We start from the raw sequence: 487,587 nt of genomic DNA, 5'->3' as shown, positions 1-487,587 counted from the left end.
TGGTCTCAAACTCCTGACCTCAGGTAATCCACCTGCCTCAGCCTCCCGAAGTGCTGGGAGTACAGGCATTAGCCACCTGCGACCAGCCTAGAGGATTGTTAAGAGTATGAAATTAATACGTATAAAGCCCTTAGAACAGTGCCAGTGCCTAGCACATAAGCATGGGTTATTGTTGTAAAGGAGCAACTGAGTCACTCAGGTATTTTCCTCCTAATCATGTGCCTGGAATCTTTAGGTAAAAGAGAGATGACTCATGTACCCTCATACCCTGCCCCCGCACCCCTATGCCAGGAGTTATTTCTGGAGCACTCGTAACGGTTTTTTATTCTGTTCCCCTACAAGCCACTGGCTCTTGATTTGAGTCTGTCCCTACAAGCCACCTGGACTCTTCCTGAGAAACAAAGGAGCCTTGTGGGGCCCTTCATGGTTTCTACCACCTTCCCTCCCCTTTCTCCCCAGTGCTGGTATCTGCCCTCCGGAACGCTGTGTTCCATTCACTCGCTCCCAGGTGTGCCCTGGAGAGTGGGAAGGAATAACTGGTCCCAGATGCCCCTACGATCCAAGGGAAGAAATCCAGACAATGTGAAGACACTGGGTAGACTGGAGCTACGGGACTGGTTGGTCTTCACTGGCTGTATTTTGATTAGTTTATCTTTAATCTCCTTGACCTCGGTCAGCATTCAGTTCTGTGGATATTGGGGGATATGGGGGAAGTTAACCTGGAACACAGTTGGGCACCAATTCAAACAAGGCCCAGAAAACATTAGGGGTGTGGCCTCTGGGCTGGCTTCTCTGACCCCTAAAATGTGACTAGAGACCTGTGCCAGCCTCTTCCCCCGGCATCTGGAGGGGAGGGAGTGTCAAGGTGGGTTCACTTTACACTCGGTCCTCTCCTTGGTCTTTCAGCTGCTTCCTGCCCTGGTCCATGGAATCCCCTCTAATGGGGTGAAATGCCTAGCACACAGCCAGCATTTTAGGTTTCTCAAATGATCGCTATTGCTATTCATAACAATAACATTCGCAGCCCGGTGTCGGGTGCCCTCGCACTTGCCCTAGATCAGCCTGGGACCTCATCCTCTAGGGCCTCTTTCCCCCAGGGACGCCTGGACGTGCAGTCCCGCAGTCCCGGCCGGTCGGGACAGCTAAATTGGGAGTGCGATTGCGGCTGGAATGCGGGCGGAGGCACCTGATCTCGCACGGCTGCCGGCTCTAGGGGAGCACGCCCCCTCGCCGGTTCCCTCTCCAAGCGTCCTGCTCTGGGTCTGCGAACCCGAGCCTCCCCAGCTTACCCGGGAGTCACGGAGGGAGGGAAAGAGCGTGCGTACCCAGCACAAAGCGGCACACTTACTTTTGATGCTTTTCCGAGGCCAGCGGAAGCTCGGAGCGCGGTCGGGGGCGCTCGACTTTCCCGCCGCTAGAGGGGGCGGGGCAACTTTGGTTCTGGCCCCGCCCCTAAGCTAGTCCCCACCCCCTCAGGTTGATGGCAGCAGCAGCTGGGGCTGCAGCGGCGCCGGGCCCTGGAGAGCCGCAGGCAGCGGCCTGAGTGTGGAGCCGGACACCCGGGTCCCAGATACTACGGACACCCGGAGAGCTGGCTCCTTCGCTCTGACGACTTCTTCGGCCCCCTACGCACTCGGGCCCCCTCCGCAGAGGATTCGCAGCGTGAGCGCCCCGCAGCCCGCTCAGGACCAGGTACCCAGCCCCCCACACGCGGCCGCCACCGCAGCCGGCGGAGCGGGCGGGGTCCCTGAGGGGCAGAGGTCTGCGCCCCCTCCCCCCGCGCCGCCAAATTCGGTTTCGGGCGGGGAGGACGTGGTGTCTATATTTGGCCAGCGCTCCCGGAGGGCGCAGACACCTCGTCTCGCAAGAACGCAGTGCTGGGGCAGGAGGCTGGAGAAGGGTGCGGGGAGGCCGGGCCTCAGGCTCGGGGCCGCAGACGTGCCTTGAAGGGCACGCGGATGCTGGGGCTGGGGTGGGGCAGGAGCTACTGGCTGGGGCTTTGGGAGTACTCAGTGTGTCATCTAGAGAGGCCCTAGCTGGAGAAAAGGCACCACACCCTCCCCATCCCTGCAAATCTGGCCTGGCCGCGGAGGGGGCAGGGGTGGAGGATGGGGTTGAGGATCCCCCCCGAGAAGAGTTCACTAGGAAGAAGGCCCAGCCAGGGCAGGGGACCCAGAGGAGAAACCGGACAAGCGTATGGTAGGCAAAAGCCGGAAGACCATGATCAGGGCTCCCTGGAGAAGCCAGTGCAGAGAGGAGTGGGAGAAGAGGGACCCACCTCACTCTGTGCTGCCACCCGTCCACCCACAAGGCATGGGATGAAAACACTAGCGGAAAGGACTCAGGTTGGCTGACAGGAGGAACTTCCCCTTTGGCAAATTTTTAGAAAAAGGCAAAACCCCATCTGCCTGAACTATTCCAGAGATGCAAGTTCGGGATCCTGTGGTGGTGCAGTCCTGGCCCCATACCTGGCTTTAAGCCAAGATCCAATGGTCAAGGCCTCTGCTTCTGGACAGGGTGCCTCTGGGAGCTACAATCACTTCCGTGAAGAGATGCTCATCAAGACTGTAGGAGCGGGGGTGGGGGGTGGGGGATGGAGGCGGGCAATGTGGCGTTGAGGCTCCTCCTAAAAACATTCCAACGTCCAGAAAGCTTTCAGTCCGTTAGGCTCCACAATCCCCTCAGCCTGGGTCTCTATGGAGAAGTCAGGCCCCAAATCCTAGCCCCTTACTGTAAACAGCATTTTACACAGCAAAATAACTTTCCCATACTCTGACCACCTTGAAGAAAGCTCCCTGCTTCTAGGACCAGACACTATATGGACTTATACCGGACTCCTGACCACATAACCCTTCTCATCAGCCACCCCCCCCACTCCTCCTCCCTCCCACAGCTCACAGGACTAAGGACCAAAGGCATTTCTGGGCACTGAGATCCTACCTCTCTGCCCGCAGCTATGAGCAGACGTGTGGTTCGGCAAAGCAAGTTCCGCCATGTGTTTGGGCAGGCAGCAAAGGCCGACCAGGCCTATGAGGATATCCGTGTGTCCAAGGTCACATGGGACAGCTCCTTCTGTGCCGTCAACCCCAAATTCCTGGCCATTATTGTGGAGGCTGGAGGCGGCGGTGCCTTCATCGTCCTGCCTCTGGCCAAGGTGAGAGACCAGGGAAAGGAAGCAAGTGGGAAGACACTGGCTGGGGCCCCTGGGAACTCCCAAGGCAGCCTGTGTTCTCACCTAGTTGCATTCCAGTCAGGAGAAGTGTCTGTGTGGATTGTCTCCTCCCTATTCCCCAAGCCCTCAAGAACCAGAGGGGAGGCCACCCCACCCCACCCTAACATCAGGGTGGCCTACTCCCACTCCCTAGCCCTCCCACCTCTCCACGTACCACCCCATTCCCAGCAGGGACCAGGAGGGGAGCCGGGTGATGGAGATGGTTGGGACACAGCACAGCCAAGCCTGGCCAGATTCCATCACTGCCTCTCCTAATGCCGCATCCCCTCATGTTTTGGGTGTGGAAAACCTCCTCCCTAGCCCAAGATGACCATTTGATTAAGTCACATCTCAGAGCAGCAAACTGAGGACAGGGTCAGGCTCTATCCAAAGAGTCCCTGGCTACCTCCAAGGGCTGTTGCAGTGAAATAGAAAGAAAGGGAAGGGAAAGGAAGGGGAACATGATACACGAGGCCAGAGCCCTCCTTACCCTTAGGATGGGGACCAGGCAATGACTGCCATGTTAGCTTCATAACCTTAAGCCCCTTGGCCATCCACATCCCAAGGATGACTCCCCCCCACCCCCAAGGTATGACCCTGACCTGGATTCTGGCCCCTACACCTTGTTAGGGGAGGCTCCACAGGGGGCAGGGTCAGGAAGAGGCCTGACAAAGCCAGTGACTCACCCTAGACAATGCAGACACCATCCTGGGACACAGGCCTCAGGGCTCAAATTTCAGCTGGAGCTGCCTCCTCCCCCAATATGTCTGCTCTTTCAGTACCACATAGCCACCCTCTCCCCCGCTGCCTGGTCTGGACTAGTGCCTGTCCCTGCAGAAGTCTCAGAACCCCCACAAGCAGCCTGTGAAGACCAAAAAATAGGTGGGCCCCCAACTCCCATTTGGCGATAGTAGGCACCAGGAATGCTTGCTGCTTGTGGTTCCAAGGTGAAAGTGGTCCACAAGGAAGAGATTTGCCAAGGGAGGCCAGCAAAGGGCTGTCCAGCACTACACTATTACCTTACCTTGACCTCTTCCACCAGGAGAATCCCACAGACATTTCAATAGGAGAACGGGCTGAAGAACAGCCTCCTCCAAGTAGGTGTCTTTGGAAGTGCACTGGACTGGAAAGTTCAAATCTCAGCTCTATGAGTATCTTGTTGTGTATCCTTGGTGAGGCCATCTTACCTCTCTGTGTCAGAGTCCCTAATATTAAACTGTTTCAACTCTGCCTTCAGTAAAGTGCAGCAAGTGGACTGGATGGTGTTAGAAATGTGGAGAGGGATCTGCAAAAAGAAAATAGATAATAGGGAATTGAGGTGTAAGCAGATCTGCTACCCACCCCCTAAAAACCACATAGGAGAGTAGCCCCACATCTTCCTCTCCAACCCCTCAGACAGGGCGAGTGGATAAGAACTACCCACTGGTCACTGGGCACACTGCCCCTGTGCTGGATATTGACTGGTGTCCACACAATGACAATGTCATCGCCAGTGCCTCAGACGACACCACCATCATGGTAGGAGCCAGGGGGCTACTGCTGGGCAGTTGAGCAGGGGAGCAGGGAAGGCTGCCTCACCTGTGCTGGGGAAGGTGCTAAGGGTGGTAATAAGGGAGGTGCTTGGTCCCAGAGCCCTGCCCTGCCCAGCTCCCAGACTATTTTTAGCTACATGCCTACCCCTTCCCAGGATGCACTGCTTAGGACTAATTATAGCCATGGCCAACGTGGTGCCTGCAGAGCAGCAGGGCAGCGCTCTGAAGTCTCCCTGCTGGAGTGAATGGGAGGTCTCTGGAGAGCTGGCAGTGCCCCCTCCTGGCTCTCAGCATGCGCCACCACATCTTGCCCTGCATTTCACCCTTACCACTCAAGAGAGCCGGCAGGGAAGCACAGGGTGGCTCCTCATTCCACCTACCATATGCCTTTTCTTCCTACCCAGGTGTGGCAGATTCCAGACTATACCCCCATGCGCAACATTACGGAACCTATCATCACACTTGAGGGCCACTCCAAGCGTGTGGGCATCCTCTCCTGGCACCCTACTGCCAGGAATGTCCTGCTCAGTGCAGGTCTGGGGGCAAGGGAGGGGTCCCCCATAGATGGGTGGGTGGTGGCAAAGGCGGGACCCAGGTGACCATGCCTGGCCACTCTGGGCAGGTGGTGACAATATGATCATCATCTGGAATGTGGGCACCGGGGAGGTGCTGCTGAGCCTGGATGATATGCACCCAGACGTCATCCACAGTGTGTGCTGGAACAGCAACGGTAGCCTGCTAGCCACCACCTGCAAGGACAAGACCTTGCGCATCATTGACCCCAGAAAAGGCCAAGTGGTGGCGGTGAGTGCCTGGCCTAGCCACTCCCCAGCATCCCCTGACCAGTGGCCAGCTGTCAGCACCTTGTACCCACCATTATCAGAGCCCCTGGTCCTGGCTTTCACCTGTCACATCCCTGCTCCAGAGACTAGCCCTCTTCCCCCGTCTCTGCAACCACAGGTCTCTGCCCTAAGTAAGCCCCCAGCCTGCAATTCTCTGCCCGGCTCCTGTTCCCTCCCCTCCCTTGCATCTCAGAAGCTCAGAGAAGGGCTCCTCGCTTTGGGATTGAGGAGGGGAGAAGCTGGAAACTCCACCCTCCCACCAGAACCTGCATGAAACCTGAGCTCCCGGACCCCTCTCCTCTCAGCCGGCACCCAGACGCATCTTCCAGGGTCTGGGGCCTGACACTGGCTCGAGGGCTGGCCCTTTCTCCTTGTGGACCCGCTGGGCGGGGGATGGGGGGCAACCCTCGCATGTTGCTTATCCCAGCCGGGTGCCCTGGGTGGGCTGAGGCCCTGGCCTCGCCGGCCTCAGTCTAACCTGGGGTGCGGGTGCGTGGGCCGCTTGCATGTCTGCGTGGAGCACAAGCGCCGAGCGCGGTCGGGCGGGCGCGCGGGCGCTCTAACCCACTAACCCCGCGAGCAGGAGAGAGCCCGGCCTCACGAGGGCGCCCGCCCGCTGCGGGCTGTCTTCACCGCAGACGGGAAGCTGCTCAGCACCGGCTTCAGCAGGATGAGTGAGCGGCAGCTCGCGCTCTGGGACCCGGTAGGCCAGGCCGCGCCGGGCGCGCTAGCTCGCTCCTTCGCTGGGTCCGCCGGGAGCGCCTTCCCTGGCTGTGGCTGGCGCCCAAGAGGCCCGAGCTGAGCGGGGAGCTCCCCGTTCAGGAAAAGCCTCGCTGCGACTCCGGGGAGCCAGCAGACACCCCTGCTCTAGGGATCGGCCTTTGAGCGCGCTTAAGGGTTCGGGATCGGCTGAGAGCCGCGTGCCTCCTGCTCTCTCCAGGCGCGGATGCTCTCCAGGTCAGGGGCCAGCCGTGGCCCCGCAGGAAGCTGAGTGCTTAGGCCCCTTTTGTCTCTTCCCCGCCTCCGCTCCTCCACCCCGGACACCCAAGTCAGCAAGCTGGTTGCTTGTCCCTCCATGCTGCTCAGAGCAGGCGGCTGGGTGATGTCCCTCCCTGTCTCCCCCTCCCCCCAGGAGAGGTTTGCGGCCCACGAGGGGATGAGGCCCATGCGGGCCGTCTTCACGCGACAGGGCCATATCTTCACCACCGGCTTCACCCGCATGAGCCAGCGAGAGCTGGGCCTGTGGGACCCGGTAACGCAGCTGGAGGCTTGGGGTGTGTGCCCCGGGGACTGGCATCACGGGAGAGTGGCCAGGCGCCCCCCACCCGCAGGGCATGCCCACCTGGACAGGACTGAAGGCTGCTGCCACCTCTGCAGCGCCTGCCATTCTCACACCCACCCCTCTGCCCAGTTTTGCTGCGTCGCGTGAAGGATCCTGCGCTGGCGCCCCCACCTGGTGATGCCGAGTCCCTGGGGGTGGTTTGCTGTGACTGCATGCGGCGCGCAGCGGGTATATGTGCCCGGGAGGAGGAGCGATGTGCGCAGGGGAGGAGGAGAGACGTGCCCAGGGGAGGGGCCTGCAACTCTGGTCACTAGAGGTTTGGGGCATACGGTCTGGGAAGGCCAGGAAGCGTAAAGGGGCTTCTGGGGGTCCCGAAGTAGCACGGGAGGGTGGGGCAGGGCTGGTCACGCCTCCTGTACTCGGGCAGAACAACTTCGAGGAGCCAGTGGCACTGCAGGAGATGGACACAAGCAACGGGGTCCTATTGCCCTTTTACGATCCCGACTCCAGCATCGTCTACCTGTGTGGCAAGGTGCTCACGGCCGGGCAGGGAGAACACGGGGCTGGATGGAGATATGGAGGGCCTTGTCCGGGCGCGCCCCTGAACCGACTGGTTTTGCAGGGCGACAGCAGCATTCGGTACTTTGAGATTACCGACGAGCCGCCTTTCGTGCACTACCTGAACACGTTCAGCAGCAAAGAGCCGCAGCGGGGCATGGGTTTCATGCCCAAAAGGGGACTGGATGTCAGCAAGTGTGAGATCGCCCGGTCAGCGGCCTTGGCCCCTCCCGAACACCTGCCCGCCTCTGTCCCCTACTCATGTCGGGTCCTAGCCACGGGGCTTCCCCAGTAATGCAGTGCTTTGGAAAAGGGGGACAGGGGGATAAGACAGTTCTGTTTCAGTGCCAGACCCACTGCTCACTAGCCTTACATTCTCAACTTCAGTCTTTTACTATAGAACCAATAATGTGTGTAATGTGCAATATGCATGGTAGGCGCTCAGCAAGTGTTGGCCTCCAACCCCCTTGGTCTTAGACAGGAGAAGTTAAGGACGTGAAAGTCTGCGGGGGTGCTGAACCCTGCTCCCTTATAGGTTCTACAAGCTACACGAAAGAAAGTGTGAACCTATCATCATGACTGTGCCCCGCAAGGTGAGGGGCCGGGAGGAGGGTTGGGCAGGGCTACTAGGCGAAAGGGAGCGGAGCAGGCCCCGCACCCCTCTCACGCAGGTCCCCCTGTCCCACCCACCCCCGCAGTCAGACCTGTTCCAGGACGATCTGTACCCGGATACGCCGGGCCCGGAGCCGGCCCTAGAAGCGGACGAATGGCTATCCGGTCAGGACGCCGATCCGGTGCTCATTTCGCTGAGGGACGGCTACGTGCCTCCGAAGCACCGCGAGCTCCGGGTCACGAAGCGCAACATCCTGGACGTGCGCCCGCCCTCCGTCCCCCGCCGCAGCCAGTCATCCAGCGACGCCCCCTTGTCGGTAAGATCGACCCTGCTGCACCCTGGCCCAATCTACATCTCCCCCTACCGCCCCTATACGACACAGCCTCTCCGTCCTCCGCCCCAGCAGCAGCACACCTTGGAGACGCTGCTGGAGGAGATCAAGGCCCTCCGCGAGCGGGTGCAGGCCCAGGAGCAGCGCATCACGGCTCTGGAGAACATGCTGTGCGAGCTGGTGGACGGCACGGACTAGCCCGGCGCGCCAGGCAGGCGGAGCGGGGCGGGGAGCACAAGCTCGGCCCCGCCCCAGCTATTGGTCCCGGACCCCGCCCTCTTGGGCTGGGGCCGGGGGCGGGACTGGGAGGGGAACTCCGCCCCTCGCGGGAGACCGTAACTCTTGGAGCACAGGGGAGACCCATGTCGGTCCGGCGGAAGCTGGACGGCGCGCCTCGTCTGGGACTCGGCTGGAACTGGCCTAGGGAGGTCTGGGGGGGGACCAGCAATGGTGCTGCACGGCGAGGTGGTGTCCCCCTTTGTCCTCTGCCCAGGGCAGGGAAAGTGCTTAGTATTTACGCGATGCTGGGGGACATTGGAGCCTGAGCTTGACCTCAGATGGGTGGCGATTTGATGGGTCCCCCCAGGCTGGGGAAAATGACAGCGCTTCTCCTAATCAGCTCACTGGTTTCCATCACCCTGAGTGGTAAACCAGATGGGCGTCACCCCAGTTCTGCAGACACATACACATCCCGTTTGCTGCAGAGCCGGACCCAGTTACACCCACAGAGGTCTGTGGTAGAGAGTTTTCCTTCTTTCCAGCGACAGGGGCGAGGGCGGCTTCCTCGCGGCAGCCCCCGCGGAGAAATCTTGAGAAGTGGCATGAGAAATTAGGTTCATCACAAATACACACACACTGCCCCCCAACCCTCTGCTGTTGTCTCTCAGAAAAACAAGACGTACTGAATGAAACATTTTACTAAGCGTTCAGTCTGTGCCTCCTGCATGGGTGGGAGTGAGAGGAACAAGACCCCCAGCCTCTGCAAATGCTACCCCCATGCTCCTGGGAGACCTGGCGATGCACTCCGGGGCTCAGGGCCCACCAGGCAGCCTCTTACCCTAGAGCTCTCCCCACTCTGAGGTTCAGAAGGACCCCAACCCACACCGTAGGTGTTCCCCCCAGTAAAGTCAGGTAGCAAAAGCCTCCGGTTTGAAGCCTCTTTTATTTGTGCCTCAGAATCAGTCTGGTGCCCCTGGCATCAGGGAAGGGGGTGAGAGGAACAGTTTCTCTTTGTTCTTTTCTTCCGTCCCTTTTTGTGTCCCCTCTGAGCCTCAGGGGCTGAGCCGTGAAGGCCAGTCCCAGACAGGCCCGGGACAAGGGTGTGCGGTGGGCCCCTGCCCCTAGCGGGGTCTGTGCTTCTCTGGGTGGGTGAGGTGGGGCAGGGGAGAGCCGGGTGTTAGCACCATTGGATGAAGGGTTTTAGAGTCAGTCTCCGTGTGGGGGCAAGTGGGATGTACAACCACAGAGGCTAGCAGCAGCTGGTGGGAAGGGGTGGGGGTGGTGCCAGGGCCCTGGGCGAGCCCTTTGTGTCCAGTCTACTCGGGTCTAGTGCTTACCCAGCCCAATATGCTCCCCACTCTCTGAGGCACCATGAGGGAGTCAAGGCTTGCCCAGGCCAGGGGGCTACCTTGGACACACTCCCTGATCACCCAAAAAAAAAAAAAAAAATGTGCCTTGGGGGATGGGACTCCAACTTCTGGCTGCCCAAGGAGAAGCTGGAACCACCCTGAGACCCAGGACGGGTGTGGGGGCTGGGGGAGCCGGGTACCCCGGTAAGTGCACTTGACGCTGAAATGCCGGGGTTGGGGAGGGGCTGGGCCCTAGACGTGCTGGTTTGTGTCTGGGACAAAGCAGCGACACAGCACGCGAGGAGCTCAGCTGCCCCCCAGGAGTGAAGAGCAGAGATGCAAAGGCTTCAGGGGCAGTGTCCTGGAGTAGGATTAGTGAACAGAAATGCGGACCGGCCACAAGGAGCAAGGGATGGGGACAGCGCTCCTCTAAGGATTCATCTCGCCCTCAGGACCGCCTGGCTCCGCCCCAGGACAGATCTGAGCCCAGGGGAGCGGGTTGGGGAATCAGCATACAGCAAAGCAGGGGAACCAGGCCGTGCCAGCTGCCTCCAGGGCCCTGGCCTGGGAAGGTACCCCGCGGCCATGCCGAATCCCTCCCGAATCGTGCCTGCTGCGCTGCTGCACCGGCGAGGCAGTGGCTCCAGTCTCCAGCCGCCGCTCTGCAGGCGCGCAGGCCTAGGCTTGTCTGGCTCCTGGCCCTGGGCGTGGCGCGCATGGCGCAGGCGAGGGTCCCGGCAGGGGGCGCTACTGCTCGGTCAGTGAGAGCCTAAGGATGCGCTCCAGCTCCTCCTCCTCCTGGCGCGCGCGCCGCCGCCGCTCCTCCTGCTCCTGCGCCGACAGCTCCATCGCCAGCCGCAGCTGCTCGTCGTAGCTCCGGAACACGTGGCCGCTGGAACCTGGCCCTGAGCTGGGCCGAGGGCTGGGCACTGACGCCGGGGGCGCAGGCTGGCGCTGCGGCGTGGGCGGGGCGCTCCTGGGGGTGGGGAAGGAATGTCGCGGGCTCCCGGGCGCACCCACCCACCGGCCCGGGCCAGGACACGGCGTGGAGGCTCCGGGGCGGCCCAGGGCCACCACCCTCTAGTGGAGGCCGTCAGTCCCACGGCGTCCTGGCCCCCACCTGGTCGTGGGGGAGCCCAGCCCCTACCAAGTTCTCCCCGTCAATGCCTGGGGAGAGTCTGAACGCCGCGGTGAGGCCTCGATCCCTGCCCCCTGACTGCCGCCTTGGAGCCAGGAAAGAGTGGTGGCAGAAGCCATCCCGATACCAGAAGGGTCCCTGCCGAGGGCCCCGCGGGTTCTCCGGGCTGTGTCCTGGCTTAGGGGAGACAGGATCCTCTCCGGAGGATTCTCTCCGGCCCAGCGGGCACTGACCTGTCCTGTCGGCGACCCTCGTAGGACATGGGGTGGGTGCCAGGCTTGCTGTTGGTTAGCGCCTCCCAGATGGTGACCTGCGGGAAGGCATGGGCGTTAGCCGTGGCGGCGCCGCAGTCCCGTGGACCCGCGCGCCTGCGGAGACGCACCTGGTCATACTCACTGCCCGCCTCAAGCAGGCTCTGCTGGATGGCGAATTGCAGCAGGTCGTCATCGTCGTCGCGGGTCGCCGCCTCCCGCTGGCCGCCCATCACGCTGTAGCCGCGCGGGGCCTCGAACAACGCCGGGGAGATCTCGCAGCCGCGGCAGGAGGCTGGGGGCGCGGGGGCTGGGTCAGGCACGGCCGGGCGCGCCCCTCCCACCCACCCCGGGGAGAGCCGAGGGGCAGGCGTTCTCGCGGGGAGGGGGCCTCACTCGTGGAGCTGGAGCTGCTGACGCTGGAGGAGTCGCTGCCTGGGGAAGGCGTCTCGCTGCTGGGGCTGCCTCGCACCGATGGCACCGGCTCGTCACAGCCGTTGAGGTTCCCGAAGGTGATGCGTGCGTTGAGGATGTGGAAGATGGGGATTTCTGAGGATGAGGAAACCATCAGGCACCACCACCCAACCCCTCACACCTCAGCCTCAGCCCCGCCCCGCCCCAACCTCCTCTAAACCCTGGCCCGCCTGCCGCGGGCTCAGGAGAAATGGCGGTGCAGTCTTACCAATCTTGACCGGGAAGCCAGGAGGCAGGCGCAGGGTGATGAAGTCCCGGAGCTTGGCAAAAAGCGCATTGCTGACGGCCATGAGATCAATGATGGGGGCCACCTGCTCACACAGGGACAGGGGATGCTCCTCACACAGCCACAGCTTGGCCTTGAACCTGCCCCCACCAGATCCCAAGGGGTGAGGGACACTGCAGGAAGCCATGGCCTCCCAGCATCTCCTGGAGCCCCAGCCCCCCACCCTCCCAGCACCGGCAGGGGCCTCACTTCTGTGTCTTGGTGGTCAGTTCCATGGGGCGGCCCATATCACGGTTGCCCAGCTCAAAGTTGGGGTTGAAGTATTCTTCTGCAGTGATGGCAGTGGGGTTGGCTTGGCTCAGAGTCTGAGTAATCAGGGTCTGTACCACATGGGGAGGGGCCCAGGAGCTCCCCTCAGTTCCTGATGCCAGGCCAGCTCATTTGCCATCACAGGGCCCCCAAGCTGTCCCCTCTGCCAGTGTGGCACGGACATGGCCTTGGGCATTGTGGAAAGGAGGTCCACATGGGCCATGCTAAGCCTCCCAAGCCGCCTCCTGAGCCACATCCACACCCCTCCACTTATGGGTACCCCTACACACACTCACCCCATTTTGGGGGCCCCCGTGCTGCTCAGCGATTCCCAGGAAGGACTGCAAAGGCGTCTTACAGCCTACAAGAAATGTGGCATCTCAGAGGACACTGTAGCTCCACACACACCTGGGCACCTCATCAGAGGTGACAGCACCCAAGACCTAGGAAAGAGGCTGCTTCCTGGGGTGGGGCCTGCTCACCCAACCACATACTCAGGCACCTTCACCTGAAGAGGACTGAGGGCTCCAAGGGCCAGGGGCCAGGGCCTCTGTGAGCACAGCTTAAAACAGTAAAAAGTAGGCCCAGGGCTTAGAAGCAACTTCCAAAAGTGCTCCTCTCCAGCTTGGTGACCCTGGACAGTAAAACGCCTTCCCCAGTAGGCATTGTAGGGTGTGCATGTGCGTGTGTGTGCTCTGCTTCAGGCACTTTCATAGGTATGACTTCATGTTGTTCCCCTGTGAGGTAGAAATTATGCCTTTTCACTTCGGACACAGTATCTGGTACCCACAGAATCAGGTGTGGCATCAGTGGGCATACAGAATCTATGGCAAGGTCCCCTGACTTTCTAACTAGGATATGTCCCACTGGACTAGAATGGCCAATAAATGGCATACATGGCATTTCTCTCCCCTCCCAAATTCAACACCGACATTAGTAATCACTTGCAGCATGCCTCTCCACTGAACCCAGATGAGTCCTTAGAATCTTCTTAGTACTCTAGGAAGCCACTATCCATCATTAGGGCTTGGCACCTGAATTAAAATCTATTGGCCTGAATAAAGCATCCAGGCTCTTGCTAGGATGCCTGTGGGAATACTGATGGAAGCATTGAAGTGGGAGCTGGTTCCCGCAATCCTGCAATACCTCTCCCCATCCACCTCTGCCTCATTACCTTTGACCTTGCCCTTGTGCTGTTCTGAAAGATGCTCTGTCCGTGTCCGGGTGATGAGCTCCACGTTGGATGCTCCATACACCTGGGGACAGATAAAGAAAGGGCTCATAGGCAGTTCTGGTCTTACCCTGTGTCTTACCCTCAAGGGCATTGGGATCACTCCCTGTAGCAAAGGGTCCTGGAGAGACTGCTCCAGGCTTTTGGATAAGTAAATATATGAGGTCATTTTTTCATTCATTCATTCATTCATTCATTCATTCACTTATTCATTCAACAAACATTTTTTGAGAAGCCTTTCTGTGCCAGGCATTGAGGTAGGCATCAGTGATACAGTAAACAAGCCAGACATGATCCCTGCCCTCCTGAGACTTACAATCTCTAGAAGGAGACAATAAAATGGAGTTACAACAGCATGGTCCATGCACTGGTGGGGGTAGCACAGAGGCCTTCCCAGCCTACAGAAGCAGGGGAGGCTTTCAGAGGAGATACCACACACAAAACCCAGGGCATTTGTTAGGTCCTGCTTTCATGTCATGGGCAACATAGGGGTCCCAGAGTAACAGGTAGAGCCTTTTGGGGTTTTTTTTGTTTTTTTGTTTTTTTTAGATGGAGTCTCTCTCTGTTGCCCAGGCTGGAGTGCTGTGGTGCGATCTCTGCTCACTGCAACCTCCGCCTCCCAGGTTCAAGTGATTCTCCTGCCTCAGCCTCCCGTGTAGCTGGGACTACAGGCACATGCCACCACACCCGGCTAATTTTTGTATTTTTAGTAGACACGGGTTTTCACCATGTTAGCCAGGCTGGTCTCAAACTCCTGACCTCAGGTGATCCACTCACCTTGACCTCCCAAAGCGCTGGGATTACAGGCGTGAGCCACCACGCCTGGCCAGGAAGATTTTTAGGGATAAAGGCCTGACTCTAGGATCAGGCCAGCCAGGATCTGAACCCCAGCTCTGCCACTTAACAGCTGTGTGACCTTGTACAGGTTACAGAACCACTCTAAGCCTGTATTTCCTCATCATAAAATGGACCAATCATCCCTATTTCTTGGGATTGTTGTGAAGACTAAATGGGATGCCAAGGAAAGGACTCAATAAACATGCATAAAATGGGAATACTAATAGAACAGCACCTACCAGAATGGGTTGTGAGGATTAAGTGTGTGTGTGCATGTGCACATGCCCTGTGTATACATCCACACATCCATATAAAATACCAGAGCAGTGCCTTGAACCCAAATATAAGTGCTTGACCACGCTGCATTGCTTCTGCACCTCCAGGGCTGGGGAAGGGAGGCCAGAATCCCCTGCACAGCTTGCTGCAGACAAGAGTGCAGCTGGGCTGGCAGCTGGGAGCTGCAGCCTCACCTTAGCTTCATACCCATTCACCATCTCCGTCTTTTCACTGCGCCAGCCCAGAATGCCAGTCTTGTTCCTGGGGAAGCAGAGTGGTCCAGCTGAGGCAGGCACCCCACCGGGCTGGCTCAAGGTTGACCAAGGCCATGCCCACCCACCTCTCAAAGGAGATATTCTTGGTGTCAAGCTGCGTGGTGACGACAGGCGCGGTGAGCCGGCTCAGCACCTGTTCCTCAGTGGGCTGAGCAGCAGCCAGTAGCAGCTCCCGGTCCTGCCCAGCCAATGCCAGAGTCTCTGTGTACACCACCCGGCGGTCGTGGTCAATTTCCATGACCACAGCGCTTGTGTCTGCCAGCCACGGAACAGCACAGGGGGTTCAGGGGTGGCCTGGGGCTGCTTCCCATTGTCCCCACCCCGCCCCACCTCCTGCCTGCCTGACCTTGGCCCCTGAAGACAAAGCTGCGGTTCCCTCGCTGCCAGGTCATGTGGTCAAAGCCCAGGAGCGTGGTGTCTACCCTCAGGTTCTGGCCGCTCTTCCACACTTTGTAGGTGTCACTAGGGCAGATCTTGGACACCAGGGGCACTGGTGGAAGTGGAGGTTGGAGGTGGCTTTGACTAGTCTGGCCTACCCAGCCTGGGCCAGCTCAGGGCATGGGGTTTGGGATCCGTGTGGCCAGGAATGGGGGAGGGGACTGATGAGAGAGCGGCCTCTCCTCCGAAACCCCCTCCCTGGCCAATGTTGACCATACTCACGCAGAAGAGCAACCTGAGGTCGGGACGGGCGTGTTTCTGTCACCACTAAGTCCCTAGTGTCCACCATTTATTAATTCATTCACTCACTCTTTCATCCATTCTTTCAACAAATATTTATGAAACACCTACTGAGTGTTCCAGCCACTGGGAATACAACGGTGAAAAAGACAGGACTCCTGCCCTCTCAGAGCTTACCTTCTAGCAAGGAACGGCAGGTCATGAATACCGTAAGCAAATCATGACACAGTGAAGGGAATAATAATGGAATCAAGACAGTATCTGGGGCAATCTGGAAAGGCCTAGCTGAGGCGGTCGCCCTGAGCTGAGCTAAGGGATGGAGGGAGCCACTGGAAGAGCTATGAGAACACATTCCAGGCAAGGGAGCAAGTGCAGGACCTAAAGTGCGAGAGAGCCCAGAAGCGACCTGCTGCAGCCCGCTTACCCCAGCTAGTGAACTCCCATTTCATCTCCACGTAGAAGTCCTGGGCCTGGAGGACGAAGGGGAGAGAGGCTAAGTCTGCACTGGAGAAGGGCTCAAGGGCTCCCATGGAGGCTGAGAGGCTGGGCCTCACCTTGCGCAGCTTCTCCAGGAGCACGGGGATGCCCGCCAGCCGCTTCACCACCCGCTGGTAGTCCCGGTACCGCAGCACCAGCTGCACCAGCTCCAGATCCCGCGTACTCACAGCCTCCTGGAGCACTGGGGGAGGGGGAGGCAAGGTCACAGGGCAGGATCCTTCAGCCAACCATAGGTCTATGATGATGGGGAGGCCCTGGCTGTGGGGCTGGGGTGAGCAGTGCTGCACACCTGTCCAGCCGCTGCGATTCTCCCTGCCCACGTCTGCGCCGTGCGCCAGGAGCACACGGGCACACTCAAGGTGCCCCAGCGTGGTGGCCAGGTGCAGGGGAGTCCGGCCGCGGGGATCCAGCTGCTCGATGTCCACCTGGAGGAGGAGGGAGTGGAAGATATAGCCCCAGTCACTTCGGAGACAGCCCTCCGGAGCCCGACAGCCCTGGAACAGACAGCAACCCCCACCCCCTGCTGGGGCTGCTCTGCCTCGCCAACCTCACAAGGCAACGGAAAGACAGACACTATGAGCTGGGATCAGGTGGATGCAAAGGGGCTTAGAAGACAGGACAGAAAGTAACTCTGGAAGGGGGAGGGCCTTCCCTCCCTTCCTGTCCACCAAGGGCCCCTGGTTGGGTCCTCTCCTCCAAGGCCCAGTGGCCTGCCTGCCAAGAATAAGCCTGGGACTGAAGTGGGGTGGCAAAGAGGCTGTTGGCCAAGGAGCTCACCTGGGACCAGACCTACCCTAGGGGTCCCAAACCACCTTCAGGAAGGGCTACCAATTTAGATCACTGACATTATCGAGTGAGGTTTAACAAACAGTTAGAGTAATAGACAGGAATGAAATAACAAGTCCACGGTATTCATACAATTTCACAACCAGGTCATGTGCATGTGGGACACTATGCATTAAAATTTGTACAAATCCTATAGTTTTGTGAATAACATGATTACATTGCATGAGATTTTTGTTGTGTGATAAAAGTGATAAAAGCTTTGTTGTGTGTGTGTGTGTGTGTGTGTGTGTTTTGAGATGGAGTCTCACTCTGTTGGCAAGGCTGGAGTACAATGGCGCGATCTCTGCTCACTGCAACCTCTGTCTCCTGGGTTCAAGCGATTCTCCTGCTTCAACCTCCCGAGTAGCTGGGATTACAGACATTCGCCACCATGTCTGGCTAATATTTTGTATTTTTAGTAGAGATGGGTTTTCACCATGTTGGCCAGGCTAGTCTTGAACTCCTGACCTCAGGTGATCCACCTGGCTCGGGCTCCCAAAGTGCTGGGATTACAGGTGTGAGCCACAGAGCCCAGACAAAATCTTCTTTTTTTTTTTTTTTAAATTGAGACAGGGTCTCACTATGTCGCCCAGGCCGGTCTCAAACTCTTAGGCTTGAGCAATCCTCGTGTTTCAGCCTCCCAAGCAGCTGGGATTACAGGCTTCTGCACCTGGCTTAGAAAGCATGTTTGTTAAACATAAGTTTTGTTTGTTTGTTTTTTGAGACAGAGTCTCACTGTGTCACCCAGGCTAGAGTACAGTGGTGCGATCTTGGCTCACTGCAACTTCCACCTCCCAGGTTCAAGCGATTCTCATGCCTCAGCCTTCCTAGTAGCTGGGATTACAGGCGGGCGCCACTATGCCAGGTTAATTTTTGTATTTTTAGTAGAGATGGGGTTTTGATATGTTGCCAAGGCTGGTCTCCAACTCCTGACCTCAAATGATTCGCCTGCCTTGGCCTCCCAAAGTGTTGAGATTACAGGCATGAGCCACCGCGCCCGGCCTTAAACGTAAGTACTTAAGTATATTTCAAGAGTCTAGGACTTCTAGTTAAGAACAGTGAACTGACAGGCCAGACGCGGTGGCTCACGTCTATAATCCCAGCACTTTGGGAGGCTGAGGCGGGCGGATCACCTGAGGTCGGGAGTTCGAGACCAACCTGACCAACATGGAGATACCCCATCTCTACTAAAAATACAAAATTAGCCAGGCATGGTGCCTGTAATCCCAGCTACTCAGGAGGCTGAGGCAGGAGAATCGCTTGAACCCGGGAGGCGGAGGTTGCAGTGAGCCGAGATCATGCCATTGCACTCCAGCCTGGGCGACAAGAGCATAACTCCATCTCCAAAAAAAAGAACAGTGTACTGACCACATGCATGTAACTCCCTCCTCTCCTCCTCAAAACTTGATTAAAATGCCAATAAAAAGGCTTCAACTTCTATCATAATAAATGAAATTACTCTCCCACCATAAACAATCAGAAAATTATTGCTGCAAAATATATGAAGGCCGGACACAGTGGCTCACCCCTGTAATCCCAGCACTTTGGGAGGCAAAGGTTGGAGGATTGCTTGAGCACAGGAGTTAGAGATCAGCCTGGGCAACATGGCAAAACCCCATCTCTACAAAAAATACAAATCAATTAGCCAGGTATGATGGCCTGTGCCTGTAGTTTCAGCTACTCGGAGCTACTCGGTGGGAGGATCGCTTAAGCTTGGGAGGTTGAGGCTGCAGTGAGGTATCATCACACCTCTGCACTCCAGGCTGGGTAACAGAGTGAGACCCTGTCTCAAATACACACACACACACACACACACACACACACACACACACACACACATACTCTATATAGAAAATATATGTAAAGAGAAATAACAGTTTTTAGAAATCCAGAACTGTGATCCTTGAAATAAGGAAAATGAAAAAGCTGAGCTCTGTAACATCCCTGGATTTCTGCCTGGAGGAACATTCCAGACTGTAATTCAAGGAGGGGAAGCCCGAGCAGAGCATGGTGCTCTTCCTGGGTTGAGAAGATGGAGACAGGAGTTCAGGGAAGCCAAAGTACTAAAAGTTGCAGCAGAGCACAGTTCTGGAAAGGAGTAAACTACTCAAAAAATTCCAGAAATCCGCACAGGGGTCTCTTCCAGTTTTGCTGGATACTAAACTACACATATGTATAGTGAAACTCAGTAATACCATGCAAAAAGGAGCAATAAAATGGTAAATTCTCAGAGCTCACCAATGGCAGGGAGATAATCAAGCTCCAGCCTCCTAGAATGCAGAAGTATATTTAATCAGACCCCAGAAGGGTTATGCCTTAGTAGTAGAGCTAAACTATCCCTAGAGAAAAGGCTCACCTAGACCCACCCTAACAAGTTAAAAATTAGCCTCAGGCTGGGTGCAGTGGCTCATGCCTGTAATCCCAGCACTTTGGGAGGCGGAGGCGGGCAGCTCACCTGGGGTCAGGAGTTCAAGACCAGCCTGGCCCAAATGGCGAAACCCCATCTCTACTAAAAATACAAAAAATTAGCCAGGTGTGGTGATGGGTGCCTGTAATCCCAGCTACTCAGGAGGCAGAGGCACGAGAATCACTTGAACCCAGGAGGCGGAGGTTGCAGTGAGCTGAGATTGCACCACTGTACTCTGGCCTTGGTGACAGAGCAAGATTTCATCTCAAAAAAAAAAAGAAAAAGAAAAAGAAAAGAAAAATTAGCATCGAAGGCCAGGCATGGTGGCTCATGCCTCTAATCCCAGCACTTTGGGAGGCTGAGGCAGGCAGATCACTTGAGCCTAGGAGTTCAAGACCAACCTGGGCAACACAGCAAAACCCCGTGTCTACAAAAAATACAAAAAATTAGCCAGGTGTGGTAGCATGTGCCAGTAGCCTCAGCTACTCAGTGACTGAGGCAGGAGGATCCCTTAAGCCCAGGAGGTTGAGGCTGCAATGAGCTGAGATTGGGCCACTGCACTCAAGCCTGGGTGACAGAGGAAGACTCTGTCTCAAAAAAAAAAAAAAAAAAAAAAAAAAAGCCTCAAAAAGGTCAAGCTGATTTGCAAGTAATTTACCTAGTCTGCCTGAACAAAGCCCAACACTCTTTAAAGGACAATAACAAATCCAGATGCTTAACATCATATTTACAATGTCCAACATTCAGTTAAAAATTACTAGACACAGCCAGGCACAGTGGCTCATGCCTGTAATCCCAGCACTTCAGGAGGCCAAGGCAGGCGGATCATGAGGTCAGGAGATCGAGACCATCCTGGCTAACACGGTAAAACACCGTCTCTACTAAAAATACAAAAAATTAGCTGGGCGTGGTGGTGGGCACCTGTAGTCCCAGCTACTCGGGAGGCTGAGGCAGGAGAATGGCGTGAACCTGGGAGGTGAAGCTTGCAGTGAGCCAAGATGGTGCCGCTGCTCTCCAGCCTGGGTGACGGAGCGAGACTCCATCTCCAAAAAAAAAAAAAAAAAAAGAAGAAGAAAATATAATCTATAATCAGGAGAAAAATAATTTCATAGAAACAAGACCCAGAAGTGATAAAGATGATAGACGGCTCAATATACTCAAGAGTTTAAAGAAAAACATGAAAAAGATGTTCATGAGGAGAGGAATGAGAGGTATAAAAAAAAAGCCAGTGGACCATCTAAAGATGACAAGTACAGTAACTGAAATGAAAAATTCACTGAATGAAAATAACAGCAGATTAGATACTGCACAATTTTAAAAATCAGTGAATTTGAAGACAGCAATAGAACTTTCCAAACTGAAGCACAGAGGAGAAAGAAAAATAGTACTGAAAAATAAAGTTGCCTGGGCTTCTATAGTCCCAGCACTTTTGGAGGCCAAGGCGGGAGGTTGGCTTGAGTTCAGGAGTTTAAGACCAGCCTGGGCAATATAGCGAGACCCTGTCTCTACAGAAAAAAAACCCCACTTTTAAATTAGCTGAGCATGGTGGCAAGCAGCTGTAGTCCCAGCTCCTCTGGGGCTGCGGCAGGAGGATCCCTTGAGACCAGGAGTTTGAGGCTGCAGTGAGCTATGATCTCACCACTGCATTCCAGCCTGGGCAATAGAGCAAGACGCTGTCTCTATGGAGCCTCATAATCTGTAAGACATTATCAAGCACTCTAACATATATGTATTGGAATCCCAAAGGATGGAATAAAGAAGTAGGACAAATAAGACAAATTTAGAGAAACAGACCTGGTATGGTGGCTCATGCCTGTAATCCCAGCACTTTGGGAGGCCAAGGTGGATGGATCACAAGGTCACTTCAACACCAGCCTGGCCAATATGGTGAAACCCCGTTTCTACTGAAAATATAAAAATTAGCCAGGCGTAATGGTAGGCACCTGTAGTCCCAGCTACTTGGAGGCTGAGGCAGGAGAATCGCTTGAACCTGGGAAGGGGAGGTTGCAATGAGCCGAGATCGTGCCACTGCACTCCAGCTTGGGTGACAGAGGGAGACTCCATCTCAAAATAAATAAATAAATAAATAAATAAATAAATAAATAAATAAAACAAAAAAGAAAGAAAGAATGTCCAAAATTTTTCTAAATGTAATAAAAACTACTACGGTGGGTTGAAGAATGGTGCCCCTCCTAAGACATGTCCACATCACATTCTGACCCTCAGAGCCTATGAATGGGACCTTATATGAAAAAAGGGTCTTTGCAGACATAATTAAGGATCTCAAGATGAGATAATCCTGGATCACCCGGGGGCCCTAAATCCAATGACAAGTGTCTTTCTAAAACACTCAGAGAGGTGAGAAGGCCATGTGAAGATGGAGGCAGAGACTAGAGTTCTGCAGCCACAAGCCAAGAGGGTTGTGGCCTAGTCACCAGAATCTGAAAGAGACAAGGCAGGACTCTTCCCTAGAGCCTTTGGAGGGACTGCCACCCTGCCAACATCTCAAATTTGTACTTACGTCTCCCGAACTGTGAGAGAATTTATTTATTTTTTTTTAGATGGAGTCTCACTCTGTCACCCAGGCTGGAGTGCAGTGGCGTGATCTCGGCTCACTGCAAGCTCCGCCTCCTGGGTTCACACCATTCTCCTGCCTCAGCCTCCCCAGTAGCTGGGACTACAGGCACCCGCCACCACGCCTGGCTAATTTTTTGTATTTTTAGTAGAGACGGGGTTTCACCGTGTTAGCCAGGATGGTCTCGATCTCCTGACCTCATGAGCCGCCCGCCTCGGCCTCCCAAAGTGCTGGGATTACAGATGTGAGCCACTTCACCTGGCCAAATATTTGTTGTTTTAACTCACCTAGTTTGTAGTAATTTGTTGTGGAAACTAATACCAAGATAAAGCCACAGAACCAAGAAACTCAATGAACCCCAAGTAAGACAAACACGAGGTAAACTACACCAAGGTCCATCATAATCAAATGCTGAAAACTAGTGGTAAAAAGAAAATCCTAAAAGCATTCAAAGAAATGAGGTCTATTATGTATGGAAGAACAAATACAGGAAATATTACATTCTTCATATCAGAAACTATGCAAGCCAAGAAACAATATAATGAAATCTTTAAAGTGCTGGGGGAAAGAACAAAAACAGAAACTTTCAACCTAGAATTTTTTTTTCCCTCTAATCCAGTCTGACTGGTATTGACCTAGAATTCTATACCCAGTGAAAATATTCTTCAAAACTGAAGAAGAAATAAATATGTTGGCAGACAAACAAATACTAAAAGAATGTATTGCCAGATGTGCAGGAAATGTTAAAGGGAGTTCTTCAGGTGGAAAGAAAATGATCCCAGATGGAAACCTGAATCTGTACAAAGGATTGAAGAGTGCCAAAAAATGTTAAATGTATAAGAATGTCAGGAGACAGGCACAGTGGCTCACGCCTGTAATCCCAGCACTTTGGGAGGCCGAGGCGATCAGGTCAGCAGAGGTCAGGAGTTTGATACCAGCCTGGCCAACAGGGTGAAACCCCATCTCTACTAAAAATGCAAAAATTAGCTGGGTGTGGTGGGGGATTCCTGTAATCCCAGCTACTAGGGATACTGAGGCACATGGATTGCTTGAACCTGGGAGGTGGAGGTTGCAGTGAGCAGAGATCGCACCACTGCACTCCAGACAGGGCAACAGAGAGAGACTCTGTCTCAAAAAAAAAAAAAAAAAAGTCAGGCTGGGCACAGTGGCTCATGCTGTAATCTTTGGGAGGCCGAAGTGGGCAGATCACTTGAGCCCAGGAGTTTGAAACCAGCGTGGGCAATGTGGTGAAACTCCGTTCTACAAAAAAATGCTAAAATTAGCCAGGCGTGGTGGTGCATGCCTATAGTCCCAGCTACTGGGAGGCTGAGGTGGGAGGATCCCTCGAGCCAGGGAGCCGAAGGTTGCAGTGAGCAGAGATCATGGCACTGCACTCCAGCCTAGGCAACAAAGCCAGACCCTGTCTCAAAACAAAAAAAAGTCAATAAAATATTTAAAACCCACAAGAATAAAGAGATGTCAGCAGATGGGAAACTTCAACACACTTAAGAACATGGAAAGTGGCTAGGGCCTCACCAACTGACTTAGGGGAGCAGAGGAAGCCGAAACTAAAGCAGCCACAGAGGGAAACGTCCGTGTAAAGAGCAAGCCAGATGACCCCCCAGGCCCCCCTGAAAGGTGTAGGTAGGACCCGCAGGCAGTGGGGAAGGCAGAAGTGGGAGGTGAGGCTAGAGCTGAGTGCAGGGAGGCTGGTTACAATTCAGAGCCCCCTCGTTCCCTTCCCAGCCTCATTAACCCCTTCCTCACCACAGGACACCAGGGGTTTATTCTCTGCAGAAATTGGGCATGAGATGCTCTGGACTCAGGGGTATTGGTCACAGCAGAGGATGAGGTATGGTGCTGAAAGCCAGTGACCCGTGAAACCGCAGCCCCTTCCCTGCCTGGGTCCTGAACTACTGGCAGCCAGGTCACACCACCACCACCCTATCCACCCAAGCAAGAAGTTGTCCCAAAGACCTCAGAATACAGACATCTGGTGACCCTACAATGAACAGGCCAGCCTGCCACCTGATCACCTTACAGTAGCACCCACACATCCCTGAACTCCACAGCCCCATTCTTAAATATGATCCAACAGCCAGGAGAAACTGGACACTTGATGAAAGCTTCCCATGTGAAACAAACCAAAACATACAAATTAGATGCTAAGAACCCAGAGGAAATTCTCTCGATGCAGGGAATAAAAGAAAACTCTTCGGGGGAAAACAGTAATTTACATCCTCAGGAAAATATAAAAAGATCATTGAATCCATGAAACAAAATGGGACAGCCTGGCTTTCCATGATGTCTCCTGCCCTTTCTCTTGCCTTCATTCTGGAAGTGACTTTCTTAACTTTTCCTTGTTTTCTGCATTCCTGGACAGCTGCACCTGCCCCGTAAACAGTAAACATCACCTGAATTTACTTCATTTTCAGGTGAAAAAAAAAAAAAAAAAAACAACTTTGAAACTGTCTTTATCTCCTCTTTTTCCCGCACCCTCCACATCTAACCCATCAGGAAAACTTGTAGGCTCTGCCTTCGAAACAGACCTAGAAGCCTCCCAGTTTCCACCACCTTGCGGCTGTAGCCACCCCATCTCTCACTGGCAGCCCCTCACTGTCTTTTTGCTGCTCCCCTTGTTCCCAAGCTCTATTGTCCACCTCACCTATGGCAGCTAAAGTCATCCTGTGAAGTGTTACTCAGGTCCTGACACTCTTTAGTTCAAAATCTTCCAGTGGCTTCCCATCGTAGTTAGCAGGGAATCCAATGGCCCCAGACTTCTCTTTGCACTCATTTGCTCCACCCTTCGCCAACGACCTTCCCTGGAACATTCTCCAGGGTCCTCCAGAGAGCCCCAAGGCTTTTTCTGTCCCTTCACTCAGGCTGCTGCTCAAATGTCACCTCCTTAGAAAAGCCCACCCTGATAGCCCATCTGAGGTGACAGCTGCTATGGCTCTATCCACTGCCCAACCAAGTGTGCCTGTTTAGCACCTCCTGCACCTCGAACAAAGCCCCATCAGCCAGGTCCCTGTCTGCTTTGTTCACTGCTGGTTCCCCACTCCCCAGGCAGCACTTGGCACATAAATATTTGCTAGACAAATGCATAGAGTACTAGGCTGAGGGGGCACGAGGAGGGGAAGGTAATTAACCAAGAAATCATTGCAGAAGTATATTGTTTATGCACGGGGGGCTCAGGCCTGTAATCCCAGCACTTTGGAAGGCCAAGGTAGGTAGATCACTTGAGCTCAGGAGTTCGAGACCAGCCTGAGCAACACGGCAAGACCCCATCTCTACAAAAAAATACAAAAATTAGCCTGGCATGGTGGCACCTGTAGTCCTAGCTCCTTGGGAGGCTGAGATGGGAGGATCACCTGAGCCTGGGAGGCAGCAGCTGCACTGAGCCATGATCACACTACTGCACTCCAGCCTGGGTGACAGAGTGAGAACCTGTCTTATTAAAAAAGAAAAAAGAAGAAGAAAGAAAGAGAGAGAAAGAGAGAGAGAAGGGAGGGAGGAAGGGAGGGGAGGGGAGGCGAAAGGAGGGGAGGGGAGGGGAGGGAACTATATTGTTTATAATTAGGGAGGTAAAGGACAGGAGTGTTTGAAGTGGTCGCCTCTGGGGAGGTGGAGAGGCGGAGCAAGGAGCACCGCTTTTCATTACGCATCTTCTATCAACAGTTAAATATTTTAAAGCATGACCGTGAACTCCTTTGTCAAAAATGAAACATTTTAAATAATTTAAGATTATTTATATAATTTTTATAGCCTTGTTCTGACATTTCTTCATTTTTCAATATACTGGAAGCCTCAAAAAAACCAGTGGGCCTGGCCCCCGTTGGCCTCTGAGCTGTGGCCCCCCACAGAGAAGGGGAGCACTGTTTACTCTTGTCCTGTCTTGGTTGGGCTAGACCCCCGGGCTTGCAACCTGGGTGGGGTCTTGAGCCCTGCAGAGGGAGTGGGAGAGGGCCACAGGACCCGAGCTGACTGGGGAAGTCCGGAGCCTCCCGATGGCGCTGTGCTGAGCCATCCAGGCCTCCCAGCCCTGCCCCACATGCCGCAGCCACTGCAGCTAATAAGGCCCTAGGGAGCTGGCAGGGCCCCTGCCTCGCCTCAGGGCTCCAGATGCTGCCTCCCTCCCACTCAGGTGCCTCAGCTCCAGGCCCCAGAGACAGGATGGCACTCCCTTGCAGGCATGGTGCCCCTCCCCACCCCACACCTCAGGAGTGCTCCCCAGCGCGCCTCCCCAGGGAGGCCTGGATGGCTCAGCACCCCATGTACCCCATGCAGAACCCCAGGCACTCAGCCAAGCCCCAGAGCAGCTCTCCCCACAAGCCCAGAGTGCCACCTGCAGTGCAAGTGGCACCTTGCCCTGGACCCAGGTAGGAGAATTCATTAATCTCCTCAGCAGAGGCCTCCAGCTTCTCCTCAGCAGAGGCCTCTAGCTATTTAATTGCTGGAATGAAAAGGTTTCCCATGAAACCCAACACCCAGCCCTCCCCACAAAGAGAATGGAGATTCCTTATCCCAGCAGGCCTCAGCTGGTGTCAAAACCTGGGGTCTTTGGAGTTTCGTAGCTGGGGCTCCCTGGGCAGAAAGCCCCCCGGCCTCCACTCAGGCACACATACCACACGCTAGTACACACAGGTACCATACAAATACACACCCATTCGCTCATAGGTACTCACGTGTGCCCTTAAGTGTACAAGCACACGCGTGCCCAGCTGCCTTCTGGCCCTGCAGGAGTCCACTCCTGTGTAACGAGTGTGTGCGCTGCCAGCATATTTGCACAGGAACACCCCTCACACCCACGTGCACTAGCAGGGTACTTTCCAAACTCCTTTAGCATGAGCAGAATCCTTTGGTTAAGGGAAGTATGAAAAGCATACACCTAATGTATGGACTAAACATGGTGCTTGCAAGGAAGGTGAGGGACGCAGAGCCTGTGCTCAAGGCCATGCCTGCTTAGCCCCTTCCCCAGCCCACCGGGAGGAAAGCAGGAGTCTGGTGTGGTCGTTACTTGACCTCTCTTGCCCAACGCGGGGGGCGGGGCAGGTCTGCCTGAGCTCATTCAAGGGGAGGCAGGCAGGATGTGTCCTCAAGCTGCGTAGGAGGCCATGGGCTGTGGGGGCTGCACCCTGGACTTCTCCCTCCATGTCACCCCTCCCATCCTGCCCGTGCAGCCCCTACCCCTCATCCCAGAACACATTGATTTTTGGTTTCTGGGGTTTGCGGCTCCCTCTCCTGAGCTTCCTAGCTTACCAACTGTGGTGATGCCCCATATCCAGGACTGCCCACTGTAGGCAAAGGGAGGGGTCTGAGGTGCTCCCCGCCCATCCCGGGCCCCACAACCCATCTCCCCTGCCTCTAGGTCAGAAGAGTGAACAGGGAAAGCAGGAAGCAAGCCCATGGTGGAGAACGCCCCAGGGAGAAGGAAAGTGTTTCTCTGGGACCACAGTCTGCCCACTTCAGGGTTCTGGTTGCCAGGGGCAGAATCCTGCTCCCCAAGCCCAGCCTACACATGTCCCTCCCACGGGAGCTGCACAGGCTAACCCTTCCCCTGCTCCCACCCCAGGGACTCCAGATCTCGTGACTCCAGAACCAGGGCCATGCCCAGCTGGCCATGCCAGGCAAGGGGGAGCTGGCACATTCCCTGGCCTACAACCCTGTCCCCCTTGACCTGGCAGGGAACACGCATGGCGGCAAGCAGGGCACCGCGCCGGCATCACAGCACTGCTGCGTGCCCCTTCCCTTCACCAGGCACCTCCTCTCTGCCTACCACTCCCTGCTTCCAGCCTCCAGCAGAACAACTAGGGCCTGAGTAAAGCCCATTAACCTCCTCTGAAGGTGGCCATGCTGACCCCCTCCTCAGCCAGCTGCACTGCCAAGCCTGCCCACAGAGGGCCTCTGCGGGGCTTTCTTGGAGTGAAGAAGAGGCAGCTATGCCAAGCCAAGACCAGGGAAAGCCAGCTCCTGAGTGCTTGAGGAAAGCCGAGCTGTTTCCGTGGCGGCTGGTACCAGGGGGACGAGAGGCCAGGGACCCCGGCTGGGATGCCAGGGTTCCACAGTGCTTTTATCATGATGTTAGGTGGCTGTCCCCAGGTCCCCCTGCAGAAAACAGAGCCTGGTGCCCTGGGGAGTAGGCAGCGTACATCTGGATACAAGCCTCACTCTGGGCCAGTCCTCGAAGGGGGAGACAACCAGGGAACTCTCCCACCCACACGGAGTGGCATTCCCCTTTTTGGCACGCCCGAGGGAAGGAGAGGACTGGCCTGGCTCCTCTGTGGTTGAACAAGGGTTAACCTCCACCAGTGCCCTATATTCCCCCTGGCCTGCATCCAGGGCAGGCAGTGTCCATTTCAAGGAGACATTAACTCACTGGGGCAGGGGTAGGGGTGAACCTGGGACCTTGTTTCTGAGGCAGCCAGAGCGGTGGGAGAGAGAAACACATGAGCAGCCCCCAACACCTCTACCTGCAGTGGCTCCAGTGCCCCCCACCCCAGCAAGATGGCCACCCACTTCAGGACTATCAGCAGAGAGGCCTGCTGGAGAAGTCTTTTCAACCAGGGCATTCTGCCTCTCTCCAGTCTCTGCAGTGAAAGGACCACCCACCCTCAGGCAAGGGAGTGGGACTGAGGCATTCTGGAGATTCAGCATTTTGCCTAGTGATCCCTGGACCCCTGGGAAGTTCTTCCCACATGAGGCTTGTCTTCTTTTGCTTTCAGAAAAGGAAAGCAGAGAAGAGCCAGCAGAGGGTGGCTGGCCTTGTCTTAGCACTCTGCACATCATCTGGAATTCCCTGTTCATACTTGCTTCACCAGAACAGAGACTCCTTGAGGGCAGGGGCTGGTGCCCTGTTTGTTCATCTGTTTCCCGGGGGCACTGTAACCCACTCTCTTTAACAGGCCTCTCATGGCTGCAGAGCACTGCCTTTATGATAAATAAACAGAGACAGAGTCTGAGGAGTTCAGTCCAAGGAGAAACTTGGAGAGTGCTGGCGTAAGCACAGGTAACAGGAAGTGGTCACCCAGACCCGCCCAGAGGCTTGCAGGCACAGGTCACTTGGATATTTACAGGGACTGCCATGCAGAGCTGGATGCCGTACAGGCCTCGGAGCTGGTTTAGCGTGGGACTTCAGAGACACATCCTGATCTCCAGCCTGCTCAGTCTGATGGCCTGCCCTCCACCTCCATGCTTCCCTTGGCGATTGCACAGCTCCTCAGACTGAACTTCTCCTGACTCAAGACGTGGCCCTCAGAAGGTAAATTCCCACAGCGGGCAACTGCGCTAACCACCCCCAGCCCATGGTCCCAGGGTCTCAGACCCAGACTGAAACTGGGGTTCTCAACCTGCAGCAACCCATGGGGCCTGGGCCCAGCTCTGGCTCCTGCTGCCCACCCTGGAGGGGGGGGCATCTCTGCCATGAGTGCCTACCTGTGGCCTGGGTGCCAAGGGCAGAAGTGGCAATCTGTGACCTGTGCCTGCCTTTGTCCTGAAGCATGGCCAGAAGACATCCCCCTTTTCCGTTTTCTTGGAGACCACTGCCCAGCCCAAAGCTGGTGACCCACGTGGTCTTACTGACCAGCAGAAACCAGGGAGCCCACCTCGTGTGCAGAACCTCAAGTCCTTCCAGCAGCCAGGGCCCCCCAGCTTCCTCTGCGCCTAGAAGCCAGGCCCCAGCACCAGAGGGCAGGAGAGCGCTTTTCAGCACCTGGACAAGGCCCTTGGGGCCTCCCAAGAGGGTCTTTCTCCACTCCCCGTTCCTGAGCTGGGGCTGGGGTCTGAGGGATCCAAGGATCTGCTCAGTTTGAGAGCTAAAAGAGAAAGCGCTCACCGTTGGGGAGAGGGCGCTGGGTGGGGCTGGGATGCCTGGGAATGTGACACAGCCTCTTCCCCATCCTTGACCTATGGCCCCCTCCCCACGCAAGCCTTTCCCACCTCCGCACCCTCATTCGGGAGGTGTCGCTGCTCCACTGGCTGGGGCGGACTCTCCCACCACATGGAACACCGACCCAGCCCGCAGCCCCTCCCTGCAGCCCTCACTGCCCCGGCGGAGGAGGGGCACAGTGGCCCCTACCCCCATCCAGGAGGGTCCGAAACACGTGTGGTCCCGCCCGTCCCGGTCAGAGGGGAGTGGGCAGGGCCCGCTCCCATCACCCTTTCCCGGTCAACAAGCACAAAAGCCGCGGCCGCAAACAAAGACGCGCCGCAAACTCGCCGGGGAGGCGGGACAGCCCGCGCCGCACCCCCTCCCCTGGCCGGACGGGCGTGCCTGGTCGTGGGGTCCCCGCGGCGACCCGACGGCGCTCCTACCTGGCCGGCGCGGACCTCCTTCTCCAGCTCGCGGTGGCGGTTGTACCACACGAGGTAGTGCAGCGGGTATTTGCCCTCGGGCCCCTTCCTGGCGGAGGCGTTGGCGGGGATCATCGCCCGCTCCTCATGCCGGGGCCGCGGCGCCCGGCCGGGGAGGAGGGACGGCGCCGGAGCCGGGGCCCGGGGCCGCGGGGCGGGGGGCCGGCGCTGCTTGCTCGCGGGGCTGCGGCTCGGGCATGTGCGAGCGGCGGCGGGCGGGGGCGGCGCGCCCGGCGCGGTGCGGGCGGCGCGGGCGACGGGCGTCCTCGCGAGGCGGCGGCGGCGGCGGCGGCGGGTGGCGCGGAGAGGCCCCCACCCGCCCTGGGAGGGAGCGGGCACTCGGCAGCGCGGCGCGGACTCGCGCTCGCCTCCCACACCCCCGCACACAAAGACGCGGCTCGACGGAGGGAGCAGGCGCCCGCAGCGGGCGCGGGGGCGCACGGGGCGCGGGCCCCGGGGACGCCGCCGCAGGGACGCGCGCCCGCAGCCCCCTGCTCCCCGCAGCTGCATAGCCCGGCCCTCAGCCCGAGCGGCCGGCGAGGGATGCGGGGATGATGGGGAGAGAGGAAGGGGACCGGGCGCCCCGGGTAGAGCTTGTCAGCTCAGCCCCGCGGCATCATGGGGCTTGTAGTCCGCCTCGTGAAACTGGGGGTGGCAGGTGGCCGGAGAGGGTCCGCACTGTCCCCGGATCCCGTGGGAGAATGGGCGGGGAGTCAGGCCTGGCCCAGACGCGGGCAGGGCCCTGACGCCAGGTGGGCTGGGGTGCACCTGCCCCGCTGGCATTTTGCCTTTTGCTGGGGAAGGAGGGGCACGGGCCTAGTTCGAGCGTTTGGGAGACGGTGGAGGTGTAATCTTCAGAATTGAGCTTGGGTCCCAGGGGCCTTGAAGAAGGATCCGGATTCCCAGAAGACAGTGACTGATGAGGGGAAACTCCTGAGAAAGATGTGGGGCATCAGTACCAGGGGTCATTGGCGCAGCCAGGGGTCTGGCCCCTGGAACATTTCTGAGGAGTCTTCCCTGCCCTGTTAGAAAATTAAACTCCATCTTTCCACACATGTCATTAGAAACAGAATGTCCAGTAAGGCGGGAAAGACGGTCCTCCCCCCAGACACACTGTCCCCAGCAAGAACCAGAGTGAAGTTGGACAGAGAAAGCAGCAGGTGGCAGCTTCGCTCCTCCACCCAGCTGGTCCCTCAGGAAGGGAAGTGACTGATTCCAGAGACTGTCTTCTTCCTGAATGACCCCAGGGCGAAGAGGTACTTCCAGAACGGTCCCTGCAGAGGGTGTGGTACAAGTTGAATTGGCCTCTCGGCGCCAATTGCAAGGCCTGGAAGGACCAAGAGGCTTGGACCAGTCCCTGGAGGGAGGGGACTGTGATGTCAGAGAGACCAGAGTTCGAATACCCCCAACTGCCTGACCTTAAAAAAGCAAACTGCTTAATTTTTCCGACTTTCTCGGTCCACTCCCCTTCAAAATGAGACTCTAGATACTACCTCCTGGGTTGAGCTGAGGATAATGACTGCCCTGGAAACAGCGCCTCCCTCCCCAAACCAGGCGGGCCGAGACAGGTGGCGGGACCAGGCACGGTGCCTTCTTGAGCCCACCTCAAAACAAGGCAGGAATAAGGGATTCCACACCGGCCCTACTTAAAACAACAATCCAAGAAGTATTTGTGTGGGAAGTGCCAGCAAAAGCTTGCAAACTCTCTCAGGTTTCTTTGTGTGGTCTTCTCTCCTTCCTCCTCCACACCCTGCGGTGCCAGGCCCCGGCGGGAAGAGATGAGGGAGGAGCGGGCTGCCTCGCCCGTTTCTCCCGCCTGGGAGGAGCCAGCTGGCTTCTCTGGCGGCCCGGGACCGCTGCCCGCCTGCACCACCAGGGGTCAGCAGAGTGTCGTGGCTGCAACTGGTGTAGGGGAGGGGGGCTGTCGCGGGGGAGGGGCATCTAGGAGTGGCCGGGAGCATGCCAGTGCGTTTCCTTATTAAATTGTCTTTCGAACCTTGTATGTGATTCCACTGTAGCAGTCCTGCTTCCTGGGGTGGTGACATCTCCATGGGGGAATCCAGAAACCCTTTTATCTCCAGTCCCAGGCCCAGAAGTTTGGCTGTGACGGGGCTGGGGGAAACAAAGTTTGGACGGTGTGTCCGCGCCGGGGCCACTCCCAGGTAGCCTCCGAGCCAACCAGGAGATGGGGAGTGGGGCTGCGGGGGGTTGGTAAGCAGAGTGAGTCATCCTTCTTCCCCAGCAAAGCCCAGGAGTCCGAGGGCAGGGGGAGTTGTGGGGAGCTGTCGATTGTGGGGAGCTGTCCCCTGGGCGGCCGGGTTCTTTCTTTGCCAGGCGGCGGTAGACACTGAACCCAGGTCGCTTGCGCTTCGCCTGCGCGCTCAGCTGCCACGTGCTCGAGACGCGCCCACACAGCGGAGAAACAAAGACAGCCAAGCGGCAGGGCTGCCAGCAGCCTCCTCGACATTTAATAAATGAAATTCCATGGCTGGGGGTCCACCGGGGGTGAACGGGAGGCCACCGCTCGTCGACTGAGCGCCCGGCACCGGCTGCCTGGCCACTCCTTTCGTCTCACTCCCCCCGCCCCTTACCCCCTTCCCACTGGGGCCACCAAAGCCCATGGATTCTTTGGTGAGAGAGCAGCTCGGGGCGGCAGGTAGTACTCCTCCCTACATAGCAGCTAGGTATCGTTGCTTGCAAAAGCCCCACCAGCTGAGCGGCTGGCTGTCTGGGGAGGGGAGGCCTGCAAGATTTTTTTAAGGTGCAATTATAAATAAAGCCCATGGATCGCGATTTCAAACAAACTTGTCAATCCGGGCCGCAGCAAAAGGCGATGGAGGCAGCTTTGCATGTATTTCGGGTGGTGTGACTCATGAGAATTACTTGTCTCCCCTAGGGAAGGAGCCTGCCCACCCACAAGTCACTGCCGCTCTGGCACCGCTGGGATAAATCGACCAACTTGAGCACCCCTGCCAAAGGACTGCCCCCATCTGTTACCGAGCAGGAGTCTCTGACTTCGATAACCCCTCCTCAATTGTCACCACTGACCTGGCCCCCAGGTCTGGCCCTGGGGACCTCTGCCCTCTCCCCACAAGCAGAGTGCCCGGGCCTTTTGCTGCTGCAGGGATTGGGGGTTGGGTGCACGCGCGGCACACGTGTATGGGGGAGCATGCTCAGTGCGGGGGCTGTGCTCATGTGAAGCCTCCAACTAGGCTCCCTGCCCCCCAGCCCACCCACGTCCCTCACCTGCCTTGCCTTTGCCTGCCTCTTCGTGTGAAGTCCAGGAAGAAAGGCTGTCACCTGAAACGGCCCCTCTGTGTTATATGCACCCTTTCTGGACGCACACACCTCTGGTGGCCCAGAAACACCGTGTGTATAAGGCGGATGACAAGTGGATTTGAGTGCACACAGGCACAGTGGTCACTCCTTGGGAGGTCTTTAAAAACCGCCCAGATTCCTCTCTGGATGGAAGCATGCATGGAGAGATAGATATATTTTTAGTCCAGAGGCAGGGGAATACACTGCCTGACCTTTCTAGCACCTGGGCGTCCATATTGTTGGCAATGAGCGTATTCAGCAAGAGTGTGACACACGCACACACACCTGGACACACAGATGTGGACACCTACAGGACCGGGAGGCACACCTCACCCCAACCAGAGATAGAAGGGTACCCCAAAGCACAGCCCTTTTGACCTGGAGCGGGACTTGGGCCTCCAAGTCCTTCCTGCCTAATCCCCGCCCTCGCCATCCCTGGGCCCAGCGTCCCCCGGGCCACCCCACGCGGAAAGTGAAGGGGAGGGGGCTGTGAGGGTGACTCACATTGCCTCCGGGCCAGGCGAGCGCCGCAGCGGAGGCCAGGACCGCAGGCCCCGCTGCCCGCCGGGGCCGGGCATTAGCCGCGGCCCCTTTAAGCGCCCCCGCCCCCTCCCGCCCGCGCCCGGGCTTCCTTTCTCCAGGGGGCGCGGCCGGGAGCGCGCGGCGGGGCGGGGGTGCGGCCCCTCCCCTGGTGGGCAGGGCCTGCGCCGCTTCCTGCAGGAGCGGCCCGGAGCCGCGCAGGGGGCGGAGAGAGGAGTCGCGAGCGGCGGCGGGGCGGCGTGGGGCGGAGGGCGCCCGAGGGCGAGCGGGCAGGCGGGCACGGCGGGTTCCGGGCCAGCCCCGGGGCGGACGGTTGGCCGGGCGCGCGGAGCCTCGCCGGGGCCTCGCCGGAGCCGGGCCGGGCAGCAGGGGCCGCCGCCGCCGCCCGGGCCCGCCGCCCGCGCCCCCCACGCTGGCCCAGAGGGCTGCGGCCGCGTCGCCGCTGAGGATGTCCCGAAAGGGGCCGCGAGCGGAGGTGTGTGCGGACTGCAGCGCCCCGGGTAAGCGCGGCGGGGCCGGGGGCGGGACCGCACAGCCAGGCCGCCGCCGGGCGGGCGCCGGGGCCTGGCGAGAGCGCCGTGCGGGGCCGGAGGGCTGAGCTGGGCTGGGCTGGGCTGGGCGGGGCGGGGGGCTGCGGCCTCCGGGCTCGGCCCCCGCCCCGGCCACTGCGGAGCCGCGTCCTTGGCGGGAGGGCTGTCCTGGGGGGCCCATGCTCCCTGGAGGCCGTGGACGAGCGAGGAAGGACGTTCCCGGCGCTGCCTCCCGCCCCTCGGTCTGAGGGAGGCGGGCAGCTGGCTGCCCCTCCACCTCCATCGCTATCCGACGGAAGCGCCAGCCTGGGGTGGCAGGAGGGCAGTGGCGGAGGCCGGCAGGGCTTGGGAGGTGGGGGCGAGTGTGGTTTTGTGTCATCTCAGTGCCACCCCCGCGTCTTGCACCTGCTGCTCGCGTGGTCGGCACGCCTGCCGGGGTGGTGGAGGGCAAGGAGCAGAGGGCCGGGCAGATGCGCCAGCGGGGCCTGGATACCGTCTCCTCAGGAGCAGATGAGCAGTGGCTACTCCCAGGACTCCCTGCCGCGGGTTCCTAAGGCTAGCGCTTTTTTGCGGGGCCTGGCGTTCAGGGCCAGTTCAGACCCGGGTGTCTTATCGGGAGGCATCACCAGGCCTGCTGGTGGTGACTGGGAACAGCTCGGCTGGACCCTGCTGTTCCTATTCACCGGTAAGGCCCGCTTGGGAAAGTGAGCTTGGCATCAAGCTATCCTGGGCCCCGGCCCCTCCCTGTCCCCTAGCCCAGTCTGGCGAGAAATGGGTGGGAGGCAATGCCTAGATTCCCCGCATCCTGCTGGCTTCCTAGCCTGCCTCCTGGCTGTATTTACATGGTGGTTCTCTTCTTTTTCCTAACAGAGTCAGGACTGGGCTGGAGTGAAACCCCCCAGGCCTGCTGAGGAAGTCAGGGGTAATGATCCAAGAGTCTGCTCCCTTCTGATGGGGGAGGACAGCCAGTGACTGGGCTCTGCAGCTGGCCTGGGAAGGAAGCTCTAGCCCCCATCCATTCTTTCTTTAGAAAAGGAGCTATCTCCCTAGTAGGCCCCTGGGCAGGCTTCGGAGGTCTGTGAACTCTAGCGGGGCTGTGGGCATTATTAAGAGTGAGAGTATGGGGTGCTGGTTTGTGGGTCCATAACTTTCAGCCACCCCTTGAGCAAGCCCAGGACCCCACAGGTTGAGCCTCACAGATGCTCTGGTGGTTCTGGGGGTGGTGCCAAGCTAGACTGTTTGGGAACTGTGACCCAGCAGGGCTTGGGCACAAGATACTCTCCTCCTTGGGGCTTTTGGTTTAGAGGGCCCTGGGGTTGAGGGTCCATACCCCTAAGAAACTATGACTCCCTTCCCTCAGCTGCAGGCAGGTCTGGGGATGGCAGGGCTGAGGACACACCTTGCCTTATAAATGTCTGCCCACTGTTCCGCACCTCCATGGGGTGAGCATGGCATGCATGTGGAGGAGAGGCTTAGCAGGCACCCTATCGGGGAAGCCTGGGGCATAGTGTTGCCTTTGTTCCCAGCTTACTCTGTAACCCCAAAAAGACTTTCCTCACTGTGGGGGCCTCAGTTTCCTCAATTAGGAGGCAAAGAAATTGGAGTAGAAATGGTTTCTGGGGGGGCTGTGATCTGATTCTGGGGTGGAGGGGTGAAGGGCAGCACCAGCAAGGCAGCAAGGCAGTTGTCCTTTCTCTGTTGCATTGAATGTCATCCAAAGCCTCTGGATGCCCAGTGGGCTCAGGGAGGAATGGTGGGCATCAGATGTGTTGGATTGCCCAGCTCCTACTCCCAGGTCCTCATCCATCAGAGGAATTTGTGCCCCAGATGACTCTTTTCCCCTGATACACAATAGAGGTCAGGAAGGTGGTGAGAAGGTGAGGATGGTGGGGTGGGGAGGATATGGACAGTCTTACACATCAGCCCACCTAGCACCCAGCGAAGTGTCCAGCACATGGCAGGCGCTCCCTGAGTGTCTGGCTTCTTGTCGGGACCCTGGCTGGCTGCTTGGGACTATCCCACACCTGGACCCTAGGATGCTGGCCCTGGCATGCAGCGACGTGTTTGGTCTGGGTCCTGTGGCATCTCAGGCAGAGAGGCATGAGGGTACCCAGCAGTCTGGAGTCCAGATCCAGTGCCAGCCCCATGATGTATCGCTCTACCCCAGGGTCACAGCCTTCTTTTATTGTGATAGGAGCCCTGCAGTCCCAGCCACAGGAGTGGGGCCAGGGACTTTTTGTGCTTGGTTAATTTGGGGAGTCATGGAGGTCAGAGGTGAGATGCAGCCTGCCCCCAGAGAGCCCCATCCTCCCTCTGCTCCCGGGCCTGGGCACACGGGACAAGTGCGAGTGTGTTGGTAGGCAACTGGACATGGCGTGGCTGCTCTGGCAGCTTGTGCCACCTCGTCAGGCACCGTGTGCATTCCTGCCTGCCTGGGGAGTCCAAGAGAGGAAGGGGGCAGGGAGCCCTGGAGAATGTGCATTTTCCCCTTTCCTTTGCCTTGGCCCACCTTGCCACATGGTCTCAGTCAAGGGCCTCTCCTCACCCCATGGGCTTCTATCTCAGCCTTTTCCACTTTGGCAGCCCTGGGGGTGAGAGTGAAGGCCTCAAGATGCCTGTCCTTTAGGCATCTCTGGTGAGCAAGGCTGGGGACATGTTACAGGACAAGCTGCAGGCTGATTTGTCTCTTCATAGTGTAGATTGCAGAGTGGTACAAATGTTGGGCTCCTCTTCCTGCCTTATTGAGGTAGAACTTGTATGTGTCTGTGCCCGCACCTGAGTGTTCACACTGATGGGCTTTTACATGTGTGTATACCTGTGTAACTACTACTCCGATCATGTTATAGAATAGGGGTATCCAATCTTTTTGCTTCCCTGGGCCACACTGGAAGAAGAATTTTCTTGGGCCACACCTAAAATACGCTAACACTAATGATAGCTGATGAGCTAAAACAAGCAAAAAATAAAAATAAAATAAAATTGCACAAAAGTCTCATAATGTTTTGAGAAAGTTTATGAATTTGTGTTGGGTCACATTCAAAGCTGCCCTGGGCCGCATATGGCCTGCAGGTTGGACAAGCTTGTTATAGAACATTTCCATCACCTTAGGGAGCTTCCAAGTGCCCCCTCTCAGTCTGTGCACTCAGAGGTAACCACCATTCTGACTACCCCAAGGACTACTCTTGCTTGCCGTCATGATGTGGGCTTTTCCCTTAGTCTAGTGGGGATCTGGCCCTTAGCTCAGGGGAGGGAGGCCTGAAGCTGGCCTGTATGTGCAAACCTACTGGCCCTGGAGGCCACTGATGGCTTCAGGTGGTGGCAGGAATTCACCATAGTAGAGGCCTCCCTGGGGTTGGCACTGGTTAACGTGATCCCAGGATCACACCTGCTACCTCGCCAGACATACAGACCCATACCCTGCTGGTGGAGCCAGAAGCCCAGGGGTAGGGCTGACAAGTTCCCTTATAGTTCCTGTCCTTTCCGTCCCAGGTTTGGTCCAAGGAGCCTCTTGAGGCAAGGATCCCTTCACCTTAAACTACAATCTGGGTAGACCCAAGGGCACTTGCACAGAGAGAGGAGAGAGAATGGTTAGGGTGGGCATCGCATCTGTGTCATCCAGAAATGAGATGACACCAGTGTCAGCTGCCCAGACCAGGACAGTGTCCTTTGCCTACCATTCCTCTCAGGTCACCTGGAGGAGAGGCAGAACCCCTCCCCCAGGCTGGGGGAAAGTGCGAGGCAAACCCTTGGACCACGTTCCTGCACCCTGGTCTTGGTTGCTGCCATATCCAGGGTCACTCACCATATCTGGTCTGCCCATGGCTTGGGGCTCTGGAGCGCCTGGCTGTGGATATCTAGTCAACCTTCCCCGCCTGGCTTCTCCGGTAGGACCGTAGACCTCGGGTCAGTCCATTTATGATCCTGCCCTGGGCGGCTCCCCACTTACAGGAAACCCCACCAAGAGGAATTTGGGCTGCATCATTTCCGGCTTCCTGCCTGGGCTGCCGGAGGTGACTGGCTGGCAGCCCCCTGACCCAGTGGTGTTTGGAGTGGGGAGAGGGAGCTCTCCACGCCTGGGGTGCCTCACTATTTGAGTAAAGCCAGCACAGAGGTGCATGCTAGGACTCCCCCTCTTGGCGAAGAAGGCTCATCCCTTCCTCCTGAGCCCTGGAGTCAGCCCCCTAGGAAGGTGTTGGCAGTCACCTTGGGCATCCCTCTGTTGCCCTGATTGGGAGGGGTTCCCTTAAAAAGCCTAAACCCAAAGACAGACCTCCCTCCTTTACTTCCTGTTTCCATGCCTCAGCGGGGGCCACTTGCTGTGGGCAGAGCCTAGGCTAGACCCCTGACTCAGAGTCTCCTCAATTTTCCTGGGAACTTTGGTGGAAGTCCTTAGAGGGGAAGGGCCTGAGAATTGCCTTCTAGTTGGGGGAGATTCTTATCCCCCTAAGGCTGTCCCTCCCCTGGTGGGGGCATTTCTGAACACCCTGAGCGGTACAGGGCAAGGCAGAGAGCCAGTCCTCCACCCCCACCCCAGGACAGGGTTTCCTGAGACAGGGCGGGGGCCGCTGGGCAGAGCAAAGTGTCCTGGGAGAGAGGCGCCCTGCCCCCACTCTCAGGCGGCACACAATGCCTGCTTTCTCCCCCGTGACCTTTCTGCAGCCTGAGTCGTATGCAGCGGTCTCCTCCCCATCTCCCAAGGGGCCTAGGATGGGTGGCATCTCCTCCGCCCGTGAGAAGGACCCCGAAATTTCCACCCAGTCCTGGCCCCACTTCTTCTTTCCAAAGTTCACTTTTCCCTAAAGAGTGGAGAGCAGGCTATAGAGGCAGAAGGATAGCAGCAAGTGTGGACATGGCATGGTCTCAGGCATCAAAGTGCCACATCCTGTCAATTCTACTCATTAGCCTTGTGACCTTGAACAAGCCCTTTAACCTCCGAGCCACTGTTTCTTCATCGCAGAGGTAGCATGTCCTACCTTGCCTGACAGTTGCAAGCAGCATCATACATAATGTACCCAGCTGGTACCCAGTGGGTGCCCAGTCAAGCCCAGCTCCTTTGCTCTGTCCGTCTTCCTTAAGAGGGCTCCAGCTCACACCCTCAGTGATGGTGGCAGGAGGCTCCAGCATGAAAGGACCTCACCTGCTGGCAGGAGGCCAGAGGCAGGACCTGTGGATGGGTGTGATCTGTCAGGCATGTTTCAACAGCATCTGGCACGCAGCAGCATCTGGGTTGCATCCCCTTGGGGATCCCTGCCTCCCTTCGGGATGGGCTAGGGCAGACGCCTTGTTTCCTGGGAAAAGGCTGAGAGACTGGTAGCAGTGGCTGCAGGGCAGGAACCTGTGCTTGCTGAATGGACTCTGGGGACTGCATGTCCCAGAGGGGTAAGGATGTAGGAAACGGCATGGCTCTGTCAGCCCTCAGCTGTGAGCTCTTGCGGAGATCCCTCACTGGTAACCTGACTGTAGTGATGGTCCCATCTCCTAGGCTGTTGAGGACTGAGTGAGTGAATGTGTGGAGAGTACTAGGCTTGGCACGGGCCAGAGCGGTCAGTGCTCAGAAGGTCTGGCCTATCGTCTGGCTCCGGCTGACCCTTGCCCTCACTCTGGCAGATCCTGGCTGGGCATCCATCAGCAGGGGTGTGCTGGTGTGCGACGAGTGCTGCAGCGTGCACCGGAGCCTGGGACGCCACATCTCCATTGTCAAGCACCTTCGCCACAGCGCCTGGCCTCCCACGCTGCTGCAGGTACAGGGCTCGGTCAGGTGGTTCTTCCTTCCCCACAGGCAGAGCATGCTGAACATGAGGGCATTTACCCCTCACCCACACACACCCCCGTCCGGAATCTGCAGCTTCCAAGGGGCAGCTGGGGTAGAGCCTAATCCTGACCCTTTCCTCCCATCTACTCACTTCATGCAGAAGAGTAGCTCACACCCCCACTCTGCCGCTTATCAACGTGGTCATGTAGCATTGAGCAAGTCGCTTCACCTCTCTGAGCCTTGGCACACTCACCATGCGACCTGAAGTGCTACATGGGATCTGTGTCTTTGGGCAGCTGGACTAGATGGAGGTGTGGTGGTGTGGGCACACCGTAGGCCCCCTTGGTACTGTTTCCAGCTACGCCAGCCACAGCAGGCGCTCAGGAGGTGTTTCCCCCAGTGCCCAGCACGCAGTGGGCACTCTCTCATTTGGCATCTCTTCCCCGCAGATGGTGCACACGCTTGCCAGCAACGGGGCCAACTCCATCTGGGAGCACTCCCTGCTGGACCCCGCACAAGTGCAGAGCGGCCGGCGTAAAGCCAACCCCCAAGACAAAGTCCAGTGAGTGGGGCTGGAGGGGTGGTGGGCAGAGACTGCACAGTCTGGGACAGGGCCCTGGGAGGTGGCAAAGTGACCACCCTCTCCCACCATGCCCCCCATTCCTCCTGTGTGCCCCATGCAGCCCCATCAAGTCAGAGTTCATCAGGGCCAAGTACCAGATGCTGGCGTTTGTGCACAAGCTTCCCTGCCGGGACGATGATGGGGTCACCGCCAAAGACCTCAGCAAGGTTTGAGGGGCCCTACAACAGATGGGTGGCCCCCTCTTCTTCCCACCCTTGACTCTCTGAAGGCCTCTCCTTTGTCCCCACTGAGGCCTGGGCCCCAAAGGCCGCAAGGTCAGGTGGTAACAGTAGGCAGGATGGAAAGAGCAGATTGCTAGGTCAAGCCATGTGCGGCTGAGGCTCCTCAGCAACCAAGTGGACACAGAAGGCTAGAAGCCCACAACTGCCACTCAGAAGCTGGGAAAACCTGGGGGTAGTTGCTTAGCCTCTCACAGCCTCAGTTTCATCATCTGTAAAATGGGAAAGAAATAACAGCATCTACTTCATGAAGACATTATCTTAAGCAGGGCACACAGCACACGTGGTAGATGGTGACTGACAGCAGCGTTTATTGATTGGCATTAACCCCTAGTGGGGAGCCTCTGTCCTCCTGACATAGCCTGGTTTGGGCAGGCCTCCTTGGAGCTGCTAGGCGTCCCAGGGGCAGCCAGGGTGCAGCTTGCAGGTGGAGAGGTGCGCCTCACGCAATGTGTATTCATTGCACGCTCTGCTCCTCGTAGCAACTGCACTCAAGCGTGCGGACAGGCAACCTGGAGACATGTCTGCGCCTGCTATCCCTGGGTGCCCAGGCCAACTTCTTCCACCCAGAGAAGGGCACAACACCTCTGCACGTGGCTGCCAAGGCAGGGCAGATACTGCAGGCCGAGCTGCTTGTAGTGTATGGGGCTGACCCTGGCTCCCCTGATGTTAATGGCCGCACACCCATTGACTATGCCAGGTGAGGGTCAGCTGAAGGGTGCAGCGTGGGTGGGTGGGGGTGTGGGTGAGGGCTGCTGCTGCAGGGCTGAGCCATACCCCCTCCCCACAGGCAGGCGGGGCACCATGAGCTGGCGGAAAGGCTGGTTGAATGCCAATATGAGCTCACTGACCGGCTGGCCTTCTACCTCTGTGGACGCAAGCCGGGTGAGCAGAGCTTGGAGCGGGCCTCGCTGGGCTGGGCAGGTGGGACCTGGACACACCCAGCAGCAGGTGCCATGGTGACAGAGCGACTGGGGAGCAGTGTTGCTAGGCAACTGGCTCCTGTGAAATTGCTGCAGGCTCTGGGCCACAGCATCGTTGGGGCTAGGGAGTGGGGGTGGGCATCCTGCATCCTCCCGTGAGCTCCCAGCACTCTTGGGGGTGGCCTGCCCTCCCCCCTTTCCCCTGACACTTCTGGGTGCCAGCCGTGCTCATAGCAGTGAGGTGGGCTCCCAGCTGCTGATGCCACCCAGCTCTAGTGAGTGACTTGGCATTTTTATTTTTGTTCAGATCACAAGAATGGGCATTACATCATCCCACAGATGGCTGACAGGTGAGTGCCCACCTGATGCCCCTTTCCAGAGGCTGTTGGATGCCATGTGGGCAGCTGACCCCCAGAGCTCCCAGCCCAGGCTTCAGGGGCCTAGGACCCTGCTCCCCACCCCCCAGAGACTAGAGGCACAGCTTAGTCCTCAGTCCCTAATGCTGGGCCCCAAGGCAGGTAAAAAAATGTTAGCTCCGTATGTGGCCAGCATAGCCTGAGCCCTGTGACTGTCAAGTACATGGAGGGCTTGGGTGTAAGAAGCTACCTGTGGGCTGGGCGCGGTGGCTCACGCCTGTAATCCCAGCACTTTGGGAGGCCGAGGCGGGCGGATCACCTGAGGTCGGGAGTTCTAGACCAACCTGGCCAACATGGAGAAACCCTGTCTCTACTAAAAAGATAAAATTAGCCAGGTGTGGTGGCGCATGCCTGTAATCCCAGCTACTCGGGAGGCTGAGGCAGGAGAATCCCTCGAACCCAGGAGGCGGAGGTTGCGGTGAGCTGAGATCACGCCATTGCACTCCAGCCTGGGCAACAAGAGCCAAACTCCGTCTCAAAAAAAAAAAAAGCTACCTTCGGCTGGGAGGGTGGGCCACTGGGTTCTGTCTCAGTGGCACTGACCCCACTGTCTTTAGAGAAGCCTCTGCTCCTCACTGAAAAGATGGGTGGGCTTCAGGGATGTGACTAACTTTGAGACTGCACGCTAGGCCTCGAGCATGCTCAGAAATTAGGCAGGTGCCCTGAGGCTGGTTGAATGAGGTGTTTCTGCCTCCGTCTGAGAGGCCCCAAGTGCCCAGGCAGTGTGGGACACCCCCTGCCACTCACCCAGCACATAAGATGGATGCTAGTGCCACCTGGTGGCCACCTCTGATGGCCACGTCCTCATGCCAGGCTGTGCCTTCTGGCCGCCAGGCTGTGCCTTCTGGCCTGGATCTGGAGAGAGGAGGTGCTCTCCTCCCCAAGGGCCTGTGTGGGCAGATGGACATAGCCAAGCCTGAGCAACTCAGATCCTAAACCCAGACCTCCTCGAGACCCCAAGGCTCCTACTTCAGTGGTCTGATTCTACCTGGGCTGTGAGTGTGTGTGTGCGTGTTTACATGCATGTGTGTGTATGGTAAATATACCCACATATGGGCTCCATTCAACAGCACATTAAATGAGCACCTTCCCGGAGCCAGCTACTGCTCTTGGCACTGGGAGCACAGAGGCACCTGAGACACAATCCCTACCCTTGAGGAGCTCACAGTCTAGCTGGGGAGGCAACCTAGGCAGGTGATTCTAGTCCCCTTGGGGGAGTGCAGCAAGAGAGGCAGAGGCATGGAAGGTAGAAGTGCTGCATGGGAATGGAGGCAGCCCCTGGGGCTGGAGCACAGCGTGGGAGGCAGGGAACCCTACGAGCAAGACTGGAATAGAGACAAGCAGGAGAATGAGCAGCCCCGAGAGCATCAGCAGGAGCAGTGACCATCCCAAGAGCAGAGAGTTCCAGGCATAGAAGTGTGAAGTCAGTTCTGCTGCTTACTGGCTGTGTGACTTGCAGGCTGCTTGACCTCTCTGAGCCTTGGTTACCTCTCCTGGAAATGGAGATGACAGTATCTGTTTTTCAGGGAGGAGAGGATTAGATAATGTACGCAAAATGTTTAGCTTTTGTTTTTTTTTTAAGAGTTGGGGTCTTGCTCTGTTGCCCAGGTTGGAGTGCAGTGGCTCGATCATAGCTTACCGCAGCCTTTAACGATCCTCCTACCATAGCCTCTTGAGTAGCTGGGACTACAGGCACATGCCACTATGCTCAGCTAATTTTTAAATTGCTTTTGTATCTGTGTTGCCCAGGCTGGTCTCCACCTCCTGGCCTCAAGTGAACTTCCCAGGTTGGCCTCCCAAAGTGCTAGGATTACAGGTGTGAGCCACTGCATCCGGCCCTAGGGTATTCTGATGAAGTATGGTTGGAGTGTGCCGTATGCACCTGTTATTACTGCAGTGCTTTAAGGCAAGGGATAGTGCAGCCAGGTGTATCCAAAAAATCACCCTGGCTGCTGGGTAGAACAGGATTGTAGGGACACGACTAGAAGGAGGGAGATTAAGAAACTGTTGCAAAGCCCAGGCAGCAAGGGATTGAGGAACATGGGGAGCTTCACTAGGACTGGAGGGTGAAGGAGACTTCAGGTGACTGCCAGGTGGCTGACACTGGTGCTGGATGAACAGGTCACTGAGAGGAAGAGCAAGCCAGAGGAGGAGGGGTGGGGGACGCGGTGAGACGAGTTGAGCTTTGTCCCTTCTGGGCCGGGTGTGCATGGAGATGGGTCTGGGCCTGACGTGCCCTGCTCCTGGGTAACTGCTGCCTCTGTCCTGTTCTTCCCTCTGCTGCCTTTCTCTGGACTTAGATCTCGGCAAAAGTGCATGTCTCAGAGGTATATGGTGCCTGCCGGGGCAGCAGGCCTGAAGGTGGGGTAGGGTGGGGAGGCATTTGGTGTGCAGCATCTGGGGTGCCATCTCCCTGGGATCCCTGCATGTTGGGGAGGTTGCTGGCATGGGCCTGGCCACCTCTCAGGTCTCTCCTCTCCTCCCAATTCTCGTCTCCCTCCGCCCTCAGCCTGGACCTATCCGAATTGGCCAAAGCTGCTAAGAAGAAGCTGCAGGCAGTAAGTCTGCTCCAACAGTGCCCTGACACTTGGAGCTGGCCCCTCTCTGGTTCCCCACCCTCTGCCCTTGCTTCCCCTGCCTCTGACTCAGTGAACTCTTCCAAGTCTTTGACCTGTCCCCTCACTCGCCTCAGCAGTCTGATCTCCCCACAAGGGGACGGACTGGTCCCTTCTCTCCCACCTTGGAGTTTGGAACATGATCCCTTCCCACTTACCCGTTCTGAGACTGTAGGGGCTGGGCAGCACGAGGAAGGCCACCGGTTCCCCAAGGCTCACAACATGCTGTGGAGCTGGCCTTGGCACTGGGAGCCAATGCATCTGACAAAATCTGGGCCCCTCTTTTCTTCCAGCTCAGCAATCGGCTTTTTGAGGAACTCGCCATGGACGTGTATGATGAGGTGGATCGAAGAGAAAATGATGCAGGTGAGTCGGGGAACAGGAGTGTCTGGCACGGAGGACCCGAGCGGCCCAGGCATGGGTCTCTGGTCCTTTACTGGGCTAAGAAGGGGTGCCTGGGGTTGGGGCTGCTCAGAGGCCTGCAGATGAGCCCCTGCTGGCTGTGAACCTGCCTGGGCAGCATCCCAGGCTGGGTAGAGTGCTGAGGGGGAGGCGGCTAGCCTGCTCCTCCCCCAGCTTCAGACTGGGGCTCCTCTCACTCTGGCAGCCTCCCACTTTGGCTGTCTCCCTGGTACTGCTCCGCCCTCCTGCATCACTCCTTCCTGGCCACAGCCGGATTCCAGCCCAAACTCTGGGTCTGGATGGGTGGGACCCGCCTTGTTCCATTTGTCTATCCCCAGCCGGCTGTGCCCAGCCTTGCCCTGACCCAGCCTAGCTCTGCGTGCCTGAAGAGCACCCCTGTTCTGAACACCAGTGCTCAATGGGCGTGGGGGCAGCTAGGAAGGCTGGGCTCAGTGCTTCCCCACCCCCACCGTGGGGGCCTGGCCACCGTGGCTGATCTGCTCCTGTCCCTCCCCTCCAGTGTGGCTGGCTACCCAAAACCACAGCACTCTGGTGACAGAGCGCAGTGCCGTGCCCTTCCTGCCTGTTAACCCGGAATACTCAGCCACGAGGAATCAGGTAAGGGGGCTGGGTTGGGGGCCTGGGGTGGTCTCCTTCATCCGGGCGGTCCCTCCTCATCCGGCAGTGGGCTGGGGCCTGAGCCAGCTCTCCAGCATTTGCCAGGGCCTCCCTCAGGGCCCAGCTGGCACTGGGATTTGGGAAGAGGCAGGAGGCGGTTCTTTCGAGCACTTGGTGAGCAGCTCCGGCGGGTGTTCCGGCCTCTGCTCAGGCACCCTACTGTATCATACCCTGCCCCGCGTGGCCTCAGCTGCTGACTGGCCAGGTGAAGCAAGGCTGGGACGCTTTAGCTGGGGTTAAATTAGATGGCAGAGCCAAGCCCTGCTGCTTGGTCCCCACCCCTCTGCGTCAGTTATAAGGGGTCCCCTGAAGCCAGCCTGGCCCTTTCTGCCTTGCAGGGGCGACAAAAGCTGGCCCGCTTTAATGCCCGAGAGTTTGCCACCTTGATCATCGACATTCTCAGTGAGGCCAAGCGGAGACAGCAGGGCAAGAGCCTGAGCAGCCCCACAGGTGGGAGGGTTGTGGGGGGTGGTGCAGGCAGCGGGCAGGGCTCCAGGGGTCTTTCCTACATGGCTCTCTCTGCCAGTGGTGGCCTGAGAGACGGGTTGTGTGGTGGAGTGAGGCCTGAGTGACGCCCCTGTGTCCTCAGACAACCTTGAGCTGTCTCTGCGGAGCCAGAGTGACCTCGACGACCAGCACGACTATGACAGCGTGGCCTCTGACGAGGACACAGACCAGGAACCCTTGCGTAGCACCGGCGCCACTCGGAGCAACCGTGCCCGGGTCCGAGTCCCACCCTCCCTCCCACTCCCGTGTGCCCTGACCCAGGCCTTCACCGAGACCCAGTTCTTTCCTCTTGTAGCCCAGGGGCCTGAGGGACAGGCGGGCTGCTCCTAGCCTCAATAACTGTCCCCTGTGGGTGTTGGCCTCCCTGCCCCCAGGTGCTGACTGGCTTAGGTCTCTTTCTGCAGAGCATGGACTCCTCGGACTTGTCTGATGGGGCTGTGACGCTGCAGGAGTACCTGGAGCTGAAGAAGGCCCTGGCTACATCAGAGGCAAAGGTGCAGCAGCTCATGAAGGTCAACAGTAGCCTAAGCGACGAGCTCCGGAGGCTGCAGCGAGAGGTGAGGGTGCAGCCTCTGTGGGAGGGGGAGCCCCAGGACTCCAGGGGGGTTGACAGCACTTTGCACTCACAGATCCACAAGCTGCAGGCGGAGAACCTGCAGCTCCGGCAGCCTCCAGGGCCAGTGCCCACACCTCCACTCCCCAGTGAACGGGCAGAACACACACCCATGGCACCAGGCGGGAGCACACACCGCAGGGACCGCCAGGCCTTCTCCATGTATGAACCCGGCTCCGCCCTGAAGCCCTTCGGGGGCCCCCCTGGGGATGAGCTTACTACACGGCTGCAGCCTTTCCACAGCACTGTGAGTCACCTGTGGGTCTCAAGGTGTGGGGAGATGGTTGGGGCTGCTGCAGGGTCCACCATGACGCTCACTGTGCTAACATCCCCAGGAGCTAGAGGACGACGCCATCTATTCAGTGCACGTCCCTGCTGGCCTTTACCGGGTAAGCCTGGGGAAGGCGTGTCCATCTTAGCCAGTAGGTTCTGAGCCCCAGGGGGTTCTGGGCTCTGTGCTGAATGCGGGGCCTAAGATGATTAGGCTGACCCGGTCCCTGCCGCACTGCTGGTGAGCAGGGGGCAGTGGGGCACACTGACTCCATCCAGCACTGCCCTGGGTTTCAGATCCGGAAGGGGGTGTCTGCCTCAGCTGTGCCCTTCACTCCCTCCTCCCCGCTGCTGTCCTGCTCCCAGGAAGGAAGCCGCCACACGGTAATGTTTCCATACCCAGTGCCCACAGCCTGGCTGGGGGCCATGTGGGCTGGGGGTTGTGTGGGTCCAGGAGCACAGCGCTCACAGCCCCTTCCCTCCGCCCTCCAGAGCAAGCTTTCCCGCCATGGCAGCGGAGCCGACAGTGATTATGAGAACACACAAAGTGGGGACCCACTGCTGGGGTGAGGCTCCCTGGGTCTTCAGCCCAGCCTGCTCATGTACCGAGGCGGGGAGGTTGAGAGGGTCCCCAGTGTGTCTGTGAGGACCGAGGCAGGCAGTTCCGAGGCTGGAACGTGTTTCTCTATATATATCTTTGTCTCTCTTTTCCGGACCTGGGCCTCAGGCTGGAAGGGAAGAGGTTTCTAGAGCTGGGCAAAGAGGAAGACTTCCACCCAGAGTTGGAAAGCCTGGATGGAGACCTCGATCCTGGGCTTCCCAGCACAGAGGATGTCATCTTGAAGACAGAGCAGGTCACCAAGAACATTCAGGAACTGTTGCGGGCAGCCCAGGAGTTCAAGCATGACAGGTACTGAGTGGAGGGGGCGGGGGGGATGCAGTTCCTGTTGGTTTCTAGGGTGTTGCAGAGGGCATGAGGCGCCCTAGGTTCTGCTGTCCCTGGGAACCTCCCTTGAGAGCCCCCTGATTTATACCCTCCCTTCTCCCCGCAGCTTCGTGCCCTGCTCAGAGAAGATCCATTTGGCTGTGACCGAGATGGCCTCCCTCTTCCCAAAGGTACAGGGGCCAAAGAGAGGACCAGGAGTGGGAGGGCCTCGGGCTGGGGCAGGCGTGGAGAATCCCATCTGATTGCTACCCGGGTGGAGACACAGAGATACTGGGCCCTGGTGGCAGCTGGCGGCTTAAAGTCCAAGGTCCAGCCTCACTTCTGCCCCCTCCAGAGGCCAGCCCTGGAGCCAGTGCGGAGCTCACTGCGGCTGCTGAACGCCAGCGCCTACCGGCTGCAGAGTGAGTGCCGGAAGACAGTGCCGCCAGAGCCTGGCGCCCCAGTGGACTTCCAGCTGCTGACTCAGCAGGTGATCCAGTGCGCCTACGACATCGCCAAGGCTGCCAAGCAGCTGGTCACCATCACCACCCGAGAGAAGAAGCAGTGACCTCTCTCCCCACACCCTCACCTGCACCCTAGGACCTCACTGGCCACAGGAGCTGGGCCACTCCAGACATTAATCCCCACCCCAACAGAGCCACTGGCACAAGTGCCCTTAGTGCTGCCACTGTCCCTGGTAGCCAGGCGCCCTGGTGCCCACCCGTCAAGCCCCTAAGGATGGGGAGGTGGGGTGGCAGGAGCTTCTGTCCCCCACATTCCATGCACCTCCCCTCTGTATATAGCATCTCCCCACTCCTAGTGAGCAGGGGCCTGCAAGGCATCACTCCCAGCCCCTCGCCTTCGAGGGCACCCTCAGCAAAGGGGCGGGTGGGGACACTCCATGTGGGGCAGCTCTCCGTACATGCGACCCACCCCCATGAGCCAGTTCAGCCCTATTGGGGGCTGAGCAGGGGCATCCCCTCCTTTGTACATAGTCTCCATGGATGTCCCTGCCCTGTAGCTACCAGCCCCTTGCTGCTCTCCCTTTAATGCCAAACGGCCCCTGCCTAGGGCACAGGCCCCAACCTGTGTGCTGGGGGTCCCCAGCAGCAAACACTGGAAAGTCTTGTTTTTTCTTTTTCCCTTTCTTCTTCCCCACCCCTTAATTTTAACTTCGTGGTAACTGAGTGTCCCCGCGTGCCTGCGTGTTGAGTGTGCGGGCGGCAGTGCCGTTCCGGAGGCCTGGTCCATCTGGAGTTTTGAGGGGTGAGGGGACCAGAGCAGTGGGACCAGAGTGGGGTTCAGCTTCCCTTCCCCACCTGGAGCCAGGGACTGCCCGTGTAACCAGTTTTGGTCCTGCCCGCTGCCTCCCTGATCCCTCCCCACTCTCGCCCCTTCTCTATGAACTTAAATCAAAAACCACTTCCCTCCATCTCCTCCCGCTCCTGTGTGGAGGGGGAATATGTGCTGGCTAGGGTGGAGGACAGAGCACCTGAGCCTGGGGCTGGCTCCCCGGGGTGTCCGATTCAGCTGGTGGCTGTGGAGCTGAGTCCCCTCCCTGTAACCTCTACAAGGCCAGCACCCACCATCACTACCTGCACCTGCTGTGGTCCCACCCTCTGGAGGTCTGGGAACCTGGCTGGCAGCCTGGGAAGGCTGGAGAGGCAGACGGTGGGACCCACCAGCTCTCTCCCCATCCCGCTTCTTCCCTGGGGGGCCAGGCCCTACCTGTGTGGTGGTGGGTGGGCTGACTGTCAAGACGTGTCATGTACATTTGTATCAAAAATAAAGAAGTGACCATGAGCTGTTTCTTATGCTGAGAATGGGGGCTGGAGGGAGGTGGCAGACGTGAAAGGGTGACTGCAAGTGCCCCAGGACCCCCACCCTAGGGAAGCCCCTGTGCTGGGAACATCTGTCTAGTGGAAGAGTTACTTTGGGAATATGTAACTATTCTAACATGTATGACAATAATGTCACCCTCCCACGAGGATACTCCTAAAGCCCCATGTCCAGGGACAGGTTGGCCAGCGGGGGCGGGCTGGTGGTGGCCAATCTGATTGGTAAACGCCTGCCTCAAAAAATATCACCTTCATGGCCTAGGACTAGGGTCCGGGTGGGAGTGTCTCTGTGCGGCAGATGCACAAGCTCAACTCCAGAGTCTACTAAAAATAATTTAATTAGAAACGGAGTTTTGGCAAGGGAGGCAGAAGCGGCTCCTTTTCTCCCCTTGGCCGCCCACTCAGCAATCAACAAAGAGGAAAACCCCCGCGGTGCTCCGTCAGGGCCGTGCCACCGCCACCAGGGGGCGCCCCGCGCGCGGTCCACGTGGCATAGGTCCACGTGGCAGAGGTGCGGGGAAGAGCCGCATGCCACAGTGGCAGGTCCTAGGCCATCACTCCGAGCTCTCGCCTTCCGGGCCGCTGTCCGGCGTGGGCGGAAGGAGGGGTCTCCGGCGGGAGCGCTTGACCCGGCGCGAGGGCTGCAGCAGCCTCCGCTTCAGCACAGCTGTGGGCCAGGCGCCGAGCAGTCAAGGGCGGGAGGGCAGGGAAGCCATGGGGGGCGGCGGGCCGGGGCCACGCAAGGTGGGGTGGGGGCCTCGGGTGGGAACTCCTCACCAGCCACTGTGTCCTGGCTGTCCGCTGTGGGCCCCCAATAGATGCTCTCCCCGCGTCGGAAGTTTCTGTGCAGCCGTGTGCAGAGCGTGGCCAGGGTGAGCAGCACCAGCAGGAAGGTTAGGGCCATGGCAGCCCAGGCGGCCTCTTCAGTGCGTGGGGTGGGGCCGCGGGCTGCCCGTGGAGGCGCTGCTGCGCGAGGGGCCGGGGAAGCCTGACTTGAACAGACACAGCCCCCAGGGCTGCCTTGCCCGTTGAGCACCTGAGCCTCTGTCCTGGAGCTGGCATTGCCTCCAGGCGCCCCGGGCAGGAAGGAGACAGTGGGCACAGATGGGGCATTACTCTCCCTACCAGGGATTCCCACCATGGGCTGCCTGGCCTTCAAGCTCCCTGAGGAAGCAGAGGGAAACCTCAGGGCTGAGCGAGTGGGCTGGGGACCAAGGGCAGCCCGCAGCCTCCGTCTTTTGGCACCATTGGGAGAGGGCTGCCTGGGCCCTTGAGATGTCACTTCTGTGCCAGGGGGCCGCCAGCTCCGCAAAGCGAAGGCCAGAGCCAGGGCCTAAGGAGAGGGGAGACAGCAATCACCGTGCTGCCCCTCTCAGAGAACCCAAGGACCAACAAGCCTGGGCCCAGCGCCTCTCACCTGCACACACCCTCTCCGGCACAGTCTCCCTCTACCCAGGGTTGGCTCGGTGGGTGCCAGCCCTGAAAGGCTTTCACAGTAGATCCATGCCTTCTTCTTCCTCTCCTTCCTCCTCCGCCTCCTCATCAGCCAGTGGGCGGCCCAGGTTGGCTCTACCCAGGCCATCTCCAGCGCCAGCTCCCATGCAGTCAGCACCAGGGGCTATGAGAGGAGGTAACTGTTAGAGCTACGAGGAAGGTGGGGGACAAGCAAGAGAAAACCCTTGAATTTTTCTTTCCCTGCACACAGGGCCTTTTGCCAGGGCCAGGCAAGCACCTTTCATCAGCTACATACCCGATCCTGCGTGAGGCTGGAGTCAGGGGCGAGGGAGGGGTTAGCCATACAAGCATAGGCCAAGAGGGCAAGCTGGAACTTCAGCCACGGGTGGGCACAGGGGTGGTAGAGGAAGGTGACATCCTCAGCCTGGAGGAAAGGCACACAGACATCAAAGCAGGCCCAGAGCCCTCCCAGAGAATCTCAAGTTCTCCCATCCAGGGGGCCAGTTTAAAGGTACTCCCATAAGCTGGATGGCTCTTCTGCCTTCAGGGTCCAGGAAAGGACAAAGGGCCCTGGGTATTGGCAGGTACCCGCTCTTGCCTCTGAGTGTTCCTTTCACCCTTCCTTTCCATCAAGTGCCACCCTTCAAAGCTCACAGCATGCCTGGATAATCCTGCCAGACTCAGACCACACTCGAGCTATATTTCCCTGCAGGTGTAACAATGGCTCTACACGTTCACAATCCAAGCCATAAGCATCCCCCAAATGAAGACCATCAATCCGATCTATACAATCTCCCAAGAGCATCCAGATACAGAGCAGGCAGGCAGCAGGTGCACAATCTCAGGATGGAAATACTCCATCAATCATTCATTACTCTTTGATTGAGTTGACTTGGTGCTCAGTGCTGTGCTAGATGCTGTAGGAGATGCCAAAGAACTCCTGGACTCTGCTTGCAAGGAATGTATAAGAAACTCTGGGAGGCCGGGCGCGGTGGCTCAAGCCTGTAATCCCAGCACTTTGGGAGGCCCAGACGGGCGGATCACGTGGTCAGGAGATCGAGACCATCCTGGCTAACATGGTGAAACCCCATCTCTACTAAAAATACAAAAAATTAGCCGGCTGTAGTGGCGGACGCCTGTAGTCCCAGCTACTCAGGAGGCTGAGGCGGGAGAATGGCGTGAACCCGGGAGGCGGAGCTTGCAGTGAGCCGAGATTGCGCCACTGCACTCCAGCCTGGGCGACAGAGCGAGATACTGTCTCAAAAAAAAAAAGAAACTCAGGGAAACAACTAATGCAAATAAAAGAGCAAACTAATAAAACTTAGTGATTAGTTGCTAAATTATCAGAGATAAATTCAGAGGAGGAGGGGAGGAATAAAGGCTGATGCCATCAGGCAGTGTCTCAGGGGGAGCTGACTCCTGCTGGGGCTGGGAAGAGGGATGGGAGAGTATGACAGGAGGGGAGGGAGCTGCATTCTCTGATTCAGGATAGGCCAGGTGTGGAGGAGAATAAACAGGAGCAAAGGGGCTGTGCTGGGGGCGAGGCTGGAACTCATTTCTGTGGCAAACAGCCTGACACAACTGGAGAGGAACCAAGGATGTGGAGAGGTCAGAGGAAGCTTACTTAAGTAAGGCCTGAAAAGCCAGGCCAGAGAGTACGGCCACGATAAGGTGGGAAATAAGGAGCCATTGACAGTTTGTGAACAGAGGAATGACTTCATGAAAGGGTGTTTGAGGAAAGGAATCTGGTAGGTGGCAAAGTGAGGCAATGACTCTTGGCCTGGAGCTATTACAGAGAATTTTTTTTTTTTTTTTTTTTTTTTTTTTTTTTTTTGAGACAGTCTCGCTCTGTCAGCCAGGCTGGAGTACAGTGGCACGGTCTCGGCTCACTGCAACCTCTGCCTCCCCGGCTCAAGCAATTCTCCTGCAGCAGCCTCCCGAGTAGCTGGGATTACAGGGGTGTGCCACCACGCCTGGCTAATTTTTGTATTTTTAGTAGAGATGGGGTTTCACCATGTTGGCCAAGCTGGTCTTGAACTCCTGACCTCAAGTAATCCACCTGCCTCAGGCTCCCAAAGTGCTGGGATTACAGGCATGAGGCACTGTGCCCGGCCAATTTAAGTTAGGTATTTCAGTCCAGGCATGGTGCCTCACACCTGTAATCCCAGCACTTTGGGAGGCTGAGGCAGGCAGATCACTTGAAGGCAGGAGCTCAAGACCAGCCTGGACAACATGGTGAAACCTTGTCTCTACTAAAAATACAAAATTAGCTGAGGTAGGTGTCACACGCCTGTAATCCCAGCTGCTCGGGAGGCTGTAGCATGAGAATTGCTTGAACCTGGAGGCAGAGGTTGCAGTAAGTGCCACTGCACTCCAGCCTGGGCGACAGAGTGAGACTCCATTTCAAATAATAATAATAAATAATAATAATAAGTATTTCAAAAGAAAAATCAGAGGAGCTGGCAATGAAGATGGAGAGGCTGCCACGGAAGCTGAGCCTGCAGTGTGGAGCCTGGGAACCAGAGGCACACTCCTTCCACTTTGCAGCTCTGTACTGTCCCCGGTGCTGGCACACACCCTCCCTCGCTGCTCACAGGTAGAGACAAAATTCCTACCCTCTCCTACAGAAAACTAGGGCTCACAAAGTCAGGAGAATTCCCGCTGTCCCCTCAGGGAGCTGGAGCCTGGGCTTTTTCCAGCTACTCTCAGAGACAGTTCCACTCACAGCCACTTGTCCACAGAGCCAGCTACCCAACAGCATCCTGACACAGTACTGCAGATGACAGGCCTATGGCTCACTGTCTTTGAGCCATCCGTCCTGGGGCTGATCTGTCCTGGGCTTGGAGGTGGGGTGGAGAACTAGAGCCCTGCCTCTGCCTGAGGGAAGTGGTAAGGAATGGGGCCGATCAGCAGAAAAGGTGGGGAAGCCTGCTAGGAGCTCCTGTCTCCAGGCGTGGACACCAAGGGTGGGCCCCTGCTTGTACTCACCCGTCCTGGGCTCACTCGTGTGTAGGTCACTCTTGGTGACACCTATACATGGGGAAAGAACAGAGCTTAGGGCAGCTGGGGGACTCCGTGTGTGTGTGTGTGTGTGTGTGTGTGGTGGGGAGGGGACGGCAGGCCCCAAGCGCCAGGCTGGGATGGAGAATTGGCTACTGAGGACGGAGGAACGGGCAGAGGTCCCCAGATGGTGACTGTGGAGGGTGCGGAGAGAACTGAGCGGGACTGGGCTAGCCTTTCACACCCCTCTCTCCCTGGGCCCTCCAGGGCTCCTACCTGCGGGGGCAGAGGCCACAGGCCCTCGGGACAATGGGCTCCCGCCTCCTCCGCCGGCCCAGCCATCACCTGTGAGTCCAAAGCGCAGAGCTGGGGCACTGGACACGACGAGGCCCTGCCCTCTCCCTCCCCAGGCCCAAACCGCCAGCGGAAGAACTCCGCGTCCCCCTCGGCGCGCCACTCCTTCCAGGACGAACTTTTGGCAAAGCGCTTTGAGCTCCCGGGCCGAGGCCTTCCCAGGAGCGGGTCACCTTACCTCGCTGGGACCCAGGAGCCTCGCAAGGGCTGCCAAGAGAAGCAGCTGGGGCGAAGGCGGAGGAGGCGCCATCCCAGGAGGCCCCAGGCCCGGCCCGCCGCCCTGCCAGCGAGAGAACGCGCGCGTCCCGCCCCTCCAGCCCCAGCGCCGCCCGCGCCGCCCGCGCGTCCGTAGGCTCTGGGCTCGCGCGCGCCCCTCCCCTAACAGTGGGCCCCCGGTCTCGCCCCGCCCAAATGCCCGCCCACAGCAGTGGAGCGTGCGCGCACGCGTCCTAAACCTGAAGCCGGAAAAGTTAAGTGTACGACCCGGGTCAGCGCGTAAGTCTCAGCAGGGCAGGCGGGGGCTCCTTGCCTCGTCCGGGGATTCGTCTCAGCGCGTCCCTGCAGCCTGCAGAACACAGCTGCAGCGCCCGTATGGGATCGTGGAGCGGGGTGTAGGGCCGGAAATGGGATCCCTGTGGACCCGGTGGCCCAGGCCAGGGAGACGGGTACACTCCTCTGGCAAACCCGCTTCAGATTTGTCGGTGTGACCTGCAACAAGAGGGGCAGAATCATTAAAGCAGGAGGAACTGCTGAAGGGAGAGGGTCCCACCTCTGGAACTTCGCCCTCGGCCCACCCCACTCCCGCCCTCGCAAATAGGGTCCGAACCCGGAGGAACCTCTGGGGTGTCTCCGCTCCCCAAACTCTCCAGACCCAGAAGCCCCGGGAGGCCGGAGCCGGCCGAGAGGCTGCTGTGTTCCCCACCTCCGCCGTCGCCCAGCGGTGGCGGGCGCGCGTCCAGAAAGAGATTGGTCGCCGCGGGATGGGGAAGCTACAGGCCTCACCCCCAGGAGGTGCGCTGGCCGGCCCGCCCCGCGGCGGGGCGCTGGTTCTGGTTCCCTCTTCAGGATTTGGGGGGAAAACGTGGGTAGAGAGCGAGGGGTCGAGATGCCCATCCCAAAGTTTGGAAACAGCGAGAACGTGTTATTTCCTTGGTCTCCCATGCACCCCGGTTTACGAGGCGTTCCTTGTAGGTCGGACGGGCATCCCTGTCGCAGGGCGCCTGAGTGTGTCCTTTTCTCCGACTGACTCTCGGAGGCATGGGGCTGCTCCTTCTGGGAAAGCCCCTCCCGGGCTGAAGATTTCCTTTACGTGGAGCCCCGAGCTCTCCGGGACGGGGGCCAGGAGTCCGCGGGGCCCGCACTGATGCAGGCAGGGAAGCAGCAGCCTCCCGCCAGCGGCTCGGACGCCGCGCCCGCCCTCGCTGGCCCGGTGCGGGATCCCGCCCAGCCAAGTTATTGCGGGGCTGCGTGGCTGGGCTGGGGAGAGCGGGGCCGGTTGAGGGCAGAGCGCGCAGCCGCCGCCCCACGGGGGCCCGGGAGCCGGCGCCCGGAGCTGCGACTTACTCACCTCTCCCTTCTGCTTCTCTTCATCGGCCTCTGAGGGCGCAGCGCACAGGGTCTGGCAGAAGACCCTGATGGCAGTCGGGTCCCCAGGCCTCGGCCTCCAGTCCTCCCACGTTTCTATGGCCAACACCGCTCTCCCCGGCTCGTGCCCTCCCCACTCCCTTCCGGCTGCCGGCGCGCCCTCCCTCCCTGGTGGCAGCGGCTCCTCTCACCCTCTGCTCCCACTTGTTGCAATTGCTGTACAAAGGGCCCGGGCAGAGGTGGGGGCCGGGCGAGGGCAGCCGGGCCCGAACTGGCTGCCTCTGCCGGGCCACGGCCAATCCAGAGCGCGCCCGCGCGGGAGGGCCCTGGGCAGCCGCCGCCGGCGGGTGGAGCCGCGGGCAAAGCGCGGAGCTCGTGGAGTAGACGGCCCTGCCGCCCGCCGCCCGCCGCCCGCCGCCCGCCGCCCGCCGCCCGCCGCCCGCCGGGGCTCTCTGGCTTCGCCATGCCGCCGTGGGGCGCCGCCCTCGCGCTCATCTTGGCCGTGCTCGCCCTGCTCCGCCTGCTCAGCCCGCGGCTCCGGGGACCCTGGGGGCGCGCCGTCGGAGAGGGGACCCTGCCGGGGGCCCAAGACCGAGACGACGAGGAGGCGGACGGCGGAGCCCCCGGGGACCAGTTCAGCGACAGGAGCGAGCCACTGCCAGGCGGGTGCAGCCTTGTCTGCAAGCCGTCGGCCCTGGCCCAGTGCCTGCTGCGCGCGCTGCGGCGCTCGGCGGCGCTGGAGCCCGGCCCGCGCTCCTGGCTCTCCGGGCCCCACCTGCAGACCCTCTGCCACTTCGTCCTGCCCGTGGCGCCTGGGCCTGAGCTGGCCCGGGAGTACCTGCAGTTGGCGGACGATGGGCTGGTGGCCCTGGACTGGGTGGTGGGACCTTGTGTTAGGGGCCGCCGGATCACCAGCGCCGGGGGCCTTCCTGCGGTGCTTCTGGTGATCCCCAATGCGTGGGGTCGCCTCACCCGCAACGTGCTCGGCCTCTGCTTGCTCGCCCTGGAGCGCGGCTACTACCCGGTCATCTTCCATCGTCGCGGCCACCACGGCTGCCCACTGGTCAGCCCCCGGCTGCAGCCTTTCGGGGACCCGTCCGACCTCAAGGAGGCGGTCACATACATCCGCTTCCGACACCCGGCGGCGCCGCTGTTCGCGGTGAGTGAAGGCTCGGGCTCGGCGCTGCTACTGTCCTACCTGGGCGAGTGCGGCTCCTCCAGCTACGTGACAGGCGCTGCCTGCATCTCACCCGTGCTGCGCTGCCGCGAGTGGTTCGAGACTGGCCTACCCTGGCCCTACGAGCGGGGCTTTCTGATCCACCAGAAGATCGCCCTCAGCAGGTGGGTAACGGAGGCCGCAGACCAGAATGGAAGGAATAGAGGGCCTGAGCTGGCTAAGAAACAGAAACAGCTATGCATAGCATTGGAACAAACAGGCGTGGGCTAGTTTGGGCAAAGTTCTCTGAACGCATCTTCCAAAGCCTTCCAAATCCTGTAATCTAGACAGAACCGGGGAAGCGGGTTTAAAGGTCATCGGTATTACTGTGCTAGAGCAGGGACTCCTGCCCCGGCTCCTTGCCTCATCTCAGCACCCCCGGCTGTATCCTAGCAATTTGAGCACCTGGCCCACGACAGCAGAGATACCTGACATTTACCACTTAGCCTGCAGCTTGACAACTCAGCAAAGAGCACTCCGGAAGCCACTGCAAACGATTATCTGCCCAGAATGTTTACTCACAGTCTCTAAGCCTGGAGGTGACAAGAATCAGAAATATGGTAGCATTTGAGGCCAGGTGCAGTGGCTCCCGCCTGTAATACCAGCACTTTGAGAGGCCAAGGCAGGATGATCACTTGAGCCCAAGAGTTTGAGACTAACTTGGGCAACATAGGGAAACCAGTCTCTACAAAAATTTCTTTTTTTGATTAGCTGGGTGTGGTGGCATGCATCTGTGGTCCCAGCTACTCAGGAGGTGGAGATGGGAGGATCACCCAAGCCCAGAAGTTCGAGGCTGCAGAGAGCCTTGGTCAGGCCACTACACTCCAGCCTGGGTGACAGAGCTACACCCTGTCTCAAAAAAATATATATATATGTATATACACACACAGACACACACACACACACACAGGCATTTATTAAAATTATTTATTTTATTTATTTATTTATTTTGAGACAGAGTCTCACTCTGTCACCCAGGCTGAAGTGTAGTGACATGATCTAGGCTCACTGTATCCTCCGCCTTCTGGGTGCAAGCTATTCTCCTGCCTTAGCCTCCCAAGTACCTGGGGACTACAGGCGTGCACCACCAAGCCCAGCTAATTTTTAATATATTTTTTGGTAGAGGTGGGGTTTCTCCACGTTGGCCAGGCTGGTCTGGAACCCCTAACCTCAAGTGATCCGCCTGCCCCAGCTTTCAAAGTGCCAGGATTACAGGTGTGAGCCACCGTGCCCAGCTCTTTGTTTGTTTGTTTTTTGAGGCAAGATCTTACTCTGTCACCCAGGCTGGAGTGCAGTGGCGGGATCACCACTCATTGCAGCCTTGAGTTCCTGGACTCAGGTGACATTCCCAGCCTGCACTCTGGCTTTCTTAGGAGAGGGCAGAATGAGGTCGAAGTCATTATGGCAACAGTGTGGTGTAGCAGAAAGACTTGGGGTGTGGGGGTCAGACCCCCACCTCAGCTTCCCGAGTAGCTAAGACTACAGGCACATGCCACCATGCTCGGTTAATTTTTGTATTTTTTGTAAAGATGGGATTGTGCCATGTTGTCCAGGTTGGTCTTGAATGTCTGGACTCAGGGAATCCACCTGCCTTGGCCTCCCAAAGTGCTGGGATTACAGGTGTGAGCCACTGTGCCTGGTCAGAGATGAACATCTAATTTCAACTGAGGCTGGATTGAGCTACTCAAAAGACGGAGCTGCCCATCCTGGCCTCCTTGTCAGAATGCCAAACCCTCTCCAGGGGGCTAGAAACAGCATAGATGTTCTCTGTTACCCAAAGCAGTTGCTCTGAGGCCCCCATTTAGGAATCCACCCAGTAAATTACAGACTCAATTGCTTCCTCTGCCAGGCAGCACACTCTGTAGGAATATCTACCCCAGTTATACCTGATCAACATCACACTCATGTGACATTACCAGGACAGGATGTTAGTTTAAAAAAACAAACATAGGCCGGGCACGGTGGCTCAAGCCTGTAATCCCAGCACTTTGGGAGGCCGAGACGGGCGGATCACGAGGTCAGAAGATCGAGACCATCCTGGCTAACACGGTGAAACCCCGTCTCTACTAAAAAATACAAAAAAAACCTAGCCGGGCGAGGTGGCGGGTGCCTGTAGTCCCAGCTACTCGGGAGGCTGAGGCAGGAGAATGGCGTGAACCCGGGAGGCGGAGCTTGCAGTGAGCGGACATCGCGCCACTCCACTCCAGCCTGGGCAACAGAGAAAGACTCCGTCTCAAAAAAAATAAATAAATAAAATAAAAAAATAAAAACAATGAATGCAACCTAAAGTCAAATATGAATGATTAGCAGACGTGTCACCTGCTGGTTTGGATACTCTGAGCCAACAAGTTCTAGGAGCAGTTCAGGAGGTTACAGTTCATAGCAAGTTCTCTACAGAGGGCCAGAATTTGCGGTTAGGAGGAGAACTGTCAGCAGCTGTGAAGTCAAATGCTGCCCCTAGGGCACATCGGCAGGTGCAGTGATGCTGTGAATGACAGGCCTAGTGGGCACCGTCTTCACATAAGAAGGAGGGAGGAGGAACCCATTGTTGTGCTGAGAAATGCCCACCCATGTGGCTGGATCTTCCCACTTCCCTAGAGAAGCCAGACACCTGCATTTTATGTGAAATCTTCTAATTTTATTATTTTATTTATTTATTTATTTATTGAGACAGAGTCTCACTGTCACCAGGCTGGAATGCAGTGGCATGATCTTGGCTCACTGCAACCTCTGCCTCCCGGGTTCAAGCGATTCTCCTGCCTCAGCCACCCGAGTACCTGGGACTACAGGTGTGCACCACCACACCCAGCTAATTTTTGTATTTTTAGTAGAGCTGGGGTTTCACCATGTTGGCCAGGATGGTCTCGATCTCTTGACATTGTGATCCACCCACCTCAGCCTCCCAAAGTTCTGGAATTGCAGGCGTGAGCCACCGTGCCTGGCTGATTTTATTATTTTATTTTATTTTATTTTGTTTATTTTTTTAAACAGGGTCTGTGTCACCCAGCCTGTAATGCAATGGTACAGTCATAGCTCACTGCAGCCTTGACCTCCCAGGCTCAAGCAGTCCTCCCACCTCAGCCTCCTGAGTAGCTGGGACCATAGGCTTGAGCCACCATAACAGGCTAATTTTTTTTTTTTTTTTTTTTTTTTTTTTAAGAGATGGGTTTTCGCCATGTTGCCCAGGCTGTTCTCAAACTCCTGGACTCAAGCAATCCACCCACCTTGGCCTCCCAAAGTGCTTGGATTACAGGTGTGAGCCACCGCAACCAGCCTTATCTGGTTTTAAATGATGGCCATGAAATGAAATTTTTTCAAAGCCCTAAATGGCCAAAGAAAGCTTCTGTGGCCAGATCTGGAATGCGGGCTGTCTCTCTATCTCATCTGCTGTCACCTGATGTTCTCATTCTTCCCTCTCTTTCCCACCTTCCCCACCCAACAACTCGCTGCCAGGTATGCCACAGCCCTGGAGGACACTGTGGACACCAGCAGACTGTTCAGGAGCCGTTCCCTTCGAGAGTTTGAGGAGGCTCTCTTCTGCCACACCAAAAGCTTCCCCATCAGCTGGGATACCTACTGGGACCGCAACGACCCCCTCCGGGATGTGGACGAGGCGGCCGTGCCTGTGCTATGTATCTGCAGTGCTGACGACCCCGTGTGTGGACCCCCAGACCACACTCTGACCACTGAACTCTTCCACAGCAACCCCTACTTCTTCCTCCTGCTCAGCCGCCACGGAGGCCACTGTGGCTTCCTGCGCCAGGAGCCCTTGCCAGCCTGGAGCCACGAGGTCATCCTGGAGTCCTTCCGGGCCTTGACTGAGTTCTTCCGAATGGAGGAGAGGATGAAAGGGCTGAGCAGGCACAGAGCTTCCTTCCTTGGGGGCCGTCGTCGCGGGGGAGCCTTGCAGAGGCGAGAGGTCGCTTCCTCTTCCAACCTGGAGGAGATCTTTAGCTGGAAGCGATCATACACAAGATGAGAGACCTGGCCCAAGAACCCCCAAGTCCTGCAAAGAAAAACAGAGCTGGGCAAGGGAGAGTCCTGGAAAGATGGGGTGGACTGAACGGAGGGAGCTCCGGCTCTGTGCTCCTCATTCAGTCCCTCTCTCTTAAACTGGTGCCTTGAAGGAGATGGAATGCCCTGCGAGCCTGCGCTCACTTCATCCTCAGCAGATCTCCTGCCTGGCCTCTGCTCAGCATATCCCTACTCATCCGGTCAGCAGCGGAGTGTTCCAGTCACTGTCTCCTATCACTGACATCACAAGCCAAAGGATGGCACTTTTTCAACCCATGGACACAGGAGAAAGTGCCCTCTTACTGGCAGTGACTAGAGGGATGAGACGTTTGTGTATGTCATAGGGCAGTGACCCCGATTCTCAAGCTGGAGCCACTTGATGTCATTAGGACAGGATGTTTGTGTCTCGGCCCCACTTCCCTCATTTGCTCTGTGGTTGTGGCGCCCTGCTTTGACCGAATGCTCTGGCACCTGCGGCAGCAGGCTTGTGTGTGAGAAGGGCGGCAGAGGCAGTGGGGCTGGCTGGTGAGGGCCCAGCAGTTAGAGAACGTGAACGTCCATCTCAAGGAATGTGAAGGTCCAGTCTCTCAGAGGAGCTCTGCAAGTCCCAGCTGGGAATGGGGCTGACCTGGCCCCCAAGCCTCACTGAAGAGATCCCAAGGGTATTTTACAAATAGGAAGCGCTCTCATGCAGGGTCTGAGGGCTTTGCTAGACCATGATTCAAGGAGTCAGAATCTTGGCTACCCTACATGCTCCCTCTGGCACCATTTCAGGGGATTACTCCAGAGAGCTGCAGCCAGAGCTGTTTATCTCCTGAGATGTGGACTTTCTCTAAATCAGGAAAAGTACAAACCTCGTAACTTAGGTGTTTTCTAGTTAGTTGCTCCCTTTTCTGATGCTACTACTGGCCTCTCCCTTTCCAGAGCCAGGAGACACATCTGGGACCAGAGGAAACAAAAGCACCAAGAGGTTGACTAGAGCTGACCAGTGATTTACAAATATTTCACATTACAATGTTTTGTCTGCTCAGTTATTCAAAAGGCCATCCCTTTAAAGGCAGAAAAGCTTCCTCTTAGATCTGGCCACTCAGCAACTAAGTGGGTATTTGGTTTTATGAAGAATAATGCTGAGGACTAGAGATAGTACATCAGAGATAAGATACAGTATACAAGTTGATCTAAATATTCTGGTTTGGATTAGGCAATTAAAATTTTTTTGGCAACAGGACATATGTTTCCATGTGTTGCTAAGATTCAAAAACTTTACCCTGAAGTTTTATTTTAATCGTCATTGAGAAAGAGGGCTCCTGTTCTGACCTCACAAACAGCAAAGCAGTTGTAAAGAAGAGAGCTGCTTATACCAAAACCCACATCCCAAGACTTGGCATAAAGGTATTCCTGAGGCCATGATTTCAGGTTTGGATAATCTTGCCCCAGCCTTGTTCTTCTAGATCAAATCAGAAGAAACTTTGAAATAACTCCAAGAATCTGCACTGAAATGTAGACAACACTCGATTGTCTAAGGCACATTATCCTGTTGTGAAAAATTATCTCCCTCCTGGCAGGGAGCTGTGGTGCACACCTGTAATCCCAGCACTTTGGGAGGCCGAGGTGGGTGGATCACAAGGTCAGGAGATCGAGACCATCCTGGCTAACACGGTGAAACCCTATCTCTACTAAAAATACAAAAAATTAGCTGGGCGTGGTGGTGGGTACCTGTAATCCCAGCTACTCAGGAGGCTGAGGCAGGAGAATGGTGTGAACCTGGGAGGCAGAGCTTGCAGTGAGCCGAGATCGCACCACTGCACTCCAGCCTGGGTGACAGAGTGAGACTCCATCTCAAAAAAAAAAGAAAAAAAGGGCCAGGCACGGTGGCTCATGCCTGTAATCCCAGCACTTTGGGAGGCCGAGGCAGGTGGATCACGAGGTCAGGAGATCGATACCATCCTGGCTAACACGGTGAAACCCTGTCTCTACTAAAAATGCAAAAAATTAGCCGGGCGTGGCGGTGGGCGCCTGTAGTCCCAGCTACTCAGGAGGCTCAGGCGTGAACCTGGGAGGCGGAGCTTGCAGTGAACCGAGATCACGCCACTGCACTCCAGCCTGGGCAACTGAGTGAGACTCCGTCTCAAAAAAGAAAAAAAAGAAAAAAAACACTTCTTGTTTCTCCTCCTCCACATTCCTCATCTGACTTTCTTTTGCCATTTCTAAGCAGGATAAATAAAAAGGAACTGAAATTACAGAAGCTGTTCTACTGCTTGTGAACAACAGCCTTGGTGTAAGGCTTGGTGAGGGATATTTACTGCCATCTGGCCATCCCCTACCACCAGCTGCCCTCCACATCTGAAACAGTAGGGATTTCAGTTAATTAGGGTCTTGCAGTCCCAGTTGCCCTGCAAAATGGGAAGCAGCCTAGTGGTTTTTAAACCCTAAAGCTTAAAGAGTCCGTAAGGGTGAAAATCTGCATCGTTTCTCTAGAAACTATCCAGATATCGCAGGACTCTGGTTCTTCAGGAGAATAGCTTTTGGATAAATAGGGTTGGTTTTCCTTTCCCTTTTGATAGGAAAAAAAGTTTTCCAGGGAGAGAAATGTATAAACTTTGTAGTTACAGTGTGAAGAATGGCAGAATCAGCCCCAGTTGAGGTTCCATTAATTCCTTTGAACCCTGAACTCCAGTGACCTGAAACCTAAAGTATTCCTCTTCCATGGCTCTTGTGCTAGATGCACCCACTGCATATCCCAAGAACATTCTCTCATTTTCCCATTACTACTTGAAGACTAGGGCTGAAATGCCTGTTTTGTTTGTTTGTTTGTTTGTTTGTTTTGCTGAGAAAGTGTAGTTTCTGTTCAAGCAGGGAAGTTTGGATAACCCTGTCCTTTAGCCTAATGATTCAAGAATCACACAGGTGAATTCTGCTTTGGTAAATAGCTAATTGTGTGAAGCCAGCTGGAGGAGCCCCAGGCACACTGTTCTACGAACGGGTGGCCCTTGAACAAAATGGCAAGTTATGAGTTTGAGGAAGCAAGAAACAAACAACAAAACCAACCAATAGGCGGGGCACAGTGACTCACACCTGCAGTACCAGCACTTTGAGAGACTGAGGTGGGACGATCACTTGAGGCCAAGAGATTGAGACCAGTCTAGCCAACATAGCAAGACCCCATCTCTAAAAAAAATTCAATTAGCTAGGCATAGTGGTGCACCCTATAGTCCCAGCCACTTGGGAGACTGAGGTGGTAGCACTGCTTCAGCCCTGGAGGTCGAGACTTCAGTGAGCCCCTCCCAAACATCTAAGAAGTACCACTGAGGTGGACTTTGCAGGTGGTGGGTCTTCAGTGATCTTCAGGCCTCATTATTTGCTTGCCTCCTTTTTGGTGTCCGTTATTTACCAACATCTTCAAATGGTAAGGTTAAAAAATTAATACAAATAAGGAAACGAGCCAGGTGCAGTGGCTCACTGCAAAGTGCAGTAATCCCAGCACTGTGGGAGGCCGAGGCATGCAGATCATTTGAGTCCAGGAGTTCAGGACCAGCCTAGCCAACATGGTGAAACCCCATCTTTACAAAAAATACAAGATTAGCTGGGTGTGGTGGCACATGACTGTAGTCCCAGCTACTTGGGAGATTGAGGTGAGAGAATCGCATGAGCCTGGGAAGCAGAGGCTGCAGTGAACCAAGACTGCGCCACTGCACTCCATCTTGGGCAACAAAGCCCTGTCTCAAAATAATAGTGAAAATAATAAAACAAAAAGCCAATGACTAAAGGGAGGCATTAATTCAGAAGTGGCAATTGAGTCCTCTGTCTCTAGCCATGGATCAGAATGCGGAAAGCAGACAACTGCTTCTGAAAGTTTCTGTGAGTTCTAAGTTCTCATCTCTGATATCAAGATTGTGCTAAGCTATAACTTAATTCTCATAATTTAGTATTTTATGTATTTATATATAGATTTCCAGGGTGGCTTGGCTGGAGACGACAGTTGAAAAACACAGCACTAAATTCTCTGAGAAGCCATCATCTCTGTTTTGAGTGACAATATCCTAAGACTTGGATACTGATGAAAAGAGGCCTTGGCCGGGTGCGGTGGCTCACACCTCTAATCTCAGCACTTTGGGAGGCCGAGGCAGGCAGATCACCTGAGGTCAGGAGTTCGAGACCAGCCTGAGCAACATAGAGAAAACCCCGTCTGTACTGAAAATACAAAATTAGCCATGCATGGTGGTGCATGCCTGTAAATCCAGCTACTTGGGAGGCTGAGGCAGGAGAATTGTTTGAACCTGGGAGGTGGAGGTTTCAGTGAGCTGAGATTGCACCATTGCACTCCAGCCTGGGCAAGAAGAGCAAAACTCCATTTCAAAAAAAAAAAAAAGAAGAAGAAGAAGAAAAGAAAAAGAAAAAAGAAAGAAAGAAGGGAAGGGGAGGGGAGGGGAGGGGAGGGGGCCTTGGCCAGACATGGTGGCTCACACCTGTAATCCTAGCACTTTGGGAGACTGAGGCAGATGGATAGCTTGAGTCCAGGAGTTTGAGACCAGCCTGCCTGGGCAACATGGTGAAAACTTGTCTCTACAAAAAATACAAAAATTAGCCGTGTATGGTGGCGCATGCCTGTATGCCCAGCTACTAGAGAGGCTGAGGTGGGAGAATCACTTGAGCCTAGGAAGTTAAGGCTGCAGTGAGCTGTAAACATGCCACTGCACTCCAGCCTGGGCAACAGAGCAAGACCCTGTCTCAAAAAAAGAAAAGAGAAAAGGTCTCAAAACAAGGAAGTGTCACCTTGACTTTATACATAACCTCAGAACCACCTAGAGTCAGAAACTCTTCTGTATTCATCTTCCATCCCAAACCACAAGATCCTTTCTCAATCCGTCACCGTTAGTAATGAATGCCGAGGTATCTTCCTTTAGAGATGAACTTTAGCATGAATTCCTCTTCCTGCTTAAACAAGCTGATACACTTGGCCACTCTGGTAGAACTTGGTAACAATGCCAATAAAAGGAGTATTTGTGATTTTTCAGTCAAGCCACAAAGGATGACACCAGAAATTGCTTTGACTCATTATCACAATTTGCAGATATAAGATTGCATTCAGGAAGGCTTGAGAAGTTGTATATAGGGAGTGTCCAAGTACTCAGAGACGAAATGAATGCCCCAGGAAACAGTAAGTTTCCTTCATCGTCAGTGGGATATTCCCACTGATAATCCCATGATTATTATCCCATGATTCCCATGATAATTCCATCATCAGTGGGATATTCAAGCTAGACTGCCCCTTGGCACATATCATGGAGAGAACATGTGGCAAGAAATGAGGATGAACTAGATCAGATATCCAGTTTCTTCTCCTCTAAGGTCTGTGAATTAAAATAAATAATGCTAATGATCTTAGTGTGTGTAACAACTTAAGGTGGGTTTCTGGACTCAAGGATCAGAAAACCACAGACCTGACCAGGATCCTGGGAGTTGAGAGATAACATACATTTTAATGCCCTGCTATAGTGACCAGAGTGAGTGTGTGTGTCTGTGGCTTTTGTTTGCTTGTTTAAGGTCTTGCTCTGTCACCTTGGCTAGAGTGCAGTGATGCAATCTTGGCTCACTGCATCCTCAACTTCCTGAGCTCAAGTGATCCTCCCACCTCAGCCTCATAAAGTGATGGTACTACAGGCATAAGCCACCATTCCTGCCAGAGTGTTTTATTTTGTTTAGAGAAAGGGTCTTGCTCTGTCACCCAGGCTGGAGTGCCCAGTAGTGTGATCATGGTTTACTGCAGCCTCGACCTCCCGAGCTCAGGTGATCCTCCTACCTCAGACTCCTAAGTAGCTGGGACTACAGGCACACACCACCATGCCTGCCTAATTTTTGTATTTTTTGTATAAATAGGGTTTGTTACTATGTTACTCAGGCTGGTCTTCAACTGAACTCCTAGGTTCAAGGGATCTGCTCACCTCGGCCTCCCAAAAACTTGAGATTATAGGCGTGAGCTACTACACTTGGCCTCAGAATATATTTTTAAGATATACAATGATTATGCTCTAGTCACAATTGCGCAGAGCTAAAGTTTTGAAGGTAAAATGATACTTAATTGAAACAATAAGATACTCATGCATCAAAAGTAAGTCTCTAGTCCCTGTAGTCTTTCCTTGTAATAATGCAATACCTTGCCTTAGTATTTAGTATGATTGAACAAAACATTTCTCTCCAACTTATTTGTCTCTGAATAGTAAATCAGTCTCCCTGTAACACTGGAATGTTACTATTTTTTAAATCTCCAGAAACAAATATGTGCTGTTTATCTTCTGAAGTCCTCTGTGTACTAAGCCATGCTTGCCTGCTGTGGCGTTTAGCAGAGCCTCACTGCACATTCTCTATCCACTGGTTGTTGCCTCACTTTTGTAGATCTAGCCTCGTGTGGCCTAACACTAACCAGTAGCATCTCTGTTTAATCAGTAACCAGGCCTCCTGTTCTGGGCTAATAATTTCCCAGCAGGCGTACAATTCCCTGATAATTGATGGTACCTACAACAAATACATTATTCAGTGGACAAATGGTGTTTGTGTGTTGATAGGATACTGAAGTAATAGTTTGGAGATGTGGGTTCCAGTTTCTACTTCATCGATGACTTAAGTGACCCTGAGAAAGTTATTTTATGAGTTGTTCCATATGAAAAGACTGGGAATGTGTATAGGCCTTAATTTATAAGGTCTGTTAGGATATAATGAGATAGTTAGTAGCATACGGATCCCATTCTCCAAGACTCTATTTAATTCCTCAGCCAGAGCTCAAAGACCTCCATGATGAAGTGGCATCTGCTTTCAAATCACAATCTTTATTCTCTGATCAACATCTTATAAGGCTAAGAAGTTCCAGCTGTTAATTGCACTGCAAAGTTGGGAAGGGCCTGGAAGAGCAGCACCTTTGAGCCTCATAGGTTGGGTTTGGGTTGCCCAGTTGAGGGCAAACTCTCCCCATCCCCACCCCCATATATGTACACACGCACTGATACCATGTCACAGCTTATCGGTTTCAAATCAATTTTGGTCAAAAACCGTCTGCATTTCTATTTCTTATAAATGAAGGTCAGAGAGGATGTGACTTTTAAGATCTCACAGTTAGTGATGGGGCTAAGACCAGACCCAAATTAGTGCTCTTTATGCCATATGTTATTTGCCTTTTCCTAATCACTGTCTGAGATGGTACTAAACAATGTTCATTTTGAACTCCAAAACGTAAAGGATTTTAACAAAAGGGTGGGGGTTTCAGGGAATCTCTCTTCAGAGCTGCGGGGTGCACAACTGCATGAGGGGAGCCATGCACATTTATCTATAAATGGCACTCTTTAAAGTTCACTGCACAGCCTGCACAGAGCTAACACCCTCAGCAGCCTTTTTCTCCCTGTATCCGTTAAGAACAAGTATCTGAAAATAGGGTGGCAAAAGGTAAAGTTATTAATTGCCCAGGATACATACAGGAAGACCCTGATTCTGCAGCTGACATCACGTGATGTAGGTGATGGCATAAGGGCTGTGAAGCTAGCTGATTAATTTTTTTTGTTTGTTTTTTTGAGACAGAGTCTTACTTTGTTGCCCAGGCTGGAGTGCAGTGGCGTGATCTCAGCTCACTGCAACCTCCACCTCCTGGGTTCAAGCAACTCTCCTGCCTCAGCCTCCCGAGTAGCTGGGACTACAGGCACACGCCACCACACCCAGCTAATTTGTGTATTTTTGTAGAGATAGGGTTTCTCCATGTTGGCCAGGCTGGTCTCAGACTCCTGACCACAAGTGATCCACCCGCCTTGGCCTCCCAAAGTGCTAGGATTATAGGCATAAGGCACTGTGCCCGGCCTCCCATGACTAATTTTATGTTTAAATTTCTTTTACAATCAGGTAGGATAGATTGTAAATTCTTTTTTTTTTTTTTTTTTTTTTTTTTGAGATGGAGTCTTGCTCTGTCACCCAGGCTGGAGTGCAGTGGCTGGATCTCAGCTCACTGCAAGCTCCGCCTCCCGGGTTCACACCATTCTCCTGCCTCAGCCTCCTGAGTAGCTGGGACTACAGGCGCCCGCCACCATGCCTGGCTAGTTTTTTGTATTTTTTTAGTAGAGACGGGGTTTCACCGTGTTAGCCAGGATGGTCTCGATCTCCTGACCTCGTGATCTGCCCGTCTCGGCCTCCCAAAGTGCTGGGATTACAGCCGTGAGCCACCGCGCCGGGCCAGAATCTTTTTTTAGAGACGGAATCTCCTTATGTTGCCCAGGCTGGACCCCAAACTCCTGGGCTCAAGCAATCATCCCACCTCATCCCATCCTACTCCCGAGTAGGGGGAACTATAGGTGTGAACCTCTATGCCGCAGAAATCTTGTGTTTTAATCCCATTGAGTTACTCCAAATTCAGGTGGGTATATTGAAAATACTGGAGATGAGGTCTGGGGTCCAATTCTGGCTCTGCAAGGCAAAGTCTAGCTCTGACACCCAGGCTGGAATGTAGTGGTATGATCACGGCTTACTGCAGCCTCAACCTTCCAGGCTCAAGCGATCCTCCCACCTCAGCCTCCCAAGTAGCTAGGACTACAGACATGTGTCACCATGCTTAGCTAATATTTTTATTATTTTTTTGTAGAGATAGGGTCTCACTATGTTGCCCAGGCTGGTCTCAAATTCCTGGTCTCAAGCAATCCTTCCACCTCAGCCTCTCAAAGTGGTATGACTGCAGGCATGAGCCACTGCATCTGGCTGCCACACAGCTGTTTGAGGCAAGCAAATTAAACACTATATAAATGTTAATCTCAAAATAGTTTAATATCGACATCCTAGGAGTTAAAAAACTGCCACTTTAAGTCTTCTTTTCAATATGGTAGGTACCCTAAATTATACTTTAAAAAATGGTACTTAAAACTGTTTTCTTGGTTGGGTGTGGTGGCTCACGCCTGTAATCCCAGCACTTTGGGAGGCCGAGGCAGGTGGATCATCTGAGGTCAGGAGTTCAAGACCAGCATGGCGAAGATGGAAAAACTCCCTCTCTACTAAAAATACAAAAATTAGCTGGGCGAGGTGGCACACACCTGTAATCCCAGCTACTTCAGAGGCTGAGAGCCACAAGAATCACTTGAACCTGGGAGGCACAGGTTGTTGTGAGCCAAGATCACACCACTGCACTCCAGCCTGGGTAACAGAGAGAGGCTGCTTCAAAAACAAAAAACAAACAAAAAACCCAAAAGCTATTTTCTTTTTTTTTTTTTTTTTTTTGAGATGGAATCTCGGTCTGTCACCCAGGTCACAGTGCAGTGGCCTGATCTTGGCTCACTGCAACCTTCGCCTCCCAGGTTCAAGTAATTCTCCTGCCTGCCTATGCCTCCTGAGTAGCTGGGATTACAGGCACCCGCCGCCTGGCTAATTTTTGTATTTTTATTATATATTTATTTAATTTTATTTTGAGATGTGGTCTCGCTCTGTTGCCCAGGCTGGAGTGCAGTGGCACAATCTCAGCTCACTGCAAGCTCCGCCTCCCAGGTTCACGCCATTCTCCTGCTTCAGCCTCCCAAGTAGCTCGGACTACAGGTGCCCGCCACCATGCCCGGCTAACTTTTTGTATTTTTAATAGAGATGGGGTTTCACCGTGTATTTTTAGTAGAGATGGGGTTTCACCACGTTGGTCAGGCTAGTCTCAAACTCCTGACCTCAGATGATCTGCCTGCCTCAGCCTCCCAAAGTGCTGGGATTACAGGTTGAGCCATCACGCTTGGCCATATTTTCTTTTTAAATTAAAAAACATAAATCCCAGCCCCTAAGCATTTCCCCCTCTGAATTAGTCTTCTGACAAAAAAAAAGTCACAGGGTTTTTTTTTTTTTTTTTTTTTTTTTGAGACGGAGTCTCGCTCTGCCGCCCAGGCTGGAGTGCAGTGGCCGGATCTCAGCTCACTGCAAGCTCCGCCTCCCGGGTTCACGCCATTCTCCTGCCTCAGCCTCCCGAGTAGTTGGGACTACAGGCGCCCGCCACCGCGCCCGGCTAGTTTTTTGTATTTTTTTAGTAGAGACAGGGTTTCACCGTGTTAGCCAGGATGGTCTCGATCTCCTGACCTCGTGATCCGCCCGTCTCGGCCTCCCAAAGTGCTGGGATTACAGGCTTGAGCCACCGCGCCCGGCCTAGGTCACAGGGTTTTAAATAGGACTTGATTTGATGGCTTACTGCCCCCATACAGGGCTAAAATGTGATTTTTCAAATCTAGGGAGATAAGCCCAGATAAGACTACCTTTTGAGGCTTTGTGCAAGACCCAAGGGAACTGCTTACATTTATGGCTCCATGTATCGGAGCTGTAGTTATGCAGACCACAAGGTATAAATAAAACTTAAAAACTTGGATCAAGCAGTCAGAATTTCAACTAGAATAATCTCACACCCAGAACACAATAGGCCACTTCACTCTGGGCAGACAGGAGGCAAGCCAATTAGCCTAGAGGGTTTATGTCTTTTTTTTTTTTTGACGGAGCCTCACTCTGTTACCCAGGCTGGAGTGCAGTGGCACGATCTCAGCTCACTGCAACCTCTACCTCCCGGGTTCAAGCGATTCTCCTGCCTCAGCTTCCCAAGTAGCTGGGATTACAGGTGCCCGCCACCACACCCAGCTAATTTTTCCATTTTTACTAGAGACAGGGTTTCACCATGTTGGCCAGGCTGGTCTCGAACTCCTGACCTCAGGTGATCCACTGACCTCAGCCTCCCAAAGTGCTGGGATTACAGACGAGAGCCATCACACCCGGACGAGGGTTTATATCTTTATCAGATGGTACACTTTTACCATCTGAGTGGTAACCCCATTTTTGTAACCCCAACATTCAGCACACTGCCTAAGGTTCAGTAATTATCCAACAGTCACTCAACAGAAAGAGTTTATCTTCATGGGAATAAAATTGCTTTAAAAAACTGGACAGACACTGTGTACTAAAATTACTTTATTACAGTTGATTTTTTTAAACATTTCCTTTGCTATGATACAAAGGATACTTACAAACAAAATATTACATATGACCTTGTTTTCGCTCTTATGTTCTGACAACTTGGTAACAGCTTTAAATGCACGATCTATACAATTAATACAGGTTATATATGAACTATAAGGTATGCTGAACCAGAAGAATACTGACAATATACTGTACAATAAGCCTTACCAGTTAGTGCTGTGGACCATTTATACCAAAAGGAAAATGCACATCTGTACAGTCACCTTTACCAGCTGGTGCTGACAGAAAGGGAGAGGCTTCTTCCCCAAAGCAACCCTTGATAAGCCTCCACTGTGAGCGTCTGTTTGGTCCAAAAATCGAGAGGACAGTGTGTATTTAAAATTAGTTATTGGTAAAGTGGTAGAACATCACACTTTCAACACGATACTCTCTCAAAAAAATATCAGTCCCAGTTTTAAAAGACCACAAGTTCTTTGTCCACTATGAAAACCCTACAGGCTCAAGGGTTTTGGGAGATGAGAAGATGAAGGCTGCCAAAAAAGGAGGCAAGAAACCAAGCCAAAATCTAGGTCTTGCAAAATCATCATTTTTCCCTTCACCAAAGGGAACTAGAAATGTACAAATTCATTGATGAACCTCAATGATAGCATATCAGTTAGCTGATAACCCTCATTTTATCTGGACCCCTGACTTGTGGGAATAACTGAAATACATTGTGGATAACAGATACCACTTTTAGAAAAGAACCTCTTGCTTAGTTAACATATTCCCTTTAGCCACCAGAGCTGGTCCTGGGCTATTACAGGTGTGCATTCATCTCTCAATGGTCTACTCAGAAATGATAAGGTTACAGCTTTTTTTCTTTTCTTTTTTTTTTTTTTTTAAATAAAAAAGCAATTGACCGAAGCATTTTCTTTTTTTAGGTAAATAGCAAAAATAAAAATAAAAACCAACCCTGGCATTTGCACAAATAATGCAAATGGAGTGATATGGCCTTTAAGGAAGGGGTTAGTAGAAAGGAAGACGGAAGTGAAGAAAATCCAGAGAAAATGATGTACTAATTTCTTTCTTTTAAAAAATTTCTACATGTGCAAAAAAAAAATCATGCTGTTTGAGGAAAACAAAGGGAAATGAGTACATAAAACTAAAAACATAAATACGTTTGGGTGACTGGTAAAAGTAGAAACCAACCTGGGTTACAAAAAGGATTATACATTCAAGATGCTCTTAAACCCAGTGGGATAACTTATGTTAAAACTGTGTTAATAGTTACGTTAGAAATCTCAAGTTTGTTTTTAAATCTTCACAATACAAGCAAAGCTGTTTTAAAATATACACTATACATATTTCTCATAGTCTCTTCAACCTCATTAATGCGCATTAGGCTTTTTCATATACTAAAACAAGGGGGTTCTGAAAGCTAATTTGCTTATAGTAACCCATCCATTATTTAAATGGTTGTCTTAAGTTTTAAGTGGGCTAAAAAACTTTAGCAGACTTACATAAATAGGATTTAGCAACACAAGTGTTAATTTAAAAAACTCTAAAGCATTTACAAATTATCAGATTGGAACAGTCCGGGGAAGTTATGTGCAGTATACTTTAAATGTTATTTACATCCAACCATTGCTTTTGTAAAAATTTCCCTAAAAAAAAAAAAAAAAAGATTTGGAGAATTAACCTGTTCTAGCAGAGAAGGATCGAAAAAGGAAAGGTAAAATGGGAACAAAATTATCTTCTAATAGAAACCCCACACACACATCCTTCTCTTTTCTTGGATTTTACTCAATGAAACCACCTGCAACTCCTAACAGGCTCATATATAAGGTGTCAAGGTGTGATAAAATACCTTTGCAGATAAATTACTGGCCTTAAGAGGACTTTTTTTTGTTTGTTTGAAATGTTTTCCCACCTTGTGTCTCTGGCTTGGATTATTCTTGGACGCATGTAATTAATTGGAGGGGCATTCCTAAGTAGGCACAATTCCCATTTAATGTGGAATAAAAGGCATAAAATGCTGTTATGAAGAAGGGTGGTGGTTTCTTTGATATTGTGAAATGCAAAGAAGGACAGCAGCACATTTGGAATGGGAACCAAAAGAGAGCTGTCTGGCAATACACCAGGACAGCCAACATCTTGATAAGTTATATATACACTTGTCTATGACAAAGGAAAAAGGGTTGGAAGGGTTCCAATAGCCTCTGGGTTTTTGGATACGTGCCAAACGGTCACATAGACCACCCAGAATCAGCAAATGTTGGGCAGTTACCTCCTTTAAAGTCACATAATTCACTCCATGACCATGTGCAATTTATGGTAACTATGTTCATGCCCAGGCAATGTATTTGGGGCTCAGAAAAAGCAAAATGTGCCACTGAGAGAATCCTGTTCCCTATATAACTGGTCTTCATGCTTTCAAGTGGCCCTAATACACCTTGGATACTAAGCCAAGCCATGCAAAAGCAAAGAGCACACACTTTTCATTAACACTGGTATCTCATTTCTAAACCACTGACCTCAGAGTTGCCATAGAAACATATTAACACGAGTACTGAAAGCATACAACTGAGAGTTCATGGATTTCTAAGAAATGCATTTCCCTCGTCTATGTTCATCAGCCTTTAATACTTTGGCTACAAGGCATATCAGAGAAAGGGAGGTTAAATTGGGTAATGACAAAAGAACATACGTAATGTTCCAGAAATGGGATCAATGTGCCAGCAATAAGCATAGTTCATTTCATTTGAAAATTCAGTTAAAGAGCCCAATAAACAGTTCCAAACCATTTTATCACCTGCATAATTTACATAAACATTAAAACACTTGCACTTTATAGACAAAACACACTTTTGTAAACATGGCCACTGGGGGAGAGAGGCTCCCTACCTCATTCATGATTGACGACATGTGATCATTTATATTAAATAAAGTTATTTCACTGCAAAAGATCTCAAACCTGACCAATGATTAAGCTTTATTTCCCCCTGTTTAACAACATTTAAGTATTAATTCTAAAAATGTCACCTAGGATGGTTTCAGGGTTAGATGCTAGGACCACAACTGGTAATGACAGCAACTTCTCTCTAGCTGGCACAGACCTATAAACTTTAGTACAAAAACAAAAAAATACAGAAACTAGGTCAATTTGTTAGCTACATATTTACAGATAATTACATGATTTTTCACTCACAAGTGCTAAATACTTTGAGTGAAACAAAACTGTGCAGGTTGAATTACCCGTACTTTGGGGGGAATTCTGGGCATCAAGATACCCTTTTTCATTCATTCAAAAGTCTCATCTTCTCTCCACTTTTTCATGACAAACTACCTACAGATGTTCAGATTAGTATATCCAGTGGGCATCCTGGTGTTTCAGTGAGGATTAACCTTTTTCTCTACTTAAAGAATTCCTTGTATATTTAAAAACAAAACAATACAATACAATCACACAGACATATATACAAAAAAAAAAAAAAAAAAAAAAAACCCAAAAAAACAAACAAACAAAAAAACCTCTGAAACTTCAGAAAGTTTAGATTGCTGGGAAACAGTTAACAGTGACGGTGACATAGTAAATGGCTCCCCAGTTTTAATTCTCTGCCTTTATTTTCTTTAAAGGATATCTATCTTTGGGTGGGTAGGAAGTGCAAGTTTAAGAAACCCACAACAGGCAGATAAGGTGCATGCTAATTTATATATTTCTTATGATTTAAAGACTACTATTAAGCCAGATGGAGTCTCTTCCCTTGTATGAGTGAAATTTTGGAAATCTGAATACAAACAAGGAGGAAAACATTAGTCAACATGACTTTAAAGGAACTACCAGAATTCAGCAGAAAATATAAAAGTACAATAAAGGAAGAGTTCTCAGCTTCACTTTCTTTTTCTAGACAGTGTTTAATAAAACTTACTTCTTTACAAATTAATAGTCATTTCCAATGCAGACCTATTGTAGTGATTTCATAAAAGTGCAGACAACATAACCAGACACAGCAAAACAGACTTCAATCAGTAGTCCTTGCATATAAGAGGCAAGTCTGCTAAGTGTACAGCCAACTCTTCATCCTTGAAGGAATCTGAGGATGGGAAATTTCCAGTTCTTAAAAACTAAGAGTGAGTGAGTCTCTTTTAAAAGGCAATGCTACAACCTGGTTGTGGGCACTATCATGTTAGATGGGGGAAAACAAAATAGAGAATTTGTTTTTCTTCAATAATGGTCTGCATTTTGGTAAACAGCTCAAAGATGACAGCCCAAGTTTTGACACTGCTCTTAGAGAAGGCTCTTTTCTATCTAAGACAAGAGAATATCTTCTTCCATCATTATAGGAGATTCACACTTATATACCTTAAACATACTATTTTTTGACTTGAATACACAAGACACTTCACATTGTGAGCATAGGACAAAACGCAGGGCCATTTAAACCTCCAAGGAAAAAGTTCATGTGTTGGGGCAAATCTCTACTTGAATAGTAGTGGCTCAGAAGTGGTGGAAGGTGCACAAAGAACTTACTATTAGAGCAAGCAAGAAGAGGCAGGTAAAGGGAGAAAGCCCCTCACCCAATACCAAATCCTTCTCTCCCAGTGGCCATTTCCTGTTGACGTTACAGTTTAGGAGAATCTTAGATGTTTTAGCAGTAATTCCTTTCTTGGCTGTTTTGATCCTCAGCAAAGTATATAATTATTAGTATTAATGGAGTAAAAAAAGTAAGAGGATCAATGGTATCACTACTAAGAAATACATACAGAAAGCACAAGAAGATTGTGTGATGTATTGGTTTTTTTTAATCATCTTTGCAGAGGAATCACCACCAGTGTTCTTACTTTCCATGGTTCATCTCTCTCTGCATTACTTATCTTTTATTGCATCACAACACAAACTCACAGAAACACTAACCGGCTCCTTCCCCAGCACCATTTTACTGCATTGCAACTTATGATTCCAAATTTTATTTAACGTCCTCTCCACTCACACAAATGCCAAGAGGGGATTAAAAAGGAAAAGACTGCATCTAATGACGACCTTCTCATAAATATCAACGCAGAGTACACATTCTTAAGAAACACATGCATTCTTGCCTTAACTGAGGACTGAAATAACAAAACCAAACAAAAATAACAGAACTTTAAGTGCCCTGATGGAAATGTACAGTATGAGTTACATCCATCCATCTATCTATACACACACTTATATGTATATACAATATATACATACAAATGATAATAGCTGTGCCAAAAATGTGCATATTTAACACAGTTTTAAAAAGCCAGTAGATCATGGTATAATACAATTTATTTCCACTAGTGAATGGCACAAATGGAGAAATGCAAAGGAGGTGTTTCAAGTACAATGAAGTCATTTTTCACAGGTGAAAATAAATAGTATTATTCCAGTGTCCAACACAATGTATTCTATAAAAGTTTAAAATGCCAGACATTTAGTATTTACAGAAATAGAAAGTCACTAAAGTCTGCTTTATGGTCTGAAAAAGACACTCATAGAGTTTTCAATTTTTGAAAAGGGGGTGAGAAAAAAATTGGTGGAGGTGGGAGGGAGTGTCCAGGATAGTTTCTTTAGTGTACTGAATGTTTGCCTGATGTCTAGGCAACCAAATATCATAATGACTATGCTAAAATGTTCCATTTACCAACAAATCCTTGACCTAGAGTATTAAGCATATTACACCAGTGTGTGTGGCTTCAAATGTAAGACTCTTTATCTGTAGGTATTGAAATGGCAAATAAGAATTGCAGCTCTGAAAATATAATATAAACACATTTTTCAGATAACATTATACAAACAAAAATACTTCTGGATACTAGAATTTGGGGTTTGAGCTGACTTCAATAAGGGGAGGAAAAAATATGTGCAAAGGGAAGGGAGCTCAATTTGGAATAATATATTTCAAAGTATGTGGCTTTGCATTTTTAAAATGCTAACCAAAAAAATGGGAGATAGAGTGACACCAAGGAACTTTTTACAGCCAGCCTCTGGATACCAGATATAGCATTTACAACTTCTTGATATGCTACACAAATTTTCCACACTTTTAATTTTCTTAAAGACATATAGTGAGTGAACACCAACACTGGGAAGGAGGTAGTGTTAATTTGATCAAATATTGATATTTGCCCACTGATTCCCCAGAAAGTGCTTGCTCTTTCCCTAGGATATCTCGAAACCTTTCCAATTTTTCTGCTACAAGCTTTACTCTGTGATGGTTCCTACCATGTATGAGATTCCTCAGAAGCTAGATCTCACAAACATATACAAACCAATTAATTTGAATCATTTTTGTAAACTATATATATACTTTAAAATTAACTTAATGGTAAAATCCAGGCAGAGTCATGATCTACATGTAAAACAGGTGGCCAAATAATTACATAAGATAAAAAACCCTACTGGAGATCTGAATGGACTCAGTAACTCAATTTGACTTAAATTTAAGTCCACAACTGGACTTTAAAATGTACCACCAGTAGTATTTTGGGTTTGAAAGAGTTTTGTATGCAAAACTAATCTGCTTCCCTATTCCACCCATCCAGTAGTACAGAGCAGCCAGATCTATGAATAATTTTTAAGGGTATCAAATTATATTTTTGATATTTTATTAAATTCTAAAGCTCTCTCTTATCATTTGACACCAAATACGTAGATTTCTCAATTTGTTGGAAACACTATAATACCTGAATGCAAAAAAGATACTGAGACAACCAAAAGCCCCTTTCACTGATATTTTAAGTACATGTCATATTTACCTAAAAACTGGTGACCTGGAGCGTGGCCGAAAGGACAACACATAAGAGTGCTTCTTGAAACACTGCCTAAAATTTTGTGTGAACTCTATGGTGATTTTGGTTTTAAAAACATTTACATTAAAACATTAATTTCCTTCCAGTTTCCTGAATCTCAGAAACTCCTACAGGCGAGGATTCATGGCAACTCGACTGACATACCTGGGGAAGACTTAAAATTTGGTTGAGAAAACCAGGATTTCAACAGCGATAGATTGATTACTATTTGGTCATTAGTTTGGTCTAGGCAGAGTGCCACTGAGAGGGACTTAAGAGAGTTCTACCTTGGAGCCCCCTGACTATAGGAGAAGCAGGATCCAGAGTTAGCAGCAAGGATTCTTCAAGACAACTTGGAAGGGAGCAGGACAGTAACTTGTAAGAAACTCTGATTTGTCATTGAAAAGGATATTTTTCTTCAAGTCATACTCACAGCTTCCTACCCACCTCCAACTCAATTTCTATACAAAAAATGGAAAACCAACAAAACAACTGACTTTTTAGCATTGGGTTCATCCTTCATTGTACAACAAAACAAAACAGAACAAAACAAAACAAAAACAAAACAAAACATGTGCCCCCTGAAAAAGAGTTAGCTTTCGTCAAGAGATTCCCTGACCACTATAACTTACTTTTACTTTTTTTTCTTAATTGGCCAAACTTCCTAGTTCCTTTTCAGTAGTACTTTAGCACTGAGGCTTGAGACTTGTGGAAGTGGTGTTTCCTATTGTGTGATGTTAACTTGATGCCAAATGGCCACTAAGCCTCAACGAACTAGAAGTTTGTAAAGTACTGCAGCAATGAAAACAGCAATTAAAAATAGAGGACCTGCACATGCAGCAAAATCTACAGTGGTGATGAGGATTAGTCAGCAGCTGGTAAAGTCATTGGCTCAGTGACTCCTGGTTCACTGTGGCAACTAAACATTTAAATAATTGGCTATTCTACTTGTAAACAGAAAATCACATAAGCCAAAAGGAGATAATAATTATGTCTATGTAGTGTGATGAGAATTTCAATAGATGGCAATTTGCAAATATGGCATCATTCAAATACCTCTGGCATTTGATTTGTATTGGCTATATGTCTTTCTTTTTGTACAAACAAAATAAAAGTACTGTTTGGGGTCTTGGGCGTTATAGAGCTTAGCTAGGATGAGATATCACAGTATAAGCAACAAAACATCAGGACATGTAAGCTTCACCTCACTCTGCTGCGGGACATACCCACCATATGAACTTTCTGGGCCCCTCTCACCCTTCTGGTCTTCCCCATTGAAGGCTCACAGATTTGTTAATGCAATCCACACAACTTATGATCTCCTTAAGTACCCCCATCTTATCGTAATACAAAGAAGGCACAACTGAATGGACAAAAATCACTCACAAGCCTATGAAGCATTCAGGAAAAAAAAAAAACTAGGTTGTTTTCTACTCTCTGAAAAAGTCAATGCAGTCGTTTAGTGTTCATGGATTTCTATACTTGATCTTAGCCAAAAGGCCGAGAAGTAATGTGTTCATGGATTTCTGCTTCCTTTTTTTAGTCCAAATGAGGCTGAGAAGTCAGATCAATTTAATAACAAATAAATATATTAGTGAGGGGATGCAGGTGTGTACCAGTAATAACTTATTTCAACATATGCTGCCTGCTGTGAGTGGCTCATAAGAATTTGGGATATGGGATAAAAAGGCTTTACATCTTTTCAGAAACTTCTTACGATACAGACACCCAAAAGTGATAACTGAAGCCACTTTGCTGTGTTTTATTTTTGCCGTGTTCAGAAAAATCCCCTATCTAGCCAATTATTTCCACCACATGCATAATATATGTGTATATATGTATATATATATACACACACATACACATTTATTTTTAATATCAACTCCACTTTTCAAAATTTCCCCAAAAGTTAAAAAAACAAACAAACCCGGCAGCCAAGTACTATGACATCCCAATTAGTAAACACAAAACAGAACGCTTTACAAAAATGAATAAAATATACCATATGCACTCAGCTTCCACACTGTAGTACCCAAGTGAGGAGGCTGCTGTGACGATGTCTGTAGGCAGTTTCTTTTGGCAGACAGCTCCAGCGGAATTGCCACTCTCAATTATTAAGTTATGTATAAGACATGTGTGACCCATTGGATATTTGTGAAGTGACACTCGTGCTTCTGCTCATGCCCTGCTCCGTCCGTCCCCCAGAAGCTGTCCGCCTCAGAGCCTGGGGGCTATTGCGGACTCCCATACTGCTACCTCGAGGTACCCCTTGCATTGGCCCTGAGGGGTGACCCCATGGCTGGGGTCCACCTTGCATTGGATGGCCCCAAGCTTGTGGTGGGCCACCCATGGGATGACCCCAGTGAGGTCCTGGACCCCCAGTAGGGTTGTGTGACCAACCAGAAGCTCCTGGGTAGCTGTGGCTGAATGCCTCAGGGGAGAGATTAGAAAGGACCATATTACTAAAACCTAATCTCATGCTTTCAGAGTCAAAAGCTTCAATCTCTCTGGCTTGACGTTCCAACAGGCTTCGTATTCGTTCTGTGCGCTCATTCTGCAAAGCCAACATCTCTTCTTCAATCTGTTGGAGATTGGACGAAGGAAGAAAAATGAGAGCCAATTTATTTTTTTTAAGTCTATAAATAAAGGAAGTAATAATCATTCAGCTTTGAAGTGGCTATTTTATGGATGTACATTTGTCCATGAGTTTCAAATTTTATTTAAATTTTTCCCTTTATTAAAAAATTTTTAAAGTTTTTATATATTCAGGGGGTACAACTGCAGATTTTTTTACATGCGTGTATTGCGTAGTGGTGAAGTCTGGGCTTTTAGTGCACCCATAACTTGAATAGGGAACACTATACCCAACAGGTAATTTTTCATCCCTCACTCATCTCCCACCCTCCCACCTTCTGTAGTCTCTAGTGTCTATTATTTGACGCTATGGATATACATTTAAAAATCAAGGCCGGGCGCGGTGGCTCACGCTGGTAATCCCAGCACTTTGGGAGGCTGATGCAGGTGGATCCTGAGGTCAGGAGATAGAGATCATTCTGGCTAACATGGTGAAACCCCATGTCTACTAAAAATACAAAAAATTAGCCAGGCATGGTAGTGGCAGGCCCCTGTAGTCCCAGCTATTCGGGAGGCTGAGGCAGGAGAATGGTGTGAACCTGGGAGGTGGACGTTGCAGTGAGCCGAGATCATGCCACTGCACTCCAGCCTTGGCGACAGAGTGAGACTCCATCTCACAAAAAAATAAAAAACAAAAAATAAATAAAAATAAAAAGAGATGTCCCTTAGGAATCAGGGAATCAGTATAATTTATATTTTTTAAATGTGTAAAATCAAGTTGTTGTTTTTTTTCCCAAGACGGAGTCTTGCTCTGTTGCCCAGGCTGGAGTGGAATGTCACTGTCTCAGCTCACTGCAACCTCTGCATCCTGGGTTCAAGCGATTCTCTAGCCTCAGCCTCCCGAGTAGCTGGGATTACAGGCATGTGCCACCACATCCAGCTAATTTTTGTATTTTTAGTAGAGACGGGGTTTCATCATGTTGGCAAGGCTGATCTTGAACTGCTGACCTCAGATGATCCTCCTACTTCAGCCTCCCAAAGTGCTGGGATTGGGGATTTGCGATAATAGGGGAAATTTAGACATGCATTTAAAAATTATTATGAATTCTGTTAGATATCACAGTGGAATTATGATTCCGTTAAAGTCAAAAGTCCTATCTGGGTCAGGCGTGGTGGATCACGCCTGTAATCTCAGCACTTTGGGAGGCTGAGGCGGGTAGATCACTTGAGGTCAGAAGTTCGAGACCAGCCTGGCCAACATGGTGAAACCCCATCTCTACTAAAAATACAAAAATTAGCTGGGCGTGGTGGCACACGTCTGTAATCCCTGCTACTTGGGAGGCTGAGGCAGAATAATCACTTGAACCTGGTAGGCAGAGGTTGCAGTGAGCAGAGATCACACCACTGCACTCCAGCCTGGGCAACAGAGTAAGACTCCATCTCAAAACAAACAAACAAACAAACAAACAAACTGAACAAAAATTTTTTCATGGGAAGCAAATACAAATAAAAAACTGCAATAGAATGGGTTAAGATATTTGTAAGGATACTACAGAAATAAAAAATGTATCGAGGCCGGGCATGGTGGCTCATGTCTGTAATCTCAACATTTTGGGAGGCTGAGGCGGGTGGATCACTTCAGGTCAGGAGGTGAGACCAGCCTGGCCAAGATGGCGAAACCTTGTCTCTACTAAAAATACACAAATTAGCCAGGTGCGGTGGCTCACGCCTGTAATCCCAGCACTTTGGGAGGCTGAGGTGGTCAGATCACTTGAGGTTGGGAGTTTGAGACCAGCCTGACCAACATGGAGAAACCCCATCTCTAGTAAAAATACACGATTAGATGGGCATGGTGGCGCATGTGTGTAATCCCAGCTACTCGGGAGGCTGAAGCAGAATTGCTTGAACCTGGGAGGCTGAGGTTGCGGTGAGCCGAGATAGCGTCATTGCATTCAAGCGTGGGCAACAAGAGTGAAACTCCGTCTCAAGAAACAAAACAAAACAAAACAAAACCCAAAAACAAAAACCAAAATTAGCTGAGAGTGGTGACAGGTGCCTGTAATCCCATCTACTCAGGAGGCTGAGGCAGGATAATCACTTGAAACTGGGAGGTGAAGGTTGCAGTGAGCCAAGATTGGGCTACTGCACTCCAGCCTGGGGAACAGAGTGAGACTTAGTCTCAAAAAAAAAAAAAAAAAAAAGTATCGAACTTTTTTTTGCTCTATAGGGGAGGAAAAGTGGAGCAAATAAGTCTCAAAGAAGATGGTACAGACATACAGACATTTGGTATCTTTCCCTGAGAAGAATAATCCATGTTTAAGTCCTCCTTCAACCTTCATATAAAATGCCTCTCTAATGCCTTTTTAATAACATGTTTTAGAATAACAATTTTCAAACTCTTCTTACTCCAGTCCATCCTGGCCTGTTTGTAATTTCTCGCAAATATTTCTTATTTTATCATTTCTCCACGCCTTTACACATTCCTTGTGTTCCTGGTTAACCTATTCTTCCTTCAGAAAGCACTCTTTATTCCATCTCCCTGAGATTTCTTTGCCCCACTTTCCCTCCCCTATAGAGTAAATCACTCCTATACTTTTGTATTTATGCTGTACCTTATGAAATGTTATTATATCTTGCCACATTCTACTGCAATTTTTGCTGTTTTTTGAGACAGGGTCTTGCTCTGTCACCCCGGCTGGAGTCCAGTGGCGCGATCTTGGCTCGCTGCAACCTCCACCTCCCAGGCTCAGGCAATCCTCCCACCTTACCCTCCTGGGTAACTGGGTATTTCTACTAAAAATACAAAAATTGGCTGGGCGTGGTGGCTCACGCCTGTAATCCCAGCACTTTGGGAGGCTGAGGTGGGCAGATCACCTGAGGTTGGGAGTTCGAGACTAGCCTGACCAACATGGAGAAACCCCATCTCTAGTAAAAATACACGATTAGACGGGCGTGGTGGCGCATGCCTGTAATCCCAGCTACTCGGGAGGCTGAAGCAGGAGAATCGCTTGAACCCGGGAGCCGGAGGTTGCAGTGATCTAAGATAATGCCATTGCACTCCAGCCTGGGCAACAAGAGTGAAACTCTGTCTCAAAAAAACAAAAAACAAAACAAAACAAAACAAAAGAAAAAAAACAGGCATGCACCACCACACCCGGCTAATTTTTTGTATTTTTGGTAGAGAAGTTTCACCATGTTGCCTAGGCTGCTCTCAAACCCCTGATCTCAAGTGATCCGGCCTCTTCTGCAATTTTTTATTTGTTTCCTATGCAAAAATATGTTTGTTTGTTGTTTTTTGAGACAGGGTCTGGTCTGTCGCCCAGGCTGGAGTGCAGTGGTGCAATCTTGGCTCACTGCAACCTCTACCTCAAAGGTTCAAGCAATCCTCCACACCCCAGCCTCCAGAGGAGCTGACAGGTGCACACCACTACACCCAACTAATTTTTGTGTGTTTTTTTTTTTTCTGTAGAGGTGGGGTTTCGCCATGTTGCCAAGGCTGGTCTCAAACTCCTGAGCACCAAGTGATCCGCTCCCCTCGGCCTTCCAAAGTGCTAGGATTACAGCATAAGCCACTGCACCTACCCCCAAATTTTAATTCTTACTTAAAAACATTACTAACCATGATGTTAATACTAAGAGAAATCTTGAGAGAAAAGTAAATGAGATGATAAAACAAGGTCATTTATACTCTGGAAATACTACTACTTTTCATATATATATATTTCACATATAATTTAACATTTATAGTTGTGTTGTTATCTAAAAATTTAATGTAAATGAAGGATGACAAATATTGAAACAAGACTTCATGTACATGTGAGGCTCATTTTGTTTGTGTCTCAACCTAAATGAACAATTTTTGGTTCACTTGGAGACTTACAACAATCTTCAAACAGAATGATTTTTCACCTAGAATCAACTAACATTCACTCCAGTTCCATTTCTATTTATTTTCAGATATCTCATCTGTATGTACAACCGGCAAGCATAAAGTGCACAAATTACAGCTTCTAGGATTTTACAAAGTTTTTGTAGAGAGGGTACAGGGTCTTAGTGATTGCTAATTGACCCCAGCCTGCCTTGCAGTCACATACTTCGCTTGAAAGGCAAAATATTAGCCATAAAAACCAAGTAACACCTTGAAGCACTATAGATGTACCATCCTTTGTTCTTTTAAATACTAATTGTATGCATTTTTACTCTTTTAAATACTAATTGTATGCATTTTTCCATTATGAAATGAATAAAACCATATTTAAAAAAGAAACAAGAGAAAAAAATCAACCTATCACATTAACATAGCCACTACTAACATTACTTCAAGTAGGATTTGTCTTTTAAAATTTTGTTAAACACATCACAAACATTTTTCCTTATTAGTACTGTTTATGCAGACATCATTTAAATGACTGAGTAAGATTTTATTGTTGGCTTGGCCATATTTACTTTTTTTTTTTCAGACGGAGTCTTGCTCTGTTGCCAGGCTGGAGTGCGGTGGCGTGATCTCAGCTTACTGAAACCTCTGCCTCCCAGGTTCAAGCGATTCCCCTGCCTCAGCCTCCTGAGTAGCTGGGCCATGACCAGCTAATTTTTGTATTTTTAGTAGAGATGGGGTTTCACCATTTTGGCCAGGCTGGTTTTGAACTTCTGACCTCGTGATCCACCTGCCTCAGCCTCCCGAAGTGCAGGGATTACAGGCATGAGCCACAGCACCCAGCCATTTCTCTATTTTAAATAGGTTGTTTTAAACTATTATAAAGTTGTTATAATTAACACTTATGCAGTTTTTTTTTTCTGTAATTTGGATTTCTTTTCCTTTCTTTCTGTAATTTGGATTTCTTTTCCTCAAAGTTTTAAACACTTAACATTTACAAGGCTAAATATACAACTCCAGGCCGGGCGCAGTGGCTCAGGCCTGCAATCCTAGCACTTTGGGAGGCCGAGGTGGGCAGATTGCTTGAGCCTAGGAGTTCGAGACCAGCCTGGGCAACATGGAGAAACCCCATTTCTACCCTTGCCCCCTCCAAAAAAAAAAAAAAAAATCAGTGGTCATGGTGGTGCATGCCTGTAGTTGTGAGGCTGAGGTGGGAGGACTGCTTGAGCCTGGGAAATGGAGAATGCAGTGAGCTGAGATTGCACCACTGGACTCCAGCCTGGGCAATAGAGAGAGACTGCTGAAACAAACAAAAAAACCAAACAAGTATACATACACGCAACTCCAAATTGCTTTCCAAGATGTATTAGCACTGTATAAAAGTGTTACTGTACCTTCACCAATGAGTCAATGAGTACTGATTTTATGCCTGCATTGTAATGGCTTTGTATTAACATGCAGTTTTTGGTTAGGATATTAAATAAGACTAAGATGCTAATTAATGCTGTTTAACTGTTAACCACCAGGTGGAGCTAAAATTACAATCACACTTTAATAGTGCCGATATTTCTCTTGTAACACCATTCTTGAAATACCATAGGGAGTTTTTCATTTAGTGATAATACTGAAGCCTAAAAGAAAACTTTAAATTTTAAATATAAAAGTTTGAATGAGACCGCCGGGCGCTGTGGCTCACGCCTGTAATCCTAGCACTTTGGAAGGTCGAGACAGGTGGGTCACGAGGTCAGGAGATCGAAACCATCCTGACTAACACGGTGAAAACCCGTCTCTACTAAAAATACAAAAAAAGCAGCTGGGTGTGGTGGTGAGCGCCTGTAGTCCCAGGTACTCGGGAGGCTGAGGCAGGAGAATGGCATAAACCCGGGAGGCGGAGCTTGCAGTGAGCGGAGATCGGGCTACTGCACTCAAGCCTGGTTGGAGCTTGCAGTGAGCGGAGATTATGCCAATGCACGCCAGTCTGGGTGACAGAGCGAGACTACGTCTCAAAAAAAAAAAAAAAAAAAATTTGGAATGAGACAGATTTAGGAAATTTGCACATGGAACAAACTATATTTTTCAAAATTTATGTTTCTATCTTTCTCATCTAATTTTTATTTACTTTTTTTGAGACAGAGTCTCACTCTGTCGCCCAGGCTGGAGTGCAGTGGTGCTATCTCCGCTCACTACAAGCTGCGCCTCCCCGGTTCACGCCATTCTCCTGCCTCAGCCTCCCGAGCAGCTGGGACTATAGGTGCCCGCCACCACGCCTGGCTAATTTTTTTGTACTTTTAGTAGACACAGGGTTTCACCATGTTAGCCAGGATGGTTTTGATCTCCTGACCTCGTGATCCGCCCGCCTTGGCCTCTCAAAGTGCTGGGATTACAGGCGTGAGCCACTGTGCCTGGCCTCTCATCTTATTTTTTGAGACGGAGTCTCGCTCTGTCACCCAGGCTGGAGTGCAGTGGCGCCATCTCAGCTCACTGCAACCTCTGCCTCCCAGATTCAAGGGATTCTCCTGCCTCAGCCTCCCGAGTAGATGGGATTACAGGCGCCTGCCACCACACCCGGCTAATTTTTGTATTTTCAGTAGAGATGGTGTTTCACTATGTTGGCCAGGCTGGTCTTGAACTCCTGACCACAGGCGATCTGCCCCCTCGGCCTCCCAAAGTGCTGGGATTACAGGCATGAGCCACTGTGCCTGGCCTTAGCTTTCTCATCTTGAATAAGAAATAAAATTGAGTTAATATTTAGATGCAAATACCTCTCAAAGAAGCCAGTAATAAAGACAGCTGTGCTAGAGAAATAGTAATATCTTATATCTTATTGAGGTGATATTTTTTAAGATTTTTTTTTTTTGAGACAGGGTATCGCTTTGTAACCCAGGCTGGAGTGCAGTGGCATGATCTCAGCTCACTGCAGCCTCTAACTCCCCGACTCAAGCGATCCTCTCACCTAAATCTCCCTAGTAGCTGGGACTATAGGAGTGTGCCACCACACTTGGCCAATTTTTGTATCTTTTGTAGAGGCAGGGTTTTGCCATGTTGCCCAGGCTGGTCTTGAATTCCTGAGCTCAAGCGATCTGCTTGCCTCCGCCTCCCAAGTGCTGGGATTATAGGCATGAGCCACAACACCTGGTTTAAAATATATTTTTTACTTTAATAAGGCATTCTATTTTTAGCACAAGAACTATAGGAAATAGAGGAAAAATCTACAGGCCTATGGTCCAGAAACAATGACAACTTTAGGAAGATCATTAGGTAAGTATTAAATGCAATGACCGAGGGACCTAAGACTACATCAGTTGTTGGGAATTTAAGACTCAAGAGTTCTGGAATGTATCTCTGAACCCTGGATACAATTGATAATCGACCACTGTTTTATTTATTCATTTATTTTGAGACAGGATCTTGCCCTGTTGCCCAGGTTAGAGTGCAGTGGTGCAGCCATAGCTTACTGCAGCCTCAACCTTTTAGGCTCAATCCATCTTCCCGCCTCAGCCTCCCAAGTAGCTGGGACCACAGGGGCGTGCCACCACACTCAGCTACTTTTTTAAATTTTTTGTAGAGATAGGGTCTCCCTGTGTTGCCCAGGCTGGTCTCGAACTCCTAGGCTCAGACCATCTTCCCGCCTTGGCTTCCAAAGTGCTGGGAGGCCTAAGCCCAGCCTAATCTCCACTTCTTGCAACAAATGCCTTTCTTCTCTTTACCTTTCAAAACCTTTTGTCCATCACCCTTTTCCCTAATACACACACACATACCTTAGTATCCCAAAGGATGGAAATCTGGGGATTCTAGTTCTATTTTCTAATATATCTGACAAGAATAATTCAGAAAAAGTAAAGATGTGCATCTAGAAACAACATTTTTTCAGCCTGACTTTTCACCTGTGTGGAACTGATTTTACCTTCTATCCCTCAATAATCCTCTACCAATCTGTATAGCTCCAGGCCAAGGACATATGAGTAAAGCATATATTCCTGATCCTTTGTCCCTGGCTCTCTCAGGCAATTAATGCAGCTCTCTTTCTTCACTAGTTAAGTCTTTCTCCAACCTCCTTAGGTAGAGCAAGCTAGGAACACAGAAGTGAGGAACATGGATTCAGAGCTGCTACTCTCAAATTCAACTGACTGTCTTCACACACCCATATCTTTTCTCTAGCAATTACTACTTAATTATATTCCCTTGATTTCTGGAGCTCATTAATGATAAGGTTCATCAGTGAATCAGTAATTTTAAAGAAAAAACTGCTGCCATAACCAGAATTCAGGAAATGTGGTTTTGTGAAAGAAATCTAATGTGACCCCTGCCAACATGAAAATATATTTATAAAACGCTTTTGACAAAAGCTAATTTGAAAACAATGATTTTCCCTTCTATTACTTATACCTTTTGTTCTAAGAGTGCCCTCCGGAGGGAGACCCTCTGTTCAAGCTCCCGAAGCTCTCGATCATGTTGTGCCTCAGCTTGCATCTTGATTTTGCTCTGATATGCATTCAGCAGCTCCAGTTCCTGCTGCAGCTGCATCTTCAAAACCTGGCATTCTGCTTCCTGTGCTTCATCCAAACGCAGCTGAGAGAGAGAGAAAAAAAAAAAGAAACAGATATATCCTACTGTTAGCTATCAATGCATGACCTATGGATTCTGTCTTTTATCTTGGAGTAAACATCTCTGAAAAAGAAAGGCAGAATAACTAACAATAGTATTATGAAGATAAAGCTATCATAAGCTATTTGGAGGATGCCTGAATAACCACATTTTTCTTAAGAAAAACCTAGAATCTCTTTAGATCTCTGAATCTCTTCCTCTGTAGTGGAAATAACTATAGAACAAAGACCAGCAAACCATAGTCTACAAGCAAAGTATGGGCAGGTGCCTGTTTTTTTGTCTTTTACAGCCCATGAGCTAAGAATGATGTTTCATTTTGAAAGGGTTACATCTTAAGCGGTCATGTAAGTACCCACATAATAGCCTTAGTTTTGCCTCCTGTCTAAAAAGTCTTATCTGCCCCCCCCCTTTTTTTTTTTTTAGACAGAGTCTCATTTAATTGCCCAGTCTGAGTGCAACGGCGCAATCTTGGCTCACTGCAACCTCTGCCCCCCGGGTTCAGGTGATTTTCCCGCCTCAGCCTCCTGAGTCGCTGGGATTATGGGCGCCCACCACCGCGCCTGGCTAATTTTTGTATTTTTAGTAGAGATGGGGTTTCACCATGTTGGGCAGGCTGCTCTCGAATTCTTGACCTCAGGTGATTCATCTGCCTAGGCCTCCTGAAGTGCTGGGATTACAGGCGTGAACCGCTGCGCCCAGCCTTATCTGGCCCTTTAAAAAAAAGTTTACAAAGCTCTTATATGGAAAATATTTTGTGCCTATAATCCCAGCTCCTCGGGAGGCCAAGGAAGGAGAATCGCTTGAACCCGGGAGGCAGAGGTTGCAGTGAGATGAGATCGTACCACTGCAATCCAGCCTGGGCGACAGGGTGAAATTCCATCTCAAAAAAAAAAAAAAAAAATTTTGTATTTGTACTCAAACACAACCATTTTTATTCCCATTATAATAATACCTTTTGCTCACTGCTTCCCAAAGCTGCTATGCCAATCTCAGTAAGGTGTTGGGATCTGTGCTGGCAGGGAGCCTATTTAGAACCTCATGTCTAAATGTATAAATGAAAATTGATGCATTGGCCGGGCGCGGTGGCTCAAGCCTGTAATCCCAGCACTTTGGGAGGCCGAGACGGGCGGATCACAAGGTCAGGAGATCGAGACCATCCTGGCTAACACGGTGAAACCCCGCCTCTACTAAAAAATACAAAAACCTAGCCGGACGAGGTGGCGGGCGTATGTAGTCCCAGCTACTCGGGAGGCTGAGGCAGGAGAATGGCGTGAACCCGGGAGGCGGAGCTTGCAGTGAGCTGAGATCCGGCCACTGCACTCCAGTCTGGGCAACAAAGCAAGACTCTGTCTCAACCAAAAAAAAAAAAAAAAAAAAAAAAGAAAATTGATGCATCATGACATACCTCATGCATCATGACATTTTCAAGCAATGTTGAGAATAGGAAGAAAATGAACCATCACCACATTTCCCAAGCTGCAGGAGAGCTATCATTTTCAACTAGTACTTTAATTGCTGTGATTTCATTCAAGTAGTGGAAGAAAAGGGGCACTAAATTTGTTTTGCCCAAAAAAAGCAAACTCACGGCTTGTGTAGAGAGCATTTCGTTAATGCTGTGATCATATTGCTCAGCCAAGATAGCTAATTTCCGGGTCTGTTCCTCCTTGAGCCGTTTCAGAACAGCTTTGTGCTCACTCTTTGGTGTAGTCTCCAGCAGGTGATTTCTTAATGCTTTGTACTGTCTGGTTTGGATTTTGCAGGTATCCTGAAACTGCTTTTTTATTTGGAGTTCTTTAGACTGGGGGGAAAAAAAAAAAGATTTATGTAAGTTGTAACACAAGGTATTTGGTATATGGTATGCTTACATACATGAAAATAAAGACTATTAGGAAAAAATGAGAGGAAAACCAAACAGGTCAGATCATAAAGTTGCAGATACTTTTTGCACTTGGCTATTTGGCCAAACCGCTGACTGAAATTTATGCAGTTTTACAACAAAAAACTTCATTTAAAACATTAGGGCATAAAGAACACCATTTATGATAGGACTTGTAACAGTATCTGTTGTTTCACTAATAAAGTTAGTGACCTGAGTAGATATTAAAATTAGCTTTGATTATTATGCATATTCATGACAGAAAATTACATTTTTTCTTTTTTTTTTTTTGAGATGGAGTCTCACTCTGTCACCCAGGCTGGAATGCGGTGGTACAATCACGGCTCACTGTAGCCTCAACCTGCTATGCTCGAGCAATCCTTCCACCTCAGCCTCCTGAGTAGCCGGGACCACAGGTGTGTGCCACACCCACATTCGGCTTTTTATTTTTGAGTCTTGCTCTGTCGCCCAGGCTGGAGTCCAATGGCGCAATCTTGGCTCACTGCAACCACTGCCTCCCGAATTCAAGCAATTCTCCTGTCTCAGCCTCCCGAGTAGCTGGGATTACAGGCATGTGCCGCCACGCCCAGCTAATTTTTGTATTTTTAGTAGAGACAGGGTTTCACCATGTTGGCATGGCTGGTCTCGAACTATTGACTTCAAGTGATCTGCCTGCCTTGGCTTCCTAAATGCTGGAATTACAGGCGTGAACCACCACACTTGGCCAATTTTTGTATTTTTTGTAGAGACAGGGTTTCACCATGTTGCCTAGGCTGGTCTCAAATTCCTGGGCTCAAGCAATCCACCTGCCTCGGCCTCCTAAAGTGCTGGGATTACTGGCATGAGCCACCACACCCAGATCCTGGCTAATTTTTTTTTTTTTGGTAGCAATGAAGTTTCCCTACGTTGCACAGGCTGGTTCCAAACTCCTGGCCTCAAGCGATCCTCCCACCTCAGCCTCTAAAAGTACAGTAATTATAGGCATGAGCCACTGTGCGTGGCTTAGAAAATTAAATTTTTTTCTCATGAATTAAGCATAATACAATTATGGTGGCTCACGCCTGTAATCTCAGTACTTTTGGGAGGCCATGGCAGGATTGTTTGTAGGCCAGGAGTTCCAGACTAGCCTGAGCAACACAGTGAGACCCCATTTCTACAAAGCAATATTAAAAATTAGCCAGGCACGGTGATGCGCACCTGTAGTCCTAGCTACTAGGGAGGCTGAGGCAGAAGGATCACTTGAGCCCAGGAGTTCAAGGCTGCAGTGAACCGTGACTGCATCATTGGACTCTAGGCTGAATAAGAGTGAGACACTGGTTTCTAAAAAAAAAAAAGAAAGAAAGAAAAAAAAAGATATAAAAGCACTTTATTGGTGAGACAATATCTTATCAGATCTACAGACAGAAAATAAAGCACATTTATTCTGTTTGTTTTAGAAACACTTTGCTGTAATTTCTTTTCTGTTTTTTTTTTTTTTTTTTTTTTTTAGACGGAGTCTCATTCTGTTGCTCAGGCTGTAGTGCAGTGGTGCGATCTCAGCTCACTGCAGACTCCATTTCCTGGGTTCAATCGCTTTCCTGCCTCAGCCTCCCGAGCAGCGGGGATTACAGGCTTGTGCCACCACGCCCGGCCAATTTTTGTATTTTTAGTAGAGACCAGGTTTCACTATGTCAGCCAGGCTTGTCTTGAACTCCTGACCTCAGGCAATCTGCCCAACTTGGCCTCCCAAAGTGCTGAGATTACAGGCATGAGCCACTGTGCCTTGCCCCCAATTTCTTTTAATGACACTCTCAACTCCAACTATACAGTTTATGTACCAAATGTGAGGCTAACTTGGAAATCTCTATTCGGAATTATTAATACTGTTATTACAATGGTCTTTTCCTTAAGAGAATAAACTAGGTAGAGATATACTTAGCAATGGTTTACTCTTTAACACAAGCAAAAACTTAAACGTCAGTCAACTAATCTTGGCCAAGCATGGTGGCTCACGCTTGTAACCCCAGCACTTTGGGAGGCTGAGGTGGCCAGATCATTTGAGGTCAGGAGTTTGAGACCAGCCTGGCCAACATGGTGAAACCCTGTCTCTACTAAAAATACAAAAATTAGTTCGGCGTGGTGGCACATGCCTGTAATCCCAACTATTCAAGAGGCTGACGTATGAGAATTGCTTGAACCCGGGAGATGGAGGCTACAGAGAGCTAAGATTGCACCACTGCACTCCAGCCTGGGCAACAAAGAGAGACTCTGTTTCAAACACACACACACACACAAAACCATAACAAAACTAATCTTTCAAAGGTTAAACAAAACTCATGTGCTAACGTGAGGAGACAGCCCTCTTGTTGGGGTAACAGACATGAACTACAGTATATAAACATTTCTAAGATGAAAATATTTAAGTTTAGAGACAGAAGATCTTTGGCTTTAGTGTTTGGTTAATCAGCAGGTTGGGTATTCTATGAACTCAGGTTTTAAGAAGTTTTAATAAGATGAGATCTGTTTCTGCAAGGTGTACCAGTTGATCCTACAAGTGACAACACATTGATTTACTGCACTGAGGCAGAACCTATAGTTGAAATTATTTTTTTACCTTAATATAAATACCGCCAGGTATTGATTGGCTGATTCATCATGCAACAAATGGATATGTGACCAAATTTACACACGTATCTAAGAAGTACTCCCCTCAATACTACAACATTAAATATACCTTTCTGTATTTTTCACCATCTGAGGCACTAGATCCTAGTAATATGTCTTTATTTTGTGAGGGGTCAAGAAACGTCTAGCTAGTAAGAGAAACTCTTAGTTTAGCTAAGAGTTTTAGTAGAGGCACTTAGTAGCACTGCTTTTATTTTATTTATTTATTTTTTTGAGACGGAGTCTCGCTCTGTCGCCCAGGCTGGAGTGCAGTGGCCGGATCTCAGCTCACTGCAAGCTCCGCCTCCCGGGTTCACGCCATTCTCCTGCCTCAGCCTCCCAAGTAGCTGGGACTACAGGCGCCCACCACCTCGCCCGGCTATTTTTTTGTATTTTTTTAGTAGAGACGGGGTTTCACCGTGTTAGCCAGGATGGTCTCGATCTCCTGACCTCGTGATCCACCCGTTTCGGCCTCCCAAAGTGCTGGGATTATAGGCTTGAGCCACCGTGCCCAGCCTGCTTTTATTTTTGAGACAGAGTCTCAACTCTGTCCTCCAGGCTCTGGAGTACAGTGGCATGATCATGGCTCACTGCATCCCTGACCTCCCAGGTTCAAGCAATCCTCCTACCTCAGCCTCCCAAGTAGCTGGGATTACAGGTGTGAGCCATCACCACGTTTGGCTTTTTAATCTTTTTCTTTTCTTTTTTTGAGACAGGGTCTCACTCTGTGGCCCAGGTTGGAGTGCATGGCATGATCATGGCTCACCATAGCCTCAGCCTCCTGGGGTTCAAGTGATCCTCTTGCCACTCGGCCTTCTGAGTAGCTGGGACCACCACAGGCATGTCATCATGCTCTCTCTCTTTTTTTTTTTTTTCCTGACACAGAGTCTTGCTCTGTCACCAGGATGGAGTGCAGTGGCATGACCTCAGCTCACTGCAACCTCTGACTACCTGGTTCAAGTGATTTTCCTGCCTCAGCCTCCTGCGTAGCTGGGACTACAGGCGCACACCACCACGCCCAGCTAAATTTTTTATTTTTAGTAGAGATGGGGTTTTGCCCCGTTAGCCAGATGGTCTTGATCTCCTGACCTCGTGATCTGCCCGCCTCAGCCTCCGAAAGTGCTGGGATTACAGGCGTGAGCCACTGTGCCTGGCTTTATTTTTAGAGATGAGATCTCCCTATGCTCCCCCAGGCTGGTAATTTTTTCTAGAGACAGGGTCTCACTATGTTGCTCAGGCTGAGTAGCACCATTTTAAAATATCATTCTTAGGCGGGGTGTGGTGGATCACGCCTGTAATCCCAAGAGTCTGGGAGGCTGAGGCGGGTGGATCACTTGAGGTCAGGCATTCAAGACCAGCCTGGTCAACATGGCTAAATCCCTTCTCTACTAAATATACAAAAATCAGCCGGGTGTGGTGGCGCATGCCTGTAATCACAGCTACTCGGGAGGCTGAGGCAGGAGAATCGCTTGAAGTTGGCAGGCAGAGGTTGCAGTGAGCCAAGACTGTGCCACTGCCCTCCAGCCTGGGTGACAGAGCGAAAACAAACAAAAACAACCATTCATGGTTAACAAAGTTGTTTCAAGTGCTTCTAGACAGAAATGGAACAATGAAATTTAGATAGTATCTTCTGCCTCAGTAAAATAGCATCCATTCTTTTAAAAGGTTTTATTTTTATTTATTTATTTATTTATTTATTTATTTATTTATTTATTGAGATGAAGTTTTGCCCTCGTTGCCCAGGCTGGAGTGCAATGGCGGAATCTCGGCTCACCATAACCTCCACCATCCTCCACCTTCCGGGTTCAAGCGATTCTCCTGCCTCAGCCTCCCGAGTAGCTGGGACAGCAAGCATGCGCCACCACGCCCGGCTACTTTTGTATTTTTAGTAGAGATAGGGTTTTTCCATGTTGGTCAGACTGGTCTCAAACTCCCGACCTCAGCCTCCCAAAGTACTGGGATTACAGGCATGAGTCACCGCACCTGGACATTATTTTTATTTTTTGAGATGGAGTCTCGCTCTGTCGCCAGGCTAGAGTGCAGTGGCACGATCTTGGCTCACTGACCCTCCACCTACCGGGTTCAAGAGAATCTCCTGCCTCAACCTCTCAAGTAGCTGGGACTACAGGCACGCGCCACCGTGCCCGGCTAATTTTTGTATTTTTAGTACAGACGAGGTTTCACCATGTTGGCCAGGATGGTCTCTTGACCTGGTGATCCCCTGCCTCAGCCTTCCAAAGTGCTGGGATTACAGGTGTGAGTGACTGCGCCCAGCCAAAACTTTTTATTTTTAAAGCATTGTGCTGGGCTGGGCGTGGTGGCTCACACCTGTAATCCTAGCAGTTTGGAAAGCTGAGGCGGGTAGATCACCTGAGGTCAGAAGTTTGAGACCAGCAGGGCCAAGGTGGTGAAACCCATCTCTACTAAAAACACGAGGGCGTGGTGGCAGGCCCCTGTAATCCCAGCTACTTGGGAGGCTGAAGCATGAGAATCACTTCATCCCGGGAGGTGGAGGTTGCAGTGAGCCAAGATCACGCCACTACACTCCAGCCTAGGCGACAAGAGCGAAACTCCATCTCAAAAAAAAAACCAAAAAAACAAAAACAAAAACAAAAAAACATTGTGCCAGGAATACTGTAATCATTCCACATCCCTGCCTAATGAGAAAAAATAACTCCTTGAAAAATTTTTCTTTAACAAGAGTAAAATTAATGCTTATACTAAGAATAAACTATATCCCTCAATGTGTGACTCAAATGAAAGCGAGATGAATGCAAGTTTCAGTTATTTCTACTCATTTAGTGCTGACAAAGCATCATCTGGATGAAAGCTGAAGAAACAGCAGAGTAGGCAGCAGATTTTCACCCGACCCTTTCCACAGAAACAGCACCCCACCCCCACAGATCCTAATCAACATAAATAAAATGTTCCAACTGCAATCTCCTCTCCTCCATCAAACACAGTTGATGCTATATTCTAAATTCTGCCTCCACTACTTAAGAAGAAAACTGGAAAAGGCAACGATTACTTAAGTAAATAGAAATGTGATGATTTGGGGTTAAAATGCTCCAGTTGACTAAGTAAATAGATACACATAAATATGAGGAAAATGGTGATTTTTCTTCCCTAACAGGAAACCTTGAGCTCACCTGTAATCAGAAAGGCATTTTATTTAAAGTCTGACTATGATTAATGAAGCTTTATTTTCTCCTCACTTTTAATATACTATCTGAGAGAATCAGATTACTGTTTATAAGCTTTAAAACGGAAAAGTTCTAATGACAGGAAATAGAAAGAAATGGTTAAATGTCAAACAACTATCCATTACCCAAGCCCCAGGGAAATGCAGTCAGTCATATCAGATTTACAGTACGACTTTCAGTTTGGTTTATTCCTCGGTGCTGTTGGCTTTAAAATCACAATTGACTTTGCTGACATGTTAGTTTAAAAATCTTTTCATGGGAGATTGTCTTTCTGTAGCTAAATGATTATGTATCTCCTTACTGCAAAAACAAAATAAATCTAAAATATCATTACAATTCCAGTTTTTCTAAGCATTAACTAAGGAAGGTTATGTTAGTAGTCAACATAACCACTCTGTAAATAAAACTTACCTATTTTGAAGACATAGCAAGGTGAAATTTTACTCACATTCACATGAAAACAATAAAGCATCTTAACATCGTTTCTATATTTTGTTCAGGACAGCTTGTTTGAATGGAGTTGGGTGGGCATTGGGAAAACCATTGAGTGTGTTGTAGTTTCTAGATTTTCACACAGACTACCTCTGTGAATGAATTTCACTGTACTCCAGCACAGTTACTCAGAGTAAAACCAAGAACCATTTTATAGTTTAAATATCAAATATCTTATAAAAATGGCTGGGTAGGAGTACAGGGGAAGCTTTAAATAGGAAATACTGTGGAAACTGGACCTTACTGAATATAAACAAAAGTTTAAAATGTACAGATATGTACAGGGCAACTAAGGTGCTTATCATCGATGACAGACTATATAGTGGGTGGTTTTGTATATTAAGATTCACGTGGGCCGGGCGTGGTGGCTCACGCCTGTAATCCCAGCACTTTGGAGGCTGAGGCAGGCGGATCACGAGGTCAGGAGATTGAGACCATCCTAGCTAACATGGTGAAACCCTGTCTCTATTAAAAATACAAAAAATTAGCTGGGCATGGTGGTGGGTGCCTGCAGTCCCAGCTACACGGAGGCTGAGGCAGGACAATGCAGTGAACCCGGGAGGCGGAGCTTGCAGTGAGCCGAGATCGCCCCACTGCACTCCAGCCTGGGTGACAGAGTAAGACTCTGTCTCAAAAACAAACACAAATTTCAGAATTGGTAACTGTAGTTGACTTTGTCCTTGAGAGAGATGGATCAGGTGGCTGGAGGAACAAGCATAAAGAAGAAAACTTTTTTCTTGTTATTATTTTTCTAACTAGTGGCTATGCAGCTTAAAACTTTTTATTTTATAATGCACTTTCATGTTTTTAAATTTTGTACAAGTCATATTTACAGCAAATTATGGTTCTAAAATTTTACTTGGAACAACAGAGATAAGCCAAATGGTTAGCTTGTTGACATGCAGAATATAATATTGACCTTGGACATTTGGGTAAATTTTTCTTTGAGACAGGGTCCCAGGGTGGAGTGCTGTGGTGTGTTCTCGGCTCATTGCAACCTCTGCCTCCTGGGTTCAAGGGATTCTCCTGCCTCAGCCCCCCAAGTAGCTGGGACTATAGGCATGTGCCACCACACCCAACTAATTTTTGTATTTTTAGTAGAGACAGGGTTTCGCCATGTTGTCCAGGCTGTTCTTGAACTCCTGACCTCAGGTGATCCACCTGCCTTGGCCTCCTGAAGTGCTGGGATTACAGGCGTGAGCCACCGTGCTCTGCCCTTGGGTAAGTTTAAAACAAGAATCTTGGCCGGGCGCGGTGGCTCAAGCCTGTAATCCCAGCACTTTGGGAGGCCGAGACGGGTGGATCACGAGGTCAGGAGATCGAGACCATCCTGGCTAACACAATGAAACCCCGTCTCCACTAAAAATACAAAAAAATTAGCCGGGCGTGGTGGCGGCGCCTGTAGTCCCAGCTACTCGGGAGGCTGAGGCAGGAGAATGGCGGGAACCCGGGAGGCGGAGCTTGCAGTGAGCCGAGATCGCGCCACTGCACTCCAGCCTGGGCGACAGAGCGAGACTCTGCCTCAAAAAATAAATAAATAAATAAATAAATAAATAAAACAAGAATCTTGATTCTTATCTACTGGCACTTCCCATGGTTAAAAGTTTTGGCCACTTTTTTTTGTACTTTGATGAGAAATACATAAGCAAAAGACTGTAGCAACAGGCATTCAACATTAAAATCAACCAAAGATGCTAAAAATGAAAAGAAGCTTAGTCAATTTCTTTATGACTAGACATTCGTCTTAAGACTTTTCCTGCTTACATGGATATCTTTTCATTCTCTTCCCTGTTGTCAAAAAGCTTAGGCTAACCATACCTTCAAACTCTTAGGCTGTTGTCGAACTTCCATGACATGCTTTCGTCTTAGTTCTCGTTCTCTTCGCTTATTATATTCCAGCTGGTTAGTGAGCTCAGTTTGATGCTGCAATCTGATCAACTCACAGCGCATCTTCTGAATTGTGTTGAGGTGGCGGAACTCCAGTTCTTGCATGGATTCATGCTGTCGAAGTAGCATGGCATGTTCTAAGTCCTTCTGCGTCTGTCTTTTGTTTAACTCCTAATCCATAACACAAAAGACAAAGGTATAATTTACTGCTGTATAATGCCAGAAAAAAATCCTAAAAAACAGAATAACCAGTAAACAGATGTAATTAACCCTGTTATTCAATTATAATTGCATAGTAAATATTAGGGTTGTGACTTTTACCTCTTTAAATGGGCAATTAGTAGCACAAATTTCCTTATCATATTCATTTACTATTTATTCATATTATTTTATTGCCATTAGCTTAAGACATTATTACATCTATATCAAGAGGTTTAACATTTTTCTTTTGTTTACTTCCTAATTTTATATTTGAATTGGGCTCCTAAGTTATCCTTTCAGTTTCTTCAGAGTATTCTATTCAATTATTTTACATGCAGTCTACTCTGGTGAGTGTGGTGATTAAGAACATGGACACAGCCGGGCGTAGTGGCTCACGCCTGTAATCCCAGCACTTTGGGAGGCTGAGGCAGGTGGATCACAAGGTCAGGAGATTGACATCATCCTGGCTAACACGGTGAAAACTGTCTCTACTAAAAGTACAAAAAATTAGCCGGGCATGGTGGCGGACACCTGTAGTCCCAGCTACTTGGGAGGCTCAGGCAGGAGAATGGCGTGAACCCGGGAGGCGGAGCTTGCAGTGAGCCGAGATCACGCTCGCGCCACTGCACTCCAGCCTGGGTGACAGAGCAAGACTCTGTCTCAATTAAAAAACAAACAAAAAAAAATTAACCGGGCATGGTGGTGCATGTCTGTAGTCCCAGGTACCTGGGAGTCTGAGGCAGGAGAATGGCTTGAATCCAGGAGGCAAAGGTTGCAGTGAGCCGAGATCATGCCACTGCACTCCAGCCTGGGTGACGGAGTCTCAGGAAAAAAAAACATTGTAGAGGCAGGGTCTTGCTATGTTGCCCAGGGTAGTCTCAAACTCCTGGTCTCAAGTGATCCTCCCACCTCAGCCTCCCAAAGTGTTGGAATTACAGGTGTGAGCCACTGCACCCAGCCAGTACATAGAAATTTTAAAAGTTTCATTGTAACCTAGTGCTTTGTGATGCCATAATTCTTTCAATCATTCCTCTGTGTGTTTGGACATTTAAGCTGCTTCTATGTTTCACTGTTTTGTTTTGTTTTTTAATCAGAGTCTCACTCTGTTGCCCAGGCTGGAGTGCAGTGGTGTGATTTCAGCTCACTGCAACCTCTGCCTCCCAGGTTCAAGCAATTCTCGTGCCTCAGCCTCCTGAGTAGCTGGGATTACAGGCGTGCACCACCACATCCAGCTCATTTTAAAAATATTTTTAGTAGAGACAGCTTTACCACGTTGACCAGGCTGTCCTTGAACTCTTGACCTCAAGTATTATAGGTGAGAGCCACTGCTCCAGCCCACATTTCACTTTTATAAACAAAGTTTCAATAAGTATCTATTTATACTGTATCATAGAATAATGTTGTTATTTCTGTAGGACAGAGTTCTAGAAGTGGATTTGATGGATAAATGCTACGTGCATATTAAATTTTAAAAGCTACTGTTAAATCATGCTCCAAAGGGGCAATATCAATTTATAGTCTTACTAATAGTGTCTGTTAACACACGCCATTACTAGGATTGAATGTATCAATCTTTTACATTCTTCTTACATAATGGATGCAACTGTTTTAATTTGAATTTATTAGTAAACTCGCACAATTATGCTATATTACAAGCATAATATATTACAAGCATGAAATATATTATTTCAACCCACTCTCAGAAATTTATCTATACTCACAGGTATCTTAATAATGAAAATAATTCTTTTTTTTTTTTGAGATGGAGACTTGCTCTGTGGCCCAGACTGGAGTATAGCAGCATGATCTCAGCTCACTGCAACCTCTACCTCCCAGGTTCAATTGATTCTCATGCCTCGGCCTCCCAAGTAGCTGGGATTACAGGTGTCCGCCACCACGTCTGGCTCATTTTTTTGTATCTCTACTAAAAGTAGAGATGGGGTTTCACTATGTTGGCCATGCTGGTCTCAAACTCCTGACCTCAAGTGATTCACCTGCCTCGGCCTCCCAAAGTGCTAGGATCACAGCCATGAGCCACCACACCCAGCCAAGAATAATTGTTTTCATTGGCAGAAGAGTTTCTACAACATTTACCAATTAATAATCACATGATGATAAAAATGTATTTAAGGGCAACACACACTTCATGGAACCCATTTCAGGTCAGAGGCAAAAACTGCCCAATGAATTTCCTCATATGTAAAAATCAAGGCTGACCATGGTGGCTCATGCCTGTAATCCCAGCATTTTGGGAGGCTGAGGCAGGCAGATCACTTGAGGTTGGGAATTGGAGACCAGCCAGGCCAACATGGCAAAACCCCATTTCTACTAAAAATACAAAAATCAACCGGGTGTGGTGATGCATGCCTGTAGTCCCAGCTACTTGGGAGGCTGAGGCAGGAGAATTGCTTGAACCTGGGAGGCAGAGGTTGCAGTGAGCCGAGATCGCCACTGCACTCCAGCCTGGGCGAAAGAGCGAGACTCTGTTTCAAAATAAATAAATAAATAAAAGTAAAAATAAAAAATAAAAATCAACATTTTTCATTTGTGGATTGGCTAAGATTTATTGAATGCCTACTATGAATCAGAAACTGGAGATTAAAAAAACTGCATCAATTCTATGATTTCATACAACTTCCACTGTAGTGAGGGAGTCAGGAACAACCTCCCTACCCTGCAGAAACACATGGTTTTGTGAACATACACATATTCACGTGAAAAAGAAAAGTGCAAAGAAGAACATATGTATTTAGTTAGTTGTCTGTCTGTTTGAGACAGGGTCTTGCTCTGTAGCTCAGGCTGGAGTGCAGTGGCATAATCATGGCTCACTGCAGCCTCAACCTCCTGGGCTCAGGAATATTCATGCCTCAGCCTCCCAGGTAGCTGGGACTACAGGTGCACAACACCACACCCAGCTAATTTTTTTTAATAAACATATTTTTTGTAGAGACAGGGATTTGTCAGTTTGCCCTGTCTGGTCTCAAACTCCTAGAATCAAGTGATCTGCCTGCCTTGGCCTCCCAAAGTGTTGGGATTACAGTTACCATACCTGGCTACAAAGAATAATATTTAAATAAAGCAGAAGAATGTGGTGGTTAAGTCCAGGCATGGTAGCTCATGCTTGTAATCCTAGCACTTTGGGAGGCTGAGACAGGCAGATTGCATGAGGCCAGGAGTTTGAGAACAGCCTGGCCAACATGGCGAAAGTCCATCTATACTAAAAATACAAAACTTAGCTGGGTTTGGTGGTGCACACCTGTAATCCTAGCTACCCTGGGAGGCTGAGGCACGAAAATCGCTCACACCTAGGAGGTGAAGATTGCACTGAGCCAAGATGGCGCCACTGCACTCCATACTTGGCCACATGGAGAGACTCTTTCTTGGGGGAAAAAAAAATTGGTGGTTAAGAGATTTTAAGGAAATGACATCTGAGTAAAGATATACAGGGAGCAAACACTCCATGTGAATATCTGAGGAAGAATGATTCAGACAGAGGCAAGTAGAAGTGCAAAGTCCCTGAGACTAGAATGGAATTGGAGTATTTTCAGGAAAGATGCTTTTGATAAAGGATTTAAAATTTCTCATCACTCAAACTTACCTCCCTGACAAGGTCCTGCTCTAAGTTATGACGACCAAGTAACATTCTTCTCTTGAAGCGACGGCATTCCAGCTCTAGGTATTGTCTTTGACGTCGAAGAAGGTTAGCTTCTTCTTCTGCTTGGAAATGCTGTATATTCTCCTTCTGCTTTGAAAGCCACTCCTGTTTTTCTTTTTTGGGGGTACTCTGGTTTTCATTTAGCTCCTGGCAACATAAAAAACAACTCAGGTAAAAATACATAAAAATAGGGCCAGGCACGGTGGCTCATGCCTGTAATCCCAGCTCTCTGGGAGGCCAAGGTGGGCGGATCACCTGAGGTCAGGAGTCCAAGACTAGCCTGGCCAACATGGTGAAACTGTCTCTACTAAAATACAAAATTAGGCTGGGCGTGGTGGCTCACGCCTGTAATCCCAGCACTTTGAGAGGCCTAGGCAGGCGGATCACGAGATCAGGAGATCAAGACCATCCTAGCTAACATGGTGAAATCCCATCTCTACTAAAAATACAAAAAATTAGCCAGGCGTGATGGCGGGCGCCTGTAGTTCCAGCTACTCGGGAGGCCGAGGCAGGAGAATGGCATGAACCTGGGAGGAGGAGCTTGCCTGACCAACATGGAGAAACCCTGCCTCTACCAAAAATACAAAATTAGCCAGGCATGGTGGCGCATGCCCGTAATGCCAGCTACTCGGGAGGGTGAGGCGGAGAATCACTCGAGCCCAGGAGGTGGAGGTTGCAGTGAGCTGAGATAGCGCCACTGCACTCCAGCCTGGGCAAAAAGAGCGAAACCCAGTCTCAAAAAAAAAAAAAAAAAAAACAAAAAAAACTTAGCCAGGCATGGTGGCACATGCCTGCAGTCTCAGCTACTTGGGAGGCTGAGGCAGGAGAGTCGCTTGAACCCGGGAAGCAGAGGTTGCAGTGAGCCAAGATTGCGCCACTGCACTCCAGCCCGGGTGACAGAGTGAAACTCCGTCTCAAAAAAACAAAAACACCACCACAACAAAAACCCCATAAAAATTACCTAAATGAATGTTATCATTTTGCATCAGTAAATTTTAAATAAAAGTTATTGGCTAGGTGCGGTGGCTCACGCCTGTAATCCCAGCACTTTGGGAGGCTGAGGTGGGCAGATCACCTGAGGTCAGGAGTTCAAGACCAGCCTAACCAACATGGAGAAACCCCATCTCTACTAAAAATACAAAATTAGCCAGGCATGGTCATGCAGGCTTGCAATCCCAGCTACTCGGGAAGCTGAGTGGGAAAATCCCTTGAACCCAGGAGGCAGAGGTTGCAGTGCAGTGAGCCGAAATCGCGCCATTGCACCCCAGCCTGGGCAACAAGAGCAAAACTCCATCTCAATCAATCAATCAATCAATCAATAAATGAAAGTTCTTAAGTGTGTTTCTCCTCTAATACTCAGGCAGGGCAATGACCAATGACCTCTAGAAGGCAAGTGGTATTTACATCTTTTTTTTTTTTTTTTTTTTTTTTTTGAGACAGAGTCTTGCTCTGTCACCCAGGCTGGAGTGCAGTGGTGCGATCTCGGCTCACTGCAACCTCCGCCTCCCAGGTTCAAGCGATTCTCCTACCTCAGCCTCCCGAGTAGCTGGGATTACAGGCATCTGCCAGCATGCCCAGCTAATTTTTTGTATTTTTAGTAGAGACGGAATTTCACCATGTTAGCCAGGATGGTCTCGATCTCCTGACCCCGTGATCCGCCCACCTTGGCCTCCCAAACTATTGGGATTACAGGCGTGAGCCACTGTGCCCAGCCTTTAGATCTTTCTTGAGTTACCCACTCAATCGGAAAGGAAAGAGAGATATGTACACCAGAAAACGTGTACCTTTTGTCTCTGCACAGCTACATTTCTGATGGTTCCTAACTTCGAAGTACACAGTGATTGGTTAATAAAGTAAAACACATCCTTCTTTAAAACCTTCCCAAGAAGAAACAGAAGATAGTGCTTTTAGGTAAAAATCGCAAGTGAACTAGGGCAAAATTACAGTTAAACATCTCGCTTCTTGGTTTTTGACATCCTTGATGCTAAGTTTTTGGCAAAATTATGGAAGGATTCGATATAAGAAAACTGGAAATTAAATGGAAAATAAACAAAACCATGGGAGAATAGAGACCTACTTTATGAATGGTATTTAATTTTCAGCATTAATAACCACTGAACAAATCAAAATTAATGACTTTCCACATTGTTTTAAATTTCACTGGAAAACAAAACAACTGCATTTTGTTGGAGATTTATTTATAGTTGGAAACTCTATTTACTATTGTTTCAAACTCAAAGTTCCAGTATAGACTTTGGCTTTTGAATTATAGTCATGGGAATATACTACAAATTATACCCTTTAGAGTTGGAAAAATCTTGTCAATGACGCTCACTTGGCAGGGTATAGAGCAAGTCTTTGTGCCACCCATATGTACACAAGAAGACATACATATCTGATTATAAGGCAAATTCCTACACACACACAAATCATTAATATCAAATTGATTATACTTATTTTATCAAAATCAATTGATGTATCACGGTATGCTAATTAATTATATGAACTAAAAATTTCAATCATCCTGTAAGACAGGAGTGTAAATTAAAAGACATATCATTTTCCATTCCTGGTGCCTATCTTGAATAATGATCCTCTTTAAGAAGTTGTCAGGCCAGGCGCAGTTGTAATCCCAGCACTTTGGGAGGCCGAGGCGGGCAGATCATGAGGTCAAGAGATCGAGACCATTCTGGCTAACATCGTGAAACCCTGTCTCTACTAAAAATACAAAAAATTAGCCACGCTTGGTGGCGGGCACATGTAGTCCCAGCTACTCGGGAGGCTGAGGCAGGAGAATGGCATGAGTTTAAGACCAGCCTGGTGGCCGGGCACGGTGGCTCAAGCCTGTAATCCCAGCACTTTGGGAGGCCGAGACGGTCGGATCACGAGGTCAGGAGATCGAGACTATCCTGGCTAATACGGTGAAACCCCGTCTCTACTAAAAAATACAAAAAAAACTAGCCGGGCGAGGTGGCGGGCGCCTGTAGTCCCAGCTACTCGGGAGGCTGAGGCAGGAGAATGGCGTAAACCCGGGAGGCGGAGCTTGCAGTGAATTGAGATCCGGCCACTGCACTCCAGCCTGGGCGACAGAGCGAGACTCCGTCTCAAAAAAAAAAAAAAAAAAAAAAAAAAAAAGACCAGCCTGGCCAAGATGGTGAAACCCTCATCTCTACTAAAAATACAAAAATCAGCCGGGCGTGGTGGCAGGTGCCTGTAATGTCAGCTACTCAGGAGACTGAGGCAGGAGAATCACTTGAACCCAAAGCGGCAAAGGTTGCAGTGAGCCAAGATTATGCCACTGCACCCTAGCCTGGACAACAGAGTGAGACTCTGTCTCAAAAAAAACAAACAAAACAAAACAAAACAAAAAAGGCAGCACAAGAGCCAGGAGTGGTGGCTCCCGCTTGTAATCCCAGCACTTTGGGAGGCCGAGGTGGGTAGACTGCCTGAGGTCAGGAGTTTGAGACCAGCCTGGCTAACATGGTGAAACCCCGTCTCTACTAAAAAAATATATAAAAAGTATCTGGGCATGGTGGCACACACCTGTAATCCCAGCTACTCGGGGGGCTAAGGCAGGAGAATCATTTCAACCTCGGGGGAGGGGAGGTTGCAGTGAGCCAAGATCACACCACTGCACTCCAGCCTGTACAACAGAGTGAGACTTGTGTTTTGGGAAAAAAAAAAAAAGCAGAGGGAGGGGGCAGCACAAGAAAGGGCAAAGAAATATGAAACCCTGTAGCCACAAAGAAATAATCAGCATATTCTACCTAAAAAAAAACTGATAAGCAAATATCCCCCTTATTCTGTTTACTTTTAAAGTAAAACAATGGGAAACCAAAAACATTAGAAGAAAAGGTTTCACATAACAAAATGTGATCAGGTACAGTGGCTTATGCCTATAATCCCAGCACTTTGGGAAGCCAAGGTGGGCAGACTGCTTGAGCCCAGGAGTTTGAGACCAGACTAGGCAACATGGCAAGACCCTGTCTCTACAAAAAATAAATTTAAAAATTAGCCAGGAGTGGTGGTGCGTGCTTGTGTTCAAAGCTACTGGGGAGGCTAAGGCAGGATTGCTTGAGCATGGGAGGTCGAAGCTGCAGTGAGCTATGATTTTGCCACTGCACTCCAGCCTGTGGAACAGAGTAAGACTGTCTCAAAAAATACATACAAAAAATAAGAACATAAGGCTGGACGCAATGGCTCACACCTGTAATGCCAGCACTTTGGGAGGCCGGGGCGGGCGGATCACGAGGTCAGGAGATCAAGACCATCCTGGCTAACATGGTGAAACCCCGTCTCTACTAAAAAAAAATACCAAATGTTAGCCGGGCATGGTGGCAGGCGCTTATAGTCCCAGCTACTCAGGAGGCTGAGGCAGGAGAATAGTGTGAACCCGGGAGGTGGAGCTTGCAGTGAGCTGGTATCACACCATTGCACTCCAGCCTGGGCGACACGGCAAGACTCTGTCTCAAAAATAAATAAATAAATAAATAAATAAATAAATAAATAAAAATAAAACCATAAAAAAAGTATATTTTCAGGAAATGATTCATTTTAGATCCTCAACTAAATAACTCAGTTAAGGGTAACTGATTATAATTAAAGTCATCATTTAAACTAATATCCATTTAGTGACCACAAACAACAAAAGATAATTTTATCCTAATGCTTCTGTGAGTTGGTCACCATTGGATATAATTAATAAGCAGAAAATTTATTGAAAAGTTTTATGACATAAGTACCTCTTTAAGCTGCTCTTTTCGAAGTTTATACTCTCTTTTCTGGGACTCTAGAAAACTATTCAGTTCTTTCTTCTGTTGGGCCTGAATATGTTGCTGAAATTTTTTCTCTTCATTGGACATCACTTTAGCCTATATGAAGTTTAAAAAATGAATCAAATTAGTTAAGTAGATAGATTTAAAGTAGCAGTTTAATATACATCATTAAGAATATCTTTTATTTTCTAAGAACAAGAAATCAGTAGAAACATTACCAAAATAAAAGACTGAACCAAATTATAAACACGTGCTACTTGGCATCCTTATCATTTGAACTTCATAGAATCAGTAAGATGAAACTCATCTTTGAAATGTCAAACATGTTGTCAACTTTTTATTTCATTTAACAGAAGTATACCCTCCTTCCAACCCTCAATCCCTTAGTAAAATGAAACAAATGCTATACTTTATTTCTGATTCTATATCCAATACACGTTCACTGTAGAACACTTACAAAATACAAAAAAACAAGAAAAATCTTATGTTTTGGTGCATATCTTTTGTAATTTTTTCTTTTTTAAAAATTACTACTTTTGAGATGGAGTCTCACTGTCACCCAGGCTGCAGTGCAGCGGCACAAGCTCAGCTCACTGCAACCTCCGCGTCCCGGGTTCAAGTGATTCTCCTGTGTCAGCCTACCGAGTGGCTGCAATGACAGGTGTCACGTGTGACACCTGTATTTTTAGTATTTTTAGTAGAGACAGGGTTTCGCCATGTTGGCCAAGCTGATCTCGAACTCCTGACCTCAGGTGATCCACCTACCTCAGCTTCCCAAAGTGCTGGGATTACAGATGTGAGCCACTGTGCCCGGCCTCTAATTTTTTCTATAAATGTACATGTCTCAAATATATACACACACACATATATATGTGTGTGTATATAATTAAGTAGGCATTGTGGCTCATGCCTGTAATCCCAACACTTTGAGAAGCTGAGGTGGGAGTATCACCTGAGCCCAGGAGTTCAAGACCAGTGGGTAACAAGGCGAGTGCCCGTCTCAAAAAATGTATTACAGGGTCTCACTCTGTCACCCAGGTTGGAGTGCAGTGGTACAATCATGGCTCACTGCAGCCTCTTTTTGAGCTCAAGTGATCCTCCCACCTCAGCCTCCTGAGTAGCTGGAACTACAGGTGTATTTCACCATGCTCAGCTCATTTTTTTATTTTTTATTTTTGTGGAAACAGAGTCTTCCTATGTTGCCCAGGCTGGTCTTGAACTTCTGGGCTCAAGTAATCTTCTCACCTCGGCCTCCCAAAGTGGTGGGATTACAGGCGTGAGCCACTGCACCCATCCTGGTTATATACTTTTTTTTTTTTTTTTTTGAGACGGAGTCTCACGCTGTTGCCCAGGCTGGAGTGCAGTGGCGCAATCTCGGCTCACTGCAAGCTCTGCCTCCCGGGTTCCCGCCATTCTCCTGCCTCAGCCTCCTGAGTAGCTGGGACTACAGGCGCCCGCCACCGCGCCCGACTAATTTTTTGTATTTTTAGTAGAGACGGGGTTTCACTGTGGTCTCGATCTCCTGACCTTGTGATCCGCCCGCCTCGGCCTCCCAAAGTGCTGGGATTACAGGCTTGAGCCACCGCGCCCGGCTGGTTATATACTTTTAAAACAAATTTGTTATCACATTGCACATCTGCTTCAGCAATTGTTTTCCTAAATATGTTAGTATCCCCTTTTCCCAAGCTATTAAAAATAATATCTGTCAGGTGTGGTGGCTCACACCTATAATCCCAGCACTTTGGGAGGCTGAGAAGGGAAGGTCAACTGAGGTCAGGGATTTGAGACCAGCATGATCAACATGGTGAAACCCCTTCTCTACTAAAATAAAAATAATACAAAAATTAGCCAGGCATGGTAGATGCACCTGTAGTCTCAGCTACTTGGGAGGCTGAGGCAGGAGAATTGCTTGAACTTGGAGAGCAGAGGTTGCAGTGAGCTGAGATCACGCCACTACACTCCAGCCTGGGCAACACAGAGAGAATGTCTCAAAAAATAATAATAATAAAATAAAAAATAAAAATATTCAATGCCCAGAGGATTTTAAATATGTATATTGTTTTATCAAATTATTTCAAAATCAAATATTTATTTATATCATAAATTATTTTGTCAAAGTCCCTACTACTATGAGAATGGTTCTTTTTTTGTGAAAAGGGAGAAGAGGGTAGCTATGATAAATAATGCCTCACTGCAGACTACCTGGACATATTTTAATGATATGTGTGAATTTACTGAGAATTCTAAATTCTACTTGACAAACATGACTATCGAAAAAAAGTAAAACAATGGGAAACCAAAAACATTAGAAGAAAAGGTTTCACATAACAAAAATCCTAAAAACTAAACTTTTTTCATGTAAAATAATGACAATTATTTGTCAATAATCAAATGAATTTGATTCTGAATCTGAATCTTTCATAACTTATAACCTCCAACATTGTATTTATTACAGTAATCTTCAATCATTCTGATATTAAAATGCTGCCAGAAATTCAAGGGTAGTTTCCAAAAAATACAAAAAAGAGAATAAAAATGACTTTTTGAGACCTAAATCACCTAATGACAGGAGATTTAGCAAACTCCTCAGATAACCAGAAAATGAAAAGCTTAAAATAACTGAGTAACTTACCGATTGTGACACTATAAAACTCTCAAGAATCAGGAAATGGTCCCATGTCTTATTAGTTCCCAGGCCTAGTACTTGATATTAAAATACATCAATTTTTCATATTCAAAATTTTGCTGGCTATTACATAAACTATAAAGTGGACTACCCCAATGAATAGTTTTAAGACTGATTTGTTTTAAATGATGCACACACAAAATTAGTGAGAGATAAGACACACAGATATCACCTTTTTTTGTAATATCAATTTACAGAAACCTTTATATAAGTCACATAAATGTTTCTCCTTTTCCCCAATTTGCTTGGTTCCTTGGAACAGATACTCTAACATCAAACTGCCATGTTGGTTAATTCTGAGACATTCAAAACCTAAAACAAGCAAATTAATAATACTGAATAAGCCACCTCTTTCTCCATAGCAGCCTGATGTTTCTTGATAAGTTTCTCCATTTCTGCAGCAAAATTGTTACGCTGAGTTTCAAGATCTTTGTCTAATCTGAGGCGATGTTCGTCCATCTCAGCCTTTAGCTTATTTTCCAGAGTCATCAGTTGCTTTTGATGTTGTCGCCTCATTCGCTTATAGCCAGACATTTGTTCTCTAAGCTCAGAATCCTGCTCATGTTCTTGCATTTGCCTTGTAACCTAGACATACAAATAATGGAAGGAAAAGAAGAAAATAAAACATTCTTCTTCGAAAAGCCTTTTAAACCATTCTATATTAACTAAGTAGGGAATTAGTATAAAATATCCCAATGTTAGCAGATTCCAAGAAAATTTCCAACAAGTCTTTCAAAGAAATAGACTGGTTCTAAAATTTATATGGGGATATAAAAGAATCTAGAATAGCCAAAACAATCTTGAGGAACAAAAATATTTGGAGGACATGCAGCCCTACAGTACTCAAGACAATACGGTACTGGCTTTAAGATAGGCTAAGTAGATCAAGGAAAGAGAATAAAAACTAGAAAGAGATCCACATATGTTCAATTGATTTTTCTACCAAGAAAGTCAAGTTAATTCAGAGGATAGTGTTTTTAGCAAATCCTGCTGAAACAACTGGTTCTTTACATAGAAAAAAACAAATAAACCTTCACTCCCTATATCACTTATGTCATATATAAAAATTAATTTGAGAAGGATCATTTGACCTGAACGTAAAACCCAGAATCACAAAGCAGAAACACAAAATATCTTTATAACCCTGGAGTAAGCAAACACTTCTTGGGCAGAACACAAAAAACACTGACCACAAAGCAGAAAAAAAAAAAAAAAAAAAAAAAAAAAAAAAAAGAAAAACCTCAATTTAAAAATCAAGATAGGCCAGGCGCGGGCGCGGTGGCTCACGCCTGTAATCCCAGCACTTTGGAAGGCGGAGGCGGGCAGATCATAAGGTCAGGAGATCGAGACCATCCTGGCTAACTCGGTGAAACCCCGTCTCTACTAAAAATACAAAAAAAATTAGCTGGGCACGGTGGCGGGCGCCTGTGGTCCCAGCTACTCCGGAGGCTGAGGCAAGAGAATGGTGTGGGCCTGGGAGATGGAGCTTGCATTGAGCTGAGATCGCGCCACCGCACTCCAGCCTGGGCAACAGAGCGAGACTCCGTCTCAAAAAAAACAAAACAAAAAAAAAACAAGATAAAATACGCATGACATAAAATCAATCACCTTAAAATGAACAATTCAGTATGTTTAGTATATTTACCGTGCCATGCAACTATCACCTTTATCTAGTTATAAAGCATGTTTATCATCTCAAAAGAAAATTCTATACCTGTTAAGCAGCTGCTCTCCATTCTCCCCTCCTGGTAACCATCAATCTGCTTTTTGTCTCTATAGATATACCTATTCTGCATATTTCATATAAGTAGTGTCATATAATAAACGAGTTTTTATGGCTGGTTTCTTTCACTTAGCATGTTTCTGAAGTTTATCCATGTTGTAGTATGCATCAATATTTCATTTCCTTTTACGGCTGAATAAAATTCCACTGTATGTATATAGCACAATTTGTTTATCCACTCATCCACTGATGGACACTTGTATTGTTTCCATCTTTTGGCCACTGTGAAAACTGCTGCTGTGACTATGTGTGTACATGCACTTGTCTGAGTACCTGTTTTCAATTCCTTTAAAAAATGTTAATGTTTTGATTGACAAATCATAATTGTATACATTTATGGAGTACAAGTGTGATATACTGATATATGTATTCAACATATTAAATTAAATCAATCTAACATATCCATCACCTTCCTTATGCATCATTTTTTATGGTGAGATATTTGAGATTTACTTTTAGTTATTTCAAAATATTCAATATACTATTGTCAACTATAGTCAACCGGCTATGCAAAAGATCTCAAAACCTGTTCCTCCTATCTTTCTGAAACTTTGTACATTTTGATCAACAACTCCCCATTTCTCTCTGTCCCTAACCTCTAGTAACCATCACTCTACTCTCTACCTCTATTCTATGAGTTCAACTTTATTTTTCTAGATTCCACATAAAAGCGAGATCATGTGGTATCTTTCTGTGCTTGCCTTATCTCACTTAGCATAATCCTCCAGATTCATACATGTTCTTGCAAATGACAGGATTTTTCCTTTTTAAGGCTGAATGGTATTCCATTGTGTATATATGCTACATTTTCTTTATCCACTCATCCACTGATATGCACTTAGGTTGATTCCATGACTTAGCTATTGTGAATAATGCTGCAATGAACATGGGAGTGCAGATATCCTTTCAACATACGAATTTCAGTTCCTTTAAGTATGTACCCAGAAGTGGAATTACTGGATCATATGGCAGTTCTATTTTTAGTTTTTTGAGGAACCTCCACACCATTTTCCAAAATGGCCATACTAATTTAGGTTATCACCAACAATGTGTAAGAGTTCCCCTTTTTGCCAACACTTGTTATCTTTCATCTTGTTGATAACATTTTCAATTCTTTTTCAAAGACAGGGTCGGTGTGTTGCCCACGCTGGAGTACAGTGGCACGATCTTGGCTCACTGCAGCCTCTGCCTCCTAGGTTCAAGTGATTCTCCCGCCTCAGCCTCCTGAGTAGCTGGGACTACAAGTATGCGCCACCATACTCAGCTAATTTTTATATTTTTAGTAGAGACAGGGTTTCACCATGTTGGCCAGGCTGGTCTCGAACTCCTGATTTTTTTTTTTTTTTTTTTTGAGATGAAGTCTCGCTCTTGTCCCCCAGGCTGGGGTGCAATGGCACAATCTCAATTCACTGCAACCTCTGCCTCTCGGGTTCAAGCAATTTTCCTGCCTCAACCTCCTGAGTAGCTGAGATTACAGGCGCCTGCCACCATGCCCAGCTAATTTTTGTATTTTTAATAGAGAAGAGGTTTCACCATGCTGGCCAGGCTGGTCTCGAACTCCTGATCTCAAGTGATCTGCCTGCCTCAGCCTGGCAAAGTGCTGGGATTACAGCTGTGAGCCACTCCGCCCGGACCACCATTTTATATAAAGGACTTGGCTTATCTGTGGATTTGGGGATTTATGGAGGGTCCTGGAACCAATCCCTCACAGATACTGAGGGATAACTATACCTTGTTTCAGACGGTTAAGGCAGGTGTATAGAATTGTAAAAACTCTTCAAATTGAATACCTAAGATCTGTGCATTTTATTGAATGAAAAAAATCCAAGGCAGAAGAAGGTAGGCTGTGATGGTACATAGCACTTATAATGAATAATATAGCTATGCTTATTTGTATTAAAAAACTACTTATGCTCTGAATATTTTAAGTGAAATAAATGAAACTACTGGCTTTAAAAATACAAATCTTTTTCAGATTTTGATTCATTAAATCTGTAAATTTAAAATGCCCTTAATTGATTTGAGGAAGCCAAACTTTGGGACAGAACACTTTCTTGGGAAACATTTAACTTATGCCAAGTTACTGAAAGGTTTTCCTTTAAGCTGGTCCTTCTCAACATATTTATCAAAATAGTCATGCAAAAATTAAGCAATCTTTACCACTTGCTCTGTTAAAAGTGCTATTTACATGTTGCAGAATAGTAGGAATAACCTGACTTAGGGTAGGGTACTACGTTCCCAACCCCATGTCATATAGATTCATGACAGCATAGGATTTATAACATCTGCTTATTACATAGTTGAGAAGTCAGATAGCTATCATATCTTTTTTTTCCCCCATCATATTTTCTTTTCTTTTTTTTCTTTTTTAGTTTTTGAGACAGAGTCTCGCTCTGATGCCCAGGCTGGAGTGCAATGGTGCAATCTCAGCTCACTGCAACCTCCATCTCCTGGATTCAAGCAATTATCCTACCTCAGCCTGTCAGGTAACCCGGATTACAGGTGCCTACCATCATGCCCAGCTAATTTTTGTATTTTTAGTAGAGACGAGGTTTCACCATGTTGGCCAAATTGGTCTTGAAACCTGACCTCAGGTGATCCACCTGCCTCGGCCTCCCAAAGTGCTGGGATTACAGGTGTGAGCCACCACGCCCGGCCTCATTTCTTTCTTTCTTTCTTTTTTTTTTTTTTTTGAGACAGGATCTGGCACTGTCACCCAGGCTGCAGTACAGTGGTGTGATCTCGGCTCACTGCAACCTCCATCTCCTGGGTTCAATCAATGCTCCTGACTCAGTCTCCCAAGTATATGGGACTACAGGCACACATCACCACACCCAGCTGAATTTTTTTTTTTTTTTGGAGACAGGGTCTACCTCTGTCACCCAGGCTGGAGTGCAGAGGTACGATCTCAGCTCACCGCAGCCTCTGCCTCCTAGGTTCAAGCAATTCTCCAGTCTCAGCCTCCTGAATAGCTGGAATTACAGGTGCACCACCATGCCCAGCTAATTTTTCTATTTTTAGCAGAGACGGGGTTTCACCATATTGGCAAGGCTGGTCTCAAACTCCTGACTTCAGTCGATTCACCTACTACAGCCTCCCAAATTGCTGGGATTACAGGTGTGAGCTACCACACCCCACCTGAATTTTGTATTTTTTGTAGAGATGGGGTTTCACCATGTTGCCCAGGCTGGTCTTAAACTCGTGAGCTCAAGTGATCCACCCACCTCAGCCTCCCAAAGTTCTACGATTACAGGCATGAGCGACCAAACCCAGCCTTTCCATTATGTTTTCTAATAGCCTACTTTTCTTATGGTATCTTAATGTAATTTCGTTGTATCCTTAGTATCCTTTATCATGCTTTGGTTTTACTTATCTGTCTGATTAAGATTTTAAGTACCCCATTATAGCATCCTTGTAATGAACAGATAATCCATATTATTTGGAAAATCAGAATGACTTTAGAGTACACCAAATTGTACTGCTTGCCATTTCCAATATTCCCCTCTTTCTGGTTAGCCTCACACAATATATTTCCTTACTGTCCATATTCTTCTTATATGGAAATACCATTCATTTCTCCTCTCCCTGCTGTGCCTAAATCTTACTAATTTTAAATACTCAAACTATTTATTTCATAAATACTTCATTTATGCTCCTAATAAAAAGTTATCTGAATTCCTGTTTAGTGTCCTGTAGTTATCTTAAGTATTTAAGATATTCTAACATACTCGTTTTTTGTGTACGTGTCATGAAGACATTGTTAGTTTAACATTTCTCAGAATTCTCTGAATAACATCTTTCTCATAACAGGCAATTAAATATTAAATGAGTATTTCGCAAAATAAAACCCAAATACAAAACAACATATAGCTATACTTGAGTTTATATTGCCAAGGTCCCACATGAAAAATATATTTATCTTTAATTCGGGGAAGTACATACCAGTGATGCTGTCCGTATAGTAGCAAAGTGTTCTCGATTACGATAGTGTGATTTGTGACGAGATACTTGGGGTGGAGACTGTGGATCTGATGCTCTTGTTCTAGGATCTCCCTCTTCTCTGTAATTTTCTTCCTCCTAGGCAAAAAAAAAAAAAAAAAAAAAAAGATAATACTATGTAAGGTGAACAGTTTGTTTGAATCTTTATGGAAATTAAAGTTTAAAGACAACTTGATCAACAAATCTCACAGACATAATTTTAAAAAGCAAAATCAAAAAGTAGAAATGCTGTTCTTTTTTCTTTTCTTCTTTTTTAGAAACAGGGTCTCGCTGTGTCACCCAGACTGAAGTACAGTAATGTGACCATAGCTCACTGTAGCTTCAACCTCCTAGGCTCAAACCATCTGCCTACCTCAGACTCCTGAGAAGTTGGAACTACAGGCACGGGCCATCAGGCCAGGCTAATTTTATTTTTTTAGAAACAAGGTTTCCCTATGTTGACTAGGCTGGTCCAGAACTCCTGGGCTCAAGTAATCCTCCCTCGTTGGCCTTCCAAAGTGCTGAGATTACAGGTGCAAGCCAATATGTCCAGCTTTATTTTCAATATAATTAGAATTAGAATAAATTATCTGTACAGGGTATAAAATAGTACACAGACTTAGGATAAGAAAATGCACATGACTAGATTGATTGATTGATTTGTTTGTTTGAGATAGGGTCTCACTTTGTCACCCAGGTTGGAGTGCAGTGGTACCCTGAACGGCTCACCACAGTCTCAACTTCCTGGGCTCAAGCGATCCTCCCACCTCAGCCTCCCAGGTAGCTGGGACCACAGGCATGCACCACCATGCCAGCTAACTTTTGTATTTTTTGTAGAGATGGGGTTCTGCCATGTTGCCCAGGCTGGTCTTGAACTACTGGGCTCAAGCAATCTGCCTGCCTTGGCCTCCCAAAGTGCTGGGATTACAGGCATGAGTCACTGTGCCTGGCACATGACTAGATTTATATCCTACCGATTATGTGCAAAATTGAAAAGCTTTAACATAACTTGAAAACAAAGATGATGAAACATGCAGCCAATATAGTCAATGTTTTAAACAGGAGTAGTAGAAAATTGCTCAAAGCCTCTTGGGTTTTAGAAGCAATGGAGTTATCTTTATAATACTTCTGCCATCTGTCCAAAATAAGCAAAAACAAAAACAGTTGCAAAAAATTGAAGGACTGATATCTTTCCCTGAACTCAATCTGTTAGCTGAATAGAACATCAGTTAAGTAGCAACCAATTAATTGTGGTAATAATTTTTTGTTGTTGTTGTTGCCCAGAATGCAGTGCGGTGGTATGATCAAGGCTCACCGCAGCCTTGATCTCCCAGGCTCAACCGATCCTCCACTACTCAGTGGGCCTTCACTACTCAGCCTCTTGAGTAGCTGGGGCCACAGGCATGTGCCACACCTGGCTTTTTTTTTTTTTTTCTTTAATGGATGGAGTTTTCCTATGTTGTCCAGGCTGGTCTTGAACTGCTGGCCTCAAGTAATACTCCTGCCTCAGCCTCCCCAAGTGCTGGGATTATAGGAATGAGCCACAGCGCTCAGCCTATTTTAACCATTTTAAGTGGTATTAATTATACTCTCAATGATGTACAGCTATCAGTATTACTTCCAAAACTTTTTCATCAACCCAAACAGAAACTACGTCCATTAGCAATAACTATTTTGACCTCCACCCAGTCTCTGGTAACTCCTAACGTACTTCCTGTCACTATGAATTTGCACATTTTACTTTCATCACTTAAAATGTTTTCAAGATTCATCCATATGGCAGCATGTATTAGAACTTCATTTCTTTTTATAGCTGAATAATATTCTACTGGATGTAAAAACCACAATTTTTTTTGGTTTTTTGAGACAGTGTCTCATTCTGTTGCCAGGTTGGAGTGCAGTGGCATGATCTCGACTCACTGCAACCTCTGCCTCTTGGGTTCAAGCGACTCTTCTGCCTCAGCCTCCTAAATAGCTGGGATTACAGGTGTGTGCCACCACGCCTGGCTAATTTTTGTATTTTTAGTAAAGACAGGGTTTCACCATGTTGGCCAGGATGGTCTCAATCTCTTGACCTCATGATCCACCTGCCTTGGCCTCCCAAAATGCTGGGATTACAGGCGTGAGCCACCGTGCCCGGCCTACAAACCACAATTTGTTAATACATCCGTTGATGAATAATTTGGGTTGTTTCCATCTTTTAGCCATTGTACCTACTACTTTTATATAGTAACACAAGCTGTGAAGTGAAAAAGGAAGCGTTCCTATTTTTGTTTGTTCGTTTTTTGAGATAGTCTCACTCTGTCACCCAGGCAGAAGTGCAGTGGTGCAACCTTGGCTCACTGAAAACCTCTACTTCCTGAGTTCAAGTGAACCTACCACCTTAGCCTCCTGAGTAGCTGAGATTAGAAGCATGCACCACCAAGCCGAGCTAATTTTTAAATTTTTTGTAGAGACAGGGTTTCACCATGTTGCCCAGGCTGGTCTCCAACTCCAGGCTCAAGCAATCTGCCTGCCTCAGCTTCCCAAAATGCTGGAATTACAGGGGTGGGCCTCCACTCCCAGCCTCAGCATTCCTATTAATTGTTAAAAGGAGTTACCTGACTTTTCAATATTTTTCAGGTTTAACATTTTACACTCAAAAGGGTAAAGAGTAATGCAGCAAACACCCATATTTCCTAAATCCAGAATCTAGTTTTCTACAATTATATTCAGCTTTATTTTTAAGAGACAGGCTGGGTGCAGTGGCTCACGCCTGTAATCCCTGTACTTTGGGAGGCCGATGCGGGTGGATCACTTGAGGTTGGGAGTTTGAGACCAGCCTGGCCAACAGGATGAAACCTCTTCTCTACTAAAAATACAAAAAATTAGCTGGGCGTGGTGGCACGCACCTGTAATCCCAGCTACTCAGGAGGCTGAGGCATGAGAATTGCTTGAATCTGGGAGGCGGAGACTGCAATGAGCCAAGATGGTGCCACTGCACTCCAGACTGGGCAGCAAGAACAAAACTCCATCTCAAAAAAAAAAAAAGATACAAACGCCTTGGCGCAGTGGCTCACACCTGTAATCCCAGCACTTTGGGAGGCTGAGGTGGGTGGATCACTTGAGGTCAGGAATTTGAGACTAGCCTGGCCAACATGGTGAAACCCCGTCTCTACTAAGAATACAAAAATTAGTTGGGCAGGGTGGCACACACCTGTATATTCCAGCTACTCGGGAGGCTGAGGCAGGATGATCGCTTGAACCTGAGAGGTGGAGGTTGCAGTGGGCCAAGACTGTGGCCACTGCACTCCAGCCTGGGTGACAGAGTGAGACTCCGTCTCAAAAAAAAAAAAAAAAAGATATAAATATTACGGATAACATAAAATTCACTTTTGATCATCACTCATCCCAACCATTTCTCACTCTCCAAAGGCAACCATTATCATGAATTTTATGTGTATCCTTCCTATTTTTTAGTATTTTATTTTCCATGTAAATAATGTCAAATAATGTATTTGAGGTTTCTGTACTTTTTCTTCTAATATTCTGAAATAGTTCCACATTCTTTTTGTATTCTCAAAACATAATTTTCCAAATGGAGATAACAGGTTAGGAGTTAACAAGGCTTTTTTCATTAAAAAATGCTCCAAACTTCTTTTTTTTTGAGACAGGGTCTAACTCTGTCGCCTACGCTGGACTGCAGTCGTGTGATCTTGGCTCACTGCAACCTCCACCTCCCAGGTTCAAGTGATTCTCCCACCTCAACCTCCGAAGTAGCTGGGAGTATGGGAGTACAGGCACGTGCCACCAAGCCTGGCTAATTTCTGTTATTTTTAGTAGAGACAGGGTTTCACCATGTTGGCCAGGCTGGTCTTGAACTCCTGGCCTCAAGTGATATACCCGGCTTGGCCTCCCAAAGTGCTGGGATCACAGGCATGAGCCACTGCGCCCGGCCATGTTCCAAACTTCGGGAAACTTCCTTCTCCTCCTTCTTCCTTCTCTTAAACTAATAGACGAAGAAAACAGTTTACCAACATTGAATTTTTTTCAATGAAATCCAAATACTCACAGGTTTTAAATGGATAACAGAACTGTTAGACATCACTGTGTGGTCTCCCTCCATCATATCTAGCTCACTCTTGTCATCTGAGACATCTGGAAGACTGTTAACACTACTGCTTTGGCTGCTGGCACTGATGGACATGCTGGGAATGGATTGATTACTTCCAACACTATTCACTGTTCCTGTCCGGCCAACACCATGATCTTGTTCCTAAGAGAAAAGAACATTCAAATTCAGTTCAAATATTTATATATATCTCTCTCTTCTGAATTCTTGATTATAAGCACCTAGCATACCACTTGGCAGACAGTCTCAGAAAGTTGGTCTATCATGAGAAATTGCTTTTATTTTCCAAGACCAAGAAGTTTATCAACTGTTAGTTTATTGAAAAACAAAAATGACCAACAAGTAAATCACAAAAAAACTCAGCCAACTGTCTAAAACAAAGTCAGCTGATCACTTTTGGGTGATTTTCAAACTAGAATATTTTATCTACATTGCTTGTTATTTTAAAATAACCATTTATACTTCTCATGGGGCATATATAGGGATCCTGCTCATTTCTCAATAATTCTTGGTTAATACAAATCCCTCCTTTAAAAAAAAAAAAAAAAAAGCACTGGCTATTCTGGGTACAGTGCCTATGGGGTAGCCCTGCTCCATAAAGAGCATTAAAAAAAAAAAAGTATTAGAAACTTCATTGTAGTTGTTATTCTTTTTTATTAAACCAGCCTTTCATAAGTAGATTCTTCTTTCTTCTGGAAAACAGTCTCCAGATTACCTTTCCCTTCCTCCCTTCCTTCCTTTCTTTCTTTTTCTTTTCTGTATTTCAATAGGTTTTTGGGGAACACCAGATTATCTTTTTACCACCAAATAATTTACCATTAATTCCTACCTATTCTTGTGTAAACTAATAATTACATATTATATTATTTCAAATCACAATCATAAGAATGTTATTCTGATGTAAACAGGCAGGTGTAGTATCTGGGCACTAACGTTACAGTAGTCTTACCATACCAGAATTCTTTAAGATACGTAGAATTTAATAAACACAGACATATATGTAGATAGGGACTTTTCTTACATCCCTAGCCTAACACATATATTGTTAACAATTTAACTACATAGAATTTTATTAATTTCACTTTATTAAAGTATTTCACATATCTGAAATAATCCCAATTTTCTAGTGACTACCATTAAGAACTAAAAAAAAATCCCCAAATCCAAAAATTGTAAGTTTAGAAAGTCTTATATTTGACAGTTCATTAATTATTTAGTGATATTAAAAAGAAAAAGAAAATAAACTATTGCTCATGGTTTCAGAATGCAAAGTGGTCTCTCTCGATGAAAACCAATAGAAAAGAATAAAATTTTCGAATTCTGACGGGGCAAAGAAGAAACAAAATATTTAGAGGGAAAAAATAGCTTTACACATAATATACTTTATATGTATATTTCTTCATGAGGAAGTTCTGTAACACTTCTACAGCAAATCTGTATTTCCATTCTCCCTAAGAGGCAAGACAGAACTTGGTCTTGAGAGTAAAAGAGGTATGAATTTGAACCCATGTTCCTCTACCTACAGTGAGCAACTTAATTTATTCTGAGCCTTGCTTTTGGTATCTGTAAAATGAGTATTTTAGAACAGTGTAGGCCAGGCGCGGTGGCTCACACCTGTAATCCCAGCACTTTGGGAGGCTGAGGCAGATGAATCACTTGAGGCCAGGAGATGGAGAACAGCCTGGCCAACATAGCGAAACCCCGTCTCTACTAAAAATATAAAAAATTAGTTGGGCGTGGTGGCGCAACTGTAGTCCCAGCTACTTGGGAGGCAGAAGGTGGAGAATCGCTTGAACCCAGGAGGTAGAGATTGCAGTGAGCCAAGACCGCGCCACTGTACTCCAAACTGGGCTACAGAGCAAGACCCTGTCTTAAAAAAAAAAAAGAACGGTGTAGATGGAATGAAATCAAGTTTCTTTGGTGACACAGTAGAATGCCTAGTAACTTTCTCATGACTTCTGAGAGAGTACATTCAACCTTCAGATTCTGTATTTCAAGAACTTCCAAAAGCACATCATATGGAACTGGACAATAGGTCAAAAAAGGGCTCAGACTGGGCACGGTGGCCCATGCCTGTAATCCCAGCACTCTGGGAGGCCGAGGTGGGTGGGCCACCTAAGGTCAGGAGTTCAAGACCAGCCTGGCCAATGCGGTGAAACCCCATCTCTACTAAAAATACAAAAAATAAAATAAAATAAAAACTAGCTGGGTGTGGTGGTGCACGCCTGTAATCCCAGCTACCAGGAAGGCTGAGGCAGGAGAATCGCTTGAACCAGGGAAGTGGAGGTTGCAGTGAGCCGAGATCATGTCATTGCACTCCAACGTGGGCAACAAGAACAAAATTCCGTCTCAAAAAAACAAAAAAGGTTCGGTGGTCAAGAAATTAGAGAAGGACTAGATTAAACAAAGGTGAACAGGTTTCTTTAACAAAGGACTTCTCAGAACCTTCACTATGACACTGTGTACCATAAAGGGGCATGTAATCTAACATGATTAAAGACTTAAAAAAAATTTTTTTTTATTTTTCTTATTTCTCCAAGAAAAAGGGACCTTTTTTTAATTCCTAACTGGGATTTTATAGGACCAATGGTAAGAAAATACAACCTGGAAACCATTGGTATATAAGGCAAATTATGGCAGGGCAAGCTGCATAAGGAAAGAAACCAATAGTGAAAATTCAATATTGGAGTCATTTTTTATCTGTTACCTCTTCTTCTTCCTGTGCTTCTACTGCTGGTCCGTTATGTGCCTCCTGGAAAAGGAGTTTCTTCATCTTTCGATACTGCAGATTGTCCAGCTCTCTTACTGCATCCTTTGTCCTCTGAATGAGATCTATTAACACGGTTTCAGGGCGCTCCCGAAGAACAAACATGTGCTAGATAGGGGAGAAGGTAAAAGGTTGATTTTTTTTCAATTAGTGCCAAGGTACTCCTTCTCAGACCCTAGAGATAATATCCTATGATAGATAATGCATATAATCTATACCTACATAATTCTGTTAAATTTCTCCTATTTATAAAATTATCATTTACATACATATACTCTGTGTATACACAACTACTCTTTTTATTTTGAACATAATATTTTTGTTGGCCAACTAAAAATGCAGAGTTAAAATAATTGAAGGGTCTAAACACTAAGAATTAAGTCCAATCAGAGCTCTCAAGGTTTACATACTCTAAGAACTGATGATTTCACACAAAAGACGTGTTCAGTTATGAGTCATACTAGTTTCAACAGGAATGTATTTAATGATAGTGAATTATGAAAGATGAATTTAGATATTAGATATCTTTATATCTAATATCTTTATATGCTGGTGAACAATATTCTGCATAAAATACTAACAGAGATTAAAAGCCATTACATTATTACTGTTTATCACTAGCGTTTAATATAATTTCACCTTATCAAATACAAAAAGTAGAAAAAACAATTCCACCATTATGATGATCACAGTTACATTGTAATATACTTCTTTTCAGAAATTTTCTATATATAAAATGTTTTGTAGATACATAGTTAGCATGTAAATTCCAGAAAGACATATTCTGCCATCCCTTGAGTTCCATGAGATATCCTTGAATTCCTAAGACAACTTTTACCTCCTTTGTTAGCTCACATTTATTTCTTCTTTAAGCAAAGAGTTGTAACTATGAATCGTAGCCCACTGTAACCTCAAACTCCTGGGCTCAAGCAATCCTCTCATCTCAGCCTCTCAAGGAGCTAGGACTACAGGTGTGCACCACCATGTCCAGCTAATTTTATTTGATTTTTTTGGTGGGGATAGAGTTAAACTCCTGGCCTCAAGTGACCCTCCCATCATGGCCTCCCAAAGCATTGGATTACAGGCATGAGCCACTACGCACAGCCTCTATACAATATTTTATTCAATTTTCACAGTCATAATAAGTATTATTATTTTAGCTGGGCGCAGTGGCTTATACCTGTTATCACAGTACTTTGGGAGGCCAAGGCAGGCAGATCACTTGAGACCAGGAGTTCAAGAACAGCCTGGCCAATAGTGAAACCCTAAAAATATAAAAAATTAGCAGGGCGTGGAGGCATACGCCTGTAATCCCAGCTACTCGGGAGGCTGAGGCACGACAATCACTTGAAGCTCGGAGGCGGAGGTTGCAGTGAGCTGAGATCATGTAACTGCACTCCAGCCTGGGTGACAGAGCAAGAGTCTATCTCAAAAACAAAAAAATAATTATTATTTCAAATTCATAAACATAATGCTTGTAGAATATTTCATCAAATGTTTGTGCCCAAATTACCTAACCATTACTCTAATTTGGGGCAGCTATTTCTAATTTTTAATTCCATGATAAACAGCTTCATATATTAAAATTTTTTCGTTAGTTTTTTTCTTTATGATAGACTGCAACAGAAATGTAATTAGGCCAAAAGATAAGAAGCTCATGATAAATACTTCCTATCATTTTAAATAGGGGTATGATAATATATACTAGGGGCCAGGCAAATGAATACTATTAATATATGCAGATTTAGAATCTAATCACCAAATACTAGTGGGCTGGGTTACTACTACATGAGTTAGAAAGGTTTCTTTTGCTTCTATTTGGCAAATGTAAGAAGCCAGTCACATTCTTCCTTTTTTTTTTTTTGAGATGGAGTTTCCTCTGACTGCCCAGGCTGGAGTGCAATGGTGCCATCTCCGCTTACCACAACCTCCGCCTCCTGGGTTCAAGCGATTCTCCTGCCTCAGCCTCCTGAGTAGCTGGGATTACAGGCATGCGCCACCATGTCCAGCTAATTTTGTATTTTTAAAAGAGACAGGGTTTCTCCATGTTGGTCAGGCTGGTCTGGAACTCCTGACTTCAGGTGATCTGCCTGCCTTGGTCTCCCAAAGTGCTGAGATTACAGGCGTGAGCCACTGTGCCTGGCCATTCTTCCTTTTTCTTTAATTTGGTGTATACCACTATTTACAATATTGTCTTCTTTCTTTCTTTCTTTCTTTTTTTTTTTTGAGACGGAGTCTCGCTCTGTTGCCCAGGTTGGAGTTCAGTGGCGCGATCTCGGCTCACTGCAAGCTCCGCCTTCTGGGTTCGCACCATTCTCCTGCCTCAGCCTCCCAAGTAGCTGGGACTACAGGCACTGCCACCACGCCCAGCTAATTTTTTGTATTTTTAGTAGAGATGGGGTTTCACTGTGTTAGCCAGGATGGTCTCGATCTCCTGACCTCGTGATCTATCCACCTTGGCCTCCCAAAGTGCTGGGATTACAGGCATGAGCCACCGCGCCCGGCCTCTTTTTTTTTTTTTTTTTTTGAGACACAGTCTCACTCTATCTCCCAGGCTAGAGTGCAGTGGCGCGATTTTGGCTGATTGCAACCTCCGCCTCCTGGGGTTCAAGCGATTTTCATGCCTCAGCCTCCTGAGTATTTGGGACTACATGAGTCCACCACCACGCCCGGCTAATTTTTGTATTATTAGTAAAGACAGGGTTTCACCATTTTGGCCAGGCTGGTCTCAAACTGCTGACCTCAAGGGATCTGCCTACCTCGGCCTCCCAAAGAGCTGGGGTTACAGGCATGGGCCACCGCTCCCGGCCTACTATTTACAATATTGTTTTATCCAAAAACATAAAACCTTATATTTATTTATTTATTTGGAGAAGGGCTTTTGCCCTTGTTGCTCAGGCTGGAGTGCAATGGTGCGATCTCGGCTCACCACTACCTCTGCCTCCGGGGTCAAGCGATTTTCCTGTCTCAGCCTCCCGAGTAGCTGGGATTACAGGTATGCGCCATCACGACCAGTTAATTTTGTTTTTTTTTTTTTTAGTAGAGACATGATTTCTCCATGTTGGTTAGGCTGGTCTTGAACTCCCAACCTCAGGTGATCTACCCGTCTTGGCCTCCCAAAATGCTGTGAGCCACTGCACCCAGCCAAAACCTTCTATTTCTAAGTTTCACTGTTTGTTAGATTTTGCTTATTTTTTTTAACCAACATAATTCCTAGCTATATTAAAGCTTCTACTAGCTACTATGAGTGCCTGTGTATTCAGGCTTTCATTTCTGAAATGACAAGTAAGCTTACTGCCTGCAATTTCTCAAGCATTACTGAAATTTTGCATGGTTTTTCTATACACTGTGGCTGCAAATAATACTGCTGAATATATATGTGACCCTTTCAAACTAACTTGTGGCTTTAACTGATGTGTCAGTGAAAATAAACTGAATTTCCTTGAAATTCTAAAACATTAGTGTAAATATAGTTGACTTAAATCTTACAGTGAAAGATTAAGAAGATTCCTTAGGGTCCCAAAAAGATAGTCAAATCCTACTTATTACTGCCTAATCTAGATGTTTTAAGAACTATATTAAATTCAACAATACTACTATTGCTATTAATAAGACAGTCGATGCCCAAATGAAATAATTTTTTAAGACCAGAAAGCATACACTAATCATGTGTTTAAATTACTCAACCAAGCCTGTTGAAAACTCAACAGAACTCACATATTTTTAAAATATTTCATTGCTAAGTTAGAAAAATATATTTCCAAAAAAGGAAGCAAATATATTATTTCCATTTTTAAGTTTCTCTTCTCCAACATATTATGTAAATACATGTCATCTTTCTTTCATATTATATTAATATTGTACAGATCAATACATAAAAATTAAGCAAAAAGTTAAACTATGTTTTTTTTTTGTGTGTTTTTTTTTTTTTTTTTTTTTGAGACGGAGTCTCGGTCTGTCGCCAAGCTGGAGTGCAGTGGCACAATCTCAGCTCACTGCAACCTCTGCCTCCGGGGTTCAAGCAATTCTCCTGCCTCAGCCTCCTGAGTAGCTGGGACTACGGGTGTGCGCCACCACATCCAGCTAATTTTTGTATTTTTAGTAGAGACGGGGGTTTCACCATGTTGGCCAGGATGGTCTCGAACTTTTGACCTTGTGATCCACCCACCTCAGCCTCCCAAAGTGCTGGGATTACAGGCGTGAGCCACCGTGCCCAGCTAAACTATGTTTTATCAACTTTGAAATAAGACATTGTTCTGCCGGGCGTGGTGGCTCAAGCCTGTAATCCCAGCACTTTAGGAGGCCAAGACGGGTGGATCACGAGGTCAGGAGATCGAGACCATCCTGGTTAACACGGTGAAACCCCGTCTCTACTAAAAAAAAATACAAAAAACCTAGCCAAGCGAGGTGGCGGGTGCCTGTAGTCCCAGCTACTCGGGAGGCTGAGGCAGGAGAATGGCGTAAACCTAGGAGGCGGAGCTTGCAGTGAGCCCAGATCTGGCCACTGCACTCCAGCCTGTGCGACAGAGCAAGGCTCCATCTCCAAAAAAAAAAAAGACATTGTTCCACATGAATTAAAATTTATAACTCATGATTATATTCTTGAACATATTAAGTATTGAGCTATTTGAATACTTAACTATACATTCTATTTAGACATGGTAAGAGCAGCTAATCAATTTGAAAAAAGAAATTAAAAAATTTAGTATCTAAGAGAAGTTCTCAGAAACAATAGTATAAAAAACTAGTATTAGTAAAAACTAGTAGAGTATACTTAATCCTAATTCAGAATCAAATAATAAAACACATTATTTACAATCATTTCTTAGGGGTAAGAACAAATTTAAAGTATAATGGAACTGGTGGCTCACACCTGTAATCCCAGCACTTAAGAGGCTGAGGCAGGTGGATCACGTGAGCCCAGGAGTTTGATACCAGCCTGGGCAATGTGACAAAACCCTAATTAGCCAGGTTTAGTGGCGTGTGTCTATAGTCCTGGCTACTTGGGAGGCTGAGGTGGGAGGATCGCTTGAGCTTGGGAGGTCAAGGCTGCAGGAGACGTGATTGTGCCACTGCACTCCAGCCTGGGTGACAAAGTGAGGCCTTGTCTTAAAATAAATAAATAAACTGTAATAGAACTGACCTTTAGAAGTTCCTCTGATGTAGGTCGATCTTGAGGGATTTTCTGGAGGCAAGAATCTACAAAGTTGCGAAAATAATCAGACCTATTGTAAAGGAAAGTATCAAGTGAACACATTGCTATTTCCTTTAAAAATACATCCACAAATCAAGGCACGTGCCTATTGGTGGGAGGGGGAATGGAAAGGGAATGATTTAAAAAAAGCAGAGACTATATAGTTTCATGTAAGTCTATGAAGATCTATCTAAAGCAACCAATGAATGTTTACCATTTTCCAAAGATAAATTCACACAGATTACTTTAAAATCCTGCTCCTACATATTTAAATATCACAACTCATACTACTGTATTGAGGCAAAATGAGGGAAGCCTATCTACTTTTTTTTTTTTTTTTGCATTCAAACCCAAGATAATATTCCTTTCCAATTCCCTTTTTTTCTTTTCCTTTTTGCTAAGCCTTTCTTATAATAAGCTCTTTTCTTATTTGCCCCTTGGATCGTCTTCTATATAGCATGTTTCAGAATATCACTCTATCTGCTCTGGAGAGAGCGTTTTTATACCTGAGTATTTGGTGCCCCTGAGCAAATGGGAAAGACTTCCATTAAACCTAGAAAACCTATTAAGATATTTTTTAAAATGTTAGAAGTCTGTAACACATTATTATATAGTGTTATTGACAAGAGTTCAGTGAGTAAGGCAGTAAATAATTACTCCATCAATGTTTGTCTCCAATATTCAAATAAGATTTTAAGTTCTTTGTAGGCAAGAATTCTTTTATAAATCCCCAAGTCTCAAACACAGTGTAAAGACAGTCTGTGTTCAATATATTTATTACTTACGTGTATCAACTATGGTTTCAATGTTTTTGTTTCTCCAAAACTGATGTTGAAACTTAATCTCCAATGCAACAGTGTTGGGAGGTGGGGCCTAATGGGAGTTGTTCAGGTCATGAATGGATTAATGCTGCTATAAAAAGGGCTTGTGGGAGAGGGTTCTCTCTCTCCTGCTCTCTGCCATGTGAGGACACAATGCTTCTCCCCCGCAAAGGATGCAGAGTTAAAGGCACTATACTGTAAGCAGGAGGGCCAGGTCCTAACCTGCCAGTGCCTTGATCCTGGACTTCCCAGCCTCCAGAAAATGAGAAATAAATTTCTGTTCTTTATAAATTACCTGGCCTCTGATACTCTGTTACAGCAGCACAAAATGTACTAAAGCATACCATAACCCTAAACTCAGTGCCAAAAGATTCGTTCTACATAATTCTAAACACAGAGTTATACAGAAAGAATCTTTTGGCACAGAGTTTTAGCATTATTAGTTTAGTAGAGTTACATGGCACACTCTTAAATGGCAAAGACTTATATGAATGAGACATAATTATGTACTCTTTAAATAATTAAGTACCCCTAATTTACATATCTGTGATTTTCAAAATACTAATTAAATATGCTAGCTATTCCCCTAGAATTTATCAAATGCTAGGTATACCTGAGGAATTAATTTTCTACTACAATTTTATACTGTTGATAAAAAATCCTAGTTTTCTAAAATTGTCAATCTGTTGTCCATAAACCTCTTTACACGAATGAACTAAATTTTATCAAATCAACGAAGCCCTAGAAGGAATATCAGATAAAACTGAATAACATATTATAGTTAGAGTGATCCCAAAATTTTTAATTACCTGGTAATTTTGATAAAGTCAAATCATTTTACCTATATTTTTATATCATATAAATTACAAACCATCCTGCAATCAAATATCACTATAGGTTGTAATAATAAATATAGTTTAGTTATAAAATATTAATGCTTAAATGCTACTTATTATTTAATAAGGATTAGGTATTCCTAAATTTAAAGAAAAAGTAAAATACAAATTCTTGTAAAAATGAATACTTTTTGCATTCATGTGACATCATCCATCCTTTTCTGAACTCAGTTATACATATGCTATAAAATGGAAACATGATAAAGAATAAATATAATATTTAAAAGGCTAAAATAAATCTATTTTAATATCTTATAAGGTGATACATTTTACCTAATTGAAATTAAATCACTTTGATAGCAGATTATGAAAAAGCATTTCATTTATTCAACATTGAGCAATATATATATTAACAATACTCACCATTCATTAGACTGTAGTGTAGGGGATTCATTTTGGGCTATGTGATATAAGGCACTCATTGCATTCATATTAAATAAAGGAGGCTTCCTTTCCGCTGTAAAAGAAAGGGAACATTCCTGTTAAAATAGGTGCCGGGGTACTCTAGTACTGGGCACGTTTTTCTTTTTTTTCTTTTTTAATGATTTTATTTTGAAACAATCTTAAACTTATACAAAAAATTGCAAGTAGAGTTCAAAGAGCTTTTTTTTTTCCTTTTTTCTTTTTTTTTCTGAGATAGGATCTCGCTCTGTCACCCATGCTGGAGTGCAGTGGCACAATCTCAGCTCACTACAGCCTTGACCTCCTGTGCTCAAGCAATCCTCCTACCTCAGCCTCCCGAGTAGCTGGGACCACAGGTGTGCACCACCATGCCCAATTATGTTTTGTATTTTCTGTAGAGATGGGGTTTCCACCATGTTGCCCAAGATGGTCTTGAACTCTTGAGCTCAAGTGATCCTCCCAACTCAGCCTCCCAAAGTGCTGGGATTACAGGTGTGAGCCACTGCACCCAGCCTCCAAGAACTTTTTCAAGTGAATCAATTGAGAACAAATTGCTGACCTGATGCCTCACCATCCTTAATATATACTTGAGTGTATATTTCCTATAAAGAAGAACATTTTCCTAAATAATCATAATACATCCATTAAATCAGGCCATTTAATAGTGATATAAGACTATCATCCAATCCCCAAACTACATTCAAGTTTCATTCAAATGTCCCAATAATATCCCGTGTAGCAATAGTGAGCTTTGAGTATTGGCAATCTTCAAGGAATTTGTTCATTTTATCCAAGTTGTCAAATTTATTGACATAAAATTGTTCCTATTTCCCCATTACTCTTTTAATACCTGTAAAATCTATAGTGATTATAATCTCTTACTCCTGATATTGGAAATTTGTGTCGTCTTTTATTTTGTGATTAGTCTGGCTAGAGGTTTAACCATTTTATTGATCTCAGAGTACTAGTTTTTGGTTTCACTGATTTTCTCTATTGTTTTTCAGTTTTCTATTCAACTGATTTCTGCTCTGATCATAATCCTCTGCTTATTTTGTGTTCAATTTGCTCTTTGTTTTAGTTTCTTAAGGTAAAAGTTGAAGTCATGACTTTGACAAATTGAAGTATGGTTGCCCTTCTGTATCTGTAGGTTCTGCATCCACAGACTGAACCAACCAACTGAAATATTTCAACCACAGACTGAAAATATCTAGGGAAAAAATAATAAAAATAACAACAAAGACTTTTTAACAATAAAAAAATTAACAATTTTTATTTATTTATTTATTTATTTTTTGAGACGTGGTTTCACTCTTGTTGCCCAGCCTGGAGTGCAATGGCGCGATCTTGGCTCACCACTACCTCCACCTCCAGGGTTCAAGAGATTCTCTCCTGTCTCAGCCTCCCAATTCTCTCCTGTCTCAGCCTCCTGAGTAGCTGGGATTACAGGCGTGCGCTGCCATGCCTGGCTAATTTTGTATTTTTAGTAGAGACGGGGTTTCTCCATGTTGGTCAGGCTGGTCTCAAACTCCCAACCTCAGGTGATCCACCCGCCTCGGCCTCCCAAAGTGCTGGGATTATACAGGTGTGAGCCATCGCGCCCAGCCAAAAATACAAATTTTTAAGACAGCTACTTACATGGCATTTATATTATATTAGGTATTATAAGTAACCCAGAGATTATTCAAAGTATATGGGAGGATATGCATAGGTTACATGAAAAACTAAGCTATTTTATATGAGACTTAAGCATCTGCACATCTTCTTATCTGAAGGAGTTCTGGAACCAATCCTCTGAAGATACTGAGATATACAGGACTCTTGAATGTACCTCACTTTGAGATTTTCTGACATTTCCTATTATCAGAGTTAGGCTAAACACCTTTGGCAGGAGTATCACAGAGGTAATGCTATAATTTGTATCCTATGATGTGGCACTTGATTTTGAGAAGTTCTGTTATTGATGGTATTCACTTTGATCACTTGATTAAGGCCCATGTCTGCCAGTCTTCCTCATGATGAAGTTTCTCTTTTCTCCTTTGTAATTAATAAGCATTTTGCAAGATTGTACTCTGAATCTACATAAATATTCTGCTTCTCACGAAACTTTCAACTTTATTCTTTTATTATATGGAGTCACAGATTTTTATTTTAATAAGTTATATCATTTATTTTGATGTTCAAATTATCTCATATTTGAACAGTAGAAACCTTTTTAAGCTGGCTTGTATCTTTTGGACATGGTCCCATTATTATTTGGTTACTTTCTTGCTTTCTGGTACACTAAGATGTCCTAGCTTCATCTTATGCTTTCCCTAGACCAGACCCTGGATCAATCATTTCTTCAAGGGGCTGTTGTGCTAGGTGTGCTTACTGCTGCTGGGGTGTCACTGCTCTCAGACACGCTCAATGAACAGAGTTGGGAATATATACATGTACACAATACATTTATACACCTATGTGTACAAATACATGACATATATTATTTATATTTGAAAACAATAAATATTGTAGTACAATATCTCAAATTCCAATCCAACAACATCATGTTTATTTCTAGCTTTCTCTTTCCATATTTGTAAAATCCTTCTCTGACAATGAGAGAAACCCTGCTCTCATTATCCTTAACATACATATATATATATATATATATATTTTTTTTTTTTTTTTTTTTTTTTTTTGGAGACGGAGTTTCGCTCTGTTGCCAGGTTGGAGTGCAGTGGCACAATCTCAGCTCACTGCAACCTGCGCCTCCCAGGTTCAAGCAATTCTCCTGCCTCAGCCTCCTGAGCTGGAACTACAGGCATGGGCCACCATGCCCGGCTAATTTTTGTATTTTTAGTAGAGACAGGGTTTCACCATGTTGACCAGGCTGGTCTTGAACTCCTGACCTCAGGTGATCTGCCAGCCTTGGCCTCCCAAAGTGCTGGGATTACAGACATGAGCCACCACGACTGGCCCTTAATATATTTTTCTATCTGATAAATTCCTCCCATGTAACCAATATCCCATCTTTGTGATCATCTTCTCTCTCCTTAAGCAGATGCCCTCCTTTCTCTGTTCAAATTCTGAATCCCCATTCCACTTCACCCTACAGTGTGAATAAACCTCTTGGTCACTAAGTCTTTTAAATGGTATACCATCAATACATCAAACATATCAAACTAGAACATATCTTTTTAATTTTGTCATTCACTATTAAATTAAAAATCTCTCAATTTTATCAAAGAACATTAAACTTGGCTAAAAATCACAGAAGAGATTCACCGAATTTATGTATTAGACTCTCATAAATTCAAATAACTTTTTTTTTCTTGAGTCAGAGTCTCACTCTGTCACCCAGATCAAAGTGAAGCGGCAAGATCTCAGCTCACTGCAGCCTCTGCCTCTCCAATTCAAGAGATTCTCCTGCCTCAGTCTCCCAAGTAGCTGGGATTACCGGGATGCACCACCACACCCAGCTAATTTTTGCGGTTTTAGTATAGATGAGGTTTCACCATGTTGGCCGGTCTAAAACTCCTGACCTCAAGTGATTTGCCCACCTTGGCCTCCCAAAGTGCTGGGATTACACGCATAAGCCACTGCACCCGGCCAAATATTTTCTGTCTCAAATTTTTATAAGCTACTACTAAACTTCTTCCTTTTTTTGAGATAAAGGCTTGGTCTGTCACACAGGCTGGAGTGCAGTGGCACAATCTTAGCTCACTGCAACCTTGACTTCCTGGGCTCAAGTGATCCTCTCACCTCAGCCCCTCAAGCAGCTGGGATTAGAGGCGCATGCCACCATGCCCAACTAATTTTTTTGTATTTTTTTGTAGAGACGGGGTTTCTCCATGTTGCCCAGGCTGGCCTCCAACTCCTGAGCTCAAGTGATCTTTCCACCGTAGCCTCCTAAAGTGCTGCAATTAGAGGCATGAGCCACCACTTAATTTTAAACCAAATTTATTTTAAGTTAGAGATACTATTTCTTATTATCTTGTGCATGTTTCTAAACTGTCTCTACCCATAAATTTGAACTGCTTCTGTAAAATTAATACCTCCAAAATTCAAAAGGAAATTAGATGAAACTGAGACAGAAGCACTGAACAGTCTAGAAAGTAAATCTCAGAAACAATGTCCAATAATAAAATTTCCAGAGAAAGAGTTCAAATTATATATACTTATACAGAAGAGTAATCACCAAAGGGTGAGATAAATGGGTTCAAATGTAATATTTTCATTTATTCCTCTCAACGGGAAAAATGACTTTGTGTACTTTTGTTTCCTGTATTATTTTAATTTAATTAATTTGTTTGTTTAGAAAGGGTCTCACTCTATCACCCAGGCTGAAGTGTAGTAGCATAATTATAGCTCACTGCAGCCTCAAACTCCTGGGCTAAAGGGGATCCTCCCACCTCAGCCTCCCGAGTAGCTGGGACTACAGGTGTGAGGCTACATGCCTAGCTAATTTGTCTTGTTTTTGGTGGAGATAAGGTCTTGTTATACTGTCCAGGCTGGTCTCAAACTCCTGGCTTTAAGCAATCCTTCCGCCTTGGCCTCCCAAAGTGCTAGGATTACAGATGTAAAGCCACTGTACCTAGCTGACAGTAGAACTATGAATATTTTCTTTTCACTCCTTTTGTATTTCTATAATTTTATACCCTAAACATATTATGTAATTTAAAATGATAAATTACATTTTTACAAAGATTATATAATCATGCAGCTCAAATAACAAGAAACTAAGAATTTTCATCAGATGAACTATAAAGAAACATGTAACCAAACCCACTCATGAAAAATTATGTATTATAAGATTTCTTAGTATTAAGACATAACCAAGTAATTTCAACCTTTGTGACACTAAAGCATGAAAGAGTCATGTCTATCTATTCACAACTATGTTTATCAAGACCAATAATGGTATGGTTGATGTAAATTTTTTCTATTACCTATACTGTAAGAAAATAGTTTGTTTTAATTTGCTATCCTTAACTCTTCCAACATAGAAAAGCATATTATAATAAGTATGTGTCCCAAGACTGAATCTGATTTGCATTGAGAATCATACCTCACTGTCTGTAAACCCAGCACTTTGGGAGGCTGAGGTGGGTGGATCACCTGAGGTGAGGAGTTGGAGACCACCCTGGCCAACATGGTGAAAACCCATCTCTACTAAAAATAAAAAAATAGCTGGGCTTGGTGGCAGGCACCTGTAATCCCAGCTACTTGGGAGGCTGAGGCAGGAGAATCCCTTGAACCCGGGAGGTGGAGGTTACAGTGAGCCAAGATTGTGCCACTGCACTCCAGCCTGGACAACAAAGCGAGACTCTATCACCCTGCCCCCAAAATAAGAAAGAAAAGAAAAAAAAAACGAAAATCATACCTCTAGACCTGTGTTATCTAACAGGGTAGCTAACTGGCCACATGTGACTATTTAAATGCAAATGTATTTAAACAAAATTTTAGAAAATTCACTCCCTTAGCTGAAAAGCCACACATACAGAACACTTCCTTCATCGCAAAAAGTTTTCCTAGCCTGTGCTACTTTAGACCTTTCACCTATAACCATAATCAGGCTTAAAATATAGTTCCTGACTTAGCAGTTCAAAACATTCAAAACATTTGTAAGTAAAATGCTTAACGTTATTATGAAAGATTATAAAAGTGAAGATACCAAATGAATGCCTAAAATTCTAAGAAATTATTTCAAATATTTCACCCATGTAAAATTATTTAAAGGTAGTCACATCTAAAGTTGCTTTAAGTATAAAAACTTCTATTGTGAAGGAACTCTGTTTTATGAAGTTGAATAAAAAGCTAGAAATAAGAAGCCATTTCACGGAAACTACAAAATTTAGGTATATTTTGTTCTAAGCAGAACAATGAGCCAACAAATCCCTTCTAATCAAATAAAATATATCAATGAAATCTAACAGGTCCATTAATGCAATTTCACTATCACTGAGGGGCACATGTATGCATGAGCCAGCATTAAGAAAGTAAAAGGATCCCATGGGCAAAGAGTACATTAATCAGCTTCTCTACATGTGTATCCAGGATTCTTAAGAAATTAATTAGGATCTATGGGTAGGAAAAAGAATCATACGTAAAAGAATAGAGATTAGAGTTTAGGACACTTAAAGGTACTTTCAAATGGAAGAAATAGTTTTGCAAACTTCAAATTAAGACAAAGAAATCACAAGTATGACATTATGGTCATCTCCAAATCTCTGTTTGTTGATGCTATTAAACTATAAAACAAAGAGCAGGATGTGGAGCTTGAAGGGAGTAGTTAACATAGGAATTCCAACAAAAGTGAAAATACTTAAAGATTATGTTTTAGGAAAAAAAAACTGGACTGCAAGGTAGTCTGGTTGTAATAGAAATCATAACTTTAATCTACTGTGTAATAACAAGCAAGATTTTACCTTCATTTTACCTCATTTTCCCTATAATTGTTTTCGAAAACTGACAAACTTGAGTAGATAATGATTAATCAAAATTACCAATAGATTTTACTTTTAATGTATTATTTTCCATCCTCAGTCACTCCTTTCAGAATGGCTTAGATGAGCGCTGTGGCTCATGCTTGAAATCCCCCCACTGTGGGAGGCTGAGGCAGGAGGACAGCTTGAGCCCAGGAGTTTGAGACCAGCCTGGACAACATGGCGAAACCCTGTCTCTGCTAAAAATACAAAAATTAGCCTGGTGTGGTGGTGTGCGCCTGCAGTCCCAGCTATGTGGGAGGCTGAGGTGGGAGGACTGCTTGATTCCAGGAAGCAGAGGTTAGAGTGAGCTGATACTGCACCACTGTACTCCAGCCTGGGTGACAGAGCAAGACCATGTCTCAAAAATAAATAAGTAAGTAAATAAATAAACAAATAAGTAAAGTTTACTGCAATGCAATGCTCTAAAAGAAGATAAAAAGGAAAAGGAAAAGACTATTGGGCTGGTAGACCTCCATTGGGAAATCCAGAGCAAGAAGATGGCCAGCATCTTCAATTGCAGTGACAGTTTATTGGCTCACATAAGTTATGACGGTCCACTGTTTTTAGCACATTCCATTTATGAGCAACTGAACAAAATGTGTGCTTAAAATCAAACTGCTACAGGAAATTGAATCCAATCTCTCTCCTTCACTGCAAGACCCTGCTACAGTGATCCATATACCTATCATCATGGCCCCTGTTGAATGAAGTCGGACTTACCATCTTATAAATCATATATATATCAAATATATATATCAAACTGTTACAAAATGGTATGTAGGTATGACAGTCTGACATCTAATTTCATTCCTAATTCAAAGTAAAAACAAACAAACAAACAAACAAAAAAACAGTAGTAACCACCCCAGCTAGTTATGAATGCTTTACAGATCTTCTACAGCTGGTAAATCCGGTAATCATAAACATATTCTAGGTGTTTAACAAATACTCATTAATGTTAGACATAGATTCCTCAAACATAATTAAAACCACAGTGGAAAATTATTTTGGATATAATGGAACAGAGCAAATATACAGCTAACCCTAATATAAATAAAAATTACCAAATAACCAAAGTGAAAACCTTACTAAATATATTGCCCCCCTTATAAAGTGACATTTAAGATAAAAATCTATAATTTTTATAGATCGGTACAGAAATTGATGTAAAACATTGATCAAACCTTAATCCACAGTAATGAAGAACAATGCTTACCTAGTTCAATACATGTTATTCCAAGAGACCACACATCTACTTTGCCATCATACTGTCCTTCATCCATGGCTAAAATTACTTCTGGGGCCATCCTAGAACAAAATGTTCATTTAAATTTAAAGATTTTTTTTAAAAGTATACTATTCTTTGAGAATGTAAGTCATCTACCTGGAGATCACTGGTTTGAATTCTAGTCAATATATCTGGACATAAGAATTTTTATAATGGGAACTAAGTGCATTACAGGTTGTAAGGTAAATATTTAGCAATGCATATACAGTGTGAGATTTATTCTCACTATCCCGTCATTATCATGTAACAGCTACCCCAAAAAAAAGAAGCTCCCAAGGCACAATTATATTCTGCATCTGCTCCAGTTTGCAGATTATAATACTTCATATCCTTTAGGCCAGTGGTTCTCAAATATTTTGGTCTCAGGATCCCATTACAAAAGTCTAATTTTTGGCCAGGCGCAGTGGTTCACACCTGTAATCCCAGCACTTTGGGAGGCTGAGGCGGGCGGATCACGAGGTCAGGAGTTTGAGAAGCCTGAGCAACATGGTGAAACCCCATCTCTACCAAAAATACAAAAATTAGCTGGCCATGGTGGCTGGCGCCTGTAATCCCAGCTACTCAAGAGGCTGAGCCAGGAGAATCGCTTGAACCCAAGCCAAGATCACGCCACTGCACTCCAGCCTGCCTGGGCGAGAGAGTGAGACTCCGTCTCAAAAAAAAAAAAAAAAAAAAAAAAGTCTATTTTTGCTTAAAAGATCGAATTTTACTATTGGCAACAAGTATTGTCAGTTGTTTTCCTTGAAGTTATAAGCTCATGTCGTTTATTAAAGAAAATTATCTGCCACAATCACCAAGACTGAAGACTGAATAATCATAGTTTGTCTTTCTTTCAAATAAAAATGGTATTCCATGATAAAAGTGGCCAGGGCAGCTTACAACTCAATCACACAATTATCAATCTTATGGGTATCTTATTTGTAAATGAAGCACTAATTCATGTCTTCAATTAGTGTCCTATATTCTTTTTTTAAATTTTTAATCATTTTTTATTTTTTTGAGAGACAGGGTCTCACTCTGTCGCCCAGGCTAGAGTACAGTGGCACAATCCCGGCTCACTGCAACCTCTGCCTCCTGGGTTCAAGTGATTCTCCCACTTCAGCCTGTCAAGTAGCTGGGACTACAGGCATGCATCACCACGCCCGGCTAATTTTTGTATTTTTTGGTAGAGACAGGGTTTCACCATTTTGGCCAGGCTGGTCTCAAACTCCTGACCTTAAGCGATCTGTCTGCCTCGGCCTCCCAAAGTTCTGGGATTACAGGTGTGAGCCACTGCATCTGGCCGAGTTTAACATTCCTGACAGTACTTTACCTTCCACTTCATTTGTATTTCATGTTAAACACAGATAGACACTTAAAACGGCTGCTGACTGCTTTAACTATTCTTACCAATATGGCGTTCCCACAAAGGAATTGGCAGGTGATGCCATGGAAGCAGATCCAAAGTCAGCAAGTTTCACCTGGCCTGGTTCTGTCAGAAGGATATTTCCTGCTTTGATATCTCTAGGTTTAGGGAATACAGAAAATTACTTAACTTTCCCTCATTAGATTATGTTTAAAAAAAAAAAAAAAAAAACAAGAATTCATAAAATAGAGAAGGAGAAATCAAAATAATTAAGTGCTGGGGTAATCACATAATTGGGATAATGAGAATTAATATTCAAATTAGAAAACAAAAAACTACAGAATTCAAATAAACATATAGTAATACTTTTCTAAAAGAGAAGACAAATAGCAGCAAAAAGAAAAGAAAATTAGTTCACTGGAGCACACAGTTTATATTTTAGTTTCTGTTTATTGGTAGAAACAATGGTTTTTAAAAATACATTGTAATTAGCAAACAATGTCTTTATCATACATAAGATTTCTGTGTATCCATACTTAACATAAAACCAAAAAAAAATAAAGAACCTTATTCTCCAAACTTTTTGAAAAAGACTTATTCAAAATAAGTAAATACATAAAGATGTATTCGTATCATTTACAAACTTTAGCATAGTTTTCCTAAATATAAAATAAAAACTGAAATATATGGATAATGTAGTATCAATGATCCCAAATTTACTTTTCTGAAACAGCAACGGTCTATTAAACTAAGAAAACAGGTATTTATATAATAAGACTGTCTAATTAGCATTAAATATATACTTAATCATTCAAAAATTAAAATAGAAATTAAAGTGCTGAACTTCCAAGCCCTTAATTCTTACTATATATTTTAGAGCATAACACAAAGTGAATCTATTTTTCTTACATTTGATTTTTTTTAAATGGAGAGGTATCTTAAATTTGAGAAAAACTTAGGTTGAAATTCCAACTATGGCACTCACTTATTTACTAGCTTGTGGGTATCTCTCAGATCTTATCCCGATGTTAAAAAATGATAACCCATTAACTCACAATGACTCTATTATATAGTTTAATATGTACTGCCTCGTTCATACATGTATAAGAAAATACTAACTTTCTTCTACAACAGCTAGAACCAATACCAGTGCCAAAAATTTATTATAAAATGTTTTAACTTCAAAGTTATTATCCATAATCAAGGATTATCAAGGACCACAGCTCAAAAGCATAAACAGTCTTAAGCAGCTTGTTTTTTTTTTTTGAGACAGAGTTTCACTGTCACCCAAGCTGGGGTGCAGTGGCACAGTCTCAGCTCACTGCAACCTCCACCTTCCGGGCTCAAGCGATTCTCCTCCCTCAGCCTCACAAGTAGCTGGGATTACAGATGCCCACAACAAAGCCCAGCTAATTTTCATATTTTCAGTGGAGACAAGGTTCCACCATATTGGCCAGGCTGGTCTCAGAACTCTCAACCTCAAGTGATCCACCCACCTAGGCCTCTCAAAGTGCTGGGATTACAGGTGTGAGCCACCTTGCCTGGCCTTAAGCAACTTTTATTCATCCATATGTCATGGAATCAATGGAATAAATCTGTCATTATCAGTTACCAAGAAGACAAAAGATCTAGATTTAGTTCTAGCTCTAATCTACTCAGCTTTGCAACCCTTAGGAAATTACAGTCACAAATTGAGACATCAGTGATTTTACCTGTAAAATGAGAAAAATTTTATGATTCTCTAATGCCCAATCCAATTGCAAATTAAATGATTCTACAGCTAAGTTTCTACCACTAATCTAAAAAGTATACATACTTTTACAAGGTCAAGCAGCACATACAGGCAAAGATAAAAATTATCCTAGAGAGCCGGGCGCGGTGGCTCTCGCCTGTAATCCCAGCACTTCGGGAGGCCGAGGCAGGTGGATCACGAGTTCAGGAAATCGAGACCATCCTGGCTAACACGGTGAAACCCCATTTCTACTAAAAATACAAAAATTAGCTGGGCATGGGGGCAGGAGCCTGTAGTCCCAGCTACTGGGGAGGCTGAGGCAGGAGAACAGTGTGAACCCGGGAGGCAGAGGTTGCAGTGAGCCGAGATCGTGCCATTGCACTCCAGACTGGGTGACAGACCGAGACTCCGTCTCAAAAAAAAAAAAAAAAAATCCTAGAGAGATCAAGTATACCACTATGTTCATTTTAGGATATGAAAAGTCTAAAAAAAATGAGTTTATATTATTTTATTTGGCTTTAACCAATAAAAACTTTAGGGTTAATAAATTCTAAAGTTGGTAATATGCAACAAGCCATTTACTTATCAACATATGATAATTTCCAAAGCACTTACCTATGAATCATAGTATGAGAATGTAAGTAGGCTAATCCCTGGAGAGCACCATGTGTAATTGCTGCTATTTCCACTTCTTGCAATGGCTTTTTGTGAACTTAAAATTTATTTGAAAATAATTAATACACAGAACATTTTTGTTAAAAAAATACATATCTAATACATGGGGCAATTTTAAAAAACTGATACTTAGCAAGAAGAGATTTATTTTCCAAGATGATAAAGATTATTAAACTTTGTAACTTGTACGCAGTTGTGCCAGTTGTCAAAGCACAGTTCATAGCCAATTCTTCTCTTAGCTAATGATATTGAATAATTATTTGGTGATGTAAAAACAATAGCAGCAGAGTTCTCTCTCTTTATTCTCACTTATCTTTGTTTTGAACAGAAGGAGCAGGATAACAGAGAATTCAGAAAAACACTTATAAAGTCACAATGAGAGAAAACATGACTATTTTAAGCTACTGTATAACATATAATATTTAATAAGGACAGCATATACCATGCTGAGAATTTGAAGACTAACAGTTCTGCTCTTTCTGGAAAGTTTTACATTATTTGGTATTAATATCATTTAAATAATGTCAAACTAAATTATCATTTTATTCTGTGAATACTTTTTAAAAAATAATCAAAGGAGGCCGGGCGCAGTGGCTCACGCCTGTAATCCCAGCACTTTGGGAGGCCGAGGTGGGCGGATCACCTGAGGTCAGGAGTTTGAAACCAGGCTGACCAACATGGAGAAACCCCATCTCTACCGAAAATACAAAATTAGCCGAGCATGGTGACACATGCCTGTAATCCAGCTGCTGGGGAGGCTGAGGCAGGAGAATCGCTTGAACCCGGAAGGCGGAGGTTGCGGTGAGCCAAGAGTGCCACTGCACTCCAGCCTGGGTAACAAGAGTGAAACTCCTTCTCAAAAAAAAAAAAAAAAAGGAAAGAAAAAATAATAATAATCAAAGGAAACTTACCTTCTAGTAAATCCGAAGCAGATCCTAAACAATATTCCATTACAAGCTACATGGAAAAATTATAAAAGCATTAAAATATATTATTATAAAGATTCTAGTTAAGATAAAATAAGTTCACCCAGTAGATCAAGAAGATAGTTTGAAGTAAAATTCTAGTCACCATTTACCTTAAAAAAAAAAATACAGTTATATAGATATTTCTCAGAAAAATATATTTTTAAAATTTTTTAATAAAAAATACTCACGTATTCAGTGATTTGTTAAATGCAGTCAAGCCAATGATACATTAATCTTTTAATAATGCCAACATAATAATAACTTCTATAAGCTGTGCATTTCATATATAATTACTAATTAAAATTATGAAGAAATACACATATTCCATTACTACAAATCTATAGTAACAATACTCATCATTGTTAGAAGACAGAAAAGTGTGTTCTCTAGAATTATATGTATAGTCAGCCCTTCACATCTGTGGGTTCTAGATTTGTAGATTCAACCAACTATGTATCAAAAATAATTGAAAAAATAAAAAAATTGGCCAAGCGTGATGGCTCACGCCTATAATCCCAGCACTTTGGGAGGCCGAGGTGGGTGGATCACCAGGTCAGGAGATCAAGACCACCTTGGCTCACATGGTGAAACCCCGTTTCTACTAAAAATATAAAAAATTAGTTGGGCATGGTGGCGGGTGCCTGCAGTCCCAGCTACTCGGGAGGCTGAGGCAGGAGAGTGGCGTGAGCCTGGGAGGCGGAGCTTGCAGTGAGCCGAGACTGCACCACTGCACTTCAGCCTGGGCGACACAGAGACTCTGTCTCAAAAATAAATAAATAAAATTTTAAAAAATTACAACATAACAACAAAAATAAAACAAAAAGCCAATACAACATAATAACTATTTACATGGCATTCACATTGTGGTATTATAACTAATCTACAGATGATTGAAAAAATTAATAGATGGATGTGCACAGGTTATGTGCAGATACTCCATTTTACAGAAGGGATTTGGTATCCTGGGGGTGGGTGTCCTGGAACCAAATTCCCCACAGATACTGAGGAAAAACTATATACAAAGCTTAGGTCACAGCTGTTTCTTTGAAAGCAAACACAGAGCACTTCCTATGTGCCAGGTTTTTTTTTTTTTTTTGAGACGGAGTCTCGCTCTGCCGCCCAGGCTGGAGTGCAATGGCCGGATCTCAGCTCACTGCAAGCTCCGCCTCCCAGGTTCACGCCATTCTCCTGCCTCAGCCTCCCAAGTAGCTGGGACTACAGGCACCCGCCACCACGCCCGGCTAGTTTTTTGTATTTTTTAGTAGAGACGGGGTTTCACCGTGTTAGCCAGGATGGTCTCGATCTCCTGACCTCGTGATCCGCCCGTCTCGGCCTCCCAAAGTGCTGGGATTACAGGCTTGAGCCACCGCGCCCGGCCTGTGCCAGGTATTTTTTATATAGTAACCAATTTAATCCTCAGAATGACCTTATGAGGTAGGTCCTATTAGTATCCTTATTTTATGGATGGAGAACCATGAGAGGCAGAGAGGTTACCCGTCTAATATTACTGCTTTCTCGTTAATCATAGCCTCAATTTTATAAGTCATCACTACCACCACCAAAACAAACTGGATAAAAATGCACCAAACACTACAAATCTAAATCTACAGTAAGTATACTAAAATGATACTTAGCTGTGGCTTACTAATTATTCAAAATAAGGGGCCATTCCTGGTAACAAAAGGACAAAATTAATTTCTACTTCTTATAATAAAGGGCAACAATTCTCTATCTTTAGTATTATATTATTCGGCCAAGGAATCATGATCAGTTCTAACTTCACCAGGATTCACCCAAATTTCACCAAGATCTTTCTGGTTAAATGCATTAAAGTACATTTATGTCAAGAAAATATATGCCAACTTTCAATCTCAAGTAACATGATTGTTTTCACAATGTTTGAATGGTACTACTAAAACTGTCAGAGGACATTTTATTATACACAAAAAGGTCAACAGAATTCTGAAAAATCTCTGCAGTAAGACTTGCAAAAATTCTATCATCTCTTATTGCCTACAAGTTCTAGGAAATATTGTTTGTTTTCTTTCAGTATGAACTAACATTTCAGGTGATTTTGCATGTGTTTACACAACCCATATGAGATATTCTGAATTAATTCATTATAAACCAAAATCAGCTAAAATTGCAACAAGGGGAAAGCAAATACCAACCCATGCTGTGTGTTCACGTAGATAACAGCCTTTGTATTCTATACTGTTGGGATGTTTTATTCTTTGTAGAAACTTGACCTCCTTAATAATATCCTGCCATTTCTGTGGGGAGAAAAAAGGTAAAGAATTATGAACAGGGCTTTTCCTCAGAAAGTTATATGAGAATAAAAGTAATTACTAAATTGAGAAGGGTTAACAAGAACATGCAAGTTTGCTTGGTTTTACTTACTTACTGGGAGGGTCTCGCTCTTTCACCCAGGCTGGAGTGCAGTGGCACGATCTCAGCTCACTGCAACCTCCATCTCGTGGGCTCAAATGATCCTCCTCCCTCAGCCTCCCAAGTATTTGGGTCTACAGGCACACACCACCATGCTCATCTAATTTTTCTATTTTTTGTAGAGATGGGGTTTCACTATATTGCTCAGACTGGTCTCAAACTCCTGACCTCAAGTGATTCACTTGTCTTGGCCTCTCAAAATGTGATAATTTTTAGATAAAATGTCAAAATTAAAAAGTTTAAATAAATTATATTCAGCCGGGCACACTGGCTCACACCTGTAATCCCAGCACCTTGGGAGGCTGAGGCTGGCGGATCACGAGGTCAGGAGATCAAGACTATCCTAGCCAATATGGTGAAACCCTGTCTCTACTAAAAATACAAAAATTAGCTGGGCATGATGGCACGCGCCTATAGTCCCAGCTACTCGGCAGGCTGGGCAGGAGAATTGCTTGAACCCGGGAGGTGGCAGCTGCACTGAGCTGAGATCGAGCCACTGCACTCCAGCCTGGTGACAGAGCGAGACTCCATCTCAAAAATAAAATATAAGTAATATTCATATACAGGCCTATCTCAATTTACGGTGCTTCGCTTTATTGTACTTCACAGATATTACTTTTTTTTTAAAACAAATTGAAGGGTTGTAGCAATCCTGTGTCAAAGCAAGTCCACCAGCACCATTTTTCCAATAGCATGTGCTCACTTGATGCCTTTATGTCACCTTTTGGTAACTCACAATATTTCAAACTTTTTCATCATTATTATTATATCTGTTATGGTGATCTGTGATCAGTAATTGTTGATGTTACTATTGTAATCGTTTTGGGGAGCCATGAACTGTGCCCATATAAGACGGTGAATTTAATCAATAAATGTATTCTGACAGCTCCACCAGCCAGCCATTACCCTGTCTGTCTCCCTTTCCTTGGGCCTCCTTATTCTCTGAGACACAATAAAGTTGAAATTAGGCCATTAATAACCCCATAGTGACCCCTAAGTGTTCAAGTGAACGGAATACTCACACATCTGTCACTTTAATTCAAAAGTTACAAGTGATTAAGCTTAGTGAGAAAGGCATGTCAAAAGCTGAGACAGGCTTTGAAGCTAGGCCTTTTGCGCCAAATAGTTAGCCAAGTTGTAAATGCAAAGAAAAAGTTATCGAAGACAATTTAAAGTGCTACTCCAGTGGATATATGAATGATAAGAAGGCAAAACAAGTTTATTGTTGATATGAAGAAAGCTTTAATGGCCTGGATAGAAAATCAAATCAGCCACAACATTCCTGTAAAACAAAGTCTAATCTAGAGGATGGCCCTAACTCTCTTTAACTCTACAAAGGCTGAGAGAGGTGAGGAAGCTGAAGAAGAAAAGTTGGAAACTAACAGAGGTTGCTTCATCAGGTGCAAGGAAAGAAATCATCTCCATAAAATAAAAGTGCAAGGTAGGCCGGCATGGTGGCTCACTCCTATAATCAATCTCAGCACTTTGGGAGGCCAAGGCGGACAGATCACTTGAGGTCAGGAGTTCAAGACCAGCCTGGCCAACATGGTGAAACTCCATCTCCACTAAACATACAAAAATTAGCTGACTGTGTTGGTGTGTGCCTGTAGTCCTAGTTACTAGGGAGAAAAGGCAAAGGAAGCAGAATTGTTTGAACCCAGAAGGTGGAGGCTGCAGTAAGCCAAGATAGTGCCACCGCACTCTAGCCTGGGTGACAGAGAGAGACTGTCTCAAAAAAAAAAAAAAAAAAAAAAAGAAAAGTACAAGGTGAAGCAGCAAGTACTGATGTAGAAGCTACATGCAAGTTATCCAGAAGATCTAGCCAATGTGTCATTGAGGAAGGTAGCTACATTACACAACAGATTTTCTTTCTTTTTTTTTGAAAGTCTTACTGTCACCCACACTGGAGTGCAGTGGCATGATCTTGGCTCACTGCAACTTGTGCCTCCTGGGTTCAAGCATTCCTTCTGCCTCAGCCTCCCTAGTAGCTGGGACTACAGGCATGTGGACTACCATACCTGGCTAATTTTTCTATTTTCAGTAGAAACGGGGTTTCACCATGTTGGCCAAGCTGGTCTCGAACTCCTGGCCTCAAGTGATCCACCTACTTCGGCCTCCCAAAGTGCTGGGATTACAGGTGTGAGCCGCCATGCCCAGCCAAGAGATCTTCAGTGTAGACGAAATAGCCTTATGTTGGAAGAAGATACTACCTAGGACTTTCATGGCTACAGAGCAACTATGAAATGCCTGGTTTCAAAGTTTCAAAGGACAGGCTGACTCTCTTGTTAGGGGCTAACGCAGCTTGTGATTTTCAGCTGAAGTCAATGCACATTTACTATTCCAAAAATTCTACTCTGCTTGTGCTTGTTCAATGAAACAACAAAGCCTTTAGATGACAGTACTTTTGTTTAAGCATGGTTTAGTGAATATTTTAAGGCCACTGTTGAGATTTACTGCTCAGAAAGATTCCTTTCAAAATATTAGTGGTCTTCGCCAGTGCACCTAGCCACCCAATAACTCTGATAGAGACATAAAAGGAGATTTATGTTGTTTTCATTCCTGTGAATACACCATCCATTCTGTAGCCCACGGATCAAGGAATAATTTCGAGTTCCAAGCCTTATTATTTAAGAAAGGCTGGCTGGGCACGGTGGCTCACTCCTGTAATCCCAGCACTTTGGGAGGCCAAGGCAGGCGGATCACCTGAGGTCGGGAGTTCAGGACAAGCCTGACCGACATGGAGAAACCCAGTCTCTATTAAAAAAATACAAAATGAGCCGGGCGTGGTGGTATATGACTGTAATCCCAGCTACTTGGGAGGCTGAGGCAGGAGAATCGCTTGAATCCAGGGGGTGGAGGTTGTGGTGAGCCGAGACCATGCCATTGGGCAACAAGAGCGAAACTCCATCTCAAAAAAAAAAAAAAAAAAAGAAAAAAAGAAAAGAAAAGAAAGGCTGTAGCAGCCGGGCATGGTGGTTCACTCCTGTAATCCCAACACTTTGGGAGGCCAAGGCAAGTGGATCACCTGAGGTCAGGAGTTCGAGACCAGCCTAGCCAACACAGCAAAACCCTGTCTCTACTAATAATACAAAAATCAGTCAGGCATGGGGACGCAGGCCTATAATCTCAGTTACTCAAGAGGCTGAGGCAGGAAAATCGCTTGAACCCGGAGGCGGAGATTGCAGTGAGCCGAGATCATGCCATTGCACTCCATCCTGGGCGACAAGAGTGAACTCCATCTCAAAACAAAAAAACAAAACAAAACAAAAAGGCTATAGCTGCCGTAGACAGCAATTTGTCTGATGGACAGTGGCAAAGTAAACTGAGTACCTTCTGGAAATAATTCATTATAGATGCCATTAAGAACATTTCCGACTGATGGCAGTGCAAATTAGCAACATTAACAGGAGTCTGGAATAAGTGCATTCCAACCCTCATGAATGACTTTGAGGGGTTCAAGATTTCAGGGGAGGAAGTAATTGCAGATGTGGTGGAAACGGCAGGAAAACTGGAATTGCCATGGAGCCTGAAGATGCGACTAAACTCCTGCAATTTCATGATAAAACTTGAATAGATGAGAAACTGCTTGTAATAGATGGGCAAAGAAAGTAATTTCTGAATATTACATAAACTTAGTTGATAAAGCAGTAGAGTTACAGAGGATTGACTCCAATTTTGAAAGTTTTATTGTGGTAAAATGCTGTCAAACATCATTGCATTCTACAGAGAAGTATTTTGTGAAAGAGAAAACTGATGGGGCAAACTTCACTGTTATCAGATTTTAAGAAATTGCCACAACCACCTTAACCTTCAGCAACCACTACCCTGATCAGTCAGAAGCCATCAACATAGAAGATCCTCGAGCAGCAAAAATACTATGACATGCTGAAGGCTCAAATGATCATTAGCATCTTTTTAGAAATAAAATATTTTAGGCCGGGTGTGGTGGCAGGCATCTGTAGTCCCAGCTACTCGGGAAGCTGAGGCAGGAGAATCACTTGAACCCGGGAGGCGGAGGTTGCAGTGAGCTGAGACTGCACCACTGCACTCCAGCCTGGTGACAGAGTGAGACTCCATCTCAAAAAAAAAGAAAGAAAATATTTTAAAATTAAGGTATGTACACTGTCTTTTTTTAGACAAAATGTTACTGCACACTTAATGGACTACAGTATAGCATGGAGATATATATATATATATATATATATATATATTTAGATGGAGTCTCATGTTGCTGTCCAGGCTGGAGTGCAGCGGCACAATCTTGACTCACTACAGCCTTCGCCTCCTGGCTTCAAGTGATTCTCGTGCCTCTGCCTCCTGGGTTCAAGTGATTCTCCTGCCTCAGCCTCCCAAGTACCTCGGAATTACAGGCACATGCAACCACGCCTGGCTAATTTTTGTATTTTTAGTAGAGACAGGATTTTCCACCATGTTGGCCAGGCTGGTCTTAAACTCCTGACCTCAAGTGATCCGCCTGCCTTGGCCTTCCAAAGTACTGGGATTACAGGAGTGAGCTACTGCACCAGGCCTAGACATAATTTTCATATGCACTAGGCACCAAAAAGTTCATATGGCTTGCTTTATGATATTTGCTTTATCGTAGTGGTTGAGAACAAAACCCACAATATCTCCAAGGCATGCTTATAGTTTACAACTCAATTACATAATTTACAAAATTATTTCACTAAAGGTAGGTAAGACAAATTTGAGTTTGATAAAATTTATCATTAATGACTCTTATTAAAATTTTACAATCATACACCAATCATGTTGATAACTATATACCATATTCAGTGATTTTTCTTCAAAAGTTCAACCTTTCTTTTTTTCATACAGTTTTATTGATACATAATTTATATACCATGAAGTTCACCTGTTGTGTTTTTGGCTTATTTTTATTACCAAATGTTAGAGTTTCTTTTTGTTTTTAACTCAAATGAACTAATTCCTCTGAGATTCAAGTTCCTAAATGCAGACTCTAAAATGCTAGTGAATAATTAGCTATTATATAGAAAAGTTCACAGAAAAAAACCAAGCAGTACAAAAATCTTTTCCTACATAGTTTACTAATACCTATCAGGAAATACAGATAAACCTTTGGTCTTAAGCTACTTCATGACAACCTTAACTACTCAGGCCACATCCTAAACACAGTTACTCTTAAGAAGCAACCCGAGAACTCTAAAAATACAGATCCTTTGGTCCATACCCAGAAATTCTACAGATTTAGTAGGTGTGAGAGGAGGACTAGAAATCTGTTTTTGCTCTTTTTAATTTTTTAAAGTTTTATCATTGATTTGGGCTATATTCTTAATGGCAAGGAAAGCAATATAAATAGAATACTTAAAGAGATGTTCTATACTAGATTTAAGATCATATACCTCCTATGTTATTTCACAAGGCCTTAACAGAACACAGCAAAATATGCTCACAGTGGGCCAGGTGCGGTGGCTCACGCCTGTAATCCCAGCACTTTGAGAGGCCGAGGCGGGCGGATCACGAGGTCAGGAGATCAAGACCATCCTAGCTAACATGGTGAAATCCCGTCTCTACTAAAAATAAAAAAAATTAGCCGGGCATGGTGGTGGGTGCCTGTAGTCCCAGCTACTCGGGATGCTGAGGCAGGAGAATGGCATGAACCCGGGAGGCGGAGCTTGCAGTGAGCCAAGATTACGCCACTGCACTCCAGCCTGGGCGACAGAGCAAGACTCCATCTCAAAAAAAAAAAAAAAAAAGTTTCACAGTGTTTTGTGTAAAATGTGTAAGATACATTATAAAATGCTAAATCCAGAAAATCTGTTCCATGGTCTTTAAGTTTCAAATTTGAATACTCTGGAAGGCAAACTCAAAAAAAATGTATTCCTCAACATAAAAAGATTTTCATGAAGGATGCCAACATTAGATATTAAAAGATGATGTGGTAAATGAAAATTTTTGTTCTAGGTATGACTAATCAGACTCCGAAACAGACAGATACAGATACATGTGTATATATACACACACACACACACATATATATACATACATATACACAATGGAATATTTTTCAGACTTAAAAAGGAAGGAAATTCTGACATACACTACAACATGGATGAACTTTTGGGATATTAGGTTACGTGATACAAGCTAGTCACAAAGAGACAAATCCCAAATGATTCCACTTATATTAAGTACCTAGTCAAATTTATGGAGACAGAAAGTAGACTGGTGGTTGCAAGAGGCTGGGGAATTACCGTTTAATGAGTACAGAGTTTTAATGCTGCAAGATAAAAAGAATTCTAGAGATGCATGGCGATAATGGTTAGTTGCACAACAATGTGAATGTACTTAATTCCACTGAAATGTGGAATTGAAAATAGTTAAAATGGGCCGGGCGCGGTGGCTCAAGCCTGTAATCCCAGCACTTTGGGAGGCCGAGATGGGCGGATCACGAGGTCAGGAGATCGAGACCATCCTGGCTAACACGGTGAAACTCCGTCTCTACTAAAAAATACAAAAAATTAGCCAGGCGAGGTGGCGGGCGCCTGTAGTCCCAGCTACTCGGGAGGCTGAGGCAGGAGAATGGCGTAAACCCGGGAGGCGGAGCTTGCAGTGAGCTGAGATCCGGCCACTGCACTCCAGCCTGGGCGACAGAGCGAGACTCCGTCTCAAAAAAAAAAAAACGAAAATAGTTAAAATGGCAAATTTTATGTTGTATATTTTACCACAATTAAAAATAATTTAAAAATAATTTAAGATTAAAGAGAACTCTAGAGTTTTTCTTTTTTCATTTATAAATATTTCATTTTTTGATTGAGACGCGGGGTCTCACTATGTTCCCCAGGGTGGTCTCAAATCCTGGGCTCAAAATGATCCACCCACCTCGGCCTCCCAAAGTGCTGGGATTACAGGTGTGCGCCACAGTGCCAGGCAGAATTGTAGATTTTTAAAAGCAGATACATTTCATAAATTTATGAAATTAGGTAGAATATAATCTGAAGAGAACTAATTAGAGTATTAGTGAACTAAAGTACATTCAATGTAGCATTGTTTCATTTTTTAATTTTTCAAATTGTTATACATTGCTTGTTTCTCAGACTAGATATAGATTCATGTTGATTAAAGTTTGTTTAAAACAGGCATTAAACAATGTTTAAACAATTTTAAAGATCACAGGCCAGGTGTGGTGGCTCCCAGCATTTTGGGAGGCCAAGGCAGGTGGATCGCTTGAGGTCAGAAGTTCAAGACCAGCCTGGCCAATGTGATGAAACCCTACTTCTACTAAAGATACAAAAAATTTGCCAGGCATGGTGGCAGGTGCCTGTAATCCAGGCTCAGGCAGCAGAATTACTTGAACCTGGGAGGTGGAGGTTACAGTGAGCCAAGAAGGACCACTGCACTCCAGCCTGGGGGACACAGAGATGCTACGTCTCAAAAAATATATTTTAAAAAAAGGTCATATCCAATATAATTTATTGTCAAGTACATCTTATTCTACTTTAATTTTTAGAAACTGATAATCCTTCCAAGATAAACAGAGAATAATATTTAAAACAATAGTTTAAAAAATTAAGGCTGGGAGCAGGCAGATTGCCTGAGGTCAGGAGTTTGAGACCAGTCTGGCCAACATGGTGAAACCCTGTCTCTACTAAAATATAAAAAATTAGCCGGGCGTGGCAGCATGTGCCTGTAGTCCCAGCTACTCGGGAGGCTGAGGCAGAATTGCTAGAACCCGGGTGGCAGAGGGTGCAGTGAGCTGAGATCACACCACTGCACTCCAGCCTGGGCAGCGCAGCGAGACTCCATCTCTTTAAAAAAAAAACAAAAAAAAAAAACTGAAAGCAGGCTGAGCACAGTGGTTCACACCTGTAATCCCAGCATTTTGGGAGGCCAAGGCAGGCGGATCACCTGAAGTCAGGAGTTTGAGACCAGCCTGGCCAACATGGAGATACACTGTGTCTACTAAAAATACAAAAATTAGCCAGGTGTGGTGGCACACACCTGTAATCCCAGGAGAATTGCTCGAACCTGAGAGGCGGCGAAGGTTACAGTGAGCCAAGACTATGCCACTGCATTTCAGCTTAGGTGACAGAGCGAGACTCTATCTCAAAAAAAAAAAAAAAAAATTAAAAGCAGAAGGCACAAGTAGGGGGACTTTGGAGAGAGCAATAATGCTCTGTTTATGGCTCTCAGCACTATTAGAGTTAAATGGGTACATCAGTTTGGGAAAAAAAAATTCATTGAGATATACACTTAAGATTTGCATACTTCACCTATTAACACTTAAAAAATTCCCACCCTTCCTTCCCAATTAAAAATTATGTCTTCCTCTAACATATCAATAAGAATGTATATATTGGCCAGGCGCGGTGGCTCACGCCTGTAATCCCAACACTTTGGGAGGCCAAGGCGGGTGGATCATGAGGTCAGGAGATCAAGACCATTCTGGCTAACTCGGTGAAACCCTGACTACACTAATAATACAAAAAATTAGCCAGGCGTGGCGGCAGGCGCCTGTAGTCCCAGCTACTCGGGAGGCTGAGGCAAGAGAATGGCGTGAACCCGGAAGGTGGAGCTTGCAGTGAGCTGAGATTGCACCACTGCACTCCAGCCTGGGCTACAGAGTGAGACTCCATCTCAAAAAGAAATTAAAAAAAAGAATGTATGTATTTATTCTGAGATAAATATAAGAAAAAACAAGAATGTACACATTTAACCTACCTCAGTAGACTGCTTTCCACTATAAGACATTTTCTTGATGGCCACCACTTCATTGGTACGCACATCTCGTGCCTAAAGAAGAACAAAGAAAGAAACATTGTAAAAATTAACAGGTGAAATCTAGGCAACTATTTCTTTGTGAATATAAAAGCATTTGTAAACTACCATGTCAAAAAGGACATCAAAACCTCTTTTAAAGAAAATTTTTAAAATAACACTATACTGCAATACTTATAAAATTATTCTAGAGCTAGTACTTTAGAAAGAAAATAAAGCAAAGTAAAAAAATAAGAAAATAAGCCTTTGAGGCCGGGCGCAGTGGCTCAAGCCTGTAATCCCAGCACTTTGGGAGGCCGAGATGGGCGGATCACGAGGTCAGGAGATCGAGACCATCCTGGCTAACACGGTGAAACCCCGTCTCTACTAAAAAATACAAAAAACTAGCCGGGCGAGGTGGCGGGCGCCTGTAGTCCCAGCTACTTGGGAGGCTGAGGCAGGAGAATGGCATAAACCCGGGAGGCGGAGCTTGCAGTGAGCTGAGATCCGGCCACTGCACTCCAGCCTGGGCGACAGAGTGAGACTCCATCTCAAAAAAAAAAAAAAAAAAAAGCCTTTGAGTAATCTAATTGAGAAGAAAAATACAGAAATTTGAGTAGTACTATAAACAGACAATACAATGCAAGTGTATAAAAGTCTATGCTAATAAAGTTTGAAATCTCAATGAAACAGACAACTTTTTAGGAAAGAACAAATTACTAAAACAGACCTAACGACAATAACATGAGTAAAACAATGATGGCAGATTGGAAAGAACACCAATGAATGACCTTTAACATAGTCTTCAGTGAAAAACAGTTCTACCAAAGGAACTTTCCAAAATATATAAGAGAAAAATACAAAAGGTATCCCATTAATTTTACAAAGGCAGTTTAACCCTATAACTAAAACCTCACAAAGAGTACAAAATTAAAGTTAGGTACCAACAATTTCATTTGTAAATATAGATGGGAAAACTCTAAAATTAGCAAACCAAATTTTACAGGGCATTAAAAGATTTTTCCTTTGGATAAAATATACTATTACAGGCTGGGCGTGGTGGCTCACACCTGTAATCCCAGCACTTTGGGAGGGTGAAGTGGGTGGATCACCTCAGGTCAGGAGTTTGAGATCAGCCTGGTAAAAACCCATGATGGAAACCCATCTCTACTAAAAATATAAAAATCAGCCAGGTGTGGTGGCGCACACCTGTAATCCCAGCTACTCGGGAAGCTGAGACAAGAGAATTACTTGAAACTGGCAGGCGGAGACTGCAGTGAGCCGTGATTGTGCCACTGCACTGCAGCCTAGACAGCAACTCTGTCTCAAAAAAACAAAACAAAACAAATTACTATCACAGGAATGCAGAAAATTTTGAAACTAGAAAAACATTTCATAATTCACCACATCTTTTAAAAGTCAAGGGGAAAAACATACATAAACTCTCAATAAAAGCTGAAAATGTGAGATAGGCCTAATGCTAAATGTATTCAATTGTAGAGAAGGCCAAACTCTTAGAAAAACAAAATTAGCAAGGTAATTTTTCAACATATCATGTCTATTGAAAACAACTGCTAATCAGGATCAAGACCAGACTCCTTAAAGTGCTGCCATGATGAGTATTTAATACTGTTGTGGAAATTCTGAAGGAAAAAAAAAAAAAAGGCACAGAAACATGACAGTTAACTCTTAAAAAAGAGCCAAACTCTCACTATATGCAAAAAAATTATAATAAATATTAAGAAGGTACAAGGCAATAGCTGTGAAATATTTAAAATGAGTTTAGTAAAAGGGTTAGAAACCATCTCAAACCATCTGTGCAAGAACTCGTTTTCAATTCAGGCTCTAATGAATTCCCAAAGACAAAATGTTCTAAAAGTGGAATGTAGTGATGGCTATAAAACTTGTATCTATCTACCGGCCGGGCGCGGTGGCTCAAGCCTGTAATCCCAGCACTTTGGGAGGCCGAGACGGGCGGATCACAAGGTCAGGAGATCGAGACCATCCTGGCTAACACGGCGAAACCCCGTCTCTACTAAAAACACAAAAAATTAGCCGGGCGAGGTGGCGGCGCCTGTGGTCCCAGCTACTCGGGAGGCTGAGGCAGGAGAATGGCGGGAACCCGGGAGGCGGAGCTTGCAGTGAGCTGAGATCTGGCCACTGCACTCCAGCCTGGGCGACAGAGCGAGACTCCGTCTCAAAAAAAAAAAAAAAAAAAAAACTTGTATCTACCAAAAATAATTGAAATGTACACTTAAAACTGGTAGACTTATGGTATGTAAATTATACTTCAAAAAAATTTTTTTAAAAAAAGGATAGCACCTGTAAAATTATACCTCAATAAAGGTTGCTTTAAAAAATTAAATAAGGGCCAGGTGCAGTGACTCACGCCTGTAATCCCAGCACTCTGGGAGGCCGAGACGCGCGGATCACGAAGTCAGGAGTTGAGACCAGACTGACCAACATGGTGAAACCCCATCTCTACTAAAAATACAAAACTTAGCCGGGTGTGGTGGCGTGCATCTGTAATCCCACCAGGAGGCTGAGGCAGGAGAATCGCTTGAACACAGAAGGCAGAAGTTGCAGTGAGCCGAGATCATGCCATTGCACTCCAGTCACTGCAATCCAGCCTGGCGACAGAGAGAAAGTCCATCTCAAAAAAAAAAAATTTTTTTTTAAGTAAGACCGGGCGCGGTGACTCAAGCCTATAATCCCAGCACTATGGGAGGCCGAGGTGGGCTGATCACTTGAGGTCAGGAGTTTGAAACCAGCCTGGCCAACTTGGTGAAACCCCGTCTCTATTAAAAACACAAAAATTAGCTGGGCATGGTGGCACATGTCTGTCGTCTCAGCTACTCGGGAGGTTGAGGCACAAGAATCGCTTGAACCCAGAAGGCGGAGGTTGCAGTGAGCTGAGATTGCGCTACTGCACTCCAGCCTGAGCAACAGAGGGAGACTCCGTCTCAAAAAAAAAAAAAAAAAAAAAAGACAGAGCTTATTATCTGTATTCTGCTACGTGAGTACAGTGAAGAACTAAGGACATTTTAATTTCAACTGCCGGTGGATTGGTTAATGGAAACCTGTACCACTCACTGTAAAGAATGAAGTAGATCTATCCACATAAGTCTCGTCAGGTATAAATTTCTTTTTCCAAAATGTTCTCTACTCACCTATCTGTGAGCCCCTGATTGTGATTAATAGGACTAAAAGGTCATATAACAGCTTTATTGAGAAATAATTCATATACCATACAATTTACCCATTTTAATGTACACGATTCAATGGTCTTTAGTACATTCACAGATACGTGCAACCATTAGAACGGTCAATTGCAGAACTTTTTTTTTTTTTTTTTGAGATGGAGTCTCGCTCAGTTGCCCAGGCTGGAGTGCAGAGGTGTGATCTCAGCTCACTGCAAGCTCCGCCTCCCGGGTTCACACCATTCTCCTGTCTCAGCCCCTCAAGCAGCTGGGACTACAGGCGCCCGCCACCATGCCTGGCTAATTTTTTGTGTTTTTTTTTAGTAGAGACGGGGTTTCACCGTGTTAGCCAGGATGGTCTCGATCTCCTGATCTTGTGATCCGCCCGCCTCGGCCTCCCAAAGTGCTGGGATTATAGGCGTCAGCCACTGTGCCTGGCCTGCAGAACACTTTTTATCTCCTCGTAAAGAAATCCTAAAACAGTTAAAGACAAATTTTACATTATATATATATTTTACAACAAAAATCTTTTTCTCCATTTAAAAGAAAAAAAAGAAAAACCCATAAACTCTTTATTATTATTATTATTATTATTATTATTAATTTTGGGATAAGGTCCTGCTCTGTCACCCAGGCTGGAGTGCAGTGGTGCGATCATAGCTCACTACAACCTCAACCTTGTGGGTTCAAGCAATCCTCTTACCTCAGCCTCCTGAGTAGCTGGGACTACAGGTATGTGCCACTGCACCTGGCTAATTTTGATAGTTTTTGGTAGAGATAAGGTTTTACCATGTTGCCCAGACTGGTCTTGAACTCCTGGGCTCAAGCGATCCTCCCGCCTTGGCCTCCCAAAGTGCTAGGATTACAGGTGTGAACAACCATGCCCAGCCTCCATAAACTCTTTTTTTTTTTTTTGAGACAGTCTTGCTCTGTCACCCAGGCTGGAGTGCAGTAGCACTATCTCAGGTCACTGCAACCTCCCCATCTCGGGTTCAAGCAATTCTCCTGTCTCAGCCTCCTGATGAGCTGGGACTACAAGTGCATGCCACCATGCCAGGCTAATTTTTTTTTTTTTTTTTTAAGTAGAGACAGGTTTTCACTGTGTTAGCCAGGATGGTCTCGATCTCCTGACCGCGTGATCTGCCAGCCTCAGCCTCCCAAAGTGCTGGGATTACAGGCATGAGCCACTGCATCCGGCCCATAAATTCTTTAGCTATCAGTCTCCTGTCTCCTTACCTACCTCCCAGACCTAAGCAATAATTTACTTTCTGTCCCTAGAGATTTGGCCATTCTAGACATTTCATATAAATGTAATCATATATGTGGTCTTTTGTAATTGACTTCTTTCATTTAGCATAATGTCAAAATTCATGACTAATGAGGTTGAGGATCTTTTCATGTGCTTCTTGGCCATCTGTATATTTTCTTTGGAGAAATCTTGACTCAAGGTCCTTTGCCTATTTTTAAAATTGAGTGTCTTTTTATTATTGACTTGTAAGAGTTCTTCATATATTCAAGACCCAAGTCCTTTGTCAGATATATCATTTGCAAATATTTTCTCCTGTTATCTTTTCACTGTTTTGAAGCAGGAAAGTTTTTAATCCTGATGAAGTCCAATTTATCCTGTTGTTGTCCATACTTTTAGTGTCCCATCTAAGAAGGCTTTGCCAAAACAAATGTTATACAGATTTATCCCTACATTTTCTTCTAAGAGTATTATAGTTTTAACTGTTAAATTTATGTCTCTCATCTATTTTAAATTTTTTTTTTTTTTTTTTAGATGGAGGCTTGCTCTGATACCCAGGCTGGAGTGCGGTGGCATGATCTCGGCTCACTGCAACCTCTGCCTCCCAGGTTCAAGTGATTCTCTTGCCTCAGCCCCCCAAGTAGCTGGGATTACAAGCACATGCCTCCATGCCCGGCTAATTTTTTTTATTTTTAGTAAAGACAGGGTTTCCCCATGTTGGCCAGACTGGTCTCGAACTCCTAATCTTGGGTGATCTGCCTGCCTTGGCCTCCCAAAGTGCTGGGATTACAGGCATGAGCCATCATGCCTGGCCTGGGTTAATTTTTATATATAGTATGAGGTAGCAATCCACTTTCATTCTTTTGCATTTAGAAAGCAAAAAATTATCTAAAACAAAAATTATGGCATTGTATTATATGTTTATAATATATGCAGATACAATACATATGACAAGAATAGCATAAAGAATATGGAAAGGGGTAAATACTTTCTACATTTTACTTGACATGATAGAATATTAACAAATGAACTTGTAAAAAAGATGGGATGTTCTTCTAGTAGAGAGTAAGGTAACAGTAGGAAAGCTTGCAAAAGTGTTTGTTTATGGCAGGGCGCGGTGGCTCAAGCCTATAATCCCAGCACTTTGGGAGGCCGAGGCGGGCAGATCACGAGGTCAGGAGATCGAGACCATCCTGGCTAACACCGTGAAACCCCGTCTCTACTAAAAAAAATACAAAAAATTAGCGGGGCGTGGTGGCGGGCGCCTGTAGTCCCAGCTACTCGGGAGGCTGAGGCAGGAGAATGGCGTGAACCCGGGGGGCGGAGCTTGCAGTGAGCCGAGATCGCGCCACTGCACTCCAGCCTGGGCGACAGAGCAGTTTCCGTCTCCAAAAAAAAAAAAAAAAAAAAAAAAAAAAAGTGTTTGTTTACATAATAAAACACTGTGTAGAACAGAACCAAATGAACTGTAAGTAACTAAAGAACACAATACTACACATCATCTATTCTCACCTCCACAGAGAAAAAGAGCAAAAACAAAATAAGTTGTAGTCCTAAAGACAAATTAGATACTGTTGAGAAAAAAACGGGAACAGAAATAGTCAGAGAGAGTGGGAAAAAGAAAATACATACAATAAATAATTTTGTTTCAAACTAGGAAATTGTCTGTGAAGATTCATTTGGGATCTATTTTAATAAATTCATAAGAATGATCTGAAATCACTATATCAATTAATTATATATAAATGGTCTTATGAGACTAATGTGAACACCACCGAACAATTTACTGTAATCACTGAAAATACAAAACTTGCAAACCTGCTAAGAGAAAACAGATTAGTAAAATCTTACACTAGGAAACAACAGGTAAATATTACATCCCATTTCAATAAAGGAACAAAAACCTACTTTGTTAGAAAGTAAATAAATGATTTCGCTGGGACCATACATTGTCTACCATATTTGTTAGCAAGCTACCTGGTTCCCAAGCCAGTGTTCTCTTTGGCTTTTATATTTCTTATTGTGTGACCCATCTACTGACATCACATTGGTTCTATTTAAGGTATTGGAAACTAAAAGATTATGTTTATCTTCCTGGTAATCTAGAGACAGTGATCCTTTCGGACATCTGACTCTCTGGTTTAGTTTCAAATACTCACTATGATACCAGCCCTTAATTAGCTTGCCTGATGAAACAGCCATGCTGGCTGACTCAATTTGAGTATTTTTTAATTTGAGGTTATCCCTAACTGCCAATTAATTAAAATTTAGAAGTGTGTTAAAGAGCTATTTTCAGCCACCTAAAAAAATTTGACCACAGGGTCCTTCCTTTAGATAGTCTATAAACAAACACTGCACATTTCATCCTGTCATGGAGTGCGGATGAGAGGAAATGTAACAACAGAAAAGTGTGTGCATGGGTTTCTCTGATACCACAAAATATGAAGATTAGTGACCCAGAAATAGAATTATAGCAAAAAGATTCAATTCTGGACTACATTCAAACGTTCCTCATCTACATGCTCATGTTTCCCACACATCAAGAAGCATAACAGAAAACACCTGCTTTGAGTTCATTAACCTTGACTCTGTGCTTTCATTCAGTTGTTTCTGGGATGGTCCTAACCTGAACTGGAGAGTTTTCTGGCCTCCTAAATCAGCATTTAAAAAAAAAAAAAAAAATCCCTCTCTACATTTCATTACACAAATCTGTCAAACATAGGACAAAGTTGGCACAGCACAGTGAACCCTTGTTATGCCTTCTTCTAGATCAGAAGTGAGCAAAGTTTTTCTCCAAAGGGCAAGTAGTAGAAATCTCAGGCTTTGTGGGCCACATACAATCTATGTTGCACATTCTTCTTTTTTTAATGTTAAAACTGTTCTTAGTTTAGGAGCTGAACAAAAACACATCACAGGTTGGATTTGGTGTCAGGGCTGTAATTTGTTCACCCTGTCTATAGAAAAATTATTGGTTAACATTTTGCCACATTTCCTTTGAAATTTTCTATCTAAACATACATATTGTTACCATTATCATTATTTTATAATTAAAGAGCCATTAGAAAGTAGATATTCTGATTCTTACTCCTAAAACACTTCATGTATCTCCTAAGAACAAGAACATTCTCATGAATAACCAAAGTACAGTTACCATATTTAGACAATTCAGCACTCATATAATACCATTATCCAGATGCATACATAATACGCATCAAATTTCACCAACGTCTGTGTAATGCTCTTTACAGGAATTTTTTTTCTAATCCAGGATGACACATTATGCCTAATTTCTGAGTCTCTCCTAAACCAGCTCCAGATATCTGACTTAGAACAATTTGTTTTTGTTGTCCTGTTAGAATCTTATTTCTGAGACTATGAGACCTTCAACTACAGCTCTCTGAAATAATCCAGCTTGGGTAGAAGAATCTTAGCAATTATCACATAAGGAAGTGCAAACAACAGAGAATCACTTCCTCTCACTCTCTTTAATAATTCTACTCTAGGCCGGGCGCGGTGGCTCAAGCCTGTAATCCCAGCACTTTGGGAGGCCAAGACGGGCGGATCACGAGGTCAAGAGATCGAGACCATCCTGGCTAACACGGTGAAACCCCGTCTCTATTAAAAAAAAAATACAAAAAACTAGCCGGGCGCGGTGGCGGGCGCCTGTAGTCCCAGCTACTCGGGAGGCTGAGGCAGGAGAATGGCGTAAACCCGGGAGGCGGAGCTTGCAGTGAGCTGAGATCCGGCCACTGCACTCCAGCCTGGGCAACAGAGCGAGACTCCATCTCAAAAAAAAAAGAAAAAGAAAAAATAATAATAATAATTCTACTCTAGGAGTGAGACACTACCACATGCACCCCTTATCTTATCAGAATATAAATGCTCTTCATTCTACCGATTTAAACTTTAACTCTCAACTGTTTACTCACCTCTCCACTCTCACTGCTATTAACTAAGCTCTCCGCATTTCTTTCCTAAATTATTACAAAAGCATCCTAATCAGTCTCTCTGCTTCGATCTGATACATGCCAACCTTTCCTCTACATTAATACAAGAGTAAATTTTATTTCACAAATGGAAATAAAATATTTCTGTTGTACTTCAGTGGCTCCCTGAAGACTTCAGAATAAAGCCCATATTTCTTAGAGTAATGTAGTAGGTATTTCAAGAGCCCTTGATTATCTTTCTTTTTTCCCATTGCATCTTTAGTTCCCACTATATACTTGATCCTAGACATACCAACTTCAGTCATACTCGTCAAAAAAAGACTACTGACAGGCCAGGCACAGTGGCTCACGCCTGTAATCCCAGCAATTTGGGAGGCCGAGGTGGGTGGATCATGAGGTCAGGAGTTCAAGACCAGCCTGGCCAACATGGTGAAACCCCGTCTCTACTAAAAATACAAAAATTAGCTAGGTGTGTTAGCACATGCCTGTAATCCTAGCTACTCAGGAGCCTGAGCCAGAAGAATTGTTTGAACCTGGGAGGCGGAGGTTACAGTGAACTGAGATTGTACCACTGCATTCTAGCCTGGGTGACAAGAGAAAGACTCCATCTCAGAAAAAAAAAAGACTACTGACAAAGTTCTAGAATTGGGATAATGCAATTTTATAGTTTTATTTTGAAAAAGTTAAATCATTGATATTTTGCCAAGATGGGACTTAGTCTCTTTTAATGAAAGGAAAAGGGTAAGAAACATTATTTTCCCCACTTTGTAGATCATATAGGCAGGCCTAAAGAGGTCTGACAAAAACCCGCCGAAATTCAAAACTTTCCAATATAACAACGAAAGACCAACTGCTCCAAAACACCACATCTTTACAGAAGGATATATGAAAAGCCCAGGTAAGTACAAATAATATGACTAGTGAGGATGTGGAGAAAAGGGAACCCTCATACACTGTCGGGAATGTAAATTAGCACAACCACTACGAAAACGAGTTTGGATGGAGGTTCTTCAAAACACTAGAAATAGAGCTACCAAATATCATCCAGCAATCCAACTATTAGGTATATGCCCAACATAAAGGAAATCAGTATTATCAAAGAGATATCTGCACTCTCATGTTTATTGCAGTGCTATTCATGACAGGCAAGGCTGGAAACAATTTAAGTGTCCATCAACAGACAAATGGTTAAAGAAAATGCGGTACATACATACAAAGTACTATTCAGCCATAAAAAAAGAATGAGGCCGGGTGTGGTGGCTCCTGCCTGTAACTGGGAGGCAGGTGGATCACTTGAGGTCAGGAGTTCGAGACCAGCCCGGCCAACATGATGAAATCCCATCTCTACTCAAAACAAAAAAAATAGCCGGGCATAGGGGCAGGCACCTGTAATCTCAGCTACTTGGCTGAGGTAGGAGAATCACTTGAATCCAGCAGGCAGTGTTTGCAGTGAGCTGACAAAGCAGGCAATATATATAAAACAATTATATAAAATTACCAAAGAGCAACAAATGCAGCCATAACTTTAGAGACTACAATCCTTGAAAAACCAACAGTATGCAAAATGAACTCCAAATTTACTCCAGCTTCATCTCTGAATTTGTGAAAGGAAACAGTCCAAGAAGAAAGCCAGGCTGAGGAGACAGAAGCCAGAGTTAGAAGCTAACAAAAGCACAATCTCAGAAGAGGAAGCTGAAAAGCAGAAGCTCAAGAATCTACAAATTCTCCTTAAATAAATGGCCAACATGGTGAAACCCCATCTCTACTAAAAATACAAAAATTAGGCTGGGCACAGTGGCTCACACCTGTAATCTCAGCACTTTGGGAGGCCAAGGCAGGTGGATCTCTTGAGGTCAGGAGTTCAAGACCAGCCTGGCCAACATGGTGAAACCCTATCTCTACTAAAAATACAAAAAAGTAAAAAATAAAAATAAAATAAAATTACCTGGGCGTGGTGGCACATGCCTATAATCCCAGCTACTTGGTAGGCTGAGGCAGGAGAATTGCTTGAACCCAGGAGGCGGAGGCTGCAGTAGGGCAAGATCGCAATACTGCATTCCAGCCTGGGCAACAGAGTGAGACTCTGTCTCACAAAAAAATAAAATAAAATAAAATAAAATAAAACAAGCAAGCAAAAAATAAAAATACAAAAAACTAATCAGCTGTGGTGGCGCCATGTCTGTAATCCCAGCTACTGGGGAGGCTGAGAGAGGAGTAATGCTTGAACCCAGAGGCAGAGGTTGCAGTGTGACAAGATCGTGCCATTGCACTCCAGCCTGTGTAAGAGAGCGAGACTTCGTCTCAAAACAAAAACAATACAAAACAAAACAAAACCATATTGAAATACTACTACACACCCATCAGAATGCAAATTAAAATGACTGTCAATACCAAATGCTGGAGACGATAAAGGGCAAACCAAATTCTCATACACTGCTGATGGGAGTGTAAAATTTCTACCTCTTGATGAAAACATCTGGGAATTGATTATAAAACTAACATAAACTTGCCCAATGACTCAACAACCCCAACCTTGATATTTACTGAAATGAAAACATCCATAAAAAAATAACTGTACATGAATTGTTCACAGCAACTTTATTCATAATAGCCAAAAACTGTAAACAGTAGAGCTTTCTGCCAACAGAAGAATGGAGAAACAAACTGTGGAGTAATCATACAACACTGTTACGGTTAATTTTTTTTTTTTTTGATACGGAGTCTCACTCTGTCGCCCAGGCTGGAGTACAGTGGCGCAATCTCGGCTCACTGCAAGCTCCACCTCCCAGGTTCACACCGTTCTCCTGCCTCAGCCTCCTGAGTAGCTGGGACTACAGGCACCCGCCACCACATCTGGCTAATTTTCTTGTTTGTTTGTTTGTTTTGTATTTTTAGTAGAGACGGGGTTTCATCGTGTTAGCCAGGATGGTCTTGATCTCTTGATCTCGTGATCCACCTGCCTCAACCTCTCGAAGTGCTGGGATTACAGGCGTGAGCCACCGTGCCCGGCCTTTTGTTATGGTTAATTTTATCTGTCAACTGGGCTAGTCCATGTTACCCAGATCTTTAGTCAAATACTATTTATATGTTTCTGTGAAGGCATTGTTTGGATGGCATTTAAATCAGTAAACTCAGGCCAGGTGCACACGCCTGTAATCCCAGGAATTTGGGAGGCCGAGGCGGGTGGATCACTTGAGGTCAGGAGTTCAAGACCAACCTGGTCAACATGGTGAAACCCCATTCTACTAAAAATACAAAAATTAGCCAGGCATGGTGGCGCGTACCTCTAATCCTAGCTGCTCGGGAGGCTGAAGCAGGTGAATCACTTGAACCCAGGATGTGGAGGTTGCAGTGAGCCGAGATCGTGCCATTGCACTCTAGCCTGGGTTACAGAGCCACACTTTGTTTAAAAAAAAAAAAAAAAAAATTTTAGCTGGTCATGGTGGCACACGCCTATAATCCCAGCTACCAGCTACTTGGGAAGCTGAGGAATGAGAATCGCTTGAACCCGGGAGGTGGAGGCTGCAGTAAGCCGAGATTGCACCACTGCACTCCAGCCTGGGCAACAGAGTGAGACTCTGTCTAACAATAAATAAATAAATAACAAATCGGTAAGTTCTAAGTAAAGCAGATTGCCCTCCATAATGTGGATGGACCTCATCCAATCAATTGAAAGCCTTAAGAAACCAACTGACCTCCCCCTGAGGGAGAGGAAATTCTGGCAGCAGATGGTTTTTGGACTCAAACAGCACTACTCCTCCCTGGGTCTCCACATTTCAAGTGAGCTAATTCCTGTAAGTAAATAAAGAAACTGTTATCTGTGTGTGTGTGCATGTGTGTATGTGTGTACCTGCATAAGAAACTACCCAATGGACAAACACAATAAAATATTTTCCCAAAAAAAGGCTTTTTAATATATTGTACTATTACTGTTTCTGGTTTCACTCTTCTGTTTCACTCTTCTCTTTGCCTATTTGGGCATTAACACCATATGGCTTTACTTACTGTGTTGTAACTCTTAATAACTGACAGTTCAAAGCTCCCTTTAGTCCTCTCCTGTGTAATATCCTTTTTCATTATATTCTAGGTTATTCACACTGCCTTACTCTCCTTTTATTCTTTTTCCCTCCAAAGTGGCAAAAATGTCCACAAGAGGGAAATATAGTGATGTTCATCACAGCATTATTTTTAATAGCAAAAAAAAAGGGGAGGAATGACCTGGTCCGGCACAGTGGCTCACGCCTGTAATCCCAGCTCTTTGGGAGGCCGAGGCGGGCAGATCACGAAGTCAGGAGATCAAGACCATCCTGGCTAACACAGTGAAACCCTGTCTCTACTAAAAACAATACAAAAAATTAGCCAGGCGTGGTGCGGGCGCCTGTAGTCCCAGCTACTTGGGCTACTTGGGAGACTGAGGCAGGAGAATGGCGTGAATCCAGAAGGCGGAGCTTGCAGTGAGCCGAGATCGCGCCACTGCACTCCAGCCTGGGTGACTGAGTGAGACTCTACCTCAAAAAAAAAAAAGGCAGGGGGAGGAATGACCTAAATATCTAATCATATCGAATGACAAAAAGCAAATTATGGTATATCAAATACATATATGATTACATAGAAAAAAATGGGCAATACAGCAAAATACGTAACAATATTGTTTGCTTCTGTTTTAGAAAATACATAGTGAATGACAGAATACACATTAAACATTATGTGTTATAGATACATATAGGATGACCAAACATCTCAGGTTGCCCTGGACTAAGGTGTTTCTAGGACATAAGACTTTCACTGATAAACTGGGAGCGTCCTGGTCAAACTAGGATGACAGGAGATATACACATATTATGTTAAAAGCTGAAAAGATTTAAAGTGAGGCCAGGTGCGGTGGCGCATGCCTGTAATCCCAGCACTTTGGGAGGCCAAGGCGGCTGGATCACCTGAGGTCAGAAGTTCAAGACCAGTCTGTGCAACATGATGAAACCCCGTCTCCACTAAAAATATAAAAATCAGCCAGGCATGGTGGCACACACATGTAATCCCAGCTACTTGGGGGGCTGAGGCACGAGGATCACTTGAACCTGGGAGGCAGAAGTTGCAGTGAGCTGAGATCATGCCACTGCACTCCAGCCTAGGCACAAGAGACAGACTCCACCTCAAAAAAAAAAAAAAAAAAAAAGTAAAAAAAAGAAAATAAAATATTATCAGTGGTTACCTGAAGGGAAAATAATTACAATTAATGGTTTCTTTCCTTTAATGCTTTTTTTTTTTTTTTTTTTTTTTTTTTTTTTTTTTGAGGCGGAGTCTTGATCTGTCACCCAGACTGGAGTGCAGTGGCGCGATCTCGGCTCACTGCAAGCTCAGCCTCCAAGGTTCACGCACTTCTCCTGCCTCGGCCTCCAGAGTAGCTGGTACTACAGGCGCCCACCACCGTGCCCGGCTAATTTTTTGTATTTTTAGTAGAGACAGGGTTTCACCGTGTTAGCCAGGATGGTCTCAATCTCCTGACCTCGTAATCCACCTGCCTCGGCTTCCCAAAGTGCTGGGATTACAGGCGTGAGCCACCGCGCCCGGACCAATGCTTTTGTTTTTAAAGTTGGTATGTTACCTTTACATGAACATGGTAAGTTTTTACTAAGAGTCTTTTACTGAAAATCTCCAAACAGAATTAAAGAGAAGATGCAAGTAAGTAAATCAGAAAAGAATGTGGGGCCAGGTGCAGTGGCTCACACCTGTAATCCCAGCACTTTGGGAGGCTGAGGTGGGCGGATCACTTGAGGTCAGGAGTTCAAGACCAGCCTGGCCAACATGGTGAAACCCCAACTCAACCAAAAAATACAAAAATTAGCCAGGTGTGGTGGCATGCACCTGTATATTCCCAGCTACTTGGGAGGCTGAGGTGGGAGAGTTGCTTGAACCTGGGAGGCAGAGGTTGCAGTGAGCCAAGATCATGCCACTGCACTGCAGCCCGGGCGACAGAGTGAGACTCTGTCTCAAAAAAAAACTAAAATAAAATAAAACAAAAAGAAAAAAAAGAGAGAAGAAAAGAATGGGGGAACGTTATAGAAATAGAACTATATATGAGATATAGTCTCTATAAATGAGAATATTACAGGTTGAGTATACCTTATGCAAAATGCTTGGGACTGGAAGTGTTTCAGATTTCAAATTTTTTCATATTTTGGAATATCTGCATTATACTTACTGGCTGGGTATCTCCAGTATGAAAATCCAAAATCTGAAATGCTCGAATGAGCACTGAATTTTCAGATTTGGGATGCTCAACCTGTAACAGACAAATTCCTAGAAACTTACAAACTAAACTAACCCAAGAAAATAGAAAATCTCAACAGACCTATCACAAGAGATTGAATCTGTAATCAAAAACCTCCCAAGAAAGAAAAGTTCAGAACCAAATGACTTCCCTAGTAAATTCTACCAAACATTCTTTTTTTTTTTTTTTTTTTTTTTTTTTTTTTTTTTTTTTTTTGAGACAGAGTCTCGCTCTATCCCCCAGGCTGGAGTGCAGTGGCATGATCTTGGCTCACTGCAACCTCCACCTCACGGACGGGTTCAAGCGATTCACACGCCTCAGTCCCCCAAGTAGCTGGGACTACAGGCATGCGCCACCACACTCAGCTTATTTTTGTATTTTTAGTAGAGATGGGGTTTCAACATGTTGGCCAGGCTGTTCTCGAACTCCTGACCTCAGGTGATCTGCCTGCCTTGGCCTCCCAAAGTGCTGGGATTACAGGCATGAGCCGCCACACCCGGCCCTACCAAACATTTAAAGAAGACTAACACCAATCTTCTAAAAAACTCTAACAAAAAATAGAAAAGAGGGGAACACTTCCTAACTCACCCTATGAAGGCAGTATTACCCTGGTGCCAACACTAGATAAAGACATCACAAGAAAACTACAGACCAGCATCTCTTACAAATGTGGAATGAAAAATTCCCAACACCATACTAGCAAACGGAAACCTAGAACATATTAAAAGAATTACAAACCGCGATGAAGTTTGATTTATCCCAGACATGTAAGGGTGATTTAACCTAACAAAATCAATCAATTTGATATATCACATTAATAACATGAAAAAAAAAAAAAAAACACATGACCCAGCTTGATGCAGAAAAGGCATTTGACAGAATCCAACGCTTTCATGATAAAAACACTCAAAAAGGCCGGGCACGGTGGCTCAAGCCTGTAATCCCAGCACTCTGGGAGGCCGAGACGGGCGGATCACGGGGTCAGGAGATTGAGACCATCCTGGCTAACATGGTGGAACCCCATCTCTACTAAAAAAATACAAAAAAACTAGCCGGGGGTGGTGGTGGGCGCCTGTAGTCCCAGCTACTCAGGAGGCTGAGGCAGGAGAATGGCATCAACCCGGGAGGCGGAGCTTGCAGTGAGCTGAGATCCGGCCACTGCACTCCAGCCTGGGCAACAGAGTGAGACTCCGTCTCAAAAAAAACAAAAAAAAAAAAAAAACAAAAAAAAAAAAACCTCAAAAAAATAGGAATAAAAGGAACTTCTTCAACATGATAAAGGGTTATTTATTAAAAACCCAGTACTAACACCATACTCAATAGTAAAAGGCTAAAAAGACTTTCTCACTAACATCAGGAACAAGACAACATGCTCACTTTCACCATGGCTGTTCAACACTGTACTGAAAGTTCTAGCCCGGGGTATTAAGACAGGAAAAATGAAAGGCATTTAAGTTGCAAAGAAAGAAGTAAAACCATCTCCATCTGCAAATGATATAATACTGTATGTAGAAATTTCAAAGAGTTCAACAGAAAGATACTAGAACATACAAACTCAGCAGAGTTGTAGGGTACAAGATGAAGATACAAAAAACAGCTACGTTTCCATACATCAGCAATGAACAATTTCAAACAGAATTAAGAAAGTAATTCCACTTACACTAGCATCTAAAAGAATAAAATACCCAGGAATAACCAAGTGCAGTGGCTCACACCTGTAATCGCAGCATTTTGGGAGGCTGAGGCAGGCAGATCACTTGGGTGGATCTCTTGAGGTCAGGAATTCGAGACCAGCCGGGCCAACATGGTGAAACCCCATCTCTACTAAAAATACAAAAATTAGCCGAGTGTGGTGGTGTGTGCCTGTAATCCCAGCTACTTATGAGCCTGAGGCAGGAGAATCACCTGGGAGGCAAAGGTTGCAGTGAAGATCGTACCACTGTACTCCAGCCTGGGTAACAAAGCAAGACTCTGTCTCAAAAAAAAACCAAAAAACAAAAAACACCATCCTGGCTAACACAGTGAAACCCCATCTCTGCTAAAAATACAAAAAATTAGCTGGGCGTGCTGGCATGCGCCTGTAGTCCCAGCTACTTCAGAGGCTGAGGCAGGAGAATTGTTTTGAACCCGGGAGGCGGAGGTTGCAGTGAGTTGAGATCGTGCCACTGCACTCTAACCTGGGCGACAGAGTGAGACTCCGTCTCAAAAAAAAAAAAAAAAAAAAAAAAAAAAAAAAACCTAAGAATAAGTTGCATAGAGGTGAAACATTTACAACTAAATGCAAAATAATGCTCAAAGAAATTAAAGATATAAATAGAATATCTTTAATTTAGATTAGAAAGACGTTCTATGTTCATGGATTAGAAGACTTAATATTATTATGACAAGTAATCTATAGATCTACAAAAAGTGATCTATAGAGTCAACTCAATCCCTATCAAAATTCTAAGTCTTTTTTTGCAAAAATAAAAAAGCCATGTCAACGGGAAAGTGGTAATAAGAAAAAAAGAAAAAGCCAATCCTCAAATTCATATGAAATTTCAAGGAGCTCTAAAACAAACCTTAAGAAGAATAACAAAGTTGGAGGAATAAAACCTCTTGATCTCAAGCTTACCACAAAGCTGCAGTCATCAAAATGGTGTGGTAGTGACAGAAAGATAAGACATATAGATAAGTGGAACAGAATTAAGAGATCAAAAATTAATGTACGAAATATGATCAATTGATTTGACAAGGATGCCAAGATAATTCAATGGGGGAAATAACAGTCTCTTTAACAGATATACTGGGAAAACTGGATTTACACACACAAAAGAATGAAGTTGGGGCCAGGTGTGGTGGCTCACACCTATAATCCCAGCACTTTTGAGAGGCCAAGGTGGGTGGACTGCTTGTGCCCAGGAGTTCAACACCAGCCTGGGCAACATAGCAAAACCCCATTTCCAAAAAAAAAAAAAAGCAAAAAACTTAGCTGGACCTGGTGGTGTACACTTGTGGTCCCAGCTATTCTGGAGGCTGAGGTGGGAGGAACACCTGAGCCCAGGGAGGTTGAGGACGTAGTGGGCCATAATGACTCTGCTGCACTCCAGCCTGGGCAACAGAGTGACAGACCCTGTCTCAAAAAAACAAACAAACAAAAACAAAAAAACCCAAAGTGAATGAAGTTAGACCTCTACCTCACATCATATATAAAAACTAACTCAAAATATAGCTGGGTGTGGTGGCGTGCACCTGTAATCCCAGCTACTCAAGAGGCTGAGGCAGGATAATTGCTTGAACCCGGGAGGTGGAGGTTGCAGTGAGCCGAGAACGTACCACTGCACTCCAGCCTGGGCAACAGAGCAACACTACGTCTCAAAAAAACAAAAACAAAAATCTACCTCAAAATAGGTCAGGTGTGGTGGCTCACACCTGTAATCCCAGCACTTCGGGAGGCAAAGGCAAGAGGATCACTTGAGGTCAGGAGTTTGAGACCAGCCTGGCCAACATGGCAAAACTCCGTCTCTACTAAAATGCAAAAATTAGCCAGGGGTTAGTGGTATGTGCCTCTAGTCCCAGCTAATTGGGTGGCTAAGACATAAGAATTGCTTGAACCCGGGAGGTGGAGGTTGCAGTGAGCCAAGTCTGCGCCACTGTACTCCAGCCTGGGCGACAGAGTAAGACTCTGCCTTATTAAAAAAAAAAAAAATTACTCAAAATAGATAAATGACCTAAATATAAGAGGTAAAACTGGCCAAGCAAGGTGGTTCACGCCTGTAATCCTAGCACTTTGGGAGGCCGAGGCAGGTGGATCACAAGGTCAGGAGATCAAGACCATCCTGGCTAACACGGTGAAACCCCGTCTCTACTAAAAATACAAAAAATTAGCTGGGCCTGGTGGCAGGAGCCTGTAGTCCCAGCTACTGGGGGAGGCTGAGGCAGGAGAATGGTGTGAACCCGGGAGGTGGAGCTTGCAGTGAGCCGAGATCGCACCACTGCACTCCAGCCTGGGTGACAGAGCGAGACTCTGCCTCAAAAAAAAAAAAGAACTAAAACCATAAAACTCTTCATACAAAACATAAGAATAAATCTTCATGACCTTGAATTTGGCAATATATTTTTAAACACGACACCAAAAGCATAAGGAACAACAAAAAAATTGGACTTCATCAAAATTTAAAACTCTTGTGTATCAAAAGACAATTATCAAGAAAGTAAAAAAAATAAACTACAGAATGGGAAAAAATACTAGCAAATCATATATCTGATAAAGATTTTATATCCTGAATACACTAAAAACCCCTGGCTGGGCATGGTGGTTCATGCCTATAATCCCAAAACTTTAGGATGCCAAGGCGGGTGGATCACCTGAGGTTAGGAGTTTGAGACCAGCCTGGCCAACATGGTGAAATCTTGTCTCTATTAAAAATACAAAAATTAGCCGGGCATGGTGGTGGGTGCCTGTAATCCCAGCTACTTGGGAGGTTGAGGCAGGAGAATCGCTTGAACCTGGGAGGCGGAGGTTGCAGTGAGCCGAGATTGCGCCACCGCACTCTGGCCTGGGCAAGAAAAACAAAACTCCTTTTCAAAACAAACAAACAAACAAAGAACCCCTACAGTTCAACAAGAAAGAGACAGCCCAAATATAAAAATGGGAAAAGGAATATACGTTTCTCCAAAGAAGATCTACAAATGGCACTGGAAAAGATGCTCAACATCATCAGTCATTAGGGAAATATAAACCAAAACCACAATGAGATATCACTTAACATCTAGTAGGATGGTTATAATAAAAATAATGGAAAACAAAAGGCACTGTTGAGGACATAAAGAAATTGGAACACTCATACATTGCTGGTGGGAATGGAAATGGTGCAACTGCTGTGGTGCAGTTTGGCAGTTCCACAAACACACACAGAATACTGTAGGAACCCGCAAATCCACTCCTAGGTACATACTCAAAATTGAGAACAGGGACTCAAGATACACATCAATGTTCATGGCAGCATCATTCACACTAGTCAGAAGTATAAACAACCCACATGTTCATCAACAGATGCATAAACAAATTATGGTTTATACATACAATGGAATATTATCAGCTATAAAGAAGAATGAAGTTCTCACACATAATGCAATATGGATGAAGCTCAAAAACAATCAGTTAAATAATATAAGCTAGAAATCAAAAGAATAAATATTGTTTGGCTCCATTTCTATGAATATCTAGAAATATCTAAGCAAATTCATCGAGATGAAGGGAGATTACAGGTACCAGGGGCTGGGTGGAGGGTGAAATAGGCGTTACTGTTAATGGATACAGAGTTTCTATTTCGGGTGATGAAAATGTTTTAGAAGTAGATGGTGGTAATGTTTGTGCAAATGTTAAAAGATAATTAAAATAGCAAATTTGATAATTTTTTTTTAACTCACATGCACACACACAAATGCATATAAAAGAAACAGACTTTGGTATATCTGTCAAATAATAATCCTAGACCTCCACAAGACTAAGATTGACTCTGAATGGGACTTTATGGAAGTAGAAATCAGTCAAAGTTTATGTTTTGCAGTATTTAACTCTATAGCAATGCAAGCCATGAGACTCATAAAAAAGGTGTGCTAAGAATTCTAAAAAAGTAACACATAAGTTAAAGCAAAATAATTTTTTTTCTTATTCTTTCTTTCTATTTATTTATGCGTTTGTTTGTTTATTTTTGCAACAGGATCTGGCTCTGTAACCCAGGCTGGAATGCAGTGGTACAATCTCGGTTCACTGCAACCTCTGCCTCTTGGGCTCAGGTGATTTTCCGGCCTCAGCCTCCTGAGTACCTGGAACTACAGGTGTGCACCACCACACCTGGCTAAGTTTTGTATTTTTTGTAGAGGCAGGGTTTCACCATGTTGCCCAGGGTGGTCTCGAACTCCTGGGCTCAAGGGATCCACTCAACCTTGCCTTGCAAAGTGCTAGGATTACAGGCATGAGCCACCAAGCCTGGCCCACAAAATAATATTCTTTCTCATTTTTTCAATAATCCAAGTAGTTCAATAAATAAATCTATTTTCATATTTGAATCTTACACACACACACACACACACACACACTCACTCAATCATGCTCTCGCTCTCTCTCTCTCCCCCCCACCTATGCAAGTGACTATAAAATGACTATGGCCTATATCTCTTTTCATTACTGTATTTTGCTCTGTCAGGAGCGCACATTAAGTAAATGCTGGTCACTAAAATCAAGCCATTAACACTTACAAAATACACTGCTCCAAAGCTTCCATGGCCAATTTCTCTGAGATCTGTGAAGAGCTTCTCTGGATCTTCTTTGAAGAAGAGTTCTGCAATTTCAGGGTCCTTCAGGCTGCCTGCTCTGTTAGTTGATGGCATCCTGCTGAGCAGTCAGCTGTCTGATTCTAATTTTATACTGCTATCCCGATCCTTGGTTCATCTGTATGAATGAAGTCACGTTGACATAAACTACTGTAGAAAAATAGAAAAAAAAAAAAATCAGAAAAGGCAAAAACTGTTAAGAATAATTAGTATAAGGTCATATACTGATCTACAAATTTCTCTCATGTCTAAAATTTCACTGAAAAGGCAGTGTGGATACTACTGCAGTAGCTCCTAAACCTGTTTCATCATCATAAACACCTATGGTACTTCAAAAACAGATTCCTACTATACAGCATTTTTAAAAAATGAGATAATCTTTGTACTTTGGGAGGCTTTCTAAGTCAATACTTAAAAATTTATCCCCTTCTGATGCACTTATCTCATCAATAGAGAAGATAATATAAAAGAGACTATTTTAAAAATACATAATAACTCAAGATGTGCCCACAGTATTTTTGACAACAGGAAGCTTCCTTTTCTGTTCAGATACCATATGCCAGGGTATTAATCAACTCTAACAGACATTCAAAGAAAAATACAGTGGGAGAAAGTAATGTATTTCACACAGACAACTGTTTCGCCATAAACTTGATTCACCTGATTCACATTAAAGTATGCCCTTTATCAACTCTGTTTCATTAAATAAGTAGAAATACAGATAACCAGAAAATTTCCTGGCAGTTATCCTATCAATTCCTTTATATCAGATTACCCAGTTTTAACACTGGCTGTCATAGCCAGACTCAGTGGCTCATGCCTGTAATCCCAGCTCTTTGGGAGGTCAAAGCAGAAGGATCGCTTGAGACCAGGAGTTCATGACCAGCGTGAGTAATATGGTGAGACCCTGTCTCTAAAAAAATAAATTTAAAAAATTAGTCAAGAGTGGTGTCATGCACTTATAGTCCCAGCTACTTCGGAGACTAAGGCGGAAGGATCACTGGAGTTCAGGAGGTCAAGGTTGCAGTGAGCTATGATCACACCACTGCACTCCAGCCTGGGCAACAGGGTGAGATCCTGTCTCAAAACAAAACAAAACTGGATGTCATAACTAAGAGGCTTCAGAACCCGGACTCTGGAATGACACTGCCGGATAGGAATTCCAGCAACACTAGTTCTGAAATTAGGTAATATCATTTTCCTAATCTGTAAAATGAATATAGGCCAGGTGTGAAAGCTCACACCTGTAATCCAAGCATTTTGAGAGGTCAAAGTGCGAGGATCACTTGAGGCCAGGAGCTCGAGACCAGCTTGGACAACACAGCAAGATCTTCCCACACAAAAAATTACAAAATTAGCTGGGTGGTGTGGTGTGCTCCTATAGTCCTAAGCTACCTGGGAGACTGAGGTGGGAGGATCACTTGTGCCCAGGGGTTTGAGGTTACAGTGAGTGATCACCCCATGGCATTCCAGCCTGGGCAACAGAGAGAGACAGAGACCCTGTTTGTTAGATGAAAGAAAGGAAAGGAAAGGAGAAAGGAAAAGGAAAAGGAAAAGGAAAAGGAAAGGAAAGGAAAGGGAAGGAAAGGGAAGGGAAGGGAAAGGAAGAAAGGAGGAAATAATCTACTTCATAGTGTAATCGGGAGGGTTAAATGAGTTAATAAATCAAAGCATAGAGTAATACTCTGGCATAATAAGCACTACAGTAAGTGTTAGCTATTTTATTTTAACTTGCTCAAATTCAGCAATTTTTAAAAACTCCAAAATTGATTTCATCAGGCTTTTTTTTTTTTTCCTTTTTTGAGACGGAGTCTCACTCTGTCGCCCAAGCTGGAGTGCAATAGCACAATCTCAGTTCACTGCAACCTCCAACTCCCAGGTTCAAGCAATTCTCCTGCCTCAGCCTCCCAAGTAGCTGGAACTACAGGCATGCACCACCACCCCCAGGTAATTTTTGTATTTTTAGTAAAGACAGGGTTTCACCATGTTGGCCAGGCTGGTCTCAAACTCCTGACCTCAAGTGATCCGCCTGCCTCGGCCTCCCAAAGTGCTGGGATTACAGGTATGAGCCACCACACCTGGCCTGATTTCATCAGACTTTTAAGAGAAAAAAACAGCTCCATCTAATTCTTGTCAAGTAACTGAAGCAATTTTAATTCTTACTAGAAAACTTCTTTGTAACTATATAAAATACATTTATATATCTTTTGTACCTCCCTAAATTAACACTACACTGCAATAAAAAGATATATTGTTAATTTGCATTCAATTTCTAATATACATCCAAGGCTGCCCCACATACTTTTACCAATTTCCCTGTTCTAGAAGTTCCCTGGAGCAGTCTCAATCACAGTTCTTCCAAGAATATGTGACCACAGCAAAGTCACTTAACTTCTCATTCCTAAACTGAGTAGGCTGAACTAAATTCCATACAAAGTATACATTTTCTATTAATCAACCTATTTAAAAAAACAAACTTCAGTGTTACTTAAGACCGTATTTAAGAATTCTGAATAAGTTTTAGTACCCTTATTAGAAGAATTATTTTACATTAAAATTTTCTAACTGGGTCCATGATCTGCATCTTCTTTCTTATCTACCTAACAAATTCCCACTCAAAGTCTTTCGAGATTTAGATTGAATGTCACGATGTTTGCAAAATCTTAACTCTATTAGGAAGAGTTGATCACTCTCCCTTTATGCCTCCAACTCATCCTGCAGCATTTACCATGCTATATTGCAATTATTTAACTCTCTCTTTCCTAAATAAGCAGGCACAGCATGTCTCATTCATTTTTGTATCCTTTCTCCAGCTTCTACCCCTTACCATCTACAGTTAATATTATATAAATATTGCTGAATAAAACAATATACTTAATTCTCTTCTATGTAATTCCTAAAAATTTCATTTCCATAAATACTTACAGAACAAACAGTATGCATAAGACTAAGATATACAAACACATTAAAGTTATTAAGAACAGAGAAAATGCAGGATAACAACTTCCAGAAAATCAGAGACAAGAAATAATTAGGAAATTGATATACTTGTTCTACCAAAGACCAAAGGATAACACAATACTATCACCATCACAAGAGTAAAATACTAAAACAAAAAGACAAGGAAATTAATAACCTAAAAGACCCAGAAACAAACCCATGTATGTCTATCTTGGAATTTAACACACACAGTTAAAGGAGAAGAAATAAAGGTTGAGAAAACTTGACAATCCATTTGGAAAAAATAAAAAGGCTATATGCCTATCACATATCTTACCATAAACATAACTGCTAAATGCTTAAAAAAGCATCTCAAATCAATGGGGAAAAGACTGATTTGATAAAAATGTGTTGTTAGGAGAGCTTAAAAGCCATGTGAGAGAAAAATCATACCTTTTCCTCAAACTGAACATCAGAATTACATAGGGATCAGATACACAAATATAAAAAAAGCAACTACACAAGTACTGGGAGGAAATATGAGTAAATTTCTTTGTAATCAGTATGAAGAAACTTATCTATGATCTACATGCAAAGCAGTAAGAAAAAAACATATGTGACAATATAAAAAAGAAAAATTGAGAGGAGGAAACACAGTAAAAGACACCAAAAATAATAAAAAACAGATAAACTTGGTATGAAAGCAGGAAGTACATCTGTAAGAATTTAAAAATAAATAAATAAAAAAGGCCGGGCGTGGTGGCTCAAGCCAGTAATCCCAGCACTTTGGGAGGCAGGCGGGTGGATCACCTGAAGTCAGGAGTTCAAAACCAGTCTGGCCAACATGGAGAAACCTCGTCTCTTTTAAAAACACAAAAATTAGCCGGGTGCAGCGGTAGGCACCTGTAATCCCAGCTACTCGGGAAGCTGAGGCAGGAGAATCACTTGAACCCAGGAGGCAGAGGTTGCAGTGAGACAAGATCTCGTCATTGCACTGTAGCCTGGGCGACACAGTGACACTCTGTCTCAAAAAAAAAAAAAAACAGGGCCGGGCAAGGTAGCTCACACCTGTAATCCTATCACTTTGGGAGGCCAAGGTGGGCAGATCACTTGAGGTCAGGAGTTTAAGATCAGCCTACCAGCCTGGCCAACACGGCAAAACCCCATCTCTACTAAAAATACAAAAATTAGCCAGGTGTAGCAGTGCATGCCTGTAGTCCCAGGTACTCGGGAGGCTGAGGCGGGAGAATTGCTTGAATCCGGGAGGTGGAGGCTGCAGTGAGCAGATTGTGCCACTGCTCTCCAGCCTGGGTGACAGAGCGAGACCTTGTCTCAAATAATAAGATACACTTTTAAAAAGTCTGAAACTTACATAAGAGTTAATATCTTTAACAATGTGGAGTTTTGAAAAACACAGAAGAAATGGACAACATCCTAATACCCCTAATATAGTTACTAAAAACGGGGGAAGCCAGACATGGTAGTGGGTGCCTACAGTCCCAGTTACCCAGGAGGTTCAGGCAGGAGAATCACTTTGTGCCCAGGAGTGTTGAGATCGTAGTGCATTCTGACCATACCTGTGAATAGCCACTGCACTCCAGCCTGGGCAACAAAGTGAGATCTCTTCCCTTAAAAAAAAAAAAAAAAAAAAAGATGCCAGGCACAGTGGCTCACTCCTGTAATCCCAGCACTTTGGGAGGCTAAGGCGGGTGGATTATCCATAGTCAGGAGTTCGAGACTAGCCTGGCCAACATGGTGAAATTTTGCCTCTACTAAAAATACTAAAAATTAGACGGACATAGTGGTACACGCCTGTAATCCCAGCTACTCAGGAGGCTGAGGCAGGAGAATCACTTGAACCTGGGAGGCGGAGGTTGCAGTGAGCTGAGGTCGTGCCATTGCACTCCAGTCTGGGCAACAAGAGCACAGCTCCATCTCAAAAAAAAAAAAAAAAAAAGTACAGTAAAAATACAGTTACTATAATTTTACGGGAGCATGGTTTTATGTGTGGTCCATTTTTGACTGAAAACATCATTACATGGTGCATGACTGCATGTGGAAAGTGAATGACATACTTCTAACTAACTCATGAGTCAGTAATGGAGTTTTGAGGAAAATTAGAAAGATTATGAACTGAATAAAAACTAAAATACAGGCCGGGTGTGGTGGCTCACACCTGTAATCCCAGCACTTTGGAAGGCCAAGGCAGGCGGATCACGAGGTCAGGAGATCGAGACCATCCTGGCTAACACGGTGAAACCCTGTCTCTACTAAAAAATTAGCCAGACGTGGTAGCGCACACCTGTAGCCCCAGCTACTCGGTAGGCTGAGGGAGAAGAATGGTGTGAACCCCAGAGGCAGAGCTTGCAGTGAGCTGAGATCGCCCCACTGCACTCCAGCCTGGGCGACAGAGTGAGACTCCGTTTAAAAAAACATAATTAAAAAAAAAATACAGCATAAAATGTGTAGGATACAGTTAAAGCAGTGCTTAGAGGGAAATTTATAGTACTAACTGCTATATTAGAAAAAACAAGGACTCAAATCAATAATCTAAGCTTCTATCTTAAGAATATAGAGGCCAGGCACAGTGGCTCACGTCTGTAATCCCAGCACATTGGGAGGCCGAGGTGGGCAAATCACGAGGTCAGGAGTTCGAGACCAGCCTGGCTAACATGGTGAAACCCCATCTCTACTAAAAATACAAAAAAATTAGCTGGGGGTGGTGGCGGGCACCCGTAATCCCAGGTACTCGGGAGGCTGAGGCAGGAGAATGGCTTGAACCCGGGAGGCGGGAGTTGCAGTGAGCCAAGATCGCGCCACTGCACTCTAGCCCGGGCAACAGTGCAAGACTCCGTCTCAAAAAAAAAAAAAAATATATATATATATATATAGAAAGAAAAAAGCAAGTTAAACCAAAAGTAAATATAAGGAAGGAAATACTAAAGAACAGAACAGAAATCAGTGAAATAGAAAACAAAAGGCCAATAGAGAAAAAAATTTAAGTCAAAAATTGGTTATTTTGGAGGAAGCAGAGGAAGTTAGTAAGACGAAAAGGCTTCTAGCCAAACTAACAAAGGAAAACAAGCAGATATAAATTACCAATAATGCAAACAAAAGAGAGTGTATCACTACAGACCCTATACACATCAAAAAGATGAGGAAATACAATGAACAGCTTTAAGCTCCTAAATCTGACAACACAAATGAAATGGACAAATTATTTTGACAGATAAAAACTACCAAAAAGTCACTCAAGAAAGTAACCTGATTAGTCATATGTATATGAAAGAAAACTACAGGCCTAGACAGTTTCACTATCAAATTCCATTAAATATTAAAGAAGAAAATAATACCAATTCTACATAAATTCTTCAATTCATTTTATGAAAATATCATGACACTGATGGCTTCAGAAAACTGACAAAAACTGAAGATTTCTGACCAATATAAAAGCAAAAGTCATCAACATAAAAGCAAAATATCATCAACAAAATGAGATTAAATTCAGCAATATATAAAAATGACACCACAGCACAATCAAGCAGGATTTATCTAGAAATGCAAGACTGGTTTAGCATCAGAAAATCATTGTCATACTCGATTCTAGACATACTAAAGAAGAAATATAAACAGAGGCAGAAAATCAAACTGACAACATCCATTCATGCTAAAACACTCAAAATAGGAATAGAAAGAAACATCCTTAACCTATTAAAGGTATCTACAAAAAACCTGCTGCTAACATCATACTTAATGCTTGAAGACTGAAAGCTTTTCTCTAAAGATTAGAAATAACACAAAGGGTGCTTGCTTGGGCAGCACATATACTAAAATTGGAACAAGAAGATTAGCATGGCCCCTGCACAAGGATGACACGCAAATTTGTAAAGTGTTCCATATTTGTACATTTTTTAAAAACTTAAAGAGTATAACTGGATTGTTTGCAACTCAAAGGATAAGCACTTTTGGGGATGGATACCCCATTCTTCGTATGTGCTTATTTTGCATTGCATGCTTGTTTCAAAACATCTCATGTACCCATAAATATATAAACCTACTATGTACCCACAAAAATTAAAAGTAAAAACTAAATTAAAAAAGAAGGTAATGATATCCACTCTAATCACCCCTAATCAACGCTGTACTAGAAGTTCTAGTCAGTGTTATAAGGAAAGAAAAAGAACTAAAAGGCATACATAATAGAAAAAAAGAAAACTGTCTCTACTTACTGACAATATTATTGTGTACACAGAAAATCCCAAAAATGTACAAAATAGCAATGGGAAAAAAACTGAGTAAACATAAGTCTAATAATATGTGGGTAGAATTTATACAGCAAAAACAATAAAAATCTGGTGAAAGAAATAAACGTCAACCTAATTAAATGGAGACATGTATTCATAGACTGAATGACTCAATACTGTTATGAGGTAATTCTCTTCTAACTGATCCAAAAATTCAATGATTCATAGATTCAACACAATCTCAAAAGTCCAACAGGATTTTCTGTAGATATCAACAAACTGATTCTAGCCTGTATATGAAAAGGCAAAAGCTCCAAAGTAGCCAAAATAACTGTTTAAAAAGAATAAAGGTGAAGAACTCACATTACCTGAAGATCCAATAACACCTATGTATATTGTCTGGATTGTTAGAAGACAGGAAAAAGTAAAAAATAAAATACATAAGTACACGAGAACCCTCAAAAGACAACTCTGAAATACATCATTATATTGTTAAACTAGAGTTAACAGCATCCAGTGCATACCTGCTTCTTTTCCATACACACTAAAGTTCCTAAAAGTACTTTATTATAAAAATTAGCACCATCCTGGTTGCCCTGTACCTACTCAGAATATTGCTATAACAGAGCCGTCAATGTAAACTAACAAAGAAAGGTCTTTTCATTTTTAATAGCTGTCATGAAAAAACTACAGGAAAGAAACAGCAGCAAGGAGCTTTCACAGCAATCCTAGACTTCATAATTATTCTAGTCTGCTAAATACACATACATAAATACCCAAACAAAATGTAGGACTAATATAAGTGGATAAACCATACATCAGACTTTTTTTTTTGAAGACAGTCTCACTCTGTCGGCCAGGCTAGAGTGCAGTGGTGCCATCTCGGCTCACTGCAACCTCTGTCTCCAGAGCTCAAGCAATTCTCCTGCCTCAGCCTCCCACGTAGCTGGGATTACAGGTGTGTGCCACTATGCCCAGCTAATTTTTGTATTTTTAGTAGACACGGGGTTTCACCATGTTGGCCAGGCTAGTCTCGAACTCCTGACCTCAGGTAATCTGCCCGCTTCGGCCTCCCAAAGTGCTGGGATTACAGGTGTGAGCCACCGCGCCCAGCCTAGATCAGGTTTTAAATATAAATATTTGTAACAAGTTTTTTAAAGGTACTATGAAACAGCATATACAATTTTCTTTAAAAAGTCTATTAGATTACATTTTTTAAATTATCTAATCTGTTCTTAGAGGAAAATATCATTAAAGTAATTTACCATTATGCTTCCTAATAAAGCGAACAATAAAAAGAAACTAACAATCACATCAACAACCAATGAGATCTAATTTATTCCTGGTCCCACAAAAGTAGACCAGAGAAGCCTAGCACTTATTAGGCTATTTACACTTGAAAATGTGAAAGGCATACATAATTTTTGTGGGTGGCATCACTTTATCCAATCATAAACCCACACATCTCCAAGAAAGCTGATAAAACAAGAATAAAATCCAATATAATTTATTTTAAAATCTCAGACCAAAGTAGGATTTTCAGATAAGTAACTGTTCCAAATTTGCAAAACATAGTCAAATAATTGACAATAACATCATTCAAGAGCAACAAAAAGAAGATGGGAAGGTACTGATAATTACAGCACATTCAGTATTACTTGAGGAATGCTCCTTGAATCAACAAGGATAATGTCATAGTATTCCATCTTTTAAGAACCTTCAGATTTTCACAAAAAAAGGACATTGTTGGTCCTAAGCAATTGATTTAATATTATAAAGCCCTTTTCCCTACATCTGTTAGTCAAAGGGTTCAGGCTTAGAAAACAGCCAATTTAGTAAAATGTGCAGTCCTCTGGAGAAAGAAAATTGCTTCTTTACACCGAATTCATAGAGATTATACTATCTACTATATCCTCCCTCAACAGACACACACACACACATACATATGTAATTATACCAATAACTGAAATGATAAATAAGACCGAGAAATATCAGCAAGAAGTTTGAGATTATAGGACAAATCAGGCTTACCTACACATTTGTATTTTTAGTAGAGATTGGGTTTCACCATGTTGGCCAGGCTGGTCTCAAACTCCTGGGCGCAAGTGATCTGCCAGCCTCAGCCTGCCTGAGTGCTTGATTAGAGGCATGAGCCACCACGCCAGGCCTGTTGTGAGCATTTTTATTGCTAAGTAGTATCCTATTGTATGGATATACCACTATATTTTTTTAGGAAACTTATACATCACAATTACTTACTCCTAGTAAACTAGAAAGATGAAGAAACTTTCTTAACCATACTATCCTATTTAATGGTGAAATATATTTCTATTACAGCCAAAAAGAAACCTTTATTATTCAGCATCGTTCAGAGGTCCTGGTGCTGTTAACATATGCCACAATACATAAAGCATTCTACAAAAACAATAACAAAAAACAGGTTCCATAAATAGGCAATTCAAAGAATAAGATTACAAATGGCCAGTAAACTTACAAAAATATGCTAGCAGAACAGTGGTAAGTGAAACAGAAAATATTTAAAAAACAGAAAAAAATAAACCATAAAAAGAGAAAAAGTGGCTGGACACAGTGGCTCAGTAAGTGGTGAGATCTGTAATCCGAGCACTTTGGCAGGTCCAGGTGGGAAAACAACTTGAGCCTAGGAGTCCAAGACCAGCCTAAGCAAACTAGGGAGACCCCATCTCTACAAAAAAATGTGAAAATTAGTTGGGTGTGGTGGCACATGCCTGTTGTCCCAGCTACTTGGGAGGAAGCTGAGGTGAGAGGATCGCTTGAGCCAGGGAGGTTGAGTCTGTAGTGAACCATGATTGTACCACTGCATTTCAACCTGGATGACCCTGTCTCAAAAAAAAAAAAAACCAGAAAAATCAACAAAGCCAACTTTCAAGAAGTTGGCTCTTGAAACAAAATAGACAAACCTATTAACCAAACAGAAAAGAACAAAAGGATAGAAGACTCAAATTACTAAAATCAGTAATGAAAGCAGAGATTTGGGTTTTTTTGTTCATTTTTGGGGGGTTTTTTTGAGATGGAGTCTTGCTCTGTCACCAAGCTGGAGTGCAGTGGCACAACCTCGGCTCACTGCAACCTCCGCCCCCGGGGTTCAAGCAATTCTCCTGCCTCAGCCTCCTGAGTGGCTGGGACTACACGCATGCAACACCACGCCCAGCTAGTATTTGTATTTTTAGTAGAGACGAGGTTTCACCATGTTAGCCAGGATGGTCTAGATTCTTGACCTTGTGATTCGCCTGCCCTAGCCTCCAAAGTGCTGGAATTACAGGTGGGAGCCACCGTGTCTGGCCAAAGCAGAGATGTTACTACCAAACTTACAGAAATAAAAAGGATATGAGAATAATATGAACAAACATTAGGTAATCTAGATGAAATGGTCAAATTCCTAAAATCACACAAACTACCAAAACTAACTCAAGAAAACAGAACATTTCAACAGACTAAATTGACCTAGATCTAATTTCAACAAGTAAAAACATTGATAAAGCAGTAATCAGAAAACTGTCAGAGGAAACAGCCTGGAACTAGATGGCTTCACTCATGGAGTCTACAATTTTTTTAAAGAGATGGGGGTCTCGCTATGTTGCCCAGATTGGACTCGAACTCATGGGCTCAAGTGATCCTCTAGCCTCAGCCTCCCAAGTCTGGGACTACAGGCATGTACCACCAAGCCAGACTTCCACCAAATATTTAAAGAATTAACTCATTTTATGGGCCAGTAGTGCCTTGATACAAAGCCAGACGAAGATATCACAAGAAGAAAAAAATTACAGACCAAATACCCCTTATGAATATAGACTCAAAAATCCTCAACAAAAATACCTGAATCCAGCAGCATGTTAAAAGGATTATACACTATGAGCAAGTGGCACTTATTCTAGGAATCCAAGGGTGATTCAACATATGAAAAGAAATCAATGTAACATATCACTTTATCAAAATGAAGGGGAAAAACCCACAATCAAATCAATAAATACAGAAAAGGCATTTGATAAAATGCAATACACTTTCGTAATAAAAACACTCAACAGGCTGGGCTGGTGGCTCACGCCTGTAATCCCAGCACTAGGAGACGGAGGCGGCTGGATCACCTGAGGTCAGGAGTTCCTGATCAACAAGGTGAAACCTCGTCTTTACTAAAAATTTTAAAATTAGCAGGGCGTGGTGGCGCACACCTATAAACCCAGCTACTCAGGAGGCTGAGGCAGGAGAATTGCTTGAACCCCGGAGGCAGAGCCTGCAGTAAACTGAGATCGCACCACTGCACTCCAGCCTGGGCGAAAGAGCAAACTCTGTCACAAAAAAAAAAAAAAAAGAAAAAAAAGTAATTGATATAACCATTAAGAATTATTTACAGTATATAATAAGTATCTAAATACTGACTGATAAGACAAGAGCCTCTCCTTCCAGCTGTTTCCTTTTAATAAGCTCATATGGTACCTCTACTTTTCCCTGCTTTCACTGTTTAATACTGTAGCCACTTTTGGGGGGTTGTAGAGCAAACTACAACACAGAGTTACAATACAATACAAAAATTCTTGTAATGTCTCTCTCACAAGCACTTACATTCCTTCAAGTTTGAAAGAGTATTGACCCAAAATGTTAACAGTTTTTCTATGTGAGTGCTAGGACTTATATAAGACTTATTTTCGTCATTTTCCTTATCAGAATTTTCTAGTTTATTTTGCTTACAATTAACATTGCTTGTGTGAATTTTTAAAATGCAAGTTAAGGCCGGGCGCGGTGGCTCACGCCTGTAATCCCAGCACTTTGGGAGGCCGAGGCAGGCGGATCACCAGGTCAGGAGATCGAGATCACCCTGGCTAATACAGTGAAACCCCGTCTCTACTAAAAATACAAAAAAATTAGCCAGGCATGGTGGCAGGCGCCTGTAGTCCCAGCTACTTGGGAGGCTGAGGCAGGAGAATGGCGTGAACCGGGGAGGCGGAGGTTTCGGTTAGCCAAGATCACGCCACTGCACTCCAGTCTGGGCGACAGAGCGAGACTCCGTCTCAAAAAAAAAAATGCAAGTTAAAAAAATGAGTTGTGACTATTCTCAAGTGTCAGAAAGGTAAACGCAAGACAGGGGTGAAGCAGTAATTTTTTAAGTTTAATATCACAGTTCAAAATCTGTAAGTGTTACAACTTTGCAAAGTAGAAAGATTTTTGTTCTTTTTTTAAAATTCCATGCATACACTGGAAGACATTCTCCTAAAATATTACTTTTAAGCTGAGGATGACGAGGGGAAGCAGGACTGTCAAATTAGATACCTATAACTACCCACTATCATATTACAGACTATCTTTTAAAAAACAATTTTTTTTAAAGAGACAGAGTCTTTCTCACTACATTGCCCTGGCTGGATTCAAACTCTTGGGGCTCAAGAGATTCTCCTGCCTCAGCCGCCTAAGTAGCTGGGACTACAGATTTGTAGTCCTTGCCCTGTAATTATGGACTATTTAGATATCTATAACTCCACACTAACAAATCTAACAAGAAGGATTTTCTGTCAAAACAGAAATTCTATAAAACAATGGCCTGGACTCTTGAAAACGTCATTAAAGACAAAAAATACATAGGGAACTGTTCTGGAGGAGACTAAAGAGACATGGCAACAATATGCAATGTATGGCCTTTGACTGAATCCCAGATTGGGTAAAAAAAATTCCAGCTTTAAAAGGCATTATTGGCTGGGCGCGGTGGCTCACGCCTGTAATCCCAGCACTTTGGGAGGCTGAGGCGGGCAGATCACAAGGTCAGGAGCTCAAGACCAGCCTGACCAACATGGTGAAACTGTCTCTACTAGTAAAATACAAAAACATTAGCCAGGCATGGTGGCGCGCACCTGTAATCCCAGCTACTCAGGAGGTTGAGGCAGGAGAATTGCTTGAACCCGGGAGGCAGAGGTTGCAGTGAGCCGAGATCACCCCACTGCACTCTGGCCTGGGCAACAGAGTGAGACTCCGTCTCAAAAAAAAAAAAAAAAGACATTAGAGAAAATCTAACACTGTATATTTGATAGGAATACTATATTGCTGCTAAATTTCCTATCACGATTATATTGTGCTTAGCAGGAAAATATTCTTGGGCAATACATACTGAAGTATTTAGGGTCATGATTCTGCAACTAATTCAAATGGTTCAGGGAAAAAAAGTGTCTATGTAGCATAGCAACACATGTTATAGAGCAATAAGTTAATGGATTGGTAAGCTTTCATGAAGGTATAATGGCTATTCATTTTACTAGACTTGCAACTTTTCGGTAAGTTTTACATTTTTCAAAATAAAAAGTTGGAAAGTTCTAAACAGTAGACTAATTACTAAAGCCCAACAACAGTAGACTAAATAATTAATTACTAAAACTCACTCAAGAGGTGGGAATGTTATCTCTTGTTAGACAGTAATTAGAAAGAGTAACAACTTCTAATCATGTTTTAGAATCTGATAGCTTTATTTGTTTGTTCTGAGACAAGGTCTCCTTACTCTGTTACGCAGGCTGAAATGCAGTGCCACGATCTCAATGCAGCCTTGACCTCCTGAGCTCTGGGCTCAAGGGATCTTCCCACCTCACCCTCCCAAGTAGCTGAGACTACAGGCATGTGCTACCACGCCCAGCTGATTTTTGTATTTTTGACAATGGGTTTTACCATGTTGCCCACACTATTCTCGAACTTCTGTGCTCACGCGATCTGCCTGCCTCAACCTCCCAAGGTGCTGCTGGGATTACAGGCATGAGTCACTGCACCCAGCCAGAACCTGATAGTTTTATAGGTATTTGCAAACTTCAAAGCAGAAAATAAACTTTTAAATTTGTTTTGATGCTCACATAATTCTAATAGTAAACAGAACAGAAAAAGAAAAATCCACAAACCAATTTTACTCTGAATTCATATAAAAATGGTATTTTCTTTTTTTTTTTTTTAAATGGTATTTTCAACAGAATATTCAAAAAGTAATACTGGAACATTCGAAAAATAAAAATAATAAATTTTAAAAATGTAATATTGAAACAATGTTTAAATTTGGGATTATACATATGAATGTTTTATAACAGTCTTCTCAATACCATCACCCTATACCTGTGGAAGAAAGACATTGCTAATCCACCACACCATTTTCCCCATAGAATATAAAGACAGTTACGGCCGGGCATGCTGGCTCACACCTGTAATCCCAGCCTTTGGAAGGCTGAGGCGGGCGAATCACAAGGTCAGGAGGCCGAGACCAGCCTGGCCAACATGGTGAAACTCCATCTCTGATAAAAATACAAAAAATCAGCTGGGCGTAGTGGTGGGCACCTGTAATCCCAGCTACTTGGGAGGCTGAGGCAGGAGAATCACTTGAACCTGGGAAGCGGAGGTTGCAGTGAGCCGAGATCATACCACTGCACTAAAGTCCGGGTGACAGAGTGAGACTCCATCTCAAAAAAAAAAAAAAAAAAAAGAATATAAGGCAGTTCCAAAGGCATAAGTACTCCTTCATTTTATCAGAATTGAAACAGAATGCAAAACTTATTTCCCACTTCCAGGTTTTCTACTTCAAAAAGCCAAGTTAGATTATTGTATCTTATATTATACGCCAAAATTAATCAGACATGGACTAATGAGTTTAATCAGAAACAAGTTTTAATAATAGGTTAAATACACTCTATAAAACCAATGTTAAGAAATACACAGGCCAGCGCAGTGGCTCAGGCCTGTAATTCCAACACTTTGAGAGGCTGAGGCAGGCAGATCACTTGATGTCAGGAGTTCAAGACCAGCCTGGTCAACATGATGAAACCCCATCTCTACTAAAAATGCAAAACTTAGGCCGGGCACAGTGTCTCAAACCTGTAATACCAGCACTTTGGGAGGCCAAGGCGGGCGGATCACGTCAGGAGCTCGAGACCAGCCTGGCCAACATGGTGTGACCCTGTCTCTACTAAAAATACAAAAATTAGCCAGGTGTGGTGGCAGGCGCCTGTAGTCCCAGCTACTTGGGAGGCTGAGGCAGGATAATTGCTTGAACCTGGGAGGTGGAGGTTGTAGTGAGCCAAGGTCTCACCAGTGTACTCCAGCCTGGGAGACAGAGGGGGACTCCATCTCATAAATAAATAAATAAGCAAGCAAGCAAGCAAGGTGGGTGTGGTGGTGCATGCCTGTAATCCCAGCTACTTGGGAGGGTGAGGCAGGAGAATGGCTTCAACCTGGGAGGTAAAGGTTGCAGCAAGCCAAGACTGTGCCACTGCACTCCAGCCTGGCAATAGAGCAAAACTCCAACTCAAAAAAAAAAAAAAAAAAAGGAATTATATAAAACTCCTATACCAAGTAAGTTACATTTTATTTGATCCTCTTAAAGGCACTTTTAAGTACTTCTTAAGTAAAGATGTCAGGAGGAGTAAGATTTTACACATAGTATACTTAGCAAGGTACCTGGCATACAGGGAACAACAATATCTACTTTTATTATCCCCAATTTATAGATGTGAAACTCAAGATTCAGAGACATCAAGCAATCTGTTAAGATTACACAGCCTAATAAGTGGTGGAACAGAAATCTGAACCCAAGAGGTTTCATCCTAGAAAATCCCTTCTTAACTACTATACTATATACTGCCTATACAGTAAAAATGCAGAGAAGCAATAATAAAGGAAATATGCCAAAACACTGATGATCTCTAGGTGGTAAAATCAGGTATGGTTTTAATCTTCCTTATGTTCTAGTCATATATGAAGTACTTTTAAAACCGTTTTTTCCAGAAAATTAAAAAGTATCAGTAACACAAATGCCAGTATTACAAATACCTAGAAGTTATAAAATCTACATCAAAAGCTTGGTCTTATTAGTTCCATAGCAGTACTTTCAAGAAGTATTCATATTTTCAACATATTCAAACTTCAACATATTTTCTGATAAATGAAACTACTGAACTAAGCTCAATAATCAAAATCTAGTAACCAGATGGGGGCAGTGGCTAATGTCTGTAATCCCAGCACTCTGGGAAGCCAAGGAAGGAGGATCACTTGAGGACAGGAGTTTGAGACCAGCCTGGACAACATGGTGCACCTCTGTCTCTATGAAAAAATACCAAAAAAAAAAAAAAAAAAATTAGCTGGCCATGGTGGGAGCTATTCCAGTGGCTGAGACATGAGAATCACTTGAACCTGGGAGGGGGAGATTACAGTGAGCCAAGATCATGCCACTGCACTCCAGCCTGGTGACAGAGACACTCTCTCAAAAAGAAAAAAGAAAAAAAAGAAAGAAAAAAAGAAAAACAAATCTTAGTCACGCCACTTCTGATTTTCAAGAAAATTTAAAGGGAATAGTTAAAATACCCAAGATACTCACATATATAAAATAATATAATACAGTAACTTATCAGTGCAACATAAAATGAATATGATGGGGGAAATAAAGAAAAAAAAATTTCCCTTCTGGTATAACTATTCTCATTGTACATGTGCAACAACTTGGTTAACTATAGTTTAGGTAAGGCAAGACTCATCACCAAAAGCAGTCAGGAGTGGTGGCTCATGCCTATAATCCCAGCACTTTGGGAGGCCAAAGCAGGCAGATCACTTGAGGTCAGGAGGGTGAGACAAGCCTGGCCAACATGGCAAAACCCCATCTCTACTAAAAATACAAAAATTAGCCAGACGTGGTGGTGTGCACCTGTAGTCCCAGCTATTCAGGAGGCTGAGGCACAAGAATCGCTTGAACCCAAGAGGCAGAGGTTGCAGTGAGCCAAGATTGTGCCAACATACTCCAGCCTGGGTGACAGTGACACCATCTCAATAAAAAAGTTAAAAAAAAAAAAAATATTACCAAAAGGAAGCAAATATTTAATCCAATATTCAAAATATATTGCTTTTAAATCGTTATGTTAAACTTAGATTTGCCCTTTTTGACCTCTTTTTACTGATCTTTTCCCAGGGTGTATTTTGGTTCTGTCATCTCCAAAGGAGAACTGTCCTAATGAGACAGTCAGGTGGGAGGGGTCCCTGGATAAACTCCAACCAGCCTGCCCACTGAAGTGGAGCCTCATGAAGTTCACACCTGTTACAGCACAGAGGAGCCTGGCCCCTGCTCTTCCTGTGTGGAGGCTGAGATTCAAACAGTTGGGTGAGAAGCACTCTAGCAAGGGACTCTGGCCTTGCAGAATATCCTTGTTTCCCCTTTTATTCCCTTTTCATCCAATAAAACCCTGCTTTACTCACCTTTAAACCATCTGGGAGCCTACATTTTCCTGGTCATGGGACGGACAAGAATCCCGTCTTTAGCTGAATTAAGGAAAAGTCCTGCAACTTTTTGGCGCCCAGCATGGGGCTTGAGAAAAGTGAGTAAATGGGAACTCAAAACCTCTAGCTGTGGTTTCTAAGCCTTTTCATCCTCAGACTTCTGAGCTTATGGGAAACTGCACCCCCACCCCGTCGCTCCTGGGGGTCGGGGGCCTTTTCATCATCTTTTGCTACTTTTTCAGGAGGGACTGGGGAGCAGCAGATCCCAGCCACTCTCCCCTCCATGTCAGGACTGGGACGCATGGCCCAAGGGTCCCACACAGCCTATCTATTGGCTGGGAACAGCCAATAGACTGGTTCCCAGACACATCAGGGCAGCCTTCCCCTTACCCAGCCAAGGGGTTTCAACTCTGTGAGACAGAAATTAAACTTTTCTCCCTGGTGAAGGAACCACTTGCATAAGAATAGAGGTCAGGAGTCCGAGACCAGCCTGGCCAACATAGTGAAACCCTGTCTCTACTAAAAATACAAAAATTAGCAGGGCATGGTGGCCCACACCTGTAGTCCCAGCTACTTAGGAGGCTGAGGAAGGAGAATCACTTGAACCCGGGAGGCGAAGTTGTGGTGAGCCGAGATCGTGCCACTGCACTCCAGCCTGGGCAAGACTCCGTCTCAAAAAAAAAAAAAAAAAAAAGAAAAGAAAAGAAAAGAAAAAGAAAAAGAAAAAAGAAAAATTCAAAGAAGTTCTTCCCCAGGCATTTTTAAACTGTTTCTTTTCTTTCCCCTTCTCTAACCCATCAACAGGTTAACCTTTAAAATATCTTTTTCCCTTTAGTAGGCCAGGTCCCCCAGCTATCAGTTTATATTTTCTGTAAAGCTTTAATTGTGAAAAAGGATTTGTGGGGCTAGTCTTGGGCCACGGCCAATCTGGTGTGCTTTGCATGTCTGTATGGTTCCTGCTACAAGCCTCCCAACATCCTAAGGGCATGGCTTCTAACTCCCAGGCAAGTCTTTGTTCAGCAATCCTGCCTTAGGGAATGTTTCTTTCTGGTTTGACATCTGCATGTTTTCCTAGCAGCCCTGTCTCTTAAAGGGCCCCACCCAGCAAATGGGTTTTCTTCCACTTCTCTGTGTGTGTACTGCGTGTGATGCCTGTAAAAAGAGCTCTAATTAATTTGGACTAAAGAAAGACAAAGGCTTGGCTCTAATATTTTTTTAAGGCAAAATAAATGCTGTGGTACTTTTCAGTTCATGTGACTTTAATCTTCAAGAAATAAAAACAGCTGGCCAGGCGCAGTGGCTCACGCCTGTAATCTCAACACTTTGGGACGCCGGGGTGGGCAGATTATGAGGTCAAGAGATCGAGACCATCCTGGCCAACATGGTGAAAACCCATCTCTACTAAAAATACAAAAATTAGCTGGGCGTGGTGGCACGCACCTGTAGTCCAGCTACTCGGGTGGCCGAGGCAGGAGAATCACAGGAACCTGGGAGGCAGAGGTTGCAATGAGCCGAGATTGTGCCACTGCACTCCTGCCTGGCAACAGAGCAAGATTCCATCTCAAAAAACAAAAAGAAAAGGAAAAAAAAAAAGAAAAAGGAAAATAGCCCTGAAGACTATGGTAAAATGCAGGTCAAATCCAAAGTTTCCTAAGTGTTTTGAGATTATAAACTGTCTGTCTTGCCTGCTTCACAACTGTTAAGGCCTGGGGACACATGGAATCAACCATGCCCTTAAGTAAGAGAGCAAACCTTGGCTGCAGTTAGCACACATTTAAAGCAACTCACCAAGTTTTACCTTAAAGTTAAAAATTGCTAGGAGTTAACTGAAACTACCAGAAATAGATTTACATGGAAGGTGAGTAAGAACAGTGAAATGTGGTTTTTAGTAAAAGGTTATGAGAACGCATGGAAATGTAAACTTTTGCCTAGAGTTACAGAATTGAGTTAAATTAGGAAAAAGGTGAAGGTTCAAAGAAGTGGTGGAAGAATTGTAAAAATCTTGGAAAAGAGGTTATCTGTGTGTACATAGTGATGAAATTCAAAAGAGGGTATTATATGGTTTTTCTGTAAATTGAGCACTGAAATAAAAGCACAAGGTTTTCCTAAGGTGCTAATCTGCTCTTTGGCAAAATTTGTAAAGCATTATAGAAGGTTTTTTGGGCCAGGCATGGTGGCTCACGCCTGTAATCCCAGCACTTTGGGAGGCCAAGGCGGGCAGATCACAAGATGAGGAGTTCGAGACCAGCCTGGAAAACATAGTGAAACCACATCTCTACTAAAAATACAAAAAAATTAGCCAGGCATTGTGGCAGGTGCCTGTAATCCCAGCTACTCGGGTGGCTGAGACAGGAGAATCACTTGAACCCGGGAGGCGGAGTTTGCAGAGCCAAGATCACACCACTGCACTCCAGCCCGGGCAACAGTGCCAGACTCCATATCAAAAAAAAAAAAAAAAAAAAGTTTTTTTTCTTCTTTAAAATTTTTGAGTCATCATTTTGGCAAAACTTATGGTAATCTCAAATTTTATTTCGTAATATCAAGTGTGTACATTTAGCAGCCTTCCCAAAAACAAACTTCAGTTTCAAAATTGTCTTCCCTGGCATCTGGCTTTTCAGATACTTCAGAGGGCCCCTAAAGTGTCTAGAAAAGAAAGGCAAACAGGATTATGTGACGCGTTTAGGTACATGGAATTGCCAAAATGACCTTCAATCTTCTTTAGGTTATATCTTAGTAAACAATGCTGATGTATGTTCCAAAATTTTATGGGATTTCTAAAATTCTAATGTCCCAGTATATGCTATCAATCAAAATTAAGATTAAGTTATTGTAAACTATGGAGATAACCAAACTTCTTTGCCAACTGTGTTTCTGACCACTTGGCTATTCACAGATGATTGTTGTCTTGTTTTAATCCTGTTCAGAAGATGGTTTATAATAGGCTGTAAGACTTTAATAGGTGCTCTCAAATACAGACTTCAGACAACTTTGGAGACTGTAACATTTTAATAAAGGAAAATGAACAGGACTCATGGAAGAGCTGAAATGTTTACAAGTATCAAGCAAAACAAGAGTTAAGGAAATGGACTGAACTCAGAAAGCTGAAGCAACCTTTTTGACTTTTGGTTGGAATATTGCTGATCCTTGTTTTGTTTTTCAGAGTCAAGGAAACTCATTTTGAACTATTTATGGCCTTTAATAATTGAGTAAGGTATACTCCTATAAACAAAAATTTGGAGCATGTATGTTTCTCTCTGCCTGGTGCCTCTAAAATTTGGAAACTATCTGTGAGTATTCTTTAATTTTTTGATTTTTTAAATTTAAATTTTTTTTTTTTTTTTGAGACGGAGTCTTGCTCAGACGCCCAGGCTGGAGTGCAGTGGCCGGATCTCGGCTCACTGCAAGCTCCGCCTCCCGGGTTCACGCCATTCTCCTGCCTCAGCCTCCCGAGTAGCTGGAACTACAGGCACTCGCCACTACGCCCGGCTAATTTTTTTGTATTTTTAGTAGAGACGGGGTTTCACCGTGTTAGCCAGGATGGTCTCAATCTCCTGACCTTGTGATCTGCCCGTCTCTGCCTCCCAAAGTGCTGGGGTTACAGGTGTGAGCCACCGCGCCCGGCCAAAAATTTTTTACTTATTTTTGAGGCTCTTGTTGCCCAGGCTGGAGTGCAATGGCTCAATCCCAGTTCAACGCAAGCTCTGCCTCCCGGGTTCAACCGATTCTCTTGCCTCAGCCTCCCAAGTAGCTGGGATTACAGGCACCAGCCACCACACCCAGCTAATTTTTTTTGTATTTTTAGTACAGATGGGGTTTCATCACGTTGGCCAAGCTGGTCTTGAACTCCTGACCTCAGGTGATCCACCCACCTCGGCCCCCCAAAGTGCTGGGATTACAGGCATGAGCCACCGCACCCGGCCTATCTGTGTGTATTCTAGGAGCTCCAAGTTTATCTTGGGACCTTAAGAGGAGAGGATCCCCCAACTCATAGATGTTTCAAGGTCTTATCTGAGATTCTTTGGGGAATAGAGTTCCATCAAAGCCAACCTAAAAGGCCTATGTAGACATAATTATTCTTGCTACACTTTAGGCAAATCATCAGGTCAAGTATAGGACTAAGGGATTTTGCAAACCACTCAGTCCTATCATGATTTTTTAACAAAAATGAGAACTGAAAAGAGAGAAATCATGTTCTACAATTTATCATACATTTGTCATTAAATTAGAAACTCATTAGTTGTTTTTAAGTTTTCACCTACATTTTAGACTAACCCTGCTTGTTCCTGTGAACCAACCAGCAATCTCCAGCTGCACCTCAGAAAGAACAAGAGAGATGGGTAACGTAAAAATCTGGACCAATATTCTAGTTCTGAGCAATTATCCTTCAAATTCTTCCAGGTGATGGGAATACACAGGATGCCCATCACTCAGGTTTCCTTTTGGGAAAGTAAGACCAAGGGAGCTAACCAAAGCCAAGCACCATGCACCCAAATCCTAGCAAGCATAACTAGCGCCACCAGTTATCTGGGTGTGTCACAAGACATCTTTTCCTCTCCCTTACCGCAGGAGGCCTCAGTTCCACAGTTTGACCTTAGCATTCGGCTTATGATAAGGAGTCCATGCAACCCCCTGAAACACATTTTTGTCCCAGACTTAATTCCAAATTTCAGGTCAAAGCCCTAGGAAAAAAAAAAAACTGGATCTGAGGCGGAGGCAAATGACAACAGAGGTTAAAAGGCACATCACAGGTGAGCGTGGCTGACTCCTACTGATTAAGCCAACTCCAAGTTTCCTGTTTCACAGATAAAGGCCACATTAATATCCATGGCATAAATGAGGCCTAGGGAACTCCAAGGCTACTGACAGTAGGTGGGAAAGAGACATAGGTGAGACAAATAATTCCTATTGTCTAGACACCCCTGCTTCATGGATGCAAGCCACTTTGGTATTCATGGTGGCACCTGACAAGGTTGCCAGAACTCAGGGATGCAAGGACAGAAGACTGAAAGAAGACACTCTTTCCTCTCACCCTCATGTATCCGGGGTATCTGCTAGGAAAATAAGGGAACCAGGAAGGTCTGCTTCCCTCTTTCTAGATGGGTAGCCATTCATCTTCAATCTGTACCCCTTTCAAATGCATCCTGAACCTCTGGGACTCCTTTAAAAAGCGCCTTTTCCCCTTTCTCCTCAGTTCTCTCTTCACTAATAGGTAATTGTGTTTCTGCACTACAAGACACTCCCCTTAAACGCATCTTCCGAACTAGAAAGAGTTAATTTCCCAAACTTTAAACTGGTTGGCTTAGGATTGGGCTCAGAGGAAGGGAACCCAAAAGCCCAACATGCCAGCAAAAGGGTAAAGTTTCTTTACCAGTCAAGCTTTTGGCCTCCCTCTCCCTGTGAAAATTGGTAAAAGGCCTCAGAATTTTTCGGCTGTCCTTACCCCTCCCCTTGTTTCGTTTTGATGCATGTTTTCTAATAACCTGGTTTGTCTGTTCTTGCCTTCAGGCCATCAAACTCCAAATGGTCATGCAACCAGAGCCTCGGATGGTGACCCTTTCTGCTGGGAACCCCTAAATAGGCCTCTTAGGGGGCTCTGACTGCTGTTTCCCCCAAAACAGCCCCCTCTGTCAGCAGGAAGCAGTTAAGATCGGTCTTTCTCCGTGTCCTTAATCTAACAACTGTTAGATTAGAGGGGAAATGAGACAGCCAGGTGGGAGGGGGTCCCCAGAGGAACTACAACCAGCCTGCCCACTGGAGCTTAGCCTCAAGAGGTTCATGCCATTTGCAGCTGGGGGGAGTCTGGCCCCTCCTCTTCCTGTGTAGAACCTGAGATTTGAACAGCAGGGCTGGAAGTGCTCTAGCAGGAGACTGCGGCCTTGCAGGGTATCCCTATTTCCCGTTTTCACCCAATAAAATCCTCTGCTTCACTCACCCTTTAAACTGTCTGCAAGCCTAAATTTTCATGGCCATGGGACGGACAAGAACCCTGTCTTTAGCTGAACTAAGGAAAAGTCCTGCAGTGCTAACAGAGCTGCCTTAGTTGATTTCTAGAGTGACGAATCTTTTTACATTCTTTTTTTCTCTTCTTCTTTTTTCTTTTTTAAGACAGAGTCTAGCTCTGTCACCCAGGCTGGAATGCAGTGGCGTGATCTTGGCTCACTGCAACTTTCACCTCCCGGGTTCAAGGGATTCTCCTGCCTCAGCCTCCTGAGTAGCTGGGATTACAGGTGCCTGCCACCACATCCAGCTAATTTTTGTATTTTCAGTAGAGATGGGGTTTCACCATGTTGGGCAAGCTGGTCTTGAACTCCTGACCTCATGATCCGCCCACCTCGGCCTCCCAAAGTGCTGGGATTACAAGCGTGAGCCACAGAACCCGGCTACATTCTTTTATCAGCCCTGTAACTGAGACTCAAACTCTACTTACCTTCTCTTGCATTACCAGTAATTCAAAAAGATAACCATGATAAGGCCCTGGAGAGTCAGTGGTTCATGCCTATAATCCCAACACGGGACTGCTTGAGCCCAGGAGTTTAAGACCAGCCTAGGCAACGCAGCAAGACACAGTCTCTACAAAAAATTTAAAAATTAGCCAGGTGTGGAGGTAAACACCTGCAGTCCTAACTACTTAGGAGGCTGAGGCAGGAAGATCCCTTGAGCACAGGAGTTTAAGGCTGCAGTAAGCTACAACCTGAGAGACAGAGCAGGACTGTTTCTCTCTAAAAAAAAAAAAAGAAAGAAAGAAAAAGAAAAAAAAATTTGGCCAGGTGTGGGGGCCTCACGCCTGTAATCCCAGCACTTTGGGAGGCCAAGGTGGGTGGATCACCTGAGGTTAGGCGTTCAAGACCAGCCTGGCCAACATGGTGAAACCCCATCTCTACAAAAAAATACAAAAATTAGCCGGGCAGGCCAGGCACAGTGGCTCATGCCTGTAATCCCAGCATTTTGGGAGGCCAAGACAGATGAATCACAAGGTCAGGAGTTCGAGACCAGCCTGTCCAATATGGTGAAACCCCATCTGTTGGGAACAAGTCCCCAAATCTGGCCATAAACTGGCCCCAAAACTGGCCATAAACAAAATCTCTGCAGCACTGTGACATGTTCATGATGGCCATGGCGCCCATGCTGAAGGTTGTGTGTTTACCAGAATGAGGGCAAGGAATACCTGGCCCACCCAGGGTGGAAACTGCTTAAGGCGGTCCTAAACCACAAACAATAGCATGAGCGATCTGTGCCTTAAGGACTTGTTCCTGCTGCAGAAATCTAGCCACAGCCCATCCCTTTGTTTTGGCCCATCCCTTTGTTTCCCATTTTAATTAATCTATAATCTATAGAAACAATGCTTATCACTGGTTTGCTGTCAATAAATATGTGGGTAAAACTGTTCCAGGCTCTCAGCTCTGAAGGCTGTCAGCCCCCTGATTTCCCACTCCACACTCTTAATTTTTCTGTGTGTGTGTCTTTAATTCCTCTAGCAACGCTGGGTTAGGGTCTCCGAAACTGAGCTGGTCTTGGCACCCATCTCTACTAAAAAATACAAAAATTAGCCAGGTGTGGTGGCACATGCCTGTAGTCCTAGCTACTCGGGAGGCTGAGGCAGGAGAATCACTTGAACCCGGGAGTCAGAGGTCGCAGTGAGCTGAGATTGCGCCACTGCAATCCAGTCTGGGCGACAGAGTGAGACTCCATCTCAAAAAGGAAAAAAAAAATTAGCCAGGCATGGTGGCAGGCACCTGTAATCCCAGCTACTCAGGAGGCCAAGGAGGCAGAATTGCTTGAACCAAGGAGGCGGAGGTTGCAGTGAGCCGAGATCGTACCATTGCACTCTAGCCTGGGTGACAAGAGCAAAACTCTGTCTCAAAAAAAAAAAAAAAAAAAAAAAATTAACCTATAAACATACTTATTTACATTTATTTACTTATAAAACCATATGATGTCTCCACTTCAATATCTCAAATAAATTTCTAACTCAAAATAATCTAGTCATTCAAGCCAATCTTCTTTGAGTTTCCTATAAAGTGTGCTACACTAATGTATCCAATTTAGTAATCCAAAAACCTAAGTTATTTTTCACAATTTATTTATTTAGAGACAGGATCTTGCTCTGTTGCCCAGGTTGGAGTACAGTAGCACAAGCACAGCTCACTGCAGCCTTGATCTCCTGGGCTCAGGTGATCCTCCCACCTTAGCCTCCTAAGCAGCTGAGACTACAGTCACACACCACCATGCTCAACTAATATGTTTTATTTTTAGTAGAGACAACTCTTGTTATGTTGCCCAGGCTGGCCTCAAACTCCAGAGCTTAAGCACTCTCACCTAAGTGAGAACCTGACCAAAAAGGGGGAGTTTTTTAAAACAAAATTCTGGGAGGTCATTGTTCTGGACTAAATTCATGCACTAGGCCCCAGCAAACCAAGCCAAAATGGAGTCATGTGTGCTAAGACTTTAAGGAAACACACAGATTCTAGAACAGACCAGGTTTTGTTTTTTCTCCAGCAAATTTCTATAACAAACAGCATAGGCATCCACTCCCAAAACTCCCATTAAGTCTTTTAATCAATTTCATTTCCTCTCACCTAGAGACCACCAAGCTTCAGATGATCAGGCAACAAAGGTTCCAGCCAGTTCCAGGTGAAGACACCACCCCTGTCTATCAAAAAGCTACCCTCCCTCCACCAGACAGAACAGGGTGAGAGTTCCGTGATCTCCAACAGGTAGGGGCTACGCCCCAAATCAGCATGAAGCAGTTACAAAAGAAAGACCTTCAGTCCCTCTGCCTCCCATAAAGATTTATGGGGATCACATCTCAATCTTGGAGAAAGATGAGGCAGGACAATAGGGTCTAGAGTCAGGGAACCTAAGGCTATTTCATGCCAACTTCCTAGAACTAAATTGAAAGGAAAACCCTAACTTTCCACGCCTAGGTAACAAAAGGACCAGAGGCTACTCCCTTTGACCTTTCCTGAGCACTGCAGACCGGAAATTGGCTGTCCCCAACAAATTAGACTGATTGCTGGTGGAGTCTTCACTTGCAACTTTGTAACTTTACCCCAGCCTCTGATTGGTTGCTTTTTGCAGATGTGAAGTTACAAAGTTTTTGCAACCAATCAGATGTCTGTACAGGAGTGTGACCTTTGTAACGTCACCTCAGCCTCTGGTTGGCTGCTTTCCACAACCAATCAGACTGATTGCAGGCTACCACTTCAGTTACATGAGGTGAGCATGAAGCGGCCAATGGGAAACCTATAGGGGGTATTTGAACCCAAGAAGATTCTACATCTGGGCTTCTTGAGCTGCAGCTCGGGTGTGCTCCCACACTGGGGAGTGTACTTTCATTTTCAATAAATCCCTGCTTTCATTTTTTTGTTACTTCATTCTTTCTTTTCTTTGCTGGACATTTTGACCAATTCTTTGTTCAAAACGCCAAGAACCTGGAGTCATGACCCTCTACCGGTGAAAAATACAAGTCCTCTCTTTTTATCTTTTTGGTTCGAATGGAAGAAAAAACTCTTGTGAGTTTTCCCAAAACTCAACATTATTATAGTTTTCCTTTAATACCAAAGTAAAATTACAAGATAAAAATTAAATTTTACTGTCAACAAGATCAGGTGTATTGATTAGATCTTATAGTCTTATTTATCTCAAAATAAAAATAGGGCACACTGTATGACAGATATTAAACAAACTCAAAACTTCAGAGATAAAAGGTATCTTAGATGGACAAGGGTCTGAAGGGTTGGGTGGTGTGCTTAAGGTCACAGTTAGTAACAAAATTAAAAAACCTAAAGATACTAAATACAAGGTGGTATCCTAAATTAGATCCTGAAACAGAAAAAGGATGTTAGTGGAAAATCTGGATAAAGTTGGTAGTTAAGTTAATAATATTGTAACAACGTTAACTTGTTAGCGTTGACAAATAGACCGTGGTTATTTAAAATGTTAACATTAGAGGAAAGGCCAGGCATGGTGGCTCACACCTGTAATCCTAGCATTTTGGGAGGCTGAGGTAGTTTTGGGAGGCTGAGGTGGCCAGATCACTTGAGGTCAAGTGTTTGAGACCAGTCTGGCCAACATGGTGAAACACTGTCTCTACCAAAAAATACAAAAAGTAGCTGATCCTGATGGCGTGCACCTGTAATCCCAGCTACTTGGGAGGCTGAGGCACATGAGTCACTTGAACCCAGGAGGCGGAGGTTGTAGTGTCCCCCAGTGTGGGGGACAGAGTGAGACTCTCTCCAAAAATAAAATAAAATAAAATAAAACTCAGAGGAAAGTAGATGAAAGGTTTACAAGAACTCTGTACTATCTTCTTTGCACTTTTTCTGTACATCTGAAATTATTAAGTAAAAATAAAAGGCTTATTTTAAAATTCTAAATCTAAAACTGATTTCTAATCCAGAATACTTCCCATCTGTTTCCATAAGAATACCCATCTAATCTACAAAGGCATTAAGTTCTAAAACCAAGTATACAAAGATAACAAACTATAGCACCTGCCTGTAGCACCCTCAAACAAAAAACAATCAAAAGAAATATCCTCTAGTTTTCTGTTTAATAGGGAAAGGAACTAACACTCATTGACTTGTCGCTATATTCCAGGCATTTTGCTTATTTAATTCTCAAAACTGGGGTGGGCGCAGTGGTTCACGCCTGTAATCCCAACACTCTGGGAGGTCAAGGTGGGAGGATCACTTGAGCCCAGGAGTTCGAGACAAGCCTGGGCAACGTGGTGGAATCCTGTCTCTACAAAAAAAAAAGAAAAAAACACAAAATTTAGCCAGGCATTGTGGTGCACAACTGTAGTCCCAGCTATTTGGGAGGCTGAGGTGAGAGGATTCCCCAAGCCCAGGAGGCAGAGGCTGCAGTTGACCCACTGCACTCGGGCCTGAGTAACAGCCAGATGTTGTCTCAAAAAAGAAAAATATATATGTAATTCTGACAACTGTTTTAAAATAATTGTCACCTCAAATTATACTTGAAGCTCAAAGCATGTAAATAATTTGCTCACTATCATATAGCTACTAAGTAACAGAGCCAGATTTCCATAATACCTCATCATCAACTTTCTCTAGGTTATCTAGGCACTATACAGTCATCTGTGTATATAAAAAGAAGTATTTGTTACTAAATTTTACAGATTCTACCTCCACGGCATTTTTCACATCAAAACCCTCACTGCCAATCCCATTGCCACTACTTTTTGTTCAGGTCTGTTCTATAGCAAAACACCTCTCAAGCATTCCAATCTCTAGTCTTATTCCCTTTAGTCCATTCTGTACAGAACAGTATAGTTTCTTGCTCAGCCTCCCAACATCTATGAGGATGTTTTAGTAATGGTCTTAGATTTCCTTTTGAGATTATTACCTCTCCTCTGCCTAGGTATTCCCCTCTAGGAAAGGTGTACTTGGCTTTTGGAGTTTCTGAATCTTGAACAAATGATACAAGTCTGGAAAAAAACGGTTGGCACTTATTCATCTGGGTGGCATCCTGATGAAACTGTCAACTCATTCCTTGTATCAAGACCCCAGGAGCTATCCTAGACTCTCTCCAGCCTTCCTTTTCAGTCTATGAGCAACTTAATAGTCTTATAATAAAATTCTTCTCTTTTTTTTTTCTGAGACAGAGTCTAGCTGGAGTGCAGAAGTGCAATCTCAGCTCACTGCAACCTCCACCCCTGGGTTCAAACAATTCTTGTGCCTCAACCTTCTGAGTAGCTGTGATTACAGGCGCCCATCACCACGCCCAGTTAATTTTTGTATTTTTAGTGGAGACAAGGTTTCACCATGTTGGCCAGGCTGGTATGGAAGTTTTGACCTCAAATGATCTGCCCGCCTTGGCTTCCCAAAGTGCCAGGATTACAGGCATGAGCCACTGCGCCTGGTCAAGGCAATTCTTCTTAAGATAGTTGGTATCACTTCTCTGCTTCCAAAAACCCTAACAAATACATCACTCCTAACTCAAACAAGATCTCTAAAGCATTTCTTTCTATTCTTTTTTTTTTCTTTTTTTGAGACAGAGTCTCGCTCTGTTGCCCAGGCTGGAGTGCAGTGGCACAATCTCGGCTCACTGCAACCTCTGCCTCCAAGGTTCAAGCGATCCACCTGCCTCAGCCTCCTAAGTAGCCAGGACTACAGGCATGCAACACCACACCTCACTATTTTTTGTATTTTTTGGTAAAGACAGGGTTTCACCATGTTGGCCAGACTGGTCTCAAACTCCTGACCTCAAGTGATCTACCCGCTTCAGCCTCCCAAAGTGCTGGGATTATAGGCATGAACCACCGTACCCAGCCAAGATCTCTAAAGCACTTCTAAAGCATCACTCAATCCTCCTGCTCAAAAACTGTAACCTACAAGTTCTCAATATTATATAATCTTCTCCAGGTTAAGTTTTCAGGGTTCTCCCCATTTTGGTCCAAACTACATTTCTAAACTTATTTTCCACCAATGGCATTACATGTATTTATTAATGTTATTCTCTCTACTTGGAATGCTATCCACAAAACCGCCACATCTGTCTACAAATCTTATCCACCCTTCCAAATCTATTTCATTGTTGCCTTGTGTATCAATTCTCATCCAATTCCACTTCAAATGTAGTTGGTGCAACTAAGAAACTGAAAACTGAATTTTATTTAAGTTTTATTAAGTTTAACTGAAATTTATGGTAGCTAGGGGCCACCATATTGGACAGCTTAGCTCCAGCATATAATCTATTTTGCTTCACTACAAAATATTCAAGGAAAATATAAGAAGTTATTTAGGGGTTTCCATAATCTCACCAGGATTCCACTCCAGAACACCCTGAAGTTGCTCAGATCTAAGTTAGAGAATAACAGGCATAGAAAATCAAATTCAAAATCCATAACTAATCATACAATGTACCAACAGCTGGTCCTACATATAAGGGGCCTCTTAAGCCACTGACCCTTTTAAGAAATTGGAAAAAGGGACTCCTTTTAAGGATGTGCAACTCCATAAGGACAAGACATAAATAATGGATAGCACAACACAGGCTGAATTTCAGTCCTCACTCGCCCCTTAGACAGATGCCTGGCTTAGAGCCACACATTCTTCCCATATTCTCTTTCTTCTAGCCTTTTACTGCATCTCAGAATGCCTTTTTCTACCTTTGGCTCAGAAACTATCTCCTATATGTCCTCCCAGACTACTATACTTACTCTCTTCCCTAATCTCTAATTTGGATTCAGAACCCTCTTCTGTGTTTCTGTAATAATAAAATATCTCTGAAATTGCACTTATCATACTAGCTTATAATTACTTATTTTCTCCTTTGATTTCCTATCCTGGAACAATACGCTCTCTACAGATACAGGTCACATTTTTTCACCTTTACATTTTCACCTACTACATAGCACCTAAACATAGTAGGTGCCAAATCAATGTAACCATGAATCAAACTGATTCATTCTTATGTAAAATGCATGAAAATAAGAGAAATTTTGCAATCTTTAAATGACCTATCAATTTTAACAGAATCTAATTTCACTTGATCTTAGATTACAAGAACGATATTTTCAAACGTAATTTATCATCTTTCAATATCTCCTTTACTAACGTAAAAAGTTTCATTCTTTTTTTTTTTTTTTTTTGGTTTTGTTTTTGTTTTTGACAAGATCTGGCTCTACCACCCAGGCTGGAATGCAATGGTGTAATCTCAGCTCTCCCAGGCTCAAGCCATTCTCCCACCTCAGCCTCCCGAGTAGCTGGGACTACAGGCACACACCACCCCACTCAGCTAATTTTTGTATTTTTTGTACAGAATGGGTATCACCATGCTGCCCAGGCTGGTCTCAAACTCGTGAATCTCAAGCTGTCCACCCGGCTCAGCCTCCCAAAGTGCTGGGATTACAGGCAGGAGCCACCAAGCCCAGATAGAAGTTTTAAAGTGAACCAAAATGGGCCAGGCACAGTGGCTCCCACCTGCAATCCCAGCACTTTGGGAGGCCAAGGCAGGTGAATAATCTGAGGTCAGGAGTTTGAGACCAGCGTGGCCAACATGGTGAAACTCCATCTCTACTAAAAAATTTTTAAAAAAGGCCGGGCGCGGTGGCTCAAGCCTGTAATCCCAGCACTTTGGGAGGCCGAGACGGGCGGATCACGAGTTCGGGAGATCGAGACCATCCTGGCTAACATGGTGAAACCCCGTCTCTACTAAAAAATACAAAAAAAAAAAAACTAACCCAAAGACTTGAATAAATAAAGAAATATACTAAATTCATAGATTGGGAGACTCAGTATTGTCAAGATATCTATGGTCCCACTAATGATCCAAAGATTCAACAAAATCCCAAAAAACCAGCAGCTTTTTTTGAAGAAACTGACAAACTGATTCTAAAACATACATTAAAAAAAGAAAAAAAAAGCAAAGCACCCAGAATAGCCAAAACAACTTGAATAAAAGAATAAACGTGAAGAACTCTAACTGATGCCAAAACTTACTATAGTCAGCCCCCTGTATCCTTAGTTCCACGTTCCTGGATTCAGTCAACCTCGGATCAAAAATATTCAGAAAAAAACAATTCCACAAAGTTCCAAAAAGCAACACTTGAATTTGCCATGCACCAAGTAGTACACTGAATCCAGAAGAATGAAGTGATGTGTAGAGAATGCATTTAGTATTACAAGTAATCTACAGAAGATTCAAAGTATACAGGAGGATGTTTGTAGGTTATATGCAAACACTACATCATCTTATATAAGTGACTTAGGCATTCATGGATTGTATCCACAGGGGTCCTGGAACCAATCCCACACAGATACCAAGGAATGACTATATAAAGTTACAATAGGCTGGGTGCAGTGGCTCACACCTGTAATCCCAGCACTCAGGAGGCCAAGGGAGGAGGATCACTTGAGGCCAGGAGTTTGAGACCAGCCTGGCCAACATGGTGAAACCCCATCTCTACCAAAAATACAAAAATTAGCCAGGCATGATGGCACACACCTATAATCCCAGCTACTCAGGAGGATGAGGTGGAAGAATTGCCTAAACCCAGGAGGTGGAGGTTGCAGTGAGCCGAGATCATGCCACTGCACTCCAGCCTGGGCAAAAGAGCTAGACTCTGTCTTAAAATAAATAAACATACACACACACACACACACACACACACACACACACAGATAAAATCAGCTGGGCATGGTGGCATGCACCTGTGGTCCCAGTTGCTCAGGAAGCTGAGACAGGTGGATCGCTTGAGCCCAGGAGGTCAAGGCTGCAGTGAGCTGAGACTGCACCACTGCATTCCAGCCTGGATAACACAGTGAGACCCTGTCTCAAAAAATAAATAAATAAAGCTGCAATACTCAAGACAGTGTAGGCCAAGGGGCAGTGGCTCACACCTGTAATCCCAGCACTTTGAGAGGCCAAGGTGGGAGGATCACTTGAGGTCAGGACTTGGAGACCAGCTTGGGTAACATAGCAAGACCCTACTTCTACAAAAAAATAAAAAATAAAAAAAGTTTAAAAATTAGCCAGGCATGATGGCATGTGCCTGCAGTCCTAGCTACTAAGGAGTCTGAGATGCGAGGATCACTTGAGCCCAGGAGTTTGAGGTTGCAGTGAGCTATAATCACACCACTGCACTTTAGCTTCATCAACAGAGCAAGATCCTATCTCAAAACAAAATGAAGAGGCTGGGAACAGTGGCTCACGCCTTAAGTCCAACACTTTGGGAGCCTGAGGCAGGTGGCTCACTTGAGCTCAGGAGTTCAGACCAGCCTGGGCAACATGGCAAAACCCCATCTCTACTAAAAATACAAAAATTAGCTGGGTGTGGTAGTGTGTGCCTGTGATCCCAGCTACTTGGGATGCTGAGGTAGAAGGATCACAGGAGCCTGGGAAGTCGAGGCTGCAGTGAGCTGTGATCATGCCACTCTACTGCAGCCTAGATGACAGAGTAAGACCCTGTGAAAGAAAAAGAAAGAAAAGAGAGAGAAGACAGAGAATGAAAGAATTAGATTTTATCAAAATTAAAAACTTCTGCTCTGTGAAAGATACCATTAAGAAAAAAATTTAAAAGCCATAACTGGGTTTCCAGTGGCAGGGTCTGGGGAAGGGGCAGCAGGTGCCATGTCCAGCCACAAAAATGGCAAGAAGGAACCCCTGAAACAGCCCAGAAAGCAGAACAAGGCAGAAACAAAAAGAGGACTAGAAGAAACTATAGGGAAGGCACCCCTGGCCACAGGTGTAATTAAGAAATCTGGCAAAAAGCAAGCTGTTCCATGTGCCTGAGGCGATGGTGACCCTTGATTTCATTCCCTGATATACCATCTTTTGCCACCTATAGCTGGACTGAAGTGTTGTATTGGAGCCTGTTGTACATTTAAGAATAAATTTTTGTGGGAAAAAACAAAAAGCCATAAACGAAAAGAACATATCTACAAAACCTACGTCTAATAAGGGCTTATCCTGAATACCTAAAGAATTCAAAACTAAACAATAAGAAAACAAACAACCCAACTTAAAACTGGAGGGGAGGGATCGGGGGCGGTGGCTTACGCCTATAATCCCAGTACTTAGGGAGGCCAAGGCAGGTGGAGCACCTGAGATCAGAGGAGTTCAAGACCAGCCTGGCCAACATGGCAAAACCCCTAATAAAAAATACAAAAATTAGCCAGGCATGGTAGCAGACGCCTGTAATCCCAGCTACTCGGGAGGCTGAGGCAGGGAGAATTGCTTGAACCCAGGAGGTGGAGGTTGCAGTGAGCCAAGAAAGTGCCACTGCACTCCAGCCTGGACGACAGAGTGAGACCCCATCTCAAAAAAAAAAAAAAAAAAAAACTGGTAAACTAAAATAAGCATAATTCAGACCTTTACCATATCCCCGGCACTGTCGTAAATGCTGGGTTCAGAAATAATTAAGTGGGAGGGGGAAATATGATAAAAGCTTGATTGTAATTGCATTTAACAAATATTGATTAAATAAACTAAAAGATATAAAAGAATAAAAGATAGCCTTGCCCTGAAGATTACCCCTTTTAGAAAATTAATGAGTTCAAATTTTGTCTCTCTACGGTAGTATCAAACATGACACTGAATACAAGTCCAAGGAGGAAAACTAAAAACTCAAGTTTTAGTTAAAAATGTTACTCAGCAAAGTTTTAAAATTAAACAAGCCTAAAAGATGGCAAATACATACTTTCAGCTTGCATTAAGGAAAGAAGCCATTCAATGTGTTCTATTTAATTTGTTATATTATTTAATGTAACATTTAATTAGACAATGTAACATTTAATTTGTATTTCCAATGTATAACTGCCCCTTTTCCGATGATCCAATTGATTTCTCTAAGACTTCTCTCTGAGAAGTCTTAGAAAAACCAAATACTTCTCTCTGAGAAGTCTTAAGACTAGCTTTTTTTCCCATTAAATCTAAAGGGTACTGTGAATCTTCCGTGTGACTTATTTCTCTCTATGCTTTGAAACGAAGAAGAGCAAAAAAATTATCAGACTTCTAAATCTATCCAATAAAACTAAAAATAAATAATGTTGCAATAAAATCCCTGTACATAATCTTTTTATTTTTTGAAAAGGAGTTTCACCGTGTCGCTCTGACTGGAGTGCAGTGGTGCAATCTCAGCTCACTGCAACCTGTCTAGCAGGTTCAAGTGATTCTCTTGCCTCAGCCTCCCTAGTAGCTCGGATAAAAGGTGCCCGCCATCATGCCCGGCTAATTTTTTTTTGTTTTTTTTTTGAGAAGGAGTCTTGCTCTGTCACCTAGGCTGGAGTGCAGTGGCTCGATCTCGGCTCACTGCAAGCTCCGCCTCCCGGGTTCACGCCATTCTCCTACCTCAGCCTCCTAAGTAGCTGGGACTACAGGCGCCCGCCACCACACCCGGCTAATTTTTTTGTATTTTTAGTAGAGACAGGATTTCACCATGTTAGCCAGGATGGTCTTGATCTCCTGACCTCGTGATCCGCCTGCCTCGGCCTCCCAAAGTGCTGAGATTACAGGCGTGAGCCACCGCACCTGACAACCTGGCTAATTTTTTATATTTTTAGTAGAGATGGGGTTTCACCAGGTTGGCCAGGCTGGTCTTGAACTCCTGACCTCAGGTGATTCTCCTGCCTCAGCCTCCCAAAGCACTAGGATTACAGGCATGAGCCACCGCACCTGGCAAAACTGTTCTTTAATGCAGAAAATTGAATAGACATCTTTCAATGCCAAGTCAAAGGGTAATATGTGAATATTTGAAGCATGAAAATCCTCCAATCAAATTATCTGCATTACAGTTTATAACTGTACATAATGGTAGAAGGGTTCCCATACACTTGCTTTCAGACAAAGTTTAAACCAGTTTCACCATATCTTCTCTTTTTAATTACCACAGTATTCTATATTTGTACCAGTTTGGCACTTGATTATATAGAAGAACCAAATACTTTACATCTTCAAACATTTTTCTTGCTAACTGAAGCAGACCTCTTTGAGAATTGTTTATTTTATATTTGTCTACAGAAGATAAACAAATGGCCAATGAGCGCATGAAAAGATGCTCATCATCATTAATCACCAGGGAAATGCAAATCAAAACTACAAAGAAGTACCATTTCACACTCAGTCACAGCTATAAAATTTTTTTAATGAGAAATAATTGTTGGAAGAGGATGTGGAGAAACTGGAACCTTCATATATTTTTGGTGGTAATGTAAAATGGTTCAGCCTCTATGGAAAATAGGTGGCCATTTCCTTAAAAAGTTAATGACCCAGCAATTTCACTTCTAGGTATACATCCAAAAGAACTGAAAACAATACATACTAATGTACAAGTATGTTCACACCAGCACTATTCATAGTAGCCAAAAAGTATAAAACAGCTGGGTGCGGTGGCTTACCGCCTGTAATCCCAGCACTTTGGGAGTCTGAGCAGGTGGATCACTTGAGCTCAGGAGTTCAGACCAGCCTGGGCAACATGGCGAAACCCTGTCTCTACTAAAAATATCAAAATTATCCTGGCTTGGTGGCATGCACGTGTAATCCCAGCTATTTGGGAGGCTGAGACAGGAGAATCGCTTTAACCCGGGAGGCGGAGGTTGCAGTGAGCCTAGGTCAAGATTATACCACTGCACTCCAACCTGGGTGACAGAGCGAAACTCCGTTCCCCCACCCCCGTGCAAAAAAAAGGTATAAAACAGCTCACATGTCCATTGACAAATGAATGGGAAAACAAACTGTGGTACATAAATACAATGGAATATTATTCAGCCATAAAAAAAAAATAAATAAAGTAGGCCAGGCGCAGTGGTTCATGCCTGTACTCCTAGCACTTTGGGAGGCCAAGGCGGGCGGATCACTTGAGGTCAGGAGTTCAAAACCAGCTTGGCTATCATGGTGAAACCCCGTCTCTACTAAAAATACAAAAAAATTAGCTGGGCATGGTGGTGTGTGCCTGTAATCCCTGCAACTCAGGAGGCTGAGGCAGGAGAATCGCTTGAACCCGGGAGGCGGAGGTTGCAGCAAGCTGAGATTGTGCCACCGCACTCCAGCCTGGGTGACAGAGCAAGACTCCATCTCAAAATAAATACAAATTAAATAAATAAATAAATAAAGTATTGGGTTGGGCACGGGTAATCCCAGCACTTTGGGAGGCCAAGGCGGGTGGATCACTTGAGGTCAGGAGTTCAACACCAGCCTGGCCAACACGGTGAAACCCCATTTCTACTAAAAATACAAAAATTAGCCAGGCACAGTGGCTTGTGCCTGTAATCCCAGCTACTCAGGAGGCTGAGGCAGGAGAATCACTTGGACCCTCCTGGAGGTGGAGGTTGCAGTGAGCCAGGATCATGCCACTTGCACTCCAGCCTGGGCAACAGAGCAAGACTCCGTGTCAAATAATAATAAAGTACTGATACATGCTCCACCATGGATGAAGCTCCAAAACACTATGCTAAGTAAAAACAGCCAGAAACAGGCCAGGCGTGGTGGCTCACGCCTGTAATCCCAGCACTTTGGGAGGCTGAGGCAAGTGGATCATGAGGTCAGGAGATCGAGACCATCCTGGCTAACACAGTGAAACCCCGTCTCTACTAAAAATACAAAAAAACTAGCCGGGCATTGTGGCAGGTGCCTGTAGTTCCAGCTACTCGGGAGGCTGAGGCAGGAGAATGGCATGAACCCAGGAGGCAGAGTTTGCAGTGAGCTGAGACCGCGCCACTGCACTCCAGCCTGGGCAACAGAGCAAGACTCAATCTCAAAAAAAAAAAAAAAAGAAGCCAGAAACAAAAGGTCAAATATTTGTATTTGTATACAAATGTTTGTATTGTACAATATTGTATGATTTCTTTTTTATGAAGTATCCAGAATAGGCAAATCCATAGACATAGAACAAAGACTGGTGATTATCAGAGACGGAAGAGACAGGAAAATAGGGAGCAACTGCTGTAATAAATGGGTGCAAGGTTTCCTTGAGGGTTAAGGAAAATGCTTTGGAACACACATGTGGTAGCTATACAACACTGTGAAGGTACTAAATGCCACTGAACCGTTTACTTTAAAATGGTTAATTTTGCTATTGTTTTTGTTTTTTGTTTTTGTTTTTTGAGACAGGGTCTCACTCTGTCACCCAGGCTGCAGTGCAGTGGCGTGATCTCTGCTCACTACAACCTCTGCCTCCTGGACTCAAGTGATCCTTCCACCTCTGTTTCGCAAGCAGCTGGGACTACAGACACATGGCCACCATGCCCAGCTAATTTTTGTACTTTTTGTAGAGACAGGGTTTCGCCATGTTGCCCAAGCTGGTCTGAACTCCTGAGCTCAAACAATCCACCTGTCTCAGCCTCCCAACATGCTGGGCTTACAGGCAGGAGCCACCAAACCTGGTCTAAAATGATTAATTTTATGTTATGTGAATTTCACCTCAATTTTTTTACGTTTAACTATTTGGGGTGGAAATATTTCCTAACTGTATTCAGACACTTCCATGGAGTCTTATTTCCCTTTTTATAAGGCAGACCACATTGAACCTAATTAATATTTCCTGTTGACTCAGGATCACCATTATGAGTAACAATGACTATGAGTAAGCCATTCCTCTTGTGTGTTAATTCTGAGTCTCAGTTGTCTCATCTGTAAAATGACATTTTTTGCTAGATCACAGGATCTTAATTTTTTTAGTCACAGATACCTTTGAAGACCCAATTAAGGTATGAATTCTTACCCCAGAAAAATGCACATGTACATATTCATACCAAATTGTACACAACCTCAGGAAGTTCATAGACCTACTGTAACCCATGCAAGCAATTCCCATGGGTTCAGCATTTCTGATTCTACTACGGTCTAATACAGTGGAATAGTATCAAGATTTATATGCGTTCATGAAGTTATGCTGTGCTTTTTATTTTCGTTATACAAATAGTTGCCCTAGTTCACTGCCAAATTCTCTACTATAACTGCTAGCTGCTATCCAACACTTAAAGAACTTAAACTTTAAAAATTCAATTAGATTCTATCCAACAATTAGTACTGTATGTCCTATGGTAGCCATTAAATGGGAGGGACACAAAATAACCATAGTCCTAGTAAAAGCTAAGACAATTAAGTACTTACAAAAAAAGGAAAATATCTCATTAAGTACTAAACTGGGACACTGATAAATGAGCCAAAAAGAACTTAGAGAAGAACAAGGACAGCATAAGCTGAAGCAGTTGGGGACAACTTCATGGAAGAGGATTGGAATGGACAGAGAGAAAGAAGAGATGAGACCAAAAGGGCACTAAAAGAGACATCATGAACATAGGCAAAGTGTGCTGGGCAGTAATCAGAAATAGGCTGTATCGGCTGGGTGTGGGGGCTCACGTCTGTAATCCCACCACTTTGGGAGGCCGAGGCAGGCAGATCACTTGAGGTCAGGAGTTTGAGACCAACCTGATCAACATGGTGAAACCTCATCTTTACTAAAAACACAAAAATTAGCCAGGCATGGTGGTGCATGCCTGTAGTCCCAGCTGCTCGGGAGGCTGAGGCAGAAGAAACACTTGAACCTGGGAGATGGAAGTTGCAATGAGCTGAGATTGTACAACTGCACTCCAGCCTGGGAGAGAGAGTGAGATCCTGTTTCAGAAAAAAGAAAGGAAGGAAGGAAGGAAGGAAGGAAGGAAGGAAGGAAGGAAGGAAGGAGGGAAGGAGGGAAGGAGGGAAGGAGGGAAGGAGGGAAGGAGGGAAGGAGGGAAGGAGGGAAGGAGGGAAGGAGGGAAGGAGGGAAGGAGGGAGGGAAGGAGGGGAGGGAGGGAGGGAAGGAGGGAGGGAGGGAGGGGAGGGAGGGAGGGAGGGAGGGAGGAAGGAAGGAAGGAAGGAAGGAAGGAAGGAAGGAGGGAAGGAAGGAAGGAGGCTGTATAGATATGGAGGGGTCAATCACAGATAATCTTAAGAAACAATGAAAACAATTACATGGAAAAATTCTTTATGGTAAAGAGTCAGAACAGATATGGAGGGATGGTTATGAGGGAGAAGGGACAGGAGGGAGCCTTCAGGAATGTTGGAAACTTTCCATAACATAATCTTAGTAGATACATTGGTTAAAAAAAAAAATGCATTTAAGCATTTGTACATCACAACTGAAAAAAATAGACACAAAGAGTTGCCAGATTATGATATAGAAAGTACTTCCGTAGACCAGGCACAGTGGCTCACATCTGTAATCCCAGCACTTTGGGTGGTCGAGGCAGGTGGATTACTTGAGGTCAGGAGTTTGAGACCAGCCTGACCAACACCGTGAAACCCCATCTCTACTAAAAAAAAAAAAAAAAAAAAATTAGCCAGGCATGGTGGCATGTGCCTGTAGTTCCAGCTACTTGGGAGGCTGAGGCAGGAGAATTGCTTGAATGTTGGAGGCAGAGGTTGCAGTAAGCCTAGATCCTACCATTGCACTCCAACCTGGACAACAGAGTGAGACTCTGTCTCAAAAAAAAAAAAAAAGTAAAAAGAAAGTACTTTTGTAGGTTTGTAGAAGTAAAAAATAAGATACTACATAAGGAGATAAGTCTTATACCAATAGGTAAGGGGAACTGAAATGGGAGAGAAAAAGACAGCCTTTTAAGTAATGTAGAATTAAGATAATAGTACTAGCTGGCTGAGCACGGTGGCTCACGCCTGTAATCCCAGCACTTGGGGAGGCCTAGGCGGGTGGACCACCTGAGGTCAGGAGCTCAAGACCAATCTGGCCAACATGGTGAAACCCTGTCTCTACTAAAAAAAAATACAAAAAATTAGCCAGGAGTGGTGGCGGGCACCTGTAATTCTAGCTACTAGGGAGGCTGAGGTAGGAGAATCGCTTGAACCCAGGAGGTGGAGGTTGCAGTGAGCTGAGATCGTGCCACTGCACTCCAGCCTGGGCGACAGAGCGAGACTCCCACTATTCTTTTTTTTTCTTTTTTTTTTTTTCTTTTTTTTTTGAGATGGAGTCTCACTCTGTCACCCAGGCTGGAGTGCAATGGCATGATCTCAGCTCACTGCAAGCTCTGCCTCCTGGATTCATGCCATTCTCCTGCCTCAGCCTCCCAAGCAGCTGGGACTACAGGCATCTGCCACCATACCCGGCTAATTTTTTGTATCTTTAGTAGAGACAGGGTTCCCCCATGTTGGCCAGGATGGTCTCGATCTCCTGACCTCATGATCCGCCTGCCTCAGCCTCCCAAAATGCTGGGATTACAGGCGTGAGCCACTGCGCCCGGCGCCAGGTACTATTCTAAGAGCTACACATACAGGCTGGGTGCAGTGGCTCATGCCTATAATCCCAGCACTTTGGGAGGCCGAGATGGGCGGATCACCTGAGGTCAGGAGTTCGAGACCAGCCTAGCTAACATGGTGAAAACCTGTTTCTGCTAAAAATACAAAAAAATTAGCCAGGCATGGTGGCGTGTGCCTGTAATCCCAGCTACTCGGGAAGGTGAGGAAGGAGAATTGCTTGAACCCCGGGGGGCGGAGGTTGTGGTGAGCCAAGATCATGCCATTGTACTCCAGCTTGGCCAACAAGAGCAAAACTCCATCTCAAAAAACAAAAATAAAAACAAAAACAAAACTAAGAGTTATACATACAACAATGCATCTAATCCTTTTAACACTATGTGGAAAGTATTGTTATTCCCATTTTACAGGCAATGAACTGAGGCCCAGAGATTAAGTGCTTTGCCCAGGCTCACATAACTATGACAATACCCATGACAACAAACTTTTTCACCACTTTACACCACATATGTATCCATAAATACACAACAAAACAAAAACAAACTAAAAATAGCAACAATAAGACTAGAACAAAAACAGGGACTAAAATGATACTTTTACAGATAGAGTGCTTCCAACAGCAATAGCCCCTTTCCCCATCCTATACATTCAATGTCAGCATCCCCGCCTGACTATAAACCTCACTGAGCAAATATATCATCTGCACAATCATCCTTATATCCCCTACTCCTAAAATAAGGCTACATACACAAACACACACACACACACCCCCTCTCACAATAATGTTACAGATACTTGGAAAACAGAACAAAGAATGAAACACATTTCAAAAGAAGAAATCCCATGACTTCATAACCTTTTGTGTGAATATAGTTGAGAAAAGAGATTAAACAAATCAAAAATAATCCCGAAGTTTCTAATTTAGAGGACTTAGGGTTGGCAGAAATAAAAATATATGTCCATAAAAAAGCCTATATACAAATATTGCTAGCAATCTTATTCATAATAGCCAAAAACTGGAAATAATTCAATTATCAATCAACAAGTGAACAGATAAACAGTGATATATCCAAACACTGGACTATTACTAAGCAACAAAAAGAAATGACCTACTGAAACACACAACATAAATATCACGGCTATTATGCCAAGAGAAAGAAGCCAAACACAAAATTGCATACTGTATAATTCCATTTCTATGAAACTCTAGAAAAGACTAATCTCATTTATAGCAATAGAAATCACATCAGAGGCCTGGTGTGGTGGCTCATGCCTGTAATCCCAGCACCTTGGGAGGCTGAGGCGGGTGGATTGCCTGAGCTCAGGAGTTCACGACCAGCCTGGGCAACACAGTGAAACCCCGTCTCTACCAAAATACGAAAAATTAGCCAGGCATGGCACCATGTGCCTGTAATCCCAGCTACTTGAGAGGCTGAGGCAGGAGAATTGCTTGGACCCAGGAGGCGGAGGTTGCAGTGAGCAAAGACTGTGCTACTGCACTCCAGCCTAGGTGACACAGTGAGACTCCATCTCCAAAAAAAAAAGAAGAAAGAAATCACATCAGTGGCTGCACAGCAATAAAACTGAAAAGAGACCGCAAAGGGGCCTAGGAAATTTTGGGGGGAAATAAAAATTACTCTATTATTAAAGTGATTGTTACAGCCACTGATCTGTATATTAAAAATTTGTGAAATTACTGCAAATAAATTATAGCTTGGTAAAACTGAAAAAACGTTATGGGCCAGGCACAGTGGCTCATGCCTGTAATCTCAACAGTTTGGGAGGCCGAGGCAGGCAGATCACTTGAGGTCAGGAGTTTGAGACCTGCCTGGGCAACATGGCGAAATCCCATCTCTACAAAAATTAGCCAGGTGTGGTAATGCACTCCTGTAGTCCCAGCTACTTGGGAGGCTGAGGTGAGAGGACAGCTTGAGCCCCGGAGACAGATGTTGGGGTGAGCTGAGATTGCGTCACTGCACTCCAGCCTGGGGGACACAGCAAGACCCTGTGTCAAAAACAAAACACAACAAAACAAACCAAAAAAAAAACCTTATGGCCAGGTGCAGTGGCACACACCTGTAATACCGCCACTTTGGGAGGCTGAGGCAGGAGTATCACTTGAGCTCAGGAGTTTGAGACCAGCCTAGGCAATACGGCAAGGCTAGGGAAGGATCAAGTCTGACTCATTTCTGTATCCTGGCACAGTATCTAGAAAATCTCTACAAAAAATCAAAACGTTAGTCAGGAATAAATGGCAGCAAGCTCCTGCAGTCCCAGCTATTTGGGAGGCTGAGGCAGGAGGATCACTTAAGCCCAAGAGTTCGAGGCTGCAGCACATGCCACTGCACTCCAGCAGCCTGGGTGACAGAGCTAGACTCTACCTCAGAAACAAAACTAAGCAAAACATGTTATTAACATTGAAATAGGTAGGTAAACAAGGGGAACCTTTTGCAAAAGATTAAGAAGATGAGTTCAATTTAGATATGTTCACCCCAATGTGTCTTCTAAAAGAGTAAGATACCTCAGTTGGACATTGTGGCTCACGCCTGTAATCCCAGCACTTTGGGAGGCCAAGGCAGGCGGATTGCTTGAGCCCAGGAGTTCAAAACCAGCCTGGGGAACATGATGAAACCCCATCTCTACAAAAAATACAAAAATTAGCCAGGTGTAATGGTGAGCACCTGTAGTCCCAGGTACTAGGGAGGCTGAGGTGGGAGAATCACCTGAACTTGGGGAGGTCAAGGTTGTAGTGAGTCATGATTGTGCCCCTGCACTCCAGCCTGGGCGACAGTGAGATTCTGTCTCAAAGAAACATAGAAATAAAAATAAAAATAAAAAAAGATTATCTCAGTCAGGCAATTGGTTATAAAGGATGGAGTTGGGGAGGAAGCAGGAAGAAAGAGAGACAGAAAAGCACTGTGTTAAGAGACACCTACTATTAAAAGCAGTCAGAAAGAATAACCAGTAAAATACAAATTTTAAGAAGAAAGACAGTCAGACATGGTGTCTCATGCCTGTAATCCCAGCACTTTGGGAGGCCAAAGCAGAAGAATGGCTTAAGGCCAGGAGTTCAAGACGAGCCTGTGCAACACAACAAGTCCTCATTCCTATATGTGCCTGTAGTCAGTCCTAGTTCCTCAGGAGGCTGAGATGGGAAGATCACTTGAGCCCAGCAGTTCAAGGCTGAAGTGAGCTATGATGGCACCACTACACTCCTGCCTGGGCAAAGGGGTAAGACCCTGTATCTAAAAAAAGAAAGAATTGTAAGAGGTACTAGGAATGTTCTCTATCTTGTTCTTAGTGGTGGTTACATGAACATATACATCTGTAAAAATTCAACAGGCTTACACTTCATATTTATGCACTTTGTTGCATTAATTATACGTCAAACAGTTTAAAAAAAAGAAAAATGGCTAAGCATGGTAGCTCACACCTGTAATGCCAGCACTTTGGGAGGCTAAGGTGTGAGGATCACTTGAGCACAGGAGTTCAAGACCAGCCTAGGTAACATGGAGAAACCCTGTCGCTACAAAAATTAGCTGGCCATGGCGGTATATGCCAGTTGTCTCCCAGCTACTCAGTTGGGGGGCTGGGAGTGGGTAGTGGACTCCTGTGGTCTCAGCTACTTGGGAACCTGAGGTGGGAGGACTGCTTGAGCCAGGGAGGTCAAGCAAGGCTACAGTGAGCCATGACTGTGCCACTGCCCTCCAGCCTAGGCAAAATAGTGAGATCATGTCTCAAAAAAGAAAAAAGAAAAGAAAAAAGATATGGCCCAAAAGTACCTTTTCGGCTTCATTTTGCCAGACATTCATCCCAAATCACATAAATAACCTATAGCCACAAATGATCAGTTATCACCCTCTTCAATATTGATCGTTCATGCTCTCAGGTATATAATACCCTTTGCACTTTTATTTTTTTTCAAGACCCATACAAAATCTCACTCCCTCAGGAATCACTACTCCTAAACACCCCTTAACTCTACCTGTATAACAGCTAAATAAATGGTTCTCAATCGGGTGATTTTGCTCCCTAGGGGACATTTGGTAATAACTGAAACATTTTTTGATCATCACAACCAGGGGTGATGCTACTGGCATCTAATGGGTAAAAGCTAGTGATGCTGCAAAATATCCTATAATACACAGCACAGATCCCCACACAATGAATTACCCTAGCCAAAATGTCAATACTACCACAGTTGGGAAACCCTGCATTACACTATTGTACGTATTTACTTGCAAGCCTGTATCCCTACTAAACTACAAAATGGAGGGATCAATTCTTACTCTTTGCTGTATACTGGCGCAGTATCTAGAAAATAACACATCAAAAAAATTATTAATAAATACAGATGTGTCATTACTGAACCTATTTTAATAACCACACTGCCTAGAATGCTGCACTCAAAAAATACAAAAATACGTGTGTCATTGCTGAATCTTACTTTGATATGAAAGCTACATAACTTACTGGCTACACTTACTGGTGGTCTTTTTTTTTTCTGAGATGGAGTCTCGCTCTGTCTCCCAGTCTGGAGTACAAAGGTTCGATCTAGGCTCACTGCAAACTCCGCCTCCCAGGTTCAAGCAATTCTCCTACCTCCGCCTCCTGAATGGCTGGGATTACAGGTGAGAGCCACCACACCCAGCTAATTTTTGCATTTTTAGTAGAGACGGGGTTTCGCCATGTTGGCCAGGCTGGTCTCAAACTCCTGACCTCAGGTGATCTACCCACCTCAGCCTCCCAAAATGCTGGGCTTACAGGCATGAGCCACCATGCCTGGCCTAAACTTGTGGTCTTTAAAAGCAAATTCCATCAATCACTATTCTGACTTGGTGCATAGTACATACCAACAAATTACAAATTATAACTATGTGAGTATCTCAAAAGAGCATTAAATTGAAATTGATTTCCAAATTTACTGCAGCATGAGTAAACCAACTGGCTTAATGACTGTGTTCCAAAAGGATTTTTAAAAGGACACTGTTTTGTCAGGGCATGGTGGCTCATGCCTGTAATCCCAGCACTCTGTAATCCCAGCACTGTGTAATACACAGGCCAAGGCGGGTGTATCACCTGAGGTCACGAGTTTGAGACCAGCCTGACCAACATGGTGAAACCCCGTATCTACTAAACATACATACACACACACACACACACACACACACACACACACACACACACAAATAAGCTGGGCCTGGTGGCACATGCCCGTAATCTCAGCTACTTGGGAGGCTGAGGCAGGAGAATCGCTTGAACCTGGGAGATGGAGTTTGTAGAGAGCCAAGATCATGCCATTGCACTCCAGCCTGGGCAACAAGAGCGAAACTCCATCTCAAAAAAAAGGACGCTGTTTCAAAATTTTTTTGAACACATCTCAGAGTGCCATTTGAATAAAATTGAGTAAAATAATGGATACTAAAATCCAGGCTATCATTTCACCTAACTTTAATAAAATTTATGTTAAAATACAGAATGGTAGTGTACTTTAACATATTGTCAAAAAATTAGACACAAGGTCTCACTGTTGCCCAAGCTGGAATGCAGTAGCACTATCATGGCTCATTGCAACTCCATCCTTCTAGGTTCCAGCAATCCTCCTGCCTCAGCGTCCTGAGTAGCTGGGACCACAGGCACATGCCACCATACTTGGCTAATTTTTTATTTTTAGTAGAGATGAGGCCTTACTATGTTGCCCAGGCTGATCTTGAATCCCTGGGCTCAAGCGATCCCCTTGTCTCAGCCTCCCAAAGTGCTGGGATTACAGGCAGAAGATACCATACCCAGCCGAAAGTTTTTATATCATAATTATTTTACTTATTTTAGCAAATATTTCAGGCCAGGTGTGGTGGCTCATGCCTGTAATCCTGGCACGTTGGAAGATTGAGCTGGGTGGATCACTTGAGTCCAGCAATCCAAGACCAGCCTGGGCAACATGGTGAAGCCCTGTCTCTACTAAAAATACAAAAAATTAGCTGGGTGTGGTAGCACAGGCCTGTGGCTACTTGTGGGGCTGAGGCAGGAGGATCACCTGAGCCCAGGAGATCAAGGATGCAGTGAGCTGTGATCCTACCACTGCACTCCAGTCTGGAGTCTTACAACAGGTTCTTACAAGAGTAGGACCCTGTCTCAAAAACAAAACAAAACAAAAAAATCTCCCTCCCACACACAGAGAAATATTTGATATCTCAACACTGTTTTATTTTTTACATGCCCAGCCAACTTTTTCATTCTTGATTAAAGATTAATGGCATTATTTTACAGAACTAGACATTCATACATAAAACACAAAAATACTTTGTCACTACCTAAACTGAAGATAAAATGATCTTTTAATTACTCCATTTTCAAATTATTTGTTCTTTTCTAGAGAATTAAAAAGTCATTATCTCTAATAACTACATGTCAAAGTAAATAATCTAGGCCAGGCATGGTGACTCACACCTGTAATCCCAGCACTTTGGGAGGCTGAGATATGAGGACTGCTTCGGTGCAGGAGGTCAGGGCTACATTGAGCTGTGATTGTGCCACTACACTCCAGCCTGGGAGACACAGCAAGACCCTGTCTCAAAAGAAACACAAAAAACAAAAAACAATCTGAAAGTGAGCACATTATATTGCTCCTCTGGGACTCAGAACTCTATTCTAGTAAATAAAACCAACTGAAATACCATACTCCTATCATGTAATGAGCCCTATAAAACACCATCATCATCTACCATTTAAGCAGTAGGAGATTACTTAAATACTATATATTAAATAAAACAACATATACCATACAAAGTTTCTGTACAACAATGAAGAACAAAGTTTCCTCACCAAGTACAGTCAAGGATATGGATGCTTTTGGCAAAGAGACAAAGCTTTTCCAATTTTCAGTAACACTAAATTCCCCAAGTCTAAAAACGGAAAAACCTTGACCTTGTTTAGTAATGCTGTTCATCAACTTTTTCTGAAACCTCTTTCTCAGTCTCATGGGAATAAATTGTAACAAATCAATCCAAAATACAAACTAGAAGTTTATAACTACTATCATGAGTGAATTAAAAACATCAACTAAAACATAAATATAATGGTTAGATGTAACACATTGCAGCACGTTGATTTTTTTTTTTTTTTTTTTTTTTTTTTGAGACAGAATCTTGCCCTGCCACCCAGGCTAGAGTACAATGGCATGATCTCAGCTCACTGCAACCTCCACCTTCCAGGTTCAAGCGATTCTCTTGCCTCAGCCTCCCTAGTAGCTGGGATTGCAGGTGCCTGCCTGCCACCACGCACAGCTAATTTTTTTTTTTTTTTGAGAATAAGTCTCACTCTGTCTTGATCTCTTGACCTTGTGATCTGCCCACCTCGGCCTCCATTCTAGGATTACAGGCGTAAGCCACCGTGCCGGGCCTAATTTTTTTGTATTTTTAGTAGAGACAGGGTTTCAGCATGTTGGCCAGGCTGGTTTTGAACTCCTGACCTCATGTGATCCACCCACCTCGGCCTCCCAAAGTGCTATGATTACAGACGTGAGCCATCACGCGCGGCCTGGTACTTTTTAAGTACGCTTTATATACTTAATTAGTCACATAGTAATTTTATGAACAGACATATTTCAATTCAATTAAATCTATATATGTCTCTAAATAAAATTAAAATAAAAGATATTTTCTTAATATCCTCCAAATAAAGAGTTTTCAGCCAGGCACGGTGGCTCACACCTATAATCCCAGCACTTTGGGAGGCTGAGGCAGGCAGACTGCTTGAGCTCAGGAGTTCGAGACCAGCATTGGCAATGTCACAAAACCTCATCACTACAAAAAATACAACAAAATTAGTCAGGTATGGTGGCGCATGCCTGCAGTCCCAGCTACTTGGCAGGCTGAGGTGAAAGGTCACCAGCCCAGGAAGTCGAGGTTGCAGTGAGCCATGATTGTGCCACTGGACTCTAGCATAGGGAAGGGGAGTGAGATCGTCTTAAAAAAATAAACAGATAAAAAATAAAAAGTCTTCTTTTTTTAAAATTCTGCAATTCATGAGAAACTGCACTCACACATAGGGTGTGACATTAGATATCTGATAACACATGTTCCTTAATACAAAAACCTCAGAAGTTACCATGATTACCCAAAACTACTGGTACCCTGCCCAGGATCTTTTAGGCAAAGTCCTTGCTATCTCCCAAGCTTTGAAACCCAGGAAAGGTAAATATACCCAATATGACCACTAAATGGACTACAGATGAATCAATAGAGATTGAAGAAGAGTTGTTGAAAGAAAAAGGAAAAAGCAAAAATTGAAACAAGCATACTTCAGAGACAGAAGATTAGAAGTAAAAGGGATGAGGTAAAAAAATTTTAGGCCAGGCACAGTGGCTCACGCTTATAATTCCAGCACTTTGGGAGGCCAAACAGTGGCCTCCCACTGTTATAACAGTGTAACCAGGTACCCAGAACATATAAAAATGTGGCAAACTGCTGAGCGCAGTAGCTTACACCTGTAATCCAAGCACTTTGGGAGGCCAAGGCAAGAGGATCACTTAAGCTCAGGAATTTGAGACCATGCTGGACAACATAGCAAGACCCTGTCTATACAAAAAAATTTTTTCAAAAATTAACCAGGTGTGGTGGTGCACACCTGTAGTCCCAGTTACTTAGGAGGCTGAGGTGGGAGGATCCTTTGAGCCAGGAAGTAGAGGCCGCAGTGAGCTATGATCACACCACTGCATTCCAGCCTGGGCAACAGAGCAAGACCCTGGCATCAAAAAAAAAAGAGGCAAACAAAAGTTTCCCATAATAATGTTTACCCTTACTTTATGCACCATACTAACACTCCCCATCACTTTTTAGAATTGTTATTGTGACTCACTAAATTGAATTTACAAGCCATTAATGGACCACAAACGAAAGTTTGAAAGCACTGGCTTAGAGGAACTAAAAATAATAGGAAAGTCCTTGTCTTCCTATGAATATCTAGCTTGAGAAAACTATTCAGAAGGTGGAATTCTCCCAGGGCTGATATGCTGTCTTATCTGGCACAAAATAATCACTTAAAGTTTGTTGAATTAATACATTTTGGAACGTAAGGCACTTTCAAGGTAAGGACACACCTACAAAAGATACCTAAATAAAACCACTTAGAAGAACATGGGTACTCTGAATCCCTTCAAAGCCAGGGATGGTAAAAAAAGAAGGTAGAAGAGGGATACCAAATTTTTCTTAAATAAACAAATTAAGTACTGGAAAAGAAATGTTGTTTTTTGTTTTTTTGTTTTTTTTTGAGACGGAGTTTTGCTTTTGTCTCCCAGGCTGGAGTGCAATGGCATGATCTCGCCTCACTGCAACCTCCGCCTGGTTCAAGTGATTCTCCTGCCTTAGCCTCCCAAGTAGCTGGGATTACAGGCGCCTGCTACTACACCCAGCTAATTTCTGTGTTTTTAGTAGAGATGGGGTTTCATCACATTGGTCAGGATGGTCTCGAACTCCTGACCTCAAGCAATCCACCCGCCTCAGCCTCCCAAAGTGCTGGGATTACAGGCCTGAGCCACCACACTCAGCCTGAAACGTCATTTCTTAAGACAAGCTTTATATCCAACAAAGGAAAAAGAAAACCTGTGATAAATTAAAAACTCCCATCAGAGATGGGCACAGTGGCTCCTGTCTATATCTCACCACTTTGGGAGACCAAGGCAGAAGGATCACTTAAGCTCAGAAGATTAAGACCAACCTGGGCAACATAGTGAGACCTCGTCTGTACTAAAAATAAAAAAAAATTAGCCAGGTGTGGCGGTATACGCCTGTAGTCCTAGCTGCTGAGGTGGCTGAGGTGAGAGGATCACTAAGTCCAGAAGATTGAGGTTGTAGTGAACTTTGATTTCACCACTGCACTCCAACCTGAGTGACAGAGTGAGAATCTATCCCAAAGATAGAAAAAAAATCCCATTAAGTACTACATAGTAGTTCATTATAGGTGCAAAAAGTTACTAAGCTACATTGATATTCTAACTATTTCTTTCAAAAATATATGTCAGACTCCAAATACATAAATATCTCCGGGCGCAGTGGCTCAGGCCTTTGGGCTCATGCACTTTGGGAGGCCGAGGCAGGCAGATCACAAAGTCAGGAGATCGAGATCATCCTGGCTAACACGGTGAAACCCCGTCTCTACTAAAAATACAAAAAAATTAGCCAGGCATGGTGGCAGGTGCCTGTAGTCCCAGCTACTTGGGAGGCCGAGGCAGGAGAATGGCATGAACCGAGGAGGTGGAGGTTGCAGTAAGCCGAGATCATGCCACTGCGCTCCATCCTGGGCGACAGAGAGAGGCTCCGTCTCAAATAAATAAATAAAAAAAAATAAAAATAAATCCAATATCAAATCAAAATTATATAATGCAACTCATCCTTAAATATTAGACTCTCCCCAGCACTTTGGGAGGCTGAGGCAGGTGGAACCATTTGAGCTCAGGAGTTTGATACCAGGCCAGGCAACATGGCAAAATCCCATCTCTACAAAAATTAGCTGGGCGGTGGCATTTGCCTGTAGTCCTAGCTACTTGGGAGCAAAGGTGGGTGGATCACTTGAGCCGGGGAGGAGGTCAAGGCAGGAGTCAGCCAAGATCGTGCCACTGCACTCCAGCTTGGGTGACAGGAGTGAGACCCTGTCAAAAAAAAAAAAAAAAAAAAAGAAAAGAACATTCTCTTTATGTACTAATAAACATTTACATTAGGCAGCAAATGTGTGATAGCCAACAATTTATTGAGTGTTAGCATGTATCAGGCAGTAAGTTAAGTACTTTGCAAGCATTATCCTGTTTAAACAACCCAGTATATACTACCTTCACATTAAAGGGTGCGGTGGCTCACACCCGCCTGTAATCCTAGCACTTTGGGAGGCCAAGGCAGGTGGATCACCTGAGGTCAGGAGTTAGGAGTTCAAGACCAGGCTGGCCAACATGGCAAAACCCTGTCTCTACTAAAAATACAAAAACTTTGGCCGGGCGCGGTGGCTCACGCCTGTAATCCCAGCGCTTTGGGAGGCCGAGGCGGGCGGATCACGAGGTCAGGAGATCGAAACCAGGGTGAAACCCCGTCTCTACTAAAAATACAAAAAATTAGCCGGGCGCGGTTGTGGGCGCCTGTAGTCCCAGCTACTCGGGAGGCTGAGGCAGGAGAATGGCGTGAACCCGGGAGGCGGAGCTTGCAGTGAGCCGAGATCGCGCCACTGCACTCCAGCCTGGGCGACAGAGCGAGACTCCATCTCAAAAAAAAAAAAAAAAAATACAAAAACTTCAACCAGGTGTGGTGGCACACACCTGTAATCTCAGCTTCTCAGAGGCTGAGGTAGGAGAATCATTTGAACCCGGGAGGCGGAGGTTGCAGTGAGCCGAGATCATGCCATTGCACTCCAGCCTGGGCAACAAGAGCAAAATTCCGTCTCAAAAAAAAGAAAAGAAAAGAAAAGCTGGGCGCAGTGGCTCATATCTGTAATCCCAACACTTTGGGAGGCCAAGGCAGGTGGATCACCTGAGGTCACAAGTTCATGACCAGCCTGACCCACATGGAGAAACCCCATCTATACTAAAAATACAAAAAATTAGCTGGGTATGGTGGCGCATACCTGCAATTCCAGCTACTTGGGAGGCTGAGGCAGGAGAATTGATTGAACCTGGGAGGCGGAGGTTGCAGTGAGCGAGATCATGACATTGCACTCCAGCCTGGGCAACAAGAGCAAAACTTCGTCTCAAGGGGAGGGGAGGGGGGAAGGGGAGGGAGGAAGGGGAGGGGGGAAGGGGAGAGCAAGGGGAGGGGGAGGGGGAGGGGAAGGGGAGGGGGAGGGGAAGGGGGAGGGGAGGGGAAGGGGGGGGGGAGGGGAAGGGGGGGGGGGGGGGGAGGGGAAGGGGAGGGGGGAAGGGAGGGGAGGGGTAGGGGAGGGGAGGGAGGGGGAAGGGAGGGGAGGGGTAGGGGAGGGGTGGGAGGGGATAGGGGAGTGGGTAGGGGAGGAAGGGGGGGGGTAGGGGGAGGGGGTAGGGGAGGGGAGGGAGGGGGAGGGGAGGGGAGAGGGAGGGGAGGGGGAGGGGAAGGGAGGGAGGGGGAGGGGAGGGAAGGGGGAGGGGAAGGGGAGACGGGAGAGGAGGGGGAAGGGGGGAGGGGAGGGGAGGGGGAGGGGGAGGGGAGGGGGAGGGAAGGGGGGGGAGGGGAGGGGAGGGAAGGGGAGGGGAAGGGTGGGGGAGGGGAGGGGAGGGGAGGGAAGGGGAGGGGAAGGGTGGGGAAGGGGGAGGGGGGAAGGGTGGGGGGAGGGGAGGGGAAGGGTGGGGGAAGGGGAGGGGAAAGGGGGGGGGAGGGGAGGGGAAGGGTGGGGGGAGGGGGGAGGGGGGGGGGGGAGGGGAGGGGGAGGGGGAGGGGGAGGGCGAGGGCGAGGGGGAGGGAGGTGAGACATAAATAGTTAGATAAATAAGTTACCACAGGCCTGGCACTGTGGCTCATGCCTGTAATCCCAGCTCTTTGGGAGGCTGAGGAGGGAGGACTGCCTGAGCCCCCATGAGTTTGAGACCAGGTTGGGCAACATAGAGACCCCGTTTCTAGAAAGAAACTTTAAAATAAGCCAGGCATGGTGGCACAGGCCTGTAGGCTCAGCTACTCATGGCTTAAGCCCAGGAGGTAGAGGTTGCTGTGGGCTATGACTGTGCCACTGCACTCCCACCTGGGTAACACAGCAAGACCCCATCTCAAAAAACACAAACAAACAAAACCCGAAAAAGTTACACATTTACACTAGTAAATGGTGACATATATATTTTTTTGGGGGGGAGGGGGATGGAATCTCACTCTGTTGCCCAGGCTGGAGTGCAATGGCAAGATCTTGGCTCATTGCATCCTCCGCCTGCTCAGTTCAAGCAATTCTCCTGCCTCAACCTCCTGAGTAGCTGAGACTACAGGTATGCGCCACCATCCCCGGCTCATTTTTTGTATTTTTAGTAGAGACGGGGCTTCACCATGCTGGCCAGGCTGGTCTCGAACTCCTGACCTCGTGATCTGCCCGCCTTGGCCTCCCAAAGTGCTAGGATTACAGGTGTGAGCCACCACGCCCAGCCAACATTAATATATAGTAAGCGCCAATTTTATTATTAATAGCTGCAAACCAGAAAGTTTTGTTCCATCCTATTATTTGATTAACATTTCTCAGAAACTAAACTTTGAATGTCTTTCTAAATGTTGCAGTAATTCATCTACTTTTAAACCTGCATAAAACTATTTGATCGAATAATTTTATCAAAAGGAAAAATTAGCCCCTTCTCAGCTTTAAAGATAAATTAGATGGTAATTAAGTGTCATTATATTTAAATAATAACCTACAGCATAACGGTCACTGGCATTTTTAGGAGGCTGTAGTATACCTATTATGCAAGGCACTTACTAATTTATACTTTTATTTACTTTATTTACATGCCAGGTACTTACCATTTTAAAAACTCTTCCAACTTTTATAGGATACTTAATTTTGTCATCAAAAAGGCACAGCCTTAGACTGTATTTTAGAACAAAAAGTCTGCTTCTGGCACAAATAGAATAGACTGATACAGAAATAACTGTTACCAAATGATGACAGAAACATCCCAATTGAAAATAATTGTTGCGGCCGGCGCGGTGGCTCATGCCTGTAATCCCAGCACTTTGGGAGGCCGAGATGGGCGGATCACGAGGTCAGGAGATCGAGACCATCCCAGCTAACACAGTGAAACCCCGTCTCTACTAAAAATATAAAAAAAATTAGCCGGGCGTGGTGGCAGGCGCCTGTAGTCCCAGCTACTCGGGAGGCTGAAGCAGGAGAATGGCATGAACCCAGGAGGCGGAGCTTGCAGTGAGCTGAGATCAGGCCACTGCACTCCAGCCTGGGTGACAAAGCGAGACTCCGTCTCAAAAAAAAAGAAAAAAAAGAAAAAGAAAATAATTGTTGCTAGTCCCTCCACACAACTTTTTAATTCATGTAGATTTTTAGAAGGTAAGAGACATCTTTAATGAAATTAAACATCAATTTTTAATTACTAAAAACTAAAATACTTTAACAATGGAATACAATGGAATGAACTAATACAGGTTGTATCCTCTCACATTTTATAATAGGAAAACCTGAAGAATAATTTTTAAAATCCAGCCATTAGTAATAAGTACAGAAGTCAGGCTGGGTGCACTGGTTCATGTCTGTAATCCCAGCACTTTGGGAGGCCAAGGCTGAGGAGTTCAAGACCAGCCTGGGAAACATGGCAAAACCCCATCTCTACAAAAAAAAAAAAAAAAGATTAGCCAGACATGGTGGCATGTACCTGATGTACCTGTAGTGCCAGCTACTTGGGAGGCTGATGTGAGAGGAGCACTTGAACCCAGGAGGCTGAGGCTGCAATAAGCTGTGATTACCCTATTGCACTCCAACCTGGTGACACAGCAAAAACCCTGTCTCAAATTAAAAAAAAAAAAAAAAGTCCACATACCTAAAGGTAAGTGAGCATATGTTGGTACTCTGCTTAATGAACTTCTCAATTTTATGCGAAACTTTACTAGAGAAATAACACTTTTTTATTTGTTTCATTTTGTTTTGAGATAGAGTCTCGTTCTATCGCCCAGACTGTCAGGCAGTGGCACAATCTCAGCTCACTGCAATCTCCACCTCCCGGGTTCAAGTGATTCTCCTGCCTCAACCTCCCCAGTAACTGGGGTTACAGGCACCCACCACCATGCAGAGCTAATTTGTTTAATTTTTGTACAGACTGGGTTTCACCATGTTGGCCAGGCTGGTTTTGAACTCCTGACCTCAGGTGATCCGCCCACCCTGGCCTCCCAAAGTGCTGGAATTACAGGCTTGAGCCACCACGCCGGCTTCTGTTTTGTTTTTAGACAGTCTCACTCTGCCGCCCAGGCTAGAGTGCAGTGGCATGATCACAACTCACTGCGGCCTCCATCTTCTGGGCTCAAGCAATCCTTCCACCTCAGCCTCCCAGGCAGTTACAACAATCATGCACCATCACACCCCATAATATTTTCATTTTTTATTTTTTGGAGACAGGGTCTCACTATGTTGCCCAGGCTGGCCTCAAACTCCTCGGCTCAAGTGATCCTCCTGCCTCAGCCCCCAGCATACTGGGATTATAGGCATAAACCACCACACCTAGTCCCTGTTAATTAAAAAAAAATTTTTTTTATAGAGACAGGGTCATGCTATGTTGCCAGGGCTCCTCTTGAACTCCTGGCCTCAAGCAATCCTCCCACCTCAGCCTCCCAAAGTGCTGGAATTACAGGCCTGAGTCACTTCGCCCAGCCCAGAAATACTTTTTTGAAGAGATTCGTTCATATATGATCCTCATCCAAACATCAGCCCTCAACTAATATGTACCAAAAATGCTCCTCATTTATAAAAGATTAAATTAGTATGAGTGCAATTAGTTGTTATAATAAAGACCACTGAAAACAAAACAAAGATACAAATGAAAAAATTAAGTGATTTTAATATACAAATAAGCCAAATGCAAAACACAGAATTTATTTCCAGGTGAAAGACATGAAAGACAGATTAATCTCAACTCTAATTTCAAAGCCAACAATTGACCCCTAGGTAACTTCTGGATTTACTAAATATTCATGTCTACTAAGAACTGGCAAATTATTAAAATAAATCATACTCATGGTTAGTTATGAGCATCCAGTCTTTCTAGTATCCTGTTAACTAATGAGTTGTTTTCTTATTGTTAAAATGGCATCGTAACATGGGCCCAAATATCATATATATACCTTGTTATACAGAAAGCTTATTTTATATCACTACCCATTCAATTACCTGCCATATCCGCACTTCTCCCAAAATCGACATTATAAAAAATACAATAATTATTTTCTATTCAGTGCACTCACATTTTTGATCCTGTACATTGCTGTATTTCTTTAAAACCTCTCAGAGTTTAAATTTGTTTGCAATACTATCCTTTAGTTTAGAAGCAATGTTTTGTTACTGTCAAGATAATCTTAGACTATTAAAAGCCTTTAAATGCAGCTGATTCTCAGAAATTCTTCCACCTATAAAACATGAGAATTATAACCAAATTAACAAATCAGATATCAGAATGCCAAAAATTAAGTCATTAAAAGAGAATCCAGTGAAAGAGCCAGTTGTGAAAGAACAGGAAGTGATTTACACTGCCATTTTGTAGATGAACTATTTAGAAACATAAGAAGTGCCATACTAATCTGGAATCAACTCAGACTAACAGCTCTCAGCATTTTCTTTCTGACAGTGGCATCAGAGGTCATCTGAAATAACCCTCAGGCAATTTTTCCTTAATAATGTATTTAATTGATCATGAACATATTTTTCTACTTTTAGGCAACATTCCTACCAGCTCTGAAAAAGAGTTTTTTTTGTTTGTTTTTTTTTCAGTTGTCCTGAAGAGTACTCCTTAATTATAGCATGCTGAAATATAGCAAGTAAATAGTTAACCTATACCCTGTGTAAATCCTTTAAGTTTTGTAGCCTCTATTGATAAATCCTCTCTGCCTGCAACTTTCCAAGGTAAAAGCAGTCACTCTTTACTGAGCAGTATGCTTCGATCAACACATGCTAGTATATATGAATTAATTATCAACAAGCCATAATACGGAGAATTAGACTTCCTGGCATAATTTGCCATAATGGAAAAAACTCTACGTATCAACAACATGCAGCTTTGTCCCATGAAATAAATACCCAAATGAATAGTGTTATTTCACTTCAATGAATTGAGATGACCATTAAAAGGCAATAAAGAAAGCAAAGAGAATTCCGTCTTCTGAGGAAAAAAATAAATAAAATTTATTTAACATACCATGTCTCCTACATCAAAATCATGATATAAAATGACAGAAACTAAATTAGTGCCTGGCCCTATTACTAACATCTTTAAATCCCTATCTTAAAACAGGTTTCAAAATGCAACAAACACACCAAAAAAGCTCTATTGGACAACATTTAATGACAACATAAAATGCAGATGGCATTTGGAAATATTTAAAAATAAGTCACTAAGTAGAGCTGAAAACACTAAATACACCAAAGACAACTCATCTGTACACATTTTAGTCTTCTTCTTCACTTTGGGAAAAAATAATTTAATTCTACTAATAGTCATATGTGGAATATTTTAAAATCACATCACCAGTATTTACTAAACACTTAAAAAGAAAAAAATGTATCATCAGTACATGGAGACTTGAAAACTACTCTGGTCACAAAAAGCACTTGGCAGCACATTTCCAGAATGTTTAAATTTTTATTTATTTCTACTCAACTAAGAACAAAACCAACAAGTACTACTGTAAATCAGATAAGATGATCTGCTTTCAGACAAATATGATAGGTAGCAAAAGAAGTGAAAAAATGACTGACTACAGAAAATAGATCACAGAATAATTAAGCAGATTAATAAGAACAAAGCAACAGCTGCAGAAAGGTTTGTAACCCAACCATTTTCAAAAAATTCCAATTTCAATATTATACAAAACAGTATTAACCCTAAAAATTCGCAGCTTAGGGAGAAATGCCCATCAGACAGGCTGTCTGTATGTAATAATCGTTAATAATTTTTTTTTCTTTTTTTGAGACAGAGTCTCGCTCTGTCGCCCAGGCTGGAGTGCAGTGGCACCATCTCGCCCCACTGCAACCTCCGCCTCCCGGGTTCAAGCGATTCTCCTGCCTCAGCCTCCCGAGTAGCTGGGACTAAAGGCGCCCGCCACCACGCCCGGCTAATTTTTGGTATTTTTAGTAGAGACGGGTTTTCACAGTGTTATGGTATCGATCTCCTGACCTCGTGATCCGCCCGCCTCGGCCTCCCAAAGTGCTGGGATTACAGGCGTGAGCCACCGCGCCTGGCCAATGAACTACAAAAGTCATAGAAAAAGAAAAGGGAAATGAGGATGAGGAGGTACAAAATTATTTTATTGAATTCTAACTAAAACCCAACCTGCTCACAAAAAAATGTCAACTCAGACATCTCTCAAAAAGAGAGACACCAAAACTGTTCTAACAGAAGAGGAGTCCCTCTCGAGAGGCCATATCCTCCAGCAGTAACACCAGGAGCAGATACACTTCCCATGGACAGATCTCAGGGGAAGAGTATTAAAACGGTACTGTCATCGATTTAAAACCAAAGGAAAAAGAGTAACCTTTTAAAGGGAAGCGCCATTACTTCCCTCTCCTGCTCCCCCTCCCTTCTGTGTATACATGAGTCTGTGTATGAAGAAACTGCCTTGGACTTCTGCAGCATTGCAGTAGACTAGAGGATGGGGAAGGGGGAAGGGTAGGGGGAGAGAAACGCTTCCATCACCCCTGCAGAAGAGGGGTATAGATTTCCTGTGCTAGGGGGTGGAATCCACCCAGCAAGCCACTCAGAGCAGTCTCCCTTCCCAAGAATACACAGACACTACAAAGGAGAAGGAGCGGGAGGAGCAGAGGCACCAGAGGGGAAAGGGACCTCGCGCCTTTAAACCGGGGTGCACATCAAGCCAGTCTCCCAGTGAGAGCCACACCTTCCTCGAAACATCCCCCTTCCAACACCCCTTCCGGTGACCCTCAGGAAAAAGGAATGGAATTGCTCTCGCCCCTTAAAACGGGAGGGCGCCCAGCTCACCAGCTTCTTCACCCCACCCACAGAATCACAGACCCTCCTTGTCTCCCTCCCCCACCCCACCCCCACATTCCGTCTTCCACACACAGGCCCGAGTGGGCCGAATTTCCCCGCCCCCCTCCATATCTCCCTTTCCCAAAGCAGAGGTGCCCTTACCCTTTCGCCGACAGGTCTGGGGCGGAGCAGGCAGGCGCAGCCCCCGGCAGCGCTCTGGTAGCCGCTACCCTGGAGGGTGAGGAGTGAGGAGGAGGAGGGGGCCCGGCGACAGACCGCCGCCCCCCCCCCCCACAAGAGCCCCAGCGAGCCGCCCAGCCCAAGCTCTGCAACAAGGGGCGGGGGGGGGGGGGGGGGCGAAGGGACTACCGGGGTCGAGGAGGCGCCCTTAGCGCTTGGGCTCAGTTAAGATGGCGCGGGGAAGTGCCGGGAGCCGTAGCCGCCGCTGCCGCCTCGGGGGAACCGGCCCGGGCCTCGGCCGCCTCTCGTCCTCACACAGCCGAGGCCCTCTCGGTCCCCCGCCGCGGCCCCTCGGCGGGCGGGCCCACGCGCAGCCCTCCGCCACCACCACCACCCCTGGGAAGGGGGCGCTCACAAAGGGAAGAGAGGCCGCGGGCCGGCCGGCGGACGGTGGGGCGGGGTCCCCCGGGGCTGGGAGGCCTCAGATGTTCTCGAGTGCCTAGTGCGCTCGGCCCGCGAAGGGCGCAGGGCGAGCGGGACCCCTCCTCTCTCCTCAGGCAGGCGGCGGCACCGACTCACTCTCTTTGCCACCCTCCCTCTCTCTCCCCGAGCCCTGAAGCCACAGAGCCCGGCCGCTGCCCAGGTTCCCCCCCTTTCCCCGACACCACTCCCCTCCTCCCGACCGTCAGCCCCGTCTCTGATCTCGCGAGATTTCCCGCCTGACAGGCCCGACCCAGCGCGAGACACGACTACATGCGCGCGCGCGCCATCACAGGAGCGCGCAACGCTTGCTATGGGCGGAGTTGTCCCGGTGGCCCGAAGTCCCAGCCTCTGTCCAGCATACCCTCACTGAGTTTAGGGAGCTTCTAATGCCATGCGGGCATCAGGTGCACTCATTTCACCCCGGAGATCTGCAGAAGGGTTTATCTGCACTCCCCTTCCTTCCGGCTTCCCACCTCCAAAGCCCGCCACTGATCCTACGAATAAGTTTGCCCTGGAGTGTGGAATATCCCATTCCTGCACAACTTGGTTCGACACCCCCTCCCTGGTGGGATTCAGAGGTACACTGGGCAGCGCAATCAGTATGCAGTTGAGTTTTTGAGATTCTAATAGTTGATAGTAATTCTTGGAACGACAGTAAGACTTGGAAATACAGATCTAAGCCACCCTATATATTGGTGATGGTAGAAAAGAGATAACTTCTTGAAAAGTGTCTGTGGGTTTAGTAAGTTGAGTAATGAGAAGTTTTGGAACAAGAGCAGCAAACAAACTAAAGACTCCAATGCAGAGAAGAAGTACAGTTTATATTCTTTTATCTCAAAACTTTTTTTTTTTTTAAGGGAAAACCCCTTCAGTACTTATTCAGTAACACTAAAAGTACAGTCATAAAAAATCTTGGTTCTTCAAAGACAAAACCACATGATTATCTCAATAGATGCAGAAAAGGCCTTTGACAAAATTCAACAGCCCTTCATGCTAAAAACTCTCAATAAATTCAGTATTGATGGAACGTATCTGAAAATAATAAGAGCTATTTATGACAAACCCACAGCCAATATCATACTGAATGGGCAAAAACTGGAAGCATTCCCTTTGAAAACTGGCACAAGACGGGGACGCCCTCTCTCACCACTCCTATTCAACATAGTGTTGAAAGTTCTGGCTAGGGCAATCAGGCAAGAGAAAAAAATAGACGGTATTCAGTTACGAAAAGAAGAAGTCAAATTGTCCCTGTTTGCAGATGACATGATTGTGTATTTAGAAAACCCCCTCATCTCAGCCCAAAATCTCCTTAAGTTGATAAGCAACTTCAGCAAAATCTCAGGATACAAAATCAATGTGCAAAAATCACAAGCATTCTTATACACTAATAACAGACAAACAGAGAGCCACATCATGAATGAATTCCCATTCACAATAGCGTCAAAGAGAATAAAATACCTAGGAATCCAACTTACAATGGATATAAAGGCCCTATTCAAGGAGAACTACAAACCACTGCTCAGTGAAATAAAAGAGGACACAAACAAATGGAAGAACATACCATGCTCATGGATAGGAAGAATCAACATTGTGAAAATGGCCACACTGCCCAAGGTAATTTATAGATTCAATGCCATCCCCATCAAGCTACCAATGACTTTCTTCACAGAATTGGAAAAAACTGCTTTAAAGTTCATATGGAACCAAAAAAGACCCCGCATTGCCAAGACAATCCTAATTCAAAAGAACAAAGCTGGAGGCATCACACTACCTGACTTCAAACTATACTACAAGGCTACGGTAACCAAAACAGCATGGTACTGGTACCAAAACAGAGATATAGACCAATGGAACAGAACAGAGCCCTCAGAAATAATACTACACATCTACAGCCATCTGATCTTTGACAAACCTGAGAGAAACAAGAAATGGGGAAAGGATTCCCTATTTAATAAATGGTGCTGGGAAAATTGGCTAGCCGTAAGTAGAAAGCTGAAATTGGATCCTTTCCTTATTCCTTACACGAAAATTAATTCAAGATGGATTAGAGACTTAAATGTTAGACCTAAAACCATAAAAACTCTAGAAGAAAACCTAGGTAATACCATTCAGGACATAGGCATGGGCAAGGACTTCATGTCTAAAATACCAAAAGCAACAGCAACAAAAGCCAAAATTGACAAATGGGATCTAATTAAACTAAAGAGCTTCTGCACAGCAAAAGAAACTACCGTCAGAGTGAACAGGCAACCTACAGAATGGGAGAATATTTTTGCAATCTACTCATCTGACAAAGGGCTAATATCCAGAACCTACAAAGAAAAACAAATTTACAAGAAAAAAACACCCCATCAAAAAGTGGGCAAAGGATATGAACAGACATTTCTCAAAAGAAGACATTTATTCAGCCAACAGACTCATGAAAAAATGCTCATCATCACTGGCCATCAGAGAAATGCAAATCAAAACCACAATGAGATACCATCTCACACCAGTTAGAATGGCAATCATTAAAAAGTCAGAAAATCATTAAAAAATCATTAAAAAGTCAGGTGCTGGAGAGGATGTGGAGAAATAGGAACACTTTTACACTGTTGGTGGGATTGTAAACTAGTTCAACCATTGTGGAAAATAGTGTGGCGATTCCTCAAGGATCTAGAACTAGAAATACCATATGACCCAGCCATCCCATTACTGGGTATATACCCAAAGGATTATAAATCATGCTGCTATAAAGACACATGCACACGTATGTTTATTGCGGCACTATTCACAATAGCAAAGACTTGGAATCAACCCAAATGTCCATCAGTGACAGACTGGATTAAGAAAATGTGGCACATATACACCATGGAATACAATGCAATACTATGCAGCCATAAAAAAAGATGAGTTCATGTCCTTTGTAGGGACATGGATGAAGCTGGAAACCATCGTTCTCAGCAAACTATCGCAAGAACAGAAAACCAAACACCACATATTCTCACTCATAGGTGGGAATTTAACAATGAGATCACTTAGACATGGGAAGGGGAACATCACACACCGGGGCCTATTGTGGGGAGGGGGGAAAGGGGAGGGATGGCATTGGGAGTTATACCTGATGTAAATGACAAGTTGATGGGTGCTGACGAGTTGATGGGTGCAGCACACCAACAGGGCACATGTATACATATGTAACAAACCTGCACGTTCTGCACATGTACCCTAGAACTTAAAGTATAACATAAATAAATAAATAAATGTATTAAAAAAGAAAAGAAAAGAGAAAAAAAAACCGGTCACTTGCATGTACTTTACAATTATCAGACCCAAAAGGGGGAATCTTGTTCAAATAAGAATTAGGACCTGATGAGAAGTAAAGGTATTAAAAGAATAATCACTCTGAAAAACAAAAAAAAATCTTGGTTCTTTAACCAACAAAACGACTGAAATAAATAAACCTGTTATGTGAGTTTCGTGAATAAAAATTAACTCTGGGCCAGGCGTGGTGGCTCACGCCTGTAATTATAGCACTTTGGGAGGCTGAGATGGGCGGATCACCTGAGGTAAAGAGTTCAAGACCAGGCTGGCCATAGTAGATCTGTGCTCCAGGGAAGAAGCATGTTGATCAGGCCTAAGCAATCCGTGTATACAGTGTATGTATGACCATCCTCCAGTCTCGCTCAGGGATGGGCACATGATCCAATTAGAGCCAATGGGTGTAATAAGATTTTCTCTGGCTTTTTTGGGAAATAAGTTTTCTTACTTTCTCCCGAAAATGTAATATATGTATTAAATTCTCGAAATGGAGTCCAATGGTATGATCCTGGCTCACTGCAACCTCTCCTCCCAGGCTCAAACGATCCTACCTCAGCTTCCCAAGTAACCGGGACTACAGGCATATGCCACCATGCTGGCTAATTTTTGTGGTTTTTTGTAGAGATGGGTTTCGCCGTGTTGCCCAGACTGGTCTTGAACTCCTGGCCTCAAAGGATCTGCCTGCCTCAGCCTCCCAAAGTACTAGGATTACAGGTGTGAGCCACTGTGCCCAGCCTTTGATTTTTCAATGAGCAATAATCATACCTCGGATAAATCTCATTGGTTACAATACTGCCACTATGCAAAGTTTCTGAAATTTGATGATGATGATAATAACAAAAATAGTGAAATAGTTAACACTTATTGAGTGCCGATTATATGCCAGAGAGAGTTCTAAACACTCTACTTATTTACTCCTCACAATAACCATATTGGGTAGGTATAATTAATATTCCCTTTTAGAAATGGTGGAACTGGGCCTAGTGCAGTGGCTCACACCTGTAATCCCAGCACTTTGGGAGGCTGAGGTGGGCGGATTACCTGAGGTCAGGAGTTTGAGACCAGCCTGGCCAACATGGTGAAAAAATTAGCCAGGCATGGTGACACACACCTGTAATCCCAGATACTCAGGAGGCTGAGGCAGGAGAATTGCTTGAGCCAAGGAGACAGAGGTTGCAGTGAGAGGAGATAGTGCCACTGCACTCCAGCCTGGCCAACAGAGTGAGACTCTGTCAAAAAAAAAAAAAAAAAAAAAAAAAAAGAAAGGGAAAGAAAGAGAGAGAGAGAGAGTGGAACTGAGGCACAGAGAAGAATTTTGATTAACTTACCTAAGTTCTTATAGCCGGTTTGTGGTGAAGCCAGTTGTCAAACTCAGCTTTCACCCTGAACCACTATATTCTTTTTTTTCTTTTCTTTTCTTTCTTTCTTTTTTTTTTTTTTTTTTTTTTGGAGACAGAGTCTTGCTCTGTCGCCCAGGCTGGAGTGCAGTGGTGCGATCTCAGCTCACTGCAATCTCTGCCTCCCAGGTTCAAGCAATTCTTCTACCCCAGCCTCCTGGGTAGCTGGGACTACAGGCGTGCATCACTGCGCCTGGCTAATTTTTGTAGTTTTAGTAGAGACAGGGGGTTTCACCATATTGGCCAGGCTGGTCTCGAACTCCTGACCTTGTGATCCGCCCGCCTTGGCGTCCCAAATTGATGGGATTACAGGCATGAGCCACCATGCTCGGCCTATATATATATATATTTTTTTTTTTTGAGACGGAGTCTCACTCTGTTGCCTAGGCTGGAGTGCAGTGTCACGATCTCGGCTCACTGCAGCCTCCACCTCCCAGGTTCAAGCAATTCTATTTCCTTGAGAGAATATAAAGACTGGAATTGCTATTTCCTTTTGCTGTGAAGCCCCAGAACAAAGGCAACTCAGTGGAAAACACATTCTGGAGATAAAACCAGATCACTGAAGACCTGGAACTAATTCTGTCTAAAGGCAGTCCTGACCCTGGAGTTTTTGGCATGCGCGTGCCAAAACATTCCCATTTTTCTTAAGCTACGTTGGGTCTGGTTCTCTTTCGTTTGCAACCAAATAGTCCTCACACAGAACTGTTTATTTTTTGGCCTTTCCCACCAGGCTGTGATCTACACAAGCATATGAATGTTTGTCTTATTTATATCTATGTCCACAAACTTAGCATAATGTACATAATGACATTCAACAAATGTTTGCTATCAGTTCAATAATTCTGCAAACATTTTCTCCTATGTGTCAGAAATTGGGTTAGGTGTGGGAGATGTCAAGAAGAGTGACTGAAAGCTGTTTGCCTGGAGTGTATGGAAGAATAGCTGCTGCAAAGGTTAGTGTGATCAAGAACTCTAGGAAAAGATGTACACACATGGTAGAGTTCTCTGGAGGTTACTGTCACTTTGGCGCTATGTGCCTGGCTGATGGGTATATCTAGAGTCTTATACATGTCAGTGGTTTTCAGGATTGTCTAAGGTTCTAAGAATGTGTTGTGGTCACCTGCTTCCCAAACTGATGTACATACCAGTTATAGCTAGTTCTGCCATGTAAATTATGTATTTTCTGCTATGCTTCTCTGTGTCTCTTGACTCCCAAAAGTGTATACTGTAAAATGAATATGCCCTACCCATGTCTCAGACTTATGGTGAAGATCCTGTCTGGATATGAAAATTCTGTTGTATCCAGGTGATAACTGCTTTCTTTCACCTGACCACAAGTGCTAATATATTCTACTGTAGCTAGCATCCCCACAAAAAACATATCAGTTAGCCTCACTAGCAGTTCCATTCCACTTGTAGTGAACATCTGTTGTTCTTGTCTGTCCCAAATTTCTCCCTCTTCTTCTGGCAAAAAGTACCCTATGGCCGGGTGTGGTGGTTCACACTTGCAATCCCAGGACTTTGGGAGGCTGAGGTAGGTAGATCACTTGAGCTCAGGAGTTTGAGACCAGCCTGGTCAACATAGGGAAACCCCGTCTCCACAAAAATTACAAAAATTAACTGGGTGTGCTCATATGCACCTATAGTCCCAGCTACTAGGGAGGCTGAGGTGGGAAAATCACTTGAGTCTGGGAGTTTGAGGCTACAGTGAGCCCTGTTTACACCACTGCACTCAAGCCTGGGTGACAAAGTGAGACCCTGTCTCAAAAAAACCCATTTTTTTTAAAGTACTCTACAGTTCTTAGAGAAGTTTCCTCTCCATTGTTCTGTGGAGTTCTTGTGGAGTTATTACTCTGGGGCCTCTTGCTACAGATGGGCATACCATCACAGCGTGGGCAGCCAAAATAGCTCACCCCTTGGTGAAGCAACTGGGCCAGGGAAGGGCACATGACACAGAGCCCAAGCTGGACCACTCAGAGATGTTCATTTGGATTTTATATACTGCTTTGTGAGAGTGAGTTTTGCTTTGCCTTTGGGCTCATAAACTGGGATGATGTAAATCTAGACTTTCTATGGAAGTTCTTCCCATGCAGACCCCATCTCCCTCATCCAGCATCCCTCTGTTGCATAAAATAAACTACCAAGATGCAAGCTTTCCTCCGTATGATCTATGTGAAACCTGCTTAAATTGCTTATAGAAGCATGTCTATGGTTCATAAGCTCCAAGTTCTGATCTCATCCTCACAAAGTTTCAAATGCCTTCAAATTCTACATTTACAATATTCTAACATTTCTGTGTTGAGTAAATTTATGAAGAGGAAAAATAAAGGGCAAGTTTCATGATAATCATTTTCATGGTGCCATATGATAAGCGGGCCAGACCTCTGTCCCTTCTTCAGGGGTTTCTGAGCAGTGAGTAGGAGAGAGCAGGTTATGCAGGAGAGGTCTCCGCAGTGAGTAGGAGAGAGCTGGTTATGTAGGAGAGGTTGTTTAAAACCTGAACTTTGAGACACTCACTGTCTCTAGTGGATATAATACAACATACCATTAAAGGAAGCATTTTTTCTTTTTTTTTTTTTGATACAGAGTCTCACTCTATTGCCCAAGCTGGAGTGCAGTGGCACAATCTCGGCTCACCACAACCTTTGCCTCCCGGGTTCAAGCAGTTCTCGTGCCTCAGCCTCCTGAGTAGCTGGGATTACAGGCATGCACCACCATGCTGGGCTAATGTTTGTATTTTTAGTAGAGAAGGGGTTTCGCCATGTTGGCCAGGCTGGTCTCGAACTCCTGGCCTCAAGTGATCTGCCTGCGTTGGCTTCCCAAAGTGTTGGGATTATAGGCGTGAGCCACTGCACCTGGCCAAAGGAAGCATTTGATTAAAACAGATATTAGAAATTTTCCCTGTTCATTTCCTGTGTGTAAACAGTATTGATGGCAGCATTCAGTGTTGAGGTGTATTAAACTACGTGGCAGCAGTGGGAAGCACCCAAGTCCCCAGTTCACCAGCTGTATAACCTGCCCCAATATGGACACTCAACTTTATAACAAAACTCAATCTATAGAGAAAAATACCTAGGAATTGGGAGCTGGGTGTGGTGTGTGGAGAGACAGAAAAAAGGGAGACAGAGTCAAACACTTAACAAAACTTTTTAAGCTCCTGCGGCACTGATTTTTCAGTTACAGGGCCTAATATATTTTGTTTTTCCCAAACTTAAACTGATTTGGGCCGGGCGCAGGGGCTCACACCTGTAATCTCAGCACTTTGGGAGGCCAAGGCGGGCGGATTATGAGATCAAGAGATCGAGTTCAGCTTGGCCAACATGGTGAAACCCCGTCTCTACTAAAAATACAAAAATTAGCAAGGTGTGGTGGCGCACGCCTGTAGTCCCAGCTACTTGGGAGGCTGAGGCAGGATAATTGCTTGAACCCGAGAGGCGGAGGTTGCAGTGAGCTGAGATCAGGCCACTACACTCCAGCATGGCAACAGAGCGAGACTCCATCTCAAAAAAAAAAAAAAAAAAAAAAAGGCTGATATGAATTGTCACCTTTTTCTTTCTTTCTTCTTTGTTTTTTTAGACAGGGTCTTGCTCTGTCACTCAGGCTGAAGTACAGTGGTGATCATAGCTCACTGCAGCCTCGAACTCCTGAGCTCAAGGGATCCTCCAGCTTCAGCCTCCCAAGTAGCTGGGACTTACAGGCACACACCACTATGCCCAGATAATTTTTTTACCTTTATTTTTTGTAGAGACAGGGTCCAGCCATGTTGCCCAGGCTGGTCTCGAACTCTAGCCTCAAGTAATCCTTCTGACTTGGCTTGCCAAATTCGTGGGATTATATGCGTGAACCACTGCACCTGGCCCCAAAACACTTCCTACTGGTATATTACTCCTATTTGGTAAAGAGAAGTCCAAAGAGGAAGCCTAAAGAAAATCCCAAGCCAATAAAATACTAACTTATTTTATGTTTTGATTGCCAGCTGTTTATGTTTCATATGCTGTGTGGCAGAAATCTGGTAGGAATTGATGTAGATTTTTTTTAATCCTGGCAGATGTCAGCCAAAGCAAAGGGCATAACAAAATCACCAACTGGTTCTGAAGATACATTCCAAAAACCTCTCAGTCCACAAACATGCTGCCCAACCCTTCCTATAGTCACAGATGTCCCAGACAATCAACCGTGATGCACTGATCATGGGATGCCTGCCAGAAGATAGTGTCAGAGAAGTGGGATGAATATTTACCTCCTTACACATACACAGTAATAGCTAACACTTTAAAACATTTTCCATGGACCAGGCATGGTGCTAAGCACCTTACATGTTACTTAATCTAACTTACTTAATCTTCACACAACCCTCTGAAGAAGGTAACATTAACCCCATTTTACAGATAAAGAAAAGAATCCTCGGCTTGGTTATGAAAATGACACAAAGTAAGGGCAGTCACCGACCTTCTACATGAAACTCCAAAGTCAATGTCTTTTTTTTTTTTTTTTTTTTTGAGACAGAGTCTCACTGTGTCGTACAGTGGCACAATCTCAGCTCACTGCAACTTCCACCTCCTGGGTTCAAGCAATTCTCCTGCCTCAGCCTCCTGAGTAGCTGGGATTACAGGCATGAGCCGCTGCACCCAACCCAAAGTCAATTTGTTTTTGTTTTGTTTTTGAGACTGAGTCTCACTCTGTCTCTAGGCTGGAGTGCAGTGGTGGTGCAATCTTGGCTCACTGCAACCTCCGCCTCCTGGGTTCAAGCAATTCTCCTGCCTCAGCCTCCCAAGTAGCTGGGACTACAGGTGTGTACCACCACGCCCAGCTAATTTTTGTATTTTTTCTTTAGTAGAGACAGGGTTTCACCATGTTGGCCAGGATGGTCTTGATCTCTTGACCTTGCAATCCACCCACCTGGGCCTCCCAAAGTGCTGGGATTACAGGTGTGAGCCACCGCACCCAGCCCAAAGTCAATGTTTTTAACTGCTGCTGTATTGTACTACTTTTCCATCCACTGCTTCATTTCTTCAGGGCTGGATTTATTTTGGACTCTGAGGGAGCTTCTTTTTTTTTTTTTTTTTTTTTTTTGAGACAGAGTGTCGCTGTGTCGCCCAGGCTGGAGTGCAGTGGCGCCGTCTCGGCTCACTGCAAGCTCTGCCTCCTGGGTTCACGCCATTCTCAATACTCAGCCTCCCGAGTAGCTGGGACTACAGGCACCCGCCACCTTGCCCAACTAATTTATCGTATTTTTAGTAGAGACGGGGTTTCACTGTGTTAGCCAGGATGGTCTCGATCTCCTGACCTCATGATCCACCCTCTTCAGTCTCCCAAAGTGCTGGGATTACAGGCATGAGCCACCACGCCCGGCCTGAGGTGGCTTCTTTAACTTATTAATGGCTTGGTGCAGATGTGTATCTGATAGGTACTTGATACTAAAAGGTTTTTAGGTCAGGACTTTCTTATATTGAATTGTGTTCTACCAACTGTTGCGTACTTGGCCCAAGTACCTTGGCCCTTATGGGTTAAAATGGAAGAATCTGTTGCCTCCATGTGCAGGGCATTTTAAAAGGATTGGCATTTTTAAAAGATTTTCACAAAATGGATCACATTATATGAGAATATAGAGCTCAAGAAGAAACTCTGTACATGATCAGCTTTATTTTCCAGTCTGTAAAACCACACTTCTATCAGGCATCCTTCTGTAGACATGTTTGAGTGAGATGGGCAACAGAGCAAGACTCTGTCTCAAAAAAAAAAAAAAAAGGCTCAGCTTGGTGGCTCACGCCTGTAATCCCAGCAATTTGGGAGGCCAAGGTGAGCAGATTGCCTGAGCTCAGGAGTTCAAGACCATCCTGGGCAACACAGTGAAAACACATCTCTACTAAAATACAAAAAAAATTAGCTGGGCGTGGCGGTGTGCGACTATAGTCCCAGCTACTCAGGAGGCTGAGACAGGAGAATTGCTTGAACCCGGGAGGCAAAGGTTGCAGTGAGCTGAGATCATGCCACTGCAATCCAGCCTGGGCGACCGTGCAAGACTCTGTCTCCAAAAATAAAAGATAAAAATAGAGACAGGGTCTTGCTTTATTGGTCAGGTTGGTCTCAAACTCCTGGCCTCAAGCAGTCTTCACACCTCCGCCTCCCAAAGTGCTAGAATTATAGGTGTGAGCCCTTGCACCAAACCTGCTTTTTGTTTGCTTGTTTTAAAAGCTCACAGCCAGGCATAGTGGCTCACAGCATTCCAGCCTGGGCGTCAGTGCGAGACTCAGTCTTGAAAATAAAAAAATAAAAATTAAAATAAGGATCCGAAAAGCAAGCTATCTGCTTCAGTGGGATGTGTATATGATTTGTTCTCAACACTACCTCTTGTAGTAAGGGTCCTTGCTCTTTGAGTTGGTCATTCCTCTCTTCACCTATGTTGTCAACCACTCTCAGATGGCAACTCCCCCTCAGCATTAAAAACATGCCCTAGTTTCTTCTTCTTTGGGGAGAAAAGAAAGATTACTTTCGTCTCTTCTGTCTACAGCCAAGCTTCTTGGAATTCCAAATTATCTATCTTCCCACCTCTACTGAAATTGATCTTGCCAAGGTCAAGACTGACTTCCTGGTTGCAATGTCTAGTGAAGTCATTTAATACTTTTCTTCCTGTCATCTGCAGTATTTGACATCATTGACACTCCTTCCATCTTGAAACTGTATTCCTCCTTGGCTTTTTCAACACCACTCAAAACCAGATTTCCTTCCACCTTCCTGTCCTGGCAGGGTCCTCTTCCTTCACCTACCCCTTAAAAGATGCCTCTCCAATCCTGATCTCTTTTCCTGAAATTGTGATAGCAAGAATGTTCTCTTCTAGTTATTTCATACATTTGGGAGTGGAAAGAGATTCAGGCTTTCCCTAGTATTTTTAAATTTTTTTATGGAAAATTTCAAATATATTCAAAAGGAGTGCAATAAATAATAAACTTCCACGTGTCTGTCACCTAGCTTGAACTCATATAAACACTTTAACATTCTCTTTTACCTCTTCTGCCATAAGCCCTTATTCTCCCTGCTGGAGTTTTGTTTTGTTTTTTTTTAATTTATTTTAGAGACAGGGTCTCACTCTCTCTCCAAGGCTGGAGTGCAGTGGCACAATCATAGCTCACTGCAGCCTCAAATTCCTGGGCTCAGGCAGTCCTCCGCATTCAGCCTCCCAAGTAGCTTAGACTACAGGTGTGTGCCACCATACTCAGCTAATTAAAAAATTTTTTTTGTAGAGATAGAGGTCTCACTATGTGTCCCTGGCTGCTCTTCAACTCCTGAACTCAAGCAGTCTTCCTGCCTAGTGCTCCCAAAGTGCTGGGATTATAGACATGAGCCATTCACACCCACTCAACACCCCCGAAGTATTTTTATTTGTTTGTTTATTTATTTATTTATTTATTTTTTCGAGACAAAGTCTCACTTTGTCACCCAGACTGGAGTGCAGTGGCACAGTCTTAGCTCATTGCAACTTCTGCCTCCCAGGTTCAAGTGATTTTCCTGCTTCGAGTAGCTAGGATTATAGGCATGCCCCACTATGCCAGCTAATTTTTTTGTTTTTAGTAGAGCATGCTCAGCTAATTTTTTTGTATTTTTAGCAGAGATAGGCTACTTGGCCAGGCTGGTCTCAAACTCCTGAACTTGTGATCCACCCGCCTCAGCCTCCCAAAGTGCTAGGATTACAGGTGTGAGCCACCTCTCCCAGGCCCCTGGAGTATTTTTAAATAAACCTCTTGTAAATTATAACATTTCACCTGTATATACTTCAGTATGTATCTGTAACAAAGACCTTTATTGTAACATAACCACAATATCATTATCACACCTGTACAAAATTTTTTTTAAAAAGTTTCCTTTTTGGCCGGGCGCAGTGGCTCAAGCCTGTAATCCCAGCACTTTGGGAGGCCGAGACGGGCGGATCACGAGGTCAGGAGATCGAGACCATCCTGGCTAACACGGTGAAATCCCGTCTCTACTAAAAAATACAAAAAACTAGCCGGGCGAGGTGGCGGGCGCCTGTAGTCCCAGCTACTCGGGAGGCTGAGGCAGGAGAATGGCGTAAACCCAGGAGGCGGAGCTTGCAGTGAGCTGAGATCCGGCCACTGCACTCCAGCTGGGGCGACAGAGCGAGACTCCGTCTCAAAAAAAAAAAAAAAAAAGCCGGGCGCGATGGCTCAAGCCTGTAATCCCAGCACTTTGGGAGGCCGAGACGGGAGGATCACGAGGTCAGGAGATCGAGACCATCCTGGTTAACACGGTGAAACCCCGTCTCTACTAAAAAATACAAAAAACTAGCCGGCCGAGGTGGCAGGCGCCTGTAGTCCCAGCTACTCGGGAGGTGGAGGCAGGAGAATGGCGTGAACCCGGGAGGCGGAGCTTGCAGTGAGCTGAGATCCGGCCACTGCACTCCAGCCTGGGTGACAGCGCGAGACTCCGTCTCAAAAAAAAAAAAAAAAAAAAACTTTCCTTTTTTTTTGTTGTTTTTTGTTTTTTTGAGATGGAGTTTCACTCTTGTTACCCAGGCTGGAGTGCAATGGTGCGATCTTGGCTCACTGCAACCTCCGCCTCCCAGTTTCAAGCCATTCTCTTGCCTCAGCTTCCCAAGTAACTGGGATTACAGGTGGGAGCCATTGTGACTGGCTAATTTTTGTATTTTTTTAAGTAGAGATGGGGTTTCACCATGTTGGCCAGGTTGGTCTTGAACTCCTGACCTCAGGTGATCTGCCTACCTCGGCCTCCCAAAGTGCTAGGTGTGAGCCATTGTGGCCGGCCCCCATCTCTATTTTTTTTGTTTGTTTGTTTTTTTGTTTTTTGAGACATAGTCTTGCTCTGTTGCCAGGCTGGAGTGCAGTGGCACGATCTCAGCTCACTGCAACCTCCGCCACCTAGGTTCAAGCAATTCCCTGCCTCAGCCTCCTGAGTAGCTAGGACTACAGGCGTGCCACCATGCCCGGATAATTTTTTGTATTTTAGTAGAGACGGGGTTTCACCATGTTGGCCAGGATGGTCTCGATCTCCTGACCTCGTGATCCGTCTATTTTTAAAAAGAAAGAAAAAGCAACTCTACTAATTTTTACTATTATTTCCTCTCCTTTTGAAAGGCTATGTTAAATTCCCATACACCCGTACCACTTCTGGCTTTGATGACCTTCACTCCCTTATCACACCATAGGGGCAGCCCTTATTGCTCAGGACACACATGAACACAGAGATTTTCCCCATTACTGCTAAGAGACCCAACAGTCTGCTTTGGAATTAGATAATGCATCGAGAAAGCTAGCATTTATCTCAGATCAGACTATTTGAATGATAGGAGGAACATAGGATTGAGAAACTTTCGTTCCCTGGAAGGGAACACGCCAGTTGTGAAAAGCCCAAAGTTGTAAATTGTCAGATGGTGACTGCCTGGGAAACCTATCAAGATTCCTGACAGCTCAGCTGAGAACCTAATTACCAGTTACAAAGAGAGACAGGAAAAACGTGTTGTCAGAGTGCGCCTGGTCAGAGAGAATGAAGTATGATGTCCCAGCCTCATCACCAGCCTCCTTCTTGTTTCGACTAGAACAAAACACAATTAGTATAATTGACATTACACATGTTTATTATCTGGAACAAAGGAACCATGTCAAACCATAACTCTGTGTCAGCTGAGTCTTTGGTGATCACATAAACTGAACAATGGCATTTGACCTGATTGTGCAAAAACACTTCCGGGATTCTCAGTGCCAAGGATAATACCATCCTGTACTTAACTTTTCACCTGGAGTTTACACAAACTTCAACCAATCCTCCTAATTTCCCGGAGTGAAGAGGAGCAGTGATCTTTTGTTCTAGTGAAGCCCAGAGAGGGATAAGAACTTACCTAAAGCCACACAATCAGCAAATCAGCATCTTTTCTTTTCTTTTTCTTTTTTTTTTTTTTTGAGACAGAGTCTCTCACTCTGTCACCAAGGCTGGAGTGCAATGGCATGATCTCAGCTTACCGCAACCTCTGCCTCCTGGGTTCAAGCGAGTGTCCTGTCTCAGCCTCTCGAGTAGCTGGGATTACAGGTGCCTGCCATGACACCCGGCTAATTTTTCTTTCTTTTTCCTTTTTTTTTTGTGTGTGTTTTTGTAGAGATGGGGTTTCACCGTGTTGCCCAGGCTGGTCCAGAATTCCTGAGCTCAGGCAATCCACCTGCCTCGGCCTTCCAAAGTGCTAGGATTACAGGTGTGAGCCACCGTGCCTGGCGTCAGCATCTTATTTTCTAAGGAAAATAAATTAGTATCAGCCATGCTGCAACACCAACATGAGGAAATCAGCGCTCTTCACCAAGAATCCCTGTGCTGGGGAAAACCAACATTAGTGTATTCACATGCTAGTTTTTTTTTTTTTTTTTTTTTTTTTTTTTTTTTTGAGACGGAGTCTCACTCTGTCGCCCAGGCTGGAGCGCAGTGGCCAGATCTCAGCTCACTGCAAGCTCCGCCCCCCGGGTTCACGCCATTCTCCTGCCTCAGCCTCCCAAGTAGGTGGGACTACAGGCGCCGCCACCTCGCCCGGCTAGTTTTTTGTATTTTTAAAGTAGAGACAGGGTTTCACCGTGTTAGCCAGGCTGGTCTCGATCTCCTGACCTCGTGATCCGCCCGCCTCGGCCTCCCAAAGTGCTGGGATTACAGGCGTGAGCCACCGCGCCCGGCCTCACATGCTAGTTTTTACAAAGACTTCTAGTCTTGCAAAACTCACCCACACTTCCCACTCTCTTACCTCAATTGTATCAGCAGTAATTGAGCATGAATGCTAACTTTCTCAGTGGGAGATTTTTTTTTTTTTCAGTTCTTGAAAACAGGGACCTGGCACTTACAGCAGCGGGGGGATAGAGAGAGAATTAATATTTACTGGGGACCTATTATATTCCAGATAGTATGGTTTACCTCTATCTAATCTGTAAGCCAACTGGCAAAGTAGATGCTAGTATAGATATCATCAGATGCAATACCTGGAGCTCAGAAAGTTTGAGTAAATTGCCCAAGCTCACATATTTAGTAAATGGCAGAGCAGAATTTTTAACTTTTTATTTATCTGTTTATGTACCTTTTTTTTTTTTTTTTGAGACGGAGTCTCACTGACGCCCAGGCTGGAGTGCAGTGGCGCAATCTCGGCTCACTGCAAGCTCCGCCTCCTTGGTTCATGCTGTTCTCCAGTCTCAGCCTCCCCAGTAGCTGGGACTACAGGCGCCTGCCACCATGCTCGGCTAATTTTGTTTTTGTATTTTTAGTAGAGACAGGGTTTCACCGTGTTAGCCAGGATGGTCTCGATCTCCTGACCTCGTGACCTGCCCGCCTCGGCCTCCCAAAGTGCTGGGATTACAGGCATGAGCCACCACGCCCAACCTGTTTATATATCTTTTAGAACAGAGTTTGAAGTCTCACTGTGTCACCCAGGCTGGAGTGTGGTGGCACTATTTTGGCTCACTGCAACCTCTGCCTCGTGGGCTCAAGCAATTCTTGAGCCTCATTCTCCTGAGTAACTGGGATTACAGGCCTGTACCACTACACCCAGTTAATTTTTTGTATTTTTAGTAGAGATGGGGTTTCGCTATGTTGGCCAGGGTGGTCTCAAACTCCTGTCCTCAAGTGATCCACCCACCTCGGGCTCCCAAAGTGCTGGGATTACAGGTGTGAGCCACCACCCTGACCTAAAGTCAGTGTTGTTTATAATGCACAGTGCTACCTCAGTAGAAGAGGAGGAGCTATGGGGACCTCCCAAGAGATAAAATTGATGAAATAAGCGACTCTGAACTCCCAGTACTTTTGTTTTTATTTGTTTGTTTGTTTATTTATTTATTTTTAAATGCATCTTTTTTTTTCTTTTTTTTTTTTGAGACGCAGTCTCGCTCTGTCGCCCAGGCTGGAATGCAGTGGCCGGATCTCAGCTCACTGCAACCTCCGCCTCCCGGGTTTACGCCATTCTCCTGCCTCAGCCTCCTGAGTAGCTGGGACTACAGGCGCCTGCCACCTCGCCCGGCTAGTTTTTTTTTTTTGTATTTTTTTTTAGTAGAGACAGGGTTTCACCGTGTTAGCCAGGATGGTCTCGATCTCCTGACCTCGTGATCCGCCCGTCTCGGCCTCCCAAAGTGCTGGAATTACAGACGTGAGCCACCGCGCCTGGCCTTTATTTATTTTTTGAGACAGAGTCTTGCTCTGTCGCCCAGGCTGGAGTGCAGTGGTACTATCTTGGCTCACTGCAAGCTCTGCCTCCCGGGTTCACGCCGTTCCCCTGCCTCAGCCTCCCGAGTAGCTGGGACTACAGGCGCCCGCCACCACACCTGGCTAATTTTTTGTATTTTTAGTAGAGACGGGGTTTCACCATGTTAGCCAGGATGGTCTCGATCTCCTGACCTTGTGATCTACCCTCCTCGCCCTCCCAAAGTGCTGGGATTACAGGCGTGAGCCACCGCGCCCAGCCAAGAAATCCCAGTACTTTTGATTGTCCTATACACATATGGATTAGAATTGCCTGGCACAAATAGAAGGTATTCGGGCAAAATACTCCATCAGATTAAAAGATATTACAGAGAAAAGGGAACTGGGTTGGAGAAGGGGAGATTGGAAGGGAAATGAAATGGATGAAGAGAAAGAAGGATCAGGAAGGGAATATGCCTGGGAAATTTAGTAAGTAGCTTGGGGTTGTTACCAGAGACCTTGCACCAGGACCCACAGAACAATACAGAAGCCGATACTCCTCTTTTTTTTTTTTCTTTTTTCCTCTCTCTCCACTCACCATTTATTTTGTCTTCTGTAAAAGGATTAGCAGGATGGGCTCAGTGGGAAAGGAGGCCCCTGTGGGATCCTGTTACCAGCCATCTGTGTTCTGTTCTTTACTTCTGAACGAGACGGCTCCAAAACTCTGAGGGAGTTGGAGCTGCATACAGATCAGCAGAGCTGTTGCTAACAGCTCTGACGCCTGCAGGATGACTCAACCCTCTGTGCCTGGCAGAGTCAGCTGTGGTCCCCTGGAGCCTCCTACTCTAGGGAGAAAATCAGAGATGTGGGGAAGTGGCTTGGGCAAAGGGAAGGGGGGCCCTCAATCTTGGGCAGGAATTCAGGCTGGAAGGATAGATTGGGGCACTTGAGTCTTCATTTAAGAGTTCCAGCTAATGATGGGGGAGGGATTAAAGATGACAGTGAGGAAAGCACAATTTTCTGTATACTTTAACTGCTCCCCAAAAAGAGTATACTATCTGGAGGATGGCAGTCAGTAAAAGCCATATGGCTGTGTCACCAGGAATTCATCCCAAACAGAAATCTCACTCACTTCCCTGGTGAATTTTATTCAGGTACAGGCAGCTTCTGCTGTTCCCTCACTTTCTGAGGAGCCCAAAGACTCTTTTTGTCCGTACAGGGCACCAGTAATACTTAACATTTTCAGTGCTGAACAGTTGCTACCTTCAGACCTCTCCTCTGGTCACTTACTCAGATCTCTCCTAGACATAGGCAATTGGGAAGAAGAAACCATGCTAGAAAGCTCCTAGGTAGCCTTCCTGTTTGTTCTGGTCTTTGTTGCTTGTGTATGGATCATGCCAATAGTTGTCTGGATTAACCCTATACCAATACTTAAACACCCATCTCCACCCAACTCCCCAAACAACCCCAGCCTTCCCTCAAAGAACTTTCCTTTTTATTTGGCTCCTAATCATTCACTAATAAACAACCCCACAGCTTTGTCTTTTGGGTGTCATGGCAACTCAAAAGAAACGGTTGACACTGCCAATAAAGGCATCTGCAAGAGCTCCCTAAAGCCAGACTCCTTTAAAAACAATAATACAAAATGGAATCACCACTATATCCACCCTCCCTACCACCCCACATACACACCCTCAATTGTTGCTTTAGGGAGAGACTCGCAGTTCTTGGAATAGCTGAGAAAGTAGCTGCTTTGCCCCATATGAAAGGTTTTCATACTCTAATACAATTCTTTCTTTAGACATTAGCCTATAAATCAAACCCACCTACCAGGTGTCCTTGGAATTTTTTACAAAATAAGTCTGCATGTGCCCTTTACTTATTTTCATTTTTCTGTGCCTGTAGGAAGAATCTGGGTATTTGGTATTTCAGGGATAGAACTTCTGGCTAGTTTCCCACAATGAGGGGACTCTTATAATATGTGTGAAAGTGCTTTAATATAAGTGCTCAAATATTCATATTAACTAGTGTTCCCTGCCCTCCTTCCTCTTTAGTTCGGGCTATATAGTATAGTAGTTAAGCTCTGGGACTCTGGAGCCAAATGTCTTGGATTGAATCTTCTACTTTGCAACTTTTCGTAAGCCTTTCTCTGTGCCTCACTTTCCCCATCTGTAAAAATGAAGGAAAAAAAATGAGCATCTGCTTCAGAGGTTTTGGGGAAGATTAAATAAATTCAAATCTATAAAGTGCTTAGAACAGTAGCTGGTTTTATATGCTGAGCATCTTTTTTATATCAAGTTTACTACTAGACACGGTATGCTGCTGTGAAACACAGACAAAGTAACCTGTCCTCAAAGAGTTCACAGCCTGATATTCTCTGGGTAGAGAGAGACAAACCAATATCTAGGTAATGTGACAATTGCTTCTCTAAATGAAGAGAGAAAACAGAGGAGCGAGCCAGAAATTTACCCTTAAAGGATGGTTGGGTTTTCCCAAAACAGAGAAATGGTGTGTCAGTTAGGAACTCTGGGTTGCAAATAATAACTTGCTCCATTTAGTTAAACAATTTTATTTTAAGGATCTATGTCACAGAAACTCAGGAAAACTAAGAGCCCAGAAGAGCAAGAAATGGCATTTTTAATATTTTCACTCTAATGTTCACTCATTAGCATGACTTAGCTATTTTCCTCCTGGCAGGGCCTCTTCCACCAGTACTGATTGATTCCTTATTCTTCCCTTCAGATGAATATTCTCTGCCTCATAGTTTCTATTTCCTTTTAGGTTTCCTTGATTCCTCATGGCTCTGAATTTATCTTAATATTAATAGCTTTTCTTTAGGTATAATTTCAGCTTTTGTTCTTAGCATTCGAAGCTGCATCCTCAGGCTGGGTTTGGTGGCTCATGCCTGTAATCCCAGCACTTTGGGAGGCTGAGGTGGGTGAATCACTTAAGGTTAGGAATTCGTAGACCAGCCTGGCAAACATGGTGAAACCCCATCTCTACTAAAAATACAAAAATTAGCTGGGCATGGTAGCAGGTACCTGTAATCCCAGCTACATGGGAGGCTGAGGCAGGAGAATTGCTTGAACCTGGGAGGCAGAGGAAGTTACACTGAGCCAAGATTGTGCCACTGCACTCCAGCTTGGGTGATGGAGTGAGACACTGTCTCAAAAAAAAAAAAAAAAAACAACAACAAAAAAAAACAAAACTCAAAACCAAACAAAAAGCTGCATTTTCTCCTTTTGCTAACTCAAAATTTAAACATTAAGAGAGACTGGGTGCAGTGGCTCATGCCTGTAATCCCAGCACTTTGGGAGGCCAAGGTAGGGAGATTGCCCGAGCTCAGGGCTTCGAGACCAGCCTGGCCAACATGGTAAAACCCCATCTCTAATAAAAATACAAAAATTAGCTGGGTGTGGTGGCAGGCACCTGTAATCCCATCTACTCGGGAGGCTGAGGCAGGAGAATTGCTTGAACCTGGGAGGCAAAGGTTGCAGTGAGCCGAGATCGTGCCATTGCACTCCAGCCTGGGTGACAAGAGTGAAACGCTGTCTCAAAATAAATAAATAAGTAAATAAATAAATAAATAAATAGGCTGGGCGTGGTGGCTCACACCTGTAATCCTCACTTTGGGAGGCCGAGGCGGGCGGATCATGTGGTCAGGAGTTTGAGATCAACCTGACGAACATAGTGAAACCCCGTCTCCACTAAAACTGCAAAAATTAGCCGGGCATGGTGGCACGCACCTGTAATCCCAGCTATTCAGGAGGCTGAGGCAGGAGAATCGCTTGAACTTGGGAGGCAGAGGTTTCAGTGAGCTGAGATTGCACCACTGCACTCCAGCCTGGGCATCGTAGAGAGACTCCCTCTCAAAAAAATAAAAATAAAAATAAAATAAATAAATAAAGAGAATCTGGGCCAGGCTCAGTGGCTCACATCTGTAATCCCAGCACTTTGGGAGGCCAAGGTGGGCAGGATCCCTTGAGCCCAGGGGTTCGAGACCAACCTGGGCAATACAGTGAGACCCCGTTTCACATATCTTTAAAAAATAATACGTTTTTAAAAAGAGAGACAGATCTGATCAATCTACTCCTTTTTAATTGTCAGATATGTTGGAAGTTGCTAGCCAGGTCCTGGATTATCCACCATTGCATCAGATGCCAATTCTAGTCCAGTCAACTAAGGCAAAAGGGACATGACTATGGCTACCTAGGGGCTGTCTCTTCAACAGAGGCTGTGGGTGGGAAAGTTTCCCTTGGGAAGGAAATGTGGATGTAGCAGTCTTGATCTTCTGTCTAGAACAGAAATAAGAAACAACATGTACAAAGAGCCTGGGAAAGAGAAACGCAGTGTCTGGAGTTGATTCAACAGACACTTACCGAAGGATTGCTAAATGTCAGTCACTATGTAAGGAATAGATAACAAATGCTTTGATGAGTGTTAGGATGACATGGGAGCCCATTGCAGGGTCACCCAAACAAGACGTGGGATATCAAGAAGGGTTACTCAGAGGAAGGAAGCTCCACATGGGATCAGATAGAGACGTAGGAATAAAAAGGAGCATGGCAGGCTGCGTGCGGTGGCTCACACCTATAATCCCAGGACTTTGAGAGGCTGAGGTGGGCGGATCACCTAAGGTCAGGAGTTTGAGACCAGCCTGGCCAACAGGTGCATCCCCATCTCTACTAAAAACACAAAAAATTAGTTGGGGACATGATGGCTCATGCCTGTGATCCCAGCACTTTGGGAGGCTGAGGCGGCCGAATCACGAGGGCAGGAGTTTGAGACCAGCCTGACCACTAAAAATACAAAAATTAGCCAGGTGTGGTGGCACATGCCTGTAATCCCAACTACTCAGGAGGCTGAGGCAGGAGAATTGCTTGAACCTGGGAGGCAGAGGTTGCAGTAAGCCAAGATTGCACCTCTGCACTTTAGCCTGGGTGACAGAGGGAAATTCTGTCTCAAAAAACAAAACAAACAAAAAAATTAGGCGGGCTTGGTGGCACATGCCTGTAATCCCAGCTACTCAGGAGGCTGAGGCAGGAGAATCGCTTGAACCCAGGAGGCAGAAGTTGCAGTGAGCCAAGATCGCACCATTGCACTCCAGCCTGGGCAACAAGAGTGAAAACTCCATCTCAAAAAAAAAAAAATAGCTCCGCGTGGTGGCGGGCAACTGTAATCCCAGTTACTTGGGAGGCTGAGACAGGAGAATCCCTTGAACCTGGGAGACAGAAGTTGCAGTAAGCCAAGATCGCGCCATTGCCATTGCACTCCAACCTGGGCAACAGATCACTCTCAAAAAAAAAAAAAAAAAAAAAAAAGAGCATGGATTCCAGGATCTGAAAGAAACTTAATGAAACTATTAGAAAATGAGGGGGAATAGCAAGAGATATGCAGGGACTACGTCATTCAGGTGTTAAAAACTGTAGTTACCATTTACTGAACACAGAACAGAACACTATGCTCATTATTTTGTGTGTATTAGCTTATTTAATCTTCTCAACAATTCTATGAGGTAGGAATAATTATTGTTCATGTATGTGTGTGCGTGTGTGTGTGTATATATATATATTTTGAGATGGAGTCTTGCTGTGTCGCCCAGGCTGAAGTTAAATGGCATGATCTCGGCTCACTGTAACCTCCACCTCCTGGGTTCAAGCGATTCTTCTGCCTCAGCCTCCCCAGTAGCTGGGAGTACAGGCACATGCCACCACGCCCAGCCAATTTTTTTTTTTTTTTTTTTTTTTTTTTGTATTTTTAGTAGAGACGGGATTCACCATGTTGCCCAGGCTGGTCTCGAATTTCTGAGCTCAGGCGATCCACCTGCCTCAGCGTCCCAAAGTGCTAGGATTACAGGTGCCAGCCACTGCGCCAGGCCTCTCTCTCTCTCTTTTTTTTTTGAGATGTAGTCTTACTCTGTCACCCAGGCTAGAGTGCAGTGGAACGATCTCGGCTCACTGCAACCTCCATCTCCCGAGTTCAAGTGATTCTCCTACCTCAGCCTCCCTAGTAACTGGGATTACAGGCACCTGTCAGCACGCCCAGCTAATTTTTTGTATTTTTAGTAGAGATGGGGTTTCACCATGTTAGCCAGGCTGGTCTTGAACCTCAATGACCTCAAATGATCTGCCTGCCTTGGCCTCCCAAAGTGGGATTACAGGTGTGAGCCACTGTGCCTGGCCTATTGTTCACATTTTTAAGATGAGGAAACCAAAACTCAGTGAGATTTACTAATTGTCTAATAATCACATAACTAGCAAGTGGCCAAACTGCTAATAAATGAAATTATAATTACTTTGTGGGTCATATTCAGAATATAACGGTATTTATTTTAAGAGCAATGGGAAGCCATTGAAGGGTTTTAAAGCAAAATTGCATTTTGGAAAGATCATTCTTGCTGCAGAGTATAAAATGGATTGTAATGAGCAAAAGGAGATGTAGGGAGACCACTTGGGACCCCACTGCAGACCAGGTGAGAGATGGTAGTAACTTGGACCAGGAGGACAACAGTGCTATAGATGTAATCATTCATGTATTGTTTTGATCGATAAATATTTAATGAGCTCCCATGAAGAGTGCTAGGCACTAAAGATATATATTTGAGGCTGGGCGTGGTGGCTCACGCCTGTAATCCCGGCACTTTGAGAGGCAAGGCAGCAGATCACGAGGTCAGGAGATTAAGACCATCCTGGCTAACACGGTGAAACCTCGTCTCTACTAAAAATACAACAAATTAGCCGGGCGAGGTGGTGGGCTCCTGTAGTCCCAGCTACATGGGAGGCTGAGGCAGGAGAATGGCGTGAACCCTGGAGGCAGAGGTTATGGTGAGCCGAGATTGCGCCACTGCATTGCAGCCTGGGTGACAGAGCGAGACTCTGTCTCAAAACAAACAAACAAACAAAAAGATACAAGTTTGAGCAAGGTGGACATGGTCCCTGCCCTCAAAGAGTTTCTCTAAGAGATACAATAGACATACAATGTGGTACTGATGGAAAATAAGTGGCCTGGGATAATTAACTGACTTCCAGTTGGCTCCAACACCTATGTTCTTTCCACTACACTACTTCCCCAAGGATTTGTATTTTGGATGAAGAGCAGGGGACTAAAGGGCAGAGTTATGAGGGAAGACCAAGGCGAATTTGGGAAGAACTTGTATGCCATTCTCATCAACTCAGACTTTATTCTGGAAACTTTAGGGAGCCATTGAACATGTGTAATCCAGGAAATAGCTTGGACAGAAATATGTGTTAGCAAGATCAAGATTTCTTATCCTTGAACACTTAGAATTCGTACAGGGCTAACTAGGCAAGGATAAAAATACGCTAATCTTCTTTTCATAGTCTACCCTCTAGTGGCAAGAGGAAAAACAGCAAGTCCAACTCCACAGATTTGTAAGGAGCAGCCAGCTTTGATTTGCCCTGCATGTCATAGCTCAGAAAGTTGTGCGGCTCATACAATCCTCAGCAAAGACCATCTATTCATTCCTGGATTGCCCCAGCTCATGGACACAGCTGTGTCTCTGACTACAGTCAGCAAAGGCTAACACGGCTGCCCTCAGCTGGAAATTTAGTGAAGTGCCTATTACATTTCTCCTGGAACCACTCCTTCTGAGAAAGGCAATTCAAACTGTATCTTAGTGAGCATCCACTTCCTTTTCATCTGAGTTATAAAAGAATAGTGCCCCGTTTGGCTCAAATCTATGCAATGTGGAGGAAGAAAAGGCAAGAGCTAATCCTTGTCATGAATTCATCATTGTCATCATCACCATTTCACCATTATCAGCAACAGACTCTAGAAACAACTTGGTGAAGGCTTGAAAATAGAGGGTAGGGCAGATATAGGGCAGCCTTCTCAAGGATATCTCCTCCTTTTTTTGAAAAGAGATGTTCTCTTTCTCTTGAATCTTGACTCTCAGTCCCTTTGCCCCAGAGTCTCTGTGCTTCCAAGATGGAGCTCTGATAAATATCTGCTGTAATAAGATAATAAGAGAGTCTATCTATGTAGCTTGGAAATAAACACTGGAATTGCTTCTCAAAAATCCAGATTGATTTAAACACCCTCTGGCAATGTTCTTTTGGCATCCTCACCAATTTTAAATAACTTGGGTCACAGTTTCCTCCACTCATGGACTCAGCACTTCAGTGGCAAAGTGACCCTCTAAATTTCACCTCAGCTAAGATAGCTCCTCCACCTCCTAGAAGGATGATATTGTGAATTAAATGCTGATGCTATGTTTCTGATTTAGCACATATGCACCACCCACAGACAATTTATTCTAGACTTTCTTTTAATGCCAGGGGCTTTAAGATTACTGATGAACAGATCCCTCCCCCATCCAAGCCCTCTATTCACCCAGGAATTTGCGATGGAAATAGTACTGTTGGCTGGAGTAGAGCGGCATACCAGTGCTGCTGAGAGCTGAGTGGCTGTTGCCATGGGGGCGAGTGTGTTTGTATAGAACTGCGTATACAAGGTGGCAGGACTGAGGGCTGCTTTTGATTCAGAGCTGATTAGAGTAGACCTGAGCCAGCCCCCTTATTTTACAGATGAGGAAACTGAGGCCCAAAGACTTAGTTAAATGACTTATTCAAGGTCTGAGGGCAAGGTAGAGACAGAGTTGGGCCTTTGCAATGCATCACCCTTTCCAATAAAACACCCATTCTGGTTGAGTGGGTGCTCCTCCAGCCAGTTCCACTAATGCCACTATGTTACGACAGCACCATCAATCCAGGTGGAAGTGCCAGCAAACATGGTACAGGCAATAATGGGTATGCAAATATTCTTGGATTTATATGCATGCGTATGTTTGCATCAAATTACACATACACACCTGAGGGTGATGGTGCTAACTGGATATTTGTATAGTTCTCTGGTTACTGAAATTCCTTAAACCACCCTTTCCTCAAGTGAAATGTGAATAAGAAATAATACCTATCTCAAAGGATTAAATGAAATAATGAATTTAAAATACTTAGCACAGTAGCTGGCATAATAAGTGTTTGATATTGTATTGTTTCTATTATGTCTTTCTGCAATGGAATGTGTCAGTGACTGCCTTCCAGGCACTGGGCTAACTGCTTTAAATTGTCATTTAATATTTACAACAATCCTTTGAAGTAGGTTCTTTTGTTATCTGCACAGCACTAATGAGAAAACTAGGCCTAGAGAGGTTGAATAACTTGCCTAAGGTCCCAGGGCTAGGAAGTGGCTGAGCAAGAATCAAAACCAGGTCTGTCTAATGTTAATGCCCTCAATTTAACAATTAGGTTGTACTGCCTCTCCTACAGAAAATAGGAGAGACAATGAATCTATTCTAGTGTTTTTGAATTTGTTTGCAATAACTCTAAATCCAAATACATTAGATACAAACTGCATGTGGGGTGCGCTGGCTCATCCATATAAATACATTTTCATTAAATCCACTGAAACTGTAAGCAAAGGGTTTGTTTTCACTCCCCTTTAATTACAGTTTTCTTATAGAGACCCTACTTAGGCATTTTGTACAAGAGACAATTTCCCAATGAATGCCATTTTATCCAATATCTTATTATTTCAAAACTTCATAGGTTTCCTCTTTCTTTTTTCTTGCTTTGTCTCCCAGGCTGGAGTGCAGTGATGCAATCTCAGCTTACTGCAACCTCCACCTCCCAGGTTCAAGCAATTCTCCCTGCCTCAGCCTCCTGAGTAGCTGGGATTACAGGTGCCCGCCACTACGCCGGGCTAATTTTTGTATTTTTGGTAGAGATGGGGTTTCTCCATGTTGGTCAGGCTGGTCTTGAACTCCTGACTTCAGGTGATCTGCCCGCGTCGGCTTCCCAAAATGCTGGGATTACAGGTGTGAGCCACTGCGGCTGGCCCATCGGTCTCCTCTTCAGACCTATGTAAAAAAATACTAATCTAGACTGGGCAAGGTGGCTCACACCTGTAAACCTAGCACTTTGGGAGGACGAGGTGGGAGAATCACTTGAGTTGAGGAGTTGGAGACCAGCCTGGGCAACATAGTGAGACTTTGTCTCTACATAAACAACATTAGCTGGATGTGGTGGTGCGTGTCTGTAGTTCTAGCTACTTGGGAGGCTGAGGTGGGAGGATTGCTTGAGCCCAAGAGGTTGAGGCTGCAATGAGCCAGATCACACCACTGCACTCCAGCCCGGGTGACGCAGTGAGACCTTGTCTAAAAAAAACAAGAGGAGTTTAAAACCAGCCTGGGCAAAATAGGGAGACCCCTCTCTCTACAAAATATAAAAATAAATTAGCAGGCTGGGAGCAGTGGCTCACGCCTATAATCCCAGGACTTTGGGAGGCCAAGGCAGGCCAATCACCTGAGGTGGGGAATTCGCAACCAGCCTGAACAACATGGGGAAACCCTGTGTCTACTAAAATTACAAAATTAGCTGGGCGTGGTGGCATATGCCTGTAATTCAGCTACTTGGGAGGCTGAGGCAGGAGGATCGCTTGAACCTGGGAGGCAGAGGTTGCGGTGAGCCAAGATCGCGCCATTGCACTCCGGCCTGGGCAACAAGAGCGAAACTCCATCTCAAAAAAATAAATAAGTAAATAAAAAATTAGCAAGTCATGGGGGCTTCCACCTGTGGTCCCAGTTACTTGGGAGGCTGAGGCAGGAGGATCACCTGAGCCCTGGAGGTCAAGGCTGCAGTGAGCAGTGATCACACCACTGTACTCTATCCTGGGTGACAGAGTGAGACCTTGTCCCCCTACATCCCCCAAAAAGAATATACCTATTTGTTTTCTATCTCCCCTACCAGACTGTAGGCTCCATAAGAGAACAAGGACCATGGCTGCTTAGTTCATCAATATATATGGTGAACCTAGCAGAATGCCTAGCACATAGTAAGCACTCATAAATGGTAGCTGATGTCATTATTCCTAGTGAACTCCCTTTTTCATTCTGCAAAATGGCTGTTTCAAGGCTAAACCACTCTCTTCAAACTTCCTCCTCTAATCTTTACCTCCTTAAAATAAGATAGAAATTACTATCCTATTTTTTTTTTTTTTTTTTTTTCTGAGACGGAGTTTCCCTTTTGTTGCCCCGGCTGGAGTGCAATGGCACGATCTTGGCTTACTACAACCTCCACCTCCCAGGTTCAAGCGATTCTCCTTCCTCAGCCTCCAGGGTAGCTGGGATTACAGGTGCCCGCCACCATGCCCAGCTAATTTTTTGTATTTTTAGTAGAGATGGGGTTTCACCATGTTGGTCTCTAACTCCTGGTCTCAGGTGATGGGCCCGCCTTGACCTCTCAAAGTGCTGGGAGTGAGCCACTGTTCTCATTTTCTATAATCTCCTTAAATGCCCTGAATTTGAGTTCAACTGGACCACTTAACATTCCATCACACCTCTAAACCACTGTTTGCACTATTCCTCTCCCAGAAATGCCCCCCTCTACTCCCTCTACTTCCCATCCCATATTGTCATCATGTCCTTAAAGCTCAACTCAAAGGGCAAGCGCATTCCCTTTTTAGTTTTCCCTGATAGTCCACAATTAACTGCTCCCTTCCCAGAGCCTTTCACAATACTTTTACATTAACTTTTCACATTTTATATGTGTTATTTGTGTGGGTCTCTTACCCTGAAGAGTGAATTCTTTAGGGATAAGAGATTCATTATCTTCTTTAAATCCCCACCACTCAGCACAGCTCTTGATGCATGGAATGCAGTCAATATATAGTAAGCAAATTAGTAAATCCAGGGCAAAGTATCTTCAAAAGAAAAACACAAGTTATCCCAGAAACGAATAATAAGAGACCTGATAGGACTCTGAGAAAAGGAAAATACTGTGTTAATCATGCCTCAAAAACACCTTTTCTTTAAAAACCATAGAAATCGGCCAGGTGGCCGGGCGCCGGATCCCAGCACTTTGGGAGGCCGAGGTGGGCGGATCACAAGGTCTGGAGTTCGAGACTAGCCTGGCCAATATGGTGAAACCCTGTCTCTACTAAAAAATGCAAAAATTGGGCCGGGCGCGGTGGCTCAAGCCTGTAATCCCAGCACTTTGGGAGGCCGAGACGGGCGGATCACGAGGTCAGGAGATCGAGACCATCCTGGCTAACACGGTGAAACCCCGTCTCTACTAAAAAATACAAAAAACTAGCCGGGCGAGGTGGCGGGCGCCTGTAGTCCCAGCTACTCGGGAGGCTGAGGCAGGAGAATGGCGTAAACCCGGGAGGCGGAGCTTGCAGTGAGCCGAGATCGCGCCACTGCACTCCAGCCTGGGTGACAGAGCCAGACTCTGTCTCAAAAAAAAAAAAAAAAAAAAAAAAAAAAAATGCAAAAATTAGCCAGGCGTGGTGGCACACGCCTGTATTCCCAGCTACTCAGGAGGCTGAGGCAGGAGAATCGCTTGAACCCGGGAGGCAAAGGTTGCAGCGAGCTGAGATCGCACCACTGCACTCTAGCCTGGGCAACAGAGTGAGACTCTGTCTCAAAAAAAAAAAAAAAGAAAAAAGAAAAAAGAAAAAAGAAATTGGCCAGGCACAGTGGCTCACGCCTGTAATCCCAGTACTTTGGGAGGCCAAGGGGGGCAGCTCACTTGAGCCCAGGATTTTAAGACCAACCTGGGCAACATGGCGAAACCCCATCTAAAAAAAAATTACAAAAATTAGCCAGCATGGTGTTGCAGGCCTGTAGTCCCAGCTACTTGGGAGGTTAAAGGAGGGGGTCACCTGAGCCCAAGAGGCTGAGGCTGCAGTGAGCCCTGATCATGCCACTGCACTCCAGCCCGGGTGACAAAACAAAACCTGGTCTCAAAACAAAACATAGAAATCCTCAAAGAAGCTTCTGTTTAGATTTTCTTCCCACATAGAAAAACAGAAACCCAGAAACGGAGTGAAAATTGAGTGAAATCAGGGCTCCTTGGGCTGACCACTAAGGCTTTAAGAAAAGAAGTTGGATGCTCCTTACTGAGGGAAAATGTGAATGTGAGTTACCCTGTTCTTTCTTTCTTTCTTTCTTTTTTTTTTTCTGAGACAAAGTCTCATTCTGTCGCCCAGGCTAGAGTGCAGTGGTACGATCTTGGCTGACTGCAACCTCCACCTCCCAGGTTCAAGTGATTCTCATGTCTCAGCCTCCCGAGTACCTGGAATTACAGACATGTGGCCACCATGCCCAGCTAATTTTGTATTTTTAGTAGAGCCTGGGTTTCACCATGCTGGCCAGGCTGGTTTAAAACTCCCGACCTCAGGTGATCCGCCTGCCTCAGTCTCCTAAAGTGCTGGGATTACAGGTGTGAGCCACCGCGCCTGGCCTTAGTTACCCTTTTCTAACTCTCGTTCAATCTACAAAGAGGAGCTAGGCTCTACTTCCAGATATTCTGAGTTAATTGGTCTAGCATATAGGCATTGGTATTTTTTAAAAGCCTCCCTGAATGATAAAATGTGCAGCCAGGTTGGAGAAGCAGTTCCTAGAACGACATTACGGACAGAATGTGCCCCTCTTAAACTTGCATGTTGAAGCCCTAACTCCTAGTGTGGTGGGTTTTGAGGGGTGAGACCTTGGGAGGTAATTAGATTTAGATGAGGTCTTGAGAGTAAAGACCCATATTGAGATTAGTGTCTTGATAGGTGTGTGTGTGTGTGTGTCTCTCTCCCCATGTGAGGACACAGCTGGAAGTTGGCCATCTGCAAGCCAGGCCGAAGGCCATTACCAAGAACCTGATCATGCTGACCCTGTGATCTGGGATGTCCCAGCCTCCAGAACTTCGAGAAATAAATATCTGGGTTTTTTTTGCTTGTTTGTTTTTGTTTTTTATTTTTGTTTGTTTGTTTTTAGACAGAGTCTTGCTCTGTCGCCCAGGTTGGAGTGCAATGGCGTGATCTCGGCTCACTGCAACCCCTGCCTCCTGGGTTCAAGCAATTCTCCTGTCTCAGCCTCCTGAGTAGCTGGGACTACAGGTGCCTGCCACCAAGCCTGGCTAATTTTTGTATTTTTAGTAGAGATGGAGTTTCACCATATTGGTCAGTCTGGTCTTGAATTCCTGACCTCAGGTAATTCACCTGCCTCAGCCTCCCAAAGTGCTGGGATTATAGGCATGAGCCACTGCACCCGGTCAAAATCTGTTGTCTAAACCACTTAATCTACGGTATTTTGTTACAGCACCTCAAGCTGCCTAAGACAAACAGCAACACACTGGTCTTTTTTTTTTCTTTGCTTTTTTTTTTTTTTTGAAACGGAGTCTCACTCTTGTCTCCCAGGCTGGAGTGCAGTGGTGTGATCTCGGCTCACTGCAAACCTCCACCTCCTGGGTTCAAGCGATTCTCCTGCCTCAGCCTCCTGAGTAGCTGGGATTACAGGTGCCCACCACCATGGCCCAGCTAATTTTTGTACTTTTAGTAGAGATGGGATTTTGCCATGTTGGCCAGGCTGGTCCTGAACTCCCAACCTCAGGTGATCTGTCCACCTCGACCTCCCAAAGTGCTGGGATTACAGGCATGAGTCACTGTGCCCAGCCCTTTTTTTTTTTTTTTTTTTTTTTTTTTTTTTGAGATGGAGTCTCACTCTGTTGCCTAGGCTGGAGTGCAGTTTCACGATCTTGGCTCGCTGCAACCTCCGCCTCCCAGGATCAAGCAATTTCCAGCTAATTTTTTTGAATTTTTAGTAGAGACGGGATTTAACCATGTTGACCAGGCTGATCTCAAACTCCTGTCCACAAGTGATCTGCAACACACTGGTCTTTCATACAGGCATAGTAGGGAGCTGATGTAATATCAGAAACTGAGACTTAGAAATTCAACAAATCATCATTATCATAGAAAGCACTCTGAAATCTGCCAGGCACATAGACAATGCTCTATAAATGTAAGTGAGTAGTAGAAGTATTAGTATTATCATCACCATCGTCAAACTGATAACGAGGGGTTGCTACATACTTTCTTTTAATTTTCACCAAAGAATTAAAGGTAGATTATTTTTCTGTTAAAGAGCTTCTGATTTAATAGTGTTGAGTAGTTTGAGCAAGATTTCAGCATCAGTATTCAAATTATGACTGAAATTTGAATGTCTTTCATTACACCAGGTTGATGGCCGTGGAAATAGCTTCTTGTTATTCAGAATAATGATGCCCAGAACAAATATTACTGTTCCATATTTTCCCTATTTCCTTGGCCATCATCCTTTTTTGCTTTCCAGATTAAGCCGTCCAAGAGAGGTTTAAATAAAAGGCTGTATGGGCTAAAACCAAACAATAACTGAGCAATACCAATGGGCAGAATTTGGGGATCTAAAAACCTAATGGTTTACCTGGGAACAACTAACCCTATTTACAATACAGAGCCTCCAGCTCTTGGGCTCTCCTCCAGGACTGGAGAGATCAGACTGCTAAAGACAGTCTTTTTCAAGAGGTTCATTTTTTATCTAGTCCTCAGGTCCTCCTACCCTTATTGATTTCTTTTTCCTTTCCTTTTTTTTTTTTTTTTTTGGTGGTGGTTGTTGTATGTTGTGTTTTGTTTTGTTTTGAGACAGGTTCTTGCTCTGTTGCCCAGGCTAGAGTGCAGTGGCATGATCATAGCTCATGCAGCCTCGATCACCTGGGCCCAAGTGATCCTCCCACCTCAGCCTCCTGAAGAGCTGGGACTACAGGCATGTGCCACTATGCCAAGTTAGTTATTTTGGTTTTTAGTAGAAATGAGGTCTTGCTATGTTGCCCAGGCTGGTCTTGAATTCCTGAGCTCAAGCTCTCCTCTGGTCTCAGCCCCCTAAATTGCTAGGATTACAGGATGAGCCACCGCACCCAGACTACCCTTGTTAGTTTCTAAAACTACTTAAGTGTCTTAAAAACTCAGGATATACCTAGAAATGATTCCAGAAAAGGGGAAATGTGGGGGGAAGTGCTATTGTTAACATTATCCCAATAACCCCAGGAACCCAGATCAGTCCAGCACTTTTTCGAATGTCTTGATTATTTTACTGATACAAAATTGGATCAGGCTTTTTGACAGTTTGTGGTGAGGGAAAAACCCAGAGCTGGGCCAGAATGACACCAGGAAGCCCTATGTTTCGTTTGACTAATATTCTTTTTTAAAGAACCAAATCAAAGTCATCTCTTTTGTGACACTGTGATAACATGTGCAGTCCTACAGGTGGAGCTACCTTTATTTATTTATTTATTTTCATTTATTTATTTATTTTTGAGACGAAGTCTCGCTCTGTTGCCAGGCTGGAGCACAGTGGGGCGATCTCGGCTCACTGCAAACTCTGCCTCCTGGGTTCAAGTGATTCTCCTTCCTCAGCCTCCCGAGTAGCTGGGACTACAGGCACGGGCCACCTCGCCCAGCTAATTTTTTTGTATTTTTAGTACAGATGGGGTTTCACTGTGTTGGCCAGGATAGTCTTGATCTCTTGACCTCATGATCCGCCCACGTAGGCCTCCCAAAGTGCTGGAACTACAGGCGTGAGCCACCGCGACCCGCCGGAGCAACCTTTATTATAGCACTTATCATTGTATTAGAATTATTTGATTACCTATCATTTCTTTTCATCTTTCTATGAACAAATAGACAGATCGTATCTATTAATTCTATTCTTCATCTAACAATAGCTATTACACAGTGGCAAATACATTAAAGATGCTTAATAAATGATTGTTAAACAAATTAATAGATAAATGGATACTAGGCCTTTGGGTCTTATTTAGGCCTGAAGTGGTAGTACAATTGCAGAGGATATACTTTTGCATCATTTGGGCCTGTCTTAGTCTGAGTGTTGTTATAACAGAATACCACAGACTGGGTAATTTACAAACAAAAGAAATTTATTTCTGGAGGCTGGGAAGGTTAAATTCAAGGGACCCACATCTGATGAGGGCCTTCTTTCTGTGTCATCCCTTGGCAGGTGAAAGGCAAAGGGTGAATGCAGGCCGTAGAACTCACAGCCTCAAGCCCTTTTTAAATGGACATTAACACATTCATGAGGGCTCCATCCTCATGACCTGAACACCTCCCATTAGGCCCTACCTCCCAACACTGTTGTGTCGGGGATTGTTTCCAACATGTGTTCCTTGGGGAACACATTCAAACCAGAGCAGGACCCATATCTGTGCATCGTATTAGATGATAAAACTTTTTTTTTTTTTTTGAGACGGATTCTCACTCTGTCACCCAGGCTGGAGTGCAGTGGCACAATCTTGGCTCACTGCAACCTCTGCTGCCCAAGTTCAAACGATTCTCCTGCCTCAGCCTCCCGAGTAGCTAGGTTACAGGCGCCTGCCACCACGCCTGGCTAATTTTTGTAGTTTTAGCAGAGATAGGGTTTCACCATCTTGGCCTGGCTGGTTTTGAACTCCTGAACTTGTGATCCACCCGTCTCAGCCTCCCAAAGTGCTGGGATTACAGGCATGAGCCACCGCACCTGGCCAATAAAACATTTTTATATTTTATTTTGCTTTATTTGTCTTTGTATCTTCTATAGTACCCGTTTTCAAAAAATATATATTGAGGATCTGTTCTACTCAGAAATGGAATAGAATTTGTATGTTTTAACCAGGTCAAAGTTCATTCATAAACTTAACATTTATTGTCTTATTGCTATATGCAGAATACTGTGACAGATAGGAAGTATAAAGGCTTGGACGAAGATTACTCTTATAGGAGAGGAGAATCTGTGGATAATTTTTTTTTTTTTTTGAGACAGTCTCGCTCTGTTGCCCAGGCTGGAGTACAGTGGCACAATCTTAGCTCACTGCAGCCTCTGCCTCCCGGGTTCAAGCAATTCTCCCACCTCAGCCTCCCAAGTAACTGGGATTACACCCAGGTGCTAATTTTTGTATTTTTGTAGAGGTGGGGTTTCACCATGTTGGCCACCTTGTCATGAACTCCTGACCTCAGGTGATTCATCTGCCTCGGCCTCCCAAAGTGCTGGGATTGCAGGCATGAGCCACCGCGTCTGGCCTTACTTTTTTTTTTTTTTTTTGAGCCAGAGTTTTGCTCTGTCGCCCAGGCTAGAGTGCAGTGGAGTGATCTCAGCTCACTGCAACCTCTGCCTCCCGGGTTCAAATGATTCTCCTGCCTCAGCCTCTTGAGTAGCTGGGATTACAGGCATCCACCACCTCGCCTGGCTAGTTTATATATATATATATATATTTTTTTTTTTTTTTTTTGAGAGGAAGTCTCACTCTGTCGCCCAGGCTGGAGTGCAATGGCATGATCTCTCAGCTCACTCGAACCTCCGCCTCCCGAGTTCGAGCAATTCTCCTGTCTCAGCCTCCCGAGTAGCTGGGATTACAGCCTTGTGCCACCACTCCTGGCTAATTTTCTGTATTTTTAATAGAGACAGGGTTTCACCATGTTGGCAGGCTGGTCTTGAACTCCTGACCTCAGGTGATCCACCCATCTCGGCCTTCCAAAGCGCTGGGATTACAGGTGTGAGCCACCATGCCTGGCCGATAAATTTTTTGAAATGGTAAATTTGGATCATAAAATAACAGGGCATTTTAGATTAGAGGAAGAGTATACTTAAAAGCAGAGAGGTGGCCGGGCACAACGGCTCATGTCTGTAATCTCAGCACTTTGGGAGGTCTCCTTTTGGGAGGCCAAGGCAGGCGGATTGCCTGAGCTCAGGAGTTTGAATCAGCTTGGGCAACGTGGCAAAACCCCGTCTCTACAAAAAACACAAAAATTAGCCAGCCTTGATGGCAGGCACCTGTGGTCCCAGCTACTCGAGCTCGAGCCCGGGAGGTTGAGGCTGCAGTGAGCTGTGATGGCACCACAGCGCTCCAGCCTGGGTGATACAGGGAGACCCTGTCTCAAAAAAAAAAAATAAATAAAAAGCAGAGAGGCAAGAATGAGTATGGCATGTTTGGGAAACATTGGTTGAGTGGCACTTACTCTGTAGTCGTGAGTTCTCACCAAAGAAGATATATGGATGGCTAACAAATGCAGGAAAAGATATTCAACAGCATTAGTTGTTAGGGAAATGCCAACTGAAACCACAGAGATACCACTTTACGTTCACTAGAATGGTTATATTTAAAAAGACTGACAATGCCAAATGTGTATGAGGATGTGGAGAAATTAGAACCTTCATGCATTGTTAGTGGGAATATAACATGATACTGCCACTTTGGAAAATAGTTTTGGAGTTTCTTTAAAAGTTCAACATAGGCCAGGCGCGATGGCTTAATCCTCTAATCCCAGCACTTTGGGAGGCCAAGGCGGGCAGATCACAAGGTCAGGAGATCGAGACCATCCTGACTAACACGGTGAAACCCCATCTTTACTAAAAATACAAAAATTAGCAGGGCCTGATGGCACGTATCTGTCCCAGCTACTTGGGAGTTTGAGGCAGGAGAATTGCTTGAACCCAGGAGGCAGAGGTTGCAGTGAGCCGAGATTGTGCCACTACAATCCAGCCTGGGTGACAGAGGGAGACTCCATCTCAAAAAAAAAAAAAAAAATTCAATATAAACTTACTCTATGACTCAGAAATTTCACTCCTAGGTACTGCTCAAGAGAGATGAAAATATATGACCACACGGAAGCTTGTATGTGAATGTTCACAACAGCATTATTCATAATAGCCAAAAAGTGGAAACGCCCCAAATGGTGAATGGATAAACAAAATATGGTACATTTGTACAACAGAATATTGTTCAGCAATAAGAAGGAATGAATGATTGACACATTATACAACATGGATGAACTTCAAAAACATGCTAAATGAAAAAAGCCAGACACAAAGCTTCCATTTACATGCAATGTAGGATTCCATTTATGTAAGTTCCACAAAAGACAACTCTTTAGAGACAGAAAGCTGATTAGTAGTTGTCTGGTGCTAGGGGTGGGAGCAGGAATTGACTGCAAATGAGCACAAGGAAACTTTTTGGGGTGAGGAAAATATTCTAACAACTGAATTGTGGTGATAGTTGCACAACTCTATAAATTTAGTAAGCATTAATTGTACACTTAAAATAGGTGAATTTTATAACTTGTAAATTATTTCTAATTAAAGCTGTAGGAGGAAAAGACACAGGTTTAAATCAAATCCTGGCTCTACCACTATCTAGCTGTGAAATTTGGCCAAGTTATTTTAGTTCTGTTAACTTCTGTTTTCCCATCCCTGTAAAATAGGGATGATAAAAATAGTACCGTAGCTACCCAATGAAGACTAAGTCAGGTCATGCAGTAAAGCATGTATCACGTAGTGATGACTCCGTGAAGGTTAGTTCTTATGAGACTAGTTGGTAAAGATTGTGATGTTTGTATTTGTTTTCAAAAGGTGCATGCAGATTTAGAGGGATCTAAAATCCCAAGAAAGAAAGGAATTAACAGTGAGACTTTTGAAGAGATGAAACAGAGAAGAAGCAGGTGGCAGTAAAAACACAGAAGAAAACTGCAGATAATGAGGAAAAAGACAGGAAGTGATCATTAATTGGGTGAACAGAGCTGGAATTGAGAATGCTTCTCTTTTCTAAACTGAACTTGGATCTAGATTTAAAAATTACTGGCCGGGCGCGGTGGCTCAAGCCTGTAATCCCAGCACTTTGGGAGGCTGAGGCGGGCGGATCACGAGGTCAGGAGATCGAGACCATCCTGGCTAACATGGTGAAACCCCGCCTCTACTAAAAATACAAAAAAAAATTAGCTGGGTGTGGTGGCAGGCACCTGTAGTCCCAGCAACTTGGGAGACTGAGGCAGGAGAATGGCATGAACCTGGGAGGCAGAGCTTGCAGTGAGCTGAGATCGTGACCCTGCACTTCAGCCTGGGCGACAGAGTGAGACTCAGTCTCAAAAAAAAAAAAAAAAAAAAATTACTTAGTCTGGGCCGGTGGCTCACACCTGTAATCCCAGCACTTTGGGAGGCTGAGGCTGGCAGATCACGAGGTCAGGAGTTTGAGACCAGCCTGACCAATGTGGTGAAACTCCTGTCTCTACTAAAAAATACAAAAATTAGCTAGGCTTGGTGGTGCGTGCTTGTAATCCCAGCTATTCAGGAGGCTGAGGCAGGAGAATCATTTGAATTCGGGAGGAGGAGCTTGCAATGAGCAGAGATCACACCACTGCACTCCAGCCTGGGCAACAGTGCAAGACTCTGTCTCAAAAAAAAAAATTCTTATTTTTATTTACTCGTTGTATTCATTCATTCGTTCAACAGAATGTACAAATCATACGTGATAACAGTACCTGCTACATAGAGTTGTCACAAATTAAATCAGTTAATTCTTGGAAAGCACAGTTTATACAGGATGCTTTGTATATCATATTAAGGAGTTGCGATTTGAACGTCTAAGAGTTGTTTAAAACCCATTAATATTAAGGGTCAGCAGTTAATTGGCATGTCAGAGCTGTTGGCAAGTTCTTACCAGGAATAGAATCTAGAACTCATTGCCATTTCATACTTTTCAAAAGCTTTTAACTGAAAGAAATAATCTTCACGGAGAATATGCAATCAGTTCATCTATTCCTTTTCAAAGGTCTGTGGTTCTTAACTATTTCAGATTTTAGACCTCTAAAATTTAGCAAAACTTCTAGGCGGGACACAGTGGCTCATACCTGTAATCCCAGCACTTTAGGAGGCCTAGGCAGAAAGATCACTTGAACTCAGGAGTTTGAGACCAGCCTGGACAACATAGTGAGACCTTATCTCTAATAAAAATAATAAAAAAAAAAAAAAAAAGCTAGGTGTGGTGGCGTGCACCTGTAGTCCCAGCTACTCAGGAGGCTGAGATTGGAGGGTTGCCAGGAGGTTGAGGTTATAGTCAGGAGCTATGATTGTGCCATTGCACTCCAGCCTGAGCGACAGAGACCCTCTCTCAAAACAAACAAACAAACAAAAAATTTTGAGTAGTAGTTCTCAAACAAGAAGTCTTAAAAATTAATGAGCATTTGTTTATGTGGGATATGTGTATTATCAATTACTGTATTAGAATTTAAAACTAAATAACAGCAAACATTGTACTTTAACACAAATATTTTTATGAAAAACAGCTATACTTTCCAAAACAAAAAATATAATGAGAAGGGTGTCAGTGTTTTACATTTTTACAAATTTCTTTAATGTCAGCTTTAGCTAGTAGATTCTCATATATGCATCTGCATTCAGTCTGTTGCAATATGTTGTTTTAGTTGAAGGATGTGAAGAAAATCTGGCTTCACACAGCTATGTAGCTGGAAGAAGTTTTTAGATAGTTTTTTTCTGATCATTGTGGTTTTTCTTTGATACTACATGGAAATGCAACAAGCGGTAATTTCTTTTTGTTTTTGAGACAGAGTTTCGCCCTGTCCCAGGCTGGAGTGCAGTGGCGCAATCTTGGCTTATTACACCCTCCACGTCCCGGGTTCAAGTGATTCTCCTCTCTTAGCCGCCCATGTAGCTGGGATTACCGGTGTGCCCCACCATGCCCAGCTACTTTTTTTGTATTTTTAGTAGAAACGGGGTTTCACCATGTTGGCCAGGCTGGTCTTGAACTCCTGACCTCATGATCCACCTGCCTCAGCCTCCTGAAGTTCTGGGATTACAGGCGTGAGCCACCACACCCGGCCAACAAATTGTAATTTCTTAAAGGTTGGTTGCAGCCAGGCACAGTGGTGCGGGCTTATAGTACCAGCTACTCAGGAGGCTAAGGTGGGAGGATTAATTCAGTCCAGGAGTTTGAGTCCAGCCTGGGCAACATAATGAGACCTGATGTCTTTAAAGAAGAAAAAAAAAAAGTTAGTTGCAATGTACAATCTGAAGCCTTATTAAAGGAACTTTTTGTCCTCTGTTTTTTTAAAATCGATGGGGACTGGGTGTGGTGGCTCACACCTATAATCCTAGCACTTTGGGAGGCCAAGGCGGGCAGATCACCTGAGGTCAGGAGTTCAAGACCAGCCTGGGGAATGTGGTAAAAACCCCATCTCTACTAAAAAAAATACAAAACTTAGCCGGGCATGGTGGTGAGCACCTGTAATCCCAGCTACTCGGGAGGCTGAGGCAGGAGAATCGCTTGAACCCGGGAGACGGAGGTTGCAGTGAACTGAGACCTCACCATTGCACTCCAGCCTGGGCAACAAGAACAAAAGTCCATCTCAAGATAAATAAATAAATAAATAAATAAATAAAATATAAAATAAAATCCACTGGTCTGTCTTTCTCTTTGAATGGATCTTTTACCCATGCATGATGTAATATATGCACTAGTCATTTGAAAAATATTGGTTCCTGAGATATGCATATCTTCCAAATGTTGACACATTTTATTATATGATACCCCCCCTGCAAAAAAAAAAAACAAAAAAAACATTTATTATCATCAGGAAAATCTTTAAGTATTGGGACATTGTCAAGATCATGGTAGTAGATATAAGTTTTCAAAATTCTAATTTTTGTTTGAAAACTCAAATTTTGTCATTGGCAAGAAGCAATATCAGTTTATCAGTTTTTTTTTTTTTTTTTTTGAGACAGAGTCTTGCTCTGTCGCCCAGGCTGGGGTGCAGTGACCAGATCTCAGCTCACTGCAAGCTCCGCCTCCCGGGTTTAGACCATTCTCCTGCCTCAGCCTCCCGAGTAGCTGGGACTACAGGCGCCCGCCACCGCGCCCGGCTAGTTTTTTGTATTTTTTTAGTAGAGACGGGGTTTCACCGTGTTAGCCAGGATGGTCTCGATCTCCTGACCTCGTGATCCGCCCGTCTCGGCCTCCCAAAGTGCTGGGATTACAGGCTTGAGCCACCGCGCCCGGCCTATCAGTTATTTTTATTGACGTACAAGCTCATTTTGGGGAAATTTCAGACAAATACCCAAGTTTTGATAGCCATAGTTTGTCTGTTAGTCAGTTTTTCTTTTTTTTCTTTTTTTTTTTTTTTTTGAGACGGAGTCTCGCTCTGTCACCCGGGCTGGAGTGCAGTGGCCGGATCTCAGCTCACTGCAAGCTCCGCCTCCCGGGTTCACGCCATTCTCCTGCCTCAGCCTCCCGAGTAGCTGGGACTACAGGCGCCAGCCACCTCGCCCGGCTAGTTTTTTGTATTTTTTAGTAGAGACGGGGTTTCACCGTGTTAACCAGGATGGTCTCGATCTCCCGACCTCGTGATCCGCCCATCTCGGCCTCCCAAAGTGCTGGGATTACAGGCTTGAGCCACCGCGCCCAGCCAGTCAGTTTTTCAAGTAAAAATAGTGGTCAGTGAAAAAGATTAGCTCACAACTCAATGAACTAGAGAACTGATTTTTCTCAAGATGACCACCAATCATTCTTTGATATGCACCAGAAGTGCTTCATGCACACTTATCTTGTCATACCAAATAATTAAAAACATGTTCTGAGGGATCTAATAAAACCAATATATTTTTTTCTGTTTCATCAAGGATATTCTTTTTTTTTTTTTTTTTTTTTTTAAAGACAGAGTTTTGTTCTTGTCACCCAGGCTAAAGTGCAATGGCGCAATCTCAGCTCACTGCAATCTCAGCTCACTGCAACCTCCACCTCGTGGGTTCAAGCAATTGTCCTGCCTCAGCCTCCCAAGTAGCTGGGATTATAGGCAGCCGCCACCATGCCCAGCTAATTTTTGTATTTTTAGTAGAAACGGGGTTTCACCATGTTGGCCAAGCTGGTCTCAAACTCCTAACCTCAAGTGATCTGCCTGCCTTGGCCTCCTGAAGTGCTGAGATTACAAGTGTGAGCCACCGCACCTGGCCAAGCATGGACATTTTTAAGACAGAGGTTGCAGTGAACCGACATGGTGCCATTGCACTCCAGTCTGGGCAACAGAGTGAGACTCTGCCTCAAAAAAAAAAAAAAAAAAAAAAAAAAAAAAAAAGAAAAGTCCATGCTCATGCTCCTCTAGACTAATTAAATCAGAACATCTAGGGTCCTTGGCATTGGTATTTTTAACAGCTCCCTAGGTAATTGTAATGTGCAGTTGAACTTGAGAACTACTATTCTAGACTTTTTTCCAGGAACATGTATCTACTCATGGACAGGACATCAGAAAATGGAGGACCACCTCCCACCACTGTGAAAAATTAAACATAAAGAAAGAGAACTGATAAGTCCTCCAAGTAAGAATAGAAAAAGGGTTATTGGTGGCTTTAAAATCTTTATATGGCCGGGCGTGGTGGCTCAAGCCTGTAATCCCAGCACTTTGGGAGGCCGAGATGGGCGGATCACGAGGTCAGGAGATCGAGACCATCCTGGGTAACACAGTGAAACCCCGTCTCTACTAAAAATACAAAAACTTAGCCGGGCGAGGTGGCAGGCGCCTGTAGTCCCAGCTACTCGGGAGGCTGAGGCAGGAGAATGGTGTGAACCCGGGAGGCGGAGCTTGCAGTGAGCTGAGATCCGGCCATTGCACTCCAGCCTGGGTGACAGAGCGAGACTCCGTCTCAAAAAAAAAAAAAAAAAAAAAAAAAAAAAAAACTTTATATTCTTTAACCTAGTAATTCTGCTTTGGAAAATTTATCCTAAGAAAAATAATTTTAACAGGAGAAGGAAAAAATATATTTGTGAAGATGCATTATCTTTATAATAGTGAAAACAGGTTTTTAAGCAAGGGTGTTAAATAGTAATAACTATTTCTCAGATGGGTGTGAGGATTAAATTAGATGATACATGCAAATTACTTATTGTTCTGCAAAGCACAAAGTACATGCTTAATAAAAGGTGGCCGGCTGGGCCAGATGCAGTGGTTCATGCTTATAATCCCAGGACTTTGGGAGGCCGAGGTAAACAAATCACTTGAACACAGGTGTTCAAGGCCAGCCTGGGTAACATGAAGAAACCCTGTCTCTACAAAAAAAAATTAGCCAGGTGTGGTAACATGTACCTGTAGTCTCAGCTACTTCGGAGGCTAAGGTAGGAAGATTTTAGCTTAGGAATTTGAGGCTGCAATGAGCTATGATTTTACCATTGCACTTCAGTCCGGGCAACGAGTGAGAGGCTGTCTTAAAACAAACAAACAAACAACAACAACAACAACAAAAAACGCTGGCTGGCCAGTCTAAACTGGTGCTCACACCTATGGTCAGCAACATAGTGAGATCTCATCTGTACAAAAAATTTAAAAATTAGGCCAGGAGTGGTGGCTCATGCCTGTAATTTCAGCACTTTGGGAGTCTGAGGTGGGCAGATTTTTTGAGTTTAGGAGTTAGAGACCAGTCTGACCAACATGGTGAAACTCCTTCTTTATGAAAAAAATACAAAAATTAGCCAGGTGTGGTGGTATGCGCCTGTAGTCTCAGTTACTCAGGAGGCTGAGGTGGGAGGACTGCTTGAATCCAGGAGGCGGAGGTTGCAGTGAGCCGAGATAACGCCCCTGTACTCTAGCCTGGGTGACATAGCCAGATCCTGTCTCAAAAATAAATAAATAAGTTAAATTAAATTAAATTTAAATTTAAATTAAATAAGAATTAAAAATTTTAAAGTTAGGCCGGGCACGGTGGTTCACGCCTGTAATCCCAGCACTTTGGGAGGCCGAGGCGGGTGGATCACGAGGTCAGGAGATCGAGACCATCCTGGCTAACACGGTGACACCCCGTCTCTACTAAAAATACAAAAAAATTAGCTGGGTGTGGTGGCGGGCGCCTGTAGTCCCAGCTTCTAGGGAGGCTGAGGCAGGAGAATGGCGTGAACCTGGGAGGTGGCAGAGCTTGCAGTGAGCTGAGATCGCGCCACTGCACTCCAGCCTGGGTGACAGTGCGAGACTCCGTCTCAAAAAAAAAAAAAAATTAAAAAAATCAATCACGGTGGCTCAAGCCTGTAATCCCAGCACTTTGGGAGGCCGAGACGGGCGGATCACGAGGTCAGGAGATCGAGACCATCCTGGCTAACACGGTGAAACCCCGTCTCTACTAAAAAAATACAAAAAAAAAAACTAGCCAGGCGCGGTGGCGGGCGCCTGTAGTCCCAGCTACTCGGGAGGCTGAGGCAGGAGAATGGCGTGAACCCGGGAGGCGGAGCTTGCAGTGAGCTGAGATCCGGCCACTGCACTCCAGCCTGGGCGGCAGAGCGAGACTCCGTCTCAAAAAAAAAAAAAAATTAATCAGGCATAGTGGTGTGCCCCTGTAATCCTAGCTACTCTGGAGGCTAAGGTGGGAGGATCACTTAAGCTTAGGAGTTTGGGGCTGCAGTGAGCTATGATTTTGCCATTGTATTTCAGCCTGGACAAAAGAGGAGGACCCTGTCTCTGAAAAAAAAAAAAAAAGGTGGCTGGGGTGTAGAGATGGACAGTAGGAAGGCAAAGGTAGAAGAGGACAAGTTATGAGGCCACTGAAGTAAGCAAGAGTTCATGGTGGCATGGATTAATGGCTGGAAGATGGAATAAACAAATGACATATACAGTTGACCCTCCATATCTGTGGGTTCTGCATCCGTGGATTCAACTAACTGTGAATGGAAATTTTTTTAATGGATAAATGCATCTGTACTGAACATGTACAGAATTTTTTTTCTTGTCATTACTCTGTAAACAATGCTTGTAAATAGCAATTTTTTACATAGCATTTACATTGTATTATATGTAATCTAAAGATAATTTAAAGTATATGGGAGGATATGTGTAGGCTATATGCAAATACTGTGCCATTTTGTATGGAGGACTTGCGCATCCATGGATTTTGGTATCCAAGGGGTACCTGGAATTAGTCCCCCACAGATATCAAGGAACATGGTATATACTTTATCTTTGCTGATGGATTTATTAGGGAATGGAGGTTGAGGAAAAGAAAAGCATCAAGGATGACTGTGGCTTTTAGTAACTAAGTGGAGGTAGTGTCATTTACTAAGAAGAGGAAAGCTAATGGAAGACCAGGCTTGAAAGAAAATAAAGATTAATAGAGAAGGCTGGGCACAGTGGCTCGCGCCTGTAATCCCAACACTTCGGGATGCTGAGATGGGCAGATCACTTGAGGTCAGGAGTTTGAGACCAGTCTGGCCAACATAGTGAAACCTCGTCTCTACTAAAAGTACAGAAATTAGCCGGGCGTGGTGGCGCATTCGCCTGTAATCCCAGCTACTTGGGAGGCTGAGGCAGGAGAATCGCTTGAACCCAGAAGGCAGAGGTTACAGTGAGCCAAGATCATGCCACTGCACTCCAGCCTGGGTGACAGAGCGAGACTGCGTCTCAGAACAAATAAATAAATAAATAGGTGGGCACGGTGGCTCACACCACTGATGGATTGAGACCTTGTCTCAAAAAACAAACCAAAGCACAATAAAACAGGCTGAGCACAGTGACTTACGCCTATAATCCCAGCTTTTTAGGAGGCTGAGGACGGTGGATCATTTGAGATCAGGAGTTTGAGACCAGCCTGGCCAACCCGGTGAAACCTCGTCTCTACTAAAAATACAAAAAAATCAGCTGGGCTTGGTGGTGCATGTCTGTAATCCCACTTACTTGGGAGGCCGATGCAGGAGAATGGCTTGAACAGGGAAGTGGAGGTTGAGGTAAGCCAAGATTGCACCACTGCACTCCAGCCTGCGTAACAGAGTGAGTCTGTCTCAAAAAAAAAAAAAAAAAAAAAAGAAAGAAAGAAAGAAAAAAAGATTAATAGAGAAGAAAAGAGTGTCCAAGATTACCCTCAAGGAGCAACAGTATGCTAGATATTTGTTGTGGTTTTAAAATATGTCCACAGACATTTTTGATACTCCTCCCTTTAAGTGACTGAGTTTAATCCCACTCCTCTTGAGTGTGGGCTTGCTTGTAATACAAAGTGACTTGCTTGTAATACAAAGAATACAGCAGAAGTGACGGTGTTTGAGTTCAGAGACTGGGTCATAAAAGGGATAGCAGCTTCCAATCTTTATTTTCTACATTGCCTTCACAGTCATCAACGCCAGACCCAAATAATAGTAGGTAATTTTTCAGTTGTTAGCTTCTAAGACAGACAGAGAAAAGTTTACTACGTAACAGACTTTGAAAATGCCGTAACTCTTCCTCCTGTATAGTATGACTATTTTCTTCTCTGCCTGGCAAATTCCTTCTCAATCTTTTAGCATAGCTCAAATGTCACTTCCTCTCTGACTGTGCCAGCATTACTTTACCCTTCTCTGGGCTTCCAAAAACATTTTGCTTATATCCCTTTTATGATACTTACTATATTATACTACTCAGCTTAACAATGTTTATTTAAGACCTACCTATATCACATTTTTTAAAACCACTTTTTACTTCTTCATTTCCAGTTTTTGCATAAAACAAGCATAGTACTATATGGGAAGTCAGAGATTCATTTTATCTATCTTAGCAAATATGAAGAGTATTTTAATGTACCACTTAAAACATCTGTGTTTAAATTTGAATCTAAGTTTGGGTGAAAGCAAAGTATAGAAAATGGAGGCCGGACGCGGTGGCTCACGCCTGTAATCCCAGCACTTTGGGAGGCTGAGGCGGGTGGATCATGAGGTCAGGAGATTGAGACCATCCTGGTTAACACGGTGAAACCCCGTCTCTACTAAAAATACAAAAACTTAGCCGGACGCGGTGGTGGGCGCCTGCGGTCCCAGCTACTCAGGAGGCTGAGGCAGGAGAACGGCGTGAACCCGGGAGGCAGAGCTTGCAGTGAGCCAAGATTACGCCACTGCACTCCAGCCTGGGTGACAGAGCAGGACTCCATCTCAAAAAAATAAGAAAAGAAAAGGGAAAGAAATCCTTTATCTGTTGCAACAATTGAATTGACTTTGGGATATAGTGATTTCCATTTTATTAAGAGGAAATTATTTTTGAATAGATTTTTTAAACCTGTATTTAAGACATGGCCCTTTATTTTTCTTTTTGATGGTTTTCAAATAAAGTGTGAAGTGGAGTGATGGCATGTTAAGAGTCTCAAGAATTCCAAAAATCACAGTTTAAAACTGTATCTTTGTATATAGCTAGTTGCAATGCAGACTTGTATTAAGAAACATGGTTACAGCCAGGTGTGGTGGCTCACACCTGTAATCCCAGCACTTTGGGAGGTTGAGGTGGGCGGATCACTTGAGGTCAGGAGTTTGAAACCAGCCTGGCCAACATGGTGGAACCCTATCTCTACTAAAAATACAAAAATTAGCTGGCATGGTGGTGCGTGCCTATAATCCCAGCTGCTCAGGAGGCTGAGGCAGGAGAATCTCTTGAACCTGGGAGGCGGAGTTTGCAGTGAGCTGAAATTGCACTACTGCACTCCAGCCTGGGTGACAGAGTGAGACTCCATCTTAAAAAAAAAAGAAAGAAACATGGTTACTATGTTTTTGTATACCAGAACTTATCTGTATTAGGACTGTATGTTACAAATGATAGAAAAGCCAACCAGAACTGATTTAACAGCAGCAACAACAACAACAACAACAACAACAAAGAGTTTATTATTGCTCATATGCCAGTCAAACAGTTTCTTGCTTCTTCTTGGAAGAAACTTGATCCAGGGTTCAAATGACATCTTCTTTCTTGGTGATGACTCTGTTTCTGGTCTGGCTTTCCTTTCATGGTGCCAAGCTGGCTGCTAATAGGTCCTGAAGTTATGTACTTCCATCCAGTAGAAAAGAGACTCAATTTTCCTGATAGCTGGAAAAAAGTTCCAAAAACTTAATCTTATTAGCATTGAATATCCTTAGTTGGGTCATATGATTACATTCCTGTTCCTGAACCAATCTGGGAGTGAGAGGAGTTAAAGGAATATGAGATATAGTGATTGGCTTAGTTGTCATCCAAGAGTTGCACGTGTAGAGGAGGAAAGTGAAAGAGAAAGGGAGATGTATTTCGTCAACCATTACTTTAAAATACGCCTTCCATGGGAGAAATGCCATAATCATCAACCACAATACTTATGGAGCTCCTAATTTTATAAACAGCTTGAAGATCATTAGACTGATTCCGACTGTGTCTCTTTGCTACAAGGAAATTTATTTATTTATTTATTTATTTATTTATTTATTTATTTGAGATAGGGTCTCACTCTGTCACCCAGGCTGGAGTGCAGTGATGCAATCATAGCCTCAAGGGATTCCCCCACCACAGTCTTCAGTAGCTGGAACTACTCAGAACTAGAATATTAGGAGTGGAGCTGGAGCTGGCCTTGAGAACCGTACTCTGGTTTACAAGGAAGTTTATTAAGAAAAAAATATTGGGAGGCTGAAGCAGGCCTCCCAAACACGTGAGGTCAGGAGTTTGAGACCAGCCTGGACAATATGGCGAAACCCCATCTCTACCAAAAAAACACAAAAATTGGGCCGGGCGCGGTGGCTCACGCCTGTAATCTCAGCACTTTAGGAGGCCGAAGTGGGCCGATCACGAGGTCAGGAGATAGAGATCATCCTGGCTAACATGGTGAAACCCCGTCTTTACAAAAAAAAAAACAAAAAATTAGCTGGACATGATGGCAGGCACCTGTAGTCCCAGCTACTCGGGAGGCTGAGGCAGGAGAATCGCTTAAACCCGGGAGGCGGAGGTTGCAGTGAGCTGAGAGTGCCATTGCACTCCAGCCTGGGCGACAGAATGAGACTCCATCTCAAACAAAACAAAACAAAACAAAAACAAAACAAAAATTATGCCTGTAATGCCAGCACTTTGGGAGGCCGAGGCAGGTGGATCATGAGGTCAGGAGTTCAAGACCAGCCTGGCCAAGTTGGTGAAGCCCTGTCTCTACTAAAAATACAAAAATTAGCCAGGCACGGTGGCAGGCGCCTGTAATCCCAGCTACTCAGGAGGCTGAGCAGGAGAACTGCTTGAACCTGGGAGGCAGAGGTTGCAGTGAGCCGAGATTGTGCCATTGCACTCCAACCTGGGTGACAAGAGCAAAACTCTGTCTCAAAAAAACAAAAAACAAAAAAAGAAGAAAAGAAAGAGGACTAGGTGCTGTAGCTCATGCCTGTACCAGCACTTTGGGAGGCCAAGGCAGGAGAATCACTTGAGTCCAGGAGTTAGACCAATCTGGGCAACACAGGGAGACCCCATCACTACAAAATAAAAATGAGCTGAGTGTGGTGGCCCATGCCTGTAGTCCCAGGCACTTGAAGATCACTTGAGCCAGGGAGGTTGAGGTTACAATGCACTGTGATGGTGCCAGTGACCTCCAGCCTGGGCAACGGAGTGAGAACTTGTCTCAAACAAACAAACAAACAAACAAACAGAGGCCAGGCGCAGTGGCTCATGCCTGTAATCCCAGCATTTTGGGAGGCCAAGGCATGGGGATCACCTGAGGTCAGGATCAGCCTGGCCAACATGGTCAAACCAGCCTGGCTAAGTGAGACCAGGCTGGACGACATGGCGAAACCCCATCTCTGCTAAAAATACAAAAATTAGCCTGTCATGGTGGCACCTGCCTATAGTCCCAGCTACTCCGGAGGCTGAGGCACAAAAATCTGGGCTTGAACCCGGGAGGTGGAGGTTGCAGTAAGCCGAGATTGCGCCACTGCACTCCAGCTTGGGCAACAGAGTGAGATTCCATCTCAAAAAAAAAAAAAAAAAAAAAAAAAAAAAAATTCAAATCAAACTTTAACACTTTAACAGTTTAACAGATCTGGGCCAACAATGTCATCCTCCCCATAAAATCCTTCTAAGTTCTAGGCCGGGCGTGGTGGCTCATGCCTGTAATCCCAAGGTGCTTAAAAAATACTTCTAGGCTGGGCGCGGTGGCTCACGCCTGTAATCCCAGCACTTTGGGAGGCTGAGACGGGCGGATCACGAGGTCAGGAGATCGAGACCATCCTGGCTAACACGGTGAAACCCCGTCTCTACTAAAAATACAAAAATTAGCCGGGCGCGGTGGCGGGTGCCTGTAGTCCCAGCTACTCGGGAGGCTGAGGCAGGAGAATGGCATGAACCCGGGAGGCGGAGCTTGCAGTGAGTGGAGATCGCGCCACTGTACTCCAGCCTGGGCGACAGAGCGAGACTCCGTCTAAAACAAACAAACAAACAAAACAAAAAAAACTTCTAAATTCCAGTAATCCCAGCTACTCAGGAGGATGAAGCAGGAAAATCACTTGAACCCAGGAGGCGGAGATTGGGGTGAGCTGAGATCGCGCCATTGCGCTCCAGCCTGGGCAGCCTTAAGGAAATCACTAAACCTTTTGAAACTTTCTGTAAAATGAGGATGCTTAATTACCTCATCTCTAACACTATTAGCAAAATAAACATTAATTTTAAAATTTAATTTTTTTTTTTTTTTTTTTTTTTTTTTGTGATGGAGTTTCGCTCTTGTTGCCCAGGCTGGAGTGCAATGGTGTGATCTCAGCTCACCGCAACCTCTGCCTCCCGGGTTCAAGCGATTCTCCTGCCTCAGCCTCCTGAATAGCTGGGATTGCAGGCATGCGTCACCACCCCAGGCTAATTTTTTTGTATTTTTAGTAGAGACAGGGTTTCTCCATGTTGGTCAGGCTGGTGTGGAACTCTCAACCTCAGGTGATCCACTTACCTCTGCTTCCCAAAGAGCTGGGATTACAGGTGTGAGCCACCGCGCCTGGTCAATTTAATGTTTCTTATATCACATACACTCATTTCAGACAAAAGCTGTGAAACAAAACAATAGAATGGTACTTTCTGTGTCTTATATACTTACTTTATAGATTACTGCACCTTCTAATATACACTAGGCATTAATTTTGTCTTACGTAACATACATGTTTCCCTATGCATTCCCTCATGTCCCCTGCATCCTGGGGATGAGAGATTATGTCATCATTCCTCAGATGCATTTTCAACCACTACACTTTGCAGTCCACGCTTTCCTCATCTTATCTTTTATCTCTCCTGATCATTGTTTTGTACTGACTTCCAAGACATGCCTCCACATTTGTTGCAAACTTTGATAATCTGGCTTTTTTTTCAACCTAGCATCTGTCATCTTCTAGGTTGTGTAACTTTATTCATGTGGATGAGCCACCTAAGATTCTGTCCTCAACATTTTTTTGGCTTATACCATCCCATTATTTTCACCCTTCTAACAATCTGAAATTCCTTATCGTTCCTTCTAGCTCTTTCATTTCCCCACTCCTAATACTCCGGTTCTTTAAGATTATGGAGCTATATATGTCACATTTTTAAAGACAGAGTCTTGCTCCATCACCCAGACTGAAGTGCAGTGGCGTGATCAGGGTTCACTGCAGCCTCCACCTCCCAGGTGTAAGTGATTCTCCCCCCTCTGCCTCTGGGGTAGCTAAGACTACAGGCACACACCACCACACCTGGCCATCAATCCCCCTCCTGCTTTTCTTTCCTTTTCTATGATGCAGTCCTCCATGGTCCATGAAACTCTACTCACAATTCCTGTCTGAGAAAAGTAGGCTGGGGTGGCCATGCTGTAAGTTATATAATTGTTAGGGAAACAGGAATATCAGAGAGCAAGGTTGACACCATTTTAAAATAAACTCCATCTAAAAGCTAGCAAGGCACATTCCTCACCAGTTTATGACCCATGGTCACAAGATGTTTACAGCTAAGAAAGCAGCTTGATAATGCCTGCAAGGACAAACTCCTGCAGCCACAGAATGTCCAGATGTCCCGATATCGCATAACAATATATGCTTTTAAGATGATTATAGTTATGCTTTGATGTACTTACGCACTAAAATGCCAAGGATAACTTTCTTTAAATCAACAAAGTAATAAATGTTGTCATGCTGTCAGCCTACCCGCATGTAGGCATAGCTTAGCTTTTACATAGATAAGACCTTTATATAAGAAGAGTTTAAAACAAAGAGGCTGGGCACAGTAGCTCATACCTGTAATCCCAGCACTTTGGGAGGCTGAGGTAGGCACATCACCTGAGGTCGGGAGTTTGAGACCAGCCTGACCAACATGGAGAAACCCTGTCTCTACTAAAAATAGAAAATTAGCCGAGCTATTTTCTATTAGCAGGTGAAAATACAGGCATGGTATATTTCTACAGGCATGGTGGCGCATGCCTGTAATCCCAGCTACTCAGGAGGCTGAAGCAGGAGAATCGCTTGAACCCGGGAGGCGGAGGTTGCGGTGAGCTGAGATCACCCCATTGCACTCCAGCCTGGGCAACAAGAGTGAAACTCTGTCTCAAAAACAAAACAAAACAAAGACAGTGCTCATTCCTTCGCTTGCTTTCTAACGATGCCCTACTCTGTAACTGAGTAGCTTTCTATAAACTATCTCTTCTTGCTGCACTCTGTGACTCACCTTGAATTCCTTTCTGCATGAGATCCAAGAACCCCTCTTTTGGAGTCTGGGTTGGGACGTTTTTCTGGCACCATCATTGTGTTACCCTGGTTGTGGCTGACTAGATCAGAAATCTATAAAATAGCAGAAGATAAACATTTATAGGCTAAACACAAGGGGAGACCAGAAGTCTTTAAAGTGGTCCATATTGGATGAATCTAACTGATTCAATCAAGTCCTCTTTTGGGGGAATTTGGATGCACGACACAGAAAAATTAATACAAACAGGGAAAAGTAGTAAGTATGTGCAAAAGAGGAGAGAGAGAAACTAAACAGTAAGAAGCTGAGTTATGAATATGGGAGAATTCCTGGAAAAAGGAGCAAATGAGCATTTACTTCTGAGAGGGTAGAAGCAAACCAGATGATTAGAGCTGACATTGGGGTGAACTTATATTCAATAGAATAGAACTTCTATTGCATCCTATTCTAGGCATTTTTTCATTTCTCCCCAATGCCTGCCTGTGGCGCAAGTTTCCTGGGCTTCCTCCCTTACATTTCAGTGTCATTATCTTCTACCTCAGCCTTTGTGATAACCTGAACTAAGGGCGTCTCTGCTTCTTGCCAACTGAAGAGACTAATTCCCTATCCAGTAGTTTATCAGTTCATTTCTTCTCTTGCCAGCACTGTCAACTCTCTCTTCCTTGTCCTTCTATTGCAACTACCTCATAAGCCTCCAATTCCAGATGAATCTATCCCTCAATCTCCTCTACTACTTCATCTGAGCTACTGAAATTTAGTAGGAAAAAAATAACATAACTTTTTGGATTCATACTACCATAAACATATCTGTTCTCATCTCGATACTTCATGGCAAGCAGCAATTCTTACATTTTCCTATTCATTTTTGATTTCCCATTTCCTGAAAAAGTATTCTAAATATTCACCACTCTACTCAATTCCCCTACCTCTCCCACATACTTTCTTCCAGCAAAACTTTATCTTCTTCTTCATAAAGAAAGTAGAGGGCTGGGTGCAGTGGCTCATGCCTGTAGTCTCAGCACTTTGGGAGGCCACAGCAGGAAGATCGCTTGAGCCCAGGAAGATTGCTTGAGAGCAGCCTGGCCAACTTAGTGAGACCCTGTCTCTATAAAAAATAGCCAGGTTGGCCAGGCGCGGTGGCTCAAGCCTGTAATCCCAGCACTTTGGGAGGCTGAGACGGGCGGATCACGAGGTCAGGAGATCGAGACCATCCTGGCTAACACGGTGAAACCCCGTCTCTACTAAAAAATACAAAAAAAACTAGCCGGGCGAGGTGGCAGGCGCCTGTAGTCCCAGCTACTCAGGAGGCTGAGGCAGGAGAATGGGGTGAACCCGGGAGGCGGAGCTTGCAGTAAGCTGAGATCGCGCCACTGTACTCCAGCCTGGACGACAGAGCGAGACTGCGTCTCAAAAAAAAAAAAAAAAAAAAAAAAAAAAAAAATTTGCCAGGTGCAGTGGCGCTTGTAGTCCCAGCTATTCTGGAAGCCAAGGTCGGAGAATTGCTTGAGCCCCAGGATGTCTTGTATCCTGAGACTAGAATCACTACAGTTAGCCCAGATCACGCCACTGCACTTCAGCCTGGGTGACACAGTGAGACCTTCTCTAAAAAAAAAGAAAAAGAAGGAAAGAAAGAAAGAAAGAAAGAAAGAAAGAAAAAGAAAGAAAAAAAGAAAGAAAGAAAGAAAGAAAGAAAGAAAGAAAGAAAGAGAAAGAAAGACCATTAGACTCTAAGTTTTTTTTATTTGTGGCAGAGTTTTGCTCTGTTGCCCAGGCTGGAATGCAGTGGCACAATCTCTACTCACTGCAACCTCCGCCTCCCAGGTTTGAGCGATTCTCCTGCCTCAGCCTCCTGAGTAGCTGGAATTACATGCACACGCCAACATGCCTGGCTAATTTTTTGTACTTTTAGTAGAGACAGGGTTTCACCATGTTGGCCAGGCTGGTCTCTAACTCCTGACCTCAACTGATCTGCCTGCCTTGGCCTCCCAAAGTGCTGGGATTACAAGCGCGAACCACTATGCCTGGCCAGACTCTAAGTTCTGAGAGAGCAAGCGCCTTGTCTTATTCATCTCTAAATCTCTAGCACTAGGCTTAGGGCTTGACACATAAATGTTGCCCAATAAACATTTGCTGGATGAATAACTTGTTACATCAGTCAGGGATTCCCTCAACTTCTTGCCCTGCCTCTGAACAAATTACCTCTGTCTTACCAGCAGCCTCCATCTTTCTCCCCAGTCTCAAAGGAAAAAGAGTCCTGCCTGCTCTCCAAGCCTATCCACAGGTGCTCTAGAACACATCCTGGTTTGTATTCCAGGCATTGTCTCTCCATCCATTTTGAATCTTCTATCTGTCCTCCACCTCCCCTACCCACCCTTCTCTCCTCTCCACTCTCTTCCCTTCCCCATCCTACCACCCTCCCACTCTACTTTTCTGCCACGGCTCTTTCTGGTCTCTATTCTTTTCCATTGATCTATTTGTCTGTTCTCTCAGCAATACTACACTGTCTCAATTACCGTAGCTTTATAGTAAGTCTTGAAGTCAGGTAATATCAGTCCTCTGACTTTGTCAGTCTTCTAACTTTGCCTTCTCCTTCAGTATTGTGTTGACTATAGAATTAGTTTGTTGATATCCACACAATCATTTGCTGGAATTTTGATTGGGATTATATTGAAATCTATAGATCAAGCTGTGAAGAACTGATGTCTTATTGAGTTTTCCTACCTACAATCATTGAATATCTCCATTTATTTGGTTCTTCTTTGATTTTTTAAAATCAGAGTTTTTAATTTTCCTCCTAGATCTTAAACGTATTTTGTTAGATTTACATCAAAATATAGGCCAGGTGCGATGGTGTATGCCTATAATCCCAGCACTTTGGTAGGCCAAGGCAGGTGGATTGCTTGAGGTTAGGTGTTGGAGACCAGCCTGACAAACATGGTGAAACCCTGTCTCTACTAAAAATACAAAAAAAAAAAATTAGCCAGGTGTGGTGGCAGGTGCTTGTCATCCCAGCTACTCAGGTGACTGAGGCAGAAGAATCACTTGATCCCAGGAGGCGGAGATTGTAGTGAGCCAAGATTGTACCACTGAACTCCAGCCTGGGCAGCAGAGCAAGACTCTGTCTCAAAATAAAAAAAAAAAAGATTTATATCAAAATATTTCATTTTGTTTTTTCCCGCCATCTTGGATCCTGCTGGGAACAAATCTTCTAAAAGAAAATATGTCTGGAAGGCTGTGGTCCAAGGCCATTTTTGCTGGCTATAAGCAGAGTCTCCGGAACCAAAGAGAGCATACAGCTTTTCTTAAAATTGAAGGTGTTTATGCCCGAGATGAAATAGAATTCTATTTGGGCAAGAGATGTGCTTATGTATACAAAGCAAAGAACAACAAAGTGACTCCTGGCGGCAAACCAAACCAAACAAGAGTAATCTGGGGAAAGGTAACTCGGGCCCACAGAAACAGTGGCATGGTTCATGCCAAATTCTGAAGCAATCTTCCTGCTAAGGCTATTGGACACAGAATCCAAGTGATGCTGTACCCTCATGCTGTACCCCTCAAGGATTTAAACTAATGAAAAGTCAATGAATAAAAGTGGATTTGTGCTCTTGTAAAAAAACATTTCAGGCCGGGCTTGGTGGCTCACACCTGTAATCCCAGCACTTTGGGAGGCCAGGGCGGTGAAACCCTGTCTCTACTAAAAATACAAAATTAGCTGGGTGTGGTGGTGCATGCCTGTAATCCCAGCTACTTGGCAGGCTGAGGCAGGAGAATCGCTTGAGCTCAGGAGACAGAGGTTGCAGTGAGCTGAGATCGTGCCAATGCACTCCAGCTTGGGCAATAAGACTGAAACTCCATATGAGAGAAAAACATCATTTTGGAGGGTGCCTAATGTAAATGAAATTGTGTTTTCTTTCCTTCTTTTTTTTTTCTGAGACGGAGTCTTGCTCTGTTGCCAGGCTGGAGTGCAGTGGTGTGATCTCGGTTCACTGCAACCTCCACCTCCTGAGTTCAAGCAGTTCTCCTGCCTCAGCCTCCCAAGTAGCTGGGACTACAGGTGCATGCCACCATGCCCAGCTAATTTTTTTGTGTTCTAGTAGAGACAGGGTTTCACCATGTTGGCCAGGATGGTCTCGATCTTCTGACCTTGTGATCTGCTCACCTCAGCCTCCCAAAGTGCTGGGATTACAGGTGTCAGCCATGGCGCCCAGCCTGCACTTGCTTTTAATTTCAAATTCCACTTGTTCATTGCTGATATATAGGAAAGCCATTGGCTTTTTTTTTTTTTTTTTTTTTTTTTTTGAGACAGTGTCACTATGTTGCCCAGGCTGGAATGCAGGGGCTATTCATAGGTGTGATCATCATGCACTGCACCCTTTTTTTTTTTTTTTTTGAGATGGGGGTCTCACTCTGTTGCCCAGGCTGGAATGCAGTGGTGTAATCTCAGTTCACTGCAACCTTCGCCTCCCAGGCTCAGGTGATCCTCCCGCTTTAGTCTCCCAAGAAGCTGGGACTATAGGCTCATACTACCACATCCAGCTAGTTTTCATATATTTTGTAGAGACGGGATTTCACTGTGTTGCCCAGGTTGGTCTCAAACTCCTGGACTCAAGTGATCTGTGCTCCTCAGCCTCCCGAAGTGCTGGGATTACAGGCATGAGCCACCGCATGGAGCCTACTGCAGCCTTGAACTCCTGGGCTCAAGTGATCCTCCTGCCTCTGCCTCCCATGTAGCTGTGACTACAGGCTCGTGCCACCGCAACTGGCTGACTTTTGTATACTAACCTTGCATCCTGCAACTATCATCACTTGCTATAATTGCTTATTAGTTCCAAGTGTTTTTTTTTTGTCGTCATTTATTTCCAGTTTTCTACATAATCATGTCATCTGTGACAAAGATGATTTTATTTCATCCTTCCCTTTACTATGTTTTAATTAGGTTGTCTTTTTTATTATTGAGTTTTAAGACTCTTTAGATATTTTAAATATAAATCCCTTTTAAGATATATGATTTGCATGGCCGGGTGCAGTGGCTCATGCCTGTAATCCCAGCACTTTGGAAGGCTGAGGTGGGCGGATCACCTGAGGCCAGGAATTTGAGACCAGCCTGGCCAACATGAGGAAACCCTATCTCTACTAAAGATACAAAAATTAGCCGAGTGTGGTAGTGCATGATTGTAATTCCAGTTACTCAGGTGGCTGAGGAGAATCACCTGAACTGGGGAGGTGGAGGTTGCAGTGAGCTGAGATTGCACCACTGCACTCCAGCCTGGGCAACAGGGTAAGACTCTGTCTCAAAAAAAAAAAAAAATGTGATTTGCAGATATTTTCTCCTATTTTGAGAGGTGTCTTTATTTTCCAGAGGCCTTTCATTGAAGAACAAAAGTTTTTAATTTTGATGAAATTCACTTTATTTATTTTGCTGCTTTGTGCTTTTAGGTTCATATCTAAGAAGATTTTAACTAACTCAAGTTCCTAAAGACGTATTTCTATATTTTCTTCTAAGATTTTTATTGTTTTAGTTGCCCTAGCACCATTTGTTGGAAAGATTTTTCTTTTCCCCATTGAATTATCTTGGCACATTTGTTGAAAAGCAATTGACTATAAATGCGAGAGTTTATTTCTGTACTTATAAGAACTGATCATACTTTTTCTTTTTTTTTTTTTTTTTTGAGACAGTCTCGAGACAGTCTCACTCTGTCATTCAGGCTGGAGTGCAGCAGCGTGATCTCAGCTCACTGCAACCTCTCCCTCCCAGGTTCAAGTGATTCTTCTTGCTTCAGCCTCCCAAGTAGCTGGGATTACAGGTACCTGTCACTACACCTAGCTAATTTTTGTATTTTTGGTAGAGATGGGGTTTTGCCATGTTGGCAGGGCTGTTCTCAAACTCCTGACCTCAGGTGATCCATCCGTCTCGGCCTCCCAAAGTGCTGGGATTACAGGTGCAAGCCACTGTGCCCGGCCCATACTTATTCTTAAGAAGCAGCTCAGGAACCTTTCCAACTTCCCTTTCTTCCGATTACGAACCGACTTAGGTGCTCCTTATGTTCTGCTCCATGGCACCCAGTGCTTACCTGTATTATAGCACTCCATTATCATGGCATGGTTGCTGCTTATTGTCTACTTAACTATGAAACTGCAAATTCTTCAAAGGATTTGCCTTGTCCACCTTTGAATCCTCCCAATCTATCACAGGTCTAGTCATTAACAAAGTTGTTTTTTGTTTGTTTGTTTGTTTGTTTCAAAACATAGTTTCACTCTGTTGCCCAGGTTAGAGTGCAGGGGCACGATCTTGACTTACTGCAACTTCTACCTCCCAGGTTCAAGTGATTCTTGTGCCTCAGCCTCCTTAGTAGCTGGGATATAGGTGCGCAACACTACACCCAGTTAATTTTTGTATTTTTAGTAGAGACGGGGTCTTACCATGTTGGCCAGGCTGGTCTCAAACTACTGACCTCAAGCAATCTGCCCTCCTCTACTTCCCAAACTGTTGGGATTATAGGCGTGAGCCACTGAACCTGGCCCTCATGTCTATTGAATTTAAAAATAAATTTTAGCTGGGCATGGTGGCTCACGCCTACAATCTCAGCACTTTGGGAGGCTGAGATGGGCAGATCGCTTGAGTCAGGAGTTCGAGACCAGCCTGAGTAATATGGCGAAATCCCATCTCTACAAAAAAATTAGCCAGGGATGGTGGCACATTCCTGTAGTCCCAGAGACTCCCAGATTCTTGGGAAGCTGAGGTGGGAGGATTGCTTGGGCCCAGGAGGTCGAGGCTGCAGTGAATCGTGATTGTGCCACTGCACTCCAGCCTTGGGGGACAGAGTAAGATCTTATTTCAAAAAAAAAAAAAAAAAAAGGAAAGAAAAATATAAGTTATATAGCATATCTTTATTTTATAATTTTATAAATACTTTATAAAATATTTGATATCAAATATTCAAGTAAGAATGCAATCTGTTATTATTCATATGAAATAATATAGACCACTTCATGACAATCTTCTAGAATTATAGGAATTGCTAATCAACTAACGTCAATAAACAATAATTTATTGAGCATTTACTATGTAAAACCTAATGTGCTAGGTGCTGAATAGAATATTAGTTTTAAATTTATATAGCAGTACCTGCTATCAAGAAACTTACAGACTAAGTTAGAAAATAAGAGAATAGGCCGGGCGCGGTGGCTCAAGCCTGTAATCCCAGCACTTTCGGAGGCCGAGACGGGCGGATCACGAGGTCAGGAGTTCGAGACCATCCTGGCTAACACAGTGAAACCCCGTCTCTACTAAAAAATACAAAAAACTAGCTGGGCGAGGTGGTGGGCGCCTGTAGTCCCGGCTACTCGGGAGGCTGAGGCAGGAGAATGGCGTAAAAACCCGGGAGGCGGAGCTTGCAGTGAGCCGAGATCCGGCCACTGCACTCCACCCTGGGCGACACAGCGAGACTCCGTCTCAAAAAAAAAAAAAAGAAAAGAAAATAAGAGAATAATCCAGTGCAGTCGTGATAAGAATAAGACATCTTTTATTTCTAGCCTTACCGTGACTCTCTCATTCATGGCTTCCTCTGCCTTCTTTGATCTTTAAGGAGGAAAATAAAATATCTAGGAGGTAAATCTGAAACACAACCAGCTTCTCAGGGGGGTTCTCTGAAGTAGATATGAACTGTTTGTTGTTAGTTTGTTTTTTGAGAGAGTCTCTCTCTGTCTCCCAAGCTGGAGTAGAGCCGCACAATCACAGCTCACTGCAACCTCCACCTCCCAGGTTCAAGCAATTCTCGTGCCACAGCCTCCAGAGTAGCTGAGATTACAGGCCTGCACCACCACTCCCAGCTAATTTTTGTACTTCTTTTTTTTCTTTTTGCGATGGAGTCTCACTCTGTCACCCTGGCTGGAGTGCAGTGACGCAGTCTCAGCTCACTGCAACCTCCGCCTTCTGGATTCAAGCGATTCTCCTGACTTGGTCTCCCAAGTAGCTGGGATTACAGGCACCTGCCACCACACCTCGCTAATTTTTTTGTATTTTTAGTAGATACAGGGTTTCACCATGTTGGCCAGGCTGGTTTCGAACTCCTGACCTCAAGTGATCCACCCGCCTCTGCCTCCCAAAGTGCTGGGATTACAGGCATGAGTCACTGTCCCAGGCCTAATTTTTGTATTTTTAGTGGAGACGGGTTTTGCTATGTTGGCCAGACTGGTCTTGAACTCCTAGACTCAAGCGATCTACCTGCCTCGGCCTCCCAAAGTGCTGGGATTATAGGCGTGAGCCACTGTGCCCAGCCATGAACTTTTTTTTTTTTTTTTTTTTTGAGACGGAGTCTCGCTCTGTCGCCCAGGCTGGAGTGCAGTGGCCGGATCTCAGCTCACTGCAAGCTCCGCCTCCCGGGTTCACGCCATTCTCCGGCCTCAGCCTCCCGAGTAGCTGGGACTACAGGCGCCCGCCACCTCGCCCGGCTAGTTTTTTGTATTTCTTAATAGAGACGGGGTTTCACCGTGTTAGCCAGGATGGTTTCGATCTCCTGACCTCGTGATCCGCCCGTCTCGGCCTCCCAAAGTGCTGGGATTACAGGCTTGAGCCACCGCGCCCGGCCTACCATGAACTGTTTTAAGCCACTATTTAATATCACCTCGACCCAGACCTCTGGAGCAAGCTGAAACAAGGCTAGAGCTTGTTTTGGTGAAGTTGTTTCCCAGCATTTGCTTAAGCAGGCACTAAATCTTAAAACGTCCATCTTATCCACAAAATAGGATATTTGCAAATTTTCTATTGAATAATGAATTAATATTCTGAATCCATGAAGAACTATACAAGTCAACCAGTTGTGGTGGCTCATGCCTGTAATTGTAGCACTTTGGAAGGCAGAGATGGGTGGATGGCTTGAGCCCAGGAGTTGGAGACCAGCCTGGGCAACATGACAAAACCCCATCTCTACAAAAAGTATAAAAGTTAGCTGGGCATGGTGGCATGTGCTTGGTGCCCCAGCTACTCAGGAGGCTGAGGTGGGAGGATCACTTGAGCGAGGGAGGTGGAGGCTGCAGTGAGTCTTGATCACGCCACTATACTCTAGCCTGGGTGACAGAGTGAAATCCTGTCTCAAAAAAACAAAACAAAACAAAACAAAAAACTATAATGAGATACCGTTTCACACCCATCAGGATGGCTATTACCAAAAAACAGAAAACAAGAAATATTGGTGAGGTTGTAGAGAAATTGGAACCCTCATACATTACTGGTGGGAAAGTAGAATGGTATGAGACTATGAAAAATAGTAAGGCAGCTCCTCAAAAACATAAACATAAACTAAGCTTGTTGGCTGGGCGCAGTGAGTGGCTCACACCTGTAATCCCAGCACTTTGGGAGGCTGAGGCGAACAGATGTCTTGAGGCCAGGAGTTCAAGACCAGCCTGGCCAATATGGTGAAAAAAAAAAAAAATACAACTCTACAAAAAAAAAAAACAAAAACAAAAATTAGCCAGGTGTGATGGCATGCACCTCTAATCCCAGTTACTTGGAAGGCTGAGGCAGGAGAATTGCTTGAACCCGGGAGGCAGAGGTTGCAGTAAACCGAGATTGTGCCCTGCACTCCAACCTGGGTGACAAGAGCAAGACTCCATCTCAAGAAAAACAAAACAAAATAAAAACACACAAAACTTTGATGGCCTCCACTACTTTAAAATGAAATCTAAGTTTCCTTATATGATTCCAAGCAACTACATGATTATGTCTTTGCCTATCTCTCCGATCTCATCATATGTCACTCCCCTCCTCACTCATTACCTTTGGCCACTATGGTCCCATTGTTTGTGCTGCTGTCCACTTTCCTGCCTGGAATATACTTCACTAGTGTTGAAGGTTTATTTTTGTCTTGTCTTTTAGGTCTCAGCTCATGTCATTCACTCAAAGAGGCACCCCTTTAACACAATAGTTCTCAAGTAGGGGTAATTTTGATCCCCAGAGATTTGACAATGTCTAGAAAGATTTTTTGATAGTCACAACTCTAGGGATTATTTGTTACTGGCCTGTAGCGGTTAGAGGCCACTACATGCCTCTAGGAATATTACTAAATATCCTACAGTACACAGGACAGCCTCTTGCAAGAAAGAATTATCTAGCCCAAAATGTCCATAGTGCAGAGGTCGGGAAATCCTACAAACAATACTTTAAATAACATCCTACTTAAAATGACTCTATTTCATTGACCTGTGTATTTCTTCACAATGTGAATTTATTTATTTTTGTATTTGTTGATTCTCTACTTGTTCCACTACAATATAAGTTTCTCTTTTTTTTTTTTCCAAGAAGGAATCCTGCCTCTGCTTCCCTAAGTGCTGGAATTACAGGTGTGAGCCACCATGCCCAGCCTCAATATAAGTTTCATGGCCAGGCGCGGTGGCTCAAGCCTGTAATCCCAGCACTTTGGGAGGCCGAGACGGGCGGATCACGAGGTCAGGAGATCGAGACCATCCTGGCTAACATGGTGAAACCCCGTCTCTACTAAAAATACAAAAAATTAGCCGGGCGTGGTGGTGCGTGCCTGTAGTCCCAGCTACTCGGAGGCTGAGGCAGGAGAATGGTGTGAACCCAGGAGGCGGAGCTTGCAGTGAGCCAAGATGGTGCCACTGCACTCCAGCCTGGGCGACAAAGCAAGACTCCGTCTCAAAAAAAAAAAAAAAAAAATTTCATAAAGTCAAGATTTTCATTGCTCATTTGGGGCCAGGTGCACTGACTCACGTCTAATCCCAGCACTTTGGGAGGCTGAGGTGGGAGAATCACTTGAGTCCAGGAGTTCGAGATCAGCCTGTGTAACAAAATGAGAAACCCCCAATCTCTACTAAAAACCAATAATAATAACATTAGCCTGTTGTGTGGCATGCACCTTTGGTCCCAATTGAGGCAGGAGGATTGCTTGCGTTCCAGGAGGTCGAGGCTGCAGTGAGCCATGATTGTGCCACTGCACTCCAGCCTGGGTGACAGAGTGAGACCCCGCTTCAATTAAAAAAAAAAAAAAATTCAGCAGTGTGCAGTGGCTCACGCCTGTAATCTCAGCACTTTGGGAGGCTGAGGTGGGTGGATCACCTGAGGTCAGGAGTTCGCGACCAGCCTGGGCAACATGGTGAAACCCCATTTCTACTAACAATACAAAAATTAGCTGGGTGTGGTGGTGCATGCCTGTGATCCCAGCTACTCGGGAGGCTGAGGCAGGAAAATTGCCTGAACCAGGGAGGCAGAGGTTGCAGTGAGCCCAGGTCGTGCCACTGCACTCCAGCCTGGGTAACAGACTGAGACTCCATCTAAAAAGAAAAAAAGAAAAAAAAATTGGCTTGATCACTGCTGAATGAATGAATGAATGAATGAATGAATACCATACAGCTGTAACTGCTCAACATACTTTTCCCATTCAAGCTCTCGTTTACAAGTTGATTAACTTCATTTCCCCAAAAAGCATCTATTTTTATTCATTACTTTAACCAATGTTTTTGGAGTACCAATTATGTGCCAAGCAATGAACTAGGTGCTGGGTAGATAATGGGGAACAAGAAGTAGCCCTTGGTCCCAAAGAGCTTATAAGTCAAAAGTTAATTGGGGAGGGATACACCTAATTAAAAGGCCACTTATAATTTGGGGTGCTCAAGGAGAAAACATGGTCTCTGCTCTCAAGGTGCTTATTTGTTCTGGGGGTGGCAGGGGGTGATGAAAGATGCACATAAGCAACCACAAATGCCAGAAAAGCACACAAATAAGAGAAGAAAGATCTCTACCAGTTATAGAATCAGAGAAGGCTTTGTGGAAGAGGTGCTATTTGGTTTGAGACATATAGGAAGACAGATGAGAGTTTAATAAAATAGAAGGAGGAAATGGAGAGAAGGGGAGAGGGCATTCCAGGCAGAAAGAATGGCAAGAGCCAAGGCACAGAAATGTGTGTGCCAGGAACAATAGACGTGTTTGGCTAAGGCACAGGAGACCAGTGAGAGCTTAGGCTAGAAAGAGAGACTGGGCCCAAACTGGGTCAGTTGAATAAGAATACAAATGACCCAAATCTTGCCCATATTTCCTATAATTTAGAGCAGTATTTCCCTCATGCACACAGGGAAAGGGAGGCTTAGAGAAATTTGGTGACTCAGCTAGTCATTAGTAGACCAGTGTGGCTTTGATTGTCAGGAGTTTGAAAAGGTTCCTAGCTTAGCATACTTCCCAGGAACTCAATATGACAACACCCGTAAAGGGACAGAGTTCATGATATATAGTAAAGACACTTCCTGTTCCAGTGTATGAACAAACAATGTACTGCCAGATTTTATTTTGGGGGCAGGGGAAATGGCTCAGAGAGAATACTTTTCCTTTTGTCCCAAGATATGGTAGGAATGGGTGTATACTAATGAAGGAAGGATGAGGAAGCAGGAGGGGGACCGAAGAACAGAAAGGTCAGTTTGTTTGATAAACAAGCTATGTTGAAGTATTTATTTGCAAAATTTCAGTTGCCATAGCAATTGGATGCTGCTCTTTCCACCGTTCCTCCTTTTATCCTTTGCATGGCCTTTAAAGTGGTTTCCCAGGCAGACGTAGTCCTTGCCGTTTATTTTAAAGAAGATTTTGGAACATTTCTTTCCATCTGCTTTTCCTTTTCTCTTGGTGACGTCTGGTCCAGCTATTCATCTGGGAAAAGCTGGATGGCACTGGCCATTTCAGGAGCAGGACGTTAGGATCAAAGAGACACTACCAAGACTGGTCTGAGTTGAAATGACTGGTTGCTGACTTCTAGAGCATCCCAGGATGTAAATAAGTGATAAGTGTAGGGATTAAGCAAGGTGTAGAATGGCTTTTTTTTTTTTTTTTTTTTTTTTGAGACAGAGTTTCACTCGTTGCCTAGGCTAGAGTGCAATGACGCGATCTGGGCTCACCGCAACCTCTGCCTCCCAGGCTGGGCTCTCCTGCCTCAGCCTCCCGAATAGCTGGGATTACAGGCATGCACCATCACACCCGGCGAATTTTGTATTTTTAGTAGAAATGGGGTTTCTCCATGTTGAGGCTGGTCTCGAACTCCTGACCTCAGGTTATCTGCCCGCCTCGGCCTCACAAAGTGCTGGGATTATAGGCGTGAGCCACCACGCCCGGCCTAGAATGGCTTTTTAAAAACCCATGCAGGTTATAAACAGTATAGTCAAGGTCGGGTGTGGTGGCTCATGCCTGTAATCCCAGCACTTTGGGAGACGAAGGTGGGTGGATCACTTGAGGTCAGGAGTTTGAGATCAGCCTGGCCAACATGGTGAAACCCCATCTCTACTAAAACTATGAAAATTAGACTGGGTGCGGTGGTTCATGCCTGTAATCCGAGCACTTTGGGGGGCCTAGGAGGGCAGATCACGAGGTCAGGAGATTGAGACCATCCTGGCTAATACGATGAAACCCCGTCTCTACTAAAAATACAAAAACTTAGCTGCGCGTGGTGGCATGTGCCTGTAGTCACAGTTACTTGGGAGGCTGAGGCAGGAGAATCGCTTGAGCCTAGGAGGCGGAGGTTGCAGTGAGCCGAGATTGCGCCACTGCACTCCAGCCTGGTGACAGAGTGAGACCCCATCTCAAAAAAAAAAAAAAAAAAAAAAAAATTAGCCAGGTATGGTGGCAGGCACCTGTAATCACAGCTAGTTGGGAGGCTGAGGCAGGAGAATTGCCTGAACTCAGGAGGCAGAGGTTGCAGTAGCTGACATTGTGCCACTGCACTCCAGCCTGGGAAACAGAGCAAGGCTCCATGTCAAAAAATTCCAAAAAACAAAAGACAGTATAGTTAAAATTCTCTGAACTCAGGGTGAGAATTTCCCATTGTCAGCAGAGGACAACAATGATTACGAGTATATCTTATCCCACTGAGTCCTCACAACAACTCTGTGTGCCTATCATAGCTAATGTTTACCGAGCACTTACTTTTTTGTGCCAAACACTTTTCAGACTGTGTGCCATCTCATCTAAGTCTTCACAAACACTTTTGCTGTGGATTTTTATTACCTTTATTTCAAAATGAAAGAAAAGAACATAAAGTTAATAATTATTGAACATGTGATATGTGCCAAGGCATTGTGATAAGCACTTGATACGCATTTTCCCATGATAAACCTTTGAAGTAGGTCTGCATTTTTTTTTTTTTAAGAAGGAATCTTGTCCTGTCATCCAGCGGTGCGATCTAGGCTTACTGCAACCTCCACCTCCTGGCAGTGATTCTCCTGCCTCAGCCTCCCGTGTAGCTGGGATTACAGACGCACACCACCCCACCCGGCTAATTTTTGTATTTTTAGTGGAGATGGGGTTTCGCTATGTTGGCCAGGCCAGTCTTGATCTCCTGACCTCAAGTGGTCCACTCGCCTTGGCCTCCCAAAGTGCTGGGATTACAGGTGTGAGCCACCACGCCCTGCCTGGTCTGTATTTTTTTTTTATTTTTTATTTGTTTTTAGAGACAGCATCTTGCTCTGTCACCTAGGTTAGAGTGCAGTGGTGTGATCATATCTCAATGCAGCCTCAGACTCCTGGCTCAAGCAATCCTCCTGCCTCAGCCTCTAGAGTAGCTAGGACTAGAGGCATGTGCCACCACGCCTGGCTAATGTTTTAAAATTTTGTCCTAGAGACATGGTGTCACTATGTTGTGCAGGCTGGTCTCAAACTTCTTAGCTCAGGCAATCCTTCTGCCTTGGCCTCCCAAAGTGCTGGGATTACAGGTGTGAACCATTGCACCTGGCCTGGTCTGTATTTTACTGTGCCCAGCCTAGGTCTGTATTTTATTGAGAGCAAATAGTTTGCTCAAGTCTACATAAGTAAGAAGAAGAAAAAGCAGGATTGAAAGCTAGTCTCTCTAATTACAAAGCTCATGAGCTTAAGCAGTCCAAAAATAGAAATGGAAGTTCAGAGAGTTTAAGGGACTTGCTCAAGATTACACAGCCCACAGTTGAAGAATGATATCTGAATCCAGATTTGTCTGATTCCAAAATTGAAATGCTAACATTTTCTAGTAAGAAAAATAATGAAAAATAATTTGTCCTCTGATTTGGAGCTAAGTCCGAAAGTAGAGCAATCTAACTGGGCTTTATTTCATTGTATTCTTTAGATATAGCTCCCCTGAAGTTAGTGTGTAAATCACTAGCCAGACTTTTTGATATCTGCCTACTACACTATAAACTTGCAGAACAAATGGTTCTTATTATAAACCTGTGTATCACCTAGTTAGGGGAACAAGGCATTTAAAAAGGAGAGGAGGAAGGGATGAGGCAGGCAGACACATAGGAAGAGAAGAAGAAAGTGAGGGGATAAAAATAGTAGTACAAGGGAAGAAATAAGATATAATATTCACTTTTTTTTTAGTAGACAGGGACTTGCTATGTTGCCCCGACTGGACTTGAACTCCTGGGCTCAAGCAATCTTCCTGCTTTGGCCTTGGGACTTGAGTTGGGACTACAGGTGCATGCCACTGCTGGCTGGAGTACTTACTTTTTTTTTTCTTTTTTGAGATGGAGTCTCACTCTGTCACCCAGGCTGGAGTGCAGTGACGCGATCTTGGCTCACTGCAACCTCTGCCTCCCGGTTTCAAGTAATTCTCGTGCCTCAGCCTCCTAAGTAGCTGGGACTACAGGCATGTACAACCATGGCTTTGCTAATTTTTTATTTTTAGTAGACACGGGGTTTTCCATGTTGGCCAGGCTGGTCTCAAACTCCTGATCTCAAGTGATCAACTCACCTCAGCCTCCCAAAGTGCTGGGATTACATACATGAGCCACTGCGCCTGGCTAGGAGTATTTAATTCTTTAACTTCTAGGGCTAGAGGAGATGAACTTTTACTACCTACATTTTGTGAGTAAAACCAGAGTAGATTTTGCTACTAGCTGGTGACTGTTCTAACTCATTGCTTTTTATTTATTTTTATTTTTATTTATTTCTGAAACAGGGTCTTGCTCTATCACCTAGGCTGGAGTGCAGTGGCACAGTCATGGCTCACTGCAGCCTTGACCTCCTGGGCTCAATTTTTTTAATTTTTTATTTTTTTGTAGAGATGAGGTCTCCTTATATTGTCCAGGCTGGTCTCGAACTCCTGGGCTCAAGTGATCCTCCCACCTTGGCCTCTCAAAGTGCTGGCATTTTACACAGATGTGAGCCACAGCTCTCAGCCCTGAATCCTTTTCAAATTTTAATATGAAGATGAATCTCCTGGGAGGATCTTGTTAAATGCAGATTCTGATTCAGTAGGTCTAGGATGTGGAACGAGATTCCTTCCTTCCTTCCTTCCCTCCTTCCCTCCTTCTCTCTCTTTCTTTCTCTCTGTCTGTCTCTCTCTCTCTTTCGACAGAGTCTCGCTCTATCACCCAGGCTGGAGTGCAGTGGCACTACCTTAGCTTACTGCAACCTCTGCCTCCTGGGTTCAAGCAATTCTCCTGCCTCAGCCTCCCAAGTAGCTGGGATTACATGCGCATGCCACTACGCCCAGCTAATTTTTGTATTTTTAGTAGAGACTAGGTTTTACCATGTTGGCTAGGCTGGTCTCGAACTCCTGACCTCATGTGATCTGCTCGCCTCAGTTTCCCAAAGTGCTGGGATTACAGGCGTAAGCCACTGCACCCGGTCATGTATTTCTGACAGGATCCCAGATGATACCAATAATACGGTCTGTGGAGTAGCAAGGCTCTAGTTTAAGTGTTGTGATTTATTTAAATTTGAATGTATAATATACACTGTCATAGTTTGTTTGGGAAGCTATAGCAAAACACCTGATACTGGCTAATTTATAAAAACCAGAAATTTATTACTCACAGTTCTAGAGGCTTCCCAGCCCAAGATCAAGATGCCAGCAGATTTGACATCTAGCAAGGGGCCCTGTTCCTCAGAAAAGGCACCTTCTATATGTCCCCACATGGCAGAAGGGCAAAAAGCTCCCTCAGGCCTCCTTTATAAGGGTACTAATTCCATTCTCAAAGGCTTTGCCATTTTTAAAATTCTTTTATTTTTTTTTATTTTTTAGAGACAAGATCTCACTCTGTTGCCAAGGCTGGAGTGCAGTGGTGCAATTATAGCTCATTGCAGCCTCAAACTCCTGGGCTCCAGTGATCCTCCCACCTCAGCCTCCTAAGTACCTGGGACTACAAGTATGAGCCACCTTGCCTGGTTAATTTTTAAAAATTTGTATTCATTTATTTATTTTTTTTTCCCCAATAGAGTCTTGCTTCATTGCCCAGGCTAGAGTGCAGGGGCATGATCATGGCTCACTGTAGCCTCAACCTCTCGAGTTGAAGCAATTCTCCTGCCTCAACCTTCTGAGTAGCTGAAACTACATGTGCACACCACCATGCCTGGCTAATTTTTGTATTTTTTTGTAGAGACAGAGTTTTGCCATGTTGCCCAGGCTGGTCTCGAACTCCTGGGCTCAAGTAATTCACCTGCCTGAGCCCCACAAAGTGCTAGAACTACAAGAATGAGCCACTGTGTTGGGCCTAATTTTTTTGTGTTTTAGATGCAGGGTCTTGCTATGTTGCCCAGCTCATCTTGAACTTCCAGCCTCAAGCCATCTTCCCACCTCAGCCTCCTGAGTCGCTGGGATTATAGGCATGAGTTACCACACCCAGCTCCACCTCTTAATACCATGACCTTAGGGGTAGCATTTCAACATATACTTTTTTTTTTTTTTTTTTTTTTTTTTTTTGAGACAGAGTCTTGCTCTGTTTCCTAGGCTGGAGTGCAGTGGCGCGATCTCGGTTCATTGCAACCTCCGCCTCCCAGGTTCAAGCGACTCTCCTGCCTCAGCCTTCCCAGTAGCTGGGATTACAGGCGCGTGCCACCATGCCTGGCTAATTTTTTGTATTTTTAGTAGAGATGGGGTTTCACCATGTTAGCCAGGATGGTCTCGATCTCCTGATTCATGATCTGCCCACCTTGGCCTCCCAAAGTGCTGGGATTACAAGTGTGAGCCACAGCGCCCAGCTCCCTCCTCCCATTTTTTTCTTTCTAACAGAATCCCAGTTTTATTAAGATATAGATATCTGGGTCCTCCCTATCTCCAGGAGGTGAATTTTCATTGGGCTAAGCCAGTCAAAGTTTAGGCATGAGCATGTGATATAATTATATATTATATATATATGTATATATATTATGGCTAATGATATATAAAAACAGGTCTGCTGCGGGGAGTGAGAATGTCTTTGGGGAAAGATTTTTCATGCTAGTAATAAGACACCTATAGAAAGAAATGATTCTTCTTCTATTTGTTTTTCTTTTTCTTTTTCTTTTTTTTTGCGGGGGGACAGAGTTTCGCTCTTGTTGCCTAGGCTGGAGTACAATGGTGCAATCTTGGCTCACTGCAACCTCCGCCTCCCGGGTTCAAGTGAATCTCCTGTCTCAGCATCCCGAGTAGCTGGGAGTACAGGCATGCATCACCATGTCCAGCTTTTCGTATTTTTAGTAGAGACAGGGTTTCACCATGTTGGCCAGGCTGGCCTTGAACTCCTGACATCGAGTGATCCACCCGCCTCAGCCTCCCAAAGTGTTGAGATTACAGGCGTGAGCCACTGCACCCACCCTGAGCCTCAATTTTCTAATCCATTAACTGGTAATTCTGATGGCACCTACTTCATAGGGTAACTGTGAGAATCAAGTAAGAAATAAATAGAAAATTCCTTGTATAGCATCTAAGATCTCTTCTGGTAGCTCTTATTAAATAGTAGAAATGTAATACTAAAGTATCACCCACTTATCACCTTATGTAGCTTTCCGTAGAATTTTACTACCATAATTTGTTTAACTAGTTCCTTACTAAAGGGAACTTTTAGAAAGGAACTTACACGAAAACTCTCAGGACTTCAGAAGATAATAGTGGTCAAGTGTATTTGGCTTTGGTGTTGGGCAGATCTGTGTTTAAATCCCATCTCTATCATTTATTATCAGAGTAACTTTGGGTAAGTGACCTTAACCTCTCTCATCTTCAATTTTTTCATCTGGATTATGAAAATCATTACCCTATAGTTTATTCTCATAATTTGCAGATTCTGTATTTGTGAATTTGTTTACATGCCAAAATTTATTTGTAATCCCAAAATCAATACTCATGACGTTTTTGCGCTCATTGCTTGACACTAGAGAAGAGGAAAGCATTTGAGCTGCCCATAATGCATGTCCCTAGCCAAGGTGGAACAAGGCAATGCTTTGCCTTCTTGTTTTAGCTCTCATACTGTAACGAGTGTACTCTTTGTGGTCTATTTAGTGCCATGCTTTTTATATTTCTGTGCTTTTTATTGGTGATTTCACTGTTTAAAATGGCCCCCAAGTGTATTGCTGAAGTTCTGTCTACAGTTCTTAAGTGCAAGAAAATTGTAATGGAGAAAAAGATGGAAAAAATATGTGTGTTAGATAAGCTTCATTCACCCATGAGTTATAATGCTGCTGGCCATGAGTTCAATGTTTTTATTTTTAAATTTTAATTTAAATTTTAATTTTTTTGGAGATGAGGTATCACTATATTGCCTAGGCGGGTCTCAAACTCCTGAGCTTAAGGGATCCTCCCGCCTCAGCCTCCCAAAGTGCTGGGATTACAGGCATGAGCCACCACACCCAGCTATGGGTTTAATGTTAAGGAATCAACAGTATCTATTGAACATAATGTCTTTCATTGGTTGATGAAAATATTGTGATCAGAGGCTCGAAGGAACCTAACCCTGTGTATCCCTTAGGAGCAATGGCTTGCTATTCACTAATTCAGTGTTCATGGATACTTTATAAAATACAACTACTGCTAGGAGCCGTGGCTCAGGCCTGTAATCTCAGTACTTGGGGAGGCTGAGGCAGGCGGATCACGAGGTCAGGAGATTGAGACCATCCTGGCTAACACGGTGAAACTCCGTCTCTACTAAAAATACAAAAAATTAGCCAGGCGTGGTGGCGAGCGCCTGCAGTCCCAGCTACACCGGAGGCTGAGGCAGGAGAATGGCGTGAACCCGGGAGGCGGAGCTTGCAGTTAGCTGAGATCGCGCCACTGCACTCCAGCCTGGGCAACAGAGCGAGACTCCGTCTCAAAATAAAATAAAATAAAATACAACTACTAAAAATAGGCCGGGCGCAGTGTCTCACGCCTGTAATCCCAGCACTTTTGGGAGGCTGAGGCAGGTGGATCACCTGAGGTCAGGAGTTGAGACCAGCCTGGCCAACATGGCGAAACCTGGTCTCTACTAAAAATACAAAAAATGAGCCGGGCATGGTGGCAGGCGCCTGTAATCCCAGCTACTTGCAAGGCGGAGGCAGGAGAATTGCTTGAACCCAGGAGGCAGAGGTTGCAGTAAGCCGAGATAGCGCCATTGCACTCTAGCCTGGACAATAGAATGAGACTCTGTCTCAAAACAAACAAACAAACAAAAAATACAACTACTAAAAATTAACAATCATTCACTATCTCATACATAGTGTTGTTGCAGGGCTTAACTAAACTATTGTATGCAAGTGTTCAGCACTGTGCCTGGCAAATGGGAGTTAAGGACCAATGCAGAATTGTGGTAGAGGTTGGGGTGAGACTCGCTCTGGATATATTTTTGTCAGTTTGATTCTGACACTTATCCAGGTACCACATGGCTCAAAGCAAGAGTTTAAGTGAAAGCCATGAAGATCTAGAAACCTTACAAGAAAACTCTTAGGCTAAGCCAGTGGATTTCCATTGAGAAAGCTTCAAGTAGACCATTTCCTTGCAAATAACAGTTTACTTTCACAAAAATAGGTGACCTAGCTCATGATCATAATTAGCCCTCTGGAAGTGAATGACAATTGCTAATGCGCGAATTCTCTCCTTTCACTTTCCTATACTGGTGGGGAGTTTCTACTCTTCTTCCTCAGAATGTGCATCTTAATAGTAAAAATGCCACATTTTGTTGATTATTACATGATATATATGCTTATGTACTATCAAAAGGGCAAGTATTGTACAGATGAAATAGAATGAATTTTCACAAGGGGTTCAGGAAGGAAATCCATTATTCTCATTTTGACGATGCTCAAACAAGGCCCAGCAATAAAGTTAAACAGTTAAGTGTCAGACCTGAGAAAGACCTGTGCTGCTGCCATCTGTGTTTTGTATCATTGCACTGTGCTCTGTTCTTATTGGGACGCCTAGACATGCCTTTCCATAAGAGGTTGCACTGGTCTTCTTTCAGTTACCCCAAGGCTCCAAGCTTTTTTCTATCTTAATGGCCTTTGTATATGCCATTTCTCTTCCTGGAATCCTCTTCTCCGTCCTTCCCCTAACTCTTCTTTTTTTTTTTTTTTTTTTTAGACGGAGTCTCGCTCTGTCACCCAGGCTGGAGTGCAGTAGTGTGATCTTGGCTCGCTGCAACCTCTGCCTCCTGGGTTCAACCAGTTCTCTGCCTCAGCCTCCCGAGTAGCTGGGATTACAGGTGCCCACCACCACGCCTGGCTAATTTTTGTATTTTTAGTACACACAGGGTTTCATCATCTTGGCCAGGCTGTTCTTGAATTCCTGACCTCATGATCCACCTGCCTTGGCCTCCCAAAGTGCTGGGATTACAGGTGTGAGCTACCGTGCCTGGTCCCTCCCCTAACTCTTATCTTTTGGGTCCTGGTTGAGATGTCACTTACTCAGAGAGACTGTTTTGGTATCCCTCTCCTGCTCCACCTCCCTCATTCTCTTTCACAGTATTTTATACTTTCCTCCAGAGTACTCATCACAATTTGCAATTATATGTCTACTTGTGTGTGTATTTGTCTTCTCTACCAGGCTCTTAGCCCTATGCAGGCAGGGATACCATCTGTGTGTGTGTGTTTTTTTTTTGTCTGTTTTTTTCTGTTGTTGTTGTTTGTTTGTTTGTTTTGAGACAGGGTCTTGCTCTCTTACCCAGGCTGGAGTGCAGTGGCGTGATCTTAGCTCACTACAAGCTCCACACCCACACTCCATGAGCTCCAGTGATCCTCCCACCTCACCTTAGCCTCCTGAGTATCTGGGACCACAGGTGTGCACCACCACACCACCACATCTGGCGATTTTTTTGTTTTTGTTTTTGTTTTGAGATGGAGTCTCACTCTGTCACCCAGGCTGGAGTGCAATGGCATGATCCTAGCTCATTGCAGCCTCCGCCTCTCGGGCTCAAGCGATTCTCCTGCTTCAGTCTCCCAAGTAGGTGGGATTACAGGCACCCGCCACCATGCCCAGCTAATTTTTTGTATTTTTAACAGAGATGGGATTTTACCATGTTGGCCAGGCTGATCTCGAATTCATGACCTCAGGTGATCTACTGCCTCAGCCTCCCAAAGTGCTGGGATTACAGGTGTGAGACACTGCACCCGGCCTATTTTTTTGTATTTTTAGTAGGATCTCACCTTGTTGCCCAGGCTAGTCTCAAACTGATGAGCTCAAGTGATCCACCCGCCTCGGTCTCCCAAAGTGCTGGGATTACAGGTGTGAGCCACTGCGCCCGGCCCCCTATCTGCTTTGTTCTTCATGTTAACCCAGTGCCTAACACAGTGCTGCATCCTGCATGTATACCAGGCTTTTAAATACATATTAATTGAGAGGATAAATGAATGAATGAATGAATGAAATGTTGTTTATCACATGCTACTCTGGTAAAGGATAGCTTGGGGTGGAAATAAATGTTACTAACAATATTTAAATGATTGATGTTGGGTTTAAGCATCTTCTACTGTCACCCCATCTCTACCCTCACCATTAAGTAGCATTTGTCTACCACATCTAATCTCCTAGTGCCAAGCCCTAATCTCTGTATATTTAGAGACTAGTTTTTGGAATAGATACATGTACCAAGACTGATTCAGTTTACAGGATTTTAGGCTTAGAGGTTCTTACTGAAATAAAGTTTGATTTCATATTATTCTGGATTAACTCCAGGCATTCACCATTCAATGTGAATAATTCAATGTTGTTCTGGAGTAACTCTAAGGCATTCACCATGCAAAGGAAAAGACATTTGTTTTGTTTTGCTAAAACTGAACTTAAACTATATGAAAGACACAGCTGCATTTATAGATAATTTTGTGCATTTTAGGTATCCAAGAGTGGGCATTATTTTTGGATGGACATAATTTTTATTTTATTTTATTTTATTTTATTTACTTATTTTTTGAGATGAAGTGTCACTCTGTTGCCCAAGCTGGAATGCAGTGGCATGATCTCGGTTCACTGCAATCTCCAACTCCCGGGTTTAAGCGATTCTCCTGCCTCAGCCTCCCGAGTAGCTGGGACTACAGGCATGCGCCACCATGTCCGGCTAATTTTTGTATTTTTAGTGGAGACAGGGTTTCACCATGTTGGCCAGGCTGGTCTTGAACTCCTGACCTCATGATCCACCCGCCTCAGGCTCTCAAAGTGCTGGGATTACAGGCATGAGCCACAGCGCCTGGCCTAAATAATATATTATTTCTATTTGTACAGATATCCTACCAACTTTGTATTATATAGTTTAACTAATAATGTATTTTTTCTAGTTGTAAAAACAAGTATGTTCTTTGTAGAAATTTTAGAAGATGCAGAAAAGCATGAAGGAGAAGCAAAAAGTAGAAAGAAACAAAAAATATCACTCAGAATCTCATCATTAGTGATTATCCTTGCTAACATTTTGGTATAGTTTCTCTCAGCCTTATTTCTTTTCTTTTCTTTTCTTTTCTTTTTTGAGACGGAGTCTCGCTCTGTCGCACAGGCTGGAGTGCAGTGTCTGGATCTCAGCTCACTGCAACCTCCGCCTCCTGGGTTTACGCCATTCTCCTGCCTCAGCCTCCGGAGTAGCTGGGACTACAGGCGCCCGCCATCTCGCCCGGCTAGTTTTTTGTATTTTTTTTTTTAGTAGAGACGGGGTTTCACGGTGTTAGCCAGGATGGTCTCGATCTCCTGACCTCGTGATCCGCCCGTCTCGGCCTCCCAAAGTGCTGGGATTACAGGCTTGAGCCACCGCGCCCAGCCTTCTTTTCTTTTCTGTCTCTCTCTCTCTTTTTTTTTTTTTGAGACAGGGTCTTGCTTTGTCACCCAGGCTAGAGTGCAGTGGTGCAATCATGGCTCACTGCAGCCTCAGCCTCCTAGGCACAAGCATTCCTCTCCACTCAGCCTCCTGAGTAACTGGGAATGCAGGCACAAGCCACCACGCCTGGCTAATCTTTTTTTTTTTTTTTTTTTTTTTTGAGACAGAGTCTCACTCTATCTCCCAGGCTGGAGTGCAGTGGCACCATCTCAGCTCACTGCAACTTCCATCTCCAGGGTTCAAGTGATTCTCATGCCTCAGCCACCTGAGTAGCTGGAATTCCAGGCGCATGCCACCACGCCTGGCTGATTTTTGTATTTTTAGTAAAGATGGGGTTTCACCATGTTGGCCAGCCTGGTCTCGAACTCCTGACCTCAAGTGATCCACCTACCTTGGCCTCCCAAAATGCTGGGATTACAAGCATGAGTCACCGTGCCCAGCTGCCTGGCTAATTTTTTACATTGTTTGTAGAGACACAGTTTCACCATGTTGCCCAGACTGGTCTCAAACTCCTGTGCTCAAGCAATTTGCCCGCATCAGCCTCTTAAAGTGCTGGTGTGAGCCACTGTGCCTGGCCAGCTCAGCCTTATTTCTATGTGTATGTTTGGGTAGGTGCACACATATATTTATAATAGTTATCACCTGTAATCTTTGGGAGGCCAAAGTGGGCGGATTGTTTGAGGCTAGAAGTTGGAGACCAGCCTCGCCAACATGGCGAAACCCCATCTCTTCTAAAAATACAAAGAATTAGCCGGGCATGGTGACACATGCCTGTAATTCCAGCTACTCAGGGAGCTGAGGCACGAGAATCTCTTGAACCAGGGAGGTGGAGGTTGCAGTGAGCCGAGATCACACCATTGCATCCCAGCCTGGGTGACAGAGTGAGGCTCTGTCTCAAAAATAATAATAATAATAATAATCACATACATAAGGATATACTAGTTATTTAATGAATATGCCAGGAAACTTCATTTCCTTTTTAAACATATTACCTCTTGTAATCCTCTCAGTAGTTATATGGGAAGATGTTTTTATTCTTACTTTACAAATGAGTAAACGGAGGCTGAAAGTATCCGTTTATTTGCTTAAGATCATGTCATTAGTAAATGGTAGATCTGAGATGCAAATCTAGATCTAAAAGTCTATAATCTCAATCATTATGCTATATAGCTGCGTGTACATTTCTATGTTTTAAATCAAACTGGAATTACCATAGAAATTGTTTTGTTTTGTTTTGTTTTTAGGTGGGGTCTTGCTCTGTTGCCTAGGCTAGAATGAAGTGGTGCAATCACAGGTCACTGCAGCCTCAACCTCCTGGGCTCAAGCGATCCTCCCACCTCAATATCCCAAGTAGGCCAGGCGTGATGGCTCATGCCTGTAATCCCAATACTTTGGGAGGCCAAGGTGGGCAGATCACCTGAGGTGCAGAGTTAGAGATGAGCCTGACAAACATGGTGAAACCCTGTCTCTACTAAAAATACAAAAATTAGCTGAGTGTAGTGGTGGGCGCCTGTAATCCCAGCTACCTGTGAGGCTGAGGCAGGAGAATGGCTTGAATCTGGGAGGCAGAGGTTGCAGTGAGCAGAGATCACACCATTGCACTCCAGCCTGGGCAACAGAGCAAGATTCCCTCTCCAAAACAAACAAACAAAAAAATAAAACAAAACAAAAAACAGTCTCCTGAGCAGCTGGGACTATAGGCACACACCACCATGCCTGGCTAATTTTTTGTATTTTTTTCTAGAGATGAGGTTTTACCATGTTGCCCAGGCTGGTCTGGAACTCCTGGGCTCAAGCAATCCGCTTGTCTCAGCCTCCCAAAGTGCTGAAATTACAGGTGTGAGCCACTGCGCTCGGCTCTTACAGCATTTCACGTTTTACTAACTTAATTTTCATGATTTTATTATCTATAAGATTAAGGAAATAATAAATGAATGAATAAGATATTGTTTATCACGCACACACACTGGTAAAGCTTAGATTGAATAGATGTTCTGATGTTTGAGACTATTTTAATCATCTTAATTTTTTTTATATTCTGTGTGACTTTCTCTTTTTCTTGTCTCTCTTTTTTTTTTTTTTTTGAGACAGAGTCTCGCTCTGTCACCCAGGCTGGAGTGCAGTGGTGTGATCTTGGCTCACTGCAACCTCCGCCTCCCGGGTTCAAGCAACTCTCCTGCCTCAGCCCCGTTAAGCAGCTGGGACTACGGGTGCCCGCCACCACGCCCAGCTAATTTTTTGTATTTTTGGAAGAGACAGGTTTCACTGTGTTAGCCAGGATGGTCTCGATCTCCTGACCTCGTGATCCACCTGCCTGGGCCTCGTGAGCCACAGCACCCCACCTTTTGCCTCTTTCTATATGAACTGTTTTCTTTGTTTTTAAAATGCTGTCTACTGCTTCGAAAGATAATCATCTTGGTTTTATTCTAAAAGTGCTTACCTTTAAATTTTAAAAAACCCCACCTATTTTCAATATTAAAATGAAATAGCACCTCTTGATTAATCCTGTGTATGGTTGGAATATTTAGCACACTTTTATTTTCCCTCATTTTTACCTCCCACTCCCAACCCTCCCAGCTTGGTTTTATTAATGTTATTTGTCCTTTTAAACCTTTATTATCCCTCTTGGAAAAAGACATTTCTTTTTTTACATTACGATTTTTTCTTACAAAAGTTATTTTGGACATTTAAATAAAGTTCTATTATGTATAAGTCCTTTTATAGTTCTTTTTTATTCTTAATTTCTCATTCAACAGAAGTATGTCTTTGAGCAGTTTTCTTTCAGAACAGATAACCTGGGTGGTATCATTTTTGAGTCTTTTATATCTGAGTACTCATTTCTGAGGTCTTCACAATTGCATGACAACTTAGCTGAATGTAGAATTCTTAAATTATAAACATTTATCCTCAGAATTCTGTACAATATGCTTTATTGACTTGTGGCTTGCAGAGTTGCAGAATTCTGCCTGGACTGGTAGCTCACACCTGTAATCTCAGCACTTTGGGAGGCTGAGATGGGCGGATAATCTGATGTCAGGAGTTCAAGTCCGGCCTGGTCAACATGGTGAAACCCCCTTTCTACTAAAAATACAAAAATTAGCTGGGCATGGTGGTGGGTGCCTGTAGTCCCAGCTACTCAGGAGGCTGAGGTAGGAGAATCACTTGAACCCAGGAAGTGGAAGTTGCATTGAACCGAGATCACACCACTGCAATCCAGCCTGAGCAACAGAGCGAGACTCTGTCTCAAAAAAATAAATAAAATAAAAAAACAGAGTTGCAGAATTCTGAGGCCAGCTTGACTTTTGTTCCTTAGAGATAATTTTTTTTTTTTGAGACAGTCTTGCTCTGTCACCTGGCACGATCTTGTCTCACTGCACTCCGCCTCCTGGGTTCAGCGATTCTCATGCCTCAGTCACCTGAGTAGCTGAGACTACAGGTGCGCACCACTATGCCGGGCTAATTTTTGTATTTTTAATAGAGATGGGTTTCACCATGTTGGCTGGCTGGTCTCAAACTCCTGGCCTCAAGTGATCTGCCCACCTTGGCCTCCCAAGTGCTGGGATTACAGGTGTGAGCCACTGTGCCCGGCCTATAGCATCTTTTTTTTTTTTTTTTTTTTTTTTTTGAGACGGAGTCTTGCTCTGTAGCCCGGGCTGGAGTGCAGTGGCCGGATCTCAGCTCACTGCAAGCTCCGCCTCCCGGGTTTAGGCCATTCTCCTGCCTCAGCCTCCGGAGTAGCTGGGACTACAGGCGCCCGCCACCTCGCCCGGCTAGTTTTTTGTATTTTTAGTAGAGACGGGGTTTCACGGTGTTAGCCAGGATGGTCTCGATCTCCTGACCTCGTGATCCGCCCGTCTCGGCCTCCCAAAGTGCTGGGATTACAGGCTTGAGCCACCGCGCCCGGCCTTTTTTTTTTTTTTTTTTTGAGACGGAGTCTTGCTCTGTTGCCCAGGCTGGAGTGCAGTGGCCGGATCTCAGCTCACTGCAAGCTCCGCCTCCCGGGTTCACGCCATTCTCCTGCCTCAGCCTCCCGAGTAGCTGGGAGTACAGGCGCCCGCCACCTCGCCCGGCTAATTTTTTTTGTATTTTAGTAGAGACGGGGTTTCACCGTGTTAGCCAGGATGGTCTCGATATCCTGAACTCGTGATCCGCCCGTCTCGGCCTCCCAAAGTGCTGGGATTACAGGCTTGAGCCACCGCGCCCGGCCAGCATCTTTTCATAGTCCTATGATTTTTTTCCATTTGCTCTTTTTTTTTTTTTTTTTTTTTTTTTGAGACAGTCTCACTTTGTCACCCAGGCTGTAGTGCAGTGAAACAATCATGATTCGTTGTGGCCTCTACCTTCCTGGCTCAAGTGATCCTCCCACCTCAGGCTTCTAAGTAGCTGGGACATAGAGACAGAGTGTCGTTATCTTGCCCAGGCTGGTCTAGAATTCCTGGCCTCAAGTGATCCTCCTGCCTTAGCCTCCCAAAATGCTGGGATTACAGACATGAAGCACTGAGCCTGACTACCACTTGCTCATCTTAACATAAAGAGGTCTATGCTTGACCACCTTTCAATAATACTTAAATGAGGATTGCGGAGAGTTCTGTTAGAAACTGGAACGTGACGGCCGGGCGCCGTGGCTCAAGCCTGTAATCCCAGCACTTTGGGAGGCCGAGACGGGCGGATCACGAGGTCAGGAGATCGAGACCATCCTGGCTAACACGGTGAAACCCCATCTCTACTAAAAAATACAAAAAACTAGCCGGGCGAGGTGGCGGGCGCCTGTAGTCCCAGCTACTCAGGAGGCTGAGGCAGGAGAATGGCGTAAACCCGGGAGGTGGAGCTTGCAGTGAGCTGAGATCCGGCCACTGTACCCCAGCCTGGGCGACAGAGCAAGACTCCGTCTCAAAAAAAAAAAAAAAAAAAAAAAGAAACTGGAACGTGACTAGGCGCGGTGGTGCACGCCTGTAATCCCAGCACTTTGGGGGGCTGATCTTTTGAGGTCAGGAGTTCGAGACCAGTCTGACCAGCATGGTGAAACCTAGTCTCTACTAAAAATACAAAAACAGCCAGGCATGGTGTCGCATGCCTGTTAATCCCAGCTACTCAGGAGGCTGAGGCAGGAGAATTGCTGGAACCTGGGAGGTGGAGGTTGCAGTGAGCTGAGACTGTGCCACTGCATTCCAGCTTGAGCAACAGAGCAAGACTGTCTAAAAAAAAGAACTGGAATGGGTCTTAGTATATCCCCTATCTTCCCTTACCACTGCCCTCACCTAGTCTACAACCCTGAGTAATGCGGTGTTCATAGAACTCTAACGGGGTGATAAGATATTTTATAGAAATAGAATCTTGAACTGACCTCTCCTTCTAATTGGGACCTTCCACATTCTAACTAGCAGAAATTCCTCAAAGTTTCTGGCATATGGAAAATTTTCCCTCTATTTTTATTCCTTTGATCATTTCAATGTGAATTTGGAATGAGGCAATTTAGAAGTTTGTCCTCACAAAGCCATTTTATTTAAAAACCACAAAATAACATTTTTTTTTCTGTGTGAAGAAGGTTAGAAAAAAATGCTCAAGACTCATAATTATATGTAGTTTTAACATTTTTTCATAAAAGGTTTCAAATCCCTTGGGAAGCTACATGGTCTAGTGGGAACTGAGAGAATGGATTCTGATTGTGGTATGTAATTTCACTGCAGCTTTGAACAAACCATTTGAACTTCAGATTCTCTAATCTTAGATTTTCTTACGTCACAGTGTGACAGAGAAAGCATTACGAAAAAAATAAATGTGGAAGCTCTTTGAACTGTTCAAAGATAGACAATAAGGAAATCTGAGGACTTTTTGTTATTGTTCGAATGCTATTATAGCTTTGATAGCCCAAAGAGTGTGTGCTTGAGGGATAGCAGATGAGGCCTGGTTGCTGGGAAGCCCTGGTAAGCAAAACAGCTCTGAAGTATAGTTGGGGTAGAGACACTGCTTTGGACACTGTCATCTTGTGTAAGATTCGAGAGAGTGGTAAATGTAGTCTCACTTTTTTGTTAGGTGAAATTACTACACCAGATTTATCTGAAATTAGTTTGCCTCCCCTCTTTATGGAAATGAAGGTCTCTTGGTGGGTTAATTATGCCTCTGTAAACAACTTTCGTACTTCTGACCAGCACAGGCCACAGATGTTGTCTATTTTTGTGAGATGATTTGAAAGTGTGCAAAAAGAAATATCTGTAGAGTTATCTCGGAAGTTAGTTTAAAGAAAATATCTTATTGTGCCAGGTAAAACTTTTCTGTTCTACCCCCTTATGCTATTAATCCTTCCTGTATTTTATGATTCAGTTGTTAAATGAAATTTCTATAAGATTCAGTATGGAATTTTCCTAATCGTGGGGAAAGATATTATCTTCACTAAGATCCATGACACTGCAGCTATTTCTGCACTATGGAGATAAGTGGCTCTCTCTGTCATTAGTCTCAGACATGTGACTTTTTAGAAGCAATGGACATGAAATGAAGGAATAAGAATGTCTTCCTTATGGCTGGGCTCAGTGGCTCACGCCTGTAATCACAGCACTCTGGGAGGCCGAGGTCGAGGCCGGTGGATCATTTGACTCCAGGAGTTTGCAACCAGCCTGGGCAACGTAGAGCGATCTCATCTCTACAAAAATAGAAAAAACAGCCAGGCATGGTGGCGTGGGGATAGAAAAAATCAGCCAGGCATGGTGGCGTGTGCCTCTAGTCCCCACTACTCAGGAGGCTGAGGTGTGAGGATCACCTGAGCCTGGGGAGGTGGAGGTTGCAGTGAGTTATGACTGCCCCACTGCCTGGGCAACAGAGTGAGACCCTGTCTCAAAAAAATCTTTTTTCTTCCTCTGCGCAACGTTGTGCAAATGTATCACACTTGTAACCTATAGGCCAAAACAGAATAGGGCAACTTAATTGTTCAACAAGCGATTAAATACCTGTTGTATGCTAGACACTGCACTAGGAGCTAGATATACATAAACAGACAACACATAGCTTCCAGGGAGGAAAATTAATCAAATATATTAATTACATAAGGTGTTATGAAGAAAATGTATAGGATACAATAAATGCAAATAAGAGTAGGACAGGCAAGAAATACTTTGACAAGACAGGAAGGAAAAGATTATTTGAAGTGGCACTTAAATCAAGCCTTAAGAAGAGCAGGAATGTACTATGGGAAGAGCAGAATAAACAGAATGTACTAAGGCTCTGACTTGTGCAAAGACGTAAAAGTCATGATGAATGGTGGTGACACAGTGGTTGAGCAGAGAGTGAGATAAAATGAGGTTAGAGTGGAATGGAGTGATTAGATTCATGTTTTAAGATTACTCCATGTGTTTTGTGGGGGAATGGGTAGGAGTTGGAGAATGAAGGTAGATAGGATGACACCAAGATTGAGGGGGCAACAAAAGAATGAAAGCAGAGAGACCTATTGGGAGACTATTGTAGCTTAGACTAGGATGTAGAGGAGATAGAAGGAAGAAAATCCAATTAGTATATATTTGTAAGTAGAGTTGATAGATCTTATCAATGAACTAGTTGAAGGGGTGGAAGAAAAAGAAGAAACAAGTATGACTCCCAACTTTCTGGAGCAAGTCACTGGGGAACGGTGGTATCATTACAGATGGTGAAGATCAGAGAGAAAGGGATTTGGAGAAGAAAAACTAAGAGTTTTTTTTTGTTTGTTGGTCTTGTTTTGATTTGTTTTGAGATGGAGTTTTGTTCTTGTCACCTAGGCTGGAGTACAGTAGCATGATCTTGGTTCACTGCAACCTCTGTCTCCCGGGTTCAAGTGATTCTCCTGCCTCAGCCTCCTGAGTAGCTGGAATTACTGGTGCGTGACACCAAGCTGGGCTAATTTTTGTATTTTTAGTAGAGACGGGGTTTCACCATGTTGGCCAGGCTGGTCTCAAACTCCTGACCTCAAGTGGTCTGCCCACCTCAGCGTCCCAAAGTGCTGGGATCATAGGCATGAGCCACGGCAGCTGGCCAGAGTTTGGTTTTGGACATGATAAATTTGAAATGCTTGTGATGTATCTAAAAAGATATCACAGCTGGACAGGTGCATGTCTGGAGCTCAGAGGAGAGGACTGGGGACATATACTAGGAGTGAACACTACTGGGATAATATTTTAGCCCTGGAAATGGGTAAGATCTCCTAGGAAGACAATGTAGAGAGTAGAAAAGAGAGCGCATACCAGCACCAATAAGAGGGTAGGGGAAAAAAGGAAAGAAAAGAAATCCCAGAATTGAGCCTGGAGAACTAACCAGGTGAGCAGTTATGTTACTGAAAAGAAATGCTGAAAGAAATTAAGAGGAGCATGTGGTTTAGAGAGGAAGTTGATGATTTATGTTTGGAACTTGACAAGTTTGGGGTCCTAACTGGGTTCCCATCGTTCCTAATACGGTGCCTGAGCAAAATATATAGGTCCCTTTTCAAATGTTCATGCTACATTTATAGTTTATTTTATGATTCAATCTTACTGTATCTCCATGAGTTTTCAGAATAAAACATTCCTAATCACGCCTGAGTTGGAGTTTGGAATGAGAGAAAACAACTTTACTAAGATCCATGACGCTGCAGCTGTTTCTGAATTACGCTGCTAAATGGCTATTTCACCAATCTTAGACAACAAGCAGCTATTTTATTTTAGTAATGGACAGGAGATGAAGAATGAAGGATTTGTCCAATGTTGAGCAAATGCACTTTGCTGGCAGCACAGAAACTGAGGAGAATACAGTGGTAATAGACATATATTGAGCATCTACCATGTGCCAGGCACTGTGCTAGGCTCTGGGGATAACTTAGAACATGACAGACAAGTATAGGAGCTCACAGACTAGTAAGGGAGATGAAAAAGTTAACTTATAAATAAAATAACTACAAATTTCAGTGAGTGGAGTGAAAGAAATACAGGAAATAAGTGGGGGATGGTACTTAGGGTTTGGATAGGTTTTTTTTTTTCTTTTTTTTCTTTTTTTTTTTTGAGACGGAGTCTTGCTCTGTTGCCCAGGCTGGACTGCAGTGGCCGGATCTCAGCTCACTGCAAGCTCCGCCTCCTGGGTTTACGCCATTCTCCTGCCTCAGCCTCCCGAGCAGCTGGGACTACAGGCGCCCGCCACCTCGCCCGGCTAGATTTTTGTATTTTTTAGTAGAGACGGGGTTTCACCGTGTTAGCCAGGATGGTCTCGATCTCCTGACCTCGTGATCCGCCCGTCTTGGCCTCCCAAAGTGCTGGGATTACAGGCTTGAGCCACCGCGCCCGGCCTCTTTTTTTTTTTTTAATTATACTTTAAGTTCTAGGGTACATGTGCACAACGTGCAGGTTTGTTACATATGTATACATGGGCCATGCTGGTGTGCTGCACCCATTAACTCATCATTTACATTAGGCATATCTCCTATTGCTATCCCTCCCCACTCCCCACACCCCACGACAGGCCCTGGTGTGTGATGCTCCCCACCCTGTGTCCAAGTGTTCTCATTGTTCAATTCCCACCTATGAGTGAGAACATGAGGTGTTTGGTATTTGGTCCTTGTGATAGTTTGCTGAGAATAGTTTCCAGCTGCATCCATGTCCCTACAAAGGACATGAACTCACCCTTTTTTATGGCTGCATAGCATTCCATGGTGTATATGTGCCATATTTTCTTAATCCAGTCTCTATCATTGATGGACATTTGGGTTGGTTCCAAGTCTTTGCTATTGTGAACAGTGCCACAATAAACATATGAGTGCATGTGTCTTTATAGGAGCATGATTTATAATCCTTTGGGTATATACCCAGTAATGGGATGACTGGGTCAAATGGTATTTCTAGTTCTAGATCCTTGAGGAATCGCCACACTGTCTTCCACAATGGTTGAACTAGTTTACAGTCCCATCAACAGTCTAAAAGTGTTCCTGTTTCTCCACATCCTCTCCAGCACCTGATCTTTCCTGACTTTTTAATGATCGCTATTCTAACTGGTGTGAGATGGTATCTCATTGTGGTTTTGATTTGCATTTCTCTGATGGCCAGTGATGATGAGTATTTTTTCATGTGTCTGTTGGCTGCATAAATGTCTTATTTTGAGAAGTGTCTGTTCATATCCTTTGCCCACTTTTTGATGGGGTTGTTTTTTTCTTGTAAATTTGAGTTCTTTGTAGATTCTGGATATTAGCCTTTTGTCAGATGAGTAGATTGCAAAAATTTTCTCCCATTCTGTAGGTTGCCTGTTCACTCTGATGGTAGTTTCTTTTGTTGTGAAGAAGCTCTTTAGTTTAGTTAGATCCCATTTGCCAATTTTGGCTTTTGTTGCCATTGCTTTTGGTATTTTAGGCATGAAGTTCTTGCCCATGCCTATGTCCTGAATGGTATTACCTAGGTTTTCTTCTAGGGTTTTTATGGTTTTAGGACTAATATTTACATCTTTAATCCATCTTGAATTAATTTTTGTATAAGGTGTAAGGAAGGGATTCAGTTTCAGCTTTCTACATATGGCTAGCCAGTTTTCTCAGCACCATTTATTAAATAGGGACTCCTTTCCCCATTTCTTGTTTTTGTCAGGTTTGTCAAAGATCAGATGGTTGTAGATGTGTGGTATCATTTCTGAGGGCTCTGTTCTGTTCCATTGGTCTATATCTCTATTTTGGTACCAGTACCATGCTGTTTTGGTTACTATAGCCTTATAGTATAGTTTGAAGTCAGGTAGCGTGATGCCTCCAGCTTTGTTCTTTTGGCTTAGGATTGTCTTGGCAATGAGGGCTCTTTTTTGGTTCCATATGAACTTTAAAGTAGTTTTTTTCCAATTCTGTGAAGAAATTCATTGGTAGCTTGATGGGGATGGCATTGAATCTATAAGTTACCTTGGGCCGCATGGCCATTTTCACGATATTGATTCTTCCTATCCATGAGCATGTAATGTTCTTCCATTTGTTTGTGTCCTATTTTATTTCGTTGAGCAGCGGTTTGTAGTTCTCCTTGAAGACGTCCTTCTCATCCCTTGTAAGTTGGATTCCTAGGTATTTTATTCTCTTGGAAGCTATTGTGAATGGGAGTTCACTCATGATTTGGCTCTCTGTTTGTCTGTTATTAGTGTATAAGAATGCTTGTGATTTTTGCACATTGATTTTGTATCCTGAGACTTTGCTGAAGTTGCTCATCAGTTTAAGGAGATTTTGGGCTGAGATGATGGGGTTTTCTAAATATACAATCATGTCATCTGCAAACAGGGACAATTTGACTTCCTCTTTTCCTAATTGAATACCCTTTATTTCTTTCTACTGCCTGATTGCCCTGGCCAAAACTTCCAACACTATGTTGAATAGGAGTGGTGAGAGAGGGCATCCCTGTCTTGTGCCAATTTTCAAAGGGAATGCTTCCAGTTTTTGCCCATTCAGTATGATATTGGCTGTGGGTTTGTCATAAATAACTCTTATTATTTTGAGATACGTCCCATCAATACTCAATTTATTGAGAGTTTTTAGCATGAAGGCTGTTGAATTTTGTTAAAGGCCTTTTCTGCACCTATTGAGATAATCATGCAATTTTTGTCTTTCGTTCTGTTTATATGCTGGATTACGTTTATTGATTTGCGTATGTTGAACCAGCCTTGCTGGATAGGATATTTAGGGCAACTTTCCTTGAGGAGGTGACATTTATTGATTCCTAAAGGATGGAGAGTCAGTCATACCAAGATTAGGGGGTGATGAGCAACCAAATTGTCTTTTGCAGTATTTGGCCCTGAAAAGTTAAGGCAGGCCAAATAGCTTGCATTGGAATATTCAGTAGTGGCGCACCAAGAAGGGGGGTGGCTGGGAGTGGCCTGCTCCCATGGGGAGTATTTTATCATCACTGATAATTAAAATTACCAGCTGGAGGTGGGGCATGGTGGCCCAGGCCTATAATCCCAGCACATTGGGAGGCCAAGGCTGGAGGATCACTTGAGGTCAAGAGTTTGAGACCAACCTGGCCAACATGGCGAAACCCCGTCTCAACTAAAAATACAAAATTAACCAGACATCGTGGAGCATGCCTGTAATCCCAGCTACTAGGGAGGCTGAGGCAGGAGAATCACTTGAACCTGGGAGGCAGAGGTTGCTGTGAGCAGAGATTGAGCTCCCGCCGCTGCCCTCCAGCCTAGGTGACAGAGAAAGACTCCGTCACGCTGACTCTGTTTCAAATAATAATAATATAAATAAATAAATAAATAAATAAAATTGCCAGCTGGGCAGGTGGCACACACCTGTAATCTCAGCACTTTGGGAGGCTGAGGCAGGAAGATTGCTTGAGCTCAGGAGTTTAAGACCAGACAGGGCAACATAGTGAGACACTGTCTCTCCAAAAGCAAACAAACAAAAAAACCGGAAATTAGCCAGGCATGGTGCCCCATGCCTGTAGTTCCAGCTCTTTGGGAGGCTGAGATGGGAGGATCACTTAAGCCTGTAAGATTGAGGCTGCAGTGTGCCAAGACTGCACCACTGCACTCCAGCCTGGGTGACAGAGTAACATCTTGTCTCCAAATAAATAAATAAATAAATAAAAATAAATAAAATAGTCCAGGTGTGGTGGCTCATGCCTGTAATCCCAGCACTTTGGGAGGTGAGGCAGGCAGATCATCTGGGATCGGGAGTTTGAGACCAGCCTGACCAACATGGAGACACCCCGTCTCTACTAAAAATACAAAAATTAGCTACCTGGGAGGCTGAGGCAGGAGAATCACTTGAACCCAGGAGGTGGAGGTTGCAGTAAGCCGAGATCATGCCATTGCACTCCAGCCTGGGCAACAAGAGTGAAACTCTGTCTCTAAATAAATAAATAAATAACTATAATATAAATAAAATTGGCTGCACATGGTGATAATAAAATAGGTGGACTTTTAGTCAGTTTTGCTATTATTCTAAAATTCTCTATAGATAATGACTTTATAGTGGGCTGAATGTTGGTACCTAGAAAGATATGTCCATGTCCTAATCCCGCAAACCTATGGATATCATGTCATATGGCAAAAGAGTTAATACCACCTTATGTGAAAAGATGTGATGAGGGACTTTTTTTTTTTTTTTTTTTTGAGACGGAGTCTCGCTCTGTTGCCCAGGCTGGAGTGCAATGGCCAGATCTCAGCTCACTGCAAGCTCCGCCTCCCGGGTTTACGCCATTCTCCTGCCTCAGCCTCCGGAGTAGCTGGGACTACAGGCGCCCGCCACCTCGCCCGGCTAGTTTTTTGTATTTTTTTAGTAGAGAGGGGGTTTCACCGGGTTAGCCAGGATGGTCTCGATCTCCTGACCTCGTGATCCGCCCGTCTCGGCCTCCCATAGTGCTGGGATTACAGGCTTGAGCCACCGCGCCCGGCCGAGGGACTTTTAGAATAGGAGCTTGTCCTGGATTATCTGGGTGGTCCTTAAATTCAATGACAAGTGTCTGTAAGAGTGAGTCAGAGGGAGATTTGATGGACAGAAGAAGTGACAATGGTCTGCAAATTCAAGATAGAGGACATGGTTGGATGAATGGATGGATTGAAGGATAGATGTATATATAGAGGGAGGAACATTTACTAAATAACTGACAAATGGTAAATCTGCTTTTACCAAACGGCTGTGGAAATTTCCATGCTGTACTGCTAAGTTAACCATGATTTTCCTTTTGATACACAACAGTGACTTTGATCTAAACAGTTTCATTTTACCTTTTAGACATAACTTTCATGCTTGACAAAATGCTCCATAAGTATTCATATCTCTTTACTTTGTCTTAAAATAAACTTTTTAAGGAGCGGGATATTTTATTTTATTTTATTTTATTTTATTTATTTATTTATTTATTTTTTGAGACGGAGTCTCACTCTGTCACCCAGGCTGGAGTGCAGTGGCCGCATCTCAGCTCACGGCAAGCTCCGCCTCCCGGGTTCACGCCATTCTCCTGCCTCAGCCTCGAGGCTGGGACTACAGGTGCCCGCCACCGCGCCGGCTAATTTTTTGTATTTTTAGTAGAGACGGGGTTTCACCGTGTTAGCCAGGATGGTCTCGATCTCCTGACCTCGTGATCCGCCCGCCTCAGCCTCCCAAAGTGCTGGGATTACAGGTGTGAGCCACCGCGCCCGGCCTAATTTTATTTTTGAGACAGAGTCTTACTCTTTTGCCACACTGGAGTGCAGTGGCGCGATCTATCACGTCAACCTCTGCCTCCCGGGTTCAAGCGATTCTCCTGCCTCAGCCTCCCGAGGAGCTGGGACTACAGGCGCATGCCACCACGCCCAGCTAATTTTTTGTATTTTTAGTAGAGACAGGGTTTCGCTATGTTGGCCAGGACGGTCTCGATCTCTTTTTTTTTTTTTTTTTTTGAGACGGAGTCTCACGCTGTTGCCCAGGCTGGAGCGCAGTGGCGCGATCTCAGCTCACTGCAAGCTCTGCCTCCTGGTTTCACGCCATTCTCCTGCCTCAGCCTCCTGAATAGCTGGTACTGCAGGCACCAGCCACCACGCCCAGCTAATTTTTTTGTATTTTTAGTAGACAGAGTTTCAACGTTAGCCAGGATGGTCTTGATCTCCTGACCTCATGATCTGCCCGCCTCAGCCTCCCAAAGTGCTGGGATTACAGGCATGAGCCACCGCGCCCGGCCTGGATCTCTTGACCTCGTGATCTAACCCCCTCGGCCTCCCGAAGTGCTGGGATTAGAGGGGTGAGCCACCACGCTCGGCCGGATATTTTATTTTTTAAATATTAATTAATTAATTAATTTTTGAGACAGGGTCTTGCTCTGTTGCCCAGGCTGGAGTACCGTGGTGCGATCATAGCTCACTGCAGCCTTGATCTCCCAGGCACAGGTGATCCCTGGACTTAAGCAATCCTCCCACCTCAGCCTCCTGAGTAGTTGGGACCACAGGCATGCAACACCATGCCTGGCTAATTAAAAAAGATTTTTCTTTGCAGAGACAGGGTCTCACTATGTTATTCAGGCTGGGTCTCAAACTTCTGAGCTTAAGCAATCTTCCTGCCTCAGCCTCCAAAAGAGTTGTGATTACAGGCATGTGCCACTGTGTCTGGCCTCTTATTTATTTGTTGAGATAGAGTCTCCCTCTGTTGCCATGCTGGAGTGCAGTGGCGTGATCTCGGCTCACTGCAACCCCTGCCTCCCCGGTTCAAGCGATTCTCCTGCCTCAACCTCCTGAGTAGCTGGGACTACAGGTGTGTGCCACCACGCCCAGTTAATTTTTGTATTTTTAGTAGAGACGGAGTTTCACCATGTTGGCCAGGATGGTCACGCTCTCCTGACCTCGTGATCTGCCCACCTCAGCCTCCCAAAGTGTTGGGATTTCCAGCGTGAGCCACTGTGCCTGGCCTCTTTTCTTATTAATACTTTTTAGTTTTAAGTCAATATTATGCAAGTAAGAATTTTTTTTTTTTTTTTTTTTTTTTTTTTGAGATGGAGTCTTGCTCTGTCACCCAGGCTGGAGTACACTGGAGCGATCTTGGCTAACTGCAAACTCCACCTCCCAGGTTCAAGCAATTCTCTGCCTCAGCCTCCCAAGTAGATGGGATTACAGGCGCCTGCCACCACGCCAGGGTAACTTTTGTATTTTTAGTAGAGACGGGGTTTCACCATGTTGGCCAGGCTGGTCTCGAACTCCTGACCTCATAGTCCACTCGCCTTGGCCTCCCAAAGTGCTGGGATTACAGGCGTGAGCCACTGCGTCCAGCAGCAAGTAAGGCTTTACAATATAATTACATTGAAAGATAAATAAATAAATTACAGAAGAGGTTGAGGGCTAAATTTTCTTTGGGAACAGATTATTTGTCAAAAAAAATTTTTCATTTTGGGAGGCTGAGGCAATTGGATCACGAGGTCAGGAGATCAAGACCAGGCTGGCCAACATGATGAAACCCTGTCTGCACTAAAAATACAAAAAATAGCCAGGCGTGGTGGCTTGTGCCTGTAATCCCAGCTACTCAGGAGGCTGAAGCAGAATTGCTTGAACCTGGGAGATGGAGGTTACAGCGAGCCAAGATCCAGCCACTGTACTCCAGCCTGGGTGACAGAGCAAGACTACATCTTAGGAAAAAAAAAAAGTTACATGTTCACAGGAGGTTGCAAAGAAACATATAGGGAATTCCTATGTACCCTTCCTCCAGCCTCTGCAAATGTTGACTTTTTTTTTTTTTTTTTTTTTTTTTTTTTTTTTTTTTGAGACGTGGTCTCCCTCTGTTGCCCAGGCTGGAGTGCAGTGGCACTACCTTGGCTCACTGCAACCTCTGTCTCCCGGGTTCAAGTAATTCTCCTACCTCCGCCTCCCGAGTAACTGGGTTTACAGGTGCATGCCACCATGCCCGGCTTTTTTAATTTTTTATTTTATTTTATTTTTAATAGAGATGAGGGGTCTCATCATGTTGGCCAGGCTGATCTCGAACTCCTGACCTCAAGTGATCGGCCCACCATGGCCACCCAAAGTGATGGGATTACAGGCATGAGCCACCGTGCCCAGCCAAATGTTGACATTTTACACAGCTATAACACAATATTAAAATCAGGCAGTTGAGACTGGTATAATCCATAGAGCTTATTCAGATTTTACCTGTTACACATGCACTTATTTGTGTGTGTCTGTGTCTGTGTGTGCATTATCTTTTTGTAGATACTGCACTGAGAAATTAAGTCATCTAGTTCTTAAGGTACACAGGTATGTATTTTAATAGAACTATAGAATTTGATGTTGTGTTGGGAGAAATGTTTCTTACACCAAAATTTGCTTATACACAAGTAACGTAGCCCAAGTTATGTGCCTGGCCCATGTATGCATTTTTTTTCAAGTATGCATTCTATATTGTCACTTCTGCTGCCCAGAGCAGCCTCCTAACTGCTCAGGTAGGCCATCTCAAGGCAGAACTATAGTCCTGGGTCTGGTCCTAAGTTCAGGTTCAGATACTGACTAGTATTAGGGACATGGAATCACAGTAACCCAAATCACAAGTCCAACAAATGACAAAATTCAAGCATGTAAAAATATTAATGTAATAAATGATGAGGAATACCTGTGTGCTAGTTAGTATACTTTCTCTCCTTGTAGACAACTCATATATAAAATAAAATTACATTCAGAATATAGTGATGACATCAGAGCAAGCAGAGTAAAGTTTGATGAATGTTTTTACACCTGTAGTAGGGTATGACCCCTGTGACATGACCCCCAATGATCCCTGCCTCCTACTGTTTACAGCTTGTGTGATCCCTTCCCCTTGTATATAGGTTGGACTGAGTAACTCACTTTTTTTTCCCCCCAGAGGGAGTCTTGCTCTGTCGCCCAGGTTGGAGTACAGTGGTGAGATCTCAGCTCACTGAAACCTCTGCCTCCCAGGTTCCAGCTATTCCCCAGCCTTAGCCTCCCAAGTAGCTGAGATTACAGACATGCGCCACCACGCCCAGCTGATTTTTGTATTTTAGTAGAGACAGGGTTTCACCATGTTGGCCAGGCTGGTCTCGAACTCCTGGCCTCAAGCAATCCACCCGCCTTGGCCTCCCAAAGTGCTGGGATTACAGGCATGAGCCACTGTGCCCAGCCTAAATAATTCACTTCTAACAAGTGGATGTAGAAGTATTAATTACTGTATGCCACTTCAGAGATTAGGTTACAAAAAGACAGTAGCTTCTTCTCTTGTTCTTTGCTCTGAGGAAAGGCAATTGGTATGTTGTGAGCTGCCCTATGGAGAAACTTTCAGTGAAAAGTCGTGAGGAACTGAGTTATTCAGTCCGACACCTCAACTAAGTCCTTCCAACAACCATGGGTGAGCTTGGAAGTAGATCTTCCCACTGATTTCATGAGTGACCCTGAGCTAGAGGCACCCAGCTAATCAGCACCCAGATTCCTGACTCACAGAAACTGTGAGACAATCAATGTTTGTTGTTTTAAGGCACTAAGTTTTGGGGTAAATTGTTAGTAGCAATAACTAACAATACCAATCATACGATGTGAAATACTAATTTGAAGCATTAAAATAGAATAGAGGAAGAAAATAATATCAATAGGTTGTAGTTTTGTGGGTTTTTTTTTTTTTTTTTTTTTTTTTGAGACATGGTCTCATTCTGTCACCCAGGCTAGAGTACAGTGGTGTGATCATGGATCACTGCAGCCTCCATCTCCTGGGCTCAAGTGATCCTCCTACCTCAGCCTCCGAAGTAGCTGGGACTACAAGCACACACCACTATGCCCAGCTAATTTTTTTTTTTTTTAAGAGATAAGTTTTCACCATGCTGTCCATGCTGGTCTTGAAGAGTTAGGCTCAAGCAATCCACCCACCTCCGTCTCCCAAAGTGTGGGATTACAAGTGTGAGCCGCCATGCCTGGCCAATAGGTTGTAATTTTTTTATAGCTTCTTAGACATCAAATCATACTGACTAGATTCTTATTAGTGGCTAATTTAACCCAGTTTATGTTGAGTCTTACTAGTTTTACTTTCAGGGATCACCTTTAGACAAACTTCTGGATGCATCTAACTATTGATTCTAACATACTGCATATACCTACTGACAACTAAATATTTATTAATTCATTCATACATAAATTCATCATGTCTTCTAGAGATTTAAAATGGCATACTAATTCCCTTGGTCTTTATTTTGTTTGCAGGTTTTTGCTCGTCACCCAGGCTGGAGTGCACCAGGCTGGCACGATCATAGCTTGCTGCAGCCTTGAACTCACGGGCTCAAGTGATCCTCCCACCTCAGTCTCCCAAGTAGCTAGAACTACAGGTACAGGCCACCACATATGGCTAATCTTAAAAAAGTTTTTTGTAGAGAAGAGTCTCACTATGTTGCCCAGGCTAGTCTTGAACTCTTCGTCTCATGTGATCCTCTCACCTCAGCTTCGCCAAATGCTGGGATTACAGGTGTGAGCTACCACGCCCAGCCCCTTGGTCTTTATTTTAGATTAATGTTTATAAGACAGTTGAATGCTGAATTCATTCTTTAAAAACAACGATTTTTTCTTTTTACAGGAAAGAAATACATATTTAATGTTCAACATTTAGAGAAATAAATAGAAAGAAGAAAGCGAAAGTCACTTTTTTTGGGGGGGGGATGGGGTTTCACTCTTGCTGACCAGGCTGGAGGGCAATGGCGTGATCACAGATCACCACAATTCCCACCTCCTGGGTTCAAGTGATTCTCCTGCTTCAGCCTCCCGAGTAGCTGGAATTACAGGGGCCCACCACCATGCCCGGCTAATTTTTTGTATTTTTAGTGGAGACAGGGTTTCACCATGTTGGCCAGGATGGTCTCAAACTCCTGACCTCAGGTGATCCACCCACCTTGGCCTCCCAGAGTGCTGGGATTACAGGTGTGAGCCACTGTGCCTGGCCAAAAGTCACTTTGGAATCTGACACTTAGAGAGGACTGCTATTGAGATTGAATGTACTTTTTTGTTTGTTTTTGTTTTTTGTTTTTTGTTTTTTTTGAGATGGAGTCTCACTCTGTCACCCAGGCTGGAGTGCAGTGGCATGATCTTAGCTCACTGCAGCCTCCACTTCTTGGGCTCAAGTGATTCTCTTGCTTCAGCCTCTCAAGTGGGAGGGATTATAGGCACCACCACCATGCCCAGCTAATTTTTTGTATTTTTAGTAGAGATGGGATTTCACCGTGTTGGCCAGGCTGATCTTGAACTCATGACCTCACGTGATCTGCCTGCCTCGGCCTCCCAAAGGGAGGGATTACAGGCAGGGGCCACCGTGCCCGGCCTGAATGTGCTCTTGAATTTCAGTTGACAGCATCTGCCTGTCCTTTCAAAATTTGGGAAAACACTCTATCCTTGGTTAAATAGATAATTGATTTCTTTAAAATTCAGTTTCCTTAATGAAATATCTGAAAGGTTAGCTTTATATACCTAATATTTAATAACTCAGTATCACAAATATTTAATATTTAGTATTAGCCTCGGCAACATGGCAAAACCCTGTCTCTTAAAAAAAAAAATACAAAACTCAGGCTGGGCGCAGTGGCTCACGCCTATAATCCCAGCACTTTGGGAGGTGGAGGCGGATGGATTACCTGAGGTCAGGAGTTTGAGACCAGCCTGGCCAACATAGTGAAACCCTGTCTCTACTAAAAAATACAAACATTAGCCAGGTGAGCCGGGCACAGTGGCTCACGCCTGTAATCCCAGCACTTTGGGAGGTTGAGGTGGGCAGATCACGAGGTCAGGAGTTTGAGGTCAGCCTGGCCAACATGGTGAAACCCTGTCTCTACTAAAAATACAAAAAATTAGCCAGGCATGATAGCGGGCACCTGTAATCCCAGTTACTTGCGAGGCTGAGGCAGGAGAATCACTTGAACCCGGGAGGTGGAGGTTATAGTGAACTGAGACCATGCCACTGCACTCCAGCCTGGGCAACAGAGTTAGAATCCATCTAAAAAAAAAAAAAAAATTAGCCAAGTGTGGTGGCAGGCACCTGTAATCCCAGCCACTCAGGAGGCTGAGGCGGGAGAATCACTTGAACCCAGGAGGCAGAGGTTGCAGTGAGCCAAGATCGCGCCACTGTACTCCAGCCTGGGCAACAGAGTGAGACACCATCTAAAAACATAAATAGATAAAATAAAATAAAATACAAAAATTAGCAGGGCATGGTGGCGTGCGCCTGTAGTTTCAGCTACTAGGGAGGCTGAAGTCAGAGGATCGAATGAGCCCAGGAGGTGGAGGTTGCAGTGAGCCCGGATTGCACCACTGTACTCCAGCCTGGGCAACAGAACCAGAGCCTGTCTCAAAAAAAAAAAAAAAAAAAAAAAAAAAGTACCACTTACCGATGTTATAAGTGCTATACTAGACAACTTTTTTCCCATTATTTTATTTAAACCTCACTGAACCTTCTGTGTTGGGCAATAAAATTACCCTCAGTTTTCAAATGAGTAAACTAAGGTTCAGAGAGGTTAAGTAATCTGCCCAAACAAGATCATAAAGGAGTTTCATGAAAGGGATTCCATCTCAGTTCTATTTGACTATAAAACTTATGCTCACACCTCTCTGTAGTTTCTCCCTCAAACTTTTTCCCATTATACTTTTTATAATGTCATTAAAAAAAACTTTCATAGTCAGAAAAATCATCATATTCCAGTTATTAAAAGACCAACCTAATTTATCCACACCTCTGTACCATTCCTTTGAAAGTTTTTGAAGTTAGTGTCTCTAGGCAAAAATTTTAAGATCTAAAAGAAATATACATTAATAAAATTCTTTTCCTGCTGAAATAAAACAGTGAATGTTACCAGTGATTTGCCTCATTTTGAAACTGGAACTATCATCAGAGAGCCAATTTCCATTTATATAAAACAACATAATACTGTTTCTGATTATAATTTCTGTAAAGTTACAGCCAATTGTTACAGTTGAAAACTAGATTTTTTTCAGCAAAATTTCCTGTGGTTGTATGGTTTTATTACAATGAAAGAAATGCATGGTTTGGGAAGAAAGAGTAGAGAATATAACCATGGAATGCTACAGTAGAAACAAATTTAGAGACTACCTACCTCATCCTCCATATTTTAGAGGTGAGAACACTGAAACCCAGAGAGTTAAACATTTCTGTCTCTTTTAGGTTGTCATAGTACACAAAGTATAAGATTAATGGCCTGTGAAAATTTTCATTTGATTATCGAGACAGTCTTGCAAATACACTTAACCAATTTCTAAAGCTGTAAAAATAAATGAAAAAAATATATATAATACCTGGTACATAAAAGTTGCATAATACATATTTGTGAGTGAACAAATGAATAAAACAATTTATTGCAGCTGGGCACGGTGGCTTACGCCTGTAATACCAGCACTTTAGGAGGCTGAGAGGGGTGGATCACCTGAGGTCAGGAGTTCGAGACCAACCTGGCCAACATGGTGAAACCCTGTCTCTACTAAAAATACAAAGAAATTAGCCAGGCATGGTGGCACATGCCTGTAGTCCCTGTAGTACCAGCTACTCGAAAGGCTGAGGCAGGAGAACTGCTTGATCCCAGGAGGTGGTGGTTGTTGAGCCAAGATTGCACCATTTCACTCCAGCCTGGGTGACAGAGTAAGACTCCCTCTCAAAAAAAAAAAAAAATTGCTTTCATTTTTCAAATTCTCTCATGGTCCTTAAATTTATATATATATATATATATATACACACACACACACACACACACACATATATATTCTTTACTTTAAAAAAAATAAAAAATTTATATGTATGTATTTTGAGACACCCAGGCTGGAGTGCAGTGTAGTGGTGCAATCATGGGTCACCGCAGCCTTGACCTTCTGGGCTCAGGTGATCTTCCCACCATAGTCTCTCAAGTAGCTGGGACCACAGGCACATATCACCACACCCAGTTAATTTTTTGCATTTATTAGAGATGAGTTTTTGCCATGTTGCCCAGGCTGATCCACCAACTCCTGGGCTCAAGTGATCCACCCACCTTGGCCTCCCAAAATGCTGGGATTACAGGTACAACCCACTGTGCCTGGCTGAAATTATATATACATATAATTATTATATGGAGTTTCGCTTTTGTTACCCAGGCTGGAGTGCAATTACATGATCTTGGCTCACTGCAACCTCCGCCTTCTGGGTTCAAGCAATCTGTTGCTTCAGCCTCCTGAGTAGCTGGGATTACAGGCACCCGCCACTGTGCCTGGCTAATTTTTGTATTTTTAGTAGAGACGGGGTTTTACCATGTTGGCCAGGCTGGTCTCGAGCACCTGACCTCAAGTGATCTGCCCGTCTCGGTCTCCCAAAATCCTGGAATTATAGCCCTGAGCCAATGCACCCGGCCTGAATTTGTATTTTGTATGCAGTCATACTACATATATATAATTTGCTTTGCTTTTTGTACTTGAGTTATTGGTGTCCATGTTTTTCCGTATTGTTATGAAATATAATCCTTTAAAGTACTTACTGCAATTACAATACTTCTAAGTCGAATTCCAAAATGACCATAAGTAGAGGCGAATCTAGGTTTTGGGAACTCTCATTAAGAAAAAAAAATGTAGCTGGGCACGCTGGCTCACGCCTGTAATCCCAGCACTTTGGGAGGCCGAGTGGGCGGATCACGAGGTCAAGAGATGGAGACTATCCTGGCCAACATGGTGAAATCTCGTCTCTACTAAAAATACAAAAATTTGCTGGGTGTGGTGGCAGGCACCTGTAGTCCCAGCTACTTGGAAGCCTGAGGCAGGAGAATCACTTGAACCCAGGAAGCAAAGGTTGTAGTGAGCCGAGATCGTGCCACTGCACTCCAGCCTGGCGATAGAGTGAGACTCCGTCTCAAAAAAAAAAAAAAAAAAAAAGAAAAAGAAAAAAGAAAAATGCAAAAATTTCTAATGACTTCTGGATTCTGGTCAACAGAAATTGAAGAAAAAAAATTGACTTGTGAGATCTTTGGGGAAAAATAAGAAAAAAATACAAAAATAGATTACTTTTAAAATTTTCACAAGGCCAGGTGCAGTGGCTCATGACTATAATCCCAGCTACTTGGGAGGCTGAGGCAGAAAATCACTGGAACCTCAGAGACAGAGGTTGCAACGAGCCGAGATTGCAACACTGGACTCCAGGCTGAGCGAGAGAACGCGACTGTGTCTCAAAACCAAAACAAAATAAAAAACCAAAAAACAAAACAAAACAAAAAAACCCCAAAATCATCCAGGCATGGTGGCATGTGCCTGTAGTCCCAGCTTGGGAGGCTGAGGTGAGAGGATCACCTGAGCTAGGAAGTTCAAGGCTGCAGCAAGCCGTGATGGCATCACTGTACTCCAGCTTGGACAACACAGTGAGACCCATCTCAAAAAAGAAAAAGAAAGTATATGAAAAGTAACAACTACTAAAGAACATTTGGAAAACAGAGAAAATTTTTTTTTAAAAAAAGCCTCTATAATTTCATCAGACTCATGCTATATTCCCTTCTTGTGTTTTTTTCGTCAATGCAGATTCCATTTTATAAAAACATGCTTGAAATAAGTAGAACCAGTTATTTTCTTTTCGCAACAGTTTAGTATTAGGGCATTATTACTATTATTATTATTATTTTGAGACGGAGTCTTGCTCTGGCTCCAGGCTGGAGTGCAGTGGCACAATCTCGGCTCATTGCAACCTCTGATGACTCCCTGGTTCAAGCGATTCTCCTGCCTCAGCCCCCCGAGTAGCTGGGATTACAGGCATGTGCCACCGTGCCCAGCTAATTTTTGTATTTTTAGTAGAGACGGGGTTTCACCATGTTGGCCAGGATGGTCTCGATCTCCTGACCTCGTGATCCGCCCACCTCGGCCTCCCAAGGTGCTGGGATTACAGGAGTGCGCCACCACATCCAGCCTAGGGCATTATTATAATGGAATATTTAACATTCATGGCAAATCCCAAACATATTTTGTATACAACAACTTCAGAAAAATCAAGAAGAAAAAAGGTCTATGTTTTACTGTTGTATTTCCATCCTTATTTTTAAAATTCATGTTCTTCAAGATTATGATTCTAATGTATACAAGAATGTAATATTCTGCATTTTTTCTTACATTATATCATAAACCTTTCTCCATACTACTGCATACTACTAAGGCAACATTCATAGTAACTAGAGTATCTGAGAATAAGATTTAGTTTCTTAAACTCAGTCAGTACAACTGTAAGTGAAAAGCTAAGGCAGGCGAAAGTGTGATAAATCAGAGATACAGAATGAGTGCTTTTGGTTTGCCTGCAAGTATAATGTAGAAAACCTAGAGAGGGAAATCGGAACTCGGAAATTCAAGTCTTCCAACTAAATGTCTAAGTCAACAAAAAATTCCAACATAATCCTACATTTTATATATACTTTTCTTTCTTCTTTTCTTTTCCTTTTCTTTCTTTTTTTTTTTTTGAGACAGGGTCTCGCTCTGTTGCCCAGGCTGGAGTACAGTGGCACAATCACAGCTCACTGCAGCTTCCACCTTGAGGGCTCAAGTGATCCTCCCATCTCAGCCTCCCAACTATAGGCACACACCACCATGCCAGGCTAATTTTTAAAAATTTTTGTAGAGAGAGAGTCTCTGTATGTTGCCCAGGCTGGTCTTGAACTGCTGGGGTCAACTGATCTGCCTTGGTCTCCCAAAGCGTTGGGATTACAGGTGTGAGCCACCATACCTGACCTGTTTTTTCTTTAATAATTGGAAATGTGGTAGAATATTATTCAATGGCAAAGACTTATTTATTGTGATATGATATTATTATTAGGGTTTTCATTCTCAAAATTGGGTAAATGTACCCCCAAAGAGGTTTTTCTTTAAAATTTAGCAAGGCTGGCTGGGCCCAGTGGCTCATGTCTGTAATCCCAGCACTTTGGGAGGCTGAGATGGGCAGATCACCTGACGTCAGGAGTTTGAGACCAGCCTGGCCAACATGGAGAAACCCCATCTCTACTAAAAATACAAAATTAGCCTGGCACGGTGGCACGTGCCTGTAATCCCAGGTACTCGGGAGGCTGAGGCAGGAGAATCACTTGAACTCGGGAGGCGGAGGTTGCGATGAGCCGAGATCACATCATTACACTCCAGCCTGGGCAACAAGGGCAAAACTCCGTCTCAAAATGAAATAAAATAAAATACAATTTTAGCAAGGCAATACAAATCTTCACTATACAGAACATGCCAAAATTTGGTCATGGTTTTCAGGACTCAATGACATTTGTTGTTGGAAACCAGCTGTTATGTTTTAAATAAGCTTTTGCATTGACATTCATTAATTTCATAGCATAAACTTTTTGCTTTTAAGCTTCTTGTTCCTTTAATGTTGTCCTGTTGTAGGAATTCAAGCCACATTTAAAAAATTCAAAAATTTAACATACATTGAGGAAACAGTCCATATGTCCACTGCTGAGTGAATAAACAAAATGTGGTATATACATATAATGGAATATTAGTCAGCCTTAAAAAAGAGGGAAATTCTGATATATGCTACTCTGAAGACATTACGCAAAAACGCTAGTCACAAAAAGACAAATATGGTACAATCCCACTTAAATGAGGTACCTAGAATAGTCAAATTAGTAGAGACAGAAAACAGAACAGTGGTTATCAAGGGATAGAAGGAGGAGGGAAAGGACAGTTATTTTTATTGGGTATGAAGTTTCAGTTTGGAATGATGAAAAAGTTCTGGAGATGGCTGATGGTCATGGTTCTACAACAATATGAATGTACCTAATGCTCCTGAACTGTACACTTAATATTAAGATGGTAAGTTTTATATTATGAATATTTTACAATTAAAAAAATCCCCCAATCTATAACATACATTGGGAAAAGTACATTTTACCTGTATATTGTTTAACAAATAATCACCACCAAATATATGTATAATCACCAACTAGCCCCCAAAATGAAATATTATCAGTAACCTGTGTCCCTCCCCATCACAACCCTCTTTTCCTGAGTAAGCACTATCATGGCTCTAACATTTGCTTTTGAAAATCATACTGTGATGTGGTAATGCAGGATAAGTTAAATCTACACTACAACACGCTACAGAATATTTCTTTAAATTTCATTTTTTCCATAAGTGCAAAAAAAATCCCACTTAATAACTTTTAAATGCTCTTTCTCCCCTTCCTTTGCTCTTGAAACTTCATATTCTAAAACCTATTTTGGTGCCATAGTTGACCTCACCTGCAGTTTAATTAAAAAAAAAAAAAAACCCACAACCTTCAGTGTAGATTTTCATTCCTCCCGCTCCCCCTTGCCTCCAACTACAAAGAAACAATGATTTAAACCCTTTGTGCCCTTTTAGAAAATTACACAGATACCCCATTGTGGAACCCTATAATCCCTTCGTGGAAAGGAAGAGATTAGCATATGAATACAAAGCAAAATGAATCCAGAATACAAAATGATCTACTGGATTGTGAAGCTCTTGTATTCTTAAAAATGTATTTATTTCCTCTTTTTGTATTGCCCCTTTAGTGGTCTTAGGGTTAAGGGAATTGAGCTTCCCTTTCTGGTTACCCGGAAAAGGATTAACAACAAAAAACAACAAAAAACAAAAAAACCACCAGATTCTAATAGGTGCAAAACCAACAGATGGCTCCCAGCGCCAGTGGAATCGCCAGTGGAATCTGCTACCCTCGACATGAGCTTGCTTGCCGGCGAGGAGTGTAGAAAGTGCTGTTCGCAGACTGCGTGGTGAAGGAGAGAAAGCGACAGAAGAGAGAGCCATAGTGCTGACGTTGAAGGCCCGGCCCTGTGAGGTTGCACAGGGTAAGTGGCGTTGGCCAGGCGGCAGCGGCGAAGGGGAAGGAAAGAGGATTTGAGCTGGGGGCGGGGCTTGCGGTACAGCGTGGCTCCTGATTGTTGGAGCGCGGCTGCCAATCTCGCAGAATCGCTCGGTTAACCAGTGCGCTGGCGAGACGCGCTCAGATATACTGAGTGAGCCCTGAGAAGCAGTCTCAGATCCTGACGGTGCAGCAGCCCGCAGCCTCAGCCAGGGAGTCCCAGCCGCTTTCAATGGAGGAGAAGCCCGGCCAGCCACAGCCTCAGCACCATCACAGCCACCACCATCCGCACCATCACCCTCAGCAGCAGCAGCAGCAGCCGCACCACCACCACCATTATTATTTCTACAACCACAGCCACAACCACCACCACCACCATCATCACCAGCAGCCTCACCAATACCTGCAGCATGGAGCCGAGGGCAGCCCCAAGGCCCAGCCAAAGCCGCTGAAACATGAGCAGAAACACACCCTCCAGCAGCACCAGGAAACGCCGAAGAAGAAAACAGGTCTGGGAGGGAGGACGGGTGGGGGAAGGGGGTTGGGGGTGGAGGACAGGGGAGATGGGGGTGGGGCTGGATCCGAAAAGCGCGGACGGGGTCGGGATGTGTGTGTGTGTGTGTGTGTGTGTGCCCTCCGGCTCTGGGGATGCCCCTTTCATTCTAGGGCTCGGGCTGAGCAATGGGGTTTGCAGCGCCCTCCTTCCCTCCAGCATGGGAGAGGCCCAGCCAGGCCAGCGTGACCTTCCCGGCCCCCGCCCCGGCTGAAGGGAGACCCACTGGGTCGGCCTTGCAAGTCCAACCTCATTATTCTTTTCCATTCACCTCTCTGCGTCCCTGGAGTTACCTCAATATGGGGGCCCTGAGATGGGGTAAACCTACCCCCAAAAAAATCCCTCGAGGTGTAACTCAGGAAGGCCTAGCGAATCCCGCCTCGGATGGTGTCGCGAGACCCTTTTGCAGGCGGCCAGGGGTGGGTAGGTAGGCTGAGTTGAGGAAGTGCCCCTCACCCGCCACCCCAAGCCCACCTGTGGCCTTGGGGCTCCCCATCTTGTTGGGGGGGGCTGTTGGGACCCCTCATCTCACGGGTCGTTTCCACCACTAGACGCCTTTTTTGGGCGCCGGACCCCGCAGTCTTGTCCCGCGGCTCCTCCCAAGACTGGTGCCCCGGGCCCGCTCCCCCCAGAGCCGGCGCGGCTGGAATGTTCTCTCCTCCTCGCGGGGCCGCTTCCTGTCCGCCATGTTGGAAGCCGATTCCTGTCACCGACTCCGGCCCACTGAGGAGCGGGGGGGAAGGGTGTCGAGGGCCACACGGCGCGTCGGAGCTGGGTGACCTGGGATCACCACCGGCCGCCGCCTCGCCCCCTGCACTGCGGGGGCGCCGCCGCCCCCCGCTCCGCGGCCGCCCCTCCCCCGTCACCGGCCGGGGTTGTGTAACCCGGTGGCGGCGCGAGGCCCCGGGCGGGTCCCTGGGGTGAGGGGCGGGGGCGGTTGGGGTGGGGGAGGGAAGCGGCCACGAGGGGAGCGGCCTGCGCAGGGCCCCGCGCGCCAGCGGCCGCGTTTCCCGCTCCCGGGTGCGGCGGGAGGCGCGGGCAGTCGGGGCGGGGAGCCGGCCTCGAAGCGGAGCTGAGGGGGAAGGAGGCCGCGGGCGGCGGCGGCGGCCGCGGCGCTCCTAGGGGCAGGAGGCCTGGGGGGGCGGCGGGGGGATTCATTTTGGGTAGAGGCGGTGCCTGAGGCCGGGTGGGGTACCCAGCGGGAACCCAGCTCCCCGGTCACGAGTTTCTCTGCCACAGGAACCTCGTCTCCTGCCAGGTTCGCTCACGACTCCGCCTCTGAGGCTTTCACTTGGGCCTTTTCCTTCTAGCAGCTCATTTTCTACAAGAAAAAAAAAAAAAAAATTAACAAAAACCTTGTTCCATTCCCCTCCCCAGCCGGCACTTACCTTCTGAGCTTGGGTAGTGTCTTTGAGGTGAGAGATTTTTTAAAATGTTAGGATGAGGAAGAGGGCGAGCTTTTTGACCCCCTTTCTTGTCCTTAAGGGTGAACCCAAGTGGCTCATCCATGAGGTTAGATTACTACCATCTTGCCTCGGATGAGGCTTCTCTCCATGTTAAAAAGAAAGGTGTTTTTTCGTATTTTAAAGTCGATATTGATCCCCAAACTAATATTAACAAACGAGAAATTGAGGGTAAAAGTCATGTAAGAAAGTATTTCACGAGAAGTAAGTTTAAAAGTTTATAACCCTCGCATATTTTGAAAAATAAGGGCTCTATATAAATCGAAGAGAAAGGAAGCATAAAGCGTATGTTAAACCCAGCGTATCAGATTTGATAGAAGGAATTGTTGAGAGCTGGAGAAAAACTAAGTGCTTTTTTAATTGCAGATTGTAACTTGAAGACTGAAATTAGAATGTCAGATTTTCCATTTTGGGAGTTCGTTAGGGACCCGATGGTATGCAACAGAAGTGAACACGTAACATACGAGTTAGGTGTTTAATCCTAAAGATTTAGAGCAGTTTAAAAACTGTTAGGGACTACATAACTAGATTTTTTTAGCATTAGATCTTGTTCAAAAGATGAGAAAATACTACCGTATTATGGCTGCATAAGGCAATATTACTGTTGAGACTGAAAAATTGTATTTCATCGGTCAGGTAAATATACTCTTGCAAGACTTCTCTCTACATGTAGAAGCAGCCCCTAAACCATTCAAGGTGGTATTCCTCCAAATATTTCTTATCTCGGAAGACGTGGATAAAGAGGAGGAAACTGGAATTAGGAGTTTTGACAGAGTATAAACAATTTGGGGCGAGTGTATGGTTTGGTCACAGTACTGTTGCTTTGACATGCATTATGCTAATAACTAAGAAAACATTACAATATTTTTGAAATTTATCTGTAACATGTTGAGGTAGGCTTTTGTAACCCATTACTCACAAACCTAAAGAGGAACAGTTTTTTTTGTTTATCCAGAAGAGGGCGCAAGAGAAGGCCAAATGTGTTGAGTAATTTGTTTCTAATTGAAAAGCTAGATTTATCAGGACTCAAGTTTTGCTGAGTCTTTTGGAAGTAGGATTAGTATGTATAAGCAGCCCTAAATAATAAAAGCGCTAGGAGTCCTTTAATTTCTTAAATTTATTCTATAATGTTTACATTTTTCTTAAATATCTAAGATATAAAAAAATTTCTTTCTGGCATACTTTATACATACCAACAAGGTTGTCATGAGGAAAGTTTTATGTAGTTAAACGAGATTTTCTTTCTCTTTTTTGTTATTAAAACTTACAGGTGGGAGCACAGTGGCTTCTAAGCCGTTTTTTCATTGTTTGGTGAATTCTAATAGCTGAGTCACTACAAACTAGAATCTTAGGAAGAATTATTCTAGTTAGTTTTGGTTCAGCTCAGTTTGGAGATTGGATTTTTTGCTATTTCAAGTTGCTCATCTTTAATTGAAATCTGAAAAGTTGTGACTAATGGGCCCAAGGATACAAACCTTTGTTTAACCTGTTGGTATGTTAAATGATATAGGTAGTCTTGTATTCCCTCCAGAGTTAGGTAATGTATGTTACATTTTTGAATTTTTTAAATGTGGATTGAATTCCTGCAACAGGACAACATTAAAGGAACAAGAAGCTTAAAAGCGAAAAGTTATGCTATGAAATTAATGAATGTCAATGCAAAAGCTTATTTAAAACGTAACAGCTGGTTTCCAACTGTTTCCAAGTTATATCTATTAAAAATGATGACAGCCTTTATTTAGGGGACTTTCTGCTTTTGTTTCCTTTCTTTTTTTTTTTTTTTTTTTTTTTGAGGCGGAGTCTCACTCTGTGGCCTAGGCCGGAGTGCTGTGGCATGATCTCAGCTCACTGCAACCTCTGCCTCCCGGATTCAAGCGACTCTCCTGCCTCAGCCCCCTGAGTAGCCGAGATTACAGGAGTATGCTACCATGCCCAGCTAATTTTTTTTTTTTTTTTTTTTTGATTTTTAGTAGAGATGGGACTTCACCATATTGGCCAGACTGTTTTCAAATTCCTGACCTCAAGTGATTCACCTGCCTGGGATCCCAAAGTGCTGGGATTACTGATGTGAGCCACTGCTCCTGGCATTTTTCTGAGGAAAAAATAAACTTTTAGAAAACATTCTTCCTGTTTCATAGTTAAAATTGTGCCACCAAAAATTTGATTTGATTGGCTATCATAGCTTTTCCAGCAGCCAAAAAATGTTAAAAAATGTAACCCTGTGGAATCTAAGAACTCTTTAAGAGTTCTAAGAAATCTTAAGAGGTTGGTGTGGTGGCTCTCACCTGTAATCCCAGCACTTTGGGAGGCCAAGGCGGGTGGATCACTTGAGGTCAAGAGTTTGAAACCAGCCAGGCCAACGTGGCGAAACCGGGCATTGTGGTGCATGCCTGTAATCCCATCTACTTGGGAGGCTGAGTCAGGAGAATCTCTTGAACCTGGGAGGTGGAGGTTGTGGTGAGCCGGGATCACACCATTGCACTCCAGCCTGGGCCACAGAGTGAGACTCTGTCTCAAAAAAAAAAAAAAGGAAAAAAATAACTCTTATAAGATGTATTATCTCGTGGTACAAGTTTTGTGCCAGTCTGTTTTAGGAATGATTATGCCTTGAGTATATTTTCTTGGGTTACTTTAATACAGTAGAAGAAAATGCCTTTATTTGTTCAGTTTTAGTATTTGTACCTTTTTTTTTTTTTTTTTTTTTTTTTTTTTTTTTTTTTTGAGACGGAGTCTCGCTCTGTCGCCCAGGCTGGAGTGCAGTGGTGCGATCTCCGCTCACTGCAAGCTCCGCCTCCCAGGTTCACGCCATTCTCCTGCCTCAACCTCCCGAGTAGCTGGGACTACAGGCGCCTGCCACCACGCCCGGCTAATTTTTTTTGCATTTTTAGTAGAGACGGGGTTTTACCGTGTTAGCCAGGGTGGTCTCGATCTCCTGACCTCATGATCCTCCCGCCTCAGGCTCCCAAAGGAGGCTGAGCCACTGCACCCGGCCATTGTACCTTTTTTTCTAATGTAGAATGAGTAAGTCTTGTTGTGAATCTAATAGACGTATACATTAAGTTATTTTGGAACAATGATTCTCAGACTTATAAAAATAGTGTTCCTATTAGAGTCCACATTTCTGCTGCCTTAAATATGTAGAGTATCCTATTGTGTTTTTTTGTTTTTTGTTTTTGAAACAGAGTTTTGCTTTTGTTGCCCAGGCTGGAGTGCAATGGCCCAATCTGGGCTCACTGCAACCTCCGCCTCCTGGATTTAAGCTATTCTCCTGCCTCAGCCTCCCAAGTAGCTGGGATTACAGGCGTGCACCACCATGCCTGGCTAATTTTGTATTTTTAGTAGAGACAGGGTTTCACCATGTTGGTCAGGCTGGTCTCGAACTCCTGACCTCAAATGATTCACCCACCTTGGCCTCCCAAAGTGCTGGGTGCCACTGCACCTAGCCTGTATATCTGTTTCTAATGAGTTGACCTCAGGATGCTTTTGTGAACATTTCATAAAAAGGTAGATAACTAATAGCACCATTTTGTTATAGTGAAAAACTATTTGCATTAGCTATAATAGAATTGACTTTTTATGGTGGTTGAAGGTTTTTTTTTCTTGAGAGAGGGACTCACTTTGTCACCCAGGCTAGAAGGCAGTGGTGCCATCTCAGTACATGCTCACTGCAGCCTCGACCTCCGAGGTTCAAGCTATCCTCCTCCCTTAGCAGCCCCAGCTGGGAGTATAGGCACATGCCCCACGCCCAGCTAATTTTTGTGTTTTTAGTAGAGACAGGGTTTCTCCATGTTGCCCAGGCTGGTCTTGAACTCCTGAACTCAAGCAGTCTGCCTGCCTTGGCCTCCCAAAGTGCTAGGATTACAGACATGAGCCACTGGCAGTTGACAGTTTTTAATTAAACCTGAATACCATAACACTAAAAAATTAGATCCTTTTTATTGTAGTTTTGTTAAATATTTTCTCATCGCATCTTTTGAGTCAAGGCAGTATTGCATAGTGGTAGGAAACCATGGATTGCAGATAGACTGGAGGTCAGATTTCCAGTGACAGAACTGGAATTCTGTCAATTGTCAGGATTGACAATTCATCTCTCAAAGTCTGTTTATCTAAATGTAAAATGAAGAAAATATGTTTTATAAAGGTTAGAAACATTGGTGCATAGATATTTTAATTTCACGTGTTAACAGTGTGATCCAATATCTGGGAAATGTCAAAATGAAATTTTTTCTTTTTTTTTTTTTTTTTTTTTTTTGAGACGGAGTCTCACGCTGTTGCCCAAGAAGTACTTTGCAAGAATTCTCCTTCCTCAAGTAGTTACAGGCGCCCGCCACCGCGCCCGGCTAATTTTTTTTGTATTTTTAGTAGAGACGGGGTTTCACTTTTAGATCCCAAAGTGCTGGGATTACAGGCTTCAAAATGAAATTTGACTTTAGAGTTGCTGATAGATGCATTGGAAACTGCTGATAGTGACTACCAGCTATTTATGGTTTTGTAGAAATGAAGTCTTTAATTTCCTTGTAATAATTACTGTTTCAATAAAACTTGATTTTTACCCAGAGGGTATCTCTGCTCTGAATTGTAAAGAAAATTTTAGGCCGGGTGCATGACTCACGCCTGTAATCCTAGCACTTTGGGAGGCCGAGGCTGGCGAATCACGAGGTCAGGAGATCAAGACCATCCTGGCTAACATGGTGAAACCCCATCTCTACTAAAAATCCAAAAAACATTAGCTGAGGGTGGTGGCGGGCGCCTGTAGTCCCAGCTACTCTGGAGGCTGAGGCAGGAGAATGACGTGAACCCAGAAGGCGGAGGTTGCAGTGAACTGAGATCATGCCACTGCACTCCAGCCTGGGCGACAGAGTGAGACTCCGTCTCAAAAAAAAGAAAATTTTATAACAGCCTTGTGAGAGTGATGGGTAGATTGATTTTGTTAGATGAGAGGTATTTGGCATACTGCTTAAGAGGTCTTTTTTTCTGGCCTCAGACTTTGCTTTGAATTTTGGCTCAGTTCTACCTCTTGCTTTGCTTAGCAGTAGATTGCATTTCCTAGTCTGTGAAATGGGGCTGACAAGTGTCTTCTCATAGAGATGTGAAATAATATAAAGCTACAGTTCATAGCATAGTGTCTAGCATACAGTAAATAAACATTTCTTAAATGTTAGGTATTAGTGTAATTTACATGTTGTGATTTTTTTTTTTTAATAAACCGTTTTTTTCCCTCCCCTAGGCTATGGTGAACTAAACGGTAATGCTGGAGAAAGAGAAATCTCTTTAAAGACCCTGAGTTCTGATGAAGCCACCAACCCTATTTCCAGGGTCCTCAATGGCAACCAGCAAGTTGTAGACACTAGCCTGAAGCAGACTGTAAAGGCCAACACCTTTGGGAAAGCAGGAATTAAAACCAAGAATTACATTCAGAAAAACAGTATGGACAAAAAGAATGGAAAGTCTTATGAAAATAAATCTGGAGAGAACCAGTCTGTAGATAAGTCTGATACTATACCAATTCCAAATGGTGTGGTAACAAATAATTCTGGCTATATTACTAATGGTTATATGGGTAAAGGAGCAGATAATGATGGTAGTGGATCTGAGAGTGGATATACAACTCCTAAAAAAAGGAAAGCTAGGCGCAATAGTGCTAAGGGTTGTGAAAACCTTAATATAGTACAGGACAAAATAATGCAACAAGAGACCACTGTCCCAACCTTAAAACAGGGACTTGAAACTTTCAAGCCTGACTATAGTGAACAAAAGGGAAATCGAGTAGATGGTTCGAAGCCCATTTGGAAGTATGAAACTGGGCCTGGAGGAACAAGTCGAGGAAAACCTGCTGTGGGTGATATGCTTCGGAAAAGCTCAGATAGTAAACCTGGTGTGAGCAGCAAAAAGTTTGATGATCGGCCCAAAGGAAAGCATGCTTCAGCTGTTGCCTCCAAAGAGGACTCATGGACCCTATTTAAACCACCCCCAGTTTTTCCAGTGGACAATAGCAGTGCTAAAATAGTTCCTAAAATAAGTTATGCAAGCAAAGTTAAGGAAAACCTCAACAAAACTATACAAAACTCTTCTGTGTCACCAACTTCATCTTCATCATCATCATCATCTACTGGGGAAACTCAGACCCAATCATCAAGTCGCTTGTCCCAGGTCCCTATGTCAGCGCTGAAATCTGTTACTTCTGCCAACTTTTCTAATGGGCCTGTTTTAGCAGGAACTGATGCAAATGTTTATCCTCCAGGGGGTCAGCCACTGCTAACTACTGCTGCTAATACTCTAACACCCGTCTCTTCTGGGACAGATTCAGTTCTCCAGGACATGAGTCTAACTTCAGCAGCTGTTGAACAAATTAAGACTAGCCTTTTTATCTATCCTTCAAATATGCAAACTATGCTGTTGAGCACAGCACAAGTGGATCTGCCCTCTCAGACAGATCAGCAAAACCTGGGGGATATCTTCCAGAATCAGTGGGGTTTATCATTTATAAATGAGCCCAGTGCTGGCCCTGAGACTGTTATTGGGAAGTCATCAGAGCATAAAGTGATGGAGGTGACATTTCAAGGAGAATATCCTGCCACTTTGGTTTCACAGGGTGCTGAAATAATTCCCTCAGGAACTGAGCATCCTGTGTTTCCCAAGGCTTATGAGCTGGAGAAACGGACTAGTCCTCAAGTTCTGGGTAGCATTCTAAAATCTGGGACTACTAGTGAGAGTGGAGCCTTATCCTTGGAACCCAGTCATATAGGTGACCTGCAGAAAGCAGACACCAGTAGTCAAGGTGCTTTAGTGTTTCTCTCAAAGGACTACGAGATAGAAAATCAAAATCCTCTGGCCTCTCCTACGAACACTTTGTTAGGCTCTGCCAAAGAACAGAGATACCAGAGAGGCCTAGAAAGGAATGATAGCTGGGGTTCATTTGACCTGAGGGCTGCTATTGTATATCACACTAAAGGTAACTCATTTGTTTCCTATGCAAAGATTTTTATTGGCCAATTTAGTATATTAAGAATTTTAAGAGAATTAGTTGTTCATATTAAGAGTATTTTAAGAGAATGACAATGTGGATAAACAACTAACATCAAACTGATTCAGGGTCTTTGGAACTAGTATGATTAAAACTTAGAAGAAATGTTCACTTTTCCAACTCAAAATGGTTTTTAAAAATACAAACATAATTGATCTACCTGGTTCAAAGAAGTGAGGAGAACTTGCTTAAAGGTGTTGATGTTATATTTTCTTTTGACCGAGTGCTTTAAAAAAAATTTTATTGAACATATGTTCTCCTTCCTTTGCTTTTTTGTTTCTCCTTTGCTTTTTGTTTGTTTTTTCTTTGAGAGGGAGTCTCACTCTGTTGCCAGGCTGGAGTGCAGTGGTGTAATCCCGGCTCACTGCAACCTCCACCTCCCAGGTTCAAGCGATTCTCCTTCCTCAGCCTCCTGAGTCGCTGAGATTACAGGCACGTGCCACCACGCCCGGCTAGTTTTTGTATTTTTAGTAGAGATGGGGTTTCACCGTGTTGGCAGGATGGTCTCAATCTCTTGACCTTGTGATCCACCTGCCTTGGCCTCCCAAAGTGCTGGGATTACAGGTGTGAGCCACCGCGCCCAGCTTCTTGTTTGTTTTTGAGACGGAGTCTCTCTCTTGCCCAGGCTGGAGTGCAGTGGTGGAATCTCGGCTCACCGCAGCCTCTGCCTCCTGGGTTCAAGTGATTTTCCTGCCTCAGCCTCCCGAGTAGCTGGGATTACAGCCATGTGCCACCATGCCCAGCTTATTTTTGTATTTTTAGGAGAGACTGGTTTCACCATGGTGGCCAGGCTGGTCTCAAACTCCTGACCTCGTGATCTGCCCCCCTCTGCTTCCCAAAGTGCTGGGATTACAGGTGTGAGCCACTGCGCCCAGCTTCTCCTTTGCTTTTTGTATCATATGCTGCTTTATTAGTGAGCTCATTTAGTAGTTCTAATTTGCTTAAAATGAGTAGAAGCACTATTTTTGAAGAGGAGTCTGATAAGTCTTAAAAGGAGTAATGGATGCCAATTTGTAACTAGAAAATAAGTTAGACAAATTACAATGTCAAGCATGATAAGCATAGTCAAGACCAGGCTCTTGGGAGTCTCCTTTTTATAGCCCCAAAGCCCAAGTTTAAAGGGAACGAGATATCTTTCAAGTTTCACGCTAGTAACTCTCTTTTCTTTTTTTTTTTTTTTTTTTGAGATGGAGTCTCGCTCTTGTCGCCCAGGCTGGAGTTTGGTGGCGTGATCTTGACTCACTGCAACCTCTGCCTCCCGGGTTCAAGCGATTCTCCTGCCTCAGCCTCGCACGTAGCTGGGATTACAGGCGCCCACCATCACGCCTGGCTAATTTTTGTATTTTTAGTACAGACGGGGTTTCCCCATGTTGGCCAGGCTAGTCTCAAACTCCTGACCTCAGGTGATCCACCCACCTGGGTCTCCCAAAGTGCTGGGATTACAGGTGTGAGCCACTGTGCCGGGCCTCATGTTAATAACTTTCTTAGAATGTGATATGTTTGTGTCTTAAAGAAAATTTTGCTGTATGGCATAACTCTAAATCTTTAGAGCAAATAATGGGGTTTAACGAATGATGTTTATATCCTTTTGCTTTTGAGAACAGTGGGTTTCAGTATTCCCGTACTTTGCTATGTCTTCCTCTCTTCTCTAACAGAAATGCATACTCCATGCATGCATGTACACACTTAGTACATAGTGTATATTCCCATTTTAATAGTGGTTCATTTAGGCAGTGACTTGCAGGGAAGGGGGACCATACCAGATTGTGGGAATTAGGTCATTACCATATTCTCTCTGGAAGAAATATTGCCTGAGAGATGAATAACAAAGCAATTTATGTGACTTTTAAGCATATTTCCTAGTCTGCATACCTTTCCTTATCTGCAAGCTGGAAGACTTGAGTATAATAAATAGATGTCCTTTTAATATTATTTTACTTCCTTAAAAATGGAAGTAGTAGAATTGCTTAATGGAAGTTTTAAGAGTAGGAATTCTCAAAGATAACATTTACCTGATTTCACTTGTTCTCCAGCTCTGCTCTTTGGAGGTAAATATAGGAGTTGGTTGTTTTAGGAATATTAGGACAAAAAGAAATGCTTCATTTTTTAAGACATGTATTGTACATTAGTTAGCCTCTGCCGGGGGAGTTGGGTTTTTTGGTATTGCTTTCTGTGCCGTCTGCCCTCTAGAGACTGTCACTAGAAAATGTTTACCCAAGTATTTTGCACTGGTGATCATTGTGTGAGCCTGAGAGGATATCTGGTTGTGTTATGTTTTCTTACCATCTCCAAAAAAATTGTAGGAGGCCCAGTGTGCTGGATCATGCCTGTAATCCCGGCACTTTGGGAGGCTGAAGTGGGAGGATCACTTGAGCTCAGGAGTTTGAGGCCAGCCTGGGCAACAATGTGTAGTCCCAGCTACTTGGGAGGCTTAGGAGGAAGGATCACTTGTGCCTGGGAGATCCAGGTCTGCAGTGAACTATGATTGCACCACTGCACTCGAGCCTGGGCAGCAGAGTGAGACCCTGTCTTTCAAAACAAAACAACAAAACGTGGGATATGCTCCCTTAGGTGACTGGTTAATAGTTTTATGTACAATTTCTATTATGTGGAATTGCAGGCCATTTTTAAATGGGAATGTTAACTTGCATTATTCTTTATACATTTTCCCTATCCATGGGCTAACTGAATATGAAATCAGTGGTATTTAGATAAGCTGAATACCCCTATATGGGTGCAGTTATATTTAGTTTTGCTGGTGTTAATGAAAAAATTTGCTTTAGATAAAGTGTGTCATCTTGAGTTTTGTATTTGGACATGATTGGAAATTAATCAGATTGGCATCAAAATTTTTACCCCTCTAGAACAATAAATAATATTCAGTTCAATTAGGTTCCAGAGTAGCAAGTTCTTTGAATTCCTGCCAAATGTTGATTAGTCCATGAGTGGTCCATTGGCCCACTCATTTTTCTTTACTTGAATTAGATTTGAAGATCTTTTGTAAGTGAAGGCTTTTTTTTTTTTTAAGTTAAACTCTAGAAGAAGTCATAATCAGTTGGGCTACTGGAATATCCTTTAAGAACATCTGTATTATTTTCTTTGTGCTTTAGTGTAGTCTTCAAATGTTCAGTAGTAATCTCTAAGTGAGTTGAAGTTGGGCTTAGAATTGGAAGTTTTCTGCATTTCTCCTAACTTCAAAATAAGCTGTTCAGCAACTTAATTTGGAAATAGTGGGTAAGAGAGTACATTATGTCACTTCTTTGGGAATGGTGTGCTATTTATTTATATAAAGGAAGGTATTTTTATTTTATTTTGTTGTTGTTGTTGTTGTTTGTTTGTTTTGAGACGGGGTCTTAGTCTGTTGCCCAGTCTGGAGTGCAGTGTTGCAATCTTGGCTCACTGCAACCTCTGCTGCCTAGGTTCAAGTGATTCTCCTGCCTCAGCCTCCTGAGTAGCTGGGATTACAGGTGCACACCACCATGCCTGGCTAATTTTGTATTTTTAGTAGAGATGGGGTTTTACCATGTTGGTCAGGCTGGTCTCCTGACCTCGTGGATCCACCTGCCTTGGCCTCCTAAAGTGCTGGGATTACAGGTGTGAGCCACTGCACCCAACAAAGAAAGGTGTTTATTTGACTCAAGGTTTTGGCAGCTGGGAAGTCCAAGTGCATGGTGGCGGCTTCTGGCAAGGGCTTTTTTTTTTTTTTTTTTTTTTTTTTTTGAGACAGTCTTGCTCTGTCGCCCAGGCTGGAGTACAGTGGCCCACTCTCGGCTCACTGCAAGCTACGCCTCCCGGGTTCTCGCCATTCTCCTGCCTCAGCCTCCCAAGTAGCTGGGACTACAGGCGCCCACCACCACGCCCAGCTAATTTTTTGTATTTTTAGTAGAGACGGGGTTTCACCGTGGTCTCGATCTCCTAACCTTGTGATCCGCCCGCCTCGGCCTCCCAAAGTGCTGGGATTACAAGCGTGAGCCACCGCGCCCGGCTAGGACTTTTTTTTTTTTAATACAGAAACTTTTTAGATTAAGTGTAAGTGTAATACGGATTTTTAAAAATGTGAGTGTTAGTACAGTTGAGGGTATGAAGTAAAGATACAATAGAGCATAAAAGGGATTTGTGTGGATTCTGATTCTTGGGATTTTCCTTTTAGCCTTTTTTTTTTTTAATTAAAGAGACAGGATCTCATTGTCACCCAGGCTGGAGTGCAGTGGCACTATCATAGCTCACTGTAGCCTTGAACTCCTGGGCTCAGGTGATCCTCCTGCCTCAGCCTCCTGAATGGCTGGGACAGCAGGTGTGTACCGCAATGCCTCGCTAATTTTTTTATTTTTATTTTTTGAGATGAAGTCTCGCACTGTTGCCCTGGCTGGAGTGCAGTGGCGTGATCTCAGCTCACTGCACCCTCTGCCTCACAGGTTCAAGAGATTTCTCCTGCCTCAGCCTCCCTAGTAGCTGAAATTACAGGCATGAGCCACTGTGCCCGGCCGCCCAGCTAAGTTTTGTGTGTGTATATACGTATATAGTGATGGTGTCTCTGTATTTTATCTAGGATGGTCTTGAACTCTTGGCCACAAGGGATCCTCCTGCCTCAGCCTCCCAAAGTGCTAGAATTATAGGTGTGGGCCACCATGCCTGTCCTAACTTTTTTTTTTTTTTAGACGGAGCCTCACTCTGTCACCCAGGATGGAGTGCAATGGTGCGATTTTGGCTCGCTGCAACCTCTGCCTCCTGGGTTCAAGTGATTCTGCCTCAGCCTCCCAAGTAATGCGGATTACAGGCTGTACCACCATGCCTGGCTAATTTTTTGTATTTTTAGTAGAGATGGGGTTTCGCCATGTTGGCCAGACTGGTCTTGAACTCTTGACTTCAAATGATCCGTCTACCTTCACCTCTGAAAGTGCTGGGATTACAGGCATGAGCCACTGTGTCCGGCCTAATTTTTGTATTTTTAGTAGAAATGGGGTTTCACCATGTTGGCCAGACTTGTCACAAACACCTGACCTCAAGTAATCTGCCTGCCTCGGCCTCCCAAAGTGCTGGGATTATAGGCATAAGCCACCACACCTGGCTCCGATGGCTTTTTTTTTTTTTTTTCTTTTTTTTCGAGACGGAGTCTCGCTCTGTCGCCCAGGCTGGAGTGCAGTGGCCGGATCTCAGCTCACTGCAAGCTCCGCCTCCCGGGTTTACGGCATTCTCCTGCCTCAGCCTCCCGAGTAGCTGGGACAACAGGCGCCCGCCACCTCGCCCGGCTAGTTTTTTGTAATTTTTTTTTTAGTAGAGACGGGGTTTCACCGTGTTAGCCAGGATGGTCTCGATCTCCTGACCTTGTGATCCACCGGTCTCGGCCTCCCAAAGTGCTGGGATTACAGGCTTGAGCCACCGCGCCCGGCCTCCGATGGCTTTTTTAAGAGACAGCGTCTCACCCCATGACTCAGGCTGGAATGCAGTGGTACGATCCTAGCTCACTGCACCCTTTGAACTCCTGGGCTTAAGGGATCCTCCCTCCTCACCTCCTGTGTGTGTAGCTGGGACCATAGGTTCATGCCACCACCCATGTTGTCTGGGCTGGTCTGGAATTCCTGCCCTCAAGTGATCCTTCTGCTTCAGCCTCCTTAAGTATTGGGATTACAGGCATGAGCTACCATGTCTAGTTTGTGATGGCTGTTAGTGTATGTACCTGAGACATATAACTGCCTTCTTAAAAGTTGTTATCTCGGTCATTTGAAGCCAAGTCTTTTGAAATAATAATTGATATGAGTTGTGTGTTTGGTCAGAGTGCCAGTTTGAACTGGGTTGATCTGTCTTGCATGGCTGTTATGGCACTGAAGGATATGAAGCATTTGAAATGCTGACATTTTGATCTATTCATTTTAAAGTAGGCTGGGGCCGGACATGGCTCACACCTGTAATCCCAGCACATTGGGAGGCCGAGGCGGGTGGATCACCTGAGGTTAGGAGTTTGAGACCAGCCTGGCCAACATGGCGAAACCCCATCTCTACTGAAAATACAAAAATTAGCCAGGCATAGTGGTGCAGGCCTGTAGTCTCTGCTAATTGGAAGGCTGAAGTGGGAGAATCGCTTGAATCTGGGAGGTGGAAGTTGCAGTGAGGCCGAGATCTCACCACTGCACTCTATCCAGCCTAGGAGACAGCGAGATTTCATCTCAAAAAATGAAAATAAATATAGTCTGCATACTGTGGCTCTTGCCTATAATCCTAGCATTTTTGAAGGCTGAGGCAGAAAGATCGCTTGAGCCAAGGAGTTTGAGATCAGCCTGGGCAACATAGCGAGTCCTGATTGCTACAAAAAAATTTTAAGCATTAGCTGGGCATGGTGGCATGTGGAGGCTGAGATAGAGGATATCACCAAGCCCAAGAGGTCAAGGATACAGTGAGCCATAATCATGCTGTTGCACTCAAGGTTATGCAACAGAGTGAGACCCTGTCTCAAAAACAAAACAGTTGGTATTAAGCAATTGCTTACAGGTCTATGTTCACGTAGATTAATATGGCACCAATTTGGGTAGACTGGAAGCCATTTTTCTATTGACTAGAAGATCAGTTTCTTGGAATAGTGCAGGCAGAGGTATAATAAAGGTTTTCTGCTTTGTATTTTCAACCATGTAAATGATCTGAAGTTTTAAAAATCATTTTTTTAAAAAGCTTTTAGATTGGGAAAGGGCATAAGGGAATGGATAAGATTACATCAACAAGATTTAGGAAATAGAATATGAAGAGACAAATTATGATTAATCCATAAAATTGACAGGGACTAGGTATAGTTGACATTTGTTTACAGAAGGATCTGAATATTAAATTTTCTCTTCTAAACACAATGTGAATAAGTATTTTCACGTTTGCTGCATTTTATTGAAATTGCTACCTGAATGCCTATGGCATCACAGCTGTCTTCCTAATAATCTTATTAATGTGCACCTGCAAATTTTACAGTTTTAAGGTTTGCTTTGGTTTTAGCCCTGGTTGGATTCCCTAGATTTGAAAACGATCCCTGTTTATGAGGATATAATAATGTGGGACATATAGGAATGAATGTAACAAATAATTACTAATTTGGTATAAGATCTCCATTCTCCCAGTGAAAGAACTCATACTGGCTGTTTAGCACCCATACTGGCTTCTTGATGTGTCATGATGTCTGCTTTATGAATACAGTAATAATAAATTCACCTTGATACTGGTGAAAGATCACTTGTAAGGAACTTATGGAAGTTAAAATTTAACTTCCAGATTTCACTAGCTTAAGTCCTGAGTGTGAGGGAAATAACCATCTATGCTGTAAGAAGAGCAGACACTATTACTGTAATGGTAGTAGCAAAACCAGAAATTGTTTATTACTATTATAGTAGTAGCAGTTCCATTCCAAGCAACTTTTACCCTTATAAAGTACATGGGATTAGAATAAGTAGAGCAGTAGAAAAGAGAAAAATAACAAAAACAACTTGAGTTCTGAGTTTCTATTTAGGGGTAGTCTGGATAATTCTTATCCTGGTTTGTTGTAGCTTCAGAGAAGAGTTCATTAAGGGGTCTACTGAAAAGGTGGTGACTTCTAACTGTCTTAATTCAGAATTACTTGAAAACATGCTGTTCTCTTCTCTTCTCTCTTTTCTTTTGCTTTCTTTCGCTTCCTTTCCCTTTCCTTTTCCCTTTCCCTTTTCGACAGAATTTCACTCTTGTTGCCCAGGCTGGAGTCCAATGGCGTGATCTCGGCTCACTGCAACCTCTGCCTCCTGGGCTCAAGTGATCTGCCTCAGCCTCCTGAGTAGCTGGGATTACAGGCGTGCATCACCACGCTCGGCTAATTTTGTATTTTTAGTAGACACTGAGGTTTCACCATGTTGGTCAGGCTGGTCTCAAAAACTCCTGACCTCTGGTGATCCACCCACCTTGGCCTCCCAAAGTGCTGGGTTTAGAGCCATAAGCCACTGCACGTGGCCTGAAAACATGGCTATATTTCTCTCTGGGTATTGTCAAACTGAAAAAGGGTGGTAGAAATTTCTGACAAGCTTCTTTGTAAAAGAATAGGCAAGTATGGCAGACTGGTTAAGAAAAAGGAAATCAGAACAGCAAAACATGGTATAATAACCTGTAATCATCCAAAAAATGGGCAAATCTGAATTAAAGGGGAAAAGCAGAATTTTAATTTATCATATCATCCTTGCCGAATTGTACAGGATTTGATCCAAAATGTCTTAATAAGGTATTGGAAAGCATGATTAGTGATAAATTGATTTGGGGGTTCTCAGTTGTGGGAGTCAGTTTGTTTGGCATTATGTTTGATTTATTCTCTATCTCTGGTGGAGCCATTTACTTTAGATGTTAATTTTTAAAAGATGTTCTAGGTTCAGGCACAGTGGCACATGCAAATCCCAGCACTTTGGGAGGCTGAGGTGGGCGGATCCCCTGAGGTCAGGAGTTTGAGACCAGCGTGGCCAGTGTGGTGAAACCCGGTCTCTACTAAAAATATAAAAATGAGCCAGGCATAGTAGCGTGAGCCTGTAGAGTAGTCCCAGCTACTCTGGAGGCTTAGGCAGGAGAATCTCTTGAACCTAGGAGGCAGAGGTTGCTGTGAACCGAGATTGTGCTGCTGCACTCTAGTCTGGGTGTCAGAGCAAGACTATCTCAAAAAACAAACAAAATGTTCTATTAGCTGAGACAATGGTATTATTCATTTTTAAATGCAAAAAATAAGCTTCTAGTTAGCTTTAGCCCTTTTAGCTTCCATGAGGGATTTAATAATTAAATGCCGGATCTGTTTGGTTTGATTATATGAAATTGCCGTTTTTGTAGGTCAGAAGTTGAGTGTGAGCAATGCCAAATGGGTCTACCTAATACTGTTTACAGTTATATTATTACTTCCTGGCTGATTTATGAATAGTATTTGTTCAACTCAGTATTTACTTATTGCACCAAGCCCTGTGGGAAGCAGTAGTGATAAATAGATGAAAGGTGAGGGTTTGTGTCATTGAGAAACTTGGTCTAATAGAGAAACACATGGAAAGAAATGTATTACTCTTGTTGGCTGGGCACAGTGGCTCACACCTATAATCCCAGCACTTGGAGAGGCCAAGGCTGGCGGATCACTTGAGGTCAGGAGTTAGAGACCACCCTGGCCAACATGGTGAGACCCCCATCTCTCCTAAAAAAATATACAAAAATTAGCCGGGCATGGTGGCACGTGCCTGTAGTCCCAGCTACTCAGGAGACTAAGGCAGGGGAATCGCTTGAACCTGAGAGATGGAGGTTGCAGTGAGCCAGGATTGTGCCAAATGTAGTTGGAACCCGTAAGGTGGGGGCAGGGTGAGGGAAGGGCAGTCAGGATTCCAAAAAGAAGTGGGCGTTAGTCTGTCTATTGTGCCCAGATAGTAAGATTACTTTAGGTGGAAGAAATAATAGTGTTTGAAGATTGCCAGCCATTCAGTTTGTTTAAAGGAAGGTGAATAGTACAAGTTTAAAGTCCTTTATAATAAGATAACTGAGTTATCTAATTAATATGTTGATGTACTAGCTATTGTGTCAGGTGCCAGGAGATACAAATTCAATTTCACAGTGCTAGTAGCTTTTGCTGTAGGCAGTGAGAATCCATTGAAAAGTTTTGAGCAGTGTGGTCACTTTCAGATTTCTCTATATATGTTTGAGACGGAGTCTCTCTGTGTCACCTAGGTACCATGGCGCGATCTTGGCTCACTGCAACCTCTGCCTCCTGGGTTCAAGCGATTCTCTTGCCTCAGCCTCCTGAGTAGCTGGGATTACAGGTGTGCACCACCACGCCCGGCTCATTTTTGTATTCTTAGTAGAGACAGGGTTTCACCAAGTTGGTCAGGCTGGCCTTGAACTCCTGACCGCAAGTGATCTGCCCGCCTTGGCCTCCCAAAGTGCTGGGATTACAGGCATGAGCCACTGCACCTGGCTAACAGATTTATTTATTTATTTATTTATTTATTTATTTATTTATTTATTTTTGAGACGGAGTCTTGCTCTGTAGCCTGGGCTGGAGTGCAGTGGCCGGATCTCAGCTCACTGCAAGCTCCGCCTCCCGGGTTTACGCCATTCTCCTGCCTCAGCCTCCGGAGTAGCTGGGACTACAGGCGCCCGCCACCTCGCCCGGCTAGTTTTTTGTATTTTTAGTAGAGACGGGGTTTCACCGTGTTAGCCAGGATGGTCTCGATCTCCTGACCTCGTGATCCGCCCGTCTCGGCCTCCCAAAGTGCTGGGATTACAGGCTTGAGCCACCGCGCCCGGCCCAGATTTATATTTTTAAAGGAAAAGAATGGTTAGCCAGATTGTGGAAGACAGAAAGTGAGGCCTGAGTAATGGCAAAGGAGGCCAGTTAAAAGGCAACTGCATAAACATGCAAAAGATACTACTGCTTGAGCCAGGGCAATGACATTGGGCTAGAGAAAAAGAGATAGATAACCAGAAAGTTGCAAGTGTCTTACCTTTGGTTAAGATTTACCAGAGGTGAACATTGCCTCTGTAAATTCCTTAGTTTGAATTTCCTTGACTCTACCCACTCTTATATCCTACACCTTCACTATAACTGTCTTGGGGTCATTCTCTGTTTCTCAAATGTTCCTTGAGTTCCCTTTTCATGTTACGTCAATTTCTCTGGATAATCTTAAGACTTCTTCAGAGGCCAGGCGTGGTGGCTCACGCCTGTAATCCCAGCACTTTGGGAGGCCAAGGCAGGTGGATCACCTGAGGTCGGGAGTTCGAGACCAGCCTGGCCAGCATGGTGAAACTCTGTTTGTACAAAAAAACACAAAAAGTTAGCCAGGTATGGTGGCACATGCCTATAATCCCAGCCACTTGGGAGACTGGAGCAGGAGAATCACCTGAACCCAGGAGGTGGAGGTTGCAGTGAGCCGAGATCGAGCCATTGCACTCCAGCCTGGGTAACAAGAGTGAAACTCTGTCTCAAAAAAACAAACAAAAAAAAACCTTGAGTTCAGACCATATATATTCCACATCATCGCTGCAATTCTATATATATTAAATTGAATTCATTCTCTTCCAAAACCTGCTTTTTCTTTCCTGCCCTTAGTGAATTAGCATTAACCCAATTTTTTGTCATTAGATTATATGGACCATTTCTCTAAGAGCTCCATTTTTTTCTTTTCTATCTCAGATACTGTCTTCATTTCTTCTTAACATTTATTGGGCTGTCTCTCTATATTGTCACTTCATCTGTTCTGTTCTGTTCATTACCTGGAAGAACCATCACTATTTAGTACAATAACCTTAGATTTCTTCAGTGGCTTCCCTTCACCTATATGATTAAGTAATAAACTTTATTTCATATGTAGCTTTTTACTCTGTCCCCTGAATAATGTTCTTTAAATCTCTTTCTTAGTGACTTTGTGAACCATAGCGTCTTTGTTGCAACCACTCAATACTTGGTTCTGCATTGTAGCTCAAAAGCAGTCATAGATGGTACATATACAGTGGATGTGGCTGTGTTCCATTAAAACTTTTTTTTGTTTTTTAAGACACGGTTTTCTCACTATATTGCCTAGGCTGGAGTGCAGTGGCATGATCATAGCTCACTGTCTCCTTGAATTCTTAGACTCAAGCAATCCTCTTGCCTCAGCCTCCTGAGTAACAGACTACAAGCATGTGCTGTTAGCACACCCAGCTAGTTTTTAAATGTTTTGTAGACACAGGGTCTCACCATCATGCTAAGGCTGGTCTCAAGTGATCCTCCCGCCTCTGCCTCCCAAAGTGCTGCAATTACAGGTCTGAACCACCACAGGCCCTCATTAAAATTTAATTTGCAAAAACAGATGGTGGATAGTAATCGTTTGTTCACCCCTGCTCAAACGCACCTTGTTAAAGCACACACATACCACTAACCTTTGTTCATTGCTGATGCTCCTGCCGATAACCCACCCTCCCAAATGAAGTTGCTTACTAGAATAAGCTCACAGAGGGCAGATTCTTTGTGGTTTTGCATCTATACCCTGAGCTGGTGAGTAGTATTTTTTTTCAATCAACTTGGAATTAAGAACTTGTGGATAAGTGGACATTTCGCTATAGGAAGCATTGTGATAGGGTGGTATTACGTAGAAAGTCTGCTCTAGGAAATTGAACATTAACTTTTCATTTGAGTGGCGTAGCTAAATATAAGTTTTGATATAAAGAAATTTTAGATTGGGTGGTGGTAGTGATTTAAAATACAGGATTTTGCTCTTAAGATATACTTAGTATATCTTAGGAGCAAAAACTTTTACTTAGGTTCTATTAGGTCTGGCCCTGTGGGCATTTCTCAATAAATATTTGCATAATTAGATGCTGTGATCACTCTTCAGAAAGAACTGGCAAGTTAGATTTTGTGATGTGTCTGTGTGTGTAGAAGAGAGCAGTGTTAAAAGATCAAGGCTGGGTGTGATGGCTCATGCCTGTAGTCCCAGCACTTTGGGAGGCCAAGGTGGGTGGATCACCTGAGGTCAGGAGTTTGAGACTAGCCTGGCCAACATGGCAGAACCTGTCTCTACTAAAAATACAAAAATTGGCCGGGTGTGATGGCTCACGCCTGTAATCCCAGCACTTTGGGGGACCGAGGCGGACGGATCACAAGGTCAGGAGTTCCAAGACCAGCCTGGCCAACATGATAAAACCCTGTCTCCACTAAAACTACAAAAATTAGCTGGGTATGGTGACGTGCGCCTGTAGTCCCAGCTACTTGGGAGGCTGAGGCAGAAGAATCGCTTGAACCCAGGAGGCAGAGATTGCAGTGAGCCGAGATCTCACTATTGCACTCCAGCCTGGGCGACAGAGCGAGATTCTCTCAAAAAAAGAAAAAGAAAAAGAAAAAAAAAACCAAAGAATCAGTTACTGAGGTGGAGCATCCCAAATCTGAGACTCTAAGATCCAGAATGCTTTGAGATCCAAAATTTTTTCAGTACTGACATGATGTTCAAAAAGAAAATGCTCCTTGTCCAATAATATAATGGAAACATTCCAAAATCTAAAACACTTCTGGTCCCAAACATTTCAGATAAGGATACTGAACTTGTACGTGTATGATGATTTTGTATAATTCAAATTGCCTTCCTTAGCCTTCTTTATACTATTCACTTGCTTTGCTTCTCGGGATAGTCAAAACATTAAATTACACAAATGAGGGGCCAGGCGTGGTGGCTTACACCTGTAATCCCAGCACTTTGGGAGGCCAAGGTGGGCGGATCACAAGGTTAGGAGATAGGGACCATCCTAGCTAACACGGTGAAACCCCGTCTCTACTAAAAATACAAAAAATTAGCTGGGCATGGTGGCAGGCACCTATAGTCCCAGCTACTTGGGAGGCTGAGGCAGGAGAATGGCGTGAACCCTGGAGGTAGAGCTTGCAGTGAGCCAAGATAGCATCACTGCACTCCAGCTTCGGTGACAGAGCGAGACTCTGTCTCAAAAAAAAAAATCACAAACGAACACATTTCGTATTTAAACTCTGAGTTGAGACTTAGGTAACCTAAAAGAGGACAGAATGTAATGTCAGCCCTTTCCTATGTGTTCTATCGATAATGTCATTTCTTTTTTTTTTTTTTTTTTTTTTTTTTGAGACAGCCTTGCTCTGTTGCTCAAGCTGGAATGCAGTGGCGTGATCTGGGCTCACTGCAATCTCCGCCTCCCGCATTCAAGTGATTCTCCTGTCTCAGCCTCCCAAGTAGCTGGGACTACAGGTGCCCGCCACCATGCCCGGCTAACTTTTTTGTGTTTTTAGTAGACATGAGGTTTTACCATGTTGGGTGAGGCTGGTCTCGAACTCCTGACCTCAGGTGATCCACCTGCCTTGGTCTCACAAAGTGCTGGGATTATAGGCGTGAGCTACCGCGCCCGGCCATGTCATTTCTTGTTAGTTTTGTTAAGGTTAAGCATAGCATCATGTAAATGCTATTTGATTCATTTTCTCTTTCTGATCCTAACCTTGTTTGAGTTTTGGGGAAACTTTTAAATTTTGATCAAGGAAATGAAGTTACTAGTAGTGAAAGAAGTAATTAATATTAAGTAACAGGAAGGGAAATTGCATTCAGTTCTCAGTTCAGCATTTCTGATAATGCTGATTTCTTTCTTTCTTTCTTTCTTTCTTTCTTTCCTTCTTTCCTTCTTTCCTTCTTCCTTCCTTTCTTTCTTTCTTTCTTCCTTCTTCCTTTCCTTCCTTCCTTTTCTTCCTTTCTTCCTCTTCTTTCTTCCTTCTTCTTCCTTCCTTCTTCCTTCCTTCCTTCCTTCCTTCCTTCCTTCCTTCCTTCCTTCCTTTCTTCCTTTCTTTCTTTCTTTCCTTCCTTTCTTTCCTTTCTTTCCTTTCTTTTCTTTCTTTTTCCTTTCTTTCCTTTCTTCCTTTCTTCCTTTCTTCCTTTCTTTCCTTCCTTCCTTTCTTTCTTTTCTTCTTCCTTCTTTCTTCCTTTCTTCCTTTCTTCCTTCCTTCTTTCTTTCTTCCTTTCTTCCTTCCTTTCTCCTTCCTTTCTTCCTTCCTTTCTTCCTTCCTTCTTCCTTCCTTTCTTCCTTCTTTCTTCCTTCCTTCTTCCTTTCTTCCTTCCTTCCTTCCTTCCTTCCTTCCTTCCTTCCTTTCTTCCTTCCTTCTTTTTTTCTTTCCTTTCTTTTCTTTTCTTTCTTTTCTTTCTTTTCTTTCTTTTCTTTCTTTTCTTTTTTTTCTTTCTTTTCTTTCTTTTCCTTTTCTTTTTTTTCTTTCTTTCTTTCTTTCTTTCTTCTTTCTTCTTTCTTTCTTTCCTTCCTTTCTTCCTTTCTTCCTTTCCTTCCTTTCCTTCCTTTCCTTCCTTTCCTTCCTTTCTTCCTTTCCTTCCTTTCCCTTTCTTTCTTTCTTTCTGCTGGAGTCTCACTCTTTTGCCCAGGCTGCAGGGCAGTGGCGCGAATTCGGCTCACTGCAACCTCCGCCTCCTGTGTTCAAGCGATTCTCCTGCCTCAGCCTCCTCAGTAGCTGGCATTACAAGCATCTGCCACCATGCCCGACTATTTTTTGTATTTTTAGCAGATGGGGTTTCACCATGTTGGCCAGGCAGGTCTCAAACTCTTTACCTTGTGATCTGCCTGCCTCGGCCTCCCAAAATGCTGAGATTAAAGGTATGAGCCACCGCACTAGGAATATGCTGATTTATTTCTTGGCTAGAAGTTGGCTTGCTTCATGGCTAGTTTTATAGGTACATCATACATCCCTATTTCCCCCTCAGAAGTCATGATGAAATTCACTACTCCAGAGCTCACATTTAAGGGTAGTAACATTTTATCATAAATCATTTTTAAATGTATAGTATTTGAGTAAAACCTTAAGCTGTGGTAAAGAAGTGTCTTCAGCTTGTTAAATTGGGTGTTTGTAAATAGTTGTTTTGTCTTCTTTATTCTAAAATGTGTATGTTTGCTTTGTTTTTAAAGCAATGTGTTTGTTACTGTGACTCTGAAGTGTATTCTCAAAAAAGGGGGAAAGTGCAGGGACAGGTTGAGTTTCCAGTGGGGAAGAAAAAAGAAAATGTTATTTATAGGTGGGTAACATGAAAAGTTGGGTTAACTTTTTTCTTTCCTTTTTTTTTTTTTTTTTTTTTTTTCTTTTTTATTTATTTTTTAATAATAGGAGACAGGGTCTCCCTGTGTTGCCCAGGCTGGTCCCTCAAGTGATCCTCCTGCCTTGGCCTCCCAAAGTACTGGGATTACAGGCATGAGCCACTACACCCGGACTATCTCTATTTTTTTCAACATACAACTAAATATAGATTTATCTTTGCAGTAGACAAAATGAGTATCAAGTTATTACTATATACAAAATTCTTCAGGAGTTTATTGGCTAAAAAATATGAAAATTCTGTGCTTTAACTAAAAAAATATTGGTTGTATTGGATCAGTTTTTTTGCAGTAGGTCAACCAAGAGAAAGCTTATATTTGGACTTGTTAAAATAGGCTATTCTGAAATCCAGAAATTTGTAAGATAATAAAGACCATTTAACTGTTCCTCATTGTTTGAAACTAATGGAAAAAAAGTGATAAGTGTGATTTCTATGAGTAGAATTCCCGACCGTCATCTTTTTTTTTTTCCTCCAGATTAGATAGTTCTCCCCTTTTTAGACCTCTCAGGAGAAAGGGAATTTTCCTGCCTTTCTTTGTATAGGTGTCTGTGCAGAGATTTGATGGACATACCATACCATACAACTAAGCTTGGACAATTGGCAGTTTTTCTGCATACTCCCAGATTTGGTTTAATCAGGGAATCAGTATGATATATTGAATGGGATTTTATCTGGATAATTATCTTGTTCATCCTGAATTATTAATTGATCCCAATATATGGATCTGACAAATTTTCAAAAGGCTGAGAGTACTGTAAAAAATACTTTTTAAAAGTGTCAGGCTTGGCTGGGTGCAGTGACTCATGCCTGTAATCCCAGCACTTTGGGAGGCTGAGGCGGGTGGATCACGACGTCAGGAGTTCAAGACCACCCTGGCTAATACGGTGATACCCTGTCTCTACTAAAAATACAAAAAATTAGCTGGGCGTGGTGGCAGGTGCCTGTAGTCCCAGCTACTCGGGAGGCTGAGGCAGGAGAATGGCATGAACTCGGGAGGTGGAGCTTGCAGTGAGCCGAGATCGCGCCACTGCGCTCTGGCCTGGGTGACAGAGCAAGACTCTGTCTCAAAAAAAAAAAAAAAGTGCCAGGCTTGGTGGCTCACGCCTATAATCCCAGCAGGGAGGATTGCTTGAGCCCAAGAGTTAAAGACCAGCCTGAGCAACATAGCAAGACCCCATCTCTACAAATGGTATGTCTGCGGTCCCAGCTACCTGGGAGGCTGAGGCAGGAGGATCACTTGATGAGCTCAGGAGTTTGAGGCTGCAGTGAGCCATGATTATGCCACTGTACTCCAGCCTGGGCTGCAGAGCAAGACCTTGTCCCCCTGCTCACTGCCCCCTGTGCAAAAAAAAAAAAAAAAAAAAAAAAAAAAAAAAAATACTGGTTTTTAGACACAGTTTTAATTTTTGCTTGGGGAGTGGGGAGAGAAATAGGAATATGATTCCACCATTCCCGGCCCCTATTTATACACATACAATCAGAAAATAATAATTTTAGATCTGTATCTTATAGTCCTATGGAGGGATTATGTTGTGCCTTAACTGTAACCCAAGTCTAGATGTATCCCATCTTAATGAGTTTCGGTTTTATTTTTCTTTAATTATAATTGATTGCTGTTAAATTGGAATGTAGTTACACATAACAGTTAAGCAGGGTTAAAATAATCTTTTTGTCGTTTCAAAATGATAGTTTTATTACTACAGAAAGACTATTTATCCTTAACGTTTGTTATAGTTCATTTCTATTACTAAGTAGTTTGTGTTAATCTCCAGATAGAATATTTCCTTTCGGCCGGGCGCGGTGGCTCAAGCCTGTAATCCCAGCACTTTGGGAGGCCGAGACGGGCGGATCACGAGGTCAGGAGATCGAGACCATCCTGGCTAACACGGTGAAACCCCGTCTCTACTAAAAAATACAAAAAACTAGCCGGGCGTGGTGGCGGGCGCCTGTAGTCCCAACTACTCGGGAGGCTGAGGCAGGAGAATGGCGTGAACCCGGGAGGCGGAGCTTGCAGTGAGCTGAGATCCGGCCACTGCACTCCAGCCTGGGCGGCAGAGCGAGACTCCGTCTCAAAAAAAAAAAAAAAAAAAAAAAAAAGAATATTTCCTTTCAAGGTCCAATTATTTGGTTCTTGTGTAATATTCAACTACTATTGACTATATATAGCTGAAGCTTTCATGTATCACAGGTAGAGTTTTTAACTGCATTCTCTGTATGTCATTATAATTTGGACATGTACATAATTTTCTTATTTTAAGATGCCAAACTAAGCACATTGTAGACATTTTGGATGAAATTGGAACAAATGGGGATTGTGTGCCTTTAATAATAGGTGTGGATTGGCATTTTGACCTTATAGGTTAAAATAAGAGGTGTGGTTAGGGCTGGGCGCGGTGGCTCACGCTTTGGGAGGCTGAGGTGGGCAGATCACTTGAGGTCGAGAATTCTAGACCAGCCTGACCAACAAGGAGAAACCCTTTCTACTTAAAAAAAAAAAAAAAAAATTAACTGGGTGTGGTGGCGCATGCCTATAATCCTCACTACTTGGGAGACTGAGACAGGAGAATCACTTGAACCTGGGAGACGGAGGTTGCCGCGAGCCGAGATCGCACCATTGTGTTCCAGCCTGGGCAACAAGAGTGAAACTGTCTCAAAAAAAGAAAGAAAGGTGTGGTTTAGAGGTTAGAACCACTTGCCTGAATGGTTAAACTAATTAAGCGTCAATTTTAATTAGTCAAATTTGATGAATGCTTTGTTCAAAAAATTTGGGCACCTCATTGAGGAGTCAGTGGATTACCAAGAAATACTTGGTGTTTTTTAAATAATGATGAGCTGTTAGGAGAAGTATTATTTTATCTGTAGCATGCTTCTTGCATATCCTTACAATTTGTGAAGACAAAATTATTCTTGCAGTTTGATTTCAGATAATAATCTACATGACACTTAAGAATTATAAGAGCCAGCTGGGCAGGCACAATGGCTCACACCTGTGATCCCAGCATTTGGGAGACTGAGGTGGGCGGATCACCTGAGGTCAGGAGTTCGAGACCAGCCTGGCCAACATGGTGAAACCCTGTCTTTACTAAAAATACAAAAATTAGCTGGGTGTAGTGGTGGGCACCTGTAAACCTAGCTACTTGGGAGGTTGAGACAGGAGAATTGCTGGAACCCGGGAGGCAGAGGTTGCAGTGAGCTGAGATCAGGCCACTTCACTCCATCATGGGCAACAAAGAGTGAAACTCAGTCTCAAAAGAAAAAAAAGAATTACAGGAGCCAGGTTCACACCTGAGGTGGGAGGACCAGCCTGGGCAACAGACCCTGTCTCTACCAGGAAAAAAAAAAAAAATTAGCTGGGTGTGATGGCATGCAGCTGTAGTTAAGAGGCTGAGGTGGGAGGATAGCTTGAGCCTAGGAGGCTGCAGTAACAGAGCAAGACCATGTCTTTAAAAAAAAAAAAAAATTATAGGAAAATATGAATGCTTTGTCTGAGCATCATAGAATTTTGCCATTTTCAGCCCTACCTCCGGTCTGGCAGTAAATCAGCCTAGGATTTTTAGATTTAAAATGAAAAACATAGCTTCAAACTTTGTTCACCAAAACTTAGTATGTATTTCTCTTTTTTTCTTTGCAGAAATGGAATCTATTTGGAATTTGCAGAAGCAAGGTAAGAATGATTAGATTACTTAAAATGTCACTAATAAGTAATCACTGGACATTATTTTTGGGTGGGATTAACAGATGGGTGGTAATTTACCAAATAGACTTTGTATTTTGAGTTATTTAATAACTATAATCAAAAGGCACTAGCAACTGGACTGGGTGGCTCATGCCTGTAATCCCAACACTTTGGGAGGCCAAGGTGGGAGGATTGCTGAAGTCCAGGGGTTCAAGACCAGCCTGGGCAGCATAGCCAGACCCCATCTCTCTCTTTTTTTTTTTTGAGACGGAGTCTCGCTCTGTCGCCCAGGCTGGAGTGCAACCCAGCACTTTGGGAGGCCAAGGCGGGCGGATCACAAGGTCAGGAGATCGAGACCATCCTGGCTAACATGATGAAACCCCGCCTCTACTAAAAATACAAAAAAAAATTCGCCAGGCTTGATGGCGGGTGCCTATAGTCCCACCTCCTGAGTAGGAGAATGGCATGAACCTGGGAGGCAGAGCTTGCAGTGAGCTGAGATCATGCCACTGCACTCCAGCCTGGGCAACAGAGCAAGACTCTGTCTCAAAAAAAAAAAAAAATGTAGGGCCAGGCGCGGTGGCTCACAACTGTGATCCCAACACTTTGGGAGGCTGAGGCGGGTGGATCACCCGAGGTCAGGAGTTCAAGACCAGCCTGGCCAACATGGTTAAACCCCATCTTTACTAAAAATACAAAAATTAGCTGGGCATGGTGGCAGGTGCCTATAATCACAGCTACTCGGGAGGCTGAGGCAGGAGAATCACTTGAACCCAGGAGGCGGAGGTTGCGGTGAGCTGAGATTGTACCATTGCACTCCAGCCTGGACAACAAGAGTGAAACTCCATCTCAAAGAAAAAAAAAAAGTGATAGTATTAAGAGTGAATATGAAAAAAGAAAAAGCGACAAAACGATACTACCATACCACGACTGGTGAGGATGGGGCAATACTGTAAGTGAAAAAAACAGGAAGGTATTCTTTACCTACTAGGTAAAGATACGAATGATTTTTTTTCCCCTCCTGGTTATGAAAGTAAGACAAGCCATAAATGTTTTTAATGTGGGAAACCAACATGAATAAGTATTTCCACTTTGGCTGGTCTTTCTCTGTATTTGTGTGGTAGACAACAAATAGCCTAAGAACTGAAATTCATAGTTCAGAAAAATATTAGCTGTTATAGGAGCCTTATCTGGGCTTGGATATTCTCTGAAAAGATGATTAAAAATTAAAATAGATTATCCTGATTATTGTGTACCTTCTTCCTGAATATATTAAAATATGATTATTGTGGAATACATGAAATAAAGTGAGAGTTTTGTAGTAGTCACTGACAATAGATTTGGGTTTTTGAACCATGGAACTGAATTGTATCCTATTCCTCATTTACTTTGCTCATTAATACAAGTGAGTTTCAGATGCATGTGAAATTCCTAGAATTTCAGAACTTGAAATGTGTAAGAAATTCTCTTATTTTACGTATTAGGAAAATGAGTTCCAGTGAGGTTCCTATAAACTAGAAAGTGGCAGGACTAGAATGTAGGTTCCCCTGATTTCCCAACTTTGCTCTTTCTTCTGGAGTTACTTTCTGTGTATCTTACCAAACAAATGAAAAAAACAGACTGGAAAATACACCCTGCAGGCTGGGCACGGTGGCTCACACTTGTAATCCCAGCACTTTGGGAGGTGGAGGCAGGTGGATCACCTGAGGTTCAGGAGTTCAAGACCAGTCTGGCCAGCATGGTGAAACCCCATTTCTACTAAAACAAAATTAGCCAGGCGTGGTGGCACATGCCTGTAAATCCCAGCTACTAGAGAGGTGGAACCAGGAGAATCGCTTGAACATGAGAGATGGAGGTTGCAATGAGCTGAGATCACACCATTGCTCTCCAGCCTGGGCAACAGGAACGAAACTTCGCCAAAAAAAAAGGAAAAGAAAATATACCCGAAAAAGTAGACCTACCTGTCTTTACTGTAAAATGGCCATTAACTCTTTGGAATGAGCATGTTCTTCATGGAGGGTTTCCAGTGGGTGGCCCTAGGAGTCCCAGAAAGGATATTATTATATTATCTCTGGACTAAACTAGATTGATTGTTAGGCTGAAGTGGACTTGAGTTTTTCCAATATTATTTTCAGGCCTTTAAAATTTTCTATTGGGTAACCAGTTGTATTGACTTGCCTTTTTTTTTTTTTTTTTAAAGCATGTATACTTGAAAAAGTTCTTAGGATAGGTAGAAATTACGTGTATGTGTGTGTGTGTATATAAAATAGTATATATATAATAAAAACAGTGCCCCTCCAGAAGAGGGGAGCATGCAGCTAAATAGTAAGAATTTAGAATAACCCTGGAGTCTTTGTCCAGACACATTCTAACAGTTTTATATTTTGAATCTGAAAGATCCATAGGCTTCTGTTACTGCTGAGAATAAAGGCTGGTGTTACTGTGGGAAATTGAGTAAGCCTTGATTAGGACTGAATTAGTAGTTTTGCTAATTAATTTAATGTCAAGTTTTTGGTGCCAGGTTTTACTTAGATAGTTCCCACACTAGTTAAAATAAATTTTGACGGGCCGGGTGCGGTGGCTCAAGCCTGTAATCCCAGCACTTTGGGAGGCCGAGACGGGCGGATCATGAGGTCAGGAGATCGAGACCATCCTGGCGAACACGGTGAAACCCCGTCTCTACTAAAAAGTACAAAAAAAAAAAAAACTAGCCGGGCGAAGTGGCGGGCGCTTGTAGTCCCAGCTACTCGGGAGGCTGAGGCAGGAGAATGGCGTGAACCTGGGGGGCGGAGCTTGCAGTGAGCCGAGATCGCGCCACTGCACTCCAGCCTGGGCGACAGAGCCAGACTCCATCTCAAAAATAAATAAATAAATAAATAAATTTTGACTTCATTTGCTGAGAACAACAAAAGAAAAATCCAAGTGTTTCTTTTAATATTGGATTATTGGTGACAAGCTTTTTTCTTTGGCTGCTGTTTTCAAATACACTGCTTTTGTAATCAGTAGAAGTACATAAAACTCTTATTAAGTGAACTCAACCATCTCTGATCTGTAGGAGTTGAGGCCCTCACTGTCTAGAGGACCCTGTACTTGGAATTCATTGGAATTCCAAACAGCTACTTCCAGGTTGAGAAACTGGATCATATGTGTGTTAGTACAAAGAGGAAATGGGCTTGAAGTTTTGTTTTCATAAAAAAATGGGGCGATTTAAATGATGGTTATTTGGGATTTGTTATTGGAACATGGGTATTTTGATGTTCTAGAACTTATTTTTATTTTTATTTTTTAACCTTTCTAGATCCCAAAAGGATAATCACTTACAATGAAGCCATGGATAGTCCAGATCAATGAAGGACCAGACTGCCTATTCGTAACCTTTCTGCAGCATTAGAGCCATCGTTCATGGGGGACACAAGGCTTTTATGCTCCTAGATCTTCAACGCAGCAGAGGAACCATAAGTAGAATCACAGGATAATATATACAAATATATATATATACATATATATATATATAGTTATTTAAAAAAGGCAACTGAAAGTAATTAGACTTCTTAAGGAATCAAATTTATTTCAAGAGACTACACATGGTTATTTAATCTCCGGTACTGAATAGGTTTTTTTTCTTCTGTTAGTTTTTGTTTTTAAGTGTGAATGCAAGTGATTAATGAATACAGACTTAACAAGTGTGGTTCTAAAGTTCCTGCTGTCATCAACTTGGGCAACAAATGACCCACTGGAAAGGCAAATCCACTTAAAAGATCTCTGTATCTTGTTCTGTGACTGAAGTGATACACTAATCACGGGGAACCCAGAATGATTCAACATTTTCCCCCACTCCTCCCTTGATCTTTTTGGTTTTACTTTAATTAAGCCCTGCGAGAATGCTGGATAAATGCCTTGAAGTTAGCAGGGTGTATTTTTTTAGCGAATATGATTTGCATGTCTTGCCAGGAGTTAAGCGGCCTCTGTGGGGTGTTGGGGGAATACTTTATTTCTTTCCATTTATTTTTTGTGGGGTGGGGGGATAGGGGAGGGCATTGAAGTTCTACAATTCTGGAATAGTTGATGGTACATAGTTAACTTGGCTTCAGTTACATATTGGACTTTAACAACTGAAGAATCTATGCGTGTCATTTAAAGAAAAGTTGCAGAACAAGCATTTGGCTTAGATATACAATCTGGAAAAATATTCCTGTGCCCATATTTTAATGTAATTGTATAACTGGGAGCAAAAATATATTCTGCTTTTCAACTGTAGGTGCTCCAGACTTGCTCTCTGTCACTAACACTAAATGTGCTGTTTTCCTTGTTTTTCATCAAACATTTAAGACAAACTTAGACCTTTCTGTAAATTCTCTTTTAATTTCTCAAAAAAATCTAAAAGGGGAAGTAAAAAGTCCATGAAAACTAAAACTTTTCATGTTTTTAGCCAGTGAGAAGGTAATAAACCCTGACTGTAGAAGGTGTGTTTTCATGCAAACTATACTTCTGAGCTTATTAGCTTCTAATTATATCTTAATAAATATATTTTATTACTAGAGCAAGATGGGTTTTTAAGGAAAATAATGTGAAATTCTGGAAATTTTCTTTGGGGCAGAGAAGAGCATTAGCCCTGTCTTATTACATTGCCATCCTGTTGCACTGCAGCTTGTGTATAGCATGCTAAAATAAATTTTTGTGTGTGTGTGCAGAAATTAAGGGTCCAATTGAGATTGGGTGATGTTAGTAGCATAATAACAAGTTGTCTGGCCTGACACAGCATCACATCACACACACAGAAATTAGTATATCCATGTATGTCAAATACAGGTTAAAATATCAGGGCATTTATATAAAGAGTTGTAGTCTTCTGATAAAAGTAGACTGGATCCCCTGGGGTATTTGGGGAGAAAGTAACTACTTTTGCTCTACCCCTAGAAATGTCCAGTTTTGAGTGGCTGTAGTATGGATGGGTTTTCTTGTTTTGTTGATTATTTGAGGCTTTTAAAACAAGTAGTTCATGAAAGAAGCTGTTGGACTCAACATAGAGTAGAGTAACTATCTTTTTAGTCTGGATTTCTGCCCTGCTTAGATTTTAAAAGTATAAGCATGGATTGCCAATTCCACTTGATGTAAACAAAACTTTTTTTTATACATAATATATATATATATATAAAATAACTTATTGTATCAGTCCAGGTTCAGAAACTTGTGGTAGGCCAGTTCCAGATAGTTTCATTTCACCTGTAAACTGTATCACTTTTACTGATATTGTAATTTTCAAATGTATAATATGTTTACAGATGTGCCCTGCATTTAGTCTGCCTTGTTCCTATTTTGATTTTTGTTGAGTCTCCTGCCTGCTTGCCAAAAGCTAGGATGCTTCAGGCCCATGTACAATTGAAAGCAGAGGCATCCTTGAGCTTTAAAGCATTGAACAAACTGGAAAATGCAACATACCACATAACTGAAGTGAAAAAAGTCTGTGTTTTTGTGTTTTTTTAATAAAAATTTTCAAAAAGTTTAAAAAAAACATATAAGGTTGATTAAAGGGAAAAAAGGCTCCAGTTTGTTTTACAGGTTTTAAAGTTCTGCTGTGTGTTCAATTGCCTTGTGTAACCACTTGTCGCCTTAGGGCCAGATTCCCCTCACCACTCCCCCTTTTTAAATGTCCATTTTGCTTGCCTGGAATTTTAAAGTTCTTCTGTCTCACAACTCACAAGAAACTTTCTGGGTTTGTGACGTACAGAGATTGAATGAATATATATTTGAAAATGAAAAAAAAAGACAAACCCAGCCCCCACATGAATTGGGCTTTTTAACTTAGAAGCAACACTTGATTGAACATCTTTAGAAAGCTGTTGCTTTTCTAATTTCTTTCCATATCCCTCAGGCCTCAGTGTTTGGAGAAGCCAAAAAGAATGTATCACTTCTCTGTCTGTCCAAAGGTTTTGGAGAGTCTCACTTTTAAATGAAACAATGCAACATTTCACTTTGATTTCTCCACTGAAAGTTCCTTGATTATATGGTTAGAGGTATGTAGTTAGGAATGTCTGTTAACTTTCTGAGAACCCTAGTGCCCCATCATATTAACTGTCAGTATTTTGGGGGCATTAGGTTAATAGACTTAATTGCCTAGGTACAAGCAGGACTTTGGGACAAATCTCTTTGTGCTGTTTGGTAACACTTAACTCTATTTGTTGCAATCTTTCTCCTTAGGTCCTCACACAATTCCTTACAGAGCACTTATTAAAAAAAAAAATCTTAAGAGTTGATCTGTTTTCTGATTATTTTGTGTAAGCTTCTAAACAGACTTCAGCTGTGATTAATTTAGCACATTTAAATAACATGTTATTGTTTGGTGTAAAGAATTTTCCTCCAACTCAGAGTATTAGTACTGTAGCATAAACCAAATACAGTCTAGAGGGGATTTTTAACATCCCTCCATTATAAAGACTGAAAAAGGGGTGTGTGTGTATGTATGTGTATGTGTGTGTTGAGTGTGTGTGAGGAAAAGATGGAGATATTAAAAATTAGTAAATGAATGTGTATGAGACATTAGTATTCAGAGAATGAACTTGTATTTATTTTGTGCCATTTGTTTTCATTACACAGAAAAAAGTCAGGTGGTTTAAATCCTTAAAAGGGTAGTATTGAAAAATGGCACTAAGAATGAAATTATGACCTATTTTTTTAATAGCTATGAAGATACTAATTATGGGTGAAGATTTCTTTTTAAATCTGTTTTGATTATTGTAGGCTTCTGTGTCACATACCACTCTTGTAGGTGTCCTCAATAATCCCTTTTTCCCGCAAAACACACAGGGTGTATTATCTTTCTCTTTATTCACCCTCACTTTGCTGAACTGAAGTTAATTACATAGCCTTTCTTCTAACCTCCTTAGTAATGAACCTTCACATAAAGTGTATTTACAGCATCTATGGTAGCCAGCCCTTTCTCCTCTACTTTCTAGGAGGGGATTAAATTCCAATAACTAGGAATTTAATAACAGATTTTTTTTTCTTTGAAATAAATGGCCAGAGAGTTTCTCCATTTTAGAATTTTGCTGTCCTCCTTAGTCATCTGCTTACCTAGTCATTACTCAATCTGCAGAAACTTCATAAAGGAAAAGTGCTGCATTGTTTTACAAATAACAGTTTTAGGGAAAACCTCAACTATGGGAGTTGTCCACAATACAAATTTTCAAAAAACATTACATAAGGGTAATTTCATACTTGGTTGTTAGACTTGTTGCTTCCCCACATCAGAGGCATCTAATGATTTATCTTTTGTAATTGCTGTAAACTTTTTAAAATAAAGCCATTTAGTGTGAAACTGTCAGGTATCAAATGGCTATTGGAAAGGGACTTTACTCAATTTAAATTCCACTGTAAATAAGGAGGGAGTCATTCCTGCGAGGGTCTCTTCAGAGAAATAGGTTAAAAGTCCAATTTCCAGGTATTACGAGTATAGTTATGCCACTGGGCCATATCCTCAAATAACAGCTGATCCCTCTTGTATAAATATGTTAACTGTGCAGAACAGTTATGCTATAGGACAAATACAATGGTCCTTAGGGTCAGATTGGTTGATGCCACACCAGTCAAGGTAGAGTCTGATAGGGCAGTATCTTAATAACCCTACCCATGACTTAACTGTTGGATTTGAAAGGAAAACGTAGGATTTGCTCTCCTCCCCTTCATCCCCAGAAAATTTTGATAATTTGTTTAAAAGGGAGAGGCAGAGGAAAAGATTAGAAGCATAAATAGCTGCTCTAAGTTTGCCAGAGGCACATAGCTTAACATTAGTTCTTAATATCGATGTTATTTTTACTAATGTAATTAATCAACAGAGCACCAAGATTCTTTCATGGTGAAAAAGGTGGGCTTCTGTTTTGGTATTTTAAAATGTTTCTTTTAAAATATATATCACCTTTGTGAGAACCGGGACCACCTGGGAGAGTGATGAATCATTGGCTCTACTCAAAAGCATTGCTTTACTGAGTTTTAAATTTCACACCGTTTTGCTGCTCAAGAAAGGTCTTAAAGTAGTTAAAGGATGCCAGCAATAGTCCGAATAGAATTTTCAGTTGTCTGCATGATGAAAACACCCAGTGCAGCATGATTGGAATATTGCTTTTGCATTACTGGGAATGGTACATCAGTTATGGGCTAGAAACTATGGAACAGCCATCCTGGGATGCTGATTCAGACTTCCCTATTTATCCATACAATTTTGTTATGTCCAGAGTTCTAAAGCCATTTTATAATACTGCAGTATCCCCCCCCCCTTTTTTTTTTTGAGACGGACTCTCTGTTGCCCAGACTGGAGTACAGTGGTGCAATCTTGGCTCACTGCAACCTCCATCCCCTTGGTTCAAGCAATTCCCCTGCCTCAGCCTCCCGAGTAGCTGGGATTACAGGCGCACACCACCATACCAGGCTAATTTGTATTCTTAGTAGAGATGGGGTTTCACCATGTTGGCTAGACTGGTCTTGAACTCCTGACCTCAGGCAATCTGCCCACCTCGGCCTCCCAACGTGCTGGGATTACAGGTGTGAGCCACCGTGCCCGGCCAAGTATCCCTTTTCTACAGCCTTACTAAACTAGCTACAAACATTTATTTTCCAATTTAGTTTTACTTTCAGTGCATATCAAAGTTATACTCTTCAGACCAACAAACTAACTTGAGGGCAAATTATATAGCTTTCCATATACCCTTTTTTCCTCAGGTGCTAATCAAAGTCTCTGAAAATGGATACTGCTTTAGTAATGTCTCCATTATTCTTAAAATGCTTATTTCTTTTGCTAGATGTAAAGATTTGGTGTTAACAAAAGTGGTTTTAATATGTAAATATGAATGAATGCCTTTAGTTTACCCTGTTTGTCTATTATTATTAGTCTGTTTTCATTTATCCTTCATAGAGGAGGATCCTTTCATGATCTTGAATACATTTCATTAGATACTGTTGCATTTTAAGAATGAAAATACAACTGTTTTCTGTCTTAGATTAATCCTGCTGCTGCTATGAGAAACTGAAAATCAAGAATGTGATGCACTTTTTACATTACTATATACCATACATATACCATAGGTTGCTTTGATACCTTTACTGTAGCACAGCCACTAACAAGAGTGAGTGAATTATAAAATTCTCTTTGGGAGGGAATCAGTACAAGTAACTAATTCTCAGCTGATATTGGCCTATGAAGGACAATAACTTAGGAATATAAGAATTCTGTTAATAGTAGTACACTTTTTGGCCTTAAATGTCTTCTACTACTGAAAATAGTTTAAATCTTAGCTTTGTTTCTATTACTCCCTCTCTCTGCCTCAGAAAGAGGAATTGGGAAGAATGGCTTAAAGGATGTGGTGTCATTGACATGTTGCTGATCTTTTAGAAAACATTTGTCTATGTAAGCTGGGGACTTAATTTTGTTTGTATATAGAGAAGAAATAATGCTGCCCTGAACCAATCAGATTTAGTTTAAATCAAATCAATCAAAACTCCAACTATTCTGTTTCTCTTGTCTTTTTACTTAGCAAAGGAAAACTTTAGTAAGAATGCTACTTGACAAGAAGAAAAGTCATTTCTCAAGCACATACCCAAACTTGAAGGTGGTGATTGAACCCAAAATAATGGGTGGGAAACACCAAATGAGGTGGAGGAATATGAGAAAGATGTGTGGGCCAAAGCTATCTGGTTATATTTTGATGTTGCCAATATCGCAAAGCCAAAATTTTAATTTGCTTATTTAATATATTTGTTGGCCAGAGATCTATTTTTATATCAATGTGCCTTGCGTGTATATTAAAAAAAAGAATTGGAAAGGCCATGTAGTAATGCCTGAGATAGTTGATGGTTCTTACCACCTCACTAATTTTTATGCAGTATGAAATGCTCATTCTATTGCCCAACTGGTGCTCTCTGTTTAAAGTTATAGATCTTGTCAAACTGGAACTATTTTATAAGCTGGGGAAGTGATTTACTTTTTTTGTTGTATCTTTTTTGTTCTTAATCTATTAGTGGCTGTCCTGTAATGGGAAATAATTAAAGGATTCTTCACTCTCTTTTCTTCTCCCCTCAGCACCTTCTTCAAGTAAACATTTCTTGTGTGCTTTGAAAAAAGTTTCAGCTTGCTGTCTCTTTTAGTGTTTTAAAGAAGTGTTATACAAAGCATTGTTTGCAAAATGTAGGGAGATAATGGAGTCCACTTTAATTTGGAATTCTGCGTGAGCTATGATCCAAGTTACCAGCTCTTTCCAACTTTAAAAATTTTGTTAAAAGCACCTTGCTTAGAAAATTTAAAATATTTATGTCTGCAACAATTGTCTCAAAATAATAAACTGTGCAATTCTTGTCATTTTAAAAAAAAAAAAGATCTGAATTCTCCCTAATGTGACTTGTTAGTTTCTCTCTGTATTTCCTGCCAGTGTAAATGTGAAAGCTTTGCTTGCATTACGTTTTAGAAATGCATTTTGCACACTCGAATTTTGCCGAAGCTCCGTGAAAAGGTTAGATCTAAGTAGATGAATAAAGCTATGCACATGTTTTGAAAGTTTAATTTGTGTGTCATTACCAAAAGTGACCGATTTGTCCTTATTACTTTGCTGTTCTTAGCTTTACCATCTTTGGAAACTTGGCTCAAAGTTATATAGGTCTGGGCTAGCTCATCAGTGGAACTAGGAGAGAGGAAAACTGGCACCTATTTTAATAAAGTTCAATTTAAACGAGAGCTTGACTTGTATCTATTAAAGGGCTTTTCTTGAAACAGGGCAGTTTTATCAGCTTTACAAATCATTGGATGCTCTTCCTTAGTAATATTTTGGTTTATTTGATCAAATAGAAATGGAAAGTAATTCAAACTGAAAGACCCTTTTTTGTCACATGGAACTTGGTGACAATTTTATGTCTTAAAGCTGGTTTAAAGGTAGGATAGCCTTTTACTTTTATTGCTGTTGCATAAATTTGGTTTACTGAATTGACTGGCTTGAGATTAGAATTATTCAGTTGTTTGTAAGATCAAAGCACAGGTGGTTTTAAAGATAACATGTATCTTTTAAAAAATTGCCCAAGCTAATTAGAACAAGTTTAGAAATTGGGTACATTTGGTTCAAGTGCTGCAATGTGCATGTACTAAATAGCTTTACTTTGTGTGTATGTGTACTTATAATGTATAGATGTACTGCCCAGGTTTTGTCAAATCATCTTTTTTAAAGCTTTTTTTTTAATTGCTTCAGGACTTTTGTAGGAGAGGCTAATATGTTTAAGTAGAAGATATTACTGATGGTATTTTCCCCGTGTTCCTACATATAAAATAAATATTTCCATTTTATAGCTTTTTCAATGTACAGAAGAGGGTTACTTCTTCATCAAGTATGTTGCCTTTGAGGACACAGCAAAACCCTTCTATATGTATCTTCATTGATAGTGGCAGTTAAAAACGAAGTCATCCAGTTAAGACTCGAAAGGTGACCCATAATTAATTGCATGGCCTTAAAAGGCAGAAATGCAGGAGTGTAGCAAGCATCATCTTAGATGGCTATGGTTCCTCTTCCGCATCTGTCAGTAGTTCACTTATGTTCAGTCTTAGAACCTATTGGAAAAGCAAAGTAATTTCTCTGTCTTGTGCAGAGGCACTTAGGAGCTGAGTTACATCTTAATCTAGGGGAATGGATGATAAATGGAGTACAGTTATGTTAATGGATGTTTTCCCTTCCCCCTCTCAAAAAAAGTTTCAATGTTTGTTTTGCCCAGTCAAAAATATAGGTCTTTTCTAGATATAAGAACAGTGACCAGAAATTTTCCCTTTTGCTAAATGCTTAGGTATTTGCTATAGCTGTTTCTGATGTCATGGATTCTGAGGAAGTGTCAGTTACGTGATGATCTTCCTTTATTGTTGTCTTACTTCATCATGTTCAGTGTTTTAAAAATATAAATTACAAACACTCTACAACCATACCCAGATTTACTTATTTTATCAGAAAAAAAAAACTTGAGAAATTTGTAGATCAAATTGAGAGACAATAAGTGTACATTGTTGAATAAAAAATTTTAAAGTTTCTGAGGTGTTTGTTATCTTTTGTGTGCTTTAATTTTTTAAAAAGTCTTTACTGACGAATCTTAAATTCAGCTGATAAAAAGTAAAAAAAAAAAAAAAAACCTGAAAACTAAGTTTGTGATATTGATAATGATTTTTTTCCAAAGGGTCAAATATGTGAAGAATTTAAGTCTTAAGTGTACTATGGTCCTGTGAATTTTTTTTTTTTTTTAATCATAGAGGTTTTTACAGTGCTTAGAATTAGCATGCTTATTGAAAAATCCAGAGCTATCCTGCCTTTTTGCAGGACATTAAGTCTTATGCTTTTCCAGTTGAAATAAATCAAAATTGAGCTAAGCAGTTAAGCAACTAGAATGTTAAGCTGCCAGTATTCTGAATTTATTCATAACTTTATGTTGAAATATGTGGCAGTACACACTGGAGAAACTTCCTGTTTCTATAGTACTGATTTGTCACAAGGTGAAAGGAAAATCAATGCCAACTTCAGCATTATTAGAAAGAGCAGGAGACGGGAGGAAAGGACATAAAAACATTTACCAAAAGTGTCAGTCACTATAGAGATTGATAACATTTAGGTCATATGCTTTATTGTTGTTTGAGATAAGGAATAATTGTCCTTGGCCTGGTAAGTGACTTGCAAGGACACAAGGAGAATGTGGAGTTTTATGGAAGCTTAACTAAAAATTCTCATCCAGGCAGGTGCAGTGGCTCAACACCTGTAATCCCAGCACTTTGGGAGGCCACAGTAGGTGGATCACTTGAGCCCAAGAGTTAAAGACCAGCCTGGGCAACATAGTGAGACCTCATCTCTACAAAAAGTACAAAAATTAGCCAGGCACGGTGGCAGGCGCCTGTAGTCCCAACTACTCAGGAGGTTGAGGCAGGAGGATCACTTGAGCCCAGGAGATCGACACTGTAGTTAAGCCAGATCGCACCACTGCACTCCAGCCTGGGTGACAGACCCTGTCTCAACAACAAAAATTCTCATCCACAGGCCAGGCGTTGGTGGCTCATGCCTGTAATCTCAGCACTTTGGGAGGCCGAGGCGGGAGAATCACCTGAGGTCGGGAGTTCGAGACCAGCCTGACCAACATAGAGAAACCCCATCTCCACTAAAAATACAGTAATTAGCTGGGTGTGGTGGTGCATGCCTGTAATCCCAGCTACTCGGGAGGCTGAGACAGAATCTCTTGAATCCGGGAGGCGGAGGTTGTGGTGAGCCGAGATAGCGCCATTGCACTCCAGCCTGGGCAACAAGAGTGAAACTCCACCTCAGAAAAAAAAAATTCTCATCCACATAGGTGTGATTTATGTGAAGCATGGTAGTTAATTCAGTCTACAAAGTTTTGTTTTGTTTTGTTTTTAATGATGTTTATTGTGGATTTCAGCAGCTAACATTTGAAAGCAATGTCTGTGAGCAGAACATAAAACTCATTCTAGAGTGCTTAGCAAGGTCTCATGCTTGAGGAATTATCGTACTTGGAGCTTTTAATCAGCTACTGTTGGATTCGGCGAATCGATTGGATCTGGGAAGTCTGGGCATGAGATCCCCACTCTCTCCAATGTTTATAGTCTCCTCCGTGATGGTCACATTCCAAGATATACTGATACCCACGATATCCAGGATATTGGTAGCAAACCCAGCTGGGAAATTCAAAGTACATTTCATTATTAAAACTAATTAGGAATCTGGTTAACACCCCAAAATCTGAGCCTCTTTCCTCAACTTAATGGTATGGGATGCTTTTAGTCTTAGAAAAATATAGCCATCCTAAATGTGTCAGGCACTATTTGCAAGCATAATACAGCTACAGCTAGTTGATTAGCCTTAATCATCAAAAGAGGTATAAGTGAACATAAATTCTTCCATAGAGGCATGTCTGGGGGAGATAAATCTGCAACCTTAAGTGGTAGTTGGTATAAAGAACTTGTGATTCAAAATTATGTATAACTAGAATGTGACATCTATACCAATACATATGAAATCTGATTAAAACAACCATTGATGCAACTTCAGGAATTACTTTGAAGTGTATTCCAACCCTGTTTTTGTACTTACGCCCCACTTTGTATCTTCATGGAGCCGACTTCGTTGTTGGGCCAACCCATGGCTTGCAAGGAGGGGTAGTCATCAGAGATCTCCCACTGGCGTCCAATAAAGTTTTCCTTCTCAAAGATGGTCATCTTAGACTCCTTATGATTCTGTAATTCAGAAATTGTTTTAAAATGTTCAGTACTGGTGCTATGGCTATCATTCACGTTTTTCAAAATTGAAACACTTTTGGATTACACAAGGAAGCATGTGATAATTTATTTTAAAAAGATTAAGGCAACAGATATGTGAGAAAAAAGTTACCCATAATTTTGTTTATTCCAATTTAAATACCATAACATTTGGAATGTACAAATAACTGATATACTATTTTGGAACAATGAAGAGGATTTGACAGTGGGAAAAAGTACTAACAAAATGCAGCCAACCAAGGGATGAATACTCACTAATGTGAAAAAAGATCTCACAAATTAATACAAAAAGTAAGCCCAAATATGTATGTGTGCGCTTGCGTGTGTATGTGTGTTGTTGGAAATAACCTGTATGTCCAGTAGGGGACATGAATACTACACAAGCATTAAAAAGGCAGAGACCAACCTGTATGAACTTCAAAAATGGACAAAACTGTTTGATGATAGAAAGTGGTAGGGGAGCAACTGAGTGGAAAGGGACACCAGGGAACTATGATGGAATGTTCTTTATATGGTTAGAGTGTTGGTTACATGGATCTATATATTTTCAAAACTCATGAGAATATGCACTTAGGATCTGTGCATTTTACTGTAGGTCAGTTATACCTTAGGGTGGAAAAATGAAATGTTTTTTTAAAAGTGAGATTGAAATAATTTCCAGATAGGGAACTATTTGTTTGGATTAGAGCTATTTCGGTTAACTTCTCCATCAGTTGAATTTTGGCAAGACTTTGAACCAAGGTGAGATTATTAACCAAAATCACGAGAAACTCACATATAGACTGAATATTTGGAAAGGTTCTAGCCCAACCTAACTCCTAATACAGGGATTATTTTTCAGCACACCCCTGAAGATCATCCTGCTTTCTGCTTGAACTCTTTCCAAAAAAGACCAGAAACATCCCAGCCTGATGCATTATTGAGTAATACTTAAGTGTTCAGAACAAGAAGATGATTATCAATGAATGTAGATAATGGAAGACTTGCCTATTTTTTAGTCATTCCCACTTACCGAAAGGTTACTTCAGCATTTCCCTGTTTCTGCGGTAAAATGTTGCACAGATTGAAATTTAACTGCGGTGGCTAAGCCTGTAATCCCAGCACTTTGGGAGGCCGAGGCGGGTGGATCACGAGGTCAGGAGATCGAGACTATCCTGGCTAACATGGTGAAACCCCGTCTCTACTAAAAATACAAAAAACTAGCCGGGCGTGGTGGCGGGCGCCTGTAGTCTCAGCTACTTGGGAGGCTGAGGCGGGAGAATGGCGTGAACCCGGGAGGTGGAGCTTGCAGTGAGCCGAGATCACGCCACTGCACTCCAGCCTGGGAGACACAGCGAGACTCCGTCTCAAAAAAAAAAAAAAAAAAAAAAAAAAAAAAAGAAATTTAACTGGCCAAGGATTTGCTTTTTACTACAGGGTAAAGACATTCACTCATTTACTAGTGTTTCACAAGTTTATTGGGCTCTTGAGTATCCACTTATTGCCACCTGTAAGACCCTTAGTTTTAGCTTAAGGGAAATACCACCTGGTGGAGAAAAATCAAATAGCAGGCTTAGAGGAGAAAGTGATGTTTTCTCTTTTTTTTGCTTTTGTCTTTTTTCCTGCCACATTCAGCATAACTGATGAGAAATAGCATGAATGTCAGTCTGTCCACACCCTCTTGTCCCATCCCTCATATGCACAGAAGTGGAAATTTCAGAGACTCACAGCTGAACAGATGGGGCGGAAGGACATGAGACGCTCAATGTGGTAGGCATTACTCCCACTCCAGGCATCCCAGCGAGGGTATTCTCCTCTCTCCAGGATAAACTGTTGCCCACAGAAGCTGGTATGCTCATAACCAATCCAGCTGCCAAAGACATGTAGTGTTTGTTCATGGTGTTCAAAGCCTATATGGCCTTGGGGAGAAGGCATCTTTCGTTTTAGATAAGTTAATAGTGGGGTAAAATATCAAGCCAATCCCAGTAGAGCTGTACAAAGTAATTTATCACAAGAGGTGAGGAATGAGTTGACAGGTATACTAAGCAGGTTTATGAATGTGATACTTGTTTTGGGATTATCACTGAAAAGGTCTGTCTACTTCACTGGTCTGAGTGAAGTATATTAGCAAAGCCAATCTAAAATTGTATTTCCGGGCTGGGTGTGGTGGCTCACGCCTGTAGTCTCAACACTTCAGGAGGCCAAGGCAAGCAGATCGCTTGAGCCCATGAGTTGGAGACCAGCCTGGGAAACATGGCAAAACCCCGTCTACAAAACTCAAAAATTAGCCAGGCGTGGTGACACAGTACTGCAGTCCCAGTTATTCAGGGGGCTGAGGGTTGAGCCTTGGAGGTGGAGGCTGCAGTAAGCCATGATTGTGCCACTGCACTCCAGCCTGGGCAACAGAGTAACACTTTGTCTCAAAAAAAAAAAAAAAAAAAAAAAAAATTTTTTTTTTTTCTCCATACCTGGTTCAGGATCTGGTGACTGACTATTGCAAGCTTGTCCAACCTGTGGCCCAAGGGCTGCATGCAACTCAGGACAGCTTTGAACACAGCCCAACACAAGTTTGTAAACTTTCTCAAAACATTTTGAGTTTTTGTTGTTGTTAGCTCATCAGCTCTCGTTACTGTATTTTATATGTGGCCGAAGACAATTCTTTCATTGTGGCCTAGGGAAGCCAAAAGATTAGACACCCCTGGACTATTGCTTTGGCTCAAGCCAAACCAGTTGACTTATTCTTAAGAAAGCACAGGGATGAACAAGCAACTGATGGATTACTAGTATCTTTTTTCCTGTGACTTGCAAGTTCTTTCTCCTAGTGCCCCATACTTAAAACTTGAAACACTCAAGTTCAGTTTTTCACAATTGGGTCTCAGTGATGACACCTTAAAGTGTTACTTCTTTCAAAGGACTGAAGAGCTTAATATTGGTGGCAAGCAACTTGTGGAAGCCTATCCACATGCAAGGCCAGTTCTGCCTAGTCAAGGGCGAGTCTTTTCCTTAGGTGTTTTCAGGCTAATGATAAAGGCCTCAACTACTCTGCCAAGAGTCAGAGGACAAAAATGAGAAGGTCTCCCTCACCAAGATTAACCATCAACAAGAAACTGCCTGAAAGATGAATCAGGAGCTAATATGTCTCTGGAGTCATGGGGTTAAGGTTTTTTGGGTTTTTTTTTTCATAAAGAAATTAGCTAACAGTGTCTGCTCTGGGACATGCAGGAGGAGAGTTAGCCATAGAGGCAGCCACTTGACACTTTCTTCTTTACCAATTTTCTGCAGGCAAGAAAAACTCAAGGGTCTTGTGGCTGTTCTGAGGGCACCCTAGGTAGCAGCCTGTGAGCCCCAGAATCAAAAATTTGATTACTGCCACTGCCCCACCCCATTGTATGTATTTCTTTATCCAGCCCCTGAAATCTAGTACCAGGCCTAAGAACCTCATGTTCCTTTTAGCTTTGGCTTACTAAATTATGCATGTAGTGATTTCTTTTGAGGCCTCTCTCTGAGAAATGACTAGAGCCTAGGGGGACATCCTTCTTCCCCTATCCCCACTCTATGGTCCCATGTCTGAAGGGACTTGAAATAAGGGACTGTGGTTCTACAGAGATCCATACTCACGCGCCACATTCCACCTTGAGGGACCGGACATTATCAAAACTGCGCTCAGAGACATTTGGACAGGAGCTGGTGAACTCCATCCTCTTGCCCTGAAAGTTCTCCTGATCATAGATGGTTATCTGAAATGAGATTGAATGGCACAAGAGAGCTAGAACCTGGTACATCAGGAAAAACAGAGGCCCAGGTCAACAGCTTAATTTGTGTCTGACTCGGTGCTCTCTGTTACCAGCTGTAGCCTGGGATGTCTGATGAGGTATCTTCCAGTGTAGACAGGGCAGGAAGGGGTCTGAATTAATGCCACTGGTTGGTGTTCATTTGCCCAGAGTAGGGATGACGTGGAGGGAGGATTGGTTTATTGTAGAAATGGTCTGAAGGGATAACAGCTAGACCAATGGACAGGCCAAGGACTTATGGGCTCCCATTCCACCACAGTTCCTTCATAAGCATGGCCCAGAGGCCAGGATTCTGGGAGTCCCAGGAGTTCCTTACAGATTCTTAGCTTCTCCAGCCACACCCCCATAGAAACCTAGGGTGTAAAGGAGAGTTATGGTCAACCTTTTTGCACTTTGAACTAAAACCTGGCTTGTGGACCTGGCCAGAGGACCACTCCCAAAGCTGTGAGTTGGCCTCAGAGTTGACCCAATGAGGAGAATGGGGAGTGTTGGAGAGAGGCCAGTGAGAGGCCTGAGGATCAGCCACTTCAGCCAATGGTTAAAGCCAACCTCAGGCTGGGAGGCTGAGTCCTGTAATTGATTTGGGATCTAGTAGTAAATCTCTTTATGGGCCCTCATTTTCTCCATGGATATAATCATTGCTGGGCTGCTGTATTTTAAGATGACTTTAGTGGGAAGGAGAGAGGAGTTAGGAAACTAGGTATCATCTCCCACCCATCATTGGCATCCAGAGTCATCCTTCCTTTGTCCAACAGGACATCCTGAGAGATCCTTCCTTCGACACCACTGGAGCTTGTGTGGACCTTTCCCCTACAAACTGGGTTTTTTCTGGTCAGTCACTGCTTCATGGATGAGCACAGGCTTGGGGCCTGCTCTGTGCAGCATCTCACCCCTGCCCTGTTGGATGTGATGGGGGTGGGCTTACCTTCCATGGCCCCAGGGACCCCTGCGTAGGGTTGGTCTGAGCCATCTTCGTGGTTGGAAGGGTTTCTGGAAGACAGAGCACACATGAATGAGGTGGCCTCTGGGGAGGAGGGTGAGGTGACGGAATGCCTTGAAAGGTAAAGGAGACTTGAAGTCTGCAAGACAGACTTTGGTTGGAATTCTGGCTCTGCCGCTCACTAGCTGTGCCTCGGGATTTTGTTGTTGTTGTTGTTGTTGTTGTTGCTGTTTTGAGACAGGATCTTGCTCTGTCATCCAGGCTAGAGTGCAGTGGCACAATCTCACTTGACTGCAACCTCTGCCTCCTAGGCTCAGGCGATCCTCCTGCCTCAGCCTCCCATGTAGCTGGGACTACAGGCATGCACCACCATGCCCGGCTAGTTTTTGTATTTTTAGTAGAGATGGGGGTTTCACCATGTTCACCAGGCTGGTCTTGAACTCCTGACCTCAAGTGATCCACCCACCTCGGCCTCCCAAAGTGGTGGGGTTACAGGCGTGAGCCACCGCACCCAGACTGAGCCTCAGTTTTTCCATTGGTAAAGCTTCAACGTGCAGAGTTATTGTAAGGATCAGAAACAATAGGCTGGGCACAGTGGTTCACGCCTGTAATCCCAGCACTTTGGGAGGCTGAGGCGGGTGGATTACCTGAGGTCAGGAGTTTGAGACCAGCCTGGCCGATGTGGTGAAACCCTGTCTCTACTAAAAATACAAAAATTAGCCGGGTGTGATGGCACACACCTGTAGTCTCAGCTACTCGGGAGGCTGAGGCAGGAGAATCACTTGAACCTAGGAGGCGGAGGTTGCAGTGAGCTGAGATCTCGCCACTGCACTCCAACTTGGGCAACAGAGTGAGACTCCATCTCAAAAAAAAACAAAAGGATCAGAAACAATAATGCAGGTAAAGCACTGACAAGCATTGTAACCCCGTCCTCTCATTTGCTTTCAGGTGACAGCATTGCCTCTGTCCACAATATAAACTCTTTGGCAACCGCCTAGGCCAGACCCCTCATGTGACTGGCCAAACAGCCAGCCATGCCAGGATCCCAAGCTCCAAACTCCCTTGTAACCCTTCACGGTCTCATCCTTATCTGGCTCCTTTCTCTCTCTCTCTCTCTCTCTCTCTCTCTCTCTCTCTCTCTCTTTCTTCGGAGTATTTTTGTATTTTTAGTAGAGACAGGGGTTTCACTATATTGGTCAAGCTGGTCTGGAACTCCTGAGCCACCGTGCCTGGCCATTCCTTTCTGCTTTTCTATCTCCTAGGTCCTACCCAACCTTGACCTTGCCTCCTCAGATGCTTTTTCCTGCCTTCTCCAGCCCACAGCCACTTGCCTTCTTTCTTGATTTCTGGCACTCATCACAGTACCAATCTGTATTCTGGTTGTTGGATGTCCTGGTGAGCACCTCAATGGCAAGGCCTGGGTTTTCTAGGGGATTGGTATAGCATCGTGCTGAGCACATGTGGGGATGAGGGATTGGGAGACATTGAAAAAGACTTATTGAAGGAAAGTGAAGAAGAAAAGAGTTACAGTAGTTAACACTCAACAATGGCTATCTACATGTCTGGCCCTGTTTTAAATGCTTTACCTGCATTCACGCATTTAGTCTTCACACAAAGCCTATGAATTAAGAATCATCATTATCCCCATTTTACAAATGAGGATACTGAGGCTCATAGAGGTTAGGTAGACAGTAAAGATGGTAGGATGAGTTTGAAAAAAGGAATCACAGAGCAAGAAAGAGGAAGGAAAAGAGCGGGGGGGAAGGGAAGAAGGAAGACAGGCAGGTGTGTATTAGGTTTCTTGACTTAGGACAGATATTCATGGCCCTCCATCTGGCTGGTATTGGGCCCAGGAATGATGCGTGTAAACTCTGTAATATATCTTTCCATTCTCAATCTCTGAATAAGCAACATTTCCCAGGTCCTGCCCCCATACCTTCTCCCTGCTCATTTCTTGGGGGCTCATGCCCACCCCCCAGCCTTGGTTGCTAGGGCAGTGGTTATTGCTATATAAGTGACTCCTCTTGGGATGACAAGAGAAGGCTGCCTTCCGCCAGAGTTCCCCAGTCTTCTCCAGCCACCCTAGAAGGCTCTACACACTAGGCAGGAGAACTGGGCCCTCTCCTGGTCATGTCTCTGCAGGGCAAGGAGAGGAAGGGCAAGGGCACCCTGAGGGCCTTACTCACCCAGCTCCTGCTGCACAGTCTGGGTCTCCATCTGGTGCCACTTGCTCTGTGGCCCCCCTCTTTATAGCCCTGTGGCCTCTGGCCTCTGGCCCTGTCAGCACTCTGCTGTCCCTCTGCCTTTGTTCCCCCTGATCCCCAGAGCTTTGGTGGTTCAGCTTGCTGGGCAGGCATCCCTTGGGCCTTTGTTTAAACCAGGGATACAGAAATCCGGAGAGGCCCCTCTGTTGTGGGCATGGCTGGCTGCTGCAGGCCTTGGCTGCTCTAGTCTTTCTTAATCTTAGAGCAGCTAGGGGGTGAGGACAGAGGTCTCTGCCATGAGTATTTGTCTCTTGTCCTTCTCCAGGTTCCTCACACCACCTTAGGATCTTCCTAAGACCCTGGGAGACCCCATGTCATATCAAACACATCAAAATGCGCCTCACTTCCATACAGGATATGCATTTCTTGTTGTTTAAAAATGTGAAAGAATTATTATAATTCTGAACTCTATTGAGAAAAAATGGTTCATTGTATTCTTGGGAATCTTGTTTATGCTGTATTTATATATAACTATGTAAGAGTTGACTTCAATTGTAGTTGACTAGCAGACATGAGTCTCTCTGTAGCTATTTTATTAAATATTCCTTTTACTTTTGTAATTTTCTTTTAAAATTTTGGAGCTATAACTTTTGGGGTTTTCAAAAAAGAATTAAACCATTTATTGAATAACTCCTATATATTAGACATGTGTTAAATAGCTTTACTTGAAAGGTTTGAATTAAATACTTTTCCACAAGAAAAGAAAGAAATACTTTCCCACAGCCACCACAACAGTGCTATTTTCACCTCTTTTCCAGATGAAGAAACTAAGACAGAGAACGATCAAGTGACTTGCCTAAGGTCACAATATTTATAATGGCAGAGCCCAGACTCAAACCCAGTTCTAAAGTCACTGCCCTGCACTGGCCCTCCCTCAGGAGTAATGCATAAATGGCCCAAAAAATTCTGGGAGAGGAAAGAGACCTATCTGGCTAGAACTGCAATTCTGAATATAAACACTGAGCATATAAGGGTTGCAACTTTATCTGTTTCAAAAGGGGAAGGAGCCTAGAAATGAAGCAATTTTTCCTCCTCAAATTACCTTGACTGCCTGTCCCTTTGTCTTTAATGTTAATTCCTTTCACCATTCTGCTCCCAAACAGGCCAGGTCCCATGTCAGTTCCAGGAGGAAAGGGCTCTTTCAGCCTGCGGGCCATCGTTGGGCAGCAGTAGGAAGGGGAAGAAGGCAACCCTCTGAATACCTCCTCTGGACTCACCATCTAGATGTGAAGGGTTCACCTGCTCCATCTCAGATTCCCAGGGGCCTTCCTGTGACGTTGTCTAGGCAAGTGGTGATAGGGACCTAGATGTCCTTGCTTCTCCCCTCTAGCTCACCCAGGCCAGGGGCGAGAATTTCTGCCATCCACGCCTTCAAAACCAATTTTTTTTTTTTGTATTTTTGAGACAGAGTGTCGCTCTGTTGCCCAGGCTGTAGTGCAGTGGTGCGATCTTGGCTCACAGCAACCTCTGCCCCCCAGGTTCAGGTGATTCTCCTGCCTCAGTCTCCTGAGTAACTGGGATTACAGGCACCTGCCACCATGCCCAGCTAATTTTTTTGTATTTTTAGTAGAGACAGGGTTTCACCATGTTGGCCAGGCTGGTCATGAACTCCTGACCTCAAGTGATCTGCCCACCTCGGCCTCCCAAAGTGCTGAGATTACAGGTGTGAGCCACCATGCCCAGCCAATTTTGAAGTTTTACTGTATTGTTTTAGGTCTTTGGAAATCTCACAGGCCCAAGTTACTATGTATATAGTACCTTAAAGGGTAAAATGACTTCTCCCCAGAAACTTCAGGACATTTGATGAAGGTTAGGTAGGGGAATCGTGGGCCTCCCCAGGGGCCCTGAAGAGGCAGATGTGTTCTTCAAGCATCACAGATATTGTGAGAAGCAAGAGGCTGCAATGGATGTGGAGGTCTTTGAGCCAGGCAGATGTGGGTTCAAATCCCAGTTTCTTGGCTGGGAGATTTGAACAAGTCACTCAGACTCTCTCAACTTCAAAAATAGAATATCTGCCTGATACATTGTAGGCTTATGATTCCTTACCCTACTCTCTTTCTAATGACAGATACTATTGAAAATTTCATAGCAGCTTGGAGAGAAGAAGAAAGTTCTCCCATTTCCTCTGCAACCCCCGACTCAAGTTTCATCAGTGCCCCCTTTTTTTTCAGAACCAAAAATAAGGGGGTGAGGTCTGGTATGTATTCAAGTATTTGCAGATTTGGGCAGAACATTCCAGACCAGGTGTGTCCAATGTTTTGGCTTCCCTGGGGCACATTAGAAGAAGAATTATCTTGGCCCACACATAAAATATACTAACACTAATGATAACTGATGAGCTAAAAAAAAAAAAAAAAAAAAAAAAAAAAAAATTGCAAAAAAAAAATCTCATAAAATTTTAAGAAAGTTTATTAATTTGTGTTAGGATGCTTTCAAAACTGTCCTGGGCCACACACCACCTACAGGCTGCCAGTTGGACACACTTGCTCTTAGACATGTAAGTCTGATGCTAAGCATGGCACATTGCCCCAAGGATGTTTCTGATGCCTTGATTAACTCATGATGTCTGGACGGATGTCTGGCAGGGGACAGAGTTGCTTTTGGTATCATAGCATGCTCTGGCCACCTGGTGGCTGTGCAAGGGCTTAAAGCACTAGCTGTCTATGGTTGGTGATTCTTCTTTCCTCTCCCTTCTCTTCTTCCTTTCCTCTCCAGAATTAGGGTCTTCGGGAAACACTCATTTAGTCATTTTTTCAATCATCCACTCTTAGGCTGGCTTAGGCCCTCACGGTGTGTCCTCATTGCATCCTGTGCTTTTCCAATTACACAAAGTCACATTGATCATGCTGCAGAAATTGCTTTAGGAACTAGAAGTACTGGTTTCCAAGGGTTCGGGGGAACTGAGGCACTTGGGGCTCAGATAAAGGACAAGACTTTTCTTTTGTTTTTTTTTTTTTTTTTTTTTTTGAGACGGAGTCTTGCTCTGTCACCCAGGCTGGAGCGCAGTGGCCGGATCTCAGCTCACTGCAAGCTCCGCCTCCCGGGTTTACGCCATTCTCCTGCCTCAGCCTCCCGAGTAGCTGGGACTACAGGCGCCCGCCACCGCGCCCGGCTAGTTTTTTGTATTTTTAGTAGAGACGGGGTTTCACCGTGTTAGCCAGGATGGTCTCCATCTCCTGACCTCGTGATCCGCCCGTCTCGGCCTCCCAAAGTGCTGGGATTACTGGCTTGAGCCACCGCGCCCGGCCAGGACAAGACTTTTCATAGTATATTTTTCTGTAATCTTTAAATTTTGAACATTGAGAACATATTTTCTATTAAAACAAAGTGATTTAAAAAAATAAAACATTGTTTACCTATCTAATTCTTCCACTAGGCTCCATGCTCTAAAAGGGCAGGGGCTTCATCTGTCTAGTTCACTGGGTTTTTTTGTTTGTTTGTTTCTCTTTTTTTGTTATTGAGACAGGGTCTCACTCTGTTGCCCAGGCTAGAGTGCAGTGGCACAATCATGGCTCACTGCAACCTCCACCTCCCAGGCTCAAGCAATCCTCCCACCTCAGCCTCCCAGGTAGCTGAGATGATAGGTGTGTGCCATCATGCCCAGCTAATTTTTGTATTTGTTTGTAGAGACAGGGTTTTGCCGTGTTGCCCAGGCAGGTCTCGAACTCCTGGACTCAAGGGATTCACTGGCCTCAGCCTCGCAAAGTACTGGGATTACAAGTGTGAGACACTGCACCCTGCCTGATTCATTGTTACAGTTTTGGCTCTAAGCATAACTTCTAGCTCAATAAGTATATTTTGAATGAATGAATGAATGAATGAATGGGTTTTGTGATTTTGGTGGCATAGTCCTTATTGTTAGGAGCACCCAGCTGAGTTTGGCCTTCTCACCCCAGCCACAACTGGCCTGCTTGTGCTTCACACACTCTCAGCATTGTAATATGGGGGCTTTCCATCCTACTGAATTGCTAGTACATGGAGACCAACTTAGCTAATTTTTAATTTTTGCGGAGAAGCGGGGCTTTTATGTTTGATTGAAAAGCCCAAATGCACATGCACAGAACTATAGTGGGGGTCAGGTGGGAATCAGGGTTATTGTGCAAACAATTTACAAATATCCATCAAACATTCCTGGAGTCCTAAGTCCTCGTCTGGCTTCAACCCACTTTTCTCAATCACCTTAAGTCCCAAAAGATTGAGGATTCTCAGCTGTCCAGTACTGACCACCAAGCCTTCCAAATATCAACTCAATACAGTTTTTAACAGAGTTCTAGAGGATTCTCCCTCTGACATTGTCTGGCCCTGCTGCTTCCCTTGCTGCAGCCCCCAGCCCCAACTCGTTCCAGGAAAGTTAAAGCAGAGCCACTCAAGGAGTGGGAATGAAGGGAGCAACCAGCTTGGAATCCCTTCTCCCAGGCTGGGTTTGGGTCTCTCCTGCTCATCCTTGTTAATACTAACTACAGCTTACTGAGCATTGACTGCAACACCAGACAGTGCCTTTGTAATCCTTACCACAATGCCATGAAGTAGATAATAATAATAATAATACCCGTTTTATAGATGAGCTAACTGAGGTTCTGAGAGGCCAGGGAAGTTCTGGGCCAGGGAACCTAGCAGGGACTTCAGTACATGTCTATCTGACTGCAAAGCCCATCTTCTTTCTTCCTGGCACGAAGTAGGATGGTAATATCTACCTTAACCACTGCTATCAGAGGAAGGGAAATAAAGGGGTTTAGGGCAATGCTAGGTACTCAGAACTCATCACCACATGGTAATTGCATTACTGATTGTGCCAAGTCAGATACCATCTTTTGCCAGATTCTCATAGAGACAAGTGGGAGCAAGCAGCACAGATTTTAGAGAAAAAAAAAAAACATAAAAAATGTTTCCTTTGAATTTGGAAAATTCACTCCATTTTTCTTGTTTTCCGATATTTTTCTTTATTAAATTTTAGCAGCGTATTTTGTCAGTCTAGTTTTCTAAAGGGCATGGATCTACTGGGGACACAGATTGCAAACTGTGTTCTCAGCCTACACACTCATTGCACAACTGAGTGAGAAAACTGGCTGTCCAGAGGGGTGCGCTGTTAGATTTAGGGGTGATATCTGACATTAAGAGGACTGTGACAGCTCCCCAAATGGAACCTGGGCAGTTCGAACCTTGGGCTTCTCGACACCAGGGCTACATGCCAAGCATTGTAGATGCTCAATGGAATTTTGTGAATGGCTTGGACTCCCTGGCCTTGCTTCTAGGCCAGGGGAGAGGGAGTGAGGTCATGGGGCCAGGGAAGCCCTTGGACTCAGCACTTTGTGGTAAGTGCACAATGGAGTTGGCCAGGCGGCTCAGCAGCACTTTTGTTGTGTGGGAATAAGCAGGATGGGTACAAAGCAAAGGGCCCAGTCAGCATTCAGCATGCACCCACCTCCCCGATGAGGGGCTGCTGCTACAGGATCTTGTTTTTTTGAGCTGTGCCTTTCTACCTCTTTAAACAGGCAGGGGAGCCAGGGCCTGGCTGGGCCTGAAAAGCCAGTAGGGCAGGCACTGGGGGAGAACTTGCCTCCATTTCTTTCTGAACCCTTTCTGAGGTCATCCATTCCTCTGCTTCCAGGCATAAAAGGATGCCAACCTGCTAGGAGAGCTGTTGTCCTAAGGGCCCAGCCTCCACAGCCTGCTTGCTCTGTGTGTAAATGACTCAGAGCATCTCAATTCAACTCAGTCTAAGCTAACTTCTCAATACTGCAGCTTTAGTTACTTCCTCTCAACTAGAACCCCTAGAAACAGCTAGAGAAGTAGATACAAGGATGGGACTTGTCCTATTGTGTGACACTCAGCCCACTCTCTCCACTGTAGCTAAGCAGTCCAACTCTGTCTCATTCAGGGTTGCTAGATTGAGCAAGTAAAAACATAAGATACTAAGTTAAATGTGAATTTCAGGTAAATAACGGCTTTTTTTTTAGTATCGGTAGATCGCAAACATTTTTTCTACTAAAAATTATTTGTTGTTTATCCGAAACTCAACTTTAATTGGGTATCCTGCTTTTTATCCATCAACCCTAGTCTTATCTTGCTTTTGTCTGGAGCACCCCATGATCCCCCTCTGCCAATCTGCTTCTCTTTTGTCCTTTGGAGAAGACAGTGTAAAGAGTCACCACCTGCAGGAAATCTTCCCTGGCTTACCCAGGCTGACCAGCCAACCACAGCATCCTATGACAAAGAGGAGAAAGGAAGAAAACCAGTATGTTTTTAAGTCTTTTTCCAAATGTTATCTAGTTTAGTCCTCCCAAATAACCCTGGGAGATGTGCCTCACTAGCTCCATTTTCCAATGCAGAAAACAGACTCAGAGAACTTATGTTATCAACCTGAGGCCACATAGCTAGGAAGTGGCAGAGCCACATTACAAACTCAATTCTCTTTGTTTCAAAAATCTGTATTTTTTTATCATGTTGCTTATAGGCATCCCTCTTCCTCTTGACTTGTGTGAACAACAGAGTAGCCAGAAAAGCAACTTTATTCTCATCTCCTCAGCCCCTTTATTTATTTATTTTTCTGGTGGAGCTCGTTTATCTTCTTTGCCTTGGATGTATATTTGGATGGACTCATGGCTTTTCTGGATACTTATTGGTAATAAAAAGTTAGATGGTTACTATTATTATTATTATTATTATTATTATTATTATTTTTATTTGAGACGGTCTTGCTCTGTCACCCAGGCTGGAGTGCAATGGTGTGATCTAAGCTCACTGCAATCTCCTCCTCCTGGGTTCAAGCGATTCTCTTGCCTCAGTCTCCCAAGTAGCTGGGACTACGGGCATCCACCACTATGCCTGGCTAATTTTTGTATTTTTAGTAGAGATAGGTTTCACCATGTTGGCCAGGCTGGTTTCAAACTCCTGATCTCAGGTGATCCACCCGCCTTGGCCTCCCAGAGTGCTGGCATGAGCCACCGCACCCGGCCTATTTTATTTTTTTGAGACTGAGCCTCACTCTATCACCCAGGCTGGAGTGCAGTGGTGTGATCTTGGCTCACTGCAACCTCCACCTCCCGGGTTCAAGTGATTCTTGTGCCTCAACCTCCCAATTAGCTGGGATTACAGGGACCCACCACCACGCCTGGCTAATTTTTGTATTTTTTGGTAGAGATGGGGTTTCGCCATGCTGGCCAGGTTGGTCTCAAATTCCTGGCCTCAGGTGATCTGCCTGCCTCGGCCTCCCAGAGTGCTGAGATTATAGGCATGAGCCATCTTGACTGGGCCTAGATGATTACTTTAAATCACAAAAAAAGACAATCTCAATGTTAAATGCGAATGTTCAGTGTATGGTGGTAGCAACCAAAACTTCAATCTCCATTCAAAAGTAAGTCGTCTGTTTGTAATCCCAGACAGGACATGCTTTAGGCAGAAACCCTGGACCTACGCAAAGTGAACCCTTTTTTCTTTCTCCCACTGTTTCACTGGTTTCTAACCCTTCCAGGAGCGGAGGAAACAAGAGAGGAAGAGGGCAGAAAATGTCTTACTTGACTGGTTGTGTGGTTAGATGGCTTCACACTCTCTGTATCTGGCAACTCTTCACAGCTGTCAGTCTTGTGGACTTAATGGTTCTTGGGAGAGCCCCCCACTTGCAATAACTTTGATCTAGGTCTATGCATCTCCACTCTGGCTACCTGTTCCTTCTACAGCTCCTAGGCACCTGGTGGCCACCTACAGTGTCATTCTGCTAAGGACACATTAGTCCTCCAGGTCTAAGTCGCTACAGCCCCATTCCAGCTCCCTCTCAGGCATGACCTCCCTCTTATCCATGGGAAGCACTCACACATGCTTTGCCATGGCCAGTTCTGGCATGTGGGCTTGTTCTTACTCAATCAGCCTCCTTTGCTTGGCCTCATCCCTCAGCAGTTGCCCAGCCTAACTTCTGACCTTCAGATTCTAAACTGCAGGCGATACATCTTAAGCTTTGAGTGGGCCCCTCGTAGCCTTCTCCTTTGCCTTGCAGTGAAGCTTCTTCACCCCTTCCCCTGAAGGGCAGTGGGATTCACAACACAGCTGCCTCCCAAAATTTTCTTTCTGCCTCTGTCTCCAATTTCTCCAGCTCTTTTATATTCTTGGTATAAGAAGAAAGGGTAGGCTACGCACTATGGCTCATGCCTGTAATCACAGCACTTTGGGAGGCCAAGGCGGGTCAATCACTTGAGGTCAGGAGTTGGAGACCTGCCTGGCCAACATGGTGAAACACTGTTTCTACTAAAAATACGAAAATTAGCCAGGGTGTGGTGGCAAGTACCTGTAATCCTAGCTACTGGGGAGGCAGAGGCAGGAGAATGACTTGAATCTGGGAGCGGAGGTTTCAGTGAGATGAGATCGCGCCACTGCATTCCAGCCTGGGTGACAAAGTGGACTGTGTATCAAAAAAAAAAAAAGAAAAAGAAAAAGAAAAAAAGAAATTTCTGCATAATGGTCTGTTGCACAACTCACTACTTTGGTTTTTAATATCTACCACTTTGGCGACTCAGCCGATTTTTGTTTTTTGTTTTTTTTTTAGAGACAGGACCTTGCTATCTCGCCCAGGCTGAAGTGCAGTGGTGCAATCATGGCTCATTGCAGCCTTGAACTCTTGGGCTCAAGCGATCCTCTCACCTCAATCTCCTAAGTAGCTAAGAATACAGGTGTGCACCACTATGCCTGAGTAATTAAAAAAAAATGTTTGTGAGACAGGATCTCACTATGATGCCCAGGCTGGTCTTGAACTCCTGGTTTCAAGTGATCCTCATGCCTTGGCTTCCCAAAGTGCTGGGATTACAGGTGTGAGCCACCATGCCCAGCCTGAAATTTCCACAGTAACATCCTGCTCCTTGTGTATGTTCCTTCACACTGTCTTCAAGCTGCTTAACGCCTAGACTCCCTTTGCTCCCAGCAGGTGACATTATAACCTATTTTATCAGGCATGGATTTCCTCAACTTTCTGCCCCTGGAAGCTGCAATACCTGCAGGAGTATCTATTACCACACCCACCTCACCTCTTTAACTCCAGCCCCAGATGATCAGCACTTCCTGTCCTGAATTATATACCCTCTTACCATCTCAGGAACTTCATTTAATCAATAGCCCCCTTTTATCTAGTATTTTAAAAAGCAACTCCTATAGTTTGTTAGAAAATTATGTATAACCTAAGAGGTCATATTTTCTTGTGTAATAAATATTTGGTGCATCAAAGGTATATAATATATGTGTGTGTATGTGTGTGTATATATATATGTTTTATTTTTTTTATTTTTATTTTTTTATTTTTTGATTTCTGAGATGGAGTTTTGCTCTTTTTGCCCAGGCTGGAGTGCAATGGCAGGATCTCAGTTCACTGCAACCTCTGCCTCCTGGGTTCAAGCAATTCTCCTGCCTCAGCCTCCCTAGTAGCTGGGATTACAGGCGTCCACCACCATGCCCAGCTAATTTTTGTATTTTTAGTAGGGACAGGGTTTCACCATGTTGGCCAGACTAGTCTCAAACTCCTGACCTTAAGTGATCTTCCACCAGCCTCAGCCTCCCAAAGTGTTGGGATTACAGGTGTGAGCCACCGCACCTGGCCTACATATTTTTTAAAAACCCAGCAGCTACTCTGCCCAGAGGTTACCATTTTCAACTTTTAGCTTTTTTTCTGGTATTCATCGATTTTGATGTTATATATTATAAGTTTTGGCAGGTAAGATTTTATCCCTCTGGCCAGGCATGGTGGCTTATGCTTATAATCCCAGCACTTTGGGAGGCTGAGGTGGGAGAATCGCTTGAGCCCTGGAGTTTGAAACCATCCTGGGCAACATAGTGAGACCCCATCGCTACAAATAAAAAAAAAAAATTAACTGGGCATGGTATTTCATTCCTATAGTTCCAGCTACTCAGGAGGCTGAGGCAGGAGGATTGCTTGAACCCAGGAGGCAGAGGTTGCAGTGAGCTGAGATGGCACTACTGCACTCCAGCCTAGGTGACAGAGTGAGACTCTGTCTCAAAAAAAAGAAAAAGAAAAAGAAAAAGAACAAAAAAAAGGGCCAGGCACGGTGGCTCACACCTGTAATCCCAGCACTTTGGGAGGCCAAGGTGGGCAGATCACCTGAGGTTGGGAGTTCGAAACCAGCCTGACCAACATAGAGGAACCCCATCTCTAGTAAAAATACAAAAAAATTAGCTGGATGTGATGGCACATGCCTGTAATCCCAGCTACTCGGGAAGCTGAGACAGGAGAATCACTTGAACCCAGGAGGCGGAGGTTGCGGTGAGCCAAGATCACGCCATTGCACTCCAGCCTGGGCAACAAGAGCGAAACTCAGTCTCAAAAAAAAAAAAAAAAAAAAAAAAAGATTTTATCCTTCTTATGGCCCTCTCCCTCCCCACCGTCCTATGGATGTATTATACATTTTACTTAAATCCATGTTCAGCATTTCCATGTCTATGAATTTGTAAATATTGTTCACTGCTGACCAAGTAAAATTTGATAACATTTCCTTTCTTGAACCATGTTTTGCTTTTTCTAGAGTTAAGAAAATGCCTAATGTTTTTCATAGGTTCAGTTTCCCATAATCTTCATTAAATACTTCTAACACGGGGTAGGGAACATCACACACGGGGCCTGTCGTGGGGTGGGGGGAGAGGGGGCAGGGATAGCATTAGGAGATATACCTAATGTAAATGACGAGTTAATGGGTGCAGCACGCCAACATGGCACATGTATACATATGTAACAAACCTCCACGTTGTGCACATGTACCCTAGAACTTAAAGTATAATAATAAAAGAAAGGTAAAAAAAAATACTTCTAATAGGATAGTCTACATTTGAACCTGTCAGATCATGTCTCAGCTCCATTTTCCCCCCTGGAGACCTCTTTTCTGGAAGCCTCCCACCTCAGCCTCCCAAGTAGTTGGGACTACAGATGCATGCCACCATGCCCAGCTAATTTTTGAATTTTTTGTGGAGACGAGGATTTGCCATGCTGCTCAGGCTGGCCTCCAACTCCTGGGCTCAAGTGATCCGCTCACCTTGGCTTCCCAAAGTGCTGGGATTACAGGTGTGAGCCACCATGCCCAGCCTGGAAACCTCTGTTCCATTCCAGTCTGGGGAAGTTTCTCCCTATGCTACTCCCTATGCTACTCCCTATGCATAGCTACTACCCAGAGACTTCTCTTGACTGATGTCCTGGGCATCCGCTTTGCTTGCCTTCAGGGTTGAACCCTATATCTTCCTCTTTCATAGTTTATCCTCTCGTTTTGGTAAAGCACATTCTCTAATAGTGTCCTGAGACATGGTACATGGAGATAATTTTTTTGAGATCAGAATGTCTAAAAATGTATTTTCGTACAGTAGCATTTGATTGAAGGTTCGGCTGGAGGTAGAGTACAGTACCAGTACTCTACAAATTGTGAAAATACTTCCCCTTTGTCTCCTATGTGCAATGTTGCTATTGGGAAGTATGATGCCATTTTGTTGTTGTTGCCCAGGCTGGAGTGCAATGGCTTGACCTTGGCTCACTGCAACCTCTGCCCCCCAAGTTCAAGTGATTCTCCTGCCTCAGCCTCCCGAGTAGCTGGAATTACAGGTATGCGCCACCATACCCGGCTAATTTCATATTTTTAGTAGAGACAGAGTTTCTCCATTTTGGTTAAGCTGGTCTCAAACTCCCAACCTCAGGTGATTCCCCTGCCTCTACCTCCCAAAGAGCTGGGATTATAGGAATGAGCTACCGTGCCAGCCAATATGATGCCATTTTGATTGCTGATTCTTTGTATAAGATTTTCTTTTTTCTTTCTAAAAGCTTTTGGATTTTTTTTTTTTCTAATCCCTAAAGATCTGAATTTCCTGAGGCTATGCTTTGGTGAAAATCTTATTTTCTTTATTTTTCCAGGCATTTAGTAGACTTTTCCAACCTTAGGAAATCTGTGTTCTTCAATTCTTGGAAAAATTCCTGTAATTTTTTTTTTTTTTTTTTTTTTTTTGAGACAGAGTCTCGCTCTGTCGCCCAGGCTGGAGTGCAGTGGCCGGATCTCGGCTCACTGCAAGCTCCGCCTCCCGGGTTCACGCCATTCTCCTGCCTCAGCCTCCCGAGTAGCTGGGACTACAGGCGTCCGCCACCTCGCCCGGCTAGTTTTTTGTATTTTTTAGTAGAGATGGGGTTTCACCGTGTTAGCCAGGATGGTCTCGATCTCCTGACCTCGTGATCCACCCATCTCGGCCTCCCAAAGTGCTGGGATTACAGGCTTGAGCCACCGCGCCAGGCCTGTAATTTTTTTTTAAATCATTTTCTCCCTTGTATTTATTGTTTTTTTCTGCAACTTCTATTGGTTGGATGTTGGACCTCCTGAATTGATATTCTAGTTTTCTTTTTCTTTTTTTTTTTTTTTTTTTTTTTTTGAGACGGAGTCTCGCTGTGTCTCCCAGGCTGGAGTGCAGTGGCGTGATCTCGGCTCACTGCAAGCTCCGCCTCCCGGGTTCACGCCATTCTCCCGCCTCAGCCTCCCAAGTAGCTGAGACTACAGGCGCCCGCCACCACGCCCGGCTAGTTTTTTGTATTTTTAGTAGAGACGGGGTTTCACCATGTTAGCCAGGATAGTCTCGATCTCCTGACCTCGTGATCCACCCGCCTCGGCCTCCCAAAGTGCTGGGATTACAGGCTTGAGCCACCGCGCCCGGCCGATATTCTAGTTTTCTTACATGTCTCTTCTATTTTATGTTTCTTTGTCTTTTTTGTGACTTTTTTTTTTTTTTTTTTTTAAAAGACAGAGTCTTGCTCTGTTGCCCAGGGTGGAGTGCAGTGGCACAATCTGGCTCACTGCCACCTCCACTTCCAGGCTCAAGCAATCCTCCTACCTCAGCTTCCTGAGTAGCTGGACCCACAGGTGCATGCCACAGTGCCTGGCTAATTTTTGTTTTTTTGGTAGAGATTGGGGTCTTGCCATGTTGCCCAAACTGGTCTTGAACTCCTGGGCTCAAGGGATCCTCCTGCCTGGGCCTCCCAAAGTGCTGGGATCACAGGCATGAGCCACTACACTCAGCCTTTTTTTCTGACTTCTAAGCGATTTCCTTGATTTAACTTTTAACTCCTATTAATTTCCTACTGCGGCTAAAACAAGTTGCCCCATAAAAAGGGAACACATATACACTGTTGGTGGAATGTAAATTAGTATAATCTCTATAGAAAACAGTATGGAGATTTCCTTTTTCTTTTCTTTTCTTTTTCTTTTTTTTGAGACGGGAGTCTCACTCTGTCACCCACGCTGGAGTGTAGTGGCGCTATCTTGGCTCACTGCAATCCCCACCTCCCTGGTTCAAGCAATTCTCCTGCCTCAGCCTCCCGAGTAGCTGGGATTACGGGCACACGCCACCTCACCCAGCTAATTGTTTTGTATTTTTAGTAGAGACAGGGTTTCACCATGTTGGCCACACTGGTCTCGAACTCCTGACCTCAAGCAGTCCTCCTGCCTCAGCCTCCCAAAGTGCTGGGATTACAGGCATGAGCCACCACACCCAGCCATGGAATACTGCTCAGTCATAAAAAAGAACAAAATAATGTATTTTGCAGCAACTTGGATGGAGCTGGAGGACATTATTCTAAGTCAAGTATCTCAGGAATGGAAAACCAAATACCGTATGTTCTTGCTTAGAAGTGGGAGCTAAGCTGTGGATATGCAAAGGTATGCAGAGTGATATCATGGACTATGGACACTCGGGGGGGGAGAGTGTAAGGGAGGCGAGTGATAAAAAACTACATATTGGGTACAATGTACACTACTCGAGTGATGTGTGCACTCAAATCCCAGACTTCACCACTCTACAATTAATCCATGTAGCCAAAAATTACTTGTACCTTAAAAGCTATTCAAATTAAAAACATTTTTTTTAATTAAAAAAATGGCTGGATATGGTGGCTCACACCTATAATCGCAACACTTTCGGAGGCTGAGGTGGGAGGACTGCTTGAGCTCAGGAGGTCGAGACCATTATGGGTAACACAGCAAGACCTGTCTCTACTAAAGAAAATAAAAATAAAAATAAAAAAAGCCAGTTGTGGTGGCTCGCACCTGTAATCCCAGCTATTTGAGAGACTGAGATGAGAGGATTGCTTGAGCCTGGGAGGTCAAGATTGCAGTAGGCTGAGATTACGCCACTGCGCTCCAGCCCGGGCGATAGAGCAAGCCTTAACTCAAAAAAAAAAGCAAAAACATTAAAAAAAATTAGCCGGCCGGGCGCAGTGGCTCAAGCCTGTAATCCCAGCACTTTGGGAGGCCGAGATGGGCGGATCACAAGGTCAGGAGATCAAGACCATCCTGGCTAACACGGTGAAACCCCGTCTCTACTAAAAAATACAAAAAGCTAGCCGGGCGAGGTGGTGGGCGCCTGTAGTCCCAGCTACTCGGGAGGCTGAGGCAGGAGAATGGCGTGAACCCGGGAGGCAGAGCTTGCAGTGAGCTGAGATCCGGCCACTGCACTCCAGCCTGGGCGACAGAGCGAGACTCCGTCTCAAAAAAATAAATAAATAAATAAATTAGCCAAGTGTGGTGGTGCATGCCTATGGTCCCAGCTATTCAGAAGTCTGAGGTGGGAGAATTGCTTGAGCCTGGGAGGTCAAGGCTGCAGTGAGCCGAGATTACACCATTGCACTCCAGCCTGGGCAACATAGTGAGACCCTGTCTCAAAAAAAATCAAAAGCAATTGGAAAGCAAATTACCACAAATTTGTGTTGGCTTAAAACAACACAAATTGGCTAGGCACAGTGGCTCATGCCTGTAATCTCAGCACTTTGGAAGGCCGAGGTGGGTGGATCATTTGAGGTCAGGAGTTCAAGACCACCCTGGCCAACATTGTGAAACCCTGCCTCTACTAAAAATATAAAAATTAGTCGGATGTGGTGGCGGAAGCCTGTAGTCCCAGCTACTTGGGAGGTTGAGGCGGGAGAATCACGCGAACCCAGGAGGTGGAGGTTGCAGTGAGCCAAGATTGTGCCACTGTGCTCCAGCCTGGGCAACAGAGCGAGACTCTGTCTCAAACAAACAAAGAAACACAAGAAACCCCACAAATTTATTATCTTACAATTCTGGAAGTAGGACTGCATTTTTTCCTGGAGGTTCTAGGGGAGAATCTATTTCTTTGCCTTTATCTGGTTTTAGAAGCAGCCTGCATTCCTTGGCTCATGGCCTTTTCCTCCACCTCCAAAGCCAGCAGCACAACATCTTCAAATTTCAATCTCTTTGACTCTGACCTTTCTTCCTGCCTCCCTCATAAGGCTCTTTGTGATTACATATCCAGATAATTTTGGACAATCTTGCTCTCTCAAGTTTCTTAATCATATCTGGAAAGTCTTTTTGCCATATAAGAACATATTTACAAATTCTAGGGATTAGGATATAAACATCTCTAGAGGGCCATAATTCTCTCTGCCACAAACTCTTTTGCCAATCTGTTATTTTATTGTATTGTATTTGTCTATTTATTTATTTATTTATATATTTATTTTCCGAGACAGAGTCTCACTCATTCACCCAGGCTGGAGAGCAGTGGCGCGATCTCCACTCACTGCAAGCTCCGCCTCCCGAGTTCATGCCATTTTCCTGCCTCAGCCTCCCGCGTAGCTGGGACTGCAGGCGCCCACCACCACACCTGGCTACTTTTTTTGTATTTTTAGTAGAGATGGGGTTTCACCTTGTTAGCCAGGATGGTCTCGATCTCCTGACCTCATGATCCACCCGTCTCGGCCTCCCAAAGTGCTGGGATTACAGGCATGAGCCACTGCACCTGGCCTATTTTATTTATTTTGAGACACAGGCTGGAGTGCAGTGGCACAATCTTGGCTCACTGCAGTCTTGAACTCCTGGGCTCAAGTGATCCTCCTGCCTCAGCCTCTCAAGTAGCTGGGACTATAGGAGCACATCACCATGGCTGGCTAATTGTTTTTATTTTTTTGTTGTTGTTTTCTTTTTTGAGATGGAGTCTCACTCTGTCGCCCAGGCTGGAGTGCAGTGGCGTGATCTTGGCTCACTGCAACCCCTGCCTCCCAAGTTCAAGGGATTCTGGTGCCTCAGCCTCCTGAGTAGCTGGAACCTCAGGTGTCGCCACCCTGACTGGCTAACTTTTGTATTTTTAGTAGAGCTGGGGTTTTACCATGTTGTCCAGGCTGGTCTTGAACTTCTGACCTCAAGTGATCTGCCCTCCTTGACCTCCCAAAGTGCTGGGATTACCGGCATGAGCCACTGTGCCCGGCCTGTTTTTATGTTGTAAAAAGTGTGTTGCCCAGGCTTGTCTTGAACTCCTGGCCTCAAGTGATCCTCCTGCCTCAGTCTCCCAAAGTGCTGGGATTACAGACAGGAGCCATCGCACCTGGTCTGGTCAGGTATATCTATATCTCTCAATTAAGATTTGACTATTGTTTTCTTCACGATTAGACTAGGGTAATATGTTTTTGGAACATAGTAGAGAGAAAGAGCCATTCTCATCACATCACATCACATCATGTCAAGGATACGTACTATCTGACTTTTGCTAGTGTGAGGTAGTTTGTGAGGTTTCTCCAGTTAAAAAGTTACTTTATTGCCGGGCGCGGTGGCTCACACCTGTAATCCCAGCACTTTGGGAGGCCGAGGTGTGCAGATCACGAGGTCAGGAGATCGAGACCATCCTGGCTAAAATGGTGAAACCCCGTTTCTATTAAAAATACAAAAAAAAAAAAAATTAGCTGGGCGTGGTGGCGGGCGCCTGTAGTCCCAGCTACTTGGGAGGCTGAGGCAAGAGAATGGCGTGAACCCGGGAGGCAGAGCTTACAGTGAGCGGAGATCACGCCACTGCACTCCAGCCTGGGTGACAGAGTGAGACTCTGTCTCAAAAATAAATAAATAAATAAATAAATAAATATAAAGTTACTTTATTTCCTTCCTTTTTATACTGCCTTCTTTGGAAGAAAGTCACTATGCACAGTCCCCACTTAGGGAATGGTGAGTTACAGCCCCTCTTTAAAGACTCTCATTTGCTTTTTGTCTTAAAGATCTAAGAAGTTATATCTACTAGTTTGAATTTCTGTTTTTTGGTCTCCACGTTCTATTCCTGTAATTTTAAACTTTCCTCTACTGATCCTTTTCTTCAGCCTGTAAACATGCTTAAATCTCTTTTATCTTAAAACAAAACACAAGCCTGTAATCCCAGCACTTTGGGAGGCCGAGACGGGCGGATCACGAGGTCAGGAGATCGAGACCATCTTGGCGAACATGGTGAAACCCCGTCTCTACTAAGAAAATACAAAAAACCAGCCAGGCGCGGTGGCGGGCGCCTGTAGTCCCAGTTACTCAGGAGGTTGAGGCAGGAGAATGGCATAAACCCGGGAGGCGGAGGTTGCAGTGAGCTGAGATCCGGCCACTGCACTCCAGCCTGGGCGACAGAGCGAGACTCCGTCTAAAAAAAAAAAAAAAAAAAAAAAAACAACATCACAAAACACACCAAAGACTCTACTTACGGAGTCTCGCTCTGTCGCCCACGCTGGAGTGCAGTGGCAGGATCTCAGCTCACTGCAAGCTCCGCCTACGCCATTCTCCTGCCTCAGCCTCCTGAGTAGCTGGGACTACAGGTGCCCGCCACCACGCCAGGCTAGTTTTTTTGTTTTTTTTTTTTTGTATTTTTTAGTAGAGACGGGGTTTCACTGTGTTAGCCAGGATAGTATCGATCTCCTGACCTCGTGATCCGCCCATCTCGGCCTCCCAAAGTGCTTGGGTTACAAGCTTGAGCCACTGCGCCTAGCCAGCCCCAGGCTTTAAAAGAATGGTGGCCATTTCAATGTCTATCAGCCACTCAGTCTTCAATCTCTATCCTTCCCACTCTTCTGAAACTGCTTTGGTAGGGAAGACAAGTGGCTTCCATTGCCACACCCAATGGACTCTTTTTCAGTTTTTCTTATATGGAATATCTCTGCACTACTGGGACTATTGAACACTTCTTTCTTTAGAAACCTCTTTCCCCTTGACTCCCAAATCACCTCTCTCTGCTGCTCCTCCTCAATGTTTTTTGTCCACTCCTTTTCTTCTTCCGGTTCTATCAATGTCAGTCTTGCTCAGGATTTGTTCTTGGCCTTCTTTTCGCTTCTCATTCTATATCTCCTGAGGTAATCTAATCTACTCCCAAGAGTTCAATAACTACTTTGTGCTGGTGGCTCCCAGATCTATATTTCAAATTCACACATCTCTTTTTGTAGTTTCCTAGGGCTACTGTAATAAACTGCTACAAACTTGGCTTAAAACAGCAGAAATGGCTGGGCGCGGTGGCTCAAGCCTGTAATCCCAGCACTTTGGGAGGCCGAGACAGGCGGATCACGAGGTCAGGAGATCGAGACCATCCTGGCTAACACGGTGAAACCCCGTCTCTACTAAAAAAAATACAAAAAACTAGCCGGGCGAGGTGGTGGGCGCCTGTAGTCCCAGCTACTCAGGAGGCTGAGGCAGGAGAATGGCGTGAACCTGGGAGGCGGAGCTTGCAGTGAGCCCAGATCGCGCCACTACACTCCAGCCTGGGCGACAGAGCAAGACTCCATCTCAAAGAAAAAAAAAAAAAGAAAAAAAAAATTATTTAGTTAACAGAAAATACACAGTAAGGTAAGCCTCAGGCTTGTTGATCTAGTGATGTTTCCGTGACTTGGGTTTTTTCCATCTCCGTTCTACTGACTTCATTGTTGACTTCATCCTAAGGCTGATTGCTTTCATCATTGTTGGGTGTTTTCCAGTAGCAATTGGGGCTGTATTCTTCATTGTTCACATCCATGGTAGGGGAGCAGAGGGGGAGTTTCCTGAGGCTTTCTATTTTTTTTTTTCCTTGGACAAGGTCTGGCCATGCCACCCAAGCTGGAGTGCAGTGGCCTGCAAGCTGGAGAGCAGTGGTGTGATCACAGCTCACTGTAGCTTCGACCTCCTGGGCTCAAGCAGATCCTCCTACCTCAGCTTCCCAAGCAGCTGAGACCACAGGAGTGTGCTGCCATGCCTAGCTAATGTTTTATATTTTCGTAGAGACCGGGTTTCACTGTGTTGCCCAGGCTGGTCATGAACTCCTGGTCTCAAGTGATCCGCCCACCTCAGCCTCCCAAAGCACTGGAATTACAGGACTGAGCCACGGCTCCCAGCTCCCGTGTGTTTTGAAAGAGCAAGGAAGGGCCGGGTATGGTGGCTCATGCCTGTAATCCCAGCACTTTGGGAGGCTGAGGCAGGTGGATCACTTCAGTTCCGGAGTTTGAGACCAGTCTGGCCAACATGGTGAAACCCCGTCTCTACTAAAAATACAAAAATTAGCTGGGCGTGGTGGCACGTGGCTGTAATCCCAGGTACTCAGGAGACTGAGGCAGGAGAAATTGCTTGAACCCGGGAGGCGGAGGTTGCAGTGAGCTGAGATCGAGCCACTGCACTCTAGCCTGGCGACAGAGTGAGACTCCGTTTAAAAAAACAAAACAAAACCAAAAACAAAAAAGCAAAACAAACAAAAAAATAAAAAAATGTACATGTAGGCCAGGCACAGTGGCTCACGCCTGTAATCCCAGCACTTTGGGAGGTGGAGGCAGGCGGATCACCTGAGGTCAGGAGTTCAAGACCAGCCTGGCCAACAGAGCGAAACTTCATCTCTACTAAAAAATACAAAAATTAACTGGGTGTGGTGGCGCATGCCTGTAGTCCCAGGTACTTGGGAGGCCGAGGCAGGAGAATGGCGTGAACCCGGGAGATGGAGCTTGCAGTGAGCCAAGATTGTGCCACTGCACTCCAGCCTGGGCAACAAAGTGAGACTCTGTCTAAAAAAAAAAAATCTGCAAATCTCTCTCTCCCTTCAACATTATATTTTTGAAATCTGTCCATGTGGATACGTGTAGATTATGTTGACTCATTTTATGAGCTGTGTAGTACTCCACAGCATGAATATGCTACAATTTATAATCTTACTTTGTATCTCCCGTTTTTCATTATTTTCTTCTTTCTTTTTCTCCCTCCCTCCCCCGCCTCCACCCCCAACCCCTCTTTCTTTTCTTTTCTTTTGTTCTTCTTCTTTTGTTTTTGTTTTTGAGACAGAGTCTAGCTCTGTTGCCCAGGCTGGAGTGCAATGGCACAATCTCAGCTCACTGCAACCTCTGCCTCCCAGGTTCAAGGGATTCTCGTGCCTCAGCCTCCTGAGTAGTTGGAATCCCAGGAACTCACCACCACGCCCTGCTATTTTTTTTTTTTTTTTTTTTTGTATTTTTAGTAGAGATGTGGTTTCACCATGTTGTCCAGGCTGGTCTCGAACTGAACTCCTGACCTAGGGTGGTCCTTCCACTTTGGCCTCCCAAAGTTCTGGGATTACAGACGTGAGCCACCGTGCCCAATCTCTTTTCTTCTTCTTCTTTTTTTTTTTTTGAGACGGAGTCTGGCTCTGTTGCCCAGGCTGGAGTGCAATGGCCGGATCTCAGCTCACTGCAAGCCCCGCCTCCCGGGTTCACGCCATTCTCCTGCCTCAGCCTCCCAAGTAGCTGGGAGTACAGGTGCCGGCCACCTCGCCCGGCTAATTTTTTTTGTATTTTAGTAGAGACGGGGTTTCACCGTGTTAGCCAGGATGGTCTTGATCTCCTGACCTCGTGATCCGCCCGTCTCGGCCTCCCAAAGTGCTGAGATTACAGGCTTGAGCCACCGCGCCCGGCCAATTATATTTTCATTTTAAATGTATTTCCTCATATTCTAATTCATTAATTCACTGTATAGCAGGATCTACTTAACTGTTTATTAAGTTTTGCTTAGCTGGATGTAGTAATGCACACATGTAATCTCAGCTACTTAGGAGGCTGAGGTGGGAGGATAACTTGAGCTTGGTAGTACAAGGGTGCAGTGAGCCATGATCACACCACTGCACTCCAACCTGGGTAACAGAGGGAGACCCTCTCTTTTTTCTTTCTTTCTTTTTTTTTTTTGAGACAGGGTCTTGCTCTGTTGCTGGGACTACAGTGCAGTGGCACGATTTCTGCTTACTGCAACCTCGACCTCCCAAGCTCAAGAGATCCTCCCACCTCAGCCTCCCAAGTAGCTGGCACCACAGGTGTGCGCCACCATGCCAAGCTCATTTTTGTGTGTTTTGCAGAGATGGGGTTTCGCCATGTTGCCCAAGCTGGTCTTGAACTCCTGGACTCAAACAATTTGCGCCCCCCCCGCCCAGTCTCCCAAAGTGCCAGGATTACAGGCGTGATCCACCACGCCTGGCAACCCCGTCTCTTAAAATAAAATAAAATATAAAAGATGTTTAAAATGTTCAAATATTTAAAGGAAGAAGTAGAATGTATATGATGAGAGTGAGATATTATGGGGGAAAAGGTGGGTTTGAAAATACGATGAGAGTAAGATATTATGGGAGGAAAGGTTTGAAAAAGAACTAAGGCCGGGCGCGGTGGCTCAAGCCTGTAATCCCAGCACTTTGGGAGGCCGAGCCGGGCGGATCACGAGGTCAGGAGATCGAGACCATCCTGGCTAACCCGATGAAACCCCGTCTCTACTAAAAATACAAAAAACTAGCTGGGCGAAGTGGTGGGCGCCTGTAGTCCCAGCTACTGGGGAGGCTGAGGCAGGAGAATGGCGTAAACCCGGGAGGCGGAGCTTGCAGTGAGCTGCGATCCGGCCACTGCACTCCAGCCTCAGCGACACAGCGAGACTCCGTCTCAAAAAAAAAAAAAAAAAAAAGAAAACGAACTAAAAAGAAATTTTAGAAATGAAAAACATATAGACATTTAGGTTTTTTCCTTTTGTTTTGTCACCCAAGCTAGAGTGCAGTGACGCAATCTTGGCCGAGCCTCTCAGGCAGCTGGGATTACAGGCATGTGCCACCACGCTTGGCTAATTTTTCTATTTTTAGTAGAGACAAGGTTTTACCATGTTAGTCAGGCTGATCTCAAACTCCTGACCACCCACCTGGGCCTCCCAAAGTGCTAGGATTACAGGCGTGAGCCACCACGCCCAGCCCAGGTTTTTTGTTTTTTTTTTTGTTTGTTTGTTTTCTTTTTTTTTCTTTTTGGCCTGGTGTGGTGGCTCACGCCTGTAATCCTAGCACTTCGGGAGGCCAAGGGGGGCGATCACTTGAGGTCAGAAGTTCGAGATCAGCCTGTTCACCAACATGGTGAAACGCTGTATCTACTAAAAACACAAAAATTAGCCAGGTGTGGTGGTGCATGCCTGTAATCCCTGCTACTTGGGAGGCTGAGGCAGGAGAATTGCTCAAACCCAGGAGGTGGAGGTTGCAGTGAGTCAAGATGGTGCCACTGCACTCCAGCCTGGATGACAGAGTGAGATGCCGTATCAAAAAAAAGGGCCCAGTGAGGTGGCTCATGCCTGTAATCCCAGCACTTTGGGAGGCCGAGGTGGGGGGATCACAAGGTCAAGAGATCAAGACCATCCTGGCCAACATGGTGAAACCCCATATCTACTAAAAATATAAAAGTTAGCCAGGCTTGGTGGCGGGTGCCTGTAATCCCAGCTACTTGGGAGGCTGAGGCAGGAGAATCGCTTGAACCTGGGAGGTGGAGGTTGTAGTGAGCCAAGATCGCACCACTGCTCTCTGGCCTGGCGACAGAGCAAGATTCCATGTCAAAAAAAAAAAAAGTTTTTTTTTTCTTTTTAAAATAGAGATAGGCTCTCACTGTGTTGCCCAGGCTGGTCTCAAACTCCTGTCCTCACGCGATCCTGCTACCTTAGCCTTCCACAATATTGGGATTACAGGTGTGAGCCACTGCACCCAGTCTGAAACACATTTCTTTTAAATTAGCATTTGTGTTTCATGAATTGAAACATTTGTTTCAAACTGTCCTTTTTTCTGTGATTTCTGGCGCATACATTTTCTGATTCCTTGCATCTGTCACCTGTTTATGATGGCATTTGCTTCTTTGTTCGTTTCCTAAGGGAGCAGGTCTTTCTCTAGGTTTTGGACGAACTCCGGTGAGGATATTTTGTGTTTCTCTATGCAAGTATTTTATGCAGTTTCACTGCCTCTGGGCGGTTTTTACTAATTTCTTGCCCTGGGGTTCTCAAATAGCAAGTCTGGTGTGTACTCAGGTGCCACCCTTCTGATTGGCACAGTGTTGGAGGTGTGATTTTTTTCACCCACAGGCTCCAGGCAGACACCTAGCTCTTCACCCTGGTGCAGTTTTTCTGGAACCTGCTTTATCTACAAGACAACCCTTTTGTTCTTGACTTTTAGCAAGAAACCTGGTTGCAGCTCATGGGCCTGAGGCCACATCTCCGATCCCCAGAGGGCATTAAATTTCTGATTCTGATACCCTGGGGGGACTCTGGGCTTATCATGAGGCCTGGATGTGTTCTGTGATTGGTCATGAGGGACTCACAAAGAATTTTTTAGGTAAACTTTTTATTGAAATCTATGAATTCATACCATAGAAAAGTGCACAAATTATAAGCAATCAGTCTGATTAGTTTTTATAAAGTCCAGACACTTTGTATAACTGCCACACAGATCATGATATAGAACATTATTTGCAATCCCCTCCCTGAAACCCCTTTAGACCCCCTCTAATCACCACTCTGCACCTAAAGGCAATTAGTATTCCATTTTCTAATGGCAGTTCATTTCAACCATTTGGTACTTTATATAAATGAAATCATATGGTATGTACTCTTCAGTGTCTGGCTTGTCATTGTATTTGTGAAATTTACTCATCATACTGTGTGTAGTGTTCTAGTCTATGAAAATACCACAATTTAAAAATCTAGCTGGGGTCAGGCATGGTGGCTCACGCCTGTAATCCCAGCACTTTGAGAGGCCGAGGCAGACGGATCACTGGAATTCAGGAGTTCAAGACCAGCTTGGCCAGCATGGTGAAACCCCATTTCTTTTTTTTTTTTTTTTTTTTTTTTTTTTTTTGAGACGGAGTCTCACTCTGTCGCCCAGGCTGGAGTGCAGTGGCCGGATCTCAGCTCACTGCAAGCTCCGCCTCCCGGGTTCACGCCATTCTCCTGCCTCAGCCTCCCGAGTAGCTGGGACTACAGGCGCCCGCCACCTCGCCCGGCTAGTTTTTTGTACTTTTTAGTAGAGACGGGGTTTCACCGTGTTAGCCAGGATGGTCTCGATCTCCTGACCTCGTGATCCGCCCGTCTCGGCCTCCCAAAGTGCTGGGATTACAGGCTTGAGCCACCGCGCCCGGCCCCCATTTCTACTAAAACACAAAATTTAGCTGGGCACGGTGGCATGTGCCTGTAATCCCACCTACTCAGGAGGCTGAGTCAGGAGAATTGCATGAACCCGGGAAGTGGAGGTTGCAGTGAGCCAAGATTGTGCCATTGCACTGCAGCCTGGACGACAAGAGTAAACTCTGTCTCAAATAAAATAAAATAAAAAATAAACATCTAGGCCAGGCACCATATCTCATACCTGTAATCGCGGCACTTTGGGAGGCTGAGGCGGACGGATTACTTGAGGTCAGGAGTTCAAGACCAGCCTGGCCAACATGGTGAAAACTTGTCTCTACTAAAATACAAAAATTAGCCAGGTGTAGTGGTGGGCACCTGTAATCCCAGCTACTCAGGAGGCTGAGGCAGGACAATTACTTGAACCTGGGAGGCGGAGGTTGCAGTGAGCTGAGATTTCGCCTTTGTACTCCAGCCTGGGAAACAAGAGCGAAACTTCATCTCAAACAAACAAACAAACACACACACACAAAGACCTATTGTAGTGTTGATAGACACTTAGGTATTTCACCACTTGGAGGCTATTATAAATAGTATTGCTATAAACATGCTTGTATATGTTTTCTGGGTAACATATGTAAGCATTCCTTTTGGGACTATTCCTAAGAATGAAATTGCTGGGCCATAAATATGCTCAGTTTTAGCAGATACTACCAAACAATTTTTCAAAGTTGTACTAACTTGCAGTCCCACCAACAGTGTGGAATAGTTTTGATGTCTATGCGTCACATATTAGAGGATTCAAAACTGGAGGAAATCTTGTCTCGGCTACACTGGATCAAGAATTTTTTCTTTTTTTTAGATGGGGTCTTTGTCTGTCATCCAGGCTGGAGTGCTCTGGTGCAATCATGGCTCACTGCTGCCTCCAACTACTGGGCTCAAGAGATCTTCTACCACAGCTTCCTGTATAGCTGGGACTACTGGTTCATGACACCATGTCTGGCTAATTTTTTTTCTTTGTAGAGACAGGTGTCTCACTATGTTGTCCAGGCTGGTCTCCAACTCCTGGCCTCAAGTGATTCTCCCACCTTGGCTTCCCAAAGTGCTGGGATCTACACGAGTGAGCTCACTCAATAATTATTTGTGTTCCTTTTTAAGATGAATGAATTAAGGCTGATGTTAGAACCCTGGTATATACAGTTTATACTTTATGGTATATAACTACAAAATATTATATTTCAAAATACCTACAAGTGTTTTGAATGTTTATCTTGTGCCAGGCACTGTTCTAAGAGACCATCTTATCACACAAACCTTTGAGACAGGTGTTATTATTATTCGCATGGTTCAGGTGAAGCAGCTGCAGCTTAGAAAGATGAAATAACTGCCCCCGGGTCCCAGAGCCTGAAGTAACAGAGCTGGAACAGCCTGATTCCAAAGCCTTGGGCTCTTCTCACTGCACTGGAAATATATTTGCTTCTGTGTTTCCTTCCCGAGTGTGGACTCAGCCTTTTTCAAAAAACTCTTTTTCAGCCTCCTAAAGACTTAAAATCAGGGCTATATGTTGCCAGATACGAATACTTAGACCAGGTGAAATTTGTCCAATTGCAGCTTGAAACTGATGCCTTTGTATCCACGGATGAAAATAGGTGAGCAGTCACCTTGAAGAATTCACCAGAAATCCTGTTTATCTCCAGTGTGCTGTGTATTATAATGGCTCTGTGCTGATCCATAGTGGCACCTCCGTAATACTGGCTGAACGAAATTCCAGAAAACTTCACGTTTGTGCGCTTGACGGGACCCTGCTGGCTGCAGCGCCTAGCCTCTAATTTCTGACCACCAGGGGGCATACGTCCGTTCCCAGAGTACCCTTATTCCCAGCAGACTCCGGAACGCCGGGTCCTTTGAGGACAGGGAGTCCCAAGGAAGGGAGGGATTCTGCCAGAAAACTCTGAATTGAGAAAAAAGATACATTCGAATTGGGTTTTTTCAGAGAGTGGTCCGATAGCCATCAAATCATAATCACCTAGGGTGCATGGCTAAAATGCAAACTCCAGCTTGTTTACTTCAGGCCGAGATAATCAGACTTTCTGAGGGTAGGGTATAGGAATTAATTACATTTTAAAGCCTCCAGGCAATTTCCCCCCCTGCGCATGGCTCTTTATTTGGACTACCTGTATTCAATATTGTGTTAACTGTGTGACCTCAGGCAAGTCAATTAACCTAAGACTCAATATTGTCATATTAGGGGAACATAAAAACCTAACTCTTAGGTATGTTGTGAGTAGTAAATGAATCAATCCATCTAGAGAGCTTAGAATGATGCCTGGAAGCATCTTAGCTCTTATACCTCTTAAGATACGATTATTATTGAATAAGCAGAGGAGGGAGCCTGCTAAGGGACAAGAGCATGGTGGATGAGAACTGAAAGTCTGAGATATGTAGTTCCAGTCTGGGCTATGCTACTCTTATCAACTATGATCTTGGGCAAGTCAGTTAACTTCCCTGGGCCTCAGTTTCTTTCTTTTTTTCCTTTTTTTTGGGGGGGGGGGAGGACAGGGTCACACTCTGTTGCCCAGGCTGGAGTGCAGTGGCACAATTATAGCTCACTGCAGGCTTGAATGAACCCCTGGGCTCAAGTGATCCTCCCACCTCAGCCTCCTGAATATCTGGGACCACAGCTACCTGCCACCACACCAGCTAATTTACTTTATTTTTCTTTGAGACAAGGTCTTGCACTATCATCCAGGCTGGAGTGCAGTGGCATGATCTTGGCTCACTGCAACCTCTGCCTCCTGGGTTCAAGCGATTCTCCTACCTCAGTCTCCCGAGTAGCTGGGATTACAGGTGCCCGCCACAACGCCTGGCTAATTTTTTGTATTTTTAGTACAGAGGGTGTGTTGCCATGTTGGCCAGGCTGGTCTTGAACTCCTTCCCTCAAGTAAGCCACCCATCTTGGCCTCCCAAAGGCATCAGCCATCACATCCTGCCACACCCAGCTAATTTTTAATTTCTTTTGTAGAGATGGTTCTTGTTATGCTGTCCAGGCTGGTCTTGAACTGCTGGGCTCAAGTGATCCTCCTGCCTCAGCCTCCCAAAGTGTTGGAATTACAGGTGTAAGCCACCATGCCTGGCCAGTCTGGGCCTCAGTTTCTACACATATAAAATGAGGGAGTGGGACTAATTGGTCTGTGAGATCCTTTCCAGTGCTAATGTTTTATAAAAGCTTTACAGGGGCCAAGTGCAGTGGCTTACACCTGTAATCCCCAGCACTTGTAGGAGGCAGAATTGGGAGGATTGCTTGAACTCAGGAGTTTGAGACCAACCTGGACAACACAGCAAGATCCTGTCCTTACAAAAAATTTTTAAAAATTAGCTGGGCGCCGGGCACGGTGGCTCACGCCTGTAATCCCAGCACTTTGGGAGGCCGAGACGGGCGGATCACGAGGTCAGGAGATCGAGACCATCTGGCTAACACGGTTCCTACTAAAAAATACAAAAAACTAGCCGGGGAGGTGGCGGGCGCCTATAGTCCCAGCTACTGGGAGGATGAGGCAGGAGAATGGCGTGAACCCGGGGGGTGGAGCTTGCAGTGAGCTGAGATCCGGCCACTGCACTCCAGCCTGGGCGACAGTTGCGAGACTCCGTCTCAAAAAAAAAAAAAAAAAAAAAAAAAATTAGCTGGGCATGGTGGCAGACATCTGTGGTTCCAGCTACCAGGGAGGCTAAGGTGGGAGGATCACTTGAGCTCGGGAAGTCAAGGTTGCAGTGAGCCGTGATTGCACCACTGCACTCCCACCTGGGCAACAGAGCAAGACCCTGTATCAAAAAAACAAACAAATGGCTGAGCGTGGTGGCTCATGCCTATAATCCCAGCACTTTGGGAGGCTGAGGCGAGTGGCTCACTTGAGGTCAGGAGTTCATGACCAGCCTGGCCAACAAGGCGAAACCCTGTCTCCACTAAAAATACAAAAATTAGCTAGGCGTGGTGGCGTGTACCTGTAATTCTGGCTACTCAGGAGGCTGAGGCACAAGAATTGCTTGAACCTGGGAGGTGGAGGTTGCAGTGAGCTGAGATCGTGCCACTGCACTCCAGGCTGGCCAACAAAGCAAGACTCTATCTTAAACGAACAAGCAAACAAACAAAAACCCCAAACTTCACAGGGTTTGAGGATCCTCCTGAACACACACACACACACACACATACACACACACACACACCCCACTTCCCTTCATCTATGTTCCTACAGCCCCTGTGTGGTTCATTCACCTCAAATTACATTGCTAACTCTCTTCCTGCTTTTTTGAGGGTAGTGTCATCTTCATCCCAGCACCTCAGAGCTTGGCATGGTGCCTACCATATGGTTCCTATGCAGTGAATATCATTTATACTGGAGAAAGTGGAAATATAAAGTGTGACACAGAGAGAAAGAATGGGGATAGTTTTTATTCCTAGTTGGTCTTTTGGGAAATAGTTGTTGGGAGTAGCTGGATGGGCCTGGAGACCTAAGGAGGGCATTCTGGAGTATTGGGTGGACAGAGACCTTGGTGCAGGGAATGGGGAAATGGAAGAGCAGTTTGGAGCAGAGAAGCTTTCAGTGTGTTTCACCTTCCAGGTTCCTCCTGCAGTTGACCTGCTTTTTGGGTTTTTTTTTTTTTTTTGAGAGAAGCAGAAATGGGGTCAGGGCCCAGCCCAGTAGCCTGCAGAGGGTAGGCCTGCAAATATTTCAAATATTTAGCCAAGAGTCATAGCATCTGAGAGCTAGAAGGAAACACAGAGGTTTGAGGCGGGCTTCTCATTTTTACAACTAAGTAGAAAACTACAAGCCAGAAGGCGGTGTCCCTTGCCCATCAAGATGATGCATCAGGTAGTAGTGGCGAAGGGAATGTGGGTCTGTCAACTTCCAACCCAGGGCCCTGCCCTGCCCCCCGCTTCCTCCAATACTTTGGCTGAACAATGAATGACTTACATGGGAATGTTTCGGAAGATGTGGTCATGTCTTCACTAGTCTTTGGTTCTGTCCAACCGTCTAGCTGCCTCCTACATGAGTCCACCTGGATGGCCACCGGGGTATTTGAAATACACATAGACAAAACTGAGCGTGTTACCTTCTCCTGAGTCTTCTGCTTCCCTCTTGTTTCTGCTTTCAGCAAAGGGTGCCACCATTTGTTATTGCATCATCCAGATTAGAAATCTGGGTGCGCTCCTTGACTCCTACTTCTCCCTCGCCCCCCAGTCACTACCAATGCCTGTCAGTCCCACCTCCTGCTCTCTCCATTTCACCCCCGTCTCCAGTACTGAGGCTCCAGTTCAGGATTTCATCACGTCCAGGCAGGCTCCTCATCAGTCTCACTACACTCAGACTCCAGTCCCCAGCAGCTCAAAGTGTTACCTGCAGGCTATTTGTAAAATACAAACCTGGTCAAATGTTGATTGAAGTCCTGTGCTTGGTGCTAAATGAATGATGATGAACAAGACAGATGGGGTCCAAGGGTTGACCAGGGCAAGGGTGATATGGACAAGTATATTCTAATTATAATATACCACAGTGAGGGTTGTGTCAGGGGAAGTGCAGAGTGAGATGCGAACCTCGGGGAAGGACAGCTCCTGAAGCTGGTGTGTGGAATGAGTTCATGTGAGTAGATGAATACTCTGAACCCTGTGAGATTTTAACATTTGCTTGTCTCCCTGTGTCTTGTGGGCTGCGTGCACTGTCATTGAGAGTATGTGTGTATGCATGTGCATGTCTGTGCGTGTGTGTGCTTCTATTGGGATTGCATTTGGCTGTGAGTGACACACAACCAAAAGCGTGGTGCCTTCAACAAAATGGAAGTTTATTTTTCTCTGACCCAAGTGGTCCAGGATTGCTGGGGTGTCTTTTTGTGTGTGTGTGTTTCTTTCTTTCTTTTTTTTTTTGAGATGGAGTCTCGCTCTGTCACCCAGGCTGGAGTGCAGTGGCGCGATCTCAGCTCACTGCAAGCTCCGCCTTGCGGGTTCCCGCCATTCTCCTGCCTCAGCCTCCCGAGTAGCTGGGACTACAGGCGCCCGCCACCGCGCCCGGCTAATTTTTTGTATTTTTAGTAGAGACGGGGTTTCATTGTGTTAGCCAGGATGGTCTCCATCTCCTGACCTCGTGATTGCCTGCCTCGGCCTCCCAAAGTGCTGGGATTACAGATGTGAGCCACCGCGCCCGGCCGTGTGTTTCTTTTTTTGAGACAGGGACTCGCTGTGTCACCCAGGCTGGAGTGCAGCAGAGTAATCCAGCTCACTGCAGTCTCGAACTCCTGGGCTCAAGCCATTCTCCCGCCTCAGTCCCCGGGTACCTGCAACTACAGGTTCGCACCACCACACATGACTGATTTTCTTATTTTTGGCAGAGGTGGGGTCTTGCCATCTTGTTGGTTGTCCAGGCTGGTCTTGACTTCCTGGCCTCAAGTGATCCTCCCGCCTTGGCCTTCCAAAGTGCTAGGACTACAAGCATGAGCCACTGCACCCAGCAGGTTGCAAATTCTTTGACACTTCTCTCATTGAGCAGTTGGTCAGTGAGAGACTTAGCCTCATTGAGCTATAAATAAAAGGTTCAGTAACTATAGAAGAAGAAGAACCTCATATTTAGGGGAAGGTTAGTAGTCTCTGTCACAGCGTGTGTGTGTGTGTGTGTGTGTGTGTGTAAGGTTTCTAGGTGTTCTCTGTCCCTTCTCCTTGAATGTTGGTGGACTTGTGACTGCTTTGACCCAAACAGTAGGTCTATTAGCGTAGGCAGAAGAGATGGCAAGTACCTTCTGAGGTTCAGTTGTAACAGGCCATGGAGCATCTACTTTGATCACTGAAAAACTTGCTCCCGGAGCCTGGGCTGCCATGTAAGAAAGTCCAACTCTCCTGCGAGCTGCAGAGGCCACATGTGGATGTTCCAATTCGCAGTTCTGGCTGAGCTTTCCAGCTGCCCCTGACAGCATGCCAGACGTGAGCAAGGCCGTCATGGACCCTCCAAGCCAACCCGTGTACCAGCTGAACTCCACCGAGTGACCTCAGTCAATGGCACAAGGAGTAAAAAAGTTATCCACCCGAGCCTTGCCTGGAAGATGCACTTACCAACACAATGTTTATCCTTGTTGACCAGGGAGTAGTCACATGGCCACACCTAGCTGAAAAGAATCCTGGAAAAAATAAAGTCTTTATTCTGGGTGGACATTGCTCAGCTATAAATAAAAGTCCAATTACTACAGAAGAAGAGGAATCTCATGTTAGAGGAAGGTTGGTTCTGTCACAGCATGTGTGTGTGTGTGTGTGTGTGTAATGTAAAGCTTCTATGTGTTTAGCACTGGAAAGTCATTCAATATTTGTTGGTTCTGTTACACAAATGAGGACCAGAGAGGTAGAGTGAGCTACCCAAAGTCACACAGGAAGTGATAGTGCCCTGGGCCTCTAATAGCAGCTCAGAAGCAGCCAGGCAGTAGACAGACTAGGAATTTGCAGCTTCTGGTCCCAGGCCTGCCCCATCACCTCCCAGGACTATACTACTGGCACCTGTTCCACCTGGCATCCACTTCCTTGTACCCACACTCACTTCTGGGTGGATGAGGGGACTCTGGATTAGGGCAGTACTTTCCTGGCATCTTCCAGAAAAGAGGGAAGACAGGGAGGAGGTGGCTCCAGCCTAGAACCCTGGGCAACACTTCTGAGTGTGGCCTGGGAAGCCATTGACAAGTGGGCCAACCTGGTTGAAGGACCTACAGTTGGATCTTTTGATCCTTGGAAGGAAGATGGCTAGGTAAGACATCAGTCTTACCTAAGGGATGACTATGTAGGTGGCCATGAGTTCCAGCAAGAAGAACACTACTGTGTATTTGGGCCATAGCCTAGGCAAGACTTATGTCTTACCTAGTCATCTTCCTGCTTCTGCATGGCGAAACCAGTTCACGCCAACATTTCATCACATCCTCATCCAGGGAGGCACCTGTCCCATCTGACTTGCTCATGGACAGCAGTTCCCGATGCTGGTGACTGGGCAGCCTGAGGGACACTGGTGAGTCTTTGTGGTGCATCTGAACGGTGTGGCTTGGTGATTGGATGACCTCATGCAAGATGATTTTGCCCTCTGAGGATCAGCTTCCTCTTAAAATGAGGATCATAAGTGCCTTGTAGGATTTTTATGACCATTAAATGAAATAATATTGGCTGCGCGTGGTGGCTCATGCCTGTAATTCTGGCACTTCGGGAGGAGGCCAAGGTGGGCAGATCACCTGTGAGCTGAGATTGTGCCACTGGACTCCAGCCTGAGAGACAGAGCAAGACTCTGTCTAAAAAATAAAAATAAATAAATAAATAAATAAATAAATAAATAAATGATAAGGTAAAGCACTTATCACAGTGCCTGGCCATAACAAGCACCTAACACATATTAGCCATTATTATTATTATTACCGCTATTAAGTCCTACCAGGCTACAATATCTCTGGCTCTAAGAAAAAGGAAATTGGAAGAAATAATAATAAAAATAAGTTCAGATATAGTTTTTGATTATTATTATTATTATTAGAGACAGAGTCTCACTCTGGAGTGAGGCTGGAGTGCAGTAGAGTAATCTTGGCTCACTGTAGCCTCAACCTTCTGGGCTCAAGTGATTCTCCCGCCTCAGTCTCCCGAGTAGCTGGGACCACAGGAGCACATCACCATGTCTAGCTACTTTTTTTTACTTTTTGTGGAGACAAGATCTCATTTTGTTGGCCTTGAATTCCTGAGCTCATGTGATCCTTCCACCTTGGCCCCACAAAATGCTAGGATTACTGGAGTGAGCCGCTGTGCCCGAACTTGATGTGATATTTTGCAGACTTTACCCATTTTTTCCTTACTGGCATTTTAACACTTCATGGCTACCACTGGCCCCTTTTCTAGGAGCTGGGCTGTCCTGTGCTCATTGCCTCAGAAGATGATGTTGCAGAAATAAAGTTGCTTCCTGGCCTAGTTCCTAGCCATAGGGGAATGGAGAGGTTTCTGAACATAGGCCGCGTATTTGAAGGAAATACCTGAAGTGAAAGCTGGGTGGGGTAGGTTTAAGGGGAGTGGGCTTCCCTTTAGAAACTAAAGAAGCTTCCTCCAGGCTGGTGGCAGAGGAAAAGGGATGACTATGTAGGTGGCCTTGAGTTCCAGCAAGAAGAACACTACTGTGTATTTGGGGCCACAGCCTAGGCAAGCAGAAAGAGAATGGCCCCATAGTGAGGCTGGGCAAATGGGAACTTGGCCCCCTGGAATCCTGGAACATCAAGGCTGGCAGGAATGTAGTAAAAAAAAGCCACCAGAAGGCAGGCATGGTGGCACAGATCTGCAGTCCCAACTACTCAGGAGACTGAGACGGGAGGATGGCTTTAGCCCAGGAGTTCAAGGCTACAGTGAGCTGCAATCATGGTACTGCCCTCCAGCCTGGGTGACAGAGCGAGACACTGTCTCTAAAACGAAAAACAGAAAAACGCTCATGTGTGAGCCAATGACTAGCTGAACAGTGGATGACACAATACTAATGAGCGGCAGATGACACAGAGGCAGAGTGCTTCCACCCCTGCCTTGGGACACTTTGAAAAATTATGGCTTCTGATGCAGAAGGAGGGGAAACTAAAACTGACTGGGATTAAACTGAGTTATACAAAAGTTAATACCTATTTCCTATACCCTGCCGTTGAGGGTGGAGTCGTTCCTGCTACACTTGTGTCAAGTACTGTATAATTTATGATGTGAAGCCATGGAGTTTGAATCAACCAGATCTGAGTTTGAATCTCAGCTGTGTGACCCAAGGTAAGTTACCTGACCTCTCTGTTCCTCAGTTTCCTCTGCTACAATGTGGGGATCCTAATATCAATCTCATAGAGTTGGAAGGAGGATTTGAATAAGGAAAGGGATGTAAATTTTTATGTGTTTAGCACTGGAAAGCCACTCAATATTTGTTGGTTCTCTTACACAGATGAAGACCGGAGATGTAGAGTAAGTTGCCCAAAGTCACACAGGAAGCCATAGAACCCTAGGCCCTTGGTTTCAGGGTTGGATGCTGAGAGAGGTCAGAAAGACCAGAGAAGCTGGGCAGGCTTTCTGGAGAAGGGGACCCTCTCTTGGGAAGGTGCCCCTAAACGTCACTCCCAAGCTTCCCTGCCCCTTCCACCAAAATGGGAGAAAAGGACTTCATGAGGAAGAGCTGCTTTGGGGAGGGATAAGCCACAGTTCCTGATTCACTCCTGCCAGTGTAGACCAAGATCTCTTGGGGGCCAGGTGGTTTCCAAGCCATGCCTTATCTGTTCTTCCACACGGGTGACCACACAGGACCCTCAGGGCATTCACACCTGTGGAGCAAATTTAACAAATCTGGCAAGCCATGGGCACAGCTAGGTCCTGAGTGCTGGCAGTGGGGGGATTCTCGTGGCTTCTGTTGTGCCGAGCGGGCAGGATTTTCAGCACGAGGGATGCCCATTGTATCTCCCAGCTTTTGTCCCAGCGTTTTCTGAGTTTTCCTCCTGCAGGGCCCCCAAGGCCTGGGGATAAACAGCCCACATTCTGCACATTCGCTGGTCTTTGGTACCCCTAAGCAGGCAGCAGATTTATTTGGACCTCCAACTCTCAGAGACAACGATTCCCTCTCAGGTAAGAGAATGGTGGGCCTTGCTCTGGGGCTTTCCAGAAGGCAGAACCATATTCAGAGGGACTTAGGATAGACTGAAGGGGCATCTTGCTGATGGGGAAGAGAATGAGGCTCTGGAGCAGGTTTTGTCTGTGGGTTTGGTTCAATTTTTTCTCTTTTTTTTTTTGTCTTCTGGGATCATGAAATGTACAGGCCTTTCATGCCTTACCATCTCTCCTTTGGAGGCAGCAGAGTACAAAGGGTACAGGCTTTGGAGGCAGCAGACCTAGATTGAAATCCAGCTCTGACATTCAGTTTTCTCCTCCGTAAATGGGAAAAACTATATATAATTATATATATACAATAACTATATATATCCTTATTATCAATTCCATATAGCCATTCATTCAAAATGTTTTCATTGATTTTTGAGGAATACTTGTACCAGTAACCAGCCTAAGGTTATGAATGATAAACAACTGTAGTTTTGACATGAATGTTGGTTGATACTCTCATTTAAGTGAATGAGTAAGATGAAGGTGAAACAATGAAGATTTTTGTCCTGAACTTCATTCCTTATTCAATGACAGGAACAACCTCTTTGGTGAATCAGATAGTAGTTTACAAATACTGGAAGAATATTTCCTTGAATTCTTGTGCTATTCATAATGCAATGGCTACAGACAAGCCACACTATTAAGTTTACTCTACATAATTAACAATTTCTCTATCAGTTTTTTTGTCTGTTTGTTTGTTTTGTTTTGTTTTGTTTTTTGAGATGGAGTTTCGCTCTTGTTGCCCAGGCTGGAGTGCAATGGTGCCATCTCAGCTCACCACAACCTCTGTCTCCTGGGTTCAAGCGATTCTCCTTCCACAGCCTCCCGAGTAGCTGGGATTACAGGCATGCGCCACCACGTCCAGCTAATTTTGTATTTTTAGTAGAGACGGGGTTTCTCCGTGTTGGTCAGGCTGATCTCGAGCTCCCGACCTCAGGTGATCTGCCCACCTCGGCCTCCCAAAGTGCTGAGATGACAGACGTGAGCCACTGCGCCCGGCCTCCATCAATATTTTAAGTCTCAACAATCAACGAAACAATAGATCAAGCCCTGTTTTGCAGTTTTGCTGATTTCCATCCTCTTACCATGGCCAAGTTCATGCTACCACTGTGACATCACTGAGCACGGAGTTGGGAGGAGATTTACAGCAGCGCACCACAGTATTGCACTTCCACCATACAGATGTAATAGACATTAATAATCTCAAGAACATAGATAACAGGAAAATGTAGTAAAATAATTAGGAAGTTATGAGTTTTGTTTTGAAGATAAAGTATCTAATTGTTAAGTTTATATAATTTTTTTTTTATAATGACTGTACTTAACCGACTCTGAAAATTTGACAGTCAGCTCTTGTGAAATGGCGCAAGCTGGCTGCAGCTCGCCAGTGCTCAGGAGATAAAGTGGGTCTTGTAGATGGGAGAAGTTGGCTGGGTGGCTAAGGGAAATTGGGCAGCACCCCCTTTTCCTAAATGGTAAGCCACTAACCTGGTTCCAAAAGCTATTGCCCATCATGTGTAGGGTTGTCAGATTATCCAATTTTCTTTCCCAGAAATCTGGGTTTTTATGTGATTCTCTTGATTTAAGACAATTGGCAACAAGGGAAGACATTTTTGCAAAGGTAGTGCAAGCCAAACAAAACCTGTTTGTGTGCAGAATGTAGCCTGTGGGTCCCCCTCTGCCTTCACATATGCCTCGTGAGCTCTCCTATTAGGGACCCAGTGAGCAGGGCCAGGACTAGAGTGAGGGGAGTGAGGCACTCACCTCAGTCATAGTACTTAATGGGATTCAAAAAACTCAGTAATCAAAATAAATAACATTTTAATGCCATATTAAAAAATTTTTAGGGGTGGGGTCTTGCTGTGTTGCCCTGGCTGGATTCGAATTTCTAGGCTCACACAATCCTCCCACCTCAGCCTCCCGAGTAGCTGACACCATGGGTGCACCCCACTGTGCCTGGCCAATGCCATATTTTTTAGCAATCAAATTAATGCAGAAAAATCCATATTGAACAAAACAATATTTTCAATAAAGATAATCGGTAGCAGTATCATGCCAGGGCACACTGGAGCCTGAGGCAAAAGGAAAAATCCATAATACTGATTTGGGACTGGGGAGCTTAATGTGCACTTGTTAATGGAGCTTAATGGCACCATCAGTGCCGTTCTCCGGCCCAGTGTTCTAGGGCTTTGGGGAGGGCAGGGATATTTAAGATTTGAAGCTGGGAAACTTTCTTCCAGGCCTTGGCTCTTCTTGAAGGCTTCTGTTTTCCATGTGGCTCCTAGGAAGGCCCAGAGAATGCTTGCTCAGCAACCACCCCAACCCCAGATCTGAGTTTAGAGGAGGAGCGGAATCCATCCACAGTGGAGCTGATTTGCATGACAGGGCTTGTCATTGCTGAGGACCTGGGGAGTCACCACTCCCCAGGTCCACACTGCAAGGTCCTTGCTGTGTGACTTTGCGCAGCTGACTGGAGCTTCACAATTTCCTAGGATGTGGGGCCTATGTTATTCTCCCTGACTTCCGGCCAGTCACAACATCTTGTTTACCCCTTGTGGAGTTTGACTTTGCATTTTTTTTTCTTTTTTCTTTTCTTTTCTTTTTTTTTAATTTTACTTTAAGTTCTGGAATACATGTGCAGAACATGCAGGTTTGTTACATAGGTGTACACGTGCCATGGTGGTTTACTGCTCCTACCAGCCCGTCATCTAGGTTTTATTTTTATTTTTATTTTTTTGAGAGAGAGTCTCGCTCTGTCGCCCAGGCTGGAGTGCAGTGGCGCCATCTCGGCTCACTGCAAGCTCCGCCTCCCAGGTTCACGCCATTCTCCTGCCTCAGTCTCCTGAGTAGCTGGAACTACAGGTGCCCGCCACCACGCCCGGCTAATTTTTTTTTATTTTTAGTAGAGACAGGGTTTCACTGTGTTAGCCAGGATGGTCTCAATCTCCCGACCTCATGATCCACCCGCCTCGGCCTCCCAAAGTGCTAGATTTATAGGCGTGAACCACCACGTCCGGCCGTCAACTAGGTTTTAAGCCCCGCATGCATTAGGTATTTGTCCTAATGCTCTCCCTCCCCTTGCCCCCCACCCTGCGACAGGCCCCGGTGTGTGATGTTCCCCTCCCTGTGTTCATGTGTTCTCATTGTTCAACTCCTTCTTATGAGTGAAAACATGCAGTCTTTGGTTTTCTGTTCCTGAGTTAGTTTGCTGAGAATAATGGCTTCCAGCTTCATCCCTGTCCTTGCCAAGGACATGAACTCATTCCTTTTTTTTTTTTTTTTTGAGATGGAGTCTTGCTCTGTCACCCAGGCTGTAGTGCAATGGCGCCATCTCGGCTCACTGCAACTGCCATCTCCCAGGTTCAAGTGATTCTCCTGCCTCAGCTTCCCAAATAGCTGGGATTACAGGTGTGCACCACCACGCCCGGCTAATTTTTGTACTTTTAGTAGAGATGGAGTTTCACCATATTGGCCAGGTTGGTCTCGAACTCCTGGCCTCAAGTGATTCCCCGGCCTTGGCTTCCCAAAGTGCTGGGATTACAGGCATACGCCACCGTGCCTGGCCGAGTTTTACATTTTACATTCTAGAATATAAAGGTCAATTCTTTACTCCCCGGTTTCCAAGCAGAAAAACACTTTGCTTAGCATAGATCAGTGGTACTCAAGTAAGGGTGGGGTGAATTTTGTCCGTCAGAAGACATTTGACAATAAAGGCATTTTTGGTTGTTGTGGCTGGGAGCAGGGGTGCTAATAGCATCTACTGAGTAGAGGCCAGGAATGCTGCTAACCATCCTACCCTGCCCAGGGCAGTTCCCTACACTGTAGAATTATCTAGTTCAAAATGTCAATATGCTGAGGTTAAAGCTGAAGTTAGGAAACCCTGGCCTATAAAGATAGATCCCTACCCCATTTTCAAAGTTCACCTGGGAGACAATATTCTCTTCCATTGCCTTAAAGCTCTGGCAACCAGAAACTTCTTTTTTTTTTTTTTTTTTTTTTTTTGAGACGGAGTCTTGCTCTGCCGCCCAGGCTGGAGTGCAGTGGCCGGATCTCAGCTCACTGCAAGCTCTGACTCCCGGGTTCACGCCATTCTCCTGCCTCAGCCTCCTGAGTAGCTGGGACTACAGGCGCCCGCCACCGCGCCCGGCTAGTTTTTTGTATTTTTTAGTAGAGACGGGGTTTCACCGTGTTAGCCAGGATGGTCTCGATCTCCTGACCTCGTGATCCGCCCGTCTCGGCCTCCCAAAGTGCTGGGATTACAGGCTTGAGCCACCGCGCCCGGCCGGCAACCAGAAACTTCTAACTCATTCACTCCTATTGTTATTTTATAACTTTTTTCTCTTCTAATTTCAAGGGCAATAGAAAATAAGTTCCTCAATCCCCACTGTCTTCTTGGGCTAACTGGCATTTCTCCCTTGCTATTCTATGCTTTATTGATTTCTTTCTTTTCCACTCTTCTCCCATCAGGGCTCAAATCAAGAGAAGCAGGGGCTCAGCTCTGGCTTTTTGGGCTTGAGAAGGAGCCCCAGCCTCTGCTCTGTGGAGAGGCAGGCCAGGGTGACAGGAGCTGACAAGGATGAGCAGGGAGCTCACCAGATGATTAATAAATATTTGAACCATGGGAGGCAGGTCGTTTCCTTTTGCCACCCACTCCTGGATGTCTTTGCTTGGCCAGAAAAGAAGGCCAGGTGTGGTGGTTCATGCCTGTGGGAGGCTGTGGCAAATGGATTGCCTGATCCCAGGAGCTCCAGACCAGCCTGGGCAACCTGATGAAACCCCTTCTTCATAAAACACACACACACACACACACACACACACACACACACACAAACACAAAAATTAGCTGGGTGTGGTGGCACACACCTGTGGTCCCAGCTACTTGGGAGGTTGAGGTGGGTGGACCACCTGAGTCCAGGGAGGTTGAGGCTGCAGTGAGCTGTGATCGCACTACTGCACTCCAGCCTGGGCAATAGAGTGAGATCCTATCTCAAAAAAAAAAAAAAAAAAAAAAAAAAAAAAAGTGGGCGGGGGAGGAAAGAAAATGCCCAGAGACCTCCATCTCCCAAGTGCCTACTGCCTGACCAAGGAGGCATACATAAACTTCCAGCCCTGCAGGAACTTCTGCTTCCTTAATGGTGGTGGTGAGCAGTTTAAACACTCAGACTGGGGGTTTCTAGTATTTTCTTCCTGAAGAGTGAAGAGAAGGGGTTTGGGGCAGCAGGAGAGGAGCTGCTAAGAGCAATAATAATAGCTTCTATTTATGACCAAGCACCCCTACCAGGTGTCCCGTACCGAGGAAGGTCCTGCCCACCCCCCACCATTTGGTTATATAAGTTTTTTGGTGTTTTTTTTTTTTTTTTTTTTTTTTTTTTTTGAGACAGAGTCTCGCTCTATTGCCCAGGCTGGAGTGCAGTGGTGTGATCTTGGCTTACTGCAACCTCCGCCTCCTGGGTTCAAGTGATTCTCATGCTTCAGCATCCCAAGTAGCTGAGATTACAGACACGCACCACCTGCCCAGCTAATTTTTATATTTTTAGTAGAGATGAGGGTTCACCATGTTGGCCAGGCTGGTCTTGAACTCCTGACCTCAAGTGATCCACCCACCTCGGCCTCCCAAAGTGCTGGGATTACAGGCATGAGACACCACGCCAAGCCATTTTGTTTTTTTCACAGGAGAGTCACTCTGTCCCCCAGGCTGGAGCTCAATGGCGTGATCTTGGCTCACAGCAACCTCCACCTCCAAGATTCAAGCGATTCTTGTGCCTCAGCCTCCCGGATAGCTGGGACTACAGTCGTGCGCCACCACGCCCGGCTAATTTTTGCATTTTTAGTAGAGACAGCATTTCACCATGTTGACCAGGCTAGTCTGGAACTCCTGACCTCAAGTGATCTGCCCACCTCGGCCTCCCAAAGTGCTGGGATTACAGTCGTGAGCCACTGTGCCCGGCCGATTATATACATTTTTTGTAGTAAAATATACATATAAAATTTACCATTCTGGCCAGGTGCGGTGGCTACTCGGGAGGCTGAGGCAGGAGAATCACTTGAATCCAGGAGACAGAGGTTGCAGTAAGCTGAGATCACACCACTGCACTCCAGCCTGGGCAACAAAGCGAGACTCCATCTCAATAAATAAATAAATAAATAAATAAATAAATAAATAAATAAATAAAGTAAAATAAAAATTTACCATTCTAGCCATTTTTTGCTGTATACTTCATCAGCATTAAGTAGCTCCACAGTGTGGCACAGCTGTTACCACTCTCCACACCCAGCACTTTCTCATCATCCCAAACAAACTCTGCACCCATTAAATAATAACTCCCCATTCCCCCTCTCCTAGCCCCTGGGAACCTCTGTTCTACTTCCTGCCTCTATGAATTTGGGGCAGAGTTTTTGGTAATACATTATCTCTCATTGTCAATATGTCTTTGTCATTCTATGTTAAAAATCTCTACTTCACAGATGGGAAAACAGGCCCAGAGGAGTTGAGTAATTGGCCCCACAGTCACACAAATAGCAAGTGGCAGAACCAGGATTTGAACCCAGGTCTGTCTGGCTCCAAAGGCCAGAGAAAGAAGGGGCAAGGAGGGAGAATGGAGGAGCTGCCTGAAGCGAGGTACGGGTGAGGAATGGAGGAGGCTCGCGTTTTCTTTCTTTGCCTTCCGCTGACAGCTCGCTCAGGAACGCTGACCAGGTGTGCCTCTCTCTCTCTCACTGACTTACCTAATTCAGGCCTGAAGCTTTGAATGAGAACAGGTGGGTTTCTTTCCTGCCTGGTGCCTCTGTTTCCCCAATTTTATCTAACATCCTTCCTAGCTATGGTAAGGAGGAGCCAGCAGTGGGGGAAATTTGAACTCTGCGCTCTGAGTAAAATCTGGCAGAGCTTCCTCCGGAACCTCCCTCCTCTCAGGCCTTTCTGTTTCTGGACGAGTTGACCAGTGTGTGAGTCTATCTGAGCAGCTCCCTTGTGCTGGCTGCTCTGTAGGGCACAACAACAAGATAAGGCCTGATAGCAGGGAACGAGGCCAGCCAGAATGTGCACAGGGATCCTGCGTAGCAGTGAGCATAAGGAATTCAGGGATGCAGGCATTTGGTGTGGGCTGGAATAGTCAGGGGAGAATTCCTCCAGGAAGTGGGTCTCAAGGGGTGGGTAGGGTTGGGATGAAAGAAAAAGCAAAGAGGGTTCTTGGATGTGGGAATAATTCAGAAGTCTTGAAGAGTACACCTCTCTCTGGAGCTCTGGGAACCCCAATGATGGAGGAATTCTATCATCTACCCATTCATTCTTTCACTCATTCGTTTAATAAACATATATTAAACACCTATTTCATATTTAGAGTGGTGATGGCCGGGTGCGGTGGCTCACACCTATAATCTGCACTTTGGGAGGTTGAGGCGGGTGGATCACTTGAGCCCAGGAGTTTGAGACCAGTCTGGGCAACATGATGAAACCTCATCTCTACAAAAAATACAAAAATTAGGCGGGCGTTGTGATGCACGCCTGTAGTTCCAGCTACTTGGGAGGCTGAGGTGGGAGGATCACTTGAGCCTGTGAGGCAGAGGTTGTGGTGAGTCCAGATTGTGCCACTGCATTCTAGCCTAAGTAACAGAGTAAGACCTATCTCAAAAAAAAAATAATAACAGTAGTGACAAATATGATACAGTTTCTGTCATTGAATGATTCACAGTCAAGTAATGGAGATAATTCTTATGTTTTAAATGAAATTTGTGGCCGGGCGCGGTGGCTCAAGCCTGTAATCCCAGCACTTTGGGAGGCCGAGACGGGCGGATCACGAGGTCAGGAGATCAAGACCATCCTGGCTGACACAGTGAAACCCCGTCTCTATTAAGAAAAAAAAAAAAAAAAAAAATAGCCGGGCGAGGTGGGTGGCGGGCGCCTGTAGTCCCAGCTACTCGGGAGGCTGAGGCAGGAGAATGGCGTGAACCCGGGAGTCGGAGCTTGCAGTGAGCCAAGATCACGGCCACTGCACTCCAGCCTGGGCGGACAGAGCGAGACTCCGTCTCAAAAAAAAAAAAATAAAATAAAATAAAATAAAATAAAATAAAATAAAATAAATGAAATTTGTGTATAAATGGAAATTACAGACATTATGTTCAGCAGACAATGCACTAAGCAGGAGACCACCATAGGAATGGTCAATCCTTTCTGGGATGGGATCAGGAATCTTCCTTGGAGAAAGTACTGCTTGAACTGAATGTTGGGAGGTAAGTAAGAATTGGCTGGAAGGACAGTGGGGCTGGACAGGCAGAGGAAGAGTGTGAGTGACTGCTCAGGAGCATAAAGTTGCCTGCAGGTGTGTAGGGCTTCCAGGAGTTCTGAGAGCTGGAGGGTAAGGAGGGCACAGATGGGGCTGGAGGTGTAGGCAGAGGCTAGATTACAGAGGGTCTTACATGCCATCTTGGGGAGTTAGGCTTTATCCTGAGGACAATGGAAGCCATTGCAGAGTTATTTATTTATTTATTTATTTTTTCTGAGACAGGGTCTCATTCTGTCACCAAGGCTGGAGTGCAGTGGCACTATCTTGGCTCACTGCAACCTCCACCTCCCAGGCTCAAGTGATCCTCCCACCTCAGCCTTCCAAGTAGCTGGGATTACAGGCATGCACCACCACACCCAGCTATTTTTTGTATTTTTTGTAGAGACGGGGCTTCACTATGTTGCCCAGACTGGTCTCAGCTTCTGAGATCAAGTGATACACCCACCTTGGCCTTCCAAAGAGTTGGAATTACAGGCGTGAGCCTCTGCACGCAGCTGAGAGTTTTAAGGAGGGAGACAAAATGACCAGATAACCAGATATGCATTTTAGGAATGCAGCCATTTAGCCAGGTGTGGTGGCACATGCCTGTAGTCCCAGCTACTCAGGAGGCTGAGGCAGGAGAATCGCTTGAACCTGGGAGGTGGAGGTTACAGTGAGCTGAGATCACGCCACTGCTCTCCAGCCTGGGCAACAGAGCAAGACTCCATTTCAAAAAAAAAAAAAAAAGAAAGAAAGAAAACTATAGGAATGCAACCATTGAGGGTAGATCAAAGGGACAAAACTGGAGGCAGAGCAAGTTACTAGGAGATTAGCGTAATAATGCCAGCAAGAGAAAGGGGAAGGTCTGGACTAAGTCTATGCCATGGACTGATGAGAAGCCAGTGGGTGCGAGAGATATTAAGGAAGTAGTACTGTGGGGACTTGGTTACCAATTAGATGAGGAGAAGCGAGAGGGAGAAATGATGGATAGTGATCAGGATTTGGGCAACTTGGATGACGGTGCTATTCACCAAGACAGCAAGAGGAGTAGGTTTGGAGGAGAGATAATAATACTTAGTATTATCTTACCATGGGCCAAGCACTTTTCTGAGTCCTTTACGTATATTAACTCAAGTAACCCATACAACTCTATGAGGTAAATCCCCTTAAAATCTCCATTACACAGAAGAAGAAACAGAAGCATAGACAGGTTAAGCAACTTGCTCAAGGTTACACAGCTCTGGGTGTCCAAGTCCAAGTTCATAGCCACTATAACACTCCTTTCCAGGAGAGGGAGGTTTTTTTGTGTGTTTGTTTTGAGACAGAGTCTCACTCTGTCGCCCAGGCTGGAGTGAAGTGGCATGATCTTGGCTCACTGCAACCTCTGCCTCCCGGGTTCAAGCGATTCTCCTGCCCCAGTCTCCTGAGTGGACACCACACCCAGCTAGTTTTTGTATTTTTAGTAGAGCTGGGGTTTCACCATGTTGGCCAGACTGGTCTCAAAAACTCCTGACCTCAGACGATCTGCCTGCCTCAGCCTCCCAAAGTGCTGGAATTACAGGCGTGAGCCACCGCACCCGCCCAGGAGAGTACGTTTAATGTGAGTTGGAGATGCCTGTGGCCATCCTAGCAGACTGCATCCTCCAGGACCAGTAAGAGGCTTGAAGTATCTTGAGGAACATTAATGTCTACAGAGTGGAGAGAAGAACAGCACATTGACTCAAACGGAGCAGCCAGGGAGATAAGAGTCAAGAGAACTTGGCTTCCTGAAAGTTAAGGAGGAAGAGGGAGGGGTCTCAGTAGGATCTGCAGGATTCTGTTTAGGAGGGAGTTAGGGAAGGCAATCAGTTACAGGGAAAGCTGGGGTCTGGTCTTTACCCTAAGGTTGTATAGTAAGCATGCTACGTACTGCTGTGTAGTAAGCAGGCTACATACTGTGTCAGCTGGGTGCAGCGGCTCACAACCGTAATCCCAGGACTTTGGGAGGCTGAGGTGGGAGGATTGCTTGAGGCCAGGAGTTCGAGACCAGCCTGGGTGAGATGAGAAGACTCCCCCATGCCTCTACAAAAAATATATGTATATACACACACACGTACATATTTTTTGAGATGGAGTCTCACTCTGTCGCTCAGGCTGGAGTACAGTGGCATGATGATCTTGGCTCACTGCAGCCTCTGCTTACTGGGTTCAAGTGATTCTCCTGCCTCAGCCTCCCAAGTAGCTGGGATTACAGGCATGTGCCACCACACCTGGCTAATTTTTGTATTTTTAGTAGAATCGGGAGTTGGGGTTTTGCTATGTTTGCCAGGCTGGTCTCGAATTCCAAGTTATCTGCATACCTCAGCCTCCCAAAGTGCTGGGGTTATAGGCATGAGCCACAGTGCCCAGCAAAAAAAAAATTTTTTAAATTACCTGGGCATGTGGGACATACCTATACTCCTAGCTACTCAGGAGGTTGAGGCGGGAGGATCACTTGAGCCCAGGAGTTTGAGGTTACAGTGAACTATGTTAATGTTACTGCATCCAGCCTGGGTGACAGAGTAGGACCTTGTTGCTAAACAAATACAATAAGTAAATTAACTACATGTTTATCTGAGAGGCAGAAGGGAGAGTGTTGACAGAAATAATAGGTGTAAATTCCCCACAAGCTATACACTTGGGAATTTTTTCAGTAATTCTCAGGGTCAGAAGCTGCAGAAGTGTAAAGTAAAATGAGATTGTTGCAATATGAGGCCTTAAGGAGAATCCAGTGGACAGAGACAGGAGGATATAAGGCCTGTCTCTTTCAAACCCTGCCACAGTAGTCAAAAAACATGTTACCCTGGACTTGGGAAGAAACACAATCTAGGTCATGAATTTCCACCGTGGCATCTTGGGAGAAATATGCCTGGTACTCTGTCGAGCTGAAGAGAATGCAAGGACAGTTGGGAGGCCCGAAAGCCTGTTGAGTTGGGAAGAGTTCAGTGGAAGCCTAACTGTAATAGAAGTATGCAGCCTGTCTTGGTGAATGTTGGGCTGCGTTGGGCTCCTTCTGGGAGTCACTGCTTCCATCTTTTCTTCGGCAGTGTCCTTTTCTCTGCCAGCTTGTTCTTCCCATCCTTGTCAGGCAGCGAGTGGCAAGCTTGGGCGTCAGGCACAGATGGAGCTGGAGCTCTTGCTGTGGGCCAGAAATAGCTTTGCAAATATCTGGCTGTGGGGGCATTATGTTTTCGTCCCCTTCCCTCCCTGTCCCCTCACTTCAATTTCTTGTGATTTCTGTGTCCACAGATGAGTGACTGGTCATTCCTGGGCTGGCTCCTGACCCGAGTGCAGAACGATTCCACTGTGGTTGGCAAGGTATGGCTCACTGTCCTGGTCTTGCACATCCTGCCTGTCGTCCGACAAATGCTGTCTGTAGAATGAGCACTGCAAGTTCATCCTGCAATACCCTGCAGCCTGGTTGCACCAACGACCGCTTCTCCCACTTCCGCTGGGGCTTTCGAGATTGCGCCGGTGGCCGCACCCTCCATCTTCTTGGTTGTCTGTGTGCTGCACTAGATGGTGAGGGGGAGACAGTGGGTGTGGAGAGGGGGTACCTGCTGGAAACCGTGCAAGAGCTGGCAGCTGGAGGGGCTCTCCCTGGACCCAGGTTGGGGCCCCTTGGGACTTCTTACTTCCTAGAGGGGCAGCTCTTAGTAGGAGAGGAGGTTTTTCCACAAATGCCTTGGGGCTGCCGCCTGGTACCGCAGCCTGTAGTCATACAGGGTTCTGGCCGTCTTCACTGCCCACGTGGTGCTGCGGGCCTGCATGGAGCTGGCCTTCCTGGTGGGGTCTACCCTCTGGGTATGATGTGCCATAGTTGCTTCACTGCTACTCCTCCCCTGTCCCTCCAGTCCTGACTGCTTTGTGTCCAGGGCCATGAGGAAGAAAATCTTCCTGAACTTTCTGTGCAGGTGGGGTTGGGCTGCTTCCTCCCAAACCTGGTGGAGTTGTGCTACCTGGGCTGGGTCTTCCCTTGCCAGGCACGCTCTGTGGCCTGCACCAGCTAGTGCTACTTCTGCTCCACTGTGATGAGGAAGGATTGTGCTCCAGGTGCCCTCCTGTTGGTGAGTGCCCGGGCAGTGCAGGCCCCAGCACCACACGTCCCAGGCTCACTGCCTGGTGGTGAGAAGCAGCTGGCTTAGGGTAGCAGCAGAGACCTGACACTCCCCCGCAACAATGCCACCCAGCAAAAAAATCCTGCCATCCTACTTGGTCTTTGAGGGTGGGGAATGTGGAGTGGGAGAGGGAAACCCTGCTTCTCCCTAAAGACGTTCCTCAACAAACACAGTTTAGTGAAGTGGTGAAGAGTGAGGCCTCTGGAACCCAGATTCAAATCCCAGCTCTGCCATTTACCAGCTGTGTAACCTTGGACAAGTTGCTTAACTTCTCTCTACCCCAGCTTCTCTACCTGAAAAATGGAAATCATAATAGATCCTACCTCATAGGAATGCTGTGAGGGTGAAATGAGTTTATACATGTAAAGTGCTTACAGATAATAGCTGGTAACAAACATTAGCCATTGTATTAACCTCAGCTGCCTACAGCATTGCTTTTGCCTTGCCTAGCTTCCTGGGCCACCCACAATCGTGGAATCAGTTGTCAATTCCTCCCTCAGTTGCTCTTACGGCTGTTGGAAGCCAAGTCCACACACATTCTTCCTTGCAAGTCTCTCCTACACCTGTCCCCTCCGTTGGGTCTCCAAGTCATCTTCCTTGTTCAAGTTTGTATTCTCGCCGCCCTGCACTGCTGTTGCTGAACCTGCCTAGCACCTCTCTGCCTACACTGCCCTTCCCTCCATTCCAAAGTACACCTGCTTCGCTGTGGAATCTCCTTGAATTAATCACTTAAAGCTCCTGTGCCTGGAAACCAGCATCTTCCATGCGCTAGTCCGGACCTCCTTTTCTCGCCTGATCACCTACTTTTTCCAAAGAAGCCCTCCATTCTAACCATACCAGAAGCTGTGCCCGGGGCCTTCACAGGCTCCCTCCCCTACCTCTCACCCTTTGCTTGTGTTCTCTCCCGGGGACCTCTGACTTGGGAGGCTTCAGGACTCAGTTCAAATCCTGCCCTGCCACTCGGTGGTTGTGTGAGCTTGCGCAGGCTACTTGGTCCTCTGGCGATCAGTCGCCTGCTGTGTCAAAAGAGACTAATTATACTTTCTTCACAGTGTCATTGTGAGGATTAAACAAGATACTCTAAGTAAATTGCAAGGCACACAATGTTCATCGAGTAGTAGATGCCATGATTATCACCTACATTCAACTATTATTGCTCAGATACTACCTTTTTCTGTGCAACGTTCCTTGACCACTCCTCTGATCTTTTTTCCTCAGAGCCTCCAAGGCAATTTCACTTAACAATTAGTCACTCAGTATTTTGTGACTTCCCCTTTACTGTGGTCTTCAGGAGTTATTTAAATCCCATCCTGCTGTATAAATGTGCACATGTCTCTCGTTGGTCTTTCATCTCAGTTGCAAGGAGGGGTGGTGATGATGTGCTTTGCAGGAAGAGGACACACGCTTCTGCTCCCAGCTTAGCACTTTGCATGGAATAGGAGCTCAACTCATGTATGCCAATGTAATTAATTTTGAAATCTTTAGGCTACAATTAGAACTGAGTCCAAACTGAGCTGTACTTGAGGCATGTCAGAAAAGCAGAGTGACAGACCTTCCTCCACTGTCTTCCACAACTTGGGCCGATTTCTAACAATCCTTTAACAACCAAAAAAGTTCTTTGCAGGGTCTAATTTGAGTCCTGCTTGCTGCAATTGAAGCTGCTTTTCAGACTCATATTATTGATGTCTAGGTCCTAAAAAGTGTGTGTGGGGGGGAAGGGGGCAGGCGCAGTGGCTCACGCCTGTAATCCCAGCACTTTGGGAGGCCAAGATGGGCAGATGGCCTGAGGTCAGGAGTTTCAGACCAGCCTGGCCAACATGGTGAAACCCCGTCTCTACTAAAAATAAAAAAATTAGCCAGGCATGGTGGCACACGCCTGTAGTTCTTGCTACTCAGGAGGCTGAGGCAGGAGAATCACTTGAACCCAGGAGGCGGAAGTTGCAGTGAGCCAAGATCATGCCACTGAACTCCAGCTTGGGAGACAGAGCAAGACTCTGTCTAAAAAAAAAAAAAAAAAAGTGAGGGGGACAATATCTAGGATAATTGGAGATGTAAACCTCCTGTGACCCAGCAATTCTATTCCTAAATATATGCACCAGAAGATATCTTGCACAGTTAGCACCTGAAGATATGTCTTAAAATGTTCATAGCAGCATTGTTTTGTAATAACAAAAACCAGAAATAACCATGAATATTTATCAACAGAAGAATAGATAGATTGCATTATATTCACATCATGGAATATTATACAACAGTGAAATGAATAAATTAGAGCTAATCATATTAATAGGAATCTTTTTTATTTTATTTATTTTTGTTTTTTTAAATATTTTTTTATGATACTTTAAGTTCTAGAGTACATGTGCACAATGTGCAGATTTGTTACATATGTATACATGTGCCATGTTGGTGTGCTGTACCCATTAACTGGTCATTTACATTAGGTATATCTCCTAGTGCTATCCCTCCCCCCTCACCCCACCCCACAACAGGCCCCAGTGTGTGATGTTCCCCTTCCTGTGTCCAGGTGTTCTCATTGTTCAGTTCCCAGCTATGAGTGAGAACATGCAGTATTTGGTTTTCTGTCCTTGCAACAGTTTGCTGAGAATGATGGTTTCCAGCTTCATCCATGTCCCTACAAAGGACATGAACTCATCCTTTTTTATGGCTGCATAGTATTCCATGGTGTATATGTGCCACATTTTCTTAATCCAGTCTATCATTGATGGGCATTTGGGTTGGTTCCAAGTCTTTGCTATTGTGAATAGTGCTGCAATAAACATATGTGTGCATGTGTCTTTATAGCAGCATGATTTATAATCCTTTGGGTATATACCCAGTAATGGGATGGCTGGGTCAAATGGTATTTCTAGTTCTAGATCCTTGAGGAATCACCACACTGTTTTCCACAATGGTTGAACTAGTTTACAGTCCCACCAACAGTGTAAAAGTGTTCCTATTTCTCCACATTCTCTCCAGCACCTGTTGTTTCCTGACTTTTTAATGACTGCCATTCTAACTGGTGTGAGATGGTATCTCATTGTGGTTTTGATTTGCATTTCTCTGATGGCCAGTGACGATGAGCATTTTTTCATGTGTCTGTTGGCTGCATAAATGTCTTCTTTTGAGAAGTGTCTGTTCATATCCTTCGCCTACTTTTTAATGGGGTTGTTTTTTTGTTATAAATTTGTTTAAGTTCTTTGTAGATTCTGGATATTAGCCCTTTGTCAGATGGGTAGATTGCAAAAATTTCTCCCATTCTGTAGGTTCTGTTCACTCTGATGGTAGTTTCTCTTTTTTTTTTTTTTTTTTTTTTTTTTTTTTGAGAGGGAGTCTCGCTCTGTCGCCCAGGCTGGAGTGCAGTGGCCGGATCTCAGCTCACTGCAAGCTCCGCCTCCCAGGTTTATGCCATTCTCCTGCCTCAGCCTCCCAAGTAGCTGGGACTACAGGCGTCCACCACTTCGCCCGGCTAGTTTTTTGTATTTTTTAGTAGAGAAGGGGTTTCACCATGTTAGCCAGGATAGTCTCGATCTCCTGACCTCGTGATCCACCTGTCTCGGCCTCCCAAAATGCTGGGATTACAGGCTTGAGCCACCGCGCCCGGCAGATGGTAGTTTCTTTTGATGTGCAGAAGCTCTTTAGTTTAATTAGATCCTTTATTCTTTTTTTTTTTTTTTAAATAATAGGAATCTTTCAATGATGAGCAAAAAGAGCAAGTTTCAGAAGAGTAATGACAGTGTGGTATTATTTTTACAAACTAGGTAAAATAATATTTTGTATTGCTTGAGGATATATGTTATAAAATAAAAGCATATGGAAGTGCATGAGAATAACAAACATCCAATTCAGGATAGTGGCTGCCCCTGGGAAGGGGGAGGATAATGCAGGGTGGTACTCAGTGTTCAAACTGAGTTTTAGTAATTCTTTCTTTCTTTATCTCCATTCCTCCCTCCCTTCCTCCCTTCCTTCCTTCCTTTTTTTGGGACAGAGTTTCACTCTTGTTGCCCAGGCTGGAGTGCAATGGCACGATCTCAGCTCACTGCAACCTCCGCCTCCTGGGTTCAAGCGATTCTCCTGCCTCAGCCTCCCAAGTAGCTGGGATTACAGGCGTGTGCCATCTAGCTGGCTAATTTTGTATTTCTAGTAGAGACAGGGTTTCTCCATGTTGGTCAGGCTGGTCTTGAACTCCTGACCTCAAGTGATCTGCCCACCTTGGCCTCCCAAAGTGCTGGGATTACAGGCGTGAGCTACCACACCCGGCTATTGTTTAATTTTTTAATTTTTTTGTAGAAATGGGGTCTCCCTATGTGCCCAGACTTGTCTTGAACTCCTGAGATCAAGTGATCCTCCTGCCTTGGCCTCCTAAAGTGCTGGGATTATAGGTGTGAGCCACCGCACCCAGCCTAAATAGATTTTTATGTAGAGCCATTTTCCAAGGAAAGAATAATGGAGACATAATCTGGTTTTGTTCCTTCTGTCTCTGCTGGGAGGATTATAGCCTCCCTCTATAAGTGGGAACTCTGAGCTAGAGATTGGTGGCAGGATTTGCTGGATGCTACGTGGGAAATCAGGAGACCCTGCTGGTTCCTCTTTCTGTGGAACAAACTGGATTTGTGGAAATTACTTGTGTTTTTAGAGCCATTGAGACTTGAGTTTTAATCCTGCCTCTCACATTATCTATAACAGCTGTGTGGTGTTGGCCAATCTCTGACCTTTTAAAGCCTCAGTTCCTCATTTAAACAGGAAGATAACAACATTGAGTTTGCAGGGTTGTTGGAAAGATTAAAATGGGAGTGGTCCACCTTGCTCTGGTTTGGTACATGGTGGAAATGTAACTCAGGTCCTTTTTCCCATGCTCATAATCAGCTAGTCAGTGACCTTCTTCTCCTGGGCCCCACCTGTTCTCAGGGAATTTAGCCAACTCTTCTCTCTGACTATGATCAGGGCTCTCGACTGAAGGGAAAGCCACTTTCCATGTAATGTTGACATCTTGTGCCATGGAAATAATTAATACATTTATTCTCTTAATACATCTATTCATTAAGCAAATAACTACTGGTCAGTATAATATGGTAATCAAACTTTAGCCTTCAGGGTCAGAGATCTGAGTGCTAGTCTTGGCTATGCCATTTACTAGTTGTGTGACCTGGGCAAGTTACTTCTACTGTCTATACCTCATTTCCTTATCTGTATAATGGGGATAACATTGCCTACCTCCATGGGCTTTGCTGAGAGTATTAAATAAGAACACACGTATGGTGTTTAGCAGTAGCTATTATTACCCTATCATAATCCCAGCAATGTACTTGGGACTGTAGGGAGGAAGAAGTATAAACAAGACTGGTCTTGAAGCATCACAGTCAAAAGACATGATGACAAATAAATACCATATACATTCATGGAATGATAAACGTGGTAAAAGAGACAGAAAGCGCTGGAGTCGGTGAGGGGCGACCAACTCCTCCCGAAGGAGTTGTGGGGCAGCTCCACAGAGAAGCTAACATTTGGAATAGACCTTGAAGAACTGGTGGACTCCCTCAACTTGGGAGATGGGGAAGGATGTTTCAAATTGAGGGACAGCACATACAAAGGCATGGTGGTATGTTCCGGGTAGAGCAAGGCATTTCCCATGGCTGTTGCATGTAAACAGTCTTTTTGGTTATGCTAAGAAGCTTGGATTCTGCCAGGCATGGTGGCTCACACTTGTAATCCCAGCACTTTGGGAGGCCTAGGCAGGCAGATCACTTGAGCCCGGGAGTTTGAGACCAGCCTGGGCAGCATGGTGAAACCCCGTCTCTACAAAAAATACAAAAATTAGCTGGGAGTGGTGGCACGCACTGGTGGTCTCAGCTACTTGGGAGACTGAGGTGGGAGGACGGCTTGAACCCAGGAGGCAGAGCTTGCAGTGAGCCAAGATTGCACCATTGCACTCCAGCCTGGGTGACAGAGTCAGACCCTGTCTCAAAAAAAGAAAGAAAAAGAAGCTTGGATTCTCTTCCCTAGGCCAAGGGTCAGCAAACTACAGCCCTCGGGTCAAACACAGAAAGAAGTGGCTGTTATGCTACATGTTTTTGTAAATTAAGTATTTTGTTTTTGTTTTTGTTTTTTTTGAGACAGCCTCTCACTCTGTGGCCCAGGCTGGGGTGCAGTGGCATGATCTTGACTCACTGCAACCTCCGACTCCCGGGCTCAGGTAATCCTCCCACCTCAGCCTCCGGAATAGCTGGGAGCACAGGCACACACCACCACACCTGGCTAAGTAAATAAAGTTTTACTGGACCACAGTCATGCCCATTCATTTACGTATTGCTTTTGTGCCACAATAAGAGTTGAGTAGTTGAGACAGAGACCATCTGGTCCCCAAAGCCTAAACTATTGACCATCAAGTCCTTTACAGAAAGTGTGCTGACCCCTGAGCTGGGCCATTGGGAACCTTTGAGGAATCCCAAGCCAGGAAGTGACGTGATCATATTTGTATTATGGAAAGACGACTCTGGCAGCCACATGGAGGACAAGTTAGAGGGGATGAAGTGGAAGCAGGTGACCACAAGAAGCCTGTTGCTATTGTCCAGCTAAGGGCTGACAAGGCCTGAATTGAGGCGATGGCAGTGAGAATGAGTGGATGATAGAGATCTGAGAGATTTTTGTTGTTGTTGTTTGAGATGGAGTCTTGCTCTGTCACCCAGGCTGGAGTGCAGTGGCATGATCATGGCTCACTGCAATCTCCACCTCCAGGGTTCAAGCGATTCTCATGCCTCAGCCTCCAGAGTAGCTGAGATTACAGATATACGCCACCACACCTAGCTAATTTTTAGTAGAGATAGGGTTTTACCATGCTGGTCAGGCTGGTCTCAAACTCCTGACCTCAAGTGATCTGCCCGCCTCGGCCTCCCAAAGTGTTGGGATTACAGGCGTGAGTCACTGCACCCAACCTAGATTTGAGAGATATTTAGGGATTAGATCAATAGGACTTGGTGCCTGAGTGGATGGTGGCTGAAGGAAAGGAAGGAGGCAGGGAAAGTGGACTTCTGGCCCCAGCAAAAGAGGGTTAGGGTCTTTAACCAAAAGGAAAAAGTCTATGGTGAAGGTTATACATTTCACTTTGGATACAACTTAGGGTATCTGTAAGTGATGGTGGAAATACCAGGCTGGCCTCTAGAGTAATGTCTGCGTAGAGATTTGGGAGTTATCCATTGTGTGGGAGGTGTTTGGGAGTCCTGAGAATGAACAAGATCTACCAAGGAGGGAGTATAGGATCATAAGAGCAAAAGGCAAAGGAAGAAATACTGAGAAGTGTCAGCAATGAAAGTCAAACAGAGGAAGTATATCTAGCCAGGCGATCCGCAAGTACTTCTGGAGGCCAAGTTCTAGAGGAAGGCAGGTCGAATGGGCATTGATTAGCAGGCCAGGGAGGCAGGCCCTAGAATTAGCAATTGGGTGGTTACTGCTTGGGTGACTAACTCATACCTGGAACTTTCTCAGTTTTAGCACTGAAAACTCCCATCCTGGGAATGCCCTGAGTCTCCGGCAAACCAGTAGAGTTGGTCATCCTACTGCTGACCTTGCCATGAGTGATGTCAAGAAAAGTTTAGCTTGCAAAGAGCTAGCTTCTGAAGGTATCGATTTACCATTAAGTCGATGACCTAAGTCCTAAGTTGAACCTTTTTTTTTTTTTTTTTTTGACACAGAGTCTTGTTCTGTCGCCCAGGCTGGAGTGCAGTGGCGCGATCACACCTCACTGCAGCCTTGACCTCCCACTCTCAAGCAATCCTTCCACCTCAGCCTCCCAAGTAGCTGGGACTACAGGCACACCTGGTTCATTTCGATTTTTTGTAGAGATGGTATCTCACTATGTTGCCCAGGCTGGTCTCAAACTCCTGGGCTCAAGTGACTAGGTTGATCCTTTCTGAATCACTCCAACCATAATAACAAAAAGCTCTTTTTGTACAGCACTTGACCATTGTATGACCTCATTTGATCCTTACGATAACCCTTCGAGGTAGAAGTTTGTAGCTGCAATTGCACAGGAGTGGAGATGGAGAGGTTGCCTGTGCCGTGTAAGTGGCAAAGGCAGGGCTCAACCTCAGCCTTTTGACTCCAGAAGCATTTGCCTGGCTGCCTCCTGGTTGTAGATGTCCATAGCCTGGAGTGCTGGGCTCCTGACTGGCAGGGCTATGGATCCGCTGCTCACTGTAGAATTAGGCAGAGGTCAGGAAATTCTTGGAAGTGTAGAAGAAGCCCCACAGCTATGTGCAGATCAGTGTAAGAGTAAGGCTGTAGGTTCATAGAAAGGCTACTACATAAACTTATGCCACCAGGGGTTTGTAAGAGGGGCCATATTCTATGCAATAGCCAGGCTCTTAAACAAATTTTTCTTGTGGTAAAATTTGCATAACCTAAAATTTACCTTTTTTTTTTTTTTTTTAAAGACAGGGTCTGGCTCTGTCACCCAGGCTGGAGTGCCGTGATGTGCTCACAGCCCACTGCAGCCTCGAACTCCTGGGCTTAATTATTTTATGTATAAAATAGTTAATCCCCGTATTTTAGCTATTTTATGTGTACAATTCAGTGGCATTAAGTACATTCAAAATGTTATATAACCATCACCACTATCCATTTCCAGAACTTTAAATAATCCCCAGTAGAAACTCCATACCCATTAAACAATGACTCCCAATTCCCACCCCCCCCAGTCCATGGTAACTTCTATTCTATTTTCTGTCTCTATGAATTTACATATTCTAGGTAGATCATATAAGGAGAATCAAACAATATTTGTTCTTCTGGGTCTGGATTCTTTCACTTAGCACAACATTTTAAAGGGCCATCCATGTTGTAGCCTGTATTAAAATTTCATTCTTTTTTATGGCTGAATAAAAATGTGCATACATTGTATGTATATGCCACGTTTCATTTATCCATTTTTTTTTTTTTTTGAGACGGAGTCTCGCTCTGTCACCCAGGCTGCAGTGCAGTGGCCGGATCTCAGCTCACTGCAAGCTCCGCCTCCCGGGTTCATGCCATTCTCCTGCCTCAGCCTCCCGAGTAGCTGGGACTACAGGCGCCCGCCACCTCGCCCGGCTAGTTTTTTGTATTTTTTAGTAGAGACGGGGTTTCACCGTGTTAGCCAGGATGGTCTCGATCTCCTGACGTCGTGAACCCGTCTCGGCCTCCCAAAGTGCTGGGATTACAGGCTTGAGCCACCGCGCCCGGCCTTCATTTATCCATTTATGTGTTGCTGGATAGACTCTTTTTATATTCTTATATTTCAAGTGAAGACAATCATAAATTTCTGATATCTTAGAGTATAATTTCAGAGACAACTGGATACTGTGTGCTTCCAGATATGAGAAATATTCTTGCCAAAAAAGAAAAAAAAATCAAACTCAGAGGTGATCAAGCCTCTAGATCTATCTGCCAATGATTGGATATCAAATTACACTACATGGATGCAATAAGAAAAATCCTGACTGTGAGAAAATCTATAGGATAAATGACCATGTTTCTTCAACAAAGAAGTTGCAGGGGGAAAACAGAAAAAGATAGAAGGGAAACCTGTAGATTAAAAGATAGTTAAAAGTCATGTCAACTCACTGCAATGTGTGGATCTTGATTCAAACACACATTTTTTAAAAAAGACATTTATGGAGACAATGGAGATCATTCCATCATGGAGATAACAGAATGTTTGACGATATTAAAAAATTATTGTTTAAGGCCGGGCATGGTGGCTCACGCCTGTAATCCCAGCACTTTGGGAGGCTGAGGCAAGTGGATCACCTGAAGTTGGGAGTTAGAGACCAGCCTGACCAACATGGAGAAACCCTATCTCCACTAAAAATACAAAATTAACCGGGCATGGTGGCGCATGCCTGTAATTCCAGCTACTTGGGAGGCTGAGGCAGGAGAATCACTTGAACCCGGGAGGCAGAGGTTGCAGTGAACTGAGATCACACCATTGCACTCCAGCCTGGGCAACAAGAGTGAAACTCCATCTCAAAAAAAAAAAATTGTTTAAAAATTGGTATGACCATTGTATTGTGGTTTTGTTTAAAAAATTATCCTGGCCTGTGTGGTGGCTCACGTCTGTGACCCCAGCACTTTGGGAGGTTGAGGTGGACGGTTCGCTTGAGCTCACGAGTTGGAGACCAGCCTGGGCAACATGGTGAAACCCTGTTTCTACAAAACAAACAAACAAACAAGCAAAAATTTACCTGGGCATGGTGGTGTGCACCTGTAGTCCCAATTAGTTGGGAAGCAGAGGCAGGAGAATCACTTAAGTCCCAGAGGCAGAGGTTGCAGTGAGCCAAGATCGTGCCACTGCACTCCAGCCTTGGTGATAGAGCCAGACATTGTCTCAAGAAAAACAAAAAACAAAAACAAACCCTTATCTTTTAGAGATACACAATGAAATTCTTTCTTTCCCTTTCTTTCCTTTCTTTCTTTCTTGACAGAGTCTCTCTGTTGCCTAGGCTGGAGTTCAGTGGTACGATCTCAGCTCACTGCAACCTCCACCTCCCGGGTTCACAGGATTCTCCTGCCTCAGTCTCCCAAATAGCTGAGATTACAGGTGTGTGCCACCATGCCTGGCTAATTTTTGTATTTTTTTTTTTTTTAACAGACAGGGTTTCACCATGTCGGCCAGACTGGTCTCAAACTCCTGACCTCAAGTGATCCACCCGCCTCACCCTCCCAAAGTGCTGGGATTACAGGCATGAGCCACCGTGCCCAGCCTGTCTTCTTATTTTGAGACAGGGTCTGGCTCTGTTGCTCAAGCTGGAATACAGTGGTGTGATCTTGGCTCACTGCAACCTCCATGTCCCTGGCTCAAGTGATCCTCCTGCCTCAGTCTCCCAAGTAGCTGGGACTACAGACACACATCATGCCAGGCTAATTTTTTTGTTTTGTATTTTTTTGTATTTTTAGTAGAAACAGGGTTTTGCCATGTCAGCCAGGCTGGTCTCGAACTCCTGGCCTCAAGTAATCTGCATGCCTCAGCTTCCCAAAGTGCTGGGACTACAGGCATGATCCACCACAACCGGCCTGAAATATTTTATTTATTTAATTTTTTAATTTTTTATTTTTTTGAGACAGAGTCTTGCTCTGTCGCCCAGGCTGGAGTGCAGTGGCACGATCTCGGCTCACTGCAAGCTCCGCCTCCCAGGTTCACGCCATTCTCCTGCCCCAGCCTCCCGAGTAGCTGGGACTACAGGCTCCTGCCACCATGCCCGGCTAATTTTATATATTTTTAGTAGAGACGGGGTTTCACCGTGTTAGCCAGGATGGTCTCTATCTCCTGACCTCGTGATCCGCCCATCTCGGCCTCCCAAAATGCTGGGATTACAGGCTTGAGCCACCGCGCCCGGCCCGGCCTGAAATATTTTTATATAAAATTATTTGATATCTGGGATTAGGTTCAAAATTATACTCAGTGTGGGGGTTGGGGAGTAGGTAGAAAGATACTTGAAACAGTATTTCTGTGAGTTGATAACTACTGAAGTTGTATGCTGGCTACTTGAGAGTTTATTATATTATTTTGTTTACTTGTGTATGTGTTTGACTTCCTGTTAGTAGCTTTTTTACCTCATTTCAGAGACATGTTTCTTCATTTTGGACTGATCTTCAGCCTATACTCTAAGAATTTAGCTTTAAGTTTCCTGGAGAGCATTTTCCACCCACACTCCAAGTTTCTGCACAAAGATCTTAAGCTAATAAATGCAATAAGCTAATAAATGTTTGAGGAACAACATTTAAAAGTGTGCTTTTGACGTTTGAACAACACCAGCTATCAGGCATATTTGCAATTCTGTGGACTTTTAAAAAAGCAGACTTGCTTATTTTCAATTCTTTTTGGAGAGTCATATCATGGTAACTTACCACAGGACAGGCATCATCTTACACACTTTACATTTGCTATTTCTTCTAAGCCTCACAGTAACTCTACATATTATTATCAGCCTCTGTTTTACAGATGAAGAAATAGAGGTTCAGAGAGATTAATAATTCCTAACACGTGTTAACCACTTACTATGTTTTGAGCACTGGGCTAATTGCTTTAAATGAATTTGCTTATTTTATTCTCTCACACCCTTACAAGGTAGGCAATATTAATATTATTATTATTATTTTTTGAGACAGAGTCTCGCTCTGTTCCCCAGGCTGGAGTGCAGTGGCGGGAACTTGGCTCACTACAACCTCTGCCTCCCAGGTTCATGCCATTCTCCTGCCTCAGCCTCCCAAGTAGCTGGGACTACAGGCACCCGCCACAATGCCTGGCTAATTTTTTTTTTTTTTTTTTTTGTATTTTTAGTAGAGACGGGGTTTCACTGTGTTAGCCAGGATGGTCTCTATCTTCTGACCTCGTGATCTGCCCGCCTCAGCCTCCCAAAGTGCTGGGATTACAGGCGTGAGCCACTGTGCCCAGCCGTATTATTATACCTCTTCTATAGATGAGGAAATTGAAGTTTAGAGAGGCTAAGGAGCTTGCTGGCAGCTGTTAGAGCCAAGCATCCTCTCTGTGTGGCCCCAAAGCCCAGGCACTCACCACTCTACCCAGGATGCAGCCCAGAGCTTCAGGGCAAGCATACCAGGCTCTGCTGTTTATTAGTCACAGTGCCTTGGACAAATTAATTCATTTTCCCAAGCCTAGTTTCTAATCTGTGAAATGGGGATAAGAATAGCATCTCCCTAATAGGGTAATTCTGGGAATTAAGTGAGACAGTGCATTAAGGGGTTAGCATAGTGCCTGCCCCATAGGCTCCCTTGATATAAGTGATTTTCATTACCAAGCTTCTTTCTGGGGTGGAGGGCTTCTTGATTAAAGTCGGATCATTTTAGGACTTTAGGAATCTTCTGGAAAAACTGGCCTTCCCATGACCATCTGGGTGATTTTATGTGGATACTGCTCTGGCTTTTTTCTGTGCGAAGAGGAGAGGGGTGCTTTACTTTTACTTTTACTTAGAGCTAGGGCAGGGTTTATTCTGGCATTTGGGAAGGAAAAGACTAAAGTCAAGTGACCAAGAAGCAGAGTTACTGTGTCAGTGCGGGTGCTGCCCTGGAGTTTCAGTTTTGCTTAGTGTCTGAAACTGGTTCCTGGTTCAGGCAAGAAGAGCTCTCAGGGACACCATGTGCTACCCAGAGAGTGTCCTATGTGTAGACACATGTAAATAAAAGAGTTGTTGACTGGCACGTGGTGGCTCACGCCTGTAATCCCAGCACTTTGGGAAGCCAAGGTGGGTGGATCACCTGAGGTCAGGAGTTCGAGACCAGCCTGGCTAACATGGTGAAACCCTGTTTCTACTCAAAATACAAAAAATTAGCCGGGTGTGGTGGCAGGTGCCTGTAATCCCAGCTACTCAGGAGGCTGAGGCAGGAGAATCGCTTGAACCTGGGAGATGGAAGTTGCAGTGAGCTGAGATTGTGCCACTGCACTCCAGCTTGGGCAACAAGAGTGAAGGTCTGTCTCAAAAAAAAAAAAAAAAAAAAAAAAAAAGAGTTGTTAATATACCTATTCATTTCACTGCCATGGTATAGGGAAAAGAATGGGCTTTGGAGCCTTAAGGACCTCAGATTGAATCCTGACTCTGCTACTCTCAGGCTGGGTGCAAGTCACAAACCTGTCTGTGCTTCATTTCCACAACTATGAGTTAGGAAAGATAACCAAGCTAACAGCTATAGAATGCTTACTATGTGCTGGGCACTGTTCTTTTTATATATTAAATCATGTAATTTAAAAAAATTAATAAATACAAGGCCGGGCACAATGGCTCATGCCTGTAATTGCAGCACTTTGGGAGGCCAAGGTGGGTGGATCACCTGAGGCCAGGAGTTTGAGACCAGCCTGGTCAACATGATGAAACCCCATCTCTACTAAAAATACTAAAATCAGCCAGGTGTGGTGGCACATGCCTGCAATCCCAGCTACTTGGGAGGCTGAGGCATGAGAATCACTTGAACCTGGGAGTCAGAGATTGCAGTGCGCTGAGATCACAGCACTGCACTCCAGCCTGGGTGGCAGAGTGAGACTTTGTCTCAAAATAGTAATAATAATAAATATTATTTTAAAAATCAGTTTAAGTTCACAGCCAAATTGCAAAGAAAGTACAGAGATTTCCCATCTGCCCCCTGCCCCCACACATGCACAGCCTTCCCCGTGATCACACTCTTCACCAGAGTTGTACACTTGTTATAACTGATGAACCTGCCTTGACACATCAGTATCCCCCAGTCCATGGTCCACATTAGGATTCATTCTTGGTGTTGTACATTCTGTGGGTTTTGACAAACGCATGTATTCAACATTGCGGTATCATACAGAAGAGTTTCACTGCCCTAAAAATCCTCTGTGCTTTGCATTTTCATCCCTCCCTCGACCTTAATCCATGGCACCACTAACTTTTTATTGTCTCCATAGTTTTGCCTTTTGCAGAATGCCATATAGTTGGAATCATACAATATGTAGCCTTTTCAGATCAGCTTCTTTCACTTATTAATATACATTGGAGTTTCCTCCATGTCTTTTCATGGCTTGATAGCTCATTTCTTTTTTAGTGCCACATAATATGCCATTGTCTGGATGTACCATAGGTTATTTATCAATTTCCCTACTGAAGTTCATCTTGGTTGCTTCCAAGTTTTGGCAATTATGAATAAAGTTGCTGTAAACATCAATGTGCAGGATCAATGTGTGGACATAAGTTTTCAATTCATTTGGATAAATACCAAGGAGTGGGATTGTTGGATTGTATGGTAAGAGTATGTTTCATTTTCTTTTTTTTTTTTTTTTTTTTTTTTTGAGACAGAGTCTCGCTCTGTCGCCCAGGCTGGAGTGCAGTGGCCGGATCTCAGCTCACTGCAAGCTCCGCCTCCTGGGTTTACGCCATTCTCCTGCCTCAGCCTCCCGAGTAGCTGGGACTACAGGCGCCGGCCACCTCCCCCGGCTAGTTTTTTTGTATTTTTTAGTAGACACGGGGTTTCACCGGGTTAGCCAGGATGGTCTCCATCTCCTGACCTCGTGATCCGTCCGTCTCGGCCTCCCAAAGTGCTGGGATTACAGGCTTGAGCCACCGCGCCCAGCCTATGTTTCATTTTCGAAGAAACCACCAAACTGTCTTTCAAAGTGGCTATACCATTTTGCACTGCTACCAGCAGTGAATGGGAGTTGCTGTTGCTCTACATTCTTGCTAGCATTTGGAGTTATTGGCGTTTTGGATTTTGGCCAAAATCCAAATTTAGGTAAATAAGGTAGTTTTATCTCATGGTTATCTTAATTTGCTATTCTCTTTTATTTTTTATTTATTATTATTTTTTTGAGACGGAGTCTTGCTCTGTTGCCCAGGCTGGAGTGCAGTGGCACAATCTCGGTTCACTGCACCCTCTGCCTCCTGGGTTCAAGTGATTCTCCTGCCTCAGTCTCCTGAGTAGCTGGGACTACAGGCACGTGCCACCACCCCCAGCTAATTTTTTGTATTTTTAGTAGAGACAGAGTTTCACCCTGTTAGCCAGGATGGTCTCGATCTCCTGATCTCGTGATTTGCCCGCCTCAGCCTCCCAAAGTGCTGGGATTACAGGCGTGAGCCACCGCACCTGGCTTTAATTTGCTATTCTCTAATGACATACAATGTTGAGTATCTTTTCTTTTGCTTACTGCTATCTGTATATCTTCTTTGGTAAGGTGTCTGATTAGGTTTTTTGCCCATTTCTAAACAGGGTGGTTCATTTTCTTATTGTTAAGTTTTTAACTCTTTGCATATTTTGGATAACAATCCTTTATTAGATGTCTTTTGCATATATTTTATCCCAGTTGTGGCTTGTCTTCTCATTCTTTTGACAGTCTTTTGCAGAGCAGACATTTTTAATTTTAATGAAGCCCAGCTTATCAGCTCTTTCTTTCATGGTGCCTTTGGTGTTGTATCTAAAGAGTCATTATGATACTCAAGGTCATCTAGGTTTTCTCCTATGTTATCCTCTAGGAGACAGTTTTATAGTTTTGTGTTTTACATTTAGGTGTATCATCTATTCTGAGTTAATTTTTGTGATGGGTATAGGGTCTGTGTCTAGACCCCTTTTTTTTTTTGCATGTGGATGTCCAGTTTGTTGAAAAGCCCCATGTGTTGAAAAGACTAAGCTTATTTAATTTTCAAAACAAATTTTGAGGGAGGGAGTCACTGTTATTATCCCAATTTTTTGGATGAACAAAGTGAAGCACAGAGAGGTTTTATAAATCATCCAGAGTAACACAGCTAGTACTTGACAGAACTGAGATTTGAACCCAGGCAATCCAGCTCCAGAGTCCATGCACTCAACCCCTATCTATAATAATAATGTCTCCCTCATAGGTTCATTGTGAGGAATAGAGATAGTGTCCAGTATATAGTAGGTACTCAGGAAACACTAATGATAGTCATTGTCCTATCTAGCCTGCAAGGTTCCCCTCAAATGTCATGTTTTTGGGTTTTTGGTTTTTGTTTTTGTTTTTTCTTTTTTGGAGACAGAGTCTTGCTCTGTCGCCCAGGCTGAAGTACAGTGGTGCAATCTCAGCTCACTGCAACCTCTGCTCCCCGGGTTCAAGAGATTCTCCTGCCTCAGTCTCCCAAGTAGCTGGGATTACAGACGTGTACTACCATGCCTGGTTAATTTTTTGTATTTTTAGTAGAGATGGGGTTTCACCATTTAGTAGAGATGGGGGTTCAAGGCCAGGCTGGTCTTGAATGCTGGCCTCAAGGGATCTGCCTCCCAAAGTGCTGGAATTACAGGCATGAGCCACCATGCCCGGCCTCAAATGTCATGTTTTTGAAGCTGCTTTTCTCACTCCTCAAGCCAAATAATCCTCCCGTCATAGCACCTATCTCATCATCCAAGTTATGCCAGCATGGTGAACCCTGCTACTGTCACAGCTCAGCTCTACCTGTTCCCCATGTGATTTCCCTGGATATATGCCATGTCTGATCTCCTTCTGTATCACTCCAAATGCCTGGGGCTGCACTTGGCACTTAGCAGGCAGTTTGTCAAATTGAGTTTGAGTTGCATGTTATTCCAAAATGTGTATCCCACCTGGGTCTATTCCTCAGGAACTTCTAACTCTTACTCAACTCTTTGCTTCTGAGCCTTCTCGCTCCAGCCCTCCCTGGTCTGTCAGGTTGGGCTGCCCTTGCCTGGAGAAGTTCCTGTTTGGGCTGTCTAGGGAAGCAGCTGCCTTTGTCTGCTACACCCTTCTTCCTGCACCACCCCACTCAGTTTCTTCCACATTCTGGCGCACCCCACTCCAGCATGGACACTGCCCAGAAAAGTGTCTCCGTTTCTTTCTCTCTCCAAACTCCAGACATAGCACCTATCTTGGAGGCCTGGTATCTAGATGTCCCTTGGCCTCTCCTAGGAAGTATAAACTGTCTTCTTGGTGGGTAGAGCAGCTCACTTGATATTTACAGCACACGGTGGACCCAGGGACAGACTGCACTCCAAAGAGTGAAAGTGTTAATCTTGGCATTGGTGAACTCCTTCAGGGAGTGAGTGGCACTTACAGCCATGGCTCCCGGGCCCCGTACGCCTCTTGATCCACTCCACTTTGAGACAGGGCTCTATCAGACCAAGCTATTGAGAGTGTGTTTTTACCTTGGGGAGTGCATTCTGGCAGTGCCATCTGGGACATGGAAGGCAGTAACTGGTCTGGACTGAGCCTGGGGCACCATCCAGCAGGGCCCTGTGTGTGCCTCTGCAGAGCCACCTTGGGAAGAGTTGGCCAGTAAGACTTAATTGCTTCCTCTAGACAGCACTACCTTGAACACAGCCTGCAGAGTTCGGTGCCTGCCTTGGACAGCCCCTCTTCTATACGTTCATCATGACCCTGGTGCCTGTCCTGGGCAGTGCCACTCAGCCCCTTTCGGACCCTTTTCGGACAGCCTCCAGTGCCCAGTGCAGACAGAAACTCCAGGCAGGGCCTCTCTCAGACACAGCGAGAGGGGCTTCAGAGCCCACTGCGGACGGAGGCTGCTAGGGCAGCGCCCGGCCCGCCTGGCCCACGTCTGGCGGCGCGCACTGGTGCTGCCAGGCAGGCCGGGCGTTTATCCCCAGAGCAGCCAGCAGGGAGCTCCCTTTCGGCTCGGCTGGCGCGGTCGCTGGGGGCGGCGCTGAGCTGCGCCGCGCTGCGCTCTGCTCCAGCCCCGACCGGGCCGAGGCTGCTGGATGCCGCGTCTCCGCTTCTGCTGCCTGCCGGGCGGGCTCCGGTGGCCGGTGAGTGCGGGTCGGCGGCGGCTGCCGCTCGGTGGCGGGCCCGGCCCGGTGGGGCGGCGGGGCGGGCTCCGGCCGGGCGGGCGGGCGGGCGGGCGGCGGGGCCCGGCGGCTCCTCCTCCTCCCCTGTCCCCTTGAAGCAGCGGCCCGGACTCCCGGCTCCCGTCCCTGGCGGCGCCGTGGAGCTCGACGCCCGGGGGTGGGGGCCGACCGGGAGCGGCGGGGAAGGGGGACCACCGGCCCTTCCAGCCAACCTGGGGGGCGCAGGGAGGCAGGACAGGGTGGCCTTCAGTGTGGGGGGATTTGGCGCTTGGAGGCGCCCAGGTGGCCCGGAGCTGCGGGGTGCGGGCTGCAGCCTCGGGGGTGGGGGGACTTCTCTTGCCCCGGCCCAGGCCCCCCGATGGAGCGAGCGAGCGAGCGGGGCGCTGAGGAAGGCAGCGGGGAAAGGGAGCACCTCTACCCAGCCTTTTATCCCTCCCAGCGGCCTTCACTCTTTCACTGCCGGGCCGACTGCGGGCTCCTCTCAAAGGAGCAGCTGCTAGACAGCTGGCAAAACAATAGAGACCCCGCTTCCCTGGGCCCCCTCCTCTTGGGACAGAAGATGAGGCGATGAATGGTGGCAGGCTTTGGGGATTAGGGAGTGCAGGCTGTACCCTGCGACTGAATGCTCACCTCACCTTTCCCTGCAGAGGGGTGGGGTGCGTGTGGGAAGGTCGGACAAGCTGCCCCAGGCCTCTGGAGAGACCGCCCCAACGCCCCGCCCTGCTAACCTGTCATGCCAGTTGTTTCGCCAATGGGAAGGGGAGGTGGTAGGGGTGGCTGCCCCCTCACCCTGCCCCTTGTTAGTGGGGGTGCTTTCCTTGGTCCCAAGCCTGGCCAGGAGTGTGGGTCATGTTCCTGGGTGCGATAAGGCCCGCAGGGACAGGCCAGGCATTGGGGCTTTGTTGTGGGGGTGGAGATGGGGGAGTTGCCCTACTGCAAGGCACATGTGTCTTACTGATTAGTTGGAAAGGTTGCGGCCAGAATGAGCCAGAGGTGGGGGGTGGGGGAGATGGGGAGGAAGACAGCCAGTTTGTTTTTTGAGCCCGTATTCGTTTCGCCTGGCCACTTGACCAATGGGGCACGTGTTTGGCGCTGGCCGCATAGTGTGTGTTTGTGTGGGGAGGGCTCGGGGAATGCTTCCTGAGAGGGACTGTCCTGGTTAGGGCCTTCATGCCCTCAGATGGCCACCCAGAATTAAAGAATTGGGTTCCCTCCCCGCTTCACCCTGCCAATGACTTGGGCTAGTTAGTGTGGGTTCGTCTTGTCTTTTGGAGCCCCTGGCGTGTCTGTGGCCGAGAAGACCTCATCAGTGCCCCTGTGGCGAGTGAGCTCTGGGAATTGTGTATGCACTGGGGCGCGCTGGAAGGGAGGGGAGGCCACTTGGATGATTAAGAGCGAGATCAGGCCGGGCGCGGTGGCTCACACCTGTAATCCCAGCACTTTGGGAGGCCAAGGCAGGCGGATCACCTGAGGTCAGGAGTTGGAGACCAACCTCAACATGGATAAACCCCGTCTCTACTAAAAATACAAAATTAGCCGGGCGTGGTGGCGTGTGCCTGTAATCCTAGCTACTTGGGAGGCTGAGGCAGGAGAATTGCTTGAGCCTGGGAGGCGGAGGTTGTGGTGAGCTGAGATCGCGCCATTGCACTCCAGCCTGGGCAACAAGAGTGAAACTCTGTCTCAAAAAAAAAAAAAAAAAAAAAAGCAAGATCATCTGAGGAGGACGGTGAGTACAGAGCCCATTGAATCAAGCTGCCTTTCCCTTGCGCTTTGGAGCCCTTTTCTTGAGCAGATTGGTGCCCTGTTGTCGTAGCAACAGGCCTGGCCTAATGTTCCCCACCCTTTTTAGTTCAGGGGCTACTTTCTATTTGGGGATATTGAAAGTTGCTCTCCTGAGGTCTCTGGCTTCCTGACAAGCCTCACTGGCTCTTTGTCCATGGCTTCCCACCTCCTCAGCTTCCCCTCTGTTTTTTTGTGATGAAGGCTTTCCAGGAAACATCCTCCTGGTTTCTGGATTTGACAGACGGGTTATATATAGCCTCGGGTGGAGGTGTGCTTGTCCATTTTGGGTTGAGGACATCGGGGTTGTGGCCTCAATTCCAGGAAAACCATGGCTTTGGGGGCAGCTATTGTATTGAGGGGATTAGGGGAATGAGAAGGGTTGTAGGTGGGGGTGGAGGGTGGGCATGGGAGGGGCCACAGGCTGGTGGTCACTTACTTTGGGAGCTTTGAACTTTGAACAGCTGATGACCTGGTGCCTGGTAGCTCTGAGTGTCTAGTTTGTTTACTCTCTCCTGGCCTGGCCCAGGTGCTAGAGTGTGTGCCTGAGGACTTCCTCCTGCGCCCCAGACTTTCCTCATGTGGGTTATGCCCTTCCTGACTCCCACCTGGTCTCTCAGCCTCACTCCTGGGCCGTCTGGGTAGCCAGCCAGTTCCCTGGAGGCCCCCTCACTGGCCCTGGTAGTGGCTGTTCATTGAGGAGTGCATGTGTCTTCAGAAACTAGGCCTGAAAACTCTGGGCCCCCCAGAGGCAGGTACCTAAAGGTGGACTGGGTGGGGCAGAACTGGGGCTCCTGTGAAAGGGAGAATCCACCCTGCTGAGGTGGAGCTGGGAGTTGTTGGAACTCAGGAAGCCTTCATCCGGACTTGGTGTGTCACAGGTCTCCAGGGCAGCAGGATTGTTCTTACTCCTTGAAAGTAGAGACCTCCCCAGCCAGATCCTCTCACCTGGAGTGGACGCCACAGGCAAGAACCAGAGCATCCATGTGAGCTGGGTTTTGTTGGTGGCCTGGGGTCCCAGGCCTGAGTATGGTGGGAAAACCGAGGGGCTCTAGCTGGTTGTAGTTTAAAGGTTTGGGGCAGTAGGAGGGCCCAGCCCACTGTCTGCTGTAATTGACAGGTTCCCACAGGACTTGGGATTGGTAGGGGGCTTGATGGAGTTTAAGTTCTGCTTTAGGGTCAGACCTCTGGGTGCTTTAAGATCTGCACACCCCACCCCTATCACCTTTTTTCCCCCCTAGCATTTTCCAAGGTGGCTTGAATGAGAGGAGGTGGGGAGGTGCTGAGGTAGGAGCTGGATTGGGAGAGGTGTTGAGCAGACCTGGTGAGCCTCCACTCCCCACCTTCACTTCCCTGTCCTTCTCTTGAAGTAGGAATTGCATGCAGGGCTTGTAAAATGTCAATTTCCCTTGACATTTCAAACTTTAGAGTCAGGAAGCAGTTTTGGTTGTTGGACTGATGATTTTACAGGACCCAGGGCCCTTTCTCTCTGCCAAGTACTTTATCATCACTTACAAGTGATTATTGTGATTATTCTTTGATATTCAGAGAGGCTGGATGATGGGCTGAAGGTCACACAGCAAGTCGGAGGTAGAGTGGGATTACAACCTGCAGTGTGTGGTTGAGCAGAATACCTCCCCAGCAGAGGCTGAGGGCCAAGTCTGAGCTCTCAGGCTCTTGAAGATACTGTAGCTGAAATAATGAAGGCCTAGAGAGGGGAGGGGACTTGCTCAAGGTCACGCGGAAGGGCTATTAGCTGAGCTGAGCGACCGACGGTGCACTTGGAAGAGCAGCAGGGGACCTGGCGGGGCCGCAGGAGCTCTCTCCCCCTTGCGTTCGTCCCTTGCCCGCCGGATTGCTGCGTTCCGGGGGAGATGGGATCGCAGCGGGAAGCGCCGCGGGCGGTTGCGCCGGCCCAGCCACCGGGAAACGCCGAGGGCCGCCCGGCTCACCGCGCGGCGGCGGGAGGGCCGGCTGATGTCACGTGAGAAGCGTGCAGTCGGAGTGAGGGAGCACACCTGGAGCCAGATAAGCTCCGTGTGACCTGGCAGGGAGTCACCCGGCACTGCGGAGCTCAGCACAGCCAGCCGGGAGGAGGCTCACCCTGGAGCGCGCGGCCAGGCCAGGTGCTGGCGACCCCGCCGGCCGCCGCTACAACCCTCGGCGCCGGGCAGAGCCGGGATGGGGGCCCCGGGGCTGGAGGAAACGGCCACTCAGGGAGGTCAGAGGTCAAGGGAGAGCGGCCGGCTCTCCCGGGAAAGTATTTCCTTTGTATTTATTTATGAGTGTGGTGTGGGGGTAGGAGGACTGACCTAAGAATCTATCCGCCACAGCCAAGTCTGGGCACCCTTGTCTTGGGACTCTAACGTTATAGTTTCCATTTCCTGGGTTTTTTTTTTTTTTTTTTTCTTTCTTTCTTTTGCTAGCTGCAGGGTGACCCATTTAAACGTGTCCCCACTTACAGCCACAAGACACCAGTGAGCTCTATTTTAACTAAGCCCCCTAAGCCACCAAAACTTTTTCAAGACATGAAGGCAATCCTTAAACTGACTATTACCCTGTTTGCAGCTTTACTGTTAGTGGATTACCTACTAGTTTGTCCAGACATTTATTTTAGTCTGGAAAAAAGTTGAATCATTAGGTAGAAAGCTAAAGCGTTACTAAAGTGTTACCCTTCTTCTCCCCTACTCTCCAGAGATGACCACTGATATTTTTTGATCGAATTTTTCCAGACTTGCTGCTTTTTTTGAGGAGTCTTTCTCTGTTGCCGGCGCTGGAGTGCAGTGGCCTGATCTCGGCTCACTGCAAACTCCGCCTCCCGGGTTCAGGCGATTCTCTGCCTCAGCCTCCGGAGTAGCTGGGATTACAGGCACCCACCACTACGCCCGGCTACTTTTTTGTATTTTTAGTAGAGACGGGGTTTCACCATCTTGGCCGGGCTGGTCTTGAACTCCTGACCTCGTCATCCACCTGCCTCGTCCTCCCAAAGTGCTGGGATTACAGGCATGAGCCACCGCACCTGGCCAGACTGCTTTTTAAAAGCTTATTATATTAAAAAAAAAAAAAAAGCTTATTATATATATTTTAGGCATTATGTATGTTTATAGTTTAATATATGTTATATAAAATATCATCTTATATAACTATTTTAAAATTTCCTGTAGGAGGCCAGACGCAGTGGCTCACACCTGTAATCCCAGGACTTTGGGAGGCCGAGATAGGCAGTTTTGAGCCCAGGAATTTGAGACCAGGCTGGGCAACATGGAGAGACCCTGTCTCTACAAAAAATACAAAAATTAGCTGAGTGTGGTGGGGCATGCCTGTAGTCCCGGCTACTCAGGAGGCTGAAGTGGGAAGGATGGCTTGAGCCCCAGGAGGTTAAGGCTGCAGTGAACTGAGATTGCACGACCACACTCTAGCCTGGAGGACACAGTGAGACCCTGTCTCAAAAAAAAAAAAAAAAAAAAAAAAAAAAAAGAGATGAAAGAAAGGTAGAAGAAAAATGATAAATAATCCGACTCCCTAAAGCTCCTAGGTATAAGCAAATACACATTTACCAGATGAATGTTCTTATAAAAAATTAAAATATAGCCTGGACGTGGTGGCCCATGCCTATAATCCCAGCACTTTGGAGGCCAAGGTGTGTGGACTGCTTGAAGCCAGGAGTTCAAGATCAGCCTGACCAACATGGTGAGACCCCATCTCTATTATTTAAAAAAAGAAAAAAAAATTAAAATACGGATGAAACACAAGTCTATTTGACCCTTCTAAAATTCCTGTCTCCTCCCCAGAGCATACGTTTTTCCTACATATATGCAAATATTGTGCAAATGTACATGTAATATAGGTTTTTAAATTTTAGCAAAATTATAAACTATCCTGCAACCTGTTTTTTCACTTAACAATATAGTATAGAATATTTCCAGGTCAGTGTATACAAATCTACTTCATTCTTTTTACTTTTAATTATACAACTGCTCAGTTGTATAATTTAGCTTTTTTTTTTTTTTTGAGATGGAGTCTCGCCCTCTCGTGTAGGCTGGAGTGCAATGGCATGATCTTGGCTCACTGCAACCTCCACCTCCTGGATTCAAGTGATTCTTCTGCCTCAGCCTCCTGAGTAGCTGGGATTACAGGTGTGCCACTACACTGGCAAATTTTTGTGTTTTTAGTAAAGATGGGGTTTACCATGTTGGCCAGGCTGGTCTCGAACTCCTGACCTCAAGTGATCCACCTGCCTCAGCCTCCCAAAATGTTGGGATTATAGGTGTGAGCCACCATGCCCAGCCTTTTTTTTTTTTTTTTTTTTTTTGAGACATAGTCTCCCTCTACCCAAGCTGGAGCACAGTAGCATGAATCTTGGCTCATGCAGCCTTGACCTCCTAGGCTCAAGTGATATTCTCCCACGTCAACCTCCCAAGTAGCTGGTATTACAGGTGTGCACCACTGCTTAGCTACTTTTTAAAAAAAAATTTGTGGAGTCAGAGTCCCACTATGTTGTCCAGGCTGGTGTCAAATTCCTGGGCTCAAGCAGTCCTCCTGCCTTGGCCTCCCAAAGTGCTGGAATTAGAGGCCTGAGCCACTGCACCTGGCCAGTTTTACTATTCTCTAGTAAGGACTTTTATATTTATAGACTTGCTATTATAAACAATGCTGCAAGGATTAGCCGTGTGTATTATGTGAATGTACCTATAGATGTCTTATAATGGAATTGCCCAAAGAATATGTACATAAATATTTTCATATGCCAGGTGCAGTGGTGGTGCCTGTAATCCTAGCTACTCAGGAGGCTGAGGCAGGAGGATTGCTTGGGGCCAGGAGTTTAAGACCAGCCTGGACAGAATAGCAAGACCCTGTGTTTAAAACAATTTTTAAAAAGTTAGCCAGTAATGGTGGCACACACCTGTAGTCCCAGCTACTGAGGAGGCTGAGACAGGGGGATCACTTGAGCCCAGGAGTTCAAGGCTGCAGTGATCTATGATTGAGCCACCAAACTCCAGCCTGGGTGACAAAGCAAGACCTTGTCTCTTAAAAAAAATTTTTTTTTCATAGATACCACTAACTTGACCTCTGAAAATATATTAGTTGGTGCAAAAGTAATTGAGGTTTTTGCCATTAAAAGTTAACGGCAAAAACCACAATTACTTTTGCACCAACCTACCAGTTTGTGTTTCTACCAAGACTTATGAGAGACTCCCTGCATCCCATGCCCTAATTGATTGATGTTATCAACCTTCATAGTTTTTACTAAACTGCTAATTGAAAATAGTATACCTCAATTTCACATGTCGTGAATATTGTGGAGGCTGAATACCTGTTCATGTTTGTTGGCCATTTGTATTTCTGTCCCTACAAAGTGCCTGTCCATAGTATCCTTGGCACTAGCTACGTGGGCCCTCTGGACTCAAGTCAGTGTGATCCAGCTTGGCCTTGTGCTTATCAAGTTACCTTCACTTCTTTGGACTTTACTTTCCGTGTACAAAGGTTTTGACTTATTTTAGTCATACTTGTGCTGATGGTCATTTGTGCACTCTGTTATCCTCTCTGCTGTCCCATTTAGATGGCAAAAAATGTGCCCTGCTACTATTAGGTACCTCTCTGAGGGTAATTAAATGTATTTCATTTAATTCCGCCACCTTTAGGTGGTAGGTACCATTATTATCTGCATTTTACAGATGAGGAAATGGAGGCATGGAGGCCTTAAGTGACTTGCCTGAGATTGCATAGCTATTTACTCAGATTTTTTTTCATTTGTATTTAATTTTTTTTTTTTAGACGGAGTCTTGTTCTATCGCCCAGGCTGGAGTGCAGTGGCGTGAGCTCAGCTCACTGCAACCTCTGCCTCCCAGGTTCCAGCGATTCTTCTGCCTCCCAGGTTCCAGCGATTCTCCTGCCTCAGCTTCCTGAGTAGCTGGGATTACAGGTGCATGCCACCATGCCCAGCTACTTTTAGTAGAGATGAGGTTTCACCATGTTGACCAAGCTGCTTTCGAACACCTGATCTCAGGTGATCTGCCCTCCTCGGCCTCCCAAAGTGCTAGGATTACAGGCATGAGCCATCGCACCCGGCCCTATTTACTCAGATTTGTTCACAGGTTTGTTACTTGATATCCAAAGCCTGAGATCTGACACTGGGCTTATTTATCTTTATGTTGCTTGCCTTTAGGAAGTGACTGATAGATACATATTTTTTCCCAAAATTTTATCACAATGACCTGCAAACATTCAGAAAAGTTAAAGAATTTTGCAATTAATACTCTTCATCTCCTAGATTCTACAATTAACATTTTCCTATCCTTGCTTTTACATATCTTTATCCCTTGGTCCATCCATCAGGCTATGTTTTTTTTTTTTTTTTTTTTTGAGACAGGGTCTCACTCTGTTACCCAGGCTGGAATGCAATGGCATGATTGTGGCTCACTGTAGCCTCAACCTCCCAGGCTCAGGTGATCTTCCCACCTTAGCCTCTCAAGTAGTTCCCACAGGCAGGCACCACCACATCCAGATACTTTTTTGTATTTTGAGTAGAGATAGGGCTTTGCCATGTTGCCCAGGCTTGTCTCCAACTCCTGAGCTCAAGCGATCTGCCCATCTCGGCCTCCCAAAGTGTTGGGATTATAGGTGTGAGCCACCTTGCCCAACCTCATCAAGCTGTCTTAAAATTTTACGCATTTCAAAGTAAAATGTAGACATCAGTATATTTCGCCCCAAATACTTTAACATATATGTCATTCACTAGAGTTCAATATTTATTTATAGTTCTTTTGAGTGAATATTTACAAACAGTGAATGCACAAATCTTTTTTTTTTCTTTTTTTTTTTTTTTGAGACGGAGTCTCGCTCTGTCTCCCAGATTAGAGTGCAGTGGCGCGATCTTGGCTCACTGCAACCTATGCCTCCTAGGTTCAAGCGATTCTCCTGCCTCAGCCATCCTAGTAGCTGGGACTACAGGCGCGTGCCACCATGCCCGGCTAATTTTTTGTATTTTTAGTAGAGACGGGTTTCAGGATGGTCTCGATCTCCTGACCTCGTGATCCACCCGCCTTGGCCTCCCAAAGTGCTGGGATTACAGATGTGAGCCACCGTGCCTGGCTGAATGCACAAATCTTATGTGCACCATTTGATGACTTGACAAATGCATATACTTATCAACCCAAACCGCTATCAATATATAGGACACGAACATCACCCCAAAAAGTTCCCTCATGTGATCCCACTCCTACCCCCACCATAGGTTAGTTTTGCCTGCACTAGAACTTCATATAAAGAGCATCATACCAATATGTACTTTGTCAAAGACTTCTTTCCCTCTCACTTGAAATCATGATTTTGAAGTTAATCCCTATTGTGTGTATCTTTAGTTGTTTCCTTTTTCTTGCTGAGTAGTATTCCATTGTATGAATATGAACATTGTTTATGCACTCTCTAATGGACAGATAGATATATATTTGAGTTGAATGGTCATTGCCTTCAGGATGCTTACTCTCTTAAAGTGATAGAGCAGATAAGTGGACAGAGTGTACTTTCCTTTTGTTTTTGGGGATAGTAAGATCAAGATAATTCGGGTCCATACCCTAACTTACATAGATGCCTTCCTTTTCTTAAAATTAAGAAAAACTTTACTTAGAGTATGGTGAGGAGAGAAACGCAGAGAAGGAGGTCAGGAAAATTGTAAGGTTACCTTCACTGGAGTGGAGGGAGAGGGTAGGAGAGGAAGGAGAGGCAGATAGAAACTGCAGCCTCGGATAGGGAGTAGGAAGGTGGTGGTATCAGAGCTGTTGGAGACTTTGGACCTGAGGCCAGGAGGTGCCAGAAAGTGCAAGGTCTACAAGAAGGCGATAGAGCAGCAGTTGCATTGTAGATCTGATCCTGGACGGGAGGCTGCAGGCAGCCAGGCAGGTCTAGAGTCAGGAGAGAACGTCCACAGCCAGGCCTGACGATTATGGGGATGGTGGTGGGGAAGAGGTGCCTTGTGAGCTGTGTAGACGGTGGTGGCAGGACAGAGGTAGTGAGGGCAGGGCTGACATAGCCGCAATTCTCTGAAGGCCCCAGGGTTGGAATGAGAAGGGTGCCTTTGGCAGAAGGTTAATAACTTAACCTGTGTCCACAGGAGACTTAGATATTTAGAATTTTAGAGCCAGAAGAGATCTAGATCATACTGTAGTTCAACCTTGAGCAGAGTGACAGGCTCAAGGTTCCCCAGTGATTTGGCAGATCCAGGCCTAGATACCAAATCTCCTAAAACTTCTGGCCAGCGCGCCATTCCTTGTGCTGCTGCTGTGACCATCTGCTGTCCTGACTGCCACAATGACAGTGAGGAACAAGCTTTTGCTGAGACTTTTTCAGGGACCTTTCCAGCCCAAAGATCCTAGAATTCTGGGAGCTCCTTTCCACTCATGCTACTCAGCGATCTAGTCCCTAGCAAAGAGCCAGGATTGGGTAAGCATTATAGACCAAGAATTGGGTGTCTTGGTGGGACAGCATTATAGTCAGTTGGGTTCTCTGTGGTTGGACTGAGGCCAAGATACTCTTGTTGTCCCATCCAAGTCTCCAAGGTGGATTTTTTTCTTCATTTCTCCCACAAGTGCCCCTGGAGTTATCTTCTAAACCATCCCTTTAAGATGATCCAAGCAGTGGTGGGTGAGATATAAGGTGGGCGGTAACAGCTGAAGATCCCACATCTTGGTTTATGGTAGGTCTGTGCCACACCCCATCAACATTCAGGAGGAGAGAGACTCCCCTTGTCACAGTAGAGCCCTGAAGAGAGAATGCTGGCTGTCAGGTACCCCTCCACCCCAAATCAGTTCAGACTACCTGGCCAAGGCCCCTGGCTGTGTGCCTTTTCGGCCCTAGATTTCCTGTTTTCTAACTCCCAGCTACTGTGCATGTAGCATTTAGAACCAACAAGTTCAAGGCTGGGCGTGGTGGCTCATGCCTGTAATCCCAGCACTTTGGGGGGCCGAGGCAGGCAGATCACAAGGTCAGGAGATTGAGACCATCCTGGCTCACACGGTGAAAACCCGTCTCCACTAAAAATACAGAAAATTAGCCGGGCGTGGTGGCAGGCACCTGTAGTCCCAGCTACTTGGGAGGCTGAGGCAGGAGAATGGCGTGAACCTGGTAGGCGGAGGTTGCAGTGAGCTGAGATGGCGCCACCTCTGCCTCCTGGGTTAAGTGATTCTCATGCCTCAGCCACCTGAATAGCTGAGATTACAGGCGTGCACCATCACGCCTGGCTCATTTTTGTGTTTTTAGTAGACACGAGGTTTTACTATGTTGGCCAGGCTAGTCTCTAACTCTTAACCTCAGGTGATCCGCCCGCCTTGGCCTCCCTAAGTGCTGGGATTATAGGCATGAGTGGTCTTGAACTTCTGACCTCAAGTGATCTGCCTGCCTCAGCCTCCTAAAGTATTAGGGATTACAGGCATGAGCCACTGCACCTGGCCTTGAATTATATTTCTTATGGACAGCACTGCTCTAGAAAGGAGATGAGATGGTATGCCAGGAGCAGCACAAGTCAGGATGCTGGGCAGGGGGAAGCAATTAGCCATTGCACTAGGGCCTTTGGGAACTTCTGACCTTGATACCTTCCTGAGCGTTGTACCAGGGTTGAAGGGTGGTCCCTCTCAGTAGACTGGAGATCCTGGAGGGGCCTGCTTGGTTGTGGGGGTGGGGCACACAGAGAGGAAAGGCCTGTCCAGGGCCTGGCAAGAGGCCATTACTAGAAGGGATGAGATTATAGATCCCATGTCTGAAACTCAGAGGGGTAGACTTTCAGAGAGAGAAAAAAATGTCATTTAATTTCCAATTAGGTGACATGGCCTATTTCTTCTTCTTGTTCCCTGCTGGTTAGAACAAGAAAGACTCTCTCAACTCTTTCCCACCAGGTTTTTATCAGTCCTGTCCTGTTAGATGTGCAGGGGGTTGAGTAGGTTGTGGGTAGGTTGCACACACCCTGGGACTGGGATTTTCTTTCAGGCTACCACAGCTTTCTTCCTAGGGCTATATTTAGGTGTTGGTCTGGGGAAAAGGATGTGAATTTTTTAGGATCCTGTTTATCCAGTGGACCCTACCCCACCCCCACCTCGCAGCTGTCTATCCTCTGTTTGGTCTGGAACTTCCCTTCCTTCTCTTGCTGCTTTACTTTGGTCACCCAGGCCCTAGAAAGAACACAATATTTGCCACTGAATCCCAACATCACCATTTATTAACTGTATGACAACTAACATATACTTAATTTTCTGTGTCCCATTTTCCTCCTTTGTACAGTGGAAATAATGATATCTACCTTGCAGGAATGCTGTGAGGTTCAGAGGAGATAGTGCATGTAAAGTACCTGGTATTAGGCCTAGGCAGTGGTGGTCATTAAATAAATGTTGATTCCTTTGAGGTCTTCTGTTAGGCGGTGGCTAAGGGTGCTACTCTAGGGATAACAGGCTCAGGAAAGAGCCCAAAGAATGGGATGTCTGTTGCTTAAATGAATATTGTCTGTGGGAGGTGATGTTGCATTAAGTCCCTTTTCTTTTTCCTTTGAGTTTGAATCTTGTTTTTTTTGAGACAGGGTCTCACTGTGTTGCCCAGGCTGGAGTAGTGTGATCATAGTTCACTGCAACCTCAACCTCCTGGGCTCAAGCAATCCTCAGATTCCCAAGTAGCTAGGACTGTGGGCATGCACCACCACGCCTGGCTAATTTTTAAAATATTTTTGTAGAAATAGGATCTCACTATGTTGTCCAGGCTGGTCTTAAACTTCTGGGCTCAATCGATCCTAAAACACTTGCTGGTCAGCCTCCCAGCTAAGTGCTAGGAATCATTAGGCAGGTGGCGGCTCATGCAACCTCCGCCTACCAGGTGCTAGGATTACAGGCATGAGCCACCCTGCCCGGCCTGTGTTTGAATCTTAAGTCAGGTCCCAGGTTGGCTTGAAGTATTCTCTTACCAGGAGGTCAGATCTCCCACATACTACCTCCAGGTACACCTAAGCCTTGGTCTATCAAGGATTCAAGGAAATGACAGGCTTTGGAATCTGGGCTTTTACCGCCTTATCTAAACCTCAAGTTTCCTTATTTGTAAAATGGGGTAATAATAGTAACTACCTATAGAAAGGTTGTAAGGATTAAATCAATGGAGACAATAGTGGGTAAAGCAGAGTGCCTGGCACATAGCTAGCACCCACTGAGGAGTAGCTGTATCATTTGGTTATGTCTGGACTAGAGACACACGAGGCTCTGTTCGAATAACCTTTCTCTCTCTGTGTTTCTGTTTGCAGCAGCAAAGTGGGGCACCAAGGCCCTGTGCTAAGCACTCATAATCCTCTGGGGGTGCTACCCCATACAAACAGCACCCCCACCATGTTTAACCTAATGAAGAAAGACAAGGACAAAGATGGCGGGCGGAAGGAGAAGAAGGAGAAAAAGGAGAAAAAGGAGCGGATGTCAGCGGCAGAGCTTCGGAGCCTGGAGGAGATGAGCCTGCGACGCGGCTTCTTCAACCTGAACCGCTCCTCCAAGCGTGAATCCAAGACGCGCCTGGAAATCTCCAACCCCATCCCTATCAAGGTGGCCAGCGGCTCTGACCTACACCTAACTGACATTGACTCCGACAGTAACCGGGGCAGCATCATCCTGGACTCGGGCCATCTAAGCACAGCCAGCTCCAGCGATGACCTCAAGGGTGAGGAGGGCAGCTTCCGTGGCTCGGTGCTGCAGCGGGCAGCCAAGTTCGGCTCACTGGCCAAGCAGAACTCACAGATGATTGTCAAGCGCTTTTCCTTCTCCCAGCGTAGCCGGGATGAGAGCGCCTCAGAAACCTCGACGCCCTCAGAGCACTCTGCCGCCCCCTCACCACAGGTGGAGGTGAGGACTCTAGAGGGACAGCTGGTGCAGCATCCTGGCCCAGGCATCCCTCGACCAGGGCACCGATCCCGAGCCCCTGAGCTAGTGACTAAAAAGTTCCCAGTCGACCTGCGCCTGCCCCCCGTGGTGCCCCTGCCCCCACCTGCCCTCCGGGAGCTGGAGCTGCAACGACGGCCCACTGGAGACTTTGGCTTCTCCCTGCGGCGCACAACCATGCTGGATCGGGGCCCTGAGGGCCAGGCCTATCGGCGGGTGGTCCACTTTGCTGAGCCTGGTGCAGGCACCAAGGACCTGGCCTTGGGGCTGGTGCCAGGAGATCGACTGGTGGAGATTAATGGGCACAATGTGGAGAACAAGTCCAGGGATGAAATTGTGGAGATGATCCGGCAGTCAGGGGACAGCGTACGGCTCAAGGTGCAGCCCATTCCAGAGCTCAGCGAACTCAGCAGGAGCTGGCTGCGGAGCTGCGAGGGACCTCGCAGGGAGCCATCCGATGTGAGTGCTTCTTCCCTGGGCACCTGGGCTGAGCAGGGATGGGGAATGTGGGCACCTCCTGCTGTTGTGCTTGACTGGGTAATCAGGGTCCCCACGAGCTGCGATCAGAGCCCGGCAGTGTGTAAGTGGGGAAGCCGCGCTGCTCTCTGAGCTTGTGGGGAAGCATGAGCTCAGGAGAAGGTGCCCCATGCTCATTATCCTCTGGGGGTGCCACCCCTACAAACATCACCCCCACCATGTTTAACCTAATGAAGAAAGACAAGGACATTAAAGGAGTCACACCTTTGTCTCTCAACCGTGTCTGGGAGCTGAGGACAAGTCCCCAAAGGTTCATTCCGGTAGAGTTCTGAGCAGTTTGGCCCGGCCTCATGATTTTATGGTTCCCTCCAGTGTTCTGTGTCTGTTGGATTGACCTAACTGAATTCAGCATAATGCGTTTCTCAAGGGTGATGGGCTAGACCAAACTCTGCCTGAACCTTAGTTTCAGCTCTGGAGCCCTCGAGAGAGGTCTGCTGTTGGTTAGTAATTACTGTGAAAGTATTCAGCTTCTCCATTACAAGGATGGGTTAGGGGTTTGGGCACCATATTTCCTGAGCCCTAAATTGGGGTGTATAGGCTAACATGTGTCACTTCCAGATATAAGAGACAATCTGGACGGTAAAATACAATATTTCCATGTTATTTAGATCTTGGGGATAAAAAAGACAAATGATTTCAAATTAGGGCTGTCATGGAGCATCTGAGATGTACAGCTGGTATGATTATATCTTTGGGAAAGATGACCTCAGGCCAGAGCCTCCTCTTGCCCCTGAGTGAGCAAGAGAATACCAGGTGAGGCTGCAGAGAGAGCAGGGGCAGATCATGGAGGACCTTATAAGTCACAGTTGTAATTCAGATTTCATCCCGGTGAAATGGGATCATCGAAGGGTTCGAAGCAGGGGAGTAACTAGATCTGATTTATAAAGGTCACTTGGGCTCCAAGAGTCTTTATTACCTCTCCTGGAAGGAGAAAAAGCATGGACCTGGAAAAGCAAGAGGGATAAAACCTGCACAGATACTATGTCCTGACTGTCCCTGAGATCCCAGCTGCCCATGCAAAAAGAGCAGCAGGAGGCACAGGAGCAGAGAGGTTTGTATCAGATGGAGGAACAGATCTCCATGGGGCATCAAGCTCACTAATCCCAGGGGTCTTTTGATAGGGTGGCTACATAGCAGTTTGAATGTCCTGCCTGGAGATAGTATACAAAGGACAAGTTGACCTCTGGCCATCTTCCCCTCCCAGCTGTGGGTTTTAGGATCGTCCAGATCATGGTCCCTGCTGCCTGACCAGGACCTTTTGGTACTAAGTGTCCAGCCAGATGTGTCACAGTCAGAACTGGGAGGAAGTGCTAACAGGAGGAAACAGGCAGAGTCCCGGTCCCAGCTTTCTCCCAGGGAGGGGAAGCAGCTGCTAAGGATGGCTGCTCAACGCAGCAGCACCTTGGGCCTGAAGAGGGGCTGGCAGTGGCAGGATCAGACTATCAGGAAGCACTGTAGTTGGGTTCCAGGCCTTCCTTTAACCCGGAGCTAGCTGGGTTTAGGCAGCTTTGCTAGTCAGGGAAGGGTAGTGAATGGGAGGAGGCCTGTGTGAAAGACCTGGATTCTTCATTCCAGAAGCACACATTGAGCACCTACTATGTTTTAACCACCAGGTTAGGTGGAACTCAGAGAACCACAAGGTAGAAGGGGAAGAACAAGGGAGGGGTCTTTATGTCAGAAGCAAAGACTGGGCTGGGTGCAGTGGCTCACGCCTGTAATCCCAGCACTTTGGGAGGCCGAGGCAGGTGGATCACCTGAGGTCGGGAGTTTGAGAGCAGCCTGACCAACCTGAAGAAACTTAGTCTCTACTAAAAATACAAAAATTAGCTGGGCATGGTGGCGCATGCCTGTAATCTCAGCTACTTGGGAGGCTGAGGTAGGAGAATCACTTGAACCTGGGAGGCGGAGGTTGTGGTAAACCGAGATCAAGCCATTGAACTCCAGCCTGGGCAATAAGAGTGAAACTCCATTTCCAAAAAAAAAAAAGAAGCAAAGACTGTAACATGTTGCCATGCCTGTCTGCGTTCTTCCAGGCTAACACTGCTTTTAACAGATGGAATTTTCTTCTTAAAGAATGAATCCCCCAGGGGATTGTTGCCAGCTCCCTGCTGAACCACAGCAAGGCCTCTATGGGGCCCTGGGCCTGGCATCCCAGATGCTGCTTGGTTTTCTCTTTATAGCACAGGGATCATCCTGGCATCTCACATTTCCTAGCTTTCCCTTCCCAACTAGCTGCTGCTATCCCATCCTTGGGGAAGTAGACGGTTTAGCTTTGGAGGCCCTGGTGGATTCCAGGTTACAGCTGATATCCCTGAAATGCTGGCTCACTCTCGGTCCTATGGGGTAAGCCCAGCTGGTGCCCAGAGGACTTCTTCCCCAAGCCTCAGCCTGTGTCATCTGCCAGAGGACACAGTAGCAAACCCCATCCCCATGCATCTCCTAGAGCCATGTGGCAGGATAAGGAGACGCATAGGGCTGAAAGAAGCCCGTATCTTTTCTCATCCAGGTAGGTGGTGGGGACTCATGCCACAAGCAGAGAGGAGCAGGGTGAGCCCAGCATTTCCAGCTTCCTGGGACAGGCCTGGGAGTGGTGTGGGGTACTGCAGCCTCTTCTGTACCCTCAGCCTCTATCTCCTCCTCTTCCTTTTACTCCTCCTGCTCCCTGTCTTGGCAGCAGTTCTAATCCCAGTTATGCGCCAAGAGAAGTCTTCCTGCCTCCTCCAGACTCCTGGGAGGGATACCCTGATGACTGTAGCCCCACAGGGACAGCTCTTGCTGGCCACCCTGCCATCAGGCCATCCATCAACTGTGTCTACACATTGCCTGTCCCCAGGGAGCTCTGAGGGAGCTGACTAGCCATCTGTTCTCTTCCTGCACACAGATGTGGCCAGGCCCCCGGCTCCTCTCCATGGCCTGTTTAGAAGGCCCCAGGGAGACACAGCCCCTTGAGTTTCCCTCTGACATGGTGTGTGTCCAGAATGCTGTGTTCACACCTTCATGTGTCCTGGTAGCTGCTAGATGAGGTTCTGCTGGGAGCAGGGGTGAGCCACAGTGGTAGGGTAGACTTGGGGCCTGGTAGAAATCAACCAGCAGGCCTGGGAGAACAGCGTTTTCTACTGCCATCTACCTTCCACCTACCCGTCCGTTAGGGAAGCATTTGTTGAGCACTTACTGCATACTAGGTCCTGGGCTCCAGCGGTGAGCAGCACATAATCCCAGCCCCAAGGAGCTCATAGTTAGCAGGAAAGATGGTCCAGCAGCAGACCATGACAGTACTCTCTGAGAAACTCAACCACAGGGGCCAGTCCTGGTGCTAGGAGTGCAGCAGAGGGGCTTCAAGTCCAGTCTTGTGCAAGCTGACATCTGGGTAGTAGATGAGTGAAGGGGAGGCAAGAGGAAGGGAAACGCTGTCACAAACACATGCCAAGGCCTAAAGTTATGGAGAGAGAATCACACATTTCAGGAATAAGGCTGGGAGACGGTGAGTGGGAAGGGAGTGTTGAGAGAAGCACTAGGAGGCATCCACGGGAGCCAGGTCACGGAGGCCCCTGTGAACTGTGCTGGGGAATGTGAACTTTAACCAAAGGGCACTGAAGCAGTTTAATCAGGGAGCAATAGGAACAGGTTTTAGGAAATTACTCTGGCTGCTTATGGAGCATGCTCTAGGGTGTAGCAAAGTTGGCTGTGGGGAGAGTGGTGAGGGAGTGATTGTGATCCCAGGAGAATGGATGGAGACCTGGACTCAGGTAGAGGCAGTGGGATGGAGGGCCATCTCAGACTTGAGCAACTGTCAGACTCTGGGGTCTTGGTGACCCACTGGTAGGGGACTGAGGGAGAGGAGGGGTCACGTGACCACCGGAGTACTGGGAAGATGCTACATTCTTTCCCCTTTGATTCCTTAGGGAAGGTTCTTGGGGGGCATCTGTATTTGGATCAGTTACTCTTAAGTTTGCTGAAGGCCAAGTGTTTCCTGAGTCTGGTGAGGTTAGGGGAGATGTTGGTAAAGTTGAGGATCTTAAAACCCCAGTTGGATCAAAATTCCCTCCTCCACTTCCATAAGTCTGGATGGGAAAGTCAAGTCCCACTGAGAAGGGGCAGAGGCCAGGCTGGAGACTAGAGCCTGGGAGAGGAGAAGGCCAGTCTGTCTGTATCCTCAGTGGGTCCATCCTAGGGGAGTCCCTTAGGACTAGGCATGTCCTCCTGCATCTGGAAGTATGGGACCTTTCTGCTGAGCTCAGAAAAGCCCCACCCAGCTAAACCCTGGCCAACGTGGTTGTCCTGCCATGAAGAGCCAGAGGTGCTGGCCGGAAAGCAAGGCCTCCTGAGCTTTTTTTTTTTTTCTTTTGAGACAGGGTCTTGCTCTGTCACCCAGGTTGGAGTGCAATGGGGCAGTCTTGGCTTATAGGCTCAAGCGATCCTCCCGCCTCAGCCTCCTGAGAAGCTGGGACCATAGGCACACACCACCATACCTGGCCAAATTTTTTTTTTTTTTTTTATAATGGAGTTTCACTCTTGTTGCCCAGGCTGGAATGCAATGGCGCTATCTCGGCTCACTGCAACCTCCACCTTCCTGGTTCAAGCGATTCTCCTGCCTCAGCCTCCTGAGTAGCTGGGATTACAGGTGCCTGCCACCACGCCTAGCTAATTTTTATATTTTTAGTACAGATGGAGTTTCACCATATTGGTCAGGCTAGTCTCGAACTCCTGACCTCAGGTGATCCACCCGCCTTGGCCTCCCAAAGTGCTAGGATTACAGGCTTGAGCCACTCACTGCACCTGGCCCTCCCTGAGCTTTTGAGAATGTGGTGGGAAGGGAGAGGGGGTCTTTAAAGGAAGGCCTACCACTCCCTCCCAGCCAAGTCTAGTTGCTGTGGTAGGGGTACTTCCCCTGGTGAACTGAGAGGCTGCTAGTTGGAGGTTTTAGTGTGTGGGGTGGAGTTTCTAGTCAAAGGCTTTCAAGCTGTCGAGTTCCTCATGAGGTTGCCATGTTCATGTAAACCACCTCCACGCTCAGGTGGGTCTGGGAAAGGGCATGTTACAGTGGAAAGAGCATGGGCTTTGGAGCCAGAAAGACCTGGGTTCAGGTTTTACCAAAGTTATCACACCTTTCAGAGCCTCAGTGTTCACTTTTCCCTCAGTAAATATTTAATGAAGTTGACCTAAGGACTGGTCCTTAGCACTGTGCTGGCACTGGGGGATTAAATAAATAAAGTATAATCTTTCCTTGAGGAAGCATAGACCTAAATAAAGAAATGCAAAGCTGCTATCGCAGAAGTCTGTGCAGGCATACAGTGGGGCAGGAGGAAGTTCTGCCTAGGGGAAAAGGGTGGCAATCAGGAGAGGCCTCCTGGTGGAAGTGACCCGTTGTCTCTATGAAATGGGCCTATTCTATCCTCCCAGAGGTTGAGAAGGTTAAGTTGGAGAAAGATGCATACCCAATGAATTCACTCCAATTACCTCTGAGAAGCAGGATAGAATTGCAGGCTGAAAGGAGATTTGCTTTTTATTCTGTGTATTTTGTGGGTCTTTATATAAGGTAAGCATGTTTATGTTAGGCAAGTTCACGTATGTGAGATGTTGGCAGGTGGTAAATGCTTAGAAACATTAGTACCCTTCCCTTCCCTGTGCCCGGTCTCTAAAGCCATCCAGGAAGGGTAATTTTGCAACTTCCTTAATTAATCCATCCTAGTGTTCACCCATCCTTGCTCCTGAGGTTTTCTGATGCTTTCGTCTGGACTTTTCCTGTAGCCCTAGCCTTATAGACAGCCAGCTAAAGGGAGAGATGAGCTTCTGGGTAGTTCCTATCCTTTTCTAGCTTATTAGAGGCCACCTTCTGGGGCCTGCAGGCTTGGCCATTGGTGGCCCTGCAGGAGACGAGCAAGTCAGGGCTGCCTGCATCTGGGAGAAGGACAGGGGAGCGCTTTTGCTGCAGGGGAAACCTTAGACCCCTTTGTAGAAACTGTGTGGGCCTCAACAACCTTGTCCCTAGGGTACCTGGCTGCTGCCAGGAGTGGGGCCTGCAGGATTCCAAGGGAAGACTCAAAATGGTCATGCCTCCAGGTATGTCAGGCCGGGTTTGGAGCACTGGGCTTTCCTAGGGCCTTCTGGTGGTGGTGGAGCAGCTGTGTGCTGCCTGGCTCAGTGTTCTAGAATGCTTCTGTTCCTGATTTTACTGCAAGTGATCCTTGGAGTGTTTTTGCTTTGTTTTGTTTTGTTTTGCTTTGGGTTTTTGGTTTCTGTGTGTGTGTTGTTTTTTTTTTTTTTTTTAAACAGGAAATTTTTACTTCAATTTGTGCCAAAGCTTCAGGCACCCCTGGCATCTGAGTCTCACCATGTGAGAACCCTGGCTTGGGGGCTCAGTGAGGATCCCTATCTAAGTCCTTTAGGTAATGAAGGGCCGGGGACAGGTGTCAAGGGCACGGGGAGTGTTGGGTGAAAGGTCTTTGGATTGTCTATCCTGGATTAGTGGGGTGCATGGGACTGTCAGGGTGGGGCAGTGGACTTGATCATTTCCAAGGCTCCCTTCTCTGTCCTTGGAGGCACCATTCTGCCTTCTTCCTCATGAGATGCTGGATGAATTGCAGCCCTAGAGTGCCCTGGCCACCCAGCCCGTGGTGGTGGGCACAGTACCCAGGCCACATTGACCTGAGTATGGGTACACGACATGGTCATGGGTGCTTCTGTGGGCACAGCTTGGAGCCTTGGTGCAGGAGCAGGATCTTAAAGGTAGCCTGCCCTTGCCCCTTCCTGTCCTGGTCCCTTCCTGCCTGCCCTGACACCCCAAGTCACCATGCCCTCTGCTCCCTTCTAATCTCTCTTATTTACATTGGAATAGTTCTGGAAAATACCAGATATGCAAACACCCTGACTAGGGGTGGGTGGGGAGTAGGGTGAAGGGGAGTGTGTGGCGGGTGGGAACACAAGTATTTTAAAAATGCTGCAAATCTCTACAGCGTTTCCCAGAAACCACAGGCACGCGCTGCCTGCCAGCAGGGCTCCCACCACCCCACTGCACTAAGCTGCTGTATTCTCCTCACTGCAGTCTTGGGGGGACGGTGGGGACTGGTGACCCAGCTGAGGGGAGGGCTCCCCTGCTGCCTGGGCAGGCGGCCTGGCGCCTCCATTGTCAGTTCTGGGCAGCGGGTACGGTTGTGCCCCGGGCATCTGGCAGCACTGAGGCTGCCCACCATGCCAGACAGCCACCGCGAAAGAGCAGAGTGTTCAGGGCCCCCACCTCTGCTGTGCAGTTTGATGAGAGCAGCCGACTGAAGAGTCCTGCATGGCGTTTGGCAGCAGCTTCTGTTCTATTAAATACAGGGGACGGTGTTAGCAAAGCTTAGTTTTTCAGTTGTGGGCTCTAGTTTGGTTGGGAAAGTATTTTCTTTTTTTTTTTTTTTTTTTTTGAGATGGAGTCTCCCTCTGTCACCCAGGCTGGAGTGCAGTGGCGTGATCCCGACTCACTGCAAGCTCCGCCTCCAGGGTTCACGCCATTCTCCTGCCTCAGCCTCCTGAGTAGCTGGGACTACAGGCGCCCGCCGCCACACCCGGCTAATTTTTTGCATTTTTAGTAGAGACGGGGTTTCACCGTGTTAGCCAGGATGGTCTCGATCTCCTAACCTCATGATCTGCCCGCCTCGGCCTCCCAAAGTGCTGGGATTACAGGCGTGAGCCACCGCGCCCGGCCTGGGAAAGTACTTTCTTAGACCTAGGTCACCCCTCGGACTCCCTTAATCTCCCGCCATATGTTCTCCAGAATCAGGGCATGACGTTCTGCCCTGGTGCAACTCAGCCTGGTTGCTTTGCACAAACTCTGGGCCAGGGCAGAATGTCAGGTGTTTGCCAGTGTTCGCCGGGTGTTATCTGTAGCGCTCAGTATGGTGCATAGTGCAGACACGTGCCCTAGGTGGTGTTTAATTGATCTGGGTAAGACTCAGCTGAGGCAGGGCACAGTGGCTCATGTCTATAATCCCAGCACTTTGGGAGGCCGAGGTGGGCAGATCGCTTGAGCCTAGGAGTTTGAGACCAGCCTGGACAACATGGCAAAACACCATCTCTGCAAAAAATACAAAAATTAGCCGGAGGTGGTAACACATACCTGTAGTCCCAGCTACTTGGATGACTGAGGTGGGAGGATCCCTTGAACCTGGGAGGTTGAGGCTACAGTGAGCTGTGATTATGCCACTGATTATGTCACTCAACTCCAGCCTGGGAGACAGAGCAAGACCCTGTCTTGAAAGAAAAAAAAAAAAAAAAAAAAAAAAAGACTGAGCTGAACAGGAATGCCTTGGGGGAAGGGCATGAAAAGTTCTGGCAAGGTGAGGATCACGTCTAACATTCACTGTAGGTTAGGCACTGTTCTCCGTGTTTTACATACATTCACTTATTTAATTTTTCTCAACAACCCTTTGAAGGAGGGATCATAACAATCTGTTTTATTTTTTTATTTTTATTTATTTATTTTTTTGAGACGGAGTCTCGCTCTGTCGCCCAGGCTGGAGTACAGTGGCCGGATCTCAGCTCACTGCAAGTTCCGCCTCCCAGGTTCACGCCATTCTCCTGCCTCAGCCTCCCGAGTAGCTGGGACTACAGGCGCCCGCCACCTCGCCCGGCTAATTTTTTTGTATTTTTTAGTAGAGACGGGGTTTCACTGTGCTAGCCAGGATGGTCTCGATCTCCTGACCTCGTGATCCGCCCGTCTCGGCCTCCCAAAGTGCTGGGATTACAGGCGTGAGCCACCGCGCCCAGCCAACAATCTGTTTTAAAGTGAGGAAACTGCATTACTGAGAGGTTCAAGTTAAGCAAATTGCATAAGGTTGCACAGGTATTAAGTGACTCACCAGGACTTGAACTCAGGCCATCAGCTCTTGACTAATCTGCTGTATAGAGGAGAGGAAGGCAGTATCCGGATATCCGTATAAATCCACTGCCCAGCTCAGACCTTCTGACTCCTGCTGCCCTGTCACTAAAAGCCTCTTCACCTCCTTGTCATCCTTCCAGAAGGGAAGCCAGGAGTGACAGGCCTCTCTTGAGCTGTGGTGGTGTGCTGCAGAAGGGTGTGACCGTTGCTCTCAGTGTCTCCTGAGGGTTAGCCAGAGGAAGTGAGCCCAAGTGGCAGCAGGCAGGATTCAATCTTGTGGGAGCTGGGAGAGGGAAGGGTGGCAGAGGGATGCCTTAAGAAGAGAAGTGGCACCTGCCTTGGCAGCATTTGATGTGGTCCCCAGGAGTGGAGGGCCATATGCTAGATATGGGAGTCTGGGACGTTGCCCCTCTCACCTTTTTGGCCTATACTGGCATGCTGGTGCTGATCTCCATAGCACTTGGGGTGACCGGATCCCTGCAGTGTCACCTCTGACCAAGAGCAGGCTCGCTGTGTTGCTCGAGGCCATGCTGTTGTTTCCTCTGTGTGTTGTGGAAAAACAGTGGCAGAGCACAGCCTGGCGGAGGGCCTGGCAGGGGTGGGGGCAATGCAGGCTTCTCACTGGCGTTTACCCTTGAGCTCTGCTGTTCATTTTTTCTGTAGCCCCTTTCCGTGCCCACGCTTGTACACTTCTACACATTGGCTTCAGTTTGAATGTCACTTGCACCTGATCCTCCCAGACCATGTCAAGTTCCCACCCTGGCAGCACCCCAGCCTTCTCATAGCATTCACAAGATGGTAATTACTGAGTTATCTTATTCCTTCTCCAGTGCTGGAGCACTGCACAAGGGCAAAGGACATTTGTTGAAGGAAAGAAGATGGTTCTGTAATCAGGAACTAATTCTGTTCGGTCTTCCAGACCAGAACCAAAACTTTAGCTCAGTTTTGGTTCCTGGACCCCTCCTGCTCCAACTGGCCTTGGTGACTGGTCTCTAGGACCTTAGCGTGTCCCGTCTCCACCCACGGACTGTTTCTTGCATGCCTGGGGCCTGGCATCTCTCACAGGACTGGAGGAGAGGCAGCTCTGTGGGCATCCAGGAGCAGGAGCCTGGGAAGGGGGATCCTGGGGACAGGCTGCCTCCTGCCCCCACACAGGAGCCCGCATGAAGGTGCCAGGCTTGGGTGAGAAGAAGATTCAGGGTTACATGGGGGCTATGCAGTGTCTGGCCCAGACCTTGGAGGAATGTGCCTGTCTTACTGGCTGCAGGTCTCTGAGGGGCTGGAATGTGGCCCGGTGGGGCTTCCTCTTCCCTTCTGCTGCTCTCCCTGAACTGCCTTCATGCTGGAATGTCAGCAGGCTGGGAATTTTCACAGCAAGGATCTTGCCCAATCACAGCAATGGATTCCAGCTGGAGCCTGGGGACAGCTCCCACATGTCCCTACCAGGGAGGGGAGAGTGGGTGCTAAGGCAGCCCCAGTTGCTCTGCTCCTGGGGCCCAGGCTCGGCTCCCATCCCCTCTGGGAGACAGTTTTGGTTCCTGGAACCTTCCCACTCTGACTGGCCTAGGTGACTTGTCTGTAGGACCTTAGCATGTCCCTACTAGGCCACGTCAGGGGGAACCTGGGCTTCTGGAGCTGTAGGGCTCAGGAGAGGGAGTGGGAGGCCTTGGAGCCCAGAGACTCCACCTCTGTGAGGAGAGAACAAGGCTGGCCATGTCCCACAAGGCCTTGCTACCTCTGGTGTGAACATGAGTCAGGGAGGGGAGCCGCCTCGGATTCCACCCTCAGGTGGGGCAAGGCCTCTGGTCGCGGGTTCTCTGGCCTCGGCTGGAGGTGGCCCTGCCGAATTCGTCACCTGTATCTGTCTGCTCCCCTGTGGGTCCCACAACACCTTCGGGGCCTGGTCCCCTCTCTTAATGACCTTTCCGGCTCCTGTGCCCTTTGCCCTCTGATCTCATTTCTGCTGGCTGCTCCCTCCCACTCCCATTTCTGCAAGGAGCTGACTCACTTCCTCCCTCCCTCCCCAGCTCCTCTCCCTGCCAGGCCCTGGGGCAAGCAGGGTCCATACAGCATGGCAGGTTCCTCCCAGGGAGCTCTTCTCTGGCAGCAGGACTGAGGCTGCCCCGGCCCTGGGGCAGAAGAGGGCTGCATGTGTGGTGGGGAGGAGGCAGGGCTCTGCGCTATAGGAAAGGTGAGATGTGGATGTCCCCAGAGCCTTGGTGCAATCAGGGTGGGATGTCAGGACACCTTGATGAACACTGCTCTGTGTCAGCCCCTGAGCCTGGTTCTGTGGAGGAGAAAGGCTGAAGATGGCACCCCTGTGATGACAGGGCCTATGCGTCTGCAAGGACAGAAGACATCTGCAGGAAGTTTGATCTCAGCCCTGGGTGGCATGGGCTAGAGGCCAAGCAGTGACAGCACCGTCAGGCAGCATGAGACTGTCATGACTCTCCGTGACACCCAGTTTCATGCCTGGCCCCAACACATCAAGGGGAAAGTATCTGGAGATTTCCAGTAGAACCTTCCAGGGACATGGCGAGGGAAAGGGTCTAATACCATCTGCTTGTGCGGTTAGTTCTTCCTGCTGGGGGCCCTGCCTTCTGCCCCTGCCCCTCCCTCATGTGCGGACTGCTTTGGTTGTGGAGCTGACTGTAGAAGCACTGGGCTCAAAGCAGTAAAAGATTTCCTCCCTGGCTGGGCTGGCATCTTCTGCCTTGCCCTCCCCAGAGCTGTCCAGGCTGTGGGAGCTAGTGTGCCTGGCACTTCAGGCACGGGGGGAACCCAGCATGTGCTGAGCCTGGCACAGTCCTGCCTCCTCTCAGCAGGCACCTAGGTTCCCTAAAGGACATGGGCACAGGGTGGGTCGAGTCCCCACTCACTTGGCCATGCCTCAAGATCAACAGAGGCAAGAGGGAAACTGGGCCCCCTGCCTGAGAAGCCTGGGGAGACTGCTGTGGCCTGTCTTCCCAGAATCGGTGGCCAGCAAACATCCCTATTCCCCTTAGCACTTGGCTTTGCCTGGCAGAGCCCCGATTGCCCTGGCAGCCTGAGATTCTGGCCTCAGGATTTCTGAACAATAAAAGGGGTTTCTTGCTTAGATGAGGTGAGGGGCAGGCAGGAATGAAGCCTTCTCCTAGGGGTACCAGCCTGACCCCCTCACCCCAAATGCCCTTGCCCTCCCTCGAGGGAGGCGAGTCACCCTGTGTGGTCACACCAAGACCTGTCTACACACTTCTCCTGGCGCTGCCTAATCACTCCTGCCTCCACCCATTGTCACCTAACCTCAACCTGGGAAGAGAACCACAGAACTGGGCTCTGTGGCAGGACACCCAGCTTAGGAATGGCCCAGGCGCCACATACACATGTGCACATACTCTCTCTGTCTCTCACACACACACACTCTTGTCTCTCTCACACACACACTCTCTCTGCAGAATGTAGAATGGGTTGTCCTTTTCTCCCAGACCCCTCCAGTTTCTGCCATTTGCTTCTAGCCCTTACCTTCTCTGTCAAGGGGAAAGCAGCTGGCTTCACGCCAGAGGACTTTGTCTCTGGGGTAGGGGAAACAGTTTTCCTGCTTTAATCAGGGCTTTGGGTTCCTACCCAGCCCGCTTGTCTTCCTTTGATGACTGATTTTGAGGTCTCTCTTCTGTGCCTCTGAAAGAGGGACCCATCCTATAAAGGGTCCTCTACCCTTTGTCCCACCCATTTTCTTCAAAATCCCAAAACTGCAGCTCTTATTGTTGCTGTAGAAACAGATGTTTGTCAAATATGAAGTTGCTTGGAAGGGCTAGTTTTGGCTGCAGGAACTGCTTTCAGCTCATCTGGGGAGAATAGAGGAGGAGAGTGAGGGCCCCAGGCAAGGGCCCACAGGTCAGGAGTTGCGTGTGGTTACAAAGGTGTTGTTAACACAGTGCTAAGTATTGGCTACAGCTTGGCCTCTAGAGCCAGACTGCCTGGGTCTGAATCCTGGCCATGCTGCCTACTGGCTGAGTGATCTTGGGCAAATTATTTAATTCCTCTGTGCCTCATTTTCCTCATTTATAAAATGAGAATAATCATAGTAGTTTTAGTCCAGTGTGGTGGTTCATGCCTGTAACCCCAACACTTTGGGAGGTAGGAGGATCGCTTGAGCCCAGGAATTCAAGACTAGCCTGGGCAACATAGTGAGACAAGCCCAGGCAACATGGTGAGACCCCATCTCTATTAAAAATACAAAAATTAGCTGGGCATGGTGGTGTGTGCCTGTAGTCCCAGTTACTCAGGTGGCTGAGGTGAGAGGATCGCTTGAGCCCAGGAGTTTGCTGCAGTGAGCCATGATTGAACCACTGGACTCCATCCTGGGTGTCAGAGCAAGACCCTGTCTCAAACAAACAAGCAAACACAAAATAATAGTACTTTCCTTGTAAGGTTGTCTTGAGGATTAAATGAATCAATACATATAAACCACTTAGAGCAGTGCCTCAAAATAGTGCCTAGAGTCAGTGAGCACTGGCCAGGCACAGTGGTTCATACCTGTAATCCCAGTGCTTTGGGAGGCTGAAGTGGGAGGATCTCTTGAGGCTAGGAGTTCAAGGCCAGTCTGGGAAAGAAGGTGAGACTTTGTACAAAGAGTGAAAATATTAGCCGAGTGTGGTGGTGCATGCCTGTCCTAGCTACTTGGGAGGCTGAAACAGGAGGATAGCTTGAGCCCAGGAATTTAAGGCTGCAGTGAGCCATGATCACACCACCGTACTCCAACCTGAGTGACAGAATGAGATCCTGTTTTAAAAAAAAAAAGTGAACATTATCATCGTCATAATTAATCTGTCTCTGGTACGTCAGGAAGCACGGGTGCCTGGTAGCTTGGTACCCACAGTAATGTCACAGGTGCTGTTCCTGTTAATGACTCAGCTCTGCTCTATTCTTTATTCTTGTCCTTATGCTGATGCTTTTGCCCAAAGTACCTTTCAGGTAGAGATGGGGAACAGGCCCAAGCTTACTCAGGGCTTCACAGTAATCTTAGCGAGTGATTGCTTTGGCCTGAGTTTCCAATCTGCTCTGAAGTTTGATTCCAGTTTTTAAAATTGAGCTGCTTTCTCTGTGACTCCCTCCAATCAGATTCTTAGCTGATGGCAAGACCTCTGGAATACTAGGTGTCTTTCTACCCATTTGTTTTCCATTTGAACAAACTTACCCTACTTTTTGGTCTTTCTACAACTTATTTTGTTTATTCACACCTGTCTTGCTCCTGACAGCCCATTTAGATTAGGACTAAGCAGGAATTGACGCATAGAACAGAAAGACAGTCCTGACCTGCCAGTTCCAGGGTCTGTTCTCTGCTCCTACCACCACACATATGAGTGTCCCCAGACTCTCCCACTTGTAATTTTTACTGCAGCAAAACCTCTCCAATGAAGTCCCTGTGATGGAACGCAACAGTGGTCAGACCCGCCACTCTGTTCCTTTGCTCGTCTGTGGATGCGGGGCTAGGGGGCTTCTCTAAGCCTCCTCTCCAATGTATCAGGTATGTCCAGAGTCCATTCTCCACTGTGTCCTCCCCTTCCTACTCCTCCTTTGCTTCATCTAGCCAGTGATACAGGAAGGTGTCCAGTTAATGGGCCTCATTGCTCCATGGCAGAAATCCTGGCATGCCCTGGATGAGTCTTCATTGGCCTTATTTGCTGTTGAAAGTTCAGGATTCTATTGGGACTTCTGTCTCTATAGGAGTACTAACATCAGATAAGTCCTGCAGCCGGTGGCTTGGGGAAGCCCTCAGGCCACTGCATTCCAGATGTCTTACTTGGCTTGGCCCAGAGAATGCAGAAACAAGGAACGATTGTGCGATTGTGCAGGGCACTGAGGGGCTTTCTCCCAGGCCTGGGACGCCTTGGGGTGGGGGCAGGTTTCCATTCAGCCTTGCTTCTGCTCCCAGCTGGGTATTAAATTGTGACTACAGTCCCCTCCTCCACCTCTTTTGGAGGCCTAGGGAACAAGGCAAGGCATGTGGGGATAGGAGTCTAAGCAGACTCTGGGATGAGGAAGGGAGAAAACAGCAGGTGGGCAGGGGCATCACCTGAAGGAGGTATTGGTAGAGGGACCAGGACACATTGAAAGGGAACCTCTAGACCAGACCTGCCCAACAGAACATTTTGCAAGGATGGAAATGGTCTGTAGTGCTGTCCAACTTAGTAGATACTGCACCTTAAATTTTATTTGATTTTTAATTTGTTCAGAAGTATCCTCATTGTTTCCATTTAACTGGAATTTTTTTTGAGACAGGGTCTTGCTCTGTCGCCCAGGCTAGAGTGCAGTGGCACCATCACAGTTTACTGCAGCAAGCTCTTGGGCTTAAGTGATCCTCCCACCTCCCACCTCCCCCTCCCAAGTAGCTGGGACCACACCTGGCTAATTAAAAAAAATTTTTTTTTAGAGATGGGGTCTCACTATGTTGCCCAGGCTGGTCTTGAACTTCTGCCTCAAGCAATCTTGCTGCCTAGACCTCCCAAAATGTTGGGATTATGGGCATGAGCCATCACACCCGACCAACTTCAATTTGAATAGCCACTCATGGCTAGTAGCTACCATATTGGACAGTACGGCTCTAAACAGCTCCCAGAAAGAAACAGTTGGGTGTTCTTGAAGGTTTATTTCCTCTTTCAGAGTTCCCCTGGTGAGGCAGGGGATGGTGGCATTTCCCTTCCTCTCAGGAAGGAAGATCTGTCCTCTCAGGCAATTTCTACACCTCACAAGCTCTGGAATCCTGATGCCCCAGGGCCAGCAGGTCCCTGGCTGTGTGCCACCACAACTGGGGCAGCGCTTCCTTTCCTCGCCAAGCATGTCTTCTGCCCAGCTTTGTAACACACAGGTGCTCACATGCCCCAGTGGATTTGGCCCAGGCAGTGAGCGCGGAGGTGGTGGATTGGTATGCAAGGTAGAAGCTTTTGCTTCTTCCTGTTTCTATGGACATAGGGTTTGTACTTTATTTTTACTTCAAAGGGTTCTAGAAACAGGCCCAATAGGGTCTTCAGAGGTGAACACACATATTCTCAAATATTTATTGGATGTCCAGTGTTAGGAGGAACCAGAGGCTTGTCTAGAGGAACTTCTCTGACTTTGAGAATAAGCACCACAGGCCTCCATCTCACACCCAGGAAGACCTTACTGATATTTTATTTAAATTGCTGTGACTGACCCTTAAGCTGGTTTCCTTTTTTTTTCTTCTGTGGAAATGGAGAAGAGTTGTCATTTATATGAAAAAGAGAACAATGCTTCATTATGTTTATTCCCTCGTGTCTGCCAGAGGGGGTGGGGAGGAGAACATAATGCAAGTGGTACATTTAGGAGACCCAGAAGTGACCCAAGTCCTGATGAGATGTGGGGCAGGGCTGTGGAGGATTTTGGGAAACTATCCTCAAGGCTGGCTCATGGCTTTGGGCCTTGGGGAAGCTTGGCAAAGCAGAGGCAATTTGGAAATCCCCAGCCGCCATGAGAAACTCCCCAGCAGCTGAGAGACCTCAGAGAGCAGCAGGCCTGCTGCCGGGCCAGTCAGCTGGTCCCTGCAGTTTGCCGCATATGCCTGCCTAGTCTTTGGGGATTGACTCTGGGTCTTGGCAGAGAGGACAAGCCCAGGCGTCCGTACTTGGGCTCTGTTTCCAAAAAGGTGTGGTGGCACATGGCTCTGAGCAAACCGATGGGTGTGCCAATGCAGGGACTGGGTGGGTGTAGGGGCTGGGGGGAGTGCCAGAGCCCCAAGCCTCAACGACCACCTCTGGGGCAGTGATTTGTGGCTCGCCATCCCAAACCCACTGATCTTCCTGATTGCTTGTCTTGGGCCCCTCTCTAGAACAGACTCAAGGCCTTCCTGGCGTCTTTTGACCTTGCATTCATGTATTCATTCATTTATTCCATCAGTAAGCATCTACTGAATGCCTGCTAAATGTAGGAACTGTTTTAGGTTAGGGATAGAGCAGTGATAAAAACAAAGTGGGCGCCGAGCTCATCCCTGCCTCTTCTTGCCCTACGCATCCTGGGGACGGCGAGAGGCCATCTTGCCACCGCTGACCCCTCGGGCCTGAGCTCCCGGGGGACGCCTCCTGGGGGCGGGGCCCGGAGGCCGGCCAGGCGGAGGTGAAAGCCCGCGGCCCTAGCAAAGCGGGAGGGTAGATGAAAAGGTGGCTGCCACCCTCTGCCGGGCGCCAGCGGCGCTGCAGGGCGGAGCTTCCGGAACTCCAGGCGCATGTGCTGGGCCTGGCCCCACCCCCTTGGCCCCGCCCAGGCTCCGGCTGGCCGGTGGGCAAATCCAGGAAGTGTGGCCCGGGGCCTGGGGCTGACTCGGGCCTCACAGACCCTGATCCGTGCGTAGGGTGCTGAGTGGCTGCACTGGCCCTGGGCATGCACCGTTGGCCACTCCAGGTTTCCTCTCAGCCCTCCTTCTCCTCTCTGAGACCATCCCTAGGCTTCTTAAAGGGAGTCTGCCCTCTACCCCTTCAGAATCCACTGGCCTTCGGCACCCGGTAGAATTTCATAAAAAATCTTGTCACCTCAATACCAATCGCTGTCTCCTAACACTGCTGTTTCATACGAGATGACATTTTGTTACACACACACACACACACAAAGGAATAAAGGATAATTCCTCCCAAGAAAGGGAAGGGACTCCTGCGCTGGCATTTTCTTTGAGACAGTGTAGACTCTAGTACTGGCCCTAGGGCTGGCGCTGAGGACCTCTGAAGTGGTCATCCAGGAAGTGCACCTGCCACCCTAGTGGCTGGGCCCTCCCACCCCAAAAGCAAGTGCTCCAGGCCCTCCTGGCCCTGAGCTCTGAGTGCTTTAAACAGGACTCTCCCCAGCTCCCTAAATAAACAGTTCTGTTACTGACACTTTACACACCACAAATTTGTAATACAAGGATCATATAATTCGTACCCATTTATGGCAACAGTGTTTGTAGACTTTTTCTTTTTTTTCAGGAGTTTTGATTTACAGGGGAACTAGAGGGACAAATGGGGTCAGAGAAGTATTCTTTTGTTAAGATATA

At 45.4% G+C, this 487,587-nt stretch overlaps 9 protein-coding genes and 3 pseudogenes across 32 annotated transcripts in view; 7 read left to right on the top strand and 5 right to left on the bottom strand.

Moving 5' to 3' along the window:
- The first annotated feature begins 1,449 nt into the window (after positions 1 to 1,449).
- CORO6 (coronin 6) lies at positions 1,450 to 9,292 on the top strand. 9 transcript variants are annotated; one of them, XM_050763328.1, is made up of 11 exons: positions 1,450 to 1,692; positions 2,955 to 3,154; positions 4,607 to 4,729; positions 5,148 to 5,277; positions 5,366 to 5,547; positions 6,718 to 6,837; positions 7,295 to 7,399; positions 7,490 to 7,635; positions 7,961 to 8,018; positions 8,124 to 8,354; positions 8,445 to 9,292. In XM_050763328.1, exons 2-11 carry the CDS (start codon positions 2,957 to 2,959, stop codon positions 8,565 to 8,567), a joined length of 1,416 nt encoding a protein of 471 aa, XP_050619285.1. In that variant the 5' UTR covers positions 1,450 to 1,692; positions 2,955 to 2,956; the 3' UTR covers positions 8,568 to 9,292. The 9 variants fall into 9 exon arrangements, with proteins under 9 accessions (XP_050619285.1, XP_050619283.1, XP_050619284.1 ...); XM_050763326.1 differs by having other exon boundaries at positions 8,442 to 9,292; XM_050763327.1 differs by having other exon boundaries at positions 2,894 to 3,154.
- Positions 9,293 to 9,512: 220 nt separating this feature from the next.
- On the bottom strand, positions 9,513 to 30,852 carry ANKRD13B (ankyrin repeat domain 13B). Its single transcript, XM_050763316.1, has 15 exons — positions 30,248 to 30,852; positions 16,420 to 16,555; positions 16,187 to 16,311; positions 16,057 to 16,102; positions 15,301 to 15,444; positions 15,020 to 15,209; positions 14,874 to 14,940; positions 13,510 to 13,591; positions 12,632 to 12,696; positions 12,276 to 12,406; positions 12,009 to 12,166; positions 11,723 to 11,875; positions 11,458 to 11,621; positions 11,309 to 11,385; positions 9,513 to 10,913 (listed from the first exon to the last, which is right to left on the bottom strand). Exons 1-15 carry the CDS (start codon positions 30,794 to 30,796, stop codon positions 10,685 to 10,687), a joined length of 2,316 nt encoding a protein of 771 aa, XP_050619273.1. The 5' UTR covers positions 30,797 to 30,852; the 3' UTR covers positions 9,513 to 10,684.
- A 3,470-nt stretch (positions 30,853 to 34,322) lies between these two features.
- Positions 34,323 to 50,439, top strand: GIT1 (GIT ArfGAP 1). 4 transcript variants are annotated; one of them, XM_050763317.1, is made up of 21 exons: positions 34,323 to 34,644; positions 40,282 to 40,415; positions 40,876 to 40,988; positions 41,110 to 41,215; positions 41,770 to 41,987; positions 42,078 to 42,172; positions 42,518 to 42,560; positions 44,927 to 44,953; positions 45,136 to 45,184; positions 45,535 to 45,607; positions 46,164 to 46,261; positions 46,660 to 46,771; positions 46,911 to 47,044; positions 47,233 to 47,385; positions 47,458 to 47,688; positions 47,777 to 47,830; positions 48,009 to 48,095; positions 48,204 to 48,277; positions 48,439 to 48,621; positions 48,764 to 48,827; positions 48,992 to 50,439. In XM_050763317.1, exons 1-21 carry the CDS (start codon positions 34,593 to 34,595, stop codon positions 49,202 to 49,204), a joined length of 2,313 nt encoding a protein of 770 aa, XP_050619274.1. In that variant the 5' UTR covers positions 34,323 to 34,592; the 3' UTR covers positions 49,205 to 50,439. The 4 variants fall into 4 exon arrangements, with proteins under 4 accessions (XP_050619274.1, XP_050619276.1, XP_050619277.1 ...); XM_050763320.1 differs by having other exon boundaries at positions 34,385 to 34,644; positions 48,971 to 50,439; XM_050763319.1 differs by lacking the exon at positions 44,927 to 44,953.
- Positions 50,440 to 50,794: 355 nt separating this feature from the next.
- Positions 50,795 to 394,371, bottom strand: TP53I13 (tumor protein p53 inducible protein 13). Of its 6 annotated transcripts, none has more exons than XM_050763340.1 (8): positions 394,368 to 394,371; positions 55,462 to 55,604; positions 55,206 to 55,274; positions 54,918 to 54,959; positions 52,225 to 52,353; positions 51,892 to 52,092; positions 51,252 to 51,807; positions 50,795 to 51,141 (listed from the first exon to the last, which is right to left on the bottom strand). In XM_050763340.1, exons 2-8 carry the CDS (start codon positions 55,531 to 55,533, stop codon positions 51,029 to 51,031), a joined length of 1,182 nt encoding a protein of 393 aa, XP_050619297.1. In that variant the 5' UTR covers positions 55,534 to 55,604; positions 394,368 to 394,371; the 3' UTR covers positions 50,795 to 51,028. The 6 variants fall into 6 exon arrangements, with proteins under 6 accessions (XP_050619297.1, XP_050619302.1, XP_050619299.1 ...); XM_050763345.1 differs by lacking the exons at positions 55,462 to 55,604; positions 394,368 to 394,371 and adding exons at positions 55,813 to 55,991; positions 58,066 to 58,144; XM_050763342.1 differs by lacking the exons at positions 55,462 to 55,604; positions 394,368 to 394,371 and adding exons at positions 55,813 to 55,991; positions 56,286 to 57,158.
- On the top strand, positions 57,298 to 63,358 carry ABHD15 (abhydrolase domain containing 15). The gene is made up of 2 exons (XM_050763334.1): positions 57,298 to 58,208; positions 61,537 to 63,358. The coding sequence occupies exons 1-2, from the start codon at positions 57,331 to 57,333 to the stop codon at positions 62,060 to 62,062; spliced, it is 1,404 nt and encodes a 467-aa protein (XP_050619291.1). The 5' UTR covers positions 57,298 to 57,330; the 3' UTR covers positions 62,063 to 63,358.
- On the bottom strand, positions 73,025 to 237,518 carry TAOK1 (TAO kinase 1). 5 transcript variants are annotated; one of them, XM_050763307.1, is made up of 21 exons: positions 237,271 to 237,518; positions 236,838 to 236,906; positions 176,832 to 177,056; positions 155,892 to 155,963; positions 146,915 to 147,016; positions 144,687 to 144,732; positions 143,716 to 143,812; positions 141,413 to 141,526; positions 139,952 to 140,043; positions 132,230 to 132,323; positions 130,099 to 130,180; positions 124,896 to 125,063; positions 122,129 to 122,332; positions 118,042 to 118,176; positions 112,665 to 112,901; positions 109,598 to 109,726; positions 104,799 to 105,002; positions 100,931 to 101,170; positions 92,484 to 92,696; positions 90,680 to 90,862; positions 73,025 to 82,426 (listed from the first exon to the last, which is right to left on the bottom strand). In XM_050763307.1, the coding sequence occupies exons 3-21, from the start codon at positions 176,961 to 176,963 to the stop codon at positions 81,965 to 81,967; spliced, it is 3,006 nt and encodes a 1,001-aa protein (XP_050619264.1). In that variant the 5' UTR covers positions 176,964 to 177,056; positions 236,838 to 236,906; positions 237,271 to 237,518; the 3' UTR covers positions 73,025 to 81,964. The 5 variants fall into 5 exon arrangements, with proteins under 5 accessions (XP_050619264.1, XP_050619265.1, XP_050619266.1 ...); XM_050763308.1 differs by lacking the exon at positions 237,271 to 237,518 and having other exon boundaries at positions 236,838 to 237,019; XM_050763309.1 differs by lacking the exons at positions 236,838 to 236,906; positions 237,271 to 237,518 and adding an exon at positions 224,498 to 225,102.
- On the top strand, positions 183,650 to 183,750 carry LOC126940116 (uncharacterized; annotated as a pseudogene).
- LOC126940104 (uncharacterized) lies at positions 241,325 to 241,448 on the bottom strand (annotated as a pseudogene).
- LOC126938279 (60S ribosomal protein L35a-like) lies at positions 292,473 to 292,823 on the top strand (annotated as a pseudogene).
- Positions 340,474 to 380,821, top strand: NUFIP2 (nuclear FMR1 interacting protein 2). The gene is made up of 4 exons (XM_050763321.1): positions 340,474 to 340,982; positions 347,717 to 349,441; positions 368,732 to 368,764; positions 372,075 to 380,821. The coding sequence occupies exons 1-4, from the start codon at positions 340,706 to 340,708 to the stop codon at positions 372,125 to 372,127; spliced, it is 2,088 nt and encodes a 695-aa protein (XP_050619278.1). The 5' UTR covers positions 340,474 to 340,705; the 3' UTR covers positions 372,128 to 380,821.
- On the bottom strand, positions 382,184 to 391,194 carry CRYBA1 (crystallin beta A1). Its single transcript, XM_050762348.1, has 6 exons — positions 391,080 to 391,194; positions 387,759 to 387,823; positions 386,661 to 386,779; positions 384,771 to 384,912; positions 382,879 to 383,021; positions 382,184 to 382,463 (listed from the first exon to the last, which is right to left on the bottom strand). Exons 1-6 carry the CDS (start codon positions 391,192 to 391,194, stop codon positions 382,316 to 382,318), a joined length of 732 nt encoding a protein of 243 aa, XP_050618305.1. The 3' UTR covers positions 382,184 to 382,315.
- Positions 394,372 to 455,339: 60,968 nt separating the features above from the next.
- The window catches only part of MYO18A (myosin XVIIIA), a 105,939-nt gene continuing 73,691 nt past the window's right edge, over positions 455,340 to 487,587 (top strand). For 2 of the 4 annotated variants that reach the window (XM_050763287.1, XM_050763286.1), the window contains exons 1-2: positions 455,340 to 455,465; positions 468,553 to 469,633. In XM_050763287.1, the coding sequence (XP_050619244.1) occupies positions 468,635 to 469,633 (999 nt within the window). In that variant the 5' untranslated portion in view covers positions 455,340 to 455,465; positions 468,553 to 468,634. Of the gene's footprint in view, positions 455,466 to 457,058; positions 457,231 to 468,552; positions 469,634 to 487,587 lie in introns of those variants that run through there. The other 2 variants (XM_050763283.1, XM_050763285.1) reach the window with 2 other exon arrangements.

This window comes from Macaca thibetana, chromosome 16 (genome assembly GCF_024542745.1).
Source record: "Macaca thibetana thibetana isolate TM-01 chromosome 16, ASM2454274v1, whole genome shotgun sequence".
NCBI classification, from domain to species: Eukaryota; Metazoa; Chordata; class Mammalia; order Primates; family Cercopithecidae; genus Macaca; species Macaca thibetana.
This window is presented reverse-complemented; position numbering and strand designations above follow the sequence as displayed.

What these genes read in the sequence shown, in the direction of transcription:
- NUFIP2 (XM_050763321.1), top strand. Translation starts at nt 340,706, where the DNA reads ATGGAGGAGAAGCCCGGCCAGCCACAGCCTCAGCACCATCACAGCCAC. An exon ending in AACGCCGAAGAAGAAAACAG is followed by an intron (nt 340,983 to 347,716) that starts GTCTGGGAGGGA and finishes TCCCTCCCCTAG; the next exon opens with GCTATGGTGAACTAAACGGT. An exon ending in TTGGAATTTGCAGAAGCAAG is followed by an intron (nt 368,765 to 372,074) that starts GTAAGAATGATT and finishes TAACCTTTCTAG; the next exon opens with ATCCCAAAAGGATAATCACT.
- TP53I13 (XM_050763340.1), bottom strand. Translation starts at nt 55,533, where the DNA reads ATGGCGCCTCCTCCGCCTTCGCCCCAGCTGCTTCTCTTGGCAGCCCTT. An exon ending in TGTGGCCTCTGCCCCCGCAG is followed by an intron (nt 54,960 to 55,205) that starts GTAGGAGCCCTG and finishes CCCCATGTATAG; the next exon opens with GTGTCACCAAGAGTGACCTA. An exon ending in GCCGGAGAGGGTGTGTGCAG is followed by an intron (nt 51,808 to 51,891) that starts GTGAGAGGCGCT and finishes CCCTCTCCTTAG; the next exon opens with GCCCTGGCTCTGGCCTTCGC.
- TAOK1 (XM_050763307.1), bottom strand. Translation starts at nt 176,963, where the DNA reads ATGCCATCAACTAACAGAGCAGGCAGCCTGAAGGACCCTGAAATTGCA. An exon ending in CTATACGGACAGCATCACTG is followed by an intron (nt 112,902 to 118,041) that starts GTATGTACTTCC and finishes TTGTATGTCTAG; the next exon opens with GTTACAAGGCAAATGCAAGA. An exon ending in GAAAAGAGCAGCTTAAAGAG is followed by an intron (nt 105,003 to 109,597) that starts GTACTTATGTCA and finishes TTATGTTGCCAG; the next exon opens with GAGCTAAATGAAAACCAGAG.
- CRYBA1 (XM_050762348.1), bottom strand. Translation starts at nt 391,194, where the DNA reads ATGGCCCGCAGGCTGAAAGAGCCCTTTCCTCCTGGAACTGACATGGGA. An exon ending in GGTCCCTGGGGCCATGGAAG is followed by an intron (nt 386,780 to 387,758) that starts GTAAGCCCACCC and finishes ATCTCATTTCAG; the next exon opens with ATAACCATCTATGATCAGGA. An exon ending in CTCAAGGTGGAATGTGGCGC is followed by an intron (nt 384,913 to 386,660) that starts GTGAGTATGGAT and finishes TGTCTTTGGCAG; the next exon opens with CTGGATTGGTTATGAGCATA.
- ANKRD13B (XM_050763316.1), bottom strand. Translation starts at nt 30,796, where the DNA reads ATGCAGCTGCGGGGAGCAGGGGGCTGCGGGCGCGCGTCCCTGCGGCGG. An exon ending in CTGACCACCAAGACACAGAA is followed by an intron (nt 12,167 to 12,275) that starts GTGAGGCCCCTG and finishes TGGTGGGGGCAG; the next exon opens with GTTCAAGGCCAAGCTGTGGC. An exon ending in CGGGCAGTGAGTATGACCAG is followed by an intron (nt 11,386 to 11,457) that starts GTGCGTCTCCGC and finishes GCCTTCCCGCAG; the next exon opens with GTCACCATCTGGGAGGCGCT.
- CORO6 (XM_050763326.1), top strand. Translation starts at nt 2,957, where the DNA reads ATGAGCAGACGTGTGGTTCGGCAAAGCAAGTTCCGCCATGTGTTTGGG. An exon ending in TCGTCCTGCCTCTGGCCAAG is followed by an intron (nt 3,155 to 4,606) that starts GTGAGAGACCAG and finishes CCAACCCCTCAG; the next exon opens with ACAGGGCGAGTGGATAAGAA. An exon ending in GAATGTCCTGCTCAGTGCAG is followed by an intron (nt 5,278 to 5,365) that starts GTCTGGGGGCAA and finishes CACTCTGGGCAG; the next exon opens with GTGGTGACAATATGATCATC.
- GIT1 (XM_050763320.1), top strand. Translation starts at nt 34,593, where the DNA reads ATGTCCCGAAAGGGGCCGCGAGCGGAGGTGTGTGCGGACTGCAGCGCC. An exon ending in CAAAAGTGCATGTCTCAGAG is followed by an intron (nt 44,954 to 45,135) that starts GTATATGGTGCC and finishes CTCCGCCCTCAG; the next exon opens with CCTGGACCTATCCGAATTGG. An exon ending in ACTCAGCCACGAGGAATCAG is followed by an intron (nt 46,262 to 46,659) that starts GTAAGGGGGCTG and finishes TCTGCCTTGCAG; the next exon opens with GGGCGACAAAAGCTGGCCCG.
- ABHD15 (XM_050763334.1), top strand. Translation starts at nt 57,331, where the DNA reads ATGCCGCCGTGGGGCGCCGCCCTCGCGCTCATCTTGGCCGTGCTCGCC. An exon ending in CAGAAGATCGCCCTCAGCAG is followed by an intron (nt 58,209 to 61,536) that starts GTGGGTAACGGA and finishes ACTCGCTGCCAG; the next exon opens with GTATGCCACAGCCCTGGAGG.